Source organism: Aotus nancymaae, unplaced genomic scaffold (assembly GCF_030222135.1).
Source record: "Aotus nancymaae isolate 86718 unplaced genomic scaffold, 86718_ANA_hifiasm-v0.15.2.pri h1tg000067l, whole genome shotgun sequence".
Taxonomy (NCBI): Eukaryota; Metazoa; Chordata; class Mammalia; order Primates; family Aotidae; genus Aotus; species Aotus nancymaae.
In genome coordinates, this window is record NW_026988482.1 from 24,623,580 (window position 1) to 25,093,786 (window position 470,207).

Below are 470,207 nucleotides of genomic sequence, written 5' to 3' on the forward strand. Positions count from 1 at the left end.
AAATTACTAACTGCTTCCTTGTTCCAAGTCAGAAAGAGTATACTGTGCAGTCTTTCCCCGGCTCTGTCCATCACTGTTCCTTAGTGTCAGGGCTGCAATAGGAGAAGGGCAGGTAGCAAATACTACCATTTACAGCAGTCCAAGGAAGCAGTAAGACCAAGCCTCAACCAAGAAAAGGCCCAAGAATGTTTGCATCCAGTGCCATGCTCACAGAAATGTTTTCCTAGAAAACTGGCATTTTAACCAGGAAAGGCTGTTTCCAGGCCTTAGTTCTACCCTATGAGCAAGTTCTCTCTGTTCTGCAGCACTAAGGGATGGGCCTGCCTCTACAAAGCACTAGAGTTAACATGTGCAAGCACTTTAAGGCAAGGCAGGGTGGAGAAAGAAATTCATAGCCTCCAAATCCCCATTTCTACTTGCCCATTCCCTTCTATTTCCCTATTTAATTACAAAAGATGTTTCCAACTCAGACAAATCTAGCACATCTTTATAAATATTTGGTCCTCACCTACTACGTACAGGTGCAAAAAGACACAAAAAAGTAAAAAATACAGTCCCTATCAGAAAAGAATCAGGCCCTACCAGAAGAAACAAACAAACAAAAAAATTGTTTTTTGAGACGGAGTCTCGCTCTTGTTGTCCAGGCTGGAGTGCAATGGTGCAATCTCGGCTCATTGCAACCTCAGCCTCCCAGGTTCAAGTGATTCTCCTGCCTCAATCTCTCAAGTAGCTGGAATTACAGGCACCTGCCACCATGCCCAGCTAATTTTTTTTATTTTTAATAGAGATGGGGTTTCACCACGCTGGCCAGATTGGTCTTGAACTCCTGACCTCAGGTGATCCACCCACCTTGGCCTCCCAAAGTGCTGGGATTATAGGCATGAGCCACCACGCCTGGTCCCAAAAAATTTTTATTTTTGAGATGGAGTCTCACTCTGTCACACAGGCTGGGGTGCAATGGCACAATCACAGCTCACTGCAACCTCTGCCTCCCAGGTTCAAGCGATTCTCCCGTCTCAGCCTCCCAAGTAGCTGGGATTACAGGCGCATGCCACCACGCCTGGCTAATTTTTGTATTTTTAGTAAAGATGGGGTTTCATCATACTGGTCAGGCTGGTCTCAAACTCCTGACCTCAGGTGAATCTGCCCGCCTTGGCCTCCCAAAGTGCTGGGATTACAGGCATAAGCCACTGCACCCAACCTAAAAAATTAATCTTAAAAGAGCAAATACTATTTTGAGTTTTGTTTAAGGGCAATAATGCCACTGCAGTTCAAAGGGTGTGGAATATAACCCCAGGAACTGAAATGTTTTGGGGGTGTTTTATAAAGGCAGTGGGTAGAAACAGAGCTGGACTCTGGAGAAGAGAGAAGCTGAAGGAAAAGGTCATCTCCACAGGGCACAGGTCACTGGATTCAGCCAGGAGAGGATTTGTGTAGAGAAAGAGTATGTATGGAATGTTTAGCAAACCATTTGGTTAGTGAGGATTAGAATAAACCCTGAGGAGGTAGGCTGGAGCCAGCTGGACAGTATCACCTTAAATGCCACATTAGGACATCAGATCTCATCCCATAAGCCTGTAGCAGTTCCTGATTTCAGTGCAGAATCTCCGTAGCCTGTGCAGTGTGAAAAAGTCCTGAAATTGGCCAGGCAAGGTGACTCACATCTGTAATCCAGCACTTCAGGAGGCCAAGGTGGGAGGATCACTCGAACCCAGAAGTTAGAGACCAGTCTGGGCAACAACCAAGACTTCATCTCCATTAAAAAAAAATTAAAAATTAGCTGGGCACAGTGGTACCCACCTACAGTTCTGGCTACTCTGGAGGCTGAGGCAAGAGGATCACCTGAGCCCAGGAGTCCAAGGCTTCAGTGAGCTATGATCGTGCCACTGTGCTCCAGCTAGGCAACAGAGCAAGACCCTGTCTCAAAAAAAAAAATTAAGTAAATAAAAGTACTGAAGTTTACAGATGAATTATGCAAAGACAAAAGACGTGGATGGAGGGTCTACTATTACAACAGTCTCACACATTTGCATTTAAAAATGCCCATCACAAGCCAGGCACAGTGGCTCATGCCTGTAATCCCAGCACTTTGGGAGGCGAGGCAGGAGGGTCATTTGCACCCAGGAGTTTGAGACCAGCCTGAGCAACATAATGAGAACCCCATCTCTACAAAAAAAAATTAAGACAAAGAAAATTAGCCAGGCATGGTGGTGCACATGTGTGGTCCTAGCTACTTGGAAAGTTGAGGCAGGAGGATCACTTGAGCCTAGGAGTTAGAGGCTGCAGTGAGCTACAATTATGCCACTGCACTCTAGCCTAGGAAGCTTTTAAGAGACTGTCTCTTTAAAAAGGCTGGGCATGGTGGCTCCGGCTTGTAATCCCAGCACTTTGTGAGGCCAAGATGGGAAGATCACTTGAGACTAGGAGTTCAAGTCCAGTCTGGGCAGCAGAGACCCCGTCCTCTTTTTAAATAAATAATTTTTTTAAATGCAAATGACAGCCAGGTGTGGTGACTCATACCTGTAATCCCAGAATTCTGGGAGGCTGAGGCAGGTGCATCACCTGAGGTCAAGAGTTGGAGACCAGCCTGGCCAACATGGTGAAACCCCTTTCTACTAAAAATACAAAAATTAGCCAAGTGTGGTGGCAGGTGCCTGTAATCTCAGATACTCAGGAGGCTGAGGCAAGAGAATCACTTGAACCTCGGAGGCAGAGGTTGCAGTGAGCCAAGATCACATCACCGCACTCCAGCCTGAGCGACAGAGTGACAGTCAGTCTCAAAAATAAATAAATAGATGCAAATGACAGAAGTATTGCTATTGGCTACCTCTGGGTAATAACCATGTTGAATCAAGCATCATCTACTACTCATAAATATTCATGAGGTAGTAGAAGCATTAAACAAAGGCAATAAAAGTTATTGGATATTCCTCAGGACGGCGGTTCTAAAACAGGGTTAGACCATGGATGGACTGAATGGGCCCTTGAATCCCCAAAAATTGTATGCAAAACTCAGTGTTGTGAACTTGGCCAAGGATAGAGTTCTTTCTACATCCCAAAGAGGTCCAAAAATCCAAAACCAGATAGAAGTCTAATTTAGGGTTATTATAACAAAAATCAGCAAGAATGTAACCTGTTTAACTCTGTAGCTGCCTTAACTTTCTAAGGAGGCATTAATCAAAGCAGGGGCTTGGGCCTGGCGCGGTAGCTCACGTGTATAATCCCAACACTTTGGGAGTCCAAAGCAGGTGGATCGCTTGAGGTCAGGAGTTGGAGACAAGCCTGACCAACATGGTGAAACTCTGTCTCTACTAAAAATAAAAAACTAGCTGGACATGGTGACGCATACCTGTAATCCCAGCCACTTGGGAGGCTGAGGCAGGAGAATCACTTAAACTCAGGAAGCGGAGGCTGTATGAGCGGAGATTGTGCCATTGCACTCCAGCCTGGGCAACAGAATGAGACTCCATACCAAAAAAAAAAAAAAAAAAAGCAGGGGCTTGGGACAATTTTGAAAAGCTCCTAATATTTTAGAATCTCCCTCCTTTCTTTTCAAGAACTGCCCAAAGAACTGGTCTTACCAAGATTAAACACAATAAAGATTCAAAAAATGGCCCTGAGGAAGGACAATGAAATAAATAACTAAAGACTACGCAACTTCTCCTTTGCCTTACAACTGTAGCATAATCTCAGTCTAACAGCAACAAGCTGCCAGCCTCCTCTGGGTTCAGTATCTGCCTTCCTAAAGGATCTCCTGACCAAGGAGCTGGTTTCTTTCAAAATTATTATTTTATTTTTATTTTTTTTAGACTGAGTCTCACTCTATTGCCCAGGCTGGATGCAGTGACGCAATCTCAGCTCACTGCAACCTCCACTTCCCAGGTTCAAGCGGTTCTCCTGCCTCAGACTCTGAGTAGCTGGGACTACAGGTGCATACCCCACGCCCAGCTAATTTTTGTATTTTTAGTAGAGACAGGGTTTTGCCACGTTGGGCAAGCTGGTTTCGAACTCCTGACCTCAGGTGATCTGCCCGCCTCAGCCTCCCAAAATGCTGAGATTACAGATGTGAGCCACTGTGCCCAGCCTCTTTCAAATTATACATTCCGAGGTGACAAGATCCTGATAGAAGTGCACAAAGTACTGCTGATTGATTTCTTAGTCATCTCATGCAGGCATGTTGTATGACCACAAACAAGAAGCCTGTGCAAAGAACCAAACGGACCACAGGTCCAGAGAAATATGTTCTGGAGCAATGAGAACTCTTCCCAGACCTGCACACACTGCTGAGGATCTCCAACCTGCCCACATTCACGGGTAAGGGGCCTGAAGGTCAGTTTTCACTGAACAAGATAATTTTAGTACTGTTAAAAGTTAATTTGCTCTGCACGCGGGGGCACAGGCCTGTAATCTCAGCACTCTGGGAGGCTTAGGAGGGTGGATCGTGAAGTCAGGAGTTCGAGACCAGCCTGGCCTTAGTGAAACCCCATCTATACTAAAAAATACAAAAATTAGCCGGGCATGGTGGCACACGCCTGTAGTCCCAGCTACTTGGGAGGCTGAGACAGGAGAATCGCTTGAACCCAGGAGGTGGAGGTTGTGGTGAGCCAAGATCACACCAATGCACTCTAGCCTGGACAACAGAGTGACACTCCATCTCAAAAAAAAAAAAAAGTTAATTTGCCAGTTCACTATCCACAACAAAAACAAGTTTCTTTTTCCGATTCTAAGACACTCCTACATTTCCTTTGTCTCCTATAGCGAATATCTCTTTAGGAGATAAAATTAATCACCATAATATTCACTTTCACCTAAAGCAAAAAGAGAAAGACATTACCACTCTCCAAAAAGTAGTGATGAAGAACCAAAGAAATTATGTTCCAAAACAAAAACTCAGGCATTATGGACATTTAACCAGGCTCTTTGGGAGGAAACAAACGGTGAGCTTCTAAGTGCACGTGAGGCCCTGAACGGGTCTCAGGAAGCAGGGGCCAGGCAGAGGGTCCCCCTTGCCAGAATCACAGGGCCGTGACACCGGCCTGCCTGGCTCGCAGGGGCTTTGGCTTGCTTCGTGTAGTCTTAGCATCCAGCGTCCTGAAAATCACTCAAAGGAGCGCTAAGAAAGAGCTAAGTACATTCGCCAGCCGGGAGCAACACAACTCCCAGGAGAGCATCAGGATGGCACGGGACACACTTCAGCGCTCCGAATAGCGGAGTCCGGAGAGCTTCAGTCAGAGAAGCCGGTTTCCCGCTCCTCGCCGGCCAGCCCTCAGGCACTGGCGCTCTCCGACCTCCGCCCCGGCTGTCCCCCACGGCTTCAGCGCCAGCATGTAGGAGGCTCGAGTGATACTCCAGTGATGCTCCACCGAAGCCCCGACCCCACGCGCGCCCACTCCAATCCCGCGCTCGCCACCGCCCTCCCCGCGGGCGTCAGGCCGGTCCATCGGCCCGGCTCCTGTCACTCACCCGCCCGGCCCGGGCACCGGGCGCCCACGGCTCCCCACGGGAGCTGGGCCCCCCGGGCCTCCAGGTTTCGGCCCGCCCGCTGGCAGGCAGCACAGGTGGCTGAGCCCCGCTACAGCGGCCCCACACCGGCCGCTTGGTCCAGCTCCCGGCGCTGCCCACTGGGTACGGATCAACAACAAGATGGCGGCTAGCCGAGGGGGCGGGGGCCGGGCGTCATAGTAACCGGTGCTGCAAAGAACCCGCCCCCGAGGGATGCTATGCCCAATCAACAGTCTTTTCGCTCGTCGCCAGGGGAAGTGCTTCCTGCTGACAGGTCAGCTCACCTGTCTGTCAGAGTCTGCCTCTCAAGGCCCGTGCCGAAAGCATGGGGCACGTGACTGTGACGGCATGGGTTGGCGCATGCGCTTCGTTCTCGGAGAGGCTGGCGGTAGAGCGTCTGCTGGCGCCTCTGAAGCCAACGCGCCCTTGGCTTCTCTGCGTGCCTCGCCCGGTTGCGGCACCGGCAGCTTCGCATACACTCGCGCAACACATAGAATCTCAACGGTGTGCTATTGTTTTTGTCACCACTCTGGGAGAAGAGGGGTGCAGCCCCGGTTCACTCTGGAGAGGAAACTGAGGCTCAGAGAGGAGAGGCCGAGCCAAGGTCACACCACCTCTAGAAGTGGAGGGGCTGGGTCTCTCACCTCGTCTTACTGGTTCTGGGATGAGGAGCCTCTGTCCCGGCTTCCTGCGCTTTGTCCTTTGCTAGCCTCAAGGTACAGCAGTCTGTGCTGCCACAGCAGCCTCTGGCTCATTGCCCATCCTTTGCTGCCTGAGGTTTAGAGCCTACCACAAGGCCTGACACACAGCAGGCGCTCCCCTTTCTCTGCCTTGGAGCATCTTGTCTTAAGATCCTATGACAGCATCTTTTGCCCTGGACTGTCATGACCTACCTTCCAGGCAGACTAATGGCCCAGGAAGATGGTCACACCTTGCTCCCCATACAGAGCACCTAACTCTGGGCTTGGTTTCAGGCGTAGAACACCAAATGAAGTTACGTGGCCTGCGCCTACACCCAAATGCCCCAACTAGCTAACTCTGACTTTTGGGCCTTGGCATCTCTTGAGCTTTGGTTGCCCAATCTGTAAAATTATGATAAAAGTGGAGCTTCTCAGAGGAAGATTTAATGAACCCTTAGAGCAGGGGAAGAACTCAGGAAATATCTGCCTACAACCACTTCCTGGAACAACCTGCTTTCAAGTTGCTGTTCCCGAGGCGTGTCTTAAAACACTGACTTTGGTGGGAGCCCCATGAAGGGTCTTTGTTTTGTTTTGTTTTGTTTTGATCCCGCAGAAGGCACCCAGCTTCTTCCTGGACCTGGGTTACCATAACTGGTTCAGAAAGGGAGGTCCTCCTGGCCAGGCGCAGTGGCTCATGCCTGTAATACAGCACTTTGGGAGGCAGAAGCAGGAGATCACTTGAGGTCAGGGGTTCAAGACCAGCCTGGCCAAAATGGCAAAACCCCATCTCTATAAAAATACAAAAAAGCCAGGTATGGTGGCAGGTGCCTGTAATCCCAGCTACTCGGGAGGCTGAGGCAGAAGAATCAATTGAACCCAGGAGGAGGAGGTTATAGTGAGCTGGTGTCACGCCACTGCACTCTAGCCTGGGTGACAGCAAGATTCTGTCTCAAAAAGAAAAAGGAGGTTCTCCAGAAAGGGAGGTTCTCCAGTGCCTTGAGGGGGTTCAGGCCCACAGAGTCAACAGAGGAGGAAAGACTGTGATAACTTGGAGTTACCACAGTAAGGTCCTCTTGGAGAGCTGGCAGAAGTTGATGCCAGGCTGGGCTTGGAGGGTGGGCCAACATTGCATGCAGCAAGACCTGCCCACCAGCAGCCTGCTGCAGGCAACAGCTCAGGTCAGCACAGGGAGAAGTGACAGCAGAGGAACCAGAAGAAACAGGTTGGGGGAAAAAAGCCAACAACCCTCAAAAGGGGGATTCTGTTAATTCTCCAGGACCAGCCATACCACAGGATTCTCAAGTCTGCATCACCCCTCACCCCAGTGCAAAAGCTCTGGATCCTTCCCAAGACGAACTCCACATACAGTTGGCAAACTGCCCTGAAGTTTGATGGGGCCCTCAAAAAGCAACAGTGGTATAACTACTATGGAAAAGAGTTTGGAGGTTCCTCAGAAAACTAAAAATACAGCTACCATATGATCCAGCAATCCCACTACTGGGTATGTACCCAAAGGAGAGGAAATCAGTAAATCAAAAAGATATCTGCACTTCCCTGTTTGCTGCATCACCATTCACAATAGCCAAGATTTGGAAGCAACCTAAGTGTCCATCAGCAGATTAATGGATAAAGAAAATATGGTACATATGCACAATGGAGTATTATTCAGCTATGAAAAAGAATGAGATCAGCCAGGTGGAGTGGCTCATGCCTGTAATCCCAGCACTTTTGGAGTCCGAGGCAGGAGGATCAGGAGGTCAAGAGATTGAGACCATCCTAGCCAATATGGTGAAACCCTGTCTCTATTAAAAATACAAAAATTAGCTGGGCATAGTGGCACACGCCTATAGTCCCAGCTACTCAGGAGGCTGAGGCAGGAGAATCGCTTGAACCCAGGAGGCAGAGAATGCAGTGAAAGAAAAAAGGAGGAGATCCTGCCATTTGTAACAACATGGATGGAACTGGAGTTCATTATATTAAGTGAAATAAGCCAGGCACAGAAAAACAAACATCGTATATTCTCACTTATTTATGGGATCTAAAAATCAAAATAATTGAACTTGGCCAAGTGTAGTGGGTGGTTCATACCTATAATCCCAGCACCTTGGGAGGCCAAGGCTGGGGGAGTACTTGACCCTAGGAGTTTGAGACTACCTGGGGCAACATAGCAAGACTTCATCACTAGAAAATTTTTAAAAATCAGGCAGGCATAGTGGTGCACACCTGTAGTCCCAGCTACTCAGGAGACTAAGGTGGGAGGATCGCTTTAGCCTGGGAGGTCTCTACAAAAAAAAAAGAGGGGGGGCGCAGGCACAGTGGCTCATGCCTATAATCCCAGCACTTTGGAAGCCGAGGCAGGAGGATCACCTGAGGTTAGGAGTTCAAAACCAGCCTGGCCAACATGGCAAAACCCCGTCTCTACTAAAAATAAAAATTAAATTAGCCAGGTGTGGTGGCATGCACCTGTGGTCCCAGCTACTCGGGGAAGCTGAGGCACGAGAATTGCTTCAATACAGGAGGCAGAGGTTGCAGTGAGCCAAGATCGCACCACTGCACTCCATCCTGGGTGAGAGAGTGAGACTCTGTCTCAAAAAAAAAAAAAAAAGGAAAGGAAAAGGATTTAAACAAAACAATTGAATTCATGAAGATAGAGAGTAGAAGGATGGTTGCCAGAGTCTGGGAAAGGGTGGGGAGGTGGGATGGTTAATGGGTACCAAAAAAAAAAGAAAAAAAGAAAAATGAATAAGACCTACTATTTGATAGCACAACAGAGTGACTATAGTCAATAATTGTACATTTTAAAATAACTAAAAGTATAATTGGATTATTTGTAACACAAAGAATAAATGCTTCAGGGGACAGATACTCCATTTTCCATGAAGTGATTATTAAGCATTACGTGCCTTATCAAAACATCTCATGTACCTCCAAATTTATATACCTATGTACCCACAAAAATTTAAAATTTAAAAAGAACATCTCAACAACAACAAAAAGCAACAGTGATCCAGGTACAGTGGCTCACACCTGTAATCCCAGAACTTTGGGAGGCTGAAGGGGGAGGAACACTTGGACCCAGGAGTTCAAGACCAGCCTGGGCAACATAGAAAGACCCCATCTCTACAAAAAATTTAAAAATTAGCCAGGCATGGTGGTGCATGCCTGTAGTCTCACCTACTTGGGATTCTGAGGTAAGAGGATCAATTGAGCCTGGGAGTTCAAGGCTACAGTGAGCCATGATTATACCATTGCACTCCAGCCTGGGCAACAAAGTCAGACCCCATCTCTCTCTCTCTCTGTCTCTCTCTCTCTGTCTCTCTCTCTCTCTCGCTCTCTCTCTCATACACACACGCATGCAGGCACGCACGCACGCATGCACGCACGCACACATGCAACATTGTTCTCTCTCTTTTCTGGAAAGAAAAAGGAAGCAGGTGACCCTGAAGAGACATGCTGATTGGAGGCCCCTCAGTCAGTGACAAGGATGATAGCCTATTATCTCTATAAAGCATCAGTCACACTGTCAGTCCGAGCATCATACAATGCCTTCTTAAAAGAAAAATAAAGCCAGGTGCAGTGCCTATAGTTCCAGCTATTCAGGAGGCTGAGATGAGAGGCTCTCTTGGGGCCAGGAGTTCAAGGCTATAGTGTGCTATGGTAACACCTGTGAATAGCCTCTGCATTCCAACCTGGGCATCATAGTGAGACTCTGTCTAAAAAAAAAAAGAAGAAGAAGGAAAACCTTATTGCTCCCTAGAGTCTGCTCACAAGGCAGGGAGTTCTCCAAGTGAGAACAAGGAGGCACAGATTTCAGAGCTTCTCCCACATGTTAGCTACAAGGCTAGAACTTTTCTGTTTGTAATTTTGTTTATTATGAATTGAAAACACAGCCCCTGATGGTGTGAAAAAGAAATTCCACACATAGTAAAGCAGCTACTTGGCCTCAAAGCCAGCGCCGGGCTCCCGTGCGTGTGTTAAACAGGTAGTCTCTTCCTGTACCTAAAACCAGTAGGAGAGAGAGGAGAGTGAGGGGGTGCTGGTAGCCCCAGGAGAACTGCCTCCCTCCCCTCTTACCTAAGGGTAAGAGATTATTCCTCCAGAACCCTCAGTGTGACACCCCACCTTCTGCTGTAATCTAACTTGTCCCCTCCCTCCCTTCTTAGCAAATTCTCTGAACTCTGACTCAAATGCACAGAAAACCTCCTTGATTCTCCAACACTGGGCACCAACTTCCCTAAGGCCAATGCCAGATTACTCTCCCATAATTCACTGGTGACACTGGACTCTCTGGGGCCTCTCCCCTCACCATCATCCCTCCTCCTGTTGTGGGCAGAGACCAGACCATGTATGAGTCATCTCTGGGCTCCCCAGGTATTTGACAAAGAATGGATGAAGGGTGAGTGGCAATGAGAGCAGACCCCATTCAGGAAAAAGTTAGATTGATAGTGGGTTCCTGGGAGTAGGAGGAGATATTGAGATGTGGTAAATAGAGGAGGAGATACTCAAATGGGGCGAGGGCCCAGACAGAAAATAATTTAGGAAGAGGGGGACTCACGGGAGTCCTGTGCTCTGCCATCAAAATGCTGCTGAGGGAAAAAATGAAAGGTGCAATGAATTGAACCCTGCCCACAGGGGAGCAGACGAAGGCCTGCCCATGGGGGACCAGAAGCCCACCTGCCTCCTCCATCCTCATGGTGCTAGTGTGGGCACTTCCAGAGGGTAGTCATTCACAGGGAAAGGGACAGGCTTGAAGGGGGCTGGGGAGTACTCTGGAGCAGGCTCTGTGCCCACTACTTGAGATGGTGAGCTGACGTACCAGGCTCTTGACACTGCTGGGTGCCTGGGACATCTCCATCTTCGGTACCTCCATGAAACCCTCGAGGGATCCCTCAGTTCTCTGGATGCTGGGGCATAGTAGGAGCAGCAGTACAGGGCAAGGCTGTGAGCCTTTCACTGAGTTTATCAGATGGGCTCCCAGGCATAGAAAAGTATGCAAAAGAGACTGACCTGTTTAGCAGCAGAGCCTGGGCTGGTTTGCTGGGTGCTTGCAGCAGCTGGGCCAACCTAAAATGCCAGGAGGAATCAGCACCATTCCCCCATGTCTGTCTATTCGTTCCTTCTTTCCTTCCTTCCTTCCTTTCTTCCTTCCTTCCTTCCTTTCTTTCTGAAACGGAGTCTCACTCTGCCACCAAGCTGGGGTACAGTGGCACGATCTCAGCTCACTGCAACCTCCGCCTCCCAGGTTCAATCAGTTCTGCCTCAGCCTCCTGAGTAGCTGGGACTACAGGAGCGCGCCACCACAGCCGACTAATTTTTGTATTTTTAGTAGAGATGGGGTTTCACCAAGTTGGCCAGGATGGTCTCGATCTCTTGACCTTGTGATCTGCCCGCTCAGCCTCCCAAAGTGCTAGGATTACAGTCATGAGTCACTACGCCTGGCTCACCCGTCCCTTTATATTGGGAACAACCAATGTCTGTATGCAGTGCCCACATTGTTCCATCCCCTTTCCCTGGACTCAGTCCTATGTCCACAAGGAACTCAAGAGTCTACAGGAGCAGGAAAGGTTTCTAGTGGAGGGCAGAAATCAGGAATAAGGGTAAATGCCTAATGCATGACACACTCACAGTTTCTTTTTTATATATATAAAGATGGGGTTTCACCATGATGGCCAGGCTGGTCTTGAACTCCTGATCTCAGGTTCTCGGCCTCCCAAAGTGCTAGGATTACAGACGTGAGCCACCGCACCCGGCCCACACTCACAGTTTCAAGCCCTGAGCTTATCTACACTCCTCCCATTCCAAGACTGGATTCTGCCAGTGATAGAAGTTGCCTCCTCCCAGTGTCTCTTTGACCCTAATCTAAAGACCTCTGGAGGGAGAGCAGCCCTCCTCAATGTCAGTTTGTCACTTACCCACTTGGGCATTGTCATCTAATCTTGGGTGAAACCGCCCATCACAACTGGGGTCCATAGGTGGGTTAGGGCCAGGTAGGGAGCACAAGGATAGAATCCCTACCCCTGGAGGAGCCTGCCAAGAAGCCAGCCCAGGGCCAAGAGGAGAAGAGCACCAGTTGCTGTCAACACCACCACAAACCAGGGCTGTGGCTGCCAGAAAGCCTCTGTGTCTGTCACGAGCATGGGTGTCATCATTGAGGGCACCTGAAAAGGAGGCCACAGCCTCACCACTGCCTTGCCAAAATGCCCTACCATCCAGCCTTCCAAACCCTCCCTGGGTTACACCACCCCACACTCGTGATTCGCTCTCCAGTACTGCGGGGCTGTCTGCACTCAGCACTTCCCTCTGAACTGACTTCCCCATACTTCCACCTGAAAAACTGGGTCTCCTCACCCTCCAAGGTCCACCCTTCCTGCCCCCACGAGGGCCCAAGGAGCCTCCTCACTGTGGTTCTGTGGAGGCTGGTGGCCTCTGTGCTGGCCTTCCAAGGAACTAGATGCACAACAATGGTGGCTGTAGTGCTGAGGTGGGGGGTTGAGGGGCCTGCATCAGCCACACAGATCAATAGCTCATAGGTATTGGGCTGCTCTGCCCAGAAGGGCCCCAACACAAGGTCACTGTGCACCAGGATGGGCCCTTGCAGGATGAATCGGTTCTGGCTATTCCCTGAAAGCAGAGTGGCAGGAGGAGGAGACCATTGCTGGCCTTGGCCTGCCCCTCACCCACAACCTGGTGGTGCCCATGTCCCCTACCTCCCACGATGCTGTAGGAGAAGGCCAGGCGCTGTGGCTCCTGAGGGATCCGGCATGACACCTTGGTCACCTCCACACTTCGGCCCAGAGGAACATAGATGGTGAGTTCCTGAAATGGGGGCTCACACTCGGGGGCATGGTCATTCACATCCTGCAGAAAGGAGCCAGGTTAGGAGTGGGTGCAACCACCCCCCAAACCTCCAAGCCAGCCCCTCAATTTCTCACGACAGCCAGAGCCTAGGTATCAAGGCATCACACAACAGACTCCAGAGCTTTCCACAATTAGGCCCCACTTTTCTCCAGCCAACTCATGGAAGAAACTGAGGCACAGAGTGGAAAAGCAGAACACCACAGGGCGATCTGCTCCTGCCTCTCAAAGTATTTATTTCCAAAGCCTTAGGACACAATTACCTCAACCTCGATGGTAATGGTACAGGAGCCTGAGTGGTGACAGTTGGGGTTCTGGTCTTGTCCATGGTCAATCAGCAGGACAGTGAGCCTGTAGACCCTCTGCTGTTCATAGTCCAAAGGTCCCAGGAGGTGAACTTCCCCTAGAGAGGGGACCACAGCCTCAGGCTGCAGAGCCAACTCTGGCTCCCCGCTTCCATCCCAGCCCTGAGGTGGAAGTACCACTGAGACGGTCCACAGCAAAGGTGGGAGGACCACCAGAGGTGTAGTACTCAATGTTGCCATGAGGGTAATCCATATCCATGCCCACCACGGAGCCCAGCAGAGTATGTGGCGCTGCATCCTCCCGAACCCGGAACATGCGAGGGGCACAGGCTGGGGAGAACTCGTTGACGGGTGTCACCATCACCAGTACCGGCACCTCCGCTGGAGGTCATTTGGCAGTCAAGGAGCCGGCCTGGGGTGCCTACCCCTGACCCGGGGATCTGAGGAGGGAGACATGGCCCTGCCCTGGAGGTCTAAAGAGTGAGAGGGTCTAAAGGGAGGGCAGAAGGCTTCCCCTGCTGGGGGTCTAAGAGATATATCCTCAGGGTCTGAAATGGAGACAACCCTGCCCTACTGGATTCCGGAGGAGAGATGACCCTGTCCTGAGCATGGGAAGCAGGAGGACAGAACAGCCTTGTCCTGGGTGTCCAGGCTGGGTGTGGTCACTCACTGGTCATCTGGGGCTGGCCACCATCAAGCACCAGGATGGAGGCTGCATGCTGGAAGCAGGATCCAGGAGTGTCACAGTCCAGTGTGGCATTCACCTAGCCAGAGGGGCTAGAAAGTAAGGTCCAGCCAAGGGCCTGGGAGAGCCCTGAGTCCCATGGGGCTGCCGCAGGCCAGGGCATCCACAAATAGCCCGCCTGGATCCTGTTTTCCTGACTGCAACACATGCTGACTCAACAGCCGTCCCCCTAATCCCCACTCTTGTGGTCTCAGCTCTCACAGACCCTTGGCCCACCCACCCCTTCTTGTTGCAAGCACCCTGCAAGTGGGTGTGGGAGCTGGGACTAAGCACCTCAAGGACTCTGTCGTAAAGGCAGAGGCTGGCAGGGTCAGAAGAACTGCGGAACCACAGCTTGTAGTCCAGGGTGGCACCAACAGAGTCTGGATCTTCGCAAGTGAGAGTAGTCAGCACAGTGCCCACAGGTGCAGTCTCGGGGATTTGGGACCTGAGCGTGCCATGGCAGCAAGGTGGGAATCTGGCAATGGCCTGAGTCATGGCTCTGGCCCCCACAACCCAGGTAAGGTTCCCAGATACTCACACCAGAAGCGCTGGGAGACAGCGTGGGGGCCAGAGGTTGACCAGTCGCACGTTGATGGTCAGATTGAGCTCAGCACTGTCCCATGGCCGGTGCCGCTCAAAGGCTTTCACCTGCAACCTGGAGACTGCAGTGCCTGGGGTACGAGCTAACTCCAGGGGTGCAGTCGTCCGGACCACGCCGTCCACTGCATGAGGCGGGAGGGTCAGGGAACATAGAGATCAGCCCCGCTTCCAGCTCAGTCCCACTTCCACCAGCCCACCGGATCCACAGGCGAAAGAGGCCACTGAGCCTGGCCCTCCTGCTGCCTTCTTCAAGGCCAGACCCCCAAACAGGAAGGTGAAGAGGTAGTATGGGTCGCCTCTGGACCAGCCACAGAGGCATCCTGGTACCCGCCCCTCCCTCAACACCTCTCACCATGACCAATGGAGAAGAATGGGCTGGGCAGCGGAGACAGGATTTCATAGCGCAGGTTGACGCCCCAGGCCCAGACCTGAACCACCTCACTACCGGGGGCCAGGTTCTCAGGGATGGTGATATTCTGAGCCTGTTTGCTGGACCAAAAGAGGGGCACTGGTTCCTGCTCATTCCTGCTCACCCTGTGGGTCCACCACTTCTTTCCCTGGGCCCCCCTCCTGCCAGAGTTAGGACTCAGCTCCAGCAGCCTCAGCCTAACTGATTTCCTGGGGCTAGGCCCTTCCTCCCTCTCTGTTCTAGGGTAGGGGAGGCTTACAGGAAGGAGACCTGGCTGGAGGAAACAGGCAAAACCTTCACCATCACCATCCCTTGGCAGCTCTGCCTTTGTCCGAAGGACACTGAGATCTGTAGCTGGAAGACCTGTGGTGCACCCAGAGCAGAAAGGAGCCAGAGTGTGTCTGTCCATCTCTTTGTCTATGCCCAGTGCTCCCCTTAAATAGGCAACCTCACTTAGGATCTCCAAAAGGAACCTCAGCTTTCACTTTTCCCCATGATCCCCATGACCTGTCACTCTGCTGACAAGTATTCCTTTGAGCCCTATACGTTTGGGCCATAAGTTATTCCATTAGGATGCAAACAGTCCAAGAGTAATATCTGAATCATTCACAATGTGAATTATCATTTAGAGTTGCTGAAATCCAGTCACTGAGAGATGGAAGTTTTAAAGGGGGAACTTCTCTAATCTCTTTTTCTTTTTTTTTTTTTTTTTTTCGCCCAGGTTGGAGTGCAGTGGCACAATCTCGGCTCACTGCAACATCCGCCTTCTGGATTCAAGCAATTCTTCTGCCTCAGCCTCCTGAGTAGCTGGGATTACAGGCATGTGCCACCACACTCGGCTAATTTTTGTATTTTTAGTAGAGATGGGGTTTTGCCATGTTGGCCAAACTGGTCTTGAACTCCTGACCTCAGGTTATAACGCCCACCTCAACCTCCCTAAGAGCTAGGATTGCAGGCGTGAGCCACCACGCCCAGCCCAGCCGTTACCCAGGACTTTCTCTCATTGTGTGATTGTCCTAAACACTTTTCATTCTATTAGAGGGTCTGTGAACTCTCAGAGAGAAGGATTCCTCTTCTTTCCAGAATTCCAAAGCCCAGCACAAAACCAGGCTAAGGTGGGAGGACAGCCAGAATGGAGCAGCAGGTCCAGGTCTGAGAGAGTCAGTATTAGTTGAGGAGGCCAAGGAGGCCAAGAATACACAAATTTCTTTTGAAGGGGAAAAAGAAAAAAAAAAAAAGAAGACACAAATTTCTATAAGGTAGGAGCTCTACCCAATCCATGGACACCCCCAGATTCCAGGTCATGCTCACCTTTTGAGCCTGGCCTAGGAGGCCCAGGGATGGTGCCTGCAGCCAACCTTGCTCATTGATGGAGAAAGGTCCAGGGAAGTGTGGAGGGTCCTGGGCACTGATAATGCTCATCTGACAGAACAGAGATGCTGGCCACCCCATTCAGCCCCCAGTGCCCTGAGCACCCCCATCAACATTCTCCAGCAACCCAGCAGGCACCTGCCTACACCCAATTTTTTTTCTTTCTTTCTTTCTTTTTTGAGACAGAGTCTCGCTCTGTTGCCCAGGCGGGAGTGCAGTGGAGCTATCTCAGCTCACTGCAACCTCCACCTCCTGGTTTCAAGCGATTCTCCTGCCTCAGCCTCCCAAATAGATGGGATTACATGCCTGTGCCACCATGCCCAGTTAATTTTTTTTTTTGAGACGGAGTTTCGCTCTTGTTGACCAGGCTGGAGTGCAATGGCGAAATCTCCGCTCACTGCAACCTCCACCTCCTGGGTTCAAGCAATTCTCTTGCCTCAGCCTCCCGAGTAGCTGGGATTACAGGCATGCGCCACCATGCCTGGCTATTTTTTTTTTTTTTTTTGTATTTTTAGTAGAGACAGAGCCTCACTACAATGGCCAGACTGGTCTCAAACTCCTGAGGCTGCCTGCCTCAGCCCCTGAAAGTGCTGGGATTACAGGTATGAGCCACTATGCCTGGCCATTACCTCCTTTTTTTTTTAATTACAGCAGTAATACAAAATTGCCATAGAGAGCTGAACATAGCAGATCTTGAAAAAAGAAACTCAGCCCCTGAGATGTCCCTGTGGGAACAGCCATGGTCACTAGGGTGAGCAGCCCTTAGCAGTGCTCTCCGAGAACGTGCATCATGTACAGGCTCATCTATGCCTTTGCTTCAAGGTTCCTCTGCAGGCTGTGCCTGGCCAGGCAGGAAAAATTTACTCTCTCCATCCCCCCTGCCCCCATCCTGTCACCCACCATCCCATGTTCTGGGCTCACCTGGGCTCCGTGGAGTTCTAGGCCTGGGAGGAGCAGAATGTACAGCCGAGCCCCAGGTCTGACTGTCTCTGGCACCTGAATCATTTCCCCAGCTGGCCAGAGGGGAAGTCAGGGAGGATCTGTTTGGGCCATGCCTGCCCACCTCCTACTGACTGCCCCTGGCCTCACCTGGACTGGCAAATTGACCAGCACACTGGATATGGCTAAGGTCCCGCTGCACATCCACAAACAGTGGTCCCTCCGTCACATAGTTGCCACATGTAAACTTCAGCCACAGCTTGTAGTGGTTCACCGTCAGGGCATCCAGTCGAGCAGAGCTGCTCAAGGTCAACTGTGGTGGGTGGGCAGTGCCCATGTGGGGCTTGGAAATTTTAGGTCTGCCCTTGTGCCCCCACGGTCCCCAGTTGTACACATGACCCTACCTTGCCCACATAGGTCCCTTGCCACCTGGCCAGGCTGGGTGGGTTGAAGAAGGTGGTGGGTGGCTGGACATTGAGCAACTCCAGGGTGGGTGTGGGTGTGTAGGAGGAGCAATTGAAGGAGAAAAACTGAAGGACTGTGCCAGGGCCCTGGCTCTCAGAGACATTTATAAACCAGGACAGGCTGTGGAGGTCTGTGAAAAGCAGAGAATTCAGGCTGGAGGCTCCCCAGGCTGATGGAACCACACATACTAGTGGAGTCCTGTCTTTTTGCCACAGAGCCTGGCCACACCTTGGGGCCAAGCAGCTAAGGTCTTTCCTTGTATCCAGCACCCAACATTTCACAGATGGGGAGTGAGAACTTGTTTGAGGAAGCAGCCAAGATAAGGGATGAGGGCCAGGGGTTCAGATTCTTACACCTTCCTACCTCTCCCCCAACCCCTGTCCTCTATGGTAGCTTATTTAGGAAGGTCAGGACACCAAGAGAAAACTAGGGTTCCCCCACCCACCACCTCCTTACCAGAGACCACCAGAGCAAAGAGGAGCACGAGGAGCCTGAGCAGCACCATGATAACCTGAAGACGCAGACAGCAGAGGAGGCTTCAGAAAGCTAGGCTGTTTGTCTAACCCACCCTGTTGCCAGGTCTGTTGCTCAAACATAGCTGGGCAGGCAGGATTCCTGGGCCTCCCAGATTCTAGCCCCACCCATCCCTGGTGACTGAGTTCTAGACCTCTGGCAAGCTTCCAGAGGCTCCGAATATCCCATTTTCCATTGCCCCTTCATTACTACAACTCCAAGGGCATGGAAGGGGAGGAGGATTAAGGTTCAAATGAGGAAACTGGTCATCTAATCCTTGGAGATAGAGCAAGCACAGCACCCAGGAAAATTGGGCCCAGGACCTCCTAACCCACAGAGTCTCAACTCCATCTGGACACCCTCCATTAGAACATTATCTGCCTATAAAATACCAGCCCAACCATCAACAAAATCTCTCAAAATTTGCTGGGTGCAGTGGCTCATATCTGTAATCCCAGCACTTTGGGATGCTGAGGTGGGAAGATCACTTGAGCTCAGGAGTTCAATATCAGCCTGGGCAACAAAGTGAAACCCCTATCTCTACAAAAAATTAGTTGGATATGGTGGTGCAGGCCTATAGTCCCAGCTATTCAGGAGGCTGAGGTAGGAGGATCACTTGAACTCCAAGAGATCGAGGCTGCAGTGAGCCATGATTGTGCCACTGTACTCCAACCTGAGTGGCAGAGCAAGACCTTGTCTCAAAAAAAAAAAGTTGTCTACATCCAACAAACAAAAGGAATCCTTTATGATAGAAATACAAATACTGTTTACCTTTGAGAATATCAATTGGATAGGGTACCAGGTGGCTTCCAGGAGTTGCTGAGGCTGTTCTATATCTTTATCTGGGTGGCAGTTGCACAAGTGTCTACAGATACATTTATAGAACTATAACTTTCAAATTTGTTCATTTATTGTATTTATATTATATGTCTTTTCTTTTTTTGAGATGGAGTCTCACTCTATCGCCCAGGCTGGAATGCAGTGGCACAATTTCAGCTCACTGCAACCTCTGCCTCCTGGGTTCAGGCAATTCTCTGCCTCAGCCTTTGAAGTAGCTGGGATTTCAGGCGTCCACCACAACACCCAGTTAATTTTTTTTTTTTTTTTGTATTTTTAGTAGAGATGGGGTTTTATCATCTTGGCCAGGCTCGTCTTGAACTCCTGACTTCGTGATCCATCCACCTCGGCCTCCCAAAGTGCTGGTATTACAGGCATGAGCCACCGTGCCTAGTCATATGTCAGGGGTTTTTTTGTTTGTTTGTTTTTTTTTTGAGATGGAGTCTCGCTCTGTCACCCAAGCTGGAGTGGAGTGGCATGAACTCGGCTTACTGCAATCTCCACCTCCTGGGTTCAAGTGATTCTCCTGCCTCTGCTTCCCGAGTAGCTGAGATTACAGGTGCCTGCCACTGTGCCTGGCTAATTTTTGTATTTTTAGTAGAGACGGGGTTTCACAATGTTGGCCAGGGTGGTCTCAAACTCCTGACCTCGTGATCCACCTGCCTCAGCCTCCCAAAGTGCTGGGATTACAGGTGTGAGCCACCGTACCCGGTCTATGTTAATTTTTTTAAAGTTTTCTATCCAGGCATGGTGGCTCATGCCTGTATGGGAGGCTGAGGCAGGAGGATCGTTTGAGCTCAGGAGTTCGAGACCAGCCTGGACAACATGGTGAAACCCCATCTCTATTTTAAAAAAATACTAAAAATTAGCTGGGTGTGGTGGCACATGCCTGTAGTCCCAGCTACTCAGGAGGCTGAGATAGGAGGGTCACTTGAGCCCCAGAGATCGAGGCTGCAGTGAGCCAAGATCGTGCTACCACACTCCAGCCTGGGCAACAGAGTGAGGTGCTGTCTCAAAAAAAAAAGTTGTCTTCATTTGCTGTCTCCAGTTCTTCAGCCCTCACTCTCTTCTCTACACACTCTAATAAGGCTTGTCCATCTCTACACAAAACTTCCCTTGTCAGGGTTCCCAATGACCTATGCACTGCAGAATCCAGTGGTTCGTTGTCATCCTCACTGCCTTGGCAGCATTCAATGCTTGTTCCCCTTGGCTCCTGAGTCCCCACACTCTCATATTTCTCCTGGCTGTTCCTGCTCAGCCTCTTTAATAGTTCTGCTTCATATCTCCCCTACTTCCACCTCGTGGAATGTTCCAGGGCACAATCTTGGTTGCTGTCCCCTCTGTCTGCATTCATCTCCCACCCCACCTTATCCAGGCCTATGGCCTTACATACCATCCATTCTCTCCTATGCCTCCCAGATCCAAGGCTCCAGTGCTGATCGCTCTCCTGAAGTCTAGAGTCATACAACCTTAGCAGCTGACCCTGCAACTACTCTTGGATGTCTAACAGGCATCTCAAGGGTTACATGTCCATAAATGATCACTGAATTTTCCTCTCCAAACCCACTCTTCTGCAGGCTTTCCCAGATCAGTTTATGGCAATTTCATCCAACCAGCTGTTAATGCCAGAAATGTAGGAGTCATGCTTGACGCCTCTCTTTTCCTGCCCACATCCATGCATCAGCAAGACTTGATTTTGGCTCCAAAACATACCCCAAAGTGACCCCCTTCAGTGCACTTGCCCTGCCCAGGCCTAGGCCTTCCTCTTCCTTGCCTGGATGAGGGCAGGGGCCTCCACTCTTATTGCAGAATCGTTTTCTGAAAGCAGCTGGAATTATCTAAACAAGGGCTAGCCCAGGTGATTCCTGCTCAAAGGCCCCCATTGCTCCTCATCACACCAAGAACATAACCCACATTCTGTTCTAAGGCCGTTGGAGCCTGGTTTTGCTGACCTTTTCCTTCCTGCCACCACCAACAATCACAGACACCTGGACCTTCTTTATGTACAGTTCCTGTCCCTCGGGGTCTTCTCCCTGGCTGCTCCTTCTGTCTAGAATGCCCCTCTTCTTGATTGCATCCTGATGTCACCTCCTGAGACTGTCCTTCCCCAGGCTAGCCCATAGCCCTCATTCCCTGGTATTTTCCTGTTGCTGGTATGTCCAGTCTGTCTGCAGCTACACTACCCTTAAGCCTATAGAGCAACCTCAGGAGACAGGCTCACCCCTGCACCGACCCTCAGCTTGCACCTGGTACCGGCAGAGGGAATGCCGATGGTCGCGTGTCGCCGCTGGACTCGCGGCTAACCGAGCACTCCCCACTAGAGGGCAGTCCCGTCTAGCTTGGTTGGGACGCGACTGAGGCCCCGCGGATGCGCTGCCACAAAATCCCGCGCTCTCTGAATCATCAGACGGGCCGAACCCCACTTCCATCCCGTCCACGGAGTGCCGAGGCCAGTCTCACGAACGGGTCCCGTGGGTCAGACCCCTAGTGGGCCACAACCTCTCTGGGTCCGACCATCCTTGGCGCTCTGCCGACAGGCGGGCGCAGCACGGCGCCCCGTGGGAGGGACCGCTATTCCACCATAGAACAAATGAGGAGGGTGAGGCCCCCACAATGAGGCGACCTGCCCCGCGTCACGCAGCAAACTCAGGGTCTGCTCAACTGTCTGGAGGATCGAGGGTCCCCGGCCCGTCCCCGTCCGACTTCCAGCTACGACCCCGCCCTTCCCCCCAAGAGCCGCGGCGGAGTCGGGAGGGATGCAGGGCTTTAGCTCCGCCCCGTTTGGCCGCGGGGCCGGGGCGGGGCGCTGATGCCAGATGTCGGGGCGGCGGCGGCGGCGGGAGCTACGGAGAGCGAGGAGCCGCGCAGCCAGGCGAGGCTGAGGGCGCCGCTGGCCGGCCCGCCCAGCCCTCTCAGCGCCGCTCCGCCGGGGTTCCGAGAGGAGCTGGCAGGCTCGGTGGGGACCTCGGCACGGACATGCACAGCGCTCGGCTTGACAGCTTCCTCAGCCAGCTCCGCTGGGAACTGGTGAGGCTTGGGAGCGGGTGCGGTTCGTGAGGACGCGTGCGGGGTGCCAGGCTACCGCCCGGCCCGAACACCAAACGGCTGCGGGGTGGCTGGTGTGCCAGTCCGAGGCAGGGTGGGGGCGGCGCGGCGCCTATGGCCCAGATGGCCCGTGTCGGGTTTCGGACAGTTGGGAACTGCGCTGGGCATCAGGTAACAGCACCCAGCTGGCCGTGCTGCTGGAACTGCGCGGGAGGAGAGAGTAGAAAGGGGACTTCTTTGGGGACGGGGCATGGGGCGGCAAGGGACTCACGAGGTGCTGGCGCTGCTGTGAACGCCCCCTACTTCAGGCTGGTTTGTGCCTCCCTCCTCTACCCCTCAACTAGCAAGCGATCTTTCTCTGAAAGACGCTTTGGGGAACTGAATCCCCCAATAGGCATGGGATGCCCCTCCAGTCCTGGGTAAGACCTACTTCCCCGTTCAGGCCCGCAACCCTGCCTGCCCGCCCGCCCGCCCGCCGGCCCTGGGTGGCGGGTGACGACTTGCCCGGCTCTACGTGCTGCAGCCTGCCGGACTGCCACCAGGTCGGCGGATGAGAACCACACCAGCTTCAAGTGCCAGCACCCCCATGCCTGCCCTGTGCTCACTAGCACCCAGCTGCCCAGGCCAGCAGGCCTATCCAACCTTCCTGGACCCTCTCTTCTCTGGGCTGACCTGGCAGGCAGGCAGGAAGGGGTGACAAGTGCTACCTCTCCAACTTCTACCCTCTCTTCCCCTCAGCTGTGTGGCCGGGACACAGGCTCACCCCCAATGCCTGGCTCCCTGCAGCCAACCCCCCAAACTGGCCCAGATGTGCAGCCCAGCCACCAGCTCAGGGCCTCAGGTGCCTTGGAAGAGGACTCAGTCTGCTGTGTGGAGGAGGAGGAAGCAGTGGTGACAGAAGACAGGGGTGCAGCCTTGGGAGGCCCCAGGGAGCATGCCCTGGACTGGGACTCTGGCTTCTCCGAGGTGTCGGGCAGCACATGGCGAGAGGAAGAACTGCCTGTACCCCAGCGCCCAGCACCCTCAGCACAGCCCCTTTGTAGGCAGCGCCTCTCAGTCAGTGGCCTCCCCATGGCTGGCAGAGCCCCAGTACCCAGTGCACCACCTAGCCGCCGTCCACGGCCCAAGTCCACCCCAGACGCCTGCCTGGAGCACTGGCAGGGACTGGAAGCAGAGGACTGGACAGCAGCCCTACTGAACAGGGGTCGCAGTCGCCAGCCCCTGGTACTGGGGGACAATTGCTTTGCTGACTTGGTGCACAACTGGATGGAGCTGCCTGAGACAGGGAGTGAAGGGGGTGACGGAGGTGGGCCCCGTGCCCGTGCTCGACCCCCTCAGTTCCTGCTTGGCCTCTCTGAGCAGCTTCGTCGCCGGCTGGCCAGGGCTCGGCGGACAGCTATGGCAGGAAAGCGGCTGTCATGCCCACCTCGCCCAGAAACTGAACTGCCTACAGACGTCTCACGCTTTGCAGCCCTCATGAGCTGTCGAAGCCGCCAGCCCATCATCTGCAATGATGTCAGCTACCTCTGACCCTGCCCTCCAGCCTGGGACAATAAAAGCCTTTTTTCTAGACTGTCCTGGTTCCATACCCCTGAGGCGCTAAGGGGCAGCCCCAGCCCTGTGAAGCACAGCCCAGGCATATGAATCTTCTGAAGAGCTTTTTGTTTCCATGTGAGGGTCCCTGTCTTGCCCATGTCACACCCGTGTGCATTACTGCATTATGTTCTATCATCCATCCTCTTCCCTATGCCTTCCTTCAACAGCATTTATTGAGTGCCTACTGTGGGTTTATAATGGAGGGCTTGGGATGCAGGGCTCCATCGAGCTAGGTGACGTGGCGGCTGTCTTGTCACAGCTCATAGTGCAGAGGTGGGAAGGCAGTGTCCTCCTCCTCATCCTCACAGCTCAGCTGCAGCACCAACACTCGCAGCTCAGGAACAGGTACCTGGCCTGTCACCCGCTGAACCAGTTCTGTCACCCTGGTGGGGGTGGGGTTTAGGGAAGATTGGAGAGGTGAGCAATGGCAAGCAGAGGGCAGCCTGGCATGGACTAGGGAGGGTGCTGGCGGGCCGTCAGGAGCCCAAGCCAGGAGCAGGAGCCGCTCAAGACAGGAAACATCTGAAACTATTTTAGGAGCAGCTGGTGAGGCAAGCGGGAGGCAGGAAGCTGTGGATCCCTTGGGAGTGGGCTGTGAAAGGGGGGCTGTACAGCATGTGGGGAGCCTGTGGGGCTGGCCAAATAGGCAGCTCCTGAAGGCTCCTCCTCAGGCTCTCAGCCCTCACCCCACCCCCAGCCCATTTGCTGGCTCCATTTGGTGAAAGAATGCTTGGGGAGGTGTGAGGGGCCCAGAATGGGGCTGGGAAGACGAAAGGCTGTGTGGCCCCTAGCCCCAGCCTCCAGGGACTGGTGGGGCCTGGCTAAAGCCCCAAGTGGGCTCACCTGAGGGGCAGGCACTGGGCCTGCTTTTCAGTCGACCATCTGGCTGAATAGAGCAGGGCTGCGTGGTACAGCAGCATCCTCACCCTCAAACCGTGCTGCTCCTAGAGGGAGAAAGGTCAGAAACCAACTGGGCCAGGCTGGGCTGAGCCTAGGGAGTGGGGTAGGGACAGGGCACACCTGAAGATGAGCCAGCAGCGACTCCAGGGTCCTCTCAGGCTGCCCAGCCGGTACCTTGAGACGGTCCCAACAGGTCCACTTCAGGTGATGGAACTGGGGTGAGGTAGGGGAGTAGTGAGAGACTTCTTACCTCCCCCCCACCCCCATCCCAGTTACCAGCAGCCTTTCCTAGGGGAAGAGCTGGACTAGCAGGAAGCAGGAGCCAGGGGGTGGGGGGAGAGGTGGGATCTGGGCCCAGAGTCTCAGCCCCCTCCCTGCCCAGGCTGGGGCCAGCACAGGAAATGGGGCTATGGGGCCTGCACAGGGAAACAGACGATCCATCACATGGGCCGGTCGTGAGGGTGGGGGATGAGGGGGTGGTGCTTCCTGAGGAAACCCAGAGCAGGGCCTCTGCAGCCTCTGATAAAGCTGCTTGTTCCTCAAAGACAAGGCTGGGAGCTGGGGGGCACATCCTGTCCCCCATCTTGTACTGCTAGGGCCTTGGGCTACTCATCGGGACACAGGGGCAAAGGGCATAGTGACCACCAGGACTCCACTGTCCCGGAGCCCCAGCAGGGATACAGTGCATAAAGGCTTCCTCCTCCTGTCCCCTTTCTTTCCAAGAGTCTTGGGGTTCTGGTACCTAGAGCTGAGGGCAGAAGGGTGGCTGGCAGGTATCCAGAGATCAGGATCAGGGGGCCCTGCCAGCCCCCGAGAAAACACACTGAGGTCAAGCTGAGACTAGGCTAGAGGTGAGATGGGGGCTTCTCCTTCACCCGCTCCAATCCATGGACAAAGACAGCCTGTGTGCTGGTTAGAGGCAGGGCGCCTCACAAAGGGGCTCTGTGTGCTATGTCCAGAGGGACCCCAGGCTGCTCTGCAGAAGCCCAGTGCTGGCCCATGACCTCTGCCCTCTCCCTTGTGAGGGCATTCCTTCCACCCCTGTCCTGTGCCCCAAGGAAATGCCAACTGCAGAGCCTAGGAACATGGCTGGAGGCATTCACAGCCCTGCAGTCACAGAAACACATGCCCACAAGCCCAGGAACACACGCATGTGTACCCACATGCATATCCACACATGCCACATTGAGGACACAGGAAGATGGGAGCCCTGCACTCCCATCTGGCACACAGATGTGCAAGCTTGCTCCTTCCATGCCCACAAACCAGGGATGCCCAGACCCCGGTTGCACTCACACCTGTGACATAAATACACTCAAGGGCTGCAGACCCCACACCTGTAGTGCCAAGCCTGTTACCCTTTAATTCAGCTTGCAGGAGGTAGGCCAGGGCCCCCGTGCCATGCAGGGGAAAGCTAGACGCTTTCTGGGGCTGAGGCCCTGGTCCCCTCCCCACCACCTACCCCTCAGGGGTACTCCAGGGAAGGAGGGGACTGTGGGGGATGTCTGGCTCCACTAATGAGTTAAAGCTGCAGCTCCCCCAGATCCTGGGCTTTGGAGGGTTGGGGGTGGGGATGGCTGACGGTTGCTTCCTGTGTCTGACAGGTCCCAGCCTGGCTTCATAGCAGGAAGAGGGCTAGAGGGAGTCTTAAGGACTCCTGCACAGTCTGAGAGCCAGCAGCTAGATTGGGGCCTGTGTGGGCAGGTGCAGGGGAAACCCAGGCCTAGTGGGGCTAAGGGTGGGGTATCATGGGCTCACCGTCTGGATGGCTGGGGCAGAAGGCATATAGCGAATGAGGTAGTTTTCAGCCAGACGTAGGTAGCTGTGGCGAAAGGCACTACGAGGTCGTGGCCCACCCACCACCTTATACAGTTCCAGGATCACTAGGCCTGCCACAGCTGCTGTAGTGGTGGCAATGGCTGGGATAATCTGGCCCACGATTAGCTTGCTCTGCCAAGGACAAGAGATTTGGTCTGGGCCCAAGGCAAAGGGCCAGGGTTTGGCCCCCACCTCCAGGCTTGAGCCTAAAGGGGTGGGGTTACCTGGGCACGGTTGGCTGGTGGAATCCCATAGTTCTGACATCGCAGTCTAGCTGCTGCTGCCACAAAGTCCACATGGAAGTTGCTGTCATCATCCTGTAAGGCCCAAGTCAAAGTAGTGTTAATACTGCAGCTGTGCCCCTCACCATGGCCAACTGTGTGCCACTGCACAGGTCTCCACACAATTCTGGGGGGCGCCCTCCATCCCCCCTTGATCAGACAGGCTGAGGTTCAGGGAAGGTGAGCTGCTTCCAGGGCATTGCTGGGAAAACTCAGGCTAAGGGGCTCCAAAACTACCTTCTTGGCTCCTGACCTTTCTCCACAAACTCCCCAGCCCAACTCCTCACTGCCACTTGGGCTCCCACCTTCTCAAACATCAGAGGCTTCAAGGGAGGGCCCACGCTCCAGACTTCCAGGGCTTTGTTCAGTTCCTTCAACTGCTCAGGGCCTGTCAGGGGAGGGGACGTTGGGACAGTTCTTAGCCCCTGTGTCCTGCACTCTTCTTGGAACCCTGTGCCTATTCTTGGTCTCTGCCAAGGCTGTCACTTATTATTCCCTCATCAAATCAAGATGTCCCCTTAATTAATGCTACAGTCTTCCCTCTAGAAGCCCCAGTCTTCGCCTGTGTGTGTGCATGCACCTCTGTGACTCTGTCCTCACCTGCGGGCCATAGCTAGGCACTCCCCAGGAGCCAGTGGATTTTATTTATTTATTTTGCCAAGAATCTGCCACAAGAACTGGGATGTGGGGTAGGCAGCAGGAAGAAGACCTACTGAGAGACCAGAGGATAAGCCTAAACCTACGGAGGAGTGAGATAGGAGGCCTGAGAGATAGTTAATTGGCTGTAGGTCCCCTAGGCCCTATCTTCCTTCCACAGCACAGGCTGAGGACAGGACAGGTTCAAGGCCTTGAATGACAGCATAGGGGGCCAGGGTCAGGAGCCTTACCAAACTCAGCAGAAGCCGAAGCCAGCTCTGGGTTACTAGGAAAGATGGGGACCATTTGTTGGGGGTCAGGCTGTGGCAGCAGCTTCAGCAGCTCCCTGAGTGCAGTCCGGTCCCGTGAGTCAGGGAGCCCATGCATCTGGGCATACAGGTTAGCAGCTGCCAGTATGTAGAGGAGGTGCGTGTCCTGCAGCCAGACCAAGAGAGGGAGCAGAGGCATGGGTGCGAGTAAGCATGTATGAGTGCACGGGGTGGGGGTCACTGTCTATTTGTGGATCTATTTGAGTGCCTGCCTTTGCCTCACATGTAGACGCCCACATGTACACAAGCATGGCTCTCTCTGGCCATCTATGCATCTCTGCAGAACGCAGAAGTGCCTACCTCTGCTCTGAGGGGCCACATCTCTATCTTGGAACTCCCTAGGGAATCCCACTCACTTGGTTAGTGTCAAACTCCAAGGGCTGGGGACACCGTTTTGGACCCGACCAGAAGGGAGTTCCATCCTCAAGAACCTAGGTAAGTAGAGTCTGCTGGGCTCAGTCTGGTCCCCTGAGCCCCCAGCCTCCTGACCCCTAGCCACACACTTTATTACGTGGGAGGTGCCTCAGCAGCTGTTTGATGCCATAATGGAAGCAGAGTTCCCAGTGGCCAAGAGCCCATGCCACACAGTCTTGCCAGTTCTGTGGACGCTCTCTCAGGACGCCAAACACTGACTTCAGTAAGGTCAGTGTCTGTGCCCCATCCATGTCTGTCAGGGAAGTGTGTGCCCTGCAGAGAGATGAGGAAGTGTGAGACTGAGTCCTGCAGACTTGTGCTTGGAGCCCAGGACTCCCATCTGCCCCTGTTGGTGGCCTTACTGTTGGTGGTGGTTGATGGTCTCTGCAGACAGTCGGAAGAGTCCCTCAAACTCATTCCGAGCCCACTGTAGAGAAGGGAGAAAACGAGGTGTCAGGTGGAGAACAGGTCTGCAGCTGAGGGCTGAGCTGGGTGGGGTGGGGGTCTCCAGGGTGCTCCCTACCTGCAGGGTGTGTTCAGCTGTGCTGGGGAAGTACCGCATGGTACAGACAGGGTAGGAGGTATCTTCAGAAGCTGCAGCTGAGTCAGGGGCTTTGTAGGCCTCAGTCACATGTGGCACGAACACTTTAGCACTGCCCCGGGTGCCCGATGTGCCTGCCTCCAGCAGTGGCTTCAGATAGTGGGTGCAGCGAGCAGCCACATAGCGCCCTGGCAAGGGAGCAGCGGGTCAGAAGTGGGGCTGGCACAGCTGTAGGCAAGGGACTGAACTTTGAGGTCAAGCACTCACGGGCCTGGAAACTGTCCAGGGCGGCAGCCACGCCATCCACATGGGAGAAAAAGTTATCCCCATAGATGCGCTCTGTGGTAGGATCCAGTGGGTAGGTGAGTGGGATCACCTGTAAGTCTGGGTTCAGGCCCTGGGCAGCTGCTGCAGCCACTTCTGCCTTGGGTTTCTGGGAAGAGAGCAGGAGGATGTTGGGTGGGAAGCCGTATGGGAGGACAGCCTGGGACGGGCGGGAAGCCGTATGGGAGGACAGCCTGGGACGCAGGGACATAGGGAGGGGTCAGCACTCACACCAATGTCCTGGGACCTGAAGAGGAACTGACGGCTGAGGTTGGAGAGCTCTATGTGGTCCATGTCGGCAACAGTCAAGCCCCCGCTCTTCCCGGCCCCCAGTCCCACTAGGGCAAAGCCTTTGAGCAGCTCACAACCAATGGCACCAGCGCCCACCTGTTGGCAGGAACAGCTTTAGCCAGAGGGGCTGGGCTGGCCCTCCCAAAGGCACTCCCAGCCTCACCTCACAGCTCACCAGGAGGTAGTGCTGGCGGCTCAGTTTCTCTTGAAAACCAGCCCCAAACACCGCAATTTGCCCATCATAGCGGCTGCCTCTCTAGGGGACAGAGACAGGAGTCAGTGATGGCTACTGGCCTGCATCTCCTTCTTACACTGAGTTTTCTGAATCAAGACCTGGAGGCCATTCCTCATGCCTCTCCCCTAGTCCTGATTTTGGGCAAGGCTTGCACCCTTATCCCAGGCTCTCACCGGGGAACAGTCCTCAGGACTGGGAAGCAGCTCCCCATCTTCCGGAAGACAATCGAGGGCGTCAAAGTAAAGCCATTGGTCCAGAGGCATGAATTTTCTGGAGATTGCCTGGGGGAGCACTTTAGGCTGGGCATTCCTGCCACCTCCTGACCCCCTCAGATCCTGGCTGGAGGCTGCACCCAGGTTGGTGAAGCCTCCAGGGCTGCTGTCTGGAGCTGGGTACCCTCTGATACACACACTGATCTCCACACCTTCCCAGTACCTCCCACACCCATGCCTGTGCCCACCTTCAGCACTTCCTGGGCAGCTACCGCACCCAGCAAGGCCACCATAGGGCTCAAGACACCTGCACTGCTTAGGGCAACTGTCCGCACTAGGGCCTCATCCAGTGGCTGTTCCAGTTGCTCTTCCTCTGTCCACTTCAGTGGTTCTAGGTCCTGGGCCAGGCCCACCACCCTCTCTGCGTCAACCTGTTGATAGGACTCTGTGGGCAAAGTAGCCCCACCCAGAGCTCCACGCCTAACTCAAATCCTACCAGCCACCCTCCATCCACCCTGTTCCATAGAAGAGGAAGCAGAAGCCTGGGTGGGAAGGCCTGGCCCTGCTGCCAGCACCACTAGAGGATGCCCAGCAACAGACAGCAGCCCAAGAGGCTTCACTAATCTGAGTGCAGCTTCCAGCACAGATCTGAGGGGTCAGGGTATAGCAGGGGTCCCCAGGATGTGTGCCTGGCACTTCCATGGAACCAGTCTCGAGAGGTTGCAGTGTTAGCAGATCAAACTTGGATCTGTGAATTGTCATTATTGCCTCTGGTAAGTGGGACCCCAATAAATGACAGAGGCTGGGGGTTGGGGCAATAGGGCTACTCACAGGATCCCAGGGCTGGGGTGGTCGGTCATGGAGGTGCTCGAACTTGTGCAGTGCACGGATGGCCTGATGCAAGCAGTGGGCGCGGTGAACTTCCTGGGAATTCTGAGCTACCACATGGGGCTGGAGCAGGGCTGTGTGCAGGGACTTCTGCAAGGGCATCTGGCTCAGGGACTAGTCCAAAATGCTGTGGGCCCCTCAAGGCGACCAAGCTCCCCTACTTCAGATGCACTTGCACTCACATGTCTCACAGTCTTGGGTCTCTTGACTTCAGTGATAGCCCCACCACGCAAGTACCGAGAGAAAGTTGCTGTGTCTCCAATTTCCAGGGACCCATCCTCTGAGGGAGATCAAGTCTAGTTAGTATGACCCTTGAGCCTGAGTAGTTCCCACACCCCATCCTATCTTGCGTCTGTGTCCCAGATCTTGCTGCACCATGAAGAAGGTGGAGGGAGAGCCCATTCCAAGGACCAGGCTGTGCTCACTCCCAGTGGAGGCTTGGGCGCTGCACCTGGAGTTGGAATGGGATTGGCTTACTCCGCACATGGATAGACCGGGGAGCACAGTCGTTGAGCTCAACCATTCCCTCAATTCCCGAGAAAGTCACCAAGTCTCCATCACAGAAGTAGTGGGTATTGGCCCCTTTCCTCAGAGTGAGAACACCAGGGGAGCCCTAGGTAGGAGGAAGCTTGGCTTAGGGCTGCCTGGACCTGCCTTCCACAGGCCCTGGCAGCCTCTCCTTGGTCAGCAGGTGAATGCCCACAGTTCAGCACCTACCTGGGAGATGTGCTGGATGGCAGCTGTCAGGGGTTCTGCCTCTGTGGGGTCCTGCACAGTGAAGTTCTCACCAAAGTCACAGAACAACTGCCTGAGATGGGATGGTAGGGGTCACTGAGGCAGCTCACAGGCTGTGCTTAAGGATAGGGGATAGTAGGGCAGGGCCAGAGGGCCAGAATTGGGAAAGAAATGCTAGGAGAGGCTTGGGAACTAGAAGTTTGAGAGGGTTACTGGAGCAGGTCTGGAGGCTAGGGTGGAGGAACCAGAGGGCAGGACTGGGGACGAGAATCAGAAAGGCATGCTGGGCTAGACCTGAGGCTGACTGGAGGGGTACTGGAGGAAACCTGGAGCTGAGGACAGCATGGGGGCAGTTGCTGGCTGTAATGTGGTAGGCTAGACAGGCAGTCTTACTCACCCCACAAGGCCCCGGGTGTCAGCCGCCAGAAAGCAAATTCCATGCTTATGGCACAAGGTACCCACCTTCAGCTGTTCCTCCAGCTTTGCAGCAGTCAGCACCACCACCTGGGTAGACACTGTGATCAGCAGGGCCGAAACCACTGACCAGCCCTTTCTGCTCTTGAGGGCTGCAGGCCTGGGCTGACCTGGAAGTCCATCAGCAGGTCCTCAGTGATGTCACCCTTGTGCACGATGACCTTGACATCTCTGTTGAGCTGAGCCAAGAGCTCTTGAGAGGCCTCAGCTCTGCTCCTTTTCAAGTCCTGTTCTGAGAGGAGAAACTAGGGAGAGAGCCAGTGCAGCCTGAATAAAGACACTCCTCTTGGGCCGTGCCCCCACCTTGGTCTGGCAACCCATAGGCCCCCCAGGACACTTACCTGGGCAGCCAGGTCAGACCAGCAGGTAGAGTGGGGATCATGCAGAGTGAGGCTACCCACCCCCATCAGGACCAAGTTCTTGGCCACCTCGGCCCCCAGTCCCTGCAGGCCTGACAGCAGGACCCTGGCTCCCCGAATCTTCTGCATAGCAGGTGAGCCCAGCACATACCTGTGGATGGGAAGCAGGAGGCAAGCAGTTGTATATCAGAGGTCTGAAGACCAGCCCACTCTCCACCCCACCTCAAGTCTCACAGCTGTCTTGAATACAGCTCCTCATTCAGCAGCTTTGAAGCATCCAGGGCATCCATCTTCAAACCTGGGGCTGAACAGTAGGCTACAGAACTCAGAGACAGGGTCTTTGCGTAGGAGGCAGTGACTGCAGGGACCAGCGCCCTGCTGTAGGCAGTGCAAACAGGCACCAAGGCCAAGGAAGTAAGAGTGGCTGCTGGTTACAGCTCTCTTCCTGGCTCCTCTGGAGAAAACAAAAGTGAAAGTTAAACTATGCTCTGAGCTGGCTCCTGATCCTGCCTGCATACACCAGCCGCAGACAGGCCCTTCAGAGTCTAAAACCTGGGATGAGTTCCAGGACTCCAAGAGGTGATCAGTCTCTGAGTGTCAGCCAAAGGGTGGGAGGCATGGGGCAGCCACATTCACAAATGTCCTTATTTTTCTTTTAGACTTTTATTTTGAAATAATTATAGACTCACAAGAAGTGGCAAAAAAAAAAAAATAGTGCAGAGAGGTCCTGTGTACCATTCATGGGTGTCTCCTCCTTTTGCCTTCTTAGGAACCTAGGGCCAGTTCTCTGGATGATGGACCACTGTTTCACACGAAACTCCGTAATAGCCAAACCAAGTGCTGGCTTAAGTTTTTTTTTTTGTTGTTGTTAGTTTAGGTGAAATTCATGTAACAAAGTTAACCGTTTTAAAGTGTACAATGCAGTACATCCACAATGTTGTGTAACCATCACGTCTCTCTAGTCTCAAAATTTTTCATCACCCATGATGAACACACCAAACACATTCAATAATTACCACACATGGGGCTGGGTGCAGTGGCCCACGCCTGTAATCTCAGCACTTTGGGAGACTGAGGTGGGCAGATCAACTGAGGTCAGGAGTTTGAGACCAGCCTGACCAATATGGAGAAACCCCGTCTCTACTAAAAATACAAAAAATTAGCTGGGTGTGGTGATGCATGCCTGTAACCCCACTACTTGGGAGGCTGAGGCAGGAGAATCGCTTGAACCCAAGGGGCAGAGGTTGCGGTGAGCCAGGATCACGCCATTGCACCCCAGCCTGGGCAACTAGCGTGAAACTCTGTCTCAAAAAAAAATTTTTTTTATTTAAAAAAAGGAATTGCAAAATGTGACCTCTTATGTCTATTTTCTTTCACTTAGAATGTTTTCAAGGTTCATAGAGGTTTGTATCAGGTATCAATATTTCATTCCTTTTAATGGCTGAATAACAGTCCATTGTATGTATATAGCACAATTTATCCATTCATCTATTGATGGACATCTGGGTTGTTTCTAACTTTTGGATTTGTGGATTTGTCCTTTTTTTTTTTTTTTTGAGACAGAGTCTCACTCTCTTGCCCAGGCTGGAGTGCAGTGGCACAATCACAGCTCACTGCAGCCTTGATCTCCTGGGCTCAAGTGATCCTTCAGCCTCAACCTCCCAAGTAGCTGGGACTGGAGGTGTACACCACCACATTCAGCTAAAGTGGTTTTTGTTTGTTTGTTTGTTTTTGAGACAGGATCTCACTCTGGTTGTACAGGCTGGAGTGCAGTGGTGTGATGGCTTACTGCAGCCTCAGCATCTTGGGTTCAAGCAATGCTCCCACCACAGTCTCCTGAGTAGCTGGGACCACAGGCATGCGCCACCACATCCGGCTAATTTTTCTTTTTCTATTTTTAGTAGAGATGGGGTTTTGCCATGTTGCCTGGGCTGGTCTCAAATCCCTGGACTCAAGCAATCTGCCCACTGCAGCCTCCCAAAGTGCTGGGATTATAGACGTGAGCCCCTGCCCTGGCTTTGGCTAATTTCTTAATTAATTAATTATTTGTTTTTGTAGAGATGCGGGGGTGGTATTGCCATCTTGCCCAGGCTGGTCTTAAACTCCTGAGATCAAGCAATTCTCCCACCTCAGCCTCCCAAAGTGCTGGAATTACAGGCATGAGCCATTGTGCCTGGGTTTGTGTTTTTGAGGAACCACCAAATTATTTTTCCCATTTTATATTTCTACCAGCAATGTACAAAAATTTATATATATCCACACTGTTGCCAATACTGGTTATTTTTCTTTCCTTTTTATAAAAAAAATTATACCAATCCTAGCGAATGTGACGAGGTACATCTTTACGGTCTTTTGTTTGTTTTCATTCAATAACATTTATTGGGTGTGACAGAAGGGCTGGATTTTGAAGTAAAGTTCTATCTTTAATAGAAATAGATAAAAATTTTAAATTGTGATAAAATATATATAAGATAGAATTTACCATTTTAAACATTTAAGTGTATAATTCAGTGACATTTAAGTACATTCACAATGTTATGTTGTATAACTATCACCACTATCTATTTTCAGATTTTTTTTTTTTTTTTTTTTTGAGACAGGGTCTGGCTCTGACACCCAGGCTGGAGTACAATGACACCATTTTGGCTCACTGCAACCTCTGCCTTCTGGGCTCAAGCCATCCTCCCACCTCAGCCTCTGGAGTAGCTGGGACTACAGGCACAGTGCCACATGCCCAGCTAATTTTTGTATTTTTTGTAGAGACAGTTTCCTCACATTGCCCAAGATGGTCTCCGACTCCTAAGCTCAAGTGATCTGCCCGCCTCAGCCTCCCCAAAAGTTGGGATTATGGGAGGCTGAGGCAGGAGAATTGCTTGAACCTGGGAGGCGGAGGTTGCAGTGAGCTGAGATCGAGCCACTGCACTCTAGCCTGGTGCCTGAAAAAAAAAAAAAAGTTGAGATTACAGGCATGAACTACCATGTTCAGCCAAAAACTTTTTTAATTAGCTGGGCATGGTGTGTGCTTCCCTAGTCCCAGCTACTGAGGAGGCTAAGGGGCTAAGATAGGAGGGTCTCTTGAGCCCAAGAGGTGAAAGCTGCAATGAGCCATGACCACGCCAGTGTACTCCAGCCTAGGTGACAGCCCTTGTCTCAAAAAATACAGAGTATGGTTGTCCCCATCCCCCCATTGGTTTCTTCCCTTATCATGTGGTCTCTGCACATGCTAGCTCTATGCTGACTTCTGCTGATTGGAAGTAGCCTAAAGCCTTCACCAGAAGTAGATGCTGCTGTCACACTTCTTATACAGCCTGCACATCTGTAAGTCAAATAAACTTTTCTTCTTTTTTTTGAGACAGGGTCTCACTCTGTCTCCCAAGCTGGAGTGCAATGGTGCAAAAATGGCTCACTGCAGCCTCCTGGGCTCAAGAAATTCTCCCACTTCAACCTCCCAAGTAGCTGAGACCACAGGCACACACCACCATGCCCAGTTAATTTTTAAAAATTTTGTAGAAATGGGGTCTTATCATGTTGCCCAGGCTGGTCTCAAACTCCTGAAAGCAAGTGATCCTCCCATCTCGGCCCCCGCAAACTGCTAGGATTACAGACGTGAGCCACTGCACTCAGCCGAGATTTTTTTTTTTAATTACTTAAAAATTTATTTTAAAAGGCCAAAGGAGACAATGAGTGGGCTGATACAAAGTGGTTTGTCAGGAATTCTCATTGGTTTACCGAAATGACATTGATTAATAATTGACTATGCATTGCTGAACTACAGGGTAGGAGTTATGGCATCCAGAGCATGGCATTTTACAGCTACTTGGTGTCAGTCTAGAGCCCACATAGCAAGGGGCTGTAAGAAGTAATTATTTAGCCCAAGATGGTGGAGAGGATGAGTTGTGGCATGCTGTTACTTTTCTTATTTTATTTTATTTTATTTTGAGACGGAGTTTTGCTCTTGTTACCCAGGCTGGAGTGCAATGGCGCGATCTCGGCTCACCGCAACCTCCGCCTCCTGGGTTCAGGCAATTCTCCTGCCTCAGCCTCCTGAGTAGCTGGTGTAAGGCCGGTTGCCTTGCTGGGAGCTCGGACGCACCCCCCCTCCCCCAGCTTTTTTCCGGAAGCTTGGACATGCTCAGGCATGTTCCCTTCTCCCCTTCTCTCACAGCTTGGCCTTCCCTTAAAGAACCCAGTATACAAGCAGGGTCTTGTGATTCTAGCCAATAACAGCCGAGTCTTTCTAGCCAATAGCAGCTGAGTCTTTCTAGCCAATAGCAGCCAAGTCTTTCTAGCCAATAGCAGCCGAGTAATTCTAACCAATAGCAGCCAAGTCCTGTATGCAAACAAAGGCTTGTAACCTTACCCAATAGTAGTCCTGCTCTCCCACAACCAATCGAGCTCCTTCACTCCCTATAAAAACCCCACGTCTGACAGGCGTCCGTGTGACTTCTCCGGCCCCTCCTGTCGGACTGCAGAACCTCACCTGGGAGCCTGAATAAACCCTTCACATTGGATCTTCTTGTGTTGGCCTCAGTTTCTTCTCTAAGCTCAGCAAGAACAAACCTTACAGTTGGGATTACAGGCACGCGCCACCATGCCCAGCTAATTTTTTGTATTTTTAGTAGAGACGGGGTTTCACCATGTTGACCAGGATGGTCTCGATCTCTTGACCTCATGATCCACCCGCCTCGGCCTCCCAAAGTGCTGGGATTACAGGCGTGAGCCACCGCGCCTGGCCTCTTATTTTTTTTATTGCATTTTAGGTTTTGGGGTACATGTGAAGAACATGGAAGACTGTTACATAAGTACGCACATGGCAGTGTGATTTGCTGCCTTCCTCCCCATCACCTATATCTGGCATTTCTCCCCATGCTATCTCTCCCCAACTCCCCAACCCCCGCTGTCCCTCCCTTATTTCCCCCCGACAGATCCCAGTGTGTGATGCTTCCCTCCCTGTGTCCATGTGTTCTCATTGTTCAATACCCACCTATGAGTGAGAACAAGCGGTGTTTGATTTTCTGTTCTTGTGTCAGTTTGCTGAGAATGATGGTTTCCAGGTTCATCCATGTCCCTACAAAGGACATGAACTCATTGTTTTTTATGGCTGCATAGTATTCCATGGTGTATATGTGCCACATTTTCCCTGTCCAGTCTATGATAAATGGGCATTTGGGTTGGTTCCAGGTCTTTGCTATTGTAAAGAGTGCTGCAATGAACATTCGTGTGCATGTGTCCTTATAGTAGAACGATTTATAATCCTTTGGATATATACCCAGTAATGGGATTGCTGGGTCAAATGGAATTTCTATTTCTAGGTCCTTGAGGAATTGCCACACTGTCTTCCACAATGGTTGAACTAATTTACACTCCCAGATTTTTTTATTTTATTTTATTTTTTTTGCAATGAGTCTTACTCTGTTGCCCAGGCTGGAGGGTAGTGGCATGATCTTGGCTCACTGAAACCTCCACCTCCTGGGTTCAAGTGATTCTCCTGCCTCAGCCTCCCAAGTAGTTGGGATTACAGGCATGTGCCACCACGCCCGGCTAATATTTTTGTATTTTTATTAGAGATGGGTTTTTTTTTTTTTTTTTTTTGAGACGGAGTTTCGCTCTCGTTACCCAGGCTGGAGTGCAATGGCGTAATCTCGGCTCACCGCAACCTCCGCCTCCTGGGTTCAGGCAATTCTCCTGCCTCAGCCTCCTGAGTAGCTGGGATTACAGGCACGCGCCACCATGCCCAGCTAATTTTTTTGTATTAGTAGAGACGGGGTTTCACAACGTTGACCAGGATGGTCTCGATCTCTCGACCTCGTGATCCACCCGCCTCGGCCTCCCAAAGTGCTGGGATTACAGGCTTGAGCCACCGCGCCCGGCCAAGATGGGGTTTTACCATGTTGGCCAAGCTGGTCTCGAACTTCCAACCTCAGGTGATCCACCCACCTTGGCCTCCCCAAATGCTGGGATTACAGGCGTGAGCCACCACGCCTGGCTGAGATTTTGTATGACTAAGTCAATACCATACCCTTACTACTTATAGGTCTATTCAGGTATGCTGGTTCTTCTTTGAAACAGTTTTCTTAGTTTCTGTGTTTCTAGGAATGTATCCATTTTGACTATAATTTGTTGGCATAGAATTGTTCATCATATCCTCTTATAATTCTTTTTCTTTTTCTTTTTCTTTTTTTTTTTTTGAGACAGGGTCTTGCTCTGTCACCCAGGCTAGAGTGCAGTGGCATGATTACAGCTCACTGCAGCCTTAACCTCCTGGGCTCAAGCAACCCTCCCAAGCCCAGCCTCTTGAGTAGCTGGGATTACAGGTACATGCCACCATGCCCAGCTAATTTTAGTATTTGAAAGTCATGTGAGTGGTGAAACCCTGTCTCTACTAAAAACACAAAAAAATTAGCCGGGCATGGTGACGCATGCCTGCAGTCCCAGGTACTTGGGAGGCTGAGGCAGAAGAATCACTTGAACTCGGGAGGCGAAGGTTCCAGTGAGCTGAGATCGAACCACTGCACTCCAGCTTGGGCAACAGTGCAAGACTCTGTCTCAAAAAAAGAAAAAAAAGAGTCATGTGAGCTAGGCATGTTGGCTCACACCTGCAATCCCGCTCTAATCCCAGCACCGTGGGAAGCTGAGGCAGGAAGATGGCCTGAACCCAGGAGTCCAAGACCAGCCTGGGCAATATAGTGGGAACCTGTCCCTATAAACAAACAACAAAAAAAAACTCTAACCAGGTGTGATGGTGTGCACTGCTAGTCCCAGCTATTCGGGAGGTCGAGATTGCAGTAAGCCATGATCGTGCAACTTCAATCCAACCTGGGTGACAGAGTAAGAACTTGTCTAAAAAACAAAATAAGGCCAGCGTGGTGGCTCACACCTGTAATGTCAGCACTTTGGGAGGCCAAGGCAGGCAGACCATGAGGTCTAGAGTTTGAGATCATCCTGGCCAACATGGTGAAATCCTGTCTCTACTAAAAATACAAAATTAGCTGGGCGTGGTGGTGGGGGCTTGTAATCCCAGCTACTCAGGAGGCTGAGGCAGAAGAATCGCTTGAACCTGGGAGGCAGGGGTTGCAGTGAGCGGAGATCGTGCCATTGCACTCCAGCCTGGAGATAGATCGAGACGCGGTCACAAAAAGTAAGTAAATAAAACAAAAAGTCATATCAAGGAAGATGGAGGAGTAGAAAGCTCCAGGAATCCATCTTTCCACAGCAAAAACTGAGCTGGCTGAAACAATCTGAAGCAACCACTTTGGAAATCTGGTCTAGTAGAACATTTTCAGCATCCAGGGGAAAGCTTAATGAAGAGACTGGTAAACTTCAGCAAATTTTCAGTTTTCTCATAGCAGCTGGTACCTCCAGTCCAGTGATAAGCATCTATGTGGACAGCTCCTATAGACCCTTTCCTCTACACACACATAGTTTCCCCTATTGAAGGACATAGTTGCTCCCAGAGTTTGGCAATTTTGAATACAGCTACCATAAATATTCATGTACTGAGTTTTGTGTAAACATTTTTCTTAACTTATTTGCTAGCTTTGGGTTTTTAAAAACTCATTTGGGGCCAGGCGCAGTGGCTCATGCCTGTAATCCCAGCACTTTGGGAGGCTAAGGTAGGCGGATCATCTGAGGTCAAGAGTTCAAGACCAGCCTGGCCACCATGGCAAGACCCTGTCTTTACTAAAAATACAAAAATTAGCCTGGCATGGTGTCAGGCACCTGTAATCCTAGCTACTCGGGAGGCTGAGGCAGGGAGAATTGCTTGAACCCAGGAGGCAGAGGTTGCAATGAGCCAAGATCACTCCATTGCACTCCAACCAGGGTGACAGAACAAGACTCTGCCTCAAAAAATAAATAAAATAACTCATTTGGTCTTTGGTAAATAATTAGAAGCACAATTGCTGCATTAAGAATGTTTAGCTTTGTAAGAATACCACGGATGCGGTGGCTCACACCTGTAATCCCAGCACTTTGGGAGGCCAACGTGGGAGAATTACTTGAGGCCAGAAGTTTGAGACCACACTGGCCAACATGACAAAACCCCGTTTCTACTAAAAATGCCAAAAATTATCCAAGTGTGGTGGAGCACACCTGTAATCCCAGCTACTCAGGGGGCTGAGGCACAAGAATCACTTGAGCCTGGGAGGTGAGGTTGCAGTGAGCCAAGATCATGCTACTGCACTCCAGCCTGGGCAACATAGAGAGACCCTGTCTCAAAATAAATAAATAAAACTAAAAATTGGGTTGTTTTCCTATTGTTGAGTTTTTGTTTTTGTTTTGTTTTGAGACAGAGTCTCACTCTGTTGCCCAGGCTGGAATGCAATGGTGCTATCATGGCTCACTACAACCTCTGCCTCCCAGATTCTCCTGCCTCAGCCTCCCAGGCAGCTGGGATTACAGGCACCCACTACCACACCTGGCTAATTTTTGTATTTTTAGTAGAGACGGGGTTTCTCCATGTTGGTCAGGCTGGTCTGGAACTCCTGACATCAGGTGATTCACCCACCTCGGCTTCCCAAAGTGCTGGGATTACAGACGTGACCCACTGCACCTGGCCACAAAATACGTTGCTTTCTTATATATCAGCAGTGCACAACTGGAATTTGAAATTTAAAACACCATGCCATTTACATTAGCATCAGAAAAATATTTAGGTATAAGCTCAGTGTGGTGGCTTGTGCCTGTAATCCCAGCTACTCAAGAGGCTGCGGTGAAAGGATTGCTTGAGACCAGGAGTTCGATACTAATCTGGGCAATATAGCAAGACTCTGACTCTAAAGAAACAACAACAACAAAATTAGTCAGGTGTGGGGCACACACCAGTAGTACCACTTACTTGGGAGGGTGAGGTAGGAGGATTTCTTGAGCCCAGGAGTTCAAGGCTGCAGTGAGCTATGATCATGTCACTGTACTCCAGCCTTGTTGACAAAGTGAGACCCACTCTCTACAAATAAAATAAAATAAAAGAGTAAGGTATAAATCTATACCTAAAATATGTACAAGGTCTATGTGAGGAAAACAACAAAACTATGATAAAGAAAATCAAAGATCTACATAAACAGAGATGGGCTAGGCATGGTAGCTCATGAATTACTGGCCCATTATTTCAGCACTTTGAGAGGCCAAGGTGAGCAGATTATGTAAGCTCAGAAGTTTGAAACCAGCCTAAATATCTAGGCTGTCTCTACAAAAAATACAAAAAGTTTGTCAGGTATCGTGGTCCATGCCTTGTAGTCCCAGCTATTCAGGAGGCTGAGGTGGGAGGATCACCTGAGCCCAGGAAAGTGGAGGCTGCAGTGAGCCATGATTGTGCTATTGCACTCTTGCCTGGGCAACAGAGCGAGACCCTGTCAAAACAAGAAATACAAATAAATAAATAAATGGAGAGATGTTCCATGCACATGAATAAAAAAACTCAAAACTCAATATGGTCAAGATGTCAGTTCTTCCCAACTTGATCTACAGTTTCAGCACAATCCCAGTAAAAATCCTAGCAAGTAATTTTGTGAAAATAGACAAATTAATCCCAAATTAATTCTAAAATTTTTTTGTTGTTGTTGTTGTTGTTGTTGTTTTTCTTTATGAGACAAGGTCTCACTCTGTTGCCCAGGCTGGATTGCAGTGGAATAATCACGGCTCACTGCAGGTTCCACTTCCCTGGGCTTGGGTGATCCTCCCACCTCAGCCTCCCAAGTACCTGGGACTACAGGTGCTGGCCACCACACCCAGCTAATTTTTTCTGTATTTTTTCTTTCTTTTTCTTTTTCTTTTTGGGATGGAGTCTTGTTCTGTTGCCCAGGCTGGAGTGCAGTGGTGCAATCTCGATTCACTGCAATCTCCACCTGCCGGCTTCAAGTCATTCTCCTGCCTCAGCCTCCTGAGTAGCTGGGATTATAGGCCTGCCACCACACCCAGCTAATTTTTGCATTTTTAGTAGAGACAGGGTTTCACCATGTTGGTCAGGCTGGTCTCAAACTCCTGACCTCCTCAGCCTCCCAAAGTGCTGGGATTACAGGTGTAAGCCGCCGCTCCTGGCCTGTATTTTTTCTTAGAGATGGGGATTCGCCATGTTGCCCAGGCTGGTTTCAAACTCCTGGGCTCAGATGATCCTTCTGCCTCAGCCTCTCAAAGTGCTGGGATTACAGGTGTGAGCCACTGCACCCATTCTAATTCCAAAGCTGATATGGAAAAGCAAAAGGCCAAGAATGGCCAACACAATATTGAAGAAGAACAAAGTCAGAGGTGTGACATTTCCTGACTTCAAGACTTACTATAAAGCTACAGTAACCAAGAGAGTATGGACCAGACTTGCTGGCTCACACCTGTAATCCCAGCACTTTGGGGGACTGAGGCAGGAGGATCACTTGAACCCAGGAGTTTGAGACCAGTCTGGCTACATGTGAGACCTGGTCTTTATTTTTTTTTAAAAAAAAGGGGGCTGATGTGGTGGCTCATGTCTGTAATTCCAGCACTTTGGAAAGCTGAGGCAAGCAAATAACCTGAGGTCAGCAGTCTGAGATCAGCCTGGTCAACAATGGTGAAACCCTGTTTCTACTAAAAATATAAAAAGTAGCCGGGCGTGGTAGCTTGCCTCCTGTAATCCCAGCTACTTGGGAGGCTGAGGCAAGAGAACTGCTTGAACCTGGGAGGTAGAGGTGGCAGTGAGCTGAGATTGTGCCACTGCACTCCAGCCTGGGCAACAGAACAAGAATCCATCTCAAAAAAAGAAAAAGAGAGAGAGAAAAAAGAAGGAAAGAAAATCAAGACAGTATGGTATCAGCAAAAATAGACCAATGAAACAGAATAGATCCCAGAAATAGACCCATACAAATACAGTCAACTGATCTTTGACAAAGGAGCAATGGGAATTCAATAAAGAGTAGTCTTTTCACAAATGGTCCTGAACAATTGGCCATCCACATGCAAAAATAAAAATAAAAATCTAGATGTATCTTAAACCTTTCATAAAAATTAACTCAAAATGGGTCAGAGACCTAAATGTAAAATACAAAACTATAAAACTCCTAAAATATAACAGCAGAAAATCTAGGTGACCTTGGCTTGGTGATGACTTTTTTCTGTTTTTTTTTTTTTTTTTTTTTTTTTGAGACAGTCTTGCTCTGTTACACAGGCTGGAGTGCAGTGGCACAATCTTGGCTCACTGAAAACCTATTTACTTTCCAGCTTCAGAGTTTGTCAGGGATAGTTTGTCAAAAAAAATTCTTTTCTTCCTGTGAATGGGCCATACTTCCCTTTTCTTCATATGCTTTATAATTTTTTTGAGAACTGAATATTCCGGCCAGGCACAGTGGCTCACACCTGTAATCCTAGCACGTTGGGAGGCTGAGGCGGGCGGATCCCTTGAGTCCAGGAGTTTGAGAACAGTCTGGGCAATATGGTGAGACACTGTCTCTACTAAAAATACAAAAAAAGTTCCCAGATGTGGTGGCACATGCCTGTAGTCCCAGCTATTCAGGAGACTGCAGCCTGGGTGACAGAGACCCTGTCTCAAAAAACAAAACAAAACAAAACAAACAACGTTAGAAATAAAATGAAAAACAACAACAACAAAAACACCCAAAACTGAATATTCTTTTTTTTTTTTTCTTTGAGACATAGTCTTGCTCTGTCACCCAGGCTGAAGCACAATGGTGTGATCCTCACTTACCACAACCTCTGCCTCCTGGGTTCAAGTGATTCTCCTGCCTCAGCCTCCAGAGTAGCTGGGATTACAGGCATGCACTACCACACCAGGCTGATTTTTTGTAGAGACAGGGTTTCACCATATTGGCCAGGCTGGTCTTGAACTCCTGACCTCATAATCTGCCTGCCTCGGCCTCCCAAACTGCCAAAGTGCTGGGATTACAGGCATGAGCCACCATGCCCAGTCAACTCTGGAAATCTTATTCTCCCACTCCTCAGGGATTTTTTTTTTTTTTTTTTTTTTTTTTTTGGACACTGAGTCACTCTGTTGCAGTGCAGTGGTGCAATCTTGGCTCCCTACAACCTCTGCCTTCCGCGTTCCAGTGATTCTCCTGCCTCAGCCTCCCGAGTAGCTGGGATTACAGGCATGTGCCACCATGCCCAGCTAGTTTTTTGTATTTTTGTTAGAGGGGGTTTCACCATGTTGGCCCAGCTTGTTTCAAGCTTCTGACCTCAGGTGATCTGCCCACCTTGGACTCCCAAAGTGCTGGGATTATAGGTATGAACCACTGCACCTGGCCTAAATTTTTGCTTGTTGAGGGCTGGAGCCATCTGTGATTTTTCCAAACTATTTTTGCAAAGTGTGTGTCTCCTGTTGTGTGTGTGTGTGGTTACTGAAGTTTGTTATAGCTTATAAAGCTGAACTGCAGTGGTGTAATTACTGCTTACTGCAGTCTCTACCTCCTGGAATCAAGCAATTCTCCCGCCTCAGACTCCCTAGTAGTTTGGAGTTTGCAGGCATGCAACACCACACCTGGCTAATATTTAAAATGTTTTGTGGAGACAGGGTCCCACTATTTTGCTCAAGCTGGTCTCAACCTCCTAGGTTCAAGTATTCCTCCTGCCTCGGCCTCCCAAAGTGTGAGCCGCTGTGCCCAACCTCTATTATATCTGTAGTCAGCTAGTGAGTGAGTTGACAAAGATTTTCTGGCTTAAAAAACAAACAAAAAAGCACAGGTCCTTTAAATCTTCTGAGATGTTGCCAAGGTGGAGTGGGGTGGGGTATTAATGCAGGAATTGCATCTGAAAGGCTGAAACCAAGGCAAGCATCTCAGAGTACCTTGAGGTCCACCAGTGTGCACAACCCCAAATTTTTGGAGGGCAAGGTCCCCATGCCTGTCCTGGTACCAGTCAGCTGCTTTCAGAACTGGGGCTCCTATCCCCACAACCAGGTAAGGATGAGGAATGGGAGTAGTAGCTGTTTGATTCACACTACTCTCTTCATCCAGCAACCCCCTTGTTAAATGTCTGATCAGTTCCACAGTTGTGAAACAGTTGATTACAATCACTGTTCTTTCCAGCTCAATGGTTGCTTTGATCCAGTAACCAACCCCTGGAGCTTCCAATTCCACCATTATGCATGCCTTCCCTCCACACTCTTTTGGTTACTGCAGCTTTGTAGTTAAGTTTTTAAAATGGGAAGAACTTTATATTTTCTTCAAAACATTAAAAAAAAATGTTTTGGCTATTCAGAGCTTCTTGCCATTCCATATAAATTTGAGAATCAGTTTTCAAATTTCTGCCAAAAAAAAAAAAAAAAAGGCCATTGGAATTTTGATAGAGATTGTAGAAATTGTATTGAATTTGTAGAATGCTTTGGGGGGTATTGCCATCTTAATATTAAGTCTTCTAATCCGTGAACACAAGATGTCCAGGTATTCAGGTCATAAGTTTGCTTTTGGTAACCATCACACCTATCTATTTCCAAAACTTTTCCATCACCCTAGACAGAAGCTCTGTGACCATCAAGCAGTAGTAATTCCCCATTTGCCCCCTCTCTCTATCCCATGCTAACTTCTGTCTCTGTGAACTTGCCTGTTCTAGACACCTCATGTAAGTGGAATCATACAATAGTTGTCTTTTTGTGTCTAGGCTTATTTCACCTAGCTGCCCTAAGTTCTTAACTTATATGCAACACAGATCCCCATTTTATTTTTATTTTTTGTACTCTCTATCGCCCAGGCTGGAGTGCAGTGGCATGATCTCGGTTCACTGCAACCTTCGCCTCTCAGGGTCAGGTGATCCTCCCACCTCAGCCTCCCAAGTAGCTGGGACTACAGGTACACACCACCATGCCTCGTTAATTTTTGAAGAGATGGAGTTTCACCATCTTGGCCAGGCTGGTCTCGAACTTCTGGTCTCAAGCAATCTACCTGCCTTGGTCTCCCAAAGTGCTGGGATTATAGATGTGAGCCACCACACCTGGCCCAGATCCCCACTTTACAGATAAAGAAGCTGAGCACAGGGGCCAGGCATGGTGACTCAGGCCTGTAATCCCAGCACTTTGGGAAGCCAAGGTGGGTGGATCACCTGAGGTCAGGAGTTCAAGACCAGCCTGGCCAACATGGCGAAACCCCATCTCTACTAAAAATACAAAAATTAGCCAGGCATAGTGGCATGTGCCTGTAGTCCCAGCTACTTGGAAGGATGAGGCAAGAGAATCACTTGAACCTGGGAGGTGGAGGTAAGCCGAGATGGTGCCACTGCACTCCAGCCTGGGCAACAGACTGAGACTCTGTCTCAAAAAAAAAAAAAGCAGCAGCTGAGCACAGACAGGCAGGTAATTTACCTAATATTACTCAGCTGGTAAGGATGGTGCTAGCAGCCAACCCCTATACTCTTAACCTGATGCTTCACTTCCCCTCACTAAACCTCCTCGGCTCAAGTTAGTTGCAGAGGGGCCAAAATTCATAACCAAGAATGACATCTCCTTGCCACAAGGCCCCATACTCCTCTAGATATGCAGGAGAGCAGCTGGGCAACCTCCACTGCAGCACTCACTCACTCCCTGTGCCAGGCCCATGGTCCTGGGAAAACAGGTGTGGGAGAGGGAAATTTAGAGGGCTTTACCCAGGCTGCGGGTCAAAAAGGGAAGCACTTTAGAAGTGCCCTTGCTCAGGCATGGTGGCTTACACCTATAATCCCAGCACTTTGGGAGGCCAAGGAAGGAGGACGACTTGAGCTCAGGAGTTCTAGACCAGCCTGGGCAACATAGCGGGACTTTGTCTCTCAAAAAAAAAAAAAAAATTAGCCAGGGTTAGTGGCAGGTTCCTGCAGTCCCAGCTACTCAGGAGGCTGAGGTGGGAGGATCAACTGAGCCTGGGAGGTTGAGGCTGCAGTGAACTGTGATTGTGCCATAGTACTTCAGTCTGAGAGACAGAGGGAAACCCTGTGAAAGAAAGAAAAGAAAGAAAAAAGAGAAGGAAAGAAAAGAAAAGAAAAGTGCCTTTGCAGCCAAGAGTCAAAAGCTAGCAATTTGGCTGGTAGCGTTTAAAGGTGAGGAGAAAGGGAAGGGAAGGTAGGGAGCAAAGTGGTCGCTGGTTATTTTCTGTGAGTACCCTGTTATATATATTTCTGTTTACTCATTCACTTTCCTACTTATGGCCTTTGGGCTGTGCCCAGGTTAGAGACTATGAGAAAAGCTGCAGTAATCTCATTCTTGCTAGAGTATCCCTGTGCCCCATGAAAAGGCACATGCCTAGGGATGGAACTGCTGGGTCTGAGGCTAGGTGATATTTCTGCTTTAGAAAGTCATGCCAAATAGTTTTCTAAGGTGTCGGTGCAAATTTACACTCTCAGAACCAAGGAGAAGAGATTCTTTTTTTGAATTTTATTTTACATGAAAATTTTCCATCCTCTCCATACATCCCATTCCATCCTCCATTCCCCACCCTGCTTGCCCAGGCTATGCCTGCAGCAAGTCAGAGGCAGGCAGAAGCTCAGGCTGAGGCTGCCTGAGATGCCTCAAGCACTCTGGTTCACAGAGACAGTCAACAAGCGACCATGGTCTCCAGGCCCAGAAAGAGTCCAACCACATCTAATCATGGCTGTTAACAGGAGACTGGCACCAGGAGCAGGCGCTGCTCACAGAATCAGTGAGCTGGTCATGTCAGCTCGCAAGGGTAGGCCCAATGTTGTGGGAGTGGGGCAGGGTGAGGGCAGGAAGAGCAGTCTCTCGGTGTCACACTCACCCTCACCTTCTTGTCTGCCCTTACTCCTCAGGTTGGTCCTAAAAGTGGGGCTCTGCTCACAAAACCCCCTGAGTAGACAGTCCGTGGCCTACAAGTTGGAGGCATGTGTCTGGCCAGTGGTCAGACTCACTGTTCTCATGACCACAGGAAGGTGTCCAGCTTGGCCTGGGAAAGAGAAGGCACTGTTTTCACCCTCACTCTCTGCTTAGCCTTGGTCTTGGGCTTAACGGGCAATGGGCGGATCATGGCTGTGTCAGTCTGGAAGAGCTGTCAAGGAAGAGGCTTGGAGAAAGGACTGCAATGCAGGTCAAGAAAGGCTCAGAGCCAGGGGTGGGCAGCTCTGCTACACAGAATGAGGCCCAGCGCTACACACCTGAGCACTGGCAGGCTGGGGGTACAGGTGAGGTATAGTATGGGCTCCACAGCTTAGCTTAGCCCACCACCACAGAAAAAGGATACAGGCTGGATGAATTTTGTCCGGCCACCGAGCCCATCAAAGCCTGTCCTTACCTAGGGCAGAAGGAAGAGATGAGTAGGCCAGGCTAATGGTCTAGGGGGCTGGCTACCCACTTCTACCCAAGAGGGCTGGCTCCTGCCACTGTGGAAAGCCATACTCACCACATCTTTGCTGCAACAGGACTCTGTCCTGGGCCTCCTGGGCTGTTTCTGGCCCAGGATGGCATTCCGGACAAAAATAGGGAAGGCACCAACCAGTTCCTCATCTGGCTCTCCTCCACAGCTCTGGCCACCCAGTGAAAGCCGGGACTCCTACAGGAAGACCCCAGGGACAGATTTGATGAGCTGGATGTCAGCCAAGGAGGGAGGGCAGTGGTGATGGAACAAGATCAGGATCTCTTATACTTCACTTGGAGGCAGGAGGGATAATGAGCAGAGTCCCAAGGGTGGCTCTCAAGTGCCTCAGTCCTGGACCAGGAGTGACAGGGCTCTGGCAAGACCATGCCCGCCCTCCAGAAGTTCAGTCTTGGCAATGGTTAGACTGTGCTTCTTCAAGAAAGCTCTTACCTTCTTGGGGCCTTTGCGTATCTTCTTGGGCATATCCTGAATGGGGGAGCTGTAAGAATGAGAGGGAAGGCAGGGGGTAGGTAAGCAAGACATGGGGGCAGGTGAACCAGGCTCAGCACATGCCCCTTGGAGAGTCACAGCGTGGCACTGCTGCTGCCATGCTTGCATTCTGGGCAAGGCACCTCAGTGATCCCACCCCAAGTGCAGGTCTGTGAACAGCTGGACAGCCACAGTCAGTAGGGCGGCAGAGACAGGGATGACTGGATCATGTCCCAATCCTGTGGCTTCCACTCAAGGCCAAATTCCAATGCTCCTCAAGTCCTCGGGCATCTCACCATGTCCCAGGCTCTATATGGGGCTGGAGAGCCCAACCAACTCACCGACCACGAGAGGAAAGTCAGTCATGCCCTAACATAAGCAAACGGCATCTAATGAGCTCAGGCCAAGTCCTGTCTTCCCAGAGAGGTGACACTACCCCCAGGAGACCCTCAGTAAGTTAGCCTTTCAGTAAAGTAGCCCACAAAATCCTCTCAGAACACAGGGCCAGGCCATCTCCCTAGAGAGTCTGTGTAGGAAGGGCCTGGGGCAGAATAGAGCACGGCCCTAGGCCCTGGCCTCCCAAGCTGAAAACTACTTCCACCCAATTCCTGGGGAACCTAATAGCTGGATACCCTCTCCTGGCATTTTCCCTGGTGAGTGAGAAGATGGTGATCTAAGGCTGGCCCCTTGGCTTCTTAAGCCATAAGGACAGGAGTGGGATCAGGGGCTGGTGACTAACTCCTCTGCCCCTGCCCTAACAGCCTGTGGTAAGGCTACATGACAACCATGGCTCCAGGAAAGGGATAAGCTGAGTTAGGGGCATTCCGGGCTCCTTCACTACCTCCACAGGCCCCAAAGATGGTGGAAATGTCTCTGAAAGGCCTGGCAGCCTGAAGACCCCAGGTGTCCACCTTCAACCTTTACAGCGGAAGACGCAGTAATGGGAGGAAGCCAGAGTACACAGCAGTCACTTACAGGATCCCTGACTGCGGCCCATGAGTTCTAGGTTTGTTTCTCATTCCTATCAGGCCTGGCCCTCTAGAGCAGGGGTGACCATACCCTTGAGGTTTGGGAGGTTGGACAGCTCAGCTGGCTTGCCCTCCTGCTCCCTTCTACCTCCACTGTCTAGCCTTTCAATTTCTTTATCTTTTTCTTCTTTGTCTCTGTCCAGTCTTTAAATAAGAGGAAACCTGCCCAGCCCTTGACCAGCCTCATCTGAACAGCACTTATAGGAATGAGTGTAATCCTTGTCTCCACAGTGAACCACACTTGGCAAACCTGGCCAAGGAGACAGCCTCCCTTTTTCTGGTCCCACTGTACCCCAGAGCAGGTTCCACCTGCCCCACTGGCATTCCAGACAGCTTCTCATGCCTGCCCTGTGGGTCACCCCCTCGTGTGGTAAGGTCCTGGGCTCTGTGGTTTGAGATGATCCCAGCCTCAGAGGCAAACATAGGAGAGGAATTTGAGAGTCCCTGGCTCAGGACTCTGGTGGGCAGACCTTCAGGGTATTAGGAGCACCCTCTCCAACTCCACTAGCCCAGACCCGCCCCTTCTGGCATCCCTGCATTCTCTCTAACTTGCAGTCCAACACCTTTGTCTTGAAGGGTGATGGTGAGGAATAATGAGACAAGAGAGGGGCTTTGCACAGATTGAGTGCTCAGTAGAGGGAATAAGAGGTAGCTGAAACCAATGCCATGGCCAAGCCTAGGCAGCCCTCACTGCCCCATCAGCCACTTAGAGCTAACAGCACAGGGCCTGCAGAGCTGTCTTAGCCATCCCCTTACCAGGCCATGGACAGTGCCAGGAACTACCACTCACTGTGACTTCTCCAGGCAACGCTTTTTGGAGTAACCATGCTGTGAGCTGGAGGGCCGGGCTGGAGGAGTATCCACATCAAAGGTAGCATCGAGATCAATATCATCACTGAAGGATGGCCGGCGGAGCTTCAGGTTCATCTCCACAGGGGCTGGGCTGAAGGCAGAGATGACCTGGTTATTTGGGGCCACAGTGGTAACCCAGAAGGACGACAGCTCCTCAAGCGTCAGAGATGACTCAGCTTCAGGGACCTGGAGCCCACTCCTGACTCAAGGCCACCCCTCAACAAAGCCCTGCTCTCTAGAGAATAAGCCACTTGGCTCAGTCCTTTGCACAGTCATGGGACCAGTCAAAGTCTGGAATACAAAGAAAGATGCAGGCTAAAACCCAGAGAAAACCTAAATGTATAAACAAAAGCCTACTGCCCTTTGACCACATGGCCTCATGTCTCAGAATGCAATGCAAGGAGCCAGTCAGAGATGTCACCACAGATCAATGTAGAGGGAAGGAGCTCCCTGTGATGTTGCTTTTTATCTCAGCAAATGGTATAATAATAGAATCCATCAAAATGATTGCCCTTAGCGGGGCTGGCACTGTCCTAGCTTAAACATGACGTAGGCAAAAAGTAGTGTTTCTAGAGAGTAAATTTAATAACATGGGGAGATGTTTGTATGCTAGATTTATTTTTTATTTTATTTTTTACTTTGTTTGAGATGGAGTCTCACTCTGTCACCCAGACTGGAGTCCAGTGGCATGATCTCTGCTCACTGCAACCTCCACTTCGCAGGTTCAAGAGATTATCCTGCCTGAGGCTCTCAAATAGCTGGGACTACAGGCATGTGTCACTATGCCTAGCTAATTTTTGTATTTTTTAGTAAAGACAGGGTTTCGCCATGGTGGCTGGGCTAGTCTCAAACTTCTGACCTCAAGTGATCTGCCCACCTCGGCCTCCCAAAGTGCTGGGATTACAGGTATGAGCCACCACACCCGGCCTCCTTTGCTAGATTTAAAAAGTATACAACAGCAATCCATGATGGCACCACTGCACTGATTTGAAAAAATTTAAATTAAACTTTAAAAGCACACAAAACTCCAAGTATAGTGCAATTACATGATTTGGCACCCCCCACCACTTCCAGCCCCACCCCCACATGCAGAAAAAGGAGTAAAAGGAAATATTCCACATGTCAACTGTAACTACCTCTATGATAACTTCCTATTTTCCAAATTCTCAATGAGTGTGTTTTTATTTTTATAACGGGTGGGTGGGGCGGGGAGTAAAGTTTTATTCTATTAAAAATTACAACCAACAGGATTCTTCCAGCCCACCCAGACCTGGCAGGGCTCCCCAGCTCCTGTCATACAAGGAGAGCCCTGGGGAGTGGCAGGGGTAGCTCCAAAGATACCTTCTTTCTTTCCTTTCCTCAGGAACTTTTCAGGGCTGCACCACAGTCCCACTCACACTGGGGTGTACAGATCAGAGGGAGGGAGCCTATCTGCATTGATCTAGGTGGCTAAGCAATGCAGGAATCCTGGACTATTTCTTCCTTTCCCCGTCCAGGACCCTAGAAGCTCTACTTCCATCCTTGCCTGCAAGTGAAAATGAAGGCTGCACAAACCCACCTCAAACCAACTCCAGGCTGGCTGCTTTGCTTCCTCCTCTGGGAACCACAGCAGCCAGGACCACTCACGGCAACTTTTTTGCAGTATCCATATTCTGCCACGATTTACCAAACCCAGCAAGTTGAGGCTCAGGTTAGGAAAGGTAAACTCAAGAGGGAGGCAGGCAGGCTGTCACTGGGTGCTGTGAATTTTATCCTCCAGGCAGCTCAAGGCAGAACTTTCCACTCCCAGCCAGCCCCTAGGCCTTGCATAGTGGTGCCTAAGCTCAAGACAGGCTGGGTTCATTCACTTGTACCTCCTTGTCATCCACAACACTAAACTTAAGACTCAGGAGGTTCTCAGAGTGCCTCCCTCAACCCCCATATCCACATCTGGTTCATATGGACACATTTCTTCTTCTCTTAAACTGCTTCTATATTTTTCTTCCTTTATGAGCTTGAAGGCTGTTTCCCTTTCTCCCAGGGGTCCACTTTCTTTCCTTCCCACCTTCTGTTTGTCCTACAAGGAGGAAGAACCTAGGGCTTAGTAGTCCTTCCCTCACTGGTTGAGGCTGGCTTCAGGCCCTCCTGGGTGACACTATCACCCTTGGGACATCCACGCATGGTCAACTTACAGGGCTTTATCCCAGAGGCCTCAGGGGGCCAGGCAAGACACTCAAAGCCCAGAACAAAGCTAAGGCCTTGAACAGCCCATTTGCCTGTGTGGCATGGGATCAGTCAACATCTCTTCCATGTACTTATGGCTCCTGGCGGCCTTACCCTATCCTAAGGAAAGGTCTCCCTGGCTCTTTCTAGCCTGGAGTTCAGGGGCCCTTGGGGCCCATAAGCGATCTTCCTAACACTGACTTTGTAGTTGGGGGTGGTGGCTACCTGCTGATGCCTCCCTAAAATGACAGATATGAAGGGTAGTCCTACTGCAACAAGTGGAACAGGCAACCACCATTAGCCCCCAGAGATTTCCAAAAAATTCTGGGAGAGAAAGCATGGCCAGGGGACAAGAGACTGACACAGCACCCAGAACCCACAAGGAGGGGTTCATGAAGGCAAGGGAGGACCTTGCAAAAGCATTAAACAGGCCTGAAAACTGGAACACTGATGAAATTGTGAGCTTGGCTCCACCCCATCTAATCTGCATTGGTACAACACTAGGCAGTCAAGATGCTGCTCTGGACCAATAAATAGAAGAGCTTTTCTCAAAGACACTAAGCAAACCAGGTACAGTGACCTAGGGCAGCCAATATTATTGGACCCAACAGTAAAGCCTTCTGCATCCTGGGTTCCGATAAGACTCAACATGATGCCAGCTGTCTGCACATTCCCCCCAAACCCTACTCACATAGGTTGGCCTCCAAAGTAGCCAAGGGCCACCAGGTATGGGAGGGGAGCCTAAGAGAAAGTCCACGGTGCACAAATACTGACTGAGACAAACAGAAATATGAGACCATAAAACAAGAACAGAATGCAAAACAGACGTACTCAAAGAGCAAGAATGAATGCTTGCAAATTTAAAACATGAATACTGCCAGGCATAGTAGCTCACACCTGTAATCCCAGCAATTTGGGAGGCTGAGGTGGGAGGATAGCTTGAGGCCAGGAGTTCGATACTGTCCTGGGCAACATATTGAGACTGTTGCTACAAAAAATAAAATAAAATAAATTAACTGGGCACTGTGGCACATGCCTGTAAACCCAGCTACTTGGGAGGCTGAGGTGGGAGGATCCCTTGAACCCAGGTGTGGGAGGTTGCAGTGAGCTGAGATCACACCACTGTACTCCAGCCTTGGCAACAGAGCAAGACCTTGTCTCAAAATAAAATAAAATAAAACAAAATGATTACTGATTCAGCCTTAAAAAGGAAGAAAATTGTAATACATGCTACATGGATAAACCTTGAAGACATTATGTTAACTGAAATAAGCCAGTAACAAAAGGATAAATATTGTATGAGTCCACTTATATGAGGCTCCTAAAGTAGTCAAATTGATAGAGACAGAAAGGATGGTGAGTGAAGGAGCTGAGGCGAAAGGGGAACGGGGAGTGGGTATAGAATTTCACTTTGGGGAGATGAAAACATTCTGGAGCGGGATGGTGGTGATGGTTGCACAGCAAGTAAATGTACTTGATGCCACAGAAATGTACTTAAAATGGTTACAATGATAAATTTTATTTATATTTTACCACAATAAAAAATACTCCTGCAGTAAAAAGTTATAAAAATTACGAAGTTTCTTAAAAAACTTAAGAAACTTCTTAATTTTTCTTGTTTTTGTTTTTGAGACAGAGTCCCACTCTGTCATCCAGGCTAAAGTACAGTATCACAATCCCGGCTCACTGCAACTGCCACCTCCCAGGTTCAAGCTATTTTCTTACCTCAGCCTCCCGAGCAGCTGGGACTACAGGCATGCACCACCACACCTGGCTAATTTTTGCATTTCCAGCCACCATATCCAGCCAGAGATTTCTTAATTTTCCTAATTTTAAATTAAGAAATGGTGGCAGCTGGGCGTGGTGGTTCACACCTGTAATCCCAGCACTTTGGGAGGCCGAAGTGGGAAGATCACTTGAGGTCAGGAGTTTGAGACCAGCCTGGTCAACATGGTGAAATCCCGTCTCTGCTAAAAATTAGCTGGGCATAGTGATGCATTCTTGTAATCGCAGCTACTCAGGAGGTTGAGGCAGAAGAATTGCTTGAACCCAGAAGCCAGAGGTTGCAGTGAGCTGAGATTGCACCACTGCATTCCAGCCTGGGCGACAGAGTGAGACACTGTTTCAAAAAGGAAAAAAAAAAAGAAATGGTGGCTCACGCCTGTAATCCCAACACTTTGGGAAACCCAGGTAGGAGGACTGTTTGAGGCCAGGAGTTCAAGACCAGCCTAGGCAATATAGTTAGACCCTGTCTCTACAAAAACTACAAAAAATTTGTTGGGCGTGGAGGTGCATGCCTGTAGTCAATCCCAGCTACTCAGAAGACTGAGGCAGAAGGATCACTTGAGCTCAGGAGGTGGAGCTGCTATGAGAAAAGTGAAAATTTACTGAAGTTAATCAGCCTCTTCATCAAGCTTTCCCCTGGATGCTGAATATGTTCTACTAGACCAGATTTCCAAAGAGGTTGCTTCAGATCATTTCAACTAGCTCAGTTGTTGCCATTGAGAGATGGATTCCCGAGCTTTCTACTCTTCCATCTTCCTTGACATGACTTTTTTTTTTTTTTTTGAAACAGGGTCTCACTCTGTCACCCAGGCTAGAGTGCAGTGGCATGATCATAGCTCACTGCAGCCTTAACCTCCCAGGTTCAAGTGATCCTCCCACCTCAGCTTCCTGAGTAGCTGGCCCATGAAAACTTAAGACTTCTTCCAGCTCTCTGCAGTAACATGTTAGCAGTCACAGGAGAAAGGTAGCGGCAGAGTCTTTGAGGTCACTTGTAGTTGTGAGGGTCTTGCCATCAGAACACAGAGAAGACAGGGCAAAGCTGTCACTGAGGATTCAACAACCATGTCTGAGAGCTTAAGGCTCTGACTTTAGAACAGGCTGTGCCTAGGCTGGGCATGGTGGCTCACACCTGTAATCCCAGCACTTTGGTTCTAGCTACCCAGGAGGCTGAGGCAGAGGATCAGATCACCTGAGCCCAGGAGGTCGAGGCTGCAGTGAGCTGTGATCACATCACTGCACTCTAGCCTGGGCAACAGAGTGAGAACCTATCTCAAAAAAAAAAAAAAGAAAGAAAGAAAGAAAGAAAGAAAAAATAGACTGTGCTGGTGCTGCCTAATGCCTAGTTAAAAGAAGAGCTTTTGTTAAAAACAAACAGACCTGCCACTGTAATTTTTTTTTTTTCTTGAGATGGTCTTGCTCTGTTGCCCAGGCTGGAGTGCAATGGTGCAGTCTTGGCTCACTGCAACCTCCACCTCCCAGGTTCAAGCAATTCTCCTGCCTCAGCCTCCCAAAGTGTTGGGAGATTACAACTACAATCTCCTGTGTAGCTGGGATTACAGGTGCCTGCCACCACACCCACTAATTTTTGTATTTTTAGTAGAGAAGGGGTTTCACCACATTGGACAGGCTGGTCTTGAACTCCTGATCTCATATGATCCACCCACCTCAGCCTCCCAAAATGTTGGGATTACAGGTGTGAGCCACCACGCCCGGTCATTTTTTTTTTTTTTTTTTTTTTTTAAGAGAGATAGGGTCTCACTCTGTCTGCCAGGGTGGAGTGCAGTGGCATAATCATAGCTTGACTTCTGGGCTCAAGTGATTCTCCTACCTTGGCCTCCTGAGTAGCTAGAACTACAAGTGTGTGCCACCATGCTTGCCTAGTTTTACGTTTTTTGTAGATAAAGGGTCTCACTATCTTGCCCAGGCTGGTCTCCTGGACTCGAGCAATCCTCCTACCTTGGCCTCCCAAAGCACTGGGATTACAGGTATGAGTCAATGTATGCAGCCAACCACTCCAATATTTGTGCCCAGAAAACTACTGAAGACAAAAATGAATTAAGTCATCCTCATGAAGCTTGATGAGAAGCCCAGCCCAGCTTTGTACAGAAGGCTTTGCAAGTTTAGTGTCCTGCTGGCTTGAAAGCCAAGGGAGACCAGAGTTGTCCTTCCTATACCAAGGTGGGCTGCAGGCCCTGACATGAAGCTTACTCAGAATGAGGTGAGCCTGTCCCTAACTGGGAGCTAGGAGCTACAGACGAGATTCTATAATGTAGTATGTATATGGCAGGCTGTGGGCTTAGCCATCTAAACTCCCAGCTCATCTATCCCTCTGGAACATAAGCTCCAAGAGAACAGAGAAGGCTTGCTATGCAGTGGGCACTCATCAAGGACTTCTGTAGGAGCCCAGGCCTTCCAGCACCCTGAAGAGGTAAAGAAAGTAAACAAAAGTAACCAGGCATGGTGGCTCACTCCTGCAATCCCAGCACTTTGGGAGACCAAGGTGGGTGGATCACCTGAGGTTGGGAGTTCAAGACCAGCATGGCCAACATGGTGAAACCCCATCTCTACCAAAAAATACAAAATTAGCCGGGCCTGGTGACACATGCCTGTAATCCCAGTTACTGGGGAGGCTGATGCAGGAGAATTGCTTCAACCTGGGAGGCAGAGGTTAAAGTGAGCTGAGATCACGCTGTATTCCAGCCTGGGCGACAGAGACTCCATCTCAAAAAAAAAAAAAAAAAGATTAAAGACTGGGGCCACTGACAGCAGTTGTGTGCTTTCTGTCTGGGTCCTTGCTGGGGACTTTTGACAAGCAGGAGGTAGCCTTGAGGATGCTCTCAGCTTGTCTGTTTCTGTTAAACACTCAGGAGCAGAAATGGATACCCATGCTTCAAGGTATACCAATCCTTCTGTGTCTTGGCTCCCTCTGGTGGCAGTTTAAAGCACGCACTCCTGGCACTAGGGGAATTATTTTACAGTGGTTTCATATTTGTTTCAAAATCTGGGGCGGACGGATACATGTGGGGAGCCACTCCATAAGCAGGATGCCCCAAGACAGTCAGTGCTCCTGCCCTATTCTCAGACCACTTCTAGGTCCTCTGGCCTTCTCCGGCCTCTCTTTGTCAGAGCCTAGAGTTTGCTTCAAAGCTGCTTGCCAGCTAAATCTTGGCTGGTTCCCAGGGCAGGCTGTCTGCAGACATCAGGTCCACAAAGGCCACCCACCCCACCAAAGCCAGGAGGAGTAAAGACTGTTACCAGACAGCTCTCCCACCTTGTGACCCATGCACCACCCAAGGCTCAACAAACCTCTCTAAAACCAGGCGGTCAACAGTCTCACTGGCCACTGGTGGCAGGTTCAAGGTTTCCTGCAACATCGTTAGCTTCTTTTTCAGGCTCTTAGGGAAGGAAAGAGAAGTGTGTGAGAGAAAGGCTGAGACATCAAGTCCAGAGATAATGCCTAGGACATGAGCAGCATGCATGAAAGGCAGGGCCGCTGGGAACAGAGCAAAGCCTGATACCCCATCATTAGGCTTAGGAGGCCAAGCCCCAGGTAGAGACCCTCCTCTGATGACGAGGGACCTGTAAGTGCAGAACAGACTATGAGGGAAGATCCATGGTGCTATCTGCCCTCTGTTGAGGAGGCCCAGGCTCCAGTCTGGACCAGGGCCAAGAGGCATACCCTGACCCAGGAGGATGCAGGGGGCCTAGAACCACCACCGACTGCTACACAGGTTCTTGGGCAAAGATAGCCCAGCCCTGCTCTGGGACGGCACACAAACCACCCCTCATTCCTGTCAAGCTGGGGATGTCCCTCACCATGATTTCCTTGTCAGCACTCTGTAAGTCCTTCTGGGCTGACTTCAGTTCTAACTTGGCCTGATCCAATTCGGAGTAGACTGTCTGCAACTATAAGAAAGTGTAGGGAGTGAAGGACAAGCCAAGTGGTGGCCTTGTGCCATGCCCCCTCCTGCTGCTCCCCAGTGAGTGATCAAGGTAACTAGGATCCAGAAGAGACTAGGAGTATGCGAAGAGATCCCAGCTCTCTGAGGCTAGGCCTCAGTCTGGCAGTGCACATCCGGAGCTGCCCAGAAGCAAAGGCTGCTTCCTACATCTTATAGCCTGTGGATGCACCATGCCAGAAGTAAAAGCAGCTGTGCTGACAGAATCAGGTTCCAGGAGCCCTGCTACTCCAGACCTGGAAAAAAATAGGCCTCTGACACTGTCACATTTGGGGCCTGTGCTCTCCAGACAGCTGAGAGGTACCCAAGAGCCAGGAAGAGCAGAGGGCAGTATGAGTGTGCACGTGTTGGGGGATACCTCTGTGATCTGTCCACCCCTAGTGGACAAGCCACATATTGAAGCCAATGCCCAGTAAGGACCAGTAACAAGTCTCTATAAGTCATCCAGCTGCCCCAGGGAGTCAGCTGTGTCATCAGTTCCCATGGCCTTGCTCAGGAGATCAGAGTGAGCATGACAAAGAGAGCCGCCTCTCCTTCACCCTCTGTTCACTGCTAAGTTACCTTGCTTCTGGAGGAAAACAAATCCTTCCTCAGCTTGTCAGCCAGCTCCCCTGAGGCCTTCCGTGCCTCTTTTAGATTCTCGTACTCCCTGCAATGTGGCCGTGGAAAGAGATGCCAGAACAGAACACCTGCAGGTCAGACTGAGCCACAGCACTAATCTAACACAAAGCACTGCCCAACCCCTCACCTCATTCTCATTCCTACTTCGACAAATGAGCCCAATAAGTACCAGGTGGCACTGTGGAGGGTCCTGCAGAGAATGCAAGGAGGTGACTATTTCCTGCCTGTCCTGCAGGTACTAGTGACTTGAAAGCCCCAGTCTCACTAGGGGGCTCCCTAAACCACGGGGTCTTGCAGGAAGCATCTTGGACCCTCTGGGCCTCTCAGCTAAGTGGCCCTCCACCCTTCCTGCCAACCTCACACCAATCAGAGTGAAGAATATGAGTAGAGTTTGATCCAAGCCAGGCAGGATGATAGTGCTAATGGGGAACAGGCTCTAGCTATCACAATGGGGCTTATAGCTCAGAGAGCTAGGTCAACACCCTTAGAAACAGCACCTAAAACTCACACTCAGTCCTCTCAACAATCCTATGAGGCAGGTCTATTACTATCTCCACTCAGGAAATTGAGGGTCAAAGACGCCAAGAAACTGGCACCAGGCTACACAGCTGGTGAGAGGTGGAATCAGGGTTCAAAGGCAGCATGGCTCCAGAGTTTGCCCCTTAGCTCCAACTGCTTTACAAGAGATGGGAGCAGTGACATGGCTGGGGCCCCATGGCCTATCTCCTGGGCTTGCTAAGAGGGGTCACAGTACATACTTCTTGAGAGACACACAGTACACAGCCAGCTGTTCCACCGCTGACTGTCCCACACCCATGTCTCGGATCATCTCCTCCACCTCAGGGCGCTGGCTCTGGAGTAGAAGCTCGATCCTGAAAAACACACCCAGCCCACGGCATTTGCAATCTGGAGGCTGATGGGTACATACCCAATGCAGCTCTGCTTTCCTTTGCTGCTGTTGCTAAGGTAACAGGCTAGGCTGCTAGGATGCTTTAGCAGGTGGGTGTGCCCAAGGAGAGGCTCCACAGCAGAGATGAGCATAGCTCCAAGGATGCTGCTGAGAAAGAAGAGGTGCTGACAGAGGGTCTCAAGGTCAGGGATTTCCCGGAGAGAGGTTCCTAAAGGGAAAGACCCCACCACGTCATCTGGCCACCAGCAACAGAGACAGGGAGAAATGTGGCAAGGGCCCCCATGGAAAGTGCAAGTTCATAGAGGCTAAGATCTGTGCCCACACCCAGCTGACCTGAGCCCTCCATGGCCTATGCAGATTTGAACCTCAGACATGACCCAACTGCACTCCCTGCTGCAGTCCTAAGAACTGTACCACTTGCAGGTCCTGGGGGCAAAGGCACGGTGCAGGACCCAGCTCCAAACTCACTGTTCCATGGTCTTCATCTTGCTCCTGAGTTGGCGGGCCTCCTCTCGTGCTTGTTTGGTCTCATCCTGTTGCCGCTCCAAGTACTTCATCTGCTTCTGAAGAGCAAATACACCCATATCTGTTGCTTGGAGGCCCTCAGGAGCCATTGCTAAAGTCACTAGGAAACTCTGCTCCAGAACTTTTTGCACCTTATGTTTTGAAAATGCTGATAACCATGTGCTCCCAAACCCCAGGAGGTAAAGCTCTTGGGCCCCACTCTTGCTTGTGCTTCTTCTGCTAAAAGGCTCTAAGCCAGCTGCTTCCTCACCTCCCTGCCTGCCTCCTCCTGAAAGGTGTCTTACAGTAGGCACAGCCCATTGCCAGCATTTACAGGCCTGCGGTGGGCTGCCAAGGTCCAGTGGTTTGGGCCTCATGGTATATGTTGTGCTGGTGGCTGAAGAAGTCCAGAGAACAAACCCAGGCCTCACTATCTACCACCCAGACCCATGGATGGTTGGCAGGAATGGAGAACTGAGCCAGGGGAAGCTGGCCAGGCTGCCTTCAGCCTAAGACCACTTTGTCTCTGACCTGAGAATACCATTAGAGACTCCTGCTCTGCAGCCAGGTGCTAGTTTCTCTCTCCCACCAGCCAGACCATGTGATCCAGCCCAGCCCCTAAGCAGGGACACAGACAATGAATATCCTGGGGCCTTGTCTGTTCACAAGGATGGCTCCCTTTCCCTTTCAAATGGCATCCAGCAAGGACTGCTCCTGCCTACATGGCCAGAATATCAATCATGGGTTCAGATCAATCGCCTCTCATGCCCCTTGGAGAGCAAGAGGCTCACCAACCCAGGCTGATGCAAAATTCATCTGGGTTTAGAGCTGTTCACTCTGCAGGCTTTGATCTGCCCGGTTAGCTAGGCACAGCTGACTTCAAAGGCCCTTGCTCCTCCCTAGGATGCCGTTTGATCTGGCTCAGGAGAGCAGCCCAGCCAAGGACTGGAGTGCTAATGGAAGGTTCTTCAGGCTGGCCTCATCAGTAGAGTATGAACCACTTTTGGAAACATGGAGCAGCCTCACTGAGGTCTTAGTTGAACATCCCCTCTGTGAGGTACTGAGCGGGCCTTGCCTCTCCAAACTACCTAGTACAAAATCCACAAGTACAGCCAATATGGCCCTTTTCTTATGGGATGGATGGGTACAATATGGGAGGGCAAGAGGAAGAAGTGATTGGCCTCTATTTTACAACTGCCCAAACCAAGGTACTAACTGTAGCAGAACTAGAAGATAAGTCTAGAATGGGAGCCCAGTTCTGGGGCAATCTTTCTTCCCACCAATTCTGTACCCATAAAACCCGAGGACCTACTTTCAGTGTGGAGCACAGCATCTCAGCCTTGTCCAAGGCCTGCTGCAGAGATTCCACAGTAGCGTTGCGTTCTTCCAGCATGTCCCGCAGAGAGTCGACAATGAGCTGGGTGTCCCGTTTCTCCTTCTCTGGAGCAGGGGTAGAGGGTGGGGGAAAGGGAAAGGCCTGTCCATTCATCAGCATGAGAACTTGGGCCCTTGGGCTTCAGTGCCTCATCCCTTAGGCAGGTGAGAAACAAGGCTCAGGCCAGAAAGCTGGGTGGCCCACTTCTTTCTCTGGGATGTGCCAAACCAGAGAAGCTAAGCCAGAGCCTTCATTCAGGGAAAAGTCCACTTTCTGCTGCTTGAACTACTTAGGAAAATATTTTACTGCCCACACCCCACCCACCACAGGTCTAGTTAGTTTATCATCCCAGGACTCAAGCAGCCAAACTCAGCAGCTGAGCCCTCTCCCAAAGATATTCTGTCCCATCAAGTAGACTTCTCCCATCTTGGTTTCTAGGCAAGAAGCTGCACTCAGAGACAAGAGGCTCACCTGATCCAGGTGAACAGCTTCAGTCACCTCCCTTTCCTCTCTTTTTCTGCCAGCCACAAGAGCTAGCAGGACTCTTGGACATACAAAGCAGGGAGAGGCCCTGGCTCTGCCAAATTGTTTGAGACCTCCCTCCTAAGGCCCCCTCTCTCCAGCATCCAAGTCAGGGACTTCCCAGCACTCCTTGTCTCTTGCTAACTTACCTTTCTGGGAAAGCTGGGCTCTGATATTATCCAGTTCATTCTGCAAGGCAATACCCACAATAAGCAACAGGAAAGCATCACAGCTGACCTCCACGTAGCCTCCCATAAGGCTGTTGGGAGCTCCAGGATTTAACAATGAGGCCTTCTGGGCATGAACCCTGCTGTACCTCAAGGCCAAGTTAAGCTAACAATGGAGAGATAAGCACTGCTTTAGCTCTATGTGCCCTTTTGAAAAGTAGGTAAAATGGAGGAAAATAATCTCAGGAGCAAGGCCCCAGGACAGGGAAGATGTAGAATAGTGGAAGGAAAGTAAAGTTTGGTCCCTGTGATCAGTTTCCATAGCACTTCTATTGCTTCCTTGGCCTCACTGCTCTGTGCTGGTCTTGTTCCCTGTGGGCATCAGCTGCCTCACATGGCCAAGGACCTTGGGCCACTACTCTCTCTCTCCACTCTGGGTCTTCCTGATTCATAGTCTACTTTCCTCCAGACTCCAAACTGGCTCTGCATACTACAGACCTTCCAGCCCCAGGATCCAATAGAGGTAGGTGTGCCAGGACAACTTTATACCCCTGGATGAAATCTCCCATGTGTCTAACTAGCCTCTAACTAGACTGCTGTGAGGATCAAGTGAGTTTCTCAAAGCCCTTGCAAATGTTGCAGAGTCATGCTACAGAATCACTGAGAAGCTGTGGCAGAACTGAACCCAGTTCCTATTCAGGAGGCCAGAGAACTCAACATCTCCATGAGCAAGTGAAGAACCTGCTCCATAACAAGGAAAACCAAGGTTATATAGAACTGAAATGCTTGACCAAGGGTCCATGGTGGTAGCTAGCTGGAATCCAGGCAAACCTTACTCTAGATCACCCATCTAAGGTCAACAGAAGACTCAGAATTTCACATGTGACCAACAGTATGGCCTAGACCCAGTGGGTAAACAAGTTCCTGCTATCAAACTCTCCACCCAGGACTCTAGAGGCAGGAGCTTCTGGTGGCTGGGCTGGTTAGTATAGGCTGAACAGCTGGGAGTGGAAGTGGTGGGTAAGGAGGGACACGCAGGGGCTGCCTAAGAACAGATACCAGGCCATGGCTGCTGCACCACTACCCATAGTCCCCTGGCTTCTTCCACACTCCAGCAGAGGCTTCCAAGCCCTTGCTCCAAACTACCCAAGATGTTGCTACCTATCTCACAAACTTGGCTTGGAAAACTGGAAATAAATCAAACTGCCTTTGCTGCTTTCATCACAGGGAAGACACTACTTAAAACGGGGAGCAGTTACCATGACAATGAACATGCTTGCTGTAAGCACAAAAGCTCCATGTTCCTGAAGCAGTGAGGTTCCAAGGATATCATGACACCCTGGGGCCAGAGCCAAATGAACTCTGATCTGACAGATACCCAGCAAATTAACCCTCAGAGTCCAGGGATCATTTGTGAACCCCAATTCAACTTCCTCAAGTTCTCTGCCATTCCAGCCCGCTCATGCACAAAAAAAGCTAAATTTTAGATTAGGAAGGGAAGCAGTAGACATATAGGAGGAAAACTACCCACTTTCCCCTAATATATGCATTTCTACCTGGACTGCAAATCTTGATGCCAAGGGCTCTGGCCTCTAATCCTGGTCTAGGGAAGGCCCAGGCATCTGACTTTATACCAAACTCCCTAGGCAATTTTTTTTCTTTTAACTTTTTTTATTTAATAGAGATGGGGTCCCATTATGTTGGCCAGGCTTGTCTTGAACTCCGGACTCAAGTGATCTGCCCACCTTCGCCTCCCAAAGTGCTGGGATTACAGGCGTGAGCCATCATGCCCAGCCTCCCCAGGCAATTTTGAGGTACAAGCAGGCTAGGGAACGGTGAGTCCAGAAATCTTCCATGGCTGGGGAATGGAAGAGTTTTCTAATCTGTCACTATCTATCCAAGCAGCAAAGTGGGCTGGACAGGATGGCTGTAGGTTCTTTAAAAGATGGCCAGGTGTGGTAGCTCATGCCTATAATCTCAGCACTTTAGGAGGCTGAGGCGGGTGGATCATGAGGTCAGGAGTTCAAGACCACTCTGGCCAAGATGGTGAAACCCCGTCTCTACCAAAAATATGAAAATTAGCTGGGCACCATGACAGGTGCCTATAATCCCAGCTACTTAGGAGGCTGAGGCAGGAGAATCACTTGAACCTGGGAGGTGGAGGTTGCAATGAGCTGAGATCATGCCACTGCACTCTAGCCTGGGCGACCAGAGCAAGACTCTTTCTCAAAAAAAAAAGGAAAAAAAAGGTGAGGAGACTACAAGAGAAAATTCAGGTTGGAATTGACCTGAAATTCCAATGGGAGGGTTTATAGTCAAGCAGCCCCCTACCTCTTCCCTCATAGTGTATTTCTCTGATAACTGTGTTTCATCACTTGTCCTCTGCTTTTGTTGTCCCCAACCTTGAAAACTGTACCAAGTCTCGCCTCTATAACTTCATCTCTATACTCCAGGAACCCTCCACTTATGTGGAAATAGAAAGTGAACACCCAGGCCAGGCACAGTGACTTATGCCTGTAATCTCAGCACTTTGGGAGGCTGAAGTGGGAGGATTGCTGGAGCCTCGGCGTTCAAGACCAGCCTTGGTAACATAGCAAGGCCCTATCTTTACAAAAAAATTTTTTAAAAATTAGGGCCATCATACAGGCATGGTGGCTCATGTCTGTAATCTCAGCACTTTGGGAGGCTGAGGTGGGTGAATCACTTGAAGTCAGGAATTCGAGACCAGCCTGGCCAGCATGGTGAAACCCCATCTCTACTAAAAATACAAAACTGGCTGGGTACGGTGTCACACACCTGTAGTCCCAGCTACTCGGGAGGGTGAGGCAGGAGAATTGCTTTAACCCCGGAGGCGGAGGTTGCAGTGAGCCAAGGTTACACCACTACACTCCAGCCTGGGTGACAGATGAGACTGTATCTCAAAAATAAATATATAAATAAAATAAAATTTAAAAATTAACGAAGCATGGTGTTGCATGCCTATATTCCTAGCTATTAGGGAGGCTGAGGTGGGGAGATCCCTTGAACCCAGGAGTTTGAGGTTACAGCGAGCTATGATTGCACCACTCCAGTGTGGGCAACAGAGTAAGACCCTATCTCTTAAAAAGGTAAAAAAAAAAAAAAAAAAAAAAGAAAGAAAGAAAGAAAAGAAAATGAATTCCCAGAGGGCTTGGAGTTCAGTAGAAACAGATAAATTCTGGGTACCTTTAAGAATTCTGCATCCAAGACATTCTCCTCCTCTTGGGCAAGATCAAAGAAGAGCTTATTGATAATGGTTCTTCTGCCAACCTGGATGGGAGAACGAGACAGAGTATGATTGTGTAGCTGGGTCATGGGCAAGGCGGAGAGTGTTGTACATGGGTCTGACTACCTACCTGCCTGACATGCAGGTCAGGACTGTTCTCAGACCCAACTTTTCAAAGTACATCTTTAAAGTCAAAACACCTCTTTACCCCCGCAGGTACCTCAAGTTGGGGCTGTAGTCATATAACTACAGACCTATATGGTTAAGTACTTAAAAGATACCCGAACTCTAGGTGCTGAGTCATTGAGGAAAAGTCAATGAACGAGGCCAAATCTACCAGAGTGAAAACTGGCCCAGGCAACAAGTTTATCTGCCAGCTACCTGTGGGTGTAAGCACATCTCCCAATCAACTCAAGGGCACAAGTGAGGCTCAACTGGCCTTAAACCAGGAGAGTCCAAAAAGGCCAGAGATACTGTTCAGTTTCAGAGTTCTTTTCACATTCCTGGTCTCTGCTAAGGAGAACTTTTCAGCTGAGGTGGTCCCACCCCAATACTCTCACCTGGATTCGGCACTGTGGGCAGGTCCGACTTGGTGCTGTTTCGAACCACTGAATTAGGCTGGAATGAAAAGCAGATTAATAGATTAATGAGCCCTGGTTTGCCTGAGGATATAAGCCAGGCAAACATTCTGACCAAAAAAGGGTCTGTTCTGCTCCTCCTTGACCCAGTGCCTGCCCAAATAAGAGGGGAGCGGCCAGGCAGATTATCACGCCTATAATCCCAGCACTTTGGGAGGCTGAGGCAGGCAGATCACGAGGTCAGGAGTTCGAGACCAGCCTGACCAACATGGTGAAACCCTGTCTCTACCAAAAATACAAAAATTAGCCAGGCGTGGTGGCAGGCGCCTGTAATCCCAGCTACTCAGGAGGCCGAGGCAGGAGAATCGCTTGAACCCAGGAGGTGGAAGTTGCAGTGAGCCAAGATGGCGCCACTGCACTCTAGCCTGGGCAATAGAGCAAAACTGCATCTCAAAAAAAAAAAAAAAAAAAAAAAAAATCTCCTTCCTTGGGGGGTGAGAAAAAAAATAAAATAAGAAGGGAGCAGCACAGGCAGTTACAGCACCTCCCACAAGGCCTGACGGGTACTCAGCACTCCAACCAGCTGGCCCTTTTTTTTGGCCCTGTTGGCTTGGCTAAAAGCTGTCCTCCAGGCAACCTTCTGGGCTTTGACTGGGGATGGGAGAGATGATAGTCAAAGCTCAGGAGTCCTCAGAGATGGGGACTCTGATAACACCCCCATTTTAAGCTGGAATCCCAAAGATTATACTTTCAAGGTGAGGTTCAACTAGAAATAAAAGTAAGTAAGGCTACAAAAATATAATTAGATATAATGAATAAAATCTAGTATTTGATAGCACAACCGGGTGACTACAGTCAACAATAATCTATAGTACATCTTAAAGTAACTAAAAGCATATAGGCCAGGTGTGGTGGCTCATGCCTATAACCCCAGCAGGGGCCAAGGCAGGCAGATCACAAGCTCAGGAGTTTGAGACCAGCCTGACCAACATGGTGAAACCCCATCTCTACTAGAAATACAAACATTAGCCAGGCATGGTGGCACACGCCTGTAATCCCAGCTACTCAGGAGGCTGAGGCAGGAGAATTGCTTGAACCTGGGGGAGGTGGCAATTGCAGTGAGCCAAGATCACGCCACTGCACTCCAGACTGGGTGACAGAGTGAGACTCCATCTCAAAAAGAAAAAAAAAGAATATAATTGGAATGTCTGTAACACAAAAAAAGGATAAATGTTTGAGGTGATGGTTACCCCATTTACCCTGATGTGATTATTACACACTGTACACCTGCAACGAAATATCTCATAAACCCCATAAATAGGTATACCTACTATACACTCATAACTTTTTTTTTCTCTGAGATGAAGTCTTGCTCTGCCACCCAGGCTGGAGTACAGTGGTGCAATCTTGGCTCACTACAACCTCTGCCTCCCTGGTTCAAGCAATTCTCCTACCTCATCCTCTCAAGTAGCTGGAATTACAGGCATGTGCCACCACGCTCAGCTAATTTTTGTTTTCAGTAGAGACTGGGTTTCATCACATTGGCCAGGCTGGTCTTGAAATCATGACCTCAAGTGATCCACCTGCCTCAGCCTCCCAAAATGCTGAGATTAGAGGCATAAGCCACCACATCCAGCCATAATTTTTTTTTGTTTTTTTTTTGAGACGAAGCCTCGCTCTGTAGCCAGGCTGGAGTACAGTGGCACAAACTCGGCTCACTGCAACCTCTGCCTCCTGGGTTCAAGCAATTCTCCTGCCTCAGCCTCCCAAGCAGCTGGGACTCTAGGCACATGTCACCATGCCAAGCTAATTTTTGTATTTTTAGTAGAGACGTGGTTTCACCATGTTGACCAGGATGGTCTCAATCTCTTGACCTTGTGATCTGCCAGCCTCAGCCTCCCAAAGTGCTGGGATTACAGGTGTGAGCCACTGTACCTAGCCAAAAAGTGTTTTTTTGTTTGTTTGTTTTTTTTTTTTTTTTTTTTTTTTTTGTTGAGACGGAGTTTCGCTCTTGTTACCCAGGCTGGAGTGCAATGGCGCGATCTCGGCTCACCGCAACCTCCGCCTCCTGGGTTCAGGCAATTCTCCTGCCTCAGCCTCCTGAGTAGCTGGGATTACAGGCACGTGCCACCGTGCCCAGCTAATTTTTTGTGTTAGTAGAGACGGGGTTTCACCATGTTGACCAGGATGGTCTCGATCTCTTGACCTTGTGATCCACCCGCCTCGGCCTCCCAAAGTGCTGGGATTACAGGCTTGAGCCACTGCGCCCGGCCTGTTTGTTTTTTTTTGAGAGGGAGTTTCGCTCTTGTTGCCCAGGCTGGAGTCCAATGACGGGATCTTGGCTCACCAAAACTTCCGCCTCCTGGGTTCAAGCGATTCTCCTGTCTCAGCTGGGATTACTCACTGCTGAGTAGCTGGGATTAGAGGCATCCGCCACCACACCCAGCTAATTTTGGATTTTTTTTTTTCTTTTCAGGAGAGAGTTGGAGTAATAATTTTCTATTTTTTACTAGAGACTGGTTTCTCCATGTTGGTCAGGCTGATCTTGAACTCCCAACCTCAGTTGATCCACCCACCTCAGCCTCCCAAAGTGCTGGGATTACAGGTGTGAGCCACTGCACCCCACCAAATTTTTTTAATTAAATTTTTGTTTGTTTGTTTTACAGAATAGAGACAGGGTCTCGCTATGTTGCCCAGGCTGATCTCAACACCTGAGCTTAAGTGCTCCTCCCACCTTGGCCTCCCAAAGTGCTGGAAGTACAGGCGTGAGCCACTGTGCCCAGCCAAAAAAAATTTTTTTATTAAAAAAAAAGTAAGCAGTGGTAAAAGCAAAACACAGCCCAGCTTTGCATCATCTACGCAAGTGGAAAAGCTCAAGCCTTAAAATTTAATTAGTCTCCTACTACTAGACTCCCCTACTCCTAGGGAACAGGGAGAAACTAAGTCCTCTCTGGAAAATGATACCATCATTCTGGCCTCAAATATTTCTATATAAATAAATTTTCTTTCTTTTTTTATTTTTAAGATGGGGTTTCAATCTGTCATTCAGGCCGCAGTGCAGTGGCGTGATCTCAGCTCACTGCAACCTCCGCCTCCCAGGCTCAAGTGATGCTCCCACCTCAGCCTCTCAAGTAGCTGGGACCACAGGCGTGCACCACCACACCCAGCTAAAATTCCTATAAATTTTCAAATACCATGTATAACATATAATCAAGGGTAACCAGGTGCAATGGAATACTACACAACAAGAATAAATAAGTCTACAATTAAGAATAATATTATGAATTGCAAAACATAACACTGATGAAGAGAAGCGAGACACATAAAGTTATATTCTGTATGATTCTATTTACATAGAGTTTAAAAGTAGGCAGGCCGGGCTCGGTGGCTCATGCCTGTAATCCCAGCACTTTCTGAGGCCCAGGTGGGCGGATCACGAAGTCAGGAACTCGAGACCAGCCTGACCAACATGGTGAAACCCCATCTCTACTAAAAATATAAAAATTAGCAGGAAGTGGTGGTGTGTGCCTGTAATCCTAGCTACTCAGGAGGCTGAGGCAGGAGAATTGCTTGAACCCAGGAAGCGGAGATTGCAGTGAACCGAGATCACACCGCTGCATTCCAGACTGGGCGACACAGCAAGACTCCGTCTCAAAAAAAAAAAAAAAAAAAAAAAGTAGGCAAAATTCATCTATGCTCTCAAAGTCAAGACAGTAACTATCTTAATATGGGGAGGTGGAGGGAGGTTGGCAGGGGTTGGAAGAACATATAAGGAGGTTTCTAGAGCTGATAAGAGCCTGCTTTTTCCTGTTTCTTTTTTTGTTTGTTCTTTTTTTTTTTTTTTTTAGACTTTTGAGACAGGGTCTCACTCTTGTCACCCAGGCTGGAATGCAGTGGAGCTATCACAGCTCACTGCAGCCTCTACCTCCCAGGCTCAGGTGATATCACCTCAGTCTCCCGGGTAGCTGGGACCACAGGCACATGCCACCATGCCCAGCTAATTTTTTGTGTTTTTAGCGGAGATTTCGTTATGTTGCCCTGGGTTTTGTCATGTTGCCCAGGCTGGTCTCGAACTTCTGGGCTCAAGCAATCTGCCTACCTCAGACTCCCAAAGTGCCTGGATTACAGGCGTGAACCAACACGCCCAGCCACACCCTGTTTCTTGATCTGAATTCTGGCTGCATAGGTACGTTCGGTTTGTAAAAATTCTGCAAGTTATATACTTAGAATATGTGTACTTTCTTGAACAACATTATAATCAATTAAAAAAAATTTTTTTTTTTGAGATGGAGTCTCACTCTGTCATCCAGGATGGAGTACAGCAGCATAATCATGAGTCACTGCAGCCTCAACCTCCCAGGCTCAAGCGATCCTCCTGCCTCAGCCTCGAGAGTAGTTGGGACTACAGGCACAGGCCACCATGCCCAGGTAATTTTTATTTTTTTACTTTTTTGTAGAGATAGAGTATCACTATGTTGCCCGGGCTGGTCTTGAACTTCTGGGCTCAAGCAATCCAGCCACTTCCCAAAGTGCTGGGATTAAAAGTGTGAGCCACCATGCTCGGCCAAAATAAAATCATCTTTTTAAGTAAACAAGTATACAAGAGGCCAGGCATGGTGGCTTACGCCTGTAATCCCAGCACTTTGGGGAGGCCTAGGAAGGTGGATCACCTGAGGTCGGGAGTTTGAGAACAGCCTGACCAACATGGAGAAACCCTGTCTCTACTAAAAACACAAAAATTAGCCAGGCGTGGTGGCACATGCCGGTAATCCCAGCTACTTGGGAGGCTGAGGCAAGAGAATCACTTGAACCCAGGAGGCAGAGGTTGTGATGAGCCAAGATCATGTCACTGCACTCCAACCTGAGCAACAAGAGTAAAACTCCATCTCAATAAAAAAAGTGCACAAGAAAAAAAAAGCACTATGAAAATAAACCAGAAGAAATGCCCACAAAGACTTTAGCTATTAGAATTGCCAGACACAGACCAACCACATTATGCTAAAGAAATAAAAATCAAGTTTGAAAATATCAATAGAGAATTAGAAACTAAAATGTGATATAGCAGAATTTTAAAAGAACCAAACAGAAATTCAAAAACTGGCTAAATTTAAGAAGTCAATAGAGCTGGATGTGGTGGCTCACGCCTGTAATCCCAGCACTTTGGAAGGCCAAGGTGGGCAGATCACCTGAGGTCAGGAGTTTGAGACCAGCCTGGCCAACATGGTGAAAACCCATCTTTAAAAATAATTAATTGGCCGGGCACAGTGGCTCACGCCTGTAATCCCAGCACTTTGGGAGGCCAAGGCGGGTGGATCACGAGGTCAAGAGATCGAGACCATCCTGGTCAACACGATGAAACCCTGTCTTACTAAAAATACAAAAAATTAGCTGGGCATGGTGGCGCATGCCTGTAATCCCAGCTACTCAGGAGGCTGAGGCAGGAGAATTTCCTGAACCCAGGAGGCGGAGGTTGCGGTGAGCCGAGATAGCGCATTGCACTCCAGCCTGGGTAACAAGAGCGAAACTCTGTCTCAAAAAATAATAATAATTAATTAATTAATTAATTAAGTTTTAAAAAGTCAATAGAAGCCAGGTGTGGTGGCTCACACTTGTGATCCCAGAACTTTGGGAGGCCAACGTGTGTGAATCACTTGAGGTCAGAAGTTCAAGACCAGCCTGGCCAACATGGTGAAACCCATCTTTTAAATAAATAAATAAATAAAAAGTCAGTAGGAGCCAGGTGTGGTGGCTCACACCTATAATCCCAGCACTTTGGGAGGCCAAGGTGTGTGGATCACTTGAGGTCAGGAGTTCAAGATCAGCCTGGCCAACATGGTGAAACTCCATCTTTACTAAAAATACAAAAATTAGTTGGGTGTGGTAGTGTGGGCCTGGGGAATAGAGCGAGATTTCATCTCAAAAAAAAAAAAAAATTAAATTAGAAAAGAAAAGAAATTAATGGATCCGTGTAAGAGCCATTTAAACACAATTGAAGAATTAATTTAAAGATAAATCAGAGGAAACACTAAGAATTAAAAAGATGGGAAAATATAAAAGAGATTACATTCTGGTTGGGGAGACAGAAAAAATACACAAAAGAGATAATAGGCAGGGCACGGTGGCTCACGCCTGTAATCTCAGCCCTTTGGGAGGCCAAGGTGGGTAGATCACCTGAGGTCAGGAGTTCAAGACCAGCTTGGCCAACATGGCAAAACCCATCTCTTTTAAAATAAAAAAGTAAAAAAAAAAAAAAAAAATTTTAAAAAGTTAATAAGAGACGTAGAAGATACTCTGAGAAGGTCTAGTATACATGTAATTGGGAGTTTCAGAAAGAAAATAGGAAGTAGAATAATGCCATCATCACCAAAATATCCATGTCCTAATCTCCAATGGCTGCGAATTCTTTTAGATGAAAGGGGAATTTTTTTTTTTTTTTTTAAGGCAGAGTCTCGCTCTGACACCAGGCGGGAGTGCAGTGGCATAATCTCGGCTCACTGCAACCTCCACCTCCCGGTTCAAGTGATTCTTCTGCCTCAGCCTCCCAAGTAGCTGGGCTACAGGCCCGCACCACCACACCCAGCTAATTTTTGTATATTTTTTTTTTTTTTAGTAGAGACAGAGCTTCACCATGTTGGTCAGGATGGTCTCCATCTCTTGACCTTGCGATCCGCCCGCCTCGGCCTCCCAAAGTGCTGGGATTACAGGCGTGAGCCACTGCACCCAGTTGGCAAGAGGAATTTTTTAGCTGTGATTAAGGATCCTGAAATGTAGAGATTATCATAAGGATCCTTGTAAGAGTGAAACAGACGTGTCAGAGGTGTATAGAGAGATTTGGAGGTGGAACACTACTGGCTTTTTTTTTTTCCAGACAGAGTTTCACTCTTGTTGCCCAGGCTGAAGTGCGACGGCACGCATCTCGGCTCACTGCAACCTCCGCCTTCCAGGTTCAAGCAAATTCTCCTGACCCACTACTGGCTTTTTTAAGACGGAGAAAGGGGCAATGAACCAAGGAAGGCACAGTCTTACTGACACCTTGATTTCAACACAGTAAGACCTAATATTTGTATTGTTAGTAAAGATGGAGTTTCACCACGTTGGCCAGGTTGGTCTTAAACTCCTGACCTCAAGTGATCCACAGACTTTGGCCTCTCAAAGTGCTGGGATTACAGGTGTGAGCCACCACATTACGCTAAAGAACTGTAACATAATAAATTTGTATTATTTTATGCCACTAAGTTAGAGGTAATTTTGTATAGCAGAAATGAGAAACTAATACAGGATTAAAAAAAAAGTAGGCCAGGTGTGGTGGCTTACACCTGTAAATTCCAGCACTTTGGAAGGCCGAGGCAGGTGGATCACCTGAGGTCAGGAGCTCGAGACCAGCCTGACCAACATGGTGAAACCCTGTCTCTACTAAAAAATATAAAAATTAGACTGGGCGCGGTGGCTCACGCCTGTAATCCCAGCACTTTGGGAGGCTGAGGCAGGTGGATCATGAGGTGAAGAGATCAAGACCATCCTGGTCAACATGGTGAAACCCTGTCTCTACTAAAAATACAAAAAATTAGCTGGGCATGGTGGCATGTGCCTGTAATCCCAGTTACTCAGGAGGCTGAGGCAGGGGAATTGCCTGAACCCAGGAGGCGGAGGTTGCAGTGAGCTGAGATCGCACCATTGCACTCCAGCCTGGGTAACAAGAACGAAACTCCATCTCAAAAAAATAAAATAAAATAAATAAAATGAAATAAATAAATAAATAAATAAGCCAGGCTTGGTGGTGGGCACCAGTAATCCCAGCTACTTGGGAGGCTGAAGCAGAAGAATCGATTGAACCCAAGAGGAGGAGGTTGCAGTGAGCCAAGATCGCGCCATTGCACTCTAGCCTGGCCAAGAGAGCAAGAGTCCGTCTCAAAAAAAAAAAAAATTAGCTGGACGTAGTGGTACATACCTGTAGTCCCAGCTACTCGGGAGGCTGAGGCAGGAGAACTGCTTGAGCCCAGGACGCAGAGGGTGCAGTGAGCCGAGATTGTGCCACTGCACTCCAGCCTGGGTGACAAAGCAAGACTCCACCTCAAAAATAAATAATAATACAGGATAAAAAAAAGCTAATGATATAGAGGCAATATATGAAGAGATAATGGCTGATAATTTTCCAGAACTGATTAAAGAAATTGCTCCACACGTTAAAAGAAATCTAATGAATCCCAAGCAGAATTAGTGAAAAGAAATTCAGCCAGGCACAGTGGCTTGTGCCTGTAATCCCAGCATTTGGGAGGCCAAGGTAGGTGGATCCTGTGAGGTCAGGAGTTCGAGACCAGCCTGGCCAACATGGTGAAACCCTGTCTCTGCTAAAAGTACAAAACTTAGCCAGGCGTGATGGCACACGCCTATAGTCCCAGCTACTCAGGAGGCTGAGGCAGGAGAATCGCTTGAACCTGGGAAGCGGAGGTTGCAGTAAGTTGAGATTATGCCACTGCACTCCAGCCTGGGCAACAGAACAAGACTCTTTCTCAAAAAAAAAAAAAGTAAAAAGAAATTCATATTGGATATACTATACTAAAACTGCAGAAAGCCAAAATCAAAGAAAACTCTAAAGGCAGTAAGAGTGGGAGGACAGTGTTCCAAAGTATGTTTAAAGGAGCAACTGATAAACTAAAACTAGATAAGGGCTGGGTGTGGTGGCTCACACCTGTATTCCCAGCACTTTGAAAGGCTGAGGCAGGATGGTTGCTTTAGGCCAGGAGTTCGAGACCAGCCTAGCCAACATAGCAAGACCCTGTCTCTAAAAACAATAATAAAATAAAATAAATCAGATGAAAAAAAGGTATACCATGCAGTCACCAAAAGAGAGCTGAAGTGGCTATACTAATAGCAGATAAAATGGACTTTAAATTAGACAAGATAGACTTTGAGTTAAAGTTACAAGAGACAAAGAAAGACAGTATACATTAACAAAAAATTCAATCCTGCAAGAAGAAAAAATTGTAAACTCCAGCCTGGATAATAGAGCATGATCCTGTTTCAAAAGAAAAAAAATTATTCCAAACAAAAACTTTATTTAAAAACACACAATTGGCCAGGTGTGGTGGCTCATCGCTATAAACCCCAGCACTTTGGCAGGCCAAGGAGGGTGGATTGCTTGAGTACAGGAGTTCCAAACCAGCCTGGGCAGCATGATGAAACCCTGTCTCTACAAAAAAAAAGAAATTTAAAAATCAGCTGGATATGGTGACACACACCTGTAGTCCCAGCTACTTGTGAAGCTGAGACAGGAGGATAGCTTGAGTCCAGGAGGTCGAGGCTGCAGTGAGCAGAGATTGCACCACTGCAGACCAGCTTGGGCAAGAGAGTAGGACTCTGTCTCAAAAACAACAACAAAAAACACCACATATATACACAATTAAAATATTCAACAATAATGTAGAAGTGGGAAGAGAGTGTTAATAGTCTAAGCTCTGAGTTGCCTGGGAAAATGAGAAAGGTGTTGATTAACCTTGAAATTGGTAAGTTAAGGCTATATACCTCAATTTCTAGGATAACCACTAAAAAATGGAAATGGGGGAGGAGGGAAGCTTGGGAAAAAAAAAAGAAATGGGGTACATAACTTCCAAAGTAACCAAAGGAAAAATGGAGAGATACAGAATATTTAACCAATTCACACCAAGGCAAGAAAGGAGAGAATAAGATATAACAGGCAAGACAAAATAGAATAAACACAATAGATTTACTCTTCATTTCATCAGTAATTGCAACAATTTAAGTAGACTAAATGGTCCACTTAAATACAAAGATTATCAGACTGAATTTTTTAAAAGTCCAACTAAATGCTGTTTTCCAAGGCTGGGCACAGTGGCTCACGCCTGTAACTCTAGCACTTTTGGAGCCCAAGATGGGTAGGTTGCGTGAGTCCAGGGGTTCAAGACCAGCCTTGCCAACATACCAAGACCCCATCTCTACTAAAAAATAAAAATAAAAAATTAGTCGAGCATGGTGGTATGTGCCCATAGTCCCAGCTACTTGGGAGGCTAAGATGGGAAAATCACCTCAGCCCAGGAGGTCGAGGCTACATTGAGCCAAGATGGCACCACTGCACTGCAGCCTGGATAACAGTGAGACTCTAACTCAAAATAAAATAAAATATAGATCTTTGGGTTAGACTAAAGTAATATTTAAAATATAAAAAAAGGAGATAAATGCTGTTTTCAAGGGATACATGTAAAACGCAAGCACACAGAAAAATTTTAAAGTAAAAAGATAGGCCAGGCATAGGGGCTCACGCCTGTAATCTTAGCATTTTGGGAGGCTGAGGAAGGTGAATCACCTGAGGTCAGGAGTTCAAGACCAGCCTAGCCAACATGGAGAAACCCTGTCTCTACTAAAAATACAAAAATTAGCTGGGCGTGGTGGTGCACACCTGTTATCCTGGCTACTCAGGAGGCTGAGGCAGGATAATTGCTTGAACCTGGGAGGTGGAAGTTGCAGTGAGCCGTGATTGCACCACTGCACTCCAGCCTGCGTGACAGGAGCAAGACTCCATTTCAAAAAAATAATAATAATAAAATAAAAGGATAGAAGAAAACAGAGTAGGCAAACAGAAAATAAAGTACAGTACTCTTAGAGACGAGCTTAGTTTCTATTTTAACCAAACAGCAGTGGCTCCCTCAGCATGGGGTTCAGGCTGTCAGCAACAAAGCTTTGCAAGTAAGCCAGCAGCCATCAGGGTCATGCCTGCCTCTCTGCTTCCTAGGGCCTTTTGCCCCACAATCCCCCTGTGATTATTATCACCCACCATTCCCAGGTGTAACTCTGCCTTTATCTCTTTTGCTAGGAGCTCCAAACCAGCCTGTCCACATCAGCTAGGGGACTCAACAGAATAGCCCTACACGGTCAGCAGGACCCCTGGATAGGGGAGCATCTCCTTGCTTCCGCCTGTTAAATGGGTTTGCTGACGTGGCGAATATATTGGGGTCTGGCCAGTGAGATGACTCTGGGTAGAATAATTCCAAACCCTCAAGTAAGCCACAGCAAATCCTCTTGGGTAGCCAGAAGCCTACCAGGTTTCTATCTGGAAGACATAAAGGGGCCTGTTGATGTGAAAGCTCACCCTTGCCCAGGCGAACGGTTTTGAAATCACATCTGTTTGTATAGGTGATCAAGGAAGCAACTATCTTCACTTAGCCATCTCTGTCCCCTTCAGGCTTGGCTCAGCTATCACCACTGCCAGAAAGCCTATCCTGATCCACTTCTGCCCAGGTTGGGAAGCTGCCGTGGGGCCTTGTTTAGGAAAGTTCTCAACACTTGTCTGGATTCCGGGGAAGGACCGCCTGGAGGCCCGACAGTTCACGGTCCTGAAGCAGTACCCGGGCAAGCACCGGGCCGCGACGCCGCAATCACTCACCACTGCAGGTGGAAGGTGTGGCCGCAGTGGATGGCAGCCACATCGCGGGAGTGGTCAAAGAAGTCGGAACAGATAGTGCACAGAGCACGGATAGGCATGGTGGTTGGACTCAAGGGGGCCCAGGTAACCAAGGAAACTGCTACAGGTTCTGCTTCGTGGACGCGCCCCCGCGCCTTCACTCGCTTCAAATTTGGCTCCGCTGCACGACTTCCTGGAGTGGGCCGGAAGTGACAACACAAAACTCTGAGCGGAGCCTGAATACTTTGTCTGGATTGGACAAGCCCTCGGAGGGCGGGACCAAGGACGAGGCTTAGCGGCCCAGAAGCCGTAGAGAATCCTGGGCGGAGCGCAGTGGCTCTGCGATGTCATCGGGGAGGAGGGACTCGACCTGCCGCTTGAGAGCGCAGCGTTATATCAAGGCAGGAAGCAGCAAGGCTGCCAGCTGGATCCTTTTCCAGGGAAAGGCAGCGCGTTGTGGTCCCAAACCAGAGCTGGCGCGAGGCAGGCTAGGCCAAGGGAGAGAAAACGGCAGCCGCAAGGGAATAGAACAATGGTTCCTACGAGTCCTTTGAGCTCTGGACAGTGCTGGACCGTGGGCTGTGGTCTACAGTTCCCACAGACCAAAATACTCTACCCTTCCAGTCCTCAGTTTCGGGCAATTCTGAAAAGACGGACACATAGGTCCCGTCCCTCAGGTCACCCCAAGCCAACCTTGGCTTCATCCAAGTAAGACATGACTATCTTTGAGTTTGGAGACACTCAGGCCAGTACCCTGACTTTAGCTCTTAGCTCCAAGGAGGATCTGTTATGCTTGGGACTGTAGTAGGGTTGGAATTTTGGAGCCCAGTTGCTTCAAAGACTAAATACTAACAAACCCTTTTTATTTATTTTTATTATTTTTAATTTTTTATTTATTTAGTTTTTTTGAGACAGAGTTTCGCTGGAGTGCACCAGGCTGGAGTGCAATGGTGCGATCTCGGCTCACCGCAACCTCTGCTTTCCGGGTTCAAGCGGGTCTCCTGCCTCAGCTTCCCGAGTAGCTGGGATTACAGGCATGTGCCACGATGTCCAGCGAATTTTGTATTTTAGTAGAGACAGGTTTCTCCATGTTGGTCAGGCTGGTCTCGAACTCCCGACCTCAGGTGATCCACCTGCCTTGGCCTCCCAAAGTGCTGGGATTACAGATGTGAGCCACTGCACCCGACCAAACCCTTTTTATTATTCCCACATCAGAGAAGTTATCTTTGAGGAGGTTATCTCTGAGATCCTCTCAGAGCAGCATCCCTGATGAGTTCACCCAGGACCACCTGGGCTGGAGTAAGTCAACTTTTGGGTTTTTAGGCTTAGTATTTGTGGCAGTGTTACTCCCTCTACCCAGAAGAAAACTTATGCAGAGCTCCATAATATAAAGCTGATCTGGCCGGGCGCGGTGGCTCACGCCTGTAATCCCAGCACTTTGGGAGGCCGAGGCGGGTGGATCACGAGGTCAAGAGATCGAGACCATCCTGGTCAACGTGGTGAAACCCCGTCTCTACTAAAAATACAAAAAATTAGCCGGGCATGGTGGCGCATGCCTGTAATCCCAGCTACTCAGGAGGCTGAGGTAGGAGAATTGCCTGAACCCAGGAGGCGGAGGTTGAAGTGAGCCCAGATGGCGCCATTGCACTCCAGGCTGGGTAACAAGAGCGAAACTCCGTCTCAAAAAAAAAAAAAAAAAAAAAAAAAAAAAGGCTGATCTGAAACTTTGTGCATTGCTCACCCTACGCCCTCTCCCCTGCTCAGGGAAGCTATCTTTGGCTATGAGCAGGGCCTGTCCTTGTGGTGCTGACCCTGGGTAAATTCCAGCTCTATGCCTAAATCAAGAGTAAGGCTCCTTGGTCAACAGGAGTCAAAACAGCAGCCCTTACTTTGAGCTCTCAGCCCAGGAGGTATTCCTTGGTCCAAATGCAGCCCAACACCCACTACCCACATGGATTTCTAGATTCCAGAGGACCCTCCCACCACCACCATTGAGGAATACTGTGGTGAGGATGATCTTCACTCTCAGCCCGAGAAATCCACAGGGCACTGAACACCAGCCACTACTTGTGAACCTGCTCCCAGCCTCTCCCCTTCCCACTGCCTTCCAGGGGCTCCTCCCCAGTAGGACAGAGGAAGCAAAGGCGAAAGGGTGGCCAGAGGCTTTGCAGGGTGATGTTTATTTGCCAGGTTCAGCAGGCACACAGTTAACCCACCGACCTTCACACACCAGAGCAGACCCACAGGCATGCAGGGAGAAGGGCAGGACCACCACGGAGTGCCGAGCAAGGGCGAGGACCAATGTGGTTGCCTGTCCAGGCTGTGATAGGGTCTGACAAAGGGCATCTGTCAGGATCCTCCCTCAGGAAATGGGAGTTTAACTCTACTTCCTCATCCCAGCAAAAGCAACTCAATGTGGCTCTGAGGCACCTGGGCCTCTGATAGAAGTGAGCTGTAGAAATAGAGGGAGTTCCTCTTCATTTCATTGTTGAAGTAAGAGCAGAAAATCTGCCCCTGTAAAGGGCAAACCCCCAAATCGGATTATGGGGTACTGCCATGCGGCAAGCCCCCTAGTGTGGAGAGGACTTGTGGGCTGAGATTGTAGAGGGCGGGCATCTCGGAAGAGCAAGGGGATATCAGCCCTCCCTGTTTGGCCCAGGGTAAGGACCCAGTTAGCCTGGGACACTGGGTGCTGGGCTTGTACTCTGCCCTCCCAGGTCTCATTGCCACATCCTAATTGTTCCTCCTTTCCCTTAGAGGCTTATGATGTTCAGCATACAAGGCAGCCCACTGCAGGACTCAGGAAGGCAGGAAATAACACAAGGGTCTTAGGAGGGACAAAGATGGAAGCTTCTGCCCTCCTACTCATTCTCTTCCACTTCTGAGGACCCCCACAGCTAGTGAGCAGTGCCCCCAGCCATGTGCCCAGTCTGGACTTAAACATACTCCCCTACCTTTCTGCATCCTCTATACCAGCCTGTATCTGCTCCTAGAGCAGCCCACACACCACAGGCACACACCTTCATGTGCAGGAGCCTAAGACCGCTGACAGGGCCTCGCTGGAGGACCAGCTCTCAGGGCAAGGCCACCCAAGTTTAGGGCCTGGGAGAGTGTGGGACCTGCAGGGCCTGCCTGGGGGAATGGTGAGGCAAGAAGGGAAGGGGAAGGAGAGCAGGAGCCTCCTGAGTATCCCTAGAGCAGCATCCCACAAGGAACAGAAACTGGTGAAGCTAGCAAAAGACAGAAAAGCCACAAGGAATCCATGCAGGGGCTGGGGCCGGCCCTGCCTCTGGCCTGCCTACCACTCACACACGTACACACAGGAGATGAGACTGCTCTCCCGTGACCCCTAGGTATGCCCCACTGGGATGCGGGGGCATGGGGGAGCGAGGGCATCATGCCAGTGACTCTATGTACAAGAAGCCCCTCATCCACTCTCCCACCCTCCTGCCCATCCCCCGCCCCCCCTCACCAGGCTGCCTACTCAGCTGGTCTCCTCCCTTTGAGACTCCTGGGCATAACCAGCAGCCTCTTCCCCTTTACTGGAGGGTGGAGCCTGGCCTGTGGCGCCCTCTGGGGCTGTGCTGTCCGGCTGGGCCATAGCCGGCTCAGGGGTGGCAGCTGCCTTGGTGGCCTGTGTGGCACTGCTTTGGGTGGTGGGCACAGTGCTCTCTTCTGTGGCTGGTGTGGCTCTCCCATCAATGGCTGGAGTAGCGCTCCTGTCAGTGGCTGGGGTGACACTCCCATCAGTGGCTGGGGTGATGCTTCCATCGGTGGCTGGGGTGACACTGCCATCAGTGGCACTTCCATCTGTGGCTGGGGTGGCACTACGGTCTGCGGGGGCCACATTATCACTCTTTGCAGCACGAGCAGCATCACCCTCAGGGGCTGAGGTAGCTCCACTCACAGCTGCAGCTGTGGCCCCACCTGTAGCCCCAGGGGTGGCAGTGTCTGCGGCTGAGGCTGACTGGGCTGCAGCCATGCTGGACTGCTCTGGTGCTCGGAGCCGTTTCATGAGGGTGGTCACTCGGACAGCCTTCTGAAAGGAGCACAGTGGAGAAAGGCTAAGGGTAAGGCTTGCTGGATCCATTGCTTGGCAGTGACCAAACCAAACCCCTTCCATAGTACCCCTGGCCGCCTCCAACCACCCCAGGGCCAAATACCCAGCTGCTCAGCACTCCTACTTAAGATAATGACAGTGGCTACACCCACACCTGATGGCCTGAGAAAAGCTTGCGTGTGGCTGCAGGGGTGTGATGCAGGCAACAAGCTGAGTGCCAGAAGGAATACTTGGGATAGAGCCAAGAAGAGAGCTATCCAAGCTTACCTTCCACTTGGCCCTGGCAAAGTTCTTTTCAATCTGGGCACAGACACCATCCTTGATGTTCTTATCAGAAGCAGCATTGCCAGAAATCCTGGAAAGGGTGCAAGTGTGTCTGGATCTGAGGGGATGAGCCTTGTGGAGACTCTGCCCACCTCTTACATGTGGCATCCAGGGACTAGGGGCGGGCCTGAGCTCTAGGTGCCTGTATCCCCTCAAGGCCTCAAAAATGGGACTTCTAGGTGTAAGGGAGACTCTGGCCTCTCCCACCCTCCCCTAGGCCCTGCTCACCACTCATGGGAGATGGCCTCTTCTGCAGTGATCCGCTGGTCTTGCTCCACCTCCATCAGCCTTGTGACCAGGTCTTTGGCTGTGGACAAAGCCAAGGAGGGGCTAGGCATGGGCACCCTATCTCAATGTCTAGAGGTGATGAATGGGCTCGGGGACAGAAGCAGAATCCCACAGAGGAAGCTGAGAGCAGGAACCCTACCCACTGCCGTGCATTTTACCAAGTGCTGGGCAGGCACCTCCTCACCTGCCTGCGAAATATCATCCCAATATGGAGAGTCAAACTCATAGTCACCAGCCAGGATCTTGCGGAAGAGATTCTTATCATGATTCTCATAGTCATCTTCTTCCACCTCCTCATAGAAAGGTGGGTTGCCTGAAAGCCTGCATGGGGGAAGGGTCACACAGAAAGGCCACAGACGCACACTCCCACCCCATCTGACTGCAAGTCTGCTTGTCCGTCTGTCCACTCACAGGATGTACATGATGACTCCAATGGCCCAGCAGTCCACAGGGCGTCCATACCGCTGCCGGCCTACCACCTCCGGGGCTACAAACACAGCACCCATCTGCTGGTCAGTATCAGGCCTAGCCAGGTCCAGTACCATCCAGGACCACTTCTTGAGATAAGTACATTTTCCCCCTGCTCAGAGCAGCTCCCTGAAGGCTGCCCCCCATTCTCCTCCTTCCCCTGCCCTTGCCCCACCCCCTGCTTGCCCAGATACTCGGGGGTCCCACAGGGCTCCTTGATGAGGCCATTTTCTAGCTTAGCCAGATGGAAGTCACTGATGACAATCTTCGAGTTTTTCAGCCGGTTGTAGTAAACAAGGTTCTCCAGCTGTGGTGTGAGAATTGCACGTGAGTGAGCAGAAGGCACAATGCATGAGGGCCTTGGAGGCTAGATCAAGGCCCCAAGATGTTGCCCACCCCAGCCCCAGCCCAGCTGCCAACTGGCCCTTTGACTCTGGCTCTGGCCTCACCTTGAGGTTCCTGTGCACGATCTTGAGTGAGTGCAAATAGGCCACGGCCTCCAGGACCTGCCGTACCACGTTGCTCGTGTCTCGCTCCGAGTAGTAGCCCTGGTCCAGGATCCAGTCAAACACCTCCCTCCCCGTGGCCCTGAGGGACACCAGCCCCTGAGCCCGGCGTGGGCGGAATCGGGGGTGGGGCAGGAGCACTTGGGTGAGCTGCCTACGCCAGGCAGCTGGCTGAGCAAGGCACAGGGACCCGGGACCCCAAGGGTCCAGAAAAGGGGGTCTCCTTAGCTGCAGAGGGTGGGACAGGTGAAGGTCCTGGGCACTGGGGAATCTTGGGACCCCAGACCCACACTCACAGCTCCAGGAAGATGAAATACTCCTTGCGGGTCACAAACACATCCACCAGTTGCAGGATGTTGGGATGCTTCACCCTGGCGACAGGGAGGGGAGCCAGTAGTTAGAGCTGGATGAACCCCTGGGAGAGACTCTGGTCGCCACAGTGGCCACTACAGACTAACTGGCCAGAGGCTGGGACTACCTGAGGCCACTCGCCCTCTAAGCCCTTCCCTCTTGCCTCCCACACCACCCCAACCCCAGGCCTCACACTCACATCTTGAGGATGCCTATCTCGTTCTTGGCAGCTTTCCGCACCTTGCGGCCGTCCCGCTTCTGGAACTTCTTGCAGGTGTGCAGCTTGCCTGTTGTCTTGTCCTTGGCCCGGAAGATTTCACAGAACTCTTCACTGCAGCCAACAGGCACCCACTCAGCCCTGGCCTTAGAATCAGCTGCACTCCACTCCCACTTCCCTAGCCCTTGCTCACCAGCCCACCCAGCCCTGCCTGACAGGCCCAGCACTCACGTCTTGATGACCTGTCCCAAATCATATCTGTCAGTCACTTCTGACGGCTGGTTATAGTTCTTCTTGTCGCCCAGAGTCACACACCCAAACGGCATTGCCAGGCTCTAACCTGCAGGCACAAGGGGATCTGGCTTAACTATACTACTCTCCACTTCCCCACAACGTAAGGGCTGCCTTTGGGAGACCCCAACCTGGCTAAGGCCAAACCAGAAGCAGAGACTATACCCGGAAGGGCTAGAGAACAGGCAGACTCAGATCCTACTCCTGCTTTTCTGGCCGTACATCCAGCTACTCAGCTTAGCTGCCTGAACTACAACGGCCCACATATGAAAAATATATTAAACTGATATATAAGGGAATAGTTTTGCATTCTATACGTAAAAAAAGACTTATCAAACAGCTTATTTAAATTTCAGCTATTTCACAGATTAAGGGGGCTATAATCACCCACCCACCTGCTAGTCATCTCTGAAGGTCTAGAGCTAACAAGTGTTAGTGAAGGTATGAAGAACATGAGCACTGCTAGGAGAGGCAACCTCCCCTTTGTAAAGCAGTTTGGTAAAACCACTAAAGTCAAACAAACATACCCTGTAAACCAGTAACTGCACTCCTAATACGTGCCTACAGAAGTGCACACATTCGTGCATCAGGACAGTCATACAAGAATGCTCATAGTCGCCATATACATAATCACCAAAAATGGAAAACAGACCAAATACCATCACCAACAGGATGTATTGTGGTAGAGTCACACAATGGAATATTATACAGCAATGGAAAGAAAGAGCTTCAGCTATACCCAACCACATGTTGTCTCTTACACAGTGTTAAGTGCAAAAAAACACAAAGGAATACATATAGTATAAGTCTATTGATAGAGAGTTCAAATAGGCAGAACAAACCCGTACTGGTGATACAAACACAGCAGCAGAGCCATAAAGAAAAGCTAGGAAATAAGCAGAGTCAGATAATAGTCCTTTCTAAGAGAAAAGGAGGGGTTATGATTGAATTAGGACACACGGGGGGATTCTGGAAGACCTATTTCTTTTCTTTCTTGCTTGCTTGCTTTCTTTTTTTAGAGACAGGTATCGCTACGTTGCCCAGGCTGGAGTGCAGTAGCTATTCATGGGCACAAGCCCACTACTGATCAGCACAGGAGTTTTGACCTGCTTTGTTTCCGACCTGGGTTGTTTCACCCCTGCTTAGGCAACCTGATGATCTCCAGGTCCCGGGAAGTCACCATACTAATGCCAAACTGGGTGTAGACACCAAACTGGCATAGCGCGCTACAGCCCAGAACTCTTGAATTCAAACGATCTTCCCACCGCAGCTGGGATTACAAGCACCCACACCATGCCCAGCTGTTCTGTCACCCAGGCTGGAATGCAGTGGCATGATCACAGCTCACTACAGCCTCAACCTCCTGGGCTCAAGCGATCCTCCCACCTCAGCATCCTGAGTAGCTAGGACCGAACCACAGGTGCACACCATCACACCTGGCTAATTTTTTAAATATTTTTTGTAGATACAGGATCTTATTATGTTTCCCAGGCTGTTCTCGAACTCCTGGGCTCAAGTGATCCTCCCGCCTCAGCTTCCCAAAATGCTGGGATTACAGGCATGACCCACCATGCCTGGCTTGGATAGAAGTTTACATATTGATGTACATTCACAAACTCTTTTCTGAAAGAATACTGAAGGAAATAAGAGTTTTCTCTCCTGGGCAAAGAATTGTGTGTCAAAAAGGCAGACATATCTTTTGTTTATTAATTTTCTGTTCAAATTTTTACTATTTTATTGTAATGACTTTGATGGATTTAGTAAATACTGCACTGAGGCACAGTGCTTGGGTCATTCCTCAGAGGCACAATCTGGGTGGAGAGGGAAGGTAAAGCTTTGGAGGCAGCATTAGGACTCAGAGGGAAGGATTTGCCAGGAGGCATGCAGGTATACTGGTCATAAAGAGCAAGACAAGCCTGATCCTGGCCCCAGCTTTCAGCTCTGCATATGCATTCATGCCCACTGGGGCCCACAGGGGACCTGGGTTGTCAGGTCCAGGTGCAAGGCCCCCAAACAGAACAGATACAGCTGGCTCAGTGAGCTCTAGGCACTCTTTCCACCTGGGCACGGTGTCCCGGAGGTCTGCAATCCTGCCAATTACAGCCCAATCCTCATCTGTAGTACTGGGTGGGCTGGCGCCGGTGTCCAAAGGAAAATGCACTCATTAGCCCATGTTCAAAGGTGAGGGTTGGGGATTAGTGACTAGACTTCACAGATCTGACCCTAGGGTGTACCTCTGTAATGCCTGGTCAGTGTGACACTGGAGCTATAGCAAACTCTGCGCTGAGTCTGCACTGAAATTGCTCTGCTTCTGCTGACTATGCATGTTTTCCCTCCATGCCAATTAGCACTTGCTGTGTGCAGGGCCTAAGCTAGGGCCTGGGGTACCTAGATGCTCCCCCACCTGAAGGCACTCACAGTCTCAGGGTAGTGGAGAAGGGAGGAGGCAGGTTGGCAAGATGAACTCTGCCAGCCAAAGTCAAAGACCAGGACCCAAACAAGCCCATGGCCAACCCTGGCTGCTACTTGTTTCCTCCCAGGCAGAAGCCAGCCAACCAGGCTGTGATTCCCAGGAGTCACAGCCCTGGAAATTCTCCCTCAGATTTCCCCTCAGCATTAGGGAACAAACTCTATCATTCCTTCACCTGGGTTGCTTGAGCTCAGGGAATACAAACGCATTTCATCAGCGTTATTCCAGCTAGGGTTTAAGCTGCCTTGTGAGGCACAGCAGAGGCAAATGAGAGGCTTTGAAGATCGTCACTGACTGCATGTCTGCCACCATGGCCACAACCCTTCATCTCCTCCACTGGAGAGAAGCATGTGGCCAGAATCCCATCCTCACAGCTGAGAGCAGAGGCATAGCCAGTTACCAATGCCGGCCACACATCTTCACGCCATAACATCTGCAGGAGGGGGCCTGCAACAGTCCTCTCATCAACTCTAATAGGCAGCGATTCCCCTCCCAGGCTGGAGTCTGAGGGCCGTGTACTGGGCAGGAGGGTGGTACCTTAGCCTGCAGTCTCCCGAGAGGGCTGGGAGGGACCTGTGCCCCAGCTTGGTTGCTTTGCTTACACCATTCCCTCTGGCAAGAGTGCCCTTCCCCCAAAAGCCTCCCGTCAGATTCCTATTTGTCACGGCAGAGTTATTTATAACATTAAAAAAATTCAGCAACAGTACCTAAATGTCCAACAACAGGTGACTCGCCAGCTCAACTGTGTCCACTCAATGGTAGGAAGTGTGGGCACTGGCAAGCGCTCTGCCCACCTTGGCTTTCCTGTGGAGCAGCTGCCACATGAGCGAGATGCTGAGAGCAGAATTGAATCTCTTCTTTCATTGTGATTTCTGACATTATAAGGTGGTTTGTGCAACACACTGTCCAAAACAATCCTGATCCTCCAAGGCCAGACTCAAAATGGCCCTTTTCTGAGATACTTTCCACAACCTCCATGCCCCACCCCCCACCCCACTCCAACGGCTCCCAGCTCTGCCAGCATGGCGTGGGTGGGAGGTTTTGTGCATGCCTGTCCCTGATCCTGGCCCCAGCTTTCAGCTCTGCATATGCATTCATGCCTACTGGGGCCCAGGGCTCATCTTGGGGATCTGTCTCTACCACAGAAAGCTGGGCCTCCACCCGTAATGTCAGCCTAGAGCCATGTCCTGCAACCTCAAGACTGAGATGGGAACAGATCTGTCTCCCCTGCCCCCTACTATGGCTGCCCAGATTTCAGCCAGTCACTCCTCCTCCTCCTCCTCCTCACCAGTCTAACTACACTGGTGTGGGGCCCCAGATTGGCCCCAGGGCAAAGAGAGGAGAAAAAGGGGACTGGCTTTCAATTAGCACTTGGTTCCCTTCTCCCACACCCACTCCATCATCTGCTATCCACTGTTGCTCCCTGGGAGGCTTCGGGCGTGTTCACCAAGCCCTGGGCATCTGCCTGCAACAAAGGAAACCTGGGAGGAACAGCCAAGGGACAGCTCTCAGAAAGGTAGGAGGCCAGGCAGAAGGGGTTTCCATTTCTTATCCCCATGGCCCAGACCCAACACCCAACAATGGGGAGTTCTCCTCTCAGCAACACAGATCTGAGCCTTCCTCAGGTACATGTTAGGCCATGGAAGGGCACAGGAGCCCCACAACAGCCATTTCCCTGAAGACATAGCTCCCTCCACTCTCTGCAGAGGAACTGAACAGTGTGTACCGTCAGCTGCCCAAAGGGAGCTTGGGGGGAATGCAGGCCCTGGTGCTGCCATTGCCCTCCATCTGGCTCTCAGGGGGCCTGAGGGCCAAGCACTCCCCAGTTACTGCCTGCTCCCAGGGCTTGACCACTGGGCTCAGGGGATTGAGCCCCTGGCAATCCTGAGGGATCCTCTGTTGGTGCCCTGGTGAAAAAGGGTACCCCAGGGACTCTACTGCATCTTTATGCAAGTCTGGCCCAGGGAAAGCCCAAGCAGGACAGAGGCTAAGAGGTCTAGAAGCCCCACATTGGGGTCCTGTCCCCTCCTTCACTGGGATCAGCATGGTCCAGGCCCTACCTGTCATAGCCATAAACAGGAGTTTCCTGTTCCCTTGATTCCCCTAACATGTGGGGCTCCAGAGCTTGCAGTAAATTAGGGAGGCCAAGAGGGGCCCAAGAGGCGTCCAGCTGCCTCTCAACAACTGTAGGCAACACCTCCCAATTTAGTGGCAGCTGTGAACACCAGCCTGCAGGCACCCCCTCCTCTCTGCTGCTCTATTCTCTCAAGGACTGGGGCCGGGTTTCCTGCTGCAATGAACATGCCAAAGCCCAAGCCCTACCTAACTCACAGCTGATGTCACCCACAGGACCAGGGGAGCTGAAGACCTCACTCAAAGTCTGTCAGGAGGCAGGACCAAGGTTCTAGACCACCATTCAATTGCTTCAGGGGACCAGTCAAGGGGCTGCCTTGACTGAGCCTCAGAGTCCAGCTAAATCATGGTAGAAATTCCTACAGCTGAATTTTGCCCATCTAATGAGGGAGTACTGGGGGGAGGTCTTTCCAGTCTTGGGGGTGGGCATGCAGTCCAGTGCTATATCCTGAATGTTTAGCTCTCAACATGCAGGCAGTCAAAGGCCAACTGTCTCCTCCCAAGCACTTGGGGTCCCAATCTCTGAACCCCTAAAGGAGAATCCACTCGAGGCTCTGCTTCCCAGTGGGTGGAGGAGGGGAAATGCAGAGGAAGGCACTAGAGTAAAGGGTTGCTATGGTGATGGAAGTTTTAAAACAAGGGGAGGGGGAGGGGAGATGTGTTGGTTAGGTCCCTTCTTCAAGAATTTCCTGAGACTTTAGCCTGGCTTCTTCTTCAAGGTTCTGTGACCCAGGTCCCCATCAAGAAAGGGGAGGTGGGGAGACTGAGAGAATTTAGGAAAAAAGAGAATGGGGCAGAGATACAGAGAGACAAAGAACCTGTGATGGAAAAGGAGCAAGGAAATGACAAAATAAAAGGCACACAGCACAAAGGGCAGGAAAGGGTAGGTGGACGGGAGTTCTGAAGGGGGCCGAAGGGTGCCCAGCAGAGCCCTAAGGCCTCCATGGCGATGTGCTCTAAATCCCTGGGCCAGGAGCTATCCGTGGTACCTGGACCTTTGAGACTGCACCCTCCAGTATCCCCCAAATATACACTGAACTCAACGTAGGAAGCACAGCTAAAAGGAGGCCAGCTCCTTAGAGCATCTTGGTGGGGAAGAGCCCAGCTGCTACAGCCCCCCCAAATTAGGACAGTTCCCAGCCCCTCTCTCTGCCATCACAGCAGCTTAGGTATGGCAAGTCCAACATGTTGAAGGCAGACGCATGAGGGGATGGAAATGAGGCTCGGATGCCTGGCTGCTTCCCTTTATAGTCCCTCTTCTCAGTTGGCCCAGCTGTACCTAGACCCTCCCAGCCAACCCCTCCCCCACCTGCTATCCTCTCCAGGCTTTCAGTCCCCAGAGCCCCTCTTACAGCTCTGCTTAATCCCCTCTCTCCACCCCCCCACAGCAGATCCTGCCATGAGTGCCAGAAACGGCATCACAAGCAACCCAGAAACAGGATAACAACTGCACAGCCCTTCTCCTCTCCATGCCTCAGTTTCCCCAAATAGAAACCATGGAATCTGGCCTTCTCCCAGGGCAGAGGACTGCTTGCCTGCCTGTGAGTGGTGGCTAGGGCATGGGACTGGAGAATAGGGTTATCAGAGATATGTGAACACCAACCTAGGAGGGCACCTGGGGGGTCCACACCAAATGCTGTATTAGAAAAGGGAAACCCTTGCCCCACCCTGGAAACCAACCTGATTCTGAGGGGACTGGAGACACCAGTTTCCCAGTTGAGGAAACTGAGGCTCAGAAGTCGCTGAAGCTGCCAAGAATCAACTCTGAGGCTGGGGGAGAACACCAGGTCTCTGAAGGTAGTCCTGGGGGCTCAAAGCCTGAGGTTGGGGGTAAGGGGAGTACAGCACAGGGACTGGACTACTGCAGACTCTAAGCTTTTAAGTGTGGGACAGAAGGCCCTGATCCTTAGGAAGAAACCTAGTGGAGCAGGCTCTGCCTGGGAGGTGCGGACAAAAGCAATTTGGCAGAGCTATGCGGGGAGGGGGCTGGGGCTCAAGAGCCCAGGGTCTCTGCCAGACAGTACAAGCTGGGGAAGACAGCTTACGCTGTCACTATCCCTGCCACCTCCAGCCAGGGGCCCTGCTCCCCACCGTGGTGCCACCCTGACCCCCTTCCCAAGTGCTGCTGGCTCGCCCCCGCTGGCACAGCAACACACATGCGGAAAGCACACGTGTGAGCACTAAGCCCCGCACCTCCCAGCAGGAGCATGTGCGCCCCCACCCCCACCGTGCACGTGGGTCCGTGCACTGGACCCCCGTCTGGTCCCCAGGTGAAGGCTCAGAAGCTGAATTTTGGCTGGGGGCTGCTGGTCCCCAGGGGCTTGGAGCCTCCTCCCCCACCCCGCGGCAGCCCCGCCCAGCCCCCTCCGGGTTGTCGCCCATAAAGAACTCTCCGTTGTCATGGAAATTAGTGACTGCTAAGCAGGAGGGAAGGGGCCCGGGGACAGTTGGGAGGGGCTGGAGGCGGCTCTGGGAACGGGGAGGGACGTCTCAGCTCTCGGCCCCTACCCTCACAGGGGACCACGAATCTTCGAGGGTTAATCTTTTCATAATGCCAAGCCGCAGAGGCTTCCCCCTGGGACCCCCAAGCCGTTCGAGGTAATGGGGAACTTTAGCCCGACCCCGCACTCCGTCCCCTAGATCTGCAAAGCCCGCGCGCTCTGACCCGGCCAGGACCTCGAGCCCTCGCTGCGCCCCCGCGCACTCTGCATCCCGAACCTCGAGCCAGGGAAACAATCCCCCAGGGCCCCCCAACGTGCGTTCGGGAAGCGCCCCCAGCCCGGCCCGCCCCGCACCTGCAGCGCCGGTTGGTCACAGGGAGGAAGTGATCGCGGGCTCAGCGGGGCGCCGAGGGCTCCGGGGACGGCGGGCAGAATCCGCTCCGAGCACGCGGGGCAGACGCGGCGCCAGATGCAGCCGCTTCGGCTAGCGAACCTCCAGCATCGCCAGCCGCTTGCCGGCACCGGATTCGCACCCCGGGCCGGGGGCGGGCTGGGGGCGGGGCCTCCCAACCGGCCCCGCCCCGACCCTGGCGGAGTCTTAAGGGCAGAATCCCACTGGAGAGCAGGCGCGCGCGGGATTGCACCCGTGCTGGTGAGCACTGGCCTGCTTAGCCCTGGCCAAGGTCCTCAACGGCTCCCTTAGGCCCTCAGACTGGGGCCGGAGGAGGCCTCCTATGCCCAATGTAAGGGGTGGGGAGTGAAGAGTTAGGGGAAAGCCTGAGTCCTGGAGTTGCGTAGGATCGCTTGCCAGCCATTAGTCTCTAGGGGACCCGGGCTTCGCCCAGCTTCCCGAACCCGACTCAAAAGGCAGGACCCGCTTAGAAAAACCAGATGGGCAGTCGGGCTAGGGCAGGCTCCCCTACAGACTAGCATCCTCTAGCTAGGAGCAGTAAACACACAGAGGTATGTGTTTGCAAGTAGTCAGTGTGTAAACAGTGAGGGCCCTAGACTCTGGTAGCAAAGTCTCCTATCCCACCCCACCCCCAACTCCTGCAAGGCCTCTGGTCTTTCCCAACCATAAGTCCCAGCCAAGGTGTCTGGCAGAGTCAGCCCCCTCCTGTGTGGCACCAAATTTCCCAAACTATAAAAGTGACCTGTGACATGGTGTGGCCTCTGCTTTCTTTTCAGTCTAATCACTCTAAAACACTTCCTGAGTAGCCTCACTCTAGGTGGCCTGGCCTGGGCTATGGGGACACAGGAGAACTGTGGCACCAAGGTATCCCAACTGGCTTGGGCCCTGATAAGAGGGAGGAGGCTCAGAACCACCAGGAGGAAGCTTTGAAGCAAGTACTTGGTCATTTCTCTGTCCCTTGTCAGTGAGGTTCATGGACCCAAAGCCAGCTCCATGCCACTCACAAGCCCTGAGGACCATCCTAAGGCCAGTATATGAAAGCCAGACTCAGGCCTCTCAGTGTCTGGAGCTAGGCTCTATCTTGCCCCACTCCTCCCAGTAAGCCTCCCGATCCTGCTGCAAGAGAGGGAGTTGGGGTCACCCCCAAACCCTCAGCCATCTTGAGGCTCCCCTGCATGGCCACCCGTGGCTGATGACAGGAGGGATTGCTGGGGTTGGGGCTCAGACTGGAAAGCTAATATAGGGAATGACCGCCTCAGACAACGTTCTTCAAAATATTCCTCCAGAGGGGGTACTGAGCCCTTCACATTCCTCCCTGGTTTTGGGTTACCTCCTCTAGGCCAGTCTGGTGCCGCTTCTGGGGTCACTGGGCTCTGAATGGTCTCGGGTTATGGCACCCAGCCCACACTGGGTAGGAATCTCCTATCAGGCTGAGTATCTGCAAGGCAGAACCCGTTTCTCATCTCAGTATGCTCGGCTGATGTCTGCAGAATGAATGAATGGCCTGGCACTGAGTCCTTCCTGCCATCTGCCCACTATTCTTGAAACAATGGGTCTCTGAGTTTTATGGTGTAGCCAACCTGTGGCTTGCTGACCCTACATATGCCACACACATGTTTTCTGTCTTTCCTGAGGGTCGTGGCTATCCAGGCATGGGGGTCAAAGAGAAGCTGGAATGGGGATTTTTAGGCAGAGGAAGAGGTAGCTCCCTAGCGCCCTGCCTGCTGCTGGCAGTACTCCACCTCTTCTTGGTCCTATGCACGCTCTGTGCATGTGGGTGAGAGCACGTGGCAGGGTGTGTATGCACACGTGTACGTGTGTGTATGCTCTCTTTTGCTGAGGGAGATGCAACAGCACAGTGTATGCAGTGGTGCCCAGGGGCACGTGTGTCTGCATTCTTTGTGCACCCAGGCATGCTTGCTGGCACGTGTGTGTGGACACTATAGCTGGTCCCTAGATTTGTCAGTCCCCTTCCTGCCTGACACAAGTCTCAGAATTGTAGAAGCTGAATCAGGCTTTGAGAGCCGGACATGGGAAGGGGGCTGGACCATGTCCAGGGGCGGGCAGGATCTGTGCTGACCCTACATCATTGGCTGTTTTCAGGCTCCCACCAGAGCAGCAACTTGATCTCAGGTATATGTGAAGACAGACAAGTGTTTGCCATTTGTAGAGGGCAATCTGAAGACAAAACTCAGGGTTAGGATTGAGCCATGGCTTATGCCTCGGCCTCCACACAGGAAGGCACAGGCAGGGTAGGACTGGCTTCAATGTTTTGGCTTCAACATCCAGCTGCCTTCAAGGCAGGCAATAGTAACACCAGCTGAATGCCATCCTCTTAGCTCTTCCAGGGCAGGGACTGGACCAATGCTGAGCTTTGTTCTTACTTCCACTATTCAAAGCCAGATGGGGTCAGGGGACATGATTTCTCACCACTCCACTGGCCAGAGGGATGGCAGGAGGCCCTTCCACACAGAGCAGAGTTTGGAACAAGAGCAGAGGCAGTTGAGATTGGCATTGTCTAGTAGCCTTTATGAGGATCCCCCTAAGGAGGCCTGTACTCTGGAGGGCAGCAGCTGCTTGGGTCGGGAGGCTGAGGAGGAGAAGGGGCCCTAAGTTCATAGTTCTGGCTTCCACCAAGCTAGAAAGTCAGAAGGGAAGAATAAGATGTGAGCCCTGGTATCCACAGAGCCTCATCCTGCAGCTCAGGTTGAGCCTCCTAACCAGGATCCAGGACTTATTTGCACCCCCAACTCCCTGCCCTAGGGTACCAAAGGGCAGCAATCCCATGACCTTAGATTCTGGCTGGCTGACAGAAGCCCCTGCTAACCCAGCACAGAGCTCCAGTAAAGGTTCAGACTGTAGGAGGTACCTAGATTAGCAGGACAGCTCCCCAAGAAGCCCAGACTCTGACAGAACCCTCCCACCCAGGCCCCCAGCCATCTTTGATACTGCTTGACTATTGTCCATGTTGCTTGGCTGCAGCCCCCAGAAGAGGGCCCACAATGGAGGAGGGCAAACAGTCTTTTCCTCCGGAGCCAGGGGAGGGGGCTGCCCCCCGCCCCCCACCTTGTGACTCACTCCAGGCTGTGTGGGTTATTACATTATGTTTGAAATTGCCATGGCAACAAGCTGGCAATCAAGGGTAATTGCACTTGTTGTCAGGGCAACGGGGCAAAACCCACAGCAGCCACTCTGTGGTTGCCCTTGGGGTGCAGTAAAGGTCAGACTGGATCAGAGCCAATGCCAGTCAAGGGGCTCCAGGGCTGTCTAGAAAGGATAGGTTGCCAAGGCCCATGGAGTTCCAAAGTGCAGAGACAGAGCATGCCTTGGGAGAGCCAGGGCCCCCATCCATGACCTCATGCCTGGACTCCTGCTTTTCCCACACCACCCTGTGCCAGAAACATGCCATGGCACTTAAAGCAAGCAGAACCAGAACTTTTATGTGCTCACAGCTGGTACTTATAGATGGCCCATGGGCCCTCTTCCTCATACTCCTGGCGGCTGAGCCACAGGCTCTGGAAGGAGTTCTGGGATACCATGATGGAGCCCCCAAGCCAGGCAGCAACTGCACGGTGGGGAGAGCCCAGCACAGCTGCACCAGGGCCCAGCTCCTGTCTCAGGCGCTCAGGGAAGCCACTCACCCGGGTGCTGCCACCATCCAGTACCACATTGGCCAGCAGCTGCTCCTGCTGCTTGGCCTCCAACCGGTTGATGCTTAGGAGGGCCAGCTGTGGGAGGCCCGACTGGTTAAGACCTATCAGATTGGGTTGGAAGAGGTCCTCGGGGCAGCAGAAGCACTCAAAGCTCAGTGTGATAACCTGCTTATCTGGAAGCACAAAGTCCACCCCAGCCTGCGCCTGGGTGCGGGCCCTCTCAGCTGCCACATCCATGGCCACGTAGCAGCAGGCCTCTTTCATCTGGTTGATCAGTTCTGCCTTGGGCAGTGAGTGGCCACTTCTCTGCAGCAGCTGGGCCAGGTAGTTAGTAAGGTCAGCACCAGCCACATCCAGCCGATAGGTATTAAGTGGGGCCAGATCCCCAGTGAGGATGGGTGCCACATAGGAGGTGCCATGGCCACTGCCCAGCACTAGCCCAGTGGTACGTCCATAAGCATAGAGCGCCAGCAGGGCCTGATGCACTGTCTGCATGGCTGGTACATGGAAATGCTTAAAGAGTACTTCAGCCACCTTTTCTCGGTCGGTGCGTGGTGAGACGGGCGAGTCGGCTACGAGCACAGCTAGCTTCTCAGGCTGCACACCCAGCCTGCAATAGAACAGGTGCTGCCATAGCACCTCTAGCGCATCCCAGTCACAGACCACACCTCGGTTCAGCACTGAATAGGATCCCTCTTGGTTTTCAGGCACTGCATACCATGGCTGGCCCTGGGTTGGGTGCTGCAGCAGCTGAACTCGTGACAGTATGACACCGAGGACATGGTCCTCTCCAGCCAGTCCACATTTGGTGAATCCCGTGCCTGTATCAATCACCACAGCTGCCATGTCCTGGAAGGGTCCCAGGGATTGGCAGCAGAGCACTGGTGACCGCACTGGCAGGGCATCCATCGTGGACACCAGTTCATAGCAGGCCCCACGGGGCAGTCCAAGATGTGCAACCACGGATGAGTGTGTAAGATCCTCAGCTGTCAGCTTGAATGGGGCACTCTGGGACTCAGTGGCCACCATGGCCATGGGCAAGACCTTGTATCCAGTGCCAGGTATGGTAAATGTGATCAAGGAAAGCTGCTCCTCCTGGGCCCTAGGGGAGCTGCCAGGTTGCTGCTGATTCATGATGGAGCGTGGAGCATTACTGATACCAACCTTGTCTCTACTCTTATAGATACAGGTCTCCTCAGGTGTCAGGGGTACCTGAAGTGCCCCTACATGAGTAGGCAGGCCCAAGGGCTCATCTTCCTGGGTGGAGACTTGGCCAGGATCTCCAGGGTTAGGGGACCCTCTTGAAAGGGCAGGCTCTTTGGTGATAGGGGGTCCTTTAGACAAAGAGGGATTCTTAGCAAGGGATGTCTGCCCATTGAGAGGGGGTTGATCAGTAAAGGGGTGCTCAGGTGGGGGTGGCTGTCCAGCAAGGAGGATCTGCCCAGTGAGGAGGGGCTGCCCAGCATCTTTGGCCTGAGGGTTATCAGGGTGAGCAGGAATGACCTCTTTGTGGCTGCCTATGTCCTCCTGGAGCAGGGATCTGGGCAACTCCTGGGTATTGGCTGGTGCAGCAGGCTCTGAGTTCATCCACTGTAGTTTCTTGGTCTGGAGTATGGAGACGTCTGGCATCCTAGAGGGTGCCATGGAAGGGTCTAGCATCGAGATGGTGTGACTAGGTTCATTTTTTTCACCATCAGGGTTGGACCAGCTAGTATGAGGGCCATGGGTCAGCATCCTCTCATCAAATTGGAGGGGCATCCCCAGTGAAACAGGCCCAGTGAGCATCCCAACCCTGATGGGTGTCTCAGTACCAGGGGAGTCCCATGACTCCAGATTGAGCCTGGCCTCCTTTGGAATCAGGGCCACCTCTTGGTAGCTGCCAGATGAGAGGCTGGAGGGCACTGGGCTGGACAGCATGGCTGTGGTGGACCAAAAGCTGGAGTGATTGCTGTCAGGAGAGGGGATGGGCTTGGCCAACAGCTGGGTGGAAAGCATATTTTCAGGGACATACATGGATGGGTAGCTGGGCATGAGGCCCACGAGCACCGTCCGTGAGCCCATAGGGTCATGGCACAGAGTAGCCCCATCCTCGTGCTGCCTGTGGCCATATCAAACACTAGCACATGGTCTTCCACAACTTCCCGAAGCTGGCAGGTTGGGGCACTGCAGAGAGGGATCTGCATGGCTTCCTTGGGAGACTGGAATGGGGACCGCTTGTGGCAGGTTATTTGGTAGGCAGACAGTGGCACACTGGAGCTGGTATAGTCACAGACTTGGGGGGCTGCTTCTCTGGCTGTGAGCTACAGATCTCCTGGCTACTCCTTTGGGACTTGGAGATATCTGGGGGCTCTGGGCTTTGCATTGGGCTGCCTGGCCTGGAGGTAGGGACTGGAAGTTTCTCCACTGGGTTCTCAGCCTCCTTGGTTGGCACCTTCCTTCTGGTAACCGCGTCCTCCTGGGCATGGTCTGGGTGCTCTTCTAGAGTAGGCACTGGGGTGGGAGGCTCCTCTTTAGAGTGGAGATTCACTGTGTCCTGGCAAGATGTGACCATTTTGGAAGACTCCAAGACGGTTGACCACTGATTGCCACACTTCCTGAGAAGGAGGTCTTGAGATGGGCCCTTGGTGACTGCAGTGGTGTCCGTCAGGTTGTCAATGGTATGGGTGTCAGTTTCAACTGTAGCGGAAGTTGGGGTCACATCCAGAGCTGGAGTCGTAGACCAAGCTGGAACTGGAGGAGTCAGTGATAGAAAAGAAGGTGTAACTAGGGCAGGAGCCTGAGCTGGACACTTACGCTCATCCTGATCTTGGGCTAGATCTTGAGCTGGAGCCAGAAAAGCACCTTGGGCTTCAGAGGCACCTTTCTCTCCTGAAAGGAAGAAGGGTAGCCACCGACCCTTCCTGATGCCCAAGGAGGCCCTCTGGTAGGAGCTGCAGGGGCCTTTGCCCCAGCCTACCACGACCTTAGCCAGAGGCTTGTCTTCCCCCAAATTCTGCACCTGAAGCCGAAGGCAGCAGGATTCATGCTGGGCTATGTTATTGGTATTCTCACTGCGCGTGCACACTGGTAGGGTCGGGGTCACATCCTCCATGAGATGTTGTTGGGCTTCCACCATGGGGCTTGAAAATACACTAGTGGAGAAGAGTCTTGAGTCATCCTGGGAGCCCTGCTCACAGCAGCACTCGGAGCTAACCCAAGCAGGATCCTGGAGTAGCTGGCAAATGGGCTCAGGGATGTGGGCCTGGGAGGCTGGGCTACAGGCGTCATCAGTGATGGTCTCAGTAGACAATGACAACCCCTGCTTGGAGCTTAGCCATGGTCCTGAGACCCTCTGGGGCTACCGTCCAGCTGCTGGCTGCCAGCTGAGGGGTGGTCCTGGGGGCCCAATGGATCAGGGTCCCCCACCTTCTTGGTGGCTTCCATAGTCCTGCTCCATGTCCTAGGTGCCCTGCCCCCACTCAATTGTCATGGTAACCTTACACTTCACAGCCCCCTGAGGATTGACTTGAAGATTCTGAACAGAGGCCCCATCCCCACCCCTGCTGCCCCCATCCTTACCCCTACAGGATATTGGTCCTGGGCTTCAGAGACACGTGGCTCCGAGGAGGGAGTCACATCACAGTGACCTGCGGAGTGACAGAATATGGGAAACCAGGGTCCCCACACCCCTGAAAAATGGAGGCCTGCCCAGGGAACCTTAGGAGGCAGGGGCCAGTGGACACCAGTGAAGTCAGCCAGCTGCAGCCAGCCTCCTCTATCCTTCCCAGCCAGGTGCACATTCTGCCCAGGCTAGTCCCACACTGAGGGCCAGGGACAGCTAAGATAAGGCCAGAGGAAAAAGGTAGGGAGGGGAGACTCTGAGGAAGCCCCTGGCACAGGCCCTTTGGATGGGGGGACAAAGTCCTTTCACCACTCAGTCCCGGGAGGCAGAAGGGGGTGAGGGGCCCAAGCTCCATCCCAAGTTCCCCTCCCTATGTTCCCCGGCTCCCGCTCCAGGGACAGCAGCTCCTTGGCAGTCTCTGCTGCTCCAGATGGTTCTCCTCTGCCTGCGCCTCACAGAGCCCCCTCCCCAGAGCCACATGTCCCTGAAGCCCAGGACCAGTATCCTGCAGGGGTAGGGATGGGGGTGGCAGGGGTGGGGGTGGGGCCTCTGCTCAGAATCCTCAAGTCAGAATGTTCTAGCTCTTGGCACATTGTGTCAGCTTCATCTTGGCCATAATGGGGGCAGAGCTCTGGGCACAGGGCGGGGCCACAGCAGCCACAGGGCCAGCCAGGTGGCAATTACAGGATGGTAAGACCACAGTGGGCCCAGGGCTGGCCTGGGCACATAGTGGGTGGAGGACTGAGTACACAGTGGGCTCAGAGCTGCATATACAGCAAGGACAAGTCAGACAAAGAACTGGACAGAAGGATCCATAGGAAATATAAGCTACCAGATCAGATGGGCAATTCTGCTCTCCTTTTCTTAAATAGAGAAACAAAGGGGCAGGGAGGAATGGAAACTTCCTGGAGCAGCAGCTAGGCCCAGAGCTGCCATGTAGCCACAAGGACAGGTTTAGGCAGCAGTTTGGAGAATTGCATATTGCCACGGGCCCAGGTCTGGAGGTTCTAACCTGTGGTAGGGTCAGGCCCTCCTCCCTCCCACCAGCTCTGAGCTCTGGGCCTCCTCCTCCCTCTGTCTGGCAGGGCTGTGTTCTTTCAGGCCTCAGTCTTTCCACCCAGGAAACAGGTTTGTGGATAACCTAACTGTAGGCTTGTTCTCTGAAACTGTGTTTTCACAGAGGTTAAAAATAGTATTTACAGTTGGCTGTGGGGTGTGAGGCTGTGTGACCAGGGACCAAAGCTAACACAGAGGTGCCACATCTGCAGCTTTCTAACTTGGCACTGGGCACAGCCAGGCTCCACCATATCTCAGGCCCCCTGGGCTCCCACCCCTCTTTCTTTGATGCTGCCTTTGGTTAAGAATGGGGACAGGGACACGTGTAGTGGCTCATGTCTGTAATCCCAATACTTTGGGAGGCCAAGACAGGAGGATTGCTTGAGCCCAGGAGTTTCAGACCGGCCTGGACAACATAATGAGAGTCTCCTTCTGTTGGCCAGGCTAGAGTGCAATCGAACAATCTTGGCTCACTGAAACCTCCGCCTCCCGGGTTCAAGTGATTCTCCTGTCTCAGCCTCCCAAGTAGTTGTGATTACAGACACTGACCACCACACCCAGCTAATTTTTGTATTTTTAGTAGAGATAGGGTTTCACCATGTTGGCCAGGTTGGTCTCAAACTCCTGACCTCAGGTTATCCACCCGCCTCGTCCTCCCAAAGTGCTAGGATTAAAAATAACTTTTTTTTAAAGTTGAAAAAGAGCAGAAACAGGTAGCTCTGGACACCAAGGGGGAGCTGCTCATCCTCATGTTAACGTCCAAAGTTCAAGGGTCTGCCTGTGCATATGAGTGCATAAATTCATGTACACACATACTTGCTGACCACTATTAACATCATTAATCTTTGGCTTAAGTAAACAAGTTTTTTGTTTATAAGAGATGCTAGTAGCAGCCTCTAGTGCCTGTACAGCATTTGAGCTGGACTGTGCCTGGGAGGGCTGGGAAGACATGGAGAGAGGTCCTGAGAACCCCTTGCCTGTCTCACCACTGAGCCATCCTCCACCTCCTGCAGAGGTGGGTCATAACCCTCCTTTCCAGAACTCTGGTCCTTTGTAAACAACTGGCCTGAGGTCTCCTAGGGGAAGGGAGCAGAACTGGCTGAAGGATCTGGCCCTTGAAAGAAGGCCCAAAGGAAGCAACCAGGATAGAGAAGGCCCTTATTTTTATTTTTATTATTAGAAACAAGGTCTCACTCTGTCGCCCAGGCTGGAGTGCAATGGCATTATCATTGCTCACTGCAGTCTTGAACTCCTGGGCTCAGGCAATCCTTGTGACTCAGCCTTCTGAGTAGCTGGGATAGTGTGAGCCACCACACCTGGCTTTTTTTTTTTTTTTTGATAGAGACAGGTTCTCACTTTGTTGCCTAGGCTGCAGTGATCCTCCTGGCTTCAAGTGATCCTCCCACCTTGGCCTTCCAAAGTACTGGGATTACAAGCATGAGCCACCAAGTCTGGCTGTGAAGGTCTTTATAGCAAACACCCATTAGAGTAATAGTAACAATGATATTGATGGGGTCCTTCCTCTGTGCCGGCACAATGCAGAGCACTCATAACCCAGACTCACAGCAATTCAATGAGCTGGGCACTGTCATACCTCATCTTACAGATAAGGAAATCAAGGCACAGAAAGGGAGAGAGGTCTGTTCTCAGCTAGTGTGTAGTAGAGCCAGAATCTGAAGCCAAATCACCAGGCTCTGGATTCATACTTCAGGATCCTGTGTTGCCACCACTGGGTGCCATGCTCAGGGTCAGGCAGTCACAGACCCTGCTGGAAGGGAGCTAAAATGATTCCATTGTGGGTGCTGCAGCCCCAAGCCCCACACCCAAGCTGTGTCCTGCATGGACCTGCTCCTCGTCCTGATAGCTTAGCAGGTAGCTCGAGCCTGAGAGGAGGCCCTCCCAGGAACCTGGTGGTGCTGAGTACAGGCCAGACTGAGTCCTTTGTAGTCAGAATTCTTAGCTGCCCAAAGCCCACTCATCTCATCCAGCTGGGGAGAAGAGCAGCAGGGCAAATAAAGAGGCTTTCAGGCTGGGTCCCTTCTTCCCAGCCCCTAGGGATAGCGCCCCTGGGCCCCTCCCCCCACATGTTTTTAAATAGTGTCTCACCAGGAAGAAGGGCGTCCAATTCTATTTCTGAATCTGGGAAGTGAGGAGGACCAACGTGTTGCCATGGCAACCTGGAGAGCCCCTCCCCCAGACTGAGCCCATTCCCCAGGCTGAGGGCTGTGGGGTGGGAGGGAGGTGGCAAGGAGGATCTGGGAGGAGCTTAGTCTGAGGGTGAGGCCAGATGGGAGTCCCAGTGAGGGCAAGCCCTGCATGGCCTTCTCCTCACAGTTCACCTTGCCCCTCCAGCCAGGCTTGCTGGGAAGGCCCCAACCCCTGCAGAGAGGGTCGAGGGTCGAATCACTGTGAGAAACCCTTCTCCCCTGTGGATCAGGCTGGAACCCTCCCACTTAGGAGGTCTTGAGGATGGTAGAGAGGTGGCAAGAAGGGGGTCAAGGGGAGAGGCACAGCGCCACACTATCAGGAGCTCCATGGCTGGCTCCCACTCCTGCTTCAATACAGACCTATTTTCAGCTTCCTTGTGTTCTCAGGAGGCAGCTAGCTTTGTCAAGCCCCTGGCCTTGCACCCTTCCAGTCTGCCTGCCTTCCACTGCATTAGGAAGGCTCTGGACATCTCCAAAAATCTAGGATCAGAAAGAGCCTTAAAGGACTCCCAGTGCAGCCATTCACTTGATAATGGAGGAAAAAGGGAAGCATGTTTCCCCAGGGGTTCACACACCAGCCACTGTCCGGGGGTTCATATATCAGCCCTTGTATCCCAGAGACTACAGATGGGTAGCATTTAGATCTGCAGAGGGAGGGCATTCCAGCCGGGAGCACAGCTCAAGCAAAGGCAGGCTTCTGAACAGTCTCAAAAGTATCTTGTGATTCAACCCTCTCTTGGTGCTAATGGGAAACTGAGGCCTCCAAGGAGGAAGGGATGGACTCTTGATCTCCTAGCTCTATGCCCCACACTCCTTACCTTCCTCTCCTTACCTTCCTCCCTGGAGCTATTCAAGTGACCTGTGAACCCTAGACCTAGACCTTCTGCCTCCCTGACATTTCTCCTGGCCAGGAAACATCCATTCCACAGAGGCAGGACCATGGTTAAAGGAGCTGGCACCTCCTGCTCCTTGGCCCCCTGTCTGATGCCAGAGGAAGACAGGCAGTAACAGAGAACCCCAGCCTTAGGGGAACGTAAGGCAGGGTGAGGGGAGATAATCCACTCCTATTCTGAGATGTGGAAGGCAGAACCCACTAGTACCAGGAGGATGTGGCTTCTGAGCTCTAAGGCGCAGGGAAATTTAAATAACAGATGTTTAAACAACCTTCCCTGCAAGCCGGCAGTGCAGTGACCCCTCTGCTGTGATGTGTTGCAGCTTAAAAATAGCCCACAATGAACCGCTCTGAGCCCCAATTGACTCAAGCTTACGTAACTCTGCGTGAAAGATGGCCAGCCGCATCAGCCCGGAGGGAAGGCAACAGCACGGCCACCCTGACTGTTGGCCACAGCTGCTTAGGGCCTGGGAGAGCTCCTCACCCTCCCTGGGAGCAGCCCCCCCACCATCCAGAAGCCAGCCAAAGTGGAGGCAAAGGAGGTACTGCCAAAAGCACACATGGCTTCATGGCTGCTGAGTAGAGCTGACCTCCAGTCACACCTGCAGAGGGAATGTGAGCAGAGCTGCCTTCCTGCAGGGTTCCTATGGAACCCAGGCTCAGGGGACAGTGGGAGTGACTTAAAAACAGATGACTGGGTTGAAGAGACCAGGGCAGGAGCCCATGTGAACAGGGTGACTGGAACCACCCAAAAGATTCCTTTCCCCCTTTGAAGAGGAGACTCCCTGGCTTGGAGGGACATGTCAGCAGGACTGATGCTTAGCTGAAGCTGCCACTGCCATGAAGCCCAGAGGTGGAGCTGACTCCTTTGGGGCCTCTGATTCTCCATGGTCCAGGGTGCAATGTCCCAGGAGGGACTTGTGGCTTAAGGGAGGGATCACTGGCTTCAAAGATGATTGAATCCCATGATCTTGACCACCTGTTTCTTGAAGCCCTGCCTTCCCTAATGTATCTCTAGATCCCAGTGCAACACTGGCTACAAGAGGATGCAGGTGGTTGGCCAGGCGTGGTGGCTCACGCCTGTAATCCCGGCACTTTGGGAGGCCAAGGTGGGTGGATCACATGATGCCAGGGGTTCAAGACCAGCCTGGCCAACATGACGAAACTCCATCTCTACTAAAAATAAAAAAATTAACCGGGCATGGTGGTGCATGCCTGTAATCCCAGCTACTCAGGAGGCTGAGGCAGGAGAATTGCTCGAACCCAGGAGCCTGAGGTTGCAGTGAGCCGAGAGATCACACCACTGCTCTCCAGCCTGGGTGACACAGTGAGACTCTGTCTCAAAAAAAAAAAAAAAAAAAAAAAAAAAAGAGTATGCAGGTGGTTAAACAAACCTGAAGGGAAGGTGGTGAGACAGTGAAGATGCCCCTGGCACTGGGAGTCTCTGGTACTTGCTGGTCCCTCTGCTTCAGCATGTGCTGAGCCTTACCAAGAAATCAGCAACTTCCCTCAGCTCCTACCACCTGAGCTCAAAATAGGAAACACCACGGGCCTGGCCCTTGAGCTCCCACAGAGCAACAGTAAGACTGGGTTTGAAATGGGGCTGTATCTGGAGCCCACAGGTATGACCCTAATATAGTTTGGATATTTGTCCCCACCCCAATCTCATGCTGAACTGCAATCCCCAATGCTGGAGGTGGGGCCTAATGGGAGGTGTTTGGATGATGGAGGTGGATCCCTCATGGCTTGGTGCTGTCTTCATAAGTGAGTTATTTTGAGATCTGGTCATTTAAAAGTATGTGGCACCTCCCTGCTACTCTCTCTTTCTTGATCTCTCTCTCTCTTGCTCCTCCTTCTACCACGTGAAGTGCCTGCTCCCACTTTGCCTTCTGCCATGATTGTAAGTTTCCTGAGGTCTCCCCAGAAGCAGATGCTGGCACAATGCTTCCTGTACAGCTTGCAGAACTAGAAGCCAATTAAACCTCTTAAAAATCACCTAGTCGGCCGGGCGCTGTGGCTCACGCCTGTAATCCCAGCACTTTGGGAGGCCGAGGCAGGTGGATCACGAGGTCAAGAGATCGAGACCATCCTGGTCAACATGGTGAAACCCCGTCTCTACTAAAAATACAAAAAATTAGCTGGGCACGGTGGCGCTTGCCTATAATCCCAGCTACTCAGGAGGCTGAGGCAGGAGAATTGCCTGAACCCAGGAGGCGGAGGTTGTGGTGAGCCGAGATCGCGCCATTGCACTCCAGCCTGGGTAACAAGAGCGAAAACTCCGTCTCAAAAAAAAAAAAAAAAAAAAATCACCTAGTCTCACCAGGCGTGGTGGCTCACACCTGTAATCCCAGCACTTTGGGAGGCCAAGGCAGGGGGATCACCTGAGGTTGGGAGTTTAAGACCAGCCTGACCAACATGGTGAAACCCCGTCTAAAAAAAAAATTAAAAACACACACACACACACACACACACACACACATCACCTAATCTCAGGTATTTATTTTAGCAACCCAAGAACAGCCTGATACAGACCCCCAGAGAGCCTTTGGGTCCCTTAGAACATTTCCTGAAAGGCTGGGGCTGAGGCCGAAACATAAAGGAAATCTCAGGTCAGATTCATGGTACCCCATCAAAGTACGTCAGTCTGCCCATGCATGCCCTCCAAGCTCCAGAGCACAGTGACACCAATGGGCAGTCAGGAGGGTATGAGTCATATGCTACCTCTTCAGCGCCAGCTCCCACCCTGGCCTGCCCCAGCCTTTATTAGCATCTGCTTGCCCCTACCTCCACTGGGCTGAGATGGAGAGAGATGAGATAAAGGAGTTGGTACCTACTCTTCATAGCTCTTGGTAGGAAGGCTGGTCTTCCGAATCCCTGGGAGAAACTTCTGCCCATCCCATTCCACCCTGGTGGCAGGCCCAGGCCTCCCATGGCCACTAGCAACCCTCCCCTTGCACTGGCCACTCACCACACCCGAGCTACTGCCCGGGCCTCTCCTAGAGGAGAGGCAGCCCAGCCTTCATCAGCCCTGGAGGCCACATGCTTTCTCAGCTCCTCCAGGGATCTATAACTGATCCTTTCTACCCTGTATCCCTGGTAGCCCAATCACTGATATGAAGCCCTAAAATAGTCCCAGCTCCTGACACTCCAGATAAGGTTGGGACTCTCAGGTGGCTCTGAGAATGGAGCTCAGAGCTTAGGGGGTACAGAAATTAAGAGTGGGGGCAGCTGTGCCACAAACCAGGACCCCAAGTGCCTAACTGGGGCCTCTCCCTGGAGAATTCTGAACCTGGAGGCCCTTGGCCCAGAAGTAGGCCCAAAGTCCTACATTCTGACTGCACCTGACACCCTCTTTCTCTCTTATCTCTCTTCTCTAGGACCCTTTCCCATGCCAAGCTCCCTTCTCGTCCAGAGACTCTGTTTCTCTGAACCCCTCATGTGAACAGATAAGCCAGTGGTCCATGAGGCCCAGTGGGGAAGGAACTCTGGGCTTAGAGATTTGGGTGACCCTTAGAACCCCAGGATGGGGTTAAAGGGGAGGACTACAAGTTGGAGGGATAAAGGCAGTCCTTTCCAACTGGGGTGGGGATGGGCTCCAAGATATCCCACTTACCTCCCTCTCAGCCTCAGGGGCAACACAACTGTCTCCTGCACACACAGAGAGACAAAGAGTCAGTGGCCAAGCATGCGAGGCTACAACCTCCTCAGTGCCTGCTGAGGCATTGACAGTCATCCAAGGTACAGGGTCAACAGGCAGACGGTCTGTCTTTGCCCCCCTTCAGCACACAGGTTCCTGATCTTTGGATCCCTGCACTCAAACAAGTCTCCTTTTAAGCCTTACCTACCTGTCCTCAGAGTCCTTAGGGTCCCTAGGACTGGACTTCTCTCTGGCCTGAGGTGGCAGAGTGAGCAGCAGCTAGATGGAGAAAGCTGGGCAGCTCTGGTTCCAAGGAGACTCCCACTCTGATTAGCAGGGAGCTCTTGCTCCAAACCCAGGGTTCTATGTGTGACAGGGCACAGAGCTGCCAGCTCAGAGGGAAAGAAGCCTGCCCTCTTAAGGTGAGCTGAGGTCTCCTAACTGAAGGGATGGAGGCTATGGTGTCCTGAGCAAGGGAGAAAAAAACACTGATCCAGGTCCTGGGCCAGGCACCCTGGCGCCCTAACTGCCCCCTCAGCAGCTAGGGAGGGAGAAGAGGAAGGAAAAAATCTTCTCCCTCTCAGAGGAGCATGCCCCTCTAGGGGTTGTGCAGTGGCCTTGACAAGTATAAATAGTCTGGGGTAGTTGGCACTTCGAAGTTGGCTCCTTGAAAGTGTGGAGCTGGAACCTTGCTGCTGGCTCATCTCTCTTAAGGCTACAAGCACAATCAATGCTGGCAGTGTTGCAGGGACCCAAGGCTCCATGCCCCTGATGGCAGGCCCCATTCCATCCCTGATGGTGTGATGGTGGGCACTGCAGACTGAGCAGGGAGCCCTGGAGAAGTGCTAGGGCTGGGAGAAGAGGAGCAGGCAGCCTGGGCTGTGGAAGAAACCATCCTGGCCACTGCATGCCTGGGTACTCAGCTGACCTCCTTGGTTCCATCCAACAGTCTCCAGGGCCCTATGACCTGGATCTGGGCCTTGCTCACCCTCCCTGTTCTCTAGAGCTTTCTTGCTGATCCAAATCCTTTCCAGCCTCAGGGCCTTTGCACATGTGCCTCTCTGCCAAAAACTCTCTTTCCTCAACACTGCTTCTGGTGGTTTTTCCCCACTTGATAAGGCCTCAGCAAAATGTCACCTGCTGGGAGGGTTCCCTTGCCTCTCTATTCAGCTATCTAAAGCAGCCTCCTGTCATTCTTTCATACCATTTGCCACAATTTGTGCTTTAATAGTCATTTGTTCCTTTACTGGTGCAAGGGTCAGTGTTGGTATGGTCTCTGTTAAGTCCACTGTGCCCAGCAGGTAGGGTCCACAGCAGGCACTCCATAAATACATGTTGCAGAAGGACTGCCCTCACTGGCTAACTCTGTGGAGTGAGGGACCTAATGGGCCCCATTTACCTACTGCCTCTGAAGGTTAAAAGGCAGGAACAAGGTAGAGGCCCACTGCCCTCTGGCCTGGCCTGGCCCAGAGACAGCTTGGGGTTAGCTCAAGGCAGCTAAGCAGGTCCAGCCCAAGGACTAAGTCAAGTGGGCCGAGGAGGCTCTGAGAAGGGCCGGGGCCGGTGTGCACTGCCCCGCATGGGTGAGGACTGCAGCTGTTCTGGACGCACATTCATCTCATGCGAGGTGCTGAGGCCCAAGTTCACGTAGGTCGCTGGCAGGTGCACATAATGGTCCCCAAGTAGCGCGGACACTATCTGCTCCACTTCCCCCACTAGTGCTCCGAAGGTGGGTCGCACTGCTGGGTCTGCCTCCCAGCATTGCTGCATCACTTGGTACCTGTTGTGGGAGGGGGATGTCAGGGTAAGGCAACTCCCACCCAAGGATTCTGGGCCACCTGCCTGCTGTTAAACCTCTGGCAAGCCATACAGGGATGAGGATAGGTGACAGGACCTAGTGCCTAGCACTGCCCAATCAGGGGCAGCTCTTCTCATCCCTGTGATTGCTGTTCCAGTCTTGCCTCCCCACACTGGCAGAGGTCAAACTCCCTCAGGGGTTAAGAGCTTGGGCTCCTGTGCCCTGTGGTCTGGGCTATGTGATCTTGCGCAAGCTCCTTAACCCCTCTGTGCCTCTGGGTCCTCCTTTGATCACAGAGCAGTAGGTACATAGGCCTATGCCTGTGAAGTGCTTAGCATAAGACCCAGCTCATGAGGTACCATGGTTATCATTACAGTTCTTCCAGGAGGGAAGCTGGGTCCAGCAAAGCAGGAATTCAAAATCCTGAAGCAAGAACGTTGGGACAGCACCAGTGGCACCCTGGTTCTGAAGCAGAGGTTCCCCAGGTTTGCCTGCTGGGTCCTAGTGCATGCCCCATTATCTTGGGGATGTAATTCCTGCCTGAAATAATACTCAAGTACCCTACACACAATATTTTATATAATTCTCAGACTTGCTGAGGGCGGCACTGTTTTCTCCACTTTACAGATGAGGAAATTGAGGCCCAGAGAGAAGGGCTGGACTGCTGAAGTGGACGCTATGATGTGCCACCCAGATCCCCCTTTACTCTCCCAGCACTGGGAGTGTTGCCTGCTGATGGCTCTTGACTAAGGCCTTCTCTAGGAATTGCCCTAGGCAGAAGAGAACTGCCTCTGCCAAACTCACATCCTCTCACCAGGGACAGTCTGTGACGAGTAACTGATTAATGCCTGGTACAAAGACCTGGCCCATTGGTCTCAATTTCAGAAAATTCTGGTAGGTCATCCTAGCTCAAGCAGTCCCTGTGGGATGGGCTGCAGTCTCTGTGACATCCGTATTACAGCCCAATTTCTCCTGCCCAGTCCTTCTTCCCTTGCTCCCAACCTCTCAGTAAATCCCCATACATAAATCTCCAGCTGAGTCTGTTTCTGGGAGCCCAATCTGGATATGGGTAGGCAGTGAATTAATGAACAGTAAGAGGAAACCCAAGGCAGGTAGGGCTGTGAGGACAGGGCTACTCACATCCTTCCTGGAGCACAGCCTGAGACAGGAGGCATCTACTACTTTTACCTATGCCCTGGTTCTCTCTGTTCTAACCAAGCAGAGCTGGCCACAGCTCAGGCATGCCTGCTGCATATGAAGCTAAACCTCAGCAGCGAACCCACCCCGTAACAACTGAGGACAACACAGCTGCCGCCATCCCTCCAGGAATGAGGAATCTGAAATCACATCCAGTGAAAGAACCTGAACTGGGGATGCAGAAAAAATCTGAACAGATTGCTGTGGGTGCTAATGGAATCTTTCCTCGAGGTTAAGTGAAAGGGGGAGTTGGGGGAGAGAAGTGCTGGGAAAATCAAATCACTGGCCTCAACCCCAACTCTGAGCTCAGAATGCTGTTACCATGGCAACTGTGCGGTCCACCCTGTGTGGGGGTAGGACCAGTCCACAGATGAGGAAACTGAGGCCCAGCAAGGGCCCCTTTCCTAGTCAACCATAAGTTTAGTCAGGAAGCCAGGCAGAAGCTCTCTCTTCTGCCTCTCCCATGTCTCTGGGATCCAGTTCCCTCCCCACTACCACCTCCACATACTCACAGAGAATCAGGGCAATACTCAGGCTGGGGCAGGCGCCGACCCTGGGCCAGGAAGTTGGGGAGGTCAAAAGGGTCGATGTGGGAGTATGGTGGGGCACCCCGTGTCAGCAGTTCCCACAGCAGCACACCAAATGACCACTGTGGAAAGGGGGAAGTGAGGGGATTCAACTCTCACTCCAAATTTGGGGGCAGGTAGGTCCCCCAGGGCTTCTACCTCCCAGAGTCCTTCAGCTGGAAATGGAAGACCCCACCCTCCATTGAGAGCTCATTCCTCGTCACCAGTGTCTTTCCTCTGTCTCCTCCCACTACCTTATCCTGCCCAGAGTTGGGGCTGGGCAGGCTCTGGATTATCTGTGAGGAGCCAGTGAGTTCCCAGCCTCCTCTTGCCCTGGCAGGTGTCAGATTCCGTCTTACATCTGTCCAAGAGGTGGGCAGATGCGCTGTGGGGGTCATCTACCCTGCGGACTCCCTGGGCTCAGATCATCCAGAGCTGAATGGGTAAGGCCCAGTGTTCTTGGGTGCCAAGGCCATGTGGACTGTAGGGCAGGTGGGGCCTCACCACATCAGACTTGGTGGTAAATCTGTAGCTCTGCAGGCTCTCCAGCGCCATCCACTTCACAGGAAGGCGAGCGTGGCGATGCTGTCGAACACTATAGTACTCCTTGTCCAGGATGTCACGGGCCAAACCAAAGTCAGCCACCTTGACTGTGAATGACTCGTCCAGCCTTGGGGGTAGTGAGAGGATCACACTTAGGACTGGTCCTTCCCAGGCCCTGAAACCACCTGCCCCAGGCCCTTACAGAATTTCAAAGCCACAGTGTCCAGTCCAAGACTGTACTAGGCAGACAAAAACAGTAAGATTCAGAGAGAGGAGGACAAGACTGGAGTGGGCCCTTCCCTGAGGTGGCCTTAAGCACTGAACACCCTCATGCCCTGTGCTGTTGCTTCACCCCAGCTACTCTGGCCTCTCACATGCAGTTCCGCGCAGCCAGGTCCCTGTGCACAAATTTCTGCTCTGCCAGGTACTCCATGCCACGGGCTACCTGCAGGCCAAAGCTGATGAGGTCCTTCACAGTGGGGTTCTAGGGACACAGGTGGGTTGGTGGGCAAAGGCACAGCAGCTCCTTCTCCAGCTGCTGCCCCAGCCCCCAACCCAGAGCCAGCCGAGCACTGACCCGCTGAGGTGAGCGGATGAACTGGAGCAGGTCACCGTGGCACATATAGGGCAGCAGCACATGGGGCAGGCCCTCAGGCGGCAACATGATACCAATGAGAGCCAGCACGTTTGGGTGGTTCAGGCCACGCATGAGCAGCCCCTCTCGCAGGAAGGCCTCCACCTGCTGCACCTCTGTGATGCCTGCGGAGCAGTCCAAGTCAGGTACAGGGTAGGGCGTCCCTTTACAAGGCTCAGATGGGGAAATGGGAAATAAAGTTCTCTTGCTCAGGGTCACTCAGTAAGGTGAGGGCACAGCAGAAACAAGAATCCTCCCAGACTGGGGCTCCTGCCTCTGCCATCCCATCCACTGCCCCACTTACGACTTAGTGACTTGATGGCACATTGGATTCGATTCTGGGCCTGGTCTATGTATTCTCCATGGTAGACAACTCCAAAGTGGCCTGGTGTGAGGGGCATAATGAGTTGATGAGAGGAGCTCCAGGGCCCAAGGCTCACACCACACATTCTCATTGGCAACCAGACCTCAAAGCACCAAACTGGCTAATCTAACATTTTAAAAAAGCAGCAGGGCTGGGCACGGTGGCTCACGCCTGTAATCCCAGCACTTTGGGAGGCTAAGGTGGGTAGATCACGAGGTCAGGAGTTCGAGACCAGCCTGACCAATATGGTGAAACCCCATCTCTACTAACAATACAAAAATTAGCCAGGCATGGTGGCTCGTGCCTGTAGTCCCTGCTGCTTGGGAGGCTGAGGCAGGAGACTCGCTTGAACCCGGGAAGTGGAGATTGCAGTGAGTGGAGATTGTGCCACTGCACTCCATCCTGGGAGACAGGGCGAGACTCTGTCTTAAAAAAAAAAAAGCAGGGGGCTGGGCGCGGTGGCTCACGCCTGTAATCCCAGCACTTTGGGAGGCCGAGGTGGGTGGATCATGAGGTCAAGAGATCAAGACCATCCTGGTCAACATGGTGAAACCCCGTCTCTATTAAAAATACAAAAAATTAGCTGGGCGTGGTGGCACGTGCCTGTAATCCCAGCTACTCAGGAGGCTGAGGCAGGAGAATTGCCTGAACCCAGGAGGCGGAGGTTGCGGTGAGCCGAGATCGTGCCATTGCACTCCAGCCTGGGTAACAAGAGCGAAACTCTGTCTCAAAAAACAAACAAACAAACAAAAAAAGCAGCAGAAGCAAGGCACAGTGGCATGCACCTGTGATCCCAGCTACTCAGGAGGCTGAGGCAGGAAAATTGCTTAAACTCAGGAGTTCAAGGCCAGCCTGGGTAACATAATGAGACCCTGTCTTTAAAAAAAAAAAAAAAAAAAAGGGCCAGGCACAGTGGCTCATGCCTGTAATTCTAGCACTTTGGGAGGCTGAGGTGTGGAAGGATCACCTGAGGTCAGGAGTTCGAGACCAGCCAGGTGAACATAGTGAAACCCCGTCTGTACTAAAAATACAAAAATTAGCCAGATGTGGTGGCAGTGGTGGGCACCTGTAATCCCAGCTACTCAGGAGGCTGAGGCAGGAGAATCACTTGAACCCAGGAGGGGGAGGTTGCAGTGAGCCGAGATCATGCCACTGCACTCCAGCCTGGGCGATAGAGCAAGACTCCATCTCAAAAAAATAAAAAATAAAATAAAATAAAATAAAATAAAATAAAACAGGTCCGGGTGCAGTGGCTCATGCCTGTAATCCTAGCACTTTGGGAGGCCAAGGTGGGCATATCCTCTGAGGTCGGGAGTTTGAGACCAGCCTGGCCAACATGATGAAAACCTGTCTTGGGCCGGGCGTGGTGGCTCACGTCTCTAATCCAAACACTTTGGAGGCCAAGGCGGGTGGATCACCTGAAGTCGGGAGTTCAAGACCAGCCTGACCAACATGGTGAAACCCCGTCTTTAAAAATAAAAAAATTTAAAAAAATTAAAAAAAACCCATCTCTACTAAAAATTAATTGGGTGTGATGGCACACGTCTGTAATCCCAGCTACTTGGGAGGCCAAGGCAGGAGAATCTCTTGAACCTGGGAGGCGGAGGTTGCAGTGAGCCAAGATCCTGCCATAGCACTCCAGCCTGGGCAACAGAACAATACTCTGTCTCAAAAAATAAATAAATAAATGGGCTAGGCGCAGTGGCTCACGCCAATAATCCCAGCACTTTCGGAGGCCCAGGCAGGTAGATCACAAGGTCAGGAGTTTGAGACCAGCCTGAACAACATGGTGAAACCCCATCTCTACTAAAAATGCAAAAATTAGCTGGGTATGGTGGCAGGTGCCTGTAATCCCGGCTACTCGGGGAGGCTGAGGCAGGAGAATTGCTTGAACCCAGGAGACAGAGGTTGCAGTGAGCCAAGACTGCACTACTGCACTCCAGCCTGGCTGACAGAGAAAGACTCCATCTCAAAAAAAAAAAAAAAAAAAAAAAAAATGGCCAGGCACTGTGGCTTATGCCTGTAATCCCAGTAGGCAGGCGAATCACAAGGTCAAGATTTCGAGACCAGCCTGGCCAACAGGTGAAACCCCATCTCTACTGAAAATACAAAAATTAGCCAGGTGTGGTGGCAGGTGCCTGTAATCCCAGATAATTGGAAGGCTTAGGCAAGAGAAGTGCTTGAACCTGGGAGGTGGAGGTTGCAGTGAATGGAGATTGTGCCACTGCACTCCAGCCTGAGTGACAGAGCAAGACTCAGTCTAGGAAAACAAACAAACAAACAAAACAAACAAAACAAAACAGGCTGGGTTAGTTGGCTCATGCCTGTAATCCCAGCACTTTGGGAGGCTTAGGCAGGCAGATCGCTTGAGCCCAGGAGTTCGAGGCCACCCTGGGCAACATGATTCAGGGACCAGCTCTACAGAAAACTAACAAAAAATTAGCCAGGCCTGGTGTTGCACGCTTGTAGTCCCAACTTCTCAGGAGACTGAGGCAGAGGATCACCTTAGCCTGGGGAGGTCGAGGCTGCAGTGAGCCATGATTGTGCCATTGCACTCCAGCCTGGGTAACAGAGTAAGACCCTGTCTCAAAAACAAAATCAAACCATAAATAAAACCAAAAACAAACAGCAGCCACATGATGGCAGAGGCAACAATCTTCCTATGCCTGACTGATCCACACCAGAACCCACCAAAGACAGAACTATTCTCTCCCCATTTTACAGATGAGCAAATGGAGACTCAAAGAGATTAAGTGGTATACCCAAGGTCACACAGGTTGGTGAGAAGGTTAGAGCAGAATCTGGGCCAACTGTTCCTTTAGCCTATGTCATCTTGAGATTCCATCTCTGCTCCAGCCCCACCTGGCCCCCACACCTTTGCCAATGACTCGGTCACTGTGGGTGACCACCCGCTGATGGGGAACCAGCACATCCTTGACCTCAGCCAACAGTGCAGAGTCCAGGTCCTTCAGCTTGATGGACTCTTTCCGCAGCAGCGGGACACAGTATTCATCCTCACTATCAGAGAAGGATGCTCCATGGACACAAGTGGTGGAATCCAGACCATCGGTGGCAGGGACTGCTGTGGGGAGAGGGAGTGAGGAGCTTGCAGGGAGAAGGGGTGGCTTTAGCTTCTAGTGCCTCCACTATCTCACCAAGGCCACTTCTGTAGTCAGAGCCCGAAGAGAGCATAGGCAGGTATGTGGCTCCAACAGTCTGGTCCAGGGATGCCAGGTCATCCAGGTTGGGAGAAAGAACTGTGGAAAGAAAATCTCTGGTGGCCTGACTTTTCAAGCCTCTAGGGACCAACCCCTCTGGGGAGGTGTGGGAGATCCCTAAGGCCTGGGCAGAGACAGGATGTAGGGACTTGAAGATGCCATTGGTTGGGGGTAGGGGCTAAGTAAAGGTAGGAGCAAATAACTCACCAAGCTGCTTCCTCCGCCACCAGTAGCTGAAGACCAGTGCAGTGGCCAGTGCAGCCACAAGCAGCAGCAAAGGCAGCAGGACACCAAGGAGCGTGCTCTGTGGGACCCCATCTGGGCCTGGCCGCACCACTCTACCCAGGATGCGACATTCACCATCCACACAGACCTGGGGGCAGGGGGCAACTCAGGCCCAGCTTGCAGGCCTTCAGCCAGTGTTTCCCAGGGAGATCCATCTGGGCTGCCTACCTGCAATGGGGCACCATCCTTGCCAAGCCGCAGGGATGGGGGCAGGGGGCAGACAACTATGTCTCCCCGGAACTCATGCTGGCAGCTCTCACCGCCAACGGTCACGTTGACACCCACGCAGTCAGCCACAGCGCCCAGCCCAATATACTGCAGAGAGGGTCATGAGAACTAGCCAGTAGCTTGCCCTCTACTTTCAGATCCCCAATGGTCCCTGCCCCATCCCTTACACTTACCTCAAACTTAATGGCATGCTCCTCAGGCTTCAGTGGAGCTATGTTGGCACTGGGTGGATGGGGTGGGGGTAGGAAGTGAAAGCCAGGCAGTGTAAAGCCAGCAGCTCCATCTCCCCGGGCACTCAGATTCCCTGTCACCCCTCCCTGGTGATCCTGGACCACATATGCAGGCAGGCGGCACAGCTGCTGCTCTGGAAGCTGCCTCTCACACTGCTGGGACCAATATGAGAGTGACTGGCCAGGAACCCCACCTGTGGTTGCTCCTCTTCTCAGCCCAGCATGAGGTACAGCTCAGGGAACTCATCCAGCCTTCCTCCCTCCTGGCCAGCATTCACTCACCCTGCTCTCCGCTGCCTTATACCCGTCATGGAATGATAGCACTAAGTGCCATGCTGAGGTTAGGTGCTGGCCACAGATGGTGATGTGGGAGTTGCTGTGGAAGAGGACAGGGCGGTAGGCTTTGGGTGTTCTCCAAGGCTGGCTTTCTCATTCCCCAGAGGCCAGAGTGGGTAAAGAGGTAGTGCTTACATGTAGCCACAGTTGGGGCTGATGCTTAGCACGACAGGGTCTTCTCTGTATTGGAAGGTCCAGGAACCAGGTAGCTGGGCACCCCCCAACTGCAGGCTAAGGGGGACACTAGCTGCTGCGGCCCCAGGGGGTGTGGTACATAAAAGCTGCCCCTCACCGACCCTGCAGAAACAAGGGATTGGGCTCAGAGTTGCCTCCTTTGTGATGGCCAGGCCCATTTCCTCCAGTGGCCTGTTGACCTCTCCCAGTTCATCTGCTATCTCCCCCACCTGCCCCACTCCATGGTCTGTCTGAAGATAAAGTGGTCCCAGGAAGACATTCCAAGAGGGCAACAAGGGAACAGGTTCCCCACAGCCTTGGCTGGAGCCAGTGGACTCTGTGATGGCTTCCCTCTGGGCTGAAGAGGGCAGTAGTCTTTTCTTTCTGAACCTGCTCTCCATCCCACACTGACCATGTAACAGAGCCCTCTTCCCTCCATCCTGACAGAATCCCCACCTGGTAAAGCTCCCCTGGATAGAACCCGGTGGCCTCCAGTGCCTGCCTGGTTTTACTTACCATTCTAGCAGACACTCAGTCCCATTGATCAGCACAGCCCGACTGGTGCCTACAGACAGACTCTGGCCTTCAAGAGTGAGACGGGTGCCCCCTGCCCGTGGGCCAAAGAGGGGTTGCACTGCTGTCAGCACTGGCTTCTAATAGGACATAGAGGTGGCTTAGGTAGAACAGGTCCTCCACTCCAAGCCCTTCCCTTCCCGTACCATGCACTGGCCAAGGGCACAGACAGGGCAAGGTGACCTCACCATGAAAGAGAAGCCTCTCAGCATGGAGGTGCCATCTACCCGGAAGTGCTTGCCTGGTGGCATGTTAGTCACGGTGAGGCTGACGTTGGTAGGCCCCTCTGCTTGGGTGTCGGAGGGCTCCAGTTCACACTCAAACTCCTCTACAAAGTCTTTCCGGGGCACTGGTCTGGGGCACCAGGGGAACCCCTGAGGTCAGCCAGGAATTACACAGGCCTACCTAGCTGCATGCCTGCCACAAGCCACACAGCTCCTCTGAGCCGGAGAATGGCGTTTCTCCACCCATGCCTCCCTCTAGGGAAGGAAGGTTCTGGAGGGGCAGAGATTAACCTTGGCTGGTCCATGAGTCAACAGACAGGCAGGGCACATGAAAACTCAAAAAGAGACAGAGACATCTCCCCAGACACAAAGCAGCCAGAACTACTGCAGCTTCCCCTATCCCCCCCTTGCCTCTGATAAGCAGAGAATGGTCTCATGGGGAAGGGGCTGCTTGGTTGTCCCCATCAGGGATAGGGAGGGGAGGGACCAGGTTGTACCTGAGTTTTGAGCTGTCCTTGGGCAGTGGCCGGCATGGACTTTGGCCCACAGTGACCCGATGGGTTCCCTCAGGCACCAGACCACCAGGGTGCAGGTAGAAGTTGGAGCCACACAGGGTCAGCCTTGTACTTCCCCTTAGAGGTCCACTGTGGGGGTGGAACTGAAATGGGGGGAACAGATAGCCTGAGTCTTTATATGGGGTTGGGCTCTCACAGCCCCACCTGCTTCCCCAAAGTCTCCTGCTATACCCCTTGCTTGCCCCATGCTCCAGCCATTTGGAGTCACTTGCTAGTCCTCATTCAAGCACTTTCCTGCCTCCAAGTCTTTGCATGTGGCATCCCCTCTGACAAGAATGCCCTCCTGCTGGGTGCGGTGGCTCACACCTGTAATACCAGCACTTTGGGAGGCCAAGGTGGGTGGATCACAAGGCCAGGAGATCAAGACCATCTGGGCCAACATGGTGAAACCCCACCTCTACTAAAATATAAAAATAAGCCAGGTATGGTGGTGCACACCTGTAGTCCTAGCTACTCGGTAGGCTGAGGTAGGGGAATTGCTTAAACCCGGGAGGCAGAGGTTGCAGTGAGCTGAGATTGTGCCACTGCAGTCCAGCCTGGCAACAGTGAGACTGTTTCAAAAAAAAAAAAAGAAAGAAAGAAAAAAGAATGCCCTCCTTGTAGATGTGAAGAACACCCCAGACCTGAGGAAGATTGTGATCAAGACTTGCTAATCACCACCCCAGGCTCAGCTTGTCCCACTCTTACCTGTGCTCTGCCAGGGAAGCCATACCTCAGTAAGCTTAGGCGGGCAGTGGTCCTGTTGCCAGGAGCCAGGACACTCCTTCTGCCGGCCACACATGTTCCCACACCAGCCACAGCCCATGAAATGCTGTGCCCTCAGGCAACGCCCACAGGTGAGGAAGTGGTGGCAGCCAGGGCCCCGGATAGGTACCTTGAAAACCTTGGGGTGGAAGACAGGTGACTCAGGGGGGCCTGGAGGGGGAGATTGGGCCCTACAGACCCTCCTAGTACACTGTAGGCTAGGGTGGTAAGACCTGTATGTCAATGCCTCCCTGGATTGGATAGAAAGTCTGTGACCCCACAACCCTGGGCCCAGGCCCTGCCCCTGCCCACCTTACCTGGTCCCCAGAGGCAAAGAGTAGGTGGTTCCCAAGGCGACTGACATCCCGCTGCACGGGCTGCCCATTGTCACCCAGTGAGAAGTTGGACACATACAGCAAGTAATTGAGTGACCTGGCCAGCTCCACCTAGGACAGGTCAGATGTGAACAAAATGGGGATGGAGACAAGGACCCAGGGCCAGGGGACTGTGGGGATGAGGACCCACCTGCAGGATACGCCCATCCGTTGTGCCCATGTGTGCCACTGTGACGTTGTCAAGGCGTGTCACATACAATGCAGTGACCTGTACTGGTCCCAACAGCCCATTGAATAGGTCCACACGTGAGAAACTGCTACTGACCAGTAGAGGGTAGTGGCGGCAGCTGGTGTTGTAGCTGGGGGCCTCCGGGACAGGCTGGGAAAGGTCAGGGAATGGAAGCAGTCAGGGATCAGCCCTGTGCCCTGACCCTCTGGGGACTTTGTCAATGGCCACAACAGCCCAACACACTCACCCCTCACCTGGCCTGACTGGAGAAGATCCTAGGCCTGCCGGTTACCGTCCCCCATTCCCCCCACAGCGCTCTCAGCATAGCAAGGGCAGGGAGAAGGCCTAGGCTGGAAGGCCCACTCCTTCTCCTCCCTGCAGCACCCTGCCATGTCCATCCTGATAGTGAGTTACCCTCATTCCATTCTCACAATCACCCCGTACATCTTTTTGTTTTCTGAGACAGAGTCTCACACTGTCACCCGGGCTGGAGTGGAATGGTGTGATCTCAGCTCACTGCAACCTCTGCCTCCCAGGTGAAGGCGATTCTCCTGCCTCAGCCTCCCAAGTACCTGGGATTACAGGTGCCTGCCACCACGCCTAGTTAATTTTTTGTATTTTTAGTAGAGACGGGGTTTCACTATGTTGGCTAGGCTGGTCTCAAACTCCTAACCTTGTGATCTGCCCACCTTGGCCTTCCAAAGTGCTGGGATTACAGGTGTGAGCCACAGCGCCCAGTCCACCCCGTACATCTTACAAATGAGGAAACAGGTTCAAGACATTGGGTCTCTTGTCCAAGGTGTCACAGACACTCGGGAGAGGAGCCAGATTGCAAGTCTCAGCTCTGCAAGAGTCCTCTCCTGCCCCCTGCTGGCTCTTCTCTGCTTCTCTGTGTGCACTTTAGCAAACTGTCTCCTCTGAGCTTGGGTTTCCCCACTCGCATAAGGGCTAAATGCTGGAGCTAACTGGCCAGCACAAGGTTGGGAACATGGTCCTTCTCCCTAGACTCCAAAGGTCTTCCTGTACCCCAGCTGCTTCCTATACCCTGTTCAGGATACAAAAGGGATAAACCAAACCCCGACAGCCCGGGGGGCCAGAACTAGGTTCTGGAAGCTAGGGGACACTAACCTCTCCCCTGTTCTTAGCATGGGGCTGCAATCATGCTCCAGGGCAGGACTGTGGAAGCTCTGGGAAACCAGGAAGCCAGGGTATGAACTCGTGGTTTTGGAGCTGAGTGCAAGGTGCAGACAGGGCTCAGTAGCCAGCCCTAGGTGCTCAGGACTCTCCCTCACCAGCCCTGAAGGCACTCCTTGAAGTGGTAGCCTCTGAAGGCTCCATCAGACCACAGAGTCTAACCCAGTCCTGAGACCTCAGCACTGATTAGTAGACCTAGTCAAAAGCAGACGTGGAGCTGGGCCTTGAAACCCCACACACCCTGTGCCTACAGCTTGGGTGGGTAGGGACTGGGACTTTGTCCTCACTTGAGGCAGGAAATCGGCTTGGCTTGGCCTGAGCCGGAAGCCTGCCAGGTGTTTCTAGCATGATTCAGAGACAGGTGGGGCTCTGAAGGGAAACACAGCCCTACCTTAGCCAGGCCCACACCCTAGCCTGCTTGTCCCTAGGCCCCAGGACCTTAGCTCTAGGTTCCCAGGCTCAGGTAGGGCTTAGTGGCAGCAGCTAGTGTTGGGGCTGGGGGCCTTCAGGACAGGCTGGGAAAGGTCAGGCTTCTGAAAACACTTAAGTGTCCAATGTCCCATGGAGGAAGGAGCTGTAAGTCCCTCAGGCTTCTTGAGGCCAACCACATGTGGGTGCTGCCCCAGCAGCTGCATGCCCAGAGTTGTTGGGCAAACACTGTACAGGGTGGTTTACACACCTCCTGGGGGCCTGGCCAGCCTGTGGGCAGGGACCAAGATTAGTCCTCCTGGAACCTGGCACTGCCCAGCTGTGCTGGGTGTCTTTTGACCCACTGACCACTAGCCAAGCTGGGGAGAGGTTCTGACTCCCCACTGGGAAGGAAAAGGGACCAGGCAGGCCTGCCGAAGCCCAGACAAGGAGTCCCCAAACCTAGGGCCTCTCAACCCAGATGTATTCAGCAGAGGGAAGGAGGCTGAAGACCCCCAACCTCACATTGGGTGTAAGTTCTCCTCCCATCTCCAAGGCATCAATAAGAGCAGAAAGGAGTCTGTCGAGAATGTCACAGCAGGCCCAGGGCCACAGAATGATGGCCAGAGAATCTGAGAGCAGTAGCTGTGGGTCCCATTTCCTTAATCCAATCTTATTCCTGTTGCCTACTCAATGGCTGGAGAGAACCTAGACAGAGTCTGCTGGAAGGAGCCCCCAGTTCAGCATGGGCTTTGAGACTTCCTGCCTGGGGCAGATCCTCAAATATGGTTAAAAGAAAAAAAAACGTCTGGGGTGGACCAATCCCAATCAGCCCTTCCTAGGCCTTTACTTATCCCCAGATGTTTATAGTTGCTTGCACAAGACTAGAGTGAGGCTCCCAGAACCATCTAGAACTAAGCTGTCTTCCCATGAGTGCTGGGTACTCTCTCAATCACGGCAAATGGGTTAATGAAGCTCAGGACATAGAGGCTCCCTAACAAGCTCCCAGACTTCCAAGGCCCAGGAAGCTCCCTGGAATGTGGTGGCTGGCAGAAGGGTGGGGGTGGGTGGGTGGAGGGATGTGGAGGAGGGGGAGATTCTCTGACAAATCCTGTCCCACCCATTTTGGAAAGCAGAGCAAAACAAGGGAAAGTGAAACTGTTGGCAAGTAGCTTTGAGTCTGCGAATCTGTGAGCATCTCTCTGTGTATTTGTGCATGGTGGCGGAGGGGGGGGGCGCTATTCTTCTGAGTGTGTCCCTGAGGATATGGGTGGTGGACAAGTAGGAGGGAATGCCCATCATTCTACCCAGCATTCAGGAGCTATGTGAACAGAGACACAGTTATGTAACCCCATCCTCACACAGCCAGGGAAACTACCTAAAAAACCAGAGGCCATGAAAGGCAGGTAGGGGAAAGAGCAAAATGAGGCAGCAACAAGGGCCAGCCTGGCTGGGAACCGAGACTCCAGTGTAGCTTTTGTCTGGCTGCTTTCTCACACCACCCCAACACTTAGGAACTGGGTGAGAGAGAATCCTTCTTTCAGCCTGCCCTCCCCCTCCCAGATCCCCTCAGTGATGCAAGGGAAGCAGCCTGTATTTAGCCATGTGCACACAGCTCACAAGTAAGGGCCCTTTCTTTCTGCTCACCGGGTTGGGGCAAAAACTGGGCGACTGGAAGAAGTCGAGGCCTCGCCGGAGGCCTGGATGGACTGGGGATTCACAACAGCGCTCCACACCCTTATCAATTAGCGTGTCCAGCAGGTCGATGGGGAAGGCACAGACGACAGAGTTGGGGCCCGTGCCAGAGCTACCATCCTTGCCAGCAACAAAGACCCCAAAGAGCACTTCCTGGCCCTCAGCGATGCTCAGTTCAGTGGCAAGTTGGGCACCCACTGGAGCAGAGTGGGCCACCCGCAGCACTGGATAGGGCCGTCTGTCCTCTGGGGCCCCCCGGCGCCTGCGTTTCGGAGCAAATTGGCAGTCGAGGACCAGCTCCCGATAGTCACCCAACTCTGTCTCAGTGGCGCTAAGCCGTGCCAGGCGTGTGTGCAGGGCACCAGGAGCATCCGTCATGCTGGCCGGCTGCACAGTCAGGAAGTAGACGAAGGCTCCCGATTGGAAACTGTGCACATATTCAATACTGTAAGAGGCGAGATACTTAGGCAGCACTGACAACGCTGCAAAGCCCGGTGCGAATCCCGAGTAGTCGGCCTTGAGTCGCCTGATAGACACTGAGCGCGGGCTGAAGCTGGCAGCCACAGATGCATCCAGTGAAGATGCCACGTAGAAGTAGGAGGCCTGGCCTTGCTCCACCACAGTCACACGGGTGCCCAATGGGCTGGCAACACAGTCGGGGCAGTCGTCGGGCCGGTTATGGTGGGCTGAGAAGAGGCAGGCTGGCGCTGCCAGATGCAGGGCTGTCCCTTGGGGCTCTAGCTCATGCAGGAAGCAGCGGCCCTGAAGGTTGGAGCCACAACTGACCAGCGCAGGCAGCGCGGGCTCCAGCACCAGCACCTTTGTGTCTGTGTCACTAGGAGGGCCGTGGGGGCCTGGGCCACAAGTTGCACATGTCTGGCAGCCAGGGTCACCAGCAGGGCCCGTGACCAAGGTCTGAAGAGACTTCAGGTCAGGCCCAAGCACATGCAGGCGATTGCGTATGGCTACAAACACGGCACTCTCATTTTCGCCTTCATAGGTCACCATGGCCTGTACCAGGCCTCCGGCGGAGAAGCTGGGCACCACGTACTTCACGTCGAAGTCGCGGGAGGCCGCGTAGGAGGTGCGTGGGCACTGCCAGTCCTCGCCTGCCGCGAGATTGGCAGGCAGCAGCAGCAGCAACAGGAAGGACTGAGGCAGTGGCGGGAGGAGCTCCATCGAGGTGAGCTGGGACCTAGGGGATCCCTACGGGCCTGGGCCTGGGCCTGGCTGGGGGCCGACTCGAGGTCTGGGTTGGGCCAACGTTAAGCGGCGGTCCCGACAGCCCCCAAGATAGCCGACCCCCGCCCCAGGTTCCTGTGAAATCCAAATCCCTTCCCGGCCCTCGGGTCTGAGCACCTGACGCCTATGGACGCACAGACAGCAATGCCCCAGCCTCCTCACCTGCCGCGCCAGCCGCCGCTGCACTCTGGCGCTTAGCGTTCAGCCGACTCGTGGGCGCCGGGCTGGGCGGGCGGGGCCGGGGCGTGGGGACGGGGCCTCGAGGAGGCGTGGCCTAGCTCGGGTCCTCCTCTCATCCAACTCTTCCGGCCCTTGGAGGCCTGGCTCCCGCACCTTCTCTTGGCGTCTTGGCGCCTTTTTCTCAGCGGCCTGTGGGTGGATGTGCGTGGTGTGGTCTGGAGAGAAGTGAGCCAGTCTGAGCCGTCCCATCCCATCCCCCTATTACCGACTGGGTCGCAGCGAGAAGAGGGCAGGACACTCGGCTCTTTGCTTTGCGGTGGAACTAGTTTGCACTTAGTAGCAACACCCTCAGAGGCTGGTTCCCAGAGGCGACCTGGGAGCCCCACCATGTGCAGAACAGAGACCAGGATTGTGTGGAAGACCAGAGGGGAGATGTAGGGCGCTTCTCAAGAGATGTTATGGGACGCCACCCTTTGTGGGAAAGGACTGGGTTTTTTTGACGAATCTCGCTCTGTTGCCCAGGCTGGAGTGCAATCGCACCATCTCCGCTCACTGCAACCTCTGCCTCCCAGGTTCAAGGATTCTCCTGTCTCAATCTCTGGAGTAGCTGGGATTACAGGTGCACACCACCACACCTGGCTAATTTTGTATTTTTAGTAGAGACGGGGTTTCACCATGTTGGCCACGTTGGTATTGAACTCCTGACCTCAAGTGATCCGCCCATCTCGGCCTCCCAAAGTTCTGGGATTACAGGTGTGAGCCACCTCACCTGGCTGGGACCATTCTTCCATGTGCTTCTCCTGCGCTATCAGCGACAAGATGGTGTTAGAGGAAGGTGGCCCTGCTCTCTCAGAGCCATAAGAGTCTTAGGATGGGATCTGGCCTTGCTGACTGCACTTCAGAGTCAGAGAGACACATAAGTGGAGGCCCAACCCTAGTTCTGGTCCCTCTTCTGCAGCCTCAGTATATGGAAGCTGTATGATGGGGTTACAACCCACAATATGGGCCTTGGGAAGGACTCCTCCTTACTTCCTGGCTATCAGGGAGGCCTAGTACCCCCTTGACATGGAGGAATCGTGGGCTTTGGCTCTCACTTCCAACCTGCTCTGTAGGCCTTGGTGGACCTTATTCTCTGCAATGAGAATGTAGTTCTGGGCTGGGCTCCATGGCTGATGCCTGTAATCCTAGAATTTCTTTGAGAGGCCAAGGCAGGTGGATGGCTTAAAGCTAGGAGTTCGAGACCAACCTGGGCAACCTAACAAAATTCAACAAAACAAAAAAACTATAAAAAAAATTTTTGAAATAAAATGTATGGCTGGGAGTGGTGGCTAACACCTGTAATCCCAGCACTTCGGGAAGCCAAAGTGGGTAGATCATGAGGTCAAGAGTTCAGGACCAGCCTGGCCAACATGGTGGAAACCTCATCTCCACTAAAAACACAAAAATTAGCTGGGCGTGGTGGTGGGTGCCTGTAATCCCAGCTACTCTAGAGGCTGAGGCAGGAGAATCACTTGAACCCGGGGCGGGGGCGGGTGGAGGTTGCAGTGAGCCAAGATCGCGACACTGTACTCCAGCCTGGGAGACAAAGCGAGACTCCATCTCGAAAAAAAAGAAAAGAAAATGTAGTTCCGATTAGGTGATTTCCCAGAGTTCTCTCTTCTCAGTCTGTTTATGAGGAGTCTGGGTGGGGGAGCCTAGTCCCATACCTACATCTCAGCAGCTGCCCCTTGATAACTGGTCCTCCTGACACTAGACTGAGCCTCCTGGGGGACAATCTTAGCCTCGAAGCCCCCTCAGCTAGATGGGCCTGGACCCTGCAAGATGGGGAAGGTCCACAGGGTGGCTCTAGGCTGTAAACTGTGGGTCCAAAGGCTGTAGAGGATAAGGAGGCTGGGGGAAAGAGGAGCCCTCAGCCTAGCAGGATTTAGCCTGGCTTGGGGAGCTGTATCTCCTCACTCCCCTTTCAGTCCATTCTTCTGTGCCTGCATCCCCTTCCTAACCTGACCTTTGTAAGTGTTGTTCCTCCTCCCAGGAGCACTCTTTCCCTTTCCTCCTTTTGCCACCTAAATGACACCTCCTCCAGGAACCCTTTATGATCCAGACTGTGTCAGGCCCCTCTCCTGGGTCCCACAGATCCAGCACTACACAAACGCCAGCACAGTTTACTCTGGCTACTTCACTCTTCCTCCATCCCCATTGCAGGACTCCCCCTTCTTCCAGCCTGGAGGTCTATGAGCACCTGATGACTGAAAGAGGAAATGGAACTGGGAGTGGCCACACCCAGTGCAGGGATGATACTATGCCCAGAGGTGATATAAAAGGCACTCCTTTTCCAAACCAGAATTGGCCAGGAAATGAATAAACACCTAGGGAAAACCGTGGAATGGTTCCTGCATTCCACAGTCAACACATCTAAAGATAGGCAGGGCAAAACTGAAATGAAACATTCTGTCTGGCACCCAGATAAGGGTTCTGGTGACCCAAATCCCACCTCCAGACTTTCAGAGGGATCTCTGGGGGTTGGGAGGAGACTTCACAAGCTCTCTTAGGTCGCCCCACCCACCCCTTTTCGGGGGTGGGGGTGCAGCAACCATCAGTTGGTTCTCTGCTGCCACCGTGTGGCCACGCTGATCGCTGTCCCCAGGCTGAGTTCCCCTCTAAGGCATCCTTGGTCCTCAACAGCAGGGGTACACAGGAGCACCCCCCTCCCCTTCTCGCCATCTGCCGTCTCTGTAGGAGGGAGCAGTCAAGGTGTGTGGGGGAGGTCAGCTAATGGGGCTCTGCAATGCCAAGTACAAGGGCACCCCCAAGGTAAACTCACCAGGCCTGGCCCATAGCTGGCTAGCACCTGCTCAACTGCCCTAGCCCCTGACGTCCTTGAAGGAATGCTAGCCGTTTCCCCCTCCTTGAGCTCTCAGTCCCCTCTGAATACTGTGCTGGAGAACTAGATCTAGCCTCTTTCTCTAATCCCAAGATCACCTTAGCAGTAGTAAGGGAATCTAACTGCAATATGACTTCATCACATTGCAGTTTATCTGGTGCTGGAGAACCCCAGGCCTTGTGGACTCTTCCAGCTTCACTGCACATGAATAACACTATGTTCTTTTTTTTTTTTTTTTTAAGAGACAGGGTCTTACTATGTTGCCCAGGCTGGAGTGCAGTGGCTATTCACAGGCGCAATCCCACTACTGATCAGCACAGGAGTTTTGACCTGCTCTGTTTCCAACCTGGGCCAGTTCAGCCCTCCTTAGGCAACCTGGTGGCACCCCGCTCCCGGGAGGTCACCAAATTGATGCCAAATTTAGTGTGGACACCCAGTAGGCACAGTGCACTACAGCCCAGAACTCCTGGACTCAAGCGATCCTCCAGCCTTAGCCTCCTGAGTAGCTGGGAGTACAGGCACATGCCACTGCACCTGGCTAGGTTCTTTTTTTTTTTTTCAGAGACAGAGTTTTGCTCTTTCGCCAAGGCTAGAGTGCAATGGCATGATCTTGGCTCACTACAACTTCTACTTCCTGGGTTCAAGCCATTCTCCTGCCTTACCCTCCTGAGTAGCTGGGACTATAGGTGCACACCACCACACTTGGCTAATTTTCGTGTTTTTAGTAGAGACGGTTTCACCATGTTGACCAGGCTGGTCTCAAACTCCTGACTTCAAGTGATCTGCCTGCCTTGGCCTCCCAAAGTGCTAGGATTACAGGCATGAGCCACCGCCCCTGGCCTATACTCAGTTCTTACCAGGTCCTCCCCTTTGCATATGCTGGCTCTTCCACTAGGAACACCTTCCCTATTTGCCTGTCATCCCGCCCCTGATCCCCAAGCAGGTACACCCCATGCTCCTACGTGTCTATTGTCCTATGTACACACATTTATCCTGTTATCTCCCTAGAATATATGCTGAACTACAGAGAAGCTGAGAAACCTACAAGAGTCAGGGTAACCAAAAGAGACACTTAGGGGCTCACTGTTGACCAGAATGCCAGTAACAGTCAGAGACAGCTGGCCTGGCATCACCCAGGCCCCAGAGGCAGTGGTTTGGTATCTTTACCAGGAGCAGGGGAGGAACAAAAGCAGAAAACAGGGATAAAAGAGACCCAGGGCATATGTGCAGAGTGAACAGCACCCACCAAGCCTATGGCTGCTCCCCAAAGGCTTTGGAATATGGGCTGGTAGCCTGCTGCCATGTCCATTCCAATGTGAGCCAGGGTAGGGCCAAGGGCTGGGGCTGTGCTTCCATTTTCTGGGATAATAAATACAACTGTTCCAGCATACCTGGGCCCATGCCACCCACACAGGCTCATTCTTCAACATGGCTTGATTTTAGTGGCAGAAAATATTGGCCAAACTCTCAGAAACTGCATGAGGGTGATTCTCTCTGACAATCTGAAGACCACATTCAGAGGACAGTTTTCTGTGACAAGTACTTACTAGGCCTCTTGGTCGCTGGGGCCAGAACTAGAAGATCCCCTGGCAGTAAAATGGAAGCTTTCTGCACTCTGCCCTGGGTCCTGTGGTAGAATAAATGGGGCTGAGCCTCCTGGATGTCCATGGTGCTCCATGCAGGTCTGCCCATGCCGTGCCAGGGACTAGGGTGACTAAGGAGGACCCAGTGCATGTAGTAGCATCAGCTCTTATGGCAGGCTCAATTCTGCCTTGGAGGGTCAATTGGGCCTTCTCTCAGACCCTCAGCTCACTCTTGGGGAACATTTGGAGGAATGCACCGGTTGAGGTAGAAGAACTGAGGCACACAGCCCTTCATGGGCAGGCCTAAGTAGGGACAGTTTCCTCAGAGGCCTGCAGCTCAAGAGAGGCTGGATTCTGAATTTCAGCTGAACACTGGGTTGCCTCACCAAAGGCTCCCACCAGTACCAGGGCTCAGACTCCCCCGACTCTGACCATCTCTATTATACTCAGCTCAGCCCCTGCTGAACTACAGCAACCCATTAAGCAGAGCCACAGTGAGGGCTCCCAAGGTGTTTGGGTAGTCTTTTGCGGCATGCAGCTGGGGTCGCTACCCAGAAGTGAAAAGAGGGGCAGACAGTAGAGGCTCAGACTGAGTATGGGGTGGAGGAGGGTGGGTAGGGTAGGGCAGTATGGTGCCTGAGAACCTTTTACATGTGGTAGGACTTCAGCTGAACCAAAATGGCCCCAGCCCAAGATCCAACTGAGAATGTGTGTGGCCTCATGCTGGTGCAAGGGAGGGAAGAGAGGGGCTCAAATGTGCTTGTGCCCCTGTGCAGGAGCTAAGGAGGATCCAGTGTCTGTATGTGAGTGAGGGTGGATGGGCGAAGGGACAAGTGACAGGGCTTGACAAGTGTCTTCCCCAAAGCATTTTAATGAACTCACCAACCCACAGTCCCTGCCCGCTGGCTAGGCAAGAGAGGCCATCCCCCATCTGGAGGCTCCCATGGCTTCCCACACCCAGTGGGCCCAGGAACCTGAGCCCACACACATTCCCATCAATAGGTGAGGGGCGTGAGAATGAAGAGGCGGTCTTCCTCTTTGCGGATCCAGCGCATCAGCTTATGGATGGCACTGACGGCTGACGCCTTGGTCCCCAGGGGGCTGTAGCACATGTAGAGCTCAAAGGCGCCTGTCACCTAGAGAAGGGCAAAGGGTGGTCATCTAGGTTAGATGCCCCTCATGGCCTATACCTAGGACCTCCATGAAGCCCAGCCCATCCCAGGGCCACCTTACCCAGGCCAGGAGGTTCTCGTTGGGGCCCATGTAGTAAATGGTCTTGAGTGGGCGAGATGCATTGTGGGCACGGCTGTGCAGGTACTGGTAGAGGCCCAGCAGTCGCTCCTGCTCCTCTTCACTGGTGTACGGGGCCTCAATCTCCGGGCTGCACATGGGGTCGGGTGAGTGGGTTTGCAAAGGAATGACTTCCATTGCTTTCCCTGGAGACTTAGAAACACCTATTCCTATCTAGGGAGACTGTATAATATGTTCTACCCTCTGGATGCTCCCTTAGGATGGGGCATTGTCTCCCCACCACAGCAGGCACCCCAGGACAGGGCTGGGCCCACTCAGACTAGAGCTGTGTCCCCTGCCACCCTCTAAGCTCATGGTGTCTTTGATGACCCCCTTTTGGAGAGGCCAGGTTGAGTTTAGATGTCCAAGACAGAGTGACAGATCTGGAGTAGAGGAAAGGTGAGCTGGGAATCCTCTGGGCCAAATGGGACAAAGGGAGGCCGTATCTTCCCAGCCCCTCTGCTGGGTGAGGGAGCAGAGGAGGACTCTGCTTCCTGGGCTGGACCAAAATGACCCCTAAAGCAGAGTTGCTCCAGGGCAAGGGACCCAGGAGACCTCTGTTCCAGCTTCCTTCCCTGGGTATGTTGAGCATTTCCAGGCTTTCTGGGTAATAAAGTAGAGAGGGGTATGCCCATGGGGTGATGGAGCATCTGGGTCTCTGAGTAAAACAGACTCAGCACACTGATCTGCTTCCAAAGGTCAGGGCAGCTTCAGGGCTACATCTCAGAGCTCTGGACCAAACAGCCTCCCAACTCCACATGTCCCTATTCCCCTAGAGCAGTGCCCTCAAAGCTCTCCCTCACCTGGTGAAGAGTCCCGAGCTCTTTGACTTATAGAGGAAATGGCGCAGGTCAGGGATGCCCACTTGGGCAACGCTGTAGCAGGGTGTTCGCAGTGCCTCTCGCAGGGCCAGGTGGGCTCCGCGCTTGCGAAGGCGCTCCTGGAAGCGGCGGCGGCAGTCAGAGACCGCAAAGAAGTCCTCACGGTCGGTGGAGACGAGCAGCAGGCAGAGGTCGGTGTCAGGTTCTAGGTAAGAGATGTGTGCATGGAAGAAGCCGGCTGCGTTGAATTTGGGCAGGCACACAGGCGTCCAGGCCTCGCCCTCGCGGAAGGACGAGGAGGAACTAATGAGGTTGAAGAGCAGGTGCAGGTCGATGGGGTGCAGAAATTGGTCCTTTCGGCGTACGAGTGCCACGAGCTGGTTGCGGGCCAGCAGGATGGAAAAGACCAGGCTACGCGCACGCGCCTGCTGCAGGCTGGCACTCACAGTGTCGCGCACGGCTGCCGGCAGGGGCAAGCACCGTGCCGCCCCCATCAGGAAGCTGGGGTCTCGTGCCATGAGCTGTAGCAGGTTGTCGGTAATACGCTCTGAACCCGAGAGCAGGCGCCGTAGGTCATAGTTCTGCTTCTGCTGGAAGATATGGCTCAGCTGCGCACCAGTAAGAAGGCTCAGAATCTGGTAGTAGATGTAGAGCAGCTCCTGCGCCAGCTCCTGTGCCGACTGCCGCGTGCGAGCCACCGCCACCAGCACCAGCGGGCTCCGGCGCACGAATACTACCTTGTAGCCATCTGAGGGCGGATGGGGAAGAGGAATGTCAGCCTCAGCTGCAGCTCCCTCCGAACACCGCCTTCCTGCGCAGCTCCTTCGCTTTCCCCATCCTTTCCTCGTTCAGAGCTCTGCACACAGTAGGGGCTTAAGGATGTTCAGGATAAAAACCCATTGCTCCTGCTCCCTGAGGGCTCAGGGCCTATCCCTGCCACTTGCTTCACAGACTAGCTCCCTCTGAAACACATTCTTAGGCTAAGTATTGTCAACTGGCTAGGGCTGGCTGGGTGGAGCTCAGGACCTGGGATTTTTTTTTTTTTTTTTTTGGTCACCTCCCCAGGGAGATTCTCACTCTTTCCAAAGGCAAAGCCCATTCAGAGCCACCTTTGGTCTTCACCACAGCCCCATGAGGCCAGCAGTGTTGTTATCCTCTATTCAGGTGAGGATTTTGAGGTCCAGAGAGGTAGAGGGACTTACCCTCGGTCACACAGCACATCCCAGCTCTCTGGTCTGCGGAAGTCCAAAGCCTGCTATGAATGAACCCTGGCCAGGGGAGCCCTCCCCATTCCCTCTCCAGGTGGCTCACCTGCATGGATGGAGCGGATGGCGTTCTTGTCTGCCTCCAGAAAGGACACCAGGGCCACCATAACACCCATAGTGCTGGAAAGTGCCTCCTCAGACCCATAGCGGGAGTACACAGGCTTCCCTGCCTCACTCAGCACAAAGACATGCTTCTGGTGCAGGCGCCATGCCTCCATGGCATCCTCCTCATCCCCCTCGGCTGTGCCTTCCCTGGGGGGCTCTGTGGCTGGTCGCCCAACTGCCCCTGAGGATTCCAGCCAATCCTCAGAGCTTCCTGGCAGCATCTCTTCCTGCAGGTCCCGGGCCACACCCGTCAGCTGGGTGCTTAGCTCGCTAAAGTCCTGGCTGATCTGGCGCATGTCTGCAGGCAGCGGTGGGGGACCCCTGGCACCTTCCTTGGGGCTGTCCCCGGAAGCTGCCCCATCCTCTGACTCAGTCAGGTCCTCGTAGGAACGGGCATGGACGAACATGGCACCCTCCTGACCAGCACCTGCAGGCCAAAAGCACTGGTGCTTAGAGGGGTAGCTGCTGGCAGACGCTCCTACCAGCAAGGTGCCTAATGTGGTCACTCCAGCATGACTGCCTGTCCTATTAGGGTCAAGCCACTGTTCCCTTCTGCCACTGTCTGCCATGGATCATGCTTCTCTATAACTTACAGCCCACCAGTCTCCTTCCTTCATACTGGAAATAAAACCCAAACCACTCATGGCAGCAGTGGTGGCTGGTATCTGCCTACCTCTCACTCCCATCTCCCAACCCACTCCCTTGCCCATCTTGGTCACATTGGCCTGCATCCATCTGCTCTCAGACACTTTCAACACGCCCCCACCTGCCTCGGGAGCTCTGCACCTGCTGTCAGCTGTCTCCAACCTCCCCATGTGGCTGGCTAATTGTCACACTTCAGCTCTCAGGGAAGATGTTAGTTACTGACCTCCAACCCCAGGCACTCTAATTCTCCCTCTTTGATTTCTCTTGTGGCCCTTGCCAGTTATTGTCCTTCTCCCCAACTACAATGGTACCTGGCAAGGTGTAGAAACCCAGCATGTCACCCTGTGTCTGGAGCACCACCCATACTCAATGAATCACTCTCTCTGGGAGAAAGTTCCCCTACCCCACTCAAGTCATACCTCCTGACTGACTCCACTGTAATGACTCCACAGCCTGTGACTGCCTCAGGGCAAGGACCAGGTCAGTCTTCCTTTATTGGTTTTTTCTTTTTTGAGACAGAAAAAAAAAGTCGCCCAGGCTGGAGAGCAGTGGCACAATCTCAGCTCACTGCAACCTCCACCTCCCACATTCAAGCAATTCTCTTGTCTCAGCCTCCCAAGTAGCTGGGACTACAGGTATACACTACCACGCCCGGCTAATTTTTTTGTATTTTTTTAGTAGAGATGAGGTTTCACCATGTTGTCCAGGCTGGTTGCAAATTCCTGAGCTCAGGCAATCCATCCACCTCAGCCTCCCAAAGTGCTGGGATTGCAGGTGTGAGCTACTGCGCCTGGCCCTTTTATTGCTTTTTTGACAAAATAGTTTAACAGATATATTTTAAGTCTCTCTTACAAATTCAGCCCTGTACCAGGCATTGGGGATATAACTGCCCTGCACTCAAAGTGTTCATGATCTTGTGGAAGAGAGAGATGGGCAATATATGCATAAAGAGATAAAATTATAAAATAATTAGTGTCCTATACAGAGCACGGTCAGAGCAGGCCTAACTTGTGAGGAGGGGAGAAGGAGCTGGGGAAGTGCACTGTAGATACAGGGAACGGAAGAGCCCACACTGGCAGCCAGAAAGCTCAGAGCGAGCAGCATAACATGAAGTGGAGAGGAAGGCCAGATGCAGAATGAGCCCAGCCTCCTGCCTTATCCCCAGAACCTGACAAATACCCAATGAATGGCTGACAAATGCATGTATAAGTGGAAAGGAAAAAGTGGTTGGGAATCTCAATTCCCCCTGAAGCCTGCTCTGGCTGGCAGCTGGCTGAGGCTGTACACCTGCCCATACCTGGCTCCATTCCCTGCGCCAGTCCTGGTGTGGGGCTCTCAGCTCTCTCCACACTCTGTCCATCAGAAGGAATCAATGTGCCATCAGGGCATTCGCTACTTCTCTTCCTCTGCATATCAGTAGCCATCCTTTGGGCTCTCCTGTGGGGCAAACAAAGGCAACATCGAGGGCTATTGGTAGGATCACAGGCATAATCAACAGTGGTAGTAAGTACAGGAAAGTGTCCCTTATCAGGACTCTACTAACTCAAATCCCTAGAAAATGGATTCTGAGAATTCCTTTCAAACATATATATATTGTTCCTTTTCTGATTATAAAAGAAAGACATATTCATTGGAAAAAACAGAAAAGTAGAAATGTCAAGATTTTCCTATTACTCAGGATCTTTCACTGTTCATACTTTAGTGTATTTCCTTCTAGTCTTTTTTTTTTTTTTTTTGAGACAAGGTCTCACTCTGCCACCCAGGCTGGAGTGCAGTGGTACAATCTTGGTTCACTGCAGCCTCCACCTCCAGGGTTCAAGCGATTCTCATGCCTCAGCCGCCCAAGTAGCTGGGACTACAGGTGTGCACAACCATGCCGGGCTAATTTTTCTATTTTTTGGTTTAGACGGGGTTTCACCATGTTGGTCATGGTGGTTGGTCTCGAACTCCTGACCTCAAGTGATCTGCCCCTCTCTGTGGATCACTGTTGTTGTTGAGACAGGGTCTCACTCTGTTGCCAAGGCTGGAGTGTAATGGCACCAACCCAACACAGCTCACTGCAACCTTGACTTGGGCTCAAGAATTCCTCCCATCTTAGCCAGGCGTGGTGGCTCACACCTGTAATCCCAGCACTTTGGGAGACCGAGGCAGGCGAATCACAAGGTCAGGAGTTCGAGACCAGCCTGGCCAATATGGTGAGACCCTGTATCTACTAAAAATACAAAAAATTAGCTGGGCATAGTGGCGGGCACCTGTAATCTCAGCTACTCAGGAGGCTGAGGCAGGAGAATAGCTTAAACCTAGGAGGTGGAGGTTGCAGTGAGCAGAGATTGCCACTGTACTCCAGCCCAGGCAACAAAGTGAAACTCTGTCTCAAAAAAAAGAAAGAAATTCTCCCCTCTCAGCCCCCACAGTAGCACATGCCACTGCCAGCTAATTTTCTTTTCTTTTTTGAGACAAGGTCTGGCTCTCTTGCCCAGGCTGGAGAGCAGTGGCATGATCCTGGCTCACTGCAACCTCTGCCTTCTGGGCTTAAGCCAATATTATATATTATATATATTATATATATATATTATACATCTAAAAATATATGTTATATATTTATATTATATTATATTATATTATATATGTATTATATATATAATATATATTTTTAGATGGAGTCTCGCTCTGTTGCCAGGCTGGAGTGCAGGGGCTTAATCTCAGCTCACTACAACCTCTGCCTCCCAGGTTCAAGCAATTCTCCTGCCTCAGCCTCCCAAGTAGCTGGGACTATACAGGTGGGTGCCACCACACCCAGCTAATTTTTATACTTTTTGTAGAGATGGGGTTTTACCATGTTGGCCAGGATGGTCTTGATCACTTGATTTTGTAATCAGCCCGCCTCAATTCTAAGTTATTTAAATTTATTAATACTCTCAATATCTCACTGAGGTAGATACTATTATTATCACCCCTATTTGAATAAATAAGGGTACTGAGACTGAGAGTGATTAAGTAATTTTGCCCAAGGTCACATATGTAAGTGCTATCGGAGTGTGTCTCCAAAGTGCTGGGATTACAGGCATGAGCCACCACACCTGGCCAATTTCTGTATTTTTTATAGAGACGAGGTCTTTTCATGTTGCCCTAGCTGGTCTCAAACTCCTAGGCTCAAGCAATCCTCCCACCTAAGCCTCCTAAAATGTTGGAATTACAGGCATGAGCCACCACACCCAGCCTGGTCTTTTAGAAAACATATGTAAAATGTAAACAATTAAATAAAACAGATAACAGCAGCTAACAGTTATTCAGTGCCAGCGTATCATGCTAAGAAGTTTCTGTGGATTAATTACCTAATCTTGATCACGCCTCTATGAGGCAGGTGCTCCTGTCAGGCTAGCTTTATGATGAAAGAACTGACACTGAGAGAGCTTAAGTAGATTGCCCAATGTTACTACAGGAAGGAAGCGCTGGATTTGGATCTGGGAGTTGAAACAACCCTGTATGCTGTATCCGGGGTCTCACTCCTGTAATCTTAGCACTTTGGGAGGCCAAAGAGGGAGGATTGCTTGAGCTCGGTAGTTCACCAGCTTGGGAACAAAGTGAGACCTTGTCTCTACAAAAAAATTTAAAAAGTAGCCAGGCATGGTGGCATGTGCCTGTAATCCCAGCTATTAGAGAGACTGACGTGAGGATCACATAAACCCAGCAGGTCAAGGCTGCAGTAATCTGTGACAGCACCATTGCATTCCAGCCTGGGCAACAGAGTGAGACCTTGTCTCAAAAAACTGAAACTAAAAATAAATAAAAATAAAAATTTGCAACAGGATCATTTTGATGCCAAGAGCAAATAAAAAAATTAAAAATAAAAATAAAAATTAACTGAGTTGACCAATAGTTCTTTTTGGATATCTAGGTGTTTGAAGAGAAAGAAGTGAGATATAGCCAACAGGCTTGTCTTCAGGCTGCAGCCTTGCTTTTCTCTAAATATCTTTTTGTACCTTTTGAATCTGGCAAAAGAAGTTGCCTTAACAATTAAAAACAACTACAGACATGACAACTCTTAGCGCCCATGTGATCGCCAGGATAGATTCAGCCTGATCTCCTTGTCTTTCCACAGCCCCAGGCCCAGGTGGAGGTGGCCACAAGTGAATATCTGTGGTAACAGCGCTAGCTGGGTGGCTCACTAAGGCTGGTAGCAAGGCATATCTGGCCTCTAGGGTCCTTGAATGGCAGGCTGAAGGATCCTCACCTTTCAGGCAACATACAGTCCATTCAGGAGGGGATCCATTCCAGGTACCAATCCTTTAGGAAAGAGGGATCTAGCTGGATGGACTAGAAGAGCAGAGACTCAGGGGGGCAAACACTGCAGGCATTCCAGGGGCTCAGGAGGCACTGGTGTTAATGTGAGCAAAGTAGACCTGAGCCTGCCTCCTAGAACACAGAGTCTGGTGGGAATAACTGAGCTCTTGTCCCCTCCTAGCTCTGTAACCTTGGGCAAATGACCCTTCCCTGAGCATGGCATAAAGATAAAGTAGGTGTTCAAAAAAGTTCATGAAAAGGGTGGTCTCAAATAGATAGCATCACCATCAGTAGCATTTGTGTGGTGCCAGCCATTATGTCCAAGAACATTCTCTCTGGACCTGGCACAGCTCCCATCAGGCAGCTCCTGTGTATGTGCCCAAAGGACCAATTTTCAACCTCTTCTTTTTGTCACCTTTAAGTTATGGAATTCTTTCCTTTTTTTGAGACGGAGTCTCACTCTGTCACCAGGCTGGAGTGCAGTGGTATGATCTCAGCTCACTGCAACCTCTGCCTCCCGGGTTCAAGCGATTCTCCTGCCTCAACCTTCCAAGTAGCTGGGACTACAGGCGTGTGCCACCATGCCCAGTCAATTTTTGTATTTTTTTTTTTTTTTTTTTTTGAGACGGAGTCTCGCTCTTGTTACCCAGGCTGGAGTGCAATGGCGCGATCTCGGCTCACCGCAACCTCCGCCTCCTGGGTTCAGGCAATTCTCCCGCCTCAGCCTCCTGAGTAGCTGGGATTACAGGCACGCGCCACCGTGCCCAGCTAATTTTTTTGTATTAATAGAGACGGGGTTTCACAATGTTGACCAGGATGGTCTCGATCTCTCGACCTCGTGATCCACCCGCCTCGGCCTCCCAAAGTGCTGGGATTACAGGCTTGAGCCACCGCGCCCGGCAATTTTTGTATTTTTAGTAGAGACGGGGTTTCACCATGTTGGCGAGGATGGTCTCGATCTCTTGACTTTGTGATCCGCCTGCCTTGGCCTCCCAAAGTGCTGGGATTATAGGTGTGAGCCACCGTACCCAGCTGGAGTTCTTTCTTTAAATGAATCTTTTGCAGAAGCTCAATGTGCAAATAGACAGGGAAGCAGAGCCTGTATCCTGATAGCTGGCCTGGTAGCCACTCCTGCACTGAGCCTGAAGCAACACAGAGCACTTGAGAGGAACCACTCCCAACAGCATCACCCTATGCAGAATAAAACCAAAGGAAAGCTGGCCTCTGTGGCTCACGCCTGTAATCCCAGCACTTTGGGAGGCTGAGGCAAGTAGATCACGAAGCCAGGAAATCGAGACCATCCTGGCCAACAGGGTGAAACCCCATCTCTACTAAAAATACAAAACTTTGCTGGGCGTGGTGGCAAAAACCTATAGTCCTAGCTACTGGAAAGGCTGAGGCAGGAGAATCGCTTGAACCCAGGAGGCAGAGATTGCAGAGAGCTGAGATCGCACCACTGCACTCCAGCCCGGCAAGAGAGCAAGACTCCATCTTAAACAAAGAAACAAAAAGCAAAGGAAAATGGTTGGGGAGATAATTTGGGGATTTTCTAGGCCCCCAATCCCATTCATCAGGACAATCAAGAGTAATGGTTCCCAGCAAGGCTCAGAGCCCAGAAGGCCAAGGTGCAGGCTGCCTTGTCAAACAGTGGGCCAGAGGAACTAAGAGGCTGCATGCCCTCAACAGGAACCTGCAGTAGCATCCATAGAGTTCCCCTCTGAGACTGAAACTAAGAGGAACAATCCAAAACGCCCACTGCAGCAACATAGGGCCCAGGATGGTGAATGCCAAGGAAACTAGGGCACGTCTAAGTATTTTTTGTTTTTGAGATGGAGTTTTGCTCTTGTTGCCCAGGCTGGAGTTCAATGGTGCAATCTCAGCTCACCACAACCTCCGCCCCGCTCCGGGTTCAAGCCATTCTTCCTCAGCCTCCAGAGTAGCTGGGATTATAGGCATGCACCACCACGCCCTGCTAAGTTTGTATTTTTTTTTTTTTGAGACGGAGTTTCGCTCTTGTTACCCAGGCTGGAGTGCAATGGCGCGATCTTGGCTCACCGCAACCTCCGCCTCCTGGGTTCCCGCAATTCTCCTGCCTCAGCCTCCTGAGTAGCTGGGATTACAGGCACGCGCCACTATGCCCAACTAATTTTTTGTATTTTTAGTAGAGACGGGCTTTCACCATGTTAACCAGGATGGTCTCAATCTCTTGACCTCATGATCCACCCGCCTCAGCCTCCCAAAGTGCTGGGATTACAGGCTTGAGCCACTGCGCCCGGCTAAGTTTGTATTTTTTTAGTAGAGTGGGTTTCTCCATGTTGGTGAGGGTGGTCTTGAACTCCCGACCTCAGGTGATCCGCCTGCCTCGGCCTCCCAAAGTGCTGGGATTACGGGGGTGAACCACCACTCCCAGCCACATCTAAATTTTGAGCAAGAAGACACAAGCCATGTGAAAATCTCATAGACCAGTAATTCCAAAGCTATCCTAAAAGCCAGAGTGGGCTCTGAGAGATGAGTCTGCCCATATGCAGGCCAAAAGCAAGCTGCTCCTGACAGTGTTAGGGTTGTGGCCAGAGCTTCCAGGAGACAGAGGTTGCAGTGAGCCGAGATTGCACCACTGCACTCCAGCCTGGGCGACAGAGTGAGACTATGTCTCAAAAAAAATAAATAAATAAGGAGAACTTCCAGTGATTCCCACCACTACCTCACCTCATGTGCCAGGCTTTGCCTTCCCCCGCCCTTTTTTTTTTTTTTAGACGGATTTTCACTCTGTGGCCCAGACTGGAGTGTAATAGTGAGATCTTGGCTCACTGCAACCTCTACCTCCCTGGTTGAAGCAATTCTCCTGCCTCAGCCTCCAGTCTCCTGAGTAGCTGGGATTACAGGTGCATGCCACTATGCCTGGCTATTTTTTTTTTCTTTTTGTAGAGATGGGGTTCCACCATGTTGCTCAGATTGGTCTCAATCTCCTTATCTCATGATCCACCCACCTTGGCCTCCCAAAGTGCTGAGATTACAGGCATGAGCCACCACGCCCGGCCAGTTCTCCCTTTTTTTGAGATGGAGTTTCACTCTTGTTGTCCAGGCTGGGATTACACTAACCCGCCACCTTGCCCAGATAATGTTTATATTTTCAGTAGAGACAGGATTTCACCATGTTGGTCAGGCTGGTCTCAAACTCCTGACCTCAAGTGATCCATCTGCCTCAGCACCCCAAAGTGCTGGAATTACAGGCATGAACCACTGTGCCTGGCCCCTTCTTCTTACTAAAGATGAGCTGTTCGTGGTCCACAGAGGCTAACTCCTCCATGTGTATACCAGGTCCTAGCCCCTTTCACCTACTTAGGCACATGGCTTCAGCAGCTGTCCCTCCTCATCAGTTTCCCCTTCTCCCTTATCCATTACCAATATGCTGATGTTTCTTCTGTCTTCAAAACACTTTCCCAGCAGGGCTTGGTGGCTCTTGCCTGTCATCCTAGCACTTTGGGAGGCCTAGGTGGGCAAACTGCTTGAGCCTAGGAGTTTAAGACTAGCTTAGGCAACATGGCAGAAACCTATCTCTACAAAAAGTACAAAAGATTAGCCAGGCGTGGTGGCATGCACCTATAGTCTCAGCTACTTAGGAGGCTGGGGTGGGAGAATCTCCTAAGCCCAGGATATCCAGGCTGCAGTAAGTGGTGATCACACCACTGTACTCCAGCCTGGGTGAAGGGAGTGAGATCCGGTTTCAAAAACAAACAAACAAACAAAAAAACACCCTCCCTTGGGGGTGTTTACTTTGTAATAATTCATTGAGCTAAACTTATGATTTGTGAACTCTTCTTTATGTTTCTTTTACTTCGAAGTTAAAACAAATTTCCCCTTAACTTTACATTCCTCACTAGCTACTACTGCCCTTTATAAAAAAACAAACAAACCCCCTCAAAATGGCAAATAATATTTGGAGTTTGCACTAGGTAGGCTAGACTATCCTGTGTAACAAATGGATGCCAAATGCTAGAGGGTTTATACTCAAAGATCTTTTTTTTTTTTTGAGATGGGACTCTTACTCTGTCACCCAGGCTGGAGTGTAGTAGCACCATCTTGGCTTACTGCAACCTCAGCCTCCAGGGTTCGAGCGATTCTTCTCCCTCAGCCTCCCAAGGCACGCCACCACACCCCGCTAATTTTTGTATTTTTAGTAGAGACGGGGTTTCACTATGTTGGCCGGGCTGGTCTCGAACTCCTGACCTCAGGTAATTCTCAGCCCTGGCCTCCCAAAATGCTGGGATTATAGCCATGAGCCACCGTGCCCAGCCCCAAAGACCTATATTTTGATCACACAAAATCTACTGTGGGACTGGTAGCAATTCAGACTAGCTCCCTTTCAAGCAGTGATTCAGGAATCCAAGCCACTAGCATCCTATAGTAACTATTCGGAACATATGCCTTCCACATCACCTCGCAGGGGAAGACAGAGCTGGAGGATCATATACTAGCTCTTAAATACTTTAAAATAAAAAATACTTCGTAGCTCAGTATGGCCAGAACTAGTGATGTGGCCAGAGGGACTGGGAAATGCATGGAGCTCATGGATATCTGGAAAGCAGTAATTGTCTCTGCCACAGCCTCTCCATTTCTCCCATTTTCTCTAAACCAGTTCCAAACAGAATCTTACCTCCATTACACCACCAACACTGCTCCCATCAAGGTCACTAATGACCTCCAGGATCATCTCACTTCACCCATAAATAATAGATGATTTTGTTATTTCCTTTCTCTTGAAGCATTTTCTCCTCTTTTATGTCACACCACTCCTTTCTTGGTTCTCTTCTGACCTCATGGACTACTCCTTCTGAGTCCTTTTTGCAGTTCTTACTGTAAAGGGGCACAGAATTCAGTCCTTGGATGTCTTATCTGTCTTCCCTCAATCCCTTGGGGATTTCATTTTGTCTCATAGTTTTAAATTCCTTCTACACATTAATAATTCATTTTTTTTAATTTCCAGCCCCAATCTCTCTTCTGATTTACAGAGGGACACACATTTAACTATCTACTTCATGTTATCTCAAGGTTATATGCCCAAAACTGAACTCCTTAAAAAGGTCATCTCCTGGCCAGGCATGGTGGCTCATGCCTGTAATCCAAGCACTTTGGGAGGCCGGGGCGGGTGGATCACCAGGTCAGGAGTTTGATACCTGCCTAGCCTGTCTTTACTAAAAATACAAAAATTAGCCAGGTGCAGTGGCGGGCGCCTGTAATCCCAGCTACAGGAGGTTGAGGCAGGAGAATCACTTGAACCCAGGAGGTGGAGGTTGCAGTGAGCTGAGATCGTGCCACTGCACTCTAGCCTGGGTGACAGATCGAAACCCTGTCTCAAAAAAAAAAAAAAAAAAGATCTCCTTAAAAAGTTGCTCTTGGCTGGATATGGTGTCTCACACCTGTAATCCCAGCACTTTGGGAGGCCAAAGCAGGCAGATTTCTTGAGCCCAGGAGTTCAAGACCAGCCTGGGCAATATGGCAAACCCTGTCACTACAAAAATTAGCCAGGCGAGTGGCCCACGTCTGTGGTCCCAGTTACTCAGGAAGCTAAGGTGAAAGGATCACTGGAACCCGGGAGACAGAGGTTGCAATGAGCCAAGATTATGCCACTGCACTCCAGCCTGGGCAATAGAGTGAGACCCTGTCTTTAAAAAGAAGAAAAAGAAAGGGCCATGCACAGTGGCTCACACCTGTATTCTGAGCACTTTGGGAGGCTGGGGCAGGCAGATCATAAGGTCAGAAGTTCAGGACCAACCTAGCCAATATGGTGAAACCGTGTCTCTACTAAAAATACAAAAAAAATGTTCTGGGTGTGGTGGCACATTCTTGTAATCCCAGCTACTCAGGAGACTGAGGCAGGAGAATTGCTTGAACCCAGGAAGGAGAGGTTGCGAACCGACATCGAACCACTGCACTCCAGCCTGGGCAATAGAGCAAGACTACATCTCAAACAAAAAAAGAAAGAAGTAGCCACTACACTCCAGACTGGGTGACAGAACAAGACCCCATCTCTAAAAAAAAAAAAGTTGCTTCTCTCAGAGTTTTCACCAACTCAGTGAAAGATAATTTCAGGGCCAGGCACAGAGGCTCATGCCTGTAATCCCAGCACTTTGGGAGGCCGAGGTAGGTGGATCACCTGAGGTCAGAGGATCAAGACCAGCCTGGCCAACATGGTGAAACCCTGTCTCTACTAAAAATGCAAAATTAGCCAGGTGTGGTGGTGCATGCCTGTAACCCCAGCTACTCAGAAGGCTGAGGCAAAAGAATTGCTTGAATCTGTGAGGCGGAGGTTGCAGTGAGCAGAGATCATGCCACTGCACTCCAGCTGTGGTAGTCAGCCTTCAAGATGGTCTCTAGCGATCCTCAACTCCTGCTATGTGTGCCTTTTTTTTTAAAATATATATATATTTTATTGCATTTTAGGTTTTGGGGTACATGTGAAGAACATGCAAAATTGTTGCATAGGTACATACATGGCAATGTGGTTTGCCGCCTTCCTCCCCATCACGTATATCTGGCGTTTCTCCCCATATTATCCCTCCCCAACTCCCCACCCCCTGTGCATGCCTTTGCATACTCCCTTCCCACACTGAGCAGGGCTGACCTATGCAACCAATAGGATACTGTGTAAATAACAATATATGGCTGGGCACAGTGGCTCATGCCTGTAATCCCAGCACTTTGGGAAGCCGAGGTGGACAGATCACTTGAGGTCCAGAGTTTGAGACCAGCCTTGGACAACATGGTAAAACCCTGTCTCTACTAAAAATACAAAAATTAACCAGGTGTTGGGGTGGGTGCCTGTAATCCTAGCTGTTCAGGAGGCTGAGGGATAAGAATCACTTGAACCATGGAGGTGGAGGTTGCAGTGAGCAGAGATCACACCACTGCACTCCAGCTTGGGTGCCATAGCAAGACCCTGTCTCAAAAAAAGAAACAAATGAAAAAACCCCCAAAAAAACATGTGACTCCTGAGGCTAGGTCATGAGTGATCCTGTGGCTTTTGCCTTATTCTCTTGGATCACTCCCTCTAGGGAAAGCCATCAGCCATGTTTTGAGGACATGTAAGCGGCTCTACGGAGAGAACTTCATGGCAAGGAACTGAGACCTCCTATGAACAGCCAGTACCAAGTTGCTAGTCATGAGTGAGTCATCTTGGAAGCAAATCATCTAGGCCCAGTCAAACTTTCAGATGATTGCAACCTAATAAGAGACCCTGAGCTTGACTCATCCAGCTAAGCTGCTCCCAAATTCTTGACCCACATCACTGCACTCCAGCCTGGTGACAGAGTGAGACTCAGTCTCAAAAAAAAAAGAAAAGAAAAGAAAAGAAAAAGAAAAATGGAAGGGAAAACTGAAAGATCTCTGAAGAATACCCAGCTCTGTCACACCTATGATATGGCCTCTGGAAACCCCTGCCTATGGGGATGACTTCTCATTGGTGGTAGTCAGATGTTCAGGAACAATGGCTCTGAAGTTAGAGGGACCTGGATTAACCTGGCCTGGTCTCAGTTTTCTCATTTATTTTTTTATTTTATTTTATTTTTTTGAGACAGTCTCACTCTGTCACCAGGCTGGAGTGCAGGGCCATGATCTCAGCTCACTGCAACCTCTGCCTCCTGGGTTCAAGTGATTCTCCTGCCTCAGCCTCCAGAGTAGCTGGGACTACAGGTGCGTGCCACAATGCCCAGATAATTTTTGTATTTTTAGTAGAGATGGGGTTTCACCATGTCAGCCAGGATGATCTTGATCTTTTTTTTTTTTTTTAATCATCTGGGTGCAGGTAGGCTAAGGCTGAAAAGGGTGTTAGCTGATCTCGATCTTGATCTCTTGACTTTGTGATCCGCTCACCTCAGCCTCCCAAAGTACTGGGATTACAGGCGTGAGCCACCCTGCCTGGCCAGTTTTCTCATTTATAAAATGGGATGATAGTACCGATTCCTTGGGTTGTGGGAAGATTAAATGAAATAATCCATGTAATTTGGTTACATACTCAGCTGCTCCCATTAGCACATCCTGATTATTCTTACTTAGCATTCAGACCATGTGTGACTGCACTTATAAGACCACATGAATCCAGTGGTCTGTGCCATGTAAATCAGGCCTCTGAGATTTTGCTCAGCCTGCAATGGCATGTGCAAATATGCTTCTGACCTTGTAAAGCCAGGTGGGCTCTAGCCTCAAGCAACTCACCTTCAGGCTAGGGGTGTCTCATAGACAGCTGGGAGTCAGGTCAAAGAGCTGCCTTATAGATAGCTGGGAGTCCTCCAGGCTAAGTGTCCTATAGGAATGGGAGTTCCTCCAGGCTAACTGGTTGTTCACTGGCTCTGGAATTGCAAGAATAGACAACTGGCTCTCTGCTGCTATTGGAAGTCTCTCCTAAATTAAACTCCTTAATTAGTTGGGCATGGTGGCAGGCGCCTATAATCCCAGCTACTCAGGAGGCTAAGGCAGGAGAATTCATTGAACCTGGGGTGGGGCGGGGGGTGGAGGTTGCAGTGAGCTGCTATCTTGCCATTGCACTCCAGCCTGGCAAGTGGAAATTCCGTCTCAAAAACAAAACAAAATCCTTGGTCTGCCACACGCCACTGCTCTGTGACCTTGCACTTTTGGTTCAAAGACCCAAACAAGGTCTATAATAGCTTACTTATTCCGTCCTCAGGGCCCACTCTCCACTGATCCCCTGTGGACTTTAGCTGACTAAGCCCAGTATGGCTGAGTGGTACCCAGCATGATACCTGCATGGGTAAGGGTTCAGTGCAGGCAGGATCAGCTGGCCAGGGCTAGTGGATGCTTCCTTCACAACAGTTCTCCTACCACCTGAGATCATACAGTATCTCAGCATCTGCTAGGTCAGTCTGGGGTCTAGCCGGAGGGCTGATGAAGCAAACAGCTCTCTGAATGTTTACTCTGGAAACTCAGACAGGGAGGCTGAGTGAATCACAGCAAAATCCACCCTAACCCCCATAGGAGCCAGAACTGTGCAACTGAAGCTCCTGGGAGGCTAGAATTGAAGAAGTTAGGCAAAGGAGGTCTCTTAGAACCAGCCCCAGATGCCCCTATAGGACCTTTTTCAGACAACAGGTCTAGAAGCTCCAGGACTTGCTTTTCCTAGAAGTGCCCTGCTATGCCTGTGAGCAATGTCACCAAACAGGTTGGTTCAATCAGCCCTTCTAGCATGCCTCTCTTTCTCAGGCAGCCCTGGAATAGAGAAGGCCTTCACGAGCCCCTCCCTACTGGCTCTCTACTACTCCTGCTCCCTCTTCCCGCTTGGATAGTACTTCATTTTACCTTAACCCTTGGAGCGGTCTGTCTGGGAAGGAGGTGCCAGGATCCAGGATGTGTGGCAGACAAGGCCCAGGTGAGGCTGTGCTATGGCTGCTTCAGCAGGATGCTTATTCCACGCTGAGATCATAGTCTGGTCCTTGTCACTTCTGGAGGTCACTCCTCTCCCTGACAAAGGCTGCTCACCCTTCCTCTGCAAACTTGCACCCAGAAAGGGTGGCTAACCCAGTACAAGGGACAGCCCAGTTATCTGCACCAGGACACTCTGGAAAGCAAAGTCCAGCTGGGCACGGTGACTCATGCCTGCTAATCCCAGCAATTTGGGAGGCTGAGGCGGGTGGATTACCTGAGGTCAGGAGTTGGAGACCAGCCTGGCCAACATGATGAAACCCTGCCTCTACTAAAAAAAGTACAAAAACTTAGCTGGGCTTGGTGGTGCATGCCTGAAATCCCAGCTACTTAGGAGGCTGAGACAGGAGAATCGCTTGAACCTGGGAATCAGAGGTTGCAGTGAGCTAAGATCACGCCATTGCACGCCTGGGGAACAAGAGTGTGAAACTCCGTCAAAAAAAAAAAAAAAAAAAAAGCTAAGTCCCAAGCCCCTTCCAGGTGCTGCCCCGCTCATGCCAGTCACCTCTGTTGCTTTTTGAGAAGGCTCTACCAGCCGAATGTGTGTGGGTTTGTTGGGTGGCGGGGGGAGAAGAGTCCTACCTGGCCACTGTCCCCTATCGGACCTCGCCCTCCCAGCCAAAGGATGAGTTCCAGATCTCGCCTTTTGTATTCCCCAGCTGGGGGCCAGCCGGCTGAGAGACCCCAGGAAGACACAGTCCTCCCATTGCAAACGATAGCATTGATGGCTGAAGGCCCCTGTCTTCAAGCCCCTCCCTCCAAAGATGACAGCTCTCCAGTCTCTAGGTGCCTACAGGCCACGTGGGCTGGCAGTCGACTCACCTGTTTCTCAGAGGGGCCCAGGACGCACAGAAGGGGCTGGTCACTGCCCTCTGCCGGACCCCTGGGGGGATAAGGTTGTCTGCCTGGGTCCGGCCTGAGGGTACAGCTTCCCGGGGCCCCGGCCCCCTGCGTACACAGACATGGCCACAGCGCCGGCACCGCGCCCTCCCACCGCCCTCACCCGGCCGCCGGTGCAGGAAGACAGCTTTCGCCGGACTCTCGCGGCTAAGGCCCAGCTCCAGCCGCTTAGCTCGACCCGGCCCGCCCCCGGGGTGCATTGTGGGAAATGTAGTCCGTAGCGCTCGGCCGCCTACGGCGCCGCGGGACTGATTCTGGGTTCCTCATCCCGGCAGAGCCGCGGGCAGGTCCTGACCCGGGTCCGGGATTGCTTCACCCGGCGCCGCCTTCTAAGGACCCGGGCGCCTCCTCGGAGCCTAGAGCCTCACGCAGACCGCACACCTGGACTCTCGGCCTCTCCGTCCGAGCCAGCTAGCAGTTCATTTCAAGGGAGAGAAAGGGACCTTAGGGTTGTTTCCCCCACTGATTGTGGAAAGTCAGTGCAAGTTTTTGGGGCTGGATAAATGTCATTAGTGGGCCCAGCCACACAGGCTGTAAAGGATGTGGGCATGCGCAAAAGTTGCGCAAATTGTTTCTAAAAACATTTGTAGCCATGTTTTAATTTATCAGTATAATGCTCTAGAACAGTAGTTCTCAACTCTGACGGCACATAGAATAACCTGGGGAGCTTTAAAAAAAAAAAAAAAAAAAACTGGGCCGGGCGCGGTGGCTCACGCCTGTAATCCCAACAGTTGGGAGGCCGAGGCGGGCGGATCACTTGAGTTCAGAAGTTCGAGACCAGCCTGGCCAACATGGTGAAACCCCGTCTGTACTAAAAAATACAAAAACCAGCCAGGCGTGATGGCGCGCGCCTGTAAGTCCCAGCTACTCAGGAGGCTGAGGTAGGAGCCTGAGGTGGGAGCCCAGAAGGTCGGGGCTATGTTGAGCTGTGATCATGCCCCTGCACTCCAGCCTGAGCATAGAGCGAGACACTGTCTCAAAAACAACAAAACTAATGCCTGGACACCAGCCCTAGAGATTTTGATTTAATTGAATTTGGAGTAGGGTGGAGTGTCGGGAAGCCAGGCATCACTATTGTTTTAAAAGCTCCCCAGGTGATTTGCCAGGGCAAAGAATCATTGTTTATAATTTCCTAGACGCAAAGCAATAAAAACAACAGGAAAACAAGCAACAACAGGCTTTCCCAAATGGCCCTTATTTTTAGAGACGGTTTTAAAAAGTAAAATTAGGGTCGGGCGCGGTGACTCACGCCTGTAATCCCAGCACTTTGGGAGGCTGAGGCGGGTGGATCATGAGGTGAAGAGATCGAGACCATCCTGGCCAACATGGTGAAACCCCGTCTCTACTAAAAATACACAAATTAGCCAGGCGTTTGGTACGCTCCTGTAGTCCTAGCTACTCAGGAGGCTGAGGCGGAAGAATCGCTTGAACCCGGGAGGCGGAGGTTGCAGTGAGCCGATAATGCGTCACTGTGCTCCAGCGTGAGGACAGAGCAAGACTCCGTCTCAAAAAAAAAAAAAAAAAAAAAGCAAAATTAGGGATTGGCACTACTGCTTATGTCTTTTCTGAAGCAATTAATTCACTTTATAGCCTTATGGCTAATTCTCCCAACAGTTATAGGATGAAAGAAAAAGTCCCGAATCACTCCTCTGACTTTCCCTGCTGTTCCACAAGCACCTGGGGGCGGTGTCCTGTCCCTCTCTGAGCCCTACACTGGAGTCACTGTAGAGCTCCACCCGTGGGCTTTTCTTCCCAGTCTCGGATGGCTGCCACCTGTAGCCCGCTACCACAACACTGGCCTGTGACTGACATGATGACAAAGTTGTGGCCTTTAACTGAAGATGTGTTTGTATAAGGCTATCAAGTTATTGGACATAGTCCAAGGGAATCTTTCTCACCCCCATGCCCCTCAATTTTAGGTAAGGACATAAGAAAATGCCCTATTCCTAGGCCAGGCGTGGTGGCTCACGCCTGTAATCCTAGCACTTTGGGAGGCTGAGGTGGGTGGATCACCTGAGGTCAGGAGTTCAAGACCAGCCTGGCTATCAGGGTGAAACCCCATCTTTAAAAAATGGAAAAAAAAATTAAAAAAAAAGAAAGAAAAGAAAATGCCCTATTCCTTAACTGGGAGTCTCTCCTGGTCTCCACAGGTCACTCAGACCTTTATCTCCTCATTAACTCAGAAGTCCAAGTTCTCTCTCTTAGGGCAAGAATCATTTATACAGTTTATTTTTTTTCTCTAATAATACTATAAGAGTTTGACCCGGCCGGGCGCGGTGGCTCACGCCTGTAATCCCAACACTTTGGGAGGCCGAGGCAGGTGGATCACGAGGTCAAGAGATCAAGACCATCCTGGTCAACATGGTGAAACCCCGTCTCTACTAAAAATACAAAAAAATTAGCTGGGCACGGTGGCGCGCGCCTGTAATCCCAGCTACTCAGGAGGCTGAGGCAGGAGAATTGCCTGAACCCAGGAGGCAGAGGTTGCGGTGAGCCGAGATAGCGCCATTGCACTCCAGCCTGGGTAACAAGAGCGAAACTCCGTCTCAAAAAAAAAAAAAGAAAGAAAGAAAGAAAAAAGAAAACTAAATTTATTTGTCTTCTATGGAGATTAATGAAATATAGGCAGGATTTGGCCAGGCATGGTGGCTCATGCCTGTAATTCCAGTACTTTGGGAGGCCAAGATGAGAGAATTGCTTGAGGCCAAGAGTTCAATACCAGCCTTGTCAATATAGCATAGTGAGACCCCCCAACTCTAAAAAAGAAAAGAAAAGAAAGAAAAAAAAATAAAGAAAAGAAAATAAGTATAGCCAGGACATTTAAGTGCCAAGCAGAGAATGTTATATCTTGACTTAAAATCCCCTTCCTTCTTTCCTTCCTTCCTCCCTCCCTCCCTCCCTTCCTTCTTTTTCTTTCTTGACAGTCTCATTCTTGTTTGTGATCACAGCTCACTTCAGACTTGATCTCCTGGGCTCAAGCAATTCTTCCTGCCTGAGTTTCCGGAATAATTGGGAATACAAGCCTGTGCTACCAAGCCAGCTCATGGGTCAAACTCTTTTTTTTTTTTTTTTTTGAGACGGAGTTTCGCTCTTGATACCCAGGCTGGAGCGCAATGGCGCGATCTCGGCTCACCGCAATCTTCGCTTCCTGGGTTCAGGCAATTCTCCTGCCTCAGCCTCCTGAGTAGCTGGGATTACAGGCACGCGCCACTGTGCCCAGCTAATTTTTTTGTATTAGTAGAGACGGGGTTTCACCATGTTGACCAGGATGGTCTCGATCTTTTGACCTCGTGATCCACCCGCCTCGGCCTCCCAAAGTGCTGGGATTACAGGCTTGAGCCACCGCGCCCGGCCCAAACTCTTTTTTTTTTTTGAGACGGAGTTTCGCTCTTGTTACCCAGGCTGGAGTGCAATGGCGCTATCTCGGCTCACCGCAACCTCTGCCTCCTGGGTTCAGGCAATTCTCCTGCCTCAGCCTCCTGAGTAGCTGGGATTACAGGCGCGCGCCACCGTGCCCAGCTAATTTTTTTGTATTTTTAGTAGAGACGGGGTTTCACCATGTTGACCAGGATGGTCTCGATCTCTTGACCTCGTGATCCACCCGCCTCGGCCTCCTTTTTTTTTTTTTTTTTTTTTTGAGACTGAGTCTTGCTTTGTCACCCAAGCTGGAGTTCAGTGCCATGATCTTGGCTCACTGCAAACTTCGCCTCCTGGGTTCAAGCGATTCTCCTGCATCAGCCTTCTGAGTAGCTGGGATTACAGGTGGGCACCACCACACCTGGCTAATTTTTTTTTTTTTTTTTAAAGACGGGGTTTCACCATGTTGGTCAGGCTGGTCTTGAACTCCCAACCTCAGGTGATCCGCCCGCCTTGGCCTCCAAAGTGCTCGGATTACTGGTGTGAGCCACCACACCTGGCCTAATTTTTGTATTTTTAGTATAGATGGGGTTTCACCATGTTGATCAGGCTGGTCTCGAACTCCTGACCTCGTGATCTACCTACCTCGGCCTCCCAAAGTTCTGGGATTACAGGTGGGAGCCACCATGCCCAGCCACCTATTGATTCATATTTGAATATTGGGACAACATTTTCCTATAGGACACTTTTTGCTGATTGGAATTGCAAAGAAATAAATCTTGATGTTTTGAACTAATAACAAATGTCAATCCTACAATGGCTCTAATGCTGTTTTCAACCTTGGACTTTGCCACAAACAACATGCACCTCCCTGCCCTCTCCAGGTTAGGAGCTTCTCAAAGCCTCAGCTTTTTGTTTTGTCTGCTTGTGATTTTCACAGACCTAGCATGTTATCTTCACAACAGCAGTAATGAAGACTAACTGGAACTGGCACAAATTTAACAATTAGACTTCTTGTTCTTCCCCATATTTCTTCTCTTTTCTAGCTTTAGTGAAGATTTCAGAACCTGAGGTGGTGCAAGGTTGTAGCTAAAATAAATCCTTGCTGGGTGTGTAGTCTCAGTTACTCAGGAGACTGATGTGGGAGGATGGCTTGAGCTAGTAGTTTCTGGCCAGCTTGGGCAACATATTGAGACTATGTCTCAATAATAATAAATTTTAAAAAACTTTAAAAATAAATTTAAATAATAATTTTTTTAAAAAATGTCTGGGTGCAGTGGCTCACGCCTATAATCCCAACAGTTGGGAGGCCTAGCTGGGTGGATAATGAGGTCAAGAGATCGAGACCATCCTGGCCAACATGATGAAACCCTGTCTCTACTAAAAATACAAAAATTAGCTGAGCATGGTGGCACCTGCATGTAGTCCTAGCTATTTGGGAGGCTGAGGCAAGAGAATCACTTGAACCCGGGAGGCGGAGGTTACAATGAGCCGAGATTGCACCAATGCACTCCAGCTTGGGCAATAGAGCAAGACTCCTTCTAAAAAAAAAAAAAAAAAAATCTAGGCACAATGGCTCACACCTGTAATCCCAACACTTTGGGAGGCCAAGGCAGGAGGATTGCTTGAGCCCAGAAGTTCCAGACCAGCCTGGGCAACATAAGGAGATGCCATTTCTACAAAAAATTAAAAAATTGGTCCAGTGTGGTGGCACACACCTGTGGTCCCAGCTACTCAGGAGGCTGAACAGGGAGGATCACTTAGGCCCAGGAGGTCGAGGCTGCAGTGAGCCACTGCGATACAGCCTGGATGAGCGTTAAGACCCTGACTCAATGAACAAACAAACAAACAAACAAACCCAACACACAAAAAATAAAGTATATTCTGAGGCTAGGACCTGTTCTCAGCCTTGTTGCTATCTTGCTTGTGGGACTCCAGGCAAATCTTTTAATGACTCTTTCACCATCTTCAACAGTTTCCCCCTTATACAAATACAAAATATCTAATGTGAAGTATTCTGAGCTAATAAGAATAGCCAGTTCTTTCTTGGAATGTTTGAAGAGGTTTTTCTTCCTGCCTTTATCACTTGGTAAGGCAGCCAGTTCTCCTGCTCTACTAGAAAATCTCACCTATGGTCTTGTATCATCTGAATCTTTCCTGGTTTTCTGTCTCTTCTCTCCTGGTTCCTTGTTTTTGTTTTTTTTTTTGAGATGGAGTTTTGCTCTGGTTGCCCAGGGGCTGGAGTACAATCTCAGCTCACTGCAACCTCTGCCTCCTAGGTTCAAGCCATTCTCTTGCCTCAGCCTCCCAAGTGGCTGGGATTATAGGCATGCATCACCACGCCCAGCTAATTTTTAGTAGAGACGGTGTTTCACCATGTAGGTTAGGCTGGTCTTGAACTCCTGACCTCAGGTGATTCACCTGCCTCAGCCTCCCAAAGTGCTAGGATAACAGGCATGAGCCACCACGTATGGCCCCTTGTAAATTCTTACATTTGATCAAGTATGTAAGAATGTAAATTCTTACATTTGATCAAGTCCCTGCTTTTAATATTTTATTTTATTTTATTTTAGAGATGGGGTTTTGCTGTGTTGCACAGGCTGGACTCAAACTCCTGGACTCAAGCAGTCCTTCCATCTTGGCCTCATGAGTAGTTGGGACTACAGGCACAAGTCACCATACCCAAGTCCCTACATTGGATGCTGAAGACCCATAGCCGCACATGAGACCAAAGCAACAGGAAACAATAGACAGGACAATCTCTCTCTCTCTTTTTTTTTTTTTGAGACTGAGTTTCGTTCTTGTTGCCCAGGCTGGAGTGCAATGGTGAAATCTTGGCTCACCGCAACCTCCACTTCCTGGGTTCAAGTGATTCTCCTGCTTCAGCCTCCATAGTAGCTGGGATTACAGTCATGTGCCACCATGCTCGGTTAATTTTGTATTTTTAGTAGAGATGGGATTTCTCCATGTTGGTCAGGCTGGTCTCAAACTCCCGACCTCAGGTGATTCATACACCTTGGCCTCCCAAAGTGCTGGGATTACAGGCATGAGCCACTGCGCCCGGCCTTTTTTTTTTTTTGAGATGGAGTTTCACTCTTGTTGCCCAGGTTAGAGTGCAATGGCACAATCCTGGTTCACTGTAACCTCTCCCTCCTGGGTTCATGCAATTCTCCTGCCTCAGCCTCCCTAGTAGCTGAGATTACAGCTCCTTAGTAGCTGATAACCACACCTGACTAATTTTTTGTATTTTTAGTAGAAATGGGTTTTCACCATGTTGCCCAAGCTGGTCTCAAATTCCTGACCTCAGGTGACCGCCACCTCAGCCTCCCAAAGTGCTGGGATTACAGGCGTGAGCCACCACGCCCAACCTAGTTTTCTCTTTACCTCATTTTCTCCTGTGAAGATTCAGCTGCTGAAAGTGAACACATTTACCTCATTGGACTCTACTACCATTCCAGGTGAAGGTGCTGTTCTGGGCCTGCTCTTCTACACAGCTCTTCTCAGTCTTAGCCAGTGAAAAAGAACTTTACAAGTGCTATAAGCCCAGGTACACAAGTGAAAAAAAAAAAAATCCAGATGCTTCCTCTGAAAATCTTCAATAAACACATTAAGAAAAATCCTCAATAATCACCTTAATGAAAAGGAGTCAGGAGCATGAGCCTTGTTGGTAGGACTGACCTCAGTTGGAATGCCTTCAGCTTCCACTTTTCAGCTGTGGCAAGTTATTTAACCTTTCTGGGCTCCGGTTTCCTTAACTATAAAAGGGGATAATATTGGCTGGGCATGGTGGCTCATGCCTGTAATACCAGCACTTTGGAAGGCTGAGGCGGGTGGATCACAAGGTCAAGAGATCAAGACCATCCTGGCCAACATGGTGAAACCCCATCTCTTCTAAAAATACAAAAATTAGCTGTGCATGGGGCGCATGCCTGTAGTCTCAACTACTAGGGAAGCTGAGGCAGAAGAATCACTTGAATCTGGGAGGCGGAGGTTGCAGTGAGCCAAGATTGCACCACTGCACTCCAGCCTGGAGAAAGAGTGAGACTCCATCTTTAAAAAATAAAAATAATGAAAAATAAAAAAGGGGATAATATATCGTTATGAGGATAAAATGAAATCATAGATGAAGTGCCAGCACCATGCCAGGCACATAGTGTGATAAAGTATAACAATTATTATTACCCAAGGAGATTGGGCCTTAACCAGTAATAATTAGTTCCTTAATATCATACACCTCTTTAGAGGATAAAGTATTATCTAATAAGTGAAAGACTTACCAATAAAGGCCTAGTTTGAGAAGCAAAGTCAAAATACCCATAGTTCTTTCTTTTTTTTTTTTTTTGGAAACAGAGTCTCACTCTGTTGCCCAGACTGGAGTGCAGTGGCGCAATCTCGGCTCACTGCAAACTCCACCTTCCAGGTTCAAGCAATTCTCCTGCCTCAGCCTCCTGAGAAGCTGAGATCACAGGCACCCACCACCACACCTGGCTAATTTTTGCATTTTTAGTAGAGACTAGGTTTCACCATGTTGGCCAGGCTGGTCTTGAACTCCTGAACTCAGGTGATCACCCAGCTTGGCCTCCCAAAGTGCTGGGATTACAGACATGAGCCACCACACCCAGCTAAAATATCCATAGTTCTGTTCCTCCTCTTTCCTGAAACCTGTTAGCACTGGTGTAGCCTCGGTGCTCAAGGCTTAAACTTTGCTTTTCCATCTTCCCTTACTCCCTTGGTTATCTCATCCGGGCCTATGGCTTTAGATATTAGCAACATGCTGATACCTCCCAGATTTGTATCTCTAGTCCTGATCTTTATTTTGAACTCCAGACTGATGTAACCAACTTCCAGCTCCACATCTCACCTGTCTACTAGTTATCAGAAAACTTAAACCTACCCAAAACTGAGTTCCTGCTCTTCCTACCAAAACTGTTCCTCCCATATTCTTCCCTTTCTTCCTTTATTCCAGTCCAATATGTCTGTCTCCTGTTTCTACTGTGGCCACACTGCTGCAAGCACCATCCTGTGGTTGGATTTCTTTTTTTTCCTTCAGATGGGGTCTTGCTCTGTTGCTTAGGCTGGAGTACAGTGGCATGATTGTGGCTCCTCCTGCACTTTGTAGGCTGCTGAAATAAATTTGGTTTCTGTAAGGAGGGAGACAGAAAGTTGTTAGTGGGCTATGAACAGAGACATCATAACCTGACTTCCATGCTAACAGGATTCCTCTGGTTACTGTGTGGAAAACAGACTGAAAGTGGGAAAGCGGAGAAGCAGGACAGCTGGTTGGGAGGTTGCTGCAATAATCCAGCCACATTGTTTGAATCCAGGAGTTTGAGGCTGTAGTGAGTTATGATTGTGCCACTGCACTGCAACCTTCATACCTTTCTGACCTCATCCCACTTCTCCCAAAACAATTCTGTTCCAGACTCCTTACTGATCTCTAAAAATTCTGGTCAGGCCCACACCTCAGGGCCTTTGCCCTTGCTGTTATTTTATCATTATTATTATTATTTTGAGATGTATTCTCGCTGTGTCACCCAGGCTGGAGTGCAGTGGTGCGATCTTGGCTCACTGCAACCTCTGCCTCCTGGGTTCAAGCAATTCTCTGCCTCAGCCTCCCAAGTAGCTGGGATTACAGGCACTCGCTACCATGCCCTGTTAATTTTTTCTGTATTTTTAGTAGAGACAGGGTTTCACTATTCTTGGCCAGGTTGGTCTTCAACTCCTGATCTCATGATCCACCCATCTCAGCCTCCCAAAGTGCTAGGATTACAGGTATATAGGTGTGAGCCACCGCACCCGGCTATCCTTGTTGTTCTTTCTGTCCAGAACATTCTTTCGCCATGTATCCTAATAGCTTGGTTCCTAATCTTCTTTGGGTCTTTATTCAAAGATCTCAGTGAAGCCTTCCCTCACTGCTCGAAAGTTACAACTTCCCCCCAGAACTCCCTACTCTCCTTCACTCCCTTATTTTTCTCCATAGCATTACAACCACCAGAGAGATTGTATTTATTTATTTATTTATTTATTTATTTATTTATTTATTCTGAGACAGTGTCTCACTCTGTTGCCAGGCTGGAGTGCAGTGGCGCCATCTCAGCTCACTGCAACTTCCTTCTGGGTTCAAGCGATTTATCCTGCTTCAGCCTCCGGAATAGCCGAGATCACAGGTGTGCGCTACTACGCCCAACTAATTTTTGTATTTTTAGTAGAGGCGGGGTTTCACCATGTTGGCCAGGATGGTCTCAATCTCTTGATCTTGTGATCCGCCCAGCTCAGCCTCCTGAAGTGCTGGGATTACAGGTGTGAGGCCACCGTGCCTGGCCTTTTTTTTTTTTTTTTTTTTTTTTTTTTTTTCCTAGATGGAATCTTGCTTTGTTACCCATAGGTGGAGTGCAGTGGGGCAATCTTGGCTCACTGCAACCTCTGCTTCCTGGGTTCCAGCAATTCTGCCTCAGCCTCCTGAGTAACTGGGATTAGAGGTGCATGCCACCACGTCCAGCTAATTTTTGTATATTTAGTAGAGATGGGGTTTCACCATGTTGGCCAGTCTGGTCTCGAAATCCTGACCTTGTGATCTGCCTGCCTTGGCCTCCAAAGTGCTGGGATTACAGGCATGAGCCACCATACCCAGCCAAGAGATTGTATATCTTGTTTAGTTTATTGTCTGTCTTCAAAAACAGTCCTCACCTCCATCACCCGTAGGGCAGCAGCTTATCAACTTTGTTAATTCTTGTATCTCCAGCATCTGATACAGCATCTGTCATACAGCAGACCTTCATATAGTTCTTTTTTGTTGGTGGTGACAGCGTCTTATTCTGTCACCCAGGCTGGAGTGCAGTGGTGCAATCATGGCTCACTGCAGCCTCAACCTTCTGAGCTCAAGCAATCTTCTCACTTCAGTCTCCCAAGTAGCTGAGACTACAGGGGCATGCCACCACACCCAGCTAATTTTTGTATTTTTTTGTAGAGATGGGGTTTTGCCATATTGCCTAGGCTGGTCTTAAACTCCTGGGCTCAAGCAATCCTTGGGCCTCAGCCTCCCAAAGTGCTGGGCTTACAGTTGTGAGCCACTGCACCTGGCCCTTCATATAGTTCTTGAATGAAGGAATAACTTCCCAAGAAAATGCCTAAAAAGTGGGAAGGTAACTTTAAAGACTATGCAACAACTTCCTTTCTCTACAGATAAAGCCTGCTTTATTTATTATTTATTTATTTATTTATTTCGAGACAGAGTTTCACTCAGTTGCCCAGGCTGGAGCGCAGTGGTGCGATCTTGGCTCACTGCAACCTTCACCTCCTGGGTTCAAGCAATTCTCCTGAGTCAGCCTCCTGAGTAGCTGGGATTATAGGCATGTGCTACCACATCCTACTAATTTTTGTATTTTTAGTAGAGACGGGGTTTCATCATGTTGGCCAGGCCAGTCTTGAACTCGCGACTTCATGATCCACCTGCCTCGGCCTCCCGAAGTGCTGGAATTACAGGAGTGAGCCACTGCGCTCAGCCTAAGCCTGCTTTATTTTTGAATGCTTAATGGGCTTTTCTTGCAGCAGACTTTTTTGATCCCATGATGTTGAATTTAGGCTATAAAATCAGGTTACCTTCCCTAAGGGCCCACTGACAGGAAGGAACACCAGGTGGCCAAGACCAGCAAGTCTTTCAACAATGTAGACAATACACCTGAGGTGCCTGACGCTTGGCTGGGCGTGGTGGCTCATGCCTGTAATCCAAGCACTTTAGAGGCCAAGGCGGGCGGATCACCGGGAGTTCAAGACCAGCCTGACCAACATGGTGAAACCCCATCTTATTTAAAAAAAAAAAAGACAATACACCTCAGAATTTGATGCTGGCAGTTGGAACATTAGCTTGAAGATGCTGGAAACAAGCTGCATACTGAAAGCTGTGTTGCCTAACTTTTTGCTAGATTGCTGACTTGTAGTTTCCTTTCAGCTCCTCTGTAACCTTGCACAAGTCGCTCTTGGCCAGATATTTTGCCCAAGAGCTAGCAAGACCTGTGGAAGCCAGGTGGCTTTTCCTTTATGGGTGGAACTTTGAACACATATGAGGGTTTTTTTTTGTTTGTTTTTGAGATAGAGTCTTGCTCTGTCCCCCAGGCTGGAGTGCAGTGGCCCAATCTCAGCTGCACTGCAACCTCTACCTCCCAGGTTCAAGGGATTCTCCACCTCAGCCATCTGAGCAGCTGGGATTACAGACACCTGCCACCATGCCCGGCTAATTTTTGTATTTTTAGTAGAGATGGGGTTTCACCACGTTAGCCAGGCTGGTCTTGAACTCCTGACCTCAGGTGGTCCACCCGCCTTGGCCTCCCAAAGTGCTGGGATTACAGGCGTGAGCCACCGCAACATCATGTCGGCTATTCTTGAGCTGGAAATACGTAATTTGGAAACTCATCAGAAGGAAAAAGAGCTGGTGGAGGGGGGTGGAAATCACTTGAGTTCAGGAGTTCGAGACCATTCTGGGCAACATAGTGAGATCTCATCTCTAAAAACAAAGAAAAAAAAATAGATTATGGGCAAATGCATGGAGATAAAGGAAAAGGGGATGAGCCTCCGTGACATACTGATTCTCTAAGTTTTTCTCTTGCACCTTTCGTCAGGTTTCAGGTAGAAGGGCTGGGATGGCCAGGAGCCAGGGTCTTCTGTGGGCGCATGGCCATCAGCCCCTTTTCGAGATGGCTTAAACTTAGTCCCGAAGAAGCTCCCTTGCCATTTCCCTCACACTAACGGACAATAAGGAGGCCTCGAGCTAGGCAGGCCAGGGCCGTACTCGAGCTGCTGGCAGGGAGCAAATCTCAGGAAGGCCAAGCCACCAAAAAACTGTAAGCCTCGATCAACTGTGAGTTAGGAACAAGAGGACCAGGTGCTACAAGGAAGAGGCCAAACCAAAATCCCCAGCGGGTCTCGCGAAGCGGGGCGGGTAAGCGCACCTTCTTATTGGGTGGCGATGAGCAGCGTGCTCCCACGCCCCTCCCCAGAAGGCAAGCCTCCTGCGCGCGGAGCACTGCGGGAGTAGAGTCGGCGGGACCAGCAGCTGTACTTCATCTCCCGGCGGGCTCAGCGCTGAAGGCTGCGGCGCGGCGCCTTTGTGGAAGCCGTGGCCCAGCGCGGAGGAAGTTCCGGTCTTCGCGGCGCTGGGTCGGTGGCGGAGGCTGGGGAGAAGGAGTAGTGGGCCGTGGAGGCTTCGCCGCCTAGGTAAGGGCCTGTGACTGGAGAGAGGGCGTGCCAGAGCCTGCGGGGGTAGAGCCAGCAGACAGGGCCGCTCTAGACGTCGCAGGGCCGCGCGGCTTGAAAGCTATGGCTTCGGTGTCGCGGGGCGGCCGCGGCCTCGCTTGGGAAGCAGAGAGCCAAGCGGCGGTGAGGTGAGGTAGGCGCCGCCCGCGGCAGGAACGCCCCGGAACCGTCGCGGGCCCTGGGCGGGGCCCGGCGCGGCGGTAGAATTACCGGTCCTGCCGCGGAGCGGCCAGCTGAGAGGTAGGAGCTGGCGCGTGGTTGCGGCTCTCTGCTCCTAATCTTCGGAGCTGTGAGCGGGCCCTTTTTTTCTTGCAGTTTTCCTGTTTCTAATCCAATTGTGATCACTAGGAAGGGAGCTCTTGTGCCTAGCACGTAGCCTCGTTCTCAGAGTGGACAGACACTAGGGAGGCTCCGCCGGACCGGAAGGCTGGGCGGTAGAACCTGGAGGCGGGGGAGTGGTCTGGTGGGGTCTGCGCCCGTTAGGCACTGTAGGAGAGGGATGTTTTCTCGTATTCACGCTTTAGATTCCTTGGCGGTGTAAATATGTGTTTTTCTCTTTACTTTAGAATTGACGTTAGGGAAATGGGTTCGACTTTGGAAATGCATTTTTTTTTTTTTAAAGGAAGGGCCCTGTTTTGTAGGGTACATAAACCATGAGGATAATTGTATATTTTGCATATTCCAGGTTTGCTTGTGAAGGTCTGAGTCTAAGTGAAGGAGTTCAGGAGAGGGGATGCAATTGATCATCTGGTTCATTTACTGAACCCTGGATTCTGGCCTCGGCTTGCTAGTTTCCTCCTCCTTGTTGAGAAATGCCACCAGTGTGAATGATTTAAATATGTCACCCTTACTAAATTTGTGAGGTCTGTAAGGACAGGTGTCAAGAAGTGGTGCGTGATGGTAGGACTGGCAGCGTGGAAAGTAACAGAATAATATGGTACCATTTTGGTGCAACACAAAACTTTAATTTGAACCTTGTCTCAAACTAGCACCTAACTAGATACTTAACCTACAGGATGGGCCCATTCCAGGTCTCTCTGGACAGTTGTAGCACCTCTCCTTACAGAATTCTATTACCAGGCCGAGCCTGGTTGCTCACGCCTGTAATCCCAGCACTTTGGGAGGCCAAGGTGGGAGAATTGCTTGATTCCAGGAGTTAGAGACCTGCGTGGGCACATGGTGAGACCCCGTTCTACAAACAATAAAATAGCCAGGGCCAGGCGCTCGCGCTTGTAATCCCAGCACTTTGGGAGGCTGAGGCGGGCGGATCACCTGAGGTCAGGAGTTCAAGACCAGCCTGACCAACATGGAGAAACCCCATCTCTACTAAAAATACAAAATTAGCCGGGCTTGGTGGCACATGACTGTAATCCCAGCTACTCGGGAGGCTGAGGCAGGAGAATTGCTTGAACCCGGGAGGCAGAGGTTGCAGTGAGCTGAGATCACGCCATTGGACTCTAGCCTGGGCAACAAGAGTGAAACTCCATCTCAAAAACAAACACCAAGTCCAACAAAAACCAACATCTTTATTGGATTACAATTTATACACCATACAGTTCACCCATTTAAGCTGTATAATTCAGAGGTTTTTGGTGTATTATGCTATTTTTTTTTTTTTTTGAGATGGAGTCTCTCTTTTGCCCAGGCTGGAGTGCAGTGGTGCTGTCTCGGCTCACTGTAACCTCCGACTCCCGAGTTCAGGGGATTCTCCTGCCTCAGCCTCTGGAGCAGCTGGGATTATAGGCGCCTGCCACCATGCCCGTCTAATTTTTTTGTATTTTTTTTCTTTTTTCTTTTTGTTTTCCTTTTTGAGACAGAGTCTTGCTCCGTCGCCCAGGCTGGAGTGCAGTAGCACGATTTCAGCTCACTGCAACCTCCGCCTCCCGGGTTCAAGTGATTCTCCTGCCTCAGCCTCCTAAGTAGCTGGGACTATACGTGTGTACCACCACGCCTGGCTAATTTTGTATTTTTAGTAGAGATGGGGTTTCACCGTGTTAGTCAGGATGGTCTTGATCTCCTGACCTCGAGATCCACCCTCCTCGACCTCCCAAAGTGCTGTGATTACAGGCTTGAGCCACCGCTTCCGGCCATGTTGTCAGGCTGATCTTGAACTACTGTCCTCAGGTGATCCACCTGCCTCGGCCTCCCAAAGTGCTGGGATTACAGGTGTGAGTCACCACGCCTGGCCCTATTACAGTATTTTTAAAACGAATTGTGAGCTTCATCTCCCGGCGGACTGAGTGCTGAAGGCTGCGGTACGGCGCGGAGGAAATTCCGGTCTCTGCTGCTCTGGGTTGGTGGCGGAGTATTTTTAAAACAAATTGTGAGCTTGGACAGCATGGCGAAACCGTATCTCTACAAAAAATACAACAAACAAACAAACAACTAGCCAGGCATAGTGTCATGCTCCTGTTAGTCCTAGCTACTCGGGAGGTTGAGATGGGAAAATCACTTGAGCCGGGGAGGTAGAGATTGAAGTGAGGGGAAATCATGCCACTGTACTCCAATGTGGGCGACAGAACAAGACTCTTGTCTAAAAAATAAATAAATAAATAAATAAAACATATTGTAGTAAATATATATTTTTATGTGTGTTTATGTATATTTTAACAAAATTTGTCCTTTAAACCATATTTAAGTATACAATTTAGTGGTATTACCCTCACAATATAATACAAGCAGCACCACTATTTCCGAAACTTTATTGTCTCAAACAGAAACTCTGTAACCAGACAGGGGTGGTGGCTCATGCCTGTAATCCCAGCACTTTGGGAGACCGAGGCGGGCAGATCACTTGAGGTCAGGAGTTCGAGTACAGCCTGGCCAACATAGCGAAACCCCTGTCTCTACTAAAAATACAAAAATTAACCAGGCATGGTGGCGTGTACCGGTAACCCCAGCTACTCGGGAGGTGGAGGTTGCAGTGAGCTGAGATCATGCCACTGCACTCCAGCCTGGGCTACAGAGCCAGACTCCGTCTGAAAAAAAGAAGGCCAGGCATGGTGGCTCATGCCTGTAATTTCAGCACTTTAGGAGTCTGAGGCGGGTGGATCACAAGGTCAGGAGATCTAACACGGTGAAATCCCGTCTCTACTAAAAATACAAAAAATTAGCCTGGCGTGGTGGTGTTCGCTTGTAGTCCCAGCTACTTGGGAGGCTGAGGCAGGAGAATTTCTTGAACCTGGGAGGCCGAGGTTGCAGTGAGCCAAGATCGCGCCACTGCATTCCAGCCTGGTGTCAGCGGGAGACTCAGTTTCAAAAAAAAACAAAAAAACAAAAAACTGTAACCATTAAACAAATAACTTGCCATTTCCTCCTCCTTCTAGCCCCTTGTAATCTTTGATCTACTTTGTGTCTGTATGAATATGCCTGTTCTAGGTACTGCAAATACTAAATGGAATCATATAATATTTGTCCTTTTTGTGTCTGGTTTATTTCACTTAGTTTAATGGTTTCTAGGTTAATCCATGTTGTAGCGTGTATCAGAACTTCATTCCGTTTTATGGCTTAATCCATTGTATGTGTACACCACATTATGTTTTATTAATTAAATTGTAGTAGACACTTGGGTTGTTTCTACCTTTTGACTATTGTAAATAATGCTTCTGTGAACATTGGTGTACAAATATCTCTTTGAGTTCCTGCTTTGAATTCTTTTGGGTATATACCCAGAAGTGAAATTGCTATATGGTAATTATTATTATTAATTTTCTTTTAGAGACAGAGTCTTGCTCTGTTGCCCAGGCTGGAGTTGAGTGGCATAGTCATGGCTCACTGCAGCCTCGAACCTGTAGGCTCAAGCAGTCGTCCTGCCTCAGCCTCCTTAGTAGCTGGGACTACAGGTATGGGCTGCCACAACCAACTAATTTTTTTGTTTGTTTGTTTAATTTTTATTTTTTATTGTAATGAACTCTTCCCTTGTTGTCTAGGCTGGTCTCGAACTCCTGGGGTAAAGTGATTCTCTTGCCTTGGCCTCCCAGAGGGCTGAGATTACAGGCATGAGCCACCACATCTGGCCCATAATTTTTTTATTTTTGTTTTTTTATAGAGACGGGGTCTCCCTATGCTGCCCGTGCTGGTCTCGATCTCCTGGCCTCAAGCCGTCTTCCCTCCTTGGCCTCTCAAGGTACTGGGATTATAGGCATGAGCCATTGCACCTAGCTGATAGTTGGTTATTAAATGTTTAGCTCTTTGAGGAATCACCATACTGTTTTCCTTAGTGGCTGCATCATTTTACATTCCCACCAGTAGTACACAAGGGTTCCAATTTTTCCACGTCCTCTCCAACACTTATTTTCTGTTTATCCTTTTTTGGTAAATTTTTGTTTGTATATGTGGTTTTTTATTTGTTTTGATAGTAGCCATCCTAATGAGTGTGAAGTGGTATCTCATTGTGTTTTCTTGGTTTTTGCTCATTTGTATCTTTTTTAACCATTTTTTCTTTTTTTTCTTTTGAGATGGAGTCTCGCTCTATTGCCCAGATTAGAGTATAGTAGTGCCATCTCGGCTCACTGCAACCTCTGCCTCCCAGGTTCAAGCAATTCTCTGCCTCAGCCTTTCGAGTAGCTGAGATTACAGGCTACTACTTTTTGTATTTTTAGTAGAGATAGGGTTTCACCATCTTGACCAGGCTGGTCTTGGAGTCCTGACCTCGTGATCCACCCACCTCCGCCTCCCAAAATGCTGGGATTACAGGCCTGAGCCACTGCACCTGGCCCTTTTTAACCTTTAAGTGTACCATTCATTGGTATTAAGTACATTCTTGTTGGTGCGCAACCATCATAAAAATCCACCTTCAGAACTTTTTTTTTTTTTTTTAAGAGATGAGGTTTCACCATGTTGGTCAGGCTGGTCTCAAACTCCTGACCTTGTGATCCACCCGTCTTGGCCTCCCAAAGTGCTGGGATTACAGGTGTGAGCCACCGCGCCTGGCCTAGAACTTTTTCCATCTTTTCAAACTGAGTCTCTGTACCCATTGAACAGTAACTCCCCATTCTCTCCTCCCCTACCCTCTGACAACCACCATTCTGCTTTCTGTCTATGATTCTCTCCTCCCCTACCCTCTGACAATCACCATTCTGCTTTCTGTCTATGAATTTGACTACTCTAGGTGTCTCATGTAAGTGGAATCATATAATATTTGTTCTTTTGTGTATGGCTTATTTTACTTAGCATAATGTCTTCAGGATTCATCCATCTTGTGGTATGCATCAGAATTTTATTTTTTGAAACGGAATCTCACTCTGTTGCCCAGGCTGGAGTGCAGTGTTGTGATCTCGGCTCACTGCAACCTTTGCCTCCCAGGTTCAAGTGATTCTCCTACCTCAGACTCTCTAGTAGCTGGGACTACAGGCGAGTGCCACCACGCCTGGCTAATTTTTTGTGTTTTTAGTAGAGATGGGGTTTTACTTTGTTAGCTAGGATGGTCTTGGTCTCCTGACACGGTGATCTGCCTGCCTCGGCCTTCCAAAGTGTTGGGATTATAGGTGTGAGCCACCATACCTGGCCCAGAATTTTATTCCTTTTTAAGGCTGAGTAATATTCCATTATGTGTATATATCACATTTTGTTTATCCATTCATATATTGATGGAGATTTGGGTTATTTCTACCTTTTTGCTATTGTGAATAATGATGCTATGAATATTGGTTTACAAATATCTTTTTTTTTTTTTTTTTTGAGATGAAGTCTTGCTCTGTGGCCAGGCTGAAGTGCAGTGGCACAATCAGCTCACTGCAACCTCTGTGTCCTGGGTTCAAGGGATTCTCCTCCCTCATACTCCTGAGTAGCTGAGACTACAGGCCACCACACCTGACTAATTTTTGTATTTTTAGTAGAGACGAGGTTCACCATATTGGCCAGGATGTTCTTGATTTCTTTTTTTTTTTTTTTTTTTTTTGAGACGGAGTTTCGCTCTTGTTACCCAGGCTGGAGCGCAATGGCGCAATCTCGGCTCACCGCAACCTCCACCTCCTGGGTTCAGGCAGTTCTCCTGCCTCAGCCTGCTGAGTAGCTGGGATTACAGGCACGCACCACCGTGCCCAGCTAATTTTTTTGTATTTTTAGTAGAGACGGGGTTTCACCGTGTTGACCAGGATGGTCTCGATCTCTTGACCTCGTGATCCACCCTCCTCGGCCTCCCAAAGTGCTGGGATTACAGGCTTGAGCCACCGCGCCCGGCTGTTCTTGATCTCTTGACCTCGTGATCCGCCCACCTTGGCCTTCCAAAGTACTTACGTGATCACTGCTCACTGCAACCTCTGCCTTCTGTGTTCAAGCATTCTCCTGCTTTACCTTCCTGAGTAGCTGGGATTACAGGTGTGCACCACCATGCCCAGCTGCTTTTTGCTTTTTGTATTTTTAGTAGATAAGGAGTTCCGCCGTTAACTTTTGGCCAGGCTGATCTTGAACTTTTGACCTCAGGTGATCCACCTGCCTTGGTCTCCCAAAGTGCTGGGATTATAGTGTGAGCCACCATGCCCAGCCACAAATACCAAGACTTTTTACTTTCATTCCTTTTTTTTGAGATAGAGTCGCTCTGTTGCCCAGGCTGGAGTGCCGTGGCATGATTTCAGCTCACTGCAACCTCTGCCTCCTGAGTTCAAGTGATTCTCCTGCCTCAGCCTCCGGAGAAGCTGGAACTACAAGCATGTGCCACCACACCCGGCTAATTTTTTGTATTTTTAGTAGAGGCGGGGTTTCACCGGGTTGACTAGGATGGTCTTGATCTCCTACCTTGTAATCACCTGCCTCAGCCTCCCAAAGTGCTGGGATTACAGGTGTAAGCCACCACACCTGGCAATTTTTTTTTTTTTGACAGGGTCTTGCTCTGTTGTCCAGGCGAGTGCAGTCGTGCAGTGACAGCTCTCTTTATCCCTGATCTTCCTGGTTCAAGCTATCCTCTCACCTCAGCCTCTTGAGTAGCTGAGAATTCAGGTGCACACCACCACGCCTAGCTTATTTTTTAATTTTTTTGTAGCTGTGGGATTTCGCTATGTTGCCTAAGTTTTATGTGTCATTTTTTTAAGGAACTGCCCTACTGTTTTCCACAGTGGTTGCACCATTTTACATTCTAACAACAATGCACAAAGGTTTTGTTATAGACTGAATTGTATCCTCCTGAAAATTCATATGTTGAAGCCCTAAGCCGCAGTGTGAATCTTTACAGAGATAATTAACAAATTAGAATATATCATAAGGATGAGGCCTTAATCCAGTAGGACTGGTGTCCTTATAAGAAAAGGACTAGATACCAGGAGTCCATGTACAGAGAGAAAAGGCTACATGAGAATAGAAGGGATTACAAGTGTGAATCTCCATGCCCAGCCCTGGCTATTTTATTTTTTGTAGAGTTGGAGTCTCGCCATGTGCTCATGCTGGTCTCCAATTCCTGAACTCAAGCAATCCTCCCACTTTGGCCTCCCAAAGTGCTGAAATTACAGGCATGAGCCACTGTGCCTGGCGTTTTCTTTTTTTCTTTCTGTATTTTAGAAACAGAGTCTCGCTCTTTCACCAGGTGCCAGGCTGGAGTGCAGTGGCGAGATCTCGGTTCACTGCAGCGTCCGCCTCCCAGGTTGAAGCAGTTCTCCTGCCTCAGCCTCTCGAGTAGCTGGGACCACAGGTGCGTGCCACCACACCCAGCTAATTTTTGTATTTTAGTAGAGACAGGGTTTCACTGTGTTGGCCAGGATGGTATCGATCTCTTGACCTTGTGATCTGCGTGCCTCGGCCTCCCAAAGTGCTGGGATTACAGGTGTGAGCCACCACGCCCGGCTGGCATTTTATTTTATTAGTTTTGAGACAGAGTCTCATACTGTTTCCTACCGCAGAGTGAAGTGGCGTGATCTCAGCTCACTGCAACCTCTGCCTCCCAGGTTGAAGAGATCCTTGTGCCTCAGCCTTCCGAGTAGCTGGAATTACAGGCATGTGCCACCATGCCTGGCTGATCTTTGTATTTTAGTATAGATGGGGTTTCACCTTGTTGGCCAGGCTGGTCTTGAATTCCTGACCTCAAGTGATCTGTCCACCTTGGCCTTCCAAAGTGCTGGTAGTACAGCTGCGGGCCTTTTTCTCTTTTCTTTCTTTCTTCTTCTTTTTTTTAATAGCTATCCTAATGGATGTGAAATGGTATCTCATTGTGGTTTTGATTTGCATTTCCCTAATGATAAGTGATGTTGAGCATCTTTTCATGTGTTTATTGGTTATTTGTATATTATCCTTGAAGAAGTATCTATTCATGTCTTTGGTTGACCATTTTAAAATTAGGTTTTTGAGCTGGGTGTGGAGGTGCACACCTGTAGTCCCAGCTTCCCGGGAGGTTGAGGTAGGTGGAGCTCTTAAGCCCAGCTGTTTGAGGGTGCAGTGAGCTGTGATTGCACCACTGCACTCCACCCTGGGTGACAGTCTCTAAAAATAAAATAAAATTAGGTTTTTGTCTTTGTTGTTGAGTTTTAGGAGTCCTTTATATACTCTAGATATTCCTTGTCAGATAATGTGATTTACAAATATTTTTTCTCTGTGTGGGTTATCTTTTTTTTTTTTTTTTTTTTTTTTGAGACGGAGTTTCGCTCTTGTTACCCAGGCTGGAGTGCAATGGCGCGATCTCGGCTCACCGCAACCTCCGCCTCCTGGGTTCAGGCAATTCTCCTGCCTCAGCCTCCTGAGTAGCTGGGATTACAGGCACGCGCCACCGTGCCCAGCTAATTTTTTTTTGTATTAGTAGAGACGGGGTTTCACCATGTTGACCAGGATGGTCTCGATCTCTTGACCTCGTGATCCACCCGCCTCGGCCTCCCAAAGTGCTGGGATTACAGGCTTGAGCCACGGCGCCCGGCCCGTGTTATCTTTTTTTTTTCTTATTCTCTTTCTTTTTTTTTCCTGTGGGTTATCTTTATACTCTGTTGATAGTATCTTTTGATGCACAGAGGTTTTCGTTTTGATGAAGTCCAATTTATCTTTTTTTTAAAAATCTATACCTCATTTGCAAATTATTGCCAGTTGAAACTTTTCCCCTAAGAGTTTTGTTTTTTGTTTGTTTGTTTGTTTGTTTGTTTGTTTTTAAGACGGAGTTTCGCTCTTGTTACCCAGGCTGAAGTGCAATGGCGTGATCTCGGCTCACTGCAACCTCCGCCTCCTGGGTTCAGGCAATTCTCCTGCCTCAGCCTCCTGAGTAGCTGGGATTACAGGCACGCACCACCATGCCCAGCTAATTTTTTGTATTAGTAGAGACAGGGTTTCACCATGTTGACCAGGATGGTCTCGATCTCTTGACCTCGTGATCCACCCGCCTCGGCCTCCCAAAGTGCTGGGATTACAGGCTTGAGCCACCGCGCCCGGCCCCCGCCAAGAGTTTTATAGTTTTAGCTCTTAGGTTTGGGTCTTTGATCCAGTTTGGGTTTTTTAAATATGTTATGTTGGGTAAGAGTCCCACTTTATTGTTTTGCATGTGGTTATTCAGTTTTCCCAGTACCATTTTCCATCTGGGAAAAAGATTGTACTTTCCCCATTGAATATTTTTAACACCTTTGTTGAAAATCAGTTGACTGCAGTTCAAGACCAGCCTGGCCAACACGGTGAAACCCTATCTGTACTAAAAGTACAAAAATTAGCTGGGTATAGCGGTGCCTGCCTGTAATCCCAGCTACTTGGGAGGCTGAGGCAGGACAATCACTTGAACCCGGGAGGCGGAGGCTTCAGAGAGCTGAGATTGCGCCATTGCACTCCAGCCGGGGTGACAGGGCAGGACACGAGAATCCATCTCAAAAGAAAAGAATTGACCATATATGTGAGGAGTTATTTCTCATCTCTCCATTCAGTTGATTGGTCTTTATGTCTATCTTTATGCCATCACTGTACTGTTGTGATTGCTGTAGCTAAATGGTACACTTAAAGATGGTTAAAATAGGCTGGGCATGGTGGCTTATGCTTATATTATAGTCTTAGCACTTTGGGAGGTTGAGGTGAGCAGATTTCCTGTGCTCAGGAGTTCAAGACCAGCCTAGGCAACATGGTGAAACCCCGACTCTAACAAAATACAAAAATTAGCTAGGTGTGGTGGTGTGTGCCTGTAATTCTAGCTATTTGGGAGGCTGAGGCACAAGAATTGCTTGAACCTGGATACAGAGGTTGCAGTGAGCCGAGACTGTGCCACTGCACTCTAGCCTGGGCAACAGAGTGAGACTCTTTACATACCCAAATGTTTTACCATAATTATAAAATCATTTTTATTTTCATTTTTAAGTTGTTCATTCTTTCTTCTTTTGTTAATACTCTCTGCTGAATTAAAAAAAAAAAAAGAAATAAAAAGAATAGGTCTTGTTGGGCCAGGTGCAGTGGCTCACACCTGTAATCCCAGCATTTTGGGAGGCTGAGGCAGGCGGATCGCCTGAGGTCGGGAGTTTGAGACCAGCCTGACCAACATGGTGAAACCCCGTCTCTACTAAAAATACAGAAGTAGCCGGGTGTGGTGGTGCTTGCCTGTAATCCCAGCTACTCAGGAGGCTGAGGCAGGAGGCAGGAGAATCACTTAAACCAGGAGGCGGAGGTTGCAGAGAGCCAAGATCGCACCACTGCACTCCAGCCTGGGCAACAAGAGTGAAACTGAGGTCTTGTTGATTCTTCTTTCTGCTTTCCCCTGTTCACCCCCTCTCACTTTATCAAAGAAAGCACTTCTTCCTTTGAAACCTAACTGAAGTAAATTGTCCCAGAGAGGAAAACCGTTCAGGACACTGATGTTTTATCTCATCTCCTGTGTAAGTATATTTGGGTTGCTTCTTTCTTTCTTTCTTTTTTTTTTTTAAAGATGGGGTTTCACCATGGTGGCCAGGCTGGTCTTGAACTCCTGAACTCCTGACCTCAGGTGATCCACCCACCTTGGCCTCCCAAAGTGCTAGGATTACAGGTGTGAGCCACTGTGTCCGGCCTCTTTTTTTTTTTTTAACTTTAATCTCATGACAGTTTATGTTTTCAATTTTAAAAAGTATTATTGGGAGACTGAGGCAGGTGGATGACAAGGTCAGGAGTTCGAGACCAGCTTGGCCAATATGGTGAAACCCCATCTACTAAAAATTCAAAAATTAGCCGGGTGTGGTGGCAAGCACCTGTAGTCCCAGCTACTTGGGAGTCTGAGGCAGGAGAATCGCTTGAACCTGGGAGAGGGAGGTTGCAGTAAGGCAAAATCACGCCACTGTACTGCCATCTGGGTGACAGAGTGAGACTCCGTCTCAAAAAAAAAAAAAAGTATTATAAATAAAGGTGTTGTGAATTTTTTTATACAAGTCTTTTGTTTTTATTAATTTTGGATAAATCCCAAGAAGTGGAGTTGCTTAATGTATGATTGGACACAGAAAATATAAAGAAAACAGAAAATGAAGAAGTGGAGTTGCTGATCATAGGTTAGTACTTATTAGACCAGTTTCCAAAATGGATGAACTGTTTTGTATTCTCGTCAGCAATGTATGAGAAGAGGTCTTTTTTAAAAAAAAAAAAAAAAAAAGACAGGGTCTCGCTTTATGACCTAGGCTGGAGTGCAGTGGCACGATTGTAACTCACTGCAGCTTTGACCTCCTGGGCTCAAGTGATCCTCCCACTTCAGTCTCTCCTGAGTATCTGGGACTATAGACATGTGATACCATGCCTGGATAATTTTTTTTTTTTTTTTGCGACAGAGTCTCATTGTGTCCCCCAGGCTGGAGTGCAATGGCACAATCTCTGTTCACCGCAACCTCTGCCTCTGAGATTCAAGTGATTTTCTTGCCTTAACCTTCCAAGTAGCTGAGATTACAGGCATGTGCCACCACACCTGGCTAATTTTTGTATTTTTTTTTTTTCTTTGAGACAGAGTCTTGCTCTGTCCCCAGGCTGGAGTTCAGTGGTGAGATCTTGGCTCATTGCAACCTCTGACTCCCTGGTTCAAGTGATTTTCCGACCTCAGCCTCCTGAGTAGCTGGGATTACAGGCATACACCACGACGTCTGGCTAATTTTTGTATTTTTAGTAGAGATGGGGTTGCACCATGTTGGTCAGTCTGGTCTTGAACTTCTGATCTTGTGATCTGCCCGCCTCAGCCTCCCAAAGTGCTGGGATTACAGGAGTGAGCCACTGCACCTGGCCTAATTTTTGTATTTTTAATAGAGATGGGGTTTCATCATGTTGGCCAGGATGATTTCGAACTTGACCTCATGATCTGCCTGCCTCAGCCTCCCAAAGTGTTGGGATTAAAGGCTCAACGCACTGCACCCAGCCTAATTTTTTATTTTTAGTAGAGACAGAGTTTTGCCATGTTGGCCAGGCTGGTCTCAAACTCTTGACCTCAGGTGATTCTCCCACCTCGGCCTCCCAAAGTGCTGGGATTATAGGCATGAGCCATGGCGCCTGGCCCAATTTTTGTATTTTTTTGTAGAGACATGGTTTTACCGTGTTTCACAGGCTGGCCTTGAACCCTTGATCTCAAGCAATCTGCCTGCCTCAGCCCTTCCAAAGTACTGGGATTACAGGCAGGTGTTCTCATTGCTGGAAATCCTTCTGTGTATTTGATTTGGTATGTTTTTAATTTTAGCCATTCTAGTGAGTGTGTACTAGTATCTTATGTTTGTGTTTTCCTTATCATAGTGAACATTATGACTAATTATAGTGATATATATTATAAATATTTACTCAATTTGGATTTTTTTTTTGAAACAGGGTCTTGCCATGTTGCTCAGGCTAGACCCCAGACTCCTAGGCTTAAGCGAACCTCCCACCTCAGTCTCTTGAGTAGTTGGGACTATAGGTTTGTACCACCATGCCTGGCTAATTTATTTATTTAAAATTAATTAATTAATTAATTTGAGACTGAGTGTCTCTGTATTGCCCAGGCTGGAGTGCAGTGGCACGATCTCAGCTCACTGCAACCTATGCTTCCCGGGTCCAAGCAGTTCTCCTGTTTCAGCCTCCTGAGTAGCTGAGACTGCAGGTGCCCACCACTACACCTGGCTAATTTTTGTATTTTTAGTAGAGACAAGGTTTCACCATATTGGCCAGTCCGGTCTAGAACTCCTGACCTTGCGATCCGCTCTCCTTGGCCTCCCAAAGTGTTGGGATTACAGGCATGAGCCACTGCATCCAACCCTCTTCCTTCCTTCCTTCCTTCCTTCCTTCCTTCCTCCCTCCCTCCCTCCCTCCCTCCCTCCCTCCCTCCCTCCCTCCCTCCCTCTCTCTCTCTCTTTCTTCTTTCTTTCTTTCTTTTTTTTTATAACAGGGTCTTGCTCTGTTGCCCAGGCTGGAGTGGAGTGGTGCAATCATGGCTCACTGCAGGCTGAAACTCCCATGCTTAAGTCGTCCTCCCACTTTAGCCTTCTGAGTAACTGGGACCATAGAGGTGTACTATCACACCTTACTGCTAATTTTTTTTTTTTTTTTTGAGACAGTCTCATTCTGTCACCTAGGCTGGAGTGCAGTGACACAATCTTAGCTCACTGCAACCTCTGCCTTCTGGGTTCAAGTGATCCTCCTGCCACAGTCTCCTGAGTAGCTGGGATTACAGGCATGCGCCACTACGTCTTTATAATTAGCTTGGTTTACTTTTGTATTTTTAGTAGAGATGGAGTTTCACCATGTTGGTCCACCTGGTCTTGAACTCCTGACCTCATATTATCCAGCCGCCTCAGCCTCCCAAAGTACTGGGGTTACTGGGGTTACAGGCATGAGCCACCATGCCCAGCTGGACATGGCTAATTAAAAAAAATTTTTTGTAGGCTGGGTGGGGTGCTCACACTTGCAATCCCAGTACTCTGAGAGGCTGAGGCAGGCTGATTACCTGAATCAGGAGTTTGAGACCAGCCTGGGCAACATGACAAAAGCCTGCGTATACCAGAAATACACAGAAAACTTAGTGGGGCATGGTAGTGCATGCTTGTGGTCCCAGCTACTCAGGAGGCTGAGGTGAGAGGATTGCTTGAGCCCAGGAGGTGGTGGTTATAGTGAGCTGTGAGCTGAGAATGCACCACCGCACTCCAGCTTGGGTGACAGAGTGAAATACGGTCTCAGAAAAATTTTTTTTTTCTGTAGAGACAAGTTCTCACTATTTTGCCCAGTATGGTGTCAACTTCTGGGCTCAAGTGATCCTCCTGCCTCAGCCTCCCAAAGTGTTGGGATTACAGATGTGAGCCACTGTGCCTGTCCTGTTTATAGGCTCTTAATTCTGTTTCCTTGGTCTGTATGTCAATCTTATGTCAGTGCCACCCTGTCTTGTTTTTTTTTTTTTTTTTTTTTTTTTGAGACGGAGTCTCGCACTGTAGTGCCAGGAGCACGATCTTGGCTCACTTTAATCTCCGCCTCCCGGGTTCAAGCAATTCTCCTGCCTCAGCCTCCCCAGTAACTGGGACTACAGGTGTGTGCCCAGCTAATTTTTTTGTATTTTTTTTTTTCAGTAGAGATGGGTTTTCACCATGTTGGCCAGAATGGTCTCCATCTCCTGACCTCGTGATCCATCTGCCTCAGCCTCCCAAAGTGTTTGGATTACAGACGTGAGCCACTGCGCCTGGCCTACACTGTCTTTCTTTCTTTTTTTTTTGAGATGGAATCTCACTCTGTTGCCCAGGCTGGAGTGCCAGGGGCATGATCTTGGCGCACTGCAACTTCCGCCTCCTTGGTTCAATCCATTCTCCTGCCTCAGCCTCCTGAGTAGCTGGGATTACAGGCATGCGCCACCATGCCCTGCTAATTTTTGTATTTTAGTAGAGACGGGGTTTTACCATGTTGTTCAGGCTGGTCTTGAACTCCTGACCTCGTGATCTGCCCGCCTTGGCCTCCCAAAGTGCTGGGATTACAGGGTGAGCCACCATGCCCGGCCCACACTGTCTTGATTACTGTAGCTTTGTGGTGGGTTTTGGAATTGGGAAGTGTCAGTCCACTAACTTTATTGTTTATATATATATATTTTTTTTTTTCTATTTTGCACAGATATTACCAGGTTACAAATAATATTTTGCACACGTTTTAAAAACTTAATACATAATAGCTTATTCTGTATCAATTACCATAGCTACATGATTTTTTTTTAGAGTTACATTGTATTTTTTTTTTTTTTTGAGACTGAGTCTTGCTCTTACTTAGGCTGGCGTGCAGTGGTGTGATTGGCTTAAACAACCTCTGCCTCCTGGGATCAGGCCTCGGGATCCTCCTATCTCAACCTCCAGAGTATTTGGGACTACAGATACCTGCTGCCACACCCAGCTAATTTTTGTAGAGACAGGGTCTCACCATGTGTTGCCCAGGCTGGTCTTGAATTTCAAGGCTCAAGCGATCTGCTTGCCTTGGCCTCCCCAAGTGCTGGGATTACGTGCTTGAGCTGCTGCGCCAGGCCTGAGTTGCATAGTGTACTTTTTTTGAGACCAAGTTTTGCTCTTGTTGCCTAAGCTGGAGTACAGTGCCATGATCTCGGCTCACTGCAACCTCTGCCTCCCAGGTTCAAGTGATTGTCCTTTGTCAGCCTCCCGAGTAGCTGGGTTACAGACCTGAGCCACCAAACCTGGCTGATTTTGTTTGTTTGTTTGTTTGTATTTTTAGTAGAGACGGGATTTCACCAAGTTGTCCAGGTTTGTCTTGAACGCCTGACCTCAGGTAATTCACCCACCTCGGCCTCCCAAAGTGCTGGGATTACAGGTGTGAGCTACCGTGCCCAGCCTAGGATCTTTTGCTATTATAATTCATGCTCTATTGTGTACCTTTGTAAACTTGTCACCTTACACTATAAATGTCTAGAGAATGAGTTCCTGGAAATGGAACTGGAAAGTCAGAGATTATGCACATTTAAAATTTATTGATTAAATTTCCAGCTTTTCTTATGTTACTGATTTCTGACTGTTTTGGTTGGAGAGCATACTTTTTTTTTTTGGGAGACAAGGTCTCACTCTGTCACCCACTCTGGAGTGCAGTAGCATGATCATAGCTCATTGCAGATTTGACCTCCTGGGCTCAAATAATCCTCCCACCTCAGCCTCCTGAGTAGCTGGGAATACAAGCACACACAATCATGTCCAGCCAATTTTATTTTTATTTTTATTTTTTTGAGATGGAGTCTCGCTCTGTCGCCCAGGCTGGGGTACAGTGGCACAATCTTGACTCACTGCAGCCTCCACCTCCTGGTTAAAGCGATTCTCCTGCCTCAGCCTCCCAGGTAGCTGGGATTACAAGGGCATGCCACCAAATTTTTGCTTTTATTTGAGGAGATGGTGTCTGGCTATATTGCCCAAGTGGGTCTTGGACTCCTGGCCTCAAGCAGTCCTTCCACCTCAGCCTCTCAAAAGTGTTGGGATTACAGGTATAAGCCACTGTGCCTGGCCAAGAATGTTTCATGTGCATTTGAGAAGAATGTAATTCTGCCATGGTTGGATGGAGTGTTCTGTGTATGTCTGTTAGGTCTAGTTGGTTTATTGTGTTATTCAAGTTCATTCCTTACGTTCTGTCTGATCAGTCTCCTTGTTGAAAGTGGGGTTTGAGGTTTTCAGCTGTTATTGCAGAACTATGTCTTCCTTCAAATCTTTTAATTTTTGCTTTCTACATTTTAAGGTCCTGTTATTAGGTGCATAATTGTTATATTGTCTTGCTGTATTAGGCTTTTAAATTAATATATAGACCAGGCACACAGTGGCTCACATCTATAATGAGCCAGTGCTTTGAGAGGCTGAGGTGGGAGGATCACTTGAGCCCAGGAGTATGAGACCAGTCTGGTCAACATAGTGAGATCCTCTGTCTACAAAATAAAAACAAAAAAACCACAAGCATATATATATATATATTTCTTTGTCTCTTGTAACCTTTTTGTATTTAAAGTCTGTTTTGTGTGATATTAATAGAATCACCCCAACTCTTTTGATCATTATCTGCATGAAATGTCTTTTTGCATCCTTTCACTTTCAAACCTATTTGTGTCTTTGGATCTAAAGTGAATTTCCTGAAGATAGCATATAGTCGGATCATGTTGGTGTTCTTTTTTTTTTTCTTTTTTTTGAGTTGGAGTCTCATTCTGTCACTCAGGCTGGACTGCAATGGTATAATCTCAGCTCACTGCAACCTTTGCCTCCTGAGTTCAAGCAATTCTCCTGCCTCAGCCTCCCAAGTAGCTGGGATTACAGACATGGCCTACCACACCTGCCTAATTTTGTATTTTTAGTATAGATCGGGTTTCTCCATGTTGGTCAGGCTGGTCTTAAAACTCCTAGCCTCAGGTAATCTGCCTGCCTTGGCCTCCTAAAGTGTTGGGATTACAGGCATGAGCTACTGTGCTGGCCCAATTTTTTTTTTTTTTTTAAGAGACAGGGTCTTGCTGTGCTTGTGTATGCTGCCCAGGTTGGAGTACAGTGGTGAGATCATAGCTCACTGCAGCCTCGGTCTCCTGGGCTCAAGCAATACTCCTGCTTTGTTGTTTCCAAGTACCTGGAACTACAGGCATGCACCACCTGGCTTTTTAATTTTTTTAATTTTTCATGGAGATGATGTCTTGCTATGTTGCCTAGGCTGGTCTTAAACTCCTGGCCTCAAGCACCTGGCTTTCCATAGTGCTGGGATTACAGATTTTAGCCACTGGCCTGTAGTAGAGATAGGGTCTCACTATGTGGCCCATGGTGGTTTCAAGCTCCTCAGCTTAAGTGATCCTCCCACCTCGGCCTCCCAAAGTGTTAGGACTATAAGCCTGAGCCACTGTGCCTAGTCCCTTCTCATTTTCTTTTTTTTTTTTTTTTTTTCTTTTTAGTGCATAAGGAGGCAACCTCATTTTCTAATGTGTGTATTCTAAAGATGTTTTCTTTGCAGTTACCATGGGAGTTAACATCTCAGTTATAATCTAATTTGAATTTATAATAACTTAAGTTCCATAGTATACAAATCCGCTTCGGTGCAGCTTTCTCTTCCCTTTTCTGTTATGTCATAGATTACGTCTTTGTAAATCGTATCTCGTTAGCCTAGATTAATAATTTTTTATGCATTTGTTTTTAGATCACATTGAAAATGAAAAGCAGAGTTACAAAGCAAAATTACAATAATGCTAGTTTTTACAATTGCTTCTGTATTTGCCTTTACCAGAGATTGATTGATTGATTGCTTTCTTTCTTTCTTTTCTTTCTTTCCTTTTTTTTTGGGTGGGGGTGGGGGAGAAGGAGTCTCTGTTGCCAGGCTAGAATACAGTGGCTCGATCTCAGCTCATTGCAGCCTCCGCCTCCTGGGTTCAAGTGATGCTCCTGCCTCAGGCTTCCAAGTAGCTGGGACTGTAGTTGGTAATGTATAGTGGTATAAGAGCCTCTATCAGCTTTTGTTTATCTGAGAATGTCTTTATTTTTTTCCTTAATTTTTAAAGGACAGTTTTCTCAGATACAGAATTCTTGGTTGTCAGTTTATGTTTAGGTCTTTTTTTTTTTTTTTTTTTTTTTTTGAGATGAAGTCTCGCTCTGTTGTCCAGTCTGGAGTGCAGTGGCATGATCTCGGCTCACCCCAACCTTCACCTCCTGGGTTCTAGTGGTTCTCCTGCCTCAGCCTCCTAAGTAGCTGGGCCTATAGGTGCGTGCCACCATGACCAGCTAATTTTTTGTATTTTTAGTATGACCAGGCTGGTCTTGAGCTCCTGACCTCAAGTGATCCACCCACCGTGGCCTACCAAAGTGCAGGGATTACAGGCGTGAGCCACTGTGCCCAGCCTAGGTCTTGTATGATCATACATTTTGCCTTGGCATTTATGGCTTTCTAAATTTCTCCACATACATGTTGCTTTGGAATGTCCTAATTTGCCAAAGAGTTTCACCTCAACTTCTCTGCTTTTTTTTTTTTTTTTTGAAACGGAGTTTCGCTCTTGTTACCCAGGCTGGAGTGCAATGGCGCGATCTCGGCTCACCGCAACCTCCGCCTCCTGGATTCAGGCAATTCTCCTGCCTCAGCCTCCTGAGTGGCTGGGATTACAGGCACGCGCCACCATGCCCAGCTAACTTTTTTTGTGTGTTTTTAGTAGAGACGGGGTTTCACCATGTTGACCAGGATGGTCTCGGTCTCTTGACCTCGTGATCCACCCGCCTTGGCCTCCCAAAGTGCTGGGATTACAGGTGTGAGCCACGGCGCCCGGCCTTTTTTTTTTTTTTTTTTTTTAAGAGGATTTCACCGTTTTGTTCAGGCTGGTCTCGAACTCCTGACCTCACGTGATCCACCTGCCTTGGCCTCCCAAAGTGCTGGGATTACAGGTGTGAGCCACCGCACCTGGTTCTTGGGCATCTATCTGTAATCTCTTGCCCCATATGTCTGTTAGTGTCTGTTAGTCTGTAGTCTGCTGTCTGCTTCACAGCTTTCATTAGTAATACCTGCTGCTTTTTCTGCCTAAGTTTTGTGTTAGGTTGAAATAGAAACAAGCACCTTATGCCTGTCCTTCAAATACCCCTAGACAGGGTAGAACAGATATCTATGATAATTTGCAAGTAAGGTCTATTTTGCTCTTTGAGGGAGGGAGCTGGGAATTGGGCTTATAGTGCTTTAAGACCAAAACCACTGCCATGCTGGAGAAGGGGTGGGGCAAGGGTGAGTAAAAACACTACAGAACTTTGCTAGTGTTTTGAAGATGGGTTTTTCTTGATTGGATATTTGCTTGTAGACCTTGGCTGTTTTCTAAAACTCTGACAAAGTTGTTTCACACAGTTATTGCTTGTTTTCTGATGTTTCTATGAAGGAATGAGACCTTGAAACTTCTGGTCTGCCATTTTGATAACTATGGGCTGTCTTTTTACTCTCTTGATAGTGTCATTTGATACACAAGTTTTAAATTTTGAAGAAGTTCACTTTACTTTTTATTTTAAAGTTCCTTGTGCTTTAGGGGTCATATATAAGAAATCATTGCCAAATCCAAGGTCATGAAGATTTGCCACTTTTTCAGTAGTTATAACAAAGGTCCAGGAGATAACTTTTCATCTTGACTTGAGTTCCATGTCTGTCTTCAAAGCAATGACTGTAGTGAGAGTAATAGATTATTCTGATTGGTCGTGCCGGATGGTGTTAGAATAGGTCCGAGACAGTGGGGTTGATACTACAATGCTGTTTCCAAAACGAAAGGGCTAGTGAGCACTAGAAAAATCAGTAAATACTTATTTTATTTAGTAAATGTGAAGCATTCATAGCACATTAAAAAGTTTATGGTACCCAGAGTACACTTTTTTTTTTCCTTTTTTTTGAGGCTGAGTTTCGCTCTTTTTACCCAGGCTGGAGTGCAATGGCGCGATCTCGGCTCACCACAACCTCCACCTCCTGGGTTCAAGCAATTCTCCTGCCTCAGCCTCCCAAGTAGCTGGGACTACAGGTGTGCGCCACCACGCCCAGCTAATTTTTTTGTATTTTAGTAGAGATGGGGTTTCACCATGTTGACCAGTATGGTCTCGATCTCTTGACCTCGTGATCCACCCGCCTCGGCCTCCCAAAGTGCTGGGATTACAGGCGTGAGCCACCACGCCCGGCCACTTTTTTTCTTTCTTTGTTTTAAGACATTCTCACTCTTTCCTGAGCTGGAATGCAGTGGTGCAGTCTTGGCTTACTACAGCCTCAACCTCCCGAGCTCAAGCGATCCACCTTAGCCTTCCAATAAAGAAGTTGGGACTACAGGCATATGTCACCATGCCTGGCTAAGTTTTGTATTTTTTCTTTTTTTGAGATGGATTCTTGCTCTGTTGCCCAGGCTGGTGTGTAGTGGCATGATTTTGGCTCACTGCAGCCTCTGCCGCCTGGGTTCAAGCAATTCTCCTGCCTCAGCCTCGTGAGCTGGGATTACAGGCACCTGGCACCATGCCTGGCTAATTTTTGTATTTTTAGTAGAGATGAGGTTTCGCCATGTTGCCCAGGCTGTTCTCAAACTCCTTGGCTCAAGTGATGTTCCTGCCTTGGCCTCCCAAAGTGTTGAGGTTACAGGTGTGAGCCATTGTGCCCCACCCCAGAGTACACATTTTAATTAAAAATGTATTTTTCTTATTATAAATATAATATGTAAATGTTTAAAAGTGAGCTCCAAAATTATTGCTGCTGATGTGGTGGTCCTTGATAAACTAAGAAGTGGGAAACTAGTTTAACTTTTAATTCATGTCCTAAAGTACTAATTTTTGTGGTTTATTTTATACAGGTACTCCTATTACCAGAATTGGTAGAAAAAGGATCTACTTGTTGGCGGCCTCTTGATAAAAAGAGATGTGGGGGGATTCTCGACCTGCTAACAGAACTGGACCTTTTCGGTAAGCTCTGAAATTTGCATATTGAAATTGCCAGTGTTTTAATTCTAAATATGTAACATTTTGGCCTACTATAAAGGAAGATAATTTCTCTGTTGAGAAATAGTTTCTGATTTTTTTAAAAATAGAAACTCAATTTGGAAAATAATTTCAAAAATGATTGTGAGACTGAATACCCAGCATGCCAAATGTCTTGTCATATAACCTTTTTTTTTTTTTTTTTTTGAGATGGAGTCTTGCTCTGTTGCCCAGGCTGGAATGCAGTGGTGTGATCTCGGCTCACTGCACCCTCCGCCTCCTAGGTTCAAGCAGTTCTCTGCCTCAGCCTCCCAAGTAGCTAGAATTAGAGGTGCCCACCACCACACCTGGCTAATTTTTGTAATTTTAGTAGAGACTGGGTTTCACCATCTTGGCCAGACTTTCCTTCAACTCCTGACCGCGTGATCCACCCACCTTGGCTTCCCAACATTTTGAAATTTATTTATTCACTTTTTGAGACAGAGTCTCGCTCTGTCTTCCAGGCTGGAGTGCAGTGGCACAGTCTTGACTCACTGCGACCTCTGTCTCCTGGATTCAAGCACTTCTCCTGCCTCAGCCTCCCAAGTAGCTGGTAGTACAGGTGTGTGCCACCATGCCCAGCTAATTTCATTTTTTTAAATATTAGGAAATCCCCAAATATTTATTTTTGTTTCTTTTCTTTTTCTTTTTTTGGGACAGAGTCTTGCTCTGTCGCCATGCTGGAGTGCAGTGGTGCAGTCTCGGCTCACTGCAACCTCCTCCTCCTGGGTTGAAGCGATTCTTCCGCCTCAGCCTCCCGAGTAGCTGGGACCACAGGCGCACGCCACCACGCCCAGCTAATTTTTGTATTTTTAGTAGAGACAGGGTTTCACCATGTTGGCCAGGATGGTCTCGATCTCTTGACCTCATGATCCGCCCACCTCGGCCTCCCAAAGTGCTGGGATTACAGGCGTGAGCCACCGCACCCAGCCTTATTTTTGTTTCTTAGCAAAGGAATACATATTCGGCCAGTAAGGAAAGCTAGTGAAATGTCCATAAATGTTTATAAAAGTTGCATTGAGTGCACTATTTATGTCTAGAATTCAGAGCTATACTTTGCCTGTGGCATGTTGATGCAGTTTGCTAAACCGCCTCTCAATTTTAGGGGTTATTGGGTACCAAGAAGTGTGGAGATGGTGGTAGCATTGGTAGCATTTAGTTGTAAATGGATTGTATTTTAAATTTGTAGGGAGTTAATTTTTTTGTAGCTAATGTAATACACTGTATTTTAACTCGTATTTAAACATTTTTTGCATTGTGTTTACAATTAATGAAATGTTATACAAATGTGACTTTTTTGTTTTTACTTGGTACATAGCAAAGAAATCTGACCTTTAAATGTATGCATTCAAAGGTGTTGATGCTCCAGCTGAAACTTCTATTACTAGTACATTTTCTTTTTTTTTTTTTTTTTTTTTTTTTTCATTTTTTGAGATGGAGCCTCACTCTGTCGCCTAGGCTGGAGTGCAGGGGTGTGATCTCAGCTCACTGTAGCCTCTGCCTCTTGGGTTCAAGTGATTCTCCTGCCTTAGCCTCTCGAGTAGCTGGGACTACAGGTGCATGCCAACACATCTGGCTAATTTTTATATTTTTAGTAGAGACAGGGTTTCACCATGTTGGCCAGACTGGTCTTGAACTCCTGACCTTGTGATCTGCCCTCCTCAGCCTCCCAAAGTGCTGGCATGAGCCACCATGCCTGGCCAGCATCCTTATTTTCTCTTCAGTGGTCTTTAAATTAAAACAACTATGTGATGTTGGGTATTTTTTTCTTTCAAAGCATTATGAATTAGATAAGTGCCAATAACCTATTTTTGTAAATAAAGTTTTATTAGAAAACAGCCATGCTCATTTATTTGCAGATTGTGTATGATTGCTTTCATGCTGTACTGGCAGAGGTGAATAGCTATGATGGAGATGGTATAACCCACAAAATCCAATATAATTATGAACTGGCTCTTCATGGAGAAAGTTTGCTGACCTCTAGTCTAGATGAATGGGCTTGTACATTAACATTTAAAAATATTTAGATTGTAATCTATCCTCTTGTTACTCATATTTATAGATAACTGTTTTGTAAGTAAGGCTATTTCTTATAGAATTAACATGGTTTAGGTAAGCATTCAGAAATGTTAAGTAAATTTAGCTCTATTGTATAACTTTTTTCCAAATTTAGAACATTTGTCTTTGTCTTGTTTAAACTTCTTTAAAATTATATCTTCCTACATTAATTTTAAATGTAAGTCATTATATGCTGTTTTTTAAGATCTTTGATCAGGAGGGAGACATAGTTTATATAGCATTCCTTTTTTGGGAACTAATTTGAACCAAAAAAGATATAGGAAAATGATTTTATTATATTTTCTTTGAACTTTTCTTTTTAAATTTGTTTTTATTTTGTTGAAAATGATTTTCATAACTACTGTTATTTTATATTAGTAGAACTGTTTCTTGATTAGTCTGTATAAAATACAGATCTAAGAACCCTGCTACAGTAAGTTACTCTAAATCTATTTGATCTTAACTTAGAAGGGTAAGATAATCTTTAGGCCATGTTAGATGTGTTCTGGTCAGAAAACATGTAGGTTTCGTACATCAGTCCTCATCCTATGAGTGTGTGATGAAGCTTGAATTTTCCTGCAAGCTATTAAGACTTGAATTATTTTAAATATGGAAGACACTGTATTTAGTGGTAACATTCTAATTTTAGTGTTAAATTGTATTTGTTAAGAACATCCAAACCTCCTGCTCTTATGATGAACCACATAGACATAACTAATGTTAATGGGGGTCAGTCAAAGTTATCATGTTCTGAAAATCCATTAAATGTACATCATTATAGTGTTTAGGTTAACGTTGTTAAATTTCTATTACTTTAAGAAAGGGTTGGCTGGTCACGGTGGCTCACACCTGTAATCCTAGTATTTTGGGAGGCCGAGATGGGTGGATCACCTGAGGTCAGGAGTTTAAGACCAGCATGGGCAACATGGTGAAACTCATCTCTACTACAAATACAAAAATTAGTTGGGCATGGTGGCACGTGCCTGTAATCCCAGCTACTTGGGAGACTGAGGCACGAGAATCACTTGAACCCAGGAGGCGGAGGTTGCAGTGAACCGAGATCGTGCCATTGCATGCCAGCCTGGGCAACAGAGCGAGACTTTGTTTCAAAAAATAAAAAAAGAAAGGGTTTGGCATTGCAACTATTTCTCTTGAACTGAGTGACTGAGAATCAGTTGCTCTTTGAATTTTACTATAGTAGTGCAGTCTGAGCTCAGAAGGGTCTTATGGTAGACCCTGTATGTTCTGGGAGGCAAGAATTGAGTTGGTATTGATATCTTAATGCTTTTGTTTTACTGCTAAATAGCAGATGACCCTTCAGGTCTTTTCATGTCTCCCTACCTAGGATCCCAGGTGCCTAATTGCCTATTTAAACTAGTTTAGGGAATCTTGGAGAAGCCAAAACATGTAAAATGCCCTGGAGGTTAGGCAAATGGAAGAAGTAGGGTAGTATGAAAGATTAGGTTATATCTTGTTTATCTCTTGAGTTCTGTAAATTAAGAATGTAAATTTAATAATTTGTCTACTTTTAAAATGCATTTTATTGCCATGAAAATGTAGCATGAGGCATTGGAATATGGAATATCAGCTTCTTCATTTGGGTCATGGGGATCATGCTTGAAGGCCTAACGCACTCTCTCTAGGTCCCTCTCAGTATTAAACCCCTGGATGCTGTTGGTGGCTTAGATGACTTACACATGCTTTGTGGCATGATTCATGCTACCTTCTATGATACCCTTGCGTTGTTATATTAGGACCCAGGTTAGAGTGCTTCTTGGTGGAGCCACTGTAGAACTGGGATTTAGATGCAGCCAGGACTGTTGCTCAGCTGGTGAACACTGGTGTGCTTGTTCGTACTGATGATTTACAACCAGTGTTTCTTCCTTTTGGGCCTGCATCCATTTTGATTGGGTAGTGTCCATGCTATATCTGTAAGAAAATATTTTGGAATGTTACCCCTGGATGCAGCAGTGAGAAAGGTATCTCCTGAAACTTACTGTAAGAAATTTACAGTGCATTGATTTTTCTGATATATAGGAATCATCATGTTGACCTTGGAATTCTTAAGTTCCCTGGCTGTAGGAAATGGAAATTTTTGTAGTATGTCACCATCGTTAGCTTATTTGGTATTGCGGATTTTCCCTGTTGCAGGACTGGGTGAAAGCTTTTTCTGCAGCAGTCATGTTGAAAACCTTGTGTTGACTTTCCTCGTGTTCTGAAATGGGAGCATAAAAGTTTACTCCGCCACTTCGTCTTAAAATAGCAAAACTTTGCTGTTTTCTGCAGATCTAGGACCTTGTTACAGAACTCTGCCAAAAAAAAAATGTTTACAGAAGAATGTGCTGTGATTAGAGAAGAATATGCTGGTGTGTAGATTTCAAACTCTCTGGACAATATAAATAACACTGTCTTTGTTTCTACAGTGGGAGCCAAGAAGAAAGGTTTGCTCCCGGGTGGAACAGGGATTATCCTCCTCCTCCCCTTAAGAGTCATGCTCAAGAGAGACACTCTGGCAACTTTCCTGGCAGAGATTCACTTCCCTTTGATTTCCAGGGGCATTCGGGGCCTCCTTTTTCAAATGTAGAGGAGCATTCTTTCAGCTATGGAGCTAGAGACGGACCGCATGGTGACTATCGAGGAGGGGAGGGACCTGGACATGATTTCAGGGGGGGAGATTTTTCATCTTCTGATTTCCAGAGCAGAGATTCATCACAGTTGGACTTCAGGGGTAGGGACATACATTCTGGGGATTTTCGGGATAGAGAAGGACCACCTATGGACTATAGGGGTGGAGATGGTACTTCTATGGATTATAGAGGTAGGGAGGCACCTCATATGAACTACAGAGACAGGGATGCTCACGCTGTTGACTTCAGAGGTAGGGATGCTCCTCCGTCTGACTTCAGGGGCCGGGGCACTTATGATTTAGATTTTAGAGGCCGGGATGGATCCCATGCAGATTTTAGGGGAAGGGATTTATCAGATTTGGATTTCAGGGCCAGAGAACAGTCTCGTTCTGATTTTAGGAATAGAGATGTATCTGATTTGGACTTTAGGGACAAAGATGGAACACAAGACTTTAGAGGCCGAGGTTCAGGTACTGCTGATCTAGACTTTAGGGACAGGGATACACCACATTCAGATTTCAGAGGTAGACACCGGTCTAGGACTGATCAGGATTTTAGGGGCAGAGAGATGGGACCTTGTATGGAATTTAAAGATAGGGAGATGCCCCCTGTGGATCCAGATATTTTGGATTACATTCATCCCTCTACACAAGATAGAGAACATTCTGGTATGAATGTGAACAGGAGAGAAGAATCCACGCATGACCATATGATAGAAAGGCCTGCTTTTGGCATTCAGAAGGGAGAATTTGAGCATTCAGAAACAAGAGAAGGAGAAACACAAGGTGTAGCCTTTGAACATGAGTCTCCAGCTGACTTTCAGAACAACCAAAGTCCAATTCAAGACCAAGATAAGTCACAGCTTTCTGGAGGTGAACAGCAGAGTTCAGATGCTGGTCTGTTTAAAGAAGAAGGCGGTCTGGACTTTCTTGGGCGGCAAGACACCGATTATAGAAGCATGGAGTACCGTGATGTGGATCATAGGCTGCCAGGAAGCCAGATGTTTGGCTATGGCCAGAGCAAGTCTTTTCCAGAGAGCAAAACTGCCCGAGATGCCCAACGGGACCTTCAGGTATGTAGATTGGGTAGTTTGCTTTTTTTTTTTTTTTTTTTTTTAAAGTAAGACTTTTGTGAAGGACGAAGCTTTTTTTTTTAAATCATTTTATTTTTATCCTTGCATAACCATTAGAAAGCAAAATTTATATTCAGGGGTAGAATGTAGGAATGTAAATCTCTAGAGAAAAGGCCCTGAGCTCAGATTATATATATATTTTTTCTTTTGTTGTTTTCTACCTGCTTCATTTTCCCTTCTCATATATATATGTGTGTACATTTGAAGGAAATATATATATGTATATATTTGAGACAGGGTCTTGCTCTGTCACCTGGGCTGAAGTGTAGTAGTATAATCATGGCTCCTGGCAGCCTTGACCTCCCAGGCTCAAGCGATCCTCCCACCTCAGCCTCCTGAGTAGCCAGAACTACAGGTATGCACCAGCCACCACACCTGACTAGGTTTTATTTATTTATTTATTTATTTATTTTTCTTTGAGAGCAAGTCTTGCTCTGTTGTCCAGGCTGGAGTGCAACGGTGTTATCTCAGCTCACTGCAACCCTCTTAACTCCGGGTTCAAGGGATTCCCCCGCCTCAGCCTTCCAGGAAGCTGAGACTACAGGCATATGTCACCATGCCTAGTTTATTTTTTATTTTTCTTTTTTGAGATGGAGTCTCACCCTGTTGCCCAGGCTGAAGTGCAGTGGCATGATCTCGGCTCACTACAACCCCCGCCTCCCATGTTCAAGCAATCGTCCTGCCTTAGCTTCCTAAGTAGCTGGGACTGTAGTTATGCGCCACCACACCTGGCTAACTTTTGTATTTTTTTTGTAGAGATGAGGTTTCGCTATGTTGCCTAAGCTGGGCTGGAACTCCTGATCTCAAATGATCCACCCTTCTCAGCCTCCCAAAGAGCTGGGATTACAGGTGTGCACTACCACGCCTGGCCAGCAATTTTGGTATTTTTTTGTAGATACAGGGTTGCAACATGTTGCCCAGGCTGGTTTTGAATTCCTGGATTCAAGCAGTCCCCCCACCTCAGCCTCCCAAAGTGCTGGGATTACAGGAGTGAGCCATTGCCCCTAGCTTCAGATCATATTTTTGATGTACGTTTTTAAATTATTTTGTTTTATGGTGCTGATTTACATGCCTTGGGACAATTTAGTTTGAAAGTATATGTCTTTGGGAGTTGACTCTTGCAACTCTCGCTTAGTTAGGCCTGTGGTTGTTTAGGGATCATTTTCTTACTTAAATTCATTGAGAGAATACTTAGGAGTCTCCCTAGTCGTGAGGAGATGATGTTAATGTTGCAGCTATCTTCTTGCAGCTCACATAATTAAATGTTAAACTTCTTGAATATATGATTTAAGCAAGGAGGGTTATATTTGTAATTTTACAATGAAGATATTATCTTTTAAAGTAGATTTGGCCAGGCGCAGTGGCCCATGCTTGTAATTTCAGCACTCTAGGAGGCTGAGGTGGGAGGATCACTTGAGGCCAGGAGTTAGAGACCCTTGTGGTACAACCTCAGGAGAGAATGTGGCGGGAAAAAGAAAAATAAGGCCAGGCATAGTGGCTCATGCCTGTAATCCCAAAACTTTGGGAGACCAGGGTAGGTGGGTCATTTGAGGTCAGGAGTTCAAGACCAGCCTGGCCAACATGGTGAAATCCATCTCTACTAAAAATACAAAAAAATTAGGCCGGGCACAGTGGCTCCCACCTATAATCCAGCACTGTGGGAGGCTGAGGCAGGCGGATCACCTGAGGTTGTGAGTTCGAGACTAGCCTGACCAACATGGAGAAACCCCCTCTCTACTGAAAATACAAAATTAGCCAGGTGTGGTAGCAGGTGCCTGTAATCCCAACTACTCGGGAGGCTGAGGCAGGAGAATCACTTGAACCCGGGAGGCGGAGGTTGTGGTGAGCTGAGATCGCATATTGCACTCCAGCCTGGGCAACAAGAGCAAATCTTGTTAGGCCTGTGGTTGTTTAGGGATCATTTTCTTACTTAAATTCATTGAGAGAATACAACAAGAGCATTTCAAAAAAAAAAAAACAAAAACAAAAAAAACAGTAAAACAAAAATTAGCCAGGTGTGGTGGCAGATGCCTATAATCCCAACTACTTGGGAGGCTGAGGCAGGAGAATTGAACCCAGGAGGCGGAGGCAGTTGTGAGCTGAGATTGTGCCACTGCACTCCAGCCTGGGTGACAGACTCCGTATCAAAAAATAAAATAAAATAAAAATAAATAAATTAATTAAAATCAAGTCTGTTAGCGCATGTTTTTGGGAAAATTTCTTGGGAGGTTTGACTTAATACTTTATTTCTGGAGTTTACATATGTACATATTAACTCATACTTTGAAGTTGAAGAAATATTATTTGTACTTACGCCAGTATTATTTGACCAATGGGCATATAACCTATATCACTGCCAGAAACTTCTGTAGTGTGGAGTACGACGTAAGACACCTCACTGAAACTTTCCTCTGACTGACAAAGGCAGGAAGTTGTTTCATTTGTTTCACAAACCCGGTTGATAAATCATTAGGGAAAACCTAATGAAGCTTTTGCTACATGAAGATTTTCCTATCCTGTCACCATCATTCAGGGACATTTTAAAAAATTACGTTATGTAGTTATCTTCTCTCACCAGAACTATGAAGTGCTGCTAGCCCACACCCCATTCTCAGACCAGGGAAGTTTTGTTTTTTTCTTTGGAGACTGGGGTTGTTGCTCTGTCTCCCAGGCTGGAGTGCAGTGGCACAATTTTGGCTCCCTGAAACCCCTGCCTCCCAGGTTCAAGTGATTTTTCCTCCACAGCTTCCAGAGTAGCTGGGACCACAGGCACGCGGAGCACGACCAGCTAATTTTTGTGTTTCTACTAGAGACAGGGTTTCACCATGTTGGCCAGACTGAGAAAATTATAGTTTAGAGACTATGTTCGTGTGGCTTTCTGGTTATTTAAGTCTTATTCAGTGTTGTCTCTGGTCATGTTTTGCTTTACTTTCAAGATTCTTTCAGTGAGCCTTGGTCTTAGCATATTTGTATTCTAATGATTTGAAGTCACATTCTGGCACTCAGAACAATAGAGAAAATTGTAATTTTTCATATCTTCACATGATATGTCATTATCATTTTTGATCCTGAGTAGTTAAATTTCATGTTGATTGTGTTTTGAACAGTAAAGTATATTTACTTGTGAAATAATTTTTCATTCTGAATTTAAGGATCAAGATTATAGGACCGGCCCAAGTGAGGAGAAACCCAGCAGGCTTATTCGATTAAGCGGGGTGCCTGAAAATGCCACAAAAGAAGAGGTAAGGCATGTGTTCTTTCCTGTTTCTCTATGTCAGTTAAAAATTTAAAAACCTTTTAGTTTGAAAAATTGTAGGTTCACAAGGTGCAAAGAAATGTGCTGAGAAGGCTTGTGTATTTTTCTCCCATCCTCCCTCAATGTTAATATTTTGCATAACTATGGTATAGTATCTAAACCAGGAAATTGACTCTGTTATAATTCATAAAGTTTATTCAGATTTTGCCATTTATGCATGCACTCACTGAGGTGAGGTTAAAAAATATTATGACAAATGATTGCTCTCTTTAGACACAATCACATCCTTTAGAACATATTATTTCTGGAATGCATACATAAAGATGCAGTTTATTTACAATAGTAAAAACTAGAAACTGCCTAACTGCCCAATATCAAAGGATTGGCTGACTAAATTAGGGCTGAACTTATGACATTTCTGCTCTGTGCCAGGCATTGTGTGATACTTATAAGCATTAGTTCATTTAATTATCACATATATAATCTATTCACTCTAAATATTAAGCATTACTGTATGCCAGGCATTGTTCTAGATACTGGGTGATATAGCAGTGTATATTATAAAGTCACTGCCTCTATGGATAATGAAAAAGCAAGCAAAAAACAGATTACATAATTTTAGTCAGTGAATAAATGCTCTGAAGAAAACTAAAGTATAGGCTGGGCATGGTGGCTTACACCTGTAATCTTAGCACTTTGGGAGACCAAAGCAGGTGGATCACTTGAGGTCAGGAGTTTGAGACCAGCCTAGCCAACACGGTGAAACCCCGTCTCTATTAAAAATAGAAAAAAAATAAGCTGGGTGTGGTGGCATGTGCCTGTAATCCCAGCTACTCAGGATGCTGAGGCAGGAGAATCGCTTGAACCCAGGAGGCGGAGGTTGTAATGAACCAAGATTGTACCAGTGCACTCCAATCTGGGCAACAGAGCAAGACCTGGTCTCAAAAAAGAAAACTAAAGCTAAAGTACAGGCTTAGAGTGTCACTGGAATTGGGGCTGTTTTATTTTTATCATCATCTTTATTTGTTTGTTTGTTTGAGATGGAATCTTGCTCTGTCACCTCGGCTGGAGTCTAGTGGCACGATCTCGACTCACTACAACCTCTGCCTCCCAAGTTCAAGCAATTATTCTGCCTCAGCCTCCCAAGTAGCTGGGACTATAGGCACACGCCACCACGCCTGGCTAATTTTTGTATTTTAGATAAAAACAGAGTTTCACCATATTGGTCAGGCTGGTCTCATCCTGACCTCAGGTGATCCACCTCCCAAAGTGCTGTGATTCTAGACATGAGCCACTGCCCCCAGCCCATTTTTAAATTTTGTTGAGGCAGAGTCTCACTTTGTTGCCCAGGCTGGAGTGCAGTGGTGCAGTCATGGCTCACCTCAGCCTCCTGAGTAGCTGGGACTACAGGCGTGCATGCTTATGGGGCTAATTTTTATATTGTGTAGTTAGGGAGACATTACTGAGGAAGAGGCATTTGAGCCCAGGCCTGAATGCAGTGAGAGAACAGTTCATTTGAATATGGGGAAACAAACTGCCTGTGCTGAGGAAGTGCTATGGCCCTGGACTGTAATGAACCCAGTACATCATTTTGTGTTTAACACATGAGAAACTGGACACTAAAAGGTTACACAGCAAGTAAGCAGGAGAGCTTGGAATGTACACAGTATGAGTACAGAGAGCTTGAGCCCTTGAAGGTTATGTTCTTCTGCTTTTCTTATATACCTGAGAAGGTTTTGTTCTTTTGCTTTTTTTGTATACCTGAGGGAAAAAAAAAAGAGATGGGATACTCCAGACTGGAATGCATTGGCCCAATCAAGGCTCACTACAGCCTCAAACTCCTGGGCTCAAACTCTCCTCCTGAGTAACTGGGACTATAGCTGCCAGCCACCACTCTTGGTCAAAAAAAATTTTTTTTTTTTTTTTTTTTTTTGAGGCTGAGTCTCACTCTGTCGCCCAGGCTTGGAGTGCAGTGGTGCGATCTCGGCTCACTGCAACCTCCACCTTCTGGGTTCAAGCAATTCTCCTGCCTCAGCCTCCTGAGTAGTTGGTACTACAGGCACGCACCACCACACCCGGCTAATTTTGTATTTTTAGTAGAGATGGGGTTTCACCAAGTTAGCCCAGGATAGTCTTGATCTCCTGATCTCGTGATCCGCCCGCCTTAGCCTCCCAAAGTCTGGGATTACAGGCGTGAGCCACTGTGCCCTGCCTTTTTTTTTTTTTTTTTTTTTTTTTTAATTCTAAAAAAATTTTTTAAAGGCAGCATCTCGCTCTGTTGCCCAGGCTGGAGTATAGTGGCATGATCTCAGCTCACTGCAGCCCCAGCCTTCTACTTTCAAGTGATTCTCCTGCCTCAGCCTTCCAAGTAGCTGGGATTACAGGCATGTGCCACTACACCCAGCTAATTTTTTTTTTTAAGATTGAGTTTTGCTCTTGTTGCCGAGGCTGGAGTGCAATGGCATGATCTAGGCTCACCACAACCTCTGGCTCCCAGGTTCAAGTGATTCTTCTGCCTCAGCCTCCCGAGTAGCTGAGATTACTGTCATGCGCCACCATACCCAGCTAATTTTGTATTTTTAGTACAGACAGGGTTTCTCCACGTTGGTCACGCAGGTCTCAAACTCTCGACCTCAGGTGATCCACCTGCCTTGGCCTCCCAAAGTGCTGAGATTACAGGCATGAGCCACTGTACCCATCCTAATTTTTGTATTTTTAGTAGAAATGGGATTTCTCCATGTTAGCCAGGCTGGTCTCAAACTCCTGACCTCAGGTGATCCACTTGCCTTGGCTTCCCAAAGTGCTGGGATTACAGGTGTGAGCCACTGTGCCTGGTCTCCTGGGTAATTATTATTATTATTATTATTATTTTTGGAGATGGGGTCTCTCTCTGTTACCTAGGCTGTAGTGCAGTGGCGCGATCTTGCTCACTGAAGCCTTTGCCTCCCAGCAGCTCTCCCACCTCAGCTTCACAAGTAGCTGGGATTACAGGTGCACCACCACACCTGGCTAATTTTTGTATTTTTAGTAGAGATGGGGTTTCACCATATTGGCCAGGCTGGTCCTGAACTCCTGACCTCAGGTGATCCACCCTCCTTGGCCCCTCAAAGTGTTGGGAGTACAGGTGTGAGCCGCTGCACCTGGCCTCTCCCGGATAATTAAGGAAAAAAATTTTTTTTTAAGAGATAGGGTCTCACTATGTTGTCCAGGCTTATCTTAAACATGTGGCTTTAAGTGATCCTCCCACTTTGGCCTTCTGAAGTGCTGGAATTATAGGTATGAGCCACTGCATTCTGCCAATTTTTGAATAATTATGTTTTACTCATTCTTTTTTCTTTTTTTTGAGACGGAGTTTTGCTCTTGTTGCCCAGGCTGGAGTGCTCAGTGGTGTGATCTCAGCTCACCACAACCTCCGCCTCCTGGGTTCAAGTGATTCTTCTGCCTCAGCCTTCTGAGTAGCTGGGATTACAGGCATGTGCCACCACACCCGGCTAATTTTGTATTTGTAGTAGAGACAGGGTTTCTCCATGTTGGTCAGGCTGGTCTCAAACTCCTGACCTCAGGTAATCTGCCTGCCTTGGCCTCCCAAAGTGCTGGGATTACAGGCATGAGCCACTGTGCCCGGCCTCATTGAACATTTTTTGAATGCCTTAAGTGTTTGTAGTTAACTTTGCTTTTACACAATAATCATGGCTTTAAATTATGTATGATAAAAACCTTTAGGGAAAAATGTAATATTCAGTGTTTGATTATGATTTGTATCATTAGTGTAAATGCCATATTTTTACAGATTCTTAATGCTTTTGGGACTCCTGATGGTATGCCTGTAAAGAACTTGCAGCTGAAGGAGTATAACACAGGTGAGTTTCTTGACTTGCATATGGCCTTGGGTTAGGAAGGGTCTTTGTTAGATCTCTGCATCATATGCTACTTAAAACTTGTTTTAAGAAACCACAATTAAAATTTCCAGAAGCCTCTGTTGGTGCCTTCAAATAACAAGCAGCTTTAGTCTGAACTGTGGTTCTTTGTGGATATTTGTCCACACATGGGCAATGAGGATGCATGTTCCAGTTCTTCTGAATGCCTGTGATATATAAAGTGAGTGTTGCAGCAATTGCCCTGAATATATTTTATGTAATTATTAAACTTGCTATTTATGTTCTTCATGGTGGTGGAATGTTTATGTTTGAGCCTAATAGGATTTAATAAGCTTGCTGTATGTAAAATTTACATTCATAGCTTCAGAGTAAAACTTACGACTTCCCAGAGAAATTGTACAAATTAGTGGTTTCTTTAATTTTCAGTTTTGCTTTGAGAATGGAGTCCTGTAACAGCTATTTTGTTGAAACCCATGAATAGATGCAGAAGAGCTTTCTCTTTGACATCTGTTCTGTGGTTTGAACTGTAGACTAAACTTTTCAGAATATGCTCCTAGTCATATTTCACAGTACCAATTTCAGTCATTTCCTTTAAATCTTACTATAGTAAAAGTGGGGAAAGGTGAAATGCCAACAACTCAAGGTTTTGGCCAATATTTTTAGAACTATGTGTAATAATAAGTGGTTTAAAAATAAAGATAATCTTTAGGTGACCTATTTTGCAGAATTTTAAACGGAAGAGAGTAGAGCATGAGTCTTCACAGAATTTAGAATTTCAGTTAAAGAGATCTTCAAGTAAGAACATGTCATATTTTTGAGGGCACAATTTTAGCAGTTTACCATGGAATAAAATTTTGCATTCACTAGATAGCTTCTTCATATTGCTTCTGCAGAGGAAAATTATCCACAAAATAAATTTTGTGCTTGAAAGAATATGGTATTAAGTCCAAAAATAATTTGTTCTATAATTTGAGAGCAAACTCAGAAGTATTATTTCTCAGAGAGCTAATTATTTCTTTTGTTTTAAAAACATCAATCTTGAATTTGTGGAAACCTAAGAGTAGATATATTGTTGTTCTTGTATATCTCACTTTTGTTGGTTATATTTATTTTTTGCATATGCCTTATACATGCTTTCTTTGGGAACTCAAGGTAGAATTTACAGGCTAGAGATGCTTTTTAACTCTCAGGATAATAATGTCAGCTGTCTTGTTTCATGAACTGTGCTTTCATTAAGTATTGATATGTTTAGTAAAGGAGATGTCTTAATATTTAAATAGCAGCAGTTCAAACTCCAGTTTCTTTAGTATTCTTTGACTTTCTAATTGTCAAATTTGTCAGCACAGTAAAAATTATATTAACATATAGGGTCTAAAGAGGAAGTTCTTAAATGTGCTGATTATGGTAGCTATTAGAAATGGCAGACTGAAGACACTGATACACCTGGGAAATCATTCGGGACAGTGCTTAAAAATAAAACTAAAAACACCTTTCGGCAAATACAATCTTTTCTTGGCATTCTATTAAGTTGTGTGTGTGTGTGTGTGTGTGTGTGTGTGTGTGTATATGTGTTTTTTTTTTTTGTTTTTTTTTTTAGAGAAAGCATTGGATTACCTGTTACTACATCTCTATGTGACAAGTAGGATGAACTTTTGAAAATATCAGTCAGATCATGTTACTCCCATGTCTAAAACCCTCTTAGTGCCTTCATCTTCACTTGGAAGAAATTCTCAACTTCTTGTTTCATCTTACAAACCCATGCATGAGCTGATCCTTGGCTGTTTGATCTTACTCGGTACTGCTCTCCACCTGCTCTATTTTACTGTAACCACACTGAGCTTTTCTCTTGTCTTTGACCAATACAAACTTCTTTCTGTGTCAGGGTCTTTGCACTGCTCTTCCCTCTGATCTTTACTTGTCTTCTAGGGTTTAGTTCTTGACTTCGGTTTCACCTTTCTGAGGCCTTGTGTCACCTTCAAATCTAAAATCACCTGGTAGTTGTTTTCTATCACATCCTTGTTTGGATCTATCACTGATTGGATATTTCTATCACTGGATTTTTCAGTTGGATCTGTCACTGATCTATCACTGGTCATTGATCGGATTGAATCTGTCACTGGTATTGGATGATATTTTTCTCAGTGGTTTTGTGTAACTTATTTCTCTCACTACAAAGGAATGACAGCAGGAGCCTTATCTTGTTCCTTCTTGTTTCCACCAGTGCTTGACAGTCAGTAGGTCCCACATATGCATGGAATAGATTATTATTTATGATGTTTGTGAAGAGCAACTGTGATTTCCCCTCAGGTGAGGAGCATTAAAGGGTAGTGGAGGTTTCACAGCAGCAGTGCAGCTTAGGACTTATCTGAAGAATATGTCTTGGAACAATCAGATGTTCTGAGAACTATAACATTTACTGTTAAAAGATCATATGTGGTAGCCAGGCATGATATTGTACATCTGTAGTCCTAGCTACTTGGGAGTCTGAGATGGCAGAATTGCTTGAGCCCAGGAATTTGAGGTCAGCCTGGGCAACTTAGCAAGACTTTGTCTCCTTTAAAAAAAAAAAAGAAAAAAAAGTCATATGTGAATCTCAGTAGTAACAGTGACTTAAGAATTTTTTTATGGCTGGGCATGGTGGCTCACGCTTGTAATTCCAGCACTTTGGGAGGCCAGGGCGGGTGGGTCATGAGGTCAAGCGATCAAGACCATACTGGCCAACATGGTGAAACCCCATCTCTACTAAACGTACAAAAATTAGCTGGGTGTGGTGGCGCATGCCTATAGTCCCAGCTACTTGGGAGGCTGAGGCAGGAGAATTGCTTGAAGCCAGGAGGCAGAGGTTGCAGTAAGCCGAGATCGCACCACTGCACTCCAGCCTGGCAACAGTGAGACTTCATCTCAAAAATAAATAAATAAATAAATAAATTTATTATTTTTTTTTTATGAGAAACAGGGTCTTATTTTGTTGCCCAGGTTGGAGTGCATTTGTACGATCATAGCTTACTGTAACCTCAAACCCTGGGCTCAAGTGAACCTTCTGTCTCAATCTTCAGAGTAGTTAGGACTACAGATGCGTGCCACCATGCCAGGCTAACTTTTTGTAGAGGTGCGGTCTCACTGTGTTGCCCAGGCTGGTCTCAAAATCCTGAGCTCAAGTGATTCTCCTGCCCCATCATCCCAAAGTGCTGGGATTACAGGTGTGAACCACTATGCCCAGCCAAATGGGTGACTTTCATAGGTGAAAACTGGCAGTCAGTATTTTAGGCTGAGTGATCACCTGCAAGATGGATATTGCTCATAAAAAGGGAATTTTTTTAAAAAGTCCATCCTTTTTTTTTTTTTTTTTTTTTTGGGGGGGAGACAGAGTCTCGCTTTGCCACTCAGGTGGAGTTCAGCGGCGTGATCTCAGCTCACTGCCACCTCTGCCTCCCAGGTTCAAGCAGTTCTCTGCCTTAGTCTCCTGAATAGCTGGGATTACAGGCCCCCACCACCACACCCAGCTAATTCTTGTATTTTTTTTTTTTTTTTTTTTTTTTTTGAGACAGAGTCTTGCTCTGTTGCTGGGTGTCAGGGTGGAGTACAGTGGCACAATCTCGGCTTACTGCAACCTCTGCCTCCTGGGTTCAAGCAATTCTCCTGCCTCAGCCTCCCAAGTAGCTGGGACTACAGGCGCATGCCACCATGCCCAGCTAATTTTTGTATTTTAGTAGAGACACGGTTTCACCGTGTTAGCCAGGATGGCCTTGATCTCTTGACCTTGTGGTCTGCCTGCCTCGGCCTCCCAAAGTGCAGGGATTACAGGCGTGAGCCACTGCGCCTGGCCCTGTGCATCCTTTTAGTTCATGTAATGGAGAGTTGATCTATAACACAAGAGAGAATAATGCCTGTTCATTGACTCTAGTAATGTATTAGTGTAATTTTTGTCTTCACAGCAGTGCAGCTTAGGTCTTATCTGAAGAATATGTCTTGGAACAATCAGATGTTCTGAGAACTATAACGTTTACTGTTAAAAGATCATATGTGGTAGCCAGGCATGATGTTGCACACCTGTAATCAGTTTTTTTGTTGTTCGTTTGAGATGGAGTCTTGCTCTGTTGCCTAGGCTGGAGTGCAGTGGCGTGATCTCGGCTCACTGCAACCCCTGGCCCCCACCGCCTGGCTCAAGCAGTTCTCCTGCCTCGGCCTCCCAAGTAGCTGGGATTACAGGCGGCTAATTTTTGTATTTTTTGTTTGTTTGTTTGTTTGTTTTGAGACGAAGTTTCGCTCTTGTTACCCAGTCTGGAGTGCAATGGCGCGATCTCGGCTCACCGCAACCTCCGCCTCCTGGGTTCAGGCAATTCTGCCTCAGCCTCCTGAGTAGCTGGGATTACAGGCACACGCCACCATGCCCAGCTAATTTTTTGTATTAGTAGAGACGGGGTTTCACCATGTTGACCAGGATGGTCTCAATCTCTTGACCTTGTGATCCACCCGCCTCAGCCTCCCAAAGTGCTGGGATTACAGGCTTGAGCCACCGCGCCCGGCCAATTTTTGTATTTTTAGTAGAGACAGGGTTTCACATGTTGGCCAGGCTGGTCTTGAACTCCTGACTTTGTGATCCACCCTCCTTGGCCTCCCAAAGTGCTGGGATTACTGGTGTGAGCTACCGTGCCTGGTCAGAGTCACAACTTTTATCTAGAACCTGTGAGGTTAAATGGGTTTATGAATTTTTCAAGTTATAGAAATGTAATTTACATATATAGGAATTGCATCTCCCAGGGGAATGTGTACTCAGACATAATATGCTGCAAAATTATTAATATTCTCACTAAGAGGAGTAAATAAAGACTAAAGCAACTCATAGTGTAGGCCAATATTTGCCTTAAAATGACTTTGTTGAAGTTTACCAAAAACTTGACATTTATGGGATTTTGGAATTGTAGATAAGAGATTTTGGACCTACATATGTTCTATATATTTGAAGTTTTCACTTGCTGTTTACAAATATATTATAATCCCATGAATTGTAAATTACCTTGAGTTATATGATTATTTCTGGAAAAAGTACCAGGAGTAAAATGTGTTTTGGTGACTAGACAAACTCTAGTATATACATAAAATGGAATACTCCTCAGCAATAAAGAAGAAACTACTCATGTACCTGACAACATGGATGAATCTCAATGGCAATATTCTGCATGAAAGAAACTAGACTCATAAGGATATATACACTGCCATAAGGAGGAATGAAATGCTGATTTATGCTACAACGTAGATGAACCTTGAAAACATTATGAAAGAAGCCAGACCCAAAAGACCGAATATTGAACAATTCAATTTATATGAAATATCTAGAGTAGGCACATCCATCGTGATAGAAAGCAGATTGGTGGTTGTCAGGGACTAGAGGAATGGGGAATGAGTCTCTAATGGGTATGGGGCTTCAGTCCCTAATGGGTATGGGACTTCTTTTGGGATGATAAAAATGTTCTGGAACTAGGTAGTAGTTAGTGTTGGTTGCACAACATTGTGCATGTACTTAATGCTTCTGAATTTTATACTTTAAAATGTTGCATTTTATGTGATGTGTATTTGCTTACAATTTTTTAAAAAGGCTACATACTATATGTGTATGTGTGATGTCACTTATGTGACATTCTGGAAAAGGCAAAATTTTATAGATTGGAAAGAGCAGTGGCCAGGGTATTGGGGGAGGCATTAACTGTAAAGTGGAAGCATGAGGGGATTTTTAGGTATAATGCAATTGTTCTGTAATCTTGATTGTGGTAGTAATGATGTATCAGTATTAAATTCACTGAGTTGGTAACTATTGTGGTTATGTTTGAGAACATCTTTTTTTTTTTTCTTCAAGACAGAGTCCTGCTCTGTTACCAGACTGGAGTGCAACCTCCACCTCCCGGGTTCAAGCAGTTCTTTTGCCTCAGCCTCCTGAGTAGCTGGGACTGCAGGTGTGTGCCACCTAGCTCAGCTAATCTTTGTATTTTTAGTAGAGATGGGGTTTCACCATGTTGGCCAGGATAGTCTTGATCTCTTGAACTCATGATTCACCTGCCTCGGCCTCCCAAAGTGCTTGGATTACAGGCATGAGCCACTGTGCCCAGCCTTTTTTTTTTTTTTTTTTTTCCCCTTAATGGAGTCTTACTCTGTTGTCCAGGCTGGAGTGCAGTGGCATGATCTCAGCTCACTGTGGCCTCCACCTCCTGGGTTCAAACAATTCTCCCTGCCTTATCCTCCCGAGTAGCTGGGATTATAGGCTCCTACCCTCACTCCCAGCTAATTTTTGTATTTTTTCTTTTATTTGAGATGGAGTCTCTCTCTGTCACCCAGGGTGGAGTGCAGTGGCATGATCTCAGCTTACTGCAACCTCTGCCTCCTGGGTTCAAGTGATTCTCCTGCTGCAGCCTCCCGAGTAGCTAGGACTATAGGCACAGTGCCACCCAACCCAGCCAATTTTTGTATTTTTGGTAGAGACAGAGTGTCACCATATTGGCCAGGCTGGTCTCGAACTTCTGACCTTGTGATCCACCCACCTTTGCCTCCCAAAGTGTTGGGATTACAGGTATGAGCCACTGTCCCCAGGCTAATTTTTGTATTTTTTAGTAGAGACGGGGTTATGCCATGTTGACCAGGCTGGTCTTGAACTCTTGACCTCAGGTGATCCGCCCACCTTGGCCTCCCAAAGTGCTGAGATTACAGGCGTGATGCACCATGCCTGGCTGAGAACATCTTTATTCTTAGAAAATACATCCTGAAGTTTTTAGAAGTAAAGGACTACGATGTATGCAGCTTTCTCTTACGGTTTAGAAAAATAAATTTTCCTTTTTTTTTTCCCTAAACCATTAGAGAAAGGGAGAAGGGAGAAAGAGTAATAAGTAGATGGATCACAATGTTATATTAATAGTTGAATCTGGGGCTGGGCGCGGTGGCTCGTGCCTGAAACTTTGGGAGGCCGAGGCAAGCAGATCAGCTGAGGTCAGGAGTTCGAGACCAGCCTGGCAAACATGGAGAAACCTTCTGTCTAATAAAAATACAAAAATTAGCTGGATGTGGTGGCAGGCATCTATAATCCCAGCTACTCAGGAGACTGAGGCAGGAGAATCATTTGAACTCGGGAGGCGGAGATTGCAGTGAGCCAAGATCATGCCGTTGCACTCCAGCCTGGGTGACGGAGTGAGAATCTGTCACACACACACAAAAAAGGTGCATCTGGGTAAAGCATATATGAATCTTTTTCCTCTACTGTGTTATTACTGCAATTTTTTTGTAACTTGGAAATTGTTTCCAATAAAAAGTTGAAAAACTGACATAAAGCTGATATATTTTATTTTTAAATGATCAGCAGAAACCTTGTAAGCTGAAGACTGCAATGAACATCTTCTGTCAACAAGTAAACTATAGAGCAGTAGTTCTCAGAGTGGATCCTGGACCATCATCATCTCTTTACCACCTGGGAACTTGTTAGAAATTCAAATTCTTAAGCCCCATTCTAAACCTACTGAATCAGAAACTCTGGGGTGGGGCCCAGTAATCTTAGCTCTTAACAAGTCCTCCTGATGATTTTAATGTACCCTGAAGACCACTGGCAGTAGATTAACTGTTTGTTTAGATTTTTTATTCTAGAACCTTTGCGCATTTTAAAAGTGACTTAATAAGCAAGAGAACCTTCTGTAAGTAGACAAAGCTAATGCTTATGTGCTTTAGGAGCCAGTGCTGATCACGTGCTTTGCCTACCTAATATCAGTTCTCCTGCTCTGCATAGCAGGAAAAGGAGCTGTAGTAGTGTTGGTACTATCTTACAACTTTAATTATGTGTAACTAAGGACATATACTTTAGTTGTTTTTTCTGTTTATATGTGATACATTTTCTCCAGAGATCTTGGAATGGTTGTAGATCTTCTCATTCATACGGTGTTTCTGTGACATACAAATGCAGGCAGAATTGCTTTTGATTTTTAGGTAGCTTTTCATACTACATAGTATATAAGCCTGCTGTGATATTTTTCCAAAAGGGATTTATATATTTAAGCAAAAAATGATACAACTTCTGGATTATGTTTCCTATTAAGTCTCAAACATAGAAAGTAATTATAGTAACTGAAGTGCTACAGAATTATTTTAGTACCGGTTTATTAACTAATGTCACAAAGTTAGAGGATTGCTAAGGTGATGTTAGTAGGCTGTCAGTGTTCATATGGTGAATGGGCAGTTCTTATTCTTGGGAAGGAAATTTCTTCTTGGAAAGTGAGCATTTGCAGTGACTAAATCAGTCACTTGGCCTGCCGCCTGGCATTTTGGGTCTACTGAAAGTGACGTTGTAGCAAAAGCCCTGTACCTTTTGCATTTCTTTCTTTTTCTTTTTTTTTTGGTACGGACAGGGTCTTGCATTGTTGCCAAGGCTGGCCTTGACCTTCTGTCAAGCAATCTTCCCACCTTAGCTTCCTGAGTAGCTGGGACTACAGTCACGTGCCACCATGAGACTGAGTTTCACTCTTGTTGCCTAGGCTGTAGTGCACTGGCGTGGTCTTGATTCACTGCAGCCTCTGCCTCCCAGGTTCAAGTGATTCTCTTGCCTCAGCCTCCCAAGTAGCAGAGATTACAGGCGCCTGCCATCACGCCCAGCAAATTTTTTGTATTTTTTTTACTAGTGATGGGGTGTCATCATGTTGGCCATGTTGGTCTCGAACTCCAGACCTCAGGTGATCCACCTGCCTTGACCTCCCAAAGTGCTGGGATTATAGGTGTGAGCTATCATGCCTGGCCTGGTTTTTTCTTTTTTTTTTTTTTAAATTTTTTGAGATGAAATCTCAGTCACCCAGGCTGGAGTGCAATGGTGCAGTCTTATCTCACTGCAACCTCTGCCTCCTGGATTCAAGCAATTCTCCTGCCTCAGCCTCCCTAGTAGCTGAGATTACAGGCACCCACCATCACACCCAGCTAATTTTTATATTTTTAGTAGAGACGGGTTTGTGACCAGCATGGGCAATATAGTGAAATTCTGTCCCAAAAAAGGGAAAAGAGAAGAGCGCATAGCTTATGGTATCCCAAATGGAGGAGCTAAAGACAGAAGAGCTTAACAGCAATTTAGGAAAGAAATTATAATTGAAAAGTGCAAATATACATTTTGCATTGATTTTGGCATTTATAGAAAAGACAGGTAAACACTTTTCGTGTTTTTTTTTTTTTTTTTTTTTTTTCTTCTTCTGAGATGGAGTCTCACTGTTACCAGGCTGGAGTGCAGTGGTATGATCTTGGCTCACTGCAACCTCCGACTGCCTGGTTCAAACTATTCTCCTTTGTGGCTGGGATTATAGGCATGTGCCACAGTGCCTAGCTATTTTTTTTGTATTTTTAGTCCAGACAGAGTTTCATCATGTTGGCCAGGATGGTCTCAATCTCCTCACCTTGTGATCCACCCGCCTTGGCTTCCCGAAGTGTTGGGATTACAGGCGTGAGCCACTGCACCCGGCCAACACTTTTGGTTTCTAAAGGTAACCATTGGCTGATTGGAAAATACCATGTTTACTTGTCACATCTCTAAAATAACAGAAGGTCCTGTTTTTAACCAGGAGTCTTATCAGTTTTGGTGCAACATTTGGGAAGGATGTGGCAGTTGAAACTTAAGGAAAGGTGGCTGAGCTTAAAAAATCAGAATGTCCGCGGAAACCAAGAGATGCTTTTAGGGCTGGGCTAGTCTTGTGAAGGCAGTGGGTGGATGCTTTGGCTGATCTAGGGAAGAATCTGTGATTCACTGGTGCAGGGATCAGGTGACCCTGGTGAGACAGGTCCTGGAACTAGGGTTAATTTGGTCATTTTCAGAATGACCTGGGATTTAGCATATTTATTTTATTTTTAAAATTTCTCGCCGGGTGCAGTGGCTCATACCTGTAATCCCAGCACTTTGGAAGGCTCAGGCCAGTGCATCACTTGAGCTCAGGAGTTTGAGACCAGCCTGGGCAACATGGTGAAACTCCATCTTTCCAAAAAATAAAATAAAATAAAAAATTAGCTGGATGTGGTGGTGCATGCCTGTAGTCCCTGGTGAAACTCTCATCTTTCCAAAAAAATAAAATAAAATAAAAAATTAGCTGGATGTGGTGGTGCACGCCTGTAGTCCCAGCTACTTGGGAGGCTAAAGCAGGAAGATCACTTGAGCCAGGGAGGTGAGGGTGGAGGTTCCAGTGAGTCAAGATCATGCCACTGCACTCCAGCATGGGCAACAGAGAGAGACTCTGTCTCAAAAAAATAAAATAGTGAATGTAAAATAAAATAGGAGTGGCTCAAACCTATAATCCCAATACTTTGGGAGGCCAAAGTGGGTGGATCAGTTGAGGCCAGGAGTTTGAGACCAGCCTGGTCAACATGGCGAAACCCCATCTCTATTAAAAATATAAAAATTAGCCAGGCTGGTGGTGTACGGTGTACGCATATAATCCCAGCTACTTACTTGGGAGACTTAGGCATGAGAATTGCTTGAACTTAGGAGGAGGAGGCTTCAATGAGCTGAGATCACACCACTGCACTCCAGGCTGGATGACAGAGTGAGACTCTGTCTCAAAATGAAATAAAATAAAATAAAACAATTTTCAAGGTAGAAGTCTTGTAGTCAGCCTTACTGTTGTTGACAAGGACATGGTCCTGAGCACAGAAATCTCGGCAGTTGATAAAGACAGGAAGACAGAAACTTCTTAAAAGAAGTTTCCAGATTTTGCATCTTCTGACATCTCAGCTAAATGACTCTGAGGAAGAGGATACCACTTACCAGTTCTGAGACACAGGAAGGTTATATTCTCTTCCTCAGAATCATTTAGCTGAGATGGAATTTGCCTCTCTCAGATTGGGGAAGGTGTTTGAACTCTGCTCACAGCCCTCTGTCAGTTACACTGCCTTGCTGAGTTCCCTCACCCTTCCTTAGATAGAACTGCTGTTGGCTTCTGTAGTCCTCACTTTGCTCTTTTGCCAAATGCTCAGGTAGCTTTGGCTGAATCTTCCAGGTTTGATAAAGCTGTATGGGCTTCCTGTGCCTTTTGGTAGTTAGGAGTCACTGAAGTGGGGGTACTTCTGCTAGAGTGGCAAGAAGAAAAGGGTCATAACTCAGCCCGTATAGTTCAGGGGGCTTTTTGACTCTTAGCTACACTCCAGGTAGGAGAATTAATTAATTAATTAATTATATTTATTTATTTCGAGACGAGTCTTGCTCTTTTGCCAGGCTGGAGTGCAGTGGCGCAATCTTGGCTCACTGCAGCCTCTGCCTCCCGAGTTCAAGTGATTCTCCTGCCTCAGCCTCCAGGATAGCTGGGACTACAGGCACGTGCCACAACGCCCAGCTAATTTTTGTATTTTTAGTGGAGACGAAGTTTCACCATGTTGGGGAGGCTGGTCTCAGTCTCCTGACCTCATGATCTCCCTCCTAGGCCTCCCAAAATGCTGGGATTACAGGCGTGAGCCATGGCACCCAGCCAGGAATTTATTTATATAATTACCTTAAATGAGTAACAGGTAGAGGCTAGAGACCATCTATAAAAATTATTTACAGGCTTTTAAAATACATTGACATTGGCTTCTTCCTTTAACCCTCTGCTTGCAACAGAACATCTGGTGAGACTATGCTGCTCACCGTTTCTAGGTTACGTTCTCTACCCTTGCAATGTAAATTAATTTTTACCCGGTTTCTTGTTTCTTGCTTGGGTTATCTCTTAGGTCTTCTGTCTGACTTAGGACTAGATAGTGGTGATGGTTGCACTACTTTGGCAATATACCACTGAATTGTATTATGTACTCATTCTTTTAAGAGTAAGTTTTATAGTACTCTTATCACCCAGGATGGAGTGTGGTAGCATGGTCTTGGTTCACTGGCAACCTCCACCTCTCTGGTGCATGTGATTCTTCTGTCTCAGCCTCCTGAGTTGCTTGGATTACAGGTGTCCACCACTACACCTACCTAACTTTTGTATATATATATTTTTTTTGGTAGAGACAGGGTTTCACCATGTTAGCCAGGCTGATTTTGAACTCCTGACCTCAAGTAATCTGTCTGCCTCAGACTCCCAGAGTGCTGGAATTATAGGTGTGAGCCATTGCATCCAGCCCATTTTTAAAAATTATACTATGCTCTGTAACTGTGAAGAAGTTGTGAGTTATTCTTTAGTGTTACCTGCCATTCTTTTTGTCTTTTTCTTTCTTTTTGTGAGAAAGGGTTTTGCTCTGTTGCCCCGGATGGAGTGCATTGGCATGCTCACGGCTCACTGCCTTGTCAACCTCCCGGGCTCAAGCTATTCTCCTACCTCAGCCTCCCTAGTAGCTGGGACTATAGACATGCACCACCATGCCTAGCTGATTTTTTTGTATTTTTTGTAGAGCCAGGGTTTTCCATGTTGCCCAGGCTGGTCTCAAACTCCTGAGCTCAAGTGATTCACCTGCCTCAGCCTTCCAAAATGCTGGGATTACAGGTATGAATCTTACTTTTTTTTTTTTTTTTTTGAGACAGTGTCTCACTTTGTCACCCAGGCTGAAGTGCAGTGGTGCAATCTCAGCTCACTGCAACCTCCGCCTCCTGGGTTCAAGTGATTCTCCTGCCTCAGCCTCCCAAGAAGCTGAGATTACAGGCGCCCATCACAATGCCCAACTAATTTTTATATTATTTATTTATTTATTTTGAGATGGAGCTTTGCTCTTGTTGCCCAGGCTGGAATGCAGTGGCGCAGTTTCAACTTAACCTCAACCTCCACCTCTCAGGTAAAGCGATTCTCCTGCCTCAGCCTCCCAAGTAGCTGGGATTACAGGCATGGGCCACCACACCCGGGTAATTTTGTGTTTTTAGTAGAGACGGGGTTTCTCCATGTTGATCAGGCTGGTCTCGAACTCCTGACCTCAGGTGGTCCGCCCACCTTGGCCTTCCAAAGTGCTGGGGTTATGGGCATGAATGAGCCTTATTTTTAGAGACAGGGACTCACTCTGTTGCCTAGGCTGGAGTACAGTGATGTGATTATGGCTCACTGCAGCCTTGAACTCCTGGGCATGGCACAAGTGATCTTCCTACTTCAGCTTCATGAGTAGCTAGGACTATAGGCATGTGCCACCATACCAGCCAGTTTTTAAAATTTTTATTGAGAAGTTGCCTTGCTATGTTGCCCAGGCTGGTCTCAAATTCCTGGCCTCAAGTGATTCACCCACCTTGGCCTCCCAACAGTGTGGGGATTACAGGTGTGAACCACCATCCCTGGCCTGCCATTCTGATTAGTTTATGCCTGTCCTGTTGAAACTGTTGGATAGTGTTATTATTTGTTAATTGATTCTTTCATCCAACTAATATCTGAGTGGCATTAAGATGCTGGGATATACTGGTAAATGTAATGTAATTTTTGACCCTAAGGAGCTTCAGTTTTTGTGGAAAATGGGTATCTGGGAGTATTCCTCTTCTACTCGGCTATGATATTTTACCCTGCCTCAGCCTCCTAGAGTGCTGGGATTACAGGCATGAGCCACCATGCCTGGCCTACAATGCATATTTTTTTTTTTTTTTTTTTTTTGAGACAGGGTTTCGCTCTTGTTACCCAGGCTGGAGTGCAATGGCGCGATCTCGGCTCACCGCAACCTCCGCCTCCTGGGTTCAGGCAATTCTCCTGCCTCAGCCTCCTGAGTGGCTGGGATTACAGGCACGCACCACCATGCCTAGCTAAGTTTTTGTATTTTTAGTAGAGACGGGGTTTCACCATGTTGACCAGGATGGTCTCGATCTCTTGACCTCGTGATCCACCCGCCTTGGCCTCCCAAAGTGCTGGGATTACAGGCATGAGCCACCATGCCCGGCCCAATGCATATTTTTTAAAAATAATATTTTCCACCTTGTAATGTAGTTAAGAGTTTGTAAATTTCCTTTTTTTTTTTAAACAGTCTTGCTCTGTTGCCAAGCTGGAGTGCAGTGGCTCGATCTCAGCTCACTGCAACCTCCATCTCCTGTGTTCAAATGATTCTTCCGCCTCATCCTCCTTAGTAGCTGGGATTACAGGCACCCACCACTATGCGCAGCTAATTTTACTATTTTTCGTACAGACGGGGTTTCGCCATCCATGTTGGCCAGGTGGTCTCAAACTCCTGACCTCAGGTGATCCACCCTTCAACTCCAAAGTATGAGTTAACATATATATGCAAACTCTAGAAATAAAGTATTAAGTCAAACCTCCCAAGAAATTTCCCCCAAAAAGGTGCTAACAGATGTTATTTTATTTTATTTATTTATTTTGATACAGAGTTTCTCCCTCTGTTACCCAGGCTAGAGTGGTGTAGTGGCATCATCTCGATTCACTGTAGCCTCACCTCCCAGATTCAAGCAATTCTTCGGCCTCAGTCTCCTGAGTAGCTGGGGTTACAGGTCCCCACCACCATGCCTGGCTGATTTTTGTATTTTTAGTAGAGAAGGAGTTTCACCATGTTGGCCAGGCTGGGCTTGAACTCCTGACCTCAAATGATCTGCCCTCCTTGGCCTTCCAAAATTCTGGGATTACAGGTGTGAGCCACCGTGCCCGGCCTTTAATTTTAATTTCTAAAACTATACAGTAGTATTACATTCAGGGAACAGCATTTTCTTTTCCTTCATTTGTATTATTATTAAATACAGTCATGCATTGTGTAATGACAGGAATACATTTTGAGAAACGGATCATCAAGTGATTTTGTCATTGTGTAACATCGTAGGGTATACTTACACAAACTAGACGTTACAGCCTTCTATACAGTTAGGCTGTATTGTATAGCCTGTTACTCCTAGGCCACAAAACTGTATAGTGTGTTACTGTATTGAATAATTGTGACAATTGCCATAGGCAATTGTGACACAATGGTGTTTGCATATTTAAATATAGAAAAGGTAATGCATCGTGCCACCAAATACAATAGCTGTGATGTCACTGGGTGATAGAAATTTTTCAGTGCCATTATAATCTTATGGAACCATTGTTTTATATGCATGCATTTTGCTGTTGATCAAAACGTAGTTAAGCGGTACATGCTCACTTTGGTCTGGGTGCTGTGGCTCACGCCTATAATCCCAGCACTTTGGGAGGCCAAAGCAGGCAGATTGCCTGAGGTCAGGAGTTCAAGACCAGCCTGGCTAACATGGTGAAACCCTGTCTCTACTAAAAATACAAAAATTAGCCGGGCATGGTGACATGTGCCTGTAATCCCAGCTACTTGGGAGGGTGAAGCAGAAGAATCACTTGAACTCAAGAGGCAGAGGTTGCAGTGAGCTAAGATTGCGCCACTGCACTCTAGCCTGGGCAACAAGAGTGAAACCAACTCAAAAAAAAAAAATACTCACTTTGTTTATCAGACAATGAATATGTTTGACAGATACACATACGTATTTATCAAATGAACTCTTTTTAGGGGGGAAGCCTTAATTAAGGGTAGGCTGATATTTTTAAATGGCTGCCTGAAAGACAAGTGCCATAAGGAAATTTCAGTGGTATTTGCAGTTGACGTTGGCATAAAGTAGGGGGATAAACAGACCCCAGGTGAATTGATAGATGGGTGTCTGAACATGTTCAAGAATGATGTCTTGAATAATGTTTGCCTCCTGAGTTATGTAGGCAAAGCGATGATAAAAGATGTTCCTCCCTCTTGAGGCCAGCTAATTCTGATACTAACTACCTGGAGTTAGCCTCAGACTCCACAGGTTGAAGGGTTTGGTCACATAAGACTGTTCTTCAGACACCAGTTGCAATGATCAGTTATTAGGTTCCAAGGTTACCTACACTTCTGTTTGATTTGCTTACAAAATTGGAGGTTCCCACAGTCTACCCCTTTAGATTTGATAACTTTCTAGTATGGCTGCAGAAAACTCAGGGAAACACTTAGCTTATGTTTATCAGTTTTTTATTAAGGATACAATTAGCCAGATGAGGAGATAGGTAGGGCAAAGTCCAGAAGGGTCCTAAGTGTTGAGTGTAGGAGTCTCTGTCCTGTGGAGTATGCCACCCTCCCAGCATGTAGATGTGTTCACCAATCAGGAAGCTCTGTGAGCCCTTTTCTGTAGTTGTTTTTATGGAGGTGTCATTATGTAGGCATGATTGATTAAATTATTGGCAATGAGTTATTAGCTCAATCCCGTCTCCCCTCCCCGGAAGTTGGTGGGTGGTACTGAAAGTTCTGAGCTTCTGGTCAAGGCTTTGTCTTTCTAGGTAGCCCTCATCCTGACGCTATCTAGGGGCGTTCCAAGAGTTGTCTTATTAGAACAAAAGACACTCTTATCACCCTTATCACTCAGGAATTTCCAAGGGTTTTAGGAGCTGTATGCCAGGAACCTGGGACAGATCAAGTATCTTTCTATGATACCACAGATGGGGACTCCAAAGCCAGCTCTGGCTGGTATCTAGTGCCTTTAGTTGGCCACTGCATATCTGTTACAGGGCATAAGTGGCCCAGTGGGGTTGCTGTTTAACCCATCTCTGCAGTATTAATCTCATGTACCTTGGCTCATGGCCTGGTCATTTCAGGTCTCATCTAATGCCAGTTGTCTAATCCTTCTCTGGATGCAAGTTCACTTCTGGAATAGGTGAATGGCTAGGCCACTATGATTTGCTGTCATCCTGAGCAAAGTTCCAGTTCAGAAACCAGCTTTGCGGAATCATCCCAGAGCCTTTATTTTACTTTTTTTTTTTTTTTTAATTTTTTTGAGACAGTCTTGCTCTGTAGCCCAGGCTAGAGTGCAGTGGTAAAGTCATGGCTTACACCAGCTTCAATCTCCCAGGCTCAGGCGATCCTCCTGCTTCAGCCTCCCAAGTAGCTGGGATTACAGGTGTGCACCATGACACCTGACTGATTCAAAATCTTTTGTAGAGATGGGGTTCCACTCTGTTGCCCAGTCTGGTCTCAAACTCCTGGGTTTAAGTGATCCTCTTGCCTCAGCCTCCCAAAATGTTGGGATTATAGGTATGAGCCACTGAACTTGGTCCCAGAGCCTTTTAGAACAGTGTTGAGTTACCCTTTGTTTGCAGGGGAAAAAAATGTTTATGGGTCATATTTTCCTTCCTAACAAAACAAAAATAGCCATGTGACCTATGTAGGAAGCAGATATATTGTCAGTATACACTAAAAGTCAGGAAATTCATGCTGCCTTTCAGTTGCTGAAGTACTCAGACATATTTGAGAATGGGTAATGCAGAGACAGCTGTCTGATCTTTGGTCTCCAATAATGCTTATTTCATTGCATCTCTGAAACCACCCTGCCAAGGAGTTAACCATCCTTGCTACTTTGCATATGAGATAACACAGGCCCAGAGAGATGTAGCTTGACTGAGATCACCTGGTGAGTTAGTTGTAGCTTCTGCAAATGTACAGAACTCTAGAAGCTACTTTTCTTGTGTGTTGTTCCAGTGATGATGGTCATTATAAGTGATGTACCTGGTATTATGCTAGGTTTAGGGATACAGAAGTGAGAAGAAGATCCCAGTCCCTCATCTGGGACCTCGGTTTTTTTGGTGTCACCTCTCTGCATAGTCAGTTTACTAAAGTATTAATGCTACTGTTCTGGTTGATCCTTCTCTCATGCCTGTACCATCTTTTCTGCCAGATTGAAGTGTTCTTGCTTGGGGAAAAGCAGATTTGCAAAGGTACTCTTTTTCCTGATGGTTGCTCTGCAGATTGGGTCTTTTTGTTTGTTTGTTTTTGAGACAGAATCTTGTTCTGTCACCTAGGCTGGAGTGCAGTGGTGCAATCTCAGCTCACTGCAACCTCTGCCTCCTGGGTTCAAGTGATTCTCCTGTCTCAGCCTCCGGAGTAGCTGGGAATACAAGTGTGAGCTACCATGCCCTGCTAATTTTTATTTTTATTTTTTTTAGACAGAGTCTCACTCTGTCACCCAGGCTGGGATTATAGGCATAAGCCACCATGCCTGACCTTTTTTTTCATCTTTTTAGTAGAGACGGGCATTTAGTAGACACCGTGTTAGCCAGGTTGGTCTTGATCTCCTGACCTCAGGTGATCTACCCGCCTCAGCCTCCCAAAGTGCTGGGATTATCGGTATGAGCCACTGCACCTGGCTGTTTGTTTTTTTTTAAGTGAAAAAAAGTTGAATGAGATGACTGGCTCTTTAAATAATAATTACTCCCCCTTTTGACTTATGTAGCATCTTGGGGTGATCTATGACTATTTGTACTTGTCATGACTTCCATTAGATTAAACTCCGGGGGCAAATACATTGCTCTCCATTGTGCTCATATGACACCATTACTGCCAGTGGAATTGAAATAAATTGAGTAAGGGCAAGTGTTTCCTAACGTTATTCCAGGCCCAAAGAACCATCATCAAGATGGAGTGGCCCTGGGATTAATTTTGGACTTGAAAAAAATGAAAACCAAACTAATTTTTTTATTTAACCAGTTGGCACAGATACAGAATAAAATAAGATAGACCCATGTATAGTTTTTAAAAAATTAGGTTAAGTGGCTCATGCCTTTAATCCCAGCACTTGGGGAGGCTGAACCATGTGGATCACCTGAGGTCAGGAGGTCAAGACCACCCTGGCCATCATGGCAAAACCCTATCTCTACTGAAAGTACCAAAAATTAGCTGGGCATGGTGACACATGCCTGTAATCCTGGCTACTCAGGAGGCCGAGGCAGGAGAATTGCTTGAATCCTGGAAGTGGAGATACAGTGAGCTGAGATGATGCCACTGCATTCCATCCTGGGCGACAGAGTAAGAGTCTGTCTCAAAAGAAAAAAAAAAAAAGAAAAATTTAAGAAATAATCATCAGTGTGTATCTTCCTTTTTTCATTATTATTATTATTTTTCTTTAAACCAGCAACCCTTATATGTATAGCTGAAGGGGAAATAATTGAAAGTGTTTATAAGATTTCAAGGTGATGGACTGGGCACGGTGGCCTGCTCGGGAGCCTGAGGCAGGAGAGTCACTTGAACCCGGGAAGCAGACAGTGAGCTGAGATCGTGCCATTGCACTCTAGTGTGGGCTACAAGGGCAGAACTCAGTTAAAAAAAAAAAAAAAAAGATTTGAAGGTGATGGATTTCATGTGGACCAGTTTCATCCTTCCCTCATGGTAATTTGACATATAAATCAGATATTTTCCTAATTTTCATAACGAGAGTGGGGTTTTTGTTGTTTGTTTTGAGACAGGGTCTCGCTCTGTTGCCCAGGCTGGAGTGCATTAGAGCAGCCATGGCTCACTGTAGCCTTGGCTTCTCAGGCTCAAGTGAGCCTCCCACCTCACCCTCTCAAGTAGCTGGGACTGTAGGTGCGTGCTACCACACCCAGCTAACTTTTTCTGTTTTTTTGTAGAGACAAGGTCTCATTATATTTCCCAGGCTGGGACTCCTGAGCTGAAGTAATCCCACCTTGGCCTCCTGAAGTGTTGGAATTACAGACATGAGCCACCACACCTAGGCTCACATGAGATTTTAACAGAGCAAAATACCTATTGGAAATCTTGCACAGAAGGCCTCCTTTATTCTGTTACTCCCATTGACAAGAATTCAGACACCTGGATCAATTCTGTTTTGATTTTGCTAAAGATATTTTACTTTTCTAAAAACCTGTATTGTCAGTGAAATGGAATTAGGAAAACAGGACCTGTAGACAACCTCTTGAATCTATTGATTTTTCATGGTGCCTTTTATAGTCATAATGCTTTGTTCTACAAAAATAATGCTCTTTGTTTAGAGAAAAAAGGCTGTGTTGTGTCCTTTCATCTCCCTGCTACTTATGTTATTTTGTTTTATTTTATTTTGAGACGGAGTCTCACTCTCGCCAGGCTGGAGGGCAGTGGCGCGATCTCAGCTCACTGCAACCTCTGCCTCCCGGGTTCAAGCAATTCCCTTGCCTCAGCCTCCCGAGTAGCTGAGATTACAGATGTGTGCCACCACGCTCAGCTATTTTTTGTATTTTTAGTAGAGATGGGGTTTCACCATGTTGGCCAGGATGGTCTTGATCTCTTGACCTCGTGATCCGCCTGTCTCGGCCACCCAAAGTGCTGGGATTACAGGCCAGAGCCACTGAGCCTAGCCCGCTACTTATGTTCTTTAAAATCCTGATTCCTCCTTTTCCTTTCTGGATGTGTATTCTGGGCTTTTTCAATGTCAACCAGTACTCTATTGATGGGAAATTCAACTGGACTTGGTTATGTTAATTGGGTTTTCCTAGAACATCTCGTTTGCCTAAACAAATATTCCTTATAATTATTATGAAAATTGGACCTGTTATAGACTAATAATTGACTTAAACCGTACAGGGTTATGTTTGTCAGTATCTTGTAAGTCAGCTTTTCCAGAGGCAGAGACTGAAGAGTTAGTTCTGAGATTGAATATTATTTATCAGGGTTTTGTTTCATGTACCTTATTCTCCTATTACCACCTGGTTGGCATTTATCACAGATACAGTTTTGGGAAACAGACAACCACATGGTTAATGAAGATAGAGAAGATGTGAAATTTTGTTGTTACCTTTATAGGTTTTTCTTCCCTTGCCCTGTTCTCATTCTTCTCATGTGCCAAAAAAAAAAAAAGTATAAGGAGGCCCAGCATGGTGGCTCACGCCTGTAATCCCAGCACTTTGGGAGGCTGAAGTGGGCAGATCACCTGAGCTCAGGAGTTCAAGACCAGCCTGGCCAACATGGCAAAACTCCGTCTTTACTAAAAATACAAAAATTAGCTGGGCGCGATAGTCCCAGCTACTCAGGAGGCTGAGGCAGAAGAATCGCTTGAACCTGGGAGGCGGAGGTTGCAGTGATCCAAGATTGCGCGCCATTGCACTCAAGCCTGGGCAACAGAGAGAGACAACGTCTCAAAAAAAAAAAAAAGTATAAGGGGAATTCATATTTCTGTGAGATCTGTAAATTTAGATTAGAAAATTTAGTTAGCTATCCTTTTAAAAGTCATATAAATAAGCACAAAGACCCACCAGACTTCTTCCCAGCAAGTGACAGTGGAAGAAAAAGGTAATAAAATAGACTTTTTGATACTCTGATTGATAAAAATAAATCTGTTCATGGGAAGGTTAATACTGAGTTTACTATCTTAATGATTCCATATGGTTCCTAGCAATTCTGATCTCAAGGTGGTTGGTTGTTTTTAGAATGTTTAGGTCTCTGGGTAGAATATCTTCTGTGCCTTTTCTGTGAATTGTAAAATTACATTTGGAAAATAAAAAAAAAATCCCTGATTATCCCACTATAGCAATACAACGACTGTAATCATTTTGACATACAGTTGTGTTGCATTATATGCATTTTCTGGGTTTTGTATGTCCACCTGTGCTTGTTTGAACTCTTCCCCACCCCCCCACTTCCCACACCCTGTTTTCTCACTCCTGGAGTGAGCATGGGCAGTGGGGATGAGACTCGCCTGTGGCTTCAGTTTGTCTCCTTTTCTAAGTTTCTCTGAGTGAGCATTCACTGTGCTGGCTGTGATTCTGTTATTTAAAGCAATATATTTTCATACCTTATGGCCCTTAAATGCAAGCCAACCTCTTCATCTGGTGTCAACCAAAGGAAAACTGATCTGTTGCAGCGCTGGAGGAAAAACTGGCAGTGTTGGACTTACCTAAATTGAAAGATGGTATGTTGTTCTTCACGTTGGGGTCTTCTAGTATGATTTTGACAGTGCATGGTTTTTGTCTCACATGCTGACTTTTGCCTCTAACCCTTGAGTTAGATGCAGTTTCACTGAATTCCAGTCCTTTTTTCTATATACATTTTACATAATTATCCATAAGGGTATATTCATTTTTAAAGCTCTTAAAATATACTATATCAAGTGTCTTTTCATATTGCTATGCAACTTTTATAGCCATCATTTACAAGATTAGTTTTTGTCTTTTCAGAAGAATTTTGGGAGCTAGTATAATCAGCTCCTGAGAATGTTTTCTAATTTGCATACTCAGGTCTACTCTGAATTGTTCTGCCATAGTTATTTTAAAATAGAAGCAACTGTTATGCTGCTAAGTTGAATATTTCTTAACTAGGCTTATTTTTTTAACAGGGGCATAGATGTATGTGTTCAGGCATATGGGACCCTTTCTGTAACTAGGCTCTGTAGAGTTTAGAATTAAGATTATTTAAATTGGTTTATGATCTTACTGAAGAGTGAGAGGCTAGAGTGTAGTGGTTAAAAACATCGACCTGAATCTGGACTGTCTGCATTTAAAGCTCAGTATTGGCACTTACTTGGTTACTTTGATCAATTTACCTATCTTTCTTTGCCTTATTCCCCATGGCTAAAATCAGGTTAATAATATTTACCTCATAAGATAGTATTGTGAATATTAAATCAGAATATTTAGAATAAAATCTTTTGTTGTTGTGGTTGTCGTTGAAGCTGAGTCTCGCTCTGTTGCCCAGGCTGGAGTGCAGTGGTGCCATCTCGGCTCACTGTAACCTCCTGCCTCCCAGGGTCAAGCAATTCTCCTGCCTTAGCCTCCCGAGTAGCTGGGACTACAGGTGTGTGCCACTACACCTGGCTAATTTTTGTATTTTTTTTAGTAGAGACGGCATTTCACCATGTTAGCCAGGATGGTCTCGATCTCTTGACCTCATGATCTGCCCACCTCGGCCTCCCAAAGTGCTGGGATTATAGGCGTGAGCCACTGCGCCTGGCTACAATAAGATTTCATTGTCTATTTTGGTGATTGCTGAAAATCCTTATGATACAACCATGAGTCTTGAGCACACAAAATGCCTTTTTTTTTTTTTAAGTTTTTGACAGTGTAGTTAAACCTTAAATTTCTGTTCTTGTTTGATAGCTAAAGTTTCAGTCGGAATAAATTTAGTGTTGGGCTTATGAATATAATAATGAATCTGAAGTATGTTGTCAACATATAGTATTGCAGGATTGATGTCTAGAAATGCTGTATTAGATGCTCATACTGTCTTCTGTATCTTTTCCTTCCCAGTGTCTACTTGACCTTTAGCAAAGTATGACCATTGTCATGAATCTTTTCTCTCTCTGTCCACAGATTCTGTGTGCTCCTCTGGGCCACAGTGGTTACCTCTTTAAGCACGTAAAGGAAACTTAGGGCTTTGCCAGTTTTGGTATTAGTTCCCCATGTTTTTCATCCGGGCAGCTGTGGAGAGGGTTGCTTTCCACGTACCTGGGTGCTCCATTGATATGTTCTGTAGAGGTAATCAACACACTCAAGAGTACACCTGCTTGTTCCATGTCTAACCCTTTCTGATTGTGGACATACATTTGAGTGTTTGCAGTGGATATTTGGTGCTAACAGGTATCTTAGTTCCTTCTGTTATTCTGTAATGTTTCCCAAGAATATTCAGAGCTGTTTATAAAATGCAGTGTGATTGATGTATTAGGTTTTCACTGAGTTTGATCAAGAAGATTTACTTGGAAGGAATTAAGTAACAAAACAGTTTCTACTGTTAATAAGATATGCTCACTGTTTCTCTAAAGAACTTTTATTTTTTCAACGAGTTATTAAGCAGAGGAGACTGATTTTGTGGTAAGTTTGGAGGGGTTAGTTTTAATCCATGTTGGTCAAAGCTGTGAAAGTAGGTTAGAAAATCTATTTCTCATCCTACAGTAGTGCTGAGGTTTCTAGTAGGTTGTTTTTCTGCCTAGTCACTTTCTGAAACTCAAAGCGCAGCTCAACCTATACTATTGTAATGTTTCGTAGTAAACTTGGAGTATTTAACAAGTCTAAAATCAAAGTTTATTATTATTAATAAAACATTTTAAAGCCATTTCATGTGACAAGGAATATTAACTCATTTCACCAAATGTGGTATGTTTTTAAAGTTATATTTTCTATTGCTTTAGTTTTATTGATCTTTGATACATTGATTCAGTGATACCAGTTTCCTATTGTTATATACTTTGTGCTCAAAATTATCATAGAGTTTTGTGTTGTTTTTCTGTGCCTGAGTTTTGTTTCTCATCTGAACAAATCACATCTTTTTCTTGCTGTTCCATTTACACAGTGTCGTTGCTAGAGATGAGCTTCTTTATCCTCTGAGGCAGTGGAGGAAGCATGGAAGCCACTTGGGGAGCATTGCATTGACCAGTGTATATTTGTAGTTACACAGTGGCGGTATCAGGGAAATTATAGGACTGGTTAGATTTGAGTTCAGCAGCCTATAAATCCCATGACTTCCCAGTCTCATGGGTCATGCGACTCAGGCCTGTGCTGCAAATGACACATGCTTAGGAGTAAGGTGAGGGGTATTTTATAGCTCTGATGGTTTGTACAGTTCTTAAACATGTATTGATTGTTAACAACTGCTGTCTTTCTCCCAGCTTTCCCCACCACCAGTCTTTGTGCATAAGCACAATTTCGGACACAGTTATTTGTACTTATTGATGCTTTTACACCTTCTTCCTTTTATAAAGATTTTAGCTGGTTTATGACTTGAGTTGAAACAAGGAAAAAAAGAGGAGACCTGAAATGGTCTGTCCCCTGCCAACCAGAAGCCTCCTGTGGTATCCAAACAGAATAGTTGCCTCAGTCTGTCAGCACTTCTGTCTTTGAAGGTGGTTTCTGCTTGAAAAGTGGTGACTATTAGCATAGCCTGGGGATAATTGCTTTTTTTGTCTTCTCTCGGGATACTTTTTTTTTTTCCAGGTACTTTCTTATTCTTGTTGACTTCGTTTTTCTGGAAGATTAAGCCTGTGGTTAAAATGTTTCGGGTCCCCAAATGAACTTTCTCTGGGATTACCCAATTCTGGGGTACCTTCACAAGATCACCAGTGCTAAAGAGGGCAAAGGATCTTCTTGGTTAATAGAAAAGGCTATTTTGGAATGAATCTCAAAGTCCAGAAACATCGAGACTTTCCTTCAGTACTTTTTTCTGTTTGGGGTAGCAACTTTACCTAGTGTAGGGGAAGGAGGGGTCAGTTGGGAGGGCTTGTGTTTAAGGGGTTCAGAAACAGGGGATTTAAGTGTGTCTTTTGTGTTTGCAAGGCACTAACACCACTCCCGTCTGTATTTAAATGCTGTCCCCAGGTTACGACTATGGCTATGTCTGCGTGGAGTTTTCACTCTTGGAAGATGCCATCGGATGCATGGAGGCCAACCAGGTTGCTTTATACTTCGGTCAAATGATGCTGGAAGGATATATTTTTTTATATATGGGGAGGGAGGGTTTAAAATGATTTCACTTTGGAAAGGTACAAGAAGTCTATCTTTGGAGCATACTGCATTCCAACCAGTGGTTGTGTGGAAAATCTTTAAAAAGGCTGGAAAGCTTTCTCTAGAAAACTTAATGGGCACAGAGTACATTTTAAAAACTAGAGCCCAGTTGCTTTTGGACTAGATTCCAAAGATAGTAGTTGAAAAAAAAAGACACATCTGGAGTGTTTCCTTTTGGAGTGTGACTGAGATGGTAATCCTGATGCAAAGAATGATCCTTGATTGTCTGTTACTCCAAGGATCTGCCTAGCACAGAAATTCTAGGTCAATAGTTATATGCAGACCTAGACCTAGGATGAAGACCTCTGATGGTGACTCCTATGGCATCAGGATGCAGGCTACTTCCAAAAGAGAGCTGTCAGGGAAGAGAAGAGTGGATTGTTGGTGTCTATGGCTTTCATCGTTGTTCTTTGCCAATTGGCGTTGCATACTCAAGTCTTTGGCTGCATATAGTCAGAGCTGGTGAATCAGAATCTGTATTCACCTTACATTTGAACCATCTGTAGTTATTCAGCTTGCCACCTATGTCTTTAAGTGACTGCTGCCTGGTAGTTCTGGGAGGAATTAATAAATGAGTAGAATCCTTCTTGTTATGGTGTTTCCTTGGGGAAAGTTGTTTTCTTTGAGTTGTTTCAGTTCTTCCATCTGTAAAGGAGGAAAAGAAGCTTAGGAATATAGTTTGATTTTTTTTTTTAATGTACCCACTGCCTATACTTAACATTGTCAATCTAGTGGGCCTAGAATCTTTTTTTTTTTTTTTTTTTTTTTTTTTTGAGACAGAGATTCGTTCTTCTTGCCCAGGCTGGAGTGCAATGGTGTGCTCTCGGCTCACCGCAACCTCCTTTGCCTCCCAGGTTCAAGCGATTCTCCTGCCTCAGCCTCCTGAGTAGCTGGGATTACAGGCATGTGCCATCACGCCTGACTAATTTTGTATTTTTAGTAGAGACGAATTTTCTCCATGTTGGTCAGGCTAGTTTCAAACTCCTGACCTCAGGTGATCTATCTGCCTTGGCATTCCAAAGTGCTGAAATTACAGGTGTGAGCCATTGCACTCGGCTGGGCCCAGAATCTTAAAAATGGCTCTGCCAGAGAAGTGTAGTTATTATAGGAAAATTCTTCTGTAGCCTGATGCTTTGTTCAGCTTTGTTCAATTCAGTATGGCTCATTATACTTACTTTTCCCTTCTTGGCCAAGTTCTCCCCTTATGGATATGGAGATGACATGTTCTAAATGCTTTGAGAACAAGCACTTGTTAAAGAAGACTTTTGATGTATCCTTACCTTGTAGTAGTTTAAACACTGTCAGATCCTTAGAGAATGACTGGCTTAGGACCATATCCCCTAGACTTAAGAGGATTCTCATTGACTGTTTGTTCAGTGTCCATACTGAATCAGTCACTTACCAAATATAGTTGGCACTCTGTTTTCACAGGTTCCACACCCACAGATTCAACCAAATGCTGATTGAACATATTCAGGAAAAAATACGTTAACATTGAGCCTGGATTGAGACTGCAGTGAGCTGTGATCACTCTGCTGCAGTCTAGCCTGAGTGACAGAGTGAGACCTTGTCTCAAAAAACAAAGTACAGTTAACAACTATTTATACAACAATAAAAAATAATACTTGCCAGGAATGGTGGCTTAACCTCTGTAATCCCAACACTTAGGGAGGCCCAGGTGGGATGATTGCTTGAGGCCAGGGGTTTGAGACCAGCCTGGGCAACATAGGGAGACCCCATCTCTACAAAAAAAATAAAATAAAAAATAAAAAAATTAGCCAAGTGTGGTGACATGAATCTGTAGTCCTATTAACGTGGGAGGCTGAGAGGATAACTTGAGTCTGGATTGAGACTGTAGTGAGCTGTGATCACTCTGCTGTACACTCTAGCTTGGGTGACAGAGTGAGACCCCATCTCAAAAAACAAACAAAAAAGTACAGTTAAAAACTGTTTGTATAGCCTTTATTAGGTATTAGGTATTATAAGTAATCTAGAGATGGTTTAAAGTATGTTGGAGGATGTGTGTAGGTTGTGTGCAAATACTATGTGATTTTTTATAAGGGACTTGAGCATCCTGGGATTTTTGTGTCCTTGTGGGTCCTGGAACCAGTCCCCCGTGTACACCAAGGGACAACTGTACTAATCAAGTGTCAGAAACTGCTACATGCCCATTTTGGAGAGAAGGATAAAGCTTCTAATCTGTATGCTTATGGTGGATCCTATTCTGACAGTCTGTCCAATTTTGAGAACACTCATTAATTCATAAACAACTTGTTCTTATCAGTGAATAGTCATTCAGTCCTTTGCCTCTGTACTAAATACTGTGAATAGTGGAAATATAAATGAGGGAACCCTGGCAGATGACATCTTTTTTGTACCATTCTTCCAACTGTGTGTTTCTCCTAGAGTTAATTGTTGCTTTTTATCAGAGATACATCATTGCTTGATCTTAAAGATATCAGCATTGTCTCTTACTGCCTCTTTCTTCTATCCCAACAAAAGATCCTATCTAAAGTATCCAGCCCTTGGCTAGGCATGGTGGCTCATGCCTGTAGTCTCAGATGTTTGAGAGGTTGAGGCGGGTGAATCACTTGAGGCCAGGAGTTCAAGACCAGCCTGGGCAACGTGGTGAAGCCCCATCTCTACTAACAACACAGAAATTAGCCAGGTGTGGTGGCACACGCCTATAATCCCAGCTACTCTGGAGGCTTCAGCTTAGGCATGAGAATTGCTTGAACCCAGAAGATGAGGGTTGCAGTAAGCTGAAGCAACACTGCTGTGCTACAGCCTGAGCAACAGAATGAGACTCTGTCTCAAAAACACAAAAGGAGGTGGCTTACAGACATTTATCCCCCAACCCTCCTCAGCCATTCTTTGAAAATTCATAGGGCTCTCAGATTCCTGATTAATGACTGCTGTCCAATGAGTGGCACACTAAAATAAAGCAGGAACAGGGCCAGTATTCTTCCAGGTGTGAAATAGTGTTTTTGACAGGTAGCCGTCCTTGTGCATAGGGTACCCTGTAGTGCTCTTTTCAGGAGTACAATTAAGAGAGAGCCTCTACCTTTTTGAACTTTTTAATCTCACTCTAAGAAAAGAGATTATATGGTATTCACAGATCCCATAGGATGTTCTCTCAAACTTCAAATTTTTGTTTGACCTCATTTGCAGTATTCACTGGAGTTACTTCTTTTCTTTTTTGTTGTTGTTGAGACAGAGTCTCGCTCTATTGCCCCGGCTGAAGTGCAGTGCTGCAATCTTGGCTCACTACAACCTCTGCCTCCTGGGTTCAGGTGATTCTCTTGCCTCAGCCTCCTGAGTAGTTGGAACTACAGGCCCATGCCACCATACCCAGCTAATTTTTGTATTTTTAGTAGAGATGGGGTTTTGCCATGTTGGCCAGGCTGGTCTTGAACTACTGACCTCAAGTGATCCACCCACCTTAGCCTTACAAAGTGCTGCGATTATAGGCAGGAGCCACTGCGCCCAGTGAAGTTCTTTTTCTTTTTTCCCCTCCAAGATGGAGTCTTGCTCTGTCGCCCAGGCTGGAGTGAGGTGGTGCCATCTTGGCTCACTGCAACCTCTGCCTCCCAGGTTCAAGTGATTCCCCTGCCTCAGCTTCTCAAGTAGCTGGGATTACAGGTGTCTGCCAACATGCCTGGCTAATTTTTGTATTTTTAGTAGAGATTTTAGTTTCATCATGTTGGCTAGGCTGGTCTCGAACTCCTGACCTCGTGATCCGCCTGCCTCAGCCTCCCAAAGTGCTGGGGATTACAGGCATGAGCTAGCGCACCCAGCCAGAGTTCGTTCTTTCTTCTGTTGTTGATGTTTTTTTTTTTTTGAGACGGAGTTCTTGTTGCCCAGGCCGGAGTGCAATGGCGCAATCTCGGCTCACTGCAACCTCTGCCTCCTGGGTTCAAGCAATTCTCATGCCTCAGCCTCCTGAGTAGCTGGGATTATAGGCACCTGCCACCACGCCTGGCTAATTTTTTGTGTTTTTTGTAGAGATGGGGTTTCACCACGTTAGCCAGGCTGGTCTTCAACTCCTTACCTCAGGTGATCTACCCACTTCGGCCTCCCAAAGTGCTGAGATTACAGGCGTGAGCCACTGGGCCCGGCCCAGGGTTCTTTCTTAATAAAATATCTTCCGTATCCTTTTTTAGTCAACCCCATTTCCTAGATTTTTATTCTTCCCCTAGCCATTGGTCAGACTGCTGGCACTGCCACACGACACAGTTCTCTCTTGCTTACCCATGTAGACATCATGATCACATCAGCATTCTTTTTTTTTTTTTTGAGACAGAGTCTCGCTCTGTTGCCAGGAGTGCAGTGGCACAATCTCGGCTCACTGCAACCTCCACCTCCCAGGTTCAAGCAGTTCTCCTGCCTCAGCCTCCCGAGTAGCTGGGACTACAGGTGCATGCCACCACACCCAGCTAATTTTTGTATTTTTAGTAGAGATGGGGTTTCACCATGTTGGCCAGGATGGTCTCGATCTCTTGACCTGGTGATCCGCCCGCCTCGGCCTCCCAAAGTGCTGGGATTACAGGCTTGAGCCTCCGCGCCTGGCCCACATCAGCATTCTTTTAATAAACTTTACCACAATTCAGGGTGTGTGAAAATCATTTTGATGGAAAAAGTTTTGAGAATCAGATCTTCAGGGAAATTTTTGCACTTAGGTAGTACAGCATAACAAAGAGGGGTACAGGTTTTGGAGTCAGATGTTGCTTCCTAGGTGGGTTACCACTGGCACATTTTTTAACCTCCCACATTCTCAATTCCCTCTTACCCATATCTTTTGGAGCCTTTATGTAGGATAAATGGAATCATTCATTCATGAGTACCTGCTGTGTACCAGTCACCTTTCTGAATGTTGAGGTTCCTGCAGTGAACAAGACATACGGAATAACTTTATTGTAATGGGAGAAAACAGACCGTAAGCAAATAGACAAAAACAGTATAATAGCTGATAACTGAGTGCTGTAAAGAAAATGAAGCAGGGTATTGGGAGAATGAAGATGGGGGCAATTTTAAAGGGGTGGTCAGAGAAACTTCTTGAGGAGTGACATACATTTGAGTTGTGACTCTTGGTTTATAATGTATGCAGAACATTTAACTGTAGTACCTAGCACTTGGTAGCATTTGAAATAATTTGAAATTCGATGTTTTTTCTCTCTCTTACCCTCCTCCGCATGTCAAATAATTTCCAATTCTAAATTTTGTGTGTGTGTGTGTGTGTGTGTGTGAGAGAGAGAGAGAGAGAGAGAGAGAGAGAGAAAGAGAGAGAAAGAGAGAGTCCAGCAAGGCTGGAGTGCAGTAGTGCAGTCTTGGCTCACTGCAACCTCTGCCTCCTGGGTTCCAGCGATCCTTCTGTCTCAGCCTCCCAAGTAGCTGGGACTACAGGTGTGCGCCACTGAGCCTGGCTAATTTTTTTTTTTTTTTTTTTTTGGTGTCTTGCTCTGTTGCCCAGGCTGGAGTGCAGTGGCGCAGTCTCAGCTCACTGCAACCTCCACCTCCCAGGTTCAAGTGATTCTCCTGCCTCAGCCTCCCAAGTAGCTGGGATTACAGGTGCCTGCCACCACACCCGGCTAATTTTTGTATTTTTAGTAGAGACAGGGTTTCACTGTGGTTGGCCAGGCTGGTCTCGAACTTCTGATCCATCCACCTCGACCTCCCAAAGTGCTAGGATTACAGGCGTGAGCCACCACACCCTGTCAATTTTTGTATTTTTAGTAGAGACAGGGTTTCACCATGTTGGCCAGGCTGGTCTTGAACTCCAGATCTTAGGTTATCTGCCTACCTTGGCCTCCCAAAGTGCTGGGATTACAGGCGTGAGTCACTGTGCCTGGCCTTCAATTATAATTCTAAGAAAATTTATTTTTATATCTGAAGTTTATTAAAATGAATTCTTTAAGGAAATGGATGTGGATTATGGTCCTTGTGACAAAGTGAACCATCTTATGAGAGACATAAGAATGTGAGGGAAGAAGTCCTGACTCCTCAAGGTGAGTAAAGTAAGTATTTGTGGAACATAAAATGTCCTTGTAGGCCAGGCACAGTGACTCAAGCTTGTAATCCTACCACTTTTGGAGGCCAAGGCAGGAAGAGCACTTGAGCCCAGGAGTTTTAAGATAACATGGGCAACATAGTGAGATCCCTGTCTAAATATTTTTTTAAAAAGTCTCTGTCTATTCTTTCCCCCAGTTTTACTTACAGGCGAAGTTGGTACAGATTCTGAGTCACCAGGATCTGCTTGACAGCTCTTAGTAGAGCCTGAGTGTGTATGTGTGTGTCTGTGCGCTCGCACCTCTCGGAAGCACAACTCTTAGTAGAGTCCAAATGTGTGTGTGTGTGTGTGTGTGCGCGCGTGCGCCTCTGAGAAGGTTTCTCTGAAGTACTTTGGATTGAGTTTTTTGTAACTCTGCTATCATGACTCTTGATGTGAAATGTCCTTTATTTATTATGGGCTGGTACTTATTGGCCTAAGGGATGGAAGTAAAGGAACTTTCTGCTAGCTTTATTTGTCAAATATTGTGAATATTTGTGCCTTAGTGAGGTTGCTCAAGATGATAACCAAGGTCGCTCTAGCCTTTTCCCAGTGCCTATATCAAGCTGTCAAACAGTAGGATGCTCTGCAGCAGTACTGACTTTGTGGCTGTGGTGACTCATCAGGATATCACTTAGGCAGCAGCTATCTATCTGGAGAAATAATTTCCAACAGGTATGAAGGTATGAAACTGTTAGCCTATGCCTTCATCATTTCTGTCTAGGAGAAGGGGTCAGCCATCGTGCACTGTCAGGCAGAACCTTTCATCCCACCCTTCCTGCGAAGTGTATTTCTGTCAGTGTCATATGCCCTTGGCTTTCTTTGTTGTCAAGTCTCTGGCAGATTGAGGGTGCATATTATCTCTCCTTCTGCTGTGTGTGCCATTGCACTGGACTTGGGGAGAGGAGTAAGAAGTATTGTGTTAAAATGTTAATCCCTTTCAGTGGTTGCCCAGTTGTGAGTCCTAGCTCTCTCAGACTATTGGCATTCGGTGTGCTGGAATTAGCATTTTATTTTCTCAAATATATTAATGTGATGTTTGTTGTCTATTCTTATTTAGCCAAATTAGTCACTAAAATGCCCTTATAGAAGATAACTCTGGGAGAGGTATTTGTTTCTCTGAAATTTTTATTCTCCTTTCTTCCCTCCCCCTCTCTCTTTCCTTCTTTTCCTTCCTTTCTTTTCTCTTTTCTTTCCTTCCTTTCCCTTTTTTTTTTTTTTTTTCTTATTTTATCTTGTTGGAGACAAGGTCTCCCTCTGTCACCCAGGCTGGAGTATAATGGTGCAGTCATGGCTCACTGCAGCCTCGATCTCCTGTGCTGAAGCAGTCCTCCCAACTCAGTTCTCTACAGTAGCTGGGACTATAGGTGCCCACTACCACACCTGGCTAATTTTTGTATTCCTTTTTTTTTTTTTGTAGAGACAGGGTTTTGCCACATTGCCCAGGCTAGTCTTAAACTCAAGCAGTCTGCCTACCTTGGCCTCCCAAAGCAATAGGATTCCAGGTGTGAGTCACTATGCCTGGCCTTTTTAAATTATTTAAAAATTTTAAAATTTTTATTTTTTAGAGATGTAGGGTTTTGTTCTGTTGCCCAGGAGTACAGTGGTACTATCAGAGCTCATTGCAGCTTTGAACTCCTGGACTTAAGTAATCCTCTCACCTCAGCCTTCTGGGTAGCTGGACTACAGGCACCTGACACTATGTTCGGCCAATTAAAAAAAAAATTTGTTTGTAAATGTGGGTTTTTCTTTTTTTTTTTTTGAGACAGGGTTTCACCATGTTGGCCAGGATGGTCTTGATCTCTTGACTTCGTGATCCGCCCGCCTCGGCCTCCCAAAGTGCTGGGATTACAGGTGTGAACCACCATGCCCGGCCAGATGTGGGGTCTTGCTGTGTTGCCCAGGCTGCTCTTGAACTCCTGGCCTCAAGTGATCCTCCAACCTGGGCCTCCCAAAGTGCTGGGATTATAAGCAAGAGCCACTGCACCCAGTCTTAACTCACCTTTCTGTATGACGCTAATCAGTCTTACTTTTTTTTTTTTTTGAGAGGGAGACTCACTCTGTCACCCAGACTGGAATGCAGTGGCGAGATCTTGGCTCACTACAACCTCCACCCCCTGGGTTCAAGTGATTCTCCTGCCTCAGCCTCCTGAGTAACTGAGATTACAGGCACTTGTCACTGCACCTGGCTAATTTTTGTATTTTTAGTAGAGACAGGGTTTCACCATCTTGGCCAGACTGGTCTTGAACTCCTGACCTTGTGATCCACCCTCCTCAGTCTCCCAAAGTGCTGGGATTACAGACGTGAGCCACTGTGCCCGGCCCAGTTTTACTTTCTTAAGAGCAAGGAAGAGGGGTTCTGTTATCATCTGATGTAAAAATTCCTTTAAACACTGACTTTTTTCTGGTCTGAGGAATGAAGGTTGTGGAATACGTGAAGTTTTATGAAATAGTGTTTTGTGTGTGTGTGTGTCTCAGCAAAATTAAGAGAGTTTGGGTTACTGAAGATAAAAGAGTGTTTTTGAAAGTATGTATAGGAAGCCAAATCTCAAATGTGGTCTGTCCTTGAGATTAAAATTAGAGCCATAGGGAGGCCAGGTATGGTGGCTCACACCTGTAATCCCAGCACTTTGGAGGCTATGGTAGGAGGGTCACTTGAGCCCAGGAGTCAAGTCCAGCCTACACAACAAAGCGAGACCTCGTCTCCACAAAAAATTGTTAAAAAATTAGCTGGGTGTGGTGGCACATGCTTATTGTCCCACCTATATGAAGGCTGAAGTAGGAGGATCACTTGAGCCTAGAAGGTCAAAGCTACAGTGAGCCATGATTGTGCCACTGCACTCCAACCTGGGCAACAGAATGAGAGATATTGCCTCAAAAAAAAAAAATAATAATAGAGCAACAGGGGAAAGCTTATGTTTTTAGAGATGAGAATGCTGTTTGTGAGGCCATGATGGAAAAAAATGGTGAAGAACCTAGTTTGTTGGAAACTTAAGTTGGTAGTAAAGACATAATACTATCTGAAACACAGTAGTACTTAAATCGCTTGCATTTCAAGTAACAGAACCAATTATCTGTATGTTTAAGGTTATAGTGTTACCTAAAACAGTTGTCACTCCAAAAGCACCTCATTGAGAACATCTGGCATCCTAGCCAGAGCTCATCTGTATAACTTATGGCTTGAATCACGCCATTCTTCTGGGAAACTTCAATTTCAGTACTTTTTCCTGATTGCCCTCAGTAGAAGTATTAGTGGAAACATAAGAAAATGCATTCTAAAATGAATGTATAGGTTCATATCCTAGCTAGAAAAAAATTAAAACAGTTAATGAATACAAACCAAGGATTATTGAAGATTCTCACTCTCGAGAGTTGGGATATTCAAGAAAATTAAAAGTGAATTTAAGGATTGATGACTTGATTACACGTTTTGGCTACTTATCCACTGATTGACTTTTTTTCTTTTTGAGATGGAGTCTCCCTCTGTTGCCCAGGCTATAGCTCAGGGTTGCAGTCTTGGCTCACTACAACCTCTGCCTCCTGGGTTCAAGTGATTCTCCTGCCTTAGCCTTTCAAGTAGCTGGGATTACAGGCATATGCTACACTCCCAGCTAATTTTTGTATTTTTAGTAGAAACGAGGTTTCACCATGTTGGCCAGGCTGGTCTTGAACTCCTGACCTCAGGTGATCTGCCTGCCTTGGCTTCCCAGAGTGCTGAGATTACACATGTGAGCCACCGTGCCTGGCCCAGTGATTGAGACTTGACTGGACATGAAGCAGTATAATGTAGCAGTATAATGTAGTATTCTGGAAGCAGACTACCAGGTGTTGCATCTTCGCTCCATCACTTTCTAAGGTGTACTTGAACACCTCTTAACCTCTCTGTGTTTTAGTATACTCTCACATATGTCTAGGGATTAAACGAGTTAATGCATGTAAGGTGATTAGAACTGGGACTGGCACAAAGTGAATGTTGAGTGTATGTTTGTTGTTATCACAACGACTTCTGATCTGAAACAAAGTCTTAAGCTCTGGTCTTGACTTAATGGAGTATGTAGCAAAAAGAGGATTTGCTGGCAGTGCCTAGGGGAATTTTTTTCCCCCATCAACAGTACTTCTCATTTAGCCTGTTAATTGATACTAATTATCAAGGGACTTCTTCCAGGCATTCCTAGTTGGAGTTTCTTTTTTTTCCTTTCTTGAGACAGGGTCTCACTCTGTCTGCTAGGCTGAAGTGCAGTGGTGCGATCTCGGCTCACTGCAACCTCCGCTTCTGGGGCTCAAGCCATTCTCATGCCTCACCCTCCCAAGTACCTGTGGCTACAGACACTTTCCCAGCTAATTTTTGTGTTTTTGTAGAGACGGGGTTTTGCCATGTTGCCCATGCTGGTCTTGAGTTCCTGAGGTCAAAGTGATCTGCCTGACTCAGCCTCCCAAAGTGCTGGGATTAAAGGAGTGAGCTACCATGCCGGGCCCTTAGTAGGAGTTTCTGCTGCCTTAGCCTTTAAGAGAGAATCTTAAATTTTCTAAAGTGAAAGAGTAGGAGACCGTACCACATGGAGTATGGTTAGGCCATGTAGGAAATCTAGCCTGTGGTTTTAAAACCCTAAGTTCTAAATTCGCTGGGTATAGTGGTGCACACCTGTAGTCCTAGCTACTCCAGAGGCTGAGGTAGGAGGATCGCTAGTTCCAGGTTGGAGTGAGCTGTGATGGTGCCACTGTACTCAAGCCTGGGCGACAAAGCGAGATGCCGTTTCTCAGAGCACAGCAAAATACCCTAAGCTTGGATAACCAGCCCATTATTTGCCACATCTCAGGCTCTTTAATTATGAGAGGTGCTCTAAACTGGATTCAATTTAATTATCTCAAATTTGAAAAATAAACATTTATCATTTGGCAGGTTTAAGAGAAACTTCTGATAGTTTCCTACAATGGGTTTATAATTATTTTTGTCACAAATAAATCATCGTTTATTTCTACGGATTAAAGTAGTTCTTAATTTGTTCTAAGTTGGAAATATGGCCGGGTGCGGTGGCTCACGCCTGTAATCCCAGCACTTTGGGAGGCCGAGGCGGGTGGATCACAAGGTCAAGAGATTGAGACCATCCTGGTCAACATGGTGAAACCCCGTCTCTACTAAAAATACAAAAGATTAGCTGGTCAGGGTGGCACGTGCCTGTAATCTCAGCTACTCAGGAGGCTGAGGCAGGAGAATTGCCTGAACCCAGGAGGCGGAGGTTGCGGTGAGCCGAGATCGCGCCATTGCACTCCAGCCTGGGTAACAAGAGCAAAACTCCATCTCAAAAAAAAAAAAAAAAAAAAAATTGGAAATATGCCTATATATTTTAACCTTGTGCTTCTGTATTGTTACACCTCATTAGCTCAGAGGTTGTACAAAGGCATAGTTCAATTTGTGATCTTGATTATAACTTTGATTTATGACCTTATGTACTTTGAGGTGGTATAGGGTTGGTAGCACAGAAAGATTTAGAATTCCAGTTTCATTACCTCCTGAATCTTTTGTTAACTTCTTTTCTTTTTTTGAGACAGATCTTGCTCTGTTGCCATGCTGGAGTGCAGTGGCATGATCTAGGCTCACTGCAACCTCCACCTCCCGGGTTCAAGCGATTCTCCTGCCTTGACCTCCTGAGCAGCGGGGATTACAGGCACGCATCATCATGCCCAGCTAATTTTTGTATTTTTGTAGGAACAGGGTTTCACCATGTTGGCCAGGCTGGATTTGAACTCCTGACCTCAGGTAGGTGATCTGTATGCCTCAGCCTCCCAAAGTGCTGGGATTACAGGCATGAGCCACTGCACCTGGCCTCTCTTTTGTAACTTCTGAACCTCAGTTTTCTCATCTGTAAAGTGAGAGCATAATCACAGTACCACCTTTAGTGCAATAGTGAGGTTGGAGTATGTGGTATATGTAAAGTGATCAGCATGGTAGCTGGCATGTGGTAAGTGCTCTGTAGTAAAGGGTGATTCATAACACTGGACTGTACTTGGTTGTACCAGCTCCTCTTTTTCCTTGGCTCCTTATCCACCTCTTGGGATTCAGAGTTGGCTAAAAGTGGCAGACAGTTCTGCTTTGGGTGGTAGCTTGATTTTAGATAGCCAGTTCACATAGTGCTTTTGTTCAGGACCTCTCGGGATTTCTAGACAGACAGCAAGAGAGTTGAGGGTAATACCTGTCATAACAGTGTCTAAGGAATGAGTGCACAGGCATTCAGGCATGTGAGGGCAGAAGACCATGACCATACCTGCCTTTCTACAATAAACAGCCTGTTGTTTCTGTAAGCATTGCAGGTAGTTCTTTTATCAGAAAATTCTCATAGGCTGCAGGTGACATTGAGTGTTATTAGACATTTTCTTCATTCAGGTTGAACTTGGAGGTTACAGTATATCTTTATGTCCCCTTCTCTACAGGTGCTTAAATGTTGTCATTCATCCTCTAGTGCATAGGATTATATGTGCACATTTCTTGTTAAGGGTATTACTGAACTGATAATTAGTTTATCTGGAATAATATTTACTTATTTATTTTTCTTTTTTATTCTTTTGAAATGTAGTCTCGCTCTGTCGCCCAGGCTGGAGTGAAGTGATGTGATCTCGGCTCACTGCAACCTCCGCCTCCCAGGTTCAAGCGATTCTCCTGTCTCAGCCTCCTGAGTAGCTGATATTACACGTGCCTGCCACATGCTTGGCTAATTTTTTGTATTTTTAGGTAGAGATGGGATTTTGCCATGTTGGCCAAGCTGGTCTCGAACTCCTGACCTCAGGTGATGCACCCATCTTGGCTTCCCAAAGTGCTAGGAATATAAGTGTGAGCCACCACGCCTTGCCAAAATAACATTTATTTTATATTTTATTTTATTGGGACAGGGTCTTGCTCTGTCACCCAAGCTGGAGTGCAGTGGTGTGATCATGGCTCACTGTAACCTCAACCTCCTGAGCTTAATCCATTCTCCCCACCTCAGCCTTCTGAATAGCTGGGACTACAGGTGTGCACCACCACACCTGGTTAATTTTGAGAGGCTAGGGGGCAGGTAGAGGTGAAATCTCACTGTGTTGCCTAGGCTGGCCTTGAGCTTCTGGACTCAAGCAGTCCTCCTGCCTCAGACTCCCAGGTGTGAGCCACTGTACCCAACCTAGAATAATAATAATTATTATTATTTTAAGACAGAGTTTTGCTCTTGTTGCCCAGGCTGGAGTACAATGGTGCCATCTTGGCTCACTGCAGTCTCCACTTCCCAGGTTTAAGCAATTCTCCTGCCTCAGCCTCCAAGGTAGCTGGGATTACAGGCACACGCCACCACGCCTGGGTAGTTTTTGTACTTTTGGTAGACAGGGTTTCACCGTGCTTGCCAGGCTGGTCTCAAACTCCTGATCTTAGGTGATCCACCTGCCTTGGCCTTCCAAAGTACTGGGATCACAGGTGTGAGCCACGGCACCCAGCCAGGATAATTAGTTTTAATCTCACTTGGTGAGATTGGTGATGCTAATGTCATATACTAATGATGTATATATTACCACAATCTGTGGCCAAGTGAAATTTGTGCTTAATCTGTGTAAATTTTATTTCCAAAGGAAAACATGTAGGAAAAAAGGTGGTGTATCAGAGAATGTATATTAGTGGTTACTAGGCTCAAGGGTGGCGGGGGAGTTGGGGGTGGCAGGAGAGGTTAGAGAGTGATGACTGATTGATACAGGGTCTCTTTTTTGGAATGAGGAAAATATTCTAGAATTAAATAATGATGGTTGACCAATCTTGTGAATGTACTAAAAGCCATTAAATTGTATATACTTTAAAACAGCGGATTTTATGGTATATGAATTTTTATCTCAATTTTTTAAAAAGTCTTTAAATATAGTATGAATGTGGTTTTTTTTTTTTTTTTTTCTTTTAGGCCAGGCAGGGTAGCTGACACCTGTAATCCCAGCACCTTGGGAGGCTGAGGAGGGCAGATCACCTGAGGTCAGGAGTTCTAGACTAGCCTGGCCAACATGGCGAAACCCCATCTCCACCAAAAATATAAAAATTAGCCAGGCAAAGTGGTACATTCCTGTAGTCCCAGCTCCTTGGGAGGTTGAGACGGAGAATCGCTTGAACCCGTGGTGGAGGGTACAGAAGTTGCAGTGAGCTGAGATCACGCCACTGCACTCCAGCCTGGGTGGAGCAAGACTCTGTCTCAAAAAAAAAAAAATTTTTTTTTTAAGAGTTCCAGCACAATGAGAATGAGTTTCACTCTTGTTGCCCAGGCTGGAGTGTAATGGCGTGATCTTGGCTCAATGCAACCTCCACCTCCTGGGTTCAAGCAATTTTCCTGCCTCAGCCTCCTAAATAGCTAGGATTACAGGCACCCAACACCACACCCAGCTAATTTTGTAGTTTTAGTAGAGATGGGGTTTCACCATGTTGGTCAGGCTGGTCTCGAACTCCTGACCTCAGGTGATCCACCCACCTCGGTCTCCCAGAATGCTGGGATTACACACGTAAGCCACCACACCTGGCCCAGGAATTCTTTTTTTAAGGGGGAAAACATTATTGACATAATTTACATATCATAAAAGTGACCCATTTTAACTGTACAATTCAATGATTTTTTAAGTAAATTTACCAAGTTGTACAGCTATTATCATAATCTAGTTTTACATTTTTCTTTTTTTCTAAAAACACACAACCAGTGAATATGTTTTTCCATGAGAGAGTAGGCATTTGGATACCTGATACGAAAACAGGAACTATGTGCTAGTCAGCTTTAGACTGAGAAGCAACAGCAACCATGGCAAAGGAGAAGCAAACTTAACCCTGACCAGCCTTGATAATGTTTTTCGTCAGGCAGTGGCTCTTAAACAGGGATTGCAAGCAGTGAATTTTGACACACTCTTCTCCTCCCCAACCACTGGACATTTGGCAGTGTCTAGAGACATTTTTGGTTGTCACAACTGAGAAAGGGTGCTACTGGTATCTAGTGAATAGAGGCCAGGGGTGCTGCTAAACATTCTACAATGCAAAGGACAGCTCTCTACACAAAGAATCATCTGGCCCAAACATCTCTATTGCTGAGGTTGAGAAACGCTGGTGTGAGGGGACAAGAGTTGTGGTTAGTCAGAAAGGATGACCTGGCTTGCCATGGAATGTCTTTTTTTTTGAGACAGAGTCTCGCTCTGTCGCCAGGCTAGAGTGCAGTGGTGTGATCTTGGCTCACCATAACCTCTGACTCCCTAGTTCAAGCAATTCTGCTGCCTCAGCCTCCTGAGTAGCTAGGATTACAGGCACATGCCACCACACCTAGCTAATTTTTGCATTTTTAGTAGAGACAAGGTTTTACCATGTTGGCCAGGATGGTCTCAATCTATTGACCTCGTGATCTGTCCTCCTTGGCCTCCCAAAGTGCTGGGATTGTAGGTGTGAGCCACCGCACCCTGCACGTGGATTGTCTTATAATCAGTTATCTCTTTCCTTGCCTTATTCCTGGTCCCAGCAGAGTGAGGAGTGGCAAGGTGGTTTGGGAATATAGTGGGAGTGCTGCATAGTGATTGCAGACATGGTACTCCAAACTACCATTCACAAGCTTAGCCTGTGTCCTTGGGTTAGGAGCTGTAGAATAAGACCTATTTGATATGTGGACCAGAGTAAGTTCTTTGAGTTAATAAACTTTTTTTTTTTTTTTTTTTTTTTTTTTGAGAAGGAGTTTTGTTCTTGTTACCCAGGCTGGAGTACTATGGCAGGATCTTGGCTCACTGCAACCTCTGCCTCCCGGGTTCAAATGATTCTCCTGCCTCAGCCTCCGGAGTAGCTGGGACTACAGCCACGTGCCATGATGCCCAGCTAATTTTTGTATTTTTAGTAGAGTTGGAGTTTCACCATATTGGCAAGGCTGGTCTCGAACTCCTGACCTCAGTTGATCCACCTCGGCCTCCCAAAGTGCTGGGATTACAGGCATGAGCCACCTCGTGCGGCCCCCCGACCCTTTTTTTTTTTGAGATGGAATCTTGCACTGTCACCTGGGCTGGAGTGCAGTGGCGCGATCTCGGCTCACTGCAACCTCTGCCTTCTGGGTTCAGGTGATTCTCCTGCCTCAGCCTCCTGAGTAGCTGGAACTACAGGCATGTGCCACCATGCTGGGGTAATTTTTTGTATTTTTAGTAGAGACAGAGTTTCACCGTGTTAGCCAGAGTGGTCTCCTCGTGATCTGCCCACCTCAGCCTCCCAAAATTCTAGGGGAATTCTAGGATTACAGGCATAAGCCACCATGCCAGCCATAAACATTCTTAAAATATACTGCCACTAAGGTAATCTTATCCAGCAGAATGAGGGAGTAGTCAGATTACACACATTTGGTAGCAATTACTAGAAAAACCAAAAAGTTGAAATTTCTCAAAATAGATTGTACTTCATATTTCAGATAGTTTTCCATGGAAAATAGGAAATGCAGGTGCTGATTTTCACAGCCTTCTTTATACTGATTCAAACATTTGAATCTATTGGATCATCTTTTCATTAGGCTTTATTTCACAGGGCCATTTTAATGGGTCCTGCACACTGATACAGTTAAAGGGACTGAACTCAAAGTAAAAGATGCATATATTTTATCTTAATATCATTTGCTGTAGATGAAAACTGCTGTATATATAGAATGCTCTGTACTACTGATTGGGCTGTTTGGAATCACATTGGAAATATCAGTAAGCAACTCATTTTAACTTTTGTTAACACAGTTAAGTGCTGAGCACCTCCTATATTTGAAGCCCCGGACTAGGTAATGTGTGTTTATCAATGAATGAAAAAATAAAATAATTAGCCAGGTGTGGTGGCTCATGCCTGCAGTCTCAGCTACTCAGGAGCCTGAGGCAAGAGAATCATTTGAACCCGGAGGCGGAGGTTGCAGTGAGCTGAGATCCTGCCTCTGTACTCCAGCCTGGACGACAGAGTGAGACTCCATGTCAAAAAAAAAAAAACCGAAAGTTTTTGGTTTTTAAAATTTTTATTTTATTTTTGATTGGTAATTGTATATGTTTATGGAATACCCATGTTTTGATACATGTGTACATTGTAGAATGATTCAATCAGGCTAGTTAACATATCCATCACCTCCTATAGTTATGTATTTGTAGTAAGAACATTTAAAATCTCTTGTAGCAATTTTTAAATAGATAGAATACATTGTTATTAACTGTAGTCACCATGCTGTGCAGTAGATCACTAGAACTTCTTCCTTCTGTCTGACTGAAACTGTACTCTTTGACTACCATTCTCCCTTTCTCCTTCACCCCCCTCCTCTACCCACAGCTTCTGGTAAACCACCATTCTGTTCTCTACTTCTGTCTGTGTGTTTGACTTTTTTAGATTGCACATGTGAGATCATGCAGTATTTGCCTTTCTGTGCCTAGCTTATTTCACTTAGCTAAGTGTCCTTCATGTTTTTCCACGTTGTCACAAATGACAGTTTCCTTCTTTTTTAAGGCCAAATAGTATTTTGTTGTGTTTACATATCAGATTTTCATTATTCATTCATCCATTGCCCATTAATGAATGAATGGATATCATGGCTATTGTGAATAGTACTGCAGTGAACATGGGAGTGCAGGTATCTCTCAGACATAATGATTTCAGTTTCATTGGATATGTACTGTGCCCAAAAGTAGGACTGCTAGATCATATGGTGATTCTAGTTTTAGTTTAGTGTTTTTTAAGAACCTCCATACAGTTTTCAAAAACTGTACTAATTTACGTTCTTACAGTGTAAAGTGTTCCCTTTGTTCCACATCCTCACCAACACTCGTTACCATTTATCTTTTTAATAATAACCATGCTAACAGGTATGAGGTGACATCTCATTATGGTTTTGTTTGTTTGAGACAGTGTCTTGTTTTATCACCCACACTGAAGTGCAGTGGTGAGATCCCAGCTCATTGCAACCTTAACTTCCTGTACTTAAGCAGTCCTCCCACCTCAGCCTCCCAAGTAGCTGGTGTGCCACCATGCCTAGCTTTTTTTTTTTTTTTAAAGTCTCTCTCTGTTGCCCAGGCTGGAGTGCAGTGGTACCATCTCAGCTCACCTCAATCTCTGCCTCCCTACCTCCCAGGTTCAAGTGATTCTCATGCCTCAGCCTCCTGAGTAGCTGGCATTACAGGCATGTGCCACCACACCCAGTTAATTTTTGTATTTTTAGTGGAGATGAGGTTTCACTGTGTTGTCCAGGCTAGGCTCGAACTCCTAGGCTCAAGTGATACTTCCACATCAGTTTCCCAAAGTGCTGTGATTACTGGCATGAACCACTATGCGTAGCTCCTTATGGTTTTAATTTGTAATTCCCTGATAATTAGTGATGTTGAACATTTTCTCATGTATTTTTTGACTATTTTCTTTTTTCTTTTAAAAAACTTGTTTTTAGCCATAAGGTCAGCATGTATGTCTTCCTTTGAGAAATGTCTGTTCAGGTCCTTTGCCCATTTTTTAATAGGGTTATTTGTTTTCATTATTGAGTAGTTTGAGTTCTTTGTACATTTTGGATATTACCCCTTTATCAGATGGAGGATTTGTAAGTATTTTCTCCCAATCTGTGCATTGTTCCTTCACTCTGTTGTTTCCTTGCTTTACAGAAGCTTTTTAGTTTGATGCAATTCCATTTGTCTATTTTTGCTTTTGTTGCCTGGACTTCTGGGGTCATGCACAAGAAATCATTGCCCAGACCAGTGTTGTGGAGCTTTCCAACTATAGTTTCTTCTAGTAGTTTTATAGTTTCTGGACTTACATGAAGCTGTGAACAGTTCCTGTATAGTTATCCCTGCCACCCCTCTCCCAACATCTACATACACGGCCTCCCCAACCATCAACATCCTACAGTATAGCGCATATATTAGAATCAGTGAAGCAACATTGATATATCATTATTAAGGGTTCACTCTGGGTATTGTGTCTTCTATGGGTTTCCACAAATGTATGTCATGTATCCACCATTATAGTATCATGCAGAATAGTTTTATTGCCCTAAAAACCCTCTGTTCTCCACTTGTTTGTTCTTTGGTCATCCAAACTCCTGGCAACCACTGATCTTTTTATTGTCTGTGTAGTTTTGCCTTTTGAAGAATTTCATATAGCTGGAATTGGACAATATGTAGCCTTTTCAGATTGGCTTCTTTCATTTAGTAGTACATTCCTCTATGTAGTCTCATTTCTCTATGTCTTTTTGTGGCTTAATAGCTCATTTCTTTTTAGCACTGAGTAATATCCCATTGTATGGATATATCACAGTTTATTCATTCTCCTGCTAAATGATAGTTTGGTTGCTTCCATATTTTGACAGTTATGAATAATGCTGCAATAAATACCTATATGCATGTTTTTGTATAGACATAAGTTTTCAACTGGCTTGCTGGTTTGGGTAAATACAAGGGGCATGATTACTGGATCATATGATAGGAATATGTTTGTTTGTTTATTTATTTATTTATTTATTTGAGATGGAGTCTCTCTCTGTCCCCAGCCTGGAGTGCAATGGTGTGATCTCGACTCACTGCAACCTCTGCCTCCCGGGTTCAAGTGATTCTCCTACCTTAGCCTCCCAAGTAGCTGGGACTACTGGTGCACACTACCATGCCCAGCTAATTTTTTGTATTTTTAGTAGAGACAGGGTTTCACCATGTTGACCAGGATGGTCTTAATCCTGACCTCACGATTCGCCCACATCAGCTTCCCGAAGAGCTTGGTTTATAGGCATAAGCCACCGCACCCAGCCCAGAGTGTGTTTAATTTTTTAAGAAACCATCAGGCTGTTTTTTCAAAGTAGTGATTACATTTTGCATTGCTACCAGCAATAAATGAATTTTGTTGCTCCATATCCTTGCCAGCATTTGGATGGTAGCCATTCTTTTTTTTGAGACAAAGTCTCACTCTGTCACCCAGGCTGGAGTGCGGTGACATGATCTCAGCTCACTGCAACCTCTGCCTCCCAGATTCAAATGATTCTCCTGCCTCAGCCTCCTGCATAGCTGGGATTACAGGCATGCGCCACCACACCCGGCTAATTTTTGTATTTTTAGTAGAGACAGGGTTTTGCCCTGTTGGCCAAACTGGTCTTGAACTCCTGACCTCAGGTGACTCACCCTCCTTGGCCTCCCAAAGTGCTGGGATTATCGGCATGAGCCACCATGCCTGGCCTTCTTTGGGTATTCCTATTGGACAGTCATGTCGTTTGTGCACGGGCAATTTTATTTCTTCCTTTCTAATCCATATAGCTTTTATGTCCTTTTCTTGGCTTATTGCATTAGCTAGGATTTCCAGTACAATGCTGAAAAGGAGCTGTCTCTTCTCTCTCCCCCTCTTCTTTTTCCTTTTCTTCTTTTTATTTCTATAGAGATAGGGTCTCACTATGTGATCCACACTGGTCTCCAACTCTTAGGCTCAGGCGATCCTCCCACCTCAGCCTCTCAAAGTGCTGGGATTACAGGTGTGAGCTACCACACCTAGCTGAAAAGGAGCTCTTGAGAAGACATCCTTGTCTTGTTTCTGATGTTAGTGGGGAAGAAAGCATCTAGTTTCTCATCATAAGTGTGAGGTTAGCTATAGGTTTATCAAGTTGAGAAGGTTCCCCTCTATTCCTACTTTGCTGAGAGGTTGTTTTTTTTTCTGTTTTGTTTTTTAAATCATGAAAGGGGATTGGATTTTTTTCAAATGATTTTTCTGTATCTATTGGTATGTTCATGTTATTTTCTTCTTCATCATGTTGATGTGATGGATTACATCAATTAATTTTTTTTTTTTTTAAGATTCAGGGTCTCACTCTGTTGCCCAGGCTAGAGTGCAATTGCACAATCACACCTCACTGTAACTTCAAGCTCCTGGGCTCAAGCAACCTTCCCATCTCAGCTTTCCAAGTAGCTAGGACTATAGGCACACACCACCACACCTGGCTAGTTTTTAAAAACATTATTTGTAAAGATGAAGTCTCTCTATTTTGCCCGGGCCAGGCTGGAACTCCTGGGCTCAAGCAGTTTTCACCTTGGCTTCCCAAAGTGTTTGGATTACAGGTGTTAGCCACTATGCCCAGCCTTATTTTTTATATTAGTAATTTGTATCTTTCTTTTTTTCTTAGGCTGGTTAAATGTTTATCAATTTTATTGATCTTTTCAAAGAACCAACTTTTGGTTTCACTGATTTTTCTCTGTTGATTTACTGTTTTCAGTTTCATTGATTTCAGCTCGAATTTTAATTATTTTCTTCTGCTTACTTTTGATAATTTGCTCTTTTTCTGGTTTCCTAAAGTGCAAGCTCAGATTATTGATTTTTAGGTTTTTCTTGTCTTTTAATATATGTATTCAGTGCTATAAATTTCCCTGTCAGCACTGCTTTTTCTGCATCCCACAAATTTTGGTAAGTTGTGTTTTTCATTTTCATTTACAGTTGTGTGTTGCTTAATGATGGGGATACATTCTGAGAAATGCACCGTTAGGCAATTTTATCTTTGTGCAAATATCATAGAATGTACTTAACACAAATCTAAATGGTATAGCCTACTATTGCTCCCAGACTGCAAACCTGTACAGCTTGTTACCATATTGTATATGGTAGGCAATTTTGACATAGTAGTATTTGTGTATCTAAAGATATAAGAGAAATGGTACAGTAAAAATACAGTATTTCAATCTTTTGGGACCACTATCATATATGCACCCCTTTGTTGACTGAGATGTCGTTATACAGCATCTTACCATAGTTCAGAATATTTTATTCCTCTTGAGATTTCCTCTTTAGCTTGTGTGTTATTTGGAATTATGTCTTTAAATCTCTTTGTATTTTGGGTTTTTTACAAGTGTCTTATTTTTACTGACTTCTAGTTTAATTCTATTATGGGCTGAGAGCATACATTATTATTTCTATTATTTTAAACTGGACAGGGTGTGTTTTATGGCCCAGAATGTGCTGTGTAAGCTTGAAGAGAATATGTAGTTTGCTGTCGCTGGATGAAATATTCTACAAATGTTGATTAGATTGCCACCCAGGTTTAAGCAATTCTCCTGCCTCAGCCTCCCGAATAGCTGGGGTTATAGGCATGCCCCACCATGCCCAGCTAATTTTGTAGTTTTAGTAGAGATGGGATTTCTCCATGTTGGTCAGGCTGGTCTCTTAACTCCCAACCTCAGGTGATCCACCCTCCTAGACCTCCCAGAGTGCTGGGATTACAGGCATGAGCCACCGCCCCCAGCCAGTGATTTAGTTTTTCTACCTTAGATTATTAGTAGGCAGAATATTTTTACATGATTATTAGTTATTCATATTTCTTTTGTGACTTGTTGGTTCTTAATATATATATTCAGCCAAAAATGAAAAATAGGATATCTTAGCCTATCTAGTCTTAGGTAGATGCATGTGGGATATAAGGGGTTTTGGGGGGATGAGTACAGTGACTCACACCTGTAATCCCAGCATGATGGGAGGCTGAAGTGGGTGGATCACTTGAGCCCAGGAGTTCAAGACCGGTCTGGGGAATGTAGCAAAACCCCATCTCTACAAAAAGTACAAAAATTAGCCAGGTACGGTGGCGCACACCTGTATTCCAGCTACTAGAGAAGCTGAGATTGGAGGATTGCTTGAGCCCCAGAGGTTGAAGCTGCAGTGAGCTGTAAGCATGCCACTAGATTCCAGCCTGGGTGATAGAGCAAGATCCTGTCTCAAAAAAAATATTTTTTTGAAAAGTTGAAAGTAAGTATATTAACTGAATATGAAATGACGTTTCCCAGGAATTTAATCTTTCTCCTTCCTCTTCCTCCTTTCTTCTTTTTCTGTTTCTTCTTCCTTTTATAAAGTCTTTACTGCTCTGGAGTTTTCTCTCAGTTACTTTTATTTGAGACTGAGTTTCATTCTTGTTGCCCAAGCTGGAGTGCAGTGGCGTGATCTCAGCCGACTGCAGCTTCCACCTCTTGGATTCAAGCGATTCTCCTGCCTCAGCCTCCCAAGTAGCTGGGATTACAGGCGCCCACCACCACGCCTGGCTGATTTCTCAGTTACTTCTTTTGAACCACAAAGTATTTGAAAAAGATACATTAACTAGTGACCTCAGTCCATGCTAGTATTGGGTGCTTACACAGGTCAACTAGTAGAATTTGTGTTTTAAAAGGAGATAAATTTAACATAATTGCTGTGATTACTCTGGCATTATACGCTCACAAATAAGATGTTTGGTGATTTTATTTATTTATTTATTTATTTATTTTTGGAGACAGAGTTTTGATCTGTCTCTCAGTCTGGAGTGCAATCTTGGCTCACTGCAACCTCTACCTCCTGGGTTCAAGTGATTCTTGTGCCTCAGCCTCCCGAATAGCTAGGATTACAGGCACCCACCATCATGCCCAGCTAATTTTTGAATTTTTGGAGAGACAGAGTTTTACCATATTGGCCAGGTTGGTCTTGAACTCCTGGCCTCAGGTGATCCACCCACCTCTGCCTCCCAAAGGGCTAGGATTACAGGTGTGAGCCACCATGCCCGGTCAGGTGATACTTTTAATAAAACAAGTATTCAAATTCACTTGAGGAGCAATGAAAGAATCATCTGTTTTAATTTTATGCCATAAGGTACTTGTGGCTTAAGATAAACTTCCTCATAATGACATTCTCCTCAGATTCAAAAAGTAGCATATCTTAAACAACTTTGGTGACATTTTAAAATGATGTGGCTTATAAAATTGCTAGGTTATCTAAAATGGCTCTGTTTATGATGTAAATGCAGCACATGAAGAGCTTGTATAAAACAGACTTCTGAAATGTACAAATGAAAAGAACTGTCTAAATAATTATTTTCCTTCCCTTTTATTGAAGTATTCGTATATATAGAAAAGATATCATGTCATAAGCGTACTGCTTACTGAGTTACTCCCAAATTGGATATACCTTGTTAACCACCACACGAATCAAAAAAACAGAGTATTACTTCATATATAGAAGCCCCTCTTGCCCCTCCTGGTCATTAGTCTTTCTACCCTTCCTGCAGGTAGTCACTAAGTTCTAATACCATAGAGCCTTTTGACTTTCTTTTGAGCCTTATGTAATCAGAATCACTCAGTATATATTCTTTGGCCTTTTATACTTAATGTTGTTTTTGAAATTCGTCTTGTGTGTAACTGTGATGTGTTCATTTTCTTTTTTTTTTTTTTTGAGACGGAGTTTCGCTCTTGTTACCCAGGCTGGAGTGCAATGACGCGATCTCGGCTCACCGCAACCTCCGCCTCCTGGGTTCAGGCAATTCTCCTGCCTCAGCCTCCTGAGTAGCTGGGATTACAGGCACGCGCCACCATGCCCAGCTAATTTTTTGTATTAGTAGAGACGGGATTTCACCATGATGGTCTCGATCTCTTGACCTCGTGATCCACCCGCCTCGGCCTCCCAAAGTGCTGGGATTACAGGCTTGAGCCACCGCGCCCAGCCGATGTGTTCATTTTCATTGCTGTGCAGTTTTCCAGTCTAAGAATTTCTTCAAATTCCACTCTAGATGAACATGTGGGTTTTCTTATTTTTCTTTTTTTTTTTCCTTATTAGGAGCTATTTGAAATGATATTTTTTCAAAGTTGTTGTATCTCAGCCAGGCGTGGTGGCTCACGCCTGTAATCCCAGCATTTTCAGAGGCTGAGGCAGGTGGATTACCTGAGGTCAGGAGTTCAAAACCAGCCAGGCCAACACAGCCAAACCCTGTCTCTACTAAAAATACAAAAAGCCAAGGTGGTGATGGGCACCTGTAATCCCAGCTACACAGAAGACTGAGGCAGGAGAATCACTTGAACCCAGGAAGTGGAGGTTGCAGTGAGCCAAGATTGTGCCACTGCACTCTAGCCTGGGCAACAAGCATGACTTTGTCTCAATTAAAAAAAAAAAAACCAGAGAGTTATTTCTCTTGGTGAATAGGTAGATGCACTTATTCTTCTTTATACCTTCCTCTGAATGTACTTGTTGGCTTTTATATCTATCTTCTGTCTGCCACCTCATAGTTTAACCATATACATACGTGTGTGTGTGTGTGTACACACACACACACACACACACGTATGTTTAATTTTTTTTTTTTTAAAGAGACAGGGACTCACTGTGTCGTCCAGGCTGGTTGGGAACTCCTGACCTTAAGCGGTCTTCCCACTTCAGCCTCCTAGAATGTTGGGATTATAGGCATACTGTGCCCCACTGTTGAAGTTTTTATTGATTGCTGCCTACATACAGTTATTCAACAGCTATCGATTCCCCCTGCTCTGTATATATGTCTCCTAGTGTAAATATCGGGTACAGCAGTAATTAAGACCATATTCTATTTTATAGTTTAAATGTATAAGACTAATTGATAAAGTATCGAACTTTGGTCAACATGATGAAATCCAATCTTTACTAAAAATATGAAAATTAGCTGGATGTGGTGGTAGACACATGTAATCCCAGCTACTCAGGAGGCCAAGGCAGGAGAATTGCTTGGAGATGGAGGTTGCAGTGAGCCAAGATCTGCTACTACACTCCAGCCTGAGAGAGGGAGACTGTCTCTTTTTTTGTTTGTTTTTGAGATGAAGTCTCACTCTCTCTCAGGCTGGAGTGTGATGGTGTGATCTCAGCTCACTGCAATCTCCGTCTCCCTGATTCAAGCGACTTTCCTGCTTTAGCCTCCCGAGTATCTGGGATTACAGATGCCCGTCACCACGCCCAGCTAATTTTTATATTTTTAGTAGAGACAGGGTTTCACCATGTTGGCCAGGCTGGTCTTAAACTCATGACCTCAAGTGATCCACCTAGCTTAGCCTCCCAAAGTGCTGGGATTACAGACATGAGCCACTGCGCCCAGTCCCCTCCCCCCATTTTTTGTATATTTTTGAGACGGAATTTTGCCCCGTTGCCAGGCTAGAGTGCAGTGGCGCGATCTCGGCTCACTGCAACCTCTGCTTCCTGGGTTCAAGGCATTTTCCTGCCTCAGCCTCCTGAGTAGCTGGGACTGCAGGCATGCACCACCATGTCCAGCTAATTTTTTGTATTTTTGGTAGAGCCAGAGTTTCACTGTGTTGGCCAGGCTAGTCTCAAACTCCTGACCTCAGGTGATCCACCCACCTCGGCCTCCCAAAGTGTTGGAATTAGGCAGGTGTGAGCCACCGAGCCTGGCTAAGACTTTGTATCTTTATAAAAAAAAAAAAAAACCAAGAAAGAAAGAAAAATGTATAGGAGTTTAGAAGACCAAGGCGGGTAGATCCCCCGAGGTCAGGAGTTTGAGACTGGCCTGGTGAACATGGTGAATCCCCATCTCTACCAAAAAATACAAAAATTAGCCAGGCTTGGGCGTGCGCCTGGAGTCTCAGTTACTGGGGGAGCTAAGGTGTGAGATTTTATCCGGGAGGCAGAGGTTGCAGTAAGCTGAGATTGTGCCACTGCACTCCAGCCTGGGTGACAGAGCGAGACTTTGTCTCAAAAAAAAAAAAAATTAGGGTAGGTAGGCATTTGATGATTTCATTCACATCCCTAAAAGTTTATTCGTTCCTGAGTGGTCAGATTGCTTTTTGGCCATTTCTTTGTTGAGAAATTTGATGTTCTCTTCTAGAGTCCTCCAATTTTTTGTTATAATATGTTAAGTGGGGGCCAGAGCTTTGGGTAAGAATTGGAATGTGATAAGGAGGATGAGTTTTGCAGTGGTGTGCATGGTTAGAGGAGAAAAAGCTGGACGCAGAGTATTCACTCAGAGGCTTGGGGTAGTAGGGGTAGGCTTAAGTGGTGCTCATCTGGGCCAGAGTAGGGCAGAAAGGGAGGAATGAAATCAGATGTCTTTGCTTTAGTCTTACAGCCCTGAAAGCTTTTTTTGTTGTTATATTTGTTGTAATCGAGGTATAATCCACATACCATAAAACCTACCTCTTTCAAGTATATAATTTAATAGTTTTTAGTATATTCACAAAGTTGTGCAACTGTCACCACTAATTCTAGAACATTTCTGGGAACAGAAAGAAACTCTGTATCTATTAAAAGTCACTCTCCAGTTTCTCCTACTTCCTTCTGTACCCCCAGGCATCTGCTAGTCTTCTTTCTGTGTCTATAGATTTGCCTGCCCTGGATATTTCATATAAATGGAATAATATACCATATGGTCTTTTGTGACTGGCTTCTTTTACTTAACCTAATATTTTCAAGGTTCATCCATGTTAAATCAGCCGGTTCTTAAATCATTTATAGGGTTAAATAATATTCTATTGTATGGATATACCCCATTGTCTTTATCTCTTCATTAATTGGTAGACATTTAGGTTGTTTCCACTTTGTTTACTGTGAATAATGGTATTCACATTCATGTAGAAAGTCTTGTGTGGACACATTTTCAGTTCTATTGGGTATATACAAATGAACCACAATGCTAAAACTTTTAGCTTTTTACCAGCTATCTCCAGATGGATAGCCTAGTAAGCCCTGTGTTGGGGTGGTATAGTGTTGAAAACATGGAATTCTCATATATTGTATAGCCAGGTTTCAATTCTGGTTTGGAAGTCTTTGGATATTTGCATTGCCCATCTGAATTCTCTCTAGGGCTGTGTTTGGTTTGGGGATTTGTACTTGTTTTTGTTTTTGTTTTTTGACCAGATGTTTTGAGGTACTTGGTACTATGGACATGTATCAGTCTTAAATATTTGGGTTTTCAGCATATGAAGGGCTAGGTTTGTAGTTGACAGTCGAATAGCAATCTTCTTCCTTCCGTTCCTTACAGATTCTCCTGTTCAGAGTCAACCATTAAATGGCATATTTATTGCTTCTGCCTGTGTGTCTATTAGTGCTCATATGGTCTAGTTTCTGAGGCATTACAGTTAAAAAGTACAGGGTAGTGGTCATTTTTTTCTTTTTTTTTACTTGATTCCTGTATATCCAATGCAGGATATGTTGGGTTTCCTACAAACAGAGCATCAGCCCAGAGACATGTTTGCATCTGTTTCTGTCAGGTTTCCAGGCTCAACTGGTACCCTTTAAGGCCAGAGAACATTAGTTTAGGCACTTTTCCTAGGAAAATGCTTCTTGTGGCTCTTTCTGAGTACTTCAGATAAAGAAGGGATTCCATTGTTAGGCATTTGCTTGGTAAGTTCAGGGTAGTATTGGAGCCCTGAGAGTTTGGCTAAACCAGAATAAATGCCTGGGTAATAACTAGCAAACAGGTGGTCAACAGATGTCCTCATTAGCTTGAAAGGTCCATAAAAGCAGGGACTGTTTCTTTTCTGTACTGCTTAGCAAGGTTAGAACTCGACCTGGCAACATATGATGAGTTAAATAAATTTTTGTGAATTGGATTAATAAATACTGGATAAAGTGGTTTTGGCTCTGTATTCTTTCTTCATAAGCCCTAGTGATCTCTTTAATTTCTATAAAATGTGGTCATGACCTACCAACCTGAATGACCTCCTGATTTGCTAGGCTCTGGTATTTCTGTTAGGTTTCTGCTGCATTTTCTGAGATAGCAAATAGTAGATGCTATTTCTCCTTTGATGGAGCTAGCCATATATTCCTGTTGGTTCATTTTAGCTTTCACATTTCTGTCTGATTCTTGTTCTTTTACTCTGGGATGTAGTGAATGGAATGACTTGGAAGGTACAAGGTAGGTCAGTTTAGGTCATCAAGGGCCATGCATTTATTGATTGATGGATTGAGCCAGAATATTGCCCTGTCACCCAGGATGGAATGCAGTTGTGTGATCTCGGCTCACTGCAGCCTCCGCCTCCTTGGTTCAAACGATTCTCCTGCCTCAGCCTCTCAAGTAGCTGGAATTACAGGCACACGCCACCACGCCCGGCTTATTTTTGGTATCTTTAGTAGAGATGCGTTTTACCATGTTGTCCAGGCCGCTCTGAAACTCTTGACCTCATGATCCACCCACCTTGGCCTCCCAAAGTGCTGGGATTACAGGCGTGAGCCACTGCACTTGGCAGGGGCCTTATATTTAAAACTTTAATTTGATAATATGGTGGACTACAAGAATGTAACAAGATCAAAATTACAACAGCTTCTCATGGTGGCATGTAGACTTAAAAGGAGAAACTGAAGAGAAAAAGGTCCCTTAGGATGTAGAGTAGCAGTTGAAATGTGAGAAGTTAATGGTTTGCATTAGGGATTGGGAGTAGATGTGGAAGGAAGAGGTTAGGTGTGAAAGAGTTTAAACAAAGAATCTCTAGGATTTTATTACACTGGATATCAGAGAGGGAGATACAAGAGAGAGGGCAGAATCAAAGGCCACTCAGGTTAAAGGAGTAATTCCACCACTTTGGAAGGCCGAGGCAGAAGGATTGCTTGAGCCCAGGAGTTCAAGACCAGCCTGAGCAACATAGTAAAACCTCCTCACTACAAAAAATTTTTAAAGAGAAATTTAGCCAGGCGTGGTGGTGTGCCCCTGTAGTCTCCATAGGGAGGTTGAGGTGGAAGGATCTCTTGAGCCCAAGAGGTCCAGGGTACAGTGAGCCATGATGCACCACTGCACTCCAGCCTGGGCAACAGTGAGACTTTGGGAGGTCAAAGCAGGAGGATTGCTTGAGCCCAGGAGTTCAAGACCAGTTGGGCAATGTAGTGAGACCTTGTCTCTACAAAACATTTTATAAATATATATAAAAGCTGGGCATGGGCGCACATACCTGTAGTCCCAGCTACTGAGGGGTGGTGGGGAAATGAGGTGGGAGAATCACTTGAGCCCAGGAGGTTGACATTGCAGCGAACCATGATCATGCCACTGCACTCTAGCCCGGGTGACAGAGTGAGACCCTTTCTGTCTCAGAAAAGAAAAAAAAGAAAGAAAGAATGGTTGTATCTTGAACAGATACAAAGCATATAGAAGAGGAAAGCATGTGGGAGGGAGAATAGTTGTTTTAGATACATTAAGTGTAAAGTGACAGTAGGCCCTCTAAAAATACACGAACAGAGCTTCACAGAAAAAAAAATGAGGTTTTTTTCATTGTCATTTCTTACACCTTTTGTTCCACTACCTACTTTTTTCTACAACTTTCTGTTTGTTTGTTTATTTTTGAGACAGAGGAGTCTTGCTCTGTCGCCCAGGATGGAGTACAGTGGCGCGATCTCAGGTCATTGCAATATCTGCCTCCTGGGTTCAAGCAATTCCCGTGCCTCAGCCTCCCAAGTAGCTAAGACTACAGGTGCATGCCACCACACCCGGCTAATTTATTTTTTTTGTATTTTAGTAGAGATGGGGTTTCATCATGTCGGCCAGGATGGTCTCAAACTCCTGACCTCGTGATCTGCTTACTTTGGCCTCGCCCATCTCAGTCTGGGAAGGATAGTTAGGGGGCTGGGGGGAAGGTGGGAATGGTAAAGGGGTACAAAAAAGATGGAATGAATAAGACCTATTATTTGAGAGCACAATAGGGTGACTATAGCCAATAATGATTTGATTGTACATTTTAAAATAATGTAAAGAAAGAAAAATAAAACATGAGTGTAATTTGTTTGTAACTCAAAAGATAAATGCATGAGGCGATGGATACCCTGTTCTCCATGATGTGCTTATTTCACATTGCATCCCTGTATCAAAACATCTCATGTACTCCATAAATATATACATCGGCTATGTACCCACAAAAATTAAAAAAAAAAAAAATACTTCCTGGACATTGCAAGCACCACTTCTGGTTATGTTCAGTTGATCAGAGTTTAGTCATGGCCACACTTTAGCTTCAAGGAGGGCTGTAGAACGTCTGTTTTAGGCAGCTATGTGCCCAGTTAAAAGGCAGGGATTTACTCCCAAGGTAAAGAGAGTAAATAGGCATTGGGAGACTACCAGTAGTCTCTTAATTTTCCAGAATAAGAACCAGATTCTTTGGCTAGGTGCAGTGGGTCACGCCTGTAATCCCAGCACTTTGGGAGTCTGAAGTAGGTGGATCATGAGGTCAGGAGTTCGAGACCAGCCTGGCCAAGATGGTGAGACACCATCTCTATTAAAAATACAAAAATTAGCCAAGCACAGTGGTGGGCACCTATAATCCCAGCTACTCGGAGGCTGAGGTTTGAAGTTTGCGGTGAGTCAAGATTGTGCCACCACACTGTAGCCTTGGCGACAAAGCAAGACTCTGTCTCAGAAAACAAACAAACAGATTTTTCCTGGTTACAGAACTTGTTTCTCTAAACCTTAATTATCCTTACAATAATTTTTTAAAATACTAAATATATAATTACTTTTCACCAGCCAAATGCTTTTTTTTTTTTAAGAAATAGAGGCAGGGAGGCTGGGCACAGTAGCTCACACCTATAATCGCAGCACTTTGGGAGGCTGAGGCAGGCAGATCACCTGAGGTCAGGAGTTTGAGACCAGCCTGGCCAACATGGGGAAACCCAGTCTGTACTAAAAATATAAGAATTAGCTGGGCATGGTGGTGCATGCCTGTAATCCTAGCTACTCTGGAGGCTGAGGCAGGAGAATAACTTGAACCCGGGAGGCAGAGGTTGCAGTGAGCCAAGATCATGCCACTGCACTCCAGCCTGGGCAACGGCAAGACTCTGTCTCAAAAAAAAAGAAAATAGGCCGGGCGCAGTGCCTCACGCCTATAATCCCAGCACTTTGGGAGGCCGAGGCGGGTGGATCACGAGGTCAAGAGATCGAGACCATCCTGGTCAACATGGTGAAACCCCGTCTCTACTAAAAATACAAAAAAATTAGCTGGACATGGTGGTGCGTACCTGTAATCCCAACTACTCAGGAGGCTGAGGCAGGAGAATTGCCTGAACCCAGGAGGCGGAGGTTGCAGTGAGCCGAGATCGCGTCATTGCACTCCAGACTGGGTAACAAGAGCGAAACTCCGTCTCAAAAAAAAAAAAAAGAAAATAAAAGAAATAGAGACGGGACCTCGCATGTGTTCAGCGGCATGATCCATAGCTCACTATAACCTCACACTTCTGAAACCTGATGCTTTAAAATCAAACAGTACAAAACTACCAAGTATATAATTAAATATATAAAAACATAATGAAAATGTGCACTTCTGTTTTTATATTCTTTTTTTTTTTTTTTTTTTTTTTTTTTTGAGACAGTCTTGCTTTGTCGCCAGGCGCCAGGCTGGAGTGCAGTGGCATGATCTTGGCTCACTGCAGTCTCCGCCTCCCGGGTTCAAGCAATTCTCCTGCCTCAGCCTCCCGAGTATCTGGGACTACAGGTGCACGCCACTACGCCCAGCTAATTTTTGTATTTTTAGTAGAGATGAGGTTTCACCACGTTGACCAGGATGGTCTCGATCTCTTGACCTTGTGATCCGCCCGCCTCGGCCTCCCAAAGTGCTGGGATTACAGACGTGAGTCACCGTGCCCGGCCTGTTTTTATATTCTTTAAAATGACCCATAGGCTGGTGATTAGGAACTAAAGCATTTGCTATGGAGCAGCCCAGCACTGATATAAGTATCTGAAGTTTCAGTAGATTTAGAAGCTAAGTTACTGGCCGGGCGCGGTGACTCACGCCTGTAATCCTAGCACTTTGGGAGACCAAGGTGGGTGGATCACCTGAGGTCAGGAATTCAAGGCCAGCCTGACCATCTGGGTGAAACCCTATCTTTAAAAAAAAAAAAAAAAAGCTAAGTTACTGTATGGTAAAGACCATGTTTTGCCTGAGCAGCTTTGGATATAGTTTTTCCTAAACTTTATTATACATAAAAACATAAGCACAGAGGTCAAATGCTTCCTGTCTAGAAACACCATTTCTGCCAGGTCCATCTTAGTAAGACTATATCTTGATTTTATTTCTAGACTTCCTTTTTTGAGACAGAGTTTCACTCTTGTTGCCCAGGCCGGAATGCAGTGGCACCATCTTGGCTCACTGAAACCTCCACCTCCCGGTTCAAGCAATTCTCCTGCCTCAACCTCCTGAGTAGCTGGGATTCCAGGTGTATGCCACCATGCTCAGCTACATTTTGTATTTTTAGTAGAAACGAGGTTTCACCATGCTGGCCAGACTGGTCTTGAACTCCTGATCTCAAGTGATCCACCTGCCTAAGCCTCCCAAAGCGCTGGGATTACAGATGTGAGCCACTGCACCTGGCGAAGACTTCTTAAATGTGCATTTTTAGTAGAGACACGGTTTTACCATGTTGGCCAGGCGGTCATTTGTTGTTTAATAAAGAATATATAGCCCATTCTGGCTATAATGTAATTTGTGGTGATGAGGAGATGTTAAGGAAAGGGTAAAGGCGTTTTTGAAAATCTGTTAAACTCTAGAGGTAATTCTACAAGAGGAAATAATGTCACCAGACTGAATTGAAATCTTTTGGATGGGAGCCAGCTGTGTGTTGTAAGTCACATATATATGTTAACCTTTTTTTTTTTTTTTTTTTGAGACGGAGTTTCGCTCTTGTTACCCAGTCTGGAGTGCAATGGCGCGATCTCGGCTCACCGCAACCTCCGCCTCCTGGGTTCAAGCAATTCTCCTGTCTCAGCCTCCCGAGTAGCTGGGATTACAGGCATGCGCCACCATGTCCAGCTAATTTTTTGTATTTTTAGTAGAGACGGGGTTTCACCATGTTGACCAGGATGGTCTCGATCTCTTGACCTCGTGATCCACCCACCTCGGCCTCCCAAAGTGCTGGGATTACAGGCGTGAGCCACCGCGCCCGGCCCCTAACCATTTTTCTTAACCTCAAATTGGTTTACACTGCCTGACACAGTCTTTTCTTAAATTTAATTTTATTTTTTTCTATAATCAACTAAGAAATACAGAAATGGGACAGGAAAAATGTTAGGCAGACATACGAACCTGTCAGGAAGCCCAAATTTGAACATAAAAACTCTTTTATGTTTTTTATATACTCTAACTGTATATCTATAACCATCCATCCATCCATCCATCCATCCATCCATCCATCCATCCATCTGCTAATGGCAGCAAATCTGTACATGTTCTGGCAGTTAGCCCCAGCTGAGGTCCCAGACAACAGTTGGCATTAGCCACCAGGTATTTGAATAATTGAGGCTTCAAATGATTCTAGTCCCCAGCCATTGAGCTATGCCAACTGATGCCAAATGGAATAGAGATGACCTGTTTCTGATAGCTGTCCCCAAAATGCAGATTTGTAAGCAAAATAAGTTTTGAGTTAAGTCACTAAGTTTTGCGGTTGTTAAAAAGCAATGAATAGGCTAGACATGGTGGCTCATGCCTGTAACCCCAGCACTTTGGAAGGCTGAGGCAAGTGGATCACGAGGTCAGGAGTTCAAGACCAGCCTGGCCAACATGGTGAAACCCTGTCTCTACTAAATATACAAAAATTAGCTTGGGATGGCGGCGCGCGCCTGTAGTTCCAGGTACTTAGGAGGCTGAGGCAGAAGAATTGCTTGAACCTGGGAGGCAGAGGTTTCAGTGAGCTGAGATTGTGCCACCAAACTCAAGCCTGGGCGACAGAGCAAGACTCTGTCTCGAAAAAAAGAAGGCAATGAATAATTGGACAAGAAACCAAAACTTTTATTCTGAAAAGAGAAAATTCCAGTCTGTAGCAAGGACAATTTTCCTTCTAAGAAACAATACTGACTAAGAAGCAATACTGATGTCTCAAAAAAAGAAGGCAATGAATAATTGGACAAGAAACCAAACCTTTTATTCTGAAAAGCGAAAATTCCAGTCTGTAGCAAGGACAATTTTCCTTCTAAGAAACAATACTGATATATCATAGTTAAAGAAGCAGGCTCAGCTTCTTTGTCCTTTTCACTAATTTTCTTTTTTTTCTTTTTCTTTTTTTTTTTTTTTTATTAATAAGACTCAAGATCTGATGGTTGTATAGGTTTTCTTACAATACTTCAAGTAAAAAAAATTTTTTTTAAATTAAATCACTGGATAATGAAGTAAAGAAAACTGTTTCAAAATCCTCTGCTATGGCTTTTAACATAGGGTAGGAAAAGAAAAAACTCTAACGTTATCTGTATCCATCCATCCATCCATCCATCTGCTAATGGCAGCAAATCTGTACCCATATGGGTCTGCAGCAACCTCAATTCTTGCCTCCTCAGAAGAAAGAATTTGACTGAGGGTCATGAGGCAGAAGGAAAGACCGAGGCAAATTTTAGAACAGGAGAGAAAGTTTATTTAAAAGCTTTAGAAACAGGAATGAAAGAAGGAAACTACACTTGAAAGAGGGCCAAGCGGGTGACCTGAAAGACAAGTGTACCAACGCATAGCCTTTCAACAGAGCACAGGTAAAACTGCCCTGGAAAAGGCAGACATGCAGGCTACTCTGTATAATAGAAACTTCAAGATGCTTCCTAATACTGTTCAAGGGTCTCCCTTTTTATTATCATTATTAATTAATTAATTATTTTATTTATTTATTTATTTTTGAGACAGAATCTCACTCTGTTGCCCAGACTGGAGCACAGTGGCATGATCTCTGCTCACTGCAACCTCTGTCTCCCAGGTTCAAGCAGTTCTCATTCCAGCCTCCCAAGTAGCTGGAATTACAGGCATGTGCCACCAGGCCCAGCTAATTTTTGTATTTTTAGTAGAGATGGGGTTTCACCATATTGGCCAGGCTGGTCTTGAACTCCTGATCTCAGGTGATTTGCCCACCTTGGCCTCCCATAGTGCTGGAATTACAGGTATGAGCCACTGTGCCTGGCCAGGTCTCCCTTTTTAAATGTATTTTCTTCCAGTTTTTTTTCTGTAAAGAGTAGAAATTTACAATTATATAATCATTTAATATCTCAGTAATTTTCGTAGCCTTCAAACTACAAGAGATGCCTTTTAATAAATTGGACAGTATGTCTTAACATCTGATGGTGTCTAAAGGCATCCAAGGGTTAAGTCTGTGATAGATTTCCAAGATATACAGGTCTGATCACAAGAGTTTCTTGATGACTAGCTATGGGCTATCCCTTTGTAGCACATGATCCCAACTCCAGCAAGGATACAGTTAGTGACCTATTGGCTTTGTCTTCTCCCAAACTCCTGGATTGCCACAGATTTCTGCTTGATTGCAGGAATCGTTCCCTCACTGTATACCTATCTGCTGTTAAAAAAGAAAAGTTATTATAGCCATGATATTGTAGCAGCTGTAATATTATAGCTTAGTAAATGCTGCTTACTAAATATTGGCTAATTTAACCGTAGCATGTCTTAAATGTAAAAGCCAGCCCTCATTTTTATCAGGAGCTGAAGTTTGATAATTCTTTGGTTATTTGCCTGTGAAAATGAGTAGAACAAAAAGGATAAGGGATCTAACCTTGTATTCCCAATAAACCTTTTCTGACTCAAAGCTTCCATTCTTAGTCTTGGTACTTCTGAGTGGCATTGGGTCTGTAGCTTTCTGCCTTAGAAAAAAAGAATGACCAGCATGGTGGCTCACACCTATAATCCTAGCCCTTTGGGAGACTGAGACAGGAGGATCATTTGAGCCCAGGAGTTCAAGACCAGCCTGAGCATCATAGGGAGACCCTGTGTCTGCATAAAATAAAATTTAAAAAATTATCCAGACTTGGTGACATGCACCTATCATCCCAGGTTGTCAAGAGGCTGAGGTGGAATGATTGCTTGAGCTCAGGAGATCAAGGCTGTGGTAAGCTATGATCACACAACACCAGTGCTCTCTAGCCTAAGGGACAGAGCAAGACCCTGTCTCAATAAAAGGAGTGTGGCGGGGGGGGTAGTTACCTCCCTGAAATGTTAGCTGAACAGTGTGTATGCAGAAGTTCAGAAGCTGTATATTTTATTAATATTTTTAGGTCACTATTTCTGCAGAAATCAAGTCAGCAAGACTCTGAAAGTCTAAACAAGGATAGGATAGGCAAAGGGGCTAAAGACACCTTTCAAAGAAGCTCAAGTACTTGAGTGGGAAGTGATAGATAAAGGGCCAGTAGATATAATGTGTCTTTTCATTTTTTTTTCCATTAAAAAAATTTTGTTTTAATAGTAAAAGAGGCCGGGCGCGGTGGCTCAAGCCTGTAATCCCAGCACTTTGGGAGGCCGAGGCGGGTGGATCACGAGGTCAAGAGATCGAGACCATCCTGGTCAACATGGTGAAACCCCGTCTCTACTAATACAAAAAATTAGCTGGGCATGGTGGCGCGTGCCTGTAATCCCAGCTACTCAGGAGGCTGAGGCAGGAGAATTGCCTGAACCCAGGAGGCGGAGATTGCGGTGAGCCGAGATCGCGCCATTGCGCTCCAGCCTGGGTATCAAGAGCGAAACTCCGTCTCAAAAAAAAAAAAAATAGTAAAAGATAGATAGGGTCTCATTCCCTGAGCTGGTCTGGTCTCAAACTTCTGGGCTCAAGCAGTTCTCCCACCTTGGCCTCCTAAAGTTCAGGGATTACAGATGTGAGCCACCATGCATGGCCAATGTTTTTTGTTTTTTTTTTTTTTTTTTCTTTGAGATGGAGTTTTGCTTTTGTTGCCCAGGCTGGAGTGCAGCCCAAGTAACTGGGATTACAGGCACCTGTTGTCATGCCTGGCTAATTTTTATATTTTTAGTTGAGATGGGGTTTTACCATGTTAGTCAGACAGGTCTCGAACTCCTGACCTTGGGTGATCCACCTGCCTCAGCCTCCCAAAGTGCTAGGATTACAGGTGTGAACCACCGCACCTGGCCCCACTGTCTCTTTTGAATGGTGGATCCTGAAGAGTAGCTGCTGGTTCTTTGGTGATTCCTGGGGAACACTGTGCAGGCTTTGTGATGGGCTCAGCAATGTAGCTTGTACAGTATCTTAGGTCTTGTGGGCCTCAAGCTGCTCTCTTGGCTGTTCTCCACCACCTCCTGCCATTAAGTTTTTAAGAAAAAGAAAAGGTTTGAGTATATTCTTTGGTAAACAAAGCAGATTAAGAAGCTTTATTTTTTCCACATTGATTTAACCAACTCCCTATTTGATTTCCTCTATAGTGATTCAGTTTAGAGACCTAGTCAATGAAGCATGCCTTGATGTTGAATTTAGAGTCTACTTTTTCCAGAAGAAAAGAGCAAGGGAGCTCCAACAGTAGTCATCTCAAAATATAAAAGTGTTATAGAAATTATGTAATCAGCTGCCCTTCACTCTGAGTTGAGGTGGGGGATGTCCCTAATTGCAATAGGAGAGAGCCTCTCTTTTATCTGAAACTAAAAACCCTTGCCCTGCATAGCTCATTATTTTAGGGTTAATTGTCAGGAAAGAACAAACTGTATCTTGTTTCTATATATATTCTACTTTGTGATTATTTTTATTTCATTGCTATGTTATTGTGATCAACTGAGGAAAGAGGAAAAAAGAGGTTATAGAAGTCTGAATTCTGAGGGTAATTCTGAGAATTATCAGTAAAAGATGCTAAAATGTGATATTTTACTTCCACCAAGAATTAGGTCATATCTTTCTGTGGAAATAAATTATTTTTATTGATTGCTGATTGAGATGGAGTCTCATTCTTTTCACCCAGACTGGAGTGCAATCAAGCAATCTCAGCTCACTGCAACCTCCGCCTCCCTGGTTCAAGTGATTCTCCTGCTTCACCCTCCTGAGTAGCTGGGATTAGTGGTTCCCGTCACCATGCCTGGCTAATTTTTTTATTTTTAGTGGAGATGGGTTTCGCCATGTTGGCCAAACTGGTCTCAAACTCCTGACCTCAGGTGATCCACCCACCTTGACCTCCCAAAGGGCAAGAATTACAGGCGTGAGCCACCATGCCCAACCTATGGAAATAAATTATTAACCAGAGAAATCTTGACTATGGTTTTTATAAATGTTAGGTGAAACATTTCTCTGAAAGATATAAAATTATAGTAAGTTGAAAGTTTAAAAAATATTTGCATTTTAGTGGGTCAAGTTTTCGGTTTGCTCTGAGTAATAGTTGGAGCTTATAAACTCTAAGAAGCAATTTAGGGCTGGGCACAGTGGTGCGTGCCTATAGTCCTAGCTACTTGGGAGGCTGAGGTGGGAGAATCGCTGGAGCCCAGGAGTTCTGGACTGTAGTGCGCCATGCCGATTGGGTGTCTGCACTAAGTTTGGCATCAATATGGTGACCTCCCAGGAGCGAGGGACCTTCGGCTTGCCTAAGGAGGGGTGAACCGGCCCAGGTCGGAAACAGAGCAGGTCAGTACTCCCGTGTTGATCAGTATGGGATTGTGCCTGTGAATAGCCACTGCACTCCAGCCTGGACAACATAGTGAGACCCCATCTCTAAAAATAAAAAAAGAAGGAATTTAGGGAGATTCTGTGATGAAGGAATTTGCTGAGTGCCCTGTCTGCCTCACAGTCTGTCTTTATGATGGAGTCTTATCTTCTCACAAGAAGAGAAAAGATTTGAGGCTCTTTTGATTATTTACTTATTTGCTTATATATTTTGCCTCTTTGTTTTTCCCACAAATGCAATGTAATAGAACCTTAGAATAGGAGAGACTTGTGGATCTCCTGGTGTAGGCACTGTTCTTTCTATGTTCATGGAATTACCTCCAAGACTACAGATTCCTGATATTCTTTCATCATGATAGGAGGCATTTTCTAGAACTGAAATCTTACTTTAAAATGCATATAAGACCTGCAAGGAATATTCTTAGCACCAGACACCTTTAAAATATTTAAGTTCTCTTGTCAGGGTGTGACTTAAAAAGTGTATGGTGTTTCCAAAACAGAATTCTTTTTTTTTAAAACAGGGTCTCACTTTCTCACCTAGGCTGGAGTGCAGTGATGCGAACTTGACTCACTGCAGCCTCGACCTCCCAGGTTCAAGCAGTCCTCCCACCTCGGCCCCCAGAGTAGCTGGGGATTACAGGTGCATGCCACCATGCCCAGCTAATTTTTGTATTTTTTGTGGAGGTGGGATTTCATCATGTTACCCAGGCTGGTCTCGAACTCCTGATCTCAAGCGATCCACCTGCCTTGGCCTCCCAAAGTGCTGGGGTTACAGGCGTGAGCCGCTGTGCCTGGCTACTGAGTTCATCTTGAGACTCTGACTTCTGCCAGCTGTGATCCCAGTGGGTGGGGCTCTAGGGCTCAATGAAACAGTCAGCTGTTTTGCTTCAGAGAGCACAAATAAGGTTTTGGCTTGGTGCTGGTTGTTGCTGGTGTCATATAGTCTAAAATGTTTGTTGTCAAGAACATTTTAGTAAAAGTTTTGGTTGTGCTTTCATCTATCAAGAAAAGACAGGAAGTGGCAGCTGACAGGGCAGTGTCTTTATGCCCCTCGGCCTTACATTGGACGCTGAAGTGGGACTTTGTTTTCAGTGGAGATCCCAGTGGGGTCTTATCTCCTGGATGCTTAAAGTGCAGCTCAGATCCTGTTGGGTAAGAAGAGGACATGGAGAAGGTCAATAGGCAGAGCTGCAGAGTTGCCATTCTTTGTACTTCCTTTAGCCTCTGTGCTTTATTTCTCCCTTCATCTCCTTCTTCCGTCTTCTGTCTCATTTTGGTTTGGCCTTTGGGAATAGTGGGTTTTATAAAATATTTGAACTATAACATAGCCTTGTACCATAAAGAAAATGAGCCTGACTGCTTTACCAAGGATTTCTATAAAAAGTAATCTTTTATACTAAGAGAAATGACACTTCTGTTTTAAACCTGTTACTTTTGTTCCTTTGGCTTTGCTCTTTCTACAGGTTCATTTGACTGTCATGTAGCAGCCATTTAGTAAGCCCTCTATCTTAGGCACAGCACCTAAAGCAGTTGTAGGTGTTTTAAGAACAGAAAGCCCACCTTAAGCAGGCCAGTTTGGGGGATTGGCAGTACTATGAAGAAACAAGGGCTTTGTGGCAGTCTCTCTAAAAACTCCCTGTGAGTCCATTTCCTGGAAACTTCTTTAGACTCTACAGTGTATATCTTTTCATCAGAAGCTACCTCTTTGAAGTGGGAAGTGTGATGAATTGACCGACTTTCTGGAATTTAAAAACAAAGACAATATGGCAGAAAGAAAACCTGACTTTTAGTACTGTATGTGTTGCTAATTAGCTCTGTATTCTTGGGTGGACTACACCATGTATCCCAGCTGTCCATATGCCCTACTTGTGAGACTCTAATGAGATGACATTGTGAAGAATGCCTTTGTAAACTGTAAATTGCTTTGTGAATAAAGATACACTATCTCTGATAAACAGTAACAGTTCTCAGCCACCAATAACCTGATAGTCCCATACTGTATTTAGAAGAAACACAAAACAATGAAGAATGATTGCCAGTCTTTCAATGTGAGTTGTATTCAAAGTTCATATACTTTTTCCCTGCCTTTTGATCTCGTCTGTTTCTTTCTGTGCTATAATGGAAAGATCACACAGCAGTCATTTTCTCAGTACAAAGTAAAGCTACAACTGAGCTTGCGTTGAAGATCTTTAACAAAGATGCAAAGCAGCTGGCCAGAAATGTTTTTTTCTTTCCATCTTCTCTTGTACCTCTCAGTACCTTAAGAATCCTTGAGGCTGGGCATGATGACTCATGCCTATAATCTCAGCACTTTTGGAGGCCAAGGCCAGAGGATCACTTGAGCTCAGGAGTTTGAGACCAGCCTAGGCAACATAGTGAGACTCTCATCTCTACAAAAATTTTAAAAAGTAGCCAGGCATGGTGGCATGCACCTGTGGTCTCAGCTACTCAGGGAGGCTAAGGCAGGAGGATTGCTTGAGCCTGGGAAGTCAAGGCTGCAAAGTCATGATCACACCACTGTTCTCTAGCCTGGCAACCTGGGCAACAAGGAGAGACCCTATCTTAAAAAAAAAAAAAAAAAAAGGAAAATCCTTGAGGATTGGTTATGAGCCAACAAAATGGGAGCATATGGTAGAGTCTCAACACTCTGACCCTAGTCCGTCTCATAGGCAGTGAGAAAATGAGATCGTGAAGTCTCTAAGAGCAGCTGATGAAAAAGGAAATGAGAATGTAGATGTTCCATCAGCAGCCCTCCAGACCCAGAGTTTGCTCCTCTGTAGTGTCTTTAGGTGGAGAATAAGGACTTGCTTTGCCATTCTGGAGTGCAAATATCTAGCTATTTGCAACTTCACAGTAAGACTTCTTGAAATGTACTTAGTAATACCTGTGTGTCACTTTGCCAAGTGATAGCTGGAGAGGATTTTAGCAGGTTTTAGTCTCATTTAAGTTAATCTAACACTGATGAGAAAGGAAGAGATGTCTTTGGTTTTACTTTCAAATATATACCTCTTAGCTGGGTACAGTGGCTTATGCCTGTAATCTCAGCAATTTGGGAGGCCAAGGCAGGCGGATCACTTGAGGCCAGGAGTTTGAGACCAGCCTGGCCAACATGACGAAACCCCATTTCTACTAAAAATACAAAAATTAGCCAGTGTGGTGGAGCACACCTGTAATCCCAGGTACTTGGGAGACAGAGACAGAATCATTTGAACTGAGGAGGCGGATGTTGCAGTGAGCCAAGATCATGCCACTGCACTATGCACTATAGCCTGGGAGCAAGACCCTGTCTCAAAAAAGAGAGACATATAGATCTCTTTCTTTCTCTCTCTCTCTCTCTCTCTCTCTCTATATATATATATATATATACACACACACACATACATACATACACACCTACCTCTTTTTTTTTTTTTTTAATTTAAGCGACAGAGTCTCGTTCCATTGCCCAGGCTGAAGTGCAGTGGTACAATCTTGGCCCACTGCAGTCTCCGCCTCCTGGGTTCTAGCAATTCTCCTGCCTCAGCCTCCCGAGTAGCTGGGACTACAGGTGCATGCTGCTATGCCCAGCTGATTTTTTGTATTTTGATGAGGCAGGGGTTTTACTGTGTTGTCCAAGCTGATATCGAACTCCTGAGCTCAGGCAGTCCACCCACCTCAGCCTCCCAAAGTGCTAGGATTATAGGCATGAGCCACTGTGCCTGGCCTATGTGGTACCTCTTCAGCAGCTAGACCTAGTTCATCAGACAAAAGGCCTTCATGATACCTTTGCTTGAGAAGCTTAACAACTCAATAAATCAATTGATTAATAAAAATTCTAATGTACGAAAATACTCTAATAGATAATAGATTAAGAATGGACATCCACTGAAGGTGATTGCATCATCCTACCCATTCATTAATCTAACTCCCTACAGGTTACTTCCCTAAGAGATACTGACAAGTCTCTGTTTTGCGAAATACAGAGAAAGGCAGCTATGGGGAGGGGTGCAGTGTATGTATGTCATACCTATGCTTGGTATATATGGGTTGCCTGCGTATGATAGCAGCTGGGGAATCAAATCATAAATTATTCTCATACAGGTTTGTCCTATGACTGTCTATTCTTATTAAATAATTAGCTATATTGACCACTTTTGGTTTTGAAGAAATAGTAATTTTTTTAAGAGAGAAAAACAATTGGCTACCCTTAGTGATGTTAGAACCATTTCACATTCTTTAGCTTATATCTAACCATGTGCAGGTTGGGAAAAGGGTTTGCCTGAGTCATAGATGATTCTGTGAGAATAAGAAATCGTTGCCTTTGTAACACATGATGTAAAAGTAATCTCCAAGTTGACATGCTGATGGGGACTCCTGGCAAGGGGAGTTCCCTACCCTCAACAAAAGATCATTCACAGCTACTGGAACATTTTTGTTGTCTGTGAAGTATAAGGTGCCTTAGAAATACCTGAATCCATTAATGCCTCCAAGTGATTAAATCAGAATTTGCAGGTGACTGAGATTGACAGTAGTGCCTTGTTCTGGTGGCTGCTCTTCACTTTTCAAATGACAACCCACATGTTTAATGGATTGGGTGTATATAAATGTATGCTCTAACAGCAGTATCTCCCCCCAGAGCCACTGTGTACCAAGCACCAGGTTCCCCAGGGATAGTTGGCTCTATTCAGTATTTCATTCATTCAACAAGAGCTTACTAAGTTCCTTTTTGGTATCAGATACTCTTTGGTGCTGATAGTAAATAAAAGGCCAGCAAGATTAAGCAAACTCTAAGATCTAGACCAGGAATTTGACACAGAAAGTACTGTCGTAGATAGTTTCTGGTGTGTAGTGACCATTCTCTCTGAAAGCTTAGTCTTTCAGGAGATTAAAATGGGTGGTGAAATACTTCTACCTAGCAAGCAAGCAGAGTGAAATGAGTGGCTATTTGACTGCCACCTGCTGATGCTGGGCTTTTTTGGTGCCTAGGGTTTATAATGATCAACATTTCTTGAGCCCTCACTATATTCTCTGCTAAGCTCTTTACATGTATGAATTTACTTAATCTTCACAAGTACCCCAAGAAGTAGATACTGTTGTCCCTACTTTACAGATGAGGAAATGGAAGCACAAAGTTAAGGACCTTGCTGAAGGTCATGGAGTAGAGGCAGAATTCAAATTTAGGGAACTCAGCCCAGAATCCATGCTTTTAAAGATGTTATATACTGTCTCTGGGCTTAGAAGGGGTTAATCTTAGGCTGGGCGTGGTGGCTCACGTCTGTAATCCCAGCACTTTGGGAGGCTGAAGCAGGCGGATCACAAGGTCAGGAGTTCGAGACCAGCCTGGCCAACATAGTGAAACCCCGTCTCTACGAAAAATACAAAAATTAACCGGGCATGGTGGCATACACCTGTAGTCCCAGCTCGGAAGGCTGAGGCAGGAAAATCACTTGAACCTGGGAGGCGGAGGTTGTGGTGAGCTAAGATCGCACTGCTGCACTCCAGCCTGGGCAACAGAGCGAGACTCTAGAAAAAAAAAGAAGAAGAAGAAGGGATTCATCTTGACTGACTTCCTGAATTGGCAGAGCTTGATAGAGCGGTCCTTCCGGGATCCTTCCCTGCCTACAGAGCCTGTCTTTTTTCTGATTGGTCCCTAAGGCTAGATTGCCTGTCCCTAATAGTGAGCAGAAGCTGTTGAATGAAACAGGAGATCCCTCAGACAAAAAAAAAAAAAAAAAGAGGGAGAGAAATGAAACGAGATCCCTTCTCTACAGCCCAGCTGTGCCCTTCACCACCTGGGTGACCCCACCTCTCTGAGCATATGTCCTCATCTGTAAAGTGGAGATAAGGTTACTTCATCGGATCATTTGGAGGATTAAATAAGATAATGTACTTAATGGTTTCTGGCTCTGAGTAAGTGCTTAATAAATATTAGCAATTTTTATTATCATTGTCCTTAGCCTTGAAAACAAGCCAGGAAATAGTTTCTCAGAGACCAGATGCTAAGTAAGACCTAGGTAGACAGGCAGTTTTCCCTTGGTTTTGACAAGACAATAATTTTATCCTATGTATTTCTCTTGACTTTTTTAATGTGAAAAGCAGAGAGGTAAAGCATTATTTGACAAATGTATGGATTCAAGCAAGAAACTGAGGTCCAATTGCAAAGAAATGGCTTGTATAACTCAGAGCCCTGTCTGAGGAGACACAGAGGACCCTAGAGGGCGGAGAATGAACACAGCGCAGGGGCTAGTTCCAGAGTCGCATTCTCGGTTAGTTCACTTTCAAGTGTGGGTGAGGGTCCCTTGTCAGTAGGCAGATTTTTTTTTGCCCCTGCATCAACACATTATTTGCTGGCTAGTGTTTGTTTAAAAAAAATTTAATGTGAAATAGAATTTATGATTTGTCCAAAATGGAGAGGGAAGGGAGCTCTTTAACAGGCTTGTTGAGTCCCTTTTCCCACCTGTTCCTGTGCCAGACTTTCCCAAAGGCTTACTTGCCAATGGTTGCTTCTCAGATTGCAGGGCTAGTTCACTCTGTAAGCTCCAAGCCAGAGTGATCCTGCCACCATCGCTGTTGTTCCCACCAGCCATTCAGTTTCCTGCTCTAAGGATGTAACTTTGCTGTGAAGCTTTCACCTTCCTCCTTTCTTCCTGTCTTCTGTGTTGTATGTCTTTGTCCTGGTGCTTTTGCCACACAGCCAGTGTTTCAAAGGAAATTTTCGGCACCAAAGTTATAGCCCTTACTACCTTTCCAAGGAGATGTGAGTTAGCCATGGAAAAGAAGAGGGCTCTTCTGCCTCTGTGCAGAAGGAAGAGTTTGCTTCTTGATAGTGTGCTAGCTCCTGAGCTAAGTGGGGGACTTGCTGGGACTCAAGAGAGTGCACCTGACCTCTGGACAAGTAGACTGGGCATAGCCTGCCCAAGAACAGCACCCTAACCTACAAGAACCAAGGCCGAAGACTGATTTCACCTTCTCGCACTCCCCTTCCCTTGCACTCCCTTAAGCTTACTCTGCAACACTGCCCCAGGTCTGTGGCTTAAAACAGCCATTTCCTTTTGCCAATGAATAAGCTCACTCTTTATAAAAATGTTTCAGCTTGGGGATTGGAAAGGCTCTCTGTGCCTTTCTATCTCTTATCTATTTCTTCAAGGGTTGATGTTGATGATTTCTGTCTTTGCCTTTACAGGGAACTCTAATGATCCAAGACAAAGAAGTTACCCTCGAGTATGTACCAAGCCTGGATTTTTGGTACTGCAAACGAGTAAGTACCAAGAATTCCTTTCTTTAGAAGTAAGCATCTGGAATAACAGCTCCTCCATATCTCTAGGAAGGCTGCCTGCTAACATGCATTCCCAAGGACAAAGCTCTTCTTCCTCAGCTCACTAAAGTTAAACAGGAAGAGGTCAAGGCAAGGTCATTCATAATTTCTCCTTCCCAGCTGCTACATCTGACCATAGAGGGTTCTGGACCTGCAATTGGAGACACTTTCTCAAGGACATGTGCCATGATTTCTGTCAGTTACAAAAATAACAGTTCCTTGACATACACTGTTTTCTCATCTCTCCTGAGGGTGGTCATAAAGGAATTCTTGTTTGGAAAAGTAGGTTTGGAGAGACTAGTTCTGTGGGAGTTGTACATTTTTTGGATTTTTTTTCTATCTCCATGAATTTGCCTGTTCTGGATATTTCATATAAATGAAATCAAAATATGTAACCTTTTGTGTTGGCCTTTCACCTAGCATGTTTTCAGAGTCCACATATGTTGTAATATTTATCAGTACCTCGTTTCTTTTTATGGCTAAATAATATAGATATATCACATTTTGTTCATTCGTTAGTTGATGGACATTTGAGTTGTATCTGCCTCTTGACTTTGGTAAATAATAGAACCTTTGTGTGCTAGTTTTTGTTTGAACAGCTGTTTTCAATTTTTGGGGGGTATGTATCCACGAGTGGAATTGCTGGGTTATATGGTACTTTTATATTTAAGTCTTTGAGGAACCACCAAACTGTTTTCCTTTTATTATTATTATTATTATTATTATTATTATTAGCAAACTTTTTCATAGGTCACAGCTGCACTATTTTATATTCCTATCACCAATATTGTAAGGGCTTCTTTCTCCACCTCCTTGCCAACATTTATTATTTTCCCTTTTTTTGATAATAGCCATCTTAGTGGGTATGAAAAATATCTCATTGTGGTTTTGATTTGCATTTCCCTAATGACTTTGACGATCTTTTCATGTGTTTATTGGCTATTTGTATATCTCCTTTGGAGAAATGTTCAACCAAGTGCTTTGCCCTTTGGAAGTGATTTCTGTGTCTTTTTGTTGAGTTGTAAGAGTACTTTACATTTTCTGGATATTAATCCCTTATCAGATATATGATTTGTAAATATTTTCTGTAGTTATCTTTCACTTTCTTGAGAGTATCCTTTTTTAAAAAAAAAAAGAGAGAGAGAGAGTGTTAAGGTCAGTCAGGTGTGGCTCGTGACTATAATCCCAACACTTTAGGAAGCAGAGGTGGGCAGATCACTTCGGCCCAGGAGTTTGAGACCAACATGGCAAAACCCATCTCTGTGGTGGTACATGCCTATAGTCCCTGCTACTCAGGAGGCTGAGGTGGGAAGATCAACTGAGTCCAGGAGGTCGAGGCAGCAGTGACCCATGATACTGCCACAGTACTTCAGTACTCCAGCATGGGTGACAGAGCAAGACCTTGTCTCCAAAAAAAAATTTTTTTTTAAGTTTATTATATACCTATTAAGTAATTAAAACAAATGTTAACGGTGGTATTATTTAAAATAGCCAAAAAATGGAAATAACCAAAATGCCCATTAGCTGATGAATGGATGAACAAAATTGGCATATCCATACAATGAAATGCTATTTGACAGTGAAAAGGAATGCAGTACTGAATCATGTTACAACCCGGATGAACCTTGAAACTACTATGCCAGACACAAAAGAGCATACATTGCACAATTCCATGTCCCTAGGGGTAAGAATGGGAGGTGACTTCACTAGATTTCCTTTGAGGTGATGAAAATGTTTCAAAATTAGATTGTGGTGATGGTTGCACTATACATTTACTAAAAATCATTGACTTGTATGTGTAAAATAGGTATGTTTTATGGGTTTTGTTTTTGTTTTTAAGACAGAGTCTTGCTTTGTCACCCAGGCTGGAGTGCAGTGGCACAATCTTGGCTCACTACAACCTCCACCACCTCCACCTCCACCTCCCGGGTTCAAGCAATTCTCATGTCTCAGCCTCTTGAGTAGCTGGGACTACAGGCACATGCCACCACACCTGGCTAATTTTTATATTTTTAATAGAGATGGGGTTTCTCCATGTCGGCCAGGCTGGTGTTGAACTCCTGGCTTCAAATGATCCAACCGCCTTGGCCTCCCAAAGTGCTAGGATTACAGGCATGTGCCATCATGCCAGGCCTGTTTTATGGTATTTAAATTATACCTACTAAGATTAGGATCCTAATTGTGCCACTCACTAGCTGAAGTGTCACACACTTCATTCGTTCACATGTAGATATTCAGTTGTCCCAGCACCATTTGTTGAAGAGACTCTTCTTTCCCCATAGGCACTTTCCCAATATCAAAAATCAGTTGACCATAATCTACAGGTTTATTTCTAGATTCTCAAGTTTTATTCTGTTGATCTGTACGTTTACACACAGCAGTAGTTACTACAGCAGCTCTCCTGTAGTAGCAACCCTCAAATCCCAGTGGCTTAAAACAATAAACATATTCTTCACTCACATTACATGTCAGGGATTATGGGTTGTTTGCTGCAGTTCTGTTCCACTTGGCTTCTCATCCCAGCACCCAGGCAGAAGAAACAGTCTCAATATGGGACAGTGTTCTTCTGGCTAAGGGAGAAGTTCATTCACACAAACATTGGCTTCTAAAGCTTCTCTTAGACCTGGTGTAGGTCATGTTGACTCATGTTCTATTGGCGAAAGCAAAGAAGACACATGGCCAAGGATGACAATGGAGAACGGAAGTGTACTCACCCTATGGGGAGGCATGACAGCCTTTGGTAGTGGGAAGGGTATGTGTGTGTTTGTGTGTAATGGGCTTATAGTGACGGGAACAATGAAATAACTGATTATAGTGATCTTATTCAAGTGATTTAACCTCTCTAGACCTCAGTTTCCTCATCTACAAAATGAGGAGATAGTACTACCCGTTTCATGGAGTTAATTGGGGTTGTCAGGATCAATAAGTGATGACATATATAGTAGGCCAGATACATGGTATGTGCTATTTAAGAATTAGCCACTACTGGCCATGTGCGGTGGCTCACGCCTGTAATCCCAGCACTTTGGGAGGCTGAGAGGCGGCCGGATCACCTGAGGTCGGGAGTTTGAGACCAGCCTGACCAACATGGAGAAACCCCACCTCTACTAAAAATACAAAATTAACCAGGCGTGGTGGTGCATGCCTGTAATCCCAGCTACTCGGGAGGCTGAGACAGGAGAATCACTCGAACCTGGGAAGTGGAGGTTGTGGTGAGCCAAGTTTGTGCCATTGCACTCCAGCCTGGGAAACAAGAGCAAAACTCCATCTCAAAAAAAAAAAATAGCCACTGCCACTGTTGTTACTGTTTTCTCCTCGACTCCATCTGGCAGACGTACTCGCCCTATAAGGCCCTCATCAAATACCATTCTCTTTACCCTGGTTTCCTGCCAGCCAAGTTTCTGTCCCTCATGGCATTTGGAAGGTCAGTGGCAAAAGTTCAGGAGTTTCAGTGTTGGGCAGTGTGCTTGACTTTTTGTTCACATGTGCAGGCAAGACTAATTATATTCACATTAAAAATCTCTTCCCAGCTGGGCACGGTGGCTCACGCCTATAATCCCAGCACTTTGGGAGGCCGAGATGGGTGGATCACGAGGTCAAGAGATCGAGACCATCCTGGTCAACATGGTGAAACCCCATCTCTACTAAAAATACAAAAATTAGCTGGGCATGGTGGTGCACGCCTGTAGTCCCAGCTACTCGGGAGGCTGAGGCAGGAGAATTGCTTGAACCCAGGAGATGGAGGTTGCGGTGAGCCGAGATCGTGCCATTGCACTGCAGCCTGGGTAACAAGAGCAAAACTCCGTCTCAAAAAAAAAAAAAAAGATTGTCTCCTCCCTTATTCTGGGCTAGTGAATGTTCCCTTTCAGTATCTTTTAGATACCTGCCAGAGACATAACCTGCATCTCTTCCTCCTCCTACCTCATGCCTTGTTATCAGTGTTTAAGAAAGGAGTTGATTGCTGGGTGCAGTGGCTCACACCTGTAATCCCAGCACTTTGGGAGACTGAGGCAGGTGGATCACGAAGTCAGGAGTTCGAGACCAGCCTGGCCAACAAGTGAAACCCTGTCTCTATAAAAATAATAATAATAATAAAAATTTAAAAAAGAGTTGATAATTGAATTTTTGTCAGTTCTAGCCAATTGTGAATGAGGATCTCACAACCAATCCAGGCCCAGGTTTTGGGTGCAGACTGTAAATGGCCTTGGGATAATAATATTCTATAAACCATTTAACAGTAGTTTTCTAGGCATATTTCCTATAGTAATCTTTATCCAGGGCAAAAGCATTTGGGCTGCACCAGAGTCCCAGGTACCTGTTAGAAGGTAGCTCTCAAACAGTAGCTCATCAGATCCTGTCTGCCAGTTCTGATCAGTGGGGAATATCAGTTTCTTTTTTTAAGCTTTGAGGGGATCTGGGATATGGCTTGTTTCTTTCATTTTTAGGAGGTTTTACTTCGTTAGATGTACGTAGGTTTTTAAAAATGTTTTCTGTCAAATTGAATTCTTTCCTTCTTCCTTACAGTGTAAGGCAAGTATTGGTGGTCATCGATCTTCCTGTTCATTCTGCAAGAACCCAAGGGAAGGTGAGTGGCAGAAGTGGTAGCAGTTTTTATCTTGTGCATTGAGTAAAACAAATTTTTTATTTTTTTTGAGACGGAGTCTCGCTCTGTCACCAGGCTATCCTGGGTTCAAGTGATTCTCCTGCCTCAGCTTCCTGAGTAGCTGGGACTACAGGTGCACACCACCACACCCAGCTGATTTTTGTATTTCTAGTAGAAACAGGGTTTCACCATGTCGGCCTGGATAGTCTCAATCTCTTGACCTCGTGATCCACCCGCCTCCACCTCCCAAAGTCCTGGGATTACAGGTGTGAGCCACTGTGCCTGGTGAGCAAAACAAATTTCATGCTTTCCTTGGCTTTAAAGAATTATCATCCCTAAATCCAAGTTGATATACAAATCTTTTTTTTTGAGACAGAGTCTGGCTCTGTCACCCAGGCTGGATTGCAGTGGCGCAGTCTCGGCTCATTGCAACCTCTGCCTCCCAGGTTTAGGCAATTCCCCTGCCTCAGCCTCGTGAGTAGCTGGGATTACAGGCACCTGCCACCATGCCCAGCTAATATTTTTGTATTTTTAGTAGAGATGCGGTTTCACCATGTTGGTCAGGGTGGTGGGTGGTCTTGAACTCCTGACTCATGATCCGACCACCTCACCCTCCCAAAGTGCTAGGATTACAGGCATGAGCCACTGCACCTGGCCTACAAACCTTTTAAAAGTGCAGTTTGGGCTGGGCACGGTGGCTAACGCCTGTAATCCCAACACTTTGGAAGGCCGAGGCAGGCGGATCACCTGAAGTCAGGAGTTCAAGACCACCTGACCAACATGCCAAAGCCCCGTATCTACCCAAATTACAAAAATTAGCCAGGTGCAATGGCACATGCTTGTAATCCCAGCTACTCGGGAGGCTGAGGCACAAGAATCACTTGAACCCAGGAGTCAGAGGCTGTAGTGAGCCAAAATCATGCCACTGCACTCTGGCCTAGGCAACAGAGTGAGGGGGAAAAAAAAAAAAAAAACATATATATATATATATATCTCCGTTAGATGCCCAACTTAACCTGATCTGTTAGTAAATGATTTCAGATCTCAGTTTCACCAGAGGAAAGAGATGGGATTGTGGGCTCCTAGGCTAAAGTGGCTAAGTGGGCAGCTGACCAGAGGTCAGTATATTTTTATTTGGAATACATTTAAGGATTAAGGATATTAGGTTGGAAAAGAGTCTTTATGACATCAGTCTATGTGGCAAATCTTTCTCCCACCTCCACTTATTTGAAGTTATTAGGAATCATTTGCTCTGTTGTTTTCTCATTTACACCGTGTAAGCATTTCAGGATTTTCAAGAGAAAAACCTCTGTTAAAATAACAGTAAAATTATAAATTAGAGGCCAGGCGTGGTGGCTCATGCCTGTAATCCCAGCACTTTGGGAGGCTTAGACGGGTGGATCACCTGAGGTCAGGAGTTCAAGACCAGCCTGGCAAACATGGTGAAACCCCATCTCTACTACAAATAAAAATTAGCCAGGTGTGGTCGCATGTACCGGTAATTCCAGCTACTCGGGAGGCTGAGGCAGGAGAATTGCTTGAACCCAGGAGGCGGAGATCGCAGTGAGCCGAGATCATACCACTGCACTCCAGCCTAAACAACAGAGTGAGACTCTGTCTCAAAATATGTATATGTGTGTGTGTGTGTGTGTGTGTGTATATATGTATATATACACACACACATATATATACATATACACATATATATGTATACATATATATGTGTATACATATATATACACATATACACACATATATATATGTGTATATACATATACGTATATACACATATGAGAAAATAATCAGGATTTGGGGAACATGCTATTATTTTAGAGGAATGAAACTATCAGCTTTCAAGCACTTAACTTTAATGTAAATTTCTTTAGAGAAATTTTAGGTAGGCAACCTTAAAGAGTCAGTCACATGCATCTATAACAACGGTCCTGTAGTCATCCCTTAAGGAAAGCCACAGCATGACCATAAAATATAGTTCAGTGCAAGGATTCAGGTAGCCTTCTATTTGTTCCAAGGTTAGAATTCAATGTCCCTACAAGGAATTTCTTAGCTGGGCTTTTGACCTGTTGTGGAGATTTTACTCTGGTGAAGACTGAAAGGCAGGTGTTCTGAAAATCTTTAGGGAGAGGCTCTGTGTGCTCTCAAGACCAAACCAAAATGTGGGAAGGGGGATGAACAACTGAGATTTTTGCTTGTTGGGTCACTTTAGGTTAGGCAAAGTTGTGTTCCCCCACGCCCCCAACAAGAAAGACTTTTTTTCATAGCTATTCTAACAAATGAATAGATGGTTTAGGAAAACCAGTGGACACCATACCACTAACACAAGACAACTTTAATCTGGAAACCTATCGCTACTATTATAGAATCTCTATATTGCTCTCATATAATCTGTTTTTGAGCCACATGATTTCTAATGAACCCTCCAAGAATGAATTAATGACAAGAATGTGCTCCTAATTATAAAACAAACTATAAAGACAAATTATCCTGCTGTAGTAGGACATTTGAAATAAATTATTTATATTTTGAAAGACATCTGCCCGTTATGCTTATTTGTATGTAAATTAGCTACTTGCAGATAGGTCTCTTCCTAGCTTCACTGGAGAAGGAGGGCCTATCGTCTTATAGGATTTGTGTAATTGTTTGAGTACTATAACACTGGAAGAAACAAGGCTTCTAGACGTGTGTTTGGGAAATGTGTTTCTACCAAACCTTTTTTCTTTTTTCTTTTGTTTTTAAAACAAAGTTTCCCTCTTGTTACCCAGGCTGGAGTGCAGTGGCGTGATCTCGGCTCACTGCAACCTCTGCCTTCTGGTTTCAAGCAGTTCTCCTGCCTCAGCCTCCCAAGTAGCTGGGATTACAGGTGCCTGCCACCAAGCCTAGCTAATTTTGTATTTTGAGTAGAGACGGGGTTTCACCATGTTGGTCAGACTGGTATCAAACTACTGAGCTCTTGATCCGCCTGCCTCAACCTCCCAAAGTGCTGATATTACAGGTGTGAGCCGCCACGCCCAGCTCTACCAAACCTTTAGTAAGGGCCATATATGTTCGGTAATTTTGTCCCCAGAATTTGTTGTTATCATTGATTATAATAGTCAGGTTCAGGGTATTATTTGTTATATTTAAATGTTTGGTAGGTGATAGAGATTTCATAAGATTACATTTTTAAAATGCTTGGATAGAGTCTTCTGTGAACTGTTTCATGCCTTGTCTCAGCTTCACTTAAAATCTTTTGCCAGGAACTGTCAGAGGGCTTTTTATTAGGTATTTCTGAGACAATATTAAAAGCATTCCAGGCTGAGGGTGTTGGCTCATGCTTGTAATCCCAGCACTCTGGGAGGCCAAGGCAGGTGGATCACCTGAAGTTAGGAGTTCGAGACCAGCCTGACCAACATAGTGAAACCTCATCTCTACAAAAAATACAAAAAATTAGCTGGGTGTGGTGGCGGGTGCCTATAATCCCAACTACTCAGGAGGCAGAGGTTGAAGTGAGCCAAGGTCATGCCATTGCTCTCCAGCCTGGGCAACAAGAGCAAAACTCCCATCTCCAAAAAAAAAAAAAAAAAAAAAAAATGGCATTCTAATATGAGTATTTGCTGGCAGGGAAGAAGAAATTACAGTAGTAGTGTTTTTGTTGTTATTGTTGTTTTTTATAAAGCCTTCTAGGGATACTCTTTGTTTCTGTTCCACTAGTGACAGAAGCCAAGCAAGAATTAATAACCTACCCTCAGCCCCAGAAAACATCTATACCAGCACCATTGGAAAAACAACCCAACCAGCCCCTAAAACCAGCTGATAAGGAACCTGAACCCAGGAAGAGGGAAGAAGGACAAGAGTCCCGCTTAGGACATCAAAAGAGAGAAGCAGAAAGGTATCTGCCTCCTCGAAGGGAAGGGCCAACTTTCCGAAGAGACCGAGAGAAAGAGTCATGGTCTGGAGAGACACGCCAGGATGGAGAGAGCAAAAGTAAGTGGTTTGTCAGGGCATGTACCAGACTGTGACCATCACGGATGGAGCATAGATGGCCAATGTTGTGTCTGGGAGCTACCTGCTTTCCAGTACCCTAAGAGATTGTGCATGGCCTAATGACAGAGGCCATTGCTTTCTGTGGACCTTACTATACTCCTTAAAGCTATGCCCTTCAAATAGTAAATTGCTATATGAATGCAGTAAGGCATGATTTTAGATTTTTTTTTTTTTGAGATGGAGTCTTGCCCTGTTGCTCAGGTTAGAGTGCAGTGGCACAATTTTGGCTCACTGCAACCTCTGCCTCCGGGGTTCAAGTGACTCTCCTGCCTCAGCCTCGCAAGTAGCTGGGATTACAGGCATCCGCCACCATACCCGGCTAATTTTTGTATTTTTAGTAGAGATGGGGTTTCACCATGTTGGCCAGGCTGGTCTCGAACTCCTGACCTCGTGAACCACCATGCCCGGCCGATTTTAAATTTCTAAGTATTGGTGAATAAAAGTGTGCAGTATTTATTTGTTAAGCATTTCTTTACAGAACCAGACTTACTAGTAACATCTGTAGTAAAAAATGACAGACTCTTGAAACTTCAAAAATTTCTCTTTCTCTCCCTTTTGTTGCTCTTCTCCCATTTATGGTTGGTTCAGCCATCATGCTAAAGCGTATCTATCGTTCCACGCCACCTGAGGTGATAGTGGAAGTGCTGGAGCCGTATGTCCACCTTACTACTGCCAACGTTCGTATCATCAAGAACAGAACAGGCCCTATGGGCCATACCTATGGCTTTATTGACCTTGACTCCCATGCGGTGAGTTTCCTCCACCTTGGATTGGTCTAGGGACAGATGGCTAAAGAACCTTAAAGAAGGTTTGAGGGATTTCTTGATCATTTGAATTCTTGTGTGCTACCTTGTATCATAATCCCTCTTGCTCTCTCCTTTGGATTTACCATTCATTCAGGTGAGGTGACTGCCCTCAAAAATTAGAATCCTCTGTGGTTTTCCAGGTTCATTTTTGTCTTGTGTCATTTACTGTTTCCAACTTACTTGCTTGTGAAGAATCTGAGTACTGAATCCTTCAAGATTTTGGTGAACTTTCTGATTTATTTTGTCCAGCCACAGATGGTTTTATATTTGATGATAAAACATTTCCTCCTTTTCCTCAAAAGTATTTAATAGATCACTGTGGCTTAAATTTTTAGTTGTGGGACCCTTTTGTATGGAAGTAAGGTGAAAATAATAATGAAAGTCATTGGTATTTCTTAGATTTCATGCTCAAAAGTCACAAGGAACCTAGTAAACTGGAACTAATTGATGATAGTTACTGCGTAAAAGAAGAGGATTTAGGGCCAGGCGCGGTGGCTCCCACCTGTAATCCCAGCACTTTGGGAGGCTGAGGTGGGCGGATCACCTGAGGTTGGGAGTTCGAGACCAGCCTGACCAACATGGAGAAACCCCATCTCTACTAAAAATACAAGATTAGCCGGGCGTGGTGACACATGCCTGTAATCCCAGCTACTACTCAGGAATCTGAACCAGGAGAATTGCTTAAACCCGGGAGGCGGAGGTTGCGGTGAGCCAAGATCGCACCATTGCATTTCAGCCTGGGCAACAAGAGCAAAACTCCATCTCAAAAAAAAAAAAAAAGAGGATTTGAATTTCTGAAGTTTAGGCCAGAACTGACATCTATTATCTATTCTGATTCCTATTCCAATCAGTCCTTCATTAAAAGTTGCCTGTTTTTGCCAATATGCTCCTACTGTTAAAATTTTGACCAGAATATAATGTAGTAAATTTACCCTCTGAGGAGGAAAATTCATGTTCATTTCTCTTTCAAAGGAGAACTTTTCTGTCTTTGGATTCTGGCTTTTTCTGTCTCTGGGTTCAAGTGTGTCTTTGGTTCTATAGGAAGCTCTTCGTGTGGTGAAGATCTTGCAGAACCTTGATCCACCATTTAGTATTGATGGGAAGATGGTGGCTGTAAACCTGGCCACTGGAAAACGAAGGTAAGGCAGAAGGGTGAGGATCTCTTGTGCTGCCCCCACTTGTGTTTTTGGGAGGAAACTTCTTTTCCTGGCTGGAAAGATAGAAAGGCATGATGCTTTCCTAACGTGGACTGCTTCAGTTATGTGTTTATTAGTTTCTTTTTCTGAAGCCAAACTTGTTCTGACTCTCAAATTGTCTTCTTTCTTGAATAATACTTGGTACATTTGTCCTTTCCCTTTTGACTGTCTGGTATCTTTGGGTCCCAAGTGGCCTGGTGCAGTAGCGCATACTTGTATTCCCAGCTACTAAGGAGGCTGAGGCAGGGGAGTTACATGAGCCCAGGAGTTCCAGGCCGTAGTGTGCAATGATGATGCCTGTGAATAACCACTGTACTCCACCCTGGACAACACAGCAAGACCCCATCTCTTAATAAAAAAAAATGGTGGTACAGTTTTGGATGTGCAGACAGATCTCAATACATTCTTGCCCTTTGCAATCCTAGGAAAATGCTGTCCTGACTTTTCCTTCCCCTGACCTTGTTCATATTGCCATAGCCCTGAGAAATCTAATTCCTCTTTACTCCTTCACTCATCTTGACCCAGGAGTGGTAACTTGGAAATGGTCATATCAGAGAAAAAGGCTTACCAATATGGGCCATATCTTGCTCTAGCACACTCCACTTAATGGCTGTTTTGCTCCAGTCCTTGGCTTTTTATGAGTCTTACTGCTCCTTCCTTCAGGAGTATCTGGACCCCGCCCAACCTTCTTGTTGTCTAGGTTGGTTCCTTTCCTGCAAAATGGGGAATAGAGAATTTCTCAGTAGGAACTGTAGGATTAAGTACTTGTCAAGTGCCTTTTGGTAGCAGACTTAATTGTTGTGTTATCTGTTACAGAAATGATTCTGGGGACCATTCTGACCACATGCATTACTATCAGGTAGGGTGTAACAGGTGGGAAATCCTGTATTAAAATCCTCAGGTGACTGAAAGGGTGATCTTGAATTTTCTTCTGTGGGTGACTGTTAAGGTGAATGGCTCTTGGATAGTTCTGTAATTTTAACTTACCTTTCTGTGATAGGGTAAAAAATATTTCCGAGATAGGAGGGGAGGTGGCAGAAATTCAGACTGGTCTTCAGATACAAATCGACAAGGACAACAGTGTAAGTAACCTTCGTTTTATTTCCGTTGCTCTCTTTTGCTTGACTTGCCACTCATTACTTGACATCTGTGATCACAGTTGGCAAGATCTGCTGTTGACTGAGGGTGCTCATCCAGAGAGAGAGACATCTATAGATGCACCTATTTGTGTTGGCCACCCTAATTCTTGGGTTGTTCTTGATGAGTCTCCAGTAAGGGTTTCATCAGACAGAGACTAACATTGGCTCTGATCTTGTTACGTTTAGCATCATCTGACTGCTACATATATGATTCTGCTACTGGCTACTATTATGACCCCTTGGCAGGAACTTATTATGACCCCAATACCCAGGTGAGTTTGGGGCTTTTTTTTTTTTAAACTCTGTCAATGATCCTTTTGAGAAAGCTTCCATAATTTGCTACTTTGAGGATTTTATTTCCTGGATTATCTGGATGCTCATTGCATGAAAAGTGGAAAGTTTAGATCTATGGAAACAGAACTTGATTGCCTATATGGAAAATCAGTGCCTTGTGGCAATACAGGTAAGAACAGTGTTGCTCTTGAAAAAGTGGACAATGGGTGGTCTGAATGTTTCTTGGTCCCTCCAGTGGATTTTTAGATTGATGTGGACTCATCTTAGGCTTGTAAGTAAAAGAACTGTTTCTTCCCCTAGAAGGGAACTATGCTTCTTAGACCTGGAATTGCTGGGAAATGGAAACATTCTGTAGACTTAATTATTTCCAACTGTATCGCAGCAAGAAGTCTATGTGCCCCAGGATCCTGGATTACCTGAGGAAGAAGAGATCAAGGAAAAAAAACCCACCAGTCAAGGAAAGTTAAGTAGTAAGAAGGAAATGTCTAAAAGAGATGGCAAGGAGAAAAAAGACAGAGGAGTGACAAGGGTAAGAGGACTTGTTAATCTGTTGTCTTTTGCCACGTAATTACAGATTAAAATGTAGGAGGTATAAACATAGGATATCTAGATTTGCAATATGCAGTTACTTTAAAAATACTCTGTCAGTGAGTATTTTTACCTGGTTTTGGCAGGTAAAAATTACCTGGTGTAGTCAATTCACTCACTTCTTATAGCCCATAGCAACTCTCTCTTTGTTTTTTTGGTTTGTTTTTTGTTTGTTTGTTTGTTTGTTTTAACACTCTCTCTTTTACAAATGGGAAGAAACTATGGATGGTAGAACAAAGTGACCCAGCTTAAATCCTAACACCTCAGCTCCACACATTTTCACTTTTCTACATTCCCTTTTTAGTGTTTGACTCTATACACATTTCACTAGTTGTAATTATAGCAGGGGGTACTGTTTAATCACTTTTAATCATAAGTATTTTTTCCATGGTTCTATAATACTCTATTGTTTTTAATGGCTACATGGTAAAAATTCACAGAATAACTATCCTTCATTGTCTTCATCTCTCCTGCATTATTTGTCTTCTCTTTGTAATCTTTTCTTTTTCTTTCTTTTCTTTTTCTTTCTTTTCTTTTCGAGACAAGATCTTCCTCTCTCTCCCAGGTTAGAGTGCAGTGGCATGATCATAGCATACTATAACCTCAAACTCCTGTGCTTAAGCAATCCCCCCACCTCAGCCTCCCAAGTAATGGGGACTACAGGCATGAGCCACCATGACCAGCTAATTTTTGCTTTTTTTAGAGACAGGATCTCACTAGATTGACCAGGCTGGTCTCAAACTTCCAGCCTTAAGTAATCCTCCTGCCTCATTCTCCCAAAGTGCTTCAGTTACAGGCATCACCCACCTTGCTCACCTCTTTCTAATCTTATACTGTCATAATATGTAACATGTAGCATTTTATTTTCTTCTTTTAAATTACTTCCTTATGGCACATTTTCAGAATCAGAGATAATAAACATTTTTACATCTAATATAAAATCAAATTATTAGGCAGGGTTCATGCCTGTAATCTGAGCACTTTGGGAGGCCAAGATAGGCCAAAAATACAAAAAAAATTAGCTGGCTGTGGTGGCTCATGCCTGTAGTCCAGGCTACTCGGGAGACTGAGGCAAGTGGATTACTTGAGAGCCCAAGAGATTGCAGTGAGCTGTGATTGCACCACTACACTCTAGCATGGACAATGGAACCAGACCTTGTCTCAAAAAAAAAAAAAAAAAAAATCTGCCAGCATGGTAGCTCATGCCTGTAATTTCAGCACTTTGAGAGGCCAAGGCAGGTGGATCACTTTAGGTCAGGAGTTCAAGACCAGCCTGGCCAACATGATGAAACTCTGTCTATACTAAAAATACAAAAATTAGCCAGGCATGGCGCACACCTATGGTCCCAGCTACTTGGGAGGCTGAGGCAGGAGAATCACTTGAACCTGAGAGGCGGAGGTTGCAGTAAGCTGAGATCACACCTACCTTGATATTAGTTATGCATTAGTGAAAATGGATGAATTTGTTTATGGTTCAATTCATAACATCTTTTTTTTTTCCTTCTAACACTGTTAGTTGTTTAGAGATACAGAAAAGAGAAAAGAGAGTGTGTTTTTAAGAACTTAGAATCATACTTGTTTAATATTTGGACTCTGCTTCACCCACTTAATCTAACTGTAGTCCCAATCATTTGTAAAATTAAGATATTAAAGCCTACATAGGCCAGGCGCAGTGGCTCACGCCTATAATCTGAGCACTTAGGGAGGCTGAGGCAGGGGGTGGATCATGAGGTCAAGAGATTGAGACCATCCTGACCAACATGGTGAAATCCCATCTCTACTAAAAATACAAAACTTAGCTGAACGCGGTGGCACTCACCTGTAGTCCCAGCTACTCGGGAGGCTGAGGCAGGAGAATTGCTTGAACCCGGGAGGCGGAGGTTGTAGTGACCCCAGATCGTGCCACTGCACTCCAGTCTGGCGACAGAGTGAGACACCATCTCAAAAAAAAAAAAAAAAAAGCCTATATAGGAGGATCATGATAAAGTCTGAAGAAGACAATGTGATATATACATGCCTCCTCTGGTCTGACATACTGTAATCATGCAATACATACTAATGTTATATATTACATTTTATTTTTTGAGATAGAGTCTTGCTCTGTTTCCCAGGCTGGAGTGCAGTGGTACGATCTTGGCTAACTGCAGCCTCGACCTCCCAGGTTCCAGCATTTCTCCTGCCTCAGCCCCCACAAGCAGCTGGGATTACAGGCCCACACCACCATAGCCAGCTAATTTTTTTAGTAGAGACTCGGTTTCACCATGTTAGCCAGGCTGGCCTTGAACTCCTGACTTCAAGTGATCTGTCCACCTCAGCCTCCCAAAGTGCTGGGATTGTAGACATGAGCCACCATGCCTACTGATGTTATATATTTTAAAGGTTCTTTATTTCAAATTCACTATAGCAGTGTTACAGATTTTTCTGTAATGTTGAATTAGGAGGTTTGGAAAATTAACCTAATTTCAACAGGGTTAGCTCTTAATCAGGTTTTTTTTTGTTTTTTTTTTTGAGACAAAATCTCACAATCTCACTCTGTTGCCCAGGCTGCAGTGCAGTGGTGCCATTGTGGCTTACTGTGACCTCTGCCTCCTGGGTTCAAGCGATTTTCCTGCCCTAGCCTCCTGAGTAGCTGGGATTACAAGCACCTGCCACCACGCCCAGCTAATTTTTGTATTTTTAGTAGAGACGGGGTTTACCATGTTGCCCAATCTGGTCTCAAACTCCTGACTTCGGGTGATCCGCCCACCTAAGCCTCCCAAAGTACTGAGATTACAGGTGTAACCCACTGCACCTGGCTTTAATCAATTTTTTGTTTTGTAACAACAAAACATTGTTTTGTTTCCAAGACGGAGTTTCGCTCTTGTTGCCCAGGCTGGAGTGCGATGGTATGATATTGGCTCACTGCAACCTCTGCCTCCCGGGTTCAAGTGATTCTCCTGCCTCAGCCTCCTGGGTAGCTGGGATTACAGGCCTGTGCCACCATGCCCAGCTAATTTTTGTATTTTTTTTTTTTTTTGAGACAGAGTTTTGCTCTCGTTACCCAGGCTGGAGTGCAATGGTGCGATCTGGGCTCACCGCAACCTCCGCCTCCTGGGTTCAGGGCAATTCTTCCTGCCTCAGCCTCCTGAGTAGCTGGGATTACAGGCACGCGCCACCATGCCCAGCTAATTTTTTGTATTTTTAGTAGATACAGGGTTTCACCATGTTGACCATGATGGTCTCGATCTCTTGACCTCGTGATCCACCCGCCTCGGCCTTCCAAAGTGCTAGGATTACAGGCGTGAGCCACCGCGCCCGGCCAATTTTTGTATTTTTGATAGAGACAGGGTTTCGCCATGTTGGCCAGGCTGGTCTCCAACTCCTGACCTCAGGTGATCTGCCCGTCTCGAACCTCCCAAAGTGCTGGAACTACAGGTTTGAGCCACCATGCCCGGCCTTAATCAGTTTTTATGAGTGAATATCATATGAGAGTTACCTCTGGTCTGATCAGTTTCAGGAAAATGCCAGTGAAGGGAAGACCCCTCCTGAAGACGTCTTTAAGAAGCCCTTGCCTCCTACTGTGAAGAAGGAAGAGAGTCCCCCTCCAGTAAGGCCAACTTTGATCCCCTGGGCTTAGGGCTGGGGATGGGGTTGGTTCTGAGTGAGAAAGAAAGCTCAACAGCTGATGTTGTCCTCTGGGATTGGTCTTTTACCTCACTGTGTCTCCTGAATAAGGATTTCCATTTATTTTGAGTACAAACATGAGATAAAGTTTTTTGTCTGCTAATGGGGACATTACTGCAGAAGCAGAGGCAGTTGTCTGCCCTCTTTCTCTCTATCCTATGCCATTCTTTTTTTTTTGTCTTTTTTGTTTGTTTCATTTTTTTTATCCTATGCCATTCTTAACAGACGAGATGCCTAGTCCTTTTTATCATCTTGTTCTTGTCATTTCTCTAAATCACCAAGGAAACCCATTTTACCAGCCTCAGTGTTTCCTGCCTTTTGGTGTCACACAAGATATGGAGTACCTGTGTGGTCATTTTTTATAGTTTCTGCCTGGACAGAGTGAATGATGCTAATATTGGTGACCATTTTTTAGATGTCTTCAAGCGCTAGTCTCAATCTAATCACCAGTGATTCCGATTGAATGCAATTATACAACAGTAGTGACCATGCATTATTTCCTTGTTTTGATTTATGGTAGACCAGTGACTATACATCATTATTTAACAGTTCCTATAAGGTACTCTTTTTCTGCTCCACATTATTAATTCAACTCCTTATAGCATCTCTCCTAACCATGTCTTTGTTTTTACCTTTCATATGAGCTAGATCTGTCTACCCAAATGCCTATCAATGCAGTTGCTTTTAGTTTACTTCCTAAATCCTCTTTGCTAGAGTCTTGATGAAAGTCATCTTTTCTTCCTCCATGAGTTACAGTAATTTGGAGGTATTTATCTCTTCCTCTTTGTAATTTTTAACCTCTTAACTGTTACTGTTTTCTGTGCTTATTCTCCGTTCTCTTCCTTCTCACATTCTGTTGCTAGAGTCACTTCTAAAGGAATCTCTCTTGTCTATTCTCAATGTGCATGGAGCAAAGCCAAGCTCTGGCCATGTTGCTTCCATCTGGGAAATGAGCAGCATGGTTAGTGAGCCTATTTTTAACCCAATTCATTATTCCATCTGAAAGAGAACAAAGAAATGAGAAGCCCATATCAGAATATCCAAAAAAATGGACCCCAAAATATAGGCTGAATTTGATACTGATCCCTGGCCTTCTCCTTCCAGCCTAAAGTGGTAAACCCACTGATCGGCCTCTTGGGTGAATATGGAGGAGACAGTGACTATGAGGAGGAAGAAGAGGAGGAACAGACCCCTCCCTCACAGCCTCGAACAGCACAGCCCCAGAAGCGAGAGGAGCTAACAAAGAAGGAGAATGAAGAAGACAAACTCACTGACTGGAATAAACTGGCTTGTTTGCTCTGCAGAAGGCAGTTTCCCAATAAAGAAGTTCTGATCAAACATCAGCAGCTGTCAGACCTGCATAAGGTATTAGAGGAAGGACCTATATCCTTTCAAACTGTTGACTCTTATTCCTGATGGGCATTATAGGGAATAAAGAAGCTTATACAGGCCAAGCATGGTGAGTCGTACCTGTAATCCCAGCACTTTGGGAGGCCATGGCAGGTAGATCGCTTGAGGTCAGGAGTTTGAGACCAGCCTAGCCAGCATGGTAAAACTCTGTCTCTACTAAAAATACAAAAATTACATGGATGTGGTGGCACACGCCTATAATCCCAACTACTTGGGAGTCTGAGGCAGGAAAAGCGCTTGAACCTGGGAGATGGAGGTTGCAGTGAACCAAGATCACAACACTACACTTCAGCCTAGGTGACAGAACAAGACTCCATCTTAAAAAAAAAAAAAATGAAGAAGCAGCAGCTTATAGAATCCTTCCTCAGCACATATCAGCTCCAGTTCCTATCATTAAAACAGTCCAATTCAAGAATGAATTGCTCTGGATTAAGGTTATGCCCACCTTCAGAGAACTTCCATTTGTAGACCCAAGCCAAGCATTATGGCTTTGGCTAGGGTGGCAAATATGAAAGTTGGGTAGGAAGAGAAAGGGTTGTGGAATAGGACACTTACTTGCTGGGTTTCTCATCTTAGCTCTGTCATTAACGTTGCAGTTGGACCTCAGATAAGCCTCTTTTCTTCTTTGGTTCTTTTAACTTCAACTGGTTCTATCCAGCTCTGACGGTGTGCAGTTTTCACCATAGGCGAATCAAATTCTGCCATTTCTTCATGTAGTGAATATTGTTATGAGCCAGAGCACAACAGCTATTCTTGGGATGTTAAACTGACAAACATTGGTCTTCCCCTGCAGGATTCCCATTTATATGTACAGACCAAGGATCCAAATTATGGATAAATAAAATCTCTAAATGGACTCACATTCTCAGAGCAATTTCAGAATGAGAATTTCACACCCCTTCTCTGATAGACATTGCAAGAGCAGGTGATGGGACTAGATTTAGACTTTCTCTGAACACAGAACTCAAAGTTTCATTTAGCTAAAAGCTGAAAAGCTCTGCTTTTGGTAATAGGTACACTACTTTTCCCAGCCATCTCTGTGGAGGCTCTGCAAAGATAGGACTCTGAAAAGCTCCTCCTGATAATCCCTGAAACAAACTACCTCCCATGTCCCTTTGACTTGAAATTCTGAATTACCAGACTGACACATTGGAATTTCACCCATCTGGTATAAATGCTAATAAATGGCCAGAGAGATAAGTAATTGTCGGCCGGGTATGTGGCTCACACCTGTAATCCCAACACTTTGAGAGACCAGGGCGGGTGGATCACCTGAGGTCAGGAGTTTGAGACCAGCCTGACCAACATGGTGAAACCCCATGACTACTAAAAATACAAAAATTAGCTAGGTGTGGTGGCGCATGCCTGTAATCCCAGCTACTCAGGAGGTTGAGGCAGGAGAATCACTTGAACCCGGGAGGTGGAGGCTGCAGTGAGCCAAGATCGCACCACTGAACTCCAGCCTGGGCGACAGTGAGACTCCGTTAAAAAAAAAAAAAAAAAAAAATAGTAATTGTCAAAAAAGAGGAGCCACAGGTCTGGTGAATTCCCAAATTGAACTGATCACAGGACAGTGGAAAGTAGACTGTAATACTTTTACTTTCCTTAGGTCGTCTACTACAAAGAACTACCACTTCATGTATGAACTGCTTTGGACTCCTTAGGTTTCATACATATGCCTTGTGTAGTGGAGCCATGTGTTAGGAGTTGCAACTCTCAGAGCAGTCTGTTGGAGCCCTGGGGGGGCTCCTTTTCATGTTTCTCTGGGGGTTTAAACAGTGACTCATGTCTGGGAATAGTAGGCAAAGTGTGGGTATTTGGTTTTTCTTTTTTTTTTTTTTTTTTTTTTCTTGAGACCCTCATCTTGGAAAGGCATTTGGTTTTCTTCACTGGTGTGCCCACATCCTCTCTCCCATGATTTTCACCTTAGATAAAGAGGTAAACCAAATATTTGTTTCCCACATCTTGGAGCTAAGTAAAATGAAACTCCCTTTTATGCCATACCACATAACTAATCTGTATGATAAGACCAGTTAGGGATTGTTGCTTGCAGGGTATAGTAATTTAGTAGAGCTGGTCAATCAAAAGAGCTGCAATCCAAAAGCAATTATTGAGGAAGGCCTAGAAGCATTTCTAGGACCATTGTTTCTTAGACCTATACTCATAGAATTGCCTCTCTTCTCAGCAAAACCTGGAAATCCACCGGAAGATAAAACAATCTGAGCAGGAGCTAGCCTATCTGGAAAGGAGAGAACGAGAGGTAAACTTTGGTGACCTGTTGTTACTCCCTTGACCTCAGCTCTTTTTTGCTTTCTGATACAGACTTCATAGGCTGTGCTAATCCCTCCTTATAAGAAGACGGAGAATAAAAGAGGCCCCACAAGATAGTATATACATTTGCCAAAGTCTATAATACATCAAAATAGGTGCTTTTTATTATTTATAAATTATACCTCAATAAAGGTAATACCTTTTTTTTTTTTGCACCCCCCATCCCCAAAGGTGATATCTTTTTAAAAGGTGGTGTTAGGGTCTCCAGGTAGATAGCACTCCTCTTTCCTGCTCAGCTTTTAAGTCAATTGAGTTAATGAAAGAGTGTTGAATAGGGCTGCTGAAATAGCATCTTTTACTATTAAAGGCTAAGCTGGAGGAAGTAGCTTAGGTGAGAGTCAAATGAACTTACTACCTCAACCACACAATTAGGGTGACTTACCTATCCAGTCACAGGCTTCACTGGCCTCTCTTAAGATGGTTAAGAACCCACCTATGGGTCAGGCGCAGTGGCTCATGCCTGTAATTCCAGTACTTTGGGAGGCTGAGATGGGCGGATCCCTTGAGCTCACAAGTTTGAAACCAGCCTGGGTATCATGGCGAAATCCCATCTCTACAAAAAATACAAAACTTAGCTGGGCTTACTGGTATGTGCCTGTAGTCTCAGCCACTCGGGAACCTGAGGGAGGATGGCATGAGCTGGGAGGCAGAGGTTGCAGTGAGCCGAGATTGTGCCATTGCACTCCAGCCTGGGTCATAGAGCCAGACCTTGTCTCAAGAAAAAGAAAGGAATCTACCTGTGGAGAGCCAGGCACAGTGGCACATGTATGTAATCCCAGCAGTTTGGGAGGCTGAGGTGGAAGGATCACTTGAGCTCAAGAGTTCCAGCCTGCAGTGAGCTATGATCACACCCCTGTGCTCCAGCCTGGGTCACAGAACAAGTCCCTGTTTCAAAAACAAACAAAAGAATCTACTTATGGAGAACTATTGGAGATAATGAATTCACAAACTGAACTGGCCATAGGACAGTGGAAAGTAGATTGTAGTACTTTTCCTTTCCTTAGCGTTGTCTACTACAAAGAACCACCTCTGCATGTAAGAGCTTCTTTGAGGCTGGGCTCAGTGGCTCACGCCTGTAATCCCAGCACTTTGGGAGGCCAAGGCAGGTGGATCACGAGGTCAAGAGATCGAGATCATCCTGGCCAACATGATGAAACCCCATCTCTACTAAAAATACAAAAATTATCTGGGTGTGGTGGTACATGCCTATAATCCCAGCTACTTGGGAGGCTGAGGCAGGAGAATTGCGTCAACCAGGGAGTCAGAGGTTGCAGTGAGCTGAGATTGTACCACTGCACTCCAACCTGGCGACAGAGCAAGACTCCATTAAAAAAAAAAAAAAAAGCTGCTTTGGACTCCTTAAATTTTATATATATCTCCGAGGGCTTGTGTAGTGGAGAGCTTGTGTATTTTACCCTGCTTCTGTGTATTTTACCCTGCTTCTCAGAAGGGGAAAAGGCAGTTGAACCAAGCATGCCAACTTATTCTTTCCAAATTTTTAAGTCAGGGAAGTCACTGCTTTACCTAGACGAATATGTAAAGGAGTGAGAGATTCCAGGAGTTACTAAGTGAGCTACCTTCACTTAAAAAGAAATAACAGTGGCTCAAGCCTGTAATCCTAGCACTTTGGAAGGCCGAGGCGGGTGGATCACGAGGTCAAGAGATCGAGACCATCCTGGTCAACATGGTGTAACCCCGTCTCTACTAATACAAAAAATTAGCTGGGCATGGTGGCGCGTGCCTGTAATCCCAGCTACTCAGGAGGCTGAGGCAGGAGAATTGCCTGAACCCAGGAGGCGGAGGTTGCAGTGAGCCAAGATCGCGCCATTGCACTCCAGCCTGGGTAACAAGAGCGAAACTCCGTCTCAAAAAAAAAAAAAGAAAGAACAGTAATAGGGTAAAACTTCCCCATTCCCCATTTCCCTCAGGTGGAAATCTCAGGTCTGTTCTTTTGCTTACCAACAGGGAAAGTTTAAAGAAAGAGGAAATGACCGCAGGGAAAAGCTCCCGTCTTTTGACTCTCCAGAAAGAAAACGGATTAAATACTCCAGGGAAACTGACAGGTAAGACAGGAACTCTTCATTCACCCTAGGCCTCAAGGCCTAATGATAAAACCACCTCCTTCTTCAACTGTCCTGCTGTTTTTTGTCTCAGGAGATGATGTTATCAGGAGTAGATTTTGTCTCAACTGCTAGAACATGAGGTCTGTGCCAGCCTTTTGACTGTATTTATACAGGGAATGTACATGGAAGGTTGGCCGGCAGCTTCACCTACCCAAAGCCAGGGCTGGAGTAGCCATGGTGGGGACACTTTCTGTCTTTATTAGTAATACTGCACTCTCTTTATGGGCCTGATAAGAATATCACATTCTTGGGCTTTTTCTCTAGGGAACCTCCATTCTCACACTTAGGTGCTATATAAATGGTTGGCTGCTGATGGAAATATATGATCTGTAGCTTCCTGTACTTGTTTTAAATCAGCTAGTTCCCAAGTTGTAAGCCCAGAGTTATATAGAATTTGTTGATAACCCACTGAATACAGGTATTGTGCTAAGTACAAGAAATACTCAGGTGAGCAAGACATGTATTATCCTTGAGTGAACACAGAATAGACAAAACTTAGGTGATGGTGTATCTCATAGGGCAGACACAGAAATCAATGGGGAAGGGAAGGGCATTTCAGGGAACTTCATACACCAGGGATACAAGAGCTTATGAGGTGCTTGAGGAGTTGCAGATAGTTTGATGGTCCTGAACACTGCGGGTACGTTGTTGAGTGACCGTAGATAAGCCTGGGCCAAAAGATGCAGGCCAGTTCATGAAGTTCAAACACCTTGCTAAGGCTTTATCTTAAAGGCAGTGGAAGGTCATAGAAGAATTTTAAGCAGGGTATTGACCTAGCTTTGCATTTTGGAGAGATTACTAATTATGTAGAAGATGAGTTTATAGAGAGACTAATGCATTATGCAAATTCTGTAGTAATTCAAATGAGAGATCACGATTGCCTGAGTGAAAGTCATGAGTCTAGAAAGGAGAGTGGCCTATAATCCCAACAAAGGGATGCTGTGGAATGAGGATCTCTTGAGCCCAGGAGTTGGAGTCCAGCTTGGGCAACATATGGAGAAGGGAGACCCCACCTCTATTTTTCTAATAGAGTGTGGATTACAGATAGGTGTCAGATCCACCAGTCTTTGTAATCACCTAGGAAAAGGAAAAAGTCACTGATGAGGTCTCTGGTGTCTGTTGGATAGCTAGGAGAAGAAGGGACAGTAAAGGCCTTGAAAAGGGCAATTTGGGTACAAGTGGGTGCATGAACAGGAAGAGAGGTGTAGTCCTTTAAAGGCCTTGAAAAGGGCAATTTGGGTACAAGTGCATGAACAGGAAGAGAGGTGTAGTCCTTTATAGTCCTTTATAACGAGAGAAGTGAGCCTGCCTCTATGTTGTCAGCCTGTGGGAAAAGGGAGATGATTGACAGAGCAAGGCCCGAGAGAGAGACAGAGAGAGAGAGAGAGAGAGAGAATGTGTGTGTACACACACACACAACTGGAAAAGTTTTCATCTAAAATACTTTCTTACTGTGTAGAGTGAACCCTGATATTTTTATTCAAGTCTAGTCTCTTCATTTTTATGAGTTGTTACAGTGGGACCATTTAATGTGACAGTCTTACTGGGTTATTCTCTGCAATTTGAAATATAGTGGACTACTAGGATAAGGTGAACAAGTCAGCCATGAGGAGGAAAGACACCTTGGCCTTGAGTCATCTGGGGACAAGGCTTAGGTGGAGTACAGAAAGAGGCTGTTCTCCATTCTCAGCACCCTTCATGCCATAATCTCCTGGCTCTTCTCCTTCCTAGTCACTTTTTCTGCTCCTCTTCCTTTTCTGGGTATATCCAGGTATTCTTTAAGACTCTTCTCTCAGTGCTTCTTTAGTCTTGCTGCTCTACCTCTTGACCTGGGCTTTCTAAGGTACCCATGGCCTCAACCACCACCGCAGTAAGAAAATCTCCTGTATTATTATTTCAGAGTAGCAGCATCATAGCATCACTGTCTACATGGTCTGATTCCATCTTCTTCCTTTATCCTGTGTCCAATTAGTGGCCAAATTCCTAACTAATCTTGCCCTATGTCTTTGTCTGTTTTATGATACCATAGCAGAATACCACAGACTGGGTAATTTATAATGAACAGAAATTGATTTTAACTCATGCTTCTAGAGGTTAAGAGGTCCAAGACTGAGGAGCTGCATCTGGCTAGGGCCTTCTTGCTGTGTCATCCCATGCTGGAAAGTGAAAGAGCAGGAGAGCTTGGGCAAAAGGAGAGGTTGGGAGAAGGCAACCAGACTCCTCCTTTTATCAGGAACCCACTCCCACAATAACAGCATTAATCCATTTGTGAGGGTAGAGCCTTTATGACCTAATAACTTCTTAAAGTTTCACCTCTCAACACTTTTGCATTGGGGATTATGTTTCTTTTTTTGGTGGGAGGAGACAGAGTTTTGCTTTTGTTGCCCAGGCTGGAGTGCAATGGTGCAATCTCAGCTCACTGCAACCTCCACCTCCTGGGTTCAAGCAATTCTCATGCCTCAGCCTCCCGAGTAGCTGGAATTACAGGCATGTACCGCCATGCCAGACTAATGTTGTATTTTTAGTAGAGACGGGGTTTCTCCATGTTGGTCATGCTGGTCTTGAACTCCTGACCTCAGGTGATCTGCCCACCTTGGCCTCCCAAAGTGCTGGGATTCCAGGTGTGAGCCACCACGCCCGGCCCAGGAATTACATTTCTAACACATGAACTTTGAGGGACACATTTATTATTTATTTATTTATCTATCCATCCATCCATCCATCCATCCATCCAAGTTGGCCACTCCTGGATAGGGACACATTTAAACCACGGCATCTCCCATTCTAGTCCATCTCCACACTGGACTCCTACTCCCAGTCTTTGCTCCCACTGTTCTTCAGTCCATTCTCTACCCTGGCACCAAAATGACCTTTATAAAGAGAAATCTACTCTTATAACTTGTCTTTTTACAAACCATGTACCTTGCCTCTGAGGAGGCCTTAGCCCCAAAGTTTGCCTGAAGATTGAGGTTTGGATACATGATTTAGCTTAATGTTCAAGGTGTTTTACAGTCCGACCCTGTGCAGCCTTTTTTAATTTCTTTGTTCTTTTTTTTTGAGACAAAAGTCTTACTCTGTCACCTAGGCTAGAGTGCAATGGCTCAATCTTGGCTCACTGCAACCTCTACCTCCTGGGTTCAAGCGATTCTCCTTCCTCAGCCTCCCAAGTAGCTGGGACTACAGGCATGTGTCAACTAATGTTTGTATTTTTAGTAGAGACGGATTTTCGCCATGTTGGTCAGGCTGGTCTCGAACTCTTGATCTCAGGATCTGCCCACCTCCCAAAGTGTTGGGATTACAGGCATGAGCCACTGTACATGGCCACCAAGTAGCCTTACCTTTGTCAGTTTTTACTACTCCTCTCTTGGACAAATTGTCTTTCGTATCTCCTTGGTTGTGTCCTCCTTTTCTTTCACACTTTCTATTTCACAAACTCCTCATTTCGAGATCCAATTCAGATGTATCTTCCTGTTGAAATTCCTGTAATTTTCAGTGATTCCCCTTTAGAGTTTATGTTCCTTCTACTGTATTTCTATAGCAGACATCCACTGTTGGCTACATTCATGGTTCAGCTCTCTTCAGTGTTATTTAAGCATCTCTTGACATAACTTTTGAGAACTTTCTTGTGAACAGGGCCAAATCTTGGTAGTCTGTGTACCCTACAACAAAGCATAGGTATCAGGCACTCAGAGGTATTATTTAATATGCTTACTTAATAAGAGGCAGATCTAAATCAAGAGGACAAAGATTTTATATTAGGCTCATAAGCAGATCACCTTGAAAGTGATGGTGTTAGGCCAGGTGAGGTGGCTCACACCTGTAATCTCAGCACTTTGGGAGGCCAAGGCATGCGGATCACTTGAGGTCAGGAGTTTGAGACCAGCCTGGCCAAAATGGCAAAACCCCATCTCTACTAAAAAAAAAAAAAATACAAAAATTAGCCAGATGTGGAGGCAGGTGCCTGTAATCCCAGCTAATTGGGAGGCTGAGGCAGGAGAATGGCTTGAACCTGGAGGCAGAGGTTGCAGTAAGCCAAGACCAAGCCATTGCACTCCAGTCTGGGCAAAAAGAGCGAAACTCTGTCTCAAAAAAAAAGAAGAAAATAATGGTGTCTGCTTCTTTTGCAGTGATCGTAAACTTGTTGATAAAGAAGATACTGATACTAGCAGCAAAGGAAGCTGTGTCCAACAGGCCACTGGCTGGAGGAAAGGGGCAGGCCTGGGATATGGCCATCCTGGATTGGCTTCATCAGAGGAGGTGAAATGGTTTCCACTTTTTTGGGGGTGACATGAACCTGTGATGTAATTAACTTTCACTTTCTGGCCTTGAGTGGTGCCTTTGCCATTTTGCTGGGCTTTTTCCACTGCTGGCATAGGACATGAGAGTTGAAGAACACTTCAGTCTTAAATACTGGGTTATAGCTTGGTAGGCTGGGCCCTTTGGAGTTTGGTTGGAGTTAGGAAGAGAAGGAAGGATTTGGAATGGATTTCATCATCCTTTTACATGGAGTAAATAGTAGAGCAGTATCTGAGGCAGTTTGAGACTGAAGAATCATTTGGTCAGAAGAACCAGGGAGTCAGCAATGAAAGGTACAAAGGCATCTCTGAGAGGGAGTGTCAGTGGAGGTCTTTGGTGGCTAAAATTTAGGGAGCATGTAGTTCTGGTTCCCATGAAGGACTTTGCCCTTAATATTTCAAGAGGAGCCTCTAGAAAAGGTGATAAATGGGAACATTACCCATTTAATGTTGGCTTGGTTCTCCTCTGAAAATGCCAACCATAAGAGATAGGCTTATTTCTCTCCTACTGAGCTTCTCATATCTCTAGCATTGAAGCCTCTATCTTTCAATAATAGCATCACCACCCAACTTACTCATCTGGGGTATTTGTTTAATAAAGAAATACTCTTTTTTTTTGAGACTGAGTCTCATTCTGTTACCCAGGGTGGAGTGCAGTGGCACAACCTCGGCTCATGCAACCTCTGCCTCCTGGGTTCAAGCAGTTCTCCCACCTCAGCCTCCTGAGTAGTTGGGATTACAGGTGCATGCCACCACACCCGGCTAATTTTTGTCTTTTTAGTAGAAACGGGGTTTCACCATGTTGGCCAGGCTGGTCTAGAACTCCTGGCCTCAACTGATCCGCCCACCTCGGCCTCCCAGAGTGTTGGGATTATAGGTTTGAGCCACTGTGCCCAGCTGAAAGATTCTTTTTTTTTTTTTTTGAGACAGAGTTTCGCTCTTGTTACCCAGGCTGGAGTGCAATGGCGCGATCTCAGCTCACCGCAACCTCCGTCTCCTGGGTTCAAGCAATTCTCCTGCCTCAGCCTCCCGAGTAACTGGGACTACAGGCGTGCGCCACCATGCCCAGCTAATTTTTTTTTTTTTTATTTTTAGTAGAGACGGGGTTTCACCATGTTGACCAGGATGGTCTCGATCTCTTGACCTCGTTATTCACCCATCTCGGCCTCCCAAAGTGCTGGGATTATAGGCGTGAGCCACCGTGCCCAGCCTGAAAGATTCTTTAAAAAATTATCCTGCCAGGTATGGTGGCTTATGTGTGTAATCCCAACACTGTGGGAGGCCAAGGTGGGCAGATCACTTGAGGCCAGGAGTTCCAGACCAGCCTGGTCAACATGGCGAAACCCCGTCTCTACTAAAAATACAAAAATTAGCCGGGTGTGGTGGTGTGCGCCTTTAGTCCCAGCTACTCAGAAACTGAGGCATGAGAATTGCTTGAACTGGGAGGGAGACTTGCAGCGAGCCCAGATTACACCACTGCACTCCAGCCTGGGTGACAGAGCACAACTCTGTCTCAAAAAAAAAAAAAAAATTCTCCTATATACTGCTTCTTACTAGTCCAGAGTGCTTGTGGTCGAAGACCAGCACTGAGGCTAATTAATTCATAGGGCCCACTTCATAGTTTGTCTGTTTTACAGGCTGAAAGCCGGATGAAGGGCCCCAATGTCGGAGCCCCAGGAAGAACAAGCAAAAGACAGTCCAATGAGACTTACCGAGATGCTGTTCGAAGAGTCATGTTTGCTCGGTATAAAGAACTCGATTAAGAATGGAGACAAGTTCCGTGATATACGACCTCCTTGTTTTGTTTGTCTCTCCTTTTCTTTTGTTACTGTTCTTGCTGCTAGAACTTTTTTAAATAAACTTTTTTTCAATGTGACTATCTTTTTGTTAAATTTTTTTTCCCCAGAGATGGGTGGGAGTGGGGCTACTGGCAGGAGGGATAGAGTACCTTGCTTCAGGGTTATTTGAAGTTATGTTGAAGTAGCAACTAGTGCTGCAGTAAACCCTAGAGTACTGCCTACTGTCAGTATAAGTGAGTAGGTTGCAATGACCTTTGAACTACAGCTTGTGTGTATGCTGTCAGACCAAAAAATTTATATTCTTAATCTAATCAGCAAATACAGCATTTCATTATTTGTTTCTTTTATTTTTTTAGTAACTGCTTAAGCTGAAAGTATTTACTACTCATTAGATCTTCAAAATTCTTTTGATTCCCTGTTATGGTGGGGTTGGGGGAAGGGTGAGAACTGTTAGTTTCTGAGTGCCTGCTGGGTACTCCATGCTTCACACTTTTGATTACAAGTTGACATAGTAAGGCTCACCATTCCTCTCCAGGCACTGCCCGGCTCTTCTTTCCCTCCATTGCTAAAACTGTCCAAAGAGGTAGTTGAAATCTGCCCTCTTTCAAATCTTTCTCAACTTCCCCATTATCACCTCTCCCATCTCCCAGTATTTGCTTCAAAAATGAGTGTTTTATTTGTTTGTTTGTTTGTATTTTAAGACAGAGTCTCACTTTGTGGCCCAGGCTGGAGTGCAGTGGCATGATCACTACTTACTGTAGCCTCAACCTCCCGGACTCAAGTGACCCTCCTACCTTTGCCTCCCAAAGTTTTGGGATTACACACAATGAGCCACAGGGTCCAGCCCAAAAGTTAGCCTTTAAAAAAAAAAAAAAATTGTGGTTAAAAGGACTATATATAAGGGTGTGCACAGTGGCTTACACCCGTAATCCCAGCACTTTGGGAGGCCAAGGCAGGTGGATCACCTGAGGTTAGGAGTTTGAGACCAGCCTGGCCAATGGGCGAAACCCCATCTCTACTAAAAATACAAAAATTAGCCAGGCGTGGTGGTGCATGCCTGTAATCCCAGCTACTCGGGAGCTGAGGCAGGAGAATCGCTTTAACGTGGGAGGCAGAAGCTGCAGTGAGCCGAGATCGTGTCACTGCACTCCAGCTTGGGTGACAGAGCAAGACTCGTTTCAGGAAGAAAAAGGACTATATAACCTATAAGCCTGTGTTTTTGTTTTGTTTTAAATTTTGCTCCATGCATGACCATGCCCAGCTAAGTTTTGTATGTTTTTTTTCTCCCAGCTACTCAGAAAAGTTTTGTATTTTTAGTAGACATGGGGTTTCGTCATGTTGGCCAGGTTGGTTTCAAACTCCTGATCTCAAGTGATCTGCCCACCTTGGCCTCCCAAAGTTCTGGGATTACAAGCATGAGCCACCATGCCTGGCCCTGATAGCAATTATTTAAGCATATCCTTAGAATAATCCTGTATGGCAGATGCACCTGAATGTATGTTCCTAAATAGGGAATCCGGGAATGACCAACTAGAGCTTTGTTCCTTATCTACGATAAACATCTTAGCCCCCAGTCTATCACCTGGAACACAAGACATACAGGAGATTGAGGCCCTGAGTTTTGGGTCAAATGAATGTTGCCAGGTGGAGGTCATTACAGAGAGAGTATCATTAAGTGAATACGTTATATAAGCTGCATGATGTTTGCAGGGGGTTGTGGTTTTCCTGCCCAGCCCACTGCCACTAGGCCATGCAGATATGTTATCCAGCTGTCACCACTGGACCATATCTGTACCTGAGGTTCTCCTTTCCAGCTCACTGCCACTAGGTTCTCTCCCCTGTATGTAAGCCCCTAATACTAGGTTGTGCAAAAATAATTGCAGTTTTCGCCATTAAAAGTAATAAAACAACCGAGCATGGTGGCACACGCCTGTAATCTCAGCACTTTGGGAGGCCAAGGCAGGTGGATCATGAGGTCTGGGGTTCAAGACCAGCCTTACCAACATGGTGAAACCCCATCTCTACTAAAAAATACAAAAACTTAGCCGGGTGTGGTGGTGCATGCCTGTAATCCCAGCTCCTCAAGAGGCTGAGGAAGGAGAATCACTTGAAGCTGGGAGGCAGAGGTTGCAGTGAACCGACATCACACCACTGTACTCCAGCCTGGGCGATGGGTCTCTTCAGCCTCTTGAACTTGGTTCCTTCCCTTGTTGAGGTTAATAGGGGTTCCGCACAACACTTGGGTACTGATTAAAGTAGGAATGGGTGTGAAAACTGTCACCCTGTGATGTTCTTGGAAAGTTCACTGAGGCTTTTGATGCCAGAGCAGAGATCTTGGGTAATTGTCTTCACTACTTATCCATAGAACCTGGCACAGGGCCTAATAATAGCACAGCCACTCAATAAATGAATAAATAATGCTGAGCTCATACTTGTCGGTTTGAATTTTGATTGTATTTCTCAGTTCATCAAAGCCCATCTTTGACAAAAGAAGTCATTTTGTTTCTTGGTATAGGCAACAATTCTCCCATAAATCTTTTCTTCTATGTCTTCTAGAGCAATAGATCCCAGCCTAGAACCAAAACATGTGAACCAGTTTCTTCTTTTGCCAAGTGGTAGAAGATTTTTTTTAAAGACATGATCAAGGCTGGGCGCAGTGGCTCACGCCTATAATCCCAGCACTTTGGGAGGCTGAGGTGGGTGGATCACGAGGTCAAGAGATCAAGACCATCCTGGTCAACAAGGTGAAACCCCTCTACTAAAAATACAAAAATTGGCCAGGCGCGGTGGCTCAAGCCTGTAATCCCAGCACTTTGGGAGGCCGAGGCGGGTGGATCACGAGGTCAAGAGATCAAGACCATCCTGGTCAACATGGTGAAACCCCGTCTCTACTAATACAAAAAATTAGCTGGGCATGGTGGCACGTGCCTGTAATCCCAGCTACTCAGGAGGCTGAGGCAGGAGAATTGCCTGAACCCAGGAGGCGGAGGTTGCGGTGAGCCGAGATCGCGCCATTGCACTCCAGCCTGGATAACGAGCGACACTCCGTCTCAAAAAAAAAAAAAAAAAAAAAAAAATTAGCTGGGCATGATGGTGCGTGCCTGTAGTCTCAGCTACTCGGGAGGCTGAGGCAGGAGAATTGCTTGAACCCAGGAGGCGGAGGTTGCGGTGAGCCGAGATCGTGCCATTGCACTCCAGCCTGGGTAACAAGAGTGAAACTCCGTCTCAAAAAAAAAAAAAGACATGATCATTTCATTAAAGAGAACTTTTTTTCACATCCAGAAACTAGAAAAGACAAAGGACTATCCTTTATTGAACATATGTGGCTTTATTTAAAACAAAAAGTAGCTCACTCTGGTGTCTTTGTTTTTCTTACATCAGCTACCAGACAGGCCTTTGGCAGCAGAGCTCTGGAGCTCTCAACAGGGCAATGTCCAAAAGATCATCTACCAGAGATAATTTGGAGGATGGCACTTACCTCTGGTGAAATCCATCATTTTTTGCCAGGGACCTCTTCAAGTTTAAGAATTATTTTGGCCGGGCGCGGTGGCTCACGCCTATAATCCTAGCACTTTGGGAGGCCGAGACGGGTGGATCACGAGGTCAAGAGATCGAGACCATCCTGGTCAACATGGTGAAACCCCGTCTCTACTAAAAATACAAAAAAATTAGCTGGGCATGGTGGCGCCCACCTGTGGTCCCAGCTACTCGGGAGGCTGAGGCAGGAGAATTGCTTGAACCCGGGAGGCGGAGGTTGCGGTGAGCTGAGATCGCACCATGGCACTCCAGCCTGGGTAACAAGAGCGAAACTCCGTCTCAAAAAAAAATAAAAAAATAAAAAATAAAATTATTTTGCAGGCTGGGCGTGGTAGCTCATGCTTGTAATCTCGCACTTTGAGAGGCTGAGGCAGGTAGATTGATTGAGCTCAGGAATTCAAGACCAGCCTGGGAGACATGGTGAAATTCTGTCCCTACTCAAAAAATACAAAAAATTAGCTGGGTGTGGTGGTGCACACCTGTGGTCTCAGCTAGCCGGGAGGCTGAGGTGGGAGGTTCACTTGACCCTGAGAGGGGAAGTTGTAATGAGCCAAGATCGCAACACTGTACTCCAACCTGGGTGACAGAGTAAGACTCCATCTCAAAAAAAAAAAAAATTATTTTGTGGGATTTGTGAATAGCTATATAGCTTTTTATGACTAGTGATGAGCCCAGCTTAGCAAGCACCTCAGGAATACTCAAAGGTGCTTGTTGAACTGCTTTGGGGACAAGGCAGGCAACTGCTAGTGGCTATGAAGTCCAGTGGCTATGACATTGTCTATGTTTAACTTTTACATTTCATTAAATATTTGAATGCATGTACTTTTTCTAATGTTTTGCATATATGCTTCCTCATAAATTGCATATATTTCCTGTCTACACACACACCATATATATTTCTACCTTTTTATCTATATACATATTGTGTATATGCCCATATATAGATATATACACTGACATTCCTCCAGTTATTCTTGAAAGATTTCTTATCCAGAGAGAGAAGAGAATGGTATAGGCATAGTTTTCTGTAACTGATATTTTCCTCTGGCTTGCCATGGTCTATTTTTTTCAATGTTTATGTATGACCTGAAAAATCAGTCTGGCCAGGTGTGGTGGCTCAAACCTGTAATCCCAGCACTGTGAGAGGTCAAGGCAGGCAGATAACTTGAGGTCAGGAGTTCAAGACCAGCCTGGCCAACATGGCAAAACCCTGTCTCTACTAAAAATACAAAAATTAGCTGGGCATAGTGGCATGCACCTGTAATCCTAGCTACTTGGGAGGCTGAGGCAGGAGAATTGCTTGAACCCAGGAGGCAGAGGTTGCAGTGAGCCAAGACCATGCCATTGCACTCCAGCCTGGGCGGCAGAATGAGACTGTCTCAAAACAAAACAAAAACAGAAAAAAATCAGTTCTACTAAAAATATATCTATAGTGCCAGAGGGCAAGTTATGCTAACAATACATAGGAATACCACTATCTCACTGACTAGTCAGTCTCTGAAATAGCCCTCTTTGAATTTCCCAAGAAACTTTGTGTCTTTCTGCCACAAATGTTAAAACTTTTAGCTTTGGTAGTGGATTGATTTGTTCAAGTATTTACTGGGTGTGCACCATATGTTCCAAACACTACTAGAGGCACTGGGGATGTAGTAGTGAACTAAACAGACGAAGTCCCTATCCTTCTGGATTTTACACTCTAGTGGTTGAGGACATGGACTCTGAAACTAAATTAGTTCATATCCTAGTTTCACCACTATTAGTTCTATGTGGTCTACTGTCTCTGTAAAATGAAGACATTGATGGCTTTGACTAAGACAACAATGGAGGCAGCTAAAACTGCTCAGACTCTAGATATCTTTAATATCTTGTCTCCTGGCACTGGCTGGGAGGGGCCGGACACAGTGGCTCACGCCTGTAATCCCAGCACTGTGGGAGGTCAAGGCGGGCGGATCACCTGAGCTCAGGAGTTCGAGACCAGCCTAGCCAACATGGTGAAACCCCGTCTCTACTGAAAATACAAAAATTAGCTAGATGTGGTGGCGCATGTCCGTAATCACAGCTACTCGGGAGGCTGAGGCAGGAGAATCACTTGAACCCAGGAGGCAGAGGTTGCAATGAGCCGAGACTGTGGCATTGTACTCAAGCCTGGGTAACAGGAGTGAAACTCTGTCTCAGAACAACAAACAAACAAGTAAAAATGTTTGCAAAGCATCTAGTGCAATGATATAGCATCCAATAAAGCAATCAACTAATGTTCCTCTTTTTTATTTTCATTACTATTTTTTGAGATGGAGTCTTGCTGTGTCGCCCAGGCTGGAGTACGGCGGTGAAATCTCGGCTCACTGTAACCTCCACTTCCCAGGTTCAAGAGATTCCCCTGCCTCAGCCTCCCGAGTAGCCGTGATTACAGGCGGGTGCCACCACACCCATCTAATTTTTGTATTTTCAGTAGAGATGGGGTTTCACCATGTTGACTAGGCTGGTCTCAAACTCCTGAGCTCAGGTGATCCACCCGCCTTGACCTCCCCGCAGTGCTGGGATTACAGGCATGAGCCACCATGTTTGGCCCTCCTTTTTATTTTTTAGAGACAGGTTCTCGCATTGTCCCCAGGCTGGAGTGCGGTGACGCGATCACGGCTCACTGCAGCCTCACTCTCTCTGGTCCAAGCGATCCTCGCACCTCAGCCTCCCGAATAGCTGGGACCAGAGGCATACGCCACCATGCCCAGCTAATTTTATTTTTCGTAGAGGCAGGGTCTCACTGTGTTACCCAGGCTGATCTCGAACTCCTGGCCTCAAGCGATCCTCCCGCCTCGGCCTCCCAAAATGCTGGATTGTGGGCGTGAGGCACCACGCCCCGCACCGTCACCTTTGGAAGTCGAATTAGACAATGTTTTACACCATGTCAGTGAAAGCAAACTGTACTCTCTACAGCGCTAGTAGCAAAAGCAAAGAATTACCATGCCTAATAGAGAAGAACCCTAAAAACTCTAATCCGGGTCCGCAAAAGCCGTTGACAACTCTGTGGTGATTTAGAAGAGAGTTACGCAAGAAATTAACACAGAGGGTCCTAAGTGACCAGATTCTCTGCGACCACACTTCCCGGCAGCCCTCGCGCAGCCAGGCGGCTTCTAGGATTGGACTCCTCTGCAGGAGGCGGGTGGCGGAGGGAGGGGCTAGGCGCGAGGTACTGTGGGTAGGAGACGGCCGTCGACGGAGGCGCCATTTTGTGGAGTCGCCGTACCTTGTTGGAGGTTCTGGGGCGCAGACCCGCTACTGCTGCTTCGGTCTCTCCTGGGGGTAAGTGCGGCGGCCGTCTGTAACGACGGTAGGTTTTTGCCATTGGGGCTGGCCCCCAAGCCTCCCTTGTCAGCTGCCGGAGGCGACTGATCAGCTCCAGCCGGTTCTCTGGAGGGGCTAAATTATAAATTACTCCAGACGTTAGAGGGCCGCGCCCTTCCTTGTTGCCACGTCCGTCAGTTTACAGAGGTCGTCCAGCCAGCTCAGCCTCGGGCCTCCTTCTTTCCGGCTGTGACTTTGCCCCTTTCGGGTACACGTCCCCTAATCCCCAGCCTAACGGAGCCTTGGAGCCGTCGTCTGTCCCCCGGGCACTCCTCGGGAGCTCCCTGGCAGTCTCTGGCCGCCATCGCCCTCTCCGAAGAGCTGTTCGGTGATGGCCAATCTGCGGGTTAGGAACCTGTTGGGAGGCGGGAGGGGCGTGTGCGGGGAGGGCAGGCCGGACGCCGAAGTCGGTCGAGCAGGCCGTGACGCCGCCATCTCGGCCGTGAGACCCCATAGAGGTGGGTGCCGGCACCTCCCGGGAGACAAGGGGAGGCACCAGCGATTAGGCTCCGGGACTTGTTTCCCCCCATTGGTTCTTTTTCATTTATTAATTTCAAGAAATCGTTGAGCGTTCGCTCTAGACAAGGGTTCAAAGACTACTGAAACTGATTTCTGGGACCTCGCGCTCATCGAACGCGTTCCAGCTGTGTGATGTCTTAATACCAACGGTGGGCAGGGGGGTCGGGCTGTTCGCCACTCAGTAGTTTGTAGTCATAAGAACTGACCCAAAACGTGGTGGTTATTGTTACCTAGGAATTAAGTCGTTTCTAGCTTTGCTCTTGTCTTATGCGATATGTTATTAATGTAGTAGATTTCAATCAGCTCAGTATCCCAGCTTCTACGAGGTTTTAAATTTTTCATCAGAAATGTTTGAATTTCATGTTGCTGTTTGTGTTAATGAAGACACTCGGATTAATGTTTTAACGGTCAGCTATCCCACTGGAGTGGCTTTGATTCAGAACCAAAGGAGCTGATTGCAGCTGTGCCCTTTTTGCTTTGTAATTCTAAGGTAGGAGTAGGGAGGGAGTCTTCTGTTTGCTCCGTATTATGAGTCTGTTGTTAAATCTGGAATCGAATATTTTAAATATGCTTAATCTTCCAGCTTTGCTCGTTGTTAACAAAATGTTAGCATAATTTCAGCGTTGGCAGTTTGTCCCCACCACCTCTCCACCTTAGATAATCACTGTCAATGATTTGAAGGTTTGATGAAATCCCTGCCTCAGTAGTATCCAAGGTTATGGAGCTACTGACTTAAGTGATCTCTGAGATTTACAGCAACTAATCTCTCTTGTTTCCTAGGAAAAATAAAATTTGAACCTTTTGGAGCTGTGTGCTACATCTTCAGTGGGACAATGGGTTCAGACAAAAGGTAAGTTACTATAGTACATGGCTTTGATCTCAACATTTCAGTGTGGACTGAACTATTTGTTTCAAATAGTTTATCAAATGAATGTGTGAGTTTTTTGTGCCAGGCATTGCTCATAATGAACACCTTCTTGGTCCTGTTGTCACAAACTACAGTCTAGTGAGAGAATTAAAGTACTGTGTGAACATGCTGTGATAAAGTATAGGGTGCTCTTAGAACGCGTAGGAAGTATGTCTTTTTCTTGTTCACAGCCAGGAAAGTTCCTGGAGAAAATATTCTCTGGAAGGAAGCTGGATTAGAAAGAATTTTAGGCAAAGAAGGCTGGGGTACAGTGGGTCACTGAGGGTTCCCTGTGCGGACAGCAACCTTTGCAGAAGCCAGGCGATCATACAGTCTGGCACTTAGCACAGTTCCTGGCTGTGGTAAGCAATCAATGAATGCCAGTTCTTGTTATTGTTACTTAAATAGCAAGATAATCCAGACTTAGAGAGCTGAGAAGCTTGGGACTGTGTGTTACATGAAGAAGGAAAAAGCCAAATAATTAGTGGAAAGTTAAGATGAGAGCATTTGGCTGTTGTATCACCTATGGATATACTCTCTCAGACCATTTGATTTAAACACACAACCTTATTCAGCCATCTGCCTATTTAGTATTGAGGACAGTCCCAGTGGTAGATCACATTGACAGGCCTGAGGGGCCTTAGGAAAAGTTCATGTCACATGATGTTTTAATGCTGTGTCAGCAGTCTGTAGTTCTAAAAAGCTTATTCAATTAACATTTACCTCTTTGGGGTGTCTTAGTCCCATATTTCCTTAAATTCTTTTTATTAAATTTGTATATTCTAAATGAAGCCCTTATAAATATTTCCCTTGCCTTGTGATTGTACAGCAGTTTTATGAACCTGATAAACAATTTACAAAAGAACTATTTTATCTGTGGTCAAATAGGTTTAAGCCTCTTGTTATTAGGTTTTCTCATGAAGCCCAGTGCTGCCCTGTAACCAAAAATAAACCAGATGTGAAGAGTGTTCTCCCCAGGCGTGGTGGCTCACGCCTGTAATCCCAGTACTTTGGGAGGCCGAGGCGGATGGATCACGAGGTCAAGAGATCGAGACCATCCTGGTCAACGTGGTGAAACCCCGTCTCTACTAAAAATACAAAAAATTAGCTGGGCATGGTGGCACGTGCCTGTAATCCCAGCTACTCAGGAGGCTGAGGCAGGAGAATTGCCTGAACCCAGGAGGCGGAGGTTGCGGTGAGCCGAGATTGCACCATTGCACTCCAGCCTGGGTAACAAGAGCAAAACTCCGTCTCAAAAAAAAAAAAGAGTGTTCTCTTAGAGAATGCTAGTTTTAGATAACTATCTAGTTGTGTCTGACAACTAAGTTGCCAGATGGGGAAAAAAAAGACTATTTTTGGTCCATTTTCTAATAGGTGTGATATACTTGAGAGTAGATGAGCCAGGGATGTGCTTCATTTCACCCTTAAAAATTGGGTGAAATTCAAATAACTGCTTTCTGCCTATTTTTGGTCACTAAGGTTGAATCGGGGTGAAGGGATAATGTGTAGACTCTAGGCTTTACAAAATGCAAAAATAAACTTGGACGACATGACCCTTTCTTAGAAATATTCAACCCAAATGTTCAACAGTTATAATTTCAGATTTAGCATAAATTGCTGAGAATTATCAAATTTAGGATGTAGGTATTTTCCCAGTGGTTATCTTTGTAAACTGGAGTTTGATAATACATTTTAACACTTTATTTGAATATATCATATAAACTGATGTGTGGGGTGTGTGTATTTTTAGTTGTTTTTTAAAGGTACAAAATGTGACTGACTTTAGAATGAAAATTATTTTCTCTGGCAGAGTGAGTAGAACAGAGCGTAGTGGAAGATATGGTTCCATCATAGACAGGGATGACCGTGATGAGCGTGAATCCCGAAGCAGACGGAGGGACTCGGATTACAAAAGATCGAGTGATGATCGGAGGGGTGATAGATATGATGACTACCGAGACTATGACAGTCCAGAGGTGAGTGACCAGCAGCTGTGTAACCCCTAAAAACACCCTGAGCCTTATAGTAATAGAAATAACAGCCAGGCCCGGTGGCTCGTGCCTATAATCTCAGCACTTTGGGAGGCCAAGGCAGGCAGATCACTTGAGGTCAGGAGTTCAAGACCAGTGTGGCCAGCACAGTGGAACCCGTCTCTGCTAATAATACAAAAATTAGCCGAGCGTGGTGGTGGGCACCTGTAATCCTAGCTACTCAGGAGGCCAAGGCAGGAGAATCGCTTGAACCCAGGAGATGGGGGTTACAGTGAGTCGAGATCGAGCCACTGCTCTCCTGCCTGGGTGACAAAGCAAGACTCCATCTCAAAAGAAAAAGAAAATAGTAATAGCCAGGGTTTACATAGGGCTCAGCATATAAACCCTGTTAGGTCTCAGTAGGTGTTGTTTAGGTGTTACTCCCATTTTAAAGATGAAGCAGTGGGGCTATAATAACATTTAAGTGCTATGTTTTGAAATGAATATGAATATACGTTGTTGGACAGGCGAGGCAGCTCACATGAGTCTGTAGTCCCAACACTTTGGGAGGCTGAGGCAGGAGGATCCCTTGAGCCCAGGAGTTCGAGACCAGCCTGGGCACCATGGGGAGACCCTCTCTAAAATAATAGTAATAACAGTAATAATAATAAGTTGTTGTTTTGGTCATCTTGATGTATCTTTTATTTACATTCCTTTCCATATGCATATGTAGCTTTGTTTAGAAATAATTGCGCTGCCCATATAATTTTGCACTATTTTTTTCCTTTTTCCACTTTTTCTATGCGTATGTTATAACAGATAATGGTATTTCTTTGTTTATTGGCGTGACGTACAGTAAATTATTAAACCATTCTACCTAAACTAAATGGTTGTTGCTGTTTTAGAAAACACTGTAGGCAGCCTGGGCGAGGTGGTGGTGGGTGCTTGTAATCCCAGCTACTTGGGAGGCTGAGGTACGAGAATCACATGAGTCTGAGAGGTGGAGGTTGCAGTGAGCTGCGATCATGCCACTGTACTCCAGACTGAGTGATGGAGCGAGACTCCATCTCAAACAAAAACCAGAAAAAAGAAAACATTGCAGGCTGGGCGTTCCTGTAATCCCAGCACTTTGGTAGGCCAAGGCAGGAGGATCACTTGAGGCCAGGAGTTCAAGACCAGCCTCAGCAACATAGTGAGACCCCTGTCTCAAAAACAAAAAACATTGCAGTGAACATCACCATGGAGTGCTTGTATCATCTCTGTTGACTTCCTGCTAAGGATGGTTTCTAGGAGGGGAGGGCTTGTTTCCAAGTGTACATTTGTTTCAAAGTGTACAGCGTGATGTTAATTATAATTTTATTATAATTCAGAGAGAACGTGAAAGAAGGAACAGTGACCGATCAGAAGATGGCTATCATTCAGATGGTGACTATGGTGAGCACGACTATAGACATGACATCAGTGACGAGAGGGAGAGCAAGACCATCATGCTGCGCGGCCTTCCCATCACCATCACAGAGAGCGATGTAAGGGGAAATGACAGTTGTAACCAGCAGTCAGTAGGCACAATGAACATTGAGCTTTTACCATTATTTTCTCATGTTACTGTTTTATCTTAAGGCAGTAGAGATTGAGTATCCCTTATCCAAAATGCTTGGGACCAGAAGTGTTTGATATTTGATGTTTTGGGTTTTTTTTTTTTTTTTTTTTTTTTTTTTTGCGTAAGTTTAAACATTTGCGTTTACATAAGTCTAAACATGATATTCATATATATTTTGTATATGCCTTATATTTGCTAAAGGTAGTTTTATACAGTACTTTAAATAATTTTATACACAAAACAATGTGTGGTTTGGGTTTTTTGTGTGATGTTTTTGTTTCTGTTTTTTACAGACAGGGTCTGACTGTCACCCGGGCTGGGTATAGCAATGTAATTATAGCTCACTACAGCCTCAAACTCCTGGGCTCAAGTGACCCTTCTACTTCAGTAACTGGCAGGTGCATGCCACCACACCAGCTAGTTTTTGCAGAGACAGGCTCACTATGTTGCCCAGTCTAAAAGTTTTGACTGCCCTTTTGACTGTGACCTATCAAGTAAGGTCAGGGGTGGAATTTTACACTTGTATTGTCATGTTGGTGCTCAGAAGATTTCAGATTTTGGAGCATTTCAGATTTTTGGATTAGGACTGCTCAGCCTGTATCTCAGCTAGTGAAATATTTTTCTGCCTTTAGGGAGGAGTTCTCTGAACTAGGTTCAGAAGTAAGTTACCATATTGGGTGCAGTGGCTCATGTCTGTAATTTCAGCACTTTGGAAGGCTAAGGCAGGTGGATCACTTGAGGTCAGGAATTTGAGACCAGCCTGGCCAACATGGTGAAATCCTGTCTCTACTAAAAATACAAAAATTAACTGGGCATGGAGGTGCATACCTGTCGACCCAGCTACTGGGGGAGGGTGGTGGGCAGGAGAATCACTTGAAACTGGGAGGCGGAGTTTGCAGTGAGCTGAGATTGTGCCACTGCACTCCAGCCTGGGCGACAGAGCAAGACGCTGTCTCCAAAAAAAAATAAATAAATAAGGAGATATTCAGAAAACTCAAACATTGAGCTTCAAAGCCTAAATATAAATATGGTAAATTACCATATTTATTACTATATTTATATTTAGGCTTTGAAGTTTGAGTTTTCTGAATATCTCTAACCACAGGAGTAGGTCTTGTTTCTTCAGTAGCTTCTAGAAGGTAATCAATACATTTTTATTGAATTAGTTACTTATCAGATGAGGGTGATTGGTAAATACATAATTTTCTTTATAATCTGGCCACCCTTTGATTTGTTGAAAATTAAACTATCCATTTGAAACCTCAGAAAAGCTTGTTGAAAAGGAAGGCTCATTCAGACTGGCCAATTAGAGTTTTAGTGTACTTGGCACTGTCTCATTTCCAGCAACATCTCTGGTCCTCACCCTTCCTTCCAGCCACACCCTGCTTCCCACATCCTGGACTTTGGACATGTTCATTGCTCTACTGTTGTGCCTTTTTCTGCTTGGAGACACCTGTATGTAAAGCCTTTCCTGATCTACCAGGCAGAGTTTCTTCATACTTATTCTCTTCCTAAGGCACTGTATTCATGACTTTTGTGTAGCAGCTTTACTGTAGCTATCAACACAAGTCTTATCTCTACCACAGCATCTCTAAAAACAGGCCTCTGTGTGAACTAGTCAGTCACCTCTGTGTCCCCAACCCTTGAACACAGTATGTTGCTCAGCCAGTGTTCTTGGTAAAAATGAATGTGAGGTTTTGAAACATGTTTTTAAAAGATGTAAATACAGCATTGTGCCAGTATTTTTTTCTTGGAGTCATCAAACTAATATTCTGACTAATGTTTAGTTGAATTTTAGATAAAGCTCAAAATAAGCATTGGATTCCCACAGCTTTGGGTTTTTAAACCCTGGAAGAAATGGATATGACAAGGCCGGGCACGGTGGCTCACGCCTGTAATCCCAGCACTTTGGGAGGCCGAGGTGGGCGGGTCATCTGAGGTCAGGAGTTCGAGACCAGCCTGAACAATATGGTGAAACCCCATCTCAAAAAAAAAAAAAAGAAAGACATGAATGTGACAAATGTGAGACAGGATATTAGAGTTATAGTGGGTAATCATTCCATTATTTGTAATCCACTGCACATCTGCTACACTGTGTCTATGTTAGATGCTACAGTGATATGGAGCTATGGACCCTGCCTCAAAAAAGCTTATGGATGAGTAGCTAAGGTCAGCAGAGAATGGTGACAATGCAGAATTGAAAGGGTTCAGAGGCTGAGTATGGTAACTCATGTCGGTAATCCTAGCACTTTGGGAGGCCAAGGTGGGAGAATTGCTTGAACCCAGGAGTTCGAGACAGACCTGGGCAACATGGTAAAACGCATCTCTCCAAAAAGAAAAAAAGGCCAGGCTTAATGGCACTTGTCTGTGGTCCCAGTTACTTGGGAGGCTGAAGCAGGAGGATCACTTGAGCCCAAGAAGTCAAGGCTACAGTGAGTTGTGTTCATGCCACTGTACTCCAGCCTGAGTGACAGAGCAAGACCCTGCCTCAAAAATAGAAAAAGAGAGTCGTATTGGAAAAGGTCCTGTTAAAGGTTATTTAAGGGAAATTTTTACTAGTGGAGGATAAGGAATCTTTTTATTTTTATTTTTGTGAGATGGAGCCTCACTCTGTTACCGAGGCTGGAATGCAGTAGTGTGATTGTGGCTCACTGCAGCCTCCAACTCTTGGGCTTAGGCAATCCACCAGCCTCAGCCTTCCAAGTAGCTGGGATTACAGGCATGTGTCCCCACTCCTAATTTTTTTGTTTGATATTTTTGTAGAGACAAGATTCTCCTTTTTTGCCCAGACTGGTCTTGAAATCTTGTCTTCAATCAGTCCTCCTGCCTAGGTATCCCAAAGTGCTAGGATCATAGGCATGGAAAACTAAGGAAATGGTGTGATGCATGGGCCCTTCAGGCAGAGGGGGATCACATGAGCAGGGAATAGAAAGATAACTGAATCTAGATAAGGCCTGGGAATCAGCTTGATTTGGCTAGAGTCAGAGGCTTTTTTGGCAGGGGAGGGATGAGTGGCAAAGTGCTACTGTGGCTAAGGCTAGAGTTTTCAAAAGCTGAGCTAAGCCTAAAAGAATATTACTGAGGGTTTTGCCTAGTAGCAGAGGCTGCTCTGGTTAGACAGGGAAGGCAGAACTGAGTTCAGTTAGCAGTGGCAGTGGGGATGTGGAGAAGGAGCTGCCAGAAATCCTGTAGGAGTTGATTCAGGAAGCCTTGCTGATTGATCAGATTGTCCCCTTAAGGAGGAGTCTATTAGGCATGTGGCCCTAGGACCTTGTGGACAAAATGGACAACATAGGTAGCACAGTGCCCTTAGCAGACTTTGGGACTGCCTCGCTGATGATGAAAAACTATTGTAATGCTGTGTATTTTAGGCTTCTTCAGGGAAACAGAAGTGGCTCCTGTAAGAAGGCTGGTTTTAAGCAGAGAATATCTGAGGTTCCCAAATATTACGCAGAATTCTTAAGAAAATTTGCTTTTTGGGATCTTGACATTTGTAAAATAAATGAAGAACATCTGAAGAGAATCCTACAGTCCCTCTCTCACATATGATATCAATAACTTGTTTGATTTTTTTGCGGGGGTGGGCAGGGGATGGAGTCTCGCTCTGTTGCCCCAGGCTGGAGTAAGTGGCTTGATCTTGGCTCACTGCAACCTCTGCCTCCTGGTTCAAATGATTCTCCTGTCTCCGCCTCCTGAGTAGCTGGGACTGTAGGCACAGGCCACCACACCTTGCTAATTTTTGTATTTTTTAGTAGAGATGGGGTTTCACCATATTGGACAGATGGTCTTGAACTCCTGACCTTAGATGTTCCATCCACCTCCGCCTCCCAAAGTGCTGAGATTACAGGTGTGAGCCACCGCCCCTGGCCAGTAACTTGTTTGATCTTTATGGATGATCTGGCTGACTTGTTTACCCAACTAATGCCCAGACATATCAGCATAAAGCAAAAACATATAAGCATAAAGCAAAAAACAAAGACTACACTGAAGAGGTCTGTGTGCTCTTTCACTGGCAGGTCCCCGAGACTGGGAAAGAGTTGAGTTGGGAAGTATTAGGGAGGTAGGGGTGGGTTTGGAACACAAGTGTAGACAGCATGCTGTAGTGGAAGTTTGGGATTATAGGGTTCCTGTTTCCATTTTGTTATGCTGTAGTCAGGATTGAATATTAAATGAAAGGTAAGGATTTTGTTCAATCTGAAATTCCTGTTGCCCCCCTCACTTTCTCTTTTTTTTTGAGACGGAGTTTCGCTCTTGTTACCCAGGCAGGCTGGAGTGCAATGGCGCGATCTCGGCTCACCGCAACCTCCGCCTCCTGGGTTCAGGCAATTCTCCTGCCTCAGTCTCCTGAGTAGCTGGGATTACAGGCTCGCACCACCATGCCCAGCTAATTTTTTGTATTAGTAGAGACAGGGTTTCACCATGTTGACCAGGATGGTCTCGATCTCTTGACCTCGTGATCCACCCGCCTCGGCCTCCCAAAGTGCTGGGATTACAGGCTTGAGCCACCGCGCCCGGCCCTCTTTTTTTTTTTTTTTTACTTGACCACTTTTATGATTTAAGCAGAAGTTATTTGTCAGCATTGGTTCCAATCCTTCAGCTGTTTGTATCTGCTTCATAACATTCACAGTACTACTAGTCCTTCAGGAGAGGTTAGGGGGTAATGACACATTGTAGTTGTGTCTTTAAGATAAAGTCTTAATGAAAAATAAATGTGTTCTTTACTTATATTCCCCCCTACAGAATAATAAGTAAATAATGAAACATTTAAAAATTACAGTATTTAATCTTCTCCTGAACTTATCACCTATTGTTTCCCTTTTTGGTCACCTTCCCCCACCCCACACACTGATATGTAAACTCTTAGAGTAAATATATCTCTTTATTTACTGTGTTATTACATATGTTACTGTATCACTGCTTTTTTGTTTGTTTGTTTTTGGGGTTTTTTTTGAGACAGTCTCACTGTTGCCCAGGCTGGAGCGCAATGGTGTGATCTCAGCTCACTGCAACCTCTGCCTCCTGAGTTCAGGAGATTCTCCTGCCTCAGCCTTCCAAGTAGCTGGGATTACAGGTGTAGGCCACCATGTGTGGCTAATTTTTCTATTTTTAGTAGAGACGGGGTTTCACCATGTTGGCCAGGCTGGTCTTGAACTCCTGACCTCAAGTGATTTGCCCGCCTCTGCCTCCCAAAGTGCTGGGATTACAGGAGTGAGCCACTGGCCTGTATCTCTGCCTGTATCACAGCTTTTATAGTAAGTATCTAATTGCTCTGGTGACTAATTCTTTTTACTTAATATGTTACTACATATGAACCTGAGTCTCATGGTGGGGCCAGGCTCCTCACTTTTTTTTTTGGAGACAGAGTCTCGCTCTGTTGCCCAGGCTGGAGTACAGTGGTGTGATCTTGCTTCACTGCAACCTCTACCTCCAAGGTTTCAAGTGATTCTCCTGCCTCAGCCTCCTGATAAGCTGGGATTACAGGCATGCGCCACCATGCCTGGCTAATTTTTGTATTTTTAGTAGAGAGGGGGTGTTTCCATTTTGGCCAGGCTAGTCTCGAACTCCTGACCTGAGGTGACCTGCCTGCCTTTGCCGCCAAAGTGCTGGGATTATAGGCGTGAGCCACCTCAACCAGCCACAGCCTCCTCACTTTTGTGTTAGAAAGTAGGTAATTATGTTCCACAACATCACCATAAATACTGAACCATTGCTCATAGGAGAAATATACAGAGTTGGGTTTCTGTGAGACTGTGATCACAACATTTTTGTCAGCTGATAAGTACGGAACCTTGTTTTATGTGTGTTTCTGTTTAAAGATGCCTTATTTAATTATATATCATTGATTCATTAACACTGAACTCATAGCCAGTGGCACTGTAACTCATGCCTGCATGAAGCTTATCTAGCATACATAGTATCTCTGTAAGGCATATCATAGCCTTGTGCTTAGGAACACTAGACAGCATTTCAGAACTATGCTTGGGGAGCTGTCTTTTTTTGGAGACAGTGTCTTGCTCTTTTGCCCAGGCTGGAGTACAGTGGCTCGATCTTGACTCACTGCAAACTCTGCCTCCTGGGTTCAAGTGATTCTCTTGCCTCAGCCTCCTAAGTGGCTGGGACTACAGGCCTGTGCCACCACCCCTGTTTTTGTATTTTTTAGTACAGACGGGGTTTCACCATGTTAGCCCGTATAGTCTCGATCTCCTGACCTCATGATCCGCCTGCCTTGGCCTCCCAAAGTGCTGGGATTAGAAGCGTGAGCCACCGTGCCAAGCCCAGGAGCCCTTTTAAATAGGAGAATCACCGATAAAAAGCACAAAAATGTGGAAAACGTGGCACTAGACACTTGTTTACAATATGAAAGCTTAAGGCAAAGCATCACTTTTTTAGATCTCACCTGGAAACGTGTGTTTGAGCAACTCAGATTTTTCACTGCCTTGCACATGTCTGAGAATGACCATGAAACTGCTACAGGTGTTGATTTGATTGTTAGAAATTTTATTCACAGATATGGTATCTGAGGTTAATGAGGATTGGCTGTGTATAATCTTGCAGCCTTTGCATCTAATTATGGAAAGTAGAGGCCAGTGAAAATCTTGATTCCACAAATTTCACCCTGTTTTTTTTTTCATGGTAGTATTCTTGCCTGGTACTGTTGGTGAAGAGACTAGTGTATTTTTGTGGCCTTTTACTGAAAGGAATTGGTCTGACATTGGAACTAGCCTATTGACCAAAATACTTTCTTCTAGCCCCAATTAATGTTTGATTTATTAGGATCCTAAGGATGTTACAAACCTTTAAAATTATGTTATGATAATTTTTACCACTAATTTAACTGTAAGAAAAGTGTTTCTTTAAGATGCATTAAAAATGTTTATCTGGCCAGGCATGGTGGCTCACACCTAAAATTCTATCACTTTGGGAGACCAAGATGGGTGGATTGTTTGATCTCAGGAATTCGAGACCAGCCTGGGCAACACGGTAAAACCCCTCTACTAAAATATGAAAAATTAGCTGGGTGTGGTGCGTGCTTCTGTAGTCCCAGCTACTCGGGAGGCTGAGGCAGGAGAATTGCTTGAACCCAGCAGGCGGAGGTTGCATTGAGCCAATATTACGCCATTGCACTGCAGCCTGGGCATCAGAGTGAAACTCTGTATCAAAAAAAAAAAAAAAAAAAAAGTTTATCTTCAGGCTATTCATTTTTTGGCTATTGATTTTTTTTTTTCCTTATTTTGAGAGTAGGCCTCAAAGCAGGAAGGCTATTCTTGATCAGATATACTTCAGAGGACAATGACACATCCGCTTCCTTTTTTAAATCTCATCTTCTGAATCTTTATTTTTATATTATTATTTTTTTGGTTTTAAGGAGCAGAGAGTTTAATAGGCAAAAAGAAAGGGAGAAGACAGAAGAAAGAAACTCCTCCCGTACAGAGACAGAGTAGGGGGCTCCAAAGCTGAAAGAGGAAGTCTCCCCTTATTTTTTTTAGAGATGTAGGATCTCACTTTGTCACCCGGGCTGGAGTGCAGTGGTGCAGTAATAGGCCACGGTAACCTCGAACTCCTGGGCTCAAACAGTCCTCCCACCTCAGCCTCCCAAGTAACTAGGGCTACAGGTGTGCACCATCATGCTTGGCTAATTTTTAGAAAATTTTTATAGAGATAGGGTCTTACTATGTTCCCCAGGCTGGTCTCAAACTCCTGTCCTAGAGCACTCCTCTTGCCTCATCCTCCCAAAGCACAAGGATTATAAGCATGAGTCATTGTACTATCCTTTAGAACAAAGGACAGGAAGATTAAAGGATGGAAGCTTGAGACATCATACCACAAGCAAGGATGTATATCATAACAGAAATTAATTGTGGCCAGGCGTGATGGCTTACTCCTGTAACCCCAGCACTTTGGGAGGCCAAGGCAACTGGATTGCTTGAGCCCAGGAGTTCCAGACCAGCCTGGGCAACGTGGCAAAACCCTGTCTCTACAAAAAAAAAAAATACAAAAATTAGCCAGGTGTAGTGGTGTGCACTTGTAGTCCCAGCTACTTCAGGAGACTGAGGTTGGAGGATCGTTTGAGCCCAGGAAGGCAGAGGTTGCAGTGAGCTGAGATCACACCAGGGTACTTCAGCCTGGGTGTCAGAGCTAGGCCCTATCTAAGAAAAAAAAGGAAAAATTAATTGCACCTTAGGGAAATTCCCATGCAGCATTTAGTGAGTGCCTTCAGTGCTGTTATAATACATTAAATTTTTTTTTTTTTTTTTTTGAGACAGATCTTGCTCTGTCACCCAGGCTGGAATGCAGTGGCACAGTCTCTGCTCACTGCAGCCTCTGCCTCCCAGGCTCAAGCAATTTTCCTGCCTCAGCCTCCTGAGTAGTTGGGATTACAGGCACCCAGCTGGTGTACAGTGGCATGATCTCAGCTCACTGCAAACTCTGTCTCCCAGGTTCAGGTAATTCTCCTGGCTCAGCCTCCCAAGTAGCTAGGACTACAGGCACGTGCCACCACGCCCAGCTAATTTTTGTATTTTTTAGTAGAGACAGGGTTTCACCATGTTGGCCAGGATGGTCTTGATCTCTTGACCTCGTGATCTGCCCGCCTCGGCCTCCCAAACTGCTGGGATTATAGGCGTGAGCCACTGCGCTCGGCTGCTTTTTATATTTTTAATAGAGACAGGGTTTTGCCGTGTTGGCCAGACTGGTCTTGAACTCCTGACCTCAGGTGATCTGCCCACCTTGGCCTCCCAAAGTGCTGGGATTACAGGCGTGAACCACCATGCCCAGCCATAATACATTAATTTCTAAGAGAAGTGTTCCCTCTTTTTTGTGCCTTTTAGGAAAACTGCATTTTGGTGATAGAAGTTAAAAACTTGGCTAATTAGGCCAGGCATGGTGGCTCATGCCTATAATCCCAGCACTTTGGGAGGCTTAGACAGGCACAGGAGTTCGAGACCAGCCTGGCCAACATGATGAAACCCCAACTCTACTAAAAATACAAAAATTAGTCGGGCATGGTAGTGCACACCTGTAATCCCAGCTACTTGGGAGGCTGAGGCAGGAGAATTGCTTGAACCTAGGAGGCAAAGGTTGCAGTGAGCTGAGATCATGCAGCTGTGCTCCAGCCTGGGGAACAGAGTGAGTGAGACTACATCTCAAAAACAAAACAAAAAAAATTTGGCTAATCGAACAGTTGATGTAATTCCTAGTCCCTGAACTTTGTTCGGTGTAGAATAGTGTGTGGCAAAGCTTTAACTGTAAATATGTAAAACCCTGTGCAGATTCGAGAAATGATGGAGTCCTTTGAAGGCCCTCAGCCTGCAGATGTGAGGCTGATGAAGAGGAAAACAGGTGAGAGCTTGCTTAGTTCCGGACATTCTCGTTCTCTTCCCCGTTCCCACCTCAGTCCCTAAAGAACATCCTGATACCCCAATCTTCAAGCACATGAATTCAGAATGAAAGGTTTGCCATGGCTAAGGAATGTGACTCTTTGAAAACCATGTTAGCATCTGAGGAACTTTTTTAAACTTTGTTTTTAGGGACCTTTTTTTTCTTTAGGTAAGTAATGATTTATAAACTCCTTTTTTTTTTTTTTTTTGACAATAGTCGATTGCATGGTTACTTTAAGCGTGGAATCAAATGGAGTGGCATTTAGTTCAGGCGGCTTGTTCCTTGCCATGGCAAAGTATCAAGAAGATCCCCAAGTCAAGTCACATTTGTAAAGCTGCTTCCCAATTGGCTTTGTCACACAGTGTTGAAGCAGTGGGAGAGAGATTCACCTGTTATAAAGGAACTGACTAACACAAGTATCCCGTCTATATCTGAATGCTGTCTCTAGGTGTAAGCCGTGGTTTCGCCTTCGTGGAGTTTTATCACTTGCAAGATGCTACCAGCTGGATGGAAGCCAATCAGGTTGCTTCACTCACCAAGTCTAGATATTCATGAAAATGGAACAAGTCTGTACAATTAAATAAAAAGGTTGAAGGAGTGGTTTGTTCCAAAGGAGTGACTTTAAAAAAAAAAAAGGCTTTGTATATATTAAAATTGACATTACTAGAATAAGTATAATACCAAGGAGTTCATTGTATAAATTTGCTCTGCTTTAAACATAGCTACCTACCTGGCAGGGCTTTGTTAACTACTGAATACCTGTCTGGTAATCAGTAAAACATCTTAATGTTTCCCTTTTTTCTACTTAGTTATATTCCTATTCATTATGTCCATTGAGCGTAAGCTTAGTATATCAAACTCTCCATTTGAGAATGAAGAGAACATAATGAAAGTCTGTGGCAAGCATTTTTCTAAATAATGCCTTATTTCTGCCTGAAGGCCACAAAGCCTCCTAGAGGCATAACTGCTCAGACTGGTCTTCAGGGAATATTTAAGGACCTAGTGGAATTTATGAACAATAAGTCTGATGAGATTAGCCTGGGAGTGGTGTCCTGCTGCTATCTAATCTAGTTAGAGTGGCATTAACATTCTAATCTCCCTGAGAATGCCTTTTATAGTCTGTTCAAAGCAAATCATTGATGGGTCTTTGATACAGTATTAACTGAAGTGTTCTTCAGTTTGTCAAGTTAATGTTCAGTGTTTGGCACTTAAATAACATTTTTTGCAAGAACTCCAGGGCACCTTACTGAATGCCTTTAACCAAGTGCATTCTGGGAAGTTTGCTTGACTCATTATGTTGCTTTTCTGCAGCATTTTGTGATTTGAGTCATCCATGAATCCATGAATAAGAGTTATATTCTTTGATTGGTAATATTGCCATTTATAACAAGACTCACTAATGAGGGTATCACTTTGAATGACAGATTTGCTAAGGTTTTTAAGCCTCTGATTTTCCTAACCCAGAAATCACAACCTGATTTTATAAAAAGTAGAGCTTCATTCATTTCATACCATAGATACCATTCTAGTAAATCTAGAACATATACAAGGTTCATGTGAGTCTGCTTTCTTGATGTGACAGCATTGTTTGATGCAGTGGATATGTCAGAATGACTAACCTAGGAGTTTAAAACTCCTAAGAAACTAAAACCTGTAAGACATTTAAAAGTCTTCACAATTTTAATGTATACAAAGCCGTGTTACTGTGTAACACATTACAGTTCAAATTCACTCCAGAAATAAAAGACCAGTAGGATTAGGGACTCACTGGTAGTTTGGAGTCTCCCCAGCACACATCCCTCCTAGTGGGATGATCTATTGACATATCCCCAGCTTTTTTATTTTTGCTTCTTTATATCACAGTGAGTGGATGGCCCTTCAGCTTTTTCTCCTGGCCAGACATGCATTCTTGCCTTTAGATATTGCAGAGACAAAATTCACAGCATGTCTTAAATCTTCCAGGATTTGCAAGAACCAAATTGCTCAACAGTATGTATGTTTAGAGGGGTTAGACTCCTTTTTAAAATCCGGATATCTAACCTCCTACTTAAATCTGCTCTGATAGTGTCAGATCACCCCCACCCTCCATCCTCCAACCCCCAAGAAAAAGAAAAAAATGCTCCTGTTAAATGAAGGCTCTTTACGGGTAGGTGCTAGGTATACTCTTGCCTAGACTGATTCAGCTCAGAGTTTTGACCTTTTAAAGTGAAGTCCTTGTAGTCATATGGTTGACTTGAAGGATGAGGTGGTATATGTATTTATGAGCTTTTCCTACCCCCCTGAAGAAACTTCATTGGCCTCCTGGTTACCTTGAAGAGAGTACCATCTATTTTAATGAAAAAAAAAACACATCTGTCACCTAGGACATGACATGGTTGCAGATGGCAGGGGAAAAAAATCTCATTTAGCTGTTTTAGAGTTGGTGGCGTTCAGAATAGTCCCTCTTGAGAAAGAATTGTAACCAGATTCCCTTTATAAATGAGTTCCCCTCCCTTTCCCCCCAAAGGACACATCCTGAAGCAGAAGGTCAGGGTGGGGAAGGAGAAACGTAAAGGCTTTTACTTTGCGTTAGGATGGGGGACTGGGGAAAAAGTGAAGCGAAGCCCAAGGACTCCATGCTAAGGGCAAAAGTAGGAGACAATCTCAGAACTGGGAAAATTGTGTCTTCTGCTTTTTGAAGTAGGCTATCACACTCAGGCAGCCTGTCAATGCTGAATGTTAGGACTTCTGTCTCTGCTGGAGACACGGCCTGGTGCAAGTCAGTGTTTAGTGTTTGACAGCTTTCTCAGCACTCCCTGACTCCGTTTACCTTTACTCCACATCCCATTCTCTTACTGCCTATCTGAAGGATTGGATGGGCAGAGTATAGGTGGCGGTGGTTGGTCCTCCCCGTATGTTGTCCATTTAATTCCAGAGCACTGATTTTTCCGAAGTGTGCTCTGCCCTGGGAAAATGGACACATGCTCCTCACAATGGGAATAACTGATTCCTTCTTTTCTTACAGAAAAAGTTGGTGATTCAAGGAAAGCACATTGCAATGCATTATAGCAACCCCAGACCTAAGTTTGAAGATTGGCTTTGTAACAAGGTAAGCATATGTTCTCAAATAGACAAAACTCCTTTAGGATATTGCTGTTTTTCTATTTATTTGACTGTCCAAACAAGGATATACGTACTCAGTCACCAGTAATATTCATGCTTTGTGACTTTCCTTGGGTCCTCCTACACTGGTACTAGATAATAGAGCTAGAGGTTTTGTTTATTAAGATGCATGGGCATCTTGCTAGGCATCGTGGCTCATGCCTGTAATCCCAGCACTTTGGGAGGCCAAGGTGGGTGGATTGCTTGAGGCCAGGAGTTCAAGACCAGCCTGGCCAACATGGCAAAACCCCGTCTCTACTGAAAATACAAAAATTAGCTGGTCATCGTGGTACATGCCTATAATCGCAGCTACTCAGAGGTTGAGGCACGAGAATCCCTTGAACACAGGAGGCAGAGGTTACAATGAGCCAAGATCATGCCACTGCACGCTAGCCGGGTGACAGAGTGAGACTCTGTCTCAAAAAAAAAACAAAAAATGAAAAAGATGCAGGTTCTAAGCCCAGTGATTAAGATTTTAGGTGTGTTTCATGTTACTGTTTGTTGAATTCTAGAGCTCTCAATTTTTGGTGTAGTCTTTTAGCTGTATTAACCAAAATAGTTGAGAATCCCGCTAAAGTTATATACGATTTTTGAACTTGGATGTTGACGTTGATATTTTGAGAGTACTCAGACTCTGTCCCCTGTCCCATAGGGAACTAGATAGTGGTTAATTTACCTTGTGTTTATATATGTAGAATGGTCCGTGTAGTGCTCTGTTGATAAAAGGAAGAACCTCACCAGTGACTTAACTGTAGAGTTTTCAAATGAACTGAACCCTTTGCTTGGCTTGATGAAAATGGGATTATTCTTCAAAATACAGCAAACGTTATTTTTCGTGGGAGATTTTACAGTGTTAACATTCTAAATTTTTAGGTTATATCCCCATGTCTCAGCTACATAAGAATTTCTGCTTTTCTGTTAGTTACTGGGACCTACCCATGACCCCATTGTTATTGTTACTAGAAAGCCTGGCCTAATGTGAGAAATAATTACAGATAAAACTTTTTTTTTTCAGTGCTGCCTTAACAATTTCAGGAAAAGACTAAAATGCTTCCGATGTGGAGCAGATAAGTTTGGTAAGACTGGATTCAGCTGTTTGCAATATGCATTAAAACCTGACTAATTGGGGCAGGGAGCAGTGGTTCATGCCTGTAATCCCACCACATTGCAAGGCCAAGGTGGGAAGATCACTTGAGGACAGGAGTTAAGTACCAGCCTGGCAAGAGATGGCAAGACCCTGCCTCTACAAAAAAAATTTTATTTTTAATTAGCTGGGTGTGATGGCACACACCTGTAGTCCTAGCTACTCAGGAGGCTGAGGTGAGAGGACTGCTTGAGCCCAGGAGTTCAAGGCTGCAGTGAGCTATGGTCATGCCACTGCACTCCAGCCTGGGCAACAAAGCAAGACCCTACCTCTAAAAAACAAAACAAAAATCAGATTAATAGGGTTGTTAACTGTGAGCTTGAGGAAAGTATAGATTTTAGTGTACTTAAGTAACTTGTCTGTTTTCTTTAAACCTTTTCCCTGAGATTAGGTAATGCTGTTCATGATTGTGAGAGCACAGAAAGTTCTTTTGTTTTCCAGAATTAAGTCTGCTCACCTGGTTAGCATTCTATGTCTGCATTTCTTTAGTGCAGGGGAGTGTCAGTCACACTCTTGCCCAGTTTTCACATTCTGCATTAACCATGTCAGAATTAATGAGGTTTTACTATAGGCACAAATGCTTAAAAAAGAAAAAACTGATAGTTAGATGTGGTTAAAATAAAAACTTTTGGGGGTTTTAATGTATTTCTTTGGTGAAAATACATGAGTTTGTTTGTCTTTAATTGGATTACTTTCCCTTCTAGACTCTGAACAGGAAGTGCCTCCCGGAACCACAGAGTCGGTTCAGTCTGTGGATTACTACTGTGATAGTAAGTTCATATATGATCTTTTGGTCTTTATGTTGAAAATTTGCCTCAGTTGGAAGTTTCTGTTCTTCTACCCTTTTTAAGGAGCAGCAGCAGCTTTGGGTTGTCCCATAAAAGATTGGGTTTTTAGAGTCTTCTCTGTGTCAGGGTGGAAAATACACTAGGAACACCACAAATGGATTTGTTTGTACTTGACCCTGTCTTGGAAAACGTTGGTGGTGGGAATGCATGGGTTATGTCATTTGTCTCATTTACCCCTAGCGATCATTCTTCGGAACATAGCTCCGCACACTGTGGTGGATTCCATCATGACCGCACTGTCTCCTTATGCGTCCTTAGCAGTCAATAACATCCGCCTCATAAAAGACAAACAGACCCAGCAGAACAGAGGCTTCGCATTTGTGCAGCTGTCTTCTGCAATGGTGAGGTTCTCATCGATTCCTTCCTTTTTAAAAGAAACAGCTTTAAGAGGCAAATGTGGTTCATCCAGTTTTGAAACTATGTCTGAGGCTCCTGAAGCCCAAGATTCAAGGCTCCATAATGACAGTTTTGCACTGCTAAATTACAGGACTGATAACTTCAGTAAGTAGTAAAAATAATCTGTATACCTATAGGCAGCTAACTGGCAGAATTTTTGAGCCACAGTTTAGTCCTTTGTACTTTATTTTTTGTTATTGTTCTTTTTTGAGATGGAGTCCCACTCTCTTGCCCAGGCTATAATGCAGTGATATGATCTCACCTCACTGCAACTTGCACCCCTGGGGTTCAAGCGATTCTCCTGCCTCAGGCTCCCGAGTAGCTGGGATTACAGGTGCCCACCACTAGGCCTGGCTAATTTTTGTATTTTTAGTAGAGATGAGGTTTCACCATGTTGCCCAGCCTGGTCTCAAATGCCTGACCTCAGGTGATCCACCTGCCTCGGCCTCCCAAAGTGCTGGATGTACTTTGTTTTAGATTGGTTTAGCATTTTCTCTTGTGGTAGTACTGGTAACCTTCACATCCTAGAGGAAAAAGAGGTATTTCTTATTCTTGAGGTTTCATATCTGCAAACACAGTAAGGAATTAATTGCCTGTTGTTTGTTTGTTTAATAGAAAACTATTTCTTTGAATGGGTTAGATGGTAGGGAGAGATTTTTAATTACAAAATTGTTTTTCTTGACATTCTTCTTCAGGATGCTTCTCAGCTGCTTCAGATATTACAGAGTCTCCATCCTCCTTTGAAAATTGATGGCAAAACTATTGGAGTTGACTTTGCAAAAAGTGCCAGAAAGTGAGTGGCTTCATTGTCCTTATTTCAGTCTACTGCATCTGCATGTTTGTACAGCATGCCAAGTGTACACCAAGCCTGTACCCCAAGTATATTGAGACACTGTGATCCTCCGTGATTGCCAAGGCCGGGAGGGACACGTTTGTCTTCTTTTAGAGTTTATTCCCTCCTGTCCTCTATAACCCATTGATGAAGTTGCCTGAAATGGTTTCAGATCAGGAGAAAGCCAAGCATGGCAGATGGGTTGAGAACACATGCTTTGCAAACTGCAGCAGTATAGTGCAAACCCATCTGGAAATAGTCCTTCCCTTCCAGAACAGCATGCTAGTAGCTTCATGTATATAGTGCTTAATTCTAGCACTGTAAATTTCCCTTTTTTAGTATCATTGCACATCCAAAAAATGCTTTATTAGATGACAGGTTACAAAGTAGAAGAGTGTCTACAGGGCCACTTTCTCGCTCAGAAATTTCCCCATGAAGAGCCTTCCCCCTATGAAATGTGGCCTTGCTGGCATTTGAGACCTGCCAAAGGGTGGAGTGAATCACTATTTCTTTGGCAGTATAGGGGCACTACTTGTGGGAATAGTGAGATAGAATCACATGACTGGATCTTTGTGGTTTCAGAGACTTGGTCCTCTCAGATGGTAACCGGGTCAGCGCCTTCTCTGTAGCTAGTACAGCCATTGCTGCTGCTCAGTGGTCATCCACCCAGGTAAGATCAAGGACCTTTTGCTCAGGGTAGTGTGGTGGTGGTGCCCAGATTCATAGACATGACCTCTCCTGTGGAATACGATCTTTTTTTTTTTTTTTTTTTTTTTTTTGAGATGGAGTGTCACTTGTCACCCAGGCTGGAGTACAATGGTGCAATCTTGGCTTACCACAAGCTCCACCTCCCGGGTTCAAGTGATTCTCCTGTCTCAGCCAAGTAGCTGGGATTAGAGGCACATGCCACCACACTAGGCTAATTTTTGTATTTTTAGTAGAGACAGGGTTTCACCATGTTGGCCAGGCTGGTCTTGAACTCCTGACCTCAGGTGATCTTCCCATCTTGGCCTCCCAAAGTGTGGGATTACAGGCGTGAGCCACTGTGCCCGGCAGTATGAGCTTATTTTTAGGAAATTCTTCTGAGTTTTTTTCCTCAATGTCCACTAAATTTGTCTTTGTTTCATTTTGATGTTTTGTAGTCTCAAAGTGGCGAAGGAGGCAGTGTTGACTACAGTTATCTGCAGCCAGGTCAAGATGGCTATGCCCAATATGCTCAGGTAGGTAGATTTTAGCAGCATCTACTTTATAGTCTTTCAGAGTGTGTCTGAGAGTAGCAGCTTTAATGGTGGACTTTTCTTCAGTACTCACAGGATTATCAACAGTTTTATCAGCAACAAGCTGGAGGATTGGAATCTGATGCATCATCTACATCAGGTAGTAAACTTTGTCTCTCTCTTACCTTTGTTTAAGCACCTATGGTTGAAGAAGTATAACTCAATGTCTTAACTGGACCAAAAGCTACAAGTCCATTTCTCTGTAAGAATGTAGGGGGCATAGCCGGGCGCAGTGGATCATGAGGTCAGGAGTTAGACCAGCCTGGTCAAGATGATGAAACCCCATCTCTACTAAAACTACAAAAATTAGCCAGGCGTGGTGGCAGGCGCCTGTAATCCTAGCTACTTGGGAGGCTGAGGCAGGAGAATCGCTTGAACCCAGGCAGCAGAGGTTGCAGTGAGTTGAGATCTTGCCACTTGCACTCCAGCCTAGGCGACAGAGTGAGACTCCGACTCTTAAAAAAAAAAAATGTAGGGTACATTTTCTTAGCCAGAATCCTTAACTTTGTATATCACATCTAGTAGAATTATAAGAAAATGAAAATGTTGGCCGGGCGCGGTGGCTCACACCTATAATCCCAGCACTTTGGGGGGCCGAGGTGGGTGGATCAAGAGATCAAGACCATCCTGGTCAACATGGTGAAACCCCGTCTCTACTAAACATACAAAAAAGTAGCCGAGCATGGTGGCGTGCGCCTGTAGTCCCAGCTACTCAGGAGGCTGAGGCAGGAGAATTGCCTGAACCCAGGAGGCGGAGGTTGCGGTGAGCCGAGATCGCGCCATTGCACTCCAGCCTGGGTAACAAGAGCGAAACTGTCTCAAAAAAAAAAAAAAGAAAATGAAAATGTCACAGATTCCAGGATATGTAGGAACTGACATATATAATGACAGAAGGCTAGATTGGGCATTACAAATGAAGATGTTTGGCTTGGTGTTCAGTGCCTTGGCTCTCCCTAACCCTTGTGTTTATCATCAGGCACAGCAGTGACCACCACCTCAGCGGCTGTAGTGTCTCAGAGTCCTCAACTGTATAATCAAACATCCAATCCACCTGGCTCTCCGGTAATCCTGTTGTCCTCTATACAGAACTCGTGGCTGATGGGGAAACTGTTTTTGCTGTATGAGTATTACCCTTTCCTGTTATATGAGCCAGGATTGAGTAATATACACATTTCAACCTTATTTTTTTCTGTCATCTTACAAATATTAGATAATAATTTTATGATATATATATGTGCATATATTTTTTAAATATAAAATTTCAACTGTTTATTTATACTTTCTGCATGCTTCAGCTTTACCTTTAGAAAGAAAGTTGTCGCCGAGCATGGTGGCTCATGCCTGTAATCCCAGCACTTTGGGAGGCCGAGGCGGGCGGATCACAATGTCAGGAGTTCAAGACCAGCCTGGCCAACATGGTGAAACCCCGTCTCTACTGAAAATACAAAAATTAGCCGGGTGTGGTGGCACACACCTGTAATCCCAGCTACTTGGGAGGCTGAGGCAGGAGAATTGCTTGAACCTGGGAGACAAAGATTGCAGTGAGCCAGAATCACACCACTGCAGTCCAGCCTGAGCAACAGAGCAAAACTCCGTCTTGAAAAAAAAAAAGAAAGAAAGTTGTCAACATGTGTTTTGCTGAGGGATTGCCTTAGATTATTGCTACAGTGTGTCTCAGGGGAGCCCTTCATCCTAGATGATTGCAGTGATTTAGCTCTCTTAAAAGGCTTTACAGTTGAAATTATATTGAAGCTGCTGTTCTTTCCAGACTGAGGAAGCACAGCCTAGCACTAGCACAAGTACACAGGCCCCAGCCGCTTCCCCCACTGGTGTAGTTCCTGGTACCAAATATGGTAAGCCAAACCTCATGGGGCTGTTGACAGTTGGAAGGTCTTAGTTGTTGTCTTTGTTTAGTAAGAGTTCTTCTCCCTTTGCGGGTGTCAGAGGGACACTTGGGGATATGAGACAGAGAAGAAACATTAGGCCTGCTGCATCTCACTGACTTAGAATTTGAAATAAAGCGAGTTGTTACCTGGAATGACTGTATCCTGGATTTTGTTTTTGCAGCAGTACCTGACACGTCCACTTACCAGTATGATGAGTCTTCAGGATATTACTATGATCCGACAACAGGGCTCTATTATGACCCCAACTCGCAAGTAAATGCGCTGCTTCCTCCTCAGTTTCACTAGAAGTATCTTAGTTTACTTAGTGCATTTATAAGGCATAAAATGAAATCTTTCCTGCAAAAGAATATATGACTCTGATTAGTTTTAACTATTTCAAAGCCACCAAAATGGAATTTTTATTTGGAGAGTATGTTTTAATTTTAGGGTTAAAAATTTTTTGGGGTATAATATACACATAGAGAAAAATACAAAACTGGAATGTGCAGTTCTTTGAATGTTTACATGTATATACATTTGTGTATTACATATGTGTATATATCACCACTTATTCCCAGCCCACCTGGTCCTCATGCCCATTGCTGGTCAGTATCCTCTTCAGTAACCACTATTTTGATTTCAATTGCCATAGATTATTTTATCAAGTTACAATTTATGGGAAGACCTAGCTAGAAACTTTAAATTGTGGTTTTTCTCCCTATTAAATTTACTATTTTAGAGTGTACAAATCAGTGGCTTTTAGTGTATTCACAGAGTTGTGTAATCGTTACTAGTCTAATCTCACAACATTTTCATCACTCCAAGAAGAAACTCTACCTGTTAAGCAGTCACTACCTGTTCTGTTCTCCCCTCCAGCAACAACTAATATACTCTCTTTCTCTGTGGATTTGCCTATTTTGTTTTGTTTTTGTTTCTGAGATAGCATCTCGCTCTGTCGCCAGGCTGGAGTTCAGTGGCTTGATCTTGGCTCACTGCAACCTCCGACTCCCTGGTTCAAGCAATTCTTCTGCCTCAGCTTCCCGAGTAGCTGGGATTACAGATATGTGCCACCTAGCCCAACTAATCTTTGTATTTTTAGTAGAGACGGGGATTCACCATGTTGGCCAGGATGGTCTTGAACTCCTGACCTTAAGTGATCCACCTGCCTCAGCCTCCAGAGTGCCAGGATTACAGGCATGAGCCACCACACCCAGCTGTCTGTTCTTGACATTCCATATAAATGGAGTCAGACAATAGATGACCTTTTGTGTCCAGCATCATTTACTTTGCCACCCTGTATATTCTTGAGGGTAGAATTTAGCAGATGTATGGAGTGATGTTTTTTATTTTTGGTGACATATGTAACTTTTAAAAGGGAGAAACAACTTTAACACTCCATAAATAACTCTATTTATGACTGGGAACTGTGTATATAGAATAGTAAAATAAGTATTTTTAACAGGAACTTGACATTGATAACTTGTGGTTTCTGAGAGATTGAAGTGTCAAACTGTGTGCCACCTGCCTAAGCAGGCCAAGTTTCTGTATGCTTCTTCCACTTCTCTTGTTTGTGAAGTCTGGCCATTTATTTCCTTGTCAGTTCTCCTTGGTGGCCTTAGAAGTTGTGTCTGTGGCCAGGCGTGGTGGCTCACGCCTGTAATTCCAGCACTTTGGGAGGCCAAGGTGGGCGGATCATGAGGTCAAGAGATCGAGACTAGCCTGACCAACATGGTGAAACCCCATCTCTAGTAAAAATACAAAAATTAGCTGGGTATGGTGGCACACACCTGTAGTCTCAGCTAGTTGAGAGGCTGATGCAAGAGAATTGCTTGAACCCGGGCAGCAGAGGTCTCTGCACTTCAGCCTGGCTACAGAGTGAAAGGAAAAAAAAGTTGTGTCCACCACCTTACCCAGAAAAGACACTCTCCCTGCTGGGCATGGTTTCTCACACTTGTAATCCCAGCACTTTGGGAGGCTGAGGTGGGCGGATCACCTGAAGTCAGGAGTTCGAGACCAACCTGACCAACATGGAGTAACCTCGTTGCTCCATACTAAAAACACAAAATTAGCTGGGCATGGTGGTGCATGCCTGTAATCCCAGCTATATTTGGGAGGCTGAGGCAGGAGAATAGCTTTGAGCCCAGAATGCGGAGGTTGCAGTGAGCTGAGACATTGCACTCCATCCTGGGCAACAAGAGCAAAACTCTGTCTCAAAAAAAAAAAAAGGCACTGTCTCCTGGGTCCCTGTTAAGCAGATAGAGTGAGTGACTGGAAAATAGAGGATATGTGACACCTTTCCTCTGCTGCAGTTCCTGCTGAGCTTGGTTGGGTTCCTTCACCAACACCTCCTTCCAGCTCCAGGCTAGTATTTATGCCCTGTATGCGGCTGCCTGGTATCCAAAGGATTCTACATGGATGAGCCTGATGATGAGCTGTTGTCATGGCAGATGTGTGAATTCCATGACATGTCCACCTGTTCTGGCTGTCTCATTTATGTAAACAGTCTGTGGAACAGAGTGAGATAAATTGCTCTTTGGGTGCCTTCTAGCTAGGCCTAGGGATTAAATTAATGGGAACTAGACTTTTTTTATTTTTTTTAAGACAGAGTCTTACTCTGTCGCCCAGACTCACTGCCACCTCCATCTCCCAGGTTCAAACAGTTCTCCTTGCCGCAGCCTCCTGAGTAGCTGGGATTACAGGCATGCCATAACACCCAGGTAATTTTTGTATTTTTAGTAGAGATGGTTTTTCACCATGTTGGCCAGGCTGGTCTCCAACTCCTGACCTCGGGTGATCTGCCCACCTCAGCTTCCCAAAGTGCTGGGATTACAGGCATGAGCCACTGCAGCCAGCTGGGAACTAGACTTTTTAAAGAAACCATATTCTATTTTTACTCTAGTAGTGTCACACCTCTTTGCTAGAGTAAAGAAAAAAAAAAAAAATGCCAAGTTCATCATCTTAGCCTATACCAGGTGTGCCAAGGGTCTTTCTGGGCAGGAAGTATCACTAGTCCACAACATATTTTATCTTTTTTTTTGACAAAAAATTGACTGAAATAGCAGAAAGTCTGCATTGTTTTTGTTTTTTTGTTTTCTAGTACTACTATAATTCCTTAACCCAGCAGTACCTTTACTGGGATGGGGAGAAGGAGACCTACGTGCCAGCTGCAGAGTCAAGCTCCCACCAGCAGACAGGCCTGCCTCCTGCAAAAGAGGGGAAGGAGAAGAAGGAGAAACCCAAGAGCAAAACAGCCCAGCAGGTCAGAACATGACCCATATTTCTCTCATTGAGGTATTTAGCTGAACTCTTGGTTTTGGGGTTATAGCATTTATGTCAGCATTATTTGCATTCTTAAAAATTGGGCTCCACGTTTTCTTCATATTAAGTTCTTAGAGCATTTTGCGGTGTCTTATTGTTACCATATCTTGACTGTCAGTTAGCCTATGCACTTAGGAAAAGAAGCCCTGGAAATCTCAAAGCCTTTCAAGCAGTATTCATGAATGACTTTGGTTACATGTGATAGCATCTAATGGAAATATTTGTAGGTGGAAGTAAGAGTAAAAGGGGTTTGTTACAGGGCATGTAGTTGAGATAAGATCCTTAATGGCACATTCTCATGGCACAGGGGACTAAATGTTTTTTGGTGGTGTTTGTCGTTTGACATTAGATCGCCAAAGACATGGAACGCTGGGCTAAGAGTTTGAATAAGCAGAAAGAAAACTTTAAAAATAGCTTTCAGCCTGTCAATTCCTTGAGGGAAGAAGAAAGGAGAGAATCTGCTGCAGCAGACGCTGGCTTTGCTCTCTTTGAGAAGAAGGTAATAGCAGGAATGGCCACTACGTCATGTGATGGGGACTTACCTTAAACTTGAGGCTCATGACTTGTCCTCTGTTTCCCAGGGAGCCCTAGCTGAAAGGCAGCAGCTCATCCCAGAATTGGTGCGAAACGGAGATGAGGAGAATCCCCTCAAAGTAAGGGAGTACCAACAGTGTTTTAAAGACCTTATCTGTGGTTTGTGGCTCACGTTAAGGCTCAGCTGCATCTTATCTAACATGATTCCTACTTAAAACTGAATGTGATCGCTGTCGGTGGGTATTTGAGCAGTTTCTGCACATAGATTCCATGTTCAGGGCTTTGTTTTCTGTGAGAGTGGATGAGATGGAGTGATGAAAGAAGCCTCAATTCCTAAGCTCAGTTAATTAAGATTCATTGCATCTGTGAGTAGAGAGTTTTAATGGTCTGGAAAGAGAAAATTGAAACAAGAAAAACCTTGTTTTATTTGATAGATACTGACCTGGGTGGGTTATTATTCTAATCTGTTGTATTTGGGATTTTTTTTTTTAATTGAGATGGAGTCTCACTCCGTCTCTCAGGCTGGAGTGTAGTGGCACAATCTCGGCTCATTGCACCCTCCACCTCCCAGGTTCAAGCGATTCTTTTGCCTCAGCCTCCTAAGTAGCTGAGACTACAGGCGTGTGCTACCACACCCAGCTAATTTTTGTCTTTTTAGTAGAGACGGGGTTTCACCATGTTGGCCAGGCTGGTCTCAAACTCCTGACCTCAAGTGATCACCCACCTTGGCTTCCCAAAGTGCTGGGATTACAGGCATGAGCCACCACACCTGGCCTGTATTTGGGATTTTTATGTGTGTTCAGTGGTTTGAAAATAGTCACTCAGTCTAGGCAACATTGCAAGAGTTCGTCTCTGCTAAAAATTGGAAACAAATTAGCTGGGTATGGTGGCATGCACCTGTAATCCCAGCTACTTGGGAGGCTGAGGTGAGAGAATTGCTTAAGCCTAGCAGATCAAGGCTGCAGTAAGCCAGTGCACTTTTTGGGGATTGCACCACGGCACTCCAGCCTGGGGAGTGAGCAAGACCCTGTCTCACTTTAAAGGAAGAAAAGAGACTGGGCATGGTGGCTGACACCTATAATCCCAGCACTTTGGGAGATTGATGAGGTAGGCAGATAATTTGAGATCAGGAGTTTGAGACCAGCCTGACCAATGTGGTGAAACCCCATCTATCTCTACTAAAAATACAAAAAATTAGCCAGATGTGGTAGCAGGCACCTGTAATCCCAGCTACTTGGGAGGCTGAGACACAAGAATTGCTTGAACCTGGGAGGTGGAGGTTACAGTGAGTCAAGATAATGGCACTGCACTCCAGCATGGGCAACAGAGCAAGATTCCGTCTCAAAAAAAAAAAAAGAAAGAAAAAGGAAAAAATAGTCACCCAGGAATCTATTTCTTAGGCTCCAAAAAGGTTGGTACCAGGAGACTGTCAGGCCTGGCACTCAAGGACCTGACTGCTCCATGCAGTTGACAAAATGCGATTTAGTACTTGACATAACAGTAATGAGGATTCACTACCATTTTGGATGAGGCATTACTTTATCCAGTTACATAGCCATAGCCATCTTCCTGTTGTACATTTCCAGTGACCTATTGTACATTTCCATTTTGTTCCTAGAGAGGTCTGGTTGCTGCTTACAGTGGTGACAGTGACAATGAGGAGGAGCTGGTAGAGAGACTTGAGAGTGAGGAAGAGAAGCTAGCCGACTGGAAGAAGATGGCCTGTCTGCTCTGCCGGCGCCAGTTCCCGAACAAAGATGCCCTAGTCAGGCACCAGCAACTCTCAGACCTTCACAAGGTGGCCATGCTTTTCTAAGCTGAACTGAGGGGGTGAGGGGAGGCAGTGAGACAATTTGAGTGCCCTAACAGTGCTGACAGTTCCATAAATACCTGCCATCTTATGATGGCCTTACAGAAAGCGTTGCCAGTGACGGTGGAAGGAGTCTGGCAGCCCCACACACATCAGACTCTAGTTTTTATGGGATTGTGTATTGGTTTGGGCTTCGGCTCTTAAAATACAGTCAGTGTTACTAATGTTACGACATTTCAAATTAAGGTGGTCTGAGTCCTTACTGCATCTTTAAATTTTTTGTATAGCAAAACATGGACATCTACCGACGATCCAGGCTGAGCGAGCAGGAGCTGGAAGCCTTGGAGCTAAGGGAAAGAGAGGTGAATGGAAAACTCTGCCACTAGGAAGAGGATGTTGGGATAATCACCTTTAGCTTTTATTTCTAATATTTAGTTCCAGGTCCCAGGGGTAGGATAGAAGGATTTGTCACACCCTTATCATCCAACTGTTGTAGTTCATGTAGCCAGACCCAGGCTCTGTGTGCCTTGTGAGCCTCACATTGTCCCTTCATCATGAGGGTGCACAAGGCAGAAGCACACTGCCGAGACTGCTCACAGGTCTTGAATGCCAGAGCTCACTGCTTAAATCCACTGGATTGTGTTGTGGAGAGAGTGATCTAGTTTGGCCTGGGCAGGGAAGCCTTCGTGGGCAATGAAGGGGGCTTCAAATTAATCCCAGGGGACAGCAGGACATGAGGTTATTGAAAGGAAGGGTGGGATATGAAAGGAAGCGTGGGAAGAGCATGGCCAGTAGATCTGGGAACAAAGGCAAGAGAGAAGCCTGTGACATGTAAATGGGCAGGCAGTTAGTGCTGGTGGTTGGGGCAGGCTGGCGGCCATGTGGGCAGGGATTTAAATGCAAATACAGGCCTGTGAGCTAGAAATGAGCAAATGGGTTAGAAATCTCCCACCCTGAGATAATTCTGAACTGTCTGTAGTTAAGGCTTTTGCTTTTCTTCCCCGCCTCCCCCGCCCCACCCATCCCACTGTCTATGGTTCCACCTCCTCCGGGACTGCTGAACAGGTCTCTGGAAGCCTCCTCGATGTGGGAGTTATGCCTGTCCAAATGCTGAGGGGAGCAGGCAACTCTACCTTCCCCTTGGCAGACAGTACCCATGGCCTAGTGGGCTGGTTGAAGAGCTTGATGCAGGGCGGTGGGGGTGGGGGGGTTAATTAAATAAAACTGCTTGTTGGTGACAGTTCTACCCCTGCTTGCACACAATTCATATCTACAAACAACATATTAGATATGATGAGGGGAACGAGGGAATTTGGTATTTCAGAGTAGTCTTAAAAAAAACATTCTCCAGATTTAAAAATACTTGAGGGGGGATACTTTTGAAGAATAGTTGCATTAGATGGTTATAGGTTGAAGTCTGTGAATATTTCCAGCAGTTTTTTTCTCCCATGTAGATGAAATACCGAGACCGAGCTGCAGAAAGACGGGAGAAGTACGGCATTCCAGAACCTCCAGAGCCCAAGCGCAAGAAGCAGTTTGATGCCGGCACTGTGTATGTGATGCGCACATTTTCCAGTTCGTAAGCTGGGGCTCTGGCTATTTTAAGTAACTGTGTGTTTGCCACTGGCAGGAATTACGAACAACCCACCAAAGATGGCATTGACCACAGTAACATTGGCAACAAGATGCTGCAGGCCATGGGCTGGCGGGAAGGCTCTGGTTTGGGACGAAAGTGTCAAGGCATTACCGCTCCCATTGAGGTAAGCAGTAGGGTCAGGCCTCGGTGTGTACCAGACTTACAGGCTGGTTCCAGAGATGATATCAGAGCACTTTTAGAGCCTGGGATCCAGGAGCAGCTTTACCTTAGCAGGAAGGGCCAGATGATGTCATTGCCAGTGAGTGGGATTCTTGTTCCCTCCAGTCCTCCTTTTAAGGAGGGAAGAATGGGTGCAGTACCCCTACTTGATTTTTCTGGACCAATTTTTGGTATCTTTGGGTAAAACCCACTTCTAAAGACAGTATCATTCTAGTTTCTTTGTTATAAACAGACCCTATCACTGAGAATACTTACTTCCTTAACATCAGCATAGACCTACTTAGCTTTTTTTAAAAGGCACTATAATTTTTTTCTAAGTGATTTTGATTATGTCGTTTTTTAAAAAAACAAAATTTAGTAGGGTTTTCACGAATGATAAGAAATCCTTAAATTGGTCAGAGCCCAGATTGAGGCATCATATCCCAGGATCAAGAGGCCCCCTACCCACTGGCCTTCTAGGCAGGAGCTAACCTGTGATTGCCCCTGCTCTGTCCTGGGAGCACAGCTTAGGTCAGACTCTTGTAGACCACGTTCATCCTGTTTATCTGAGTTCTGCTGACATCAGCTGTCCTGTGTAATCTGTGCCTGTAATTACCAGGCCTTCCCATGCTTCAGAAGAGTGCTTTGGGGCCCTTTCCTAGGCATGGATGCTTGCTAAGCAGGCATTGAGGGGTGGGCGATTTGCTTCATCTGCCTGTGTTCAATAGCCCATTTTATTCCTCTAGCCCTTACACTTGGCTCCTGATCTTTTTCTGGAGAAATCCTTGTCTTCATATGCAATTTCCTCTCTCCCGTCTCCTGGTGGGTGGTCCTGCTGGGTAAGGAGTGGGCTTGGTGAGAGGTGGAGCGATCCATACCCTACCTGCCAGCTGACAGTCTCTGTGTTTCCCCAGGCTCAAGTTCGGCTAAAGGGAGCTGGCCTAGGAGCCAAAGGCAGCGCATATGGGTTGTCGGGCGCCGATTCCTACAAAGACGCTGTCCGGAAAGCCATGTTCGCCCGCTTCACTGAGATGGAGTGAAAGAGATGACAAAGAGCATAAGAAGTGGTGCATCTCCTGAATTCGCTCTTACCGCCTGTCTCTTTAAGGGCATGCCTTGTGCTGTTAATAGATCTTAGGGATAACCACTTCATTCTGCAGGGTTCTCCCTCCCACCTTAAAGAAGTTCCCATTATGTGGGTTGTCTGGTGAATGGCCTTCCTTCCCGCCAGAGAGCTTGTGAACAGACCGGACAGGACAGTGGGTTTTTTATACTTCTGTGTACATAGTGTAATGTAGTGTGTTTACATGTGTAGCCTATGTTGTGTCCATCAGCCCCTCACGTTCCTAGGGGTTTGAGATGCCCTAGGTGGTATATGACACCAAAGCCACCTCTGTCATTTGTTGTCGTGATGTCTTTTCTTGGCAAAAGCCTTGTGTATATTTGTATATTACACATTTGTACAGAATTTTGGAAGATTTTCAGTCTAGTTGCCATATCTGGCTCCTTTACAAAAGAAATACCTTGAAAAATGGGTGTCCTGTGTCTCTTTATTCTCGGGTGGGTAGGTGGGTCAAGCATGTCTGAGCCTGGTGATGAAATCAATTTATTTCTTGCCCCCATTACCATGTTCAGATTTTTTTTTTAAGACAAGTTTTCGCTCTGATGTCCAGGCTGGAGTGCAGTGGTGCAATCAGCTCACTGCAACCTCCACCTCCAGGCTCACTCGATCCTCCCACTAAAGTGTTCTAAGTAGCTGGGAGCTATAAGCCCATACTACCATGCTTATTTTAATTTTTTTTTGCAAAGATGGGGCCTCACTATGTTTCCCAGGCTGGTCGTGATATGTTCATAGTTTTAAGAGTTTAACATGTTTTAAAACTCTTCATGGAAATCATGGAAACTTAGTAGTTTTTCTACGGAGACCAAAGTGAGCATGAGCACTTGTGCCTCTCTAGTTTTCACAGACTGTATTCCAGACATGCCAGAGTGGAGTTACCCGTGCCCTGCTCTGCAGGGCAGATGCTCCCTGCTTTTGGCCGTGATACAGATGATACTCGGTCCACCCTTTGCTGCGTTGGAGAATTAAGGTCATCTCCCCCTGGCAGCACTTCACTCACTTTGTCTTCTCAGCTGCTAAGGAGGTCATGGAGGCATTGCAGTTTTCTGTTTTGAATGGTATTTCATCCTTGGCGCTTTTCACAGGGCAGAAAGCATCATTTTGACCCAGAAGATCATGCCTGACCAGGGCAGGAAATGTGCCTGGATCTCAGGCTGTTCTTGGGACCAGGTGATGTGATGGGGTGTTCACATTGCCAGTCTGGCCAAAATGAATGCTTGAGCTCCACAGATTGGGCATGCAGTTAGGGAGAGTGGCCTTTTCTCTGCAATTTGCTTTTGAAGCTAGACTCACTTCTTTGGGTGATCACATTTTCCTCTTCAGGCAGGCGCTTAAGGAATAGAAAATGCTCAGGAGGTGCTTTGAAAGCGCAGGTCCTCACCCTGGCCTATAGGGTGGTGCTTTGGAGAAGTTGAGCCTAATCACAGCTCTACTAAGGAGAGGTGAAGGCAAATGCAGAAGCCCAAAGCCTGGATATCTGGAGAGTAAGGCTTGGAAACCTCACAGATGACCCCCGTGCCCAGAGCTGGAGTGGGGAGTGTGTCACAGATCTGGTCTACCAGAGTTGGAGAAGAAACCAGCCTCACCAGAGCCCTCACAGCATCCGGGAGATGCTGGTGTTCCTCAAACCTGAGCAGCAGTCCTGAGTAGCCTAATTAGACCCTTTTGACAGCCGCCTGGAAAGCTCTTAAATTACATGCGCCCAGTTCAGCAAAGGCTGAGTGGAAGTGTCTTCCCTAGGGGAGCCATGGCCAGGCACTGGCAGGAGAACCAGCTCTCTAGCAGCCTCAGATTGACTTCCCTGTTCCCAGAAGGGCACTTGAACCTGTCCCCACACTGCTGGTGCCTACAATCAACTGTCGAAGCTGCTTAAGGTTCTCCCGTGTGTGCTGTGGACCACAGCATCTGTTGTCAACACCAGTGTGGTTTTTCCTATGAACATGAAACTGAGGGTTCCTGTGAACGTGAGGGTCTCAGCCAACCCCTCAGAAATGGAGGCTCCCTCCTCTAGCCTGCTCCTCCACAGCCGCACCTGTTACCAGCATACCTAGCCAGGTGACTGCAGCCTTCAACCTGCATCTAAACTGATGGCCCCAGTTCTTGAGGTTTGACAGGCTGTTATCTTGGGTCCAGGTATCCTGCGAGACCATATTTGGGTGATCCTGGTTTGGAAGCCCTAAGATCCTAAGCATCCCCCTGACTGACCCATCAGGGTTTACTCCAATCCCAAGCCCGGTTAAGTGTGCTGTGTACTGCCCACAGGGCCACCATCCCTCCTAGCCCTGTCTGACGTGGGGGTGCTGTGAGAGTAGTGTAATCTTCTCAATCAGGGGAACCCAAATCCTGAATTTGAAAGGGACTCTTACTGAATTAGAAGGAGCCTCCAAGGGTTCCCAAATCCAGACTGCCCTTGGCCGGGACAGCTGCTACAATGTGCAGGGCTTTGAGAGCCATCCAGGAGCAGCTGTCATGGCTGTGCATCAAACAAGTTTCAAAGCCCAGATGAGCAGCCCAGTCTGAGCTAAGCTCCCCAGGCATGCAGAGTCTGGCTGGGGGTCTCAAGGGCACCCGGAGCCTAGCCACCCTGATTCCGGATGGACGAATGCCCTTAGGGACAGGTGGGGTGTGGGGGAGAATGCTCCTAGACCAGACCCTGGAGAGAAGGGTACTGTGCTGCTGGTGGCCACCAGGTGGCAGCACTCCATCATCTTTCCAGCCAGGCTGGTGTAGGTGGCGGTCCTGAGGTACTGGACGTTCCCAGAGGCCCTTTCCTTGTCTCAAGGAGACCTGGCTAGAACTTTGGCCTTGAAATTCTGTGGAATCAGGCAGGTGCCAAGTCTGCCTGCCTTGCAAGTTCCTGAGGGTCTCTGACCCCCACTGACTAGATGGGAAAGTCGTCCCCACAGTGCCCCACTGGGCAAGAGCCAGGCTGACCCTGTTCACAGTAGGCACTGTCCTCTCTTAGCAATTCTTTCTGACCCAAGTAAATAATTTCTGCCGTCGACAAAGTGCATTTCTCCCTTTCTCCACCACGTGCTTATTGACTCAGAAGCACTGTTGCTAGAGCATCAGACCCTCAGCTTCCGTTCCTACAGCCCAGGGGGAGTTGGAGCCCAGCTTGTCCAGGGCTCCCAGGTGGAAGCAGGGCATGCCCATAGCCCCTCACCCAGCCTTGCAGAAGCTGGCAGGAGGGAGGTGGACTCATGGACTTGGGTTAAGGTCAGAACCCTATGGGGTGGGGTACACCCGGCCAGAAAGAACTTTCCAGCAGAAGGCATGAGCCGGGGTCAGGGCTCTCCCATCCTGTTTAGTCCAAGCTGCACTGCCATCCCATTTAAAGAGGAAACAGACTCAAAGCTGTTGCTGGACTGGGCTGCTGCTGGCAACTGCTGCCCTGTCCCTGCTCTGGTGCAGTGGAGATGGGTCCCAGCTGCAGGTACAAGGTTGGGGTCCAGCAAGATGCACTCCAGCCCTAGAGAGAGCTGGGCCTTGGGATGCTTCCCAGTGCCCTGGGGGGAGAGGAGACAGAGAGGGAGAGGCAGGAGAAGACAACCAGAGGCAAAGTGAGGCCTAGAGGATGCTGGAAAGAGGAGCTGGAAGAGTCTGCAGCAGCCACAAGGGGCTAGAAAAAGTTAAGGGGGAAAGATAATGTGGGGTGGGGCCACCAGGTCTGGAGGAATTGGTTCCGCTCTGCCCACAGCTGCTGAGAGAGGCCTCTGATGATCTTGGGGTGAATTCTGCACACTGATTGGGGAAGCTGAGGCAGGTGGCCAAGAGAGGAGGGGCTAGGGTGCCTGCTCTCGTTCCCTGCTGCTTTTCTGTGCAACAGAGGCTCCAGGAACCCCTGGCTCTCAGCTCTGGGTGGGCATCACCATCCTGAGTCTGGCTGGACAGGAGCTATTTGAGAATGATTCATGGATGCAATTAAGCCTCCCCCCACCATCCGTCAGCTTAGGCCTGGAACGGGGGCAGGTGCAGGTGTGGGAGCCCTGCCCAGCCTGTCCTGCAGGGTTGGGTTCAGCCCAGGGCCCCCAGGCTCAGCACAGCCCACCACCACTAAGAACACCAGCCTGCATCTGTAAGACCTGGAGTAAGGCAGGGGCATCAGGGCTGGGGCTTCCTCTCCCTCTTACTCCTGACTCTTTGGCTGGGCTGAGGGGCCATTCTCTGCACTCATAAGCATGCCATGTGTACGCATGCACACTCAGCACAGGTCAGGCTGCAGCAGGCTGCAGCAGGCAGCGTGCATGCTTCCCCAGTACCCTCAACATGTGTGGTGGTGTTACATCCAGACCCTGCAGACCCCTTATCTGGTTGGTGTGTGAAGCACACACACTTGTGCATAACCCCACCTGGCCACTGGCACATAGAAGTGCACACACACGTCAAGCACAGAAATGAGCAACTGCGCAAGTGCAGCCTGGCTCCTGCCCAAGCGGGCAGGAATGAGGTGTTTTTGCTACCCCTGAGGAAGGAAACCTGGTCTGGCAGCCTGCTGCGAAGGGGGAGGGAGCCCCCAGGGCCACAGCATGGCAAAGCACAAGCCGCCACCCAGCAGGCACACCCTTGTGACACAATGTCATTCCAAGGCAGTCCCCTTGCCAGGTGGGTGGATCTTGGGATTGTCCACCCAGAGCAGGCTTCTGAGCTCACTGAACAGGTAGGTCCAAGTATGCCAGCCATGGCACAGCTCTCTGGCAGAGCTGGAGGAAGGGAAAACTGAGAAAGGGGCATTATGGTCTCTAAGACTGGCTCAAGGTTCAGTACCTTCCCTTCTAACACCTACAACCATACCTGCAGGGAGGACAGGGAGCAGAGGGAGCAGCCTCCTCAGACAGACTGGGAAACTGAGGAGCAGCAGCACACCCATCTCATCCAAACCCAGGGCCCCACTCCCTGACCCAGTCATTTCCACGTGCTGGCATCCTATCTCACCTGAGACTTAGCTTTGCCATCCCCTCTGCCTGGAAGGCCCTAGGACCTGGGTCTGCCACTCTGCTCAGGCTAGGAGTGTCCAGAAGCAGCTGGGCTCCACCTCCTCCCTCCAATGTGAATCCCTCCAGGACTAGATGGATCCACCTTCCCCTCAGCACACCGGCACCGGCTTGGCTGGGCCTCTCCTCTTATGGCCTCGAGCCCCAGCCTGAGCCCCTTGGCCTCTACCAGACAAACCGTGAGCAGCACACACGCCCCAGCCGCCCCCACCCCAGCCCCACCCCCACCCTGTAGATTTTTCTGGTTCTTATTAATGTAAATGAAATCTGCTCAGAGCGTCCTTAATGGAAAGCGTTCCTGGAATTTGTGCACACGTGGTGGGGGGAACACCCTGAGATTAACTCTTGTGCTGCCAGACCCAGACTAATCAGGCTGTGGTGACCCTGGGGCTGAGGAGGGGACTGGTGGGGACCAGGACATTCACTCATCCCCTCCCAGAACTATGTCCTGACAACATCAAGGGTGGCAGAGGCTCATCCATATTCTGTCCCCTGTCCTGGGACCAGCTGGGCAGGTCCGGAAGTGCCTCAGAGCCTGAGGAAGGGGGTCTTGAAGGAAATGGGGAGCCCTGGATGGCCCTGATCAAGGAGGAGGCTGACCAAAGACAGGGGTACAGGCTGGAGAGGTAATTGACAGACTACGCATCTTGTCCTCATCTGGCTCTACCCTGATTTGGGAGGGGGACCCAGGCAGACCCTGTCTCTCTGGACCACCCTACAAAGAGAAGGCCCAGCCTCTGAGATCCCGTCCCCCGGCCCCTGCCACCACGCTCCTGAAACAGATCTGCCAGGACGCTCATCTTCATGACTATGGGACAAAAACGGGGAGTTTGAGGCCCCGGAGTGGATGCCCAGGGCTGCTGGCTGCAGGGGATGGGGGCGGAAGAGCCTAGCCTGAGTGGCTGTGTGCCCCCCCGGCGTCCTCCCCACATCTGGATGCTTGTTCTGGCACAGCCCCCAGCCTGGCCCAGCGGAGTCGCAGCGGCGTTCTGCTGCCTCGTGGCCAGGACAGGGATGTCTGCTTCATTGGCGGGGGTAGGGAAGAGTTTAAGATTTCAATTTCTCCCAGGTGTGGCTCAGTCTGGAGGGTGCCTTCGGGAGGCTGGTTCAGGGGCCGGCACCTGGGGTGGGGAGTGGGTGTGTGCAGAGTGGGGGAGGGGGCCACAGAGGGGGGGTCTCAGGGAGGAAAAGGGGCTCAGAGTGGGAGGTCCCTGGGAGGAGGCGGGGGCTCTGTGAGGGGCAGGGGACTCGGTGGGGTGGGTTGGAGGAACAGGAGGCTTAGAGGGGGCTTAGGGGGCAGGAGCTCCAGGAGGAGGGCTGGATGGGCAGGAGGTTTTGGGGGTTGGGAGCTGAGGGCTCAAGAAGAGGGATTGAAGAACAGGGGGCTTAGAGGAGGGTTGGGGGAAGGGGGCTTTGGGAAGGGGGTTGAAGGGGCAAGGAGTTTGTGGAGGTTGGGAGCAGGAGCTTGGGGAGGAGGTTGGAGGGAGAAGGGACTCAGAATGCCACTGACTTCACTGGGGGACAATGGGCTGCCAATCCTTCCACCCACACTGGTCAGGTGGCTGGGGGAAGGGCACTGACCCACTTAACTGCCTCTCCCCCAGGCTTCCACTAATGAGCGCTCTGGGCTTTGGGCGGCAGTCCTCCCCCCCAGGCTGTGCCTCAGGCTGTCCCTTCCCCCACAGCCCCTCATTATCTACTGGGGGTGTTCACGGGCTCAGGCATCCCCCCTTATCTTCAGCTGTGCTTGCCTGTGGCAGTGAGGAGGAGGCCCTAGGCCCCAAAATGCACCCTCTTTGCCCCTAGTTCCGCTGCTCCCCCAGGACTGGGGAGACAAAGGCTCCCAGATCCCTGCTGTGTAGTTCAGCTCTGAACAGAGCTTTGATTCCACCTGTGGGTCCCCCAGCATGCTGATGAGGAGGGGCTGCAGCGCGCTCACAGGAGAGCTAGAACCCAGGCACTGACAGGGCCCCGTGGGGAGTCGGCTCTGCCAATCCTTCCACAGGAGTGCCTGCGATCAGGAGTCCCATTCTGCAAGGAAAGGAGCTCAGGCAGGGTTAAGAGGGCTCCTGGATGTGTGGGGAGCACAGGTCTGAGGATGCAGAGTAGGGGGCAGCACAGTTCTGGGAGGAAGGTGTGGGGTCAGAAAGGACGGTGGGAAAAGGGAAGAGGGCTGTGTGGGGCACAGCTTCTTGTGGACACAGCCTTGCAGGGACAGACAGCCCATCTGCAGGAGCGCTGCTTTGGGTGGGCGAAGTAGGGGGAGGAGGGAGTGCGGGCACCATCTGGGGGGAGGATGAGGGTGGGGAGCCTGACTCTCGAAGATGTCCTATGGGAGGACAATTCAGTGGGGAGCCTGCCTGTCTCCCACAGCCTTGGCCTCTCCAGACTCCTCCCCCACATTCCTGGGGTGCATGGGGAGGTTGGCTGGCTGGATTATGCCCAAGTCCCTGAGGCTTCCTCTGATTCTGTCCCGCTGTCCATCTGTCCTCCTTCCCCAAGGATCCCAAGGCCCAGGTGGCACTCTCCCTCACAGTCCCCTCATTAGGGATGGGCTTTGAGATCCTTCGGCAGCATCTGCCCCCACCACCACCGCCCAGCCAGCTGCAGGCCTGGCCCCTGGAGCCTGATAAATATTTATGATGAGATAAGCAGGATAGGCCAGGACCCAGCCCAAACCTTTGTCCCGGGAGCAGAAGACAGAGGCAAGACTGGAGCTTCTGGGGGCAGACTGAGTCTCAGGGCTGTGGTAGGTCTCCTGGGCTCTACTTGGGAGGGGCCTGGATGGGACAGGGCTCAGGAGCCGGGGGTGGTGAGGGGGCTGCCTCCTCCCAAGGTGCCACCCTGGCCAAGGCTGCTCCCTGCCGGGCCCCTTGCCTGGCCTGTGGCGATGCTACTGGTCCCACTGCATGGCTGGGTCTGTCGGGATGAGGCCACCTGGCCTTCTGTACTTGCTGCCACCTGGCTTCTAGCTTTCTCTTGGTCTTGGTGACTTCAGCAAGCTCCCAAACCAAGACTACCCTGATCAGTGGGGCTGGAGCAGGGCTGGCAGGAGGGCCACCTTGGTACCCCTCGTATTGAGGCACTCCAGCCTCCTCTCCATAGGCCCCAGGGCTCTCCTGTCCCCAACCTAGGACTGGCTCCTGTGGGCTGGCCCACCTTCCCCTCCTTCATCCCCCAAATGTCTCCCCCTCTAGGTGCCAGGACCGACCACAGGAGGGTCTGAGCACTCCACGAGCACGAGGCTGAGTGGCACTGCAGGGAGGGCAACGCCGTCCTCGTGCTTGGGCATTGGTACACTCTGTGCTCCGGAGCTGGCCACACACTGGACCTTCATGAGGTTCGCTCCCAGGCCAGGACGGGGTCACCTCTTAATACTGTCACATGGGGGGGCCAGGCTCCGTGGCTCACGCCTGTAATCCCAGCACTTTGGGAGGCCAAGGTGGATGGATCACGAGGTCAAGAGATAGAGACCATCCTAGTCAACATGGTGAAACCCCGTCTCTACTAAAGATACAAAAAATTGGCCGGGCGTGGTGGCTCAAGCCTGTAATCCCAGCACTTTGGGAGGCCGAGGTGGGTGGATCACGAGGTCAAGAGATCGAGACCATCCTGGTCAACGTGATGAAACCCTGTCTCTACTAAAAATACAAAAAAATTAGCTGGGCATGGTGGCGCATGCCTGTAATCCCAGCTACTCAGGAGGCTGAGGCAGGAGAATTGCCTGAACCCAGGAGGCGGAAGTTGTGGTGAGCCGAGATCGGGCCATTGCACTCCAGCCTGGGTAACGAGAGCGAAACTCCATCTCAAAAAAAAAAAAAAAATACTGTCACATGGGGAAGAAGAGAGACTAGAGTGGAAATGAATACTGTACCCAAGGGCGGGCAGATCCTGCACTTGGCGTCCCTGCGAGTGGGAGAACCCTGTCCCACAGTGCGCATGGCTGAGAATCGCACCCGGGGAATGCTCTAAGTACAAGGGAAGAAAGCGGCCTGCATGGGGTAAACAGGCATTGAGGGAAGGAGACGAATATGTCTCCCAGTCTAGGCCAGTGGAATGCGGGTAAACTTGAGTGCTTTCAGGACATAATATTGCACCTGGGTCGTGGATGTATACATGTCATCTAGATAGCGATGAAATACGATATACTAGGCTGGGCATGGTGGCTCACTCCTGTAATCCCGGCACTTTGGAAGGCCAAGGTGGGTGGATCACCTGAGGTCAGGAGTTTGATACCAGCCTGGCCAACATGGTGAAACCCCGTCTCTACTAAAAATACAAAAAATTAGCCAGGTGTGGTGGCGCATGTTTGTAATTCCAGCTACTCAGGAAGCTGAGGCAGGAGAATCGCTTAAACTGGGAGGTTGCAGTGAGCTGAGATCGAGCCATTGCACTCCAGCCTGGGCTAAAAGAGCAAAACTCCATCTCGGGTGGTGGGGGCGGGGGGAAGAAGAAATACGATATACCCAGGGCCTGAGTGAAAATTGCATGGGAGTGCTGAAAATAAGGTCTTGTATTAGGGGCATGGGTATATGCTACACTTGGCACACATTGAATTCCTGCTGAAGTGAGGACAACTGCTGAACCCAGCATTGGGTTGGTGACACACGTAGCAACAGTCCTCAGCCAGGGCTTTCAAAGCAGCCTGAAGCAAACCAGCGAGCCTCTGGGCATTCCTGGACCAGGAGCTGGGGTCCACGTAACTCATGGGGACACCCGTGGATTCCAAATCTGCCCACAGGGTGAAGTCCTCACAAAGCATCTAACCCAGCTCTGCCAAGCAGTGCTCACGGCTGGAGATGAGGAGCATGGGCAGCCTAAAGGAAGCCCAGGGAGGAGGCCCTACCTCCTCACCCTCTGGCTTAGGCAGCCTGGGAGCCGCCTGTTCAATCTCTCTGAGAAAACCTTCAGGTCCATTTGGTGCCAAGCAGAGCCAGCACAGGTGCGTCCTCGACTCTGGGGAGCCTCGAGGTTCCAGGTGCTCCTGTGTGTTTAGATACAGGCCCGACTACTACAGCACACCATTTGTAGACTGTGGGGCTGCAGGGGCTGCACCCCAGGTGGCATGGTCCTGGTGGGTGAGAGGGTGAGGGTGGAGACCGACACAGGCCCCAGGCCGGCCTGGCCTGGGGGCAGCTTGAGAGTCCCTGCTCTGCAGAGGAATCTCGGCCACCTTGGGGCAAGCAGTCCATTGAGGCTGGAGGGCCAGTGCCAGAGAGAGTGGGCACTTTCCTTTGTGTTTGTTTGTTTTTTGAGATGGGGTCTCGCTCTGTTGCCCAGGCTGGAGTGCAATGGCGTGATCTTGGCTCACTGCAACCTCCGCCTCCCGGGTTCAAGTGATTTTCCTGCCTCAGTCTCCTGAGTAGCTGGGATTACAGGCGCCCATCACCACACCCAGCTAATTTTTGTATTTTTAGTAGAGGCAGGGTTTCATCATGTTGGCCAGGCTAGTCTCAAACTCCTGACTTCAGGTAATCGCCTGCCTCTGCCTCTCAAAGTGCTGAGATTACAGGTGTGAGTCACCGCGCCTGGCCCGTGTGGGCATTGTCCACCTCTTTAAGGTCTCTGAGTGTGTATGCCCTTGTGTGTGAGCGTGTGAGCTAGAGGCGTGGTCTGGGTGCATGAAGCCCCCACTCCCTTCTGGCATCAGGACCGCCCCCTACCTTGTATGGCAAATGTACCTGATAGCAATAGCTTAAGCGTACCCTGAGAATGACCCTATTTGGAGACGCACCTGAATACCTGTTCTGAGCTAGGGAATCAGGGAGTGGCCAACCCAGAGTTTTGTTCCTTGTCTATGAGGAACATCTGAGCCCCAATCCTGGCCTATGGAACAAGGCTGTACAGGGGATTGAGGCCTAAATGTTACATTAATTGAAGGTTGCCAGGTGGAGGTCATGGGGAGGGGCGTTAAGGAAAATGCTCTATAAACCGCATGCTGTTCAAAAGCAGTTGCAGTTCTCCTGTCCAACCTACTGCCAATGGACTCTGTCTCCTGTATATAAGTCGCCAGTAGAACCCCATGTCTTTTTTTTAATTTGAGACAGTCTTTGCTCTGTTGCCCAGGCTGGAGTGCAGTGGCACAATCTTGCCTTACTGCAACCTCTGCCTCCCGAGTGCCACCACACCCAGCTGATTTTTGTATTTTTAGTAGAGACGGGGTTTTACCATGTTGGCCAGGCTGGTCGCGAACTTCTGGCCTCAGGTGATCCACCCACTTTGGCCTCCCAAAGTGCTGGAATTACAGGAATGAGCCATGGTGCCCAGCCTCCCCGTGTTTGATTTGCTAGCTCTGAGTCTCTTCTTTGGCCTTTTTTTTTTCTTTTTATTTTGAGTCAGAGTTTTGCTCTTGCTGCCCAGGCTGGAGTGCAGTGGCACAATCTTGGCTTACTGCAATCTCCACCTCCTGGGTTCAAGTGATTCTCCTGCCTCAGCCTCCCGAGTAGCTGGGATTACAGGCGCCCGCCACCATGTCCGGCTAATTTTTTATACTTTTAGTAGACACAAGGTTTCACCATGTTGGCCAGGCTGGTCTCAAACTCCTGACCTTAGGTGATCCACCTTCCTTGGCCTCCCAAAGTGCTGGGATTACAGGCGTGAGCCACCACTCCCGGACTTTTTCAGCCTCTTGAATCTGCCTTCCCTATTGAGGTTGACAGGGGCTCAGCACGACATACCCCCAGCCTAAATCCAGCCTTAGTGGTTCCCTTTCCAGCTGCCTTTCCAAGGGTCTTAGCGCAGCCAGGATGGTTTTTATGCCATGGGCAGTCAGGACCCTGCAATTTGTTAACCTGGGCTGACCTGGTCTCATGCAGAGGCAGGATCTTGAAGGGGCAAACTAGGCTAATCTCCCCCTCCCATGGCTGGGCCTAGCAGCTTGGGCGGGTGTAAGCCCCTTCTGGTCTCAGTCTTCCTACCCGTGATGGGGCAGTTGGGTTGGGGGAGCCCCTATCCAAGGTACTGACTTGCTCTTGGACTAGGAAACCCAGGCAGGAATGCCTCCTCCTCCCTTTCACCCGTCAGTTCACAGCCTTCTGGAAAAGCAGGCCAAGCCGGCCTTTTGAGAGAGGGCAGGAGACCCTAGAGTGCCTTAGGTGTGTTCTTACTTCTCCAGAGTCAGGCAGCATCTCCTTTTCAGTTCCTCTCCCTAGCCCAGGTAGCCCCTGGGTTTACCCAGCCCACCTAGGCAGCCAGGAGGCAGCAGCCCACCTGAGGCTCCAGTATCCCCTTGGAACTCTTGTGCCCAGGCCGTGTTCTCAACAGAGGGGAACCCTGAGGGTGGTTCTGGGAATTTGGATTTTATTTGTATTAGTATTAGTTTTTTGAGATGGGGTCTTGCTCTGTCACCCAGGCTGAAGTGCAGTGGCACAAACAGAGGGTTCACTGCAGCCTTGACCTACTGGGCTCAAGTGAGTCTCCCTACTCCCAAGTAGCTGAGACTATAGGCACACACCACCGTGCCTGGCTTATTTCTTTTTCTTTTTCTTTTTCTTTTTATAAAGATGGGGTTTCACCATGTTGGCCAGGCTGGTCTCGAACTCCTGACCTCAAGTGATCCACCCACCTCGGCCTCCCAAAGTGCTGGGATTACAGGCGTGAGCCACCATGCCCGGCCACCTGGCTTATTTTTTATATTTTTTTAGACACGGGGTTTCACTATGTTGCCCAAGCTGGTCTCAAACTCCTGGGCTCAAGCCATCCTCCCGCCTTGGCCTCCCAAAGTGCTAGGATTACAGGTGTGAGCCACCACACCCTGCTGGTATCTAGTTGTTTTTTTTTTTTTGAGACAGAGTCTTGCTCTGTCACCCAGGCTGGAGTGCAGTGGTGTGATCTCGGCTCACTGCCACCTCTGCCTGCTGGGTTCAAGCACTTCTCTTGCCTCAGCCTACCAAGTAGCTGGGACTACAGGGATGTGCCACCATACTGGGCTAATTTTTTGTATTTTTAGTAGAGACAGGGTTTCATCATGCTGGCCAGGTTGGTCTCGAACTCCTGACCTCATGATCTGCCCACCTCCGCCTCCCAAAGTGCTGAGATTACAAGCATTAGCCACTGTACCCAGCCTAGAATCTAGATTTTAATAAGTCAGCTTGAAGCTGGCAAGCTGGGAGAGTGGATATCCCCAACCTCCTTTGCTGATTTCCTTCATGTGGGGGTACATGTGAGCATGCAAGCAAACACACATATACACACGTGCGGGCTTACACATGCACATGCACGCACACACACGCACACACACACACACACACACACACACACACAGCCAGATCTCCAAGGGCACAGGCAGCCCATATCATCTCCAAACCTCAGAAACAGTAATGCGTTAATGGAAGAACCCAAGGCTGCAGGAGCCACGATGCTCCCAGGTGTGTCTAACAAGCATCTTGTGGCGTCACTGGGCAACCCAAGAGACTGACTCTGATGGTAGAATGTCAGGCCATGGGGCCAGTGAGCCTGAATGTCCAGCCTCTAGCATGGGGCCTGTGGGTGTGAGAGGGTCAGTTGGGATCCAGTGGCTGCACAGGTCAGTCCTGATCCTGAACCACGTCCTGTCAAATATCACCTGTGGTTCTGGCTGCCAGGCTGTTTGGGGCTTCCTGAGAGTGTCCTCAGTAGTGGCAGAACAGGAGCCTTTCTGTTCCTCCCTGGGACCTCACACTAAATCAGGAGGAGGACAGATCTCCTCCAGCCCTGGAGGCTAGGTCCTTGGAAGAGATGACTGTCACCTTGAGGAGCCACCTTGCAGGTGTGTGTAGCCACCTGCCCAGTGTATACGGCAACCCTCTAGGTGTTTGTAGGTGTCTTCAGGGTATTACATGGAGCTGATCTCTGGCCATGCGCTTCTTTTTTTTTTTTTGAGACAGAGTTTCTCTCTTGTTGCCCAGGCTGGAGTGCAATGGTGTGATCTCAGCTCACTGCAACCTCTGCCTCCCGGGTTCAAGTGACTCTCCTGCCTCAGCCTCCTGAGTAGCTGGGATTACAGGCGTGTACCACCACACCTGGCTAATTACAGGCACATGCCACCGTGCCCAGTATATTTTGTATATTTAGTAGATACGGGATTTCACCATATTGGCCAGGCTGGTCTCGAACTCCTGACCTCAGGTGATCCACCCGCTTCGGCCTCCCACAGTGCTAAGATTACAGGCATGAGCCACCACACCCAGCCTGGTCATGTGCTCCTTCTTTCTCAGGACCATGACCAATGACACTGACTCCCAGCCTGTCACTCCCTGAGGTCAGGAGCTGAGTTCCATGGTTTCCAAGCTCCAGGCTCTGGCTAGTTAGGAGCCCAGTTAAGCAGACCCATGACTCCACCCCAGGCTTCCAGAATGGAGACGGTGCCAGATAGGTGGGAGCTAGGAGATTACTCCCAACAATCCATTCTCCTGTGACTCTACCACCAGGGAGAATGGGCCCAGCCTGGCCTTCTGGCCCCTTGGAAAGGGAGGGGTGAAATTATCCCAGGCTGGATAGTTCCCCACCCCCAACTGTTCTATCCCAGCCCAGCCTCCTCTGTTAACCCCCTCCGGCCACATCCCAAATCCCAATCCCAGCAGCAGACCTCGGTGTTTGCCTGTTGCCATGGTGATGGGATGCACCTTTCTGTTACTATGGCAACCAGCCAGGGGTTTTTAAAATTCAGTTGAGGTAATTTCCACCCCTCAATCCTCATCCTCAGACACCTTGTTTCTTCTTTCTTCTCTGAATCTTAGAAGGGTGGTGGGAGGGGGCCTGTAGCCACCAGCCAGAGATGGAGGGTCAGACAGGCTGGTGGGGAAGACTTGGGCCGATTCCTCCCTGACTCCTCCACCCAGACTAGATAGAGAATAGGACAGCTTCCTCCCTGTTCCCTCCCCAGGCCAATATCTATGGGGAGAAAAAGGGCTTCACATCTCTTGACAGGGATAGGCCAGCACACCTGGGAGGCCCAGGTGAGGGTGCGGCCCGTGTGGCCCTGTGCCAGGAGCAGGGAGAGTCAGCAGGGGTCCTCCCCATCCTCCCCACTGTGTCCCCAGGGCTCATCTGGGGATCTCAGGACAGTGGGGATCAGATATTGGAACCACAGGGGACAGATGTTGTTTATGCTGTGTCCGGTGCTAAGGAGCTTAGCTCAGTGGAACCCCAGACCGACGGATTTGGACAGAGGGCCTCTGAGAAGGCTGGTGGGAAGGGGGGCGCACAGGCTGGCCAGTACCTCCCCTCCCCCCGCTGGAGCTCTCAGTCCCTGGGCACCTGCTTCATGAAGTCTAGGCATTGTACATTCATGAGGGTCAGCACCCCTCACTACCTGCCTCCTGACTGGGAGAAGAGGAGCTGACAGCCTGGGACAGGCAGGTAGATGCATCCCCTGTCCCCCCACCACACCAGCAGAGCAGTCTGGGACTAGGGGCAATGGAGCCCCAGGCGCCATGCACTGCCCAGCCCTCGTCAGCAGGTAACTCTTCCCCTGCTTGACTTGTCTGTAGCAGGCAGACGCTCCCACAGGTGGGACCTCCCCCAGAGAAGAGGTTTGGAGGAGGGAGGATCTGGGAGAGTCCTGCAGCAGGGATGCCTCCCCACCTGCCCCCACCTCTGACCTGGGCCTGTCTTCCCATCCTCCCGTCAGCTGGGGAGGGGCCCTTCCATCTCAGGATGGACGCTGAGAGTTGCTGTAACTCCGGCAGCCCCACGCCTGGTACCCCAAAGCCAAGGACTACAGGGCCATCAGATGGATGTCAGAGCCAAAGGGAAGTCGCTTCTTGCCTCCCTGTCCCTTAGGCACAAGGGCCAAGACCCTATACCTACAGCCAAGGAGTGGGGGTACAGATGAGCCAGCCAACCTTGGGAGGTGACAGAGAACCCCTGGGTGAGGCCCTGCCTACTCACACTCCTCCTTACCCAAGGCAGGGATGTCCCAGAGACCAGAAGGTTTGTTTGAGGTAAGCATTGCCCTCCCTAGTCTCTTTTGCAGAACAGCAGCCCAGAGTCCATTCCACCTGGGGAAGGGGTCCCTGCTGCCTGTCCACTGATGCCCCACAAGGCCTTTACAAGGGTCCACAAGTGCCTGAACACCTGGGTCTGCAGCCCCATGTGCAAGATAATAAAGTCTGTGTTTGACACTTCTCATGAGTTATTATTCCCACCAGCCGTCTAGGCTCCACCGGCCCAGACAAAGCCACAGGGTTCTCCATGGCAGGCACCGCTAATTCTTTTCTGTCCTGCTGCCAGCTGGTGGGAAGGGTGAGGGAGGAGGTGTTACTGGGACCCCTGGTAAGAAGGTGGTGGGGCCCAGCTGGGGCAAGGATGGAGGAGTGCTGTGCCCACCACCCATCCCCACCTCCTGCTCACTGTTCTTTCTACCCCTGCTCCTCCCAACCTCCCAAACCAGAGAAGCCCCAGGCTAGGGCTGGGGAGGAGGGAGCCCAGGCCAAGCCATAGGTGAGAGTGGGGATGTCCTATGTAGGGAATCCTGGTCCTGAGCCTTCCCTCCCCACTCAGTGAGGGCTCCCAGGTCCCTCATAACCCTCTTGAGTTATGGAACCCAAGGAAGGAGGGCCTGGTCCCCTTTCTCCCCCAGCAACCTGTGGCTCCCCGGCTCTCCAGAGAGCTCCCAATATCAGGGAGCTGATCCTGAGCCACTCTACAGCTCCTCCAGCACCTCCATGCTTCAGACCTTATGGCTGAAGTCCTGGGGGTCAGGGCTGCTGGGGGCTTCTCATGTGAGCAGCAGGTATCTGGTCAACCCCTCTCAGTGTGGCCTGCCTGTGCTGGGCATCAGCTAAAGCAACAGCCAGCTGGGCAGGCCCTTCAGGAAGGTCGGCTGGCCCCAGCAGGCTTGTGCAGCACTGCAGCCCCTGTCCAGTCAGACAAGGAGTGCAGGTGAGAGAGACTGGAAGGGCAAGGCAGGGCTGATGCAGGTCCCTCTGCTGGGGCAGAACAGAAGTCAGCAGGCTAGGAATGAAGGCAGCTTCATCCCAACACCTGATGGCTTAGATTCTGGCACTGCCTAGACTCCTGGCACCGTTTCTCCTTTAGGGTCAGAGCCAGCAGCCTGCCCCCTACATCCTGTATATCCATATGCGGGGCTCAGGCCTCGAACTCCACCAGACCAGTGTCCCTGGACTAGCCTGATTCCTCAACATCAAGAAACTTGAATTGCACTGTCAGTGGAGCAAGGTCCCTGGGGCTCCAGGATCGGGTATCAGGGCCCAGAGGCCTTCCTCCCAAGGAGGCATTTAAAAAAGAAGTGGAGGAAATGCCCACACTGTTTATAGCCCGTGTGATGTGTCAACCCAAACCCAGGACGTATGGCCTTGTCGGGCAGCCAGCCACCTGCTGGCCAAGACCTGAGCATCCCAGCTTTAGAGCTGGGAAACTCAAAGGTTCAGAGAGGACAGATTTGTCCGAAATCCCGCAGCTCATGATCTGCACAGCCTTGGGAGCTGGACAGTGGGCCAGGGGGCAAGGCCTAACCAGGACACAGGGAGAGGCACTAATTCAGGTCACCGAGGCAGGGATCTCCACCAGCACAGATGGGTGGAATGGGCCTCCTGGTAGGGGAGCAAAGGGCCAGTTCCCCCCATGTGGAGCTGAGGCTTTCAGGGGATCTGTCTGCGTGGGTAGGGGTGGCTGCCGAGGGGTGGGGTAGATAGGCTGTACTGTCAGCTGCTTAGGTGACCCTGGCACACAGCTGAGGAGCAGACCAGAGCTGGGAGTAGGGGGCTACTTGGGGGACATTGAGGTGGTCCTCACCGCTGGCCGACCAAGCTGAAGATGAACTGCTGAGGAAGGCTTCCTAGCGCATCTGACAATACTGCTCTCCCTGGACCTCCTGGAGCGCCCCCGGCCTCAACAGCCTGCCTTGGTCTCTAGAAACACTGACAGGCCACCCAGCCCAGGTCTCTCAGGGGCCTCTTTCCTTGCCCCCAGTCCTGTCTTCCGCAAGGATTCTGAGCTCCCTGCAGGCAGAAACCACATCTGGCCCATGTCCACCACCACCTGCCCCCGCCCCTCTCCCCAACCCCGCTACCCTGGGGCCTGAGGCAGTGTTTCCCGTAGAGCTCTGGAAATGTACCTTGTGGTCAGTCACTAGGTTGGGTGACTGAGCTGTTACCCAGGGTTGCCAGAATCTGGGGACCAAATGTGACGGAGCCAGAGGTGGTGGCTGTCCTCCCAGAGCTCAGTCTCTTGGAAAGGAGGACAAAGCAGATAAAGAGTGGTCCGACCTGTGATGGGGGCCACAGGAGCTGTGAGACACCAAGGGAGGGACTGGGAGCTTTGAGAAGTCCCTGAGCTGAGCTAGCCAGGTCCAGGGGTCTCCAAGTGCAGTCCAGAGCAAGAGGCTGTATAAGGACCTAGGGGAGCCCCTCATGGCTGGAGCTATCTAATCAGGCTTTCTCTGAGAGCTGGTCTCAGAGGAAGAGGTTGGGCAGGAGCTCAGAGCAGAGGTGCCAGGGCACTGCCCGTCCACCATGGATAGTCTAGGGACACGCAGCTGGGATTTGGCGGAGGCAGGGCCCTGGGTCACTGCCCATCAGGAATCTGCAGCACAGGCCACCTCAGATCTCACTGGCAGCAGGCTCCATTCATCCTCCTGGAGACTGAGAATGCAGCCAGGGAGGGATCAGAGGACATTCGGGCCAGGAACGTTGGAGGAGCAGACTCGGGGGGTACTTGTCACCTCAGCCCGGTCTGAACTCAGCTGTGTCACTTCCCAGCAGGCACAGCACCGGTGTTGCAGTAGCAGGCACCCCATTCTCCGGGGGCCTGCCAGGGTGGCCCCACATGCCCTACCCTGGCATACACCTGCCCCACCGCCCACTCCTCCCAGACACAGTATCAGTTCTCCCACATCTGGGCAGGGGAAGCCTGCTTTTCAACAGCTGCCAAAATGGACCCAGCTTCCTTCTTTGGAAATTATCTGCCCAGCTCAGGCTGACTGAAGTGACTATGGGGCTGAGGCCCTCAGTGGGATGGGACTGGGGAAGGTGAGGGAGGAAGCCCCTTAGCCCTGCTCTGGAGCTCACATGAACTCTTGCAGCCATCCATTGTCCCAGTCTTGCCTGATGACCACATGGACCTCTGAGCCCCCAGCCTCATGGCTGACCACTGCCTGCCCCCATTCAGCCAGGCTGAGGTTCTCCGGGGCCCTCCCCAGACAACCTGTCTCCTCTCCTGGCTCACAAATCGCCTTTGCTTCCTATGGCCCTGCTTTCCCCACCACCACACTGACTGAGCCAAGCTGTGTTTCCCAGTGTCCCAGTGCCCACCCCTGCCCCTATGGCAAGGACAGGCTGGCATACCAGGGGTGCACCATGAACATCGTTACCCCTGGCCGTGATGCTCCAGGACGGGTGCTCCCAGGGATATGCCTGACCGTCTGGGACCAGCTGTGCCTCCTGCTTCTCTAGCCCTGGCTCCAGTCCCCTTGGCTTTACCAGGCTCCAAAGACCTGAGCTAGACTCAGGGGCCCATCAGAGGCCCACACTCAGCTCGGCTGTCCCTGCCCTCGCCCACCTGGAGAATGAAGAGCCTGGCATGTCCTCTTGCATCTGGAGTTGGCCTCATAGGGGCCCTATGGTTGGGAGAGGAACTAGGGCAGCCTGGCTAGGTCTCGGAGCTCTCTCGGCTGAGAAGTGGGGATGGCCTCCCCCATCTGTGGGGCACGGGGCTGCTGTAGACAGTGGGGTCTGGGCCTCTGCTGGTAGGTGTTGACTTCAATGCCTCTCTCCTCTGCCTGACGTCAGTGCTGTCTGTGTCCTGATGGAGACTTTCAGACAGCGCAGGGGTGGGTGGTGGGGTCCTGCTGCTGGTAGAGCTGTGTTGAACTCCTCCATGGCCTAAGGGCACACATGGGTCTCTGACTGTACCCTTCCTGGTAGACCTTGTGCCAGTGGGGAGTGAGAGTGTGCCAGCCCCTCCCTCTGAGTACTCCAAATACACCCCTTGGAGAGTGAGAGTGCACCCCTCAAAGTTCATTTCCCATTTCCTGTGGGTTGGGTCTCAACCTGACAGGCATCCTCTCTCACCTCCCAATCACCATTTCCCTCCACCCTTTCCCCCTTTCCCCCACCTAATCAGAATCTGCCCCCACCCCCACAGAGTAGCTTCCCCTCCTGGCTTCTCATCCCCCCCTGCAGTGGGGAGGGGCCAGCATCCCCAGCTCCCTGCCTCCCTGCAGACCCTGTCTTCTCCCCTCTGCCCTTCAGGGAGCCCCCACCTCATCCTGAAGTACCCCACCCTTCTGAGTCCCCTTCTCCAACCTGGGGTTCAGTGTCCGGGGGCCCCCACCCCCAGCAAACTTGGCTCCTTTCAGCTCCCCTCCCTTGCGGGCAGAGGCAGGGCGTTCAAGTCCATTTAATCTTGGCAGAATGCAATTTCCTGCTTCAGGGAGCTGGCGGGTTTAGGAGGCTTAATGAGGGGGGAGGGGGGAGACGGGGAAGAAGAGAGGCTGAGACGGGGCTGGGAGATGGAGACGGAGAGTCCCTGAGAGGGGTGGTTGAGGAAGTCTCAGGGATGCGTGTGTCTGGGGGTTGCCCCAGGGTCCTTGGGATCACACAGGGGTCAGCTCTTCTGCATCAGGCTCTCACTGGTAGGTCAGGGGCCCCAGGGTGAACCTACCCAGCTCCTACTCTGTACGGTAGGAATTGGGGGAGGGGAAGGGCCTCAAAGTGGTTCACTGTCAGCAAGTAGAGGGCTGGGGTAATGAGATGTGTCTGTGGGACGTGCGCCTCTATGGCCAAGGGGTGGGGGGTGCAGGTCCCAGTGCGAAGATTGGGGAGGGATCCTGGACAGAATGTGTAGCTGGGGGCACTGGGTGGACTGGACACTTTGGGTGGGCCCCAGGCCCCCAGGTGGTAGAACGGGCAGCCAGGCTGGAATTTCAGCCCCAAATGGGATGCTTATCTGTGCACCGCCACCAAGGAGGCAGAGAAGATAGAGGACAAAGGGGTCTCTGAGCTGCCGGAAGCCCCACACCTGGTGGGGGCGGGGCAGCCCAGAGCCCTGTCTGACACCTGGAACACAGACAGCTCCTGGGGGAGACTGAAGCCCCTGCCCTGTAGCCTGCCTGAGACCCTGACTGCACCCCTACACCTGTCTCCCAAAACTGGCTTGGCAGATCCGCTTCCCAGAGAAGCCCTTGGGGGAGCCGCAGCCCCTCTGGGGAGGGACCTGCAGGCAGGGCTTGGGGAGGGTTTGGGATGTCTCAGAACCACTCCCCAGCCCGCTCTTCCTTCTAGGAGTGCTTGTGCATGGGGGTCGGGAGAAAGGCTGGTGGAAACCCGGGAGGCTGAAGCCCTCAGCTCCTTGGTACTCTGGGCACAGACTTCTCCCTCAGTGTCTGGGCCTCAGTGTCACCATTTATGAATAAGGGCACAAGGGCGGAGTCTCTGAGGAGTAACTCTGCCCCCTTGGAAGCCAACAGGTCCTGCCTCAGTGCAAGGACCCTCCATGGGTGTGTTTGGATGGCAGCCAGGAGTGCAGAGGAGGATGCTGGGAAGCTGGGGAGGGCTGAAGGTCTGAGAGGGACCTGGCCTATGGCCTCAAGGCACACCCGTTTACCACCCCTCCTGAAATCAGTATGTCCTACAGATGGGGTGTCCTGTCCCTCTGGGAAGGATGGGTCTCAGTTGGCCAACAGAGTCCTCACAGAAGCAGCAAAGGCTCCCCAGGCTGGCAGTCTCCAGCAGCGCCCAGCCCTAGCCCCTGGTTCTGAGCACCTCTGCTTCCCAGGGCCAGCTAAGCCTGCCCGCCTGGCCTAGGCACCTCCGGCCAGGTCCTCCCCAAGGACTGTTCCAGGGCCCACGGCTGCCCTCACTCTGGCTCTCTGCTGCTCCATCCAGCACCCCTGCCCCCATCCTTGGAAAAGCCAGGCCACGTGAAGCTCATGTGCAGCACTGCCTCTGCCCTCACCCTGTCACCCGTCGCTAGTAGTTGTGAAGCAGCCTGAGTCCTGTTCCAGACAGCACCACGCTCTGGCCCCCAGGACACACCATGGCAGGGCACGTCTCCAGGCCCTCCTGCTGGCTGTTCACTCCTCCGTCTGGACCGGAATCCGTGATGCATCCTGTAAGATCCAGCAGCAGCGTCACCTCCTGCAGGCAGCCTTCCTTCAGTCACCGCCTCAGCCCCAGGGCGCCCTCTGCACCCTGTCCCACGACACCTCCCTGCTGACTCAGGACTTCATCTTCTTGCCGCACAGCTCCTGGTGCATAATTGTTTGCAGGAAGTGTGGGCTGGGGTCAGAGCTACTGAACTGTTGGGGTCAGAGCCAGAGTGGGAGAGCCAGAGTGGGGCTGACCTATTTTTTTTTTTTTTTTTTGAGGCGGCATTTCTCTCTTGTTGCCCAGGCTGGAGTGCAATGGCATGAGCTCAGCTCACTGCAACCTCTGCCTTCCAAGTTCAAGCGATTCTCCTCCCTCGGCCTCCCAAGTAGCTGGGACTACAGGCATGCGCCACCACACCCAGCTAATTTTTTGTATTTTTTGGTAGAGACAGGGTTTCACCGTGTTAGTCAGGATGATCTGGATCTCCTGACCTCATGATCCACCCACTCGGCCTCTCAAAGTGTTGCGATTACAGGCGTGAGCCACCGAGACTGGGGGTTGGCCTATTTAAGGAGGGAGAGAGGTGGGGGCCCAGGAGACCCAGGTGGCCTGCCCTTCGCATGACAACCCACATGCCAGTCCCTCCCCCGCCACAGCAGCCCCCTGGAGGACAGTGAGGTTGCCTTTGCCTGTGGAGGGTCCAGTGGGTGTAACATGTGTGCTGGGGAGGCCACTGTGCGGGCCTGGATGCCAGAAGATCAGAGGCAGTGGCGGAAGACAGAGTCAAGGCAGGGCAGCTGAGGACTGCCCCAACCTGAGGGGACCCTTCTGTTGGATGAGAAGACAAATGCCCTCCATTCTGCTGGGACCGCAGCAGAGCAGTTCCACAGCCTTGTGCCCCAGTGATGGCATCTGCATCTCCCTGTCCTCTGCTGGGGAGGACTGATGAGTCATAACAAAGATGACTCCGGGAGCCTGCGCCCGACACACTAGATGCTGCTCCCGGCAGTCTGTGGCAATCTGTGCTCGGTGGCTTGTTTGATCCTCTCGGCACCCTGTGAGGAGAAACTTGCTCTAATTTTACAGCTGAGGAAACTGGGGACAAGCGCATATCCATGGGCAGGCGAGAGCCTCATGCAGCCAGGCCTGGAGCCGGTGTCCGTGACGGGGCCTGCAGGAGTCCTCCATACACATGCGTGCACATGCACCCCAGCCCCAGCCTCGTGACTGTCTCTCTCTCTCTTTCTTTCTCTGTTTTTCTTCCTTCTTCCTTTCCTTTCCTTTTTTTTTTTCCTTTTCTTTTCTTTTCTTCTTTTTTTGAGATGGAGTCTCCAGCTGTCACCAGGCTGGAATACAATGGTGTGATCTTGGCTCATTGCAACCTCTATCTCCTGAGTTCAAGTGAGTCTCCTGCCTCAGCCTCCTGAGTAGGGGGATTACAGGCGCCCGCCACCATGCCCAGTTAATTTTTGCATTTTTAGTAGAGACCATTTTGGCCAGGCTGGTCTTGAACTCCTGACCTCAAGTAATCTGCCTGCCTCGGCCTCCCAAAGTGCTGAGATTACAGGCGTGAACCACTGCACCTGGCCCCACCCTCATGATTCTAACGTTTGGGTAGGTCGGGTGAGGCCCGGTGGGGTCTGAAGAGCTCTGTGGACAGCAAGGCTGGAGCTGTGGGGCTTCCACCACCGTCCAGGCTCCACACTTCTGAGGGGCTCAGGCTTCCCTATGCCAGGCCCTTTTCTGCCTGGAGTGTATCTCCCAGCTCTTAACAGGACTCTCCAAGGCGTGGGGTCTGGTTGGGGCCCGGGCTCTTAGGGACTCCAATTCCCCTAACTCTAGGCCATCAAAGTCTCCCCTTCTGCCTTCCTGAAGTGGCTTCCACCCCTCGACTCTAGGCCTGCAGGCCTTGCCTACCACTACTCCAAGACAATTTTATTGAAATTTCAGACCAAATTGGAGTGGCGAAGTCAGCCTCTGTGACCGGTGCCATCACAGGGCTGGGCAGACATGAGGTCTGCAGAATGAATGAATGACATCTGACCAAGACACAGCACAGTTGAACCAGGCCAGAAGGACCAGGAGAGCCTGCTGTGGAAACAGGGAAAGGCATTCCTGGTGGGAGGATAGCCTAGGCAAAGGCTTGGGGGCAACATGGTAGAAGATGTGATGAGGGGCCCTCCAGAAACCACTGAGTGACCTGGGGGCTTCCAGGCAATCTGCTGCTCCAGAACCCCCCCTGCTGCCTCTGCCTGGGCCACAAAGCAGGCCAACTGTGCTTTGCTTGCTCTGACTCAGACCTTCCACATGACCCTTTCAGGGCCCCTGTTTTCCCTGTCAGGTGATACCTTTGTCTGGGGTCTGGCCTGTACAGGGTGAGGGGTCCCTGGCATGGGCAGATGTGGAGACCTCATCTTGGGGCCCTGTGGGGGCAGCATGGGTAGGGTTGGGTTCTCTTGAGTCTAGGACCCACAGGCATGCAGACATATCTTTCTTGGTGGGGGGGGGGTGTCCTTGATCAGCAGGTGACACAGGGATCAGGAATTGGCACCTGCCCAGACAGCTAGAATGCCCAACGTTTCCCCCCACAATGAGCCCCATTGTGAGAAAACTCTAGGAACAGCTAGGGGGATGTTCAGGTATTCAAGACAGAATTTCCTCTCAACTCTGGCTGGTGACAGGGCTCACATGTCTTGTGCCCCCACCCCAGCCCAGCCCATATGTTTTCCTCTGAGGCCCCTTCCCTACCTGAAAGCCACAGAGTGGTAAGGGCCCAGCCTAGACACTGAGCCAGAGATCTGAGTAGGCCAAGGCTCCAGCACTGGATCCCCTCTCTGAACAACTACCACTCCAGCAAGAAACACCCGTGTTGTTGAGAGAATAGGCCCCAGCTAACCCTGCCTGGCCCCTCTCTGGAGAACTGGGCCCCCATAGTCTAGCCTAGGCCCAACCAGACCTCTGACTGGGAAACATGGTTTCCTGAGGCCGTGGTCAATCCAGGGCCTTGGGTTGCTGTCTAAGGGCCCATCTTTGGGTCTCTCCAGCAGGTTATGATCCCTCTTGGTCTGGGGTCTCCATGTCCTTGGCTATAGAGGGTACTGACTGCTGGGCACACTCAGCTGGTGGGGCAGCTGGGGCAAGGGAAGGGTGAAGCCTAAGGCAGGCCACTCCCAGGGAGCGAAGCTGGGGCTGAGCCCGGTGATCTGTGAGACCTGTCCCTCAGGGGAATCTGGGAGTGGCAGACCAACCCTTCCCCCAGGCCTGGCTCCATCCTCAGAATCCAAGCACTGAGACTGAGGGGGTTGGCACAGAGGAGCTGAGTTTCTTCTCAGTCCCAGCCACCCAGATTTCCACACGTCTCCTCTTCCTTGGGCAGGAGCAGGGCGAACAGAGAGAAGAGGGGCACTGAGGACCACAGAGGGGAGTGGAGTGGGAAGAAGCTGGGCAATCAGGGCAGGAGGATGGTCCTGGGGGTGCTTTAAGAAAAGACAAGGCATGGCCGGGCACGGTGGCTCACACCTGTAATCCCAGCAGTTTGGGAGGCCAAGGTGGCAGATCACCTGAGGTCAGGAGTTCTAGTTCCAGCCTGGCCAACATGACAAAAACCTGTCTCTACTAAATATACAAAAAATTAGCCAGGCGTGGTGGCAAACACCTGTAATCTCAGCCATTCAGGAAGCTGAGGCAGGAGAATTGCTTGAACCTGGGAGGTGGAGGTTGCAGTGAATTGAGATTGCCACACTGCACTCCAGCCTGATGACTGAGCGAGACTCTGTTTCAAAGAAAAAAGAAAAGAGACCAGGTGTGGTGGCTCATGCCTGTAATCTCAGCACTTTGGGAGGCCGAGGTGGGCAAATCACCTGAAGTCAGGAGTTTGAGACTAGCCTAACCAACATGATGAAACCGTATCTACTAAAAATACAAAAATTAGCTGGGCTTGGTGGCAGATGCCTGTAATCCCAGCTACTGGAAAGGCTGAGGCAGGAGAATCACTTGAACCCAGAGGCAGAGGTTGCAGTGAGCCAAGATCACACCACTGCACTTCAGCCTGGGGAACAGAGTGAGACTCAGTCTCAGAAGAAAAAAAAAGAAAAAAGAAAAGACAAGGCAGAGGGGTGCGGGTATACTACAGGCCTCAGTTTCCCCTCAAGGATGGTGAGGAGTCCACCTGTCAGTGGTGGGGGAGGGCGGTTGCCTCCCTCTGTGACAGCATTGCCCCTCTGTGCTCTCTACTGCTGTCGTGGGCAATCAGGACCTGTCCAGGGCTGGGCCAGCCAGGGCTGCTGCTTGAGCCCGGAGACTTCCTTGTGAGCTGTGACCATGACTAAGGTGGGGGCGGGGGTGGTACACAGTAGGTGCGCAGGCAGGTTGTGGCCGATTGAATGCATTCCTCTCGGTGGCAGGAACTAGGTTTCCCTGAGTTAGTCTGGGGGTGCTGGAGCCAGGCAGGACAGAGTGTGAAGTCTGGATTTATGCCTCTCCCCATGCAGCCCTCCCCAATCCCCTCCTCACACTTCCTCTGTCGCTCATCCCTCCATCTAGGTTGGTCCCTGCTCCTTCTGGCAGCAAACACAAGCTTTGCAGAAACTTGTCCTCCGATTAAAGCTTAAACTACTGTCTCAGGAGAGGGGTGCGGGGAGCCCAACCCAGTGGGCCATGTGTCCTGGGTATATAGGAGCTAGGGAGGAGGCCTCTCTCCCCACCTCAGAATTCCAGGTCAGGCCCAGTGGATGGGCTTCCAGGGAAGGAGAAGGGAATCTGGCCAAGTCTGAAGGTACCCGGCCGGCAGCAGCCCCCACGCTCTAGGCAATCCCTGCTCTCTCCTGGATACCCACAGCCTCCTCTCTAGCAACCCAGAAGCCAGGGGATCTTTTAAAACCTGAAATCAGACTATGGCATGCCCCATCATCCTCAAGACAGCTCTTGTTCTTTCTTCTTTCAGAGGTTGCACCCCAACATTCCAGGGGGTCCTAGCCTGGAATCCCCAACAAGGTTATCCAGGCCCTTACTCCTCAAGGCCTCAGCATTCCCCTCTATTAAATGGGTACACAATGATGTTCTGGCCAAGGTGAGCCTGAGGCCTAATTCTTCCCAGGAGTTCACAGATAGCCAGTGGAGCCTCCAATCCCTGGGTGAAGGGTCAGAAATGGCCAAGGCCCCCACTCTGCCCAGTTATGTTTGAAAATAAAATCCTAGGACAGGCAGTCACCAAAACTTCACGATAGGAGCACAGGCTTGGCCTCACTGCCCTGCCAACCACAGCACAGGGAGCAAAGGGGTTCATCTTTCTAGATGGAGTACTTATGAGCAAGCACCAGGCTGGCCAGGGCAGGCCTGGCTCCCACCCACCTGGCACTGGCCCTGCTTCCCCAACCCTCCTTCAAGGCACTGAAGCTGCGTGCTGTAAAGAGGAGATTCTCTGGAGGGAGCATTCCTCACTGGCCAGCCCCGGCACTGCTGTGCACAGAGGTCTTGCTGGTGAAGCCTCTCCAGTTCCTGGCTGGAGGAAGCTGGAGACCAAACAGGATGTTCTGGGCTCAGAACTCTGGTCTGGGTGTAGGGACAGGGATCCCATATCGCAACTCCTCCTTGGGCATGACCTGGAACCAGGCTTAGGGAGGAAGGCCAGGATGGCAGGGTGCCCAGCGTCTGCCCACCAGCCCCTCTCCCATTCTGAGGGGCTGCCTTCATCTGGGCCCCACTCCCCTGCTGGGAGCGAGGAACTAGGGAAGGCCACACCACCGCTGTCACGGAAGGGACATTCCCCAGTCATTTGGAATTAAGTAAGTCCAGATCCCAGCTTGCAGTCCTGGCTGCAGGACCTTCCTCAGGCCCCCCTCCCCCAGGCCCCCCTCCCCCAGGACTGTGGCCACATAGACACATGGAGGGAGTGTGCGCAGCAGATGCAGGCCTGGGAGGCAGCCGGAAACCTCCCAGGATCGGACCCTGTCACTGTCAGCTTTGTCAGGGAGCTGCCTGGGTCTCTCCTAGCCCTGAGGAACAACTCTGCCTAAGGGACTAGGCCCGCCCCTGGAGAGCTCACAGTTAAAGCTGCAATGCTTTTTAAGTTAAAGCGGAGTCTACCATGAGTCCTTGCTGCTCACTTAAGATGCTCTCTCCTCTGTGCACCTCTTCAGCAGCGCGGGGAAACAGCAAGTGGGTGCTTCTCCATGCCCCATCCTCAGCTCCAGGCAAGGGTGAAAGGGGAAGGCAGCTCACAGCCCCATTGAGTATTCATTCAAGCCTCATCGAGCTATTTATTCAACACCTACCACTCGTCAGTCTCCATTCTGGGTGCTGGAGACAGAGCAATAGATAAAACAGACAACGATCGCTGCATTCTTGGCTGGCAGTTTAGCATGAAAATAAGTAAATTATATCGTATGTTGGGATGGGAAAAAGAGAGGGAAGGTAAGGGGAGATGGAGACTGCTGGGGACGGCAGAGGTCAAGACGGGCATGGCTAAGGAGGTAATATCTGAGCAAAGGCCTGAAGGAGGGGAGGGAGAGGCCGTGGAGGTGTCTGTGGGCCGGGCATCCAGCCCAGGGAAACAGTTGCTGCAGGCCCTGAGGTTGCAGTGTGCCTGGAGTGGAGGAAGAATGAGGAGGACACAAGTCAGAGAGGTAGTGAAGAGGTGGGCGGGGTTGGGGAGGGAGGGTGACGACCACTGCAGGGATTTGGCTTTATTATTTTTGTTTTTGTTTGAGATGGAGTCTCACTCTGTGGCCCAGGCTGGAGTAGCCTCAGCCTCCAGAGTAGCAGGGGCCACAGGTACATAACATCACGCTCAGCTAGCTTTTTGTAGTTTTTGTTTTGTTTTGTTTTGAGATGGAGTCTTGCTCTGTAGCCCAGGCTGGAGTGCAGTGGTGCAATCTTGGCTCACTGCAACCTCTGCCTCCCAGGTTCAAGCAATTCTCGTGCCTCAGCCTCCTGAGTAGCTGGGATTGATTACAGGCATGCGCCACCACACCCAGCTAATTTTCGTACTTTTTGGTAGAGATGGGGTTTCACCATGTTGGCCAGGCTGCTCTTGAACTCCTGACTTCAGGTGATCTGCCCGCCTTGGCTTCCCAAAGTGCTGGGATTACAGGGGTGAGCCACCGTGCTAAGGATTTGGTTTTGACTCTCAACAAAGTAGGAGCCATGGAAAGCGATGAAGAAGAGAGGGGCAGGACTTGGCTTCCATCTCAAAAGGGCCCCTCTGCTGGCCCAGGAGGTGAGAAGTGGCCACCGGATATTTTATGTATTTTGAGGGTGAAGTTTAACGTATTTGCTGATGGTTTGGGTGTGGATGAGAGAGAAAGAGAGAGTCCAGGCTGAAGGCTAGAGCCGCCCCTGCTGAGCTGAAGCGAGCTGGGGGGTTGCTAGTGTGGGCCCCTGTTCGAGGTCCTGATGATGCAAGGTGTGTTCCACACAGGCAGGGTCTCCTCACTAGGTCCTCTCCCCCTCCCCCCACCACTTTCATGGCTGGGGCTGCCCAATCATTACTGACCTTGGGCCTAGGTACCCAGAGACAAAGCCCCCGCCAGTGCTCCCACCCCGATTCTTACAGGGGAGGCCTCTCCACAGCCAGAAACAGCCTGAGCTCTAGGCCCAGGACTGGGCTCCCCATAGGGGCTGGGCAGGCCCAAGGGAGGGCAGGCTGTCTGGCCTCTGTCTAAACAGGATGTGCTCAGAGTGGCCGATGGTCACAGGTCACTTCAAAGCCAGCCGAGTTTAGGCCAACTCAACCCTACCTCCCTTACTGTCAAACACACACACAGACACATGCACAGACACACACGTGCACACGCATCACACATAGACACATACATGCACACACACGCACAGACACACACAGACATACAGACACACATGCATAGACATGCAGAATGAGGGGTGTGGGGTAACAGGCAAGGATCTCAGTGCCCCCCGTCACTTTCTCTACTGTACACTCTAAACTCACATGGAAGCAGTTGCTGATAGATTCATGTGGGGCCTACTGGGAGAACACAAAGAGGTCTGGGAACCCAGGGCAGGATCTTTCAGTGTCTGAAAAGGGGTGACGGACCTGCAGGGGCCCAAGGAAGCTCCTGACCCAGGTATGAGGACTGGCTTCCTGGGAGATGATGCCTGTCCAGAGGTCTGAAGGATCTGGAAGGAAACAGGAAAGCCATTCCAGGTACAGGGGAACAGCATGTGCAAAGGCTCAGAGATGAGAGTGTAGAGCTCCTGGAAGAGGCTTGGGATGCCTGAGGGGCCCAGTGTGGGAGGAGGATGAAGAAGAGAGGCTGAACCTGTGCGGAAAGGGGCAGTGTCTATTGGTGAGGAGGCAGCCAAGGGCCCAGGCCTTGAGGAAACACAGGGTTTAGACTGGCAATGAAGTCCGGGAAGAACATTCATGGTAAAGAGAACAACAGCAGAGAAGGCTTGAAGACAGCTTTGGGGAGCAGCCAGGGAGGTGGGTCATTCCAGCTTTTGATCGGCTCAAAGCCAGCCCCTGGGGCAGGCCGGGCAAGAGAAGGCTGAACACGGAACCTCATTCTGGCCCTGGGCCACAGTGAGTCCCTATGGCCTGCCCCCTCCGGGTGCTGCCCAACCGGCTGCCCCAAGCACCCCCTCCCCAGCTCCCTTTCCAACACTCCCCCTCCCTGGGATCCAGTTCCGGGTGGGTGGGGGCTGGGCCAGGGAGCAGGCAGCAGCGCCTGGGGCAGGGGAGATGAGAAAACCAGAAAGCAAGGAAACCTGAGCCAGCGACGCTGGAGCTGGGCGGGCCGGGGCCTGCTCAGCCTGCCAGGCCCGGGGAACAGGCTCCCCCCTAAGACTGGGGCAGGGGAGCAGGGGAGGGAGTGCCGCTGTGGCTGTCACCTTCATCCAGGGGGAATGGAGGGTCTCTGAGGCCCAGGCCCTCCAAGGCCAGCCTCCGTGTGTGGAGACCAGGAGGGCAGGCCCCAGTGCCCCGCCAGGCTTCCCTCTTCCCACCTGAGGTGAGCCAGGCTGCAATTCAGTCCCCATGTGTCCTGGAAGAATGGGAAGGAAGTGAAACAGGCACAACCACCGCCAGAAACAAAGTCCAGGCCAGGGTATAGGGTAGGGAGTACTTGCGGGAGGAAGCCTTCAATGTTTTCCTGTCCGTGACTAGCACCATCATCCAGGTGGGGGCTGGGCCAATGACTTCCCAGCTGTAACCCTCTCTGTTAGCACGGTCACCCCTCAGAAGCTCCAGGAGGCCTGGCCATGAGCCCAAGACTACGAAGTCCACCCTGAAGCTGGGCCAGGTTGGGGAACCTCTGTCCTCCCGAATTCACCCAGATCCTCTCCCAGTAGTTGTTATGCGAGTGCAGTGTCTCCCAGGCACTAGGAGCCCATCTGGGAAGGAGGAGGAGGCTGCCCCAGGAGGGAATTCCAGAGGGGGATTCAGTGCGGGAGCCGGACCTGGCCTAACCATCTGTGTCTGCACACACCCCTTCATCTGTGTGACCAGACTAGCACCAGAGTGGGCCATGGGGGAGGCTGAATGAGACCCAGGCCTAAGATCTGAGCATCCTACCTGACAGGAGGAGTCCAGGCTGGTGGGAAGCCAGCCTGGCTGTCTCCCTTCAGATGACCCCACAGGGCATCCTGGGTGGCTCTCAGCTGGAGTTTGAACAGCAGAGAGGAGGAGAGAAGGATTGTGGGTGGCAAGGAGAGCACAGGGTGGGGGCAGCCAGTCCAGAGGAGCTGGGAATAGGGCAGGGAGTTGACTCCCTAACTCTTGGCTTCTCGGCTGTGTTCCCTCTCCGATCTGGTGCTGCAGGGATTTGTTCTCTTATTCATTTGATAAAGACGCATGGAGTTCCATGAGCACCACGTTGGATTCCAGCAGGCATCGCCAGCTCCTGAGCGCTATCAGGGTTGCAGGCCCTTGGCTCCACGTGGGCCCTGCAGCCTGGCCCTCCTCTCCTGGAGCTTTCTCACAGCCATTGAATGAAAATGCCTTCTCCAGGCACCACGGCCTGGTGGCTCCAGGCCTCTCCCCACTTCCCCACTCTCCTCCCTCTTCCTCAACTGTACAATGGGAATAACAGGGCCTGCTTCTCAGCCCAATTGTGAAGCACCTGGGGGTGAATAACCACAAAACTTGCTGGCATGCGGAGCCTCCCAACCTGGTATCCAGAGCTGGTTCCAAGGGGTCTCTGGACTCCTGAAATTGAAGACAAAATTGTGAAAAGCTATACGCTATTCCTCTGAATAATATAATATACCTTGGAGATATGGCAGGCTTGGTTCCAGACCACCACAATAAAGCGAACATTGTAATAAAGCAACTCACAAATTTTTTTGGTTTCCCAGTGCATATAAAAGCATCGTGTTTACACTATACTGTAGCCTATTAAGTGTGCGATAGCATTATATCTAAAAAATGTGCATACCTTAATTAAAAAATACTTTATTGCTAAAAAATGCTAATGAAGTGAACACATGCTGTTGGAAAAATGGTGCTGATAGACTCACTCGACACAGGTTGCCACAAACCTTCAACTGCAAAAAACACAATATCTGCAAAACACAATAAACTACAATAAAATGAGGTCTGCCGATACGTGTATGCACATACACACACAAACTTTAATAACAACATATTATAATGATACAAAATGCTCAGCCCTGCACTGATGCAGAGCAAGGGCTCAGTGTGGATTCACTGCTGCAATAACAATTTTTTTTGTATGATTATTCATCCCTCTCAAATTGCTTAGGAAGGAATTGGCATCCCACCCCATGTAGCCAGGCTCAATTCTAGCTCTTTGCCCTCTTCATGGCCCCCATTCCCTGGTCCCCTGCCATTGAAGGCCTATTCTATGTGTCTAAATGGAGCTTCACGAACAGGTCAATTGAGCCTCTTTTCCTTCCCAACCCAGTACCCTAGAGTCTCTGGCAAGTCCTGACAGCTCTTTTGTAGTGACCAGCATGACGCTGATGATGCTGGGGGTAGTGACAGAAGTGGCCAGGCTATGAGGGGACCGTGGAGGCTGTGAGAGGATGGAAGGGATGGTGTTGGAAGCCGTAGGTATGGTGGCCTAAGCCGCACTGATGATGGTGGTGCAGTGGTGGTAAACGCAGGGGTGACCCTGGTACAGATGAGTGGGGATGAGGAGAGATGATTTTCACAGTGTTTTCTTTTTTTTTCTTTTTTCAGCAGGTGAGTTGTTACACACTCCTTAGTGGATTCCGAACTCCATGGCCACCTGCTTTTTCTTTTTTTTTTTTTTGAGGTGGAGTTTCACTCTTGTCACCCAGGCCAGAGTGCAATGGTATGCTCTCAGCTCACTGCAACCTCCCTTTCCTGGGTTCAAGTGAGTCTCCTGCCTCAGCCTCCTGAGTAGCTGGGATTACAGGTGCCCACCACCATGCCCAGCTAATTTTTGTATTTTTAGTAGAGACGGGGTTTCACCATCTTGGCCAGGCTGGTCTCAAACTCCTGACCTTGTGATCCACCCACCTCGGCCTCCTAAAGTTCTGGGATTACAGGTGTGAGCCATCGAGCCAGGCCTGTCATAGTGTTTTCAATGAGGTGTGACAAAGGGGAGAGGTGCAGGTGCTGTCACAGCAGCTTCATAACCCCAGGCTGGTGTTTGCTAACCTCAAATGCCCAGCCTCTGCTTGGAGCTTGAGGCAACACTCCAAGTCCTGAGTCAGGAGACCCTCAGCAGGATCCCTAGTGCCCGCCCCACCCTGCACTTGCAGTCAACCAGTCAGTGGGTCAGAGGGAGAGAGATCTTTTCCTGGAGGTCTTGCTGGCCACGAAGAGAAGGGGGAGGAGGAAGAGGGCAGAGAGAAGGAGTGAGAAGAAAAAGAGAAATGAGGAAGAGGGGAAAGAGCAGGAAGGAGGAGGAGGGAGAAGAGAAGGAAAAGCATGGGATGGGGGAAGAGGAGGGAGAGGAGCAGAGGGCAGAGAAGGAAAAATCTGGGAGAAGGAAGGAGGAGGAGGAAAAAGAGGGAGATGGAAAAGAGGGAGAAGAGGAGAGAAGAGGGAGAAGAGGGGAGAAGGAAGGAGAGGCAGAGGGAGAAGAGGAGGAGAAAGGGGAGGGAACAGAAGACAGAGGAGGAAGAAAAGGACAAAGGGCCAATGCCCCTAGGGGCCTCAGCAGAGTGCCTGGGGCAGGGCTGAGAAGTGGTCCTGGCTGGTGAGGCCCTGACCTTAGGAAGTTGGATTGGGCAGAGGGTCCTTTCCTGGGGTCAAGGTAGGCCCTTCTTTGCTGAGCCCTTGGCTCATCATCAGGCCATTTGAAAGCGAGTGTCCTCTTGAGGAGAGAAGGTGCTGGCTCATCTGGCTTCTCTAGGGTATGGAACTATAATGGGAGAGTCTGTGGGAGCTGCCGGCTCGAAACAGGGCTGGCGATTGAGGTGATCACCGGGAGTCTTTGAATGGTTGGAGAGAGCTGTGTGTCTGGACTGCCCAGACCTAGCCTAGGCTAGAGGCTGCGGCCCGCAGGAAGGTCTGGAGGTGCCAGCCGTCCCAGGGGCTGCACCGCCACCTGCTGAGCAGCCTGGGCAGTCAGGGGTCCTGTGCCGCGGGGCCCACGCACGGGACCAGGGGCGTGGCCGGCGGCGAGTGGGGATGAGGGACGCGGAAGGGGCTGCGCAGGTGAGCGCAGACTCATTGCTCCCCGGCGCGCCTGCCCTTCCCGCCAGGGAGTTGAGTGCCCGGGTAAACACCAGGCGCGATGTGTGCGGTGTATCCACAGAGACAAAGCCAGGGCGGGGCGGGGGCGCCGCCCGCGAAGCGGGGGCGGAGGCGCGGGGCGCAGACTAGCCTCCCCCGGCGCGGGGTGCCCACCGCCTGGGAACCCTGAGCCCGGCCCGCGGACAGGTGGAGCGGGGGCGGGGCGGTGGCTGGGCGGGTCCCGCCCCGGGGGTGGGGCTGGGCGGGCCGGGCGGGGCGGGGCTGCGCTATGCAAATGTAGCCCACGGGCGGCCAATTGCCGGCGCTCCCCGCGCGGCTCTGAGCGCCCCGTCCCGCGGGCGGCCGCGAGACCAGAGCGAGCGAACGAAGCGCAGCGGTCCGGAGAGCCCCGAGCGCAGCGCAGGGCCAGGGCACGCCGCGAGGAACCGTGCAGCCCAGCGCGGCCGCCCGGCCCCGGTCGAGCAGCCAGGAGAGCGCAGCGCTTCGAAGCCGAGCGCCCGCCACCGCCCGCGCCCCGCGCTGGGGAATGCGCCCTCGGCGCGCCGGCCAGGGGGCGCCCGCAGCCCGCCACGGGGGAGGCGGCCTCGAGCGCCCCTGAGCCTTCCCATGGCCCGGGCTGGGGCCCGGGCCCTCGGCTGCTGACGCGCCCGAAGCCCGCGGAACCGGTTAAGCCGCAGCCGCGGCGCCAATCCCAGCTGAGGCGCAGCGGCGAGAGGTCGCGGGCAGGGCCATGGCCCCGGGGGGCCGCTAGCGCGGACCGGCCCAACGGGAGCCGCTCTGTGCCGCCGCCGCCGCCCGGGCGCCGAGGCCCCGCCGCCGCGGAAGAGGTGAGTGCAGCGGGAACCGGGAGGGAGCGGGCAGGCGGCTGGGCCACCCCGCGATCCCTCTGGGACCCGCCGCACTGCAACTCCGCAGAAGTGTCCGGGGAGCAGGGCTCATCGAGCCGGGAGGCTGCCCGCGGACATAGAGGCGACAAGACTAGGGTGGGATTCTTACCTGTCCTGGCGGCCCGGACCCCTTACCTCCCGGGCGGCGTGTGGATGTGTGGATGATGTGGCCTGCGGGGTCACCAGTGTGCAAAGCAACTTTTTCCTGCAAGGTTCTGGGTGGGTGCTCTCATACACCCCCACCTTAACGCTTCTGGAGCGGGAGTTCCGATCCCCCTTCTCCCGCCTCAGCTCTTTCTCCCATTAACGCCTGAGGCAGCGCTCTTCCCCGTAGGTGCGCCTGCCCTGCCTCAGTGTCCCTAATTGAGGACTGGTCAGCCCGAAGGGAATCGCCATACTGGCAGTCACCACATGGGGGATCTCCCAGATCAGCAGGGTGGGAGGACCACCAGTCCCGAGGCATTTCTCCTAGCATTGTGCCAGCCGCGTGACCCCCAGCTGCCACCTTGGGTTTGCTCTACAGAGTCCTGCCTGGATTAGGGGCACGGCTGTATGGAGGGTGTAGGTGAGCTTGGAGAGCCTGCAGTCAAGCCCTAGTTTGAACCAGGGGTCCCAGTGAAGTGGGCTTGCCCCAGCAGATAGGACAGGAGGGTATTAAAGTGGCCTAGGAATGAGGCAGTGCTGGCAGGAGTTGGCTGGAGCTGGCGCTGGGGGCCCCGCTGGATAAATAACTCCTAATTCTTGAGATAGCTGTGTTTTGTCACCAGCACATTACTGCTTGGGGGAGGTAACGGGGGAGGGGGAGGGGGGGGCACCAATCAAAGACACCTGTATGTCCACCCCGAAGCTGGGCCAGCTTGGGGACCTCTGTCCTCCTCAGTTCACCCAGATCATCTCCCAGTAGTTATTATCCTAGTTGCAGAGAAAGGAAAACTGCACCCAGAGGTTGGGAGCCTATCTCAGCCAGGGGGTTGGATGGAGCTGAGGGCTCTTCCCAGGCTACCCAGGGGCTGTGCCAGGACCTGTAGGGTATAGTGTCTAGGCAGGCGGGGTCACAGGCACACCTACTCCTGCCGCTCCCCCCTCAGCTCCAAAGGAGCCAGGCCCGGAAGTGGGGAGGTGGGGGCCGGAGAGAAAGCAGGGGCCAGAGAGAAGGTGGTAGCCCAGCCTCAGCCCCTTGCTGCTCAGCATACCTTGGGGGGAGGATGGAGCCAGGCTCAGGTGACCTTGACTGGGAAACCCGGGCCACAAAAGGGGGGTTTCAGTCCCAGCTATGCTGGGTTGGCTCTGCTTCCTGGTCCTTGAGGTGTTGGGGGATGGGGAAGCTGAGGAGCCAAGAAGGAGTCGGAGCTCTTATTGAAGGGGGGAGGGAATCTGAGGGGCTGGGGAGCTGGTGGGGTGCTGTTGATAATCTCCCCGTGTTCCCCTGCAGCCCTGTTCCTGCCTCCCTTCCATCCAGGCAGTCCTCAGCTCAGAGGAGCCAACCTCCCTTCCTGAAGGCAGGCTGTCCACCCCCACCCCCAACTCCAAGCCTGGGAGGTCTGAATCCGGCTGGACAGTTTGACCACCTGGTCCCCTGTCCCACCCCAGGTGCCTCTGGACTCCTTCCTCTGGCCGCCCCTTCTCTGCACCCCTTGCCAGCCCCAGCTCCTCGTTTCTTTGTTCGAGCGTCTCTCCTCCGTCCCTCCCTCTCTCCTCCCTCTCTCCTCCTCCCTCCCGCCTGCCTCCCTCCCTTGCTCCCTCCCACTAGCCTTCCTTCCCTCCTTCCCTGCTTTCCTCCTGGTGGGCTCCCAGGTGGCGGTGGCTGTTCCTCCTCTGTCTACCCACCTGGGCTTGGTGTGACTTGGGGGCTTTTCTGGGGCTGGGGCTGGATGACAGTCATCTCAGGCCGGCAGAGGGGAAGGCACTGTGGGAATGCCCTCCCTTTCCCTCTCTGTCCTTCTCCTTTTCTTCCTTCCCTCTCCTTCTTTCCCCCACCTGCCAGGCTGCCAAAGAGGGAGCCTGGACTTGAGACTGAGGCCCCAGCAGACTTGAGCACCCCCCCATTTACCTCTTTAAAGGGCCAAAGCATTTGGGTGGGAGGTCCCTGTAGAGGCCCAGTAGAAAGACTCCCCACCTACCTGGACACACCTGACTCCAACCCTGTCCTTGGTGACACTGACTTTGTCACCATGAACATGGATGAAGGAAAAAATGAGGTCATGGTGAGGGGGGAGGCGGGAGGCAGGTTGACTCTAGCCCCCTGATACATGGTATCGAAGCTCTCCACAGGACTCAGCCTGCATCTTGCGCCAGGACAGTATCTCCCAGCTCCCCTGAGCCCCACCCCACTAGCAGGTCAAGTTCTTGAGCAAACTCATGCTTGTGAGGACGTGTGTGGGCCTGCAAGTGTGAACGTGTGCATATCCACAACTGTTAGCAGGGGCCTCCCAGGTGCACCTTGAGGGTGACGGTGGCTGCACAGCCCTTTCTCCCACCTGCCCCCCTTCTCGGAGCCTGCCATTCAGTCAGCACTAGCTTTGTGTGACTCAGACCTGGGGAGGGGCTGGTTCTGATTCCCCCCTCCCCCAGCCAGCCTCCCCAGGAGGGAGCATCTGTGATAGGGGATCTGGAAGGACCACGAGTGGTGTGCCAGGTCCTCAGGAGAGAACATTCACATAGAGGGCACCGCTTAAGGAGTGGGTCAGGAGGCTGAAGTTATACTTCTTGTCTGAGGACCTATGAGTGGTTTTCTTTGGCAGGAGAGGCCAGGGCTAGGGGAGGTGGGTCTAGGGATGTCATCAGGGTCTGTTGAGTGGGGCCTAAGAGCCTGGGCCTCGCCTCGGCATTGAGCAGCCGTGGCAGGGGAGTCCCAGGCCATAGTACTGCCAACCCCCATCCCAGCATCCTAGAGATGGGCCTGGGCTCCTGCCTGCCGTGGAAGAAGGGAGTGGACAGGGCAGATCTGGGGGATGGGGCTCACATTTGCAGTCTCAGTGCCCCACCCGCAGTGCATCCGGCTGGGGGGGTGGTAGGAGTTGGCGCTGGTTTGTGCCGGGAGGGAGCAATATGTTCTGACAACTGGTGCTGGGCTGCGTTTACCCAACAGCCAGCCTGCCTGGGGAGACAATATTTGAAAAACACAGTATTGAAACTTGGACCTGCTGAGGATGTGGGGGGTTCTGAAGGGGGCAGTGCCACTGGCCCAGATCCAGCCCCAGGCCCGCTGGTCATCCTAGCTTCCCTTCTTTGCCCTCTAGAGGCACAGCTGGAAGTTTTCCCTGGCAGGAAGTCCTTCTGTGTGTCTGACCTGGGTCTCTCCTGCTTTGATTTTTAGTAAAAGTGGACCCTGCTTTTCTCCGCCTTTCCTTTTCTGACTGGTGCTCCCTCCCTTCCATCTTGGGCTGTCTGCATGTGTCTCATTCATTCCTATACTCTTTCCCATGCTTTCTACTGCAGTAATCAGGTCCAGGTTTCTCTATACTGGGAGACCTGTGGCTAGAGCAGGCAGGGGTGCAACCCATCTGTTGCCCCATTCTTCCAGGTGGGAAGGAGAAGGAGTAACCCACCTTGTTGGGCATGGATGCAGGGGAGAGTGCATGCTGGGAGCTGGAAAGGGACCTAAGATCATCTGGTTGGGCTGAGCCCTGTGAATGGAACTCAGCGTGCTTTGAGGGGTGGGGTCTGAGTCTCCAGTAGCCCCTATTAGTTCTAGTGACCTCAGGCTGGGGCCCATTGGTAATGTCTCCCCAGACAAAGGCAGGCAAAGAATGTATATGAAGTTTGCACACAGGGGCGTTCATGGCCCAGGCTGGGGGTGTAAGCATGGAGGGACCCATCAACCTCTTTGTTCACCTTGGGTAGAAACTGAACAGGGGAAATGTTGGTAGGACAGGACTCCCCCATCTGCCTCACACATTCCAATCTTGGTTCCCCTTCCCAGGTGTCTAGAGAGTGGAGCCTGCTTCCTGGGCCCTAGGCCCCTCCCACAATGCTTGTTGCCGGTCTTCTCCTCTGGGCTTCCCTACTGACTGGGGCCTGGCCAGCCTTCCCCACCCAGGATCACCTCCCGGCCACGCCCCGGGTCAGGCTTTCATTCAAAGGTAAGAAGCTGTCTTGTTCTTCCCCAGAAATCATCCTCTCTTTACAATAGCACTTGGCTTTACTGCGCAAGAGAGAGAGGGCAGATCAGGACAAAACCAGGACAAAGTATACAGCCACATGGGTTGCTCTGGATGTGTGGGGGTGAAGGGGGACCGGGGAGGTGGTGACTTGCTGGGAAGGGCTGGAGAACTGAGCCACTTAGACACTTAGCAAAAGGGTCCAGAGTCTGGGCATCTTCCAGAGTCAGACTGTGGGTTCCTGGGCTGGGTGGCCTGGGGTCTATAAGGCATGTCTGTCTGTATAATAATTGGAGATGTGGCAATGTCACTCCTTCCAAACTTGTGTCTGCTGCGGCCCCTTCTTGCCACTGCTATGCGTCTATTCTGCTCTGAGCAGCCCCTGGGGTGGAAGGTCAGGCAGTTAGGCAGACACTGGAGTCTCTGGAAGCTGAAAGAGCAGGACCTGCTCTCCTGGGGTATGGGTGCTTGAGGAGCATTCCTTTGGGTCTCCAACTGGGAAGGATTCCTAGAATCTGGGAGGGCACTGTTGGCTGTGACTGGCAGGGAGGCTGCTGGCAGGTTCAGGCAGAGCACGTGCTGCTGTGAGGGCCTGAGCTGCTGAGCTCCAGTGAGCACTTGATGGGAAGTTGTGGGGAGGTTTCAGGCATGGGCTGGGGTCTGCAGAGTGAAAGGCTGGTCCCCCGCTCCATCACCTTTACTCTTAACCCACTGGGCAGGTGCACGCACACAGTACACACATGGGTGTACAAATGGCTCACTTGAGAGCCACTTCCTCAAGGGTGTGTGTGGTCTGAAGAGTCTACTCTGGGCCTGGGGTGAGGGGCAGTGGCCATGCTGGGACCTGGGGGACCTGGGATCACTGGGAGTTCTGAGCCTTGACCCTCCTCTGGCCAGAGATAACTTCATCCAGCCGCCTGCCCTGGGTGGGGCCGACTCAGCCCTGGCTGGCCAGATTTCTGGGCAGCCATATTGGGGTGAAAAGCTGGGCTGACCTTTTCTTCCTTAGGCTTGGCTGAGGCCCCGCCTCCACCTCACCATGTCCCCCAGCAGGGCCCCTCCCCTGGCCTCATCCCACCCCTGCCCCTTGGTGGGAGAAGTAGGGGAGTAAGCTGCTGATCATTGGCTCTTCCCAGTCACCCAGCTCCTCGAATTTCTGAGGCTGTGCCTGGAAGGAGTCCCCTGCAGGGCCTGAGAAATGGGCCGAGAAGAGTTAATTGGTTTGGGCTGGAAAGCACACCTCTTCCCCAGGTTTGTGGAGGGTGAGATATTTATTCTGCTGATACCTCCACCCTTGCCTGGTGGAATTCTTCGGAGCAGATTAATAAATCTTGAAGGGGCCAGTTCCCCTGACATCCTCCCTGGCCCAGGGTGCTGGCAGCAGGAGTAGAGTGTCTCCTTCCTCGACAGGGGAAGGGAGGGGTGGCTTGGTCTCCACACCCCTGGGACCTTGTGTCCACTCTGGGTATTGTTTTTGTCATCATGCATGCAGGCAAGCAGAAGGGGCGAGACAGCGAGAGGTCTTCCGTGTGCTCCTTCTAAACCTACCTCGATCTCCAGGGGCAAAGGCTTTTATTCCTGTTTTCCAGAGAGAGAAACTGAGGCTCAGGCAAGGGCAGGGTCAAAGTCAGGCAGGAGGCAGAGACAAAGCCAGAAATAGAACCCCGGTGTTCTGGCCTTGCCGGCGCCCACATTGCGTCGGGTCGATTCCCTCTCAATTAACTCTGAAGCTGACACCCGCAGCGACTAAAAGCTGAGCTCGCTGGCAGCCAGCCTGGGTGCTGCCTGCCGTGGTGGCCTAGGGTGGGGCTGCAGCGCGCCTGGGGCCACCCATCCCGGGGCCTCTGTGCCTTTGCACAGGCAGGTTCCCCTGCCCTGAGTGACCTTCCCTGTCTGGCCTGGCCTCGTGTCCAAGTTTTGTGTTTAGACATCACTTCCTACTATATGCCAGGCCCTGTGTTGAGTGCTGGGGACTCTGTGGTGAACAAGTTGGGGGGGTGCTCACAGTCAAGCTGGTGGAAAAAGCAGTGGATACCCAGTTGGTCAGGGCCAGCTGGGAGCCCAGCACCTACTGTGTGCACCTACTGTGTACCAGGCCCTGTGCATCCCCCTGCACTGGGTGGTCTCAGCCTGGTGATGCACACATGAAGCAGCCCTCAGGGATGAGCAGGCCCTCACCAAGTGTGTGTGGAATGAGAATGGAGACCAGCACCTCAAGAAACTTGGCTCCCACCATCTTCCTCCCAGGGTACATGTGGGTGGCGTGGAGAGGGTCACTCTCAGAAGCACTAGTGATCCCTGTGGCTCCATGTCATAGTTTTTTCATCTGTGCCTTACATGGACACGGCAGTTGACACCCCAGGCCTCAGGGGCTCAGGCTGGGCACTCCCTGCCCTGCCCTGGGTCCTGCTGCAGTGGGGAGGTGCTGGTTCCCGCCTGGGTAGGGCTAGACCTTCCAAGCTGGAGGTGCTGGCATAAGGGGCCACACTGCCCAGGGTAGATAAAGGAACAAAGGCAGGAACTGGGCCAGGCTTGAGTTTGCTGCCCGCCCATCCGCCTGGGCACCCCAGCCAGGTCTAGAGCCAGGAGGGTATGAGGGCCATGTGGCCTAGGGTTCCCTCAGATTAGGGGGGCTCCTGAGGCCCATCTTCTGGGCTTCAGCAGCACAGCCAAGATCAGGCAGAAGTGAGGGTCAAATGGAGAAGATTTCCAGGACCAGGTAAGGTGTTTGTTGATTACTCACTCTTGAGAGAGTGGAGCCTGGGGCTGGAGCACCTGGACAGACCCTCCTTCCTTCACCCATCCGTGCCTGGACCTGGAGTCCCCTTTATCCCAGAATCACTGCCAAGCCTCAGATAAAAAACTCTTCCTTCCCCCACCCTGAGATGACCCAGGCTCTGGAGCACTACCTCCCTCTGTGGCGGCAGCAGGGAGGTGTGAGGGCCCTGCCAGGCCCTTTGTTCAGCCTGGGGAGTGTTTACTTTTTCCCAGGAAGCCACCCCATGACACACTGCTGTTGCCTGTGCTGGCTTTGGCCAGGGATTTGGGCCAGGAGGTGCTTGGTGGGGTAGAAGGATCCTGTGATGACATGAGACAGTTGTGCTGCTAGGGAAGCTGAGGCAGGAGTAGGGACAGGGAGCAGAAAGTCACCCTGCCAGGGAAGGTCAGGAAAGATGAACGTAATCAAAATAGCAGTAGGGGCCCGTGAGGATAACCGAGCAGTGGTCCCTCCAAGGCCTGAGGAGGATCTGCCTGGGTTTCCTGTGAGGATGGAGGCTTGTGGGGGCCCAACGACTTTCCAGCTCACTCAGGAGCAGGACTGAGATGGAGCCTGGCTCCACATGATGCCCGAGCTGTCCCAGGACTGAGAGTGGAGGGCAGGGATGGTGGAGGTGCTGGTGACACAGACCCTTCGCAAGATCTAGGGACAAGGGTCCAGCATCCTACAGTGTCGGCTTAGCCTTTCTAGCCTCGTTTCCCAAAGAAAGGACTGGGGTTGCACTGGGCAGGCTCCCCGTGCCGTCTGTCTGCTGAAGCAACAGGATTGGGGTTTGCTTATTTCCAGGCTGTAAATTCGGCCCTCCATCACTATAGCCCTTCCACTGAGCAGGGTCCCTAGGAAGGCCTCTCATGTCAGAGACGGGAACACCACAGCCCAAGAGCAAAAAGGGCTCCTGTTCCAAAGCAGCCTGGAGTTCGGGCCCTCTGACTCCAGGAATAACTGGCTTGCTCAGAGGGGAGGGATGCTCTGCTGGTGAAGGGTGAATTTTTGGGTGCTGGTCACTGCCTGCCCACCCACTCGGCCTGACCTCTGAGCCTCTAGGGCCAATGACTCAGAACAGTGCCACTGCTCACATCATTTGCATGTGGCATCAGAAGACCAAAGTTGCCAGATTTGGAGATGATGAGGTTGGAGGTTAGGAAGGGTCACAGCCTGCTAACTTTCCCCCAGGAGTTGGTGTGGGTTGAGGTGCCTGTAGCAAGCCTTGATGGGGCCTTAGCCCTCAGGCCTGGTGCAGGAGTGGGGGTGGGCTGGAGAGCTAGAGGACCTTCTCTTGGCCCCCAGGGGCTCCTTGGCCAGCCAGAGCAAGGCATGGGGCTTTAGTGGGGATGAGGGGGAGGAGGCCCAGGAGCTTTGAGGCCAGTGTGGCACCAGGGAGCTGGGCAGGGGTCAGATGGCTCTGGCAGCTACAGTGGGGGTCGGAGCTCACAAGCCAGGGAGGGGTGAGTGTTCCAGGGAGGGGTGAGGGAGGAAGGAAGACCCAAAGCATGAACTTGAGCCCGGATCCCTTGAGCCCAGATCTGGGGTTTCAGTTTTCTGGAAATGGGAGCTGCCTTACTCCTGAGAGAAGACACGGAAGTGGCCGCTTTGGAGTTGGGAGGTTCTGGAAGCTGCCCATCCCCCTCCCGGCTAGGAATTGGCCTTCGGAGAGAATGGAGACAGGGTCCTCGTGCTTGCCCGAGAACCTGCCTGACGCCCTGCCTGGGTCAGACGGGTCAGGGGCTGGGGCTTTTAGTTGTGGCCTTCCAGGTCCAGTGGAGTTTCAGATGAGACCACCACTGGCTGGGCCACCGCAGCACAGGCCTTGTCTCTGGTTCCCTGGCATGATGCCCACCCTTCCCTCCCTAGCTCCAGCTTCCCTTGGCACTAAGCGAGGAGCTGGTGCATGCTCAAGGAGTAAATCATGTTCCTTGGCAGCCCCCGCTGCTTCGTAATCGTAAAGAATTTAAAGAGAAACCACCAAGATAAAAATCTCACCCCGGCCCATAAAGGCATCTTTCACCCTGCAGTTTGGGAGACAGTAAGCCTTGGCTGTCTGCAACTGTGTGTATGCACCTCCGGCTCCTTGACCCCTCCAGGAGTGGTCATAGCTCAGAAGGTGGGCTTAGGGCCATGGGTACCTGGTCCTTGACTCTTGGGAGACCTCCATCTCCTCACTCAGGAGAGTAGGGTGCTTACATTTGGTGTAATTCAGAAGTGGTGGTGGTGGTTGAGCTGGCTGGTCCTGAAGGCAAAACCCAGTTCTACCAGTGTTAGCTGTGTGAGTTCAGCCAAGTGGCTTAGCCTCTCTGAGCCCTGGTTGCCCCTGTGTACAGTGGGAATGGCGGTGGCCCTGTGGAAGCAGCATCGTGAGGGCTCAGACTGTCTTGCTTGCATCCTGGCTGTGGGTAGACCTTGCTTGGTGAATGTCATTCTGTGTTGCCACTGCCTTTTCTGGAAAATGGGAGTAAGAACAACTGGCCTCATTGTGTTGTCAGTAGGATTAACTGTGAGTATGGTCACTGTGGAGGAAGTCTCAGTCACCAGGAGCGGTCCTGATGCTGGTGGGCAGGTGAAGGTGGGTCCAGGGGCTTGCTCCAAGGAATCCCACACCGTCTCACCCCTTCATCCAGAATTCTAACTTTTGGTAAGGGAGGTGGTATTTGGAAAGGACTCCAGGAAGGACCCTGAGCCTTGTGGAGTGGGTGGAGTAGGGTCAGGAGGAAGAAAATTCCTACCATGGGTACCTCGGCAGGCTTCAGGGGCTGCATCTTGAGCAGGAGAGGGGAGGTTGTGGGGGAGAGAAGAGCCAGAGCACCGGGAGGGTGCATGTGGTGTGGCACCTGGGGAAGAGGACAGGATGCTAGATGCAGTCTTGCTTTTGGGACAAGGATGTAGAGTTGTACTTTCTCTTTGTGATTTTTAAGCTCTTTTTCCTCATGGCAGAGGTACTAAATATGTATCGTGGAAAAATTCCAGTGATAACGGATGCATTTGGCGGGAGTGATGCCTTGGTAGTAGCTCTCCAGAGACTGGCTCCAAGGCCTGGTTGGGGTGCACAGTTGGCTGTAGTAACTCCTTCTGTGAATGTTGCTCTGGCTTCTGCAGTGTGTGTTAGGGGTGACCAGACCTGGGCTGCTCACTCAGGCATCTGCAGGGCTGGGCAGCAAGCATGTTTGCCTGGCTCGGCCTGGTGCTATCCTGGGAATCTGAGCCCTGCCTCAAGGAGCCCTGGGAACTTTGGAGAAGCAGAGAGGATTCCTGCTGCATTTTTCTTAGAAATAGCAAGAGGGCCTTTGCCAGAGGCCTGGGTGCCAGAAGACTACAGTCTGAATCCAAAGCCTAGCTCACGTGGGTGCCTGAGCTTGGCAGGCCTACAGCCCCCTACCCAGGCTGCTGGGCAGCCCCAGGGAGAGGGTGGAGGCCTCCTGGGCTCCAGTCCCTGACCACTGGTCCTGACCCGCAAAGAATGGGGTCTGGGCAGTGGCTGCTGGCCTAGGATTGGGGGCTAGCCTGTGGGGGAGGGAGCGGGGCTCATCCAGGCTGTTGGACTGGGCTGACTTCTGGCACTCTCAATGGGCAGAGGGGAGCACTGGCTATCTGGTGCATCTCTGCAGGGCAGAGACAGACCCAAAGCAACCGGCCCCTCCAGGGATCAGGAAGCCTCAGCTCCAGAGCCCCCTTCCCCCACTCTGCTCCCTTCCTTCCTCTCCCTACTCACGCTTGCCTCCACCCCTCCCTTTGCCACCCCTCTTGGCCTCCTACCCAGACGCGCTGTTTCCTCGGACGTCTCTGTACCCAGCCAAGAGTGTTGTTCCTTCCCACTTGGGGCTCGGTGCTGATGCCCTTATTTCTCCCCGGCCAGAGTCCACTGCCTCGAGTGTCTGCTGTTCAGTTGCCTTCTAAGGGTCATATGATACAATTGGCAAAGCAGCTAGAATCTGGGGGCCCTTTGGGCTCCTGCAGCCCCAAGGCTGAGTGGGTAGCACTCCAGGGCACCTCTCCCGGGGCTGCCTATACTGCCATTCTGATGAGCGCCTTCCTGGCCCCAGGCCCGTGCAGAACGCTCGCCACCTGCCCTTGACTGGCTACTGGCTGAGTCCTGCTGGGCTCCTATCCTGCCTCACTGCATCCTCCAAGGCTGACCCCAAGCATGCACCTGTCTGGCCTATGCCTCAGTTTCCCCATCATAATGTTGGGGAGGGGCTAAGACTCTTTGGAACATGCTGAGGATCTCTGGGTGGGTGATGAGAAGGGGCTGCAGGGACCGAAGGAACCCGAGAAGGCGGCAGAGATGGGGGCTGGGCCCACAGCAGGGGGAGGGTCTTGACACCCACCAGCCTGTCGGTCCCATCCTGGCCTGTCTGTCTGGGTGATTTATCAGAGTAAATGAGCCATGGAGAGTTTGTTGTCTTTTGCAGTCATGGGGAGGAGGAGGTAGTGGAGGAAGGAGTGAGGGGTTTCCGGACCAGGTCTGGAATGTGGGAGGAGGGGGTGGGTCCCTGGGGGGCCTGTGAAACTGGAGGCCCTCACTGAATGGCCTTTTCACTCTCCCCACCTGAGAAATGGATCAGCGCAGCCCTCCGCTTCAAAATGAGCCCCTCTTCCCACCCCCTTCACACTTCTTGGGGCACATTCCTGTGTTATCTGCTGGTCTGGTTACCTCCTCCCACTTCCTGCTCAGGGCCAGGTCTCTTGACCACACTGTCCTTCCAAAGCTGAGCTGGAGCCCTGACCCACCCAGCTGGTAAATGACCAAATGTGTTCTCACAGGCAACCATGCCCACTGCTAAGTTCCATGTAGGACCTCTAGGCCTCTGGAACTACCAGCCCAGGCCTAGGACAATCAGGTACATGGGACCAAGGGGTAGGCAGGGGTCAGTGGAGGTGCCGAGGCCAGAGAGCCCCCATCTGCTGGGACAGAAGGTCAGAAGTCATTGGGTGTCCTGAGGGGATGAAGTGTGGATCCCCTGGTTCTGGGCTGGCGAGTCAGGGAGTGATCCTGCTGCTCTGTCACTTCTGGCTTTTCCTGGTTTGAGGATGATTCGGGCTCTCAGCCTATCCTGTCCTGGGCGGAGCAGGTGAGCGCTGGAGCGGAACGGGCGTGGGAACAGCATGCCTGGACCTGCTGGCCCCAGCCCCTGCCCCCTGCCCCCAGCCTCCAGTTTCTGAAACTGGAGGGAAGTGTACAGCGGCGTTTTGACCCAGCTGGGCTCTTACTCCTGTGTGGTGTTTACTGAACAGCTGGGATGTTTACAGTAGCCCTCGAGAAGGGGCCCCTCATTCCAGGGGGATTTCCCATCTTGAGGGTCCTACTGGGGCTCTTCTGACCTCACCAACTCCCTGCACCCCTTGGATAGATGTGTTAGGAATACAGGGACCGTAACCATCTCCACCCTTGCCAGGGCCAGTGGCGCCTGCCCCCTGCACCCTATTCTCTGGCCTTGGGTCCCTCTGCCCTGGAGGAGCCAACATTTCCCACCACGAGTGGCAGCTCTAGGTGGTGAAATACGGTAACTGAGTCCCAGTTCAGACATTTAAATTAAATTCAATCAGAGCGGTTATTGAATAAAAACACGCGGCGTCATTTACATGTTAATTATGTTGAATGGACTACTAGACCATAATTAGTTGCTAATTGGGTAAGAGTGGCTGTAATTGGTTTTGTTGGCACCGACCTGGCTCACCTACCTGGGGAGAATGGGGGGTTGGTGTGGGTGGCTCCTAGGCAGGTCCTGTGGGTCTCCAATCTGGAAAGCCTGGCCAGGGATGGTATGGGGGGCAGATCTCAAAGGGCTTAGGGTCAGAGGAACCTGGAACCTCTCCCCAGGGAGCGGGCAGCTCAGGTCTGGCTTCTAGAGTTCCCATCCAGAGCATGGGGGGAAAAGGGACTGGGGGAGCTACCCCAGATCAGCAATGACAGCCTCCCCACCCAGCCCCATGTGGGACCTGGGACTGAACAAATGGTAAGTGCCCAAGAGTGGGTCTGTGGGAGCACAAGGCAGGTGTCACTCGAGTGTGTCTCTGCACATGCTGGCCCCCTGGGTTGGCCTGATTAGGGGTTGAGGTCTTGGCATTGGGGTGTAAGTGGGTGTGCCAAGCAGGGGGAAAGTATGTGCAAAGGCATCTGGGCCGCCCTGCCCCCTGCTCGGCTTGGCTGGGGTTCCCAAGGTTGCAGGTCTGTGGCCAGGGGCTGAGGCCTTCCGGCTGGCCGCTCATTAAAAGAGGATTAGGCTGAGAGCCAGGGGGCCAGCCCAGTCCCCAGGCCTTCCTCAGGGGCCCCTCACAGCTTTGGGGGAGTGATAAAGGGCCTGGGGGCCACCCCTTCCTGGATCCCATGGGGGTGCCCAGTAGGGACCACCTGGGCCCTGCCACGCCTCCCATGGCCACTGCTAACAAAACCTTGGCTACCTCAGTTTCCCTCCTCAGAAGGTCAGGAGGTCTCTCTTTTCGGTGGATGAAACACTGACAAAGACCCAGGCCGGCGCCTCCCCTTGGCCCCCAGTCCGATCTCTCTTCAGCTCAGGGATTAGGGCCACACTAGCTCACTGGAGGTCAGAGGTCTGAGCTAGGCTGTAGGGATCTGTCTATCACCCCCAGTCCCCAGCACTGCTGGGGGAGGTGATGCTGTCAGTCAGGGCCTGATGCTTTGTGGGGCTATAACTAAGGGGGTGGGCTACCCACCTCTGCTCCAAGAGGAGGACCCTTCTTTTTGCAGCAGCTCCTGCCTCACTGGACGCAGATCTGACGTCCTAGAGACCGGCAGCAATGGGTGGGGGCTGCCCACTCGGGGTCTGCGGGTGAGGGCTGTGGACACACCTCCTCAGTGCCTGTCCTCGACTGCCCCCTCCTTTAAAATAAGGCATCACCAGCTGTTTCTCAGAGATTAGGGACCAGGGACCCCCAGGACCCAGCCCCCGTGCCCTGAGAAGGTCCTGCTCTGGACCTACGCCAGGCCGATCTGGCCAGGACCCCGAGTGTCTGACAGCCATGAGAGCGTCCTGGAGGCCGGGAACGGCTGCGGAAATGAGGTATCTGATGCCAGAAAAGGCTCTTCCTTCCCAATGACGGGAAAATCCTTCCCGGATGCCACCCCTCCCAACCTGTGCTCAGCCTGGGTGAGAGCATGGGGGTGGGGAGCCCTTCCCAGGAGACAGCACCTAGGCACTCCACCGTTCCTCCTCCCAAGGTCAAAGCTTATCTGGGCTGGAGTCCTGATCCCCACAGAACCCTTGATCGTTCTCAGCCCCTCCCTCAACATTGCCATGGCAGTCGGGGAGGCACAGTGCTCCTGCTGCCAGAGCCAGGCTTGGCACAAGTGGAGCAGACGTGGGGACTGGCCTGAGGACATGACCAGGCTGGGTCTGCATTAGCCCTGCCCCTGCTGATGCCACCTCAGGTCCCAGGTTCCTTTGTTTCTTCTGTCCCAAGTCCTTGTCCCTTAAGAGAGCTGGAGCCTGGTAGGATCCGGCCCCTGCTGACGGCAGGTTTTGGAGGAGGATACCCAGGGCTACTTGCCCACCCCCTGCTCCAATCTAGGTTTCTTGGAGGAATGAAGGCTCCCTGTTCCTTTGCCTTGTGGTGGAGTGGGAAGTACAGGACAGGACACCAGTTTCGCCTCTCACCCTGTGCCCTGGGGTGAGCAGCACTCTCCTCTGGGCCTCAGTCTTCCTGTCTGCAGCTGTGGGTGTAGGACTGTCTCAGGACCCCTTGTTTCCATTTTTTCCTACAATCTGGCATGAGTGGGGTCAGAAGTCCAGCTGTGGGTTGAGAAAGCTAGAATCCTACACCAACTTTGCTCTGGGACCTGGGGAAGTTCCCACCCCTCTCCACATTGGTTCCCCTCTGGTAGGCTGGGTTTGGCTAAGTGATTTGGGATTAAGCTCTACTCCTGTGTGGGGATGGGGTAGGGAAACACTGAACTTGGGAAGGCTGGAGCTGAGTCCACAGAAGGCCCCTTCCTGCACCATAGCTCTCTCTGCTCCCCAATCCAGCACTAGGAAATGGGTAGCTGGGGTGGGAGTGGGGGATGGATGTCCTACAAGAGGTAGTGACACCTGGAAGCCTGCTTCCTTGGGAAAGGACTTGGGACCCTATCCCACTCTCCTTTCCCTGAAAGGCAGAGACACCCATGAAGGATGGGTTGGGGGAAGACCTAAGGAATGCCAGGCTGTGAGCCTCTCTCTGAGATCAGAACAGGAGTCCTATGTCAGAGTCACTGAGTGTCAGTACCAGGAGGGCCTGAGAGATGGTCTAGACTGGAGAACAAGGCTCAGAGAGCCAGAGTGCCCCCCTCGGGTCATGAAGCTCACCCAGAAACCCAAGCCACAGCCAAGGATCCCTGACCCTGGGTCTCACCCCTTCTCCACCCTGCAGGGCCTCCTGGGCCTCTCCTCTCCCCCTACACTGTTTCCACAGTGACCAAAGCATCACGTCCTGTGACATCAGAGCCATTGACGCCATATCCCGTGGCCACTGGGAGGGGTCCCGCAGGTCCTGAGTCATGTGCCCTGTCCATGGAGAGCGAGTCACCTTCCGGCCTTGGCCCTCCTGGCAGGCAGTCTCCACCACCAGGACTGGCTTCCCCTGGGCCTCCCCCTCCTTCAGGCATGGACCTGGGTGGGAATTCCACCCCCATGCGCTCTGGCATGTCATGTCCCTTCCGTGTGCCCTGGGTGTTGTGAGCACAGGGCTTTGTGCACAGGGGGTACTCGATGACTGAGCGAGGGGCTCCCTCCACCCCTACCTCCACCCAGGGGCAGACGGAGGGCGGGGGCAGAGAGGGTCAAGGCCAATCTCCTGCCCCCAAGCTGAGACTCAGTTTCCTCATCTTCTGAGGGTTCTCTATAGCCTTTCTCACAGAGGGAGCTGGATCCTGGGAGTGCTGGGGCTTTGTGAGAGGGTGGGGGCTCAGACGTGGGCCTTGGGCTCTGGGAGTCGTGGCACACAGTTCAGATTATAGAGGCCTAAGGCTTGGCAGGGTGGAGGGTGAGGATTATGGCTGATTGGGTTCCTGGGGGCTTGATGGCTGAAGCTTCCCCCTGCCCTGAGTACCTGTGTCTGAAGGTGCCCACTTAAGAGCCTCTGCCCCCTCCCCCTGCTATTGCCCCCAAAGTGCCCCCTAGCCCAGGGGACAGGTAAGGGCATGACCAAGCCATGCCCCCAGCCAGGGTATAAATAACCCCTGGCGGGCTGTCCCAGCCTGGGGGCGCTTCACTGGCAGCCCCACTTCCTCTCTGGCCACTTCCCAGCCCTGGGGGTGGGGGAATGTTTACTTTCCTGTTGTCACTGTGGGTGAGTGGCCAGGCGGGAGACTCCGAGTGGCCCAACAACAGGTGCGGGACAGGTGCCCGGGCCGCCCTGCCCAGGACTTCAGAGGCGCCGCCGGACAGGCGGGTGAGGCCATCGCCAGGCAGGATTGGCCCTTTGATCCCTCGGCGTCCCTGCGTCCCAGTGGTTGGCCAAGGTCATCACCTGCATTCCCTTGTCACCGCAGTCAGGGCTGGGCAGGGCAAGGCCTTTCCTCACCCGCTAGTTTCTCAGAGTGAGGTCCTGGGGCCAGACATGGGCTCTGGGTCAGCTGGCGGACCCCCCTGACTCCAGCCCCCTCTGCCCCACCTTCAGGCTGTGTCTAGGGCCTTGGATCCCAGCTGTTCTCCCCTTCCAGGTGCTTTGGGGCCTGGCCCTGGCCTCTCCCTTGATTGCCTCACCTGTGAAATGGGTTACCAGCTGGGGAGGGGAGATGGAACATGTGTGACCCCCTTGGTGAGTGCCTCATGTGTGGCAGGACATGTGTGCGCTGTGTGCATGCCTGTGCCATGTGTATACACACGTGTGCTCTTCTATGCGCTGCTATCTTAAGCCCCCTGTGCATGTGAATATTCATCATCCTCATTACAATGTTCCTTCTTCTGCTGAGCTAAAGATAGCTGGGGGTGGGTGGAGAAGGGGCTTGCCAAGGGGACCCCTCATCTCTCCCTCCCCTTGGAGGTAGGTTCCCAAGCTTCTGGGAGTCCTTTGTTTATCATTGGCTGAGCCCCCTCTTGTCCTTCATCTCTAGGAAGGGCTTTTCCCCAACATCCTGGGGTTGGAGGGCCAAGGCTGCTGGACTCATGCAGAAGGGAAACTGGAGGACCCAGTCTAACCCTGCCTTTAGCCCCAGGGTTGTAGCACCAGAGAGAGAGCCTCTTTCCCAGAAATGACTGTCCTGGCTCATTCAAGGTGGCCTGAGAGTTCCACCATTAGCAGCCTTGTGGGGTCAGGGGGAAGCTGGGGTCTGCAGGGCAGTGTGTCTAGTGGGGCTTTCAGGTCTTCTGGCTAACCTGCTTCAGACCAAGTGAGGACCTTGCTGTGCACCAGCTGTACCCCCTGCCTGGTGGGCAGCTGGGATAAGAACAGGGCATCCAGGCTCCATGCCAGAGTCTGCGGGCTGTCCCAGATATACCCGGCCACACCCCTATCTGCTCATTAACCCTTTTAAGCCCCTGTGTGAAGCTGGCCCCACCCTGAACATGGGAGCATTAACTCCCACCTGAGTAAAAACTCTTTGATGGTGTCACGTACCCTGGCCCGCACCCACTGCCCTTTCATTGGGACCCAGAGACTAGCTAGGGCTGTCTGTGAATCAGGGGTTTAGCCTTGGGTGTGGTGCCTTCCTTGGCCTGCCTACCTGTCCCACTTTCTCCTCCCAGCCTGTCAGGGACTGGAGAGGGAGCTGAGAAGGATCCAGGAAGGGAAGCTGGAGGTTTAAGACCACTGTGTGGGCCAGGCGCAGTGGCTCATGCCTGTAATCCCAGCACTTTGGGAGGCCAAGGCAGGATCGCTTGAGGTCAGGAGTTCGAGACCAGCCTGGTCAACATGGTAAAACCCTGTCTCTACTAAAAATACGAAATCCCAGCTACTCAGGAGGCTGAGGCAGGAGAATCGCTTGAACCCAGCAGATGGAGGCTGCAGTGAGCTGAGATCTCGTTATTGTACTCCAGCCTGGGTGACAGAGTGAGTGAGACTCCACCTCGAAAAAAGAAAAAAAGACCACTGTGTGGTGGGGGTCCTGAGGGGAACCTCAGGGCCTCAGTCTCCCCTTTGTCAGAGAGGGTATGGCTGGATGGTCGCCTGAAGGTCCTAATTGGTGCCCTGCTCTCCACCTACAGAGTTGAAGGCCACAGGCACTGCCCATTTCTTCAACTTCCTGCTCAACACAACTGACTACCGAATCCTGCTCAAGGACGAGGACCACGACCGCATGTATGTAGGCAGCAAGGACTACGTGCTATCCCTGGACCTGCACGACATCAACCGCGAGCCCCTCATTGTAAGGGCTGTCCCTGATGTGGGGCGCGGGGTGGGCATGGAGCCCCAGGGTTCAGGGCACGTCCTGAAGGCTGCACCCTCTGACCCCCCTCTCTGCAGATCCACTGGGCAGCTTCCCAACAGCGCATTGAGGAGTGCGTGCTCTCAGGCAAGGATGGCAACGTGAGTTCAGTGGGGTCCACAGAGGGGAAGGGGGACAGGCGACTCCCAGAGAGGGGGCAGGCCTGGCCAGGGCACCTACGCAGCCTTTGCTCTGGCCCCAGGGCGAGTGTGGGAACTTCGTCAGGCTCATCCAGCCCTGGAACCGAACACACCTGTATGTGTGCGGGACGGGTGCCTACAACCCCATGTGCACCTATGTGAACCGTGGCCGCCGCGCCCAGGTAAGCCCTGCCCACCCTGTCCCCGTGCTGCCCCCTGCTGGTGTCTGCATCCCAGGGTCCTGATGGGAGGAGGGGCTTCAGACCCAGCCCAGCCACTTCTGAGCCTTGTGACCTTGGGTGAGTGACTTCTTTCACCTCAGTTAGCCTCAGTTTCTTCACTTGAAAATGGAGCTAACCGCTGCCTTTCTCACAGGTCGGTGCAAGGAGGAGGCAGTGAGCTAAAGCTCCCAAAGCTCCTAGCACCGTGCCTGGCACATAGTAAGCGCTCGCTCCACATGTGGCAACAGCTCTCTTGGCTATGCCTGTGGACCGTGCCCCTGTGGCCGAGCCGGAGGGCCTGGTGGGGGCCTTTCGACAGGAGGCTGGACACCTGGGTCAGCTTCTGCCATGTGGCCTGGGGGAGAGCTGCCTTCCTCCCCCAGGGCCAGGGGGTTGCGGGGAGCTGCCCCTTCCCCAGCTCTGCCCCTTCCTGCCTGCTTCCGCCCTTTTCCATTTCCATGTGGGCATGTGTGTGAGCTGGTGTGAACTTGTAGGGCCTGTGTGAGAGTGACTGGACCTGAAGGGCACGTGTATGTGTGTAGGTGTGTGCCAACCCTGTGTGTATGTATATGCACACGCATAGATGTGCTCTGGGGGCCCATGTGCTCACGTGTGTTCCTGGCCTGTGTGGTGTGAGAAGCTGGCAGCCCGAGCCCGCTCCCCCAGCCCCTCCCACCCCCAGCTCTAACCCCTGTTCCTCATCTTCTCAGGCCACACCATGGACCCAGGCGCAGGTGGTCAGAGGCCGAGGCAGCAGAGCCACGGATGGTGCCCTCCGCCCGATACCCACAGCCCCACGCCAGGTGGGCCTCATCCCTCCAGGCCTTTGCCAGGCAGCGATGCCTCTGAGTGGAACTCACCCTGGGCCTGCACCTGAGGCCACTCTCCCCAAGGCCTCTCTACCTCTGTGCCCACACCCTGTCCCCACCCCTTCCCCTGAAGTGCCCTCAGGCTCAGAAGGCATGCCCAGCTAGACTCATGTCGGCCTCAGTGTGACCCCCATGGGCAAGAAATGAAGCCGCCAGGTGGGGAAGACGGGAGCCCTGGGGACAGCCATGCCTTAGCCCCCAGAACGCATGTGTGTAGACACACAAGAGCACACACCAGTGTGCATGTGGGCCCCCCTCACTCAGCACCCAGAGTGGAAAGCGGCATGTGTGCAGTCTGATACCTTGCTCCCAGGTGTCCGTGCCCCATGCCTTCCATGGTCATCTGGTGGACATAGGTGTCCTGCACACTCATGTGCTTGGGGCTGTCTTCTGCCGGGTGGTATCTGTCCACTAGTCATGACCCAGGTCTGGGTTGGGAGAGCTGGGGCTGGGTAGGGGCGGGCAGGGAGGCAGGGGCTGCCAGTGAATGACAGAGCATGTTTGTCTGTGGTAGGGAGTGCAGAAATTCAGGGTCGTTCAGATTCTGTGTGTGTGTTTCCATGGTGTGAGCCAGGGGTTCCGTGTGCTGGCAGTGGTACGTTTAGAGCTGTGTGTGCACCCCTGTGTGTGCAGGAAGTCATGTGTGCAGAGTGTAACTGGAAGTAGGCCTGTGTGCACCTTCCCATCACCATTCTGCTACCTGCTGCCACCTCCTCCTGCCTCTGTCCCTCTCCTTGCCCCTTTCCCTCCCTCTGCCTGCCTTTCTCTTGTGGCCTATGTGCTCACCCTGGTCCCAGTGCCTTTTCCAACCTTCCTCCTAGTATCTTGCAGGCTGGGCTGGGAGGCACGGGGGGCTTTGTGAATTCCATGTGGTCTGGGCTGGACTCCTCAACTCCTGGCTCCCTTGGGGGGACATGGAGCCTGGGGGCTTTGCTGAGGGGCAGGAAAAAGGTCATGTTCCATTGGTCCATCCTGAGGACCACAGGTAGGGTACAAAGCCTGGGGATACAGTGACTTTAGAGCTCTCTGCCCTGGCCAGACCTGATGGCAAAGGACAGGACCCCAGACCCTTAACCAGTCACCCCTGCTCTGGCCAGGTCTGCAACCCCTTCTTGGCCCAAGACAGGAAGCCACAGCAAAGAACTGTGCCTCTGTGGCCCAGGGGACTTTGGCTAGAGTGTTTGTGAGCCATTTGGCATGGAGGGGCTTCAGCCCCTACAAGTCCACTCCATGTCCACCTCACAGCCCCCAAGGCAGGGCCCCTTGAGACTTGATCCCTGGGTCTTCCCTAAGACCTGGGACTGGGAAGCACCTCCCTTGGAGCCCACAGCATGGCTCTACCCCGGGAGACCTGGCTGGATGGAGTTTAAGCCCAAGAGCTCTGGGGAGAGGAGGGGGTGGGCTCGGGGTATTCCTGGGGGCTCATTCTTACCCTGGGAGCCTGGTGACCCTTAACGCTTCCTGGCTGAGGGACTGGCCTGGACGGTGCTGAGCCCCGCTCTGCCCTGCAGGATTACATCTTCTATCTGGAGCCTGAGCGACTCGAGTCAGGGAAGGGCAAATGTCCGTACGACCCCAAGCTGGACACAGCGTCAGCCCTCATCAGTGAGTGCCCCTAACCCCAGCTCTATAGTCTCAATGTGTGGCCTCTGCCCTGGGAGAGGGGGCATGGCACCAACACTTACCCAAGGCCAGAGACCGTGACCAGGCTGTCCCTGAACTCCCCAACGGGCCCCACCTGGCAAGGGGAGAGGGTGCAGGTCAGAGCCCATTGTGAGCTGAGGCTAGAGACTTGGTGGTATAAGCCTCTGCCTGGTCCCTTCAGATGGGGACCAAGGGAGCCAGGTCCTACCCTGAAACACAGTATGGTTCATGTAAAGTCCAGAACCCTCCTAACGGCAGGCTTCCTAGAAGAGAAGATAAACTGAGTGCCTATCAGGGCTGGTTTGAGGGGCAGTCCCATAGCATATTCTCGGTATGTCTGGGAGGCTGGGAGAGCCCTGTAGGGAAGCACCAGTGGAGACTTCTGGCTCACGTCCCGACAGAGAGAGCATGTTTCTGGTCTGGGTAGGTGTCTGGGAGAACTGGAGGCTGTTCTCTGAGGTGGGGTCCTGCCTGGGGTCTCGGGAGCAGCTGCTGCCCCTAACTGCAGGTTGGGTGAACCCATCACTGACCCTGGCCCATGCACACTGCCTGTTTTCTGATTGTTCAACACAGTCTGCCTCTCAGAGCAGCTGTTGGGCTCTGCGCCACCTCCAAGCCTGGGAAAGGCCCTGGGGTCAAGGGGCAGGCATTATCCTGCCTCTCTTGGCAAGTGAGAAGGTCCCAATCTGATGGCAGAGCCCAAATCAGAGTCTGATGAGGAAAAACGGGGCCTGTCTTTGGTGGGGAGCCTCACATGTGGTGTGTTAGAGGCAGGACCATCGTTAAATTTTCAGGAATTTTTTGAGCCAGTTTTATTTTTAGACGGAGTCTCGCTCTGTCACCCAGGCTGGAGTGCAATGCTGCGATCTCAGCTCACTGTAGCTTCTACCTCCCGGGTTTAATCGATTCTCCTGCCTCGGCCTCCTGAGTAGCTGGGATTACAGGCATGTGCCACCACACCCAGCTAATTTTGTATTTTTAGTAGAGATGGGGTTTCTCCATATTGGTCAGGCTGCTCTCTAACTCCCGACCTCAGGTGATCTACCTGCCTTGGCCTCCCAAAGTGCTGGGATAACAGGAGTGAGCCACCGCACCCAGCCGATCCAGTTGTTAGATACGAGTATTATTAAAAGTTTAGGCCGGGCGAAGTGGTTCATGCCTGTAAATCTCAGCACTTTGAGAGGCCGAGGCAGGTGGATCACGAGGTCAGGAGTTTGAGACCAGCCTGGCCAACATGATGAAACCCCATCTCTACTAAAAATGCAAGAATTAGCCAGGCGTGGTGGTGGGTGTCTGTAATCCCAGCTACTCGGGAGGCTGAGGCAGGAGAATTGCTTGAACCCAGGAAGTGGAGGTTGCAGTGAGCTGAGATTGCACCATTGCACTCCAGCCTGGGCGACAGAGCGAAACTCCATCTCAGAAAAAAAAAAAGGAAAAAAACAACATTTGTCTCCTGGTACACCTCCATCAGAGCTCTGATGGAGACCAAGTGCATTGTCAATGAGCAGTAATAGTTTGAAAGGAGTCTTTTTTTCTGAGCAGTGGGTTTTAACAATGGGTTTAAAATATTCAGTAAACCAACCATGCACAGTGGCTTACACCTGTAATCCTAGCACTTCGGGAGGCCGAGGTGGGTGGATCACTTGAGGTCAGAAGTTTGAGACAAACCTGGTCAACATGGTGAGACCCTGTCTCTACTAAAAATATAAAAATTAGCCATGCATGGTGGCACGTGCCTCTAATCCAAAGTATTTGGGAGGCTGAGGCAGGAGAATCATGTGAACCTGGGAGGAGGAGGTTATGGTGAGCTGAGATGGTGGCATTGCCTCCAGCCTGGGCAACAGAGGGAGACGAAAAGAGAGAGAGAGAGAGAGAGAGAGGAAGGGAGGGAGACACAGCCTTCTCATGGAAGAAGATGCCATCTAGAATTTTCATGGCTCGCAAGAAGTCAATGCCTGGCTTCAAAGCTTCAAAGGGCAGGCAGACTCTCTTATTAGGGGCTAATGCAGCTGGTGGCTTTAAGTTGAAGCCATTGCGAGTGATCCACTCACCTCGGCCTCCCTAAGTGCTAGGATTACAGGCATGAGTCACCGGCCCTGACCAGAAGGCTGTTTTGTCTACATTGAAAATCTTGTTTAGTGTAGCCACCTTTATCCGTGATCTTATTGAAATCTTCTGGAGAATTTGCTGCAGCTTCTCCATCAGCACTTGCTGCTTCACCTTACATGTTTATGTTCTGGAGATGGCTGCTTTCCTTAAACCTCATGAACCAGCCTCTGCTGGCTTCAAACCTTTCTTCTCCAGCTTCCTCTCTTCTCTCAGCCTCTACAGAATTGAAGAGAGTTTGCTCTGGATTAGACTTTGGCTTAAAGAATGTTGTGGCTGGTCTGATGTTCCATCTAACCCAGTAAAACTTTCACCATATGAGCGATAAGGCTGTTTCACTTTCTTTTTTTTTTTTTTGAGACAGAGTCTTACTCTGTTGCCAGGCACCAGGCTGGAGTGCAGTGGCACAATCTCGGCTCACTGCAACCTCCGCCTCCGGGGTACAAGCAATTCTCCTGCCTCAGCCTCCTAAGTAGCTGGGACTACAGGCGCACGCCACCATGCCCAGCTAATTTTTGTATTTTTTAGTAGAGATGGGGTTTCACCATGTTGGCCAGGATGGTCTCGATCTCTTGACCTCGTGATCCGCCCACCTCGGCCTCCCAAAGTGCTGGGATTACAGGGTGAGCCACCGCGCCCGGCCTGGCTGTTTCACTTTCTTAGCATTTGTGTGTTTACTGGAGTAGCCCTTTTAATTTCCTTCAAGAACTCTTTCTTTGCATTCACAACTTGGCTGTTTGGTGCTGGCCGCCTAGTTTTGGACCTATCTCAGCTTTCAACATGCCTTCCATGCTAAGTTTAATCATTTCTAGCTTTTTTTTTTTTAGACAGAGTTTCACTCTGTCCCCCAGGCTGGGGTGAAGTGGCGCAATCTCAGCTCACCGCAACCTTCGCGCCCCGGTTTTAAGTGATTCTCCTGCCTCAGCCTCCCGAGTAGCTGGGACTACAGGCACCAGTTACCATGCCCAGCTAATTTTTGTATTTTTAGTAGAGACAGGTTTCTGCCATGTTGGCCAGGCTGGTCTCCTGACTTCAAGTGATCCACCCGCCTTGGCCTCCTAAAGTGCTAGGATTATAAGCATGAGCCACTGCGCCTGGCCCATTTCTAGCTTTTGACTTAAAGTGAGAGATATGTGACTCTTCCTTTCACTTGAATACTTAGAGGCCATTGTGGGATTATTAACTGGTCTAATTTTAATATTGCTGTATCCCAGAGAATAGAGAAGCCCAAGAAGAGAGAGAGAGAGATGGGGGAATGGCCAGTGAGTAGAGCAGTCAGAACACACACAACACTTATCGATTAAGTTCGCTGTTTTGTATCGGTGAGGTTCATGGTGCCAAAACAATTGCAGTAGTAAAATCACAGATCACCATAACAGATAGTTTGAAATATTACAAGAATTACCAAAATGTAAGTCAGGCGCGGTGGCTCAAGCCTGTAATTCAAGCACTTTGGGAGGCCGAGGCAGGTGGATCACCTGAGGTCAGGAGTTTGAGATCAGTCTGGCCAACATGCTGAAACCCCATCTCTACTAAAAATACGAAAATTTGGCTGGGGCTAGTGACTCACACCTATAATCCCAGCACTTTGGGAGCTGAGGTGGACGGATCACCTGAGGTCAGGAGTTCAAGACCAGCCTCATCAACATGGAGAAACCCTGTCTCTACTAAAAATACAAAATTAGCCAGGTGTGGTGGTGTATGCCTGTAATCCCAGCTACTTGAGAGGCTGAGGCAGGAAAATCGTTTGAACCCGGGAGGCAGAGGTTACAGTGAGCTAAGATTGTACCATTGCACTCCAGCCTGGGCAACAAGAGCGAAACTCCATCTCAAAAAAAAAAAAAAAATTAGGTGTGGTGGCGGGTGCCTATAGTTCCAGCTACTCAGGTGGCTGAGGCAGGAGAATTGCTTGAGCCTGAGAGGTGGAGGTTGCAGTGAGCCGAGAGGGTGTCACTGCACTCCAGCCTGGGCAACAGAGCTAGACTTCATCTCAAAGGGAAAAAAAAATCACCAAAATGTGACACAGAGACACAAAGTAAGTATCTGCTGTTGAAGAAATGGTGCTGACAGACTTGCTTGACGCAGAGTTGTCATAAACCTTCTTCTGTAAAAAATGCAGTCTTTGCAGCACACAAAGCCCAGTAAACTGAGGTGTGCGTATGCTTCCTCGTTCTTCACTACATTGTATTGTTAGCTATGCTCTTGTTTGTTTGTTTGTTTTTTAAGACAGTGTCTTGCTCTGTTGCTCAGGCTAGAGTGCAGTGGCGTGATCTGGGCTCACTGCAACCTCCACCTTCCTGGTTCGAGCAATTCTCCTGCCTCAGCCTCCTGAGTAGCAGCTGGGACTACAGGCACCCGCTACCATGCCCAGCTAATTTTTGTATTTTAGTAGAGGCAGGATTTCACCACGTTGGCCAGGCCGGTCTCAAACTCCTGACCTCAAATGATTCACCTGCCTCGGCCTCCAAAAGTGCTGGGATTACAGGCTTGAGCCACTCACTGTGCCCGGCCTCTTAGCTGTGCTCTTGAGGTGATTTTACATTTGTCGTGTCTGTGGGGTAGAAATACTGTACAGTGGTGTTGGCAGCTCTTCCTGACTGCTTTCAGTGACTTCAGGTTGGTAGCTTGAAAGTCATGGTGGGAGTATTGACACCACAGAAATGGGCTATTGCTACGAATCAGAGCTGATAGTTGCTAATCCCAACCCTCCCAGAGCCAGTGGTGAAACACTGACCAGCACTCCACTGGAGATAGGATCATGCCCCAGGGAACCTGAGGGGGCGGATAAGACCCTGTTCTGGAAATCATCTGAGCTGTGCCCCAGCTCTAGCAAACAGCAACCCCCTGACTGACCCACCGGCCCACCCACAGATGAGGAGCTCTATGCTGGTGTGTACATCGATTTTATGGGCACTGATGCAGCCATCTTCCGCACCCTCGGAAAGCAGACGGCCATGCGCACGGATCAGTACAACTCCCGGTGGCTGAACGGTAAGCGTGGCCCCGGGAGCCCTTGTGTGGCCATGTGTCTGGGATGCAGCAAAAAGGTCATAAAGAAGCACACGTCGGGGAATTGGGGAAATGTTTAGCCTGTGACTACCTGGGGCAGGGGTAGTTTCTTATCTGGAGAGGGAGTTCTTGTACCTGGCTGGGGACTCTGCTGGAGAACAGGGGCACCATCAGAGTATGGGCTCACCCAGCTGACCCCTGCCATGCAGACCCGTCGTTCATCCATGCTGAGCTCATTCCTGACAGCTCGGAGCGTAATGATGATAAGCTCTACTTCTTCTTCCGTGAGCGGTCGGCAGAGGCGCCGCAGAGCCCCGCTGTGTACGCCCGCATCGGGCGCATCTGCCTGGTATGCATTGGCTGGGCCCCCAGGCTATTCCCTCCACCAGTTGTGGCTTCATCAGCCCTGCTTCAGCCAGGACTTGGGATCAAGAGATGATCTGACCCAGCTTCTTGCCCCACCCCCCAGAATGATGACGGTGGTCACTGTTGCCTGGTCAACAAGTGGAGTACATTCCTGAAGGCTCGGCTTGTCTGCTCTGTGCCGGGCGAGGATGGCATTGAGACTCACTTCGATGAGCTCCGTGAGTGCAATGCAGTTCCAGCTCCATGTGTTCAGGACTGAGCTGGGGAAGCTGGTCTCAGTGGGGTTCAGGGGAGGCTTCCCTCCAGAGGTGACCTGGAGTCAGAAGGATGGGCCAGAGGTAAGCTGGCCACGGTGGGGCAGGCTGAGCCCAGGCTAGGGTACTCTGGCTACAGCGAGAGGGACAGAGGCTGGGTGGGTGGTCAGGGTGCCTTTGGTGGGCCCCTCCCCTGCACAGAAGTGGGTGGGTTCCGGGGACTCCCACCCAAGGCACCCTCCAATACCTTCTCCCTCTGTCCCCCAGAGGACGTGTTTGTCCAGCAGACCCTGGACGTGAGGAACCCTGTCATTTATGCTGTCTTTACCTCCTCTGGGTGAGGCTGGGGTCAGGGCCAGCAGTGGCAGGGTGTGGCCCCGTTGGGGGATTATAACTTGTGGAGGACCCCAGCCCGGTGGCGAGCTGTGAAGAGGGGTAGTTTGGGGAGGGGCCCTGGGTGGAGGGTCCATCCTGCTCAGCAGCACCTGCCCTGCCCACAGCTCTGTGTTCCGAGGCTCTGCTGTGTGTGTCTACTCCATGGCTGACATTCGCATGGTCTTCAACGGGCCCTTTGCCCACAAGGAAGGCCCCAACTACCAGTGGATGCCCTTCTCAGGGAAGATGCCCTACCCACGGCCGGGCACGGTAAGGATCCCGCTCATCCTGCCTCTCCCCTTCCTCTTCTTCTAAGAGGCCTCAGGTCAGGCCCTTTGCAACATGGGCCCCATCATCATGGCCCTCCCAGCCAGCGGGATAGGTGGGCCATAATGCACACACAGACTGGCCTTCACACCAGTGTCAGGCTGTGGAGGAGCCCAGCCAGGATTCTGGGACAAAGATGGTGGGCTGGCTGTGGTCAACTGCTCCTTAGAGGGTCCTCTGTGGGGCTGTTTGGGAGCCAAATGTTGGAGGGAAGGGTCTTCCTGGCGGATGCTGGAGGCAGGCTGGAGGTCGACTCAGCTGAGGAACAGGAGGCAAAGAGTTGGAGAGGGGCAGGGCCAGGCCTCAGGCAGGGTCTCAGAGGTCACAGAGGCGTGTCACTTTATCTTGGTGTGACAGCTGATTTGGGAGTCTAAGCAGGAAAGCAGCAGATCTGATCCAGTGCAGTTCCCACTCCATGTGGTCAGGACTGGGCTGGGGAAGCTGGTTTCAGCGGGGGTTAGGGGAGACTTCCCTCCGGAGGTGACCTGCAGTGGAAAGGATGGGCCAGAGGTTAGCTGGCCATGGTGGGGGGCAGGCTGAGCCCAGGCTCAGGAGACAGCTTCAGGAAGGAGGAGAGCGAGGCTGGTGTGTGACAAGGACTCGGAGGCTGGTGTGTGACAAGGACTCGGAGCCTGCAGTCCAGCTGTGCAAGTGGGAGACGGTTGAGACCCTAGGAACAGTCAGAGAGGAAGGAGACGACAGGGTGGAGAGGAGGATGTGGAAGGGAGTGGTCTGCTTGGCCAAATGCTGCCACAGGGTCATGACACACTAAGCCAGGGAGATGGCTGTGGCGTTTGGCCACGTGGGACCTTGGCTGGAGCAGGACCTGCAGAGGTCAGGTGCAGGGCAGAAACCTGGAGAGGGGCTTTGGGGAGAGGAGCAGGTCAAGGTGGTGGGGACAGACAGTGCAGCGGCCTCTCCTGAAGCTCATGGCTCCAGCCTTCCCTGCCCGGGCAGCCTGGACTGACACTCGCCACCTGTCCACAGTGCCCTGGTGGAACCTTCACGCCATCCATGAAGTCCACCAAGGACTATCCTGATGAGGTGATCAACTTCATGCGCAGCCACCCGCTCATGTACCAGGCCGTGTACCCTCTGCAGCGGCGGCCCCTGGTGGTCCGCACAGGTGCTCCCTACCGCCTCACCACTGTCGCCGTGGACCAGGTGGATGCAGCCGATGGGCGCTATGAGGTGCTTTTCCTGGGCACAGGTACCCGCTGCTGCTCCCGGCCTCTCCCACGCTGGGCCCCCTGGGTGCGGGGTGCAGATCCTTGGGGCTGGGGCTTGCCCTGCTAGGGCTTGCTGCAAGCTCATCAGAGTCACCTCTTCATCCTCATCCTTTGGTGCCTTCTCCCTATTGCTGGGATAACGGAGGCTGGGGGTGAGAACACCCCATTCCCACTTCCATCCCCAGGGGCCCAGGAGAGCAGGGACACTGGGCATCTGGGACCCATGTATGGCAGGAAAGGGGTGGAGACAGATGGTAGACACCTCCAGGATACACGGGTCATCCACATGCTCATGTGTGCACGCACATGCCACAGTGCACCCACCACAGTTCCAGCAGCCCAGACACAGAAGAATGGATACTCCGGTGTCCTATTCTCAGCAGGGCCCAAAATCAGGGTCTGGGTTGGTGGGGGCAGACCCTGGCCATGACCCCCTATGTCCTGGGCCAGTCCTCTCTGACCTGGGGAAACCCTTCCACCTTGTCACAGAGCTCCTGCTCCAATGTCCTAGGGGGGTTTGGGCCCTGGTTGGGGAAGGGGCTGAGGCTGGTACCCCTTCCCCAGCATCCCCAGCCTCACTGAGGCCCTGCCCGGCCCGTTCCAGACCGCGGGACAGTACAGAAGGTCATTGTGCTGCCCAAGGATGACCAGGAAATGGAAGAGCTCATGCTGGAGGAGGTGGAGGTCTTCAAGGTGGGTGTGACAATACCCAGTCTGACCTCCCCAGTTTTAGCCTCTGACCCAAGACCTCTAGGTCAGGGCATGGAGGGGGGTCCCTGGAGTCCCAAGCTGATCTTTATCTCCTTCTAGGACCCAGCACCTGTCAAGACCATGACCATCTCTTCCAAGAGGGTGAGTCTTTGACAAGGTGGGCCAGGGATGGGGACAGGGCCTGCATCCCCTCAGGGTCATGCCCTCAGCACAGGGATGGATAAACTGAGGCATGGAACAGGGAAGAGGAGCCCAGCCCACCTGGCCGTTGGTGGGGCTGGCTATGGGATAGGGACTGACAAGGCCCTGTTCTTTGCCCCAGCAACAACTCTACGTGGCGTCGGCTGTGGGAGTCACACACCTGAGCCTGCACCGATGCCAGGCGTATGGGGCTGCCTGTGCTGACTGCTGCCTTGCCCGGGACCCTTACTGTGCCTGGGATGGCCAGGCCTGCTCCCGCTATACAGCATCCTCCAAGAGGTATGGACCCCTAGACACCTGGGATTTTAGCAACCAGACCCAGGGCCCTATCCTAGGGGATTGGGGGTACATAGGATATTACCCTGGGGGAATCTTAAGGCTAAGACATCACTGTCCTGGGGAAAAAGGGCCCTGCCCTGGAGTCAGGGGGCTACAGGGACCTAGGGGCGGGCAAGCTTTCTGGGAGCACTCCTTCAGAGGCTATCCCCATCCCCATCCAGGCGGAGCCGCCGGCAGGACGTCCGGCACGGAAACCCCATCAGGCAGTGCCGTGGGTTCAACTCCAATGGTGAGTGTGCTGGGCCTCTCCGTGGGGTGCTGCTCATACTGCAGAGCCCCATGCAGCCCATGAAGCTGCTCATAGGGCCCCCACTGTAAGGGTGCTCTGATGGCTAAGGGGGATGGGGGATAATGGAGATGGGATGTTACTAGTTGTCCCCTTAAGGAATGGATGCTCAACACACAGCTCTGCATTGGTGAGTAGGTGCCCCTTGGTGCCTGCCTTGAAGCAGCCAGCAGGCTACCCAGAAGCGATGCTGCTTTTGCTCAACCTCTCTCGCTCTATAGCCAACAAGAATGCCGTGGAGTCTGTGCAGTACGGTGTGGCCGGCAGTGCGGCCTTCCTTGAGTGCCAGCCCCGCTCGCCTCAAGCCACTGTTAAGTGGCTGTTCCAGCGAGATCCTGGTGACCGGCGCCGAGAGGTGAGTTCCTGTGCCCAGTGCTGCACCGTGAATGTGGGAGTCCTTGTGGGCTGGTGAAACGTAGAGGAGTGATCTGGAGCAACTCTCATGCTGTGAAACCTCTCCCAGGCTCCCTTCCCTATATGTAAAACCTTTGAGTGAAAATAGTTATGTGGAAACTCCATGAGACTGGCCTCATTATATGGAAAGTGTTTCTAGGTATGCCTCTTCACATGAAAATTCCACACGTATACCGCATTAGGGATGTATCTCCTTCTACAAAAACATCATGTGGGTGAGCTCCAGTATATGGAAATTCTGTGGGGCCCTCATTTTATGGAAATCCCTACAGGTGTCCCTGTTTACATGGAAATTCTATGTGGTTGTCCCAACTGGATATTCTCATTAAATGGAAAATCTGGCTGGGCATGGTGGCTCACACCTGTAACCCCAACATTTTGGGAAGCCAAGACAGGCAGATCACTTGAGGTCAGGAGTTAGAGACCAGCCTGGGCAACATGGTGAAACCCTTTCTCTACCAAAAATACAAAAATTAGCCGGGCATGGTCATGTATGTGGTCCCCGCTACTCGGGAGGCTGAGGTGGGAGGATGGCTTAAGCCTGGGAGGCAGAGGCTGCAGCCAAGACTGCACTCTAGCCTGGGTGACAGAGCCAGACCCCGTCTCAAAAAAAAAAGAAAAAAATTCTGTGTGCGCTTCAAACTCTTCTCATCGTACAGAACCTCCTATGGTCATCTCTCCTGAAATGGAGATCTGTACAGATGCCTTATTCAAATAGCTCTCATTGTGTGGAAACTATATGTGGGCTTTTCTGGCATATGGAAATTCCATATGGGTGCCTCTACACGGAATGGCCACAAAGGTGGTCTGATCTGGTCGCTGGCTAGGACTGTGGGGCGGTCACAGAACCCCTGAACCCCCTCTCCTTGCCCCTGCAGATTCGTGCAGAGGACCGTTTCCTGCGCACAGAGCAGGGCTTGTTGCTGCGTGCCCTGCAGCTCAGTGATCGTGGCCTCTACTCCTGCACAGCCACGGAAAACAACTTCAAGCACATTGTCACACGAGTGCAACTGCATGTACTGGGCCGGGACGCCGTCCATGCTGCCCTTTTCCCACCACTGGCTGTGAGCGCCCCGCCATCCCCAGGTGCAGGCCCCCCAACGCCTCCTTACCAGGAGCTGGCCCAGCTGCTGGCCCAGCCAGAAGTGGGCCTCATCCACCAGTACTGCCAGGGTTACTGGCGTCATGTGCCCCCCAGCCCCAGGGAGGCTCCAGGGGCACCTCGGCCTCCTGAGTACCAGGACCAGAAAAAGCCCCGGAACCGCCGGCACCACCCTCCGGACACATGAGGCCAGCTGCCTGAGCCCTGCCATGGGCCAGCCTAGCCCTCGTCCCTTTTAATATAAAAGATATATATATATATACATATATATATATATATAAAATATCTATATTCTATACATACCCTGCCCCTGCAAAGACAGTATTTATTGGTGGGTTGAATATAGCCTGCCTCAGCGGCAGCATCCTCCACAACTTAGACCCATGCTGGTCAGAGACGGCAGGAAACAGAGCCAGCCTAACCAGGCCCAGCCAGTTGGCGGGGCCAGGCCAGGACCACACCGTCCCCAGACTCAGCTGGAAGTCTACCTGCTCGACAGCCTCTGCCAAGATCTACAGGACACAGGGAGGGAGCAAAGCAAGCCCTACTTGAATGGGGCTTGGACTGTCCACCTTTTTTGATGTGTGCTGTCAGCCTGTGCTGTGGCATAGACATGGATGCGAGGACCACTTTGGAGACTGGGGTGGGCTCAGGTGCACTCAGAGAAGGGAAAAAGGGGCCGTTACAGGATGCCAGCTCCTGCCTGGGTTGGGGTCACTCAGCCATGGCCAGCCCCTTCCCGGGTATTTATTCTCTATTTATTGGGGATAGGAGAAGAGGCATCCTGCCTGGGTGGGGCAGCTCCTTCAGCCCCTTCTCCCCTCCCCACCTGGCCAGGGCAGGGCCACCCCACTCTACCTCCTTAGCTTTTCCTATGCCGCTTGGACTTGGAGGCTAGGAGCATAGCACAGGGGCCAGGCCCAGCCCTGAGGGGAGGGGGTCCGTGGTGGAGGCCTGGGGCCAGTAGAGGCTCCCCAGGGTTCCCTTATGTCCACCACTTCAAGCGATGGGTGTAATTAGCTCTGGGGGGCAGTTGGGTAGATGGGTGGGGGCTTCTGGCGGCCTTTGCTGCCCAGGCCACAGCCGCCTTTGGGTTCCATCTTGCTAATAAACACTGGCTCTGGGACTAGACTGGCTTCTCTCCTTGGTCGGGGGGTGGTTTAGAGCCACATGTGGTGGGCCTGGGGAGCCAGGTCGGGGGCTGGGGAGTAGATTGGCCCCACTTTAAACAAACCCAACATGTAGAAACCACATTCGGTTTGAGAAACCCTTGGGCAGTGTAAAGGGCTGCAGAGACCCCCCCCAGAGCCCACTCACTCCTCAGGGTCAGGGAGGGTGGGTGGAGCCCAAAGGCTGAAAGTGGCACAAATGAAATGGCCTCACTCCTGGACAGATCCCCATCATCCAACAGGATGGGTGTAGAAACTGCCAGCCCGCGATAGGAGCCAGCATCCAATTCCCACGCATACTACTTAGAGACAGCCGTTAGTGCCAGGTGTCTGGGCCCTGGCACCCCCTTGTGGTCTCTTGAGTCTGTGGCAGAGTTGAGTGCTAAAAGGCAGCCAGGTAGATACATGTGCACACATATATAAGCATGCACACGGGCATCCATGTACACCCAGGTATACATGCACAAACGTGTCAAATCATTGCTTGCTTGGTGCCAGTAAAAGACACATACATCCAGCACACAGAACAGATATGCATGCCCACCAGAGTCCATTGGAAGCAGAAGGCCTGCTTAGAGCAACTCCAGCCCATGATATGGGGCAATGTTCACCATTTCCCTCTCTCTGGATTCCCTGCAGGGCATAAAATCCCAGTCCAGGCCAGGCACGGTGGCTCACGCCTGTAATCCCAGCACTTTGGGAGGCAGAGGCGAGTAAATCATGAGGTCAGAAGTTCAATACCAGCCTGGCCAAGATGGTGAAACCTTGTCTCTACTAAAAAAAAATTACAAAAAGTAGCCAGGCATGGTGGCAGGTGCCTGTAGTCCCAGCTACTCAGGAGGCTGAGGCAGAGAATTGCTTGAACCCAGGAGGCGGAGGTTGCAGTGAGCCAAGATGGTGCCACTGCACTCGGCCTGGGTGACAGAGCAAGACTCTGTCTAAAAAAAAAAAAAAAATCCCAGTCCAGAATCACCCAGCCCTTCTTAACCTCTTCCTTCGGTGTGACACTTTGAGCCTCTACTTCCTCATCAGTAAAATGAGGCTGATGACATGGGTACCCATTCTCCAGGGCCAGTGTGAGCTTACAAGAAGATAAGGAGTGGTGCTGAGCCTGGTGCCTGGCAAGCGGCAGGTGGTCCAGGCATGCTTCTCCCAATTACACCCTCTCACTGCCAGCCCCACCTCCATCATCCTCACCCCCAGGGCTCAAGGGTCTGTCTTCCCCTTTCTCAGCCCTGCCCCTACGAACGTGTCTCCCTACTCCCAGGCAGAGGTAGGGCCTCTCCTTGGGGGGGAGGGGCAGGAGGACATCGGGGTGCAGAGTCAGCTGTTGAGGGATTGGGGCTATGCCAACCTGATTAGAAGGGTTGGGGGGGCTGAGCTGGATTCACCTGTCCTTGTCTCTGATTGGCTCTTGGACACCCCCAGCCCCCAAATCCCACTAAGCAGCCCCACCAGGGCCTGCACAGGTCCGTGGAGAGCCAGTTGATTGCAGGTCCTCCTGGGGCCAGAAGGGTGCCTGGGAGGCTGGGTTCTGGGGATCCCCTCCATCCAGAAGAACTACCTGCTCACTCCGTCCCTTCGCCTGCTGCTGGACCATGGGGGCTGGGGCCAGTGCTGAGGAGAAGCACTCCAGGGAGCTGGAAAAGAAGCTGAAAGAAGACGCTGAGAAGGATGCTCGAACTGTGAAGCTGCTGCTTCTGGGTAGGGGTGTGAGCCCAGGGGTGGGGCCATTGCCACCAGGTCATTGGTCTGGAGGCAGGCAGGCAGCCCTTCTGTGAAGCAAGTGTTCCTTGGGAAGTAGTGTGAACCTGTCACAGGGTAGGGCACAGGGTGGGAGCCCTGGCCAAGCAAGGCCAGGCCTGACAGGTGCTAGTCCCCCAAGGCTGGATATCCCATGAAGCCCCTCTCCAGACGGCTGGCTCTGTCTCAGGTAACCCACCCTCCCCAGAAGTGTGTGCCAACCACATTCTTGTACGGGTGTGTGGAAGGCCAACTCTTCTGCGGCTGGGCTCCTGCAAGCTCCCTGCAGCCTTTGGTTTGATGGGCCTGCTGGGCAGCGCTCAGAAGCCAGGGGCCTCACTGGGAGCCCGTTATTGGGCTGCTCCTTTAGGAAGGGGATGGGCATAGTCCTTCTGGGAGTGGGGAGCCTCTAGGACCATCCAGATCCACAAAGAATGGCCCTCAGGTGCCAGAGGGCTGTGACTGGTAGACCTACAAAGCAGCCAGAGGGGCGGGCGGGTGCCGAGGCCCAGCAGGAGTAGATAAAGCTGTGTCCCACGGACCATGGGCAGTGAGGAGAGATGGGACTGATTCAGGCCTGCCTCAAGGTCACCGACCTCTCAAGGGGAAAGAGCAGCTTCAAAAGGGCCGGGCAGGCTTCACCCACGCTCCCCAGGGTCCGGTCAACCAGCTGGAGGTGGGTGAGGGACCAAGCCAGCCCCACTTCCTCCCCAAGGCAGAGAGGCTAAGCCAGAAATCTCATTAACTGTGCCTAACACCCTCGCAGGGGCAGGCTCGGAAAGGATGTCAGCTCTGCCCTCCCTCCTACCCAAAGGCGCTAATTCCCTCTGAGCCTCTAGGAGACACCCCCACCCCTTCAGGTGAAAAGCAAGGGGTTGACCCGCCTCCAATAACCCAGTGAATGAGGTACCAGAGGCTCCCACAAGGTGGCGGTGGCGCTCCGGAATTTCTTCATTGTGTTCTCACAGCACAATAAAGGCTGTCTGAGCCGGGGTCTTGGGGCCTCCCCTGTCCCAGAACAGTTGATGTCGTTGATTCCCCTCGTTGGCTTCCTTTCTTCACTTTCCAGACATTTGCAAACCTTGTGCTGTCAGGGTGTTAGGACTTACTTTGGATGGGGAGGGAGGTAGGTGTGACTATGGGGTGCGGACTGTTGCCCAGGCTTCTTTGCTGCGGGTCCACCCAGCCAACTCGGACTGGCCCAGTACTCCTGGCCTCCTTGCGCGGGGCGGGGGGCAGGCGGTCAGCGCAGCTCTGAGGCGCCGCCTACCTTTCAGGTGCTGGTGAATCCGGGAAGAGCACCATTGTCAAGCAGATGAAGTGAGTGCCCCTGCCTGTCCTGAGGTCCCTCGGGCTGGGTCCTTCCCCACTTGCCCACGAGGGGCTGACCCTGCTCGCTTCGGCCCCAGGATTATCCACCAGGACGGGTACTCGCTGGAAGAGTGCCTCGAGTTCATCGCCATCATCTACGGCAACACGTTGCAGTCCATCCTGGCCATCGTGCGCGCCATGACCACACTCAACATCCAGTACGGAGACTCTGCACGCCAGGTGTGCCAGGAGGCGGGCTGAGCGGGCCTCTGGGGACTCGAGGCGCGCGGCTGCACCCTTGTCCCTGCCCGCCACCAGCCACTCTCACCTTGCCCCCAGGACGACGCCCGGAAGCTAATGCACATGGCGGACACCATCGAGGAGGGCACGATGCCCAAGGAGATGTCGGACATCATCCAGCGGCTGTGGAAGGACTCCGGTATCCAGGCCTGTTTTGAGCGCGCCTCAGAGTACCAGCTCAACGACTCGGCGGGCTAGTGAGTGCGCGGGCAGCGCGGGACGCAGGGTGCGGGAGGGACCCTCCACGCCTCCCCACCCACCACGGCCCGGTCTCGTGCAGCTATCTCTCCGATCTGGAGCGCCTGGTAACCCCGGGCTACGTGCCCACCGAGCAAGACGTACTGCGCTCGCGAGTCAAGACCACGGGCATCATCGAGACGCAGTTCTCCTTCAAGGACCTCAACTTCCGGTACGACCCGCGTGCTAGCCCGGGAGGTCACTGCCCCAGGCCCGGTCCCGCCCCGGGGACCCCATCCCTGCTATAGGCCCTGCCCCTTCCTGGATATCCCGCCAGCAAAAAGGGTGCTAGTCCCAGCCGAGAGCTCCCCGAGTACCACTGGGCGAGGGGATGCCTGCGGGCAAGCCCGGGGGCCCGGGGCGCGGGTTCAGACCCCCGCGGCCCCGCAGGATGTTCGATGTGGGCGGGCAGCGCTCCGAGCGCAAGAAGTGGATCCACTGCTTCGAGGGCGTGACCTGCATCATCTTCATCGCGGCGCTGAGCGCCTACGACATGGTGCTGGTGGAGGACGACGAAGTGGTGCGTGCCAGGCAGGGTCTGTGTTCCAGGGGCGAGGTGGAGCTGCTGGCCCCTGGAGGCAGAGACCGCGCGCTGGGCGGGGGGAGGGACCAAGAAGGGAGGCCGGTCCGGGGCGGCCTGAGGCGGCCGGGAGGCATTCAGCAGGCCCACCTGGGGCAGTGCGGGGCGCCCTCTGCGAGTCAGCTGAGCGGCAAGCGCCGCGCGGCCGGGAGCCCAGAGAGCAGGGGCTGCGGGGTCGGATGCGGCCCCTGGTGCCCGACAGCCACTGCCCTCCTCAGAACCGCATGCACGAGAGCCTGCACCTGTTCAACAGCATCTGCAACCACCGCTACTTCGCCACGACGTCCATCGTGCTCTTTCTCAACAAGAAAGACGTCTTCTTCGAGAAGATCAAGAAGGCGCACCTCAGCATCTGCTTCCCGGACTACGACGGTGAGGCGCCCGTACTGCCGCCAGGCGGCGCCCCCGCCCCACGATCGCGGCACGCGCCCTCCGCCCCGGCGCGGGGAAGGAAGGGCTGGGCCGAGTGAGAGCTCCCGCCCCCGCAGGGCCCAACACCTACGAGGACGCCGGCAACTACATCAAGGTGCAGTTCCTCGAGCTCAACATGCGGCGCGACGTGAAGGAGATCTATTCCCACATGACGTGCGCCACCGACACGCAGAACGTCAAATTTGTCTTCGACGCTGTCACCGACATCATCATCAAGGAGAACCTCAAAGACTGCGGCCTCTTCTGAGGTGGGTCGCGGCCCTCTCCAGAGCCTTGCCTCAGTATCCCAGCTCCGTCCCAGCTCCCCACCCCACGCCAACGCCCTGGCGCCTCACCTCCAAATTCCGGTGCCCTCTGCCTCCAGGCCCCACCCCAGCACCTCAGCTCCACCCACAACCAGAGGCTCTGCTCCACCGCCAGAGGCCCCGCCCCACTCACACAAGTCCCACCCATTGAATTTCTTTTGGCCCCTCCCTAAGGCCTCAGGTGTCACAGCTTCCAGGGCTGCCCCCAACACGCAATGCCTAAACCCATTTATTTTGTGTCTCAGGGATGCTGACTCGGTTTCCTTTGCTCTTCACAGCTGCCTGAATTCATGCGTGTCAGTTGCCCCGAGACCCGATAGCCCTAGCTGCCTTGCAGCCCCAGCCCTCAGGACTCTATCAGACCCCAGAACTCCTGGGCCCCAGCCTGCCACCTCATCAAAGCCCTGAGCCCTGCTAGCTTTGAGGCCCGGACCCTCCTCCATACCTCCCACAGTCTCCCAGCGTCCCATGCCCCCAACCCCAGCCCTGCCCTTCACTGCCTGGCTGTGCTGGCCTCTAGGACTCACAGCAGCCAGCCCCAGCTAGGAATGGGCAGGACTTGGGGCAGCTGAAGCTCTCCATGACTCAGCAGTGCCCAACTGACCAATCTCCTGCAGGTCTCCTGTCCCTGGGGGCCCACAACTCACCTGGTGGGTCTGGGCTCAGCAAACAGCCCTCCCTCCCAGCGTTTCATCAAAGACAGGGGATATCCCTCCCACACACAGGCCAGCTGCTTACCCTGCCACCTCCATGTGACAAGTTTGGCACCTGTCTACCCAGGACCAGTGACTGTCCCTCCCAGCACCCTCCAAAGGGTCCAGAGTCCAAGCTAGCTCTGGCTTGTGCAGTCCCCACATAAATAAATTAGTGGGGAGGGGGCAGATCTGGGGGTCTTTGGGTGCCAGAGTGAGACACAGCAGGACCCTTCCCCAAATACCAGGTTCAGAGCAACCCCCAGCCCCTCCTCCAGCAAGATCTGCTCGTTGGACACAAGATCCTTGGACAGAGGTCCTTGGACACCAGATCCACATGCCACTTCCCCACACACACATAGTACCCCCGTCTGACTGGACAACAGGATGGTCTGTTAAGGCAGGGTACTGTTGACACCAGCTATGGCCAATGACCGGGCTGTCCTGAGGGGTGGCTGGGGACAGAGTTCAGCTCCTATCGATCAGCCCAGACAGAGGACTCAGGATAGGACAAAAGCCCTGGCTGTGCCCAAAAGGGTCTACCTCAGGTGGGGTTACAAGCAAGCCCAGGTGACCCTCTTGTCCCTGCCAGCAGCTTCTCTTCCTCCCTCCATTCAGGTTCCCTGCAGGGGAAGCTGAGAGCCATGGCTGAACTATCAGGGACAAAGGCCCATGTCCCCAAATCCCTGCTCCCTCCTTCTTCATCCAACACCAAATCTTTGTTTATGCCCATGGACCAGGGCCTGTGCTGCAGTCGGGGACAAGGAGCTTCCGTCTGGCAAGGCTGGGGCACAATTTACACTCCCTCAGCTAGACTCACACGCTCAGCAATAAACCTTTGCATCCAGCCCCAGCTGTCTTTTCTTGGTAGAGGGCTTAATTATCACAAGTCATGGGCATTTATTAAGTGCCCAGTGCTGGGCTGGGCATGAAGTGGGAAGATGGCCTCTCCCAGGAAGAAGTACCTGGTCTGACAAGGTGGGGCACTCTTGGAGGTATGGGACCAATTCATGGCTCTTGACAGGGGTTAGGAGAGAGGAGCTGCGGAAAAGTTTCACAGGGACAGTCTTGGATCAAGAGGGAGTTTTGAGGTGGAGGCTCATTCTGGCAGGGACAGTAGTATATACCAACCCTAGAAACATGAGCTCACAGCCACAGGAGTTCAGTGTAGCAAGAGCAGGGGAGGAGAGGCGTGGACAGGTGCCCAAAGCCAGTCAGAGGCCCTGGGCTTTCTCAGAAGGTGATGGAGAGTCTTGAAAGCCCTTGAAGCAGGAACATAATTGCAGGGCTGGGATTAGGGTGAGGCAAGTGAGGCACACTCACCTCGGGTGCAAAATTTAAGGCAATGCCAAAAAATTTAGTAACCAAGATAAATAATATTAGCATAATATTTTAAAAAGTCGAAATGAATGCAAAACCCCAAAGAACAAAATATCAAAATCCAACAGAGGATCCAACAGAGGCATGCTAAGACATATTGGGGTTTGGAGCAAAAGGAAACTATTTGTTGCTATGTATGTTTTTAGGGGTTTTTTTTGGTGCCAGTTTTTTTTTTTTTTTTTTTTTTTTGGTGAAAAGATATACATATATTTAGAATTAGCCAGCTGGACTCAGTTTAGATGATCCCAATTTTGTTGGCAACATCCAAAGCATCGTAATCAGGAGCCAGTCGAACATATGCCTTCTTCTCTCCATCAGGCCGAATCAGGGTGTTGACCTTGGCCACATCAATGTCATAGAGCTTCTTGACAGCCTGTTTGATCTGGTGCTTGTTGGCTTTAACATCCACAGTGAACACAAGTGTGTTGTCTTCTATCTTCTTCATGGCGGACTCAGTGGTCAGCGGAAACTTGATGATAGCATAGTGGTCAAGTTTGTTTCTCCTGGGGGCGCTCTTCGAGGATATCTGGGCTGCCTCCGGAGTCGCAGTGTCTTGGGCCGCCGGAAGGTGGGTGACGTGCGGATCTTCTTTTTTTTGTGGCTGTGGACACCTTTCAACACTGCCTTCTTGGCCTTTAAAGCCTTCGCTTTGGCTTCGGCTTTAGGAGGGGCAGGAGCTTCCTTCTTCGCTTTCGGCGCCATCTTGTGAAAAGGGTCTTGGTGCCAGTTTTAAAAATACTTGTATCAAAAAGTTTACTATCTTAACCACTTGCCAGTGTACAGTTTGGCGGTGTTAAGTACATTCATAATGTTGTACAACCACCACAGCTGTTCATCGCCAGAACGCCTTTCCTCTTGTAAAACGGAAACTCTGTGCCTATGAAACAATAACCCCCATCCCTACCTTCCCCCGGCTCCTGGCCCCCACCATTCTACTTTCTGTCTCTGTGAATGTGACTGCTCCCTGTAGTCTTTGTCTTTTCGTGACTGGCTTATTTCACTTAGCATCGTGTCTTCAAGGTTCATCCCTGTGTAGCATGTGTCAAAATCTCCTTCCCTTTTTTTTCTTTCTAATTTATTTAATTATTAATTTATTTATTTGAGATGGAGTCTTGGTCTGTTGCCCAGGCTAGAGTGCAGTGGTGCAATCTCTGCTCACTGCAACCTCTGCCTCCTGTGTTCAAGCTATTCTCCTGCCTCAGCCTCCCAAATAGCTGAGATTACAGGTGCCCAACACCATGCCCAGATAATTTTTGTGTTTTTAGTAGAGACAGGGTTTCACCATGTTGGCCAGGCTGGTCTCAAACTCCCGACCTCGTGGTCTACCCACATCATCCTCCCAAAGTGCTGGGATTACAGGCGTGAGCCACCATGCCTGGCCAGAATCTCCTTCCTTTTTAAGGCTGAATAATATTCCATTGTATGTATTCCACATTTTGTTTATTCGTTCATCTATTGATGAATGGTGCTTCTGCCTTTTGGTTATTGTGAATAATGCTGCTATGAGCATGGGTGTACAAATATCTCTCCCATCACCAGCCTCTGCTTTTTATTATTTTGGGTGTATACCCAGAAATGGAACTGGCAAATCATATGGTGAATCCATTTTTTTTTTTTTTCAGACAGAGTCTCAGTCTGTCACCAGGCTGGAGTGCAGCGGCTCGATCTTGGCTCACTGCAACCTCTGCCTCCCAGGTTCAAGTGATTCTCCTGCCTCAGCCTCCCGAGTAGCTGGGACTACAGGCACGTGCCACCATGCCCAGCTAATTTTTATATTTTTAGTAGAGACGTGGTTTCACCATGTTGGTCAGGATGGTCTCCATCTCTTGACCTTGTGATCCGCCCACCTTGGCCTCCCAAAGAGCTGGGGTTACAGCCTCGAGCTACTGCGCCTGGCCTACTTTTAATATTTTTAGGAACAATTCACATAGCAGCCGTACCATTTTACATTCCCACCAACAGTACACAGGGGGTTCACCTTTCTCTACATCCTTGTGAACTCTCGTTATTTTCTGAGTTTTGTTTTGTTTTGTTTGAGCAGTCTCGCTCTGTCACCCAGGCTGGACTGCAGTGGTGCAATCTCAGCTAACTGCAAACTTCACCTCCCAGGTTCAAGCAATTCTCCTGTCTCAGCTTCCTGAATAGCAGAGACCACAGTGGCACGACACCACACCCGGCTAGTTTTATTTTATTTTATTTTATTTTTAAGATGGAGTTTCACCCTTGTTGCCCAGGCTGGAGTACAATGGCGCATTCTCAGCTTACGGCAAGCTCCTTCCTCTTGGGTTCAAGTGATTCCCCTGCTTCAGCCTCCCGAGTAGCTGGGATTACAGGCATGGGCCACTATGCCCCACTAATTTTGTATTTTTAGTAGAGACGGGGTTTATTTATTTTACTCCAATAGAACCCGAGGAGTTTCTCCAAGTTGATCAGGCTGGTCTTAAACTCCCGACCTCAGGTGATCCGCCTGCCTCGGCCTCTCAAAGTGCTCGGATTACAGGTGTGAGCCACCGCATCCAGCTGCAATTTTTGTATTTTTAGTAGAGATGAGGTTTCACCATATTGGTTAGGCTGATCTCGAACTCCTGACCTCAGGTGATCCACGTGCCTCAGCCTCCCAAAGTGCTGGTATTACAGATGTGAGCCACTGCGCCCAGCCATTTTTTTTTTTTAATAGTAGTATCTCATGGTAGTTCTGATTTGCATTTTCCTACTGCTTAGTGATGTTGAATAGCTTTTCCTGTGCTTATCAGCCATCTGTATATCTTCTTTGGAGAAATGCCTATTCAAGTCCTTTGCGCATTTTTGAATTGACTTATTTTAATGTTGTTGAGTCTTAGAGGTTTTCTATGTATTCTGGAGAACAATTCCTTATCAGAGATGGGATTTGCAATTTTTTTTCTCATTCTATGGGTTGCCTTTTAAACTGTTTAATGTATTTTTAATGGTTAATTTTTTCTCAGAATATTAAATAGTTGAAAAACTTGAAAAAGTAGGTATGTTAAAAGTCACATTATTTTAACGTTAAATATTTTATTTATAACTTAAACAGAATTTCTTATAATTCTATTTTCCTGGCTTTAATGGAGACAAAAGTCACCAATAATATTTTCAAATTCTGATTTTTGAAAAAATAATTATTAAAATTTTTCATTAAGGCCGGGCACAGTAGCTCATGCCTATAATCCCGGCTGAGGGGGAAGGATTACCTGAGGTCAGGAGTTCGAGACCAGCCTGGCCAACATGGTGAAACCCCATCTCTACTAAAAACAGAAAAATTAGCCAGGCGTGGTGGCACACACCTGTAGTTCCAGCTACTCAGGAGGCTGAGGCAAGTGAATTGCTGGAGCCTGAGGCAAGTGAATTGCTGGAGCCTGGAGGCAGATTGCAGTGGGACTGTGCCAATGCACTGGACAACAGAGGAAGACTCTGTCTCAAAAAAAATTTTTTTTTTCATTAAAACATGTATATAGGGGGACATATTTTTCCTGGGAGCCAGTGTGAGTGTGGAGGAGGAGAGGAATGGGGCTGGGGTCCCCATGAGGCATAGGTTATGTCTCCGTTGTCTGACAGGACCCAGTGCTGCAAGGCGAGAGGCTCAGTGACAGGGGTTGGGGTCTGAGCGGTTGACCAAGCACAGGCAATGCCCCCACCAAGCTGGTATTGTGGAGGGTTGTTGGATGGGCTGAGTTTGCAGGACCAGCAGTGTTTGGGGGAGATGCCCAGAAGGCCGACTGATACTCAGTGCTGGGCAGAGAGCTGAGTGTAGGTGGCATCCTCAATGTGTAGGTGGTGGGGAGCTGTGAGCCTGTGGGAGGCTGGAGAGGGGAGCGTGAAGGCACCCAGGATGAGCACAGGAAGAACACTGGATGGGGTTGGGAGCCCCATGCCCATGTGGGCAGTGATATCGGCGCTGCTCAGAAGCCTGGGCATCGCGGCGATTCTGGCCAGTGGTGCAAGACCCCTGCTGAGTGCTGTTGGCCCAGCCGAGCCTCGGCTGTTCATCTCTACTAAGGACCCACTCCCCACAAAGTTTGCTAGAGTGAGGTGGGACACAGATAGTGACAGAAGGAGGTAGTGGGCACAGGACAGGAGGCCTTGAAGAGCTGGAAGTGTTAGGTTTGAGAGGGAGGAAGCATCAGGAGAGGTGACCTATGGTGCCTTCCCCATAGCTGCCTTGTCTTGGCAGAAAGATCATGTGCTCCCCGGCCTTCCTGGGCAAGGGACAGAAAAGCCCCAACATGCAGGGGCTGGACCCTGCCCTCCAGGGAGTCCTATCGCACACGTGGTTCTGACCCTGGGGCCTGGGATTCAGGGCTGGTACTCCTGGATCCTGTGAGCTAGGGATGTTGCCTGGCCATGGCCAGCAAGTGTGGAGGGGCCCTGAGTCTCCCAGCCTGAAACCTGTTTGGCCCTGCTTACCACACCAGTGTAATTACACCCTACGGAGCAGGATCAATGGGTACCTGATGCATGATTCACAGTCCAGGGCAGAGGATCAGAGAGCATTGGCCCAGAGTCAGCATAGTGGCCACACCCCAGCCTTATAGGTCGGGGGGCATTTACTGTGGGCACCTCCAGCCACCACCATCCGTGACCACAACCTCAAGGTGCCCCTGAGGGCCCCCACAGCCTTCAGCTCTGGCTCTGGCGGGACCAGCCTGGCCCGGCCACCTACCAGAGATTAGACAAGCCTGGTGGACGGTTAATGCCGCTGACGTCAGGGCCTGGCTCGGTGGCCACTGGGGGTTTGGGCCCTCCCCACAGGCAGTATCACAGTCCATGTGACCAGGGCTCATTAAGCCGCTTCAGTGGCCAGAGAAGCTGGGGGCCAGATCTCAGGAGAGAGAGGGCAGGCAGGTCAGAGCTGTGGGGGCCAGGCCTTAGCCATGAGGTCACCAGCTCTGGGGGCCCAGGCTGGGGAAGAGCTGGTGTGGGGGGGTTGCCTATGGGTCCCATCCATACTTCTACACCCTGTGTTGTGACACTAAAGCCCTGTTCATGCCCAAAGAGGAGCCTTGCAGGCACCAAACTGAGCAGAGCAGAGTCAGCAGCTGGGGTGTGGGTACACAGCCCTGAAGTGTGGGGGTGAGAACCACCTTTTCCTATGAGGATTTCAAAACCCCGATCATGAGCCCAGAAGAAGCACGCTGCCCTGCACACAGCCCTCTGCCCACTACGGCTAGCCCGACACCCATGCTCCTTGCCCTCTGGCCCAGCTGCTTTCTCCATCCAGAGTGCCCTTCCCTCCCAACCCTGGCGTGTGCCTTTCCTCCTCTTGCAGAGCAAGTCTGTGGGCTGCTTCTCCATCAGGCTCTCCTTGATCTGTGCCCGCCAACCTGGCAGGAGCTTTCCCACTGAGACCACCTGGAGATAGCACTTGGAGACACTGGGGCTGGGGCTGGGGCTGTGTGGGTAGGGTGGCAAGAGCAGTAAGTGTTGGGCTAGCTGGCTCTTCATGGTGTCTCAGGCAGGGTTCACAGAGGTAATCTATGTGGGTGATGAAGGACAAGTAGGAGTTTGCCAAGGAGGTGGGACAGGGTAGGGAACCTTCAGCCCTGGGAAGCACGAGGGCAGAGGCACAGAAGCATGAAGGCTGACAAGTTCTGCGAACAGCGGGAATGTGTACAGTGTGACCAGCTGGGCTGAGGGGAGGTGGAGAGGCCTGCTGGGAGCAGGTGGGGGGATATGAGGGAGGCCAGCCAGGTGTGGGGGCAGGAGTTGCAGGGGGTCAGAGGAGCCAGAGGATGCAGATGCTGGGCTCTGGAAGGGCCGGGTTGGAGGCAAAGATGGGGCATCACTGTTGGAGACAGTCTTGGGGCACTGTGTGGACAGCGTGTCAGCAGAGGCGGTGGCATGGTGAAAAGAGATGGCCTAGCTGGAGACTGAGAGTTCATGACTAGAGAAGGAGGAGAAGAGCCAAGGGCTGTCAGGGCCCTGGAAGGAGGATCTGAGCAGTCCTGAAACCCTGAGTTCTGCTTCACGGGTCTGGCAGACCCTCTCGGGTCTGGGTTTAAGTTTGTGGTGATGGGGCAGTGGAGGTGGGGGCTGGGTTGAAGCCTGGGATAAAGCTTCCCCTATCCTCCACCCCATGAGGCTGCCCCCAACCCTGGGGTTGCTTGGATGGACATTCTCTCCAGCCTCTGGGAGAAGGCGACCAGCAGCTCTCAGAGCCACATCCTAGCTGTCCAGCTGTCTGGCCACCACAGGCTGGGCTGGGAGATTCGGCAGGTGGCGGGAAAGGCCTCCGAGCTGTGTTTGCCCTGGCTGGGGCCCAGGCCTAGCAACAACAAACAGTCAGCCCCTCCCCCAGCCTGGCCACAACTGGCCTGACCCAGGGACCCCACATCATACCCGCCTCTGGGCCTCCCACAGCAGCCCAGCCCAGCCAGCCCCTGCTTCCTCCAGTCTGGATTGAGGACCCCAACACACACATGCCAGGTGACCTTGAGCCAGCCCTGGCCCCTCAGGAATTGCCAGTGGGAGCCACCAGCCCTTGGCAAATGGCTCCTGTGAGCATCCAGGGTGTCTGCAGGTGGGAGGGTAAGAGGTGGGAGGCAGGCCTGAGGCCGTAGTCAGCACCTCTTCTACATGGCTCTGTCCCAAGGCAGAACTATCCCCTTTTGGAGGGTGAGAGTCAAAGTGAGCTCTGATCTGGGGATGGTGTCAGTCCAGACCAGGAGTGAAAGGCAGCCCTTTCCCATTTTTCAGCTACCAGCAGGGCAGAAGTTCGGGTGGCTTGAGGTTTTCAGGGGTTGCCACCATCCCAATGCCTTTCTCTCTAGCCCTGCCAGCCCGAGCTAAGCCCCCCGCCTGGGCTCACGGCTTCCCCTTCATCCATTCCCCCAGCCATTGGAATGGGTGAAGGGGAAAAAAGAACCATTTCCGTGCGACAGAGGGAAACTGAGGTATGCCAGGGCTTGGCTGTGGTGATTCTGTGAGTCAGCAGGAGAGAATCCTGGAGTCCTGACTCCCAGCCCAGGGCAGAGGAGGGGTTGGGCATGTCCTCTGAGGGCATTCCCCCACACTGGGAAGCGGAGCAGGCATGACACAGAGAAGACCAGCTTGGATAGGAACAGCAGAGGACATGAGATTAATCGGATCAGAGCCAGTGGCTGAGAAGCAAGGGGCACAGCTGTTCTGGGAACCCCCCCAGTTCACCCCGAAGCTCAGCGTCTTCCCCCAGCTTCCCAATGGCTGAAGTTGGGACCTTAACACTCACCACCCGCCGCTGAGCACCAGGACCCTGTGTGGAGAGTAGGCAGGGGTGAGATAGGAGCCCCCAGCCAAGAATGGGGCCATCCTAAAACCCCTGTCCCCAGGGCACCAAGTCCCAGGCCCCTTCTTGTGGGCAGGCAGACGGCTGTCTCCTACACCTTCGAAATAAGGACGGGGGTCATGGTCGGGGGCCCCACGTGAGACTTAAGCCAGCCAAGCCTCGCTCAATGCCTGACCTCACTGCCCCTGCCCTCTCTGTTCCAGCCTCAGCCTCCTCTGAATATCTGGGGTGGAAACAGAATTGATACAAGAAGCCCTCCCACCTCCATCCCCACCCCACCCCTGGTTGGGAAAAGGGAGGCAGGTAGAAGAGGCATTCTGATGCCTGAGCATGCCTGAAAGTCCCCCAATCAAGCATCCCTCGCTGAGGCTATGCACTGCCAGTCCTCTTGGCTGAAGCTCCCCTTCTGGCTTTGGGGGGTGTGGGCAGAGCGTTTCAGGGTTTAAGGTGACACCCACAGACCTCAGAGAGAATCTGCTTTGGACTGAAGCATTCCGCCCACAGGACTCAACAGAGCCCCTCCTGCAGCTCTGCTCTCCCACTTAGGGGCTCCTTGGAGCGCCGGCCGCCCCTTTGCTCCCGGCCTGCCCCGGCCCCCGCCACTTCCCGACCAGCCCCTCCTCCCGCGGGCCGCCAGGGATTGGCGGGCGGGGGGCGGGCTGGGGGCGGGGCCGGGCGCCCTTCATTCCCCCGTCGCTGTTGTCGCTGTTGCAGCCCTGAGTTCAGCCGGGAGCAGAGCGGACCTCACGGCCCGAGCGGAGCGCCGCGCGTGCCCAACCGTGAGGCCAGGTACCGCTTCGGGAGTTCACCCACCCGCCCAAGGGCATGGGTGGGCCGAGCCCTACTGTCCCCCCTTCTGCCCATAGCCGAACTCTGGGAAGCTCCCCTCTCCCGTCCTGACCTGGGCAGGCGAGCCAAAGCCCCGCGCGCTCCAGGCGCTGGTCTTGGGGACCCGCCAGTCAGGACTCAGCGCCGAGCTTGAGCAGGGCGCTAGGTGTACCGGGAGGGACACGTCGTCCCCTTAGGGCCTCTTGGCAGGACGGGGAGGTACAGCGGGTCGGCGGCTCCCAGGGCTGGGACCACAGGACGCCTTGTTGGGGGCTCAGGCGGCACGCCACAGGCTTCCTGAGGCAGGGCCCACAGGGGAGACTGGAGAAGGCCTGAGGGGGCACTCAAGAGGGGCCTGGACCAGTCCCTGGAGCACTGCCCCGACGGGCGCTTGATAGGCAGAGCTGCCCGGCTGGCACGCTGGGAATCCGGGTATATTTATCCCGGCTGCGTTGGACAAGGGCTTGAGGGCAGATCGGGCCGGGCTGCCTGAGGGACCGCGGGGTACATGCTGGTCCCAGAGCCGGTGCCATTTGCAGCGGAGCCAGCGGGCACGGCGGGCCCAGGGTGCGCGTGGCTCCCTGACCTGAGGCCGGGGCGCCCTGCGAGCTCCTCCCCACCTGGCGCGGGGTAGGGTGTAAGGCAGAGCCCGTGCAGCGCAGGGCAGAGAGAAGGAACCAAGACTTGGTTTGCAAGAGCCCGCCTCTACCCGTTTGGCCCCTTCGATTGGCCACAGCGAATGCGTGCGTTTGTTTACACCCGGGTAGGGGGAGGCTGGGGCGGGACTTGCGGGGACCCGCCCTTTTCCCCCCACAGGGACCTGAGTCCCGAGTTCGGGTATGGGCTCCTGAACAGGTCTGAGAAAGGCTAAGTCAAAGGCTCTTAAGCCCCGGGGTACATCATGGAGGACATCCCACTCATGCCCATCCTTCCTTCATCCTGCCAACCCTGTCCTTTCTTCCATGACCGACTCCAGCCACAGAGCTACCCCTGGAAAAGGCCTGTGGACTCTCCACCCCTTCCTGTCCTGTAAAAGGTCTGGGACGGGGCTCATTTCCTTCTGAAAAGGAAGCAAATCCTCAGGCCTTTCAGTCTGGGGGCTAGAAAGCTAAAGAGACCCAAGGAAGGTTCCATTTTGAATGGGGGAAATTTTGCACAGCCACGTTACCCTTCCTGCAAGAAGCATTGCTGGCGGGAGGGATCAGGACTGGAAGAAGCCAACCCTCACATCTCTGAGAGGGCTGGAATGACTGAAACCAGAAATGGGAATCTGATTTCTTGATGTTGGGAGCAGGGGGCTGAATCTCTGGGGAGGGTGGGAGTGTGTATCTCAGAATTTTGTTCTGCCTGGGCCCATGGGACCCGTCTTCACTGGCCTCTCAAGCCACTCTTCGTTGTGTGCTGGTTCTTTTGGCCCACGTCACAAATGGTCCCCACACTAGTCCAGGGCTCTAGGTTGCCAGACCATGACAACTGGTTGCTTCTGTCCTTGTGCCACTGCCCTAGCAAGTAGCCTCGGAGCCCTGGACAGATGGAGAAACTGAGGCACAACAAGACTGGCTAGGTGGTTCATGGTCTCTGAGTTGGATGAGGGAAGGATTTTAAGCTGAACTGGACGCACCCTGGAAGTCTGGGCTGGGTGTGAGGACAAGCAATCAGTTTGAGAGGAAAACACATTCGGAGGGACGTGACTCGGGGTGGGCCACCAGGGAGCGCAGTTTTGGCATCTCTGTGAACAGAAAGCTGAGGTGGAATGCGCAGTCTATAGTAGAAGTGGGACCCGGTGGGAGAATGTTCTAGTGCAGACATGGCCAGGGACCAGGCCTCACTTGGAGCAGGTAAGAGGGCTTGCAAGGGCCTCAAATGCATTCCATTCATTTATTTTTGTATTTTTTTCATGTTTTGAGATGGGGTCTCACTCTGTTGCCCAGGCTGGAGTGCAGTGGCACAATCTCGTCTCACTGCAACCTCTGCCTCCCAGGCTCAAAATTCTCCCATCTCAGCTTTCTGAGTAGCTGGGACCTTAGGTGTGCAACACCAAGCCTTGATAATTTTTTTTGTATTTTTGGTAGAGACAGGGTTTCGCCATGTTGCCCAGACTGGTCTCGGACTCCTGAGTTCAAGCAGTCTGCCTGCCTCGGCCTCCCAAAGTGCTGAAATTACAAGTGTAAGCCACTGCACCCAGCTATTCCATTCATTTAACATTTGCTGAGCACCTACTGTGCGCCCTGTGCACGCTGTCTAGTGAGTGAAGGGTAAGCCTTTGACTCTGGGTGGTAGGACAGACATAGGAGAACAGGGTGGGGCTCCAGAGGACCAGGCGGGGCTTCTGGGGGCCAAAGGGAAGGACCAGCTGCTGGGGCAGGAGGGGCTTTCCGGCCAGTGGCCTGGGGTGGCTTGGTTTTGAATTTCCGCTCTGCGGGCCACGTCCTGTACACAGCCTCCCAGCCAGCACGTCTGCACACGTGCAGGGCTGCTAAGAATGGGGGTCACTCCGACTGTCCATCATCTTTTCCATTGCTCAGGTAGACAAGTCCTGGGTGCTGGATCAGGGATCTCTGAGCTTTCCAGCTGGGCCTGGCTTTGTGGTCCTAGTGAGCTCAGCCCCACCTTCTGGGTGTCATAGCACCTGGCTAGTGGGGGCATAACCTGCTCTGTGGGGACCTGGAAGTGCAGCAGCAGCCTTTTTGTGGGGTCCTTCAGGGTTCTGCCTGGTCATCTCTGCAGTGCCCATTGGGCCCACTGCCCCCTCACCTGGGCCCCCTGGCTCCTTCTCCCCTTCTCCCTCTTTCTGGGGCTCTCTTTTTCTTCAGCTGTCTCTTTTTTATTTTTTATTTTTGAGACAGGGTCTTGCTCTGTCACCCAGGCTGAGGTGCAGTGGCGCGATCTTGGCTTACTGCAGCCTCTGCCTCCCAGGTTCAAGCAAGTCTCCTCCCTCAGCCTCCTGAGTAGCTGGGATTACAGGCACCCACTACCACGCTCAGCTAATTTTTGTATTTTTAGTAGAGATGGGGTTTCACAATGTTGGCCAGGCTGGTCTTCAACTTCTGGGCTCAGGTGATCCACCCACCTCAGCCTCCCAAAGTGGTGGGATTACAGGCGTGAGCCACCACGCCCAGCCTTGCAGCTGTCTCTTCTTCCATTTGGCCATCTCTGACTGGGTACTCACTGTTTCTCACCTCCCTAGTTGTCTCTGTAGCTCTCTGTCTCCCTATCTGAATGTCTGTCTGCCTATCTGCATCTGATTTTTGTCTGTGTGTTTTTCTGTCTGTCCCTCTGTGTGCATCTGCATTTCCCTGTCTCCCTGGGCCTCTGCGTCTCTGTCTGTCTGTCTCTCTGTATGGATCAGTATGCATGGAGCTAATGTTTTCTCTCCCTGTTCGCTCCCTGTCTGTCTCTCTTCCCACCCACTGCCTCTTCTTCCTGATGTTGGATGTCGCCCCTCCTCCAGGCCGACCTTGACTTTAGCCCCTCATTGGACTCTCTGATGAGTCCAGAACTGTCCAAGGCCTGTGCTCCAGCTTTCTTTGGGGCCAGAAGTCCGGCTGTCCAAATATTTGGTCTCCTCCAGGGGATTCCGGGTCAGCAGGGAAGAGAATGGGCTGGCTGGCGCAGGGTCTCCCCTGCCCCTGGGGGGCCACAGTCACGTGATGTCCTGTCCTTTGCCTCAGCTGGGCCTCGGGCTGCACGTCCTTCTCAGCAGGCTGGCAATGAGGGAGGTGGGGGCTGCTGCTGCTCTAGCCCACTCGTGAACCAAGAGCTTCTGGCTACAACCTCTAGCAGGGGCAGCCTGAACAAGGAGGGTCCAGGGCTGGGTGGGAAGGGAGGCCGAGGTGCCTAAGGTTAGGCCCAACTACAAGTATCTGTTAGAAAATGTACCCAGCCACAGGAAAGTCTACCTTCCGGCCCCAGCTGGGCCTCTCAGATCCTCCTAGACACCTCCGGATGCCCAGAACACAGACACAGACCTGAGATCCCAGGGCCAGGGAGCTGGGGGATGAGGGATTGGCGTGGCCAGTAGATCAGCTCTCTGGGCCATCTGGCTTCCCCTGGATGTGCCCCCTTCTGCATGTCACCTCTTCAGTATTAGCCCAGTGTTGTCCACACACTGGCCACTTGCATTGTTGTGTTGTTGAGGAGGATGTAGCAGACGGTGGACTGGAATCTACCGGGGTCAAAATCTGGAGACGTGGGTCTGGAGGAGGGTAAAAGGTGTCTTTTCCCTGTTCTAACACCCTCCTCCCACTTGCTCTGTCCCTAGACTCCTGACCCCAGCAATCAGATACCACTGATTCCTATGGCTGTGCCTTGAGAACATGCAGTCCAAATGTCTCCATTGGATCTGATTTCCTCCCTTACTAACAGCTTGTCCTAGGAGAGGGGGATCTTCCCTCTGAAGCCTGGAGGAACAGGTGGACAGAGGGGTAGCTGTCTAGTTGGGTACCAGACTTAGGAGGTGGGCACCCTGTCTCAGCCAAGGAAGGGAGTGGTAAAAATGAGCTGAGCTGGAACTGGGCGCAGCCCTCACCCCTGAGCCCCCAGGGATAATCACGATGGACCCTCAAGCCAGGCCAGCTCTCTCCTCTAGATCTTGGCTGAGGTTAGGAAGCCTGGGCCTTAGCAGTAAGCTCCAGGGGGTCTCTGCCTCCACTGGTGCAAGTGGCCACCAAGGAAAGAAGAGTGTGAGGCTTCCCTGTCACCAGCTCACTACTGCAGACCCAGACCCACTTATGTTCCTGAGCATGGGGAAGGAAAGCAAGGCTCAGAGTCCTGGGGACTCCAAGGACCTTGATCCCTGGACAGAGAGCTGTGCTTCCTATAGCTGCTTGCATCAGCCGCCCTGAGGTGTCCTGGATTCCTGGGCCTCAAAATCTTTAATTAGCCAAACTCAACACCCCCTGAGGTGTGCCTGCTCAATTCTCACCCGGTGATGTCCGCGTGGGCGGGTGTTACCTGCTGCGCCACCCCTGTGGCTCCTGGCCCCTCCTGGCCCTTATCTCCCAGGAAAGCAAATAGGTCCCAGGGCAATGGCCTGGGCCATTGATTTACTGCCCAGGCTCACACTACATCCATGAAAGATGCCATTTTGATGACCTGCCCAAGGTCAATGATCTCCCCATCCTAGCGCCTGGCTACTCTCTGGGCACCCATGGCCTACCCTGGGCAGGAAGGCCTTGGGGAGCCTCCTCACTCATCCCCAGCTTTGGCCAAGCCTCACAGGACCCCCTAGAGGACGGCGGTGGAGGGGAACGCTGAGGTCCCGAGTGGAGGAGTACTATGATGCCCCCAGTCACATGGTGAGGCAGGGCCAAGCCCAGTGCTAGAGGGTCTACTCTGGGCTTTCACCACAGGGGATCAGGCTCTGCTGGCAGCCTTTTTTATGAGGGGGCAGTTCCCAGAGTTTACCCTGACTCCCTGATACAAAGGAGCCTGGGAGGCCACGGGCCAAGGGGTAGGAGCTGTCAAAAATGAGCTGGCAGCCTCAGGGAATGGCTGGGGGCTGCATGCCAGGCTAGTGCTAATCCTCACCCTGGCCCCTCAGCCCTCCTCCCTGCCCTGGACCGAAGTCCAGACTCCTAGACTTGGCCTTTATGGCTCTATCAGATTTGTCTGTAGCCACAGAACATTCCTTCCATCCTCACAGCCTGCCTTGTACAGCACCTCAGGGCCTCTGCCTATGCTGTGCTCTCTGCCTGGTGCACTCTTTCCTGTTTGACACCCCAGGGTGCCTACTGGAATTTTAGGACTGGCTTCATTACCTCCTCCAAGAAGTCTTCCTTGAGGCCCCCTGTCCTCTTTTTTGAGACCCAGCACTCTACGGCTCACACTCAGTTGCAGCAGGAGCCATAGGGTAGTGATGAGGGTGCTATTTGGGGGGTTTGTCTCTTCCAGGCTGGCGGTCACTTGAGGAGAGATTTCTATATCTTTTCTGGGATGTCAGGCCCCAGCCCAAGACCCAGAAATGACTGGTCATGATTGAGTAATAGCCACCAGGCCCCGAGGGTCTAGGCCCAGCTCCTGCAGCGGGGATAGGGAACGTGGAGCTCAGACCTCAGACACCTCCCTTGGCCCATGCCATGGACTGTGGTCTCCCTGGAGGCAGTGCCTGGCTGCTAGGGAAGGATATTAGGGCAGAGAAGGGTGCTTTGTCCAGGTTGCCAGCTCAGCACACTCTGAGGGCCTGTCCCAGCCTGCCCAGGGTAGGGGGCCGAGAGAGGGCAGCCCCAGCTGAATGCGGGGTGGAGGGGGTGACTCTGGAGTAGCTCTGGATGCCAGCACCGGCATCTCCATACCCAGCTGGGACCCTTGGAGGGATGCTGATGGCAAGGCTTAGGGCAGGGGCATGAGGACAGGCAGATCTAGGGAACTCTGGGAGCGGGGAGAGGGCTCAAGAAGAGATGCTCACATTATTTTGGTCCTGAGTGGGTGGGGCTTGGAGGAGAGGAGGTAGGACACTGGCATCAGAAGGAGAGGCAGGTTTGGGGGATGCAGGAGTGCCAAGTATGGGGTCTCCAGGGCCCAGGTGCCAAAATCTGAACTCTGGCCTGGGGCTGCCTGGGACAATGCAGGGAGGGAGTCCTCTGACCAGAGAGGCCAGAGGCTGCTGTGACCTCTGCTGCCTCCGGGGACACCAGGCCTGAGGCCTGAGCCCAGCCTCTCCTGTTCACCCCTAGTCCTGAGTGCCATATTTGAGTCCCCCAGTGCTCCAGATTCAAGGGCAGACCTGAGACCATCAGGGGCCAGAGTGGGGATGGGGTATTCAGGGCAGAATTCAGGGTTCCCCAGCAGAGAGGGCACCACAGCTTCAGGACCCGGCTTTGGCTGTCCTGTCTGGCAGGGCTGCCCCCTCCCTGGTCTCCACTCTGGCCTCAGCTCTCCTGCTGGCCAGGCTGGCCTTCGGGGTGTCCTTACGGAACCTGGGGGCACTATGCCCAGCCACCTCTGGGTATGAAGTAGGCAATTCCTGGACCCAGTGATGGGAGAGGGGCCAGTCAGTTGTCTGGGCAGTGGGCAGGGGTGGTGGGGGAAGGGGAGCTGGTTCCTTTGAGGCCCAGCAGAGCCAAGCCCTGAAAGCAGAGAAAGGAGACTGATCTGGTGACCCAGGCTCCTCTATAGCTGGCCAAGGGCCTGAGCTCCTGGCCTGGGGCCCTAGGAAATGGGGGTCTGTTCAGAGGGTCCACTCCTGGACAGCAGGCCCCTGAGGGTTGGGGGCGGGTTCCCTGCCTGGCAGTGGAGGAAAGACTTGGAAGAAAACATGGCCCTGAGGCCAGGACTATGTGGAGGGTGAAGCATGTGTGGCACAGAGAACCGGCCCTGGAGCACCCATTTCCTGGAAGGCCCCCCGAGGGCCCTTTGCCACAGCCAGGGGGGAAGGGCCCAGGTGTCCAGCCACCCAGCACTGCCTCAGGCATCCTGGCTCTGGGGAGGGGGGACAGCCTCTGCGCCTGCCGTTCCCAGCGCCAGCTCTCAGCCCACAGAGGGCTCTTTGTTCTGGCTGCCAGCAGTGCCCGCCGGGCGGCTGGGAACAGGGCCCACAGCCCTCACCCTCTCCCGAGGCCTCCAGCCATCGGGCAGTGCCATTCTAGGTTGGCCAGGAGGTCCCTGGACACGGGGCCAGTGTAGGAAACCATCTCCCAGTACTAATGTCAAGGAGGGGAAGTCTGTCCTGGGTACATACCCAGAGTGAAGTCTGGGGGCCTGAGACTGAGCATCTGGGGACGCTGGTGCCACTGGGCTCTGAACTTGGGTCATCCAGATGACCCTCACTTCACAGATGGTGAAACCGAGACCCCAAGGGCTTGCCTGGACTGATGTGCATGTAAGAGGTGCATTATGTACTGGTCAGGGTGTCCCATCAGAACGTCCTGGGAACTCAGGTGTCCAAGCTGGATTCCCCCAATGGCAGATCTCAGGGAGGCAGCAGGCAGAGCTGCATGTGCAGGTATGTCCCAAGTGGGCATCCTGGAGGTGTGCTATGGCTGCAGGTCTCATGTAGGAGGCTGGGCCATAGGCCCAAGTAATGGGGCTAACCAGAGGGACCTGGCTGCTCTGCAGACATCTGACTGTTGGTGTGAGACCAGTGCTCCTGGTGGTGTGCCCTGAGCCATGGAGGCACCTTTGCAGACAGAGATGGTGGAACTGGTGCCCAACGGCAAACACTCAGAGGGGCTGCTCCCAGTCGTCACCCCCACGGCACACAACCAGAGGTAAGTACAAGAAGGACCCAGTGGTGGCTCAAGACAGGGCAGGGGTAACAGAGCAAAGGGCTGGAGCAGAGCCACCCACCCTGATCTGTGCCTGCAGGGTTGAGGACCCCACACAGAGCTGTATTGAGGGCAAGAGCTTCCTACAGAAAAGTCCCAGCAAGGAGCCACACTTCACCGACGTGAGTGGGGCAGCAACGGGTTGTAGGGGGCACTGTGGGGTGCTTAGATGCAGTAATGAAGTGGTCTCTGGCAGCAGTGGGAGGCTGAGGGACAGTCAGGGGTACACCACGATGCCCCTGTGCCTTGCTGACTCCTCCCACCCCTCCCCATCCCACTCTGGTGCCTGCAGTTCGAGGGGAAGACGTCGTTCGGGATGTCAGTGTTCAACCTCAGCAACGCCATCATGGGCAGCGGCATCCTGGGACTTGCCTATGCCATGGCCAATACGGGCATTATCCTTTTCCTGTGAGTGCCCTCAGAGAACCTTCTAAAGATAGGGGCCCTAAGCAAGCCACCAACCATGACCTCCCGGGACCTGCCAGTTCCCTGTCCCAGCGCCCAGGCTGCAATGGGTGGGCACTTCTTACACTAACAAACCACGGCTGAAAAAAATCTCCACAGCCAAACAAATATACCTCACTGCCCAGTAAACCCACTGAGGTCAAAACACAGGGCGGCCTTACAGGCCAGAGACTGTCCTTCTGTCACCTTACACGTGATGGCCAAGCCCCACAGCCAGGCCTTGTGTGGGCACACGTGTCCTTTGCCTGGGGGCTCTGCCCTGAAGCCAGGATGGAAAACATGTTTGTTCCAAGGACTTGAGAGAAGGAGGTGCTCAGAGGGCAGTCACAGGGACACTCTTGACCCAGAGGGCCCCTTCTGGGGTGTGTCCCACCCTGGATCAAATGAGGTGGTGTTCATCACCCCTGGGGCCTGCTGAGCTTGCATCCATACCTGTTGGGAGTCCACATACCCAGGTCACAGGCCCTCCACCCCCCGGCCTCCCAGAGCCTCTCACTCTCTGTCAGCCAGGGGAGCCCCAGGTGGCCTCTTTTTCTTTCATCTTCCCATGTGTCCCCAGGTTCCTGTTGACAGCTGTCGCCTTGCTCTCCAGCTACTCCATCCACCTGCTACTCAAGTCCTCAGGGGTCGTGGGTGAGTTTCATGCCAGCCTGGAATGGGCGGGAGCTGGTGGGTAAACCGGGGCAAACTCCTGACTTCTTGACCCTGCTCCCATAGGCATCCGTGCCTATGAGCAGCTGGGCTACCGTGCCTTTGGGACCCCAGGAAAGTTGGCAGCGGCCCTAGCCATCACACTGCAGAACATCGGAGGTGAGAGCAGTGGGCAGGAGCAGGCAGTTAGTGAGTGGACAGCTCCGAAAGCTAGCTGGTTGGGCTGACCCCAGCGCCTGCCTGCCCCTCTCCCCACAGCCATGTCCAGCTACCTGTACATCATCAAGTCTGAGCTGCCACTTGTCATACAGACCTTCCTGAATCTGGAGGAGAAAACCTCGTGAGCCCTGGGGTGGGGGAAGAGGGGTGAGGTGCAGTGAAGAGGGGTGGGGTGGGCTGGGGCTGGGTGAGGGTGGGGGGCCCCGGCTGGGCTAGTGGGAGAGACAAGACAGAGCAGACAAGCGGCTGCTGGAGAGGGAGTTGCCAGCAGAGCCGGCATTCAGTCCACACTCACTTGGGAAGCACCTAGGGGTCCCCCTGCCTCCGGAAGGGACATGTGGGGCTAGGGGCAGGGTGCAGCTGAGGAAGCCAGGCCCCTCCTTGCCCCGGACTCAGCGTGTGAGCGTGGGAGCCTCAGGCTTAGCTCTAAGCGCCTACTATTCCTGACCATGGGGTTGCACCCCCCCGACCAAGAGATTAAGCCCAGGTGTCCCAGTTGCCTATCACTTTAGCCAGCATTGACTGGGCATCAAACATGTTTTGTGGGACAGAGGAGACACAGCCAGGCCCTGCTCTTAACATCCCCCGCCCCGAGCAAGCAAAGGGACTGGGAGGCTGAGAGCAACTCTGGAAAGAGGGAGAGCTGGTATTCTGCTCCTGGGGGGCTCTGGGCCTTTCCCAAGGAGTTGGCTTCGGGGCTTGCCTTTGAGGACGGTCCTGGCCCTTATCCCCCATATCCATTCCTGGTGGGCAGAGGAGGGGGCAGGATAAGGCAAGGCCCAGATGCCAGATGGAACCGCAAGGGGCTCTAGTTACTGCAAGTGCCTGAAACCCCTGTGGAAAACACCACCTCCCTCTAGAGCCAGCTCCCTTCCTCCCACACACCCCCCTCCAAAGGCTGGGCCCAGGCCTGTGTGTCCTGAGAGAAGCAACAGCAGTGCCTATGATTGAGAGGGTCTCAAGCGTGAGCTGTGTGCCAGGCTGGAACCTTAGTTCTCACATCATCCTGAAGGACAGTGCTGAGGGCATGCCCATTTTGCAGATGGGGAAAGTAAGACTCAGAGCTGTTGACAAACATTCTTCAGATGTCACTCAGTGGCACCACTGGTGACTCCAGCAGAGGGAGGCAGGAGCCCCATCCCAGGCTGAATGGATTCTGACCCTGGCTCCCCACTCCCATCCCTGCAGGGATTGGTACATGAATGGGAACTACCTGGTGATCCTTGTCTCTGTCATTGTCATCCTGCCCCTGGCACTGATGCGGCAGCTTGGTGAGTGTGGCAGGGTCAGAGCCTTGGAGGGGTTGTTGGAGGCGCACATGGGAGGACCCCTGATCTCACAGTGCCCCTCTACTCCGCAGGCTACCTGGGCTACTCCAGTGGCTTCTCTCTCAGCTGCATGGTGTTCTTCCTAATTGCAGTGAGTCACCCCTCCATGTTAGCTGAGAAAGGGGGTGGCGGGTCTCCTGGGGGCATTCCCTGTCAGCAGGAGGGGGCAGGTCTCTCTGGGAAGCCTGGGCCAGAAGGCAGTTCCGCCAGTCCTGATCTAGATGTGGCTTCATGATGACTTCCCAGGCAGCCCACCTCAGTCCTGATCTAGATGTGGCTTCATGGTGACTTCCCAGGCAGCCCACCTCAGTCCTGATCTAGATGTGGCTTCATGGTGACTTCCCAGGCAGCCCACCTGGCTCTGACACACTCATCCCTCCCCACTCCAGGTCATCTACAAAAAGTTCCACGTGCCCTGCCCACTGCCCCCCAACTTCAGCAACACCACGGGCAACTTCAGCCATGTGGAGGTCGTGGAGGAGAAGGTGCAGCTGCAGGTCGAGCCTGAGGCTGCAGCCTTCTGCACCCCGAGCTACTTCACGCTCAACTCACAGGTTCTGACAGGCCAGGGCGGGGCGGGGGCCCAGTGACAGTGGGGGACTGCCTTGACACAGCCCCGTGTTTCCCCAGACAGCATACACCATCCCCATCATGGCCTTCGCCTTCGTCTGCCACCCCGAGGTGCTGCCCATCTATACCGAGCTCAAGGAGTAGGTGTCTGGCTGGGAGCAGGGGCAAGGCTGCCGTGAGGTGGTCTGGGGAGAATGGATGTGGTCCTAAATGTGGGGGGGTGGGGTGATGGAAGCCAAGTCACTTTATCTAAGATCTTGTGGCAGCCATGAGAGGCAATTAGGGGCAAGAAGGAGACTCCGTTGGCTGCTGAATGGTGAAAGTATGGTGCCAGAGAGACTTCGGGGCATGTGGAGTCTCCCAACGTGACCCAGCTTGTCACCAACACCTGTCCCCCACTTCCCCACAGCCCCTCTAAGAAGAAGATGCAGCACATCTCCAACCTATCCATCGCAGTCATGTACGTCATGTACTTCCTGGCTGCCCTCTTCGGCTACCTCTCCTTCTACGGTACGGCTGCACAGATAGGCAGAGGCCGAGGCCAGGCTAGGGGGAAGGGGCTGGTTGTGGCCATGGTGCCCTGCATACCGAGGTGTGTGGTGCCTGTCTGTGCCCTGCCGCAGTGGAGATGAGTCTGCACGCCAATCCTCACAGTATCGGGGTCCCCCAGGCAGCTCAGATCCCACCTCCTTCCTGGGGCCACCTGCTGACCACCCTCCCTGCCTGCCACAGACGGGGTGGAGTCGGAGCTGCTGCACACCTACAGCAAGGTGGACCCGTTCGACGTGCTGATCCTGTGCGTGCGCGTGGCCGTGCTGACAGCAGTCACGCTCACAGTGCCCATCGTTCTGTTCCCGGTGAGCTGGTGGGCAGGTGGCCAGACCAGTGGCGGGAGGGGCTGATGGGGCCAACAGGCTGATGATTCTTCCCACCTGCCCCCCAGGTGCGCCGCGCCATCCAGCAGATGCTTTTTCCAAACCAGGAGTTCAGCTGGCTGCGGCACGTGGTCATTGCCTTTAGCCTGCTCACCTGTATCAACCTGCTGGTCATCTTTGCCCCCAACATCCTGGGCATCTTTGGAGTCATTGGTGAGGGTCTGGCCCTGCTGTAGACATAGGCTATTCCCCAGAGAGGTTCACCTCTGCAAATCCTGGCAGATTCCTGAGCTTACACCCTACATTAAGTGCAGTGGCGCATCTGCACAGTTTGGCCTCCCGTCTGAGCTTTTGTCCATAGGCTATTCTAGTCCCTTTTCAGGGCTCAGAACCACTGAGTTCGTCCCCCTTCCTGGAGTACAGGGGTGGACTCCAGGATTAGAGGCCTCCTCAAAGGAGCTGACTGGGTCTTGTCCACATTTCACATGTGAGGAAACTAAAGTTCAGAGTGGCTAAAGGAGCAGCAGAGCCATACAGCTGGTGAATAGGAGCCTTGGGCTTGCTTCAGCCCCAGGATCACTGGACTCCAAGTTTGACACTGTATCCACTGCCTCATTCCAGATGGGGCTCTCAGTTGGTAGAGCAGACAATTCTGAAATATCTTTGGGGTGACCCAACTCAGAGGACTAACAAACTCTGCCAGGACTGACAGACCTGGGGGCTGAGTATCATGGATATCACAGACAGTACTCTTGGTTCTCAGTGTCTGATATCCAACCCAAAACGCATTAAGCAGAAAGGAATCCACTGGCTCAAATAACAGAGAAGCCTTCAAGTATAGCTGTATCCTGGAGCCCAATACCCTTAAGCCCTCATCTCTCTCCATCTCTTGACTTGCCTTTCCTCATTGCTAGCTTCATTGGCTGACATTCTTCTGACACCGACATCAGCAGCCTTCCATCCTTGTGGATGGAGAACTAGAGGGAGAGGCTGGTGGGCTTCCCAGAATCAGGCAGAACTCTCCAGCAGTCTCAACATGAAACTCCCTCAACAAGGAATGTTTAATCTCATTGAAGAGTCCACCCCCGAACCTTAGTCAGTAGGTGAATATGAGCCGGCAGTGGCCATGTCTTGTTCTTTGCAGGTGCCACATCTGCCCCGTGCCTCATCTTCATCTTCCCTGCCATCTTCTACTTCCGAATCATGCCCACGGAGAAGGAGCCTGCAAGATCCACCCCTAAAATCCTGGTGCGAGGGGCCTGGAGGCCGGTGGACTGGTATGGGGCTGAGGGAGCTGCCCTGACCTCAGACCTGACCCTGACTTCTGATCCCGCAGGCCCTGTGTTTTGCCGTGCTTGGCTTCTTGCTGATGACCATGAGCTTGAGCTTCATCATCATTGACTGGGCCTCAGGGACCAGCCGGCATGGAGGAAACCACTAGGGTGACCCTTATCCTGTTCTGTCTACTCACCCTAGCAGCCCTGCCCAGACTCTCCAGCTCCTGCTCCCATCCAGTGGCCAGTGAAGAAAGATGCGATTAACACTGTGGCATTCAGCCAGGCCCCATGTCCTTCTGTGGAAGGTTTTTGTTCAAGAGCCAGGACCAAGGCCTTTGGGCCACTACCCCGCTGGGCTCTGGAGCTGCAGGGGCTTCCTGAACTGGGAGCAGGGTGGGGCTGTCGCCTTAGATCCTGCCCAAGCCCCTCATTCCCTCCTTGTACAGATGCATACACTGGGGCCCAGCAGCTGCCTCCTGAGGGGACACAGCCTATAGGGACAAACAGAGCTGGGATCCGGCCTGTAGCCATCCCCCTACCCTGCTGCTAGGCCATGATCTGCTTCCTGGGGCCTCATCTCCCCCAGCCCACTTGTTTTGCCTCCTTTTATCCCCTATCCCTTTTTCAGACACTTGGGCCCTTAGATACTCTTCTCCCATCCCCTTCACAGGATGACACCCTCCCATACCCCATAGCTGGGGCCAGCAGGTTCTGCTGAGGGTGGGCTGGTGTAGGTACCCCCAAGAGACCCCTGCCTTGTCCCTTCACCAGTCCTGGGGAGGCTGGGACTCCCCCTGCCACAAGCCTGCGCCACAGCTCACATTCCATTGCTGAGAGAAGAGAGAGGCCGAGGCCCAGAGTGGCCTGCCCCCGGGAGCCAAAGACCCCAGTGACCACACTGGGACAGGGTAGGGAAGCTGGCAGCCCTCTTTTATAAATATTATACACAAGACTAGCTGTGTTTTCTATTCTTGGTCTCCATGGTCCCTGAATTCCTGGAAAGTAAGATAGGGGCCAGAACATGGACAGTGATGGAGGCCCCCCATCTTGTCTGGGATGAGGGTGGGGATAGGGCAAGTCCACCACTCACCCCACCCCCGGCCTCCCAAACTAGCCAGTGGCACACTCAGACCCAGCTCTGGGCCTGGGCCAGACTCAGCACAGACCTGCTTTCTCACGGGGTGAGGTGGGGAGGAATTAATGAGGCCCCAGGAAGTGGGACAGAGAGAGGCCTCTGGAAGGAGGCAACGTGAGGTGCATCCCCAGCAGCTTCAGGGAGGGTCTGAGCTGGGGGCAGCTGAGCCCTGAGAGAGCCCTAGGAAGGGCCCCCTGCCCTCCCCTGGCTCCCAGGCTACCATTTCTACTCTCTGTCCATGCCCTGAGTCTGGGGACAAAAGTCCAGGAATCCTGTGCCCTGTTGGGCTGATCTTTTTACTAACAGTAAAATCTACTATGAATAAAGGGGGCTAGTAGTCCCTGTGTGTGGGGCCCCAAATGGCAAAGGGAGGCAGGAGTCCAAGATAGGGCAAGGGCTGCAAGGAGGCAGGACAGCCCCAGGTGCCCTGGCCCCAGTGGGACTGGGAAGCTGCCCACTGCCTTGGGCAGGACTGAACCAGCTGGGATCCAGTGGGATGGAGCTGCCCAGGCCTTGGCACCAAATCCTCATTAGGAGAGACCCTGAACCAGGCTAGGCCGCCAGGGAAAGGACAGCAGGAAAGATCCAGTTTGAATTTGCAAGGCAGCTGCCAGCTCGGGAAAACCCTGAAGAAAGAACTTCCTCAAGCTGATGGCTGCTAGGCCCACAGCAGTGCCAGCTGAGCAGAGGGGAGCTTCCTGAGTCCTGTTCCCAACAGGCTCAGGCGCCTGACTCCAGTCTGGGGACTCACCCAGGAGCCCTATGGCCCCAGGAAAGAGCTGGACATTGGCCTAGAGGTGGATGCAGTGCAGGGTGTTCTGATGAGAGGGGCTGCCCTCTAGAGGTCTCAATGGGGCCATAGCCCTGCCTGGAACCCTTGGCTCCTGGGTATTGGGGGGCAATGACAGGCAAGTCCATCCTGCAGGCAGACCCAGGGGTCTTTTCTGACACTCCCCCTATCCAAAGAAGGCTACAGTTCAGAGCAGCAGCAGGATACCAGGCCCCTGCTTCAGGCCCCTCAGATCAAAGGGATGTGCTAATGGTAGCACCCCGCCACACACGCGCGTGCACACACACACACAAACACACATCTGGGGTGGGGAAGAACCCTGGGCCCTGGCCCCAAGAGACCATCTCTGCCTACCTAGTCAGGCCTTCCCCAGCCTCACCATGGGCAGCAGGCTCTGGTAGGGAGGAGGCAGGTAATGTGGTCACTACACTAGATTCAAGAGCCAAGTGTCCACATGACTGTTTGAAAATGAGTGTCCCTTGTCCCTGGCTGTCAGATTACAGACACAGGTTTTTTCCTTTGTTATCCTTTTAAAAAAAATTTCTGGGGCCAGGCATGGTGGCTCACACCTGTAATCCTGGCACTTTGGGAGGCTGAGGTGGGCAGATCACTTGAACTCAAGATTTCAAGATCAGCCTGGGCAACATGGTGAAACATGGCTCATACCTGTAGTCCCAGCTATTCAGGAGGCTGAGTCAGGAGAATCACTTGTGCCTGGCTGACTGAAGCTGCAGTGAGTTGTGACTGTACCACTGCACTCCAGCCAGGGCAACAGAGCAAGACTCTGTGTCAAAAAATAAATAAACAAATAAATAAATAATTCTGAAAATATTATTGTTTGGAATATTGACTAGTTAGAGCAGCCTGAAGGTCCAGCACAGAGGTCTTCTATATTTTTCACTGTTTTTCTTATGACTGCTTATTATAGAAACATAAGATAATACAGAGCAGGAAAGGAGGCAAAACACATGAGTCTCAGTATCCCCACCCAGCAGCTGCCCTTGCCCACACCCTGCTCATTGTGTGCATAAGCACATATTTGCCTCTCGACTGATTCATTCATTCATTCATTCATTCAACCAGTATTTATTGAGATTTCCTACATGGCAGGCACTCATCTAACAAATAAAGCAATGAACAAAGTGAAGACCCTGGCCTTCCTTGAATTTACAGTCCAGGTTGGGGATTAGATTCAGAAAAGAAACATTAAACCTAACCACTAAATTCTATCATGTGGTTGGAAGACGCTCAGTACTACAGGGAGTGAAAACAACAAGGTAAGGACAATGGGGGTCGGGGACAGGGGTCAGAGTAGGTCTGAGAAAGGAACTTTTTTTTTTTTTGAGACATAATCTAACTCTGTTGTCCAGGCTGGAGTGCAGTGGTGCATCTTGGCTCATTGCAACCTCCACCTCCAGGGTTCAAGCAATTCTGATTTTTTTTTTAAAGACAGAGTCTTGCTCTGATGGCAGGCTGGAGTGCAGTGGCATGACCTCAGCTTACTATAATCTCCATGTCCTAGGTTCAAGCCATTCTCCTGCCTCAGCTTCCCAAGTAGCTGGGATTACAGGCGGGCACCACCACATCTAATTTTTGTATTTTTTTTCTTTTTTTTCTTTTTTGAGACGGAGTTTCGCTCTTGTTACCCAGGCTGGAGTGCAATGGCACAATCTCGGCTCACCACGACCTCCGCCTCCTGGGTTCAAGCAATTCTCCTGCCTCAGCCTCCCAAGTAGCTGGGACTACAGGCGTGTACCACCACGCCCAGCTAATTTTTTTGTATTTTCAGTAGAGACGGGGTTTCACCATGTTGACCAGTATGGTCTTGATCTCTTGACCTCGTGATCCACCCGCCTTGGCCTCCCAAAGTGCTGGGATTACAGGTGTGAGCCACCACACCCGGCCTAATTTTTGTATTTTTAGTAGAGATGGGGTTTCACCATGTTGGCCAGGATGGTCTCAATCTCCTGACCTCATGATATGCCCGTCTCAGCCTCCCAAAGTGCTGGGATTACAGGCATGAGCCACTGCGCCCAGCCTGAGATTCTGATTCTTGTGCCTCAGGCTCCCAAGTAGTGGGGACTACAGGCACATGGCACAATGCCTGCCTGGCTGATTTTTTTGGTATTTTTAGTAGAGACTGGGTTTCATTATGTTGGCCAGGCTGGTCTCAAACTCCTGGCCTCAAGTGATCTGCCTGCCTCGACCTCCCAAAGTGCTGGGATTACGGGAGTGAGCCACTGTGCCTGGCCAAGAAAGGAACTTTGATTAATCAGAGGTTTGGAGAGGGAAGAAGCCATGTGGATGCCTTCAGGAGAAGATTCCAGTCGGCAGGATCAGCCAGTGCAAAGCCCTGAGGCAGAATGTGCATGGCCCGTGGGAGAAGCAGCCAGGAGGCTGGAGTGACATGGGAGAGGAGAGAAGGGGCAGGTGGGGGGTAATGCAGGGGACAAGTGTTGTAGAGCCTTGTCAGCCATATAAGGACTATGGAGTTTTCTCTGAGTAAGATGAGAGCCAACACTGGGTCCTGAACAGAGGAGGGGGCAGTCTCTGAATCAGTAGCAACTTGAAGTTTCTTGTTTGTCTGTTTTATTTATTTATTTCCTTATTTAAGAGACAGTGTTGGCTGGGTGCCATGACTCACGCCTGTAATCCCAGCACTTTGGGAGGCCAAGGTGGGTGGATCACTTGAGGTCAAAAGTTCAAGACCAGCCTGGCCAACATGGTGAAACCCAGTATCTACTAAAAATACGAAAATTACCCAGGCATGGTGGCATGCTCCTGTAATCCCAGCTACTTGAGCGCTGAGGCAGGAGAATCACTTGAGTCTGAGAGGCAAAGGTTGCAGTGAGCCAAGATCATGCCACTGCACTCCAGCCCAGGCGACAGAGCGAGATGCCGTCTCGTCTGAAATTAACCACCCCCTCCAAAAAAAAAAGAGAGAGACAGCGTCTTGCTTTGTCATCCAGGATGGAGTACAACTGAAATGATCATAGCTCATGCTGCCTCGAATTCCTGGACTCAAGAGATCTTCCTGCCTCAGCCTTCTGAGTAGCTGGGACTATAAGCACGTATCATCACTGCCTGCTTATTTGTTTTTCATTTTTTGTAGAGACAGGGTCTCACTATGTTTCCCAGGCTGGTCTCAAACTCTTGGTCTCAGGCAATTCTCCCACTTTGGCCTCCCAAAGTGCTAGGATTACAGGTGTGAGCCACCGTGCCAGGCACCAGTCTAAGTTTTAAATAGATTATTCTGGCTGCTGAATTAAGACTAGGCTCTGGGTGGGGAATGGGGGGCAAGGGTGACACTGACACGAGGGCTCCTGTAGTTACTCCAAATAGTCATGTTGGGTGGCTAAGCCCAGGTGATGGTAGAGGCGGGATGAGGCACTAGGCTTGTCCTAAAGGTAGAGGTGGCGGGGTTCCGGGACAGTTCAAGTATGGCAAGAGAGGCAGAAATAAGTCAAGGGTGACTCCAAGGTTGTCTAGGGATAGAGCTGCCACTGCAGGAGGCTGGGGGAGGAGCAGGCTTGGGAGGGAGATCAGTTTTGTCCATGAAAAGTTTAAAACATTGACTGGACATCAAAGTGGAGGTGCCTGGTCAACTGCTGGGTGTATGCATTGAGTTCAGTAGAGTGGCCAGTGATAAAGCTTTGGATCTGGGAAGCAAAGCAAGTGATGTTTAAAGCCATAGGCCTGGATGAAATGGGAAGGAGTTAAGTTTAGACAGAGGAGGGCAGCAGTCAGCACTGAGCCTTGGAAGATGAGGCAGAACCAGCAAAGGAGCTGGGCAGGAATAGCCGGGAGGTGAGAGGAAAACTGGGAGAGCATGGGCACCTGGAGCCAGGTAAGTGTCAGATGCTGCCAAGGAGGTGAGTGCAGAGGATGGACCACTGTATTCAGACATCTTTGGGTTGCTAAGGACCCTGACTGGAGCACTTCTGTGGAGGGAGGGACAGGCCAGCCTGGAGTGGGTAGAGGAGAAAGTGAGGGAGAATTGGAAAAAGCCAGTGTAAGCAACTTGTGTGAAGTGAGAGGGGCAGAGCCAACAGTGGTTTTTAAGAAAGACTGGAAAGAAGAAGGTATTGAGGGTGAGAGAATGGAAGCAGCTGGTAGGAGGGTAGGTTGGAGTTTGGTGAATGACTTCCAAGGTCAGGGTGCTGGAAATTGAGCTGGAAAACAGTATACGGAGATTGGATAGTGGGGTCTGAACAGCAAGGAGTGTGCAGGGTGGCCACTGATCTGCCTGGTCAAGTGCTGGTGGCTAGGGACGCACTGGGTCCAAGAAGCAGCCAGGGACAGCAAGGAGCCGTGGAGAGACCCAGGGGACCATTCAGATGGCTGGGTGGACCAGGAACTGTGGCTCATGCCTGTAATCCCAGCACCTTGGGAGGCCGAGACAGGTGAATCACTTGAGGTCAGGAGTTCAAGACCAGCCTGGCAACATGGTGAAACCCCATCTCTACTAAAAATACAAAAATTAGCCGGGCGTGGTGGCACACACCTGTAATCCCAGCTACTCTGGAGGCTGGGGCGGGAGAATTGCTTAAACCCAGGAGGCGGAGGTTGCAGTGAGCCGAGATCACACCACTGCACTCCAGCCTGGGCTACAGAGCAAAACCCTGTGTCAAAAAAAAAAAAAAAAAAAAAAAAAGATGTCTGCCTGGACTCTAGTTTAAAGTCACCCAGCAACTGACTTTTCAATAACTCGGAGCAGTAATAATTGACTGAGAGTAGCCAGGCTACTGGCTCATGCCTGTAATCCCAGAACTTTGGGAGGCTGAGGCAGGTGGATCACTCACTTGGCAAGTTCAAGACCAGCCTTGCCAAGATGGTGACCTTGTCTCTACTAAAAATGCAAAAATTAGCCCGGCGTGGTGGCGGGCACCTGTAATCCCAGCTACTCAGGAGATGAGGCAGAGAATTGCTTGAACCTGGGAGGCAGAGGTTGCAGTGAGCCGAAATCACTCCACTGCACTCTGTCTCAAAAATAATAGTTAATAATAATAATAATAATAATTGACTGAGAGTTACTTAGAAAAAAAAGCAGCCCTGGAAAAATCTGAAAGCATAAAACTTTCCAACCACACAAATCTGCAAACCGCCTGGCTACACACACCGGATTAGCCAGCGACCTAATCCGCCAAACGGATTAGGCAGGAGGCGGCCTCTGCTGACCCCTGGCGGTCACCAGCGGGAGTCTGGCTGCGCGGTGACCCACCGACACGTTGCCCCGCAGGGTGGCTGGGTTGGTCGGTCACCCATGGTCGTGCGGCCGAGCCTTGAGGCTCCGGGACAGTCCTGGAAGTCTTCCTGGCAGATGCGTGGGAGGAAAGCGGACAGAAGGATTGGAGGAGGGAGGGGAGAGGTCCCCCGGGATGGGTAGGGCCTCGACGCTGGGCATCTTGCGCAGTGCGTACTGCAGGGAGCCAGCCAGACTCTCCACGGACTGCCTGACCTTGGGGGAAGCCCGGAGTAGAAGAAGGGGCCGGACCCCCAGACCCACCTAGAACACTCTCAGTGTTCTGAGAGCAAGTTTTACCCAGCTCCTCTCTATTCTCCCGATTACTCTGAAGTCAAACTCAGCAGGGCATCCGAGCTCCCACAGCGCAGCGGCCCTGAGCTGGCATGGGCAGGGCACGGAGCTACCCCGCCCTCAGGAAGCAGGCGAGGTGCTCAGCGGCCGAATCACCTAAATCACCGTCAATCTCCGCTGTGAAGTGGAAGCAGGAGAGGGAGGAAGCGTCTCCCGATGGAGGGTGTGAAGAGCCAGACTGGACGAAGCAGACGGGTGTCACTGGGGACGTTCTGCGGGTGAGCCGAGGGCGGCTACCGCGGAGGAGACCCTGGCAAGTTGGGGCCCCGCGCGGGGCAAGGGCGAAGGAGTGCCACGGAGGGCTCGTTACAAGAGGATGCGGGACGGCTGAAGCTCTGAGACCGGGCCTCAATGGCCAAAGAGTGGCAGGTCGGCGGAGGCGGGGGCCAGGCCCGGATAGAGAGCGAAGCGGGAGAGCAGGCAAGGTGGGGGCCACCGCGAGTAGGGGCCGCGAGGCGGTGGCCCGGGCGCGCAGAGGTGCTGGGTCGGCCTCGGCTCCCGCGCTGCGCCGCAGGACCGCCAGGAGGCGCCGCTGCCCCGCGAAGCCGTTCCGGCCTCTCCTGGCCACCGAAATCCCTCGCTCCGGCCTAGAGAGGCCCCGGAAGAGGCGGTGCAGCGCACCCCGAGGCCGTTTCCGGCTTCGGCTCGGCCAGTGAGGCCGGAGTTGTTGGGGGTACGCTGTGGGCGGGGCGTGGATGAGAGAACCTGGGGGAAGTGAAGAACTAGTGGGTTGTCCTGGGAGTAGACAAGGGAGCAAAAAAGAAGATCTAGGGAGGGCCAGGGGCTGCGGTGGGCAGGACCCAGGGCAGGTAGCACCCTGCAAAGTTCCACCTTGCGCAGCTCTCGGTCCACGGCTGAGCCTCCCGGCCTTTTACCTCGCAATATGCCGTCCTACTGAGGTCACTGGGGAGCCCACCGCTGGCCAAGACCCGGGGCAGAGCAAGGAAGGCTTCGTAGAGGTGGAGAGGTGCACAAAGGCGGGGAAGCAGACGGGACCTTGGGATCCCCTTTAGACCGATCTTTAGGTGTTTGAGCAACGCCCATTTGGAGGGAAGGTTGAATGGGAACCAGCCAGCCCAAACCTGCTGGAGAAAACAAAAACTCACTCCCGTTATAAATGCCTCCCCCCTGCCCCCACCAGCTTCCTTCTCCCAGGAGACAGGACAGCCCTGTCCCCACAGGCTTCACTCCATTACTCTCTAATGGTCCCCACCTCCTATCCTCCTATCTCTATTACTCCTCATAGTAAGCAGAAGAAACTTGAAAAATCAGATCATGGCCGGGAGCGTGGCTTACACCTGTAATCCTAGCACTTCAAGAGGCCTAGATGGGCGGATCACCTGAGGCCAGGAGTTCAAGACAAGCCTGGCCAACATGGCCAAACCCCATCTCTACCAAAAATACAAAAAATCAGCTGGGCATGGTGTTGCATGCCTGTATTCCAGCTACTCGCTTGGAGACAGGCAGGAAAATTGCTTGAGGCTGGGAGACAGAGGCTGTGGTGATCCCAGATCGAGCCACTGCACTCTAGCCTGTGTGACAGGGTGAGACTCTATCTCAAAAAAAAAAAAAAAAAAAAAAAAATTCAGATCACGTAATTCCGCTTTAAAGACCCTCCAGTTGTTTCCCCATACTTGAAATGCAATATAAACTTTCTTGCCCCATGGCAGGAATGATCTGCCCCTGCTGACCTCCGTCCCCTGGTGCTAGCCCGCAGCCTGGCCTGTTGGCATGGCACGCCATGCTGGCCTTCATATTAGGGCCTTTGCACTGGCTGATGGTTTTTTAAAAGCTTTTTCTCCAACAGCCTGAAGTCGCTCCTGACCAGGCCCATTCCCCTACCTCTTGTCTGCTTGGCTTTGGTCACAGCATTTGCTCTATGCAGTACAGGCACAGCAATGCTTGTGCGTCCAGGACTCAGTGACCAGCTTCCCTCCCGCAACAGGTCCCTCCTCCTCTATTACTCTCTTGCTCCTAGTCACAATCTACAGGAAGCCCCTGAGCCCAGGTGCCAAGGTGCACCTTGCTTGGCTGCTTGCTGTTGCATCACCTTCATTAGGGCTGTTTTTACTCCTTCATTAAATTAAATTCCAGGAAGCAGTGCTAATAACAGCCCTAACGAGTCACTGGAGAGGCTACCAGCCCCAGTCACGGTAAGGTGGACTAGGCAATAAGGTAATAACGTGAACAAAGCAGTAGCTCCTGGGGATAGAGTTGATTATCATTTTCCAGGCCCTCCAAGGACCCAGGGCTTCCCAGGGTCGGTGGCCTTTGGAGGCTGCATATACAACAGGCACAGTGGCAGGTTGTACCATCAGCTCTTCAAGGACAAAGAGAAGGAGGGAGGTTTAGTCCTTGGCCCCAAAGCCCTGAGGGCTCCTGAGTTCCCTGCAGGGCTTAGGTAGCTCCTCTCCAGTCATACAGGAGCACTCTGAAGGCCAGGACCTGTTGGGTTTGTAGGGCTAGACATAGGTCACTGCCTTGGAGATGTTGGTGCCCCTACCTCAGCATTCCCTGGAGACTTGGGAACCCCCTATGTGGCTTGTTCCTCCGTGATGCCTCATGGCAGTCCCTTCTAACACCAGTGTCCTCTTGCTCTCCCTATTCTGGCCGGGTTGGCCTCCTCTCTGGTTCAGGAGCATCCAGCTCTCCTTTCCACCCCAGGGCCCTTGCACTTTTTGCTTCCTCTGTCGTCACTCTCTTCTGGCTTGCTACAAGACTGGTCCTAGGCTGGGCACAGTGGCTCATGCCTGTAATCCCAGCACTTTGGGAAGTTGAGGCAGATGGATCACTTGAGGTCGGGAGTTCAAGACCAGCCTGACCAACATGGAGAAACCCCGTCTCTACTAAAAATACAAAAAATTATCCAGGTGTGGTGGCTCATAATCCCAGTGCCTATAATCCCAGCTACTGAGGAGGCTGAGGCAGGAGAATTGCTTTTCCCGGGAGGCAGAGGTTGTGGTGAGCTGAGATCATGATTCAAGGTCCCCTCCTCCGACTCTTCTCCTGCACATACCTCCCAGTGGCTCTAGTGTTACCCTGTTGATTTCCTCCGAAATGGTGAAGTTCATTTCCCTGTTTGTTTGGTGTGTGTTCCTAGAGGACAGGGCCCAGCTGCCTCTTTTACCATAGGGTTCTCAGCACATTGGCAGGCAATATGTTCAGGGAACAGTGGTTGAACCGATGACCCCTCCCTCTGGATCCTCCTGTACTGCCTCCCAGCCCCTACCCCTGTGTCAGGTTGGGCCCCCTTGCCTAATCCAGATACTTATGGGGAAGGAATGCAGGGGCCTGAATTCTCCAGGTCAAAGCCAGTGATCTGGAAGAGGGTGGAAGACCAGAAAGGGAGACTTTGGGACCCAGGACCCCCAGGCTTGCAGGTTTTCCTCCTGGGGGAAGAGAGGCCTGGGAAGAGGGTCTGGCAGGGAGCAGGGAGAGAGGGCAGAATAGCTGACTCCAGTCTCAGAACTGCCACTGGGCTAAGAGGCAGGAAGGGGAAAGCGCAGGAGATGCACCAGGAAGTGGAGCCTGCCCCAGGGCAGTAAGGAGGGAGTAAGCTGTGACCACGGAGGTCTTCGAGCAGTAGCTGCAAGGCTGTGATTGAGTAGTCACAGGTCCTTGGCCAGGGACTCACTGTCATGTGGGAGCCATGGAGGTAGGGTGGTCAGTATCCTGAACTCTGGGCATCCCTGTGGGGTCCTACCTGGTCCTGGACTCTGGGCAGCGACAGGCACACCCCCCCCTGAAACTGCCTTTGGGGAAGTGCTAGCAGCTTCCCCTTCCTGGAGCCTGCAGGCGAGGGTGTCACAGCCCACTGAGAGGGTCTTCGTTCCTCACCCCACCCAGGGCTGCTGCTCAATAGGAACTCAGCCCATGCTGGCCCTGCTCAGTGGCCTGTGGTGAACGCCAAGGCTATTCTGGCTGTAGGGGTGAGCCAGGAGCTGCCACTTCCCCATTCCAGCTGAGGTGCCACCCTCAGCTCTGCTGAAGTCATTCCATTGTCCTTTATGGTCTAGTCCAAGCGGTGCTGGGCCTGGTGGGCACGGGGACAAGTCATGCCTCCTCTCGTGCTCATGAGGACCTGGCTAGGCAGCTACCCTCTGCCCCAAAAATGACCTCTCCTGAAAGGACTCCTGGATTCCTGAGTGTGAAGAAACCAGGATGCCCACAAGGTACCTCACTGATGACTGCGGCTGGGTCCTAGCCCACTCTAAACCTCAGCTGACTCAGCTGCAAAGCAAGGGGTTTGTTTCTCCAGCTCTCGGCCTTGATTTTCTCACTGGCTCTTCCCCAGACGTCTCCTCTCAGACCTACCACCCTGCCTTTGCATGTACTCTTCCATCTTCTTACAATATTCTTCCTCACTGTTCTGCCTCTAGCACTCCCTGCATCATCTCAAAGAAAACTTCCTGACCTTCCCAGGCACCACTGGTTTCTCTCTTCTCTGCATATACAACTACATGAATATTTCCATAGGGGCAGCAACTCCCAGCTCCAGGATAAAGAGACCCCTGGCAGGGTGGGGTAGAGTGTGTAATTCATTCATTTAATTTGACATGTATTTACCTGCCACCCTGCAAGGGGCCTGGAATCAGGGATATGAGTGGTACCTACCCACCACCAGAATAGTGGGATCTGGCTGGGGAAGGGGAAGCCCCAGGACAATGGGACTCAGAGAGGCTCAGCTCACAGCCAGGGAATGAAAGGTGGGGAGGAGGGATTAAATTAACAGGGTAGGGGGATGGGAGGGAAGAGGCGGGGAATGGAGAGAACAAGGCAAGCCGGATAGTTGGAGTGCCAGTGCGTTGCAAGTAGAGGGACATGAGGTGGACCCTTTAGCGGGGACAGTCATAAAGCCTTACAGAAATGGCTATTATTGAGCCAGGCATGGTGGCTCATGCCTGTAATCACAGCACTTTGGGAGGCCAAGGCAGGAGGCTTGCCTGAGCCCAGGAGTTTGAGACCAGCCTGGGCAACATGGTGAGACCCCATCTCTATTTAAAAAAAAAAAAAAAAAGGGCTGAGTGTGGTGGCTCACACCTGTAATCCCAGCACTTTGAGAGGCCAAGGCGGATGGATCATCTGAGGTCAGGAGTTCGAGACCAGCCTGGCCAACATGGTGAAATCCCATCTCTACTAAAAATACAAAAATGAGCCGAGTATGGTGGCAGGCACCTGTAATCCCAGCTATTTGGGAGACTGAGGCAGGAGAAAAACTTGAACCTAGGAGGCAGAGGTTGTGGCGAGCCTAGATCTTGCCACTGCACTCTAGCGTGGCTGATAGAGCGAGACTCAATCTCAAAAACAGAAATCACTACTATAACACCTCATACTTATTGAGGGCTTCCTATGTGCCATGCACATTCTGCATGTTTTACATGTTTCCTCCTGGAGTCCTGACCTCTTGCCTGTGCTTTGGGCGTGTATAACTGTTAGACCCATTTTACTGATGGGAAAACTGAGGCACAGGGAGTTTCTGATACTTGTCCAAAGTAACAAGTAGTTGGCAAGTTTGGAGACTGCTCCTCCGAGTCTCTGCTGCCAGCTGCCAGTCTACAGCCTCCACCTCCTGCAGAGTCCAAACCACTGGGTGGGGGCTTTATCTATCCTCAGGGCACTGGGGAACCACAGAAGATTTCCAAGCAAGGTAGTGATGTGATTTCTTTCTTTCTTTCTTTCTTCTTTTTGAGACGGAGTCTTGCTCTGTTGCCCAGGCTGGAGTGCAGTGGCTTGATCTCGGCTCACTGCAACCTCTGCCTCTCGGGTTCAAGTGATTCTCCTGCCTCAGCCTCCTGAGTAGCTGGGATTACAGGCACCTGACACCACGCCTGGCTAATTTTTGTATTTTTAGTAGAGACACAGTTTCACTATGTTGGTCAAGCTGGTCTCGAACTCCTGACCTCATGATCCACCTGCCTTGGCCTCCCAAAGTTCTGGGATTACATGTGTGAGCCACTGCGCCTGGTGATGTGATTTCTTTCAGTAGGATGTCCTTGGTTGCCATGTGGAGGATGGATTGTAGGGGAAACAGGAGAGCCAAGGAAGAGCATAGAGTCCTAGACTTGGAGATAGTGGGGAGAGAGAACAGATACAGATTGGAGGAGAAATTGAGGTAGGGAAGAGGCTGACGGCATATAGGGGAGGGGGGTTGTTGCTGTGGTTGGTTGGGGGACCATGAAGTGATGGAGAGCCTAGGAACAGGGGCCAGTGGGATGGGATGTACCCAGTTCTGGACAGTGTGTGTTTGAGGTGCCCAGGTGTCTGGAGGAGGTTTCAGGGCAGTGGTGGACATGGGGCTGGCAATCAGAGAAGTGGAGAGGACCCTGTGGGGTTCTGAGCCCCCAAAGTGGGAGGCGTATGACTGGAGTGGCAAGCAGAGGCCTGGCCGTAGCCCTGGGGATCCCATGGAGATGGAGAAGGAGCAGCCAGCTGAGTGGAAGCAAGGGTTGCTGGACTCTCTGGGAAGAGCACAGGACTGGAAAGGAATAGCTAACTGGCAGGAAGGGTGTGATAGCCACAGGACCTGGCCTGGGGCTGGGGAAGGCCAGGCTCCATCCTGCCCTGCTTCCATAGATTGGGGTCTGTGTTGCGCCCACCTACTGAGAGCTGGGCCTCCAAGGGGCTGACAGGTTCTCCCTGTTGCCTGGCAACTGTGAGAGCTGTTGGCTGTTGCTAGGAGCGGGCTAGAGAGGCCAGAGGAGCGAGGATCGGCTCTCAAGCCTGGGGCGGGGCAACGGGTGAAGGGAAGGGGAGGGGCCCACCTTGGAAGCCAGTTTGTAGTCTGTGCGTGGACAGACTATATTCTTGGCCATGTGCTCCCATTTCTGTAGTGTGTTCTATGGATTTAAGGCATGTTGGAGGCTGACCTATGTGTGGATATATACAGCATATCTGTGTCCCTGGTGGGCATTATGTGTCCTCAACATGTTGCACGTCCATGGCAGGGCCTGCCTGAGCTTCAGAGCAGTGGTGGACATGGGGCACCATATCCCATGTCTCAGGACAGGAGGGAGCCCTGAGGGAGTCATTGGAGGACTTCCAGGACAATGACTCCTTATCAAGAGAAACATTCGATAGGGATATGCAGACACTCCAGGGAGAAGAGCCAGCCTGGGGATTGGGACAAAATGTGTACCAAGCTTTGTTTGCTTGTTTGTTGTTTGTTTGAGACAGAGTCTCACTCTGTTGTCAGGCTGGAGTGCGGTTGCATGATTTCAGCTCACTTCAACCTCTGCCTCCCAGGTTCAAGCGATTCTCCTGCCTCAGCCTCCCGAGTAGCTGTGATTACAGCCGCATGCCACCACACCCAGCTAATTTTTTTTTTTTCTTTGGAGACGGAGTTTCACTCTTGTTACCCGGGCTGGAGTGCAATGGCGCGATCTCGGCTCACCGCAACCTCTGCCTTCTGGGTTCAGGCAATTCTCCTGCCTCGGCCTCCTGAGTAGCTGGGATTACAGGCATGAGCCACCGTGCCTGGCCAAAATGTATACCAATGTTCTAAGGAAGTGGTCTGTGCTAAACAGCAGGCTGTTGTTGGCAAGCACCCTGTCTTGCTTCAGGGACCTTCCCTGTCTTTGGGCTGGGGCCTCCTGGCCTCATGGCACTAGGGCCATACAAAATGCCTTGGTGGGTAATATTTGGCAGATGCTTCCAATGTCCAGTCGAGGTTGGGGCTGTGGGCTCCTCCTGGAGCGCAGGATCAGAAAGACTTGAAATGTTCAGCTAGAAACACTGCTGCCTCCACCCCACCTTTGCCTGGCCATAGGGTTGCAGCCATTGCCCAGTGGGGACAGGCCACAGGAGGGTGGGATGTGGGTTCATGGCCACCTCCAGACATGGACAGGCCATGAAAAAGACAGATCATAAGATCATGGCCACTTTTGTTTCTAGAAGTCCAGTGGCAACTTCTTCCTCTTTCTTCCCTCCCAACCCCCTCACCCTGCCTGTCTGCCCTCCCCTCTTCCTCCCTCTCCACCTTCTCTCCCTCTCTCCCTTCCTCCTTTGGGTTCTGGTTGCCTGGTCCCAGATTGGAGTCCAGGATGGCTGCCTGAAGAAGAATGCCTCCAGGTAGATTGGGGAAGGATGGGTAAGACTTGGATTACTTGAGAAGGCACCCAGCTGAAGGAGACAGCCTAGGCAAAGGTGTAGAGGTGGAAATCGACCTTTTTTTTTTTTTTTTTTTTTTTTTTGAGACGGAGTCTCGCTCTGTGGCCTAGGCTGGAGTGCAATGGCACGATCTCGGCTCACTGCAACCTCCACCTCCCGGATTCAAGTGGTTCTCCTACCTGAGCCTCCTGAGTAGCTGGGATTACAGGTGCCTACCACCTGTAATTTCTGGCTAATTTTTATATTTTTAGTAGAGATGGAGTTTCACCATATTGACCAGGCTGGTCTTGAACTCCTGATCTCAAGTAATACGCCCGCCTCGGCCTCCCAAAGTGCTGGGATTACAGGGGTACAGCGCCAGGCCTTTTTTTTTCTTTTTCGACTTGCTGCAACCCAGAGGGAGAAGGGGGTAAACCCGCCTTAAGTCTGAGAAAACCACAGTCCAGAAGGGCCCCCGGGTTCTGCAGATCCCAAAACAAGTTTATTGGGCCCATTAACTTTAACAAATGACAAAAGACACGCCTCCTCCACCTAACTCGCTCAACTCACTGACCCTCAGAGAGCCTGTTCCTGCTCGGCTCTCGAGGACACGAGATCCCCACCTTCGCCCTCCTGGCTGTCCGGCAGCACCCAATCGGAGCCCGGCCCCGCCTGCAGCCTGCCCAGCGCCGGGTCCCTTCGTTCGGATCCAACCCTATTGCCTTTGCTCGGCGTGGCCCCGCCTGCAGCCCAGGACCGAGCCTGGGCTGCGCTTAACTTCTCGCTTCGCTCCACCCTCGAGCCAATCACCAGCCTCGAATTTCCTCTGACCCCGCCTCCAGACCCGCCCCGGCCCAGTCCCGGGCTTGGTTCGTCCAGGCCCCACCCCCGGCCCGCCCCGCCGTCGGTGCGCGGCGGTCGGGAAGGCGCCTCCCGCAGACGCTCGGAACTGCCGACCCGAGAGCTTCCCGCGTAGGGCTGGTGGTGGGAGCGGAGTGGGTCGGGCGGGGCCGAGCCGGGCCGTGGGCCGTGTGGGGGCCGGGCGGCGGCCGGGCCGGCGGACGGCGGGATGGGGTGCACCGTGAGCGCCGAGGACAAGGCGGCGGCCGAGCGCTCTAAGATGATCGACAAGAACCTGCGGGAAGACGGCGAGAAGGCGGCGCGGGAGGTGAAGTTGCTGCTGTTGGGTGAGGCCGCGTCCCGCAGCTTGAATCCCCCTGGACGAGAACTTTGACCTCCCAGACTAGGGCTTCAAACTCCCAGGCCCGCCTGAACCCCCACACCTAGGCCAGTACCAGGGTTGAAAACTCTAGGGTGGGCTAGACCTTTGATCCTGCTCAGACTCTAGGCCAGACCCCCATCTCATTCCAGACCCCAGACCTCCAAATCCAGTCAACAGTGCCCCAACACCCGCGGTCCAGAGCCCTGCTTGGCCATCCGCCCTTGCTAACCAGCGTCACAGAACTTACGAGCCCCCTCCATCCTTCCCTGCACTTTACCCAAACCCCCAGGACCCCCGCCACTTGTTCTCCAACCCTCAGGCTCCACTTGTTTTTCCCACCTGCGCCTTTTATTCCTGTTGGGCGTGAGCATCCCGCGGGCCCCTGTCAGGCCCCCCACCCACTGCCTCCTTCTCCCTCTGTGCCCCATTCCTAGTCTGGAATCTGTATCCTCCACCTGTGCACTCTGACCCAAGGAACCTCTCGAGTGGGAAACTGTTCTTGAGCCCCCTCTCCAGTTGGAACCCCTTCAGCGAGCCCTGCTCCCTGCTTCCTGCCCTCCAGATCCCTCTCTGCAGACATCACTCCCGAATCCCTTTGATGATCTTCCCTTAAGTCCTCTTACACTCTGGCCTTCCCCAGATCCCTCCACCCCTCCTGCACCAAGTGGACTGGGCTAGGAGGAGGGAGCCCTGCGTTGGAGAGGGCCTAGGCTGCCTTACGCAGAACCCCCACGGGGCTGGACTGAGACTCCACTGGTCACACTGGGGGAGGGGGCCAGGCCTCAGGCTTCCCAGGGAGGCTCTGCGGGCTCTATGTTTTACAGACTGGGAAGTAGGAAAGTGTGGAGGAGTTAGGGTTGTGGCCGCCTCCAAGGCCAGGGAAGATGGTGGCTGCTAGAGCTGTGGGGGGAAGTGGAAGTGGTGAGACAGCCGACATATTGCTGCCCCTGCGGGTGGGCCCAGATCTGCTAGTAGGTGCTGGGCTGCCCACACCCCTTCCGGGCTGCAAGGCCTGGGAGGTAGCCTCTGAGAGTAAGGGGACTTGTTGGATCTTGGGGCCCTGTGAAGGGGAATGGTGGACTGGCCGAATGAGGAGTTGAGGGGCTAGTTGGGGGTGGGCCAGGGTGCCTCTGAGCATCCCAGCTGGCCTTTTGCAAAGACCATGGGCTTACTGGTTGTCCCCATCCAGCCTCCCACTGGAAGCAGGGGTGGTGCCCAGTGGCAGTCTGATTTTGATTTGGGGGTTTTAGAGTTCGGGGGAGGGAGGCTCTCGTAACAGCGCAGCACCGTTGTAGGCTGGGTAGTGCACGGGGGGGTGTGGCCCCTCGGCTTCAGAACTGTCAGGAGGCCCCAGGCTGTGAAAAGCAGGGCTTTTCATGCTAGGCTTGTGGCCAAAGAACAGCATGTATGTCCATTACGGGCCCATCTGTTGACTGTCCCTGGGGACCCGGCCTCAGGGGCACAGCCCCGGAGGTTTCAAAATGGCATCCGCTTCGCTGCTGCCTCAGGGAGGAAGAGAAGGGGCGGGAAGGGGCGGCGGCCCAGCCTCCTGGGCTGCTTTGCGTTGGGCGCTTGCCTCTTCCTGTCTCTGCTGTGAGTGCGGCAGCGGCAGTGAGTGGGTGTCGACGCGGCGGAATGCCCTTCGCTGCTGCTGCTGCTGCTGCTGCTGCCCGCCGGGCCTGGGGAGGGCACTTCCGGTACCGCTGCCTCCCAGTGCCCAGTCAGAAGCCTCTTCCCAGGCTAATCGCAGTTACTGTGGTGGCAGAGATGTGAGACTGGACCACAGAGCTGGGAGAACCCAGGGCTTCTGGCTAGTTTTGTGTCCCGACACCAGAAGGGTCCCCCATCCCACCAGGCCTGGGCTAAGTCAGGTGGGACCTAGCAACTCTTCCCACACTGGGCTTGCAGCAGCCAGGGGTGCAGGGTCTGGCTCAGCACTTTTCTAGCCTAGGGAGTTCACCCCGGGGTCCCACCCCTCTGGCCTTTGCTTACTCTGTGAAATGGGCTTCCTGGGTTTGGGCCAAAGGAGTCCCCCAGCTCAGGATGGGGAGAACAAGAGCCTCCTGGTGGTTCTTGTTGGGGTTGTGGGCTGGGGGTTAAGACCCCGCAGAGTGTGTGCTGCAAAGGGCTCCAGCCAAGCTCTGCCTGATACTGACGACCCAATCTGCCTTGGCTGCCTGGGGAGGAATCCTGGCTTGAGCCAAGCCTTTCCCATCCAGGTGCAAGGTGGCAATGGGAGCCCAGCTGTGGCAAGTTCAGAGTTCTGGGCGCCTGTCCCATGTAGCGGGAGACTTTGTCCAGGCAACGGGACGCAGGTTGGGCAATTGCCAGCCTTCCCTCCCAGCCAGAACCACGCCTGCTGCCCCGCCCGCACACTGCCTCCCTCCCTCCCATCCTGGATAGCCCTGCCAGCAGGCGGGCACAGTCCTGTCACCAGGGCAGAGGCTGATGTGGTACACACAGACAGTTTTCCTGGCAGCTTGGTGGGGGGAGCAGATACCAGTCCTACTTTAGGGATGCTCCCAACTCCTACCCAGCTCAATGTGACTGACCAGCTAGGCCCAGATGGAATCTGGGGCTGTGGGCTGGGCACTTAGGGGAAAGGAAGCCAGAGTGTGTGTGAGGGGGATAGTCTCTGATTTGGGATGGGCTTGCCTGGACAGCTTCACAGAAAAAGGGGACAGTGTCCACCACTGGCTCCATAAAGGCTTCAGAATGTAAATATAGCTGTTCTCTCTTGCCCCTGGAACTTTGCATCTGCTGTTCCCTACTTGATTGTGCTTTAAAGCTTTACTCCGGAATCACCTCCCAGGATCCTTCCTGGACATCCTCCCTCGACCAAGGCTGGTGAAACATCTCTGGCTCCCAGCGCTATTGCTTCCCCCATCAGATACCTGGAGACTGCCGGGCAGGGCTATGTCTTCTTCATTTCTGTGCCCGGCATGGAGCCTGGCATCTACTGGGTGCTTCTCATCTGTTGAAAGAAGGAAGTATCCTCTGAACCTGATTTTGGGTAGATGGAGGAGTAAACTGAGCAGCAGTTTGGATACTGTGGGCAGGTGGCAAGGGCCCACTGCAAGGTCGGTGACCAGCATTGAGGGGACACTGAGAAAAGCTCTTCAGGCTGTTTCTTCCCAGCTCAGCCACAGGCTATGCTGGCACCTCAGAAACAGTTCTTACCCCATCCCTTGCAGAACTTCTGCTGAGCAGCCTGCAGCCTGTTCATCTGGGAGAGTGGCTTTGTATTCTTCCAACTCAGGCTGTTTGTGCACTGCTAGAGGGCTGCTGTCTCTGCCACTCCGGTAGCCACAGTAGAGCTTGAGCTGGCTGGTCCCACTGGGGCTGCCCTGATGCCCTGGGGCTCAGACCAGAGCAATGCTGTGAGAGGCCTGGGACTGGCCAGTGCAGAGACTGCACATAGCAAGGGCTCAGTTAAGTTTACCAAGAGAAAAGAAAGGGAATTTTGTGGCCTTTGTCCTGTCCGTGTCTCTTGCAAAGGGCTGGCATACTATAGATGCCTAATGAGTGTATATGGACAGAATGAAGTGATTGAACATGTCCATGAACAGGGCATAGCTCCTGGGAGAGGGGTAAGTTTAATCCTGCAGCAGCCCTAGAACCTGGTCTAGCAGGAGATAGATGGGAAGGGCTAGCCTGGGATTCTGGCTGGCTGGCTGGTGGGTTAGATTCTAGTGGTGTCTGTGAAGGGGGGCTTCCTGGAGGAGGAGGGGTCTGGTGGGCATCTGTGAAGGATGAACACCATTTGCCAGGGCCAGGCACTGGGGGGCGGGCAGAGGGACTGACTGGACAAGAGCACTGCAGCAGAAAGACTTGGCCCTTTATTCCCAAGACCTTGGGTGGGTGTTTCCTGGCAGGGTTGTGGGAGGGCCCATCCTCCCTGGACCAGCCCATGGGGTCACCCAGATCTGAGTTTGAATCCCAGTTCCACTTAAGGCACTGGCTGAGAAACTTAGCATCAGGTGAAGCCCTGGAAGGAGTCCTGCTTTCCATTCATAACCTGGAGGCAGAGGTGCCTCCCTGCAGCCACAGGTGTTATGGGGACAGTCCACCAAACGCTGGAGGTATGAAAATGAGTGAGGGAGGCCAGGCGCTGTGGCTCACACCTATAATCCCAGCATTTTGGGAGGCCGAGGCAGGCAGAGCACCTGTCAGGAGTCGCAGGTCAAGAGTTCGAGACCAGCCTGGCCAACATGGTAAAACCCCATCTCTACTAAAAATACAAAAAACTTAGCCAAGTATCGTGGTGCGTGCCTGTAATCCCAGCTACTCAGGAAGGTGAGGCATGAGAATCGTTTGAACCTGGGAGGTGAAGGTTGCAGTGAGCCAAGATAGTGCCACTGCACTCCAGCCTGGGGGACAGAGCAAGACTCTGTCTCAAAAAAAGGGTGGAAGAGAGACCCACTGCTGAGAGTTTGGTGGGAAGGAGGCAGCCATTCACAGCAAGTGGGGAGCCCAAGGTGTGCATATAGTTAGCAACAGACTGTCCTGGGGCACCTTAGGCTCAACCTCTGGGGGCCTAGGTTTGGAGATGTGGCAGGGCCCTGGGTGCTAGGTGGGCCAGCACCCACCCAGGCTGGCCTCCAGCCCCGACATTCTCTCCCAGCCCTCTCCTTCACTGCTGGAGCTCATTAGCACTTGAATGGGGGGCGGGGCGGCTTGGGCCTCTGAGTCGCTTCTTCCCACCCCTCCCCCAGGCCTGGTGGGGCTTTGTCTGCAGGAGCAGGCGGAGATGGAGCTCCCACACTAAGGAGTGAGCAGGGGTCCAAGCCATAGCTGACCCCCTCTGCCTGCATCCTGCCCAGTTCTGCTAGGCTCAGGCCCTGCTCCTCATGCCAGTGTCAGCACAGCCAACATGAGGTCATACCTCTAGGGTAAGAGTGAGACTAGGTCCTTCAAGGGATACCTCTGAGCTGAGAGACTAGGTAAATCAGGGCAGCTGGAGCTCAGCTGGGGGCATCACAGGTGGGGTGGGGGAGGGGAACCCCAGACAGAGGGTAGAGCAGGTGTGAGGACAGGAGGACAGAGGGAATGAGCAGCTGTGGCTGGAGGTGGAAGTCAAGCCAGCTGGGGGACAGGAGCTTCCATGCCAGAAGCCCTGAAGCAGCATCTCACCACCCACTATGTGTCGGAGCCTAGGCTGCTGGATGGGGGCTGGGCATGAACCTGGACCCCTTTGGCCTGGGGCAGCTTGTCAGGGGTTGGCCCTGGGTGGCCTGAGAGGTAGGGTCACTGAGTGGTATCACTGATGTCCCAGGCCCTTGAACATTTGTTTGCCTAGCAAGTGGCACAGGTAGTACTGAGGGTGGGGTGTGGTCAGATCCCAGCAAGGTCCCTAGGCCTCCAGCACTGCGGAGGTGGGCAGTAGGTGCACTTGGGGCTACTTGGACCACAGGCAGACACGCTGGTCCTGTCTGCTTTGCCCTTGATCTCAGTTCTTGATCCCTGGCTGTGTCTCTCTCAGTCTGTCTCTAAAAGCCACCCATTCACTTGGCAGGAACAGGATGGAAGAAGCTTTGTCCCCCCCAAGCTCTTAGCCACTGAGAAACCAGGGCCTCCCCCCACCCCACCCCCAGAAAAGAAGGAGACTGTTGCCTCAGAGCCTGAGTGCTGCCTCCCCTATACCCTGTTGTGCTGTGGGGGGAGGCAGGACTGGGCAGATGGGGGCAAGGCATAGGCCAGGGAGCAGTCTCATCTTCCCAGCATCTTGGGCCAGGAGTCCCAGCCTAGGCGTTCAGCGAAGAGAGGGAAGGGGGTCAACAGGTCTAGCCAGGCCACTGCTGATGCACCCTGCCTAAGAATGCTCTGAGAGGTGCTTCGGGAAGGCAAAGGATTGCGACCTTTGATGGTGGCCGTGGTACCTGATGCTCTCAGGCAGCCCTTCCCTCAGCTACAGGGGCAGGGTGGGGCCCTGTCTGCCCAGCCCCACCCAGCCCTTCTAGCCTGAAGCTCTTGTTCTTACTAAACCCTAACCCCACCCTCACCCTGATGTTACTTCTTGGGGCTGTGGCTGCTCTTGGTGGCTGGGGAGGAAGAATCTTTCTGGAATAACCAAACATTTGCTGGGCTGGTTCTTCTGTGCCGGCCTCTGTGCACATTTACAAGCCTTGAAAGGCAGCACCACACTAGTCTGAGGAAAGGCCTAAAGGTGGCTTCATCTAAGCCTTGTTGGGGAGAAGGTATCCTTATGGCTTGGAGGAATCTGGGGGCTCCAAGGCTGCTGCCAGCCTCAGAATCTGCAAAGGAGGTATTGGTAGCACCTACTGTGTGTGCCCCAGGCGGGGAGGAGGAGGAGGTAGTGAAGTCTGCACGGCACAGCACAGCACGGCAGGGCAGGGCTGGGCCTCTCAGGGAAGTGGTGTCCACACCGGAGGAAAAGGAGGAAGCAGCTGGGGGAGGAGGAGCCCAAAAGAGGAAGAGGCCAGAGGGCTGCCTGATGCTAGGGTGGGGGTGAGAGCCCAAGAGCCCCCCAGGGCTTTGCCAACTGGAAGGGTCTAGGAGGTGAACACCTGCCCAGGCTTATCTGTGCATTCCTGTGGGCCATTCTAATGAAAGTCACTGGGTTGGAGCCAGTCCAGGTAGCTCTGTCCCTTGTCCTGCCCCAGCAACCGTTGAGCCCAGGATCCCAGAGAAGGTGGTGCCTCCGAGAAGGATTCCAGGCCCCTCCTTTGGCCACAGGAAGTTGTGGCTGGGAGAGGGACACTGGTGGGAAGGCTAGCAGGAAGGCAGAGGTTGCTCTTAGATTCCCGAGCGGCCATTGCTCTCCAAAGCCGGAAGGCCAGCCACAGGCCAAGATGAATGCCTGGAAATGCAGCAGCAGTGCCGAGATGAGCTCACTCTGGGTTTCCCCTGCTAGGGTTGACAAAGGAGCCCATGCCTCATCCTAAGGATTCTCCCCTGCCAGCACCCACTCACTGGGTCTATGGGTGCATTCACGGGGCCTCAGTTTCCCCTCAGGTGATAACCACAGCTGTCTCTGATTGAGCCTTCACTGTGGAGCTGGACTCTTCATTATCTTGTCATATTTAATCCTGTGAGGCTGGGATTTACATTATATCCATTTCACTGATGGACAAATTGAAGCTCCGGGACATTATGTCACTTACACAAGAAGCAGAGATGCCAGGACATGACCCATGCACCTGCCTCCAACTGCCATGGCCCCTTGGGAGTCTGTGCTGGCTGGAAGAAACGGATCAGGCAGGACAGCGGGCAGATGCTGTAGGTGCATGTGTGTTCTGTATGTGCCTATGGGCCTTGGCTCGCAGGCCTCAATTCCTCTTTTAGGAGACGGAAAGGGAGCTGTCCAATCTGGAAGGCGGGACCCAAGACTCTTGTGTATGAATCTTTCTACAGCCGTGTGGCCATGGGGAGCACCCCCCCACTTTTTTTTGAGATGGAATCTCGCTCTGTCTCTCAGGCTGGAGTGCAGTGGCGAGATCTCGGCTCACTGCAACCTCCGCCTCCCAGGTTCAAGTGAGTCTCCTGCCTCAGCCTCGCAAGTAGCTGGCATTAGGCATGCACCACTACACCCAACCAATTTTGTATTTTTAGTAGAGATGGGATTTCACCATGTTGGTCAGGCTGGTCTCGAACTCCTGACCTCAAGTGATTTGCCTGCTTCAGCCTCCCAGAGTGCTGGGATTACAAGTGTGAGCCACCAAGGCTGGCTGCAGCTGCTCCATTTTAACTTCCCACCTTTCTTTCTAGCCCATATCCCGTCACAGTGATGCTCAAGTTATAGCTGGCAACTTAGGACTAATTTTTTCCCTAATATTATGCTTGTTCTCCCACAAGCCTGTCTTAGGGGGACTGAGACCAAGCCTGGGGAAGGCTCAGAAGCTGTTGAAGTCCACAGTGAGGGCCTCTGAGACTGGGAATTGTCCAAAGAAGTGAAAGGAAAGTGTGTTCCTTAGGGCCCCACTGTGAGCAAAGCCTCAGTGCTGGGTGCGTGTGTGGTGCTGTGTGGTGGCCGAATGTGGCCATGATGTCAGCTGGTGACTGCACGATAGTTGATGAGGCTGCTTCCTCACGCTCTTGGCCTCTGAGTCTCAGTGTTGTGGCCTAGTGGGGCCTTATCCTCTCCTGTGGGGGTTCCTAGGGGTTCTGCTGTGTTGCCTTGCCAGGCCAGGCCCTAGGGGGCTAGGGTCCTGAGGGGCTAGAGCAGAAGCATCCAAGCTTCTCTGGGCCATGAGGCCATGCACAGAGCAGAGACCTGTGCATCCTCATGGCCACCCAAGACTCTGGGTCCCAGAAGGTCCAGTTCCTCACTTTTCTCACTGTGTGACCTCAGGCAGTCCTCTTCCCTCTCTGTGTCCAGTACTAGAAACTGTGATGCTGTGATTCTTAGCATGGTCTTCTGGCTTCTGGACACAAGGACAGCTGCTGGCTTGGGTTGGACCCTGAGGCAGTTTGGGGTGAGTGTGCAGACCCAAGGGAGGCTACTCAGGGCAGGCCTTGGGTTTGGCACGCTCCCTTGAGGAGGTCATTTCGTAGATCAGGTCTAGGCTCTGGGTACCAGAGTCCACCACTAAATCAGAAGGGAAGAGGGGTCATTCAGTTGCCTTGGGAACAGTGGAGGGATGCCTGAAATGAAGAGGCCCCCAGGGAGAGGGTGCCAAATGGTCCAGCTCCGTGTGATCTGGATCTTGTCCAGCACCTCCTGGCTCCTGCACAGGGCGGGACCTGGGGCCTGAGGGGCCAACGATGAACAGGTCTGGGGCCTCCTTTACGTCAGGCTGGCCTTCCTCACCTGGTGCCTGAGTTTCCCTCTGTGCAGTGGAAAGGGCCCCACTGGGGGAGACAGACCTTGCCCCAGGAAGCCTTTCCCATGTGTGGGCAGGACCTTAGGCCTCAATTTCCCTAATACAGAGATCTCTGGCTTGGCAGTAGCAAGCCAGGCCCTGGTTGGTAGTGCTCCCCTGATGGGCACTGTGAACCCCTGGAAGCCACTGGAGGCAGCCGAGTGCCGGAGGCTGGTGGGAGGGAGATGTGGGGTCTGTTGTTCTGTTCAGGCATCCGGTATAGGGCTGGGCCACACACATGGGTAGGGGTGTTGCTGGGCCCTTTCAACACCTCAAGTCCCTGCCTCCCAGAGCTGGACCCATGCTGAGCCTCCTCAGAAGGAATGAGGGGCCAGAGAGCAGCACCTGGAGGAAGGAAGAGACGCCATGGGCGGGACTCAGAGGGCCTTTGTCTGGCGGGGCCTCTGCCCCTCCCTCCCGTTGCCATGGTTTCTGTGTGTGCAGAGTCTCTACTGGCTGGGGGCTTCCCAGGGACGAGGTGGTGGGTGGGGCACCTTCCCCAGCTGCCCCTGGCCGAGGCTGCTTTTCTGAAACAAAACGCTCCCCAGTGCTGCCCAGCCCCCATCTCCTTCCACAGCATCTCTGGCTGCTGGGCGCCCCCTGGTGGTGGCAGGGCCTGGGTCCCTTGGGCTGCAGGGGCGAGGAGGTGCACAGGATCTGAGAACCACAGGCTAGACTGAAGATGTGGCACCTTCCTGGGATGAGAGTAGGAGGTGGTGTCTGGGCTGCCTTTGGGGTGGGCTCAGGGCTCACCCCCACCTGCCCCACCATGCCCCACCGGGGTAGGCTGAGGAGTTGTGGCAGTGTGGGCGGGCCTGGTGCTGTGGGTTTGAGTTGGGCTGCTGCCCAAGTCTGCCCTGTGGTCCCAGCCGCTGCTGCTTCTGAGAATCTCTGCCCTCGGGCCTGCCACGTCAGCTGGCTGCTCTCCCTGGCCCCACGTGTTCCCACGGAGCCCACCAGCATGGGGGCTCCTCCAGGGAGGGCTTCTGCTTGGCTTTCTGGATGTGTGGAGCTAGTGAGCAATGGCAGCAGTGAGGCTCCTGGGCAGGAAGGACGCCCCCGCTGTGTACGAGTGCCGGGTTATACGGAAGGGAAGTGACGACACAGAGCGGAAAGCCCGCAGAGGAGCCAGTAGCTCTGACTCCTGTCCCGGGTTATGCTGAGTCCCAGCAGGGAACCACCACAGCTCTGAATCAGCCTGTTAGCCGCTGTTCATTGCTCTTCATCTGAAAGCCTTCAGAAGCTCTCCTTCAAATGAGATGACCACAGTATTCTACTCTGCAGGTTGCAGGAAATGAGAGGTTTGGGGAAATCTGTACTCTTTCAAAGAGCAGATAAATAGTGGCAACTTTCATCTGAATGCTCACCATGTACCCCACATTGTGAGAAGAGCTTTGCATTTAATCCTTACCCATCTCTTAGGAGGAGACAGTGTTATCCCATTTCACAGATGAGGTGCCAGAGAAAGAGCAAGAAAGGAGCTGAAGTTCTTAGGGATCTCAGGAAGGATCAGGGTGGACATCAGGGCTGTGGCAAGTCTGGACCTCCTTCTGGGAGAGGATCTGAAAATGGGAGGTGGGCTGGCTGGCTGCTTGAGGCTTGACAGTTCTGCCCATGGGAGACTGAAGCCAGAAAGGACAGGAGCAAGTCAGCCTCCCAGCAGATCAAAGCCTATTAAGGAGTTAGAGGGTCCAAGATGAACAGATGCTATGACTTGAGTGCTGGGACCTGGAATAAGCATCAAGCGACCAGACCTGTGGGCCTGTCTCTCCTGCTGCAGGGGCCCCACTGGCCTTGTTTGCGCAGGTGGAGTGGTACTGTCTCCCTTCTCTCATCCTTCCCTCCTCCACTGGGGCTCAGCACTCCCAGAGTGGAAGCAGATGTTCTAATGCAGAGCAGCTGCCACCGCGCAGCACTTCACTGCGATTACTGCCCGCTTGCTGTGGGCCCAGCAGCTGCACCACGGGGCAAAGGCTGCAGAGCTTTCTTCCTCGGTGGGAAGAGGTGTGACTCAGTGGGAATGCCAACGCCACCCCAGGGAACGTCTGCAGGCCTCTCTGGTCTTACCCAGCTGGGGATAGAGTATTTAGTGAGGCCCTCTGCGGGAAGGAGGGGCTGACTCATGCCACTTTCTATTGCCTCAGTTCACCTACCCAGCACCTTCACAGAAATCTGGACTCAGGCCAGACACAGTGGCTCATGTCTGTAATTCCAGCACTTTGGGAGGGCTGAAGCAGATGGATCACTTGAGGCCAGGAGTTCAAGACCTGCCTGGCCAACATGGCAAAACCCGTCTCTACTAAAAATACAAAAATTAGCCAGGCATGGTGGTGCACACCTGTAGTTCCAGCTACTCAGGAGGCTAAGGCAGGAGAATCACTTGAACCAGGAGGCAGAGGTTGCGGTGACCTGAGATTGCACCACCACAGCACTCCAGCCTGGGTGACAGAGTGAGACACTGTTTATTTTTTATTTTTATTTTTGAGACTGAGTCTCACTCTGTCACCCAGGCGGGAGAGTGCAGTGGTGCAATCTCAACTCACCGCAACCTCCGCCTCCCAGGTTCAAGCGATTCCCCTGCCTCAGCCTCCCACGTAGCTGGGACTTCAGGTGCCCACCACTATGCCTGGCTAATTTTTGTATTTTTAGTACAGATGAGGTTTCACCATGTTGGCCAGGCTGGTCTTGAACTCCTGACCTCAGGTGATCCACCTGCCTCGGTCTCTCAAAGTGCTGGGATTACAGGCGTGAGCCACCGCACCTAGCTGACTGTCTCAAAAAAAAAAAAAAATCTGGACTCAGCTATCCCTCTGAGGGGCAGGTTCGAAGGAAGCTGAGTGCACGCAAAACTCGGCCACATGTCAGCTTATCTGATAGGGTACATCCCTCAGATCCTGGTGGAAAGGGGACCCAGCCAGAGGTGTGGAGAGTGAGGCTACTGCCCCACAGCTGCCAGGGCACTTAGCCTGTGGGCTGCTTGAGAGCTCTTCACCCCACCCATTCCACCCAGAGGCCATACTGTGGCTCTACCCATCTCTGCTCCCGGCCCCCTTCTCTCCTGGAGCTGCTCCTGGGCTGTGCCCCTGCCTCCATCCTGGTGTTCCCTGTTTCCTGCCTGGCTGCCAGCACCACACCCTTGTCCTGCCACTCACTACTTCCCTCCTGAGTCACAGCTGCTGGAAAGACAGAGACCAACCAGCCTGAGTCTAGGGATAGAGGCTCCATGACCTTGATTTGCTTACCTGTCAAGTGGGGCTCTTTTTTCAGTGACCCCTGCTGGGGGTAGAGAATGTTCTCTCAACATTTAAGAGGCCTTAGGAGGGGAAACCAAAACTTGAAGGGGACAGGGAAGTGGGCCCTCCCTGGCTGGGGCAGGGAGTAGGTATCCTGGCTCCTAGCGTGACTGGCTCCATGCTGCCCACCTTGTATCGACCAGGTCTAGCTGCTGTTAGGAAAATCAGATGCAAAGCAAGTTTGCACTCTTATCCCTGTCCCTGGGCAGGGCCGCAGAGCAGCCCACATCACCTACTAAGAGTGGTCAAAGGGGCTGGGCACGGTGGCTCATGCCTGTAATCCCAACACTTTGGGAGGCTGAGGCGGGAGGATCCTAAGATCAGGAGATTGAGACCATCCTGGCCAACATGGTGAAACCCTGTCTCTACTAAAATACAAAAAATTAGCCAGGCATGGTGGCACACTTCTGTACTCCCAGCTACTCAGGAGGCTGAGGCAGGGGAATTGCTTGAACCAGGAGGCAGAGGCTGCAGTGAGCTGAGATTGCACCACTGCACTCCAGCCTGGCAACAGAGCAAGGCTTTGTCTGAAAAAAAAAAAAAAAAAGTGGTCAAAAGACCAGACCCCCTCTTCACTCCCAGTGGCCATATAGGGAAACTGATGCCTCAGGTGGGCAAGAGCCCCTGAAGTCACACAAGAGGGGCCAGTTTTCACCCTAGTCTTCAGGTCCCCCTTGGCCTGGGTGGCTGCCTGCTGAGTCTCGGCTTGCCTGGCTGGGGATGACATGATGGATCTAACCCATGACTTCACATCCTTGGCCTCTGCTCCCCCAGTGCCCCCCATCCTGGCTGTGACTGGCCCCTGGTTCTTCCTCCTGCTCTGAAGGAGCCAGTGGGGAGGATAGCCACTGCTGCCCTCCCTGCCCCAATGGATGCTTTGAGTCTGGGCCTTTATGATCGGATATCACTGTGAGGCTTTCCTGGGACCTTTCCCCATGTCCCCATCGGCAGGTGGAGGAGTGTTAGTATGGAGATCCTGGCTATGCCTCTGCCATGCACAGCCCAATGGGGAGGGAGTGGTGCTGGTATGTACCCCGGTATACACCCCAGTGAAGATACTGGGCCTGGCACCTCTAGTGGCCAGGGGCTGAAGCAATAGAGGGCATTGCTGCCCCAGCCATGGCCCCCCAGCCTGCCCAGGGCCTGCACATTTGTATGTCCGCAAGGTTGTGCAACCATCACTGCTACCTAATTCCAGAACATTATCACCACCTCCAAAAGGAAACATCATACTCAACTAGTTGTCACTCCCCAAGTCCCCTGCCTTAGTCCTGGAAAGCGGGCCTGGGACAGTCAGAAGCGCAGTGATGGCAGGCACCTGGTGGCATTTGTGAGGAGGGCTCAGGCCCTTCCCCTCAGAGTGGTCTCTGGCATAGGGGGCTGAAGGTGGCCAAGGGCCTTGGCAAGGTCTGCCACCATGTCCCAATGCCTATGGCTGCTTCTTGAGCACTGCAGACATGGCCCAGAGTCTGCCTGGGGAGGTAGAGAGTGGACCCAGTGACAGGTGGACTGTGTGTCCCCGCTGCAGTACCAGGCACTCAGGACAGCTCTAGGAGGGACTGCATGGTGGGCACATGTGCTCCCTGCAGTGGGGACTATAACCCTGTGACCTCAACCTCCCTGGACCTCAGTTCCTTCACTGGTTAAAGCGGGGTGAGAATGGAACCTACCTCCCAGGATTGCTGTGGAGACGGCAGTTGGTGTCGTCGATGTAGAGCAGCATCTGGCACATGGTGGGCGCCGTTTTCATATAGCTTTGCTGATGTTACTGTTGCTGCTTGTGTTCATTTGTGCATTAGCACCTTCATCCTCTGAGGTTGTCTTGACTGGCCCCAGGGGATGCTGGTGAAGGTGGTCAGAGTACCCAAGTTGACCTCTGCACAGACCCCACTGCCCACCCAGCAAAGCTGCACAGAGGGACAGATGTGCCACAGATATCAGGAGAATTGGGACTCTGTGAACGGGGCATGGGGCAGGTATTCCCAGCAAAGAGAACAGCATGAGCAGGGTCCTGGAGGTGGCTAGAGGCAGTGATGGGGCAGGAGCAGAGGGTCTGGGAAGGAGAGCAGGGCCCAGCTGAGGGCCATTCGACCTGGAGCTCAAGACAGCGAGCAGCAAGGGGGCAAGTGCAAGGTGGGGCCCTGCCTCCGCGCTCTCCGGCCCCCGGCCTGAGAGATGGATGGCCCTCCTGGTCCTTCCTTACACATGTTCCCTGGGTCATGCAGGTTCCTGGGCTATACTCCTCAAGATCTGGCTCTGTTGTCTGGGATGGTACCTGGGAATCTGCTTTTCTATTTATTTATATATTTTTTTGAGACGGAATCTGCTTTTCTATTTATTATTTTTTTTCACTCTTGTTACCCAGGCTGGAGTGCAATGGCGTGATCTCGGCTCACCGCAACCTCCGCCTCCTGGGTTCAGGCAATTCTCCTGCCTCAGCCTCCCGAGTAGCTGGGATTACAGGCACACACCACCATGCCCAGCTAATTTTTTGTATTTTTAGCAGAGACGGGGTTTCACCATGTTGACCAGGATGGTCTCGATCTCTTGACCTCGTGATCCACCCGCCTTGGCCTCCCAAAGTGCTGGGATTACAGGCGTGAGCCACCACGCCCGGCCGAATCCGCTTTTTTAAACACCTCCCAGGGCAGTGCTCTGCAGGGTCTCAGCCACATTTTGAGTATGGCAGGCATCATTGTTCCCTGCACCCTCTTGCTCTTCTGAGTCCTGGCTGCGTGATCTTAGATCAAGACTTTATTTTTCTGAGCCTCAATGTCCTCATCTATAGAATGGGAACAGAAACAGTATCTGTTTCTGGGACTGCTGTGACTAACACAGGAGAGAATGTGGCATATCTCAGTACCAGCTAAGGAGAAATATGGGGCAGGGCTCTACCAGGCCAGGGAAAAGCTTGAGTCAATATGGGCGTGTGTGGGTGTGGATGTGTGAGTGAGATAGGCCGCAGGTCTCCCAGATTCATGAGTCTGTGTGTGTGTGTGTGTGTGTGTGTGTGTGTGTGTGTGTGTGTGTGATGCTGTAGGTGTCCTAGGTTATGGCTGTCTAGCCTCCATCTGCTCAGGTCAGACCTGGGCGCAGTGAGCAGAGGGCGGGGCATTGGGCCATGTCCTGAAAGCTCAAGTGTGACACTGTGCTCCTGCTTAGGCCCCTGGTTGCTAAGGCTCGGAATGTGGGGAGAAGAAGGGCTGCCACCCCGTTGGATGGAGTATGCAGGGCATCTTCCTGCCAGCTCTGCCCAAGGCACCATGTTGGCATGCACCAGCTGCACAGGGTGGCAAGCCCATGTTTGTGAGAACAGGGTGGCTCCTTCAGGGCTGGCCAAGTCTCCAGCCAAGACCCCTGAACTCAACCAGGGCAGTGTGGAGCCGTGGTGGGCAGCAGAGCTCATGGGAGGCAAAGGCCCGCAGAGCATCTACAATGGGGTACAAGTGCTCCAGGTTACCTTGACCACTGTGGTCCTGCAGCTGCATTCCTGGTAGCTCAACTGCCCACCAGGCCCAGCTGCCTCCATCTCATGGTGCAGCTGATGGGAGGGTTAGTTCTGCCTCCTGGGCTACAGGTGTCTGGGCATTTGTTCTGTGCCTGTGGAGCCCCTCTGGGCCTGACCACCCATGCCCTCTGTTCCAGGTGCTGGGGAGTCAGGGAAGAGCACCATCGTCAAGCAGATGAAGTAAGTGCTGTGCACCAGAGGCAGCGCCCAAACTCCAACTTCCCCTCTTCATCCGCTGGGCCTGTACTGCCTCCCACTATAGGCCCAGCCAGTCTTAGTTGGGCCCAGAACCTTCTCAGAGGCAGTCACTTATCCTCGGGTCCCAGTGGGTCAGGAGCAGTTTCCCCTTCTCTGAAGCAGGTCCCAGCAGCCCCAGGCAGCCATGGGAACTCCCAGTGCCCTGGGGACACTAACCTTCCTGGCCCCTGGCTGTCAGGATCATCCATGAGGACGGCTACTCCGAGGAGGAATGCCGGCAGTACCGGGCGGTTGTCTACAGCAACACCATCCAGTCCATCATGGCCATTGTCAAGGCCATGGGCAACCTGCAGATCGACTTCGCCGATCCCTCCAGAGCGGTATGTGCCCTGCGCCCCACCCTCTCTCACCTCCCAAAAGGTTTCAGGGCAAGTCTCATCCTGGGGAACCCAGGAATACCCTGGCCTGGGCCCCATTCCAGAGGTCTCCCTGCCTCTGGCAGAGTGGGGGTACACTCCTTCAACTGCCTGACCATCTGCCACTGTGCCCAGGACGATGCCAGGCAGCTGTTTGCACTGTCCTGCGCTGCTGAGGAGCAGGGCGTGCTCCCTGATGACCTGTCCGGCGTCATCCGGAGGCTCTGGGCTGACCATGGTGTGCAGGCCTGCTTTGGCCGCTCGAGGGAATACCAGCTCAACGACTCAGCCGCCTAGTGAGTGCTCCAAGGGGCTGGGCAGGGCAGGGGGTGGGGGAGGACTAAAGGCTGGACTGGAGGGCCTGAGAACCCACAGAAGGACACTGCTGGTCTTTGTTCATGAAACTGATGACTGTCAACCAGGCCTTGGTGTTTTTTGGTTTGGGGGGTGGGTGGGTGACACAGTATTGAAAGGCCAGGAGGAATGATAGGCAGGTGGCTTATACAGTACATCTCTTCCAAGCCAGTTGAGCCCGATCTCTTGACACACAGTCTTCTAAAGAACATTTGCTGCCACCTGCTCTTTGCCAGGCTCTGTGCAAGGCTTCAGGGACACAGTGATGAGTGGAGCAAAGTCCCCATGCAGTGACAATTTAGGGTGTTAGTGTCACAGTAGAGGTGGGGTTGGCCCAGAGGCAGAACTGCTGAGCTCTGAAGGAGAGTCAGCCAGGGGAGGAGTGGGTGATGGGGTTCCAGGCGGGGGGCATGGCCTGTGCAGCATCCAGGCGGGGGTGGGTAATATCCTGCAGCATGTGGTGGAGAGCTGGATGTGCTTGAACATAGGCTGTGCAGGCTGGCTGGAGGGGCCAAAAAGGGAAGAAGTTATCTGGGAGGTGACAGGTGTGTGTGCAGGTCAGAGCCCCTGGACCTCAGCCCTGACCCTTGCTGGCCCTAGGCTGAGCCCAGGACTCAGCTGGAGAATTACAAGGGGTCCCAGCAGTCCCTGAGGCATGACAGGCCTGCACCCTTTCCACAGTCTGAACTCCTTCTCTGTGGTATCTGCCATGTGCTTGGACGGGTGCAGGGTGCTGAGGACCCCGTGGGGAACAGGACAGACAGGACTTTAGCCATTGAGGATGGCTGCAGGAGACATCCACAGGCTTTGGATGGTGTCACCAGCTAGGCTATTGTTCCGTACCCTAACCTTCCCCATCTCTGCTTACACCAGTCCCCTCTGTCTGGAACACCCTTCTGCTCCTGTTGCTCATCCAATCCTGAGCCCGCCAGAGGTGGGAGGAGGAGGGTCTTGCCTGGCTCTGATTCCTAAGCCCTGCCCCAGCCACAGGAACAGCCTCCCTCTACCCTCCTTACATGGCCTGAATGCTCTTGTGAATATGTTCCCCCTACAGGAGCTGCGGAGTCACAGCCAAATGCTACGGGGACCGGCAGGCCTCAGCACTGCCCCTCCCTGGGATCATGGGCCCAGCCACCAGCAAAGCTTGTGGGTCAGAGAGGCAGGGACCTTAGTGCCCATGATACTCAAAGGGAACCAGAGATACAGCCACCTCCAGGCCACCTCCCACTTCTCTATCATCCTGTTTCTCCATTCGCAGTTTTAGGAGTGGAGATTTGGGAGTGAACACAGGGCCTGCTCTCCCAGGCTGGTTTATGCTTTGACAGCTTCCCCCAGGGGAATGGATTGCAGATTGGAACACCACAGGGAGTAGGGCTCCTCCAGCCCCTCTTCACAGCAACCCTCCAAGACTGCAGTGAGGCAGGGGGTCCCTGGGGTGAGCCTGCCTGTTGGGGAGAAGGGAGAGGCTGGTGTGGCATGCACCATGGTGCCTCCACGCTGAAGGTTCTGGCAGTAGGGAGCAGGGCATGTATGCGGGTCTAAGCACACGCGTCATGGTTCCCCATGGCCCTTCCTGTTTTTCTGTTTTGTCCCTGCTACTCTGAGATCATTTCCCTCTGGCCTGGTTTGGCCTGGTTGCTGGTGGAAGCCAAGGGCTGGCCCCAGCAGCCTTGCCCCAGGAATGAGAAGTCGGCCCTGGGCAGCAGCCTGTAGGCCTGGGACCAGCCTCCAGGGCATGGCAGGGATATTGAGGCAGGCAGCAGAACAGGGCCCTGTAGGGGCAGCCTTGATACTAATTAAGGGAGCTGGTAATGAGGAGCCCCTGGGACCCTTGCCAAGCAGGTGCCTGTGCCGTCCCCCTGAGGAACCCAGATTTCATTGGGTGCTGGGCAAAGAGCCCATTGAGCCTGGCAGGCCCCAACCTGTCCAGCCCCACATCCAGGGACTGCACCAGGCTGCTCTGCGGCTGGTGCCGTAATTGCGCTGATTAGCGTCCTGAATCCTTCACTGAAGGACTAATTTGCCCCCACCCACCCCCTTTGCCTGTAGCGCCAGATCCTGGATCCTGTCTGAGGCAGGCCTGGCTCAGACCCTGGGTGCTGGAGGTTGGCTGGCTAGCTGGCCACAGAGCTGCACCTCTTTGCATTCCCATTCCACAGCGGGGAGGCCGGGGGCTCTGAGTTCAGGTTTCTTCATTTGAGCAATGAGGTAATGCAGGCAGGAGTTAAAGAAGCAAGGGTTTTGCCTGAGAAATAGTGTGGGAGGGAAGGGGCCTCTTTCAGCTGGCCCAGGGTCCAGTAAGGAGGTCGCATGCTGGCCCCCACTGACCCTCCCAAACCCACCCCCAGCTACCTGAATGACCTGGAGCGCATTGCACAGAGTGACTACATCCCCACACAGCAAGATGTGCTACGGACCCGCGTAAAGACCACAGGGATCGTGGAGACACACTTCACCTTCAAGGACTTACACTTCAAGTAAGCGAGCATGTGGATAGGTGGGAAGGGCAGGACCTGCCAGCCTTTGGGGTAGCAGAGGCAGGGGCTGGTCCAGGATCCCCCAGCCCCACTAAGGTTTTGCAAGACTCACATGTTCTGGGCAAGCACATCCTCACCACCTACTGAAGCAGCAGTCAGGATCCACGCCACCTCTGCCAGCTGCTCGCAGCCTGCCTGCTGTCCAGGCCCCAGATCCAGAACCAGGGGTGAGGTGGGCAATTGTGGATGATTCCAGAAGGTAGCTGGCCCACTCTGGGCAGGCCTCTGTCCTCAGTCTGCCAGTGTGGGAAATAGGGCAGAAAGCCTCCCCTGGGGCTCCCTTCCTGGAGCTAAGGTGATCCTATATCCGCAGGATGTTTGATGTGGGTGGTCAGCGGTCTGAGCGAAAGAAGTGGATCCACTGCTTTGAGGGTGTCACAGCCATCATCTTCTGCGTAGCATTGAGCGCCTATGACTTGGTGCTAGCTGAGGACGAGGAGATGGTGAGAGACTGCTGTGCGTGGGGGCCGTGAGTATGGGGAGCAGTGGCTGGTGCTGACCTTGCTATTCTGTCCCCAGAACCGCATGCATGAGAGCATGAAGCTATTCGACAGCATCTGCAACAACAAGTGGTTCACAGACACGTCCATCATCCTCTTCCTCAACAAGAAGGACCTGTTCGAGGAGAAGATCACACACAGTCCCCTGGTCATCTGCTTCCCTGAGTACACAGGTGTGGGGACTGTGGGGACAGGGCCTCCAAGGGTTGCTGCCTGTCCCGAGAGTAGCCGGTGGTGACCAGGTGGCCCTCAGGCGCCCCCCACTGGACGGAAGTGTAACCTTGGGACACTTGCAGGGGCAGGTGCCTTAGGCTTGTATAGTTGTGTGTGTACACGTGGAGCCCTTAACACTCAAGCATGTACCCCGAACATGTGCACATCGGCATCCTCCTTCACACAGTTGGGTACCCCTTTGCACATCGGGCTTGTATGGGCAGCTGCACACATTGTCATATTATGCACATGCGTGCACATGTTGTGTGCCTGCCTATCCACACACACAGAGCCCTGCCTTGCTGCACACGTAGGCTGGGGCCTGCCCACCACATGTGCAGCACAAGTCATCACCATTTTCTCTCCCTCAGGTGCCAACAAGTATGATGAGGCAGCCAGCTACATCCAGAGTAAGTTTGAGGACCTGAATAAGCGCAAAGACACCAAGGAGATCTACACGCACTTCACGTGCGCCACTGACACCAAGAACGTGCAGTTTGTGTTTGACGCCGTCACCGACGTCATTATCAAGAACAACCTGAAGGACTGCGGCCTCTTCTGAGGGGCAGCAGAGCCTGGCAGGATGGTGAGCCAGAGGGGCTGAGGCAGGGAGCTGGTAAAGCACTGAGCAGGCCTGGAGCCCCAGCGGCGGGGGGAAGGGGGCCTAGAGCGGGAAGGGCAGTAGGTGACTAGGGAACAAGGGAGGCACAGGAGTCAAGAGGTCAAGTTAGTGGGGTGCAGGGCACGGAGGAGGTCATCCAAGCAGGCCTGGCCCAGTGGTCCAGACAGAAGGGCCTGGTCTTGCCCTGGGACAGAATCAGAGGCCTTCGTGATGTTCTCTAGAGAAATCTCACCTCACCCACCAGGCCATTGGCCCAGCCTGCCAGAAGCTGGAGTCCAGCAAAGCCCAGCTCTACTGCCCACTACCACCAGCTCCGTGTGCACCTCTAGCTCTTACCCTCGGACCTGTCTGAGCGTCCTGGGCTTAGGCTGGCCCCACTGTCCCTGGTGGAGGTGGGGATGACTCTCCCAGTGCCACAGACTCCCCTCCCCCACGTAACCCAGCAACAGAAACTGGCTCCTGGGCGGCAACTGTGTCCCTGGTAACAAATGGGTGGGAAAAATGGAGAAGGGTCATTGTTTAGGGAGGTGGGAGGAGAGGCGTGCCCTGGCCGCTTCCCCATCCATGCTGTGCTGTCTCCCACCTCCAGGGCCACCGCCGACTCTGTACCCCCAACCCCTGAGGAAGATGGGGGCAAGAAGACCACGCTCCCCGCCTGTTCCCCCAGCCGCTTTTCTCCTCTTCCCTCTCTTTGTTCTCAGCTCCCCCTGTCCCCTCAGCTCCAGACGTAGGAGAGGGGTTGCCACAGGCCTCCCTGTTTGAAGCCTGCTCTTGTCTGAGGTGCCGGTAATGGCCATGGTACCCCCTTTCTGGGCATCTGTTCTGGTTTTTAACTATTGTCTTGTTCTGTGAGGGGGGGAGGGGGGCACATGCTGAGTCTCCCAAGGCTGCATCTGGAGGAGCACCCGCTAGCTCCAGCCTGGACCCCCAGCTTTGCCCAACACCAGCCCCTGCCCCAGCCCAAGTCCAAATGTTTACAGGGAGCCTCCTGCCCAGTTCCCCACCCCCCAGCCGCTTGGAGGCCCCAAAGGAAAAAGCACAAGAAGCGTGAGACGCCACCATTCCCGGAGACCACAGTCCACCTGCTCATTCTCGTAGCTTTTTAAAAAAATGAAAGTAAAGGAAAAAAAAAAACGCAAATCTAGAAAACTTTTTAGAGAAAAACTATTTAAAACTATCATCAGATCCTGACCAGCAGCCCCCTCAGCCCCACTTCCAAGTGACTCCGTGCCTTGAGTGTGTCTGCGTGTTTACACCCATCCCTCTGCTGGCCGCCCCTGTGTGAGCGGCACCCCTGCCCTGCCCTCCACAGAATTGGGTTCCAAGGGCTGTTCCAGACAACTGCCAACGTCACTGAGGGCCCTGCCCCAGCAGCCCTGGGCCCAGGCTCCATTAACCTAAATGTAGCTCCTTAGCGCTAACCTAGGAACCGCCGCTGCCTGCTGGGGGGCCACGCCCCTCATGCCCTCGTCCCAGGCCCGGGGCCTTCAGCGATGAACACTTCCTTGCTTTTTTTTCACATGTTTTATGGAATTGTTCACCTGGTTTGAAATAATAAAATGTAGAAAGAAAAAAAATACCGAGAACTGATGGGTATTCTCTCCCAGAGGCAGAGGCCCAGGCTAAGGTGTGCCAAGGTGATGGTGGTCCCAACCTCAGTCCTCAACCTGGGGCAGGGCCCTGACGCTCAGCTCAGCTTTCCAGACCGTCCTGGAGTCCAGCGCTCTGGGTTTCACTTCTCCCACCTGGCCTAGGCAGCATACATGTGGGGCCTGTGTGTCCCCATCTTCCCAGCACTCTGCAGCCTTGGATCTGGGGCAGCTGGGCAGGCTTCTTGGGGAGCTGTTCTAAGGTGCTCTTTTACACTGGAGCAGGAGGGGTGGCCAGCAAGCCTCTAGTGCGGAAGGAAAAAGTAGCACTTCCGACTTAGGTACCAAGGCCCAGAGTGCGTTGCCAAGGTCACACTGCCAGGTGGGCCACGTGTAGTCCTGCCTTTCCTACACAGAAGACGAGTAGGGGCCTTGACATATTCAGAACATATTCAGAAAGGTCCCTGCTCCAGAGAGGGACCCCACCAAACCTGAGGGGTAGTGACAGACAGCCACATTTCCATGTGATGGCTAACACGGGCTGGGCCTGGAGGGCTGCATGCAGGTCAATGGCTGTCAAGGTGGAGGGCTCCATGAGGCTGTGGGAAGGGCCCGTGCATTGCTGGGGAAGGGAATTGCAGATGGCAAGGCCAGTGAT

At 49.9% G+C, this 470,207-nt stretch overlaps 13 protein-coding genes and 1 pseudogene across 42 annotated transcripts; 7 read left to right on the top strand and 7 right to left on the bottom strand.

The window, feature by feature from the left end:
- Positions 1 to 10,077: 10,077 nt before the first annotated feature.
- Positions 10,078 to 19,256, bottom strand: CDHR4 (cadherin related family member 4). Its single transcript, XM_012467748.2, has 20 exons — positions 19,138 to 19,256; positions 18,310 to 18,364; positions 17,793 to 17,983; positions 17,539 to 17,701; positions 17,371 to 17,462; positions 16,390 to 16,500; positions 15,338 to 15,441; positions 15,022 to 15,158; positions 14,608 to 14,791; positions 14,361 to 14,514; positions 14,013 to 14,106; positions 13,520 to 13,723; positions 13,301 to 13,440; positions 12,890 to 13,040; positions 12,583 to 12,803; positions 12,198 to 12,340; positions 11,190 to 11,246; positions 10,999 to 11,086; positions 10,738 to 10,765; positions 10,078 to 10,181 (listed from the first exon to the last, which is right to left on the bottom strand). The coding sequence occupies exons 2-20, from the start codon at positions 18,356 to 18,358 to the stop codon at positions 10,126 to 10,128; spliced, it is 2,367 nt and encodes a 788-aa protein (XP_012323171.1). The 5' UTR covers positions 18,359 to 18,364; positions 19,138 to 19,256; the 3' UTR covers positions 10,078 to 10,125.
- Positions 19,257 to 22,048: 2,792 nt separating this feature from the next.
- INKA1 (inka box actin regulator 1) lies at positions 22,049 to 23,820 on the top strand. 2 transcript variants are annotated; one of them, XM_012467752.2, is made up of 2 exons: positions 22,049 to 22,230; positions 22,987 to 23,820. In XM_012467752.2, the coding sequence occupies exons 1-2, from the start codon at positions 22,180 to 22,182 to the stop codon at positions 23,776 to 23,778; spliced, it is 843 nt and encodes a 280-aa protein (XP_012323175.1). In that variant the 5' UTR covers positions 22,049 to 22,179; the 3' UTR covers positions 23,779 to 23,820. The 2 variants fall into 2 exon arrangements, with proteins under 2 accessions (XP_012323175.1, XP_064223181.1); XM_064367111.1 differs by lacking the exon at positions 22,049 to 22,230 and adding an exon at positions 22,364 to 22,419.
- A 179-nt stretch (positions 23,821 to 23,999) lies between these two features.
- Positions 24,000 to 32,812, bottom strand: UBA7 (ubiquitin like modifier activating enzyme 7). Of its 2 annotated transcripts, none has more exons than XM_064367110.1 (24): positions 32,580 to 32,812; positions 32,264 to 32,432; positions 32,033 to 32,167; positions 31,846 to 31,952; positions 31,431 to 31,521; positions 31,191 to 31,326; positions 30,896 to 30,993; positions 30,657 to 30,803; positions 30,074 to 30,256; positions 29,787 to 29,894; positions 29,554 to 29,634; positions 29,319 to 29,474; positions 29,031 to 29,196; positions 28,746 to 28,951; positions 28,585 to 28,649; positions 28,312 to 28,495; positions 28,165 to 28,239; positions 27,731 to 27,914; positions 27,149 to 27,231; positions 26,787 to 26,879; positions 26,503 to 26,694; positions 24,865 to 24,957; positions 24,688 to 24,788; positions 24,000 to 24,227 (listed from the first exon to the last, which is right to left on the bottom strand). In XM_064367110.1, exons 1-24 carry the CDS (start codon positions 32,795 to 32,797, stop codon positions 24,098 to 24,100), a joined length of 3,201 nt encoding a protein of 1,066 aa, XP_064223180.1. In that variant the 5' UTR covers positions 32,798 to 32,812; the 3' UTR covers positions 24,000 to 24,097. The 2 variants fall into 2 exon arrangements, with proteins under 2 accessions (XP_064223180.1, XP_012323174.2); XM_012467751.2 differs by having other exon boundaries at positions 32,516 to 32,745.
- A 14,767-nt stretch (positions 32,813 to 47,579) lies between these two features.
- TRAIP (TRAF interacting protein) lies at positions 47,580 to 78,372 on the bottom strand. Of its 2 annotated transcripts, XM_012467753.2 has the most exons (15): positions 78,163 to 78,372; positions 66,747 to 66,804; positions 66,147 to 66,230; positions 62,925 to 62,964; positions 62,191 to 62,318; positions 60,843 to 60,937; positions 60,223 to 60,336; positions 59,405 to 59,492; positions 58,701 to 58,790; positions 58,191 to 58,279; positions 50,836 to 50,988; positions 48,979 to 49,027; positions 48,574 to 48,723; positions 48,415 to 48,465; positions 47,580 to 48,213 (listed from the first exon to the last, which is right to left on the bottom strand). In XM_012467753.2, exons 1-15 carry the CDS (start codon positions 78,258 to 78,260, stop codon positions 48,091 to 48,093), a joined length of 1,410 nt encoding a protein of 469 aa, XP_012323176.2. In that variant the 5' UTR covers positions 78,261 to 78,372; the 3' UTR covers positions 47,580 to 48,090. The 2 variants fall into 2 exon arrangements, with proteins under 2 accessions (XP_012323176.2, XP_012323177.2); XM_012467754.2 differs by lacking the exon at positions 58,701 to 58,790 and having other exon boundaries at positions 78,163 to 78,357.
- A 1,969-nt stretch (positions 78,373 to 80,341) lies between these two features.
- Positions 80,342 to 92,232, bottom strand: CAMKV (CaM kinase like vesicle associated). Of its 2 annotated transcripts, XM_012467756.3 has the most exons (12): positions 92,084 to 92,232; positions 84,626 to 84,734; positions 84,377 to 84,508; positions 84,123 to 84,197; positions 83,770 to 83,908; positions 83,507 to 83,627; positions 83,264 to 83,339; positions 83,037 to 83,173; positions 82,793 to 82,871; positions 82,508 to 82,595; positions 82,108 to 82,219; positions 80,342 to 82,014 (listed from the first exon to the last, which is right to left on the bottom strand). In XM_012467756.3, the coding sequence occupies exons 2-12, from the start codon at positions 84,718 to 84,720 to the stop codon at positions 81,665 to 81,667; spliced, it is 1,404 nt and encodes a 467-aa protein (XP_012323179.2). In that variant the 5' UTR covers positions 84,721 to 84,734; positions 92,084 to 92,232; the 3' UTR covers positions 80,342 to 81,664. The 2 variants fall into 2 exon arrangements, with proteins under 2 accessions (XP_012323179.2, XP_012323178.2); XM_012467755.3 differs by having other exon boundaries at positions 80,342 to 82,219.
- A 16,161-nt stretch (positions 92,233 to 108,393) lies between these two features.
- MST1R (macrophage stimulating 1 receptor) lies at positions 108,394 to 124,167 on the bottom strand. 2 transcript variants are annotated; one of them, XM_012467759.3, is made up of 20 exons: positions 122,690 to 124,167; positions 119,402 to 119,590; positions 119,194 to 119,322; positions 118,845 to 119,015; positions 118,055 to 118,215; positions 117,522 to 117,687; positions 117,277 to 117,413; positions 116,722 to 116,883; positions 116,533 to 116,626; positions 116,194 to 116,403; positions 115,961 to 116,107; positions 115,715 to 115,880; positions 115,445 to 115,546; positions 115,165 to 115,368; positions 112,230 to 112,310; positions 111,869 to 112,050; positions 111,666 to 111,775; positions 111,253 to 111,418; positions 110,695 to 110,831; positions 108,394 to 108,967 (listed from the first exon to the last, which is right to left on the bottom strand). In XM_012467759.3, exons 1-20 carry the CDS (start codon positions 123,914 to 123,916, stop codon positions 108,712 to 108,714), a joined length of 4,197 nt encoding a protein of 1,398 aa, XP_012323182.2. In that variant the 5' UTR covers positions 123,917 to 124,167; the 3' UTR covers positions 108,394 to 108,711. The 2 variants fall into 2 exon arrangements, with proteins under 2 accessions (XP_012323182.2, XP_012323180.2); XM_012467757.3 differs by having other exon boundaries at positions 115,165 to 115,371.
- A 5,307-nt stretch (positions 124,168 to 129,474) lies between these two features.
- Positions 129,475 to 147,489, bottom strand: MON1A (MON1 homolog A, secretory trafficking associated). 7 transcript variants are annotated; one of them, XM_064367112.1, is made up of 7 exons: positions 147,288 to 147,458; positions 141,688 to 141,887; positions 134,047 to 134,186; positions 132,046 to 132,531; positions 130,717 to 131,482; positions 129,857 to 130,004; positions 129,475 to 129,759 (listed from the first exon to the last, which is right to left on the bottom strand). In XM_064367112.1, the coding sequence occupies exons 3-7, from the start codon at positions 134,171 to 134,173 to the stop codon at positions 129,619 to 129,621; spliced, it is 1,668 nt and encodes a 555-aa protein (XP_064223182.1). In that variant the 5' UTR covers positions 134,174 to 134,186; positions 141,688 to 141,887; positions 147,288 to 147,458; the 3' UTR covers positions 129,475 to 129,618. The 7 variants fall into 7 exon arrangements, with proteins under 7 accessions (XP_064223182.1, XP_012323184.2, XP_012323185.1 ...); XM_012467761.2 differs by lacking the exon at positions 141,688 to 141,887 and having other exon boundaries at positions 147,288 to 147,489; XM_012467762.2 differs by lacking the exons at positions 141,688 to 141,887; positions 147,288 to 147,458 and adding an exon at positions 147,048 to 147,206.
- Positions 147,490 to 159,839: 12,350 nt separating this feature from the next.
- On the top strand, positions 159,840 to 294,105 carry RBM6 (RNA binding motif protein 6). Of its 10 annotated transcripts, none has more exons than XM_064367117.1 (22): positions 159,853 to 159,932; positions 164,020 to 164,097; positions 181,087 to 181,195; positions 185,731 to 187,006; positions 190,219 to 190,308; positions 194,113 to 194,182; positions 219,163 to 219,236; positions 265,609 to 265,683; positions 270,265 to 270,325; positions 274,052 to 274,324; positions 274,973 to 275,133; positions 276,232 to 276,329; positions 277,203 to 277,245; positions 277,387 to 277,468; positions 277,712 to 277,797; positions 278,202 to 278,348; positions 281,898 to 281,993; positions 283,175 to 283,435; positions 285,666 to 285,740; positions 287,777 to 287,874; positions 292,062 to 292,191; positions 293,867 to 294,105. In XM_064367117.1, the coding sequence occupies exons 3-22, from the start codon at positions 181,152 to 181,154 to the stop codon at positions 293,990 to 293,992; spliced, it is 3,366 nt and encodes a 1,121-aa protein (XP_064223187.1). In that variant the 5' UTR covers positions 159,853 to 159,932; positions 164,020 to 164,097; positions 181,087 to 181,151; the 3' UTR covers positions 293,993 to 294,105. The 10 variants fall into 10 exon arrangements, with proteins under 10 accessions (XP_064223186.1, XP_064223188.1, XP_064223187.1 ...); XM_064367119.1 differs by lacking the exon at positions 164,020 to 164,097 and adding an exon at positions 264,525 to 264,691 and having other exon boundaries at positions 159,856 to 159,932; XM_064367116.1 differs by lacking the exon at positions 164,020 to 164,097 and having other exon boundaries at positions 159,840 to 159,932.
- A 6,649-nt stretch (positions 294,106 to 300,754) lies between these two features.
- RBM5 (RNA binding motif protein 5) lies at positions 300,755 to 333,798 on the top strand. The gene is made up of 25 exons (XM_012467776.2): positions 300,755 to 300,865; positions 302,207 to 302,276; positions 304,144 to 304,309; positions 305,674 to 305,829; positions 315,173 to 315,242; positions 315,730 to 315,803; positions 318,286 to 318,369; positions 319,438 to 319,498; positions 320,271 to 320,336; positions 320,595 to 320,755; positions 321,506 to 321,603; positions 322,225 to 322,312; positions 322,785 to 322,862; positions 322,947 to 323,019; positions 323,896 to 323,981; positions 324,688 to 324,772; positions 324,987 to 325,078; positions 327,903 to 328,064; positions 328,473 to 328,622; positions 328,705 to 328,776; positions 330,276 to 330,455; positions 330,755 to 330,829; positions 331,922 to 332,019; positions 332,098 to 332,227; positions 333,177 to 333,798. The coding sequence occupies exons 2-25, from the start codon at positions 302,260 to 302,262 to the stop codon at positions 333,300 to 333,302; spliced, it is 2,448 nt and encodes an 815-aa protein (XP_012323199.2). The 5' UTR covers positions 300,755 to 300,865; positions 302,207 to 302,259; the 3' UTR covers positions 333,303 to 333,798.
- Positions 333,799 to 353,932: 20,134 nt separating this feature from the next.
- Positions 353,933 to 401,890, top strand: SEMA3F (semaphorin 3F). 8 transcript variants are annotated; one of them, XM_012467781.2, is made up of 19 exons: positions 353,933 to 353,950; positions 372,862 to 373,021; positions 386,951 to 387,111; positions 387,210 to 387,272; positions 387,374 to 387,493; positions 388,243 to 388,335; positions 389,913 to 390,006; positions 395,023 to 395,142; positions 395,370 to 395,509; positions 395,630 to 395,744; positions 396,048 to 396,117; positions 396,281 to 396,425; positions 397,470 to 397,692; positions 398,316 to 398,404; positions 398,522 to 398,563; positions 398,745 to 398,902; positions 399,124 to 399,191; positions 399,470 to 399,603; positions 400,541 to 401,890. In XM_012467781.2, exons 2-19 carry the CDS (start codon positions 372,910 to 372,912, stop codon positions 400,949 to 400,951), a joined length of 2,358 nt encoding a protein of 785 aa, XP_012323204.1. In that variant the 5' UTR covers positions 353,933 to 353,950; positions 372,862 to 372,909; the 3' UTR covers positions 400,952 to 401,890. The 8 variants fall into 8 exon arrangements, with proteins under 8 accessions (XP_012323204.1, XP_012323201.1, XP_012323202.1 ...); XM_012467778.3 differs by lacking the exon at positions 353,933 to 353,950 and adding an exon at positions 368,639 to 368,879; XM_012467779.3 differs by lacking the exon at positions 353,933 to 353,950 and adding an exon at positions 369,034 to 369,158.
- A 1,504-nt stretch (positions 401,891 to 403,394) lies between these two features.
- Positions 403,395 to 408,380, top strand: GNAT1 (G protein subunit alpha transducin 1). Of its 2 annotated transcripts, none has more exons than XM_012467788.3 (9): positions 403,395 to 403,637; positions 404,954 to 404,996; positions 405,086 to 405,227; positions 405,327 to 405,484; positions 405,568 to 405,696; positions 405,915 to 406,044; positions 406,323 to 406,476; positions 406,593 to 406,784; positions 408,152 to 408,380. In XM_012467788.3, exons 1-8 carry the CDS (start codon positions 403,532 to 403,534, stop codon positions 406,781 to 406,783), a joined length of 1,053 nt encoding a protein of 350 aa, XP_012323211.1. In that variant the 5' UTR covers positions 403,395 to 403,531; the 3' UTR covers position 406,784; positions 408,152 to 408,380. The 2 variants fall into 2 exon arrangements, with proteins under 2 accessions (XP_012323211.1, XP_012323210.1); XM_012467787.3 differs by having other exon boundaries at positions 403,396 to 403,637; positions 407,120 to 408,380.
- A 713-nt stretch (positions 408,381 to 409,093) lies between these two features.
- On the bottom strand, positions 409,094 to 409,749 carry LOC105727717 (large ribosomal subunit protein uL23-like; annotated as a pseudogene).
- Positions 409,750 to 416,902: 7,153 nt separating this feature from the next.
- On the top strand, positions 416,903 to 433,425 carry SLC38A3 (solute carrier family 38 member 3). Of its 2 annotated transcripts, none has more exons than XM_012467789.2 (16): positions 416,903 to 416,981; positions 425,076 to 425,227; positions 425,325 to 425,406; positions 425,577 to 425,692; positions 426,309 to 426,382; positions 426,467 to 426,559; positions 426,659 to 426,740; positions 427,808 to 427,890; positions 427,980 to 428,038; positions 428,337 to 428,501; positions 428,578 to 428,657; positions 428,927 to 429,027; positions 429,250 to 429,374; positions 429,461 to 429,605; positions 430,537 to 430,640; positions 430,729 to 433,425. In XM_012467789.2, exons 2-16 carry the CDS (start codon positions 425,127 to 425,129, stop codon positions 430,831 to 430,833), a joined length of 1,515 nt encoding a protein of 504 aa, XP_012323212.1. In that variant the 5' UTR covers positions 416,903 to 416,981; positions 425,076 to 425,126; the 3' UTR covers positions 430,834 to 433,425. The 2 variants fall into 2 exon arrangements, with proteins under 2 accessions (XP_012323212.1, XP_012323213.1); XM_012467790.3 differs by lacking the exon at positions 416,903 to 416,981 and adding an exon at positions 418,313 to 418,858.
- Positions 433,426 to 447,212: 13,787 nt separating this feature from the next.
- Positions 447,213 to 469,100, top strand: GNAI2 (G protein subunit alpha i2). Its single transcript, XM_012467791.3, has 9 exons — positions 447,213 to 447,462; positions 463,258 to 463,300; positions 463,557 to 463,698; positions 463,870 to 464,030; positions 466,437 to 466,565; positions 466,939 to 467,068; positions 467,145 to 467,298; positions 467,710 to 467,924; positions 468,550 to 469,100. Exons 1-8 carry the CDS (start codon positions 447,345 to 447,347, stop codon positions 467,898 to 467,900), a joined length of 1,068 nt encoding a protein of 355 aa, XP_012323214.1. The 5' UTR covers positions 447,213 to 447,344; the 3' UTR covers positions 467,901 to 467,924; positions 468,550 to 469,100.
- Positions 469,101 to 470,207: the final 1,107 nt, after the last annotated feature.

Bases quoted from the DNA above. Each gene is read 5' to 3' on its own strand.
- SLC38A3 (XM_012467789.2), top strand. From the start codon at position 425,127: ATGGAGGCACCTTTGCAGACAGAGATGGTGGAACTGGTGCCCAACGGC. The intron at 426,383-426,466 runs GTGAGTTTCATG...CTGCTCCCATAG, and splicing joins CAAGTCCTCAGGGGTCGTGG to GCATCCGTGCCTATGAGCAG. The intron at 428,039-428,336 runs GTGAGTCACCCC...TCCCCACTCCAG, and splicing joins TGGTGTTCTTCCTAATTGCA to GTCATCTACAAAAAGTTCCA.
- UBA7 (XM_064367110.1), bottom strand. From the start codon at position 32,797: ATGCAGGCAGGATCAGGAGCCAGCTCAGAGCATAGTTTAACTTTCACT. The intron at 31,327-31,430 runs GTAGGTGCTGAA...CCTCCTACCTAG, and splicing joins CCATCCAGCACATCTCCCAG to GGCTCCCCTGGTGTTCTCAC. The intron at 27,232-27,730 runs GTAAGGCTCCTG...CTCCCCTGACAG, and splicing joins TTCGGCTTCTGCTGAGTTTG to GCCCTGAGCAGTTGAAGGAA.
- GNAT1 (XM_012467788.3), top strand. From the start codon at position 403,532: ATGGGGGCTGGGGCCAGTGCTGAGGAGAAGCACTCCAGGGAGCTGGAA. The intron at 403,638-404,953 runs GTAGGGGTGTGA...CCTACCTTTCAG, and splicing joins TGTGAAGCTGCTGCTTCTGG to GTGCTGGTGAATCCGGGAAG. The intron at 405,228-405,326 runs GTGTGCCAGGAG...CCTTGCCCCCAG, and splicing joins ACGGAGACTCTGCACGCCAG to GACGACGCCCGGAAGCTAAT.
- CAMKV (XM_012467755.3), bottom strand. From the start codon at position 84,720: ATGCCGTTTGGGTGTGTGACTCTGGGCGACAAGAAGAACTATAACCAG. The intron at 82,596-82,792 runs GTGAGCAGGGCC...CACCCTTTCCAG, and splicing joins GAGGCCATCTCCCATGAGTG to GATTTCTGGCAATGCTGCTT. The intron at 82,220-82,507 runs GTAAGCTTGGAT...TGCTCCTTTCAG, and splicing joins TTGCCAGGGCCAAGTGGAAG to AAGGCTGTCCGAGTGACCAC.
- RBM5 (XM_012467776.2), top strand. The intron at 323,982-324,687 runs GTAATCCTGTTG...TGTTCTTTCCAG, and splicing joins CCAATCCACCTGGCTCTCCG to ACTGAGGAAGCACAGCCTAG. The intron at 324,773-324,986 runs GTAAGCCAAACC...TTGTTTTTGCAG, and splicing joins AGTTCCTGGTACCAAATATG to CAGTACCTGACACGTCCACT.
- GNAI2 (XM_012467791.3), top strand. From the start codon at position 447,345: ATGGGGTGCACCGTGAGCGCCGAGGACAAGGCGGCGGCCGAGCGCTCT. The intron at 464,031-466,436 runs GTGAGTGCTCCA...ACCCACCCCCAG, and splicing joins CTCAACGACTCAGCCGCCTA to CTACCTGAATGACCTGGAGC. The intron at 466,566-466,938 runs GTAAGCGAGCAT...CTATATCCGCAG, and splicing joins TTCAAGGACTTACACTTCAA to GATGTTTGATGTGGGTGGTC.
- INKA1 (XM_012467752.2), top strand. From the start codon at position 22,180: ATGCACAGCGCTCGGCTTGACAGCTTCCTCAGCCAGCTCCGCTGGGAA. The intron at 22,231-22,986 runs GTGAGGCTTGGG...TCTTCCCCTCAG, and splicing joins GCCAGCTCCGCTGGGAACTG to CTGTGTGGCCGGGACACAGG.
- CDHR4 (XM_012467748.2), bottom strand. From the start codon at position 18,358: ATGGTGCTGCTCAGGCTCCTCGTGCTCCTCTTTGCTCTGGTGGTCTCT. The intron at 15,442-16,389 runs GTGAGCATGACC...GGTGCACCACAG, and splicing joins TCCTAGGCCAGGCTCAAAAG to GTCTTCCAGCTACAGATCTC. The intron at 10,182-10,737 runs GTGAGTCCCCCT...TACTGGTTTTAG, and splicing joins TGGCAGAGCACAGGACTCCC to GTACAGGAAGAGACTACCTG.
- MST1R (XM_012467757.3), bottom strand. From the start codon at position 123,916: ATGGAGCTCCTCCCGCCACTGCCTCAGTCCTTCCTGTTGCTGCTGCTG. The intron at 112,311-115,164 runs GTGTGGGGGCCA...CCCTCACACCAG, and splicing joins TGACCGAGTCATTGGCAAAG to GCCACTTTGGAGTTGTCTAC. The intron at 111,419-111,665 runs GTGAGAGGCCAG...ACTACCCCCAAG, and splicing joins CTGGCTGCGCGGAACTGCAT to GCTGGACGAGTCATTCACAG.
- TRAIP (XM_012467753.2), bottom strand. From the start codon at position 78,260: ATGCCTATCCGTGCTCTGTGCACTATCTGTTCCGACTTCTTTGACCAC. The intron at 62,319-62,924 runs GTAAGTTAGCAA...CCCCTGCTCCAG, and splicing joins AGCCCAGCTTTCCCAGAAAG to AGAAGGAGAAACGGGACACC. The intron at 49,028-50,835 runs GTGAGTGGTAGT...TCATTCTTACAG, and splicing joins CGTTGCCTGGAGAAGTCACA to CTCCCCCATTCAGGATATGC.
- RBM6 (XM_064367116.1), top strand. From the start codon at position 181,152: ATGTGGGGGGATTCTCGACCTGCTAACAGAACTGGACCTTTTCG. The intron at 181,196-185,730 runs GTAAGCTCTGAA...TTGTTTCTACAG, and splicing joins AACAGAACTGGACCTTTTCG to TGGGAGCCAAGAAGAAAGGT. The intron at 277,798-278,201 runs GTGAGTTTGGGG...ACTGTATCGCAG, and splicing joins ATTATGACCCCAATACCCAG to CAAGAAGTCTATGTGCCCCA.
- MON1A (XM_012467761.2), bottom strand. From the start codon at position 134,173: ATGGCTACTGATATGCAGAGGAAGAGAAGTAGCGAATGCCCTGATGGC. The intron at 132,532-134,046 runs GTATGGGCAGGT...TTTGGCCTGCAG, and splicing joins GGCGCAGGGAATGGAGCCAG to GTGCTGGTCAGGAGGGTGCC. The intron at 131,483-132,045 runs GTGAGCCACCTG...ATCCGCCCTCAG, and splicing joins CATCCGCTCCATCCATGCAG to ATGGCTACAAGGTAGTATTC.
- SEMA3F (XM_012467781.2), top strand. From the start codon at position 372,910: ATGCTTGTTGCCGGTCTTCTCCTCTGGGCTTCCCTACTGACTGGGGCC. The intron at 388,336-389,912 runs GTGGGCCTCATC...TCTGCCCTGCAG, and splicing joins TACCCACAGCCCCACGCCAG to GATTACATCTTCTATCTGGA. The intron at 395,745-396,047 runs GTGAGTGCAATG...TCTGTCCCCCAG, and splicing joins GACTCACTTCGATGAGCTCC to AGGACGTGTTTGTCCAGCAG.